This window comes from Calonectris borealis, chromosome 1 (assembly GCF_964195595.1).
Source record: "Calonectris borealis chromosome 1, bCalBor7.hap1.2, whole genome shotgun sequence".
NCBI lineage: Eukaryota > Metazoa > Chordata > Aves > Procellariiformes > Procellariidae > Calonectris > Calonectris borealis.
Genome location: NC_134312.1, coordinates 126,082,364 through 126,659,079, shown reverse-complemented (window position 1 = coordinate 126,659,079; position 576,716 = coordinate 126,082,364). Strand labels below are relative to the sequence as shown.

The following is a 576,716-nucleotide window of genomic DNA, read 5'->3' as shown; positions in this document are numbered from 1 at the left end:
TTTATTAAGTACCTTCAAAATGCTGATATTAACTCTGTTCTGCTTTTTCACTATCATGTGGGTGAAAGGACATTCGTCGTCTGATGTAGAGAAATATTTTTCTTCCACCAGATTGGATTCTTTCCCCCATTTCTAAAGGCAGCTTTCATCCTAACTTTCAGCAGGGGATCTGCCTGGATAAGGAAGGAGAGCAGGGTCAGGAAAAGTGATGGGTAAGTGATGTGAGTCAGTGGGGTTGCAGGGAGGGACATGTTACAAAGCTGAGACTAGACACAGATGTAGGGGAAGTATACAAGGAGGCTGGGAGAAAGTTTCCAGAGGGAAAAAAAGTTGTGATAAGAAACTGCTCACACAGCCCACCCTTCCGATATAGCCTGAATAACAACAGCTGTTAAGACAGAAACATGAGTGTGAGAGTGTGTGTAAATCAACACTCCTAACTCCCTAAGAGTACATTTGGTCCCAAACTGATCCTGTTAAAGAGGAAAACAATCACCAGTCAGATTACAAAGAGACTTTGGCAGCAAAGGTGAAGTCAAGTTGAGAAAAAGTATAAAAGAACCACGAAATTTTGTAACAGTACGGAGACACCTTGGAATGAAAACTGCAGCAAACCCACTTTGACACTGCTGGAAGTCTGGCCCCTGGCACCACAACTTCTGTCAAGGCCATGCGGAGCAGCCTCTTCATCAGATGCCTTGGGAATCCTGCATCCAGGTGGTGCATTGTCCCTGTAGGATGTGATGAGTAGATCTGCACCTCAGGTGTGCGCAGGTGACCTCAGTAAGGACTTTCTCGCTGGTTTGTGGATTAGCAGCCTGTAGGAAGTGGCATGAGTATACATAAACCTAGAGCACTCTCATCTCTAACAGGAGGCATGTGCAAGTAGGGGAACCCACATCCCCAGGAGGGACGTATGTGCTGGTAACCAGCTTTTCCTGAGGGAAGGGGTTGTGTCATTGTGTGTGTGCACATGTGTGTGTGATTATGACTTTTGGGCATTAGCTCTGGAAGAGTGTTTAGAAATGTGCAAGTGTATATTAACATTTTGTAAATGTCTGGAATTGTGTTGTTGGCCTTGATCTTGAATGTATAGTTTCCTGATCTGTCATTAATAAATCAATAAATCACTTTGATCATAATTTGATTTAAACTATGTGAACTGAGAAGTTTTTCCCTGAGGCAGGGATTAGGACTGGCAGCTGTTGTGAGGGAGATAGAAGATGAATTAGGTAAGGAGCACTGAATGGAGAACAAGGACAGGTTTGGCAAGAAAACTGGGGGTGGAATCAAAAAAGACAAGACAGACTGGAAACAGGAGGTGGCTAAAAGGGGGGTTTTGGGGTGATATGAAAGATTGTGCCAACTTTCTTCCTTAGAGTCTGAAATAAATCTAGGATTCCCAAAACTCATATCTTTTGTCTAAGAAAACATATATCTCATCCCATTTCGGTGTTGATCCAGGAGAAAACCAACCTGCTGCTGCTGTTATTTACTTAATTAATCTAAGAAGAAGAGAAATGTGGGGTAGATCTTAAGGTCCCAATTCTGTTAGTGAACCACGTAGCTGTCAAGACCATGCCATTGATTTGGTTTTGCTTCTATTACATTCACCTGCCATTTCCTCTCTCAGAAGAATATGATCATGGCTGTGAAGTTAAGCTGCCAAAAATTAGAAATGGACAGAATCAAGGTTACCAGTATGACCTTAATTTGGCCACCTTTTTCGTATGAATTGTAGTCTTTAATTACAGGATCATACACTCAGTTCTCTCAAGAGCACTCCTACCTAACTCAGTGCATCGAAAGGATTTAATTAGCAGCTGTTCAATATTTTTTTTAGCCTCATTGTTCAATATGTTGCCCTGGGCCTTGTTTAAAAACCACTGTTCAAGCCCTGCTCTGAAAACAAAATTATTAAGTTCCTCCTGGGCTTTTCTGTGATGCTCATCACCCCAGAATCTGAGTGTTTTGCAGACAATTCATTCATCATTGTAAAGCCCATGTGAAATTTGAGGGCATTATCTCCATTTAGGAGATAGGGAGCTGAGACACAGACTAAAGTAAAATACATTGGATGTCCAATGTGAAATACTTCAGACTGTCAAAATTATATTTTAGCATTACACAATAACTTACATATTGAGAAGTTAGTTCTCATTGACTTTGCTAGCAACTGAAACCATTCAATATTTTGCAAAGCAGACCTAGAGGTACAGACCAGGCACCCAAAGATGAAGAACATATCCGAGTTTCAAATCATTGCATACAGAGTTTTCGTAAGGGACAGGTATAGAACTAATTTTCGCAGGAAAAATAAGTCATGTCTTCTGTTCTTGCAGTTCCCTGCCTCAGTCACTATCCACCTGTCAGCTTCTGAAATGAACAAGGAAAAGGGATTTATAAAAAAATATCCCTTTCCTCCATTTCATTATCAAGGCATCTGTGTGTTAGCTGAGGCCAAAGTCCTGAAGAGGAAATAGTAAGCGATCTGTGGTTAACAATTTTATTATAATATTCAGAGACAGGATGTCAGGGATGCATGGGGGTAGGGGGGTACAATGTCAATGGAGGTGTTCTGCCATTTCCAAATTTTACTCCTTTTAATTGTATTTCATTATATAAATTAATGTGCAAACGAGTATATGGCCACTTATGTATGCAATATAAAGTAGAAGCTTTTTGAGTTACCAGCACTGATGAATATGGAATTTAACTAGGAAAAAGTCACTACCACCTGCTTACTCTTTGGAGATAGAGAAAAGCTTTTGAGCATTTTGAATTTGATAAGCAATAATATGCAAAGCTAAAGATCCATTTTCTATTGCTTTCAGGCACAATTACTCTTGAGTAGCCTGGACAGCCAGCTCTTCTGGATTACAGAACTGTCAGAAAAATATAAAAGCTCCACAAATTTCTTGCTAGGGCTCTCTGTGCTATTCCAGCTGTGTACTCACTAAGATCCTCAGCAAACTTTCTAGCCTGACATTTGATTAAATTAGTGCCCACATCTATGCCAGGAAAAAATACACTTTGTGTTTCCAGCTAAACAATGTAAGCCTGCTCAGTTTTACTATATCTGCTCAGTAACTGTAAAAAGTAATAATTAAGGAAAGGAGCTACCCTACTGTTCTAACATAGTATATACGTCTCCTAGGATAATTAAAATTGTTGTTTGCAGTATCTGCCTTTTCCCAGTGTGGCTAGTATGTTGACAGCCCTCAGTTTATTCATCCTTTGACATAAGCATTGGCTTCTCCAAAGTCTGTAGTGTTAGAGAGCTACTGTGGTTTTTTTGACCCAATGGTCTAACTCAGCTAATTAATGTCAGCAATTAATTTAATATCAGTTTGTTGAAACAACCCTTAAAGTGAATGGAAACATCTATGAAGGGACTTAGTTCTCAAGTCTTTAGGCAAATTTGCAGAATTGAGGGAGCAAGAATAACCGAACATGCAATTTCTATCTGTCTTCTCTAGTACATACACACATTTCCTCGCACACTGCAAGGGTCTTTCAAAATAAGACTCTAGTGACAGCACAGCCTTGTCCTCTCCAGGAAGGAATAAAAGTGATCTCCTTACTACCTCAGTATTTCCTCAGAGAGTAAAACCGGCCCTGTGTAGGAAATACATCGTGTCCCTATAGCAGAGGGTGCCAAAGCAAGCAGCGGGAAGGTGATTGTTCCGTTTAGGTACAGAAGTTGCATGGACCTGGCATTGTCTACACATATTGAGCTACATCCATTTGAATAACACTGGAATGGCTGAAATGTTCATTCTTAAGTAAAAGAATGACACCCACACTGAGGGACCAGAATAAATAATTAAATTTTCAAAGCTACCTACTACATGTTGCGCCAAAGCGAAGTCAACAGTTGAACTCTGGAAAAGCCCTGTTATAGGCACTGCAGACAGCCCCTGTAGTATTTCAACATTTAATTGCTTCATATGACATGAAGCCTAACTCAGATTTCAGAACTTTGGGCTCTTCTGATGTAAGTTACCTCCAGTGAATTGAAACAGTTATGGGAGAGATTCAGCAAAAATTTAAGTGAAGGCTTTCCAAATTATTGTCCTTCGGATTTTCATCAAAACTGAAGTCTTTGCACAAAAGTTCAGAATGTTCTTTTGCTTACTTTCTGAGAATGAATAATTCATTTAAAAATCACTTTGTGGGTATATAAAACTAGGATTATTAATAAAACAACATTATTGTGTTAGTTTTTTTCCTTATTTAGAATTCTTACATTCTTTTTGTTGAGTTGTTATTCCTTTGTCTCTCCTTGCTGTCACAACAGTGCAGGTGATGTAATTGTCTTGGGCATTCAATGTAACTGCTTAAAATATCTACTAGCAAGAATTAATTTTTAAGAAAAAGCGTGATGTCTTTTTGTCGTTTGTTCAATTAGTTATTCACCACCGTTACTAAATAAAAAGCGCCTGTGGTGCATTTGGTTGTCTTTCATTCCATTTTGATTCAATGCTGAGGTGTCTCAGTTGATTAAAACAAGGGCAATCCACTAAGAAAGGTATTAATCTGGTTCATAAGAAACTAGAGCATAATTCTGTGCTCTGCCACAAACCTCTTGTGTGTTGTGGGGATGGTCATTTATCATTTAATCTGATGGTTCCAAGATGAGAATTAAAACACTTTCTGCCTGCCCTCCATTTCTGTTTCCTGCTGGAAATGCAAACTCTGCCTATCAGTCATGGACGTACAAGCATGGGATTACAGTGCCCTGATCTACCTGTAATAACAGGAAAAGAGTCCTGCCATCACACGATGCACACCTCTGGCACTATATAAAAACATTAGCAATGCTGCTGGGATTTTGTCCTGCCATCTCCCTGCACACGCAGTCACACGTGCAGTGTTTATGATTTTGGTTAATGGCTGGTGGTGTGACTCATGAGTATGTCTATTAGGCATAACAGTTTATGCAGGAGTGTGTGCAAAGGTATGAAGTTTATAATGGTAGGCATCACTGTTTGCCAAGAGCAAAAAAAACTACAAAGACTTTTTTTTCTGAGAAGCTATCAAGTTGGGTCTACTCAGGTAAACACATTTTAAGGCCTGCTTTTCAGAACTTTTAGCATCTCCCATTTCTGTTGAAGGCAAGAGAGCTGTGGCTGCTGACCCACCCCAAAATACATACTCTTTTATTGAGCCTTCCTTACAGCTTATCCATTTTTACATGTGTTGGTAGACCTTTTGGGAGCAGGGGGACAGGGAAGGTTTTCTAGCCTATGCTACGGCCATATCATTGTATTTGATCAGGTACCTAAGAAATTAATTCAGTAGCAAATGTCCACAACTACTTAGACTTCCCACACATCTTCTCTCTCTCTTAAATTACTTTTGCAAGGTGACCGGATACATTTGCAAAAAGTCTGAATATACTTTTTACAAAGTATATTTTCAAAAATGTGTAAGTTACCAAGGAGCCTAAATGTATTTTTGGCTAGTGATTTGGGGAGTTAAAGTTAAGTTTCAGTCTCTCAGAAGGACGTAGGAATGACAATCACTTAAGCATAATTTAAAATTTACCCTTCTTATTATTACAAATAGTTGCTACTTCCAGAGTGATTAATCTCATCTTTAGCCAGAAATACCAAGCACTCCAGCTAACTGAAGGTGATCCAGCAGTCACTATTAGGCTCTTTCTACTGATCAGCAAAACTTATGACTGAGCCTTAAAAATATTGCTGGAGATACTGTTCCAGAATTCTGTTGTATCTGGATTCCAAATATTTATCCAAGGACTCTGACATGCAGCTAAAAAATAAGACCAGCGTGATAACAATAGGTACAGGGTCGATCATTGAATCATAGAACTTCCACACATGGGGAAAAGAAAAAAAGAAAGAAAGAAAAAAAAAAAAAATCAGACTATAGAGTTGTTTCTTGAACATATATGTCCAAAAATTTCTGAAACTGATTCTAGCAGTAATACTTGATGTGGTGGGTTAGCCTTGGCTAACAGCCATATGCTCAGCCAGCCACTTGCTCGCTCCCCTCTCTGGTGGGATGGGGAGAATATAGAAGGAAGGCGAGAAGACTTTTGGATCAAGATAATGACCGTTTAATAGTGAAAGCAAAAGCTGCATGCACAAGCAAAGTAAAGAGGAATTCATGCAATACTTCCCATTGGCAGGAAGATGTTTAGCCACTTTCTGGAAAGCAGGGACTCAGATCACCTAACAGGTGCTTGGGAAGAAGAACACCGTAACCATAAATGTCCCCCCTTCCTCATCCTTTCCTTGAGCTTTGATTCTTGAGGATGACATCATATGTTATGGAATACCCCTTTGGTCAATTTGGGTCAGCTATCCCAGCTGTGTCCCCTCCCAACCCCTTGTCCACCCCCAGCCTACTCATTGAACGTCGGCAGGGAGAGAAGGGTGGGAAACAGAGAGAGCCTTGAAGCTATGCGAGCACTATTCAGCAGTAGCCGAAGCTTTGGTGTGTTATCAACACTGCTTTGACCACAAATCCAAAGCACAGCACCTTATGGGCTGCAATGAAGAAAGTTAACTCCATCCCAGCCAGACCCAGTACACTTGGAAAAGGTCTATTAAACAACGGTTCTTCTAACTAGATGAGACATTATTTACATTGAAGCCTGATTCATATCAAGAGAGTTGTTTGCTATTCCCTTTTAGTTTCAAGACATTTATAAATATCAAATGTCGTTTGTAGGGACTAACCTTGTGGTGTACTAAGATGCTTCCATTAGAAAAAAACTGAGATCTGAAAGTCCCATGTGGAGAGAAACTGCCAGTATTGGAAGGAATAAGTGGGTCAAATACGTAACTTTGCTACTGTTGTTACTCATTATTATTCCTTATTTTACCTTTTTGCCATAGAAAAAAATTCAAACATCAGAATTTTTTTTTTTTTTTTCTGGCTTAGATGCCACCCATCTGTATTATATTTAATACAAAATATCCTGATTTCTGCAAAATATACTGATTCTAAGAAAGCTGAAAATAGGAAAATAATGCATTCTCTAGTTGAATGAAGAGAATTTTCAAGGGGCAGTGGATAAGTCACAACAAAAAGTAGTAAAAGAAGGTGAATCTGTGCACCAGAAGATTGTCTGCATCTTTCTGTTAGTAGGTTCAGAAGTAAAAGGATGATTTTAAATTGCTGTTAGTCTGTGTCCTGAAGCCTTGATAATGGGAAGAAGATATGAAGCAAGCTATTCTGATACTGAGAAAATTAAAGCCTTTAAAGAAAATGGGGAGAGGATCTTTTTATTCACATGACAAAGAGATCCTTCTTTAGATCTTCTTTGCAAGTGTAGGGGAAAGTACTAAGAGATCATTCCTCTGATTTTTATCTAGATTATTAGGACAAGGACCATTTTAATGAGCATGCAGAATTGACAGTTTTATTTTGGATCCTATTTTGTTAACCTAGACACAGGGCAGAATGTTCTGTGGCTCAGCTCCATGTCACCGCAATGAAAATCTCACAAAAAATGAATGTTAATTACATATTTCAGTTGTTGACATTAAAAGCATTTAAAGAATGCAAAATTCAAAAAAATAGCTGCCAAAATTTTTTAAGTGACTTTTTAACTTTTCCTTCCAAACTAAATGTGATTTGTTCTTCGGTTGATTGCCATGTAGTAAACAACTAAATGGCAACTACCCAGGTTGTGTACTGACATGCACTAAAGTTATCCTAGGACATCAGTGCTAATGTATAGCAACAATCAGCAACAAACCTAAAAAGACACACAGAAGTTAAGATCCAACAAAACTGAAGGGAAATTCAGAATACGGCATAGATAAGGAAGACCTTGAACTAGTGGAGGAAGCAGCTATCAAAATCTTAAAAAATATATTCCCTTCTGTAATTAAGTGTCGTGGTTTAACCTGGCAGGCAGCCAAATACCACGCAGCCACTCGCTCACTCCCCCCCACTCCCAGTGGAACGGGGAGAGAATCCTGGTTACTTGTTTGGTGACCCATTGGCAAAAAGGGGAAGCATTCAATTTCCTGCACCATTCTCCTACCACTTAGTTTAATGAGGTGCTGATCTCAGTCAATAAACTCATAGTTGTATTTCGTATTTAGGACAGATTCCATGTTTAGGAATTATCCCTCATGGGATTCCCATGATCTTGAAAGTGTTGCACTGCAGTAGCTGAGAGCTTTAACCAACAGCAGAACCACCTGATCTGGGCTGTGTCTTACTCTACTTTCAAATACACGAAGCTAGGAAGAAACGATGGGACCGTAATCTCTACAGTCCCAGTGTTCACTATAGGTTATCCTCTGCCTTTATCTTTATCAAAGTCCGTCCCAGCACTATCCCAGGCACTTAAGTATACCTTGAAAATATTCAGGCCTAAGACCTGACTGGGAGATACATATTCCCCTCCTGCAACCACCTGCAGAGCCATTTCAGAAGTCTGGTCTTTCTTGTTCAGCAAACCGCATATTGTAATGCGGAGAAAATTCTGTGGCTGCCCAGTCTGAGGCAGGGTGCTGTTTAGTGGTTATATCTATATATCACTAAAGGAGAGGCCAGAAGAGGTAATATCCAGCCTGCATTTCTCTGTTGTGTCAGTGGTGGGCGAGGGTGCGAGGCTGAGGATGGAAACTGAACTGACAGAGCCCTGGCTCCCAGGCGGGAAGGCTACCAATTGAGCTGGAAGGGTAACAGAGAAGCTTCATACAACTGAAAAGAGCTGGAAAGGCAGCGTTTAAAGTTCAGTATATAATTGGCTCTGAAAAAGAGAGCTTAGTGAGGAATATTACAAGTAGGGCAAGGGATCAGGGACAGTGTTATTTTCATGTACATACACTCCCACAGTTAATAAACTAGCCAGTGAAGAAAGATACTAGAGCAGAGCAGAAAATACAAGCCATAAAGAGAACATTATTTTTAATATACATATCTGCCAATCAAACACTACATTGGTAGTTTTAAAAGGTGACCTGATTGCTTGGTCATTAGCACAGCAGACTGCCTTGTGGGGAAAACGAATCCAAGCCCAGTTGTCTGAATATAATAGAAACTTGGCAGGGGATCTCTAATAATGACTATAACTGTGTTAGGAAAAACAAGGGAGAAAAAAATACAATCTTCCAGTCCTTGGAAGATCAGCCATTTTTATGTGCTTAAAAAAGTGAATGCAGGGATCATGTTTATGAATTAGGACAAAAGTCAATTAGGACAAAAACCTAAAAGGAAGTATTGATGGGATATTAGTGTCCTCCAATTTTACTACAGCTCAAAGCATCTACCATCAGTAGCTCCCTTTATTTTCCCCGCTGTTATTGAACCCTTTGCACTGCTACTCCATGACTGCAAAGCTACTAAGTACACTAGGGCAGAGTTGTTAAATGGCTTATTGACACAAACAATCAAAATTAGGACTAAAATTGCGTAGCACACTCTACATGCAAAAGACTTAGGTTTTCCTTCTGATTTTAACAAAGTTGTACTATAAAGCCTTTCTTTTTATACAGCAGATGATAACATCAAGAGCCGATGAGGAACAATGTCCTATATACCAGATTAATGCCTGTATTAATTACATGAGGAGCAAAAATATTAATTTCAAAATACAGACTTTTCAAGCTGTACTTTTCTTTATCTTCAGGAGATTTGTGGGTGAAGCATCTTGCTACAATTTGTCTAGGTTAAAAGAACCATTTTTAATATGATTGTTTTTCCTAAGTTGTTCTCATTCATGGTTTTAACTCCTATATTTTGAATACAAGAAAGATTTCACAATTCACTTCTGATAAGAAAACACCATATGTTAGTGTTACTGATGAAAGATACTGAAAACACATTAAAAGTTATTTGCTGCTCAGTTTCATGTAATAAACTCAATTCTACTGTCTGCACTGAATTTATAGGCCAAATAATATTCCCTTATTAAATTAAAGACCCCTTCATGCCAAAAGAAATGTGAACAAATAAACAAACTTCTGCTGTATTGGTTACATGGGAAAAATAATACTAAGCCAATTATATTTAAAACACCTCTCCTTTTGCTTTCCCTCTTAATGACCCTAGAATTTTAACTACTAGAAAATAAATCACGTGGCAACATATCTTGTTGGGACATTATCACTCTATTGCAGCTCTTAGCAGGTATAGAATTACTTTTATAGAGCAGAAGTTAAATTCAATTCAGAGACTGGATTTCTTTGGTATAATAGGACAACGACATGAAACTGAACAAACTCTTACTGCTATCTCCATCTTGATCTCCTGGGCTTTAACTCCAAGTTTATATATGAACCTACTGAATTTTTGTGATAAAATATTGAGGCAACTCTGAGTGAACTGGAGTGAGAAACAACATAGAACTACTAGAGAAACCTTAAAAGGTCAAATATTTTAGGCTATTTCAATTTCCAAGCCCCAGAAGGAAAAAAAAAAATATATATTATCTATTAAACTGTTAAACCATACAGGCAGCTGGATTTTAATTTCTAGCACACCTGTGGAGAACAGAGATTTTAAGAAGGCACAGTGGCAGTTTAACCTTTATAAGCAAAAGGCAGTACTTTCTGGATAAGACAGAGCTGACAGTTTTGCTGGCACAGTTATGATTAGCTATGCATCACCTATCATTCAAGCTGACATAAAGATTTTTATTCAAAGTTAGTGACTCTTTTTTTGTTATTGGCATCTAGATTTGTCCTGGAGGCTATCAGGAGCTCTCTAAATCTGCACCAGTTGATCCACAAACATCACTCTTGCCTACTTGATAAACACTTCAAGAGTTTAATAAGCCAGATAAGCATTACAGAACTTATAATATTCTTAAGTACAAAACAAGACCTCCCTTTTTTTTTATTCTGTCAGCGTGGTTTAAAAATTAGACCACTGAGAAAGCCAAAAACATGTGAAAGAGATGGATAGTTGTACAAGTAGTAGCTCCAGGAACCCAATGTCGCTGGTGCTGCTACAATTCATGCCAGCTCGAGCTGTTACAGCAAACTAGACACATATCATTCCCTGGTCATCTTCTGATCATAAGAATTGGTCACGACTTATTATTGCCTCCTCAGTCCCATAATCACCATCACTAAGACTACATGTTTGCCACATGTCATGTTATTCTCCTTTTAACAGATATACATGTATATATGTATGCACCATGGTTGAAAATCAATGTGATCTTTTTCAGAGGATGAGGAACAGGAAAAAATGGCAAATGTGATGGCAAAAACCCAAAAAAATACAGAGAAGCTTGAGAAGAGTAGAAAGAAAATTTTTTCTGCATCAGACTTGGGAAACAGCAACTAAGCAGGGAATCCTCATAATGCCAGACTCTTCCTGGGCTGTGTATGAGTGCAGAGAGGAAAGGACACAAGGGCAGAGCCCAGACCAGTGATTTCCCTCTCCCTGCAGAACCAGCATCCATGCGGGAGATGTGAGCTAGGCCCATGAAGGAGTTTCATAGCGAGCCTTCAGCCTCTGAATGCTGAAGAGCTCGGTTATCTTCCATCTCCCACAACAGCTCTCTCCCTGCTCATGGGAAGAAAGGGCACGTCTAAGCTGTAATTTGTGTTTGTGACTTGTCTCTCACTTGCAAAAGCAGAGAAAGTTCTGTGACTTCTCTGGGGTAAGGTAGAAAGAAAAATCACACAGGGTTAATAGCTGACAGTTTAAGTATAGAGGGGTTGTGCCTGCTTTCTCTCTCTCTGTGCACAGAAGAGGAGATACAGTGCAACGGGGAAGAAATGCAGTGTAACATTTACATGATCTTACTGGGGACACAACTGGCAGCCACCATAAAAGGGAAATGCTGCAAGATCACAGCATAACTTCTAATTGTGACTCAGAGCTCCTGGCATGAGGCCTGCCTGCTGCCTTCCTCCTCCTCCCCTCCCCACATAATGAGAAAAATATTGTTAGTCTATTAGCTAATAGCTCTAATTATCACTCACAAGCTCTTTTTCATTGCACTCCACTGTTTTCATGGGAACAGTACACAGATTCTTCTCGCTCAGCAGCAGCACCTTCCAGGGCAGAAATATGAACATTGTTTAGAATATACTCAGAAAATTGCAGACATTAAAATCAGAGAAGATTCATTGATCGTGAAGCCCATTTCTCTGCTAAGGGAGGCTTAGTCCCAGAAGCACACTTTCTAGTGTTTCATACAGAATAATGTTAAAAATACCAGTGGTGAATCATCCTCCAGATTCTCTCAAGAGACAATTCCTCAGCAGAACTCATTTTTGTGGTTTTTCTTGTGGTTTGTTTTTTTGATAGCCTAATTTTTTAATTTCTTTATTTTATTCTTAGCTGTATCTTCCCTTACAGCATTAAATACTTCTCCCTTTGCATGCAGCTAGCAAGCTTCACACTTTTCTCACCCATCAAATCTTACACGCTCAGCATAAGACTCATACTGCTGAACCCCTTCACACTCCTGTATGGCTAAGGCCTTACTGTGGGGACGTTTCCAATGCAGCATCAGGACCATATGAATCTCTGAGCAGATGCATCTGATACGTGGCATCCCAGAGCAGGAGGGAGGCAGGAGCACAACGCTGCAGCTAGCTGCGTGCCATTAGCTGCAAAAGCTGCCCAGCTGCCCTGCAGCTGCCTCAGTCCTGCTAGCAGGCATGTTCCCCTGCTCCCTCTGGAAATGATGGCTCATCTTTCTCACATAAGCAAACGTGACATCTTTTTAGCCCAATATATATTCTCTGTCATATAAACCACACAGCACCACCTCAGACACTGAACCTGAGCAAATTCAAGAGGTTTATCTGAACACCATTCCTTGCTTTGCTTAGTCATCACATACCTAATTTAGTACCTTTAATCCATTTCCTAAATCCTCATCATCCCCTAGCAATTAATTTGTTGTTCTTCGCTAAATTCTCTCTAATTGATCAATATCTTTCTAGTTAACATACTGCTGAATGCTGCTCAGAATTTCAGAAGCCATCATGAGAAAAGCACTGTTATTGTTTATTAGACTCTTACTTGTGCTTGGCTATTTTTATCAGCTACTACTCTCATCAAAAAACTCAGAACTCAGGAAAACTATCTCTTGGCATTATAGCCTTCCACTGGGGAATCATCAAAACCAGCAGCATTTCACCTGAGCCCACTGAATTATGCCCAGATCCAAAATTTATACAAACAGGTGCCTTATATTACAGAGAGGCTGAGCAAATAACAGGTGAAACTTCATGGTGAATGCTAAAACCTGCTTATATTGCTAGTTATTTTAAGTGTGATGACTTTAAAACCTCTGTAGGACTTGGCAAAAAGCCAACTCAGAGAGGGTGTTCTCACTTTATTGGCAGGACTCAAGAGCATAAAGTGTCTTCTGATCACTCAGTGCCTTTTGCTCCTTTAGCTTCCATTATACTTTTCTCCCACCACTTCCTCCAAACACACTTTATGGTGCTTCCACTATTTAGGATTTCACAGACAAGAAATCCAAGAATGCTGAAACACAGGAGTACCAATTAAAAGACACTGTTTTTTCCCCTTGTGCCAGTTATATATGTGCTTATAAAAGGTCATGTAGCTTTGTCACAGGTTTGCTCCTTTTTCTATGTTAAAAAACACACAATTAATAAAAACACATAAATACCTAAATCTGAGTGGATAGGGAAGATATTGGACATCCGTCAATAATTACCATCTCTAAACTGGAGTGTGTGTTTTTCATCTCATAGATGTTCTTTTCCAGACATGCTTGCTGCTTGCTATAAACAGTTCCTATTTTATACCACTCAGGTACATTTACCCAAGGGTGTGCGTGCACATGCATACACATATATATATTTATCCATCCATGTATACATAAATATACATGCATATATGCATGTGTGTCTGCATGTGTGCATGCACGCATGTATATTTACATTTATAGGTATACGCTACCCAGGTGTGTGCTACTTCTGCTATTTTTCTGTGCAAATGATTGGAAGTTATCATTTTTAGCATTTTCCTTAAAGCTTCAGATGCTGTGATTGTGATCTTGCTTGAGAAGCTCATTTTTCATTTACAAAGATAAAGAAAAGTAGATTTCTAACCGTTGTGGTGAAAACCTTGAAGACATGAAGTAATCCCGAAGACATGAAGTAATTGAACATCAAAGATGAAAAAAATAACAAACATGAAAATAATGTAACATTCTTAAAAATCTGATTTTTAAAATCCCTTGCTTTTTTACTGACTTCTAATTTTTATTGCTTGTTTTTCCCTGCATTCTGGTCAGTACCCATGATGTCCTCCTGAAGCAGAAAGCTATTTTCACATGGGAATCTTTCTTTGCTTCCACAACATACAAAAACAACTGTTGTCACCAAATACAATGTAATGTAATCCACCTTGCTCTTTCTCCTAATAGGCATGGGTTTAAACGTCTTCTGTGAGTGATATACATAATCCAGTGTAAAGAAGTATAAATTTATCTTTTGAAATTTACATCTATGTGAGATGCCACAAAGATAATTATTTTTATTTTCTTGGATTAATTAGTACCTGAGTTTCCAGTAATTTGGATTTTTGCTATTTGATGAACAACACATCTTAAAGTCTATCTGGGAAGGCACCCAGCAAGTTCTAAGGAAGTTTTTAATCATTATGAATCAATTTCCTGTGAACGAGGAATTTCACCAACTGGTGAAGTTTAGGTAAATGAAATCATCAGCTAAATCCTACTTTCTAACCAGAGTTGTCAAAATAGGACCTAGAGATCAGTCAAGCAAATTTAAAGATGGCCTAATCAATCTTTACAAGAATATTTTTTTTTCTCAATCAACAAAGAACTGTCATACCACAAACCTCCCCACCTTCAATATTTTTCTATTTGGTTAGAATATCATACATCTATACCTTTGTACATAGTAAAGGAGAGAGAAAATGTAGAGAAGAAAGGGAACAAACTGCCTGCAATCGAAAAACAGCACTGAAAAATGCAAGTAGGACCACAGGGAATTTGAACTTGCTGCTTCGGAGGTTTGGAGGATGTGACAGTGAGATAAATCTTTGCATAGTTTCAAGGGAAATATTGCACAGTTGGAGCAAGGCGTACAGATCCTGCTGTTCTGACCTTCCCAGAGAGTCCTAGGCCAAAACTCATCACTGAAGTGCAGATACAGCTTCATGATTCTCCGGAGAGAGCACACAACTGACTAGTCATCTTGCCATCAAGTGGCATATCTTCCTCTTACTTTTTAGGAGCATTTTCGACACCTTATGATGTCAATGGCTCCTTCACCCAGAATAGGATGCTGTGACAAAATGTTTCATTGTGTTAAGGTTTAGCAAGGTGCTCAATAGTAGTCACAAGATCCCAAGGACATTTGAAGAGAAAGTACATGTGCTGGAAGCAGTAATCTGTGTAATAATGATGATAATGTATAAAATCTGTAAGATTTTTACTGTTTGGTGCTTTGGAATATTGAAATCTGTGACAGAGCATCAATGCTGAAGCACTATGGCTACGGACATTAAGAACCGTGTATGATTAAAAGAGAATAGGTAGGTGCTCGGTAAATTTTATGAGAGGCCTTTGAAAAATATCACAAATAATCTGGAATTCTAAAAATCATAACATTTTCAAGATGAAAAGAGAACCTGATGCAACACATTTCCACATGCTGAACTGGGACCAGAACACATTAATTAGAAATTAAATAAAGAACATCTGCGCTTATTTACATCATTTTGAGTTCAACTAAAATCAAGGGCCCGATTTTCCAAACTATTATATTTTTCAGGTCATAGAATCATAGAATCATTTAGGTTGGAAAAGACCCTTAAGATCATCAAGTCCAACCACAAACCTAACTCTGCCAAGTCCATCACTAAATCATGTCCCTAAGTACCACGTCTATACATCTTTTAAATACCTCCAGGGAAGGTGACTCAACCACTTCCCTGGGCAGCCTGTTCCAAGGCCTGATAACCCTTTTGGTGAAGAAAATTTTCCCAATATCCAATCTAAACCTTCCCTGGCGCAACTTGAGGCCATTTCTTCTTGTCCTATCGCTGGTTACTTGGGAGAAGAGACCAACACCCACCTCGCTACAACCTCCTTTCAGGTAGTTGTAGAGCGCGATGAGGTCTCCCCTCAGCCTCCTCTTCTCCAGACTAAACAGTCCCAGTTCCCTCAGCCGCTCCTCATAAGACTTGTGCTCCAGGCCCTTCACCAGCTTCGTTGCCCTCCTCTGGACACGCTCCAGCACCTCCATGTCCTTCTTGTAGTGAGGGGCCCAAAACTGAACACAGGATTCGAGGTGTGGCCTCACCAGTGCCGAGTACAGGGGCACGATCACCTCCCTGCTCCTGCTGGCCACACTATTTCTGATACAGGCCAGGATGCCGTTGGCCTTCTTGGCCACCTGGGCACACTGCCGGCTCATGTTCAGCCGGCTGTCAATCAGCACCCCCAGGTCCTTTTCCTCTGGGCAGCTTTCCAGCCACTCTCCCCCAAGCCTGTAGCATTGCCTGGGGTTGTTGTGACCCAAGTGCAGGACCTGGCACTTGGCCTTGTTGAACCTCATACAGTTGGCCTCAGCCCATCGATCCAGCCTGTCCAGGTCCCTCTGCAGAGCCTTCCTACCCTCCAGCAGATCAACACTCCCGCCCAACTTGGTGTCATCTGCAAACTTACTGAGGGTGCACTCGTTCTCCTCATTGAGATCATTGATAAAGATATTAAACAGAACTGGCCCCAATACTGATCCCTGGAGAACACCACTTGTGACCGGCCACCCACTGGATTTAACTCCATTCTCCACAACTTTTTGGGCCTGGTCATCCAGTCAGTTTTTTACCCCGCAAGGAGTACACCCATCCAAGCCATGAGCAGCCAGTTTCTCCAGGAGAATGCTGCGGGAAACGGTGTCAAAGGCTTTGCTGAAGTCCAGGTAAACAGCATCCACAGCCTTTCCCTCATCCACTACGTGGGTAATCTTGTCATAGAAGGAGATCAGGTTGGTCAAGCAGGATCTGCCTTTTATAAACCCACTCACAGCAGTGGGCAGAATCACACTGATGTAACAACAGGTTAAGTGAGAGAGCAGAATCAGAACATAAGAGCAAAAGTTACTCTAAAACAATTTAAAAGGGAGACAAAATTGAAAGCACTGACTGGACAGACGTCTCCAGTATCACAAAGAAGAAGGATTTTTTAATATGTGAACACTCAAAGCCTCAGAGAAATGCTGACATGAATAACATTGTGACATGTTTTGACAGTTTTTGTAAAAATCAATGCAAAATGCTTGATATAGGTTTCCTTTTTTTATACCTTTGAGATAACATTAGATTGGGAATAGACTGGTAGGTTGACCGGTAGACCTGGGCACAAGACAACATGATTAAGAATGCATTAACATTTGTGAAACCAATATATTGAATTACCAGACACAACAGCTTGACATACTAGACCTCAGCAAAAATTAAAACATTAGCAGAAATTAAAGCTTACTAGCTTTGGGGAAATAAACATTTCACCTGATCTACAAATGATCCTAAACAAAATAAAATCATGTTAATTTCTCATTTAGGTCAATAGCTCAATTTTCAGTGTACACTGGGGCTCCCAGAAGCAATGTTTTTAACCTAAAATTCTGTATCAAAAATGTTGCCTTAAAATCAAGAAGAATCAAACACACAGATGTAAATTTTCCTTTCTATTCTCAGAATCATCACGAACAGAAGAAACATTCTTTGTACTGCAGTTGTGATGTTTCTTTTCAGAAAGTAAGTAATACCAGCTAAACATTTCAAATCTGTGGCCTTAATTTTCATAATTAAGAAGGTATAGATACCTATGTTTAGGTCTGATCTTTCTTGTAAAGAACTCTTTTAAAAGCACAAGTAGTCACTAACCTACCTGGAAAAATCTAAAACAATGACTGCATCTTATTTTGCGTTAAGTGTCCACATCTGAATGGTTTAAAACTTCAGCGTAATATACAAACCCTTTTGAATGCCAGCATTTCACCTTCAGAAGCCAAAGGGAGTGACATATTGCTCGCCTCTGCTTCTGTACAACCTCTCGGCTCGTGGCTGGGCTACTCTGCCCACCCGTCCAGGGCAGGCCACACGCACTGTATAGCTCCAGCCAGGTGGCGGCACATCCAGAAATCCCACAGAAATTCATGAAGATACCATCTAGTCAGACTCTGTTTTCTGGGTGACAGGGAGTTGATCCCAACAACACAGTATGGTCATTTGCAAAGCTGAAGAAGTTATGGCACTTGAAAAAGACTGCTAGAAGATTTTCCAAGAAATATATTTTTCTCTCACTCTCCTTCTTCTATTCCCCTCCCCTGAATTGAAGATATTATATTGCTGAGATCAACTCCCAGTCACTTCAAAAGCAAAGGTGCAGCTCCCATTCCTTCTTCTGAGGCCACATTCTTACTTACTTTGGTATTGGAGTTAAAGTTTTGGAAGCAGATTTTGACCTATGCTGCCTAAAGCAGGGGGAAATCTGGGCAATTCAGTAGCACCTCCGTTAACAACACTGTCTGTGACTGCTCGATGTTAGAGACTGTACTGCACTTCTCTTTCTTCGTCTGTCATGGACACGTTGATTTTCTGAATATGGTAACATCTATTATTCAGCGTTTTCCCAAGCAATGGGATGAGAAAAAGAACATCGCTCTTGTGATTTGGATGGAAACGTTCTTTCATCAAGAGCTACTGATTTTAACATTCTACCTTCCTTGTTAAAGAATGAAGGAAGCGAGATGCTATCATATGTGACAAAAAAAAGTGAATAAATATATCTTTACACTCACACACGCACATATGAAGATCCCAAGTTGGAGAAGGGGTAGCAAATTGACATGAGGGGTAAATGCTTGTTTTAATAATTCAAATAATGTAACATCAACTGATGCCTTTATATACTGTCACTTCTTCATATCAATCAGTCATGTATACTTAAAAAAAATTATAAGTAAATAAATAGTTTTAGTAAATAATTTTATGCCTAGATAAATAATTTTAAATTAATTAAAAATATATGTAAAATATTTTGACCCTATAGCAGAGATAGTTCTGAGTTGTCTGGTCAAGGTCCTAATTTTGCTCTAAACTTCTCCAAAGTTCAGAACTGGGTTTTTGGAAGCATAAATCTGATGCATTTGCGTTTACAACAGTTCTCTGCATTTTACCAATACACTATGAATAGCCATAAATAATTAAAACTAAAGTAGCAAATAAATTAGGGGTGAATTTTGTGATACATTATCCTGACTTTTTAAATTGTATTTGCTCATTTATAAGCTTTGTAGTAGACCTCCCAATTATTACTATAAATTAGAATTTCTGTTAATTAGTGGCCACCAGATGTCTCCCATATTGTTTTCTCTATACAACAGAAAAACACTAAGAGTCATGGAAAAATCAATGCAAACAAATGAATAAGAGCTAAAGAGTTCAGCCAAGGCATGCTCCTTGATTCATGCCCAAATCTACAGTATGTTCTTTGAAAATCAAACACAAATTACTGTGATTTATACTGTTCCTTGAACAAAAAAGCAACAGTTGCATGTAATTACATTCTGTCTATGCTGCACATCTCTTTGTAAGACAGCATCCGTTGAAATATTTACTTTTTGGACTATTAGCTTTTTTGGTCTCTGTAGAAATGTTGCATCCGGTATTATTGTTTATGTTGTTTTGGTCTCCATGTCAGTAGCTAACTATAATCCAAATTTTTGTGCTTCCTCAGCAATTTCTTCCTTTTAAAGTGAAGAATGAAGGGAGAGGAGGCTGTGGCCTTATTCTTGTTCTCCATTTTGTGCACAAACTGGTGAAAGGATGAAGGGCATTCTGCATGCCTCCTTAGCAGAGGTCCAGCCCCATTTTTCTCTGCAGCTATATCGACCTTAACGTGTGTTGCCATGCAGTTGGAGTAGATCTGTAGAATGAAACAGCTGGCATGGAGGATCAAATGCAAATGAGAACCATACATGCCTCCTTTAGACTAGCTCGAGTTTGATCCTATGGACTGATCTCCCATTTGCAGTTAGCACTCATTTGATGCTCTCCCAGAGCAGTTTTTTTCAGTTTAGTTTCATCTAAATAAATGTCAAGTGAGCACTCTGAAACCGCTCCGTAGTGCAAATCATATAATGGTAAGTATGGACAGTCAGGATATTAACTTCAGAAGAGTATTGAACCAAAATAAAATACTCATGGAATTGCACAATTCCCCATAGAGACCCTAGAAATCTACTTTTAATATAGAACGATTGTGTTCCAGGCATGGTCCCAGATGCATAACATCATATGGGCTATGTTTTAGTGGTCTGAGAACATCTGAAGATGTTGCAGAGCCTACGTCCGATGTAGCCCATCGTGGCTTTGCATTTCTGTTTCCACTGTAGCTTGTTTCTCAGTCATCCTTGTGTGTATGTAGTTACATGAGCAGTTTATAAAACAGTCACTACCAGATGAAGCATGATAAGTTTACCTAAGATGGAAATCACATTCTACCTAGGGGCTTGTTCTGTCCCAACCACTGCAAAAAAAAAAAAAAAAAAGGGGAAAGTTCACAGTTTTGCCAATGTAGTCCAACATTTTGTTCTCAGCACTGCATGCCATCAGTCACAGCAATTTGATAAGGTGAGCTGACCCCTCTATTTAGAGGCACTCTATTTAGAGTGCCAAAAAAGTGATTACTGGCTTTGGTTCAAGAGGAAAGGAGCTTCCGTATGACCACATAATGTATTCTGACTCAAATGCCCGGGGTGAATATCATCAGAGCCTTAAGTTCTGAGGGAATTTTCTCCTATAGTTCCCTTCATAAACTTGTTGCTGCTTTGAGATCAGAGAATTCCCTCAGGCCACATCCTCATATATCTTTGTATGCTTTCTACTGCATCACTTATTTATCATTAATCTTTGTCTACAGGTGATGGACATTCTTTCAGTTGCAGGAAAGAACAACAACAAAAGGTTGTTGTATTTTTTAAGCAAAATAAGACCACTTCAAGTAAAATAGTTAAATGCAATAATAAAATTGTTCAGTGTGCTTATTTTCAGTGCTAGCAGCAGCATTTTTTCCTTTTAGCTTGCAGACTGAACGCGAACGCCTTTCTTTGGATGCTTCATCAGCTTGCTGTAAGTCTGTTCAGCTCCTTTACACTTAACGGATTCATTACTGTCACCTGAATTTTGCTCCAGAAGCAGGTAACAGCTTAAGTAGGTACCATGTAACTTGTCTAATTGCTGACACAGGGGAAAAAATTAAATGAATTCTGTTGTAAAACATATCCAATCAGAAAAATATTCAAAATCAAATCAAGGGGGGAACTGGGAAAGAAAAAATTATGTCTCTATTGTATTGTAAACACTATGTGTTTGATTTAATGTAAATCAAAGATACTCACCTATAGAGACAACTTGATATTAAACTATAATCAATCAGTTATGTCATTTACTTTTGGACCAAATGCCAGTAGGAAATTGAATCTCTTTTTTTTTTTTCCTTTTTAAATGTGGATGTTTACATATTTTGAGCAAATTATATGAAATTATCAAAAATAATTTAAGAATATATACATCTAACTGCATGAAAAAAATCAGATTTTCTTTACGTAAGGAAGTATGTCTGCCTAATATATGGATTTCTGATAACGTACTGAAGTTATAATGAAGCTGAGAGTTCCTGGCATAATAATACCTACTGCCTGGCAGGCTTGCATGAGGGTAAAAGCTAAAGCTTAATGCCCAAATTGATCTTGCCATGTGCTACTGGAGCAGAAACACCCAGAGCTGTATTCCTGCTTTCCTCTTAAAATGACTTTCAGGATTCAAAGACTTGGCTTAAAAAAATAAAAAGGGCAAAAACAAGAAAAAAGAATAAACTAATATATCAAGAGTAGTTTGTTTAAGGTGTAAGAGAATCTATAAGTAATATCAAACACAGAAATTAAATTACAGCTGCAGTTAACAATACAGCATATTATACTTGAAATAATCCTCTCATGAAGATAGCCTAGTGTATCACATTTATTATGGCAGCTGAATAAAAACACAAAATTACAAGTGAAAAGTTGCAGAAAGGGTAAGTTAAGTTCATGTCATTTCCAATTAATGTTATATGCTTGTCATGAGGATGGATTGACTGGAGAAAAGCATGGGTCATACTTTTCGTCTTTCTCAGTTTACCTAGGAGAGTTGATTGTTTTCCGTCTCACAGCTTTCTTAGGGGTTTACAGTTGGTTTGTTTTCAAACAAGCAAGAAACAAACCTTTCTATTACATTTCAGCAGAAGCTACAGATGGAAAAACATTTGATACTGAAATGTCCACTATTTTAGAATTCAAGCATTTCAGGCATCATGTACCATACTTGGAAAATATGCATATCTGTATGTACATACAACATGACACCAACACAGTGCTGAGTACTGAAGATGGACATATTGATAGTCTATTTTCTCATAGAGGAGATGAGGTCTTATTTTCTTCTCGTTACTTTTTCTGAAATCTGAAGTAATGTCCTCAAGATCGGTATTAATGCATGGAAAATGATGGCAGCTGAAGGCAGTATATTGCATTGATTGTTTACTTTCATGTTTTAGCTGTAATGGACTTGATTGTGCAGGGCCGTAGATTGGGACCAAAGTTCTGAGTGCTGCTTAAAAAGCGAAGCATCTGCCTGAGACACCTAGTTTATCATAATTTACAGAAAAAGAGGCTTTTTGTCATCCATTTCCATTTTCTAAAATGCACCATGCTATGAGCTTCAGTGTCTATAGAATTACCTGATTACAGAATGATAGAAACATAAAATCACAGAATGGTTTGGGTTGGAAGGGACCTTTAAAGATCATCTAGTCCGACCCCCCTGCCATGGGCAGGGACATCTTCCACTAGATCAGGTTGCTCAAAGCTCCATCCAACCTGACTTTGAACGCTTCCAGGGATGGGGCAGCCACTTCTCTGGGCAACCTGTTCCAGTTTCTCAACACCCTCATCTTAAAAAATTTCTTCCTCATGTCCAATCTAAACCTACCCTCTTTCAGTTTAAAACCATTACTGCTTGTCCTGTTACTACAAGCCTTCGTAAAAAGTCTCTCTCCGTCTTTCTTAGAAACCCCCTTTAAGTATTGAAAGGATGCCATAAGGTCTCCCCGAAGCCTTCTCTTCTCCAGGCTGAACAACACCAACTCTCTCAGCCTTTCTTCATAGGAGAGGTGTTCCAGCCCTCTGACATTTTTGCGGCCCTCCTCTGGACCCGCTCCAACAAGTCCATGTCTTTCTTTCGCTGGGGACCCCAGAGCTGGATGCAATACTCCAAATGGAGTCTCATGAGAGCTGAGTAGAGGTAGAGAATGACCTCCTTTGATCTGCTGGTCACAGCATATCTGAACTAAAGTGATTGAGACATCTTACTTTGGAACAATGAATCATGAAACCCAGCAAATTTGACCATACAACTGTGCATGGGCATAGAAAATGGCAGAGGAAATATAAAACACAGCTGGAGACTGAACTAGATCTCTTCCATTCCAAATAATGGTACCTTACAGTACAGTTTTAAGCATTACTGTAAACTGAATTAGTTCACTCTTTTATTCTTCACCTTCAGGTAGATTCAGCCTGTTAGCTGTTTTCTAATCTGCAGAACTGAGTTTTATTTAGCTTTAAGAAATCATCCGTGTTTTAACTTTGTTTTTTTTATATATGGGAGAAACCAGTATTTCTCAGATTTGACATGCAGCGTTTCCCAGATGGCACACCTGTTTACGTTTTTTCTGCTTCATATTTTGATTGAAAAAAAAAAAAATGAAAAAGATAATCAGTCAACCATTAATGAAGTTTATCTTGTTAGGGGATAAACTAGTATCAGCCATTTCCCATTTATCACTACTTCTGATATCTTGTTAATCATTTGTTCCTCTCTGGCCCTGCAGTGATCATTACCAGCATGACAGAGGGGAAAGACCAAGATTGAGCTTGGCTCTCCACACCCATGAAAGCCAGATTGCAACTGCTCTGAAACTTACACCAGTGCCTCTCCAAACTATAAAAAATAGTGACAAAAAATCTTCCTTAAATTTGCAGTTATGACAAATGTAATCGTATTTCATTGTTCTCTGCAGAAGAACTCTTTTGATCATGCCTGAAATACATGTCAGTACTGCAGATATGAAAAAGACTGTTAAAATGTAATTCATGCAACACTTGCAATGCTGAACATGATGCATACCAATATCACCTCTGTAACTGGTATCTATGGATTCCTGTCGATAACGGTGCTAAAATGTGAGTGAGGAATGTGTTATTTTCACCTTATTCTCCTTACTTACCTCAGTCAATGTCAGAAGAAGACTTGGTCTGTATTATTTTCTGCTATGGCCTTTGTCATGAAAATGAAGCATCAGGATATTCATTTCCATCAGAAGACAGCAAGAGGAGCAGAAGCAGGAACTGAATACTGCAGCCCGTTTTCAGAACTTTAGATGGAACAGTGTTGATATTATTATGAATGGAAATAGCAGAAATGTAGGTTACAAAATAAATGTTAGAATTTTTTTAGGAAAAGTGTACGTTAAAAATGTTCACAGCTAAAATAGTATGTCAGTTGCATACATAGATTTTCACAAGCTCCAAAACGATTTAGGAATATAAATTCCATGATTTGCAATAGCACTTCAGCTCCAAAGGCAAAGAAATACTTTTAAATATTCGACTCACAGTCTTATTGCATATGAAGGAATAATTACTTTTCAATTATGCAAACTTCCACTGCTAACAATGTAGGAGGGGTTCATATCTGACAGTTCAGATCATCAGAATTCCCAGACTGATTCACACAATGCAAAGGGCTTGTGGCACTGTGTTAATGGTGTTGCTCTGTGCTGCCATAAGCATTTTGATATCTTGTTTATATGATGAGGGCACTAATAAAGTTTGAGCACAAGAAACGGTAGCACAGCATGAATTTTTCACTTTTACAACTACAAGAATGAATACAGTGCACAAACAGCACTGTTTTTTTGCTACAAGAAAGTCCTGTGATTTGTTGAAAGTCTGCAAAGTGAGGAACGTTTCCAAAAAAACAAACATAGCAGCAGAGAGTTCTGTTTTTAAAACGGAATGTTAAGACCACCAGCCTATCTGGTAAAGTTACCACCTGGTAATTTATGGGGACTGAAACTGCCTTCTTTTTACTCTCTCCCTCTTCATCATTTCTCTTACTGTGCCTCTGTATCATGATGCTGCATACAGAGCTCTAGTAAAACAGCCATTTGACTACTTCTGGGAAAATTCACATGCATGCTTTGCTCTGCCCTGCTTAGACTCCCTGTAGCTCCATTCTTTGATCCTTCCCTTCCCCCTTCCCCTTTTCCCCAAGCAGTCAGCCTGATAAACATGATGCAGTAGTCCCATCACTGATCACTATGCAAATTCCATTGAACAGGGTATTTTTTCCCCCATCTGATCTCTAAGGAACTCTCCAAAGTCCACTCCCTTCCCATTCCTTTGGAAGGGAATATTCTCTTTGAAATTTCCTTTGAAATAAAGCAGGCGTGTCCAATGTCAGGCAGCAAGTTGTGAGGAAATGGATCAAAACTCAGGAATTCATTCAAATTTCCAATCCACTTACTTAATAACTAGGAATGGTTGTAGTAAGATACAATGACTTCATATAAAAACAAGTATCCTGAAATCAACTGAAAAAGTACCTAATGTCAGCATAAAAGATCTGATAATACTTGAGGGAATAAGATCCTAATTTTTCTTGGCTACCGTTTTAGCAGTATAAGCGATTTAACCAATTTTGTTCTCTCACTCTGAACATCCTGCTTTATCTTCTTTTAATCATGCACAATTGGAAGGGACTTTTGTTGGATTTTGGCCCTAGCATTTGAGTCTATTAACGTGAGGGGTTGGGGGAAATCAGTGATTCCTGAGATAATAATTGCTCATAGGAGAGAGAGAAGTAAAAAACTTGGAGTCAGGACCCTGAAACATTAAGCAAACACTCCCCCTTCTCTTCCAGAGGTCTGTCAAATAATTGCAAGTTTGTCCCTGCTTTGGAAGCTATAGATCTAAACCAGGAAACCCTACTGTACATTCTGTAACCTATATTTTACTGTTCAAAGTTGGCTTTGATTTCATAATGCTGGCAGGGTCTGCTAGCACAGTAATTGAAGCTTTTGTATTTTAAAAAACTTACAAGTAATATTCCTAGGATTTCTAGGGGAAAACACTTCTTACAAGGATGCACTTTTCCCTTTTAAAGATTATGTGCATTTTTACCAAATATTTCAGTTGAATTGGATGCAATTATAAATAGAAAAGGCTTTAAAAGCATCTAAGGCTTCGATTTGCTTCTCCCCTTTTCCCTGGCACTCCTCCTCCCCAGCTCTTCCAAACACTTCATATTTGTATGAAGAAAAAGTCTGTTTATTCTGTTTGGTCTATTAGCAAGATACGTTCCATAAGCAGAGTAAAAAGTGAACTTTTGCCACCAGTTGGCAGACTTCACTCCCATTCAAATAGGAAACCACTTTGTGTGCTTTTTTGCAGCTCCCTCCCCCTAGTCCCTTAATTTCTTGGACAAAATCAAGGGAAAATCAAATTCCTTCCCCAGCAATCTGAAGCTGTTCCTTGGAACATTTTATTTTTAAAACTACCACTTGTTTGTCTTTATACCCACCCCATGACTGTTTCCAGCACAGCTCTCCCCACATCATGGCAGAGCTTTCCTGTTCCCATTTTCCTTTTTTAACAGTTGAGCCCGAGGAAAGTGCATTGCTCATTTAACCACTGCTTTGCAACTTTGTGTATGCAGCCAATTAAAATCAAGTAGCCAAAGTAAACAATCGAGCTAACCCTTGTGTTTGAGGAAAAGGGAGCTGCATGAGGAAGAACATAGAGAGGCCAGCAGGCACAACTTATAGATTAGATGTGGTTTAGACTTCTGATATTGGAGTGTGTCTTTGATGTACAGACGACTGTCACCTTTGACGATCAGTACAGTGGACCTAGCTATTAAGACTTTCTATCCCCTTACGACAGGTGTTAGAGTTGCATTGGTAGTTCCTTTCTCACTTATGTATTCCTACTTTTGGACAAGATACTATTTCACAACATTTTATTTTATGTTGATAAGCAGAATTTTTTTTTTTTTTTTTATTCTGCACATATGGTTAGGGAGTCCTATAGGACCAAAGAATGTTCTTTTTATAGTGACTAGCTACAGAGCCAAGAAAGTCATCATACATCCTGAGGCTAGTTTACGTGGATATCAAACAGATATTCAGGGTACACAGTTAAAAAAGAGAAATTTCACAGGGCAGAGAAAAAAATCTATCTGGTTGCAAATCCATTACCTATGTTGCAAATCCATACAGATTAGAAATGTGAGGAAAAATTGTATTTTCAGGAGTATTTCAGAGACGAATCCTCAATGGTACAAATGGGTGGGCTACTGGGGAGAGTATTTGTGTTTAATTAGCAGGGGACATGACATTTGTATCAATTGGGATAGGCAGATAGTAAGGTTCGACATATTATCTTCAGAAGCTTGCCTTTCAGAGAATGGCAAATACAAGGACACACAAATATAAGAATAGTCTGTTCATGTCTTAAGACATGTCTTAAGAACTTAAAGAATTTTCATCCCTAATATTTTCTGCGAAAATAACTGCATGCACAGTCAGCAGCATTCTTGCTTACCTTAGGCTGTCTCTGAAGGATATGTAAGGCCAAGGAGGTTTGCGTCAGACTGTAGACAAATGTCCTGACTGGCAGTGGAGAAAATTCTGGTGTGCCAGTTGACAAAAATATATCAAGAACCAGGCTTTGCAAGTTGCAGGTATCTAGTGAGAGTTTTATTATGATAAGAATAACAATAATAATGGACCCTTTTTTGTTTGAAGCTGATAAGCAGCTGCTGCAGCTCGATGCTAGATTCACCAGCAGGTGGGTGACAGCAAATAAACTACAGCTGTGTTTGCTGTGGCTCTCATTTTATTTTGAATTATTTATAAATAGCACTAGCAGCAATTTAGGCATTACCAAATGATATGCCCTTTAAATGATTAGTTAATTTTTTTCTCTTGAACACACATTCTAACTGAGCAGGTAGGAGCTAGATGGAAGATAATGTCAGACAGGTGCAGAGTACAATTCTTTTCAGTCCTGTGACTCCTGTTGTCACTTCAGCAATAATGAAGTTTTGAGTGAGCTTTTAAAAAGGAAGTTCAGCTAATGCTTTAATTTAACAGTGTGCTGCAAAGCACCTGACGACACAAATATTCCTCAAACAGCACCATCTGGGTATGTCACAATGTTGACAGAAAAGTAACCTCAAAATTTAGTGAGATGAAGTAAGACTTATTTTTCTGGCTCAATCTTGTCCTCACGCAGAATGTATTGGTATCCTGTTACACCAACCCCAAATAACAGCAAATGCTAATACCATGTCAATCTCCCATTTGACATCCCATTCAATGGTGCATTGCTGATGTGCTGCCTGTGCTTTTGATGTTCTTCTGTTATGGAGCTTGGAATACGCACAGCTGTGACGTGCTCAGCCCAGAGCTGACCATTTTACTTGGGCAGTCATTCATCTGTTACCTTCCATTTGCACCTCCAGCCAACTCTTCATTCCAGCTGCTAATACCTGAATACCCATGCTTTTATTTTTTGCTTTTTTTTTTCCCCTGTTCCATTTTTCATGCTCAGAAAAGACTCCTTGTAAATATTTTCAAGGATCTGCTTTGCAATACATTCTCTTAAAATTCACATTTCCAAGTACAATGCAACACATTTGACAAAGACAGCTGTCCTGTCATACAGCCCAAGCATGTCTTATTCTTACCTTGTCCTCCCCTGCCTGTCTGAGAGCATCTGTTGTCCCGTCTCCTAGATTATAAGCACCTTGGCAGAATGTGGCAGAACTTATTTTAGCTGTTTGCCCATCACTGCCAAGTGTCCTAGATGTTGGACTGGGAGTAAGGACTGTCCCAGCGATAGGCTGAATCTGTTGCGATACCTTATAAAAAGTAACACCTGAACTGTGAATGAGGTTTGAGGATCTAAACTTGTAACCTCCTTGTGCCCAGTGCTTGCTGTTCTTCCACACAGGGATAAAAGGGAGCTGTATATACTGAGAAATGCTTTTAGCAAGAAAATATCAAGAACAGATTTAGTGAACTAGACCTTTCTTTCTAATGCACAGACAGACACACCAGCTGTGGAGCCAGTCCTCCTCCAACAGAGCAGAGATACCTTCTGCTCAAGAGGCAGCACGGTGCCTCAGGAACTGAGACTTCTGACACACAAAATAGGAACACACAGTGTTTCGGTTATGTGCACACTCTGATCCTACTTGTTTATCAGTTCTGCTCCATAAGGCAGTGGGAGCTTGGATCAGGGCAGGGATGGCACAGACCCTTTGTATTTGAAGGCAAAGATTATGATTTTGTCTCCTGCATTTGCCTACTCAGTAATGAAAGGCAACTGCAACTGATGCTTCTCAACCCCATATAAAGGCAACACATCACGTTTTCGTATCATTAAAGGCCAGGAGTCACTGCTCACCATCCCCTCACTGCAAAAAACTTCAGATCCAGAACCATCTGAGGAAGAGATACAGTGGCAGTTTATCACCCATTTCCAGAGGACTCATGGAAAGAATTAGAAGAGAGGGGAGGAGAACAAAAGGAAGAAAGATGAAGTGCACTGTAAGGACGCCCAGGTGTCCTGGTTCCGGCTGGGACAGAGTTAACTTTCTTCCCAGTAGCTTGGGGGGTGTGCTGTGTTTCGGGTTTGGTATGAGAGGAGCGTTGATGGCCCATCGATGTTTTGATTGTTGCTGGATGGTGCTTGCACTGGGGACTTTTTGTTTCTCTTTTCGGCCTCCCATGCCCAGCTGCAGGGGCAGCTGTTGGCGGGGGCGGGGGGACCTTAGCCGGGGTGCTTGACCCAGCTGGCCAATGGGGTATTCTATGGGGTCATGCTCAGTATAAAAATCGGGGGGGGGGGGGGGCTGGCCCGCCCCCGTTTGTGACACGCGGTCGGTGAGCAGTTGCATTGTGCATTGCCTGCTTTGTGTATTCTGTTATTGTTGTTGTTCTCGTTATTATTACTGTTCTACCTCGTTTTATTTCCATTATTAAACTGTTTTTATCTCAACCCGTGAGTTTTCCTACTTGTGCCCTCCTGATTCTCTCCCCCATCCTGCCGGAGGGAGGGGGTGAGCGAGCGGCTGCGTGGGGTTTATTTGCTGGCTGGGGTTAAACCACGACACCAGGGAACCCAAAAATACACTTTATAGTCCAAAAGAAATTTTCCTTCTGCATTGTCATGGACAAAAATGTTTCAAATCCAGGAAGCTGAGTTTATTGCCAGTCAAAACAAAACTTCTGATCACTAATTTGGGCACTGAGGAAAAAAGTGCACAATTACACATCCATTCACTGAACACCTATCCTCACCCCTCACCTGTCCAAATCTCCCCTGTTTTCACCATGGTTTACCCTGTGCCTGTCAAATTGTTTCCAGTGAGGCAACAGGCGGCACAGAGGCTGAGATAGTCGTGCGTGTGATGCTTTTTCCACTCTTTGCTCCTCATTGATGTCCCTCCCATGCTGTTCCTTAGTGTCCCGGCCCCAGCATGGGTTGCCCACGGCTGAAGTCCTTCGGGCGTGTCCCTGTCCCTTTTGGCTCAGGGTGTCCTCCTCCAGCCTTTCCTCTGCAGCTGCCAGTTTCTTTCTTAAATACGCTTGCGCAGGCGCACTGTATGCTCCTCAGATTTGCTCCTCCTGTTTACCTCCGCCTCTGAGCCGGCTGGAACTGGTTGTGACCAGCTGCGACCAGCTCAGGGCAGCTGACAGCCTCCTGCTGCCCAGGGCACCACTGCAGCTCCCGGCTACATCAGCCCTGCGACTTGTGCCTGCTGCACATGGGGTTCTGTTTTTCTTTTACTGCTGGGCCCTGCTTGAGGAACAAAGTTCAGGGAAAAGGAGAAAAGGCTGTAAATCATAGAATCATAGAATCATAGAATGGAGTAAAGGCTCAGAAACCTCTAAGGAAGAGAGGAAGTGGTAAGTGGGAGAAGTGATAAAAGAAAAAAAAATCCTTGTCTGGAAGAGGCGGGAAGCTGCTGTGCCCTTATTTCCTTGTACGCCTTTCCTTACTCCGTCTACTCCTAGTTGTACCCCCACTTCCCCCCCGGCAGGAGGCCTGCGGCTTGCGTGGGGCACAGGCCTCTGCCGCCATCCCCGGCCTTGCCTGCCGTGTGACCCCGTCTCTGTCTGCTCATCTCAGTCCGGGGTCGGGGGGGCTTCTCCCCACTTTTATTTGGCTTTGTCAGCTCACAGGCCTGACAGAAAAGAAGAAGAGGAGGGGAGGGGAGAAATCTGCTTGCTCTCCCCGCAGCTCTTGGTTCACATGCCTCTGCGTGTTACTTCTGAGATAGAAACACACACGCAGCACTGTTCCCCTCTTACGTTCACTGGAGGATGTTGGAAAGTAGATTGCCAATTCAGTAATGTTGTAGTACAATGTATAGTCCATGTAAATAGGTGAAGTATCACTGGCGATCACCCTTAACTAAAGGTACCTGTGCCAGCCAGCTTGGTGCCTGTGCTGAGCATGGATGGACCCTGGTTCTGCCAGAGGAGGGGGCTTCTGGGCAAGCAGCAGTGACTGAGCACCCGGTTATACAGGGGTAAACAAACTCCATGCCATCAGACTTCCTGCAACAAGTTCATATTAGAAACATCTTGCTTCAATAAATACAGAGCAGAGCACTAACTCTTAATCCTGCCTCTGTATTTCCATCACTTTATCCTAATCACTTGTAATTTATTTTCCAGATTTGCTGGAAGGCAGTGTTTCCCCAGCACAGGCTTTATATAGATCAGTCCCTTTGCATCTTTTCAGGTTCAATGTACAAATTTGCATTCTACAGTAATGTAGTATGGAAAGCATGAAAAGGTGGTCAAGGTAATTTCTAGTGCATCAGATCTTATACAATGTTGTGATAAGCTTTGCAATCACTGGATCATTACACTAATTTTTTGCCACTGCGCACATGTGCTTATAATCAGCAGCCTTTAACGGAATACATTGCATTACTCCTGTGTCGGATATGGTGTGTCTCAATCCATCAAGAGGATGAGTTAGAAATGGTTAGAAATGAATGTAGGAGAGTGTTTAAGCCAGAAGCAGAGGTTCTAATTATTTCACACTAAGTATTTTACATATTCGCTAAACTGAGTTGTCATGCTGCTATTGATTATAATTGTCTTCTGTCATTGCCAGATGATCGTTCTGTGATTTGTGTCTAATGAAAATTCGTTTTAACTAGAAAATTGGTTTTGTACTACCCTGGATTCACTTAGAGAAGCTTTCAAGCTCTTTAAAAAGTGGCTATGCTGCTACTTTTACCTCTTAAGACATCTTAAAACTATTTTCTATGCTTGATAAAACTTCATTGAGAAAATTTAAATGGATGCATTTAATTCTTCAGTGCACCTCACAGTACTGACACATAGAAGACATTTCTGGTTTCTGCAGTATGAACGTATATAATTAGTGGAAAATAAAAGGAATAATTTGTTTTTATCTATCTTCATGTTATTACAAACACATTGGAAATTAATTGAAATTATGTCCCTTTTTGAAAGCTGTGTGATGCAATGAATCAGGAAGAACCAGGTGTTGGAGCTCAGTGATACCTGCCCACTGCAATCCACCTGAGGTGCTATCAGTCAAAATAAATCTGAAAAAGCCTTCAACGCTGAGATTAAAATCAAACAAAATCAGGCCTTTTTAAGTGACATAAAGGTGGTCAAACGTGTCTGTTAACTCTAGTGTTTAACTCAGTGAAGGCTGAGGGACTTATCTCACTTCCTCCTGCTTTGCAGCCTCGGGAAGTGGCTGAAGCAGTGTTGTGAGACAAAAGGAGAGGATGCCCTGGGGCAGGCCTGAGGGAGTGGCAAATCATGGTCCTGGTTTCTGTGTCAGACTGGATGTAACAAGGAGGAACAGTCTCCTTTGTTCATTTGGTCCAGAACTACATCTTAACTCTTGAGCTAAATTTCTATAAGGCAATGTGGGGCTCTACCAAAGCAATGTGAGTGGAAGGCAGAAAGGGGAGACAAATGGAGAAATCTCCCTTCCTGATGGAGAGTTTCCAATTATGCAGTCTTATGGTGGGAAATGTACTGAAAGAAGGAGCTACCCGTTATTTTGTTACCCTCTCCAGTACATATGCACAAAAGTCTATGGCTACTAGTCTGGGCACTGGACAGAAAACAACACGTAATGAACTGTTTTGATTATGCTAGAAAATGGATGAACAATAACTGCAAAAGCCAAACTTCTGCTGTGAAAGAACGCACGCACTTTTAAAAAGATACAATTGCCATTGTGTCATCTGTCATTTTGGAGCATGTCTTGTTGTAGAGGGGACCACTGATATCTGGGGCTGGTGATATCCATGTTGTGTCTGTTATTGCATGGTGTAGATGCTAGAGGAACAGACAACTGAACTTCAACAAGAGTTGATTTACTAATAAGACACTATTCCTAAAGATAAAGCATATACGTTCATTTCTGCAACAAGTTTCATAGCTGGAGCCTTTAATATTACTATAATGTAACAACTTACCTATAAATAGCATCATAAAAACAGTGTTATATATAAAATGCTTAGGAAAAATGCTGTGTTTTTTAAACTTTTAAAGTCATTTACAGTTGAGCTATAAGAATATTATGAGCAATTTATTAATATATTCCAAATGACATTTAAAAGTAGTTAATTCTCTTCCTAGTCTCACCTATGTTATGTAGGCAAAAGACAGAGAAAAGATGGGGAATAATGACAGAAAAACAGTAATAAAAATAATGCAATTTATTCTTATTATGGAATACTGTCCTGGGTTGCAATATATATATATATATATATACATATACATATATATATATATATATATTGTCGTGGTTTAACCCCAGCCAGCAACTGAGCACCACAGAGCCGCTCACTACCTCCCAGTGAGAAAACTCGTGGGTTGAGATAAAGACAGTTTAATAGGTAAAGCAAAAGCCGCGCACGCAAGCAAAGCAAAACAAAGAATTTATTCACCACTTCCTATCGGCAGGCAGGTGTTCAGCCATCTCCAGGAAAGTCATGCTTAATGGTTACTTGGGAAGACAAATACCATCACTCCAAACACCCCTCCCTTCCTTCTTATTCCCTTAGCTTTATATGCTGAGCATGACGTCATATGGTATGGAATATCTCTGTGGTCAGTTGGGGTCAGCTGTCCCAGCTGTGTCCCCTCCCAACCTCTTGTGCACCCCCAGCCTCCTCGCGGGTGGGGTGGGGTGAGAAGCAGAAAAGGCCTTGACTCTGTGTAAGTCCTGCTCAGTAATAAGTAAAACGTCCCTGTGTTATCAACACTGTTTTCAGCACAAATCCAAAACATAGTCCCATACTAGCTGCTATGAAGAAAATTAACTCTATCCCAGCCAAAATCAGCACTATATATATAAAATAGACTTTCTGCAGTCCCCAGTTTGTCTTCAGATGTCTTAAGACTTTGACAGGTTGCTAATATAGGACATGATATCCACTTTTAGTCAAGTTGAGCAAGTTGCATCTCCAGTGTATGGAACACCTGTATCTATTTTATTGACCTAACAGAAAACACTAAGCTCTTTCAAGCCTTCTCCTCGCTCTTGCATTCATGCGGTAACCTCTCAAAAAACCTTGCTGGGTTTTACATCCTGATCAACTTTTTGTGAGTAGCCTTGGATGCACAGAAGAAACCCAGGGAATACCCTACCTAGGTGGTTTGTCAAAAATGGAAAACCTAATTAAGGCTTATTGAAAAGTCAAATTATACTGGTACTGTGGTCCAGCTTTTCAGATTGTCAGTCCTTGAAATTTTAATGCTACTCACCTCCCACACTGTTATTTACTTTGCCTGATAAACAACAAAGCATGCTGGCAGAGAATTATTCTCCCATTGCATTTCTCTCCTACAGGCGATGGAAAAATACTTAGAAATAAATTGCCGGAGCATAAGTGCCATTTCTCAGAATTTCATGGGCTGTAGTCTTTGATGCTAACACAGTTAATGTACAATATGTTTTTTTACGTAAACACTAAATGTACATAAAATCACTACAGCAAAATACAAATACCTCAGATGCTCAGTACTAGATTATGCCTCAGAGCTGCCATTTTACAATAAAGATTTCCTTATATTTTTTCCCTGGAAACACCAAGCTGAGTGATGCAGTTGATACGCTTGAGGGAAGGTTGCCACCCAGTGGACCTTGAAAGGCCTGAGAATTAGGCCAATGTGAACCTCATGAAGTTCAAAAAGGCCAAGTGCAAGATCCTGCAGCTCAGCTGGGGCAATCACCAGTATCAATACAGACTGGGTCATGAATGGATTGAGAGCAGCCCTGCAGAGAAGGACCTGGGGATACTGGAGGGCAAAAAATTAGATATGGGCCAGCAATGTGTGCTTGCAGCCCAAAAAGCCAATCATATCCTGGGCTGCATCAAAAGAAGTGTGGCCAGCAGGTCGAGGGAGGTGATTCTCCACCTCTGCTCTCATGAGACCCCATCGTGGAGTACTGCGTCCAGCTCTGGAACCCTCAGCACAAGAAAGACATGGACCTGTTGGAGCGGGTCCAGAGGAGGGCCACAAAAATGTCAGAGGGCTGGAACACCTCTCCTATGAAGAAAGGCTGGGAGAGTTGGGGTTGTTCAGCCTGGAGAAGAGAAGGCTTCGGGGAGACCTTATTGCAGCCTTTCAATACTTAAAGGGGGCTTATAAGAAAGATGGAGAGAGACTTTTTACGAAGGCTTGTAGTAACAGGACAAGGGGTAATGCTTTTAAACTGAAGGAGGGTAGGTTTAGATTGGACATGAAGAAGAAATTTTTTAAGATGAGGGTGTTGAGGCACTAGAACAAGTTGCCCAGAGAAGTTGTGGCTGCCCCATCCCTGGAAGTGTTCAAGGTCAGGTTGGATGGAGCTTTGAGCAACCTGATCTAGTGGAAGATGTCCCTGCCCATGGCAGGGGGGTTGGATGATCTTTAAGATCCCTTCCAACCCAAACCATTCTGTCATTCTATAAAACTTCACTTTTCAGAACAAAATATTGTACAAGCATTTGTTTTAAAAATTAGTTGCTAGATCTTTTGTAAATGTACCATTTCAGTCTGCACTGAAATCAGAGATAATTAACACAACTTTTCACATTCTCACCTTCCCTGCTCAACTGCCTCGTAAGTGTTCCGTTTTGTTCCTTCTTTCCAAAACATGTTAGTTTTCAGATGCCATAGTTGGGTCTTGATCTTCGAGTGATTCAGCATAAACCTCAGGGTTCCACCCTTTCAGAATTTGCAGGACCTTACAGGCATAAAGCTAGGGCTGGATGAATTTTGTAGATCAGACAGTGACTCATTTAGGAGTTGCCGAATACTGCACCATTTCATTCCAGAACTAAGCTTCTTGACACTTAACATTTTTAACATAAAGCTATAGGGCCCTCTCTATGGATATTAACCATAAAATGAGGATAATATTTTGAGGACATTCAATGAGCATCATTGAAACGTACTTTCAAGCTTCATTTTTTATTATACACAAGCTACTGTGATAAAAAGCATTAAGGTTGCAAAGACAAGCACTCGAAAGCAATATTCACTCTGTACTTTCTTCCCTTGTGAGCCCTCTTGAGCAGAAACACTTTTATATTTATCCATCAAATACCAAGCTCATTCTTGGGACTATACAAATAATTAATACTAATAATAGGTGCTGCAGACAAGCAATGCCATCATGAAATTCTGGATTTAATGTGGATGACATAAGTAGTTCATTTTCATTTTGCAGTTGGAAGGCATTTTCTGCAGACTGTAACTCTCTCTCCCTTCTTCCTACTTTATACAATAAATATTTTATCCCACAGACCTGATTGTCAAACCTGGAATATTTTCCAGGTTAATCAGTTGATTCCCATTTCATTATATCCTAGAGCAGAATTCTTCACTACTGCTGCTCATGTATCATAAAAGAACTAGAGCATAGCAGGTAATATCCCATTAGTAGACCTTTCAAGCATCCATGTACACAAATGCTAAACTCCTACCATCCATCACCACTGCACCATACTCACATTCTGTTGCTTCATTTCTTCAGAGGAATCTAGCTAGGTGTGAACCAGCTGAATTATGAAGAAATAATTGGTTCTTTTCTTTTCACTCTTCACACTTTCAAGTTGCATGCAAGTAAAATAAAAAATGAATGAGCTTGAATTACCGTTTTGAGCCTACTCCAGCTCCTTTTGGATCAGGATGACAAACCTTCAAGAGCTGGGTATTCTTCATTGTCTGCATGTGGCATACTTTAGTTTCTCAGAGAGCATTTCTTTAAGTAATAGCTCTACATATGCACATATTCAGACTGCCTGGAGAAACTAATAATTAGGCATGATGAATATCAGTATAGGCACATGCTATTGTAGTTGATAAATTCTACAGCCATATTTGCACCAATGGCTTCCTAGACAACATCTTAAAGAAACATTTTGGAGCTTATTTTTCATTAATGAGCCACAATTTCAATTACTTCTTTCATAGGTCTGTTTTCTCTTCTCTTTACCCCAAAATCCCATAGCCTGGGTCACTGTGGAGATCAAATCACTTATCTAGCAAACAGACAGAGGAAAGAGAGATTGCTTGAAAACTTGAAGCACAGTACCCTGCCTTAACATTAACATTATTGTACATATTTTAGCAAATCTTACAGATGTGGCAATAGTTTTCATTTTTAGGTTTTTGCTACATCAGCTGATACATTCAGACTGATAACCTCCACAGGCTGCTCAGTAACTCCATGGCTGCAGTTAGCTTTTTTCTCATTTATTAATTGATTTGAACTCAGGGCAGTTGTTTTCCCAGTTAGTAACCTGGAAGGAGCTTGGGATGTTAACATCAGATGTTGCAGTAGCAGTTAAGTCATTGCTAGAAGTCATTTCACTTTTTTGCATTTTTGCATTACTTATTCCCAACCAGGAAGCACCTTCCTGAACATCACAACTTTTTACTGCATTGCAAGATGAAAAGAGGCAGGCAAGTTCTGTTTTTAGAATAAAGTTCTAAATTTCCTCCACTGATTTCTTTTCTTTAATTGCCATTTTTGAAGTATTGCCTCTTCCATATTGTTAAGAGGTAGCTCAGCAAGGGAAAAACCATGGAAGTCAGAATCATTCACTCATTTGAAATTTGGTAGTTATTGTTTGTTAAAAGACAATCCCTCAACAAAAAATTAAAATAAACAAGATAGCAATCAAAACATCTATTTCAAATAGGTCTATTATTATATTTCTTTCAGTACTAGAAAACATCTGCTGTGTGAAAAACAGCAAATCGAGTCTTTTTCAGTTTTCTATACACTACGCAAGGCCATTCTATGAAATGAATATAGGAAATCATAGTGGTTTCAGAGTCAAAGGATGCCTCTCTTTGTTATGTGTAGAGCTCTCAAAAATACTGCTTTGAATACAGTACTCAAAGATAATACATTTTTCTGGAACAAATCAGAAGAGTTTTCTTCATATCCTGACATGCCTATTCAGAATTTCAAGTTGTTAGCTATAAAATAACACTTCAAGTTTCACTCTCTTCTGCTATATTTCAGTTAGAAAGACAACTCTCAATGTGTCAAAGGTTACTGAGATAGCTTGCCTGGCTTTTACTGGGTTTTATATTTATGGTAATTTTCACTGGGTTCAAGAAAAAATGTGAGCAAAAACAAGACTACTGTATTCAGATTAAAGAAAAATGTACAACTATTTATCTGGAACAATGCAAAAAATAGTTCTCACACTTCATATTAGCCTAAAATAATTAACAGGATAACAGCAGCAACTATAGAAGCAATTTTGTAACCTCAAGTAATTACTATTTTAGTAAATGGTAAACAGTAACTTACTATTAAGTAAATCAAAAGCTGGAGATGGTGGGATTTACTTACTTAATCACTTGCAATTTTTTCTCAAGGAAAAACAAAAGAAAATTTCAAATTGAATGTTGCTCTTCAATATTAAGAATTATCCCAGAATGCTTGAGTTCATTTTTTTTTCATTTCTTTCATACCACAGCTACAAGGAAAGTAGGACTGAAATAAAAAAGCAAGAACTGAAAAGTCTGGAATTCAAAGTCAAGGGGCTTGGCTGTTCCTTGCCATTGATGCCTGCACAAAGATGCTATTTCTATGCAGCTTGCTTGGGAACAGAGCTTGTGGCTGGACAGAGGGAAAGGCTTTAATCCTGTCCTCCCTCTGTTGCTTTGGCAAATGGAGCTGAATCAGTGCGTGAAGGTCCAGGAAGCAAAGTGGGGAACAGGGAAAGGGAGCAGTCATAATTTGCAGCTCATATTGACTTCCCCAGTGCAAAAAGAGAGGGGAAGTTTTCTATTTTAGAGATACAATTCATACTTGCTATTGCTCCAAGGATGCAACCTAATGCACAGGTGTTGAAGTCCTTTCTAGGTGTTTCCCAGGAATTATTTTCGTCTAGCAGCATTTCTAATCTCAACAAATGAAATAAGTAAGCCACCTGAATCAAACGGGAGTCCTAACAGTAGCTTAATTTGATAACATGTGGGGGAACTTGGACTCTGCTGAAGGTAAGAGAAGAAGAGTTGCCATTGATTCAGTGGAGCCAGTGCTTCACTTGCCATCACTGTAGTTCTGCCTGGTCTGATGTACTCTCAAGTTGTTCTGTAAAACATCCCATTTCCTCCTAGAGTTTGTATGTTTTTAGTGCCAATAAAGAATGGGGGAAAAGATGATGAAAAATACAGGGAACATTTTCATGTTTTCTCTCTCTGTGCTTTCCCTTGTTCTGTAACCGTCGTTTGCTCACCCTCTTGGGCTTAGCTCACATCACAGCTCACTGTGAGACGTTGGTTGTAGGGGACAGCTGAATGCTATGCTGTTCCAACAGGGAGAGAGGCACTAAATTGTATCCTGTACACCCTTATATATGCATTGCCTCAATTATGAAGGGGAAAAAAACCCGCAGTTTAGAAATAGCAGTGCAGAGAAGCCTGCGTTTAAAAAAGGAAGATGTTTCATGCCATACACAATCTCTTTAGATCCATGTAGGATCTACTGGCTGCAGGATGAGTTTCAGAACTCGTGCTCATTTAGATGCATGAAAATGCAGAACAGCACTCTGTTGTAGCAAAGCAACACTTGGCACTACTTTGGAAATGTTTTCTTTGCATCACTATCACTGTCTTTATTTTAGTGCCATCTCTGAGAAACTGGTCGTTCACATTCATACCAGTTCTGTGTACTTGGGTTGCATGGATACCAGATCAATATTAATGCTCTTTCCCTGCCAAACTTGAAATCATAACTTCTGCTGTCATGAAGAGCTATACATTTGAGTGAACCTGGGGCAAAACTGCAGTACCAGCTCACCATCTGATCACAGCTTTGTGGAGTGGGCTTCAAGGCTTACTGAGCAAGCTGACAGTGATAGCCCAGAGTAACATAACTCTGGTGATAGCATCCTTACACTTGTCATCTTCTGTGGTGTCTGAAATCCTGGTACATTGTCTGCCCATGTGTAGTGTGTCTAGAAGCCATAAAATAAATGTGATGCCATGTTGCAATTAACGTCACTGGTGTTTCAAAGCATAGAGCTGTTAGGGAGACTTGCCTGTAGGGTTTTCTGGGAACACACTATGTATGACACAAAAAAGGCTTAAAGGAAGAGATGAATAAGATTTTGTTTAGCCAGAAAGCACAGACTGAAATTACTGACAACTAAGATATGGAAGTCTCTATATCTTAATATTTTTTGACGTGGAGATGACTTGCCTTAAGCTTTCAGATACAGAGTGACAGTGAGCTGCTATGAATCAAACAATGCTTTGCTTCAGCCTTGAACAGCTGCTAAAGATTTTTCATGCAATGGAGAGCACGACGTCTGGTCCAGTGTCCCCAAGTCAGGTGTTATGAAATAAGCCTCCCTTCTAAGCTTTTAGTGGTGTTATTTTACTGTGCAGCTTCTGAGGAAGAGAGAAGTAGCTGAAGACCATTTGTATAGCTGGTGATGTCCTGTCTCCAGCTCTGCAGGAGCAGCATCACCTGTTTTATCTAATGAGGCTGTTTCAGTTGAAGCCTAATAAGAGGACTCTGAAATAGACCTTCTGCACTTATTCTTGAAAATATTCGGATTGACAGCTAATAAGTAGTGTCCACCTGCTGATATCACTGTTCCAAATAGCAAAGGACCAGCTCAGAGAAACCCAGTAATGAGGAATTCCTTCAGATGGAGCTCTGTGCAAGCCTGCTCTAATAGGGGAGAATATATTGTAAGGGGAAATTATAGTTAACTCTGAAAAACTCAAGGCTATATTCAGTGCATGTGATCCTGTAGGCTTGATCTTCACTCTCTAAGGCACTAGTTTTTTGGGTTTTTGCAAGGTGCTGTTGCATTTACAGTTTCACAGTAAGCTCAAGTAATCCCGGATATTTTATTTTCTTATTGAAATACGATGCTTTGGACTTGGACACTATTAATTGATTGTATTGACCAGAACTTTGGCTACATTCATAGTTACTTATTTAAATACAAATAATGAATCATACTTTTCTGGAATTTTCCAGTGCCCTAGTGTGACTTAAAATTACAAAATAAAAAAATAGAACAGGTGCAGGGTTCCAGGCAGTAAGCAATTAGAAAACAGCACCTTTTAAAGGTCCATTTTTCCTCTGAGTTTTATTCATAACTGCTGCAGGAGACCAACCACTTGCTTCCAAACTGCATACTGAGGATGATCCTTTGCCAGTTTTATGAACAGAGCTTATGTGGATCAGACGCAAAACCCATGGGATATAACCCTGCCCATTCTGCTATTTCCCACTGTATGGAATAGCTGTTGCACCTGTCTCTATCTGGGTTTTTTTGGTTTTTGTAAAGGAAAAAGAAGTTGAATGTGCCACCTACAGATGAGACCAGAGTTACCCTTTTATGTTAGTCTGTTTGCAGCATGAGAGCAGAGGGCATGCACAGCATTCTATTGTGGCAGATTGACTGCAAGCATGGCTTTAATTATACGAGACAAAATACCATGCTAACATGAAAACTGTACTCTATTTATATGCACGAGTCCCTTTTGATATCTTCCTCCATTCCTGGATAACCTTAACACCAAACAACAAATTTACAGAAAAGGTTCCTTATGCCTTTTCCTTTTGTAGAATGACACAAAACTGCCATTTTTACAGCAAATTTCACTGTAGCAATCCAGTGTGCAAACCAGTTGTAACAGATTCGAGTGCAGCTAATCCATTTTCAAGGTTGCCCTGTCCCTTTTACAACCACAATGACTTCTAGGAGGGCAGAGAGAAAGAATAGGAGTTCTTCTGATATTGCCAAAAGTTTTTGCATTACATTAACTACTTTTATTAAACACTTTTAAGAAAGAAGCAAAAGTTTCATCACCAAGTTGAGCTTATTTGTTGGTTATTCCATTTTTCTCTTCACCATTCTCATTTGCTTGTGTTCACAGTTAATAGTACATGCTGTGTAGAGTGTGCAGCTTTCTTCATTCTGCAAACTAAGAATAACGTGGAAGCCCACGACTGCATTCAGATTTTGTCACTAAATTCTTCTGTACATGTAGAAACTAAACTATATTTCTGAATTTTCAGATCACATGATATGTGAAGAAATTATCTACATGTTCTGTTTTGCATGATTTAAAGGAAATTTAAAAATTCAGACCTTCCAGTTGGAGATTTTTTAGTTTTGATTTTTGGAAGTTATTTTAGAAACTCATAATAGAAATTTTATAGGAAAGCTGATATTCTTTAGGATACCAGATGATTTTGTAGGAAAATAGCTATCTACTGATAGGTTCTATAGTTCATATTCTTTTCAGGGATTCCTGTTCCTTACCTTTTTTGATAATATTTCCATGTCCCACATTTGGAATTTTTGGCAGGAAAAGGAAGATTTTCCAAGGAGGACACTAATCAGTGACAGATATTTTGAAATATATGTAGAAAAACAAGTTTCTCTTTAAACGAGGCAGACTGAGCAAGTAAAGCAGAAGTATAAGTATTGTTGCCAAAATGGATATCAGCAGGGGTCAGACAGGAACGAAAAACCTTGTAGCTGAGGCAACAGAGTGAATGGATGATTGCCCAGAAACAACAGAAGAATCTGGCTGCAAACATCTGCCTAGTATCTGTGATACATCAGGGCTCTGCAGTGGTTGGATCAGTTCCTTTTATCTCCTGAGTACTGATTTTATGCTCTGTCACTCTGTGCCCAAAGGATCCCTTGTCCCTCCCATGCTTTCCAGATTTGTGTGCTCTAGTCTAACTCTCTTCTCTCCACTTTGCTCAGAGGGCACCACAGAGGCATGCTCCTATACCTTAATGACTGGAAAAAATATGGAAAAAAGAAATTGCTCTCTATGAGTCAAGAGGCAGATTAATGTCCCAAGAGGAACTATAAATGTTCTTGTGTGCTTGCTGCAGCCCACTTTTGTTGGTACTGCTTGTCCCTTTCCAGACTCCAGACTATCAAGTGAGGCTAAAAGTCTCTTGTCATGCAGCATTTGACCTCCAGATGAGCCAGTTAACACTGAGAAAAACTGCATCAGTGGAAGAGCAACTTACAAAAGAAGGCAAAATCCACACTTATCATAATTACTATCTTTTCAGTAGGAATCAAAATGCTATTCTCATCCTTCCTGCATGATTTAACTTCTCTCATTACATTTGAAAACTGCCAAAGCAATGCTCCAAACTTCTCCTTAATGCAGTTTTCTCTTCATATGCTGAGCAGAACTCTTCTGTTATTCCTAGACAGGAACATACAAGGTCAAGCCACTTTCTTCAGTTGGCATTAGGATAAAACTATTTCCAGAGGTGCTGCAGTAAACTGCCAGGTATTAGCAGTAGTCCAGCTTGCTTTCTTCTTGTCTTCTGAAAGAAGTGTCAAGCAGTGGTTCTTGTTGATAGAGCAAATATGTCTTCAGTTTCTATGTACCATGAGAAAAATCTGACTTCTTTTGCAATTCTTTCAGAGGGCTTTTACATTTATACAAATTATGACTAATTTCTAAGCTACATAGAAAGAAGTATTCAGTGTGTTCCATTACTTCAGGGTATCTCCTCTTATCCTGATGTTGCAATTCCTCATTCAGTGATTCATACATTTTCCTTCTGTATCCTCATATACTAAACTTAGTTAACCAAGTTAAAAGATTGCTGAACTTTAAGACCCAAGATTAGCACTTTAGAAAGCAACAAAAATTAATTCATTTACCTAACCTAGGTGTAGTCTTTCTTTTTGATGCATACAGCGGTGTTCTTACTAAGCATCCTAGTTCTTTATAATCATCCAGATCAGTACCTGTTTGGAGCATTTAATGGCATTCATCTTGAGCACATGGCCTGGTTTCCTTTATGTACCTAATAGGATTTGTGGAAGGGAAGGTGCTGCAAATCTGTGCCTTGTCCTGCAGAGAACAAGGATATGGTCAGAGCGTGCTTTCAGATTCAAGAACTGGGAATCACTCCTAGGAGCTGTAAAGTAAAAGTAGCATCAGTATTGCACCTATAATTCACATCAAAAGCCCAACACATAACATCTCTTGCCCAAAATGGATCTGTAATTCTTTAGCATCATGTCTAGAATATAAGCAGTCAGGCTGGGTGAGCCAAGATCAAAATTAGAGGAAGGATGGAGTGCTCTACAGACTAATACCAGCACAATATTCTTTGTAAAAGTCTCTTTCAAAGTGTGAAAAGCAGGCACTTGTATTTGAAGTCTTGGGAGTATGTGGGGGAAGGTATGAAATTTTGTTTCATGCAAGTGGTCCTAGGAACTGCAGAATTTTGTGGGGAGGAAATATTTAATGTTATTTTCCATAAAAAGACAGTAAATATTTTACAATAAAAATGTTGAAAAGAGTTCATTTTTTTCTAGAGAATAATGCTACAATTGAAGTTAACAGCTGTTGAAATCCAGATACCAGAATGCAGAATGTAGGGGTTTGAACAAGAAAGTGTATGTTGCAGTACCACCACTTTGTTACTGAGTCATCCCAAAGCAACTTGTGTGAAATTCTTATTCAGGTAAAGCCTATATTAATATGGATTTGGATGAAATCAGGGTTCTACTCAGATAATCATATCCTTCTTATCTGGACAAATGCCTTATCACTGATGTCAGACTCAGTCACCAAAGTGGATCTTTTTATCTCATCTTCCTCTAACAGCCTTTGAGTTCCATCCCATTGGCTGGAACGATATTTTTTGTAGACCTACTGAAACCAAGCTGGCAAACCTTACAAAAAAGTCAGTGTTTGCAGTGGCCTTGTTGACCAGGACCAAGCTTTCATATAAGATGTCTGTTCAATGGAAGAGGAAACTTTACTTTTACTTCCAGAAAATGGGTCAAACTTTTTTGTATCTCAGACTATTTTTGCAACAGTGAGGAGATCTGTGCAGTCAATAACTTTGCTGCATGTACTCTTCATTACCAGAGATTTCTCATCATCACTCGTACAGAAAAAACTTCACTTCACTCAGACTCTGAGGAATCTTGGAACACAAAAGGACACTTTGCCAGGTATTTTTCTCTTCCTTCACTCTTTACAGTCTCATGTAAAAAAACTGTAGAAGAATATAATTGAAGAAACTTAGTTCCCCTTCCAGTCAGTGCAATTAACTGTTTGAGCACTTAATGATGTCATTGAGGAAGCCGTATTTACTCAAGTTCCTTATCCTCATTTCAATTCACAGGCTGAACGGGGTACTATTTTTACATATATACATGCATTTTTTATCATTCTGGGACTTCTGCTCTACTGGGATCATTAAGACTGTTAAGTTCTGAAGAATCCGCCAGAGTAGCAAATAGGTACCAATACTGGTTCTGATTCACAGTATCTGGACTCTATTGTGTTTTTAAATATTACAGAAGCAAAGCTTGGAGTTGGAAAGAACTGCTATTGACAGTATTGCAAATACAGATTTTTTTCAAGAATTAATGGTTCTATAAAATGCTGTATATTTTATATGTTGTGCAAACTTGATTGATTGTTGTTCTAAAATATATCATAATAAATTAAAGAAACAATTCTCTCTATCGACTTCACTGTATGCTATGCCTCTAGACGAGAGAGAAGATAAACAGCAGGCTTACCTCTGTAGGCCAGTATGCATCTCCAGCAATAAGAGAAGCCCTGCTGCTTGGGAGGGGGCCATGCTGACAGTAGATCTGACTCCTGGAGATTTCTCTCTGCCCTTTTCCTACCTTGCAGTGTATCAAAGAAAGGGAGAAGTGGAAGAGGGGAATAAATCATCACCCTGACCACTGCTTCCCCAGACACCACCACTGTCCTGAGTGACTGACTCCCGTGGCACTGCCCTTCACTAACACTCATGGCAGGAGCTGTGACTCTGGGGGCATGGCTGCTCTTGGCACTATCTCATCTCTCCGTGGGCATGACTCTATAAGCCTGGATCTCTTACCGTGCCCAGATTTTCCACTACACCACTTTCTTCGTTCTGCAGAGAAGGACTTCAAGTTGGTGGGACAGGGTGGAGTACCCATACTCTTTTTACCCCTGCCCTACGCCACCAATGCTTTACCCTTCCTCCTCCCGCTCTGTTCTTCCATAGAGATGGACATTTTTTCCCCATCCAAGTTTTATTTCCCCCCTCACCTCCTTTTCCCCTAACAAGCAGCAGGATCTTCCCATAAATCAGTGAGACCCTGGCTTCACTGGTGATCCACAGCACCAGGAAGTGGCCACTTGACGTGAGGGATCACAGCGACTGCAGGGCCTGTTTCCTATTCCAGAGCAGAGGAAAAACAGTTTGAACAATGGCTGGTAGTAGATTCCTAGAGAAAAAAATAAAAGAAACAAAACAAGGTTGTGGCCATCCTTTCTCTGGCAGTATCTCCTTGTTTTCAGCAATCTGCCATTCAACGGCAATCCAGACTGCTGATTGGTATAAGACGGCATAGTTCCAGTGAAAATCAGTGTGAGTTTGTGCTTACACATATACTATGCCCAGCACCAGTCACCGTTTCTTCTTTCTGTAGTGGAAGAACATTGTTTCAAAACAACATACATTTATACTCATCAGTATACCCAATAGCCATAAATTATACAAAAAGCTTGCAGATTTCAAAGTGCTTTTAGGTAGTATCTGTGTGTTTGTGCTTGGTAGGTGGAATCAAGCTATAAACTTATACACCAAATTGCAATGTACAGTTCCCAGCTGTAGAAAAACTACTGTGTAAAATAATATGAGGTGACAGGAAAGACATAGTCCAGTATCATATATCTGAACAGAGTCAGCAGTGGATGGGGGAATAAAGCCAACCACTTTTCTGAAAACCGGAACAATGTAAATAATAAACTACAGCTTTCAGAAATCTGCCCTTTTGATTTCTTTTTTTCTTGTTACAATAGTTTGCTAATATTTTGTATTTTGTTCCAGTATCCCAAAGAATTTTATAAACTGTATTTGATATATGGAGATGATATTCTATAAGCTTTAAAATCTAGCCACCTCTTATTGGTAAGAAACCATACAATATTATAACAAAAATGGTTAAAGAGAAGTAACTATCTATCTGAAGCACGTAGTTTACAAGAAGAAAGAAACCATGTTTTCAACAATCGCAGAAGTGTTGAAGTGAAAGAATAAGAAAGCCCAGCAAATATCAAACCCATTTTTAAAAAGTCCAATGAAACACTTCCACAGACTGCATCAGTAGCTGGTTCCACTCACTGCTTTGTATCTTTACAACATATTCCTAAATCTTCCTTACTACATATTAAGTAGTAGTATTTTATTGCCCAGCCCTGCAAGCACAGCACAGAGAACAAGCATTTAGGTACTGTCCTTTTTAGTATACTATCATCTTCTATAGTGGAAGACTGCATGTCCTCCTCATTTATCTTCCCATTTGTAAAATTGTTTAAATTTGTCCTCCTTTTCTTAAATGTCGCTCTTACTAAAACTCTTGTCCTGCTACTCTCCCCTGGATTTGCCTACATCTACATTTCTTTAAAGTGCAGTCATATAAGGCCTCATCAGCACTAAGTAGAGCAGAATAATTTCTCTCTATGTTTTATATGTGATAATTCTGAAATAAGATGTGGTTTCTCCAACAGTTCAATATTTGTAATTCCTTTTTATCTTGTCATCCATTAGATCTTTTGGATTTTTTTTCTACAATATTGCTTCTTACCTAATTGTCCCATATTTTGGCATTTATGCATTTGATTTCTCTTGAAAAGTAGGATCTCATCACTGGTTTGGATTATTTCTTCAACTGACAATGGCATTTCTAAATTCTGTACCAGTTCTTAAAGAATTTGCACCACCCCCTGTGGAGCCATCTCTGCATTTTGTAGATGCACCATCTACACTATCATACAGCACATTACTGGAAATATGGATTAGAACCAGGTCTAAGAAAGAGCTCTGCAGAGCTACGTGAGAATTGGTACGTTTATTTAATAAAAAAACAGCTTCTGCTTCAGTGAAGTTTTTAAATCATTTGTGTGGTAATTTTATGAGGACTGCATGTTGCTTATGTGAATGTCATATAAGACAATGTCAAAATTCTTCCTGAAGTCAATATACAGCACAATTGCAGCTTCTTCCTCATCGACTGAGCCAGTTATCCTGTCAAAGGAGGAAATTAAATTGGTTTGACATAATTTGTTCTTAGAAAATCTGTGCTGTCTGGTTTTCTATCACTTAATTTTCCTCTCTAAGTCTATAAATTGATTATTTAATAATCTTGCTTTGCTATCTTAGGAATGAAATTTGGAAGTCTGGCTTAATTTCTGAGTTCTCCTTTTTTTAAAGATGTCACCGTCAGGATTTTAGTTTATGGGTAGCAAGAAAAATTAAATTTGAACTACCACAAGTGAAAATCTAGAAATATGTATAATGTCACACGCTTCATCCAGCATTGGCTTAGTACAGCAACAGTAGATATCTGACACAATTCATTATAGGATAGTAATACAACTAACTATAGGTGCAGGAAATGTAGAACTTATTCTTCTGTGCTTCATCTGCACTGAAACTTTGTGATTGCACTTTGTGATTGATTTGTTTGTCAAAAACACTTCGTTACATTTTAACTGTCATTCTACAAGCTCTAACTCAAATTAGGAACAGGACACAAGGGAAAGTTCTGTCCTGCATCTCCACAAAGAGACCACACAGCTGTCTGACAAATCAAGTGACTGACGTGCAGAGGAGAATATGTGCTTCTGCTGCTCTGAGAGACCTAAAGATAGAAAGGGAGAAGTATAGGCCATGGCTAAGCTCCTGCTGCCACTACCAAACAAAGAAGGGAAAGAAGACTTTAAGCTTGTAAAGATCAAAACCAAGGATCATACCGGACACATGCACCTTTGAAGTGTACAGGGTTTCTTCTGGATAAAGCTTTCTCTTTTCATTATCGTTAAAACAAGAAGTCCCTTGAATGCTCATGTTAGTCCAATTCATATCATAGTTACTTCAGTATAAGCACCTTGAAATCACTGCATATTGGTGTCAAATTCACATGCACTGTAAGATCAGTCATGCTTTTTCTCTTTGTTTAACAGAATGCAGAGCAAATAACCTGAGATCTTTCTAGGGCGAATCCTATGAATATGTCCTATGTTTCTCCTTTGTTACATTTAAGAAAATATCTTAATTTCAACTGCTAGCAGATTCAAAAGTTTCATTTCTCTGTTGACCCAAACCAACAAAATCAAAACATAACTAATTTGTGAGGCACACCATGAAGTCATTGGGCTTCTCTGTCAGAAAGCAAAAGATCCATGGGGACTTTTCGCATTTTCCATCTTTCTTGAGGCTTTCAGATGGAGCCATAAAGGATTTATGAATGAATTATGCAGCAAGATGCCATGACTTTGCTGTGCTTTAGATATTCCTTGTAATTATTCCTTTCTGGGTCTTAAATTTCCATAAATAACAATTATATAAAAAGGGTTGGGAGGTGGGTTTTGTTTTGTTTTTTTTTTCTTTTCCTTTTACCCATGAGAGTGCCTTAAAATGTTTGAGCTCTGTTCCCTTCAGTGGTCATGTAACCACCTCCTGTCTAGACAGAAATATCAATATATTCTGGCCATATAAAGAAAGGCCAGGAAAGAACAGTAGAAAGCAAAAGACAAAGAGATCTGGGATTTGAGGAGGTCTCTCGGCAAATGTTCGTACCAATATTTATTGTGTTTATCCAAATAAAAAAAATTCTCCCAAGCATGTTTTAAAAAGGATATAGTGCTCACATAAATTTCTGCTTTCACTAGGCTCCATGATATTTTCTTTGCATTTTGGATGTTTTTTCCTTGAAGAAAGTGGTCAGTATCAAACTCAGGATTTATGTAATTCAAAGGGGAATCAAAGTACAAACAACTAAAGAAAAATTAACACTGGTATGTGTTACACAAAACAGTGAGACATTCAAAGTTTAATGAAAAAAAAAATCACTAGACTACTTCCACTCACTACAACAGTTTGTAGACTGAAAGCAGAGCTCCAGTGTAAATATATGGTGCAGATATTCTTCACTGGTGCCCTACAATATATGCATTTTTTATACTTTCTTTTCACTCAACTCTGGACCACATTAATGAAAGAGACATTTTGAAAGAAAAATTCTGTCATGAGTAAAAAATATTAATCCTAGGAAGTCAATTGAGTCTCAAAGAGACTCTATTTCTGTCAGTTCATATTTTTACTTTTATTGTATTTAATCTCTTGCTTTTGAAATAATTTCATTTTGGAAACTTTACTCAGGAGCAAACAAAAAAAAGATGACGTGGATGAAAATTTGGCAACAATTACTGAGGCAATTTAGTAGTCTTTGATGTTCACACAATATATGAACATATTATTCAAGGGGCTAGTAATTACCAACATAAACATGTGTTTGGCAGGCATGTTTATCTGTCTGCATGTGCATGCTTGTGTTTTGGAGTTCCCACTTGAACAAATGCATATGAACATTAGTCTATTAAATATTTTCAAAGAGAAGAGAATTTTGCAAACTTAAGAAGTCCACATATTATGAATATTTTTTTTGCTATTCATCTTTTTCCTTCTAAGAAAGTTAATAAAATATTTGCAGAATTTACATTCCTACAATTGGGATGTTTCATTACTGGTTATATAGACCTCTGTTATTTTCAAAATGCTGACAAACGATTGACATATTACTGAAGGATAGATAAAAAAAGGTTACTGGGTGGATGGATGTCAGTGTAGTCTAGCACATGTATACATGCTGAAATGATTTTTTTGCATCCCAATCATACTATATTCTTTCATACAGAAAAAGAAATCTGGTCTCTGCTCTCTTTTTTTTTCCCTGTTGAAGATCTCACTGAATCTCTTTGAGGGACGTATTTGTAAAAAAAATGTGTAAGAACTTTAGACTTGGCTCAGAGTAGCAGAATGGGTCATAATTAACTCTCTTAACGTAAGATTCACATGGGCTGGTTCAATCCATCCTTTTGAAAAGATCATCTTTCCTGCTCCCTCAGGTTTACTGAAGATAACGTTGCTTTTAAAACTGCAGTCTTTAATTTTTCCTGAAATTGTTTACTTTTTTCCCTCCCTCACAATCCCTGCTTTTGATATCCTGTTTTAAGTGCTGTGACATCATACTGCACCACCTGAAAGCACACAGCAATTTGTTTAGACAGTATAGCTTTGGGGGAATATTTATAGAGCTGTCTGTGTACCGAAAGCCTGCCATGGAACAAAACAAGCTCTAATCTTCTGGGGATCTACATGATCAAGTCAAATGCCAGCATTGACACTTGGTGTGATTAAACAGGTTGTTGTATCTTTATAAACTGATTATACAGCGATGCAGGCTGTTCTGCCGGAGGGAGGTGGCATTAATGTTAACACTGACTCTGAGAGGAGTCTCTTTTATCCTCTAAGGTTAGGTTTGTTCCACCACTGATGTCAAAGGGAGAGCTGACGCTACCACAGAACCTCAAGCTACCTCATGAACATATCACTATTAATTTAATCACCTATAATGTCAGTGCCTATTGAAGTTACCTGACATTCTGCGATATGTCACAGAGAGCGCCATCGTCATACAGACTCCTTCTGCAACAGAAACAATGGCAGTCATGGCGAGACTTTTCAGGAAAATTAATTGAATGAATATTTTGTACCTGTTAATGTTGACATCTATATTGATGTTTGATGGCAGGTGAAAAAAGGCTTCCTATAAATCAAAGGAGTGAAGAATGTCAAGGGTTTGTCTAGGCTTTTATTAGCATTAACCGGTATTTGATACTTGTTGAAGGCAGAACATAAAATTTCTATTCATTGCATGTTTTCTAAGAAGGAAAAAATCATCTATTGGAGGAAAATGTTTGAGGAGAAAAACTAGGAGAGGTGAGAAATATTTTATTTTCAGGGCGTAGGAGCAGAGTCTAGTTTGACTTATTTTTCTGACTTGCACAGCCTGTAAGATCTTAGACACACCATTTCATTACGATATGCCTCTTCTCCATAAAGTATGTCTCTTTCCTGTAATTTGCCTGTGCCTCCTTATGTCTCTTCCCTATCTTTCCTGGATGACGACTTTCTGGAGTCGTCAACCCTTTCAAACATGGATGAAGCAGGTGGTTCGAGAAGCCCAGAGGCTTCATGTGCAGGCTCACAAGATGCACAAGTTGGTGGCTTTTATTCACTGTCAGTAACACCTGGGAGAGTCCACAATAGAGAATACAGTTTCAAAGCTGCTTATATGAGCAGAGAATTTCCCAATTTAAAAGGTGAAGGAGTACAGAAAATGAATTAGATCTTGAGCTTCTCAAATGCCAGGCAACTTATGTAAGCAGGACTGAAAAGTTTTGTAAATGTTTATGTTTGGTCATTTTTCCCTCAGGAGACAAAGGAAACAGTTTACATCTTCCTCCCTGCATATCTGCAGCTATTTAGTAACCATAACTACATCCCAGCATTGGCTACTTAGTAGAAACAAATACTTCTATAGGACATCTGTTTTACATACCTGTTAAATATTTCTTTCTTAAAAAATATCTGCAGGAATTCCCTTATTTCTTACTGAGAAGAAATTACTGTTACTTTCTATTAAGAAAAAGGAAGCAATTTCCAACTCGCAATTTTTGGCTTCTGCCACACCATAGGTAAGATTTCAGCTTAGGCCAAGGACCATTTCTGAGAATTCTCCTGTGCCCATGCAGACAGGTACTGAATTCAGTGAACTTCTTGGGGAAGTCTGCAACAACAGGGCCTAAACGCTGACCCAAATAGAGATTGGTCTCCTCTTCTTGTTACCATGGATTACATCCTTCCTGTTGTATCTCAGAATCACAGAATGGTTGAGGTTAGACCTCTGAAGGTCATCTGGTCCAATCCTCATGTTCAAGCAGGGCCACCTAGACATCATCAGAGACAACAGGACATCAAGGAATCATGTACAATATGATCTCTTACATAAAGGCTTTCTCTGTTCCATGGGAGAGACCAATGCAGTTTTAAAATGAATACTGACATGAAATGGAGATTGTTGACATTTTTAGAGGAGCAGATAAGGTCTTAAAGGGATTTAAATTTCAAAAATTCCAACAAATCTGAGTCCTTAGTCCTAGCAGTCTCATTTACAACAGGTTCCCAAGAATGACTCATACTGTCTATGCTAGAAACTTGTGCATTAGATGTACAGGCATCAAGCTTTTCGTTTCCACATGTTCATAACTGGATCTTCCATGAAAATTGAGCTCACACATGCCCTTGAAAATTGAATCCTTCGTTTTGCATGTCTTCCTTAACATGGTCTTCATTTTAAACCAACACAAACTGGGATTTGGTAGTCGCCAGTTTCAAGGCAGCAAGAAACCTTCTGACTGATCTCTGATTTCTAATGCTTATTCACCAGCCTAACTGTACAATTTCTGTCTTGGTAAAAGCATTTTCTATGCTAATGTCCAACTGTTTTGAAGTACGTTCAAGTGAACTTTATATAAGGAATATAATTCTGAAGTTTGCATTTAGACAAATGAAAAATAGCAGCCTGTTAATTCAGTTGCATGCTGCTGTAACTGGTATCAGCAGGAAACCAAGTCAGGCTGCCCTCTTCTATCTTCATATGCTCTCAGATGCCAACACCACTTTTTATTCCATTCAGCTTCTACTTGTCTTTACCTCATCTTCCTACTCCACAAGTCTCTTTTGTGCCTAGATTGTCTTCCTTTCTACTTCTTCTTCCTGTGCTAAACTAAACACGCCTGTCTCTTTCGCATTCCAGACTTGGCTCCTTTTTGACGTACCTGTCAACCAAGAAAAGTAAGCACAACCTGTGGGGGCATAGGGGGCTACTTAGGGGTATTCATGAAACAAGTAACTATTAGAGTAAGCTCTGCTATTGTGACAACAATGGATTAGGAGGTTTGGGGTTTTTTAAATTTATTTTTATATTATATAATATTTAAGCTGTTAGGAGAAAAATGTAGAAGAGGCAGTGGTTAGTATTTTTTTGCTCTATCCACAAATGTCCAAATTCCATTAACCAGCCAATATATCATCCCAAACATAATCCACATTTACATCAACAAGAGATAATAACAATGGACAATTTATTTGCTGGGATTTGTCTTTTGACATGATACTCTTTGAGTCAGGATCTTAACTTACAGTACTATATTTAAGTGCCTGTTGAATGCAACTAGAATGATTGCTGTACAGCAGCTACAATTTTTATGCCCTTAAATTCATTTTCTCAAGGAAAGATTCTGTCTCTACAACCTAAAGAATCTCTAAGATTTTGGTTTTCATTTAATTATGGTTTTAATTTACTTCTCCTTAGAACTACTTGTAATTTTTTCATCCCTGCCAGACAAAGCAATCACCTCTCTTTGACCTCACTGCACCAACATCTATACTTCTTCATTAGATATGTGTAAACAGTTACAGTCTTCCTGTAACTGGGGAGTTAGCTTGCTGGCATCCTGAAAAGATCTTACGAATGAAATGTAAGAGGAGGGTTTGTTGGTTAATCCTGCCACAGGATTTCTTAACATGAGCATTGCCTTCTTTTGACTTTTGCTATGTCTGACAGGGAATAGCAAAGTCACTGTCTACAAAACCATAACACTTTGGATGAGATAAGATTCAAAATTTTCAGAAACAAAATATATTTTGTTGTTGTTGTTTTGCAGCAGCCTTACAAAAATCTAGTCTAGTCTAGCCCTTCCTCAGACATCAATTCCTCAGAAACTGAGGAAAGCCCCAGAGTGATTAAAACACATACTCAGGAGTGTGCTGTGACAAACATATCTAACACTGTTCTGAGCTGTCATGATCTGCAGTAAATGCCAGATTTTCTGTAGATTCTTACATCAAGAAATCTCTGATCAGCACTTTAAAAATTAAAATAACATCCAATTGACAAGGTTTGTTCAGAAAATCAATACAGATATTTTACACACTCCTTGGTTAATACTAGTTGTCTTTTAAGCCTTTGTTTCCTTTTCCCCTAAGTGTTGGTACTTCTATATGTCCTCCTCAGAGAAATTCCAACTATGAACAATTTTTTCTATCTTCGCTACTCTGCCACTCATGTTAAAAGCTGATCTGTGGTTTCTAAAAATAACTGGTAAGAGGTAATAAAACTGTGTCTAATATAGCTGCCATTCCATCACAAGTTTGTGAGCTTAGTGTTATTTTTACATGAAAGCCTGGCTGAGTCAGAAAGATACCAATAATGAGGGGAAGATTCTTTTTTTTGTGGCAAGATCAGTGAGAAAGCTCTCTGTTGAACACATAATGAAGTTCCTCATTAAACTCCTTCTATTACTGTATCACATTTTGGAAAATGGGATTTAAATAAATCTGTAGTATTTTTTTTAACTGTTGGAATCCTGCCAGAAATAGGAGGTGGTAGGAGAGAAAGGGACTGAGGTGAATAAAGACTACTGGATGATTGTAAATAGAGAGCAGGCATTTCTGGATGGATTTGAGGCAAAAATCTATGGCTTAATATAACCAAGATTCTTCACTAGCTGTATTAGCAGCTATCAGCAGTGATTTTCGATGTAAGTTGAGGCATGGTGACTCACATGTCTGTTTTTGAAAATCTTTGGCTGAAACCCTGTGTTTGTGCAGCACAACATAAAGACCGTGTTATGGAAAATATTCTTCATTAATATTGTGAAGTATACTGAGAAGAAGTTGGATTTTCAATATGTTTATGAAAATACATGGGACAAGGTTAGAAGTGGATGGCAAAAGAAGGGAGGCAAAAATAATGTGTACCATGTTTCCATCACAATTAAGTGCAACTTTTTGCAAAAATCCAGTGACAGAGTATTTTCTTGTGCATCCACTTGGCATCATTGCCACCTTTCCCACACAGTTATACCATAGCATAAAACACGGCAACAAGTTGGTTTATTTCCTAGTGTAACTCTTTAATAGTACCATTAGGGACCACTGCAATGTTTGTTACTTGCAGTGCCTTCCTAAACCCAAATACTACCTGAATCACTGCTGACCTATGCAGACTTATGATGTCCTTACCAGAGGTACACTCATGCAGATATACAGCAAGATTCGGAAGGTTTTTACGTCTGGACTGGATGTTCACACACATAATAGATACAGTGGTCAGTGTATCAGAGGAAATTATGCAGTCCATTTTGCCTTTCATTTTTTTCATGCATTATTCAGAGGATTATCACTCCACCCATGCTGTTTCCCACAGAAGAGGTGTGTAAATTCACAGTGTTTAGACATACTAAAATTAATATAGATATTTTAAGGGTTCTAATTTTTGCTTATGATTGTCCATGAATGAGTCTCCCTGACAGATTAATCTTATGCATATACTACAAGATCATCATGATAAGGTGTTGCTGTATGGTACATGACTAATTACAATGCGAGAGAAAAATACAGTTAATACATTGATTCGGGTAGAAACAGGTATATACAGACTGCTTTATGGAACTGAAACACAAACACCTTTTTAATGACATGGGGAAATGGAAATTTCAGGAAGAAATTACATAACAGTGAAAAATAATGGAAGCATCAATGAGAACTGTACATCAATGAGAATAATGTACACCTATAAAAAAACGTTTAAAAAGTAAACACAGCACTATCCTCTCATTTTCAGTCTCACTGTGACCTTCTGATAATTGCTAAATCTGGATTGAGGTTTACTACATCCTAAAATTATGATCTTTTTTTATATTTTACTCCTAATTATTATATAGCTTTTTCTGTCCTTATCAGTTATATTCAGCATCTATTTCCTTTATAAATATATTCCATAGTTTATAAAAGAATTAAGCAAGAGACCAGCTTCTGAAGGTTTTCTTTGAAGAATTTAATTCTTCACCTTTGTGGTCATTAGCAATTACTCAATTTTTAATTAAGCATAATTAATATTTTTTTAGTATTTTCAATATGCAAAACCTGCAAAATAAATAAAGCATTGGATGATCTGTATGGTCTTCCCAATTAATGTTAAAGTAATGAAGGGGCATATTTGTTAATGTATACTGACATTATGGTCAGTAGTTTGGTTTGGATAGCCTTATTCTTTTGCTCTGCCAGTACTAGAATTGTCTGTTAAGGCAGAAAACAGGCTTAGAAAATATCTTCAAAACTTAATTTTGTCACCCTGATTGGAACAGAGTGTGTGTTAATATAATGTTACTTGCATCATACAGAACTACTCAGCAGCAGCTCTGAAACCACTTCATACATAAGGAGAGTGACTGCAAGGTGATTTCCCTAAAGGCATTTAGCAAGCCCCTGGCAGTACTTAGAGTAGATCCCAAGTCTGCTGAAATACATTCCCATGCTGCCCTGACTGACTAGAAATCTTACTTTTTAGGAGAGAAATTAAACTTAAGGGGGATATATACATTAAAACAAAATTGCAATATCCTTGCATGAAAGTGATTTTTCTTTGTCAATGACAGTGGTTTTTCTTTGTCCACACAACAAAATTATTAAGTGAAAACTAGGCAAGGTATTTTAAAGATATTAGAAACATTGTAAGTGACTACAGACTGCTAAGATATGCACCATATGTGCACCTGACCATAACATCTTCTGTTCATGTGTTTGAAGGAAATGAGCCTGTTAATGTAATTCCCTCTTGCCTTTACCTTAAAATCTCATTTAGAATTAGGAAACCACTGACTCGGTGCTTGCATTTGAGCTTTTAAGTCAATTCACAGATCTCACGGGTGTATTAAAACCCCAGCTTTGCCATTTTATTTGCTATTTCTTGCATTTGTTTTCCTTTCATTAATTTTTGACACAAAAATTCCTCTATCTCCTCTATCTCCAATTTTTAACACATATGTATTTTTACTATCACTGTCACAATCATTGCTTCAGATCACATAAATTTATAGTTTTGTACAAAGGCAGTGTTGTCACTACATTGCTTTCTCTGGTCCTAAAAGACTAAATAAAACAAAAGCAAGGCAACAAACAAGTAAAACAAACCCCACCAAGCTCTTACTATAGGCAGCTGTAGAAGGAGCATTCCAAAAAGTGGCCAAACATCAGTTTTCTGTATTGGTGTAACCATCCAAGTTTCAGAATGAAAGTTTTTCAGTTAACTTTGAAACTGTTGTTTTGTTTTGTTTTGTTTCCCTTTAATTATCTTAGTGGCATAATCACTGCAACAAATTGACTGTAGACAATATAAGTATGGGCAATATGATGTAGGTACCCAACTATGTTCTGCATGTACGCAGAATTCCACACCACTGTGGGAATATCTGCATTTCATTTTGAGGAGGACTCTAAGAGTGTCTCTTGACCAAATTTGCTAGAACCTGTGCTTGGGAACATGGGGAACCACATGATCATAGGGGGCAGTTTATTAATCCCCAGGAGATGAGGCAATCAACTAGACAAGGAGTGAAGGTCAACATGAGGCAGATTATCCCATACTCAAGCTTACTTCCAGAATAACTTTTGTAAGTGATACACACATAGCAAACTACTTGATCACTTTCAAGAGTAAGAAAGATAGCTAAAAGCAACCTAACACAGATTAAAGCCTTACAGTGCTAAGCGCTGAGTAAACCCCTGTCTGTTACTGAACTGTGTGACAAGAAACCTTGATATCACCATTATCTAGAGGAAGAAATAAAACGTTGAGCCTATGAACAGGACTCAAACCCAAAATTTCTGTTTCTAAGGCCCAATAAATAAAATAAATAAATTTAGCCCCCAAATTTTTTGTATTTCTCCTAATCACAGTCTTTTAAAGGATGGAGTACTGATTTCCTGGTAAATATGTATTTCTAAACAATACCTTTTTATATTACAGCTAGGATCTGTTTGGGATAGCTGTGCCCTGTCACAGTGAATTGAGTCACAAAGAGTTACTCTGAATATCCCAACTCAATCCATCCTAGAGCAAGAGAGTAATCTGAGAATCCCTTCCATGCAGGCACTATAAATATTTTATTACCTGCAATTCTCAGTTCACCAAGAAGAAGTTCTTACGACCCATGTAGTCCCCAAATTTTACCTGTGTAATAAAATGATCTGTCAAATAGCAAGAACTTGTTACCTTAACTATTGATTTGGTTCAGGTGCTGGTAAAAAGTGCTAATTTTTCATAAGTCTCAGCAGAGAAGTTAAAACAGCCCAGAGTTTTCAAAGTATTGATCAATCAAAAACTCCATGTGCCGCAGCCCCATAATCAGAAGGAACGAAAACCTCCTACAGGGCAAAGGAATTCTCATTTTCTTCTAGATTTTTTTTTTAACCTCATAACTGCCTGAAAGTCCATATCGAAAGTAGTACAGTAGTCACCACAAGAAGGATCAACAGTACCCCACAATTACAACACACATTTATCTGAGACACATCAATAAGTTTTGAAAATACTTCTGGAAACCAACATAGCTGAAGTTTCTTTTTCTGGTAACTGCTGCTAAATGTAGATGTTTTATTCCAGCAACTTTGAACTGTAAAATTTGATAAGTTAAATGCTATCCTGTATGGAAAGAATCAATCATAATACAATTCCATACTTTATACTGTATTCTGTGTTCCAGCTTGCAGTGAGATAGAGCCAAATCTTGTCTGAAAGTAATTTTCAGAAACAAATACACTTTTACTTGCAAAAGTGAATTTCTACAGTAAATGTTATCTCTAAACCTTCATTTTCTGCCTAGCTCATATCCCATTTAGAAAAGCCTTAATAAAAAAACCCCACTCTGTTCTCTCTAAAATATGCTTTCACTGTCTTAGCTAATATTCTAACAAATAGATGTAGATCATGACTTATTTGGCAACTTATTTGGCAGAATTAAATCTATTGCTGAAATGTGAAAATAGTCAATCAGAGCAAAGACGACTAATCAGCATTTGCAAAAAAGTTTTATTAAATACTTTTAAGGTCTCAGCTTGATAGTGATTAAAACTCCTTACTGTTCCAAAGCAAGAACTTTGTGCATTCACGTCCCCTACCTACATGCCCCTTCCTATGGAAGCAAATGTTACAACCTGCAGAATCTTTGCCGATGGCATTCCTATTTGAAATCATGCTGGTGTAGGCCACATTTTAGACCTTTTTTTCAGAACTGAGCACAGAATTCAGAAGTTTTTAGAGGACCTGGAGGAACTGAATTTTTATGTGATTTCATCCCCTTAAGGAGATAAGATATAATGTTTTAAAACTCTTCTTTGTCACTGATTGCTATACTGTGTGGATAACTTAAAAAAAAATGTGATGAACTTTACCTTCCAACAACAAAGAATTTAAAAATTATTTAATAACTCATTGCTTAAAAACCAGAGACACTAAGATTGACATCACAATGGGAATCTGGAGTAGGATCTGGGAATAGAACTTAAAATTGTTTTCACTGACTGTGGCTTTATAGAAAGATAATCCTTCCTTCCTCCTAAAATGTCAGCATATTAATTATGGAAGAGAGACAGTTTGGGAATATTTATGCAGATTACTGCATATAAATTCTATTTCATGAGACCAACGTTCATAACCGTATTTCCTCATGAAAAGACATTGTGAAAATTTATTTACTCTTAAAGTAAAATCTCTGATGGAGAACTGTTATTGAGAAGTTCCTCCAGAAACACGGTTCATTCATACATTCAACAAGGAGGGAAATGACAACAGAGATACAAGCAAGCAAGCAACTTGGCTACTCTTTAAAAACAAACCAAAAAAAAGAGCACATTTACAGGAACACAGGTTTAAATGAAAATTTTATCTAAAAAGCTAACAAAAAGACAGACTTTCTTTTATGAATGTACTGAAAGCAGCAAATGGTATATACATTGCCTAGCAAACGCTTGCTGTTCTTGTTGAGAAAAATCTTTCAGAACAGTCCCGTAGTGTGGAAGGGCTTTGTACTGTGTTTTCAGCTTCCCAGCCTGGTTGCCCATTTTGCTGTCTGTCATGCTATTCTACAAAACTGTACCAAGGACTCTACACTTCCCCCTCACAGGAGACACTTCAGCGCCAGCGAGCTCTTTGGCTCTAGCAATGTTGCCATTCCGAAGAAGTTGCCAGTGTTGCTAATTGAACTATCGCTGCTCCTGCTGTTCACGTTATTTTGTCCTGTCCCTAAAAGCAGTGGGACAGGTCCTCCCTGTACGATTTAACTATGAAGAATTATTCTACAAAACAACAGAAAGAAGCTAATGACGAATTGGAAGCTATTCACTAACAAGGGATAAAATTTATTAAACTAAAACAGCAAAAAGCATTCAATTAACTGAAGAGTGCAGAGTCTGTTCGCTTTAGCATGTTTGTGTTTGCCCTGTTTTATACAGACAAAGAATTGAAGAAAAACTGCAGTTTTTCCTGGCGTATTTGAAATAGTTTGTTCCTAAGTGAATAATGAGTGCTGCAGCTTCCCCTTAAAAAACAACTCAGCTTGTTCTGCCAACCCAGCCTTGCTCCCTTTTCTATGCTGTCAAACATTGCTTTCATGCACTCCATGGAAAAGATGAGATCTCTCTTTTACAACTGTTGTCTTCTCAGTTCCAGCTTCAAGCCAAGTAGCTGTCCGGCAGCATGGTGTTTTAAAGATGTCTCTTCTCCACCGCCTTCCTGAGCAGTAATTTCACGCGACTAACCAAACTGGACCTGGGGGACAGAACTAAGATTGCATCCCCAGAGAAGAGAGGTCAGACATTGACTGTAGGATGGGACACGAAGTCCCATCAAAGCTCAAGGCTTGACTTTGTAACATGCTTTTAGCAGCTGACAGGACATCAAGCCTTTCACGTTGTAACTGGATAGACATCCCAAAATATATTAAATACATAAATATTTGTTAGTTCCACCAATGGAAGTGTCTTGACTACCATCATGTGGAATCATCTTAAAATATCAGAGGAAAGAACTTTTCTGACAGAGCGCTTACTATAATTCGTTGGTTTCTATTTGATTAAGAGATTCAGGAAGGTGGTTCCTGGCTGAAATATTTTGCTGGATTATCAGAGATGACATGATGCTATGTTTAATTATCTCTTCTTTCTCTTAAGCGTTTATAGAATTGCACAAGGGAAGCTGGTGCATATCTATAAATATCCATATCTATCTTTTTATCTATCTATCTTTTTATCCATTCACATCTGTCTATTTTATCATAAAGTAGCTCAATAGATCACTTATCTAAGGATATCCTGTAAGACTACCTAAGTGCCTATTTGAGTTGTGAATCAAGGACAAATGCTGAACTCAACTGAACTGAATAATAACTGAAAGAAATGCTGAACAGAAATCTTATCAAACTTGGCCTTCCTTAGCCCAATAACAACAAAGGGCATGACTGCAAAAACAGTCTTCTGGGTTTCTTGCCAGCCTTCTTCAATGTTTGGCCCTTTCTGTCTAAAGAGACGAAGTTCCTTTGCCTTCCCTTTACAAAGCATAATTTACCAAGAATAAGTAATTTAAAGTATTTCAAATGTGAGTTTACTGGACACCAGCTGGCTTAGGAGTGGCTGGCACTTTGCCAGCAATACCCACCATGCCTGACTTTCTCACAGGGAAAGAAAAATGCTGCTCACTGACTCAAAACCTCCCAACAGTGTATGTTTATGGGGCAGGTGACCAGAAAGAACTTCTGTGATCATCCAGTGTGACCTCTTGAATATTGCAGAATATTCAAGAATTAAATGTAATCCAGAATATTACATTCACCTGATTGCCCCATGTTTTGCACTCCTGTTTGGTTAGCAAGTGATAGTGTAAAGCATGATTCAGTCTCAATCCTCTTGATTAAAACTGCAGATAACATGCAGCACTGATGAAGATTACTAAAGAAATCTAACTGCTTGAGCTGAAGCATGAAACACTGCATACTATATCATGGCCTTAAAATGGGAGAGAGGAAAAATATTCCCAAATAACATGACAGCAATAAACCAAACATGCTAACACAAAAATCACCATTTTATTCATCCATTCATCACTGAACAAACATTATAGGTGTCAATTTAGGGTCTACAGTATGCTAAAAGCATCATCTGTGGCAATATGCTCTAGCCAAAAGGCATGGGGAATAAAAATCCAGATTTGGACGATGGTAATCTATATACTGACAAAACAAGAAGTCTCCGAGAACCTTTAATCTGTTAAAATATACTACTGACGAAGTTTTCATCTGTGGTTCCTATAAACATCTTCTCTACATGGAGAATTTCTTATGCTTGGATTTTCAGTACAAGTTTTAGCAAAGAGTAAGCTTAAGTAAACTAAGTAGAAAGTCATTAAAAAGGAAAATTTCCAAAGAAACATTTGAAAATAATTTCTTCTTTTTGAGAGGATTATTAAGGACAGTATGAAAACAGGCACTTAAGAAATACAGCCAGCATGATGATGTGATATAGTGCTAGACTTTGGCTAAGATAACTAGGAAAAGCAAGGAGATAAAAAATGTTCTTTGTAATGTGAGCATCTTGGACAAACATGACTAATGGGTTTGTGGACCTCCTCACAGGAGGACGTTTCTGAAAGGCATCACACTGTACAAGGAGTACAGCATGTCTGTCAAACAAAGTTGATGTGAATCAGGTCTCAACAAATAGAAAGACTTTAATCTGCAGTTGCAGATTTTCTATCTTTTTGATGAACTTTTCTGTCTGTAATATATTAAGAAGTATACAGGTATAATGAAAAAAAAACCCAAACAAATATATTTTGCTGGTAGAAGAGAGAATTTTAAATCTATTTAAAGCTATTTCATCTGCTAAATAGATTACCAAGGTTTACTCATTACAGCAGAGCAGACCCTAGTTCTTCCAAGAGAACTTTGTACCAGTTTGAGACAAAACCAGTTTAGTTTGTTTACTTAATAGTCCTTAAACATAAAGTGCTGCCTTAAATAGATTTGGCTGAAAAATGGTGTCCAGCTGTTGCAGGATCCTTGTTGCCACATAAATTAAGTGCAACTACTTTGAAACATCTTTTACAATCCTGCACTGCCTGGACATAGACTATATTTTTCTGCAGAACTTAAAGATATATCTCCTCTGCTATCCTGAGCATTGTGACAAAAGCAGAGAACCGAATTTTTTATGCTTTCTGCTTCCAAAACCTTAAGCTTATAGCTCTCCATATTTGTTCCACTTACTCTGGAATAACTACTTCTGCCAAGGAATGATCAAGATATTTCTCAACCGCATGTTTCTTTAATATGTTCTTTGTCCAGAGATCACGGCAGGTTGATAACAATACTGAAGAAAGAGATGAGAATTCCTTTTAAAAAAAAACTTGGCCAATTGCTGTGCAAAAAAAAAAGAAAGAAAAGAATATTGACAGCTGAGCAGAGCAGTTCATGCTTCAAAGCATAAAATTTCGTTATTTTTGTAATATTTATAATTTCTTTCATGTTATATAAGCTCAAATCCTACAAGTCCTTCACATATTCAGAAGTCCCGTTAAATTTATTCTTAAAAAGAAAAAACTTACAAAACTGGCACCCAAATATATGAAATTATCCATCTTTTCAGCTCTTTTGTCTACTTTTTTAATGCAGTGTCCGTTTCACCGTATTTTTATGGATTATCAGAAAAAGAAATGGGTAAATTATCTAAACACATTACTTTTCAAGAAAGAAACCTGGAGAGACAGAGAAATATTCTGTTATAGCGTAAGAACTTTCTCCCTGCTAAACTCCACTCAGCACAAGCAATAGTTGCACTTCAAGGTCACCTCCCTCCTCCCTTCAGGGGTCTCAAGTTTCTTCCAGTTAGTAGCTTGGCAACCCTGTCTATCTTCCTGTCCTTATTTACTGGCAACACAGACAGTGTTGGACAGTTAAAAACAAAACAAAACAAAACACACACCCCAAAAACAACCCCAGAAAAATAGTATTAAAAAGATATCAGGTATTTATTTAAGTCATTTTGTATAGACATATTTCCAGATGTTTTTAAATGCCTTCTTCAGTTAGGATGAAATGCCTTTCTGTTATTCTTCATCTTCTAAGTAAAAACATTTAAAATTAGTGAAAGAGGGGGGGAAAAGACCCAAGTGTAGCATATAGAACAAGCCCCACCAGCTAGCTTTTTTGGTCACCATGTGGTTCTTAACAATTTTCTGGTGGATCTCAAAATTATTCGTGTTGCTGGGTTGCCACATTGATGATCTGTAGCAGGGTGGCTTTGTGCTTTTTAGGGAGCAGCTAACCCCATTTGATTAGAAGCTGGAGAGGGACTAATTGACAGGTAATACTAGGAGAAGAAAGCCTGAGAGAGAGTGTTCAGCTGACAGGGCAAATTCATGTGAGACAAACTGGCAGCAGACCAGGGGATTGTACTTACTTTGGGAGGTTTAATTTGAATTAATGAACAGTGCCTTATGACAAGGGTCAAAAAAAGGAATCTGGCTGTACTATTACTTCATTTCAGGCTCTTAAAAAAGTTAGCTGACCTACAGATCTCCTGTGTCTCCATTGTTGAGAAAATTGCAGCCTTCTGTATTTTTGCTGTTCATCTCTTTCTGTGTTTTTCTGTCTCTGGTTTGTATGGTTTGTGGGTTTTTTCCCTTTTTTTTCTGCTCACTTATTAAAAACTACCCTACTTAATTTTTATCCTTTCTGCTCTGAACTATGCAATTTGTTTTCCAAGTTGTCTGTTTCCTGGCTATGGATTACACGTGTTTTTTCTGCCATGCAAACAGCCAAGGAAATAGGCAACTTGGACTGGTTATATCCAGTCTGAATGTCCAACACATAAGCTGCTTCAGCAACTGGCTGCATGAAGTGGCACTGTGGAATCAGGATTATGATAGGTGACTTTCAAGGAGCAACTGATAGCTTTGCCAGCAGCTGCTGGAACACATTACAGGGCGGTGATTGGAACATGTCCAGGGTCATGCAGATTTATCCACTCCCACAGCATTTCTCTACTGCTCTGCACATTACTCTCAGCTTTCAACCCTCCCTGGGAACGCTGAACTAGCTTGGGGAGGAAAGATATTAAACGTAATAATGGCACTATAAGTGAAAATTACAAATGTGATTTTCGTTTCTTTGCAAGTGTGTTTTGTTCAAACTTTGCTAAAATTTTACAGCAGAAAGCCCAATTAAAACCTTCCTGCATCTTTATACAAAGTAAGGAACACAATTTTCATATACATTCTGTATTTGTACATGTACGCATAAATACATACACATGCTCATATACACATACAGCTATGTATCACTTTTAGCTAGTCACTGAAACACAGCCACTTGTGTAATAGAGCACAATAGCTCTCTAACAGTGCAGAAACACTTGGCAATGATATTTTAGGACAGAAAACTAAGGCAGAAGGGGAACTGCTAGGAGATTACAGGCAGAATGTACCCATTTTAAGTTTCAGTCAGAATGTTATTATCTAACCTGAAATCAGTGAAGGATATGAAGACTAGCATCTCTGCTCTTAGGAACGAGGGCCTGTTAAAACAGAAACACTAAAGAAGGTATTAAACCAAACTCATTTTCCACAAAACCACATTTCTCTGTATTTATTCACCTGCAGAAGTGCACTTGAAACTAAAGTGAGCCAGAACTTGAGCAAAGTAAGAGGAGTAAAAAAGGGTGATCCATGGGATTGGGAGGTAAAGGGAAAAGGCAGGAAGCTTCATGTATTATACATATACACAGAGAGGTAAAAGAAAAGAGATTAACGTTCCAAACCCGTACTCTATTTTGTAATCAGTTTTTCTATTCAGCTATCCACAGTGACTGCAAGGAGAAATGCAAATTTATACCACTTGTATCTCCTATCTCATCATTACTGGTATGTTGGAAAAAAGATAGGAGCAAAGCCTGTCCTGTATAGGATAGGTATCCTGTCCTGTTACACAAAGATGCTGCCTACATCTTTAGTCTTAATCAGCAACACACACTGATGCAAGTATTATCATGTGTAATGCATTAAGTGCATGTCTGTTCCTCACGTGGGTTTCTGCAGATTAAGCTGTTTCTTGTATCTCCCTCTTTTTCCCCCTTCAATTCCCATGCTCCCTTTTAATGTTCTTGAAGTTTTCCCTACAACATTTTATTTCATCTTCTATTTATATTTTAAATAAAATTAATACTTAGGCAATAAAGTCAACTGACTTTCTTAAGTGTCATTGAAGAAATGAGCTTTCAGATGTGCTTTAGTTAAGGGAGAGGGGTAGAAGAGTTCAGAAAAGACAGTCACTCTGCAGAGACCACACAGATCCTAGGATGGTCAAGGAACAACCAAGCTAGAGGAAGGTAGGTTTGAAAAACAGTAGGGTGGAAATTATGTAAGACAGCCATGGTGATGTTGAAAATGTTCATCTGATTGGGGTTCAGGAAGGGAAAAAATGAAAGATGATATGATTAGCAATGGTAACTGGGATTCTGTCCTGAGCTACTGGGAGTAGTGTTTTTGCATACGGGATCAAATGATTAGAACACTTTTTTTTTCAGGAAATGAAATAAGTTGACATATTAGCAAAAATATTGGCAAAATTTCACATCTCTTTTTTGCCTTGTGCGATATAAACAAAAATAAGATCAAAAGAAAAACAGAGAGTAAAGGAAAAATAAGCATCAGTAAACTTGGAAAAACTATATTTATTGGATGAGACCAAAAGTCCATGTAACTCAGCATCCTTTATTCCGAGTAAGTCAATAGCACAGGACCAATGTAAAGACTACAGTAATAGGTCAAAGATATAGTGATGCATTCCCCAAATATTTCCCAGAATCTATCTGTCCATGGCTTAGGAAGTAAATGAGACAGAAGTTATATTCGTTGTTGCTTGAAACGGGAAAGTGTAGTTAATATGGTACACCAGAGGAAAACAATAGAATATTAAAATCATAGTAAATAGAGAAATAAAGATCACTCCTTAATACCAGTGACTTTGGAGCACACATAAAAATAGTACACAATGCCATTACATCTCAGGAAGATGGTATTTATCAGGGACATATTTACTATGGTAAGAATCTTATTATCCTGCATGAAAACATTGAAATGGCTGGTTTTGAAAATTACAGTTTCTATTTTTCTAAAGCAATGAAGGTTTTGGACAGAATTCCATCAAGAAAAGATGATGGTATGGGATGCAGAGGGGGATGATATGACTGTTAATACTAGAGAAATTAACTACTGAGTAACGGTTGAGGAAACATTCCTGAATGTCTGTGACTGATTGCAGGGTCTTCCTACCTAGGCAACTCTGTAATCATCTATATTTCTATCTTTCTTTTTTTTTTTCCCCTTCCTTTTTTGTTTGGTTTTTTTTTTAGGACAGTATAACCTGTTTTTACCCTAACTTATCTTTTTCCAAAACAAATCCTTCAAACCATTTCTTTGGACTATACATAGTGATAATACGATTATCACTGTTATAAAAAATAATTATTTTAAATGTACATGTTACATACATACATTAGTATGCAGGTTATTGAAAATACATGCACAATATCAAATGTGTGGAATTATATGTTAAGATGATATACTATATTTTTAAATTATGGAAATAAAAATTGATCATTATGTTTTTCTCCAAAGATTAGTATTTCATAGCCTTTTTATAGTAGAGGGAATGAGCACAGAAGAAAGAAAATATTTCTAATGTCACAGGGGATGGATTTCCTTGACTCGTAGCTCCACTGGCATTCCCCCTCAATCACCCTGCTTCTCCAGCTGAATATAAATCAATGTTTGGATTTGTGAATAATTCACGTGCATAAAACTTTATTCATTATCGGATTTTAGCCACAAATTGATGCTTCGCTTAATTCCACCTGTACTACACAAACAATAGTTACAAAGCCTCCATGCTATACATCTTGAAAAAAAATGCAAGTTAGAAAGTCTATAAGTAGAGAGTTTTGATTTTCAGCCAGTATCCCCAGTCGTGTGATCTTTTATACTGACTATAACTCCTCATTTTACACAAATCAAATGAAGATACATATCTTTGAATAAAATATTCCTCTACTCTGGCTGGGAAAAAAATGGAATATGGCTGGTGGCTTTTATCAACTTGTTTCTGAAAAATTCAGCAAAACAGCAATCAAAGGCTAGCAAACTGGTAAATCTCCCTTAACTTTTCTAAAGTTCCTTCATTATTTGTTGCTCCTGAGCTGAGCAAAGAAACAGAGCACATATTCTGCAGTCTTTATTTCACACCTCTGCTCTAATAAGCCCCAGCCTAATTCACTGGCTTCTTTATATTACTGTGATTTATTTATAATTTCCACAACAGCTAGGCTGAATTTAAAAGCAATTTTGTGCAAATGTGTGGATCGGTAGATCGAAGCAGGTTGTGCTGAGGTCTCTCACGTATCCCACTACATGGGGTGCTGGGAGTTTATTTCAGACTGGATTTTGTCTTCTGAGGAGAGCAGAAGGAACCAAAAAGAACTGAGTTCCAACATACCAAAACCACTCTGGAAACTGAGGCTACCATCAGTAAATGGCGGCAGTCAAAGGATTAATTTCTAAGCAGCACCACTGCTCTGAACCAGCTCACTAATGGAAACATAGCTAACGTCTACACAAAAACCCTTTAAAGGAATTTCTGCCAGGGCCATAAGCCAGACCCAAACTAGAGTGGAATGTAATTTTCCTTGCCAATATCTAAGCCTACTTTTCCCCTTTGAAACTGCCTCACTCCTAGGACCTGCCAGGGCCAAGGTCAACCCAGGCAAAAGGGCTGTAAGAGAAATGACCTTGAGGACCTCACAAGAAAAAATATTCTTGACTAACGAGCCCTAACCGTACAGTCTCTAGCATAAGCAATTGCCTTTACAGCATTTACAAGCTTCTACAAGTACATCAGCAGTAAAAGGAAGACGAGGTTAAAGTGGGCCTGCTGCTGAACGAACAGGGCAGGGACCTGGTGGTAAAGGACATGTATGGGCCTAAGGTACTCAATGCCTTCTTTGCCTCAGTCTTTATTGGTAAGGCTGGCACTGAGCAATCCCAGGCCCCTGAGACCAGTGGGAAGCTCTGGTGGAAGGTAGACTTGCCCTCAGTATATCAGGATCGTGTTGGGGGACATTTAAACAGACAGGACAAACACAAGTTCTGGTGGGACAAACACAACGACCTGATGAGACGGGATGCACCCACAACTGCTGAGTGAGCTGAGCCATCCCATTGCGAGGCCACTACAGATAATCTCGGAAAGGTCATGGTGATGGTGGGAGGTTCCTGAGGACTGGAAGAAAGTAAATGTCATTTCTATCTTCAAGAGGGGCCAGAAAGAGTACTCAGGGAACTACAGGCTGGTCAGCCTCACCTTGATGCCTGGGAAGGTGATGGAGCAACTGATCTTGGAAAGCATTTCTAAACAAATTAAGGACAAGAAAGCTGATTAGGAGTAATCAACGTGGATTTACAAAAGGGGAGTAATTCCTGCCCAACCTGATAGCCTTCCACAATGAGATGACTAGCTTGGTAGAAAAGGGAAGAGCAGTTTATCTTTAGCAAGGCTTTCAACACAGTCTCTCATAACATCCTCAGACACACTGATAAAGTACAGGATAGATAAATGGACAGTGAGGTGGACTGAAACGAGGCTGAACTGCCAAGCTCAAAGGGTTGATCATCAGCACAAAGTCCAGCTGGAGGCCAGTCAACAGCAATGTACTCCAGGGGCAAATATTTTTAACATCTTAGTTACCTGGATGATAGGGCAGAGTGCACCGTCAGCAGATTTGCAGACAACACAAAATTGGGCAGAGTGCTTGGTAGATCATATGAGTGTGCTGCCATTGAAAAACACTTTGACAGACTGGAAAAATGAGTCAACACAAATCTCACAAAGTTCAATGAAAGGTAATGCCAAGAATATCCCCATGCACCAGTACATAGTGGGGTCTACCAGCTGGAAAACAGCTTTGCAAAAAATGTCTTGAAAGTCCTGGTGGACACCAAGTTGACCGTGAGTCAGTAGTGTGCACTTGCAGTAAAGAAGACCAACAGCACCCTGGGCTGTACTTGGCAGAACATCACCAGCAGGTCAACAGAGGTTCCTCTCTGTTTAGCCCTGGTGAGACACTTCTGGAGTGCTCGTTCCAGTGCTAGTCTCCCCAGTACAAGAGAGACATGAACATACTGTAGCAAGTCTAGCTAAGGGCCACAAAGGTGATTAAGGAACTGAAGCATCTTTCATGTGAGAGGAGGCTGGGAGAACTGGAACTATTCAGCCTGAAGAAGGGAACACTTCAGGGAGGGATTCTTGTCAATGCGTATGAATACCTGACAGGAGGTGTAAAGACGGATCCAGACTCTTCTCAGTGGTACCCACTGACAGGACAAGCGACAATGGGCACAAATTGAAGTACGATAAATTCCATTTAAACAAAAGAAGAAACTTTTTTACTGACGATCAAACACAGAAAGAAGTTGCCCAAAGAGGCTGTTGCGATTCTTGGAGGTACTCAAAACCCAACAGGACACAACCCCGAGTAACCTGCTCTCGCTGACCCTGCTCTGAGCGGAGGGGTTGGACCAGATGATTTCCAGATCCTTCTGAACCAGATGATTTCACTTGTTCTGTGAGTCTGAGATTGTTCTCTGGACCCAGAGAGAATCACCAGTTCCCGTGGTAAAGCACCTTCTGTGCTTTTGGTACCAAACAGATGTGCAAACAATCCAGAAAAAGAGCCTGTGATCAGGTTTTAAGTTTCAGGCAGAAGAGCATGCTAGCTCACATAAGCTAGCTTACCAGAGCAACAAACATAATGGTTGGACTCGCATTTATAACTGTTAAAGCATGTGCTCTACAAAAGATTCACTGGTGCCTCTTACTTAAACTGTATGTGAGATTAACCACAGATTTCACAGCTAATGCTTCCGTCTTTATGGCAACTGCCCCAAAATATTTCAACTGAATCTGAGGTTGTGCTAATTGAATTGAGGTCTATGTTCCATTTTCATGTTAAATATATGTTGTGAGTAGCAAAAGTGGAGTCTGTGTTTAATTTCAATATGTTAACCTATTTAACTTCCACATTTAATTGTAGAGAAAATGGAAATTGTGCAATGCAGTTTAATTCCAGGATAAAATTCAAATTCAAAACTGAAGGGATTTGATCTGTTCAGGTACCATTAAACCATCATTTGTTCTCTGTAGTTATGATCAGGAATCAAGTGCTCCATGTATACTTTGAAAGTAAATAAATAAATAGAATTAAGGTTGAATTTACAGAGCTTTTAAGTACTGGAGTAGAAAAAAAAGAAATAAATGCAGTTCAATTTTTTTATCTTATGTATTTTAAGCTAAATAAAAGATAGGGCATTAAAAACATCTGTTATAATATACTGATTAAAATATAGCTAGGTATTGCAATTTTCCCTGAACAGAGGTAGTCCAACAAGTTCAAGGTCAGCAGAAGAGAGATGGCGAGGGGAAGAACACATTCCAAACCACTGTAATGGTTTCCTGTGGTAATTGGCAAATTTTAATCAAGAATTGCAATTTTTTTTCTCTTATTAAAAATCTTATTTAGGTACGACTTGGGACCAGATTGATGCCACCCTACTGATTTTCCACAGCTACCCAGAATAAGAATACAGTAATCTTTCTCCTGTTATTTCCAAATGCAGATCACATAGAGAAAAGTCAAATATGTCATGTATCATGCGTGATTACAGCAAGTTTAACAGATCCCCTTATATGATAATATGTTACTAATGAAACACTATCTTAGAAAGGGACTGTAAAATTATCCATTACTGAAGGAATGGAGAAAGGAAAAAAACAAGGATGGCTTTTAATGAACTGGAATAAACTGTTCTGACATGGTTTTCAGCTGCAGGTAGGTCTCAGAGCAGACAAGGTTAATAGTGATTATATCAGGCACAACTGAATCAAATGGAAGTCGGGAGGAAATAACTGGCATGTCAGGGATCAGACTTGGTAAAGCCACTTCAAAATCTGGAGGAAGACCAGAAAAGTGAGGAGTGTTTTAGAATAAGAATAAACAAATGTGAAGTTTTTAAGTCAGAAACAATAATTTCACTGCATAGCGTGACTTCCTTCATGGCTCAGCCTATGAATTTCAGTGAAGTCTGTGCATAGAAGAATAGTAAATAATTTAGAGAATGTTTTTCATCAGAGCAGTTATATATGCTTGATGAGTAAGACTGATTTCAAAATACTCTTCTGTGAAGTAACAAAAATGTACAGAAATATATATTTCCAGGTAACCACTAGCTGTAACCTGAGTCCATGCTGCCCTTTGTGCTCTTTTGGTGTACTCTTTCTGAAAGCAGCACTCACAGCTGACAATATAGGTTTTGACCACATCTACCAATTAGTGTGATGCCCCCAGATTTTGCCCCCATGGTCATCAAAACCAACACATGGTCAGACAGGGCTCTCATGTGGAGCATATCCCCTTGTTTCCTTAGCATGAAAACAGGAACAAAACAGAGTGCAGAAGAGCCAGCATGCATCAAGCCTCGCCTGATAATGAAGTTCTGATGTAGCCAAGGAAAGCAGTAAAAGCACCACAAAGCACTCTTTGGCTATGTTTTATGGACACGGTGAAAAAGACTTGTTTGTTCTCCATGGGTTTTTATGCTCTTTGACTAACAGAATCTGTCCCTTCTAATCTTATTCCAAAAAGTCCTTGAAAGTTCATATCTGAAATAGAATGTCATGAAAAAGATACCTGTGCTACTGCCAAGCATCTTGGACTCAAACTACTCTTGACACCTCGAACTACTCATGTGCTGTACGCCATCTTGACGTGTTTATGAAGCAGTGACTTCATAGTTTCTGGCGGACTCACACCAGTACTTCCTATAATGTAATTCACTAAACAACAGCAGATCTGATAGATGACATTGCTATTATCTGGTGGGGATTTTCTAATGCTCTTTGATGCTCTGAACTAACATGTTTCCCTTGCAGCATGCTTAACAGTCAGAACCTAATGCAGACTATAAGTCTTGTCACCACAGTACTAAAAACCTAACTAGTTTCTGCACTTGCATGTGTAATTAGGACTATCACTCTCTTTAATTGCCCTCTATTAAATAACCCCTTCTCACTTGATCTAGTATTTTTCTTCTGGGACTTTCTACCTGCTGATATTGACAAAGTGCAGCCCTCTCACCAGGCTGACATACAAGGGTTGCAGGAATACCACTTGTGACTGCCATTTCATGCTTCATTACAGCTGTGCATCTCAAATCATAACACTAATTAGCAAACAAGTCTCTTCTTCACCTGCCTGCATGATGCAAAAGAAGATCACTGGCAGGCTGAGCATAGCCAAATTAAAGTACTTTGCCATACGGTTAAATGGTCAGTACAGCAGTCTTATTCTGCCTGTCACAAGTGTACCATTTTGCTCTTGTAAACTCATCATTTTAGATATACGTTAGGATAAGGTTTATCCTGCTCCCATTTTCCCCTAATAGCATCTTTGCAACAGGTAATTTTACACGTGAATTGTTATTAGCTATTGTAAGACAATCAGTACAACAGCTAATTTTCAGTCAGAAGCAGTTAAAATAGGTCCACAAGTATCTCATGTGTGTGCATTCGTATACCAGAGAAGGAAACTAATTCTAATATCTTTAACTTGTCCGCTCACTGGAGACAAATAAGTGATTTTTGCCACATTTGTATATATTAAAAATGCTATCCACCCTGTTACTCCATTCACCCACCCATCCGTACAAGAATCTAAATGTATCCTACAATTTCATATAATTTAATCTCAGCATGGCTGCAGAAAATTACACAAGTTATCACTGCCATTTTTCAGGTTAGTGCTGGGGTACAGAGAGTCTATGACTTGCCTTAGGTAGCAAAGCCAGACTGAGACAGAGATGGGAATAGACCTTAGATTTACAGTCTCATAGCCCAGTGCTCTGGCTGAATAAATCTCTACTTCTGCTATATCCACTGTAGGAAAGACTACACTGCCCTAACCTGCAAAAGGAACCTTCAGGAGAAACAGTATCTGTTAATTATTAGCTCTTACGTGTTTTTTCGCAATGTCTGTGGTTAGAACCTATTTCTGTTATGAGCACTTTCACAAAAGACTATTTCTAGAAGTCTTTTGATCCCATAGTGCCTATGATAAGGATACAAAAAAGGAAACAGATGAATCTAAAATGTCAAATCCTTCCAAAAGCCAAAGACTTATTTTTTCCACTTCAGAAGAAATACCTTCATCTTAGAGCACAGCCAATATATGAACAGTTTCCATGTAGTCCTGGGAAAAAATCATTCCAAGTGAAATCATTGTTGGATTTCTTTTACTGTTTTAAAAAAATGTATAAAGCCCCCACTCCCAGCCAAAACAAACAAACAAAACCAAAAAAAAAAAAACCCTGAAGAAATTACAATTTCCTGCAAAAGTTGAAGACTGAGAAATTTGTCCAGCCTGACAATTACCTCCTCGCTATTTTACATTTGGGAATCCTCACTGTTAGATATGATACGCTAAAGCCAATGGATCTCCAGAGATGGGTGCTTTTGTACCATACACACAGATAGCAAAAGGTAGCGACTGCTTTTACATACCGTACAATCTAAAGAAACAGCTCAACTCCAAAACATGGTAGGAGACTCTAAGCCTCCAAAACATTAATGAAAGGATGATCAGAAGTCCTTTCCAGTAGCCTTTGAAAGGATGCACTAGTTTCTCTGTGGCTCCATCGAGCTCTCTTGCCATACAAAGATGAAGCCATAGCTTTGTCCTTCTCTACACCCTTGATGAGCTGCTACTCTCATCTGTGGCAGGACTCAAATACGCTAATATATCTGCCCTGCCTCAGCACACAAGACGACAGAGGGAAGCGTAGTCTTTTTCGTGACCTCATTAAGACCCCGCACAGCGTAGCACAAGCACTCTATCACAGCGCTGAGGTTGTAGCAAGGGACATTTTCAGGATATTGCCCTGTTGTAACTTTTGGCTGTTGTAAGAGAAAGAAATGTGGTTTCTTAATTTCATGACCCTAAGAATGGTGAAACTGTTAAAACTAAGCAAAAAGTCCCACATTTTAGAAAAAGCAGACATAATTTATGAAGTTATTTTCTAGCCAGAAAAATCCGTTCACTTAGCCATGCGGCTGAAGCGATCGATTATGGTGGCATTTGTTGTCTTTTTCTATTTTCAAATGGAAGGATATCCACATTTGCACACCATGGATGCATTTAAATTTGGAGACACAGCAGTCAGGAAAAAAAAAATTAAGAAAATAAAGGAACCAGGAGTGGGTTCCTTTATTTATGAAGGGAGTCAATCCATAAATCAAATTATTTAAGATAGACTATGCAATCCCTCTCTTATCTGGCTTTTCTCCTTGAAAGCCATTTGAATGAGCAGAAGGTCTTTTTTTATTCCAGTGATATCAAAGAAAAGTAATCCAAAACCCAAGACCACCATTTCACAAGAGTCTTACTACATTCTAACAAGAGAGGATGGGGATTTGCCTGCAAATGAGGCACTTTCAGTCATGTCAGTGGAAGTCAGAAGGGAACTGCAGTTCTCCTGGAGGTCTCTACTTGGCAGCCTGGCCCTGGCTGAGGTGGTTTTCACAGTGAACTCTGTGGAAGTCCCTGGGATGCCATGAAGTACGTTCCTGCCTCCACGCCAGCAGGTCAAACCACACAAAGATGTCTTATGGCCCCAAACCTTTGCATGTTTGTTCCCACTCCCCCTGCTCTGGGTCAGTCTGAACAGCCAGGACAGCAGAGCTGTGGGCCTGGCACTCCACAATATGACCACAACGTGACTATGGAGACCAATAATAGGAAGAGAGGGAGGTTACACTTCTTTGGCCACTTTTATAAACACTTACCTTCCCTATTCACCCCGGTACAACAGCTGGATCTGGCCAAACAGCATTTAAGATGAACAGTCCCACGATCCTGGTGGACCAAAGTGACATTGGGCACTGCTAACTGAGTTTCTTCATTACTTCTCTACTTTGCAGGAATATGTGAATGCATTGTCAGTACATGATAGCAATACCAACTTCACCTTAAAATTTTCAATATGAGAACACCTCCACTGATGTCATACAGGAAGCTATTAATTATCTTCAATGAGTCAATGAGTTGTTCAAGTGGCAAGAGAGCCTGATGCTGGAGGTCTTGCACTGCTCAAGCAGTGTGCAAATAAGAGCAATAGCATTTTACACCTGCAATGCTTCATTTTGCCTGGGGAAAATGGATCCACGGGGAGGTTGAAGAATCAATCCCTGTAAATATGTCTTTGAGACAGATACATTTGGGTTTTTATGCTGAAAAAGCTTGATTTTCATATGCTGTACAAAGTTCAATCCTTCATTCAAAAGTCTTGCTCTACTCACCTGTATCACAAAAATACCAGCTGATGCAGAGCCACCAGAAAAATGACAGTGATTAGATTGCTGACAGATTTGTTCTCTTGAGGAGTTACTCTCCAAATGCTGTAATTGACTCTCTCCTTGAGCTCTCTTTATAGAAAGCCAACTTGTGAGTCTAGATCAAATCTATTGATTATCTTCAGCAATACAATAAATAAAATTCAAAATAAATTGACTGTAAGGGACACGAGTCAAGAAAATAAAAATCTAAATAAAAGACTTCTGTAGCCAATGTCTCTGAATTTCCTGGGGAGGCAAGAGAATTCGGTATAAACTTAAGATTTTGACCAAAACATTTTTGTTTCTAAATTATTTTGTACTCTTTTGGGCTTATTTATGCCATCTCAGAATTGTGTCACTGTCATTGAAGGCTGAAATAAGTTATACAATATTTTGGTGTTACTTACAGTTCCTGGGATGTCTTTAATGAACCAGAATACATTGCAAAGATTTCAGGGAAGCAAGACAGTCCTTCCTATCCACAGATCATTTACCAGGATTATTCAGCATATTCTGAACTTTGAAAATAAAGGGTCATCTTGTGGTTAAAGGAATGGTGCTCAGATGATTTAGCTGATTCTGAGACATGATCATAAATGTCATCGGTTAGACTTAGAGCGTTAAATGGTTCCTAAGGGATTTTAAATCTATGAATATAGAAGAAATTTATATACCAGAAATCTGTAGTAGACCCAATGTTCATTCATTTCTGATGGTCGTATGTAAAGGATACAGTGCAGAACCACTGAAAAATGTATGAGGTTTTTTTATTTTAAAGGAAGTCCACATATGTAACAAATCTATGCTTATATAATGTGGGAAATTATATATAGGCAGAAAAAGTAAAAGTTGCTTTTGTAACCTGTGAAAAGGAATTAAGTTATTTCCTAAAGCAGAATTCATTAATGCCATTGGTGCAACTTACACTCCCAGGCAACTTTGAGACTTTGGAAGCTGAAATATTTCAGGCTTGTTTCTTTAATATTTTTCCATCTTTGTTTCCATTTGTCTGAGCTCACTTTTATTAAAGCCTTTGAAACAGTTTTCCTATGGAAACCTGATTCTAATTTCTTGAAAGCTATCAGTAGGTTCATTCCAGTAGATTGCAGATTTATTTATTTGCAGATCTAGAAGATGAAGGTCTTAACAAAAGCTAAGAATTGATTCATCCTGTGCTGTGCAAGGTACTGACACAGACAAACTCTCTGGGTGCTGGAGGAACGCAGGCTATGCCCCATGCTCTAGCAGCTCCAGCTTACTGCATCTCACCAGGGCGAGTTAAGGATATTGTTTATTCAAGAATTCCCTGCTTTAATTGCACTAAGCATGTTCCTCAACATGGATTTTAATTTAAGTTTTTGCTTGAGTGCTCAAGCTAGCAGCATAGTATATTTTTCAAAATAAAACGTCTATGCAAAAGGTGAGTAGGAAATGTACAGATGTTGCCTTTCAGCCATTAGGTTATGCCGGTGTTTCTCTTCCATTTGCCTGCTGTCCTATAGAGCTTTATCCACTGAAGCAGAAGGGAATAAGACCTATTAGGGCACTCATAAATAAAATCAGCACTACAGTGACTGGACAAGTTGCTGGCAATCCTACAAAATTTCTTTTCCACAATATTTAAGAAATTTTTTATCAAGGGAAAATATTTCAGGACATGAATTCATTTTTTCTGAGGTCAGGAGTATAGGGTTCCCCCCTCCTCCCATCTTTCCAGCCTTGCATTTAATAGCTTCAGCGAATCTGGGACAGGTCCCCAGTGCTCAAGTGCTGTATCCTGATGTAGAGCTGTCTCTGCTGCTTGCCTGTACATTTGTCTCTGAATTGTGCCTCTCATTGTCACTCCTGACTCTAATTACCTCCTTTCCAGGTTATTCTATAACCATCTTCAGTCACAAAGCTCCTATTTTGTTTTTCAAAACTTCCACCGACATCATTGGAACTTAAAAAACCCAGGATGCAATATTAAAAGCGCAACTCCGTAGAAAAATCTCTTTACTGTTTCCAATAAAGTGGTACTTCTCCTTGTTGACTCCAATGACTGACTGTCAGTGAGACTACCTGTAGTCTCACCTATATGGATCTTGTATTTTTGTTTGGTTTTTCTTCTCTCTTTATTCCTCCCCCACCCCCAACAACAACAACATTCTCTGAAGGGGGTAGAAAGCGAGTCCAAATTCTTGACTTTTTTTCCTAGACAAGTTCCTCACGTGGTATTATTTTTAAATAAGAGGTATAAGTAAATGTTTTATTAAAGTACTTTTGCATAAACTAGGAAAAGATAAAGTGGTTAGTTTTACGAAGGAGAATGACAATTTAAATGAAATCCATTTGTTGCTTCTTAGCAGATACCACAAACTTCTTCAGTGCAAACAAGTCTTGGATTTTCCTCACAGAGTATTTCAGTTTACATAATATTTTCTTCCTTTTTTTTTTTTTTTGTCTTCTCTTTTGTCCTTCAATGATTTTTGTATCCTTTCATAAAATTCCCATCTGGACACCCAGAACACCTTACACTGCTTACTCATCAAGTCACACTTCACCAATAATGGTTTTCAACTCAGTCGGTCATGCTGAATTACTGTAAGCCTACAACGTTCATGACTGTGGCATCAAAATATATTTGCTCATTTGTTACATATTTCAGGAAATAAATTAGACTGCTGCATAATGCAATGTAACTGTTTTATGCATCATTGTGTTCTTTATACAGATTGAACTTGTCTGCATACGGAGAGATTTGGGAAGTTAACAGCCTTAGTATCTGAAAGCCTGCAAACTCATTTTTATACACTGAAGTAATGTGAAGTGGCAGGGAGCAGGAAAAGAGAAACTGAGGACAGGTCTAAGTGAAACAGCTCACTTTCTGTGAGCTTCCTGGATCATTAAATGCAGGGTGCAGGGTTTGACTTTTTTTCCTCCTTCTTGTCTGCCTTCTGAAAATGGGAATATGGGGCTTCTTGAATCTGTGGAAACTTAAATTGCTGGAGATCTGCTTTAGTATTTGTGAGGTGACTACTCTAACCACCACGTGACAGTCTCATAGGTTCATTTAACACCGCTATAGCAACCAGTAAATAATTAAACATAGTGCTCTGTCTCAAACTGCAAAGCTAAAGAGACACGGATAATGAGAGGCTCCTTGGGCAAAGGACACAGCTTACATTAAATCATTGTGTTACATTATTTCCTAAGTGGATATTTCTTACTTTCTTTCATTTCAACTGTTCTCTTTTGACTAAAGCATAGACACACATATGGAGACACACGTATGGAACGTACATCATAATGCAGGCGAAATAAGAAAAGCTGATTTCTGCATGCAGAGAGATACTGAGCATTGACACCAGCTGGGGGAAGTTTGAGGGCAGATATGGCAAGGCTGGTTCAGCTGACAGGTGAAAAATATTTTAGTTATGCTATCTAAATTGATTCTGTGCAAAATTAGCTCTGTAGAGGATCCACTGTAAACATGATTCTTTGCTGCTGTGGAAAGACAAGGGCTACATATGTACCTAGAGTAACTCTTTGTATCTGAATTGGCTTCTGTTAAGCTGATGATCCCAACCACAATGATTTGTCTTGTCTACAGAATGAATGGCAGTGATTCAGAAGGAAAGTGCATTTTCGTATGGACTTTGGCTCCATTCTTTGTGCACATGAAATGTAAGTACATAACAGTTACTTTACTTCAAGAGGAAAGTTGGCAACTCATGAATACATAGCTTTCTCCTCAAGGCCATCCAGTGAAGTGCCACTGGTAACATCATTAGAGCTTGCACCAGTCCTGAAAGAAGGGTATCTTCTCTGCGCCTCCCTGGCAGGAGGAGGGTATGGAAAATGGCAACACCTACAATAATGGTTTAAAGAAAATTAAAAAATCAAAGTACAGGACAATTATTAAACAGTTTTCCAGTGGTTTTCACCTCAGCTAGATTGCTAGTACAATAGTGCGAAGAAAGATAGAGTTCAGGGGATCGAGTTCCTAAATACACAGGATGGCAGTAGCAGCATCCCCTTAAAGGCAATGAAGGTTATTGCTTTTTGAGAGCAAGAGAAGTGAGCCACAAAGATCCAGCTGAGATGCTTTTTAAAGAGAAGGTAAAAATAGGAGACAGTTTTTGATGTGCATTTGTCTTCTACATCTAACAAGCTGAATTACACTAGAGTAACAAGTTTAAAAAGAGATCCAATTTTTATTTTTCTAACAACTATCTGCTAAAAACTGTGTAGTTTTCTCTAAAACTTTTGGCTTGCAGGCCCAAATTTTTCATCCAGCAAATCAGAAATAAAAGCAAAACAGAAGTCAGGATAAACCATTTAAAAATGACTTTATAAGGACAAGCTATTAAGGCTTATTGCAGGCTCACACGATTTTGTTAATAGATTATCTGTTTTCCTGCAAGGGATAAAACTTGTCAAATATTTTCAATGGGATGATGTGCTCTGACTATGCCAAGAATCTAGAAAGAGCGTAAGGAAGATTTTTCTTTTTTTTTTTTTTTTTAACAGGGGAATTGGAAAAGGAAAGAAAGATGGACTTGGCATTCAGAGGCACATGCCATTTAGAATCATAGAATAATTTAAGTTGGAAAAGATCTTTAAAATCATCAAGTCCAACCGTTAACCTAACACTGCCAAGTCTACCACTAAACCATGTCCCTAAGTGCCACATCTACACATCTCTTAAATACCTCCAGGGATGGTGACTCAACCACTTCCCTGGGCAGCCTGTTCCAATCTTTGATAACCCTTTCGGTGAAGAAATTTTTCCTAATGTCCAATCTAAACCTCCCCTGGCACAACAGTTCCCTCAGCTGCTCCTCACAAGACTTGTGCTCCAGACCCTTCACCAGCTTCGTTGCCCTTCTCTGGACACGCTCCAGCACCTCCATGTCCTTCTTGTAGTGAGGGGCCCAAAACTGAACACGGTATTCGAGGTGTGGCCTCACCAGTGCTAACTGCCATCATTTGCTACAGTGAACAGAACATAGAATCATAGAATCATAGAATCATACAGGTTGGAAAAGACCTCTAAGATCATCGTGTCCAACCGTCAACTGTGTGCCCTGGGTTTGAGATGCTGAAGGAGGGGCAATGCTGCTGCTGAAGGAACAAAAGCAGCTATCTTAGTTTCTGCATGACAACCAGCAGCATATCCACCACATTAGAATATTGCACCTCTGGAAAAACATGTTATAGTGGTTGCTGACTTCTGTTGTCCTTTAATTTACTTCACCAAAAGTTGACAGATTGATTGTTTAGCATTGGTTATTAACTTTTACAATTCTGGCAGCTGTCATGGACAATCATGTAATTCAGAAACCTTGAATACTTCAGGGTTCTTTTTGTCTTTAAGGGAAGAAAAAAATATATAACTTGCCCTGTAAGCTAATGGCATGCTGACAGTGTGACATCTCAACACGGAGTGCAGGGTATAATGGATGCGACTGGCATTCCTGAACAACGAGATCACTGTCAGAGTGTTGATGTGTCTGAAAAAAAGAAGTCCATCTAAACACACATAAATGGAAGCCATTTTCAGAATTACCTGTCCATCCTGATAATTTATAAGTAAGGCTATCTACTGATGGCAAAAATTGTGTGTCTCCTCTGTTTACAAATGCTATGGCAACCTGAGCCTTGGGGTTTAACTAAACCTGATTTAGTAGACTTGAACTTCAGAAGCAAGTCATTAGACATCTGTTTCTGCAACTCAGAAGGTCTTTAGTATGCTCGATTGCTGTTGATTCTTTTGCTTTTTCAGACATCACAAGAATTCTAACGAGTTGACGGGATGCAGGGGAACATTGCTGAAATGCAGAGATTCACACAGGGAGCTTCCTGCACAACTAGCAACTGCTAGGTATTAACAGCCAAACTGGAAAGGAGGGTATTTCCTCTCAGATTTCATGCCTTGGTCTCACCTTGTTTTTCATTTTCTTTTAATTATTACATAAATTGATTTTTTTTTCCTACTTATTTTCATTTCAGGTGACTCATGGGTGGTTTGTCTTTACTTTTCTGATAGAATACACTGACATGCTGCATGCAATGAAATAAGCAACATGTCAGAAAAAAATAGACTAAGCATGGATGAGAAACCTGAGGGAAAACTTGTCTACTGTGAAGTATTCCCACCAGATATCATCAAACTGTACAATACAAATCTCTTTTATGAGCCTTGTAATGTGAAATATGTTTAAAAAGAAGAGCTAACATTTTCTTACATTAAGATCATATCTAAATCTTGAAGGCTGTGCTCAAGGTATAGGGCTGTCTAGTCACTCAGGTGCCTGGAAAGGAAATCTTGACCACGGTGGGGAACTGTGAAATAAAATGAAAGAAGGAATGAAACATTTAAGATGGTCTTCACTAAAAAATAGAATTAATTCTTCATTTCATTATTAATTCACTAATAAGCATAATTAATTTATTGGCCATTAATGCTGCTACTTGCACTTCCATTAGGTGCTCTGGGTAAAAGCAGAATGTGACTTTCCTATTTGCTACTATAACACATTTCAAACGCTGTAGCCAGACAGTGAACTGCTCTTCAACACTGCTATCCAGATTTATGCCACTGGATTATTTGGTCTCTCTAAACTGCTTGCTGAGGCTGGTAATAACTTAAAAGACAGCATGAATTTCTTTGAACAGGTCGGATATAGGACAGAGGCAAAAAAGAGCACTTGCATTCTAAATACATCCTTTTCTGTATAGGATAGCTGAGGCTGTTTCCGTTTTAAGTGATTTGCTCCCTTTCCACTGCCCCACTGCTTAGAAGACTAGTACCTTACATCAAAATACCTCATGAGCTCTATTTTCACTATTCAAGAGGTGTACAGATTTGTGGAAGACCTATGCACATGGACAAATTTCACACTTAGAAAAGCAAAACACAAACTGCAAATAATGCAGAGAAGTTTGAGAGCCTGCAATCATTTGGCAACATCTTTTCTTGACACTGCTTTTCCATTTTGCAGTATCAGCATTGTTATGGGATGCCACGTGTTCTCCCACTGTTAGAAGGATTTCCATACATGCAGTAGGAGGTGGAAGGAGAGAAATTTCAACCAGACCAAATGTCAGTTTGAAGCTCAAGCATTAACTAGTGCTCCTTCCTTCCCCAGCGAGTGATAAAGCATTCTCAAGCCTGAACTATAGCCATGCAACACTATTTTTCTCTTGCTATTGGAGTATGCTAATACTACACCTCTAGAGTCTTGTCTAAATGAGCTCACTGAAATGCATAAATAATATTGCCTATGATATGTAAGAAAAAAAATCAAGTTCAGTCTCTCTAAGCAATGCTAGCTTGGCAAATCCAATGAGTCAAACAAACAATCAATGAAAAAGGCTGATCTATGTCACTGCAATCAGGGACAAACTGCATCTGAATCAGAAAGCACAATTTTTGCATGGTTACTTTTGAAGGGACAATCTTCACAGGTAATCTTGTGCCATGTCTGCAGAAGAAATCATGAAGAAATGCAGAGAGTGCAGAATTCCATCATCAGAAAGTTTTACAACATAATTTCCTTGAATTACATTAAACACACCTGTCTTTTCCAAGAAACTGTTAAGATCTTTTGAAGGAGGAAGTCTAGCTCATTATTTTAAGTTCCATTTCAAAAGAAAGGAAAGGTATTTTTTGCCACAGCCTAGATGTTCAATAATGAGTGCTGTATTTCAGAAAACCTTAGGGTGTGGCACACAGTTTCATAGCACAAGGGCACTAGGCCACAGTAAGATGAAAAATGTGGGAAAAAAATTGAAAATAAATATCATTTATAAATAGAATGGTGAAATTTTCTTTAAAACTTTGTTGCTGATGTGTGGTGATACATTTCCCCCCTTCCCCTGGGCCACTCTACGATCTCACGAACCCTTGTCAGGCCTTAGCCGTTGTGTAACGAGTTGGGCGGTTGAGCGTCCCTTGACTGAACCAGGCACTCTTGCATGGCTAAGTGGGGAGCGACACTGATCGTATCAGGGACACTGGCTACCTGGTCAAGGTAGGGAACGACAGCAGGGGATAATTCGTCATCTCTGACAGCCCTGAAGCATTCCTTACCTGGATCATAGCTCAAGTGGAACGATACCATGGTTACCGTGGAACAATTCCATAATTACTACCCCGGACCACCTTGAATAGTGGCCAAGATGGAAATTTACTGATGACTAAAGCCAATCATCTTGCAAACCTATAGACAGTGGTCCCAAGCAAGACTCTTTGAGTTCTCCTGGGCCGCAGCGGGCTGTGCCCAGAGCCTCCCTCCGAGTGGGACGCCTCTCAGAGTGCACAAACGCTCGAGTTTGTGACATTCGGAGGACTGTCGGAACCTGGGCTGAAACACTCCTCGGCCGAGACACTCCTCGGGGCTCAACCCTTCGCCTGTTGAGAAATGCCAAGACATTTAACGTGAGTATGTCACAGACTTGAGGGGAATTTTTAACTGGTATCTTTATAGGCCTTTGTCTTTCATGAATTTATCTAGCTATGGGCCCTTGTGTGTGAATAAATCTATAGTGTGTGTGTGTGTATTGGTTTAGGTAACTAACAATAAGCATAATCTGTAATCTAGTAATTGTAGTAAACTTGATTAACTTGCTTTGTAACTGTTAAATTAGTCAATGATTAAGTGCTGTCAAATCTTATGATCTACCTTAAAACTGTAAATGAACTGTAGGTCGCTGCTAAGCATATACAACCCCTTGGGCCTAAACCGTTGACCAGGTCTGAGACGAGGGGTAGATCCAGCCACACCTAGACTTCTCCCTGAGAAGGAGTTTAGAAAGCAAGGGGGTCTACTCTGAACCTCGTGACTCAACGGGAGGGTCTTCCTTACCCCTTTTGTTCTTGGTCTTTCTATAAATCATTGCAACATAATTCTGACACAATTTTCCCTGTGTATACTTAATCCATGTAATGAGTAATAGAGTGAACCTTGCCATCGAATTCTGTTAAGTCGCACTTTTACAATTTCTGTTAAAATCACCTTTTGCTGATACCTTTGCCAGTGATTCTTTAAGCGGCCTCAAAACCACTCATTCGCAACAAATTGGCGTACTCGGCAGGATCCTAAATCAGTATTTTGCGACATGGTGAGAGCTATTTTATAATTGCAGCATACATCTTTTTACTATGTTGCATCAGGTATCAAAAGGCAAAGTTAGAGGCCAGATGATAGTTGTCAGGTGAGCTTAATCTGTCTTTCACTATCTGGCTCAACTCTGTTTCTTTATGACATAAAGGCATTTGAAAAATCTGACTGTAAACATTTGACATAATATCTAAAATGACAGACTAAAATTGCTTGTGCTTGTTTTCCAGCTTCTGTTTGAATGCACAAATCTTTAAGAAATAAGAGAAGACTGCTTTCCCCAAGGATTTTCTTCAAGTGTTGCTGTTATGCTACGACAGATTGCAAAAAGATGGAAGAGAAACTGGATTCCTCCCAGGACCAAGACCATTAATGAGACAGGGAAGGATTCACCTTTAAGTCACTTTTTGAAATATCACACAAGATCAGTGCTCAAGTTTTTCTACAAACTGATGCTCATTCCCTAACCTTTGTGAAATGAGGTGCTGGCTCAGCCCAGCAAGGTGCTTTGACATGCATCACCTAACTTTTGATAGAGAGTCCAACTCCCATTGCTCACTTGCCTGCTTTCAAGGGGTGCCTTCGTCCCCCTTCTAGACTAGAGCCCTGCTGCACACTGTGGTCACAGGTGACGTGCTTTCTGTGTAGTCTTATGAAAGAAATAACGTGAAATGTTCATCCAAACCCGCTGCAAATGTAAGTTAGCCCTCAAAATATGCAAAGATAGCACACAGCTACAATTCCAACGCATGATTGTAAACACATCTGATGCCAGCACTGCCATCCTACAGAGCTTTGCCCTTTTGAACCATCCTTTCCTTCATAGTAAATCCATATCTAGATTAGATTAATTGTAGCTCTCTGGAGACTAGGCCTGAGATGTTGATGGAATATGTTGTCTGTTCTGCAGATGAATATCAGTTTGAAGATTCTGGACTTCTGCTAGCATACTTTCTCAATTATTGAATCAAAAGTGTAGTCTAGAAGAATAGCATTGTCGTAGGCAGCACTGTCAATCCAGTGTCCCCTGTTACAAAGACTGTTTTCATCTGCTTACAAAGTACCAGCTGATATACAATCCTTTTTAAGTAGTGGCAGATCATACTAGCAGTCCTGGAAAGGACTACAAAAACATGTGTTGCCCATACATGGGCAAAAAGGAGGAAAACATGCTTTGCACCTATTCCCCGCTTGAAACAAATGAAAATGTAAAGGGTGTAAGAGCATAAATGGAAAAGGGAGTAGGAAAAATCATGAAGGAAAAAAGAATTAATAAGATGACAATGTAGCAATAATATAATGACAAAGGAGACAAAATGAGGAGCCAGAGGGAGTTGAAATATGAGAAGTTAGCAAGCAAGAACTAAAAAGATGGACAAGAGAAGACAAGCAGCAATCAGGTAGGAGACGGGACCCCACCAGAAAAACACAAGTGTGTAAACACGGGATGATTTTAACTTAGAGTTAGAAACTGAGTTCCAGACTTTTCTGTTCCCATGTTCAGCAGGTAGGCACGGAGCCCATAGGCTACCTGCATTTCTCCAGTGATGATGAGTCCACGAGATCCACTCTGGTTATCTTGTGTATTACCAGCTTTGTATCATTAAACTGATAATCATAGCTGGAGAGGTCAATAGAATCTACAGAATTTGGAGAATTTTTTATGTGAGATGAAATTATGGATAAGTTTAGGAAATCGTATTAAAGTACAAGCTGGAAAAGAATGTTAAAGCTGCTAAGTCAAGCTTTCAGAGGATACCATATATCTCCAGCTTGTAAATTACAAAATAGTATTTATTTATATGATCGTATAGTGTTTTTCTCTTCCATTTTATCCATATCTCCTGTAGAAGCCACGTGTGCTTTTTTCAACATAATGATAGAACATTCAAACAAAAAAAATCCTTTCCTGGGTCACAAGGACAATCTGTCATGCCGAGTGTTGTACACGCCACAGTGCAGTAAGATAAGCAGTGTAAGGAAAGTATATGAGCCTGGTCACCTTCTGGTTCCCTTTGCTTCATCCTCCCCCAGTTTGTTGGTGCATTAGGGATATTTGAGGGCACATTCCTGCTTTTCTATTTAATATTCATGTATGGACTTGCTGTCCACAGGGTGGAATAGACATCTGGAAGTCATCTATCTCTGTCTGAGGACAGGATTAGCTATCCTTGACAGATACATATCCAACATATTCAAAAAAATCCCTAGTGAGGAGCTCTCCTGTGCCTTTTCTAATGTGATCTACTTGGTCTGCTTACCTTCAGAAATCTTTCCCTGATATTTAACCTCTCCCTCCTTTTTTGTAATTTAAGCCATTATTTCTTAACCTTCACACCATCAATGCAGAAGTAAACTTTTCTACCTTTCCCAGCAGCCCTCTGGAAGTAATTTGCAGCAAGCTAAATACACTGTCATAACACAATAGTTGAAGTGAGCATCAGCAACAAAAAATACTATGCTTTAAGCTGTCTGCACCATGGGTACTCTGGCTATACCTACATGAATATACCAGGGACCATTCTCTGGCACTGGGGCCAACTGGGATGGAATGGCCTGTGTGTGTTAAACACTCACTCTCCAAAGTAGGATGGCCATCAGCTAAAACCACTCTGGCTGCTACTGTAATATCTGAACAGCATAGGTTGTCATGTTACTTGCCCTGACATGGTTTAATTTGCTATATATAGTTTAACCTATGCAAATCAAAATAAGATAAGGAGCCAAGCATTGATACAGTGTTGCAGTATTGAAGTATTGCAATCCTTTATTTTTTGTTTACTTTATTAATTACAGAAAGCTACTCGTTCACATACTGGGCCTTTAAGGACCTCATGGAATAAAATAGCATTAATGCATATGCACAAATGTAAGTCTTGATTTGTAAGCTTTCTTTTCTTCCCCTCCATTACCCATAACAAAGCTCTTATCTGTGCTTTCAGTCTCCCTCTATTTTTCAACTCCTTGTTTTCCATCACTTTCCAGTTCCAACCTCATATAATTTTTATTTCTTATTTTGCAGCATTTCTAAGAATTGACCTTTTATCTGACCTTTCTGCTGAATCCACGTCACACACCTTTGCCTACATAACTTTCACAATGGACTTTTGACCCTTTGATGTCTTCTGACCATTCTGATGAAACGCAGCAGCATATATGATCTCTCCCCACCCAGCAATGTCACCTCACTCTTTGCACCTGTCATTAGCCTTAATGCCTTGTTTATCCAGGCTGAATATTTTTTTCAACCTGGGCACAGTTTTCTTGCTGAACACAGATCCAGTTTCTCCCAGCACCCTCTTTCAGTGTGTCCAGTTCCAGTGACACAGGAGTCTTTGTATATAGCTCTTTTTTCTGTTTGTTTTGTTAAGTATTTCCTCCTCCATGCTCGCAGCAAAGCCCCTTTCCCATTATATCAGTTGGTAGTCCTTTATTTCTTCACTATGGTTTTCCATTCACTTGCTCTACCAACAGCAATTTCCTTTCCCAATCGCCAGATAATATTTATGCATTCAAATCTGTGAACAATAATAGAAATATCCCATTTCAGAAACAGAGAGGCCAAATAGCCAAAATTAAGCTGTTTTGCTTGATGGGAACTGCTTTCTGTACTGTCTTGTCCTTCAATACAATCTCAGCCCTAGTTTAGTTTTTCTCACTGAGCAAAGAGTTTGTCTATCAACTGATAACATGAAAGGTTAAAACTTTTCATATCCAGCCTAGATAGTACCTTATAAGCAGTCCCTTGGCTAGGAAGAAAACATCAATAGAAATACAATTTATCTTCCACTCATCACCCAGAGGCGTTCTCAAGCACTTTGGAAGCAGATCTGGCGTTCGCACGCGGGCAGAGCACCAGCATGCAGCCTCAGCACCAGGCAGTGCAAGCGTGCCCAGTTAAAGCGTGTGTCTGTATGGGGAGGGATTTGGCAGACACAGACACTTATGCAGCTCTGCAGAGCTAGGTACACATCCCTAGTTTAAATCTAAACCCTAAACTCCTGCAGAAAATTTTAGTCGGAGTAGAAGTCAAAGGAATTCTTCCCCCGCCCAGTACCTGGACTGTTGTAGTGTTTGTAAGCAAAGGTCCCTGAATAGTCTTATTTGATGGACTCTCCTAACCCGTGGCCCCCTCTTCAATGCCCTCTGTGCTCAAACCCACTGAGCTCAGGAGCCCAGCTGGCACTTAGCACTCCATTTCCTTATCAGGCCCGAGGCAGCATGGGCATTTCTTCTCATCACTTACACAGATTTAAGCAAACAGGATCATATTCCACTTTCATGTTTCCTCCCTAACGCAAGAGTTATTTCATTCACACTCTTCTGTGTCCACTTTGGAAGATTTCACAGGCCAAAATACTTTTACGCATCAAAGCAAAACTCTCAAGGCTCCTCTTAAATAACTCTACAAGCATAAAACAGACAACCATATTATGCCACTAGAAGAACACTTTTTTCTGTACTAAGTTTTCTGAAGATGAACATAGTTTCAGATGTATTTTATCTTTTGTTTCTTGCAAGATCTAGGAGCACAGACAGATTACGATGCAGAAAATGCAGGAAAAGCTTCTCTTGGCTGATTAGGTTAATAAGGCACTATTAGGTATGAGGAGGAGATTGATCCAGAGGAATCAATTGTGCTCGAAAAGGTTATATATGTTTTCAGAAAGAAAATAGAAGGAGGAGGGGAAATCACAACACAGGCAAAAATAGCTTTCGATAAGCTGCCCTTGGTTGCCATGGTTCCTTACTTGTCCTGTCAATAATAATCATGAATAATAATATCTATATGAGAGTCAGACATAATCACACTGCTTATTGCTACCCTCACAAACATACAGAAATTGTTACTCCCACACTATATTGAACCTTTCTTTCTCCCTGAACAGAGCATGATGCCAAACTGTGGGACCATTTCAAACAGGTCTTGAAGTTCCCAAACACCTTGGGACCTCAGAGCATAGAATCATAGAATCATAGAATCATACAGGTTGGAAAAGACCTCTAAGATCATCGTGTCCAACCGTCAACCCAACACACCATGCCCACTACACCATGTCCCTAAGGGCCTCATCTACACGTCTTTTAAATACCTTCAGGGATGGTGACTCAACCACTTCCCTGGGCAGCCTGTTCCAAGGCCTGACCACTCTTTCAGTAAAGAAATTTCTCCTAATGTTCAATCTAAACCTCCCTTGGTGCAACTTGAGGCCATTTCCTCTTGTCCTAAAGCATGATGCTATGGGCTTCCTTTTCCCCTGTACTCAATGACGTTCTTGCTCTTTCCTTCAGAGGCCACATCATGTCTCCCACATGGTATGTGTCCCCACTCAGGGCTGCATCCCCAGTCCTCTTCCACGGGCTCTCCAGAGACGTTCTCCGCAAGGGTGCAAGTCTGGGTTCCCTCCTACCTGCCTGATGTAGCAGAGGCGTAGAAAGAACAAGGAAGGAAAATGGTTGAAAATTGTCCCTGTAAGGTATGGCAGGACAAAGCAGAGCAAGAGTATGAATATTTCTTTGTGGTTCTAATGAAGGAAAGCTGTGCTTTCCTTCCAACTAACTGCCTTCTGGCTCTTTTCTATGGCAGAAGCAAAGGCCATGGACACAGCAAATGTCCTTTTTTTGGGGGGCAAACACCTGAGGTCTTCACACTTGGTCAGATATTGATCTCTACCTGCATTGCAGTGGATCCACATCAAGTCATACAGTGGCATTCCTGAGAACAAGTACTTAACTGCTAGATTTTAATTGTTTCAGAAATTAATAGACACACCAAATCCACTTGCTTAGTTGCAGGAAATGGTTTAAGAGTAATCTAAGGCTCAATTCCTTTCCTTCACCCCACCCCACCCCACCCCCCTTCAATTTCTCTCAGCTTTCTACATATAGGTTTAGCAGGTGTGACCTCAAAAGCAGGTGTTACTGTTCAGCAGTATCTTGCCTTTGGCATAAGCTCACATTTTCCACTGAGGATGCAGAAGTCACTGCATTGCAAGCAAGTGGTAGTATCTTGAAGCTTGGAGAAGCAGAGCAGGCAGGTACATACCTACCAAAGGTACTTCTTTTTGAATGTCAAATCATCCATTCTTTTTTCATTCACATTTTATTAAGAAAATAAATAAGCACCCATGGACTATGTTTACCTCCTGAAAATATTTAATTTTTAATTATATTTTATATTCAAATAATTAAACATAAAGTTAAAAATTAACTTTGTAGCCATTATAATGAATAGCAAATTAACAAATACTGTAATCATGCATATTATTGTAATTTTATTCAATAGTCCTCTTGTCCAAATCTCATATTGAATTTCCTGATTACATGCAAGTTTTTCCAATGATGAAGGTTGTTCTAATAAGAGGTACTGTCTTGATCTGCATGTTTCCTCCATGACATCCTTAGACACTAGCACAGCTGTGTCTGTTATTGCTACAGACCCTTTCTTCCCCTGTACCAGAGGGCCAAAGAACTCCAGGTTGTTCTGCAAAGATCGTGAAAAGATTTGTAAGGCAAGATGCCAACGGAATACAGGAAGACTTGACTACAATGCCCAAGCTAGCAAATGTTTTCTATAGTAATTTTAGATGAGTTTGGGATTTTCCAGAGTAACTTGTGATATTTGGTTGTCTGTTTTCCAATTTCCCTTTTTTTGGAAATCTTTAATAATTTTATCCCCTGAGAGCAATGTGCTTTAAGGTAACTAAAGTTTAGGCATTTGCAAAATTAAAATGCGCCCCTTTCCAGTTATGTTCTGAAAGAGTAGGCTCTCCACATTTTACACCATGTAGAACAAGGAATGATTTTAGTAGAATAGGAAAGCAAAAACTGAGACAATACTCAAACATTATGGATGCAGCAACTCAAAGCCTTTGATTCTGAACAGATTTTAGACATTGTCTCTTGCACTTTTATGAGAGGAGATGGGAGGAGAGATAGAAGCAGCAAAATATTGGGATAGAACAAACGTGATCTGTTCTGCTTATGTTTTAACAACATAACCACTCTCATGCTGATTTATATACTTTCTTAATTTGCAAGATGTGTTGAAAGTGACAGTCAGCCACTGTTCTCAGACAGCACAGGAACATCTACCTCTATAGGAACTTGGATCTATAGTCAGTCCCATTTTTTGCTACTCACTACATTCTCCATTATATTTAGTTTCATTATGATTACTCTAATTACAATAGTAATAATTAATAGTTGACTTTATAGCTTGCTTGCAAAGTACCCTGGGGAATGCAATGTAAAATAATAAACACAAACACAGCATAGAAGCATATTCTTTGAAATTCGTAATCAGAGGGAAATTATGCATAATTTAGTATTTGAAGTTTATTATTAGAAAGATGAGATCACCAACTTTTTTTCCAGATCATAGAGCCCTTACTTCAGGAACATAAATGCTAGATACGCACTCAACTAGATGTGAAATTCTTGAGCAACACTGAAGATGATCTTTCCCCACAGCTGGTAAGAGAACATCATCACATGCACTCTGATGCAAAAAGAGCTGTTCCTCTTTGTTTTTCCAGATGAAGAACTTGACTTTACCTACCTGTTTTCTAATTGTCAACAAATGCTGAAAAATAACTTTCTTTCCAATGAGTCTGTTCTAAAAACTCAACTTCTAAGATATTCTGTAACCTGATTTTCAACACAAGGGTTAGTTCTTTTTGAGAAAGTTTTTTATATTTCATGTATTTTTCTAATTCCAGCAAGTTTTCTTTTCACATATCTGAAAAAGCCGTATGTCAGAACTACTTGAAAAAGAGAGGACAACACAAGTGGACACCAGATAACCTGTCAATGTCCATATTTCTGCCCTTTGACTTTATCTATTCCGATATAGCATTTTACTGTTTGTATATGACACAGGTAGGGTTTTTTTTATACTGTGAAACAGAATTCTTCACTCTGTCACCTTAAATTGTTACTGTACAGATATGGTTTGTTAAGATCTTTAAGGCCTTATTCTACCAAATATTTTATGCTCCACTTACAGCAAAGGAGCTTACTGGAGAACAAGTGGTTGCATAGTACACATCACATATCAAATTGCACCTACCATTCCGCTTTATCAGATTTTTTTAAAGCCATAGTCATCTATACTGTAGACTTCTTGTTGGTAGTTTGTTTCTGACCTTGCACTGGCAGAAAAGTCTTACAAATAAAAATCTGTCCAATATGTTGTTATTGCCGTGTTATTGCTAATATATCACCACTTCACACATCTGATGCCATTGTGTGTGCTCTTTTTGCATTGCAATTGACTGTCAGATGGAAAGCTATACAGCCATTAAATGTTTTTCTTGGCAATCAATCTTCAGCAAAGAAAAGACTGTGGTATTTCTGTTATAACTGAATTTATAGGAACCATCAGCTGCCACAAGTAGTTGTGACAGCACCACACAATATACCAGCAACGCTCATTGGTAAACTGGGTACCTTGATGATTATGTTATTTTTCTCCTGCAGCAGACATTTCAGGTTATGCACTATGAGGAATAAATACTTTGAAGGGGATGAGGAAAGCACAAGATTACCCTCAGGAAGATTACAGAAAGCAAATACATGTTATTGTAATAATTTTTAATTATAATTCACATTTCTGTGGCACAAGCCTGCACTGCTTGCTAGAAAACACTCTTTCTGTTAGCAGGTGTTGATCCTACAGACTCACCAAGGATAACAATTTTTCCCATACTACTTGTATGCAACAAATTCAGATCCTAAATAATTTCTTTCTACTAAATCTAGTGTTACAAAGAAATGTTGGAAAAAATTGTGTAGAAACTTATTTTCTTTATTTATATAAACTTCAAATTGGGTATACAGGCATCAGACCAAGACAGTAAAACAGCAGCTCACAGATAGAATGAAACACAGGAAAAAACGTAGGGCTCTTCCACAAGTGATTTGCATGTGTCCCTCATGTAATACTTCAACTTGGTATAAAATTTTAAATACTAAATACTTAAACTGCACAAAATTTAGATCAGAGAGAGACTTTGGAAAAAATGTGAATAATTTGCTAATCATGGAGTCAAGATTATGACACTCACACAGCAAAGGGGGCATATTTATTTGTGTCCCTTTGGTAGTGAATGTTTTTCTACCTCTAGAAACTAAGACAGCATTAACAGCAAACCTTGTGCATGCTCTTCCTCATGACTTTCATGCATAGTGCACAGAAAGCAAGCTACCATCTTCTGGCAAACATGTAAATACGTTTGGAACACATGAGAAGAAAATTAAATACAGGAGATTTTTTGGACATTCAGAAAAAATCCTAAATTCACTATTGTGTACAACCTTAGGCGTATGGCTTCAAAACAATCAGCTGATCTGAGCTTTGATCAGGAGAGTCACCTGTTGCAAAACAGCTTCATTTTTGTAGCATGCAGGTTAAACCGCAGCAGGACACTTTTCCAGTAAAATGCTGGTGAATCAGCACCACTATGAAATGCAGCTGGTTGTACTGCATCTCAGCAACAATGAGAGGCATTTACATGAGCAATAAATTCCAAAAAATAAAAGAAAAAAATACACTTATTGCAGAAGACTGGCTTTCTGTCACACCTCACAACATGGGACTTTAGATTCTTGAGGGATCACACTGCATAAGGAAGTATAAGAAATATGCAGCAGGAATAGTGTGGAAATCTTACTAGATACCACTCTGTTGTCTTATGTCCTGATAGAAGAGGATTAATATCCTTTTCTAAAAAGCTATCGTCATACCCTTAATACCTATATACCTGTACTGATTGCTTCAACAGAGGCTTTGGCCTTAATTTCCTGTGGTAATGGTTCCCTTCTTTAGTTGCGTACTGTATGGAGATGTGTTGGCTTTTATCACGCTGGAATTTCCTGTTTTTCATCTAACAGTCTTTCACCTTTTTTGTGCATAGCAAGAGCAGAAGAAATGAAGCTCCTACTTTCTTTTCACCATGTCATTTGTCATTTTATATGTATTTTTTCAGGCTTGTCATTGGGTTTTTTTCAAAATAATCAATCCTAATCTAAAACTCCTCTCTGGCTGTTTTCATTGACTCATTTTTCACCTTCTTTGACATCCACAAATCTACTCCAATTCTGCTATATTATTTTGCAGGTGGAAAAGCAGCAGCAAATACATGCACAAAGACTGCACCACTGATTTATCTAACATCACTGAGTTTATCTAATGTGCCCCTTTTTCTTGTACTCAAAGATTTTTCTCTCGTACACCCATTGGAAGATATACGTAGTATTAATGCTCATATAAAACCCAAGGTCTCCAGCTGAACTCCTAACACTCAAACACACAGGAAGAGGGAGCCCTTTGCCCAAAAGCTGGGAAGGGGAAAACAAGGGATCAATTGATTTACTAACATTGCCAGGCTAGGTTACAGTACACTATACATTAGATTTCAATAACGCTTAAATATGTTCCATGTACCTACATGATTGCTAGCATGGCTGCATATTTCTGGGATACTGTAGATGGAACTAGCAAGCACAACCCTTAGGATGTTCCTAATGACAAGAAATTGAAATTAAACAGTGTATTATACCAGATACATAAAAATATATTTATATTGTGTTATGCAGTTAAAGCTTTACCATATTTAATGTCCTATTGTGTAACATCATTAGATATTGATTTTATAGGTAAGGTGACTGCAAGCTTTATTAGCAAGTAGATTGATGAAAATAATTGTTTAGGACTGACGTTGGGCTGTTAGTGCTCAAGATCATAACAAAATAATTACATAAAAGTGATCTTGATGAACTCTGTGAGATGTGAAGACATCACAATGAAAAAAAGATTGTCTATGAATCTGGGGTATTTGATCACCTTACATTCATCATGTTTTCTATGGGAAAAAAAGTTAATGTGAAACAAAAGGAATGCAGAAAACTCAAGAATGACTGGAGGCAGGGAAAGCACTTGACAAGGTAAAAAGTCATATCCAATGACATATGCCCAAATTCCAAAGAGGATAAATCAGCAGAAGTAGACAAGAAAGTAAGAAAAGTCTGATTAAATATTGCAATTTCTAAATTAAGCTACATAGGATAAATGCAAAGGAACACACAAGACCATCAGGAAGCTTGGATTCCTATAGCTCCACTGTAAAGCCTTGAATGCTGCAGTTACACAAGCATCAGCGCAGTTCTCTCCTGTATTTAGTCAAAATCCTTTCTAAAGGCCAAATTCAGACAAAGGTAAATGGCTTGATTTGATAATCAAAGCTTTTAGTGATTTGCCTGTCTGCCCAAAGCACGTGCACATGTGTCATTATGCTAGCAGTGTGGAGATATTGAGAGGCAGAAACAGAAAGTTAGAGAGACTTCTAACAAAGTTGCCCTTTAAGCCTTTGAATATCTCTCTCCCAAGGATTTTTTTAGAGCTGAAGAAGTGGTGAGACTCAGTGTAAGAAGCTTATTATATTGCAGTGTTACAAACAGTATTTCAAAGCTTTGCTTCTCCTAGTTCAATTTTATAACAGTTAAGATCTGAGTCTTTGACATTAATACAGATATTCTTGTGTGCTCAAAACAGTATGTAACATGTAAGATACTTCTATCAATTCATCCGTTAAGCTATCATGATTTCAGGTAGTGATGTGCTGGTCTATAAACGTTTCCTCAAGGGATGATGAAAAGTTACAGTTTTCTGGGAGATTACCTAACATACTAACTCACTCAAGAGTGTTCACAACCCAAAGTAATTGCTATGGAGAGGTGGCTACTGTTTAGGCTGCCAAAGAGCAGCTGAAAATTGAGTTACATCACTTGACAAAAGAGAATAATAACAATAATGCTACCCTAATCCTGATATTGACATATATAAGTTCACAAGGTGATGTGTGACATGTTATCTTCAGAAACAGTACTTTAAACATCCTCTCCACACGAGAATTTAACAAATACCTAAAAATCAGCAAATATATTCACTGTACCTATTTCACAAACACTATATATTTCATATCCTACATAGAAATTAACAGGTTTCTCTACATTATCAACGTAAGCCATCTTTGAATATTGACCTCTTCATCCATCCTCTCCATCCAGACTTACAACAACTCACATACCAGTGAAGCGGCGGGGGTCTCAGCTATGGGGGGTGAAGCAGCACCTCTCACCCAGGGAGCCCATGAGTCCATGGGAAGACAAGAGTTGTCACACGCTGCAGTAGGAGCATGCACAGCTGTGGCACTTGGTAGGTCTGGTCTGTTGGTGAAGTGAGCCCTATGAAAAAGCTCGCCCATGTTTTTTTCACATCTCAGGTCCGAACCCTCTTACAGCATCAGATGGGTGCTGCCAGAGGTACCACAAGGTCTCCTTGCTAGTGTTTGATGGCCAGAGTATTGGACCCTTCTGTGGCAATCCTGGAGCAGAAGATAGACTCGCAGGTCTCTCCAGTTCCTAACCTAACATCGCAGGCCAGCTTGTGATCTCAGACATCTTCAATCACGTGTTGAAGTGTTTATTCTTCCATGACAAGTGTGCTGAAGTCTTTCAACAAGATGTGTCTAAGATGGTGAAAGCACAAAATAGCAGGCAGAACTGGCAAATGTGTGCAAAGCCAGACAGAAGGATTGCATGAAGCCTGCAGCGTGTCTTATTCAAGCTAGAGCAGACAACTCTTATATCACTTCCTTCAGAAGACTTCACACTTGAATTTTGATTTATATTATCTTATATTTCAGTGTAAAGAGAACATATGGAAGTGATCAAACTTATGAAATACTGTATTATCTATATCAGAAGCTTTCCATTTCCTTAATCTGTATATTTCTAAGTTCTTGTAATGATGATGTAGAAGTACTTTTAAAGAATTCAGATCTCTTGATTATGCAGCATACATGAGCTTTCCTTTTCTGAACCTCCACATAAGAAGGGTATGAAATGCCAAAGGCCTATAGATCTCTGTTCCAGGAGAGTGGCAGTGCAAGTGAGCACTCTCTACTAAGAACTAGATCAAGATGCAAACTAAGATGCCATATTCATTCATTACCTGTAATTACTTTTAGTGACTTGCTAAGCATTGGTAATGTGTTTAGTACAAGGTTTGGTTGGGGTTTTTTTGAACAAAACAGCATGAAAATGGCAAATGCCATCAACAAATCCATTAGAAACTAATATTCCATTACTTCCTCCCTCTGCTCAGTTTCATTTGTTTTGCCAGTAAGTCAAGTATCTACTCTTTCTTTTCAAGTTATAGGGTTTTTTGCAAAAATCTACAGATATCTGATAAAGACTTGCAGAAGGAACGCTTTTAACAAACTTAAAACCTTAACAAGGCTATGCCTACATTAGCAAATCATCCAGCATAATAGGAATGGATCAGCAGACAGAAGCTATTGGTGCTGAGGACCCTACATCTTCACTGTATAGTGTCTTCCAGATTTTACTTTAGACTAGGTTTAGTCTGGTCATCGGGATGGAATATCCCCTCTCCATGCATGTGACCAAGCAGTACAAAGTAGCACTCACTGGTTGAAACCTTTATATCTGCGGCAGGAAGAGCCCTGCAGAACAAAGCAACCTGCAGGAAGTGGGGACAGCTAGGGAATTTGCTTTGACGCTGCGCTGCTGCTTTAAAGAAAAATGCGGATTCAATCAGGTATTCCTCTGCCTAGCATGACAAATACTTGAAAACGTTCCAGCTTTAAGCATTGAGTAATCACATGGTTTGCAGTTGTACACTACTGTTGGTGACAAGGCTAACTAATGCATGCTCAAGGCCCTGCAGGATCATGCTGTAATATGTTCCTACATTTAGTAGGATCATACAAGGTGTTTATTCACTCTACCATAGGATGTTTTCATTGACAGCATTGGATTTTTGATACAGGCGTGTCAAAGTCATGTTTACTGTACTGTACCAATATCTGAAATATGATTAAAGAAGCATTTAGGTAAAGATCAGATTCACAATTAAATAATAGAGAATACCAAGAAATATACATTAATTTGGATAGTCATCAAGCTTTTAAGCCTGAAGGTAGAGGTAACTAATCCAGAGAATCACCAGAACAAAGACACAATACTACTCAGAAATATTTTCCATTTATATGAGCAATACACACAGCTGCTTCTGTAGCTTCCACTATAAAAACAAAGCAGTGCCATATTTTAAAGAAATCGTCCAAGATAATATAGCTGTACCAGCACAGAATAGCTTTCTACAGTGTTTCAAGCTATTTCTGTAATATTTTCATAAGCGATTAAGAGCTGTTTCCTACACTACTCCAGTCAACAAGAAATTTGCATTCAACCAGGATTAGGAACAGAGGCGCTGAACCAAAGCTCTTAGGAATTTCTAAGTCTCATTGAAGGCAACGTAAAGCAAGCTTGCACTCGAGTGCTTTGCTAGGAGGAGGACAAATGTTCTTTATTTTTAAGTTCTGCCTGTTTGTTTAAGTAAACAAAAAAAGGCAGTGGAAGCTGATTTTTAATTTTTGCCATCACAGCTCTGAAACAGAGTGGCTCAGCTGGAAGACATGGAAATTAGCCTATGGCAAAGGGCTATAGAGACACCACAGCAAGTGAGAAAGAATCACAGCACTTATCTTCCCTATAAGTTAATGTTTCACTTCTAGTGGCACATAGATGTGAACTGACTCAAGATTCCATGATGTTTGATTTATACAGCCAGGGTATTTAAATATACCAGTAGCATAGAGATTTTTATACAACAGTAAATAAATACGTTTTACCTGCAAAGTTTTCTTCACATAGCACTTGATAAATGCTGACATGTCAGTCTACCAAATGTAACAGAATGGTAAAAAAATGGTAAAATGGCATTATGAATGTGAAAAATTTCTATCAGAGAATGAACAGACTGTTCAATCTGTACAGACACACAAAGATAAAAAACTTTTCTGCAAGAGAGCAAAGATACCAATCCCTGATTCTTGTAAGCGAAAGGTCAACATCATTATAAAGATTAAAGCTGAAGTTTCACTCTGTATATTACAATGCGCAAGTATTTTAAGTGTTAGTGTAATGAACTACAATGTGATAACTTACCATACCTGCTTTGGGCTGTACAGTGATCTTTATATTTATCATAAATCCATTCCACATCTTTCCTTGATAACAGTCTTCCTTCACCGCTAACCTTGGAATCAGAATAAAAATGTTTACACTTTCTTCTGCTGCTTACAATGCAGTCATGAGACAGGCTATACCCAATTTATTGTATTTTCCTTTAACAACATAATATCGGAGTATGTTGTGGAATATCATTGGAATGATATTGGCACATCATTTTGTTTTGAGTCAGCTTCCACTTACAATCTTGTGCACTCAGTCTTTAAGGGTGAAGGTCTTATCAGGAAACTAAATCAAAATCTGATTCCCAGTCTACACTTTCAACAGAAGATAACATGTTCCTGAGCAGACACAGGATATTTTTTAAGCTTTGGTAGAAATGGAACAAGTGAGATTGTAGACAATTAATTACTGTACTTCAAAGCAGTCTGCTATTTCTAGAGTCACTGAGTAACTATGATTTTACTAATTGCAAAACTTCAAACTCTTAGTATTTCTTAAACCTTTACCTGCTGTGTTAATGCCTGTATGCACAACCTAAGCAACTGACCAAGGTTCATTGCAAAACACATCAGTGGTAGGTCATTTCTATAAAGGAAAAAAAAATAAAAAAAAATTCCCATCTTAAGGAGAAAACCAGATTTTTTTTAAAATAGGAAATAAAGGCAATAGCAAGAAAAAAAAAACAAAGAAAGGGAATTTTATCAAGAAGGGAGGGATTGAAAGACACATTGCTTTTCTTCTGTTTTTTAATTAAATATTTTGACACATGCAAATATAATGCTTTTAACTAAAAGCAGCTCTTACTTGCTATGCAAAATCTGGTTGGCATTTCTCTAAAATTTATGTTCCATGTAAAAGTGAATTTCCTGATCAGTAGATACCCATCAGCAAGACCATCTTGATCATATGAATCCTAAAATAACTATTTCTGACAAAGGAACTGTTGTATAATTAAATTATCTCTCTCCTGAAAGATTTTTCAGATATACAAACACTTAAATGCAATTTACCTATCTGGTGCCCAAATTATCTTAGGGTACAGGAAAACAATACTTTTGAGGAAATCTGATTCATGCATAGGGTATTGGATGTCTAGCTGAAATTTCAACAAAATAATGGAGGATGGATAATTATTGATGACTTCTGACATAAACCAGTAGACTAGACTACAGAATTGCATGAATGTGAATAACTAGATTGCACAGAGACAAAGCAAAGAGTAGCAACAAGATCCAGCACTTCATTTCTCCTTTCTCTACATGAGAGTCTTTCATTCATATTTTCCATCGTAGCATAAGGAATTCTTTCCGACCACAATCCCAACCCATTTCAGTGAAAAAATAAATATATTCCAAGCCTCTTCAACCAATCTGCTGCAAAACCAGAGTATTGCCCCATTACAGAATTCAATAGCAAAAAATCTCATTCTCCTCTCCATTAACCAACCCATTTCCTAGGTTGGTGATGAAAGCAGTTCCCCAGACAAATTTGTTGTAATACTTCTGCTTCCCAAATCCCAATCAATTTTACTCAGCAAGAAGAGGTGGCACATTAAGAAAAATGAAGAAGTTCCTCAAAACACACAAGCAAAATTACTGCTTTTTGCTGTTAACCCCTCAGGAATTGACTCCCTCAAGCAAAAGCAGAGGACCCAAGGCTGCCTCTTGCGGCCCAAATAATTCCCAAGATCTTGCAGCACATCCCAAGCCTGGCTCCCGCTCCATCTCAACACTGTTATACCTTCTGCCAGAGCATTCAGCTCCTATGTGGCTTTCGTTTCTGATATGTTTAAAGTGAGAGTGAATCATCCAGGCAATATGAAAGGTGTTTTTGGCAGGATCTTGGCCACCCACTGTGGGGTGCGGGATCCAGACAGCCTTCTTCAGTGCCTTCCTTCCTCTTTCCTTCATTCTTCCAGCTGCAGGCTCCCATCCTAGCTCCTCGCAAGCACAAGATGGATTTGCATCCTTTTTGGGCAGAAACACCCCATCCTCAAGGCTATTTTCCCTCGTTGGCACCCTTACCAGGGATCCAGCTACCCACTGGCTCAAAAAAACAAAAGCCAAAGTCCCCATGGTTTACCCAGGAATACACTTAGAGCAATAGCCTACAGCAGCCATTCTCAGTCAAGTGTAATTGCAAATCCACATAGTGAAAACTTACCAACTTTAAGTGAAGAGAACCTCCCGTGTTTGCAGAGTAAGGACAAAAGTGGCCTCGCGTGTAGTAGCAGGCACAGAAATTCATGGGGCTGGCCTCAAAGGGATTTGGAATCATCCATATCTCCTTTTAATTGTTAACATAGTTTAAGTGAACAAGATGGCTGACAGTAGGAGCTGAATTTCTTAAGATGATGAATATTTTATTTAACTTTCAAGCACATCAATCCATCCACCAGCAATTTTTCAGAAAGTTAATTCTATATTCACCACAAAGAGCTGGATTCTGCCTTCATATATTTAAACCAAATGAGCTTACAAAGAAAACTGAATATGCCGCAATGTAAAAATTCCCATACCAGTGCTTTAAGCCATAAATGCTATACACATCTCTAGATATGCTGGACTGATGGGAACTCCTATCTTTTGCCAGAGCCATACTATCTGTAACCTCTCAGGAGGCAGATGCTACCTTAATATTGTGGTGTTCAAATCACTGCTTAGGCCCAGTCCAAAGCACAAAAAAGACTGCTAGATATGAATCAGACCCAGCGCAATCCCCTCTCCCTCCAGACAATATCACAGCCCAGGAAATTATTACGTACGTAAGTTAAAATTATTTTCCATCTGGTATTCCCCTCCTCCATTATCTCATACCTTCCTGCCTTTCTTACCTCCTGTTATTTTCACAAGAGTCAATAAATTGCTTCACAGCAATTTTACTATTTCTTCTATTATTCCCTTGTTTCTTTAGCAAGCAGTAAATAACTCCGCCTATTATGAAAGTGTTCTACAGAGGCCGATCGCAGGCACAGGTTAGTGTTTCATACCTCTCTTAAAATCTGGAGGTCTATAGCCACATTATCTCTGTTCTGGAGAAGAGCGCTGTGCTGCTTCTTTCTCCCATGATTTAGGGAAGCAATCTAGGGCAAGATTGTTCAGTAATGAAACTCAGTGGAAAGCTAAAACATTCGTCTCAATCTTATCAACAAATAGCAAAGAACAAGTGTGATATTCACAAGTAGCATGCTCTGATTTCAAAGGCATTGCCCCAGATTTGCATCTGTATAGAAGAGGTTCATTTCTCAGTCTTGTGATTTTCTTTATGGTGTTTATACTTATACAATGATTGCAGGTTGAAATATATAGATACTTAAGTAGGACAAATATTTTAATTTCCTTCATTATGCAAGCCAGACATCAGAGCTGTATATAGAGGTATATTTTTTAATAAACAAGATATGATTGAAAACTTTTACTAAATTTTGATTTTAGTGATTTTAAAAATCACTATTCCATTCACCATAGCTATTACATATAACTGACTCATCAATCTAGTGGTGCTGAAATAGCTTAAGTAGCTTTAAAATATAGCAGCAAATGTAGGTTTCAATGTAACATAAAGCTCCACACAGAAAGCATTTTCGAACTTTGAACATACCTTATTTTGAGCTATTTCCCCCTTCATAGCTATATATTTTACTACAGTTCTTGAACACAAAGTACTAGAGATTTCTTAGTTCTGTTTTTATAACATTGCCTATTAGCACTCTGTGGAGGCCAGAAAAAGCAACACCTGTGGACTTTCTGAAGGCTTCTTTGAGCAGATTGAAATGACCACAGGACGAGCAGAGGAAAAAAAAAAAAAAAGGTGCATGTGGGGGAGGTGCAAAGGGAAGGCCTATTTTTAAGCTTCCCACCTTGCTTAGAAGACTTACAAAATGTCAATGTCTAGCCCACATTTACTGGTGGCTTTATGATGTTTTTTTTCTGTGCTACACAATGAAGTTATTTACTTATGAGAAATACTGCTCTATGTCAGCTCCAGCCTAGGAGACCAACAACTTACACTGCCTTTGGCAACATTACAGGACCTGCCACTACATCAGAATGAACTGTTCTTGACTGTCTCCAGCGAATTATGTGCAAATGTTCTTTCCTTTAACACTGGGCCCGTAACCTTTCTTGGCTTCTCTTTTTTTTCCCTGGAACACACATACTATTGTTGTACCAAATAGACAGTAACAAGCTTGTTTTCATAGAAAATGGAACCATTACTTTGACAGCTGACAAAGTTCTGGGCCATATTCTCTCTTGGTAATAACTTTGCAGATACTTTATTTTCTCCATACAAAAATGATTTACAGTGGCAGGAGGCATAAAGATAGAAAGTAAACCAAATCCAGCTTCAACCCACTCTTTTGTCTGCTAAGACTTTGGAGACACATGGCTCATGCATTCGACCCCGAATACCATTTGCGTTTCTGGGAATGATAGAGTTGGTAGTGGGCAGGTCCCAGCAATGTCTCAGTAGCGCTGTATTTGCAGACATATTTAGAGCACAATCAGAACTAAGAAATTTTCTGCCTTTGTCTATCTGATATATCCTGGAGTGTTAACCTGGTCAGCAGCAAAGGTGTCAGGAGATCTGCCAGCAGCAAGTGGGACAGGCTCTGTAAAGATGGGGAAAACTCTAGAAAAGGAAAATTGGTGGACCTGGGAGGGCTTACTGGCCCCTCGGTTTGTGTATATCCCTAGTCACTTCCAGGTCCGAAGTGTGGGCAAGAAGTAGGTCTACACCAGCCCTCATTATATTCCCATCTTTCCATACTAACACTTTATTATATCAAATTAAAATATGGGTGCGCATGTTTGGAGAGACATGTGGCAAACTTCAGCCGTGTCCTGAAGGTAGAAGAAAAGAGATGTAGTAAAGTCTAGAGCACCCAACTGTAATCTACAGATGGAGTTGTATTTCTATTTCTGGTACCCACCTGCTCTGCACTCACAGGCAGATGATTTCACCTCTGTGTGCCCTCTTCTGCAGTTTGCCTTTCTCTGTCATTCAGTTTGAGAACTGAGACAACTGTGCATATATATATATATATATGTATGTCTATGTATGCAAGTATGCACAGACATACATGTAGAACTTCACACAATGGCAACTAACCTCGTTGAAACTGCTGGTTATCACTCCAGTGCAACACCTCACGATTTGGAGGGGGGAGGGGTGTTTTGGTTTTTTTAATTTTTGAACATTGTTTTTAAGAAAAAATTGGTAGCTTTTAAGGATAACCTGTGGTTGCATGCAGTGGTGGTTGTAACGCTTTTTTAGCTGGTGGGAATCTGTCTCAGACACAGTGAGGGTTATTGCACGGACACTGCACGTTACACCCTGTTTCAGTATGCAATTCTGGGTCCATTTGTGCTTCTGGGCTTGATGCAAGCATATGCCCCACCCATAGTCAGTGCAGGAGGAAAAGAATATTCTGAAAGAGTTTTCAGATAGTTTTTAAAGTTCTGGTGGGTCTGCACCCACACTATCCCCAAGGTGTGTGTGGAAAGAGGAATAAACAATACAGCGATGTACTTGTAATAGCCAGCAAGCTCAGTGGCGCTTGTCCTGTGTGATTGCATTCCCCTAGCATTCTTCTCTGCAGTTTTTAAACAACAGTTAAAGGAAACCTTTTTGGAGCAAGGAGACTGTTTAAATGAGCGTTTGTTTAGATTTTTGGGGCCATAGTGCTGAAAGGGAATTTGAAGTGTTATGATCTAGTTAAATAAATGCTGTCGCAAGAGCTAAAGTTGCCTATTATAACTGCCTGTGTTGTATTCCTTGCAGCTTCCTTTCAGGCTGACATACTTGCCTGTGTGGCCTTTGCCTAAATATATATGGGTTTTGTGCAAAGGTAACCTATTTTTTAATACACTTTTCCTGCTCTAAACCATTTTTCTGAACAGTTCTCTAGTAATTATAGTTAGCAATAGAAATTTCTCAGGGAGATAAACCCCATGCAGAAATATACTTGAGCTTTCTAGTGAAAAATAGCTGTAGCTGGAACAGGGAGAAGGCTTAAAATCAGATTTTGAATGATTAACAATAAAAAGGACCAGTCAATATTTTAACAATATTCATAAAAAAGGCAGCATTACTGAGGCTGGCAACCTAACAGCTTAACTGCACGGTAAGAGTGCATGCATCTCACCGAGAGCGGGGAGACGTGCCTCGTTCAGTGGCGCCTCTTCCTCTTTTAATGGAGCGAGTCTGACCTCTGCGTATTGAACAGGATGCACAATCAAAGACAAAAGAGTGTCTGTCGTGACAATTTTTTTTCTGTTTCAAGGTGACAATGCAACAGACATCTCTTGTTTTGTTTGCTTTTTCTTCATCATTGTAAAACACTAGATGTGTTTTTTTTTCTTTCTTTCTTTCTTAAATACATTTAAAATTAATATGATGGATTGGAAAAAAAAAAATCTTTGATTCCTGAACTGACTCCAGTATGAGTACTAGATATGACTGGACAGAGAGGCAAGACTTCAGCCCTCAGTCAGGTAAAATGGTTAGATAAGTATGGTATTTAATATCTGCTTAGTATGATGAACTTCACCCTTGGTTTCCTTCCAAAGCTGGCTGGTGGGAATCTCACGAGTCATCAGTAATCATCTTGTTGAATTTGCAGAAGATGGGTGAATGCCAGGCACTTAAAGAAGGAAAATGCAGTGCCCATATTTCTGAAAAAAGGAGGGAAAAGAAGGAGCCAGAGAGTTGCAAAGGTGTCAGCTTAGTTTCAATTTCAGAAATATGGTAGGGAAAGAAATCATCGAGCCAACTATTTTTTAACATCCAGAATTAAAAAATATATATATAAAAAAAGAGGAATGCAAAAGGAAACATGGATTAGTCTGACAGGTCTTTCTTTTGCCAAATCTAATTGCCTTATGTGACATGGAAACACTGTGATAGAAAGGAAGCAAAAAATGTCATATCTTGGCTTCTAGTAGTGTTTTGAATGACATGTTCATCATCAAACTAGGGGAACCACAAGAGAGTGAGAGCAAAGATAGCTGGAAAACTATAACCAAACCGTGGTTATTTGTGAGCCACTGCCAAAACAAAAGGGTATCCTGAGCAGACTCTCTGGAGCCTGGTAATATTTAATATTTTCTTTACTGTTCTAGATGACTGGACAGGATATTCAAATTAAATTTTCAGAAAACACCAAAAGGGACCAATGGGACTAAACGGGGACCAGCCACTCTGCTGAATGCAAGATTTAGAGCTCAAAATGTTCTTCTCACTTTCATATGAAAAGGTATGATTCAGGGACAAATATGGGGTTTTAATTTTAGGAGAAAATAGCTACATAAATACACATAAGAGAATTGCAAAATGGTATCATTTGGTTATTTTTTTATTCATATTCTGTCTGATCTGCAACCTCAGGTTGCTGCAATAACTGACTGGGATGCAGAGACAAAAGTCGAGCCTGCATGTCGTGAAATGAGTCTTCTGCTATACGTGGTACTGATATGGCCATAGCTCAGGTACTTCATATTTCTGACCAGTTGTCAAAAGATTAGAGGAGAGAATAACCAGAGATTTGACGAAGGTTGGCTCTGAGGAAAGATGAATGGCTATTTAGCCTAAAGAAGAAGACACCACATGAGGGACAGAAGTCTTTAAATATGTAAAAGGCAGCTTCAGAGGAGCAGGGAATCACCTCTTCTCCATGTTCAGAGCGGGGAGGACAAGTAACAAGCTTAAATGGCAAGAGGACATATTCCCGAGCAGCATTAAGGAAGGTTTCTAAGAGTGAAAGTCAGAACCAGTTGTCTGAGAAAGTTGTGGAAACCCCTTTGAAAGAACTGGTGGGACAGCCCCCTGCCAGGAGTGATGGGGGCATGGCTGATCCTCCTTGGCAGGAGGAGGGACTATAAGCCCCATCACTTTAGGCAGGCCCATTAGGGCTGTTAACAACCATTGATCCCTGCCTGGCCTTCCCTGCCTGGAGCCCGTGCTCTGCCCAGGGATGGACAGCTGGCTGGTGGTGGGTCTCAGAAGGGCAACCCAGCCAGGGATACCGACATTGAAACTTGGGCATTGCTTTTATTCAGCACGCTTCACTTCGAACAAGCTTTTAGCTGGTAAAACTTTGTGTATGCTCTTAATGTGTCTTCTCCTTTTTCCTTACTCATAGTTATTAACTGCTTAAATCAAGTTCTTGGGGTTCTTCCATTCTTAAGATAAACAGCACTTATTGCTTTCTGACTTCAATAGCCAACCTAATAAAAATCCAGTTGGTAGACTTAATATTTTTTAATCTTATATGAACTGAAACAGGAGAGCAGATGGTTTTATGCTGAGGCACAGTCACTGGTGGTGTATGAACATAACCTGTATCCCATCCTGCCAGATGATGCTTTATTGTTGTTATTGTCATTTATTGTTTAGACTAACAGGAAGTGCTGCCACTGTTTGTTTAAAATCAAATTAAGTAATTCTGCATTGATCTGGTAGAAAACTGTTTAGAAGAAAACAGTGACATTTGCAGCAACAGTAAAGAACTTTAAAGCTATGCTAATAACCTAGCCTAGACTATGCCACTTTCAATGAATCTGCTGTTATTTAGTTACATTATTTTATTGTAATATATATGCAGAAACTATTCTGGAGCTTAGAAGAAACCTCTAAAGTGTCATTAAAAAGAAAGCTCTGAAGTACCATTGTATATACCCACCTGTATCTAAAAGAAGAAAAAATGTATATGGTTACCAGAAGCTTAAAATCTAGCAGCTATATAACTTCTTAGATACGCAAAAGACGATAGCATATGGCTTAGAGTGATAATTCTCAGAAACCAGCACCTCCCCACACCACGAAAACAAATCTAAGCTCAAAAGTAACGTTGCTGGTATAAGAATCCCCCATTCAGCCCATTCTTTATTGCCCTTTCTACATCCTGACAAAAACCTGGAGGCCACCTACCCTTTGCATGCATTCCCCAAATGAATTTTCTTTGTAACCTTAATGCTACACCAAAATTTTACCCCAACCAAGAAAAGTTCAGGGGGGCTGAGGTAGCCTTGGCTGTCCTGCTGTCTGGACAGACCAAGGTCTCAGACCTTCTTATCTGATGTGTGGGTGGCTTGACTTTAACCTGAGAGAAGAGGACTGCTCCATCCATTTGAATATCGGATTTAGGGAGTGTGAAGGAGTATAGACAGAGGAACAAAACAAATGTCCACCCTGCTATAACTACAACCCCCAATCCCCTTCCCAGTCAGAAAAGCATTAACAGCTCCACAGCCTCAAATGCCAGAGGGTGTCAGAGTTACATCAGAGGACTGCAGAACGTATTTAATAATATGTGAAATTTGATTTTCTATCATTACCATGCACCTTCAACAAATGAGTCCTTTAGCCTGTAGCCAATGTACCTGTGTCTTTTTAGACCTTTAGAGACTGCAAGGTCTTTGGGGAAGAAATTTTATCTCCTTGGTAAAATATCATGCATGCTTTTATGACATATGATTTAAAAAATAATAATATGGCCAAAGGACTTCTGTGTTTTCTCAGCTGCGCTCATCTAGAATAGCTAAGTTTTAACTGGCATAGTTCAAAGCAGAATTTAATCCACATTTCACATTCTTGTTCTGGGAAAGGCTGCTTAAGGGTTATTGCAGAAAAGTATAGTTAGTTAATTGTGATCTTAGTTGTCACATAGGAAAAACAGGCACTACAGACCCTCTAGTTGTTGAAGACAAGTAACACTGCAAGGGACGCCAAAAAACTTGTAATAATGGGGAGGGCAATGGGTGCAAGGTTCAGTCTCTAGCAGCCTCTGGTGGCTGTTCAAATACAGATTTTTTTTTTTTAAAGTTAATGGTTATGCAAACATTCTTTATTTGATTTGTTTTGCAATTTTGGTTTCATGCATTAATATGAACAATTTACATGTGGTGAAAAAAATGTCTCTGCTTGTTGTAAAGTCTTTGGTTATCTCTGGAAGTCTTTGTTGCTTTGTTGGAAGCTTTTTAATAGAAGAGATCACCTAAATATATTGGTTAAGCTAACAGCATCTAGGTTAGAGATAGTCATGGTAAATGACTAATTACAAAGGCTAATTCAAATGGTTTTGAACACAGAGATTTCTGGGTTGACTACTAGCAATGTATCAGTACACTGCCTTGTAAATTAATAGCCCTGCCTTTTTCTTTTAATTTTATTGAATAATACTGTTTCGTAATAGCAATAAAACACTACGGGCGGTAGATTCCTAAAGGATTATTTATCAGCTTCATGTCTCGTGTCACTCCTGGAAAATGCAGTAATTTTTGTTGGGCTGTATTTCCTAATCATTACAGCTGTCACCCATTGCAACTGCTGTAGTTAAGGCTGCAAATCACTATGCACTGCAGCTCCCTGTTTTCACAGACTCATAATTTTCCAGCACAGTCTCCTTTTGGTAGTCAAATGTTCCATGTTTGGTCTATGCACACAGAAGTGAGTGTCTGGAAACGGAACAGCACCCCATTAAGCTATTTTATTCCTAGGAAAAGGCCCGAGAGAAGGTTATAACACTCTTTTGTGCATGTAAACTGACCCAAGTGTTTAGACACATTGTTGCTTGCACAAAACTCTGCCTGTGAGTCCTGTGTACTCCCCCAAGACATTCACACTGGTGCACTGCTCATTTCAAGGGAAATTAGAAAGCTGGAAGTCTGTTCACCACTAAAATCATGCCTTTCAGTACCTTGAAATGTCATCAGAATCCCACCTTGAGTGGAATACATGCAGGGCTGGGTCAAGACAGAGTGTGGCAAGGGTCACGTCCTTTTCATCTTAGCCCTAAAACCTAAACCTAACACATGGTCTAATTCCTCTATCCTCTAAAAGAGGCATCTGTCACTCCTCCATACACATTGAATTTGTTCTGCTTCTGTTTCCTACCCAGATACAGACAGTGCCCTAGGTTTTGTTGACTAAGTCAACCTGACCTCAAAGTTAGGTTTTTATAATCAAGGTATTTCAATGAACACCTCTCCCTAAAAGTGTACATCAGATGATTGATAAAACAAGGCTTTATGGTCTTCCTAGCATCATCTTCTGATTTGGTTTTGCTTTTTCTTTGCCTCCAAGGACAAGGTATTTTTAAAAGTGGGCAAGCATTTCAAATTGACATTTTTTACATTCACAGCTCACTGAACAGTAAGTCCTTCAGACAATCTTAAAAATACTTTTTTGTAAAGCCGTAAAACTGTGAAAGTTAGAAAACATGCCATCGCATTTACATGGAAGAAAACCATATAACATTTTAAATAGGAACTATAAATACAGACATACCTGTTGATATCTGTTCTTAAAAATTCTGCTAGCATAGATCATATGGGCAAAAATGATCTTTAGAACAAGGCAGGAAAATTAGACCTCTGCCACATGGAGTTATAGAGACTTAAGCCCCCATGTATTTATTTGATTTGAACACCTTTCTGTAACATGGGCCAAGAGGAATCCCACTTAGCAGAGCAGCGTGGCATGAGAGCCACTTCTCAGCCATTTCACAAGACACTAACACCAGATGGATAACCCACAATGAGACAGAAACAACCCTTAGCATCCCAGGGTAGAAGAAAATAGACTTGGCTGGTTTTAGGTTGGAAGTGTTAAACCTATGGGTATGCCTATGGCATGGCTGCAAGGGCACATGGAAGGGAAGGCGTGGAGTATTATCCTGTGGCTGACATATCATTTATTAAAGCACCTTTCATTTTTAACAATTGGTGGAGGATGAGATTTCCAATGAGAGTCTGTAATGAGTTTTACATACTCAAGGTCACCTTGTGTACTCTGCAGCGCTGGGAGAATTAAGGGTAGCAGTGTTTGCACAGAGGGGAAGGACGGTGACATGGCAGCAGTGGTCTGGAAGTGGTACCTGCCAGCACCTTGTTTGCCTCAGAGGGGGGACCTCTGGGTCAGACAAAGGTCAGAGATAGCACCGACTGTGCACCTGAAAAAAACCAGTACTTTAAGAGACACTGAAGTATTCTATTCCTGCTTACTAATCTAGTGGTAACTCATAATTGGGATATATGGTGATCTAGCAGTCACAGCCTTACAAGAAAACCACTAACCCTACACCTTACTCCTAGTCACAGAACTTGTGTGTTATTGTTCAACATTCAATGGCTTCTTTTGTTGTTGGCTAGAGCCTGTGCAAATCATGTTCTGTTTTCTTTCGTTTCTTTAAATCATAGAAGAAAAGGTGGAGGTCATTGACTTCTAAGTCCTATTAATGGCTTGTCTGATGGAGGATATGAAGCCATTCTTTAAACTAAGCATCTGCATAGCAGCTTAATTTTAAGTGTGCTCTGAGAAAAGAGCCTTAGCAATTAAATATCATAGAGCATAACTGCCGGAACAACTAAATTAGTTTTCTTGACATGAAAATTTTTCAGCAAAAACATGTTTATCTACTCAAAATATGAGCTAGAAGTGTGAAAACCACTCACAGGCAGCTGTGGGTGTTGTAAAGATCTATGCACAAAGGACCTGCTCTCGTTGCAGCGTTGTCCTGCCAGCCGGTAAAATTACTGCTCACGTGAAGCAGCCCCTCCAGAAGACTGTCACAAAAGGCCTCGCTGTGCAAGCAAATACAAGCGAGCTTGTCTATTCTGCCATCTGTTACTGAGTCCTCCTGTTACTGCTGAATCATTTTCTTCCCTAGGCTTATTTAAGGTTCTTAGCTGGTGTCTTGAGAAATGAGGGTTTGCTCGCCTCTCTGTCTTTGCTTGGGGTGTGAGCGAGCGTGAGAAACCAGCATTTTCTATCACAATCAGGCTGGAAGAGGCAGATACAGGAAGACAAATGTGTCATGCCTTGGTTGTTGAAGGTTTGGGATGGAGAAAGAAGAGGCTGACTTTAATGGGAGTCTTACAGAGAGGCCTTCAAGGAGAGCGGGAACAGGAGCAAGACTCGAGAGCCTCCAGCCTGCTATTTTGCAGGCAAAGGGAGAGGCAAAACAAAGCAGCAGCTGATTGAGACAGCTGAGTAAAGAAGCTACAAGGTAAAAATAGCAGCAGGCTGTCAAATAATCTGCCGGTGTTGGGCAGGAGTGAGAAAACAGCATCAGGCGGGGGGGGGGGGCGAGCTAGGGATGCTGTGCGGGGAAGGGGAGGCAGCTGCCAAAGGGCCGTCTCGCTGAGAGCCATGTGGCTCTCAAAGGAGGAACAGGCTTGGGGTTGGTTTTCTACACCCAGATACAATTCTGTAGAGACAGCTTCTAGTCCCACTTTACAACAACTTCAAATTGAATATTTGTGTGAATGAGGCCCTTTTATCACTGAGACACCCGCAGTTTTTTAATACGCTTCCTTAAAAGAGACACTTGCAGGAGTTTTCTGAAGTGCCCTCTGGAGTACAGCGCGTCTACCCCGAGGAACAGGGATGGCACCCGCCACTTCCCCGCTACAGCAATTGAAACAGGTCACTTCTAAACTAGGAGGTGCAGCAGGGTAGGTGCTAAACCACTACAGTACTGTTTGAGCCATAGGGTTGGGCGTCATGGATTTTTCTGTAAATGCTTTTGCCCATTCAGTAATGACTGCAGTGCGCAGGCATCTCTGATGAATGGCCTGCTCAACGTGTTGATGGGCCAAGGACTGAGGTCTGCCTGGTTTTTGTTTATTCTTTCATGAATGCCAATGCTAGTGAAGGGCGTTGCAGTGAGAGTCTCAAGCTGTTTATTTACACAGTAAGAATAACATAAATATTTTGAAGTGTGGCTCAAACCAGCCTTCAGCAGAGAAAGTAGATAGGCTCAGCAGACAAACCATGGTATAACCAACCAGGGCGTCATCTGTGATTTAGTCCAGTTGTGGCTGCTGTGAAATGGGGTGTTTAAACCAGTGATCTTAATTGTGCCGCACACATTCTTGCGTAAAGAGTGCTATAAAAATGCCAGGAGTACTATTCTGTACTTTTAACGATATTTTGTGTGTATTTTTTCTCTTTCACCTTCTGTCCCTGAACTGCCTGAGGTGAAAAAATCAGCATGTGCCTCTTCAGAGAAAAAAAGTACAACTGTAATTGTTATTGAGCTAAAGTTTGTAATTTAAGATGCAAGGTTGGAGTGGGCAGGTCACTTCCTAAGCCTGCAGCCCTGCACATGCACTGGCTCTGTGGCTCAGCAACGTCCCTGCTCACTAATTAACTGCACTGCAGTACAGCTCATGCTGGCTCTGCAACAGCTTCTCAAAACCCCCAGTCCACCCCATGGCTCTCTGGAGCAGCATCAGCCTGGACCAGCACTTATATCTAACTTTTGCAGCCGCTCCCGCAGGGGCAGGTTGGCCCCTGCCCTGACACCGAGGGCTGGGTTCACAAGGGAATACAGGTGCCCACCCCTAGTGCAACATCCAGAAATCAGAGCTGGGCGTTGAAATCCTTCGTGGACTGCACGGGGGGAGAGAGGGCTCTCAGAAAAGAGGCCCTAACCCCGTAGGTAGGGTGGATCTGACAGCGCATATTTGGGTATGCACTAGGAAAAAAAGCTATCCCGACGCTACAGTATGTCCTGCACAAGTGCTGAGAATCAGGCTCAGGAACAAAGCAGCAGTGTCCCCCCATCATTGCAACTCAGCCTGCGGGTAGTTCATATTTAGCTACGTGCACGTGGCTCTGCTCCTGACCTGTCACGGCTCTCCTGGTACCACCAGCTCTGGCATCAGCTCTGCTCTGCCCATGACTTCTGGCAGCCAGGAGGTGGGCAGCAGCTTAGCAAGGTCTGCTCCTGCCGTGCAAAGCCACCCATCCTACTCCTTGGAGAAATGGATGAATTTCTGCTCTTTTAAAAGGCAGAAGCAAAAGCTGGCAGTGAGGCCCTGCTGGGCTGTGAAGATGGACAGCTTTTTAGAGCTTATCTGTAATAACAAAATCCATCTTACCCAAAACAGATCCCGAGGCACTGCGGCCAAACCAGAGGCTAGCATGGCGGCACGGTCTCTTTACACGTCCTTCAGAAACCATGCAACACAGAGCAGGGGAGCACATTTCTCTAGTCCAGAGATTAAAACAGTTTTCGCTCCTCCTCCTTGTGATTTTTTTCACGGCTATTTAAGAGCTGGGCCAAGTGGCCATCTGTTTGGCTGGGCGCGCCTTTGCTATTTAGGAATCCAGCTCAGACGTGGGGAAAACTTGCCTTAGGCTGGCTGTCAGAGTGAGGTACGAAAAGCTCTCCCTTCCTCGCCTCTGCCCAGCTGCCTTTGCGGGACAGCTGATCTACTGACAGGGTGCTTCCTGGATGGCCACACTTGGTAGAGCGATGTCCTGCAGCAGATGGCAATCAGTGGCCAAGTTACCCCAAAACATCAAGCTCCGAACCCGGAAAACCTCACAGCACTGAGTGGGGAGCTCACTACATTCATGTGCTCTGGCTGTCTCATGGGCTGTGTACATAAACTAGAGAGATTTAAGTGTTAAATATTTAAGTGATTGAGAAAAAATCACCATTTTATTCACTTACTTTTTGCAATAATCTCAAAAAAGAGTTCTTCATGTCTCTTACTTGTCCTTACGGAGGAGCCATAAGGTGAAATTTGAGCTATTTCTGTTTCTTTTTAACTGCAAGAAGTACCAAACACAGAGATAAAATACCATGCTCAGAGTTTAGAGATGACTCCCTGTGGCTTCCCTAGGAAGGGGATGATCCTAGACACGCAGTTATATCGATGATACAAATGTCTTGTATGAAAACTCTCATCAGCAATGCAGTAGGATTGGTGGCCGTAGTGAACTCTTAACTGTACCATGACCTGTTGTATCAATGGTACATATGAAGTGGCTACTCTGCTGTTAAAATCTGTGTGGCCATCATGGCTTAAATTGGTAGTCTAGGAGCTTTGGGTGCACTTCAGTCCTCAAGATTAGGACTTCTTTCTCTTGAACTTTGAAAGCCACAGCTTCCATGATCCTTGTTCAACCCTGCATAAAGACTCATGCAAAGACATGCCAAAAAGACCAGGGCCTCAGCTGGTGTTAAATTACCAGTGTAGGGTGCCCCATCTGCCACTGAAATGCACTTCATGGTGGAAAGCAGTGACAAGGACTTGGTGGCTGCTTTCTATCACAAATGTCCACAGGAATTCAATCACAAAAAAAAAATTTTCTTGTCCCTAAGTCTATAATTCATTGGCTATTAATCTTTCTGGCCAGTGGTTACATGTTGAATCCTCCAGAGCCTAATTGCAGCCTGTTGCTGTCAAGCCACTGTTTGGAGAAAACAACAAGAACGAGCCCGGGCTCCCCAGGACTCTCTAAACCTGCAGGCAATAAATATGTCTAAGACCTTAAGTCAGACATGCTGTCAAGTCATAGGAACTATGCCATTTTTACCAACTTTCTACAAGTCTGCCTTTACACCCAAAGGGATCCTTACAGCAGTTCTTCCTCTGCTTCACTTGTAGTTGCCACTTAAGAGAGATTGAAGTGGAAGAGCCTCCAGCTCTAAACCCATTTACCTCTTTCACACCTAGGCAGTTAACCAAAATACAGGGACTTGCAGTTTTTTCTGATAAGAGGAGAATTTGATGACGAAGAAGGTATCTGTGACCTGAAATCCAATTTCTCTGAAGACAACTGGAGACAGGATCTCAGATCCTCATGCCCTGCTTCAGCTGGGACCGCCATCCCCAAGGACTTACTCCATATTACCCTGCCAATGAAACTCTCCTATCTGCTTAGACCATGTTTTGGTTACACCATGTCTTGCTTTCCACTGAGGCTGGCTCACGCAGCTTCTCCACGCTTTACATGAGTTCTTCTCAGCCAGGTGTGCCATTAGTGTGAGCAATAGTAACATTGCATATAATAAGTAGAAGTTTTTTTACAGATAAATGAAGGATAATGTTTTTTTCCTCTTCTCCCTTGACCTCTAGTTTTAACAGGTCCTATGGGAACCAATTCTCCCATTTGCAGTCAGGTGCTGGTCAGTCATTTGAGCTCAGCAGCTGCAGCACAGCTTGCACGCCTGGCAAATTACTTGATAGCAGCCTGTATTGCCTCATTGTGTTTTTATACATGGGAACCACATATGCACAACCCTCTTCTGCCTCCCTCTTTTCAGTACTCTTACACCTTGTTCCTCAACTTCTTTAGAAGTCTAGTTTGGTTTTCTTTCTTTTCTTAATTTAAAATTACAGTCCTTTCAAAATGGAAAGTGTTCAGCATGACTCCAGGAGGGGGAAAGTGGGCAGGGGCGTGTTATGTTTTCCTCTTTTCTTTTTGTTGTCTTCAGTTTGCCGGTTACTTTTCTCACTGGGCAATTTTATTTTAGACGCTTGAAATCATATCAAGTTTGCCAGCAGAGTTGAACAACATGGCCCTACATATGACCCAGTGCTGTTCCTAGCAGCAAAAATCACTTGCTGGTGTAGCTCAGGACCATTCTTAAAACAAAATAGGCTGTGTCACCAAAGGTGTTTTGCCAACAAACAAAATGTTGTTATCACTTTTCCAGTAAGTTGAGGCAGTTCTTTGGCATCTTGTTCAACATTTTAATGAGAATAGGTATGTTAGTAAATATTGCATTAGGCCATTACTTCGGAGATAACAGGCAAAAGTATTAAGCACTTGTTGGTAAATTAAAGCAAAGTTACAAGGGTGCTTCTATAGCCTTAGCATCTATAGTTTTCTACCTGATATTCAGGACAATTTATTTTATAATTTAATTATATGAGGATAAGGTGGTATTTATTCTTATGTGACACTGAGAAATGATTCACTCACCAAATCCTACAGAAATCTGGAGTACTGAATTCTGACAAAGTCCAGGGTGTTTTCTGTTTCTTTCTTTCTTTCTTCTAGTGTGAAACTGTGCCTGTGATCTGCACACCCTCAGGCAGAAAGTGCTACAAGATGACTCCAGGCATGCTGACCCCTCTGGCACCCACAGCTGATTATCATCTCCACTAGGCACTTAAATTAATTGCTAGAGTTATTAACTGGAAGAGCATGTAATCGATGCCAGATGTTTTGGGATTGTTTTTTGGATTGCAACTGCTGCTAGGCTCCCAAATTTACAATCTCGGTTGTTTCACCAAGGCAAGGCCAAACTCTTCTTCATCCAGTTCATCAGCACTTGCTTGTATTCTTCCAGCCCAAAGCTGTGGTTATATGACCTGACACACCCCACCCCTACTCACTTCTGTTTGATTATGCGTTAGTTTTGAGAGAAAACCATTGGTTAACTTTCTGTTTCCTTCTATACACCCATATTCTTTTTCCTCAAAGAGATGCTTTTGCCCAGGGGAAGAAGCAAAGCAATATGTCAGAGTTAGTGTATTTACGTACTAATGTTTAGATACATGTAATATTTTGTAAAAGAGAACAGTGAGGGATGGAAGGTGGTATTTGTGTTGGTAACTGTGACTGGCATCTCAGGAGAAAGCTCTGCTGCTTCTTCAGGTTTTACTGAACATTGCAGAGTGGAGACTTTTCATGTTTAACTTATTTAGATGATGATAATTTTCCGCTCACAAGTTCAACACCAGTTACTTCTTTACGTTACCTTCACACTATGTTAAAAATAGTACTCTCTTGAATGCTCTTGAACTACTTTTCCTAGACACAGTTATATAGTGTGTCAAGATACGGCCTTGCTAGATGTATCCTGGTATGGGCTTTAATTACCTTGTACACTTCCTGGAAAGGAACCAAACACAGTGAAATTTTGTTGGGGAACTGAGTTCTTCTTAACCACCTGCCTGTCTTTTGTCCGTCAAGTGACATTACTAAATCTAAGTTTATCAGATATGGGTCTGTTTGATTTAAGGGAGGGGAATATTTGGGTTTTTAATTGTTCCTTTATGAATGCAGTGTTGCTTCTTTTGAACCGGTAGCTGGTAGTGTTAACGCTGCTAATGTGCTTTCATTCCTGGGAACCATCCGTTCTTGCACCCTCATCCTTACAGACTCTCCGCACTGGCTGCCTCCCCTCCAAACACTCTCCCAATCTATTTTTATGGAACTGTGCCGCTGCCATGGTACTACATTGCAGTTAAGGGCTATTCTGTCTTTTCTACTTTACAGCCAGAATTACAATAGTCCTCCTCTTAAGGTACTGTTCCTTGGCAATATGGTTTTTATTTTGTTTCTTTCTAGAAGAGATTTGAACTGTGTTTGGTGTTTATTTATTTTTATTTTTGGACAGTTTCTTTGGCTGATTTTCCTTGATGCACCACTGGGATCTGCACTGTTCCTTCCCCCAGTTTTACCATAATTTCTCTTACTTTTTGTATTGTGACAGAGACACTGTCATAGTGTTGACAGTCCTGGCAGATGTCTGTGAATGGCCCAAGTGTTCCTTAACACCTGCTGATTTTTTCCTCCTGTTTCTAATTTAAATAATCCTCCATAACCTTGTCAGTTTTCCATGCCAGCTGTCTTGTCCTACTTTCTTTGAGGTGGAGCTATTCCTCAATTACAAGCTTTCTCTTCCCAAATAATTCCAGTGAGCCCTCTACATTCATATCTTCCCTCTTCATGCTGGTTTTAATTCATTAATTCATAATATCAGACACTGATAATCTACCTAGCTGATTCTGTCATTAATCCTCTCTGTTGATAGTCAAGTTATTTACTTTTTTACATTTTGAGAAGTGATAGGACTGCAGCCAACCATCATTCTAGATGCACTAGATGATAGGTAAAATCTCCTCCCAAGACCAACATCACAATTCACTATCACCTATCATCAGTGAGCTAAGTAAGCTAAATGCAGATTTCCTCTCTGTAATTTATTCCTGTTAATACAAACCTGGGGAAGGGGTGCAGAGATAATTTGCAGCATGCTCTCAAAGTTAAGATAAGGATTATATCGGACCATGGATTGATTATATTTAAGGCCCTGGGACCCCCAGTGGTAATATTACCCAGCTGTTCCCTCTTATTTACAGCAGCACAGCTCTGGCTTAAACACTGCTACTGATCTTGGCAGCTGTAGCACCACAGCAGAAGGGGGGTGAGGGGGAGGGAACCTCCAGGCAGCTTCATTGCAGCCTTTTGTCCTCTACGGTCCAAGGTAGGAGCACGCATGGGTATCATAATTCTAGACACCTCCTGCCACTGAATTCGAAGAGTTTGACTTTCTGTGACCTGCAAATGACTAAGCAGCTCTTACAGATGTTGTATTCCCAACTAATAATATTTTTAATGAGCTAATCTAATGTTTCTGCAGCCTATTTGTGTCTCAGTACAGTAACACCATGTCATCTAGCAATTAATCCCTGATAGGGCAATGATCATAGCCACTGTGTTTAGGTACTGTTCTCTGAGAAAAAAGAGGTTTCCTTAGAAATAATGTCTATACAATATGATTTCTTTACGACGAAGATTTTATTTTGTAGCTGTGAACTTGCTTGTCTGTGTCTCTCCTTCACAATATCTCTTCTATGTAATTTAGATTCAGGTTCACTAAGAACTGTTTCATAATGATGAATAACTGGTAGCTGAGCACAGTAAGACTACTGGGCAAGGTAGCCTTTTTGGGGGGGTGGGTTTTTTGGTTTGGTGGGTTTTTTTTGTTGTGTTTTTTTTTTAAGATAGCAAACATTAGGGCAGAAATAAGACAATGATAAATGGAATGCAAGTACTAATTAATGCTAGCCAGGTAGCTGCATGGCTCAGAAAAGCATTTTAAAATCAAAGGTTTTACAGCTGATGATTGCAACAGTTTATGCCAGGAGCAATGCAAGACTGCTGAGTTAGTGCTGTCCACATATTTACCATGTATTCAACCCGTTACCCACATGTACGTTCTGAATTTTGAAGCACACACCTGACTGCTTGCACATTCAGCTTGACTTCCCAAGTGCACAGTTTTGCAAGTATGTATTTATTTTACATTTCATGGACTAAAAATAATCGCTATTTTATTCTTACATTAGATGTATATATATTAACTCCATAATATACCACACATTAGGGAGAACTATTTGTAAATGGACTTTGTATGCTGGCAATACACATTGGTGATCTAGTATCTTTGGGTTTGTTTTCTCCATTGATATTAAGCTGTCAAAAGTGTTTCAGATTGTTAGCAAGGGTGCCCAATATATTAAATTCTGGATCCCAGGTATCAGTCATGATACTTATGAGGCAATTGACTCCTGTAATTGGCAGGCCACTCTCCATAATATTTGAAAAGTCATGGTAGACAGGTGAAGTCCCTGGTGACTGGAAAAAGGGAAACGTTACACCCATTTTTAAAAAGGGTAGAAACGAGGACCCTGGGAACTACAGACCTGTCAGCCTCACCTCTGCGTGGGAAGATCATGGAACAGATCCTCCTAGAATCTATGCTAAGGCACATAGAGGACAGGGAGGTGATTCGAGACAGCCAGCATGGCTTCACTAAGGGCAAGTCCTGCCTGAACAACGTAGTGGCCTTCTATGATGAATTGACTACATCAGTGGACAAGAGCTACAGATGTCATCTATCTGGACCTCTGTAAGGCCTTTGACACGGTCCCCCACATCATCCTTCTCTCTAAACTGGAGAGATATGGATTTGATGGGTGGACTGTCCGGTGGGTGAGGAATTGGTTGGAGGGTCGCATCCAGAGCATAGTGGTCAACGGCTCAATGTCCAGATGGAGATCAGTGACAAGTGGTATCCCGCAGGGGTCCATATTGGGACTGGTACTGTTTAATATCTTCATCAATGACATAGACAGTGGGATTGAGTGCACTCTCAGCCAGTTTGCAGATGACACCAAGCTGAGTGGTGCGGTTGACACACCTGAGGGACGGGATGCCATCCAGAGGGACCTGGACAAGCTTGAGAAGTGGGTCCGTGTGAACCTCATGAGGTTCAACGAGGCCAGGTGCAAGGTCCTGCACCTGGGTCAGGGCAACCCCCGGTATCAATACAGGCTGGGGGATGAAGGGATTGAGAGCAGCCCTGCCGAGAAGGACTTGGGGGTACTGGTGGAGGAAAAGCTGGACATGAGCCGACAATGTGCGCTCGTAGCCCAGAAGGCCAACCGTGTCCTGAGCTGCATCAAAAGAAGCGTGGCCAGCAGGTCAAGGGAGGTGATTCTGCCCCTCTACTCTGCTCTGGTGAGACCCCACCTGGAGTATTGCGTCCAGCTCTGGAGCCCTCAGCACAAGAAAGACATGGACCTGTTGGGGCGGGTCCAGAGGAGGGCCACAAAAATAATCAGGGGGATGGAACACCTCTCCTATGGGGAAAGGCTGAGAGAGTTGGGGTTGTTCAACCTGGAGAAGAGAAGGCTTTGGGGAGACCTTATTGTGTCCTTTCAGTATTTAAAGGGGGCTTATAAGAAAGCTGGGGACAGACTTTTTAATAGGGCCTATTGCAACAGGACCAGGGGTAGTGGTTTTAAACTAAAAGAGGGTAGATTCAGACTAGATAGAAGGAAGAAATTTTTTACAATGAGGGTGGTGAACCACTGGAACAGGTTGCCCAGAGGGATGGTAGATACCCCATCCCAGGAAACATTGAAGGTCAGGTTGGACGGGGCTCTGAGCAACCTGATCTAGTTGAAGATGTCCCTGCCCATGGCAGGGGGGTTGGATTAGATGTCCTTTAAAGGTCCCTTGCAACCCAAGCTATTCTATGATTCTATGATGCTAGAAAAATGCACCCTATACTCATCAAAGAATATGGAAATTTCACACCTCACCCTGAAGTCTGTTTATTAACAGGTCATCAGGAATCTTTTTTTTCATAGACTAGTTTCTTCAAAATGAAAACCCATCTTCTGAGATGCTGCTCTTAGAGAAGCTTGTGGGTGGAGGAAGTTGTTTCTTATGTCTTCTTTTGTCAATGACAATTGCAGGTTTTCATTGATTTGCAATGTACATTTTATGCTTCAGTATTATATAAAGTAACCAGGACTGAGGAGATGAGGAGTCAGGACGCAGCTACCCTTCACACCTTATATTCAGAATATCAGACCTGTAGGTTACAGTAAAGACGCCCTGCAAATCTGTTTGGAAAAACTGAGGATGCATTCTAAAAAATGGAAAAACTGAGCCTTTGATTTTTGTACGGGTTGGTAAATTGGGTCTCATGTGATGAACACTAACACTATTCATTTAATAAGTGGCAGGATTTTGCTTTGTTGCCTTACCCTTCTCAATACATCTGATTTTCTTTTGTCACTTAGACTTGTGCCAGACTGATTTGGTGGCATCTGCTGTGTGCTCGTATAGTGGGATGAGCAGTGAATTATCAGGTTTTCCACTGACAGAATATTTTTTATTTTTTTTACCATGAGAAACTGGATACTTTGTAGAAAAGAGGTAAATCCTGGAATAAAGAGGAAAAAACCCTCAAAAATTCTCCTTGCCCCATGTCTTTCCCTTTATTTCTCTAGCCATCAAGCAGTGCTTTTTGGACAGACTTCTGTGAAGTGACCTTGGCATCCATGTCCTACCGTGACCTCACCACACTGTCATCACACCATGGTCTTAAAATGTAAAATATCCTACTATAGGAAATTTGACACTATCAGTACTACAATAACTGCAGCCAAGTAAACTGCAGAAGGATATGTTTCATGTCAGTGGAAGCAGAAAAGCTAGTAGATGAATTGGGTTCCTTTTTAGATGAATATTCTATGGATCAGCAGGTTTATTCAGAGTTACTTAAAAAGCAGTTAACATTCCATTAGCAACAAACTGTGATCTGTGTCAGCAGTAAAACACTGTTCAGTCATTTATTTTAGAACGAGCAGTCACTGCAGGGAGAAATAAAATTATTGAACGTCTCACAAGCAAATAAATAGTAAGGCAAAGCCGGAGATTTTCTTTCTTATTCTATATATTAAGCCTTCCTCCTAGGAATATTTATTAAGATAGAGTGATTATTTTTTTTCTGATGTTTGCTATATGCAGGGTGAGGCAGAAGTTTCCATTTCTTCTGATAGTCTGGGTTTGTGATCAAAGAGAAAAAAAGTGCATGCTCAGATTTGGCTGCTGCCATGTTATCTTATTCACGTAGGAACATTGTTGGTTCAGCATTGTGTCTTCTGCTAACCTGGCTTCGGTCCCAAAGAGCTGTCTTAAAATAATACCTTTCCTTGCAGCTAGCGGTAGAAATGTATGTGGCCCCATGCCCCAATGGGCTCTTTACCTGATCATGATTACTTTCTGTGCTTAAAGCAGTCTTTATCTCTCAATTCTCCTGACTCAGACAAAATCTGCACTGACACAGGTGTTAATGTTAGGCTCTTATTATTCTTGAAGGGAAAGTCTGATATGCTCTAAAACCTTTTTATAACTAGTGAGATCAGGTATAAAGTAGTCTTAGAGTGTCATTGATACTATGGCTAGACAGACATGAGTAGAACAAGCAGTCTTGAAATCTTCTGAGTTATACAGCAGCAAAAGCCACTCCAAGCTGAGCTGCTCATGGCAGGCATCCTAAAAAAACATTTCCATCTTATCCTTGTGTCATTCTCCTATGTGGTATTCTGTCAAATAAAGCTCACCCAAACATCAAACAATTAGAAGTTTGATTGCTTTTGTATTGTTTTGAAGCTAGTGCTCTGACTGTAAACTCCTCGGGCAGATTTTCCCCACTACTGGACATGTCACAAAAAAACAGGAGCTCAATAGTTGCAAAACATTGGAACAGGATGCCCAGGGAAGTGGTTGATACTTCCATCCCTGGAAGTATTTAAAAGACGTGTAGATGAGGCGCTTAGGGACATGGTGTAGTGGGCATGGTGGTGTTGGGTTGACGGTTGGACTCGATGATCTTAGAGGTCTTTTCCAACCTTAATGATTCTATGATTCTATGATTCTAAAAGCTGCACGGTATTTTAGTAATAACTTTAAATGTAGACCCCATTCCGAAAGTAACCAGTTCTATATTACACAATAATGTTGCTTCATAAGTTTTTAATCCTTTTTTTAATTACTCTGAAAGATGAATCATTATAGCGAGTCATAAAGAGACAAGGGAGGAAGAAATATAAATAAACAGGTGGTGACTACACTGGTTAGCCAACTAGTATTTCTTGTAAGCCAGTAACAAACAAATGCACAGCTGACTCGTGTGTCACTTAAGACTATGATTAAGACATTGGCCTTATGTCATATTGACTTTGAAAAACTTATTTTATTTTATGATTTTGATATTTATATATATCAAAATATATAAGTGGGGTCAGCACAAGTAATTTTAGATTTCTAATAAAAATTAACAATTAAAAATGAAGAGCTATTATTTACAGTAATAACTAATATCCCCCCCATTTCCCTTAGATTCTGCTGTACCTGCGCAGATTGATGTGAAGAAAGATACTCTTTTTTTCATCCTTTCCAGAAGAAAAGGATCCTGAAGAGTGCTCTAATGTGGAGAAACAAAGCTAATTTTTTTCTCTTCCAGCTTCTGCTAGTGGCTCGTCTGGTGTGGCATGAGGGCATAGAAAACTTTACGAGGGCTTCTTCAAAAGCTATAACCTCAAGGCTGTGTTCATTCTGTCCCATTTCCTCGTAAGAAGATTATGATTTAGAATTAGATTTAGATAGAATTTAGAATTAATTCTAAGCTAAATCATTTGGACTGCTTTTTTTAGATCTGAACCCTAACTGCAACAATTGTGTTTTGACGTATCTCCAATAGTTAAACTCCTCTGCAGGTTACATTTTTAAGGTGCGAGGTCATGGCAAGCAGCTTGCCCAACTGTTCTGAAGCTCGGATTTAATGGTGGGTCCAAAATCTTTGGAGTGAATTCTCCAAGTTTAAATAACAAAAGCAGCATTTTATAATCTTTTCTTATGTCAGTTCTTTCCTTCCATGAATTGAAACTCCAAGTTTTTCAATATGGATCAGTAATTCTAGTAAAAAGGAGGGAGCAAGTAATGAATAAAACTGGTCATTCTGGAAATCTTCCAGTGCTGCTGCTTAGAAACTGTTTTTTAAGTGATATACTTAAAATTAGCCCTTGTGCTATAAAGAATACAGTAATATCACTGACGGAAGTGCAAAGCATCAAGCCAGGAAGTAAAAAGGAATTTATTTTCAATAGACAGTTTATATAGTCAGTGTAATCCATAAGTGCATGCAGATAATATGTAAAACATTGTGGATGTTACAACCACACAGATAAAATGGTCTTTATTTAAATCACCTTTGGAAGTATATTCTTAATATCAGAAGAAATATTTTTAGTTCTGTTTAAACTCTGTAAGAAATAACAAAAATGCAATACATTTTTAATATTAGGTACAAATTCAACTGATGATGGCATATCTTGCATGAGTGACCTTGTACACATTGAAGAAAACCCCTGTAATCTGGTCCAGATTATGCTTCCCTTTTAAGATAGATAATATAATTAAACTGCACCTTTGAAAACACCCCTCTGATATTATCTTATTGCATAATATTTGCCTATGGATTTTTTTAATGTTTGAATGTATGACAGAATTTGAAAATCTACTACATGTAGCAGAAAGTGCAGGCAAGCAAATTGTGAAATAAAATTTCTGGAGTGAACACCATTTAATTGTTAAGTGATTCACCTATATGCCACTGCTAATCCATCCCTGGTAATATTACAAAATTTTGAGCATCTTGTTGTGGTGGTGCATTCCCCGCCTCCCTCTGCTGGACTGCTCTGTGATCTCAGAAACTCCCATTAAACCTTGGCTTTGGTGTAATGAGTCAGGTGGTGAAGCGTCCCTTGACCGTATCAGGAACCCTTGCACAGCTGAGGTTGGGGAACGTACTGACCATACCAGGAACTCCTGCCTGCCTGGCCCAAGTGGGGAACGAGAGCAGGGATAATTCGCCATCCCCTGATACCCTTATCTGAGTTGTAGCTCAAGTGGAATGATATCATTGTTACTGAAACCCTGAGAATTTTCATGACTAAAGCCAATCATCTTGCGACCTTCTAAACAGCGGTCCTAAGTGAGGCCCTTTGAGCTCTCCTGGACCGCAGCGGCTGCGCCCAGAATCTCCCTCTGAGTGGGAGCCTCTCAGAGCTCGCGAACTCTCGAGTTTGTGGTATTTGGAGGACCATCGCCAACTGACAACGGGACCTGGGCTGAAACACTCCTCGAGGGTCAACCCTTCACCCACTGAGAAATGCCGAGACATTTGACGTGAATATTTCACTTGACTCGAGGGGAATTTTTAAAAGGTATACCTTTGTATATTTCTCTATCTTTGTGTCTGTGTGTGTGAACTGATAGTAAGCATAATCTGTAATTAAGTCACTGTTGTGATTGAAGTAGACTCTAGTAACTTACTTTGTAAATGTTAAATTAGTCGATGATTAACTGCTACTAAAATCTTGTGATCTATCTTAAAACTGTGAATGAACCTTAAGCTGTTGCTAAACACATATAATCCCTTAGACATAAACCGTTGTCCAAGTCTGGGACGAGGAGTGGATCCAGCTGCACCTAGACTCCATCAGGAGTTTAGAAAGCAAGGGGGTCTACTCTGAATCTTCTGACTCAGTGGAAGGGTCTCCTTACCCTTTTTCGTATTAGATATAAACTGTTGTCCAAGTCTGAGACTAGGATTGGATCCAGCTGCACCTAAGCTCCTTCAGGAGTTTAGAAAGCAAGGGGGTCTTCTCTGAACCTCGTGACTCAACGGGAGGGTCTCCCTTGCTCTTTTTTGTCCTCAGTCTCTGTATAAATCATTCTAGCTCAATTCTAACTCGATTTGTATGTTTCATCCATGTAGTAAGTGATAGAGTGAACCTTGCCATCAAAGTCTGTTAAGTTGTGCTTTTACAAATTTCTATTAAAATCACTTTCTGCTAATACCTTTAACGGTGATTCTTTAAGCGGCCTCTAAACCACTCATTTGCGACACATTTTACAAGTCTAATTTTGAATAGGAAAGCAAAACTTAAAAAAAGCAAAACAAGGAAAACAAAGCTTTTACAAAGAAACATCATTGAAATGTTTCCTGAACACCAATAACCATTTGTGAAACCGTTGCATATTTCTGATCCATAAATTCTGATTTCTTACAGTCAGAGAAACACTTGCCTCATTCATATATGCAGATAGAGCCTTCCTATGAAATTTAGCTGTATTTGTGGTCCCAGTAGCATTTAAGATAAATATTGCAATAGCTTCTTACCCTCTTTTAGATACATACCAGATATCACTATTGACAGTATTTTTCCTGTGTTGTGTACTGAATTTGTAAGGCAGATTTTATTCTTGCTTCAGATTACCTGGTTTCTGACCAAAATGGGGCACACTGCATTTAAAAGGAGATATTAAACAGTGCCATTGCTGTTTTATGTGTTCCCAACATTTTCTGTAATAGCTTCTTTAAAACGAGTGGCATAAACAAAATCCTCAAGCACATTGCGGTAAAATGGTTTTATTGGTGCTCATTTACACTGACCTACATAGGTTGTTCTCACGGTCCCCATTCCTGAGCAATGATGCTCATTCTGTATTTGTGCCAAGAAAGCACTTAATCTGTGCCAAGCAATTTTTTTTTGTTGAAGTACATTCTGCCATCAAAATAAAGGCACAAATACAATTTACATTCTATTAGTAAAATCAGGAAAAAACACCTCAATGAAGAAAGAAGGCAGGAGTTACCCATCCAGTGATCTTACAAGGCATGTCTGCATAGATCTGATTTTCCACATTACATCAAGAGCAAAGAAAGCCTGAATACCCATCTAAAGTCACCTGCAGATGGGAAGAATGGAAATGAAAGCACAATATAAATGGCACCTCCGGTTTGTTTATTTTAGAAAAAAAAGTAAAATCTGGCTCCATTCCTCACTGACTTTTCATAGCCTTCTATATTTCAATACTCTAAAGCACTCTCTAAAATTTACTTAACACAAAAATACTGAGGGAGGACATTTTATTTTCATTCTACGTTATGTATAATTATCTAAGGTTTTGAAGTGTTATGGGATTAATAAATCAGGATCCTTATTTTAGAGAAAGCAAAGACGTCATAATTAATGACATTTGCCAAAGCAAGAGAATCTGAAAAGCATTCAAGCTCTGGACATATGACATCTAAATGTGTTTCACCTTAGCAATATACTGCAAACTTTGGGAAAGCATTTTACCGTGAAAGAGATCAGGGATTAGTTCGCTTGCTTGGTTTGCATGGGTGTAATATTTTGAACATCACACAGAACGTTCATTAAGGCTTCCTGTTAAAGTCTTACCAAACTAATATCCCTTAGAAAGCAAAGCATTAGTTTGAATTCCCCAGTTTTCAAGTACATTTTTTCAACGCAAACTTTTTTCTCGTTAGAACTTGCTGACATCTGTATGACATACATAAACTGTTAGGTAAGCATCTAAAATCCCTCATGATAAAATAAGAGTATTATTAGAGCTCAGGCACTCTGAATCTTCCATATAAGGAATACAATCAATGCATATCATATCTGCTTTAAAAAAAAAATCAAAAAACATATCCTCTTTTTATCTGCAGAATTTATTTGACTAAGGTGTCTACGTCACATCCTCCCCCACCAAAAAAATAACTGATCGTAACTTTCTCTATTTTGTCCTCAGGACCAAAGGTGCCCCCTTGATTGGTGAGGATACTCCAGTGGTTATGAGTTTCAGATTTTCACGTAAAAAATTGCGCTGTCGAACTGTGGCTGATCTCATGTAACTGCTAGTAGAAACGACTTTTGCTGGCCTTGTAGGTGGTATGGTCTGTGGAGGCAGTCCATTGATTTCATATGTCCACTGCATTGATTGTGTCTGTGAATAATGAACAGAGACATAGAAATAAAAAATAATCGGTGATCAAATACCTTGAAACTTTTTGACAGTGATTTACCATGCTACATCGGTTTCAAAAGATATCCTTTTCCATGCAAGGTACTGGAATAACACAGAATGAGAATTACACGCCTGGAACACAGAGACCAGAAATCAGATTTAATGTTATGAATTCAGGACCAGGCATAACAAAGACCAGTAATTTAGCTTCCTAGCTGATCTAAAATTCCTTTTTTTATTTAGTAAACCCCATAGCTCTGTATGTTGTTCAAAGGTAATTATTCCATAGTACAATATAAATGCCTCAGATTTATACTGTAGGATTTAATTTCAGCTCTGGTATTGGTAATAATAGATTATCAAATGGTGGATTTTTTGCATTAAAATAATGAACAAAACTAAGAGAAAAGGACTCTGAGTATGCACAAGAGAATTGTAGCTTCATGTTGAAATCTCTAGTTTGAAGAATATTTATGTGAATTGAAAATGACACTCTTCATTTGCTTTCTGTTTATAACTGGTCTCTAGGAATGGAGCATATGTTTCTATGTCATGTCTTGTAATGCTTGAGTACTTGATTCTTACTGAGTATGTGATTCTTATTCTTACTACACATGCCATCTATTTGTATACTTAAGGCGTATTATTTCTATGCATATTAAGGCTATACTGCTGTCTATCTCCCATGTTTCATTTTTGTCCTGAAGCAGAATTTTGGTTGCTAAAAACCCATGTGTAACTATTGCATATCTTTCAGTCATTTTTCTTTCAAAATGTATCACATTAATTCTTGAAAGCAGGTCTTTATTCCAAGTCTTTAGCATTTTCCTGTCATTATATCTAGGAAAAGGTCTATTCATGGGTCTTTAGTTTTCTCTTCTCCTTTTCCGTTAAAAAAAACCTGAATCAAACCACAGAAAAATTAAAAAAAACCGAAGATTTCAAGTGATGTGTCATTATGTCCAGCTTTGTACTATGCAAAAGAAAGAGAAAGCATTGCATTTCCACTTTAGGCATGCACTGAAATCTATTCCTTCGCACTCAGAGATTGAAAATCCCAGGTTTTATGTTTGGGGCTTTTTTTCCTTCCAAGGCAAAACTTGTAGGGAACATTGAGTAAAAAATATGGCATGATGTAGGTCTATAAAAATATATTCATACAAGTGAAATTTCTTTTTAAACAGAACATAGAACATAGTGCATGTACATAGTACATATATACATAGTATACGGTACACAGGACACACCAGAATCTATGACTTTGCAGCCTCAAAGCAGTGGAGTCACGTTATTTACGTGATGTTTCCAAATTCCCGAGATCTGCCCTTCCGCATTTGGCACAGCCCTGCTGCAATCACACAGCCATGCTGCTTGTGGTTCTAGCACAGGTTTGTTAGTGCTAGGCTTTTGCGTCATGCTGCGTTGAACTAGAGAGACATGGCTTGTAGGATCACCTTTCTCTCCTGCTCCAAGTCATAGAGATTTATCATTCCAACAACAGTTGTGATTTATGTAATTCGTCTCCCATTTAAAACTAACTTAATCCTTAGAACAATCATTTGTAGATATAACCATTACACGTAACACCAGTGCCATTTTTCGTCCAAGGAAACAAAAGGTCAGAAAGGCTGCATATACTCTCAAATCAATTTGGAAATCAGTGCAACAGTCAACCCCAAAGCTCAAGAGTTTTTCCCTCAAGCACTTAGTTAACAGCCTGACTTCCAACATGACTGGCTTTGTGTTCCCTTTGCTCGTTCTAGTTTGAGAGCTCTGCTTCTGCTTTGCTGCTGGGCATGTCCGTACACCAAGCAGATTTGGTCTCCAGAGAGGAGCAACAGTATCCACACAAATCGCGACAAATTTTCACATAGCATAAATGCCATCAACTATCTCCAGAGCATAGGGTGTATATTTGTCTAGTTATTTATTGCATTCTGTCAATTAATTATGTTCTAGGTAAAGCACTAGAAAGGCCATAGGGAAGAGCAGTCAACCTTCTCCATCTCGAACTTTCTCTACAGTCATCCCATACTTATAACAACGTACAGAAGAGAATAAAAAGGATGATAAAGTGGCTCTCTGACTTTATTAAGTTTTGTTAACTATCGATTTTATATTTGCCACTGAAAAAGTTTGAATTGATGGCGTTTACCTTTTTTAACTTTCACATGCTCCTTCGTATTGTTCTAATTGTTACCCATCATTGCTAAAGTATATTTAAGGAATATCATTGCAAGCAGTTTTGCATTCATGTTGCAGCTATTCAACAGGAGGAAATTCCATTAAAGTGCAAACCCTTTGGCACAAGCTTTGTTCTCTGCTATATACTTATACAGCATTTACACTATTTCGCATATAGGCTGCATACACTTACAGCTCTTAAATGTCATCACCATATGAATCTCTAGTTGTGGTGTTTCTTGTTAGACAATTGGTTTTAACCAGTATTTTGGTAGCTGAATATATATTTTTCTGTGCTCATGTTGAAAGAATAGGTGACTTTTTTTGCTGTGTATTTTTAAAGAAACTTTTTTTAAAACCTCTGCTTTAAAATTGGCAGCACTGATTTTACATAGTGTCTTCTGAATTAATTGCCTTATTCAAATAAGATTAGTAAGCATAAGTTCTTAATAGATATTTCACCATGCATGCATAATTTTTTAAACTTTCATTATTATTCTGCTAAAATCCAAATCTAATTTAAATTGAATATTATTCTTGTGTAAAACAGGCAGATTAACTCATCTTTATTCTCAACCTTTTTTAATACTGTGAAATGATCTAGTAACTCCACTGCCTGTAAAGATAAAATCCAGCAAAAGCAGGTGTGACATGGACCAACATCAGTATCTTATGTCCAAAGATAAAGTTGTCATTTAAGAAAAGTAGATCGCTCTCCAAAGTTAGCTAGTTGTTTTATTAACTTCTGTATAAGATGAAATGCTTTATCTTTCTTTAGTGTGCCAGATGAACAATTTAGTTTAAAGAAAATTTCACCTCAGGGTCATATTCACTGCATGCAAGTCTCATTGATCACTTCAAGGTCAGAGAAAAGATCTGATAGGTGTTTCAACCAACAATTTAAACTGAGTATCAGGTTACTAAAAAATCATTTCTCTCCATGAAATCCACACATACTGTAACTTTACTGTCTGTAGTGATCTTAACTGTTTGAAGTGGGATTTAAACAAAAGTGATGGGCTATGCCATCTCTCAACTTAATTTATCATCAGCATCAAGCAATTGATATAGCCTTCTGGGTAGTAATAACTTTTTGCTAATTTTCTCTTTGCTATACAAATATCCTAGATGGTATGTTCTGTGGAAAAACTGTGGCTTGACTTGGTGAAAAAAGCCACCTATTCTGTTGCTACTGTAGCCTGTGTCAGGTGTGGCTCTGTAGCAGGACAGATTGCTCTTTTCCTGATGGAAACTCATTAGATTCAATGGAGAAAATGTTCTGGGTATTATGACATGAACCCTTTAGATAGGATCCATCAAGCTAGAAGGAAAAAAAAAAGAGCAATAACAATCCTAATTTATCATCTTGAACTATGGTAGTCCATCTATTGTAAGTCATGTGCTATCATCCAAGACAGTTGGAGAGAGTCATTGTGAAAAAATTGTGCATTTATGTACTGATTTACTGAAAGAAAGACTCTTGGTTTAGTTTAGCATTTTCTGCTATAGGGGAAACAAGTCTTACACGAATGGAAAAGAGTTACTGTAACTGTCAACATAATTTGGGTTAGTGCTTTGTTTAGCACTAGAACCACCTAGAATTCAGTAATTTTCAAGACAATCTAATATTCAGTAATTTTCAGAAAACCTTATATATCCACAAATGCCTATTTTACTAGAATGTTTAATTTCCGAGGGCAAAATATTAGGTTTTCAAAAGCTGCTGAAGCCATGAGTATTTTCTTCAGGATAAGGCTGTATAGCTTAACTACAGCAACTATTCTAACCAATATGAAAACTGCAGCAAGAGCAAGTCTACCAAGTTCAGAATCTGTGCAAGTGCCTTGCAGCTGTTTCTTTGGGTTTCCAGGTCAGACATGTTTCAGCAAAGGAAAAGACGGATCACGTTTCAGACTTTTCTGGAATGGTGGAGAGAAGAGAGAGAGACTTCGGAAGGTCATCTATATATGACCATATAATTATGATAGAATATTTGATTTACAAGCTGTCTTTACTTGCCTAAGAAGTGGGTCAAAATTTCCCAAATCAGAGGAACTCTCCCTATGCTTAAGGCAGTGCTGTTTATCGTATCAAATTTGGAACAATTCCAATATTAGCACTGGTAGCAACAAAGTCTAAAGATGAAGGTATTGAATCTACTACAATCTACACAATCTACTAGAATAGAAACATAAAAAAGAGTCTCTCTAAGAAGATATATCTAATATAAACATAGGTATTTAAGAATTTTAGGCTCCCTGCAATGCATCTCTAGGCCTATTTCACACACAGTTCAAGAAGAAAGACCAGACCACAGTCTGAATGTCCTTGACAGTCTGAGGGAGGATTTCTTGTTGAAACGAATGACTTCCTCTTATCAAAACCTCAAAATTCCTGATGACTATAACCTAATTGAAGTGTGAAGAGAGAAATATTTTGGCTCACCTGGTTGGAGTAATGGCTACCTGCAGAGCTAAATCTTTCTGAAGAATATTTTGAAGAATGCAAAAATGAGATGCATGCTGGCACTTCTTACAAATACCATAAGTAATTCAAGTAAGTTATTTAACCATCTTGATGGCTGACTGAGTAATGTTCATGAAGTAATTTATTCAGCAAATACTGGTTACAGTCACCAAACAATTTATATAAAAGTATATTTTTTGGTATTCAATCCATTCTTACAGATGGCTCATGATTCATAGGATTAATTTGCAGAGCACAAATCACCCATGTGTATTCACTGTAGGCTGGCAGTGCTGCTGAGTTACATGCTAATTAATGTTAGGAGGGTGTTAAATGTTAGGAGCAAGTATCAGGAATTTTAAGGTAAACGGTATTCCAATTATCTTCCAAACAGTGTTAACTCAGGAAAGTCCAAATAAAATTTGCAAGACTTCCAAATAAGTTAAAACACAGGAAATTACATATATTGCATCCAATATTCCCTGACCCTTACTTTATACTGCAGTGGTGAGAAGCAAAAAATGACCGATTATGATCAGTGTATAGAGAATGAAATTAAACCAAACCATTATGTGAACTGTGGAAGGGAAGAGCAAAGGTAAGAAAACTCATGGGTCAAGATAAAGACAGTTTAATAAGTAAAGGAAAGAGGAAAAAAAACCAACAAAACCCAACAAAAAACAAGTGATGCAAAGGCAGTCACCCACCACCTCCCACAAGCAGGCCAATGCTAGCCAGGCTCTGGGCAATTTCTAATGAAGAGGATGGCTAACAATCATTTTCTTAGCTTAGAGGAATATTTCCAGATAGAATTAAAGGTGGCTTAATTGACTTCTGCAGTTCAAATATTAGATGTTTTACAGCATTGCGTAGATGTAATACAATCAATATCAACCATTCCTTCAGGACTGGCAATGGTTTGAATATCCTCATACAGCAATGGTTCCCATATAGTTATCATCTTTTGGCAGTACGAGAATTACAGTCTCAATAAGCAAAGTAACATTTCCTCATGCTTGGGAATCAAACATTTTGAGTATTGATTCTGCATTCAAAATCCAGTAATGTTAATGATAGGATGTGCTACATTCACTGTCTGAAATGAACTTTCTGGATCTCTGCTTTTAATCATAAAACTGAGGTCAATATCAACCAGTGGCAAGGGACACAGGTGATGTCTTATTTCAATTATCCTATTAACTTTGTTACATTTTTCCTTGCTCATTCTGTTTAAGAGATACAATTTTGAATAACATTAAACTATAGTAATTAACAAATCTACCAGGAACAATGCAGAAAGTATCTTCGCCAAGCTACTGAATATGTAACAGTACCATTTTCTGTTAAGATACGCAAGTTTGCATAGACAAGCTTAGAGAAGTCACACTTGGGTACTGTGGCTTGCACACTGCATCATTTATTCCCAGAACAGCATGACAAATGGTTTTGATATGCTATCTTCCATAGGTTAAGTTAGTGATTATTCAGTAATAAAGGTGCACAAGCCTGACTTCTGGAGGGCTTGATAATGTTACCTGCAATCTGGTTTACTCTGACATCTATTTTATCATTTAAGACTTATTTTGTGTGCCTTCTGCTTTAGAATATCTCTGAAGTCTCACCCATGAATTACAAAGCAATTGCTCGAGTCTCTAGCTGAATTCAGCACAGTGCAAGCACATTAAACCAACTTGAATACGCCCTTTTCCAAGGATTCGTCGGCCTCCTGGCTGCTCCGCCTTGTGCCTGGCAGCGATTCCTGCCCCAGGAAGCCTTTGCAGAGCATCCCCCTGCCCCAGCGGCACCGTGCCATCCCTCAGCTCTGTCGATTTTCTGTGCAGCTTTACTGGCACATCACAGCCTAGCTCTGAGATGTCAGTGCGGCTGAGGAAGCCCTTTTTTTCCTCACAGCACTTTATAGCTTATCTAAGAAGCATGATCTCTTCGCTAATTTATCATTAGTGGCAATGCATTATTTTTTTTTAGTTAGAACTGTGCTGTTTATGAATGCTATTATAAATGTGGAAGTTTGATTATGGAATAATACCTATTTAAAAATGCTTTTCATGCACCATGTCACTGTTTCTTACCTGTAGCTCAGCTAGATTATGATGTTCTGTTTCATGGCTACAGAAATAAGCATGATTATTTTCTTTACTGGCTTTTTATTGTACTTCATTCTTTAATCTACAGAATTTTTTAAAGTAATTTTCTGTGTCACTTTTACAAAACTAAGATTCTTAACAGCTATTCAAATAAGTTTCTAACTTCAATTGTTTTGATATGTAGTTGACTGAGAACAGTTGTAATGATGGTTAAAGAACATTTAATTGCTTCAGCAAAGTAATTACGGTTTTCTTCTACTAATAAAATCTACTGTAAGTATTCATGAGTATTAAAGTCTTAAAAAATCCACAAAATATCCCATGAAGTACCTGATTTGTGTGCAGAAAATAGAAATGAGGCTACATTTTTTCAATTATATATATACATTCAGTTAATAAAATGTACACACTAAATTCTGGTAAAGACAAATTGTAATCTCTTAACGTTAATTAGCTCCTAGGGATTGGGTTCTCAGCAGAGCAAATAAACAAATTTTACCACAAGAGTGCTGTAGCCCTTTACTACAACAGCATCGGAAGAGAGGTGACACTGTGAAAGAAAAGTAACTTCCTCACTGTTTCTAAAAATAGCCCAAAGCCTCAGCCAGTATATTGGCTAGAAAGGATATGTGCAAGAGAGGTTCTTCAGTGTTAGGTGCAACATTAATTGCATTTCACCACCTCCATTACTATTCCCCAAATAGGAGCAATTTAATCCTGTTTTTGCCATCTGCCGGCAACTAAGCCCCACGCAGCCACTCGCTCACTCCCCCCGGTGGGATGGGGGAGAGAATTGGAAAAGTAAAAGTGAGAAAACTCGTGGGTTGAGATAAAGGCAGTTTAATAGGGAAAGCAAAAGCCGCGCACGCAAGCAAAGCAAAACAAGGAATTCATTCACTGCTTCCTATCGGCAGGCAGGTGTTCAGCCATCTCCAGGAAAGCAGGGCTCCATCACGCGTAACGGTTACTTGGGAAGACAAACGCCATCACTCCGAACGTCCCCCTGCTTCCTTCTTCTTCCCCCAGCTTTATATGCTAAGCATGACATCATATGGTATGGAATATCCCTTTGGTCAGCTGGGGTCAGCTGTCCCGGCTGTGTCCCCTCCCAACTCCTTGTGCACCCCCAGCCTGCTCGCTGGTGGGGTGGGGTGAGGAGCAGAAAAGGCCTTGACTCTGTGTAAGCCCTGCTCAGCAGGAACTAAAACATCCCTAAATTATCAACACTGTTTTCAGCCCAAATCCAAAACATAGCCCCATACTAGCTGCTATGAAGAAAACCAGCACACCATCTAACTAAATCTGTCTCCCTCAGGTCACTAATGAAAATTATTTCACCTAACAGGAAAGCCAGAAATAAGTAACTGGAATTCTCAACACGTCATCAAGTCTTATTTCAGGTCAGCGTTGAGAGCGCAGCAGCAGAATTACAGACAGTCGCAGATGCTCTGGCTTGCATTAGAACTACTGGAATGAAAGCTTGTGTGGAAAGGGGGAAGCCCAGTGTTCACAACAGGACTACCAATAAGAGCAAAGGGAACACAAGCCTCATGAAAACATTACTGAAACAACTTAATACTTCAGTTAGAGTAAGAGTGTTAGAAATAGCTCTAATATACTGTGACGGTGTAATATTAGTCCAAATTGCACCTACGAGCATTGAGAGTCCTCAGTGTGTTTTGGAACATACAGGAATAGATAAGACAAGATGTGATCTGATATGTATATGGAATCTGTACGAGTGACTTCCTACACCCACCCACGGTACCAAAGGTGGAGATGTAAAGAGCCGTCTGCCTAGATCATAACCAGAGACTGAGGTATGAGTAGATGTAGGTTAAAAATCCAATTACTCAAAGCCCATCTGTACTGATAAATTCCTAAAAGGAAATTTCTAATCCTCTTGGATTAGAAAGCTAATAATCTTTGATCATCGTGTTTATCCCATTCCAGGCAAATTCATTATATTAAAGCTCTTTGTTAGCGATGGAAGTTAAGCCAAAGACAAACATGGCTAGCACATTTACATGTGTCATGCCTAAAAACGGGAGTTCAGTTCCAGAACTACATTAGAGGTTTCTGAGCTCTGTAGATGTGTCATATAGCATTATGTAAATATAAAAAAAACACAGAATAAATTCAGTCAGTCATCTTCTTTTTCAAATGGAAGAGCGATAAGCATCACTGCTGTTTATGTAAAAAGACTAAATTAATCAAATGTCTAATGTGGTAAAAGAAAACAAGTAGGAGGGATTAAAGGGCCTTCTTGTTTTTCCAGGATTTGAATTTCTTATTCACTGTTGTACAAGTTGTCACTCAGAGAGATAAAACACTATAGTTATTTGCTATGCATCTTTTTATCAACTTTGTTTTGACCATCTTATTTTTTAAATCAATATTGCTGTTTCACTTCTAATATAGTAGCCTGAAAGCATTGCCAGCATGCAGTGAATAGATTTAAAGGGCAAACCATGATTTGTAGAGAGTTTGGGTTGTTTGCTGTTACTGTATGTTTTCCATAGTTTCCTTTTAAAGAATGACTTAAAAATTAATTCCTGCAGTAATAAGAACATTTCTACTGCTGAAGGAATAAATGTCTTCAAATGTTTCCTGACCTTCAGACTTACAGAAGCTACTTGGCTACAAATTCCTTTTGTTTATTTTGAAGCTTGTTTTAAAAAAGTTAGTCCTGGCTTCGTGTTCTGAAATTCTGCCTTCTACAGTTTAGTATGTAGCGCCTTTGATCGTAGGAGTATGATACAAGTAAAATCAATAATGAAGGTCTCACATATTTGATTACTCATATATTCTCCACCAGTTCTTAACATGATTATTTTGATTCTCTGTGAAAACTCATTCTGTTATGTTGTCTATGGAGTTGGGGCAAATATATCAAGATAAGTATTTGTCTCTGGTGATGATAGAGAAAGGATAACACAGAAATCAAAATATAATATGTTTTTCCATCTTGTCATGAGTTAATTTTCAAAATTTAGTTTTATTCTTGTCAATCATGAAAAGTAGTAAAATAATCACAGTGCATGCATTTGTGTGTTTCAATGCTGCTTTTTTGTATAGGGTTTCTTTTTTTCTTTCCACTCCTGAAGGTATATTTGTGTATTGCATTCAGGAAGGCCTACCTGAATTACAAGTGTTGCTGTATGCTTCTTTCCGTACATCCTTGGCTTGAATCCCACCGTTATATGGGTTCCCACAGTGCCTGCTGGAAGAAGTTCTCCAGCTTGCGGCAGCACAACGAACTCAGGATCGCTGCCCGCCAGGAAGTGCGCAGTGAATGGCTCTGGGTTCCTACAGAAAAACACAGGAGGCTATTGTGCCTTTTATGGTATCTTAATACAATTTATCTACAATCTAACATTTAGGCCACCATGACTCAGGAAACTTGGCAGCCCATGGAACGCATATTGAATATTAATAGCATTCTTACAAAATAAATATTTTGTAGTAATTATTTACATTTATTTATACATATTTATAATGTTTATACACAGGGACCTGCATACTGGTCTTCCATTTCAAACATACTTACATGCTATTATAAATATTATAATAACTAAAGAATAACAATAGCATTTGCCACTAGAAAGAAAAGAATCATCTGACCTGTAAAGATATAATAATAGTGATAGAAATAAATTCCATGTCAGAGTGAAAATCCACTTTTCCTATTAAAAGCCCCTCACTTTTCCAATCCCTAATCAAATAAAACTGACAAGCTGCCCATTTTATTAAGTTTTATGACTAGAACTGAATTTGCAATCTGGTGGAGTGTTACTAGATTAGGAGGGAGTTCTGAAAGCCTGGAAATGAACGTATGGAAAATAATAGTTTTCTATCATTGTTTTCCACATTTTTCATATCCCATAAACTAAACACTTTAAGATATTGCAGTAATAATAACTAAGTTCCTCTATCGATATTATTTTATGTCTCTTATCTCAAAGAATTTGTGTCACAGGTACTGCAGATCTTGTCTAATTGCTAGTTTCATGGAAGTACTGTTGCGCCCAAAGAAAATGTCTTATTCCTGGTAAAGACAGTGGCTGAGGACTACAAAACAATCTTAGGCCAATCCCAGACTGAAGCCTGTCTGTCACAGGTCCTCAGGGACTCCTTGCCATAAACTTTCTCAGCATGAAAAGAATATACATGTTTATATTTTCCAGTCAGGCATTCTCCTTTTAGTCTTTATACGTGTTGCTGAGGACAACTCTATCACTATCTGGCCAGAAAGAGAACAAAAGAAATTGAAACTAGAAATACAACAGCATGGTCAAAAAATAATCCACAACACCCTGCCACAGTACAGCAGGACAAGTATCATGCATGCTTAGAGTGAACACATTTTTAGTTGATAAAACTTGAAGAATGAAAAACTAAAACATCTCAAAGAAAAGCTGTTCAAATCTATTTATTCATGGACTGCCACACCAGAAGTAACACTGCTTTTCAAACAAAATACTCACAAAGAAGTGAAATTTAATATTTTATGACAATTCATATCTCTACGGATATGTCCCACATTTCCTGGGCAAGTGCTATTCAGTGGGTGGTACGCTGGGTCTATGTCATCTTGTTTAAAAATAGCTCTCCTTTGGAATATGTTTTCATGAAAGGTTTTCTTAAATTCAAAATATCCTCATGAAAAAAAGGTCACACTCTAAGTTTGTGGAAACAAATAGTGCAAGTGCAGAAAATGGAAACCAAAAATCTTCTGCCTAGCAGTGCCATCAGACTTGGGTGCATTAGCAGAGTTAGCCTAGCTTTCCCTTTAGGTGACAGCAAGCTGGGCAAAGCTACTGAATGTCTGAAACGACACTTCAAGTCCTGTGACATCAAACTTATGCTGACAATCTCTTTTCGTGGTGCCTAAAGTTGTGCAGCTGAGTTTATACCCCTGGGCCATAAGCACTAATCCTGCTACGGCCTGAGTTCCCGTCCATGGGCCATTTAAGCCTTGAGTTTTCACATCTGTGTTTCCTGCAAGGGCTGCTCAGCTGTGAATGCCTAGAGCTTTCCTACCACACACAAAGGGCAGGCACAGGGCGAAAAAGAAGTGATGCCTCTTAGGCTGAGTAGCAGAGTAGAGCACTCATCAAAAATGTCCGAGATGATATTCAAACCCTGGTTCTGGAAATATAGACCTGAACACAGGTCTTCACTTCCAACATCATTGCTCTATAGACTAGATTTAGGAACATTTTAAGACAGCACTTTATCTCCCATGTTCAGTCTGTTTTCTGGCAAGCAGTTAGGGATGACGACTCCTAATAAGCACTTTGTGCCTTCGTAAAACATACAAGAGCGTGACTTAGACTACAGATGCAATGATGGAATGCTAAGGGAGATGGCACAGGCTGCATCCACAGAAGACACAAGAAGATAAGGACTTTATTCCTGCAGAAATTGCATTTTAGCAGGGTGTGATGCAACAGTGTTTTTTTTCAGAGACCGTAAATGATTCCTCAAACAGTTAGTCAGAAAACACACAAAAGAAAAAGCTATAGTTTTAGTCCTGACAAGGGGACCAGACAGTTTAAAATGAAACTGTCACAAAACTGATCTATAATTGCGCACACAAGATATTTGCCAAGTCAGAGAAAAAATCTTATTGCATCAACCTTGTCAGTTTTTAATTTTCATAAAGAAAAATGGAGAAAAACTAATAAAAAAGCTTTAAAGAAAATCTGTATGCTTCTTGACAGTATTGGCACAAGGTACTAGAGGCCAAGGTCCTAGAGGCAGCTGTAATTTTTTTCTGTGTTGAGTAAAACATATATACACATACACATATATAGTCATACCTAAAACCTCACACTTCCCTTCCTTTCCCTCCCCTTCCCTCCCCAAACCCTGGCAGTTTTAAACAAAAGACTCAAAGACTCAAGTCAGTAACTGGATGCAAAATGTTCCTCAAAGTGGGAGCTATGTCCAAATAAGGAAAATAGAAATTCTGGCAAATTAAATGTATAGCCATAATATGATAGGCCAGCAGCGATTCTGATGAAGATATGGCTAACAGTACAAGAACTAGTAATTAAAAACTTAATCACACACAATCAGAAACAGGACCTTTCACAGTGCCTGCAGTGCTGATAAATCATGAATTTTTGTTTTAAAAATATATCTGAAGGGGGCCTCTCAAGAAAAAACAAGTAGTGTTTCCACTGATGTTCACATCAGGGCGATAATGTGGCATCCTGGCTAGCTTGCTAGCATAAGTAAATTGCTTGTCATTCTCATCTTCTATAGTACAGAGGAAGATGGAGATAAAATTCCCAGGACAGCACAGACATTATTGTTTTCAGTGTCTGTATATTTAGTGTATAATTAAAAATTAATAATTATGTGGTTTAAAATGATAAAAAATTAATTCCTCCTTTTTGATTACTGCTTCAGGTAAAACAGCTCTGGAGTCAATGTTTGGCCTGTCATTTCTCAGCCATGAAGGACAGTGATGAGGCAGTCTATATTTTTTCAAGAAGGCTTTGTTTAACTCAAGGGTGGCAGATACTAACATACTCTATAAAGTTTAATGATGTGTAGAGTTTTGAAAATACAGACGAACCAAGCACAAATGAATTAGTAAATATAAGGGCAGAGGCCATATAAACCAAAGAAAGCAAACGTGTCTTCCCACCTGCGTGTTCCATAACTCCTGTCATAATGGTTTGATATTGCTATCAGACAATATGAACTCTGCCCTTACTCAAATAATGAACAAGAGTAAATATTAATTTGAATTTAAATAATAATTGGACAATGAAATCATGGCAACCAGGAGGAGTGGAAATTGAGCTAGTATGTAATAGACATATTTATAATTACTCCTTTAATCTTGTTCTTAAATAGCATTGTTCTTAAATAGCAGTCTGCTCATCAGTGTTCTCTTGTTAGATAATTTTCAAATTAGTAAATTAAAAAAGAATAGCACCTTATGTCTTCAATTAAAGAAAACCTTAACATTTATATTCCCATAGAGATGTCACTGCAAAACTTATAAAATACCCAGCAAATCTGACAATATAAGCCTTTATTAAATTAAGGCTCAAAATATCTTTAATGTTTACTCCTCTCTTCCTCAAAATAGTGAAGCAGTAAATTACTCCTGTAGAAATGTATTCCTTTACAAAACTCAGCATTTTGCAAACTATACATAAAAAACCCAACGCATAGAGCTTTTGATCAAATGTATTTTTTTTCAATAAAAAATAACAAAATGTCTTAATCTGTAAAGTATGTAACTGCTTAAGCAAAGAAGGGATACGGTTTGAAAATGTTGCAATGTGCTTCCAAAAATAGTTAATCATAACTAAACTTACTTCTTGTAAGTTGTATTTATCATCTGTTGGATGACACAAGATATTTCAGTTATTACGTAGTGAAGTTTTCAAACTTATTGGCTGTATGCAGTTGTCAAATTCTATAGAATTATTAGTGATAGCTGGTATGATTTAGATAATTCCTTTTCAACAAAAAAGACAATGGAAAAAAATTACAAAATCCTCACTATTTCTCAAAATTGGTAATGTTTCGTACCAAAACCAACTCTGGTTTAATTGACCACTCTAAATCCTGAACTCTGGACATCAGAAAATATTTAACTCCAATTATCACTCTATAGCTTTGGAAAGACTGCTTCAGAATTAAAGTACTTTCAAAAAATATGAAGAAACACTGCAAGACAAATGACTGTCAGGGAATGCTTTACCAAATATAACATCACTTTTGTTGTGTACGTGTTGTAAAACCAAAGCAGGAGCTAGGGTTTTTATCTTCACAAAATGTTAAGATTTCTGCCTCATTCCTGTTCTACCCAGGGGTACTATACTCACAGATTGGTAAACTGACTTTTCCTGCTAAAAGCAGTCCAGGTGACATGGCTAGATACAGCTCCTGACTAATTGTGTGACATGTCAGGTATTGTATTATGAGGAAGGATGACTGTATCTTTTTGGAAGCTCTGCTGCATGTGTACCATTACCGATATTTCCCACTAGTCTTCATTCAGATTCCAAAAAATGGAGCTCAGTCAACATTTGTTCTCTGCAGCTGCCACTATGTGGGAGATACTAAAATAAAGTATTCTAATTACATCTTTAGATTACTGGTAGAATTTTGCAGAACTGGTAACAAAGAGATTGGCACAGGAATCCAGGCCTGTAACATGCACAGCAACGTGTGAAAGAGGGTGAGGAGAGGGCGCGTGTGCTGAGAACTTGATGAATGCATTTTCTTGCAGCATACATAATTCTGGCTCATGGTAATTCTAAAGAAATACAGCAGTAATTACAGTAAAATAGAAATATTGCTCAAAGGTGTAACTGTAAACATTTTTTTGTTTTTCCCTTCACAATTAGGGAGGGTACAAAAAAAATGGGTTGCTTGCTATTCTTCAGATAGCATTAAAATTAATTTTGTGTGATCAAGGAATGTTTTTAAGTGAACGTTTATTCTGTGCACTAGGAAATGTGCAGAGAAGAAATAAGGAAAATATCCACAGTGGTTTTCAAAATATGAAATATAGGTTAAGATAACTAAGTCTGCACATGCACTCATTTTAAAGCCTAATTTCATCTTTCTATTCATCTACCCAGTCCACCTGTTTTTGTTCTCTCTTTATTCCAGCTCTGTTTCCATAATCGGGTGGAGCCTTTGATTTTGCAGATACCACTCCGTGGAGACCATATTGATACCACACTCTCTGCTTTTGTGATAGCAGGTGCTGACTAAGTATGTTTTTCTGAAGCATAGTTTGAGTTCATCTGAGAAGTTTCCTCAATGTAACAAATACCCTGTTTGTGACAAACACAGGATTGGAATGAGAGATTGGGATGGAAGGATGGATAAAACTTTACCGTATGTGGGAAGCAATATCTGATTAAAACAATCACTAACAGGTACATAGAAAGCTAGAATTATGTTGGTGAAAGGAGGCTCTGTGTATGAGAAATAAGCAGAGAGAATGAACAGGAGAGAACTATCCACCATCTTGACTAAACATTCAAAAGTAGTGTAGTTTACAAAAAATTCTCAGGTGAACATAGTGTTCATATGTATCTATCCGCATGTTTTATGTTGGCTGCTGAAGTATTTGGACTGGAAAACAAATAAGGTAACATTCTGCTGTAGCTGGATATCAGTATTTTAATGTGAAGAAATAAATCAAATCATCAAAATACCTCTGTAGGTATAACATCAAGAAGTTATTTTCTTGTTGTATAACATCAAGAAGTTATTTTCAGTAAAACAAATATAGAAAGGACTAGTTTTCTTAAGCAAAGCATCACTTCCAGAATTTTTAGTCTCTCTTTCAATTACAGACATCAGCATGAAATAATAGACCAATAATTTGAGCTGGATATCAAACAAGCTTCTATAATTTTTATTTCCAGGGATAAGAAATTATCTATTCTTTTTGGTTAATACTGTTGTCATTCTGTAAACCGTTGGCGTTCAATAATCCATTTGGTGCTAAAACAAACACTAATGTTACGACAAACATTAAAGGCTTGTACCAAAGTCAATTACCTCAATGGAAATGTTGCCAATGATTTCAGCTGGTGTTGAATTAAACCTACGTTTATCACAAAACCTGAAGAAGGTCACCTATGAGTGTTAAAAAATGGCAGATTTTTCTATTTAACAAGTGAAATCTGCTTATTTGACTCTAACCAATCTTAATGTCATTACAAGAAACCATTCAAAAATATGTCCCTTTTGAATATGTAACACTGAAAGTAAAATATTGGACTACTCATATATCACAACTGTCCTAGGTACAGACAGGTTTTAAAAATTTATTTGAGTTTTCTTCATACAACAAAACTGCTTGGCTCCATTCTCAGTGTCTTTCATTATTTATTGAAGAAGATATTGGGCTGTTTCTCACTGGGGGCATGTGTGCGTGTCAATTTTAAATTTTAAAAGAGAGAGTGCATTACATATTTGCATGGACTCTCAGAGCTTTCATTATTGCAGATCCTTGTGAACAGCGTAGCAACTACCTCCCATTTGTAACTGTTCATCGTTCCTGAAGCAAGTACATCAAATGTAGTTATGGATAAATTGGAAAATCATTAATTCAGTCTGAAATATTCTGTACACATTGAGGATTTTGCTGGGGAGGGGAGACGTGAAATTAAAAGAAGCCCACATATGAGTTGCAGTAGCTGTAAAGAAGAAAGCTGAAACCATTGACCTCATAGCTTTGTAGTGGTCACCAAAGGTGCTCTGTGGATCACTGAAGATCCTCATTCAACTTGGTATGTATAAGAGAAACCTAATCAGTCCTTAATTAGATATTGAGCCTTTTTTGGCGGCTGTGGTTCTCAAATATTTTTTGTTCCATCACTATGCACCCTGCTAGCCCAAAAAGGTGTACAGGTCTTCTCAGTGATGCTGTGCAACCATTCTGTCCTGCAAGTAGCAGAGGGAGAAAAAGACATAGCTGCCGAGTCCCTTTCTAGCAGGTTACTCAGAAATACTCTTTCTCCCCCAGTTACTCTCCAAGTAGCAGTGCCATGAGGTACTATCCAGCATAAGAAAGGAAGACAGAAAGTATCTCTATGCAGGGGAAAAAAAACCCCACCTCTCTTCAAGTACCAGAACTGATTCTCTATGGGATTGTTCTGCTAACTGTTTACTCAAGAAAAACTCCAAAGGGCTGATCATTTTTTTCAGGGAAGGTCTATGGGATGACACTCTATATCCCAATTGAAACTTTTAATCCATATTTTAATATTTCATGGTTTTGTTTTTAATCTAAGTCATTTGAGTTATTCAAGCATTAAATTACATCTGTAATATATGGGTTTCTTTTGTAATTGCTTTTAAACTGCAGATCCTGTATGCTAAATGTTGGTTGGCTGACTGTTCTATTTCTATAACAAAACCTCCACCACCAAGAGCTCCTAAGCAAATCAAAGATAAGATAAAGCAATATAAAACTGACAGAGCAGTTGTTGGCACTATTTACAACACGGAGCTTATTCAGTACATGCAAGCATTATATTTTGTATTTGAAATGTATGGGGGAACCCTTGTTATGTAAAATAAAGTTGGAATTTGTTTAAGAGAAAAAGGGAATCTGTCTTCCATCATGGCTCCTTCTTCATATAATTATAATGATTCAGGTTTTATAATACCTTTCTGGAGAACATTAGATCTCTTCACTACTATCAAACACCTACCAGGAGATTACAGTATTGCCAGAGCAATTGCTTCACTTTTCTTGCTGAAACAGCCCATTCTATTGAAGCTGTAAACTTGAACACTGTGATAGAAGACTTTTTCAGAGTCCTCAGTAATTATCATCACTGACAGCCATCCAAAAGCTGGAACAACTGTCCACCTTAGATGCACAGCTTTTGGGAATAAGGTCTTAAAAAAAACCAGTTGGAACAAAGGACTTTTCCTGCTGGGGATGCTACAAAAGCATGTATCTACACTGAAAGTTAACTATCAATCAGCATATCTGGCACACTTTCTAGATATACATTAAAAAATGTCAATTTTAAAGAAAAAAGGAAATTTAAAAACTTCCATAAGCTAATTAGATTGTAAGCATCATAATTCTTTCAGGTTCATTGTTTACTATTTTAAAACTTATCTATCAGTACCACACAATTTATTCCTTCACTTCCTTCTGTAGACAAATGACACCATGGGTTTGCTATAACATTACGAAACTCTGAGAAAACAATGAAAAGTATGTAAAAAATATTTTAATAGGGGTTTCTGCAGGACTTTTAAAAAGGAGAGTAACAAAATACTGGAGAATGACACAATTATTTTATCTAGTGAAAGGGCAGAGTAGAGATGAATTCATAACATGCTTATATCATAAAACAGGAATACCTAAAAAAAATGGCACATTTAAAAATTTTTAAAGCACAATGCAAAGGATTGTTTTTAACTTGGTGTAAGTATAAAGTACTTTGAAAACCAATCTATTAGTAAAAACATTAAGGCTTTAATAGTGAGCCTTTAATATCACAACACACCTTCTTTAACATTATATTACACATTTTAACACACAAAAGCATTTTAGGGCAAAACTTTAAAGTCATAACATAAACATTTGGATCTGTTGAACAGATTTTCTCCTGAGGGGCTAAACGTATAATGCTTCTGTTTTCTATAGAACAGTTTCAAAATCACATTTGTTACCTATACAATGCAGCACTTGAAATTAATGATGTATTACTGAAATAGCTGCAGCCCAGTTATGTTTCTGTTGCCCAAATCTACCCTATCCGACGTGTTTGAGTGTGAGTTCTAGCCTCAGAAAACTGCATAAATACTCTTTCATATGTATTTTTACCTTGTCTGGCTTGTAAGCTTAAAGCCCACTATAGATTCCTTATTCAGGCCAACTGCTTCAATGTTGATGACATCATCCACTTCCGGCTCTGTAGCAATGAACAGCATTGGAAACTTCCAAACACCTCCAGTAGTGCACTGTACTACGAGAGTTGCTTTGTTCCTTAAAATTTCAGATAAAAACATTCAATACATAGATCAACATTATAAAACATAAACTGTGTAAATTAATGTCCAAAATAAGCCACGAGTGTGTAGAAATATACTACAGTAAAATGAAAATACAGATGGCTTTAATTTTATGTGGCATAGTATATACCAGTTGCACTTAAACTGGAATGTAGACTAAATAGCACTTGGTATTTACAGCAAAGTACAAGAACGAACATAATATGAAAGCAAAATGATGGGCACAGCCATGAGATTTGATTCTTCTTCTGCTTACTCTCTGTTGAATTAAACTTGTTTAACGTAACTTGTTTTACTCATTATTCTTTATTTACTGTGGTGTTAGAGGAGAATTTGGTCCAGAACATGTTAGCAGTGCATATTAGAATCAAATAGATCTGACAAAGGTCTATGTACTTTAGAAAAATTCCAGACTCTGATGTGTTCAGACCATCTAAGAAGAGAGTTGGTGCTGTAGATTCTGAAGATAAAGAAACTAATTAATTGCAGTTATTGAGTCCTCTGCATGAAGCCTGATAGGTCTCAAGTACACAAAGATAAAAAGACAAATCAAAACAAAACAAAACAAAAAGGACAGAGTAGAAATAAAAAGGGTTTGTAAGTTAACCTCCCCTCTGACACAATGACACTGCATGGGGTGGGTGGATAGTCTTTCCTAAAGGTTTGGTCTTTGTTTATTTCAGTTCCCTCCTGCATCCTAAAAATACCCTCTTTGCATGCAACCCATGATATTCGGCAGTGACTGCTCCCTAATCTTCCTGGTAATGTTGAACCTCTGAATTTACTATGTGCCTATATCTTACTGAAGCTTCTTTCCTCCCCGTACACATTTGACTGCTTCAAAAGGAAGGTGCAACCTCCCTCTCTCTCCAAAAGAATCTCCCTTTCACAGCTTCTTTTTAAAGAGGTGGGATGTACTAATATAAATGAAAGCAAATCCATCATTTTTCACATCACAGCTATAAAAAAGGATAGTATTTTTCTGTGGACTGTTGTTGCTGGGGCACTAGAGACTAATTTCAGATTCAACCATCCCATCCAGCCAAAGAATATGCACACATGCTCATCTAGGAAAAGTTTTTTAAGACTGACAAACCATCTTCTCTGTATGCTTTCCGCGCATTTTGAGAAAAACTAAGTTTCACTGGAAGTCTTTCAATACTCCAATGTTTAGAAGTAAATTGATGCACACACAGACTAAGGCAGTAACTCAACAGAAACACCTAGCAGGCATTAAAAACAAACACTGTCAGTTTTAATACCAAAGATATCATACTGAGAAGTAGCAAGTGAGAAAATCTAAAATAATAGATCTCAAAGGCAAAAACAAAATGAGCAAAACAATGCAGGGAGGTGCTTACATAGCTAAGAGTGACCAGACAGGATTTTATTGCATGTTTTGTTGGTAATAAGGAACAGGAGCTTACCTCATTGGTTTGTTAGGTGCAAACACTATATTAAAAATCAGTGTTACTATTCCGGATTCTGTATCCCGTTCTCTTTGAATCAAATCCATACCAACCAAGGCTCCAAGCTGAGATTTAATTTCATTTGATTGATATTGTAATTCATACAGAAATTCCACTGTTGTAGAGAAACCTAAATGATACAGGAGAACGATCAGTCTGTGTGCAGTCTAACCTCACACAGCTGGCTGGCTAGTAGTTACGATTCTTTCATTTATTATTAAAAATGACAAATAAGTAAAACTAGTAATTATCCAAAACTTGAGTGATTTGCTGTTGACTGCATAGCAAAATCTTCCAATTTCATATGACAGGCTATGTAGTTTCCGGCAAAATGGAAGCTGGAGAACGTACTTAGGAGAAGTGAACAGTAATAGCAATATTGTTCTGGCTACCACTTCTGCATTATGGTGAGATATTTCTAGTTAATCAGTCAAATGAAAATTGCAAGAATGTAATACTATTTTTGAGTAATGCCATTGGGACAATCTCAAAAAAAAAAATTCATTAAGGACATCAGTGCCATTGATGGCTGCAAGCCTGAGAAACAGTCTATAGAAAAATAGTGAGGATGTCACTAGCAACCTCTTCTCTTATTCCCCGTAGCAGCTATGAAAAGGCCAAGTAGTAATGACATAAGAATAAACAGTTGAGCTTCTTGAATCAAATGTCTCCTCCAGCTGTAATAAAGAAAACTGTGATATTACAATAGTAATTTGTGCACAGAAGGGAACATTTCTACGAGGAAAAGAATCTCAAGCTGTTAATCTATTCAAAAATTTGACATGTTTTATGGATGAAAAATGTTTTAACACAACCACTGAATCCTACAGGAGATTTCCTTTTACTATGACCACATCTCTCAGGGCACATTTTGAATTTGCACAGCTTAGTACAATGTGTTGTATGAAGACAACTCCTATGTATGTGTCCCTGTATATGCTGGCTACAGGGTGCCAATCAGCTGCAGAGTTAATTCCCAAGGCCTTCTGACTTGGAATTCTAAAATACAGACTAAGGATTTATTTTTACATAAAGTCCAAGAAACAATGCACTGTGAGATATTTGAACAAAACCTGACTTCGTTTTTGCCAATCTGTAACGCTACCCAGTGTCAGTGAGTATGCAGATGCCTTCCTACGCTTCTAGTCCTTTCCCCTTTTCTGAAATGCACAGGTTCCTTCTTTCTACTTCATTCAACTTTTGTTGCCCATGTTTTTGTAACACAGAGATTAACCCTAAGAAATGTAGCAGCTGATATTGAAAGATTTCTGACTCTTTAAAGTGGATCCTTCACGCAGACCTCTGTACAATTTATGCTAGATCAAAGAGTTACGCAGACATAAGCAAAATATTACCACCAACATACGGGATTATCGGTCACAGTAGATACACACTGAGTACTGAATACACAGCATTTCCATGTATTAATCCATCTATTATAAATGTACTTTGTTACAATAAATGTACTTTGTTATAATGAAATTAAACATGAACATTTTTCCTACAGTTTATAAAATTCCTGGGATCATCCTACATTGTTCCATGCTTTGTTGTTTCTCTATTTGAAAAATATAATGTTTATGCCATGCATTCAGATTCCAACACAGCCCAAGGCTTGTAGTAGTCACCCTAGACAAATGCCAAAACATGAAGATTCAGACATAAAAATTAACTTATTATGGGAGAGAAGAGATGACATCATTTGGAGCACTTCACAGTGAGAAAATTGCAACTGTTGAGCAGATGTTTCTTTCAGCAGTTATATCACACAATGCTACTCAGGAAAAGCTTATTTTATGGTTCAGATGCTAGGAAGAAAATGTTGTGAATTGCATGCTGCTTTTAGTAACCAAAGACATTTGGGTTTGGTTTGACGTATGTATGTAGTACCTTTTAGCCAGAAGCAATTAAATATTTATATTTTTTCGGCTCCAGGCTGTTTTGTAACCTGTTCTATGCCCATACTAAGTATTTAATTAAACTATTTTAATATTTACAACATCTAAGGAAAAATGATGCATTCATAAGTGCCAATATTTAAAAGCTTTGTTATGCTGGTCCCTTAGCTGGTTTCCATCTACACTGACGATCTAGTTTCGGACTGTTCAAAAAAGAAAAATGTAATTAGATTTTCATCACAGCTGCCCTGAAGACTACTCTATTATCACACTATGGAAAACCTCTGTGAATATGTTAATATTTAATTCTAGACAATTGCATAATACACATGCTGCCTAAACAAACTGGCAGAAGCTAAAGGCAAAAAAAAATTTGTGAATCATTACTAGAAATTTGTCAAAATTGTCAAATGTTCAGAGTTCTTTTGACTCTGTGAAACTCCAGTTTCAATTAAAATGGTGAAATAAATAAAACATTGGAGAAAGAATTAACATTTTTTTTTAAAGTAATGCCAAATACAATATAGTATACGATTCAAATATACCTTGACCCTTTACCCCAGCTCTTTGTATGTTTTCATTCACTAGTTTTCTTTTTAAAAATCACCATTTTAATACAGGTAAAATTCCTATTTTATCTAATGCAAATTGTAAAATACACATGCAGATATAAAGCATACCCCAATTAATCCACCTCTGTTCTGTAAATAGAGAGCAGCAAGGAGAGTTTTAACCACATCTGACCCAACATAGAGATATTTATCAATCCAAACACTGGGAAGATATAAGCGTGCTATTTATATACAGCTTATTACATCTAGGGAATAGAAATTCCAAATATAAAAAATATTACTTCCTCATATTTCCTGAAGAATATTATGCATTATTTAAGTAAGAAAAGGAGTAAGAATATGTTTTTGAGGTAATTATTCCAAGACATTTTTTTTAAAGCATTAAACATTTCTTTTTTTGAAAGGCAATTAATCTCAGTCTTTAAGTGTTTTCCTTTGTGTAAATAAAGGCTTCCAAAAGGTAGTATGCATTTAGGCAACATTTGTGTATGCAGAATTACTGAAGCAGCTATTTTTAAAAAGCAATAAGGTTTTTGAGCTATATAGTTCTATGACTTGGCTGTCATTTATTTTCAAGTGCTAGTAAGGATATTTCTTAAAAAGCACTAGAATTAAAGTGTTGAGGATTTGTTTGTTTTTTCTTAAATAGCCTCTAAGAACATGAAAGGAAATAGATCACTTTTTTAAAATTTATTTTCTGACTCATAAGAATGATAGTGTGGAAACTCCAAGGATTTTACACTCTGAGCATGTAAATTGGGCAAATGTGCATTTTTATGACTGTTAGGATTACTGTAAAACTAATTAATATATGTCATACATTTAAAAATTAAAAGACAAGTCTAACAAGTTCGCAAAATAAGAACCTCAGGAATTTAAATGACTTTTTAGTGGAAAAGAACCTGTATTCAAGCTTCAGAAGAGTTAATTACAAAGACATTGATGGGCCTAACATCTGTAGAAGGTACTGTGAAAGGCCCACTGGATATATCTGACCTGGAATAGAGTTTCACACTGTCATTAGAGAAGCCTTTGTACCTCCCTCCTATTTTTGAAAAGTGAATAAGTGTTTGACTTCACTGAAGACCAGCTCATTACACAATGTGTTTTCTGATGATAAAAATCTAATGGACACCGGCCTGCAAGGCTGCAGTCCCTTGTGGATACCTAAAGGAGATCTAGCTACCTGAGCTCTCTGCAGACAGTACTTAATCTGCAGTGGACTTGGTGACATAAAAACAGCAAGGCGGGGGAACTTTCTAAGGGACCCTCCTTACTTTCACACTGTCTCCTACTTCCAATGAGACAGGTGGAAATCAAAGCTGTGATGGAAAGATGTTCAGACTGCAAAAATGCTTATCCTCGTTACAGAGGCTTTTCCTTGGATAGATGCAATAATACAGAGATACAAGTGAATTTGCTCAATTGGCCTTCCTCACCTCCCATTCAGCAGGCTGCAATCTTACTTGCAGCTATTTATTAAAGGAGGTCAGCACAATCACAGAATACAAACACAGAATGAAAGCCCAGCCATTCATAAACTTGCAGCTTCATGTTTTTCAAAAGCTAGATAAATTATGTTATTTGGTGCTCAATATAAATATATTGCACTCTCTCATTGATTTTTTTCCTCTGGTTCTGCTAATTCTTCAAGGCTAAGTATCCGTCATAGCCCTGACCCCTACCAAAGATTTCTTCCTCTCTTGATCTAATAGTCTCCAAACTGGTAAAATAGAAACTACAGGACCAGACCTTAACTAATCACTTCTGCCAGACAGCTGGCATCTAGTGTTGACCTTCCAAACCTTGTGAAATATCTCTCTTCATAACCCCATTCAGCTTTCATCTAATACTTGTCCTTTTCCTGCTTTTCCACTGTCTTCCAGGAGACTTCCCACACACTGCTGGAACTCAGTAGGTAGTGGGGAATGAACATTAAGTATGCAGTCATGCCTTACCAGCAAAAGCAGCAGCAGACAGAATACATTATTGTACAGTAGATTAAATTGTTGTAATACAGTTTTCAAGTAAACATTCAAGTGAATAGCAAAAGTGAATTATAAGAGTAATAAAGAAAAAAAAATAAAAGGAAGCCTGGCGGTCAAGAACATCCTAACATTTAAGTAGACAGTATCATCTGGGCAGTAAGAAATTAATCTCATCTGAAAAGTAAGTATCTATTTCTCACTGTAAAATGTCATAACGCCAGGATAATAGCAGCAGAATAAACAAATTGCACAAGAACCTGAAAAGATCTGGTTGTAGTTGAATATGCCTTTCACTAAATTTCTTCATACAGGTACAAATGGCTGTATGTAGAGCATTATAAATATCAGCAAAGATAACATCATATAATTCATTAAATGCCAGATACCAAATTACCTTAAATACAAAGAAATAAATGGATAATGAAGTGATCTCCTTCTGTTGATAATATATTCATTGATCCTCAATGCAATTCAAGGAAATCCTCAGTGTAGTTCTGTGTATAAATCTTTATATCTCTTCCCTGCAAATTTATTTCTCTTCCCATATCCAACTAAAGCTTTTCATCCATATCTTCAAGGCTCTGCAAAATTCCACTCTTAGCCTCATCTTTTTTTACCCTGCATCGCACTGCCTATTCCCCTAGCAACCAACTTCAACATTTCTTTTCTAAATTTTGTCTTACATTTGAATTTTCTGTTTGCTGATTTCTTTTCCTCTTTCAAAACATTTCTTTAAAAGATTTCTACTGTAAAGCAAATTTATACTGTAAAGAAAGCAGTAGAAAGCACTTTCTCCCCTTTTTTTTGGAGAATGCCTTTCTTCAAAACACTCCATCATTTAGTGAATAAAATGGAAGTTTGTGAATCCATGTATATGAAATACACAGTGTGCATCTAGCATCTGCTGTTCCGCACACATTTCTGCATTCTTCCTTGCAACTAGTTTCCATATATTCTCTCTCTCTCTGCATCCTTTTTGGACTAATTCCCTTTGTTATGTCTATCCATACCCCCCTCTTAACACTCTTTCTTTATTTTGATATTACTTGCCATAGTAAATAGAAACAAAAACCTCAGAAAAAGCAAAAGGATTCTCATCAGCCCAAAGGATCTCTCACATTATCCTGCATTGATCTGGCATTCTACTTAGATTTGTACACTAATCTATAAATTAAAACTTTAAAGGAACTGACTAAAATTTATTTTTTCAAAAACATTGTATTCCTTTTTCAACATTCTCCTTTTTTATTTAGCATTGTCTTCATTTATCTAGCAATTCTAGCAAATAAAGATCACATCTGTACCTGGGCACAGGCAATGTCAAATCAGCTTCTTCATGAACATATGTTATGATGTAGTCTTAATTCACACAGACATATTTTTCCCATGGTATCCTGATTCATTTGCCTCACTTTGAATGTTGCCCCTTGAAATCTGTAACAACTCAAGATGTCTTTTAACCTAACCATTCAATTTGTATTGGTCCACACAAATGTTAAATTGAAAACAATATGATTTATCATTTCACAGGTTTTTCCACTGCACTCACCATGATGATGTCTATGTACTTCAACGCCTAAAGCAGTTACATTAATGACTAAAAGAAATTATGCTTGTCATTTGGAAGACCAGCTTCCAATGCAAGCACATTTCTTCAGATTCCTTTGGAGGGGCATGTGTTTACAGATAGGCCACCAGATAACCTGCAGATCATGAAGCAATAGCAAGGTGGTTGTTTCCAGTCTTTTTATATGTCAGCACAGCTATTCTTTCCTCCCTCCCAGCCGCCCTCTCACCCTCAGAAGTATCCTAGTTTTTAGCTTTCTTTTTTATTGTTTGGTGGTTTGCTGGAAATACATAACTCAGGGGGCATGTTTTTTGTTTTGTTTTTTTGACAATGCATCAATGACTCGGTAATTACCGATTTCCAATAGGTGGTTAAAAGGATACCGGTGACTTTGCTCTAATAATTCATTTATCACACTCTCGTGTTCAAGGAATTTTCTAGCTTTTTGTGTTATGGTATATACACTTAGTCACTTCCTCTCTCTTTTCAAAATTCATTTAAACCACTTGCTTTAGAAATCTTTCCTACTCCTTGTCTTCCAACACTGTCAATATGTACTGTGTCAAGTATACTTCTCTGAGACAGAAAACACCCTTTTCCATATTTTGGAACTTAACATTTCCATTCATGGAACTTTATCACTTGCCAGTTAAAATATCATTTTACTGCTGTATGAATGTGACCTTCCAAATGAGAAGAACAAATAGATTTAGCCTATCACTAGCTATTTCTGTTCCTTCACAGTTTTATGTTAGGGTTACATACAAAATACAAATATAATTTGTCCTACTGAATGAGAGTAATTATGCATTTAGAAATCCAAGCTCCTTCATAGTTATAGGAATACATAGGATTCCTATATACATATTCCTTCATATACATATTCCTACATACATATTCCTTCATAGGAATACAATCTTAAAATATTGTGGATCTAAGCATCACTTTGTAAATCAGCTGTGTGTCTGTACAATGTATGGTGGTTTTCCTAAACTAACGGTGATAAAATAAATAAGTTTAAAATACCTGTTCCAAGCGAAAATAAGTGTTTTCTGACTACTTTTAACTTCTGTCTTGTAACTTGGCTGTAAAATTAGAACCATTTTGCTTTTATAAGAATAGATTTTTCTGATCAGCCTTGATCAGTCTGAAACAATTTTGAGTGAGAAGGAGCACCTTGGCTGATTGCTGCTAAAAATCCAAATGTATTAAATTGCACTGAGATGCAGTTCTTACTCAGCAAGGCCAGTTTCAGTTTTTCAATGTATCATAAAACTCTGCTGTTTAAAATATTCCTACATCCAGTACCATTTATTTGCCCTTTGAAATTCTGTAGAGCTGACACAAACCAATCCAAGACTTCGTAATCTGAAAACTCTGAAACTCACAATGCTTGAAATAACATAGCACATATGTAGCAAAGAGCTTCTTGTTGATTTTAAAGGCACTTTTACATTTACCGAGTCTGCCAGCTACAGAATGCAGTACTTCCAGAAGCTGAAAAGACCTTACAATCTGATCTGTTGAGCTACTCCTTGCTTGTATTTACAATGCAAATTTGTTTTAGAAGATTAATAATAGCGTGTTTTAAAATGTTTTAACTTAATTAGCAGCTATTTCAGACAGACCCATTACTTTACTCAATAACAACGGAATATCTTCTCTTAACATAAACAGTCCAGACTGATCAGAATCTGGTTGCCTGTTGAACACAATGAAAACTTCATCTTTTTTGTGTGGGATGCCAGTAAGAAAGGTGTGGCATGGGAATGTGTGTATTGTAAGGTTTTGGGTGTTCTTTTTTGAGGACATGTGAGAAGGACATATGCTAGCTGTTGTGATTTGCAGTATATCCATAGATTCATGGTTGTCATATGAAACAGGGACCTAGGGACCAGGAATTGTTTCTGTTCTGTTTTTTTTTAATAGCTCCGTTTGTTAGAAGCTTGGATGACAAAGATGTCAACCTAGGTTATGCTATTTTCCAGTATCTTAATCTAAATCACTAGGTAAATAAGCATGTGTGACTATAGACTAAGGAACTTCAACCTGAAGATTTTCCCATACAAAACCAGATTTTGTGTTTTGAAAACATGGCCCCACATACTCAAAGCTCCCACTCAGTAGCTCTGCAAATTAAAAAAGTATGCTACACGACAAACATAAACACAGGTAAAAGGGGTAATATAAACTTGCAACCTCAGATGGAGTGATTCTCTGTTTTTCTTTCTAACTTCTAAGGGGATATGGAAAAAAAGAAAAATTTCCTACCAAGTATTCCTCACCTGTTCATATAAAAAGTATTCTTCTTATAAACGAGATAGAAAGAATCTATGTCTTATATCACATCAAAATAAATTAAATTGTTTATAAGGTTCCTGATATAATTTCAATTCTAATATCTGTACTATGATATAATCTTTGATTTGATGATCACGTATTACTTATTCATTGAAAATTAACAACATACATATCTCTGAAAGAAGAACACACAAATAGATATCTCTTAAAAATATGTTTTGAGTTAGCTGCTAAGAGAAACCTAGGCAATATAATTTGCTGCAAGAGTCTATGAATGTCCTGGTTTCGGCTGGGATAGGGTTAAATTTCTTCCTAGTACTGTGTTTTGAATTTAGTATGAGGAGAATGGTGATAACGCACTGATGTTTTCAGTTGTTGCTAAGTGCCCTCCTAGTCCAAGGACAGCTCCCATGCCTACTGACTGAGCTAGGTACACGAGATGGCAGGGAACATAATCAGGACAGCCAGCCCAGCTGGCCAATGGGGTATTCCATACCATGTGACGTCATGCTCAGTATATGAAGGGTAGGCGTGATCCAGGAAGTACCGATCGCTGCTTGGTTATCGGTCAGCGCGGGTGGTGAGCAATTGCATTGTACATCACTCATTTTGTATGTTTTATCATTATCATTATTATTTTCCCTTTTTCTGTTCTATTAAACTGTCTTTATCTCAACCCACGAGTTTTTCTCACTCCTACCCTTCCGATTCTCTCCCCGTCCCACTGGGGGTGCGGGGGGAGTGAGTGAGCGGCTGCGTGGTATTTGGCTGCCTGCCAGGTTAAACCATGACAATGAATTACTTTGTTATATGATTGTGATTGCCAGAGTTCCATTTCTCCCATTTCTTGTTCACAGAATTTCCTGTAATTTCTTTGGTTGGGTGATAAGGAAGTATTACTTCCATAGAAACAGCACCACTACACCCTTGTTTTGTAAAGATATTTTGGGAAAGCTTCTATAAGTCAAAACCATACTCAGCACAGCTCTCCAGGATCTTAGCTGAGCTTCTGCAACATCATAGCATCTCACAATGAACCACCTGCATTAATTTGCACTAGTTTTTTTGCATTATTTTCTCATTAATTATGGGCCATCAAGAAAGCACTGCTAATCAAAGCCCTTAAGATGCGAACTTTGTAGGTTTTCCAGAAGAACAGTGGACCAGAGCTCTCCCTGTCTCTCAGCTGTGTTTGCATGCTTTTCATCTTAAAAAAGCAAGCAGAGCATTTATACACCTAAATTTGCCTCAGATAATGTACCTGACAGTCACTGTTGTAACAAACACATGCACACATACAACAAGCCTATCCCAAATGCTTTTCTATTTCCAGGTTATTACATCCTATTGTCATTTTTGTGCTAAAATTATTTGTCCTTGTTTTCTTCTGTCTTTGAAGCTGCACTGTTCAAGTATTGTTGTTGTTAGAGAAAATGAAGTTATCCACTCTAGATCTCCTTCTTCTCTCCCACATTGCACATTGTTATGTAGAATGTATACAGCTTTATGTTTTTGTAAATAAGTACATCGGGCCTGTAGTTTTGACAGTTTAAGAATAAGTTGATCTGAAGTTTTGAGGATATAGCTAGAAATTAAAATTATAAGACAAATAACTAGAATTTACATAGAATCACTGCAGAACATTTAATGAAATGGTAACGTTGAACCATTACTCTTTCTTCAAGCCAGCTGAGGAAGACAGAGTGAAACCTCAGAAATTTACTAGACAAACTTTTGTTAGTAACTACACAAACTTTTGTTAGTTACTACACAAACTACACAATCAAGTTTGAAACTTGATTTGGATCCAAAAAATAACACAGGTGGATACCTCCTATGAGATTACAGCTGTTTTACAGTAGAGGAATTTACACTCCCCTATGTATAGATGTTCCACTTATGTATAACTGAATGCAATTCATTGCATAAGAAAAAGGAAGCAAATGAATGGGACCCTAGGGATTAAGTCCTGTGGCTAAGTCTGTTTTGTATATTAAAAAAGTCAAAAGATAAAAAATGCGTCCTTTTGGAATAGACCATATTATAGTGTAAAACTATCTAAGACATGCTTACAGATGTTAGTGACAGTACCAGAAACAAATTATCTGCATCAGTAGAGAGTTCCACGTGCATAAATTTACATTTTCGTTAATTTTCAATGAATAAGTAATATGTGATCATCAAATCAAAGATTATGTTAGATAATTGCTATAAAATTGTATAGAATATATACATATATATTTGCTGGTTCTGTAAATGGTGAAACAAAGGGTACAGATACACTTTGCATAATGTATGCCCATGTGCATAATGTATGCCAATGTACATTGTGGATTAGCATATCTGGAAAATGTTATTTAACCACTAGTTGCAACTGAACTGTCCATCTGTTCAGTCAGAAGTCAGCATAGCTGTGAAACTTGCATATAACATAAAAAAACCTCATACCTGTGCTATCCTACAGAACCTGGACAGCAGTATTTTCCCCCAAAATTAACTGTCATGAAACCTTCCCAGAAATAAGAACCCAGGAGCAAGGAACTCAGACCAGCCTTTGGGCTGTGAGAAGAGCTATGAATTAATAAAGATTAGGGAAGCTAATTATGAACACTCAGCCCTTGTGGTTGGTTTATGTGATAAACTGAAGCAATTGAAAAGGATAGGTTACAAAGGACCATTACAAACACAGAGACAGAACAGGACTGATTAGTGTATTTCCTCAACCAGAAGATACTCTGGCTGTGAACTCCATGTGCTCCCAACCAAGTTTGGTTGCTTAGAAATTTGTGAATTCCAGTCAAATATCGATAACTGATCATTTGTGAATGATGATTTTCTTAGAAGATCATGGAAAATTAAACATGTTTGTATTTCCCATTGAATATTTAAAGTAAACTAAAAAAGCTGTTTTATTAGAATAAAAAATAACAACCTTCACACTTGTTTGGATGAATCTTGGGTCTTAAATTTCACTTACTGAAAAAAATGTCTTTAGAACTGTATGTAAGAAAACAGATGAAAAATACATATAGGGTAAAAATACACATTAATACAATGAAAACTATTTTTTAAAAGGGCCATATCATAATTGGTATGTCTATAACATTAAGCTTTAATTATTTGATCTCTGGAACTTTGCTGACTCCTGAATAACAATCTATGTCATTTTAGATAGACAGTATTTAGATTGTCCCCTCTTTCTTAAGAGATTATAATAATTTTCTGTTTCAAATGATACCTTCTGGATTGGATGAAATTGAATTCTTTTAACGTAAAGACAAGCTTGAAGGTTTTTCACTTCTTAAGAATTTATACTTGTCCAAATAATTTAAATACTGAAGCACAGTGGTAGCTGTTTAAATCTGATCTGCCAGTAATTATCATCATTTATCTTTGGATATAAAAACTGCTTACTACACATCACACATACACTCTGATGAATCACTCTTTCAGAAGAGAAAAAATGAAAAACAGCTTGCCAGGCTGTTTTCTTAGAGGTTTACGCTTTTATTTACGTTTTTACTGGTAGACTGCAGAAAGCTGAGATAGTACCATTAAATTTGATTCCTAACAGGCATCAAATTCATCTAGCAATAATGACATTATAATGTCATTGAAAACCATGAAAAGCACCAGAGTTATAAATCATCTTACTACCCATGGTGTAAAGCATTTCATTACCAGACTTCTTGCTTGAAAAGATGCAATGTCCCAAATCAATGTCTTGCAGTATGTGAGGAAGCCAGTGTTAATAAATATGAAAGATTATTCCTATGAATAAAACAAGCACTGCACATCATGAATCTGCAAGTCTTTCAAAATGCTACCTCAACTTGCTCCATGCATGTTCTTCTTGTCAATTCAGATGCCACCATGTTGGAGGGAAATAGCCCAGGTATGTTTAAGGTAGCCTACCTATGTGATTTAGCTCAGTAAAGAGCTAAGCCTGCTACTCTATAGTAAAAAAAAAAAGGTAACATGTATTTTGTTACACAGCTGTTCTCACAAGGCTGAATAAAGCTATATAATAGTATTTACAGTTCTCCAAAAAGGCAGGAATGTACACTGAGAACTTCACATCTTTTTATTTTACTAAACTGATCGCTATCACTTCGTAATATGGGAATATAAGATAATAATATGCCCAGACAATAAGTTACCTTTGTCAGCGCAATATGAGCAAATATAAAGTTTAACTAAGTAATTACAAATATTAACTAATCAATAAGTATATGCTGTGCAAGCTCTTGTTAACAGTTCAACTTCAGATCCTCTCCTGTTTTAAAAGCATTCAAAACCAAAATCTGTTTAAAGATCTGGATGGTGATTGCCAATATGAGACTACATTGGTCAGTGTGCAGGGTGGGGGCATGTTTGCATGAAAATCATCCTTATAGGAAGGATGTAATCCATCTTGATTTACATTTTACAGCTTTTCAGTTTTTCACAGTTCTTTGGCAGGAGAGTTTCTTTAACACGGTATTCCTGCAAAGCCTCTATTGGGCCAGATTCTAAATGGCATAAATGAGACACAAAAGCCAAGTTTGCCTGCCTCTCAAACTGATGCCTAATAGATTGCAATCATAGCAACTTCTGTAGACTCATCTTTTACCACCATACAATGCATTACGCTCTTGACAAAGCTGAAGCATGCGTGAAATCCCTTCCCCTCATTTACAGCTACGTTAAACACACATTAGGATGTCTCATGTCATGTGTCATAATTTTTAAATAACATTTTTCTTAAGAAGTAGGAGGACTTTGAACCCAAAAAGAAATGTAGGTTAAGTAATTGATGGTGCAGTAAAGGTGCAGTAATTGATGAAGGTAAAATGTAACAATGCATAATTTGTTGTAGTGAGTATGACTGTTATGTTCCTATTAACAGAAATATCGAGCATACAGCAGTAACAAGCATTCTTTTCTTACTACTTATACGTTGTAAGATTCTGTTTCAAAGAGAGGTATAATATGAAAAGCTGGTGTATTTCTGAAGAAATTGATTTTCACTGTGTCCTTTGCTGATTAACGGTAAGTGGAAGCTATCCTTTTACAAAGCTTTATTGCTTTTTTCAAACAAGGCCTCCTTCTTTAATCCATTTTGCTGCAGATATTGGCCTGCTGGGTGGGAATGCATCTTACAAATAGGAACAACCTGCAGATAAATATTTCCCTGCAATGCTTACGCAGACATATTTTTGCTAACTTTAGACTTTGCAGAGGCTATTCTCTTTTAAAGGAGAGGTGATATGTGTGCTAGCCTCACATTCAAGACAGATACAAAAAGAAAGGTTCAGGTTCAAAGGTGCCTATAACGACAGACATACTGCTATACGAATGTTCCATATTTGCAACAGGGTAGAAATACAGACTGAGAGAAGGATTTGTCTAAACCTCATCTGTTGTCACACCAGGGCTACATTTGGCGAAGCACTTACCTTATTTGCAATGTTCCTAAAATAGCATGATATCCAAGCTATTTATTCTTACCATCAGTGACTTGAACTTCTTCTTGGATGTTGGCTGGCTTATTTGTATTGATGATGGCAGAATTTCTTGCGGCAGGCATAGCATTTGCACCAGGAACTACACCAGTCAGCAGCACTTCTACTCTTCTTTCTATTCTCTGCCTGGCTCGACAGCGTACCACAGCTACAGAAAAGCGAGAACCCATTATTTGTAAAGCGTCAGCATCTAGATTTTAACAAAACAATTAAACATAGAAGTTAAATGTGCTTAGAGAGTGACAGAATTCCAATAAGGACCAAGACAACTAAAAGCTTTTTCCCATTCCACAGTTTCTATTGTCCTGTTTAAGTGAAGTAGTAGAAAATATTGCTAAGCAAACGAAAATCTGTTCCTACAGTTAGTTCACAACAGCACTGGCATATTTCTCCCTTTTTTGTAATCATTAAATGTATCTTCATTTTAGTTCATTTGCAAAGAGAAATTATGGTACAGTTTGACATACGCCAATGAGAAAGGAAGACTGAAAGGAAAACAAAGAAAGGAAAGAATTTAAAAGTTAAATGAAAGAATATTAAGTTACTCTTTGATTTCTTAATTTAAGAATACTGTTGTTCAAACTTCAGCTTTTACAGAACTGGCAGAATAAAAAAGCATTCTGACACGAGTTTCTCTTTGAAGCATGACAGAGCTTTTTTCAGTTCAGGAAGTGATTTTAATTTACTGCTTCTAAAGTATGTCTTTTTTCATTACAAGGTAGTTGGGTTTTAGCTTATACATTAGATTTTATAAAGCTTACTTCAATAGTCATTGTTTATGGTTTTTTCAATAATTATTGGCACAGAAAGAGGAGAAAATCAGATGCAAGAACTGAAAGAAAAATATGTTTTCCCAAAGAAAAGACTTAGAATTTTCTAGAGTTATGGAAATCAACATGAAAAAGAAGAGCCCTTTATATACTTCTCAGTTTCAAGGTCTAAATATTATTTTCATGAGAACTAAACCCAGCGATTCTTTAAAATTTAACTCTGAGCTTAACATCAAGATTTAATGATAAATAATTTAGAACCATACCGTGGTAAGTAATTATGTAAAGTGTTTAAAAAAGGGCAATGAAACCCTTACTTCTATACCATGTTTATTTAGCTTCAACTTTCATTTCTGGAGCTTGATTCACTATCATTATTTTGGAAAATAGATAATTGCACATCCAGTTCAAGTAATTTCCTTTCTTTAAAAAAAAACAACCTTTTTTTTCCATTGGTCTTTTTCCTGTTTAACAGGGTTTAAGTACTTTCTGTAGCTCTCTTCTAAGCTCTTCCATAGCTCTTCCCTCTTCCATGAGGGAGAGTTACTGAAATAGTTAAAAGCACATCTTTTTTTCAAGATGCATGGTCTTATATTTAAGAATAAATTACATTGTCTGTATTACACCAGTTTACCCAGTATTTCAGATTACTGCGTGCACATATTGTGTCCGCATCATTTTCTATTCTGCAGCTCATCTTACTACCAGAAATGATTCCACATTTTCTTTTTCCTAAATAGCTAAGCAATATTTACAGATAAAAATCAGATCCCTGTGGGATTTGACGGGACAAGTCCCTGAGCAACCTGATCTAATTAGACCTAGCTTCGAGCAGGGGGTTGGATTAGATGATCTACAGTGGTCCCTTCCACTCTAAATTATTGTATATTGCTTTGACTCTACAAGAATTAAAAAAATATTCTGGATGATCGTCCATTTGAAATCCACTTTGATAAGATAGCCAAGTAGTAATCTACTTAACATGTACTACATGGGTTGTGATCACCGATCATTTTAATTGGTCTCATGAGATACTAAGCCAAGTGACTTCTAGAAGTTTAAGTATATTAAGATGCAAATAAGAATGACACAAAAGATGAACTGCCTAATATACTAGCAAAGCAGCTTTGGTTTTTGACATAACAGCTTGTAGCCTCCAGGCAATTTTAATAAATGTCTGCATTAAAGAAATGGCGATACTATTTTGATCGTTATTAAAAACAATGATTTAAAAACAAAGTAGGTTTCTTATAAATTACCTGCTTTGGATTCCTATCTTACAACAGGGATTTTTAAAAAGTCCATTTATAACTGAAAAGCATAAACTTTCAGAATCAAGACAGGAATTGAATCTGTTTCATAAATACACTTACAAAGAGGTATTTTAGTTTTTCAGTTCATTTTTCAATGAAAGATCTAGTACTTCCTTAGAAGAAAAATATGGTGATGGCCAAAAAGAGATACATATTCAAAATTAATGTAATGCTCCTTGTATGCATTACAAACACTCATTGAATATAAACTAGAGGATAACACAGTTATAAATATTCTACAGTTTAGTTTTGCTGTTTTAAAGAAGCATTTAGGAATTTAAAATTACTTAATATTTGACGTTACTTAAGTTGCTGATCATATACGAACTGATGTCATTTAAGCAATTTATGAATGCTAACAGTTTTAATTCATAACTTCTATACCTAATGAAAACAGCAGCCCAATAAAAGGGAGGTTTATCTCAAAGTCTGCCAGAGAATTACATAACAGCTTTAAATAATACAACAAATATTCACATCAATATACATAGTTTTAATGCTAATGAGACTCCTTAAAATTGTCATTTTGGGCAACAGATGATTGCATGATAATATTCTGCTTCATTCCTGAAGGTATTGAAGTGGAAATTAAGGAGATGAAATCTCTAATTAATAACCACATCATTGGTATTTGTCTGCAGGTAAAGGGTCCTTAAGCAAATTGAATTAGTGACAGTAAAAATATCTATTTCTATAGTTTTCCAGAAGTTATTCCTGTACTTTAGTCTATTTAGTGTAGAAAGGTATTACATTCACTCATCAAAAGACAAGATGAAAAGACAAGTTGGTGTAAAATTGTCCCTCATCTACACCTTGAGCTGTAGTTTCATCAAGGTTATAGATTTAAAAAGCTGCTCACAATTTCTGCACAATTTCTGTTTCACAATTCTGGGATTATATCACACTCTTAAAAAATAGGTGAATAAAATCTATAAGCATTTACTATGCCAAAAATAAGCAACAACAAAAACCCTATGAATGTCAGTCATCTTTTAATGCAAGTTTACTTCTCAGGAGCAAGTGGAAAACTTACTGCTATTCACACTACTCTACATTCTGTTTTTGATTAAAGAGTGAAATTCAAGGCTGAGAAAAACAGCAGACATCTACTCCAATAATTTGTATCCTGTAAACTCTCCAGAAGGGTGTTCTGGATGTGCAAGCAGAAATCTACCTTTTTGTCAGTCTTTTGTTTGATTTACCTTCACTTCTCTAACTCAGCATTAACTGGGACACTGAAGGGCACAAGCCTTGAGATTTTCAGCTGCTCCTGGCTCCTTTTATCCACAATGAGAACAAAATAATAGTTCTAGATTTGCTTTGTAGGCTGGGAAAGGAGATTTTGTTTTTAATATGTGATTTTATCTTTTTTTAAGATGTAGCAAAGTACTACCACAAATTCTCGTGATCAGACAGGTGAGAACACAAATGACTATTTAATTTTCTTAAATTTATTGTTTGACTTTTTTTCAATCATTATCTACCTGGAACTAATTTCTGTTGTGGTGCTTCAGGTATTCCATGAACCGGATAGATCCAGAGTATTCCTCGAATTCCCCCATTCTCTGCTACAGTAACACTGCTTGGAAAATAAGTGAAGAGTGTCATTGTGATAGAGTGCTGAGAATTTTTTTTTCCAAAGTAATCTAGACTTAAGAGTTGTTGGAGAGGTGAGACTCCATTTTATTTTATGTTGTAAGGCTAAATATAGATGAGGGAAAAAAAAAGAAATTAAATCCAAGCAAATCAGAACAGCAATAATTTATATCCACTTAGTTTAGTGTCTTCAAATATTATTCTGTCACGATATGAGAACATTTGGCCTGATCTGCTCGCTCTTATGTCATGTCTACACTGAAACAAACTTTATGCAGTTTATGCATTATATAAACATATCCACCGGAGAATCATTATTAGCCCAAATATACTGAAAAATTAGAGGCATCTAAGAGCTTTCATTTGCTCAATATCCACAACTGCACTGACAGCTAGTACTTTACATTTTCTTTATTTAAAGTTAGAAAAGGTAGGCACCGAAACAGATAAAAGACCTACCCTAAATCTGCATACTTTGCAAGGTACATTAAAAGCTTATGTTGGATACCTATTGCCCTCAAAGTCAGACACTTGATTGCCTTTGGGAGCTACAACAAATATCCGAAGGGGAAAATGATGATAGGATTGAGTATCCTCAACTACTTTTTCTTTTCCTATTAGAATAAATTACCTCTTTAAATCTTTATTTAGTTCAGCAGAATCCTCATAAGGCCAGTTTTCACCATTTTCCCTCATTACATGAATTACCACCACAGCCTCATACATTTTCATCGTCTCTGGCATGAATGACACTGGGATGTCCAGTTTTTCTTTTGGAGCTAATCGGGTTCCTGTAAGATAGAACAGATCATTATGGTATTTTGAAAGTTTTGAAAATTATTTATATCATTTTATTCATATATTTCCTTTTTTTCTTTTTGATATACTATTTAACATTTTATCATACTGTACCATTCTCCTTGTGATACAAATTTCATTTTACCCTGCTCTTGCTACAGCCAAATCTCATCTTATAGTAGCATTTGTGGCCTGGCTTCCTGTAATAAGGTACTTTTTGGTTCAATGTTCTGAATAGACGAGTTCACATAAAGTGTTATTTTAGACTTCTACTTACTGATAAAACTTTGAAATGAGACCCAGGGAGACTCTGAAGGCTCAAAACAAAACAAGCACAATTAAGTGAACGTCCCACATTTAGTATTCAAAAATCATGTATAATATATATAAGTCAATCCCATGTTTTTCTAGGGCCTAAGACATGTTTTTTGAGCACCTGTGGGTTGCAACATCAGAGTAATACTGCATAAAAAAGACAAATCCAAAAGCAATTTTTCATGTTCAAGACATAATTGAAATATATTTGAAAGAATTTACATTATTATATACAAGCCATGTATTTTCTGTATGATTTTTCATCTGATTGATTTTGCTGTTTTAAAAAAAAATAAACCTATATTGTCTATAATGAAGGTGGCCTGATACATTGCATTTTAAGGGCATTTCTCCAATGACTTGTCAGTCTGCCAAGTGTCAGAACTTTAGGATGCGTTCCAGCTATTTCAGAAATAAAGTTGTAGGAAAATTACACAAAGTAGAACAAGTAAATCATACAGTTTTTTCACTATCAAGCTCCTTGCTTTGAAAAGAATTCTTGAAATTTGGTGGAACTAACATCTCGGGGTTAGGGTTTCAGCTTTAATTCTATCTGTAGAAAAACCTCTTAGTTATGAGCAGCTACCTTTACATCAAGCTTTGAATCCATTTTTGTGATAATTTGTCTTGCCTGCTACAATGCATACATGCTAATACAGGTCTATGAGCACTGTTCCCTGAGAATGACTGAATCTGCTCAAGTTAGCATGCGTGGGACAAGCAGCACTCTCCCGGTGATTGCTTCTGCTGATAACCACAGGCTGCTGTGTGCTCAAAAAATGTCAGCAGGGAAACTTTATCTTGTGCTACAAATGTTCACCTTCCTACAGCCTAGAGTGGCTTGAGGGTGAAGACCTCAATGCTGAGAGCTGTAGCAGAGTGGGCAATAAGAAAACTGTAATGCAGTCTTGGGAAGGACAAAATATAAAAAAGAGGTGGATGCATGAAAGTTTGGAAATGAAAGTGGACGTGCAGGGAGACAGAGTAAAATGATGACAGACGGGGATGGCCAGAAGCAAAAAAGGTCAAGTAAGTCACAGCAGGGTTGGAGAGAAGGGTTTGAAAGACAGCTTTCCAAAACACAGAACAAAAGTCAGGACTCCTCATCTGCACCAGCCCTCTGCTAGCATTTAATTATAAAGTCTACTGGACATTGCAACTTCTATTGCTACCTCACAATCTGTTGTTGCTATCATTTATTCCTTCAACACAAACAGCAACCTTGAATAAAGATATCCGAAGCAGCTTGGGTAGATCAACAGCATATTTAAAATAATAAATTGTCCTGTCCAGATTAATTACCTTTATGAAGAATTATCTTGTACTGTGTTATGTAGGTACTTCCTATAGTATATAACCCCACTGGAGTTGATGTGGTTCTGTAGCTGTAAAGCTTTTAAGTAGAAACACTCCTAAATTAAAATAAACTAACCAAATTAAGATTGGAAAGTCAATCTTAAATTAGGAAGGTTGGGATTATTTAAAGACAAACCACTCTGTCTGCAGGATTTCTGCCTCTTTCGGTAACAAGGCCTCAAGACCTCAAATATAGACCACTGCCTCACATTATTATGGATTCTACAAACAGCAGGGAATTCTTACCTAAATATATCTGGATTTCTGTAGGTAAGAGATTTATCATGTGGTAGTTATGGAAATTGACCAACTGCTTTGCACTCATAATTGCTTAATTTTTGTGTATTTGTAGAAGTCCATCATGACATAAGCAATTTGTCTTTGAAATAATTACTTGAAAAGTCTTGTATCTTGAAATAGCTTGAAAATATCCTTATTAAAAATCCATTAAAAATGCTAATATCTAGACAAAAAATAAACTAGATTTCTCCTTTTTTTTTCTTTTAATAAAATTTAAGATTTTTCTTTAGATCTTAATCTCCCTATTTAATGCATTATCTATCAAGTACATACCCAAGATTTAAAAGATATACAAAACATATACACATATTGCTGGCAATAATGTGATCAAAGGGTTTTTTGAAAACCTTTAAAAATTAGCAACTAATTTTTTAATCCAGTATCTGAAATAACTAAGCTGACCACACACATTGTTGCCATACTTCTGAAAACATCTGAACTAGGATCCATCCCTCTGGAACAGAATTCAGCTACAGCACTGATGCACTATTCTCCCTCTGCGAGAGAAGAGAGACGGCTCTCTGCTGTGATTTGCCCACTTTGGGTCTACTCTGGTGTAGTTAAGGCAGAGGCCTGTAATATCTTTAAATTAGAAGTGTATTCTTGAGGATATATTTGCAATTAGATTGCCTTCAATCCAAATACATGCATACCAAAATAGTGTAATCAACAACAGTATGTAAGCACTTTGTAACACCGTTATGGCATATCCAAACACAATGTTTAGGCATTTTAATTAAGTTTGTGAGCAGTGTGACCACCAACAGGGCAAAGACATCTGAAGTTGCATGTAGGAGGTATCCAGGTAACAGAAGTTGCAAGATGAGGCACAAGGTAAGCAGAAGGAACTGCAAATAGGCAGAACATCCTGCTAAATACACAGGAGGGATGATTAGCAAAAGAAACAGCCAAAGTAAACAGCACGGGGAGCTGTTGAGATTGCCCTTTGGAGGTGGAAGGGGCAAGAAGCATAAAGCACTAGCAATGACCAAGGAAAGATGTAGAAGGAAGTCGACAAGATCACTTCAGTTCCAACTTCTCTTATCAGAGTTGTTGTTCTCTCTCAAGTCTGGTCACTTTGACCTCCGTGATGATGAAACATCAAGGACCCAAACCATCACTGCTACCTATATGGCATCAACTTCATGGCATTGTATACTTATTGATAATTTAGGGTATGATTGCTAAGGAATAACACTTTTATATATGTAGTAATAGTGATTAACAGTGTGTAAGAATTACTTATTAGCATAAAGTTTATTGTTAATAAATGTAAGGGTTTGTTTTAAAGTTTAAAAATGGCCTAATTTGTCAGTCTTCTAAACATTCCCATCACAGAGATCTCTAATTCCTTAACAGTGTATTTATGGATGTATATATAGAACTGCATACACACTATATGTTCTGTGTATATACACAGAGAGAGATGGTTATATATACACACGCGCTCACGCGTGCGCCTATTTTATTGCAACACTGGGCAAGTCTATCTGGTTTGTAGCCATTTCCTTCTTGGGTATTTTCTCTCTTTTGTCATAGAATCACAGAATCGTAGAATAGGTTGGAAGGGACCTTTAAAGGTCATCTAGCAATGAGCAGGGACATCTTCAACTACATCAGGTTGCTCAGAGTCCCGTCCAACCTGACCTTGAATGTTGTCCTTCTAGGTCTTTATGGCTGGCTGTTCCTCAAGTTGCTGAAAGGCTGTGAAGGACAGAGGACCTTCTCCCTTCCGACAAAAGTGAAAAAGCAGCTTCAGCTCCCCACAAACCACTTTGTGTTCTTCTCCCCCTGCCTTTTCCCATGTGTGTAGGAAAACACCATCCCAGCTCTTTCATCAGTACATCTACTGACACAGCAGACAATAATATGTATGTGGGCAATTTTAGTACAAATCAGCATGACTGATCAAGTTGCTCCTATTTGTCTGTGGACTTCATGTATTCTGCTGGGAATATCAAGAATGTATTCTCTCTCCATGTCCTCTACAGTGATGCCTATACAGTGCAAATAACAAATTGCTGCTACATCAGCATCTTACTGATTGCAAAATACCCAAGTAGCTGTTCAAGCTCATTTTTGGTCTCTAGTGTTTTACCAGAATAATATACTCTGGATGATTTGTAACTTTAAAAAAAAACAACAACAAAAACAAAACCCAAACAGAAAACAAACAAACAAATCTTTTCAGAAGTTATAATTTAGAATAGGGTTTTACTAATTTGATCTGCAACTCTTTTAACATATGATAAATAGAACAGGCTGTAAACTAATAACTAGTTATACTATATATGCATTTCATATAATGTTTGAACTGTAGCTTAATTATGCCTGTTGCAGTACATAGTGCCTTGATTTTTAAATTAAATTTTAATACAGAACCCATATGACAGCATTCTGGATCATTCTGGCAGAAAATTGATTACTAAAGATCATGAAAAGACAAATTTTATAATATCACCATCGAAACAGAATGTGTTCACATTTTTAGTAAAAAAATCTCTTAGTAGAAGCTGTTCATAATGACAGTAATTTTTATATCACTGGGCTTGCCTGCAGCTGTCAACTAACCAACTGATCATTAACTGCTAGTACGGATTTATTTCCTTATGATTTTGCTAGTTAATAAGATAGATTAAATAGGCCTAATTTCACAAACCACACATTGTTTCATGCTTCTCTTTTCTCCTTCCCATTTATAGAATGTGGGCCAGCAACTGCTGGCACAAGGGACAATAATATCTATGTGGACAATTTTAATACAAACCAGCATTACCAACCAAGTTGCTCCCATTTTCCTGTGGACCTCAAGTACTCTGCTAGGGATACCAAGAACTGATCCCAACGACTGATCCTTATCTTCGTGTAAGTATTTATACTGCAATGAGTATCCACAAATTCTTCATAAGAAATCCATAGCGAGGCTCTTTTCAGAATAAAACAGTATCACATTTGGTAAAAAGCTTTGGGCCGGATTTTGATAATACCCTACTTCTATTTCACTCTCCTACAGGTCAGTAGGAGACAGTGATAGTAGAGTAAGCTCAGCTGACCTTTTAAAAGTCTGAAGCCATCTGATTCAAACCAAGGGCTGCAATTAGAGTCAACTGCCTTACAGAGAAGCATGCGGAGATCTGTGTCCTCCCTCATTTCTTTTTTAGGTAACCTGGTTTTAAGCCTTGCGTTGCCTTGCCTCCAAAAACCGGTGGAGAGCACTGATTCTGTAAAAGATTCCTTGAGCACCACATCTTTTGACACTTGAGCCTAGAACTCAGAACTGAATTAGATAGTTAAATCAAAATTAGTATATTTCCCTGCTTCACTTCTATGAGATACTGCACTGTGGTTGGGTTCTGTGTAATTTCTGTACCAGCCCTTGAAAGCATAGCACTGTGAGAGCTAAAATTAATTAAAGTAATGAAGCAGTGGATCCCCATAGCTGGGATTTTATTTGGAAGGAATACAGATGGGTAAAAAAGCATTTGTTGCCTCTAGGGTAGCTTAGGAAATTGTTTAAGAGCAAGCATCCCAGACAGTGCCACACTGATAAAATTGTGATGGCAATGAGCAAAATATCCTGCAATATCTTTGAAAAGAATCATCATCCTCTCATTTAACTTTATCTTAAAGCCATGTATTTTTCATATTAGTAAGGTACATTGATGGCAGATTTTCTAGATGTTGAAAGGACTATCTCCTTGATGTGTCGCTGTTATGTCTGTAGCATCTCAGAGTACCTCCCATTGATTGTACCCAGAAGAACAGCACTCAGTTCAGATTCCTCTAATTGAAAAAGAGAGATGAGGCAGAGCTCACTATGTCTTGTTGAAGTCTGATGGGGAATCATTTAAGAGTGGGCACTTTTGTTCGTTTTTTTTTTTTCCTTGATAGTTTCTCCATTAAAATTATTAGTAAAGAATCATTTCAGTTAAAACCACAGACGGCCCTGCTAAAATTAGCACTGGCCATATAAATGTCAACCCAGTATAATCAGGTCTGTTTTCTACCATTATCCTCAGAATCTAGAAAGGGCAACCTCCAAAATATTCACAGACAGCAGATGCTGCTCGGGAAGAATTGCTAATTTTTTTCTCAAGGAACTCATCCAGAAAAGGAGGACTGATATCAGGCAGTAAAAAGTGAGATATTGCCAGCACTCCAGTAAGTATCTGCAATACATAATAAAAGTCAGGCCTAGGTATTCTTCATTTATTTTCACCTGCTAGAAGAGATAAAAGCCTGGATCACATGTAAAGACTAAGATTTTTTATAGCAGCTCTTCCAAAAGTAGTTCAGTGCTAAATTCCAAGAGTTTATTAAAGAACAGACAACATTTCTGCCTCAGCTGTTATTAAGGGTGGGTTGATTTTTGCTTCCACCTTTTTCCTTTTTTTTTTAGTGTTTCCAGTGAGGCTGCTTGAATTTTTGATTACACTTCAGTAAAACATGATCACAATCCCTTGTTATGGGTTCTAATTAACAAACTGTGAGAATGCAGCAGTCTGTGTTAGTTTTGCTACATCAGTATTATAATCAGTCAGTCTCAATGAGTAACTATGAATAAAATTTTCTGGATTGACAGCCATCACCCAACAGCCAACAGCCTCCATCTGTGGAGATATTAAAAACCTGGCTGGACATGGTCATGAACATCCTGTTTTAGATGACCGTGCTTGAGGAAGGGTTGGATGAACAAGATGATCTCACAGGGTTCCTTACCACCTAAACAGTTCTGTGATTCTGCAATTCTATACTTTGTCTTGTTTCTGCTTTTAAGAATACATATAAAATACATTCTTGTTTGCGAAGCCAGATACAGACACTTATCTCAGTGACTTGCAGGTGATATAAAGAACAGTGCACCTCCTACAAAAGGGGAAGGAAGAAGGCAGAACAAGAGACCACCCTGGCTTAACAATTAGCTTTCGGGTGCACTTAAAAGCAAAGCAGCAGCATACCTGCTATAGAAAGGCAGCCAAATACCCATCAAGGACTACAAGAACCTTTCTAGGGCATGCAGAAATCCAGTCAGGAAGGCTAAGGCTCAGCTAGAAATTGAATTGGCCAAAAATATCAAGAACAACAAGAAAAGGTTCTTCAGACATGTGAGTAGTAAGCAGAAGCACAGGGAAGACAGTCCGATTGCTAAACAGGGGAGGGAAACTAGTTACATATAATGCTGACAAGGCAGAGGTTCTCACCAAGTTTGCTGATGACACTAAACTGATGAGGTGGACAGAAGGGAGAGCCAACTCACAGAGAGACCTGGACAGGCTGGAAAAGTGGGCTAGCAAGAACTGCATGAAGTTTAACAAAGACAAGTGCAAGGTCCTGCACCTGGGATGACATAACCAAAGAGCCCAGTTACAGCTAGGATCTGTGTGGCTGGGGAGCAGCCTTGCTGAAAGGGACCTGGGGGTCTTGGACAACAAGCTGAACATGCGTCAGCAGTGCACCGCTGCAGCAACAAAGGCAAATTGGATCTTGGGCTGTATCCACAGGGGCACTACTAGCAGAGATAGAGATGTGATCATCCCCTTCTACTCAGCACTTCTCAGGCTGCACCTGGAGTACTGTGTCCAGTTCTGGTTCCCACAATTCAAAAAAGATATGGACAGACTGGAGAGGGTCCAAAGGAGGGCCGTGAAGATGATCAAAGGGCTGGAGAACCTGCCCTATGTGGAAAGACGGAAAGAGTTAGACCTTTTCACCCTGGAGAAGAGAAGGCTCGGGAGGGCCTTATCACAATTTTCTAGTACTTAAAGGGCATCCACAAAGAGAATAGAGGCTCTCCCTTCACAAGGAGCCACATGGAGAGGACAAGGGGCAATGGGTACAAGTTGCACCAGGAGAGGTATCATTTTGACCTATGAAAGACATTTTTTAGAGTGAGAACAATCAATGGCTGGAACAACCTCCCCAGGGACATGGTGGAGTTCCTATCACTGGAGGTTTTCAAGACACGACTGGACAGAGTGCTAGATAATCTCATCTAGCCTCCCTTTTCCATGGAAGGTTGGACCAGATGATCTTTCGAAGTCCCTTCCAACCTGAGTTGTTCTATGGTTCTATGGTATTTATACAAAAAAAGTATTCCAAAATGAATGACTTACGTCTGCGAGGAAGATATGAAACAAAGTTTACCATCTCAAGATGAATGTTTGAAGGGCATACATATTACTAAAATGTCAGTTAGTCATGTGTCTTGAACCATATATCAGTGAAGTTCTGAATGTTTTTTTCTATATCTGAAATTAACCAAGAAGATAACTGGTTTCTCAGTTTTTCATGTCCTCTCAGACATGAAGAGCAAAATCCATAAATGAAGTATAACTTGATCTAAGTTATAGTTTCTTAGGGCACATATGTTATGCTAAAACTCCTATTTGCATCTTCTCTGGGACAAAGAAAATGGAATGTAATGCACTTCAAGTTAGTTCAACTTATATACAATAAAGTAAGTAAAAGAGCTAATACAATAAGGATGCAAAATGCTAAAGGTTAAATTAATCTCTTTTTAATGTTTACATCACCATTTTCCTTCCCTTAGTATAGTTTATTTAGGTAGGTGGGATGCAAGAGAGATTCCTTTCACAGATAGTCCACAATGGTTGTATTTCTAGGAGGACACTCTGCTTCCTGAATTATGGATTCTTCCACCAAAAGTTAGAGTTGTCCTTTCCCCTGCCTCTGAAAGCTTCACAAAATCACAGAATGGTTGAAGTTGGAAAGGACCTCTGGCAGACATGTGGTCCAATCCCCCTGCTCAAGCAGGGTCACCTAAAGCTGGTTGCCAAGGACCATGTCCAAGAAGGCTTCTGAATATCTCCAAGGATGGAGTTTCCACAACTTCTCTGGGCAACCTGTTCCAGTGCTCGGTCACCCTCACAGTAAAAAAAGTATTCCCTTATGTTCAGATGGAAGTTCCTGTGTTTCCTTTCACTGGGCACCACCAAAAAGAGCCTAGTTCTGTCCTTTTTGCACCCTCCCTTCAGGTATTTATATATGTTAATAAGATCCCCCCTGAGTTGCTGAGTTCCTTAGTTGAAAAAGCTGTCATAAATATGTAGCTCAAATGCTAATAAACAATTTCACAAATGACTGGTTAAAACTTGAGAAGTCACTTTAAGAAATAAATGGCACAAATAAAGGAATGAATGTTTGAGTCTTTAACTGAAAGGCTTCACATCATCACTATCATAAGCGCATAATAAAATGTATTAGATACAGCATGTTTATAAGATTTGTTTGCCATTTTATGAATCTTGTGTTAACTCAATTTTGTATACTTCTGGCTGAGTCTTTCTGGCTTATTTCATTAAGACATTTAATTTAGAAGAATTTCTTGCTGGTACAAAATAATGGATGCAAGTTAAACATTTGCTATTTAGATTAAAATAAATGGATTGAGAACAGGGCTCAGTAATTAAATATGTTGTTTTGTTTAATGCAATTTATTTTGTTTTTAAACGAAGCATGTCTAAAAGGCCAAGCATAAAGTTTCCTTTTCATTTTTAAAATTATCCTTCTCTAACTAATAGCCTATAAGGCAGTTGCAGCCAAAATCAAAACAATTATTTTGACAGAAATACCTATTACATTTATTTATCGTTGAAGTACAGTAACAATTAAGCTTACAAGGCTTAAGCACACTGAGGAAAAATGTTTCTAAGTACAGTAATTCGCTTCTTTGGTGATAACTAAACCAAGAAAAATTACACTTAAGATTTTTAACTCTAAGAAAACTTTAAAAAATACATGAAATCATGAAGATCACACTCTCTTACTGAGGATAAATGGACAATATTTTTTTAAATCCCCAATATAAGATTATCACTTAATATATTTCAGAACAATGTCTCCATCACTTCCATATCACATCTGATTGATTATCAAATTTGATGTAAGAATGTTCTGCAGTAATACAGAAATTACGTAACCTCCTAAACTGGTTTATACAGAACATCCCTCTTATTTCTGAAACTCTGGTACCTGCAACTTTGACTTTTGACCTCTAAACAGGTCTAGATTAGACCTGTCAAATCTAAAAAAAAGAAAATTCCTGACATTCATATACATGCCACATTCAATTATATTTTCCACCTCTGCTCTTATCTTATGCATTGCTCTTGGCAGCATGGGATATCTTTGCAATTTCCCTTCAGAGGTGCTGTGATGATGGACTTTGGGTTCACTTTACAGAAATCCAGTTGGCCTGCACATTAGGAAAGACACATCTGAATGGTAGGAGATGAGAACAGTAAGAAAGCAAGGTTGAACAGCAGTACAGAACAACGCATAAGACACATGTCAGAGAAGGAAAATTATTGTAAAGACAGGGAACAGTGAGCAATAGGACTGGAAAAACATACAAACAAAACACCGGAGGGACCAGAAAATGGGTAACAGGCATAGACAGTAACTTGCAAAACGATGCTATGGCAGGGAGCAGAATGAGTGGAGGAGGCTACACTGCATTATACGGAGTCATTTGGCACAAGGAACGCCAAATAGATAAGAGTAAGGAGTGAAGAAGAACAATCAGGAATGAGAGCAGTAAAAGTTTTCTAATTATCCGATGGTCCAACACTTTTTCTAAAAATTTGTGATGGACTGACAGTTTCTCTTGTTTTTTCCTTCCAAATCTATTTTTTTCCCTCCAATAATCTTATAGACAGTAGATCTATCCCATCTTCCTTTGACCATTTTATACATTTGAAAATTATTTATCATCCTTATTTCCCCAATGACAACTTTGTGTTGATAAAATTTTGTGAGATCATCCAGGCATCCAAGACCTAAAAGTCTGCAGCACAGTAATGTCCTAGATCCAAAGTCACAGAAAGCAGGAGGCATACTGCAAAGTCAAAGGAAAAAATACAAAATCTCTTCTACATCAGCACTGTAAAAAATGTATCAATACACCTTTTCTCTGAATGATTCTATTTGTGACACATTGAAAAATAGGCAAGTAAAAACTCAGTTACATTAGGTCAATTGGTCCTTCCTTAACTAAAGTTTCATTTTATTTCTGCATACATTTAAATATAATTCTGATATTCTCAAAAGAGATTAATTGATAAATAATGATATAGAAGAAAGACCAGAAACACAGTGTGGATGGAGAGGGATTGCTGAGGAGAGTGGGGGGATAGATAGTCATATTTTTTAGAAATGGGATCTTACATGTTCTGCCCTACTGTGGTAATGGGAAAACTATGTCCCACTCAACCTCTCCCCCTATACTACAGTGATTTAACTGTGTTCTGTATATAACAAAACAGTCTACCAGCATTTAATAACCTGCCTAAAATCTTAACAAAAACTAGAAAATAACCACACAAATATTTTGAAAATGCAAGAGCCACACAAGAAATGTCATATGCTTTGTAAACAAGTGTGACTTTCTTTTTAGTGCCTAGCCACAAAAAACCCACCAAACTTTATCCTTAACTTAAAGAAAGTTCATGTTACCCTAAGCTAAAGTACTAGCAAGTAAATTAAGACTATGACAGCTTCCCCTTTTCTTAATCTTTTTCTAGACCCAAACACACACAAAAATGTCTTGAGTCCATGGTTGAAAGGAAACTGTAATTGCTTCAGTTCAGGAGTAATTGAATTTTTGACATATGTCAAATATCTGATTATTTTGGCAGATATATTTTTACTTTCTTTTTAAACTTTTCTTGGATATACGTATCTCTTAGTCCAATCTCTGAAAGCACAGTCAAGTTCTGAAGCTATAGCAGATTTTAATCAAAATCTGCAGTGTTGTGAAATCGGTAATGACACTGGTGCTGTTACATCCTTCTACTTTTTATATACAACCAAAAAAATGTACTGTTTTTTACAAGTTTCCAGGAGACATATCACACTTCATACAGCAGACAGTAACTGGAAACATATATATATACGTCTCCAACTGACTCTTGTAAGTGAATGGGATAGAATGATTACTCAGCACTTTTGCCTTTTCCAAAGTTGCTTCCTTGAGATAGTTTACAAACTTTTGAAACAGCCAGTTTATCTATTCTCTGCTGTGAGTCACATATATATATTTCCTGAGTTATGCATTTTCATAGTCTTAATATTTATACTCTTCATCATTCAAGGTTTACAGGTTTCTGTAGTAAGGCAGAATTGAGCTCTGCACTGTTTTTTTGATTTCTTAGTACTCAAGAAAACAGACAAAGTTGGTAAGAAGAATCCCTCTTGAAAAGTAACTTTTGCCCATTAATTTGACTTCTGTCATAAAACAGTAGTTCTGTGAATGACAGAACCCACAATATGCTACATGTATTTCATAGCTAAATATTTCCTGTAGTAAGAATATTGTTTCTACCAGAGTGAACACTTCTGTAGCCCAGTAAATATGGTTTCTTTCCGTTACTATTAAAAGGCTTTTTAGTGGTCTTACAAGGCAGGATCTAAGGATTTGATTGACATTTGTCTTGACATAAGTTGATTTTAGCTTCTTTTATTTATGATAGCAATTGTTTAGCAGTCAGGTTTGGTTTACGATATTTTGAGTTTATAGAGATATGAGTAAACATCTGTGCAGACTGAATTATCTATGATACTAGAATAAAAAATGATTTGCAAGAGTGTAAACACAGGATGGTACCAGACGTCCAAATCACAACGGTCACTACAGGAATACAATCTTGTTAAACAAGTTTAGATAAAGCAGAGAATAGAAAACTGAATAATTGAGAACCAGCAAAGAGAAAGTTCACTTATGCAGACTGTGTGAAGATAATGCATAAAAATAAATCCAGACAGATCCCAAAACTGTTGAGGAACAAACACTTTACTAGCCCTCCAAGCAAAGAAGTTGGGGCATTGGCAGCTCTCTGACATTCCCATCCAACCTCTGCACCTGGGGAGGACTGATGCTGTCAAGCTTAAGACCCAGAGGGAGACCAGAAGGATGATCATTACACCAGAAAAAAGGGGTAGATAATAGGAAAGTTTTTCTATGTAACAATTTTAACTATATTAACAGAGGCTTTTCTGTATTGTTGTTGACTATAAATGGTAGTATTATTGTAACTGGACTAAAAAAAAACTTTTATTAGCCTGTCAAATGAGACAAACAAGAATTTTTTTGCTCCACTAATGTACCCTTTTGCCCACTGTGTTTTGTGTGCAACATCCTAAAACCCAACATGTGGCAACGCCAGCCTCAGTGTTAACCCCTGAAACTTGTCAGCAGATAATCTCTAGATTCAAACATTCTGAAGAAATTAGTTACACCTATTATTCAGACTGAAAAGAAAAGAAATCAGGCTTAAATGAAAACATATGGTCAAGCTCCTACCTACAAAGCAGAAGAGCAAATAAAATACAAAAGACAATTCTAGATTACTTGCATTTCACTCAAAATCCTTAGGCAGAACAATGGTTTTTAGAGCTGGGGGTTCAGCCCTTACATGAACTATTCTAAAAGTTGTTCCCTTAACAGAAACTTTTCTCCTACTCGCAGCTTTGCGGATTGAATTTCTTTGTCCTTGACCTTATAGGTGAAATATTCAAAGGTTAGCCAGAATATTACTGCAATGTAACTGAAGTATTTGGATTTTGGCTGGGACCTGATATCTTCAGAGAATATCCTCAAGGCCTGAGACCTCTATCGCCCTCAAGTTACTTCTCTCTATAGACCTTTTTTTTCACAATTTTGAGTAGTTTCTTTCTCTCAGACAGAGGAATAAACATTTCAAAACCTTTGTTCTACTGTGGTTTATATACTACACATATAAAGTAATATGAGCTGCAAAACAGTTCTGTTTCCTTATTTGGTTTTAGACATATTGTGGACTTTCCACGGAAATAGCATATGATGCATTAACAACAGCAATAGATAACTTGGTACTTAAACCAAGCAGTCTTCTCTTCCTAATGCTACCTATGAGTTCAAGATGTTTCTTGTGGCATAATGCAAGTGAAAAAGAAAAAAGAAAAATCATGCACTCTGAAAACAAGGTTTCAGGACTCAATTTATAAAACTTTATGTAGGAAAAGAAAATCCCTCAGAGAAGACAAAGAACCTTCATTTCTTTTACATTTATTAGCAAGTCATTTTGATTACTTCCTTGGTCCAGAAGAAAATTAAGTCAAATAATGGCCTGGATGTCATTGCTGTTGGATTTTATTACAGTTTTAGGAGCGAGCACTGGTTTAACTGCAGTGGCCTCATAGAGAGGCCAGCAATTATATGTCCAGGATGACAATTGAAAGAATACATCTTATGTTCTGACTGTGATCATTGTCATGCAAAACCTGCTCCAGAGTTTATCAAGACTACAACACAACAGTAATTTGTTCCCAGAGGAAGTAAAGAAAAAAACATCAGCAATATCCTTTAGGAAGAAAGTATGTTGAGCTGTCCAGAAACTTTCTACTTCAGAGACATTTTGGATTTTTATGGCCAAACTGGTCATTCACACTGACTTGTTCTTTTCTTAACAAGTAATGCTTTCTGACAGAACCCATACATACCGTATTTGTCTTAGGTGCATAGGTCTCAAACTACAAAATCATTTATTTTTCAACCTCTGAAAATTCTCATGTCTACAGACTACCATCTTTTATTGTCAGTGTGGTCTCACATGCTATTTATGTACATCTCTGCTACTCAGTCATAATACCACGTAAGGACACATCAGTTTAGATATATGTTTAGAAATATTTTAACCCTACTGCAAAGATCTGGGACATGTTGGATCAGTTAATGTGGCACATAGCTACTCACCTGTCAGACTCAGGTATAGACACAGATCATATTTAAATTTTATTAAGACTTCATTAAAGTCTCATAATATTTTATCCCCTGAATTGCTGTGGTTAATATGATATTTATTACAATTCTCCTGGTTTCCTGAGGGGTAGCTGAAATGTGGCATGAGTTTCCAGCCATAAAGACAATTAGCAGTTCTTGATTGGGAATTGTGCATTGCTTCCTGTTGTGTGAACAAGGTTAAAATCAACTCTGTAGTCCTAATTTAGAGCAAATTGTAGTCAGTGTTCCAAAAATACAATAAATATGTGAGTTGGCAGCCTCTTAAATTCAGAGAGGAATATAGTGTGATACGCTTGGGAACCTCCAGAAAAAAGAAGAAAAGGACAAAATGCTTAGAAGCAGACATGTAGGAAATCAACTGGACTGGAAAGACTTGTTATGGTAGGAGATAAAAAAATCAAATAAAGTCCCTCAGTGGAGAGAGAGAAGATGCCATCAAAAGTGGGAATCACTATTAAGATATTCTGTAAGGGATCAAGGACCCAAATTACTTGACAGTGTCAGGATGATTCTGAATCGTACTGACACAGGAGACAGGCTTTGGATGACTCTGGTAAACGGGAGCTGCAGTGTTTCTGAACAGAGGTGGCTGCTGCATATCATATACATCTGTGTGAATCCACAAATAGAAATCATATGTAACCCACAACCCAGGAGGCAAGATGACTACCAACACCAACATTTTCATATGAAATACAAAACAAATGTCTACAATTTAGCTTTTGCTTATTTTTTCACAAGCTACTCATTTTTAGTTCTTTGTAAGAGACAAGTTATTTTTCTTTTGATTCAGGAAGGAAGAAAACAGGTCATCATTGCTGATTCTTTTTTAAAACCTAGTTAAAATACAGTAGTGGATAAAACTACATGAAAACAAAACCTTTCTGGAATAGGAAGGAGACATTTTATGTCAGTTACTGTAACTTTCACTGACAATAACTTGTGGTGAGATAATTGGGAACGAAAATTTTCATGGAATTGACTTAATCAATTAGGGTTACCCATTTTAAATCTGTCAAAATAAGAAGCAGCCAGCCTTCAAATCTAAGGCATTTTCCTTTTCCGTATGTTTAAGAACAGTCTCTAAAGCATCTCAAGGCATAAGTGATTTGCAATCAAACATTGAACAAATGTAGGGACAAAAGCTTTTCCCAATAGCTGTTTGTCATAGATGTCAACTGAAGAAAAGGTGGAAGAAAAAATCCTTGTTTATAAAGATGACAGTGAAGAGATCTTCACAAACTATCATTTGGTATCAACTTAAAGGAAAAAAAGGAAAAGGTTTATTTTCTGATATATGGCAGCAAGGAGTTGGAGAAAAGGTTAGAAAAGAGTTCAAAAAAATTAGTAGTTAATTTTTCCTACAATCTATAGCTTTTTCTGAGGGAATATATTGGATCTCCAAATTTAATTTCATTATTAGGTATCTTCCTTTTGTATAAAGACTAATGACCACAAAACTTAAAAGAAAATGGTGATTCTTTAGAGGCAACAGACTGCAATGTTTATGTGTAAAGAAAAGAAAACTTGTACAGTCCATATCTATTGATGGTACTTGATTTCTTGCCCCTGTTTTCATCCTGAAGTAGTAAAAGAATAAACAAAATAATATAATGGAAATTCTGAAAATGTTAATTCAGAAATTTCAAAATATTTTTTGCCATTTTTGGTTGAACCAATACAAGCATGTTTAAAGAATGTTTACTTATCCAGAACTCTGCAGAGATTTTTTTCATTTCTTCACTGCTAAATATTTCAGTCATTATCATCTAACTTGACCTAAATCCACAGGATTTCTCAGAACTCATTTTAAAAATCAAGGTTCAGTCTCAATAACTCTTCTTGAACAAGAGAATTTAATTAGAAAAAACATGTCTGCTTTATTTAAAATCTGCCAGTGATGGTGAATCCTCCACATTTCTTTGAGAATTGTTCTGAGATTTGATTAAGCTCATTGTTAAAAACATGTTTCATTTTGTATTTGGCTACTGAATAACATTGACCTGGTTTCAGTGCCTGCTTTTTCCTGCGAGAGTGAACACTCTTCATTATCAACATTCTGGTTTTTAGTGAGGTAGAACAAATGAATCATCACCAAAATTCTCTTTGGCCAGCTAAATAATTTGGGATCACTGAATCTCTCAGTCTCATCTTAAATAATTTAAACATGCTTATATTGCGAAGTTGAACAACACCTGTAGAAGGCAACATGGGCTAACTAACATTGTATACCAAATGGAGGGATATTGTAAGTTGTCCTGGTTTCGGCTGGGATAAGGTTAAATTTCTTCCTAGTGCTGTGTTTTGGATTTAGTATGAGGATTTAGTATGAGGAGAATGTTGATAACACACTGATGTTTTCAGTTGTTGCTAAGTGCCCTCCTAGTCCAAGGACAGCTCCCGTGCCTACTGACTCAGCTAGGTACACGAGATGAGAGGGAACATAATCAGGACAGCCAGCCCAGCTGGCTAATGGGGTATTCCATACCATGTGACGTCATGCTCAGTATATGAAGGGTAGGCGTGATCCAGGAAGCCGATCGCTGCTTGGTTATCGGTCAGCGCGGGTGGTGAGCAATTGCATTGTACATCACTCATTTTGTATGTTTTATCATTATCATTATTATTTTCCCTTTTTCTGTTCTATTAAACTGTCTTTATCTCAGCCCATGAGTTTTTCTCACTCTTACCCTTCCGATTCTCTCCCCGTCCCACTGGGGGTGGGAGGGAGTGAGTGAGCGGCTGCGTGGTATTTGGCTGCCTGCCAGGTTAAACCACGACATAAGTAAAGGTAGAGATAACAAAAAGTAGGGAAAAAAGCATTTCAACTTAATTCAGAGTTGGGAGATTTAAATCTGTGGATCCAAGCAACACAAATAACATAAAAATTCATTCTTGATTTGGAAAAGGGACAAATCAATAAAAGGAAATGACTAATAGGTTACAGTTGGTGATTTTACACTTGAAGAGATGTAAAGCAAGCTGGAAAGATAAGGATCATCCAAAATTTCCTCAACAGCTACTGACATGCTATTAAATTGTGTATTGTGGTCTTGCGCTATTGTGTGTGATAAAACTGAATTGCTTCTTTGTGCATGTAGAAAACTTAATGTGTTATTCATACAGGTCTGAGTAACAGCTCTTTTCATCAATCAATTTCTTATTTTCCGATTTAATAGAAAAGAGAATCATAGAATCATAGAATCATTAAGGTTGGAAAAGACCTCTAAGATCATCGAGTCCAACCATCAACCCAACACCACCATGCCCACTAAACCATGTCCCTAAGCGCCTCATCTACACGTCTTTTAAATACTTCCAGGGATGGTGACTCAACCACTTCCCTGGGCAGCCTGTTCCAATGCTTGATAACCCTTTCAGTAGAGAAATTTTTCCTAATGTCCAATCTAAACCTCCCTTGGTGCAACTTGAGGCCATTCCTCTCGTCCTATCGCTAGTTACTTGGGAGAAGAGACCAACACCCACCTCACTACAACCTCCCTTCAAGTAGTTGTAGAGCGCGATGAGGTCTCCCCTCAGCCTCCTCCAGGCTAAACAACCCCAGTTCCCTCAGCTTGTGCAGGAAGACTTGTGCTCATAAGACTTGTGCTCCAGGCCCTTCACCAGCATCGTTGCCCTTCTCTGGACATGCTCCAGCACCTCCATGTCCTTCTTGTAGTGAGGGGCCCAAAACTGAACACAGTATTCGAGGTGCGGCCTCACCAGTGCCAAGTATAGGGGCATGATCACCTCCCTACTCCTGCTGGCCACACCATTTCTGATACAGGCCAGGATGACGTTGGCTTTCTTGGCCACCTGGGCACACTGCCGGCTCATGTTAACCAGCACCTCCAGGTCCTTTTCTAGCAGGCAGCTCTCCAGCCACTCTTCCCCAAGCCTGTAGCGTTGCCTGGGGTTGTTGTGACCCAAGTGCAGGACCTGGCACTTGGCTTTGTTGGTTCTCATACAATTGGCCTCAGCCCATCGATCCAGCCTGTCCGGGTCCCTCTGCAGAACCTTCCCACCCTTGAGCAGATCAACGCTCCCGCCCAGCTTGGTGTCGTCTGCAAACTTACTGAGGAAGCACTCAATCCCCTCATCCAGATCATTGATAAAGATATTGAACAAGAACATTGTGTACAATGACTAGAAAAAAGGAACGGTAACAGCCTGTAATAGGACTCCATACATTTCAGCTTGTGGTTTCTGCTGGTTGTATGTAGCAGAGGTAATAAAAATGGCAGCTAACCTCAGGGATTAGTTTACATTATTGGTATTCACTGTGGAAAAGGCAGTACTAACTGTAATTAATAGATATCAATTCTATGGGCTATTAACCTTTGGTTTATGTTAATATCTATGATGAAGGAGAAAAAGATTTAATTTATAAGGGATTTTCAGTGCTTGTGAAGCAATCAGATAAAAGACAATTCAACATTAAAAGTTGTTGCAATACTATAGTTTTCACTTCAACATACAAAACAAGGATATTTAACATTCTTATAACACACGCAGGCAAACAAGGCAATCACAAAACATGATTTGCATTTAATAAGTTCATCTATTACAAAAAAACTCTCATATGTTAACTAGACTGAATTTCACACCTTAAAGAGGAAGTTAATAGTTCCAATTTATAGGTAAAAGAAACTGAGTCACATCAGGAAGTTTCATGGACTTTTTGATGGTTGCATGGAACAGTTTGCATTCTAAGCCTTCTTTTAGACCTTTATAGGAAAATTATTTTCAAAATGCTTCACCAAACAATTATGAGAAAAGAGGATCTGCTTACCTTTCAAGCCTCTAGATTTTGTTTTCAAACAGTCACAGCTTTAGTATGGGAAAGCTTTAGTACACCTATACTTCTGTTTCTCTGGGTTAAAATGAATACAGTGTTAAATACCTTCCCTCAAGTAAATGGAGATTTGTGAAAATAAAATTATCAAGTACCTTAATAATATGCGAGGGTGGGAAGTACTTAAGTATCAGTACATTTTCATCACCTACTTCAATTTTTAAAGGTTATAACTATTTTTGCAAATACTGATTTTAGCTAAAATAACATATTAACAGTAATGTCAGAAGTGTCAGATCCTTGGGCATAAACCACTGCATGATAAAATTAATGTCCTGGCAAGAAGAGTCCTAACTTTGCTCTCATGTGCCTTTAAACGTGTTGTCATCTGAAAATATATTATATGCAAAGAAATAAGTTCAATTCCCTCCACTCAGCAGAAGATGATACTAGACCAAGTGACTATGAAGATAATGAAGCATGTTATGTATGTTGTTAACATAAAGTTTGATGTCCAATGAAGAATTTTGTGTTGCATGCTTCAATGGTTGTGAGATATTATTCCTTGTAATAGTAAAGATTGTGATTCAAACACTTTTCACCTCGTTGTAACATAAATCTTTGTTCTGCATTTCCCTAAGAATACCCAAACTATGTCCTGTACTTAACATCAAAATCCCCTCTTTTGACTTATAGACTATGATTTATGAGCCAGATAAGCATTACATTAAAACAGAGGCAAAGACTGAGTTACAGTTAAAGCATGTCCTCCTCTTTCACACACAGCAATCACAGCAGTAGTGTCCACATTCTTTTCTTCCTGGGTTGGTTTGGGTTTTGGGTGGGTTTTTTTAGCTTGGTATCAGTGATGTGCATTTAAAGAAATAAATATTGCTTAAATCTAAATATTATTGTAAGATGCAACATCATTACTAATGTTGATGATTGAAGGTATTAACTTGATCTTCATGTAAACAGGAAGGGTTTCAGCATAAATATTGTGAAAGCTGAAAATAAGGTCCTGTATGCATCATAAAAGATAGAAGAAAAAGATAAATCAATTTTTTCCTGAGACTTACATGAAGAGGAAAGAGGTACCAGTGATATGCATTCTTTTTGCAAATACACTCAGGCAGGTACAACCCCAGTGGCTTTATCAAACCAAAATAGGCCCTGCCTAATCATTCAGGCTTTGTGGCAGAAAAGTAAATCAGGGAATCCAATTCCCCCTGGTAACAGAAAGATATCAATTTTTAATGAGAATGTGAATAATTTATTATGTCCCCCATAAAAAAATACTTTGAATAATTTGTTAATCGTAGTAATAGTATGACAAAATATCTAGGGAAGAGAATTAAAGCAGCGGAGCACTAAGGATATGATGTTCATTTTAATTAAATTATTCCTCCCCTACAGAGAACAGTTTTAAAGACTCCATTTATCAAGAACTGGAGCTACAGTATTATTGATCCAAGTTATATCTTGTGAACAAGGAGAAATATATAATTTTGAGGTGAACATATAGATATTGGCATACTAAAGTATTTATCAAAATAATTAAACACAGAAATAATGCCACCTCAATTCACACCACAGCAATTAGAATACATGCCTAGCATACACATTTACATTTCCTGTAATTTCAGTGCAACTGAAGCAGATGTTTAAATTTAAATTCTTTGCTATTTAGGGATTGCCCTACATACCTGAAATTAAACATACTCAAATATGCCACTGAATCAAGAACTTCATCCATCAGTCAGAACTGAACAAACCAAATGCATTTTTCCCTATCATGAATAATTTGACTTCTGAATGCAACTGTTAGAAGCTATTATTTCAATTAATCACATACCCTACCACAGAACCAAAGGTATTATTTAATTGTGCACAAAACTTCTTATGGGATGTTTAGGGGAGAGAACACAGGAGGGAAAAGAGAAAGATCAAAGTGGATGAGAGAGGAACAAGCATAGGAGAATAAAGGTAAAAGAGGATAAAAGATGCCAGTCATGTAAGCAGGTGCTGGCCAGTAAAGCTGTCTGACAATGCCTCAGGCTTGATCACTATTCTAGACTGTGTGTAAATCCTGTGTCTGTCTTCTGCGTCAGTACTCTCCCTATCCTGAGCCTCTGTGTGAGTTGGCCACTAGCAAAGTTCAAACCGGACTAGCCAGCAAGTAAGATGAGGCCTGAGTGCCAGCTACTGGAGACACTAAGTCTAAGAGCAGTCATTGGAGAGAAGAGTGTTTTGCGTGGGTGGTTGGGTGTCAGCTGCTAGCTAATATCAAGTCAGGCTAGCCAGCAAGTAGCAGAAGACCAGCATCTGGAAAGACCCATGGTCAGCACCAGTGACTGGGTAAAGGGCCTACAGAGGGAGCACGCATACAGAATGGACTATTCGAGAGGCCAGCAGACGTATTTTTGAGCTGAGTGAATGAATGTATATGTATGTTCTGCTAGTAAACGTTGAGCTGGGCTAGACAGCAAGTAGGAGCAGACCAGCACCCAGAAAGACCCGAAGTCTGAGCCAGTGACTGGATGAAGAGCCCAGGAGTCAGACACAAATACTGGAGAAACTTAAAAGTCCATGCTAATATTCAAAAGATCTGGGGGGGAGAGGGTGGGTGCTGGTGCATCAATAGAGTGAGGGTGTGTGTACGTACCTCCAGCGCAGTTCAGTTCTAACCAGCCAAACACCAGCAACTGCACCAGGCTGCCCATGCTGTTCGTATTCACCTGAGTGCTGATTTTTTTTATGGATGTGCTGGTAAAGGCACTGCTCTCTGGGTTGATCTGAGTGGTTGGCTACATTTGTACTCTGTGTGTGTGCGTCTGCTGGTCTGTTTGCAGGAGTAGCTGCTCAGCCTGGTTGCTGGGCGGGCAGGAGAAGCCCCTGGCTCAAATTTGGCTCCAGCAGAAGGGGGAAGAGAATCCTTTGTGGTCCCAAAGTCCGCTGGATTCTTATCTCTCACAGTGAGGTTCACGTTGGTTTTAAGAATATTAAGACTTCCGCTATATCATAGACCCTCTTAAATGTTAAACCTCCCTATTCAGCAAGATTTTTTTCTGCTAGTGGCAACAATTTTGGATCTAGCTATCATGTATACTGTTAAACTAAAGCCCAGCCAACACTGACTGCACCGAGAAATAGAAAATAAATATCTGCATGCCCAGCACACTCTGACAGCTTTCCTAACCAATTCAAACAATTAGTCCTGAGGACTTAGTGACTAAACTAAAAAAGAAAAAAATAACAACTTTGCTTTCTATTCCTTGCTGACTGCAATTCAGATTGAGATTTCATGCAATATCAACTGAGGTTGCAGTGTAAGAACATTTTTTGAAAGAAACAGAAATATGTATCCATTGAAGGGCTGTCAAATAGAATTACGGGTAAAGAAGGTAGACAAAAGAATTCCTAGAGCTCTAGAAAATGTGTAGAAGCAAGGTTGATTGTTTGGCAGGATAATTATGGAATTATTTGTTTGTATAAGTTTGACTTGTCTGATTGGGTTTTACACAAAGGGTCTTACACATTACATGAAATTCAAAAGAGACTCGAGGCACATCCCTGCTGTTCACAGTACCTCAATATAGCAGTCACACAGAGTACCAAGGGTTTGCAAAAAAGTCTTACAGTTGTTTCCTAAATACCTGTGCCCAGTGACTCCTCACACTGGCACTGGAGCCTGGATTTCTAAGAACATTTGATGTTACTTTGGATGAAGAAAAAAGGGTCAGAGCAGGGATCATCATACTGAAATAGATATATAAAAAGCTTAACACGTGGGAAATAAAACTTAAAATGAAGCTGAAGTACACAATGCTCCTGCAGGCCAGTTAAATCAAATCCTGATTAAGAAAAACCTTAAGGGTCCACTGACTTTAAAGCGTTAGCCACTACAATGAGAAGAATTGTGTTACCGCTGTGGGTAGAAATAGTTATTTAGCTACTGAATGCATACTATATATGGAATCTGACTTTCTCTTAGCTTTTGTCTTATATTTGTGACCATTCTTCATTGACCAAAAGAAAAAACGATAAAAATCAATGAAAACATTTTACAAAAAAGCTCTAGAAAAACTCAGTGTAGGAAAAAAATGAACGTTAATTCAACACTGTAATTATCAAGCACTCTTAAGGTATAAAAATTCACGGTTGAAAGCTCAGTTTCAATACTGCCTTCTAGCATTTATGCTTTACAATAAAATTTGTGCCCCAGACAGTTACTTAATAAGATAAGTTTAAATTGTCTCTTCTCTCCTGGACAGAATATAGTAATTAAAACAAAAAAACACATTAAACTTCCAACTAACTAGTTCTTCTTCCCCTCAACCCCACAGACCACCTTGTGAAAAACATCAAGTTTTATCATGATCTTCCATCTCCAAAAGTTCTTGCACAAAAAGTTCAATTTATTTCCTACACATACCTCCTAATTTAAAAATACAATATGTTAAGGTAATGTTTTCAAGAACTCTATAATTGTTTTCACCCTCTTCTTTAGGAAAAAAGATCTATGTAATTGTTCCATTTTTCCATACATTTCACTATTAATATCAATATCACTAGGGTGGTGGAGGGGAGGGTTGTTTGTTTCTTTTTTAGTCTTCTGTCCACTTTCAACGAAGTTAGACATAGATCTCCCACACTCCTTCAATGCTTTGTGAAACTCAACAGCTGCATAGACAAGGAAAGTCAACTTAGAAACTTCAACTAAGAAACGCTACAGCAGACTTAATAGTTGTAGTTCTCAATCAGGAAATTACTAGCTAGTTTAGGGAAGGGGAGAAAGTCTTTAGTGTATATTTGGGGTGGAGCATGGACGTGGAAGGGTTTTGCACAGATTAATTTATGGGAGACAGGTACATTCTGTGATTATTCCAAAAGCAGAGGAGGACAGGAAAAATAGATGTAAGACAGAAGTCTAGAAAATCAAGCTGCTTTATTTCTGCTCCTCTAGAAACAACAGTTTGATACTGCTGGCAATTTCCCACTGTGCATGTGCAGCTGGAAACAAAAGATTAGTGCAGATAATTGTTTATAGCCAATTTAGAGCTAGACATAGATTTACTGATTAATTTATAGGATGAAACAAATCTATGTCTCTGGATTTTTCACTGGGTTTATTACCTAAAAGGTGAAGCAAGAATCAGGAGAAGGGGAGGTGAGGAAGTAGTTTTGTCTTATTCAAGGACACGTTCTGGCTCCATCTTGTCCATCCACAGCTGTTATCAAATAAATTAGCAGCAATATGCTATTCTAAGTCAGAATTAATCATCTTTTCATTTTCTAGCTCTATTGAAATCAAAGGAGATAACTTTTCTTATCAAGTTCTAAACACAGCAGATATTTTTAAATAGAGAAATAAGCTAGGCCAATGTGAAATAACAGCCTCCCCTGAGGCTGATTTGCATCGTTTAAATGCTCTGAAGTGCTATACTCTGGATGTTCAGTAACAAAACATGAGATTCTGACGAAACCTACTGCATGGCCTAACTTAAGTCTGTTAAAAATCTGTTTTCCATGATAAATCATGGGAAGTCTTATGTGGATTTGCATGAGACTATGCAAAAGATGGGTTTCTGATGTCTTCCCTTCTTTTATTTGCATCCTGAATATCTTTTTTCCTCTCTCCCCTTTTGCAACATCACGAGAGCATGCTGAAGTAGATAAATCATTTCCTTATGTAGTCAAGGGAATGTACTGTTCTATTCCTTCAATTCAAGGGATTGTTTTTAAAAGAACAGTAAAAATGACTTTCTGCTTATTCTTACAGTGCTGCCTTTCACTTCATTAACTTTAAGTTATTTCACTAAAACAGTTACCTGGATTTGCAAAAACACATAAAGATATGTCCACACTATATAATTTGTAATGAAAGTAAAACTCAAAGGTAAAAAGAGTGCATATAACAGACCCTATAAATATATATATAAAATATGGCCTGAAGACATTCCAGAAAAGTACAAAGAAAAATCTTTAAGTTTTATTATTCATTGTATTAGAATATTTCATGGTTTAATGTACCAGTATACCAAGCACACCTGTTTCAGTGCTGAAAAGCGTATCACTCATTAACACTATAATTCCCATTGCCTGTAACTAGGCTTTCCTGTAAGAATATTTTTGAGCACAGATTCCCCAACTATTCATTCACACGATCAGTTGCAGGACTGCCTTAAAACGTGACACAAAAATGTCCCTACTGGTTACTGAATTTCTTCACGTGAGGAAAGTCTTAGATGTGCTGTGGCTTTAGAGAGCTCTCCAAGGTTTCCCATACTGACAGTAGAGACAACCTGCACTCAAGAATGCCACCAGCTGGAATGCATTGACTTAGTCTGCATATCTCTCTGGAGATAAATATGGCTTAGACTGCATCACTGATGTTGCCATGTCATGTCCCAGTACTGACACCCTCTTTAAAAAAAGCATGCTTCTCTGTCAGCTATGACATGAGAACACCGCTCTTTTATAATGGTTTCACCTGGTTGAGAGAGGTAAGCCAGGGTGATTTAGCAATCAGGAAACTGCCATGTACATGGAATAGGAAGGAGTCCCATGCCTTCCCTTCTGCTGGAAATTTCACAAAGCAAATCTGCATCCATACAACTTTCCAAGTGCCATGATGGCACTTCAGAGATAACAGAACAAGGAAAAACACTAGCTGAAGATTTAAACAAGGCAACAGTCATGCAGATAGGCCAAAGATGGCCAAAGATGGCCAAGAAGGAACGTCATTCTGTCTTGCATACACTGTGTTCAAGAAGGCTGCTATTTTGTGGTGAGCATAAACAATAATTTCTTCAAAAGCATATGTAATCTTCAGAGTAGCAGTTCACCTGCCTATGATGCAAAGTCTAATCAGGTGCAGCACAGCACCGCAACTTTGGATTGATTTTACTGAGAAAATTGGTAAGGTGTGAGAAAATAACTAAGCCTTGCAAGATAAGAAAAGTAAAAACATAGACAGAATGGTAGTAGCAGCTCAAGGACTCAGAAAGAAACTACTGAAATGAAGATATAAAAGCACTGTGAAAAGAAAGCAAAGAATCAGAAGGTGGCAACTCAGCAACATCACGGATCCACCCATTCCAAGAAGCAGTGGAGGCTGACCCATCCCAAATGACTGATGACAACCCTGGCAGCAAAGATACATCCCATTTCTCACTGGAAATACTCACCGTATTAATGCCTCGCCTAGCAGCATGTTAGTCCTAGTTATCTACTACATGTATTAGCCAATAGAACAAAGCTGTGTATTCTAAAATTGCATAAATCCTGCTTGCAAAGTCTCTTTGTGCACAGCAAAAGATGTCCACCCCAAAAGTGACCCAGTGAGGAAGGAATCTTATAACTTCAAGGTGGAGGACAGGTAGGTGTCTCACTCAAAGGACAATTCCAGTGAAGATGATATCACAATATTGTCATGAAGTTCCTAGTTGACAGATCACTAACTCTATAGGACCTCCATCAGTCAGGGACAATCCACCAATCTACAATGGGATATGGCCTGTCAGTAAACCTTTCTCTGACAGACTGGTGCTGAGGACACGTGGCCCATACATTTTTCTATGAGGTATCCAACAACCAGTAACTCTCCATCTAGATGCGGTCTGCAATCAGCCAGCCACTGTCCTATATTGATAGTACATAGCAGAACTGGAGCTAAACCTGCCTTTGTGCACTGAATTGATCCCGGAGTTAATCCTGGACCCCTCCCAGGAAGCCAGCCCTAACAGCATCTCAGGAGCAGGAACAGTAGAAGAAGCAGGGTAAAAGATGGGGACAATAAAAGGCAAAACTTGATCTACTAAACTGTGCCCTTTCCCAAGAAAGTGAGACAGTAGAGTAGAAAGAAAAGATGAGTTGCAGTCCTGTAAGCTGAATGTACCCACAGCTTAAGGAACAGTACCAGCAGGAGTCGCTGACGGTTGTCTTCAGAAGACTGCCTGCCTGCTCCTTGCCTTCATTCCTTTCTGACCTCATTCCTTCTCTATCTATGATGAAACCAACCTACCAGTCCTATGGTCCCAGACATGAAGAGTCAGACAGATGTCTGACACCTACCTGCAAAGCCTTCTGCATACATGGTACCCAGTCTTGAAACAGTTAATGTACCCACAACACAGCATGTTGTAGAGCTATTTGGTCAGTCAAAGGGCCAGCAGGGGAAGAGAAAACTCAAACCAACAATCTCAGTCCTAAGTTTCTGAGCAGCCCAGGTTCAATTCAAACTGTTCTACCTAGTTTTACGTAATTTTCAAATTGTTTTCCTAAATTAGGTGCTCAAATTCAGTATTATTTATTGTGGCCACTACACAATAAGAAAGTCGTCTATCTACATTCAAGTTTAAAATCTTCCTCACAAATAAATCCAGACTAGAAGTTATTTACACTGTCTAGAAAATGTTCAAGAAAATCTAAATCAAGAATCATGAACTTTGTTTTTCCATATACTAGCATCTGCACCATAGGCATTAGAGGTCACTCTCACTGACAGAAGCAGCTTCTGACTTGATACTAGGCTGTATACTTCCTGAATGAACCTTGTGTAACACAAGTAATTAATGTACCACAGCTTATGAACTACTCACGTGAATAGTACCTCTGTTGAACAGTTTTGCTCAGAAAAGTGAAACTTGATAGTTTCAGAAGGTAAAAATTCAGGGAAGGCAATAACATTAATGAAAGAAAATCAAAACTAAAGAAAAGTAGCAAAAGTTCATCACAAAGAAGGAAGACTTGAATAGATAAAACAGGAAAATATTTAGACTAAGGAAGTTCAAAGGAAATCTGGCACCTGAATCCTCCAGCATTTCAATGGAACTCTAATTCCTTCAGTTTCCTTGTGAAAATGTGTGCCAAAAAGAAAGAAAGTTGAATCTAATACCCTGAAAAGAAGGAAAACACTTTTTTTTAAGTGAATCTCCTAATTATCCTAACTTATTTCATTTCAGTTTGCAGTGAGGTCTGTGTGTGTGTGTCCTTCTTCTCCAGTTAATTTCATTATTAATAACTGCTTATGAAGATAAATATAAGATAGTATTGTGTATGTACCTGGTTGTTCAGTCTTTTTATTGCTTGACTGTCCCTTCCCTACAGAATCCATTAGATGAATATTGACTACTTCCTGAAACAACCTCGGATGTAAGTTATAAAGCATAAAATTATTTTTGCTTGTTGTGAGTGACCAAACCATGGTCACAGAATGCAGTTAAAACATGGAAGAGGAAAGAGAGCTTAACATTTTCCAACAACTTTTCAAAATAGTTGCTAGAATGGAGAACTATTTCTCACAGCTCTTTTTTTCTAGCTCTTCAAGTCATTTTGTGATAATGAAAACATTATTAAAGAAACAGAGACAGAGTCTTCCTAGGAACTAAGACAACCAGGAAAATCAAGTATGTTAGTTTCATTGTTTTTCAGTCTTTGAAAGCTATCACAAGAAAAAACAGATTGTGCATGCAGAATTACTGAAAGAAAAAAGCAGATGCAAGTAAGTATAGAAAAGGAATGAAGTTTTGAAATCTAACATTTTAGGGAAATAGCCTGAGGACTTGAAGAAAATTTATGCCATTTCTTAGGTGAAATTAGTTTAAAAGCCAAATTATCCATAATCATAGTGGACTGTACATGATGTAAAAAGTATGCTAAAATGCTTTCTCAAATATTGTTGAATAAAATATGAAACTATAATAGTAACATGCTTCCAAAGTGCATACACAGAATTTTAATGTCTCAAATGTGATTGCCATCAAAGTGGTTTAACACTAAAGCAGGCAGCTTTTTGGAAAATGTTTCCCTAACATTTATCAAATATATTTTATCTTTCCTTTCTAAGTGCTTGGGAGAGTTAATAAATACATGTATTTTACACTAAAGCAAAGTTAGAAGGCAAAATTTAATAGCTAATCATAGAGATCTCAGTAAAAAGGGAAAAGAGATGAACACGGGATAGGTGACATGACAGCTTTAAAATATAGAAGTTTCCAAGTATAGAACTTGTACTGAAATTTGGAGAGAGATATCTAAAAAACTAGGTTCAGCTAACTGCCCCGTTTACTGTTCTGGTTTGATGCTACACCAACTCATTCACTTATTGACCACCTGGAACATCAGCTAAGCCCTAAAATGCAATGACTGGAGGTTGAGTGCAAAATGAGATCACAGCTTCAGTATTAGGACCGGCTGAAGTAATGCAGTTTGTGTTACTGGGAAACAGTACCAGGCCGTCCAGAAGACTTATGTTGCTGCTGTGAAGCCAAGGCAGGAAAAAAGGGTAGTCTACCATGAGTAACAATTTCACAGCATGGCTAGTATTTTGGCTTTTTTGTAAGAGTATGATGTAAAAATGATTCCAAGATTCTCAGCCTATCTCACTATTTCTGAATTTCTCCCTTCAGTTTTTAGAGTCAGTGAGGAAAAAACAAGTAATTAATTAGCAGCAAGCACAGTTTTTCCACAAGCATAAATGTTTCTCATAAAATGATCCAGCAATCATATTCCAGCAAGCAGAATATTTGGTTCCAACACGTTTTCAAAGTATTCTTTCTTCGTTATAGGGAACAATGGTAAAGCAGTAACACCTGCATCTAATCCACACTTCATCTACTGTTAAGTGTAGGGAAAAAGAAGTACAGAGTCTTTCCATAAAAATGATTCTTAACATGATTCCACTGCCCTTGACTTGTGAGTGAGACCAGGTGCAAAAAAAAGCGTGCATTCACCGGTCTTATGGCCTCCCAACAAGGGAGATTGGGCTGCAGAATCCTCAGAGCAAAAGATTTACATCATGAAAATATTTAAAATATAAAAGAATAAGTAATGGAAAGTACAATTTATAAAGATGGCTTTGCTGGTCTAATATTTCTATCAAGTGATTGCTTGTCAGTTTTGCTATATACATGAATTAGACTATTTTGGACAGTTCCTCACTGCTTCTGTGAAAAAAATAAATATAATCTCATGACAACAGTTACAACTTTTATATACGCCTGTGTAAAATGTACATATAGAAAATGATATGACGTCCAGATCAATTCTTATATCTTCTTTTTCTTCTAAATCCTTCACCCCTTCTGGGTGATATTCTGTATCACCCAGAAATATTGTTGAGGCATAATAAGCTTCAAGGAGAGAATAAAAAAACAGTTCTTTGCTGGGAACACCGAGGTCTGCAACATCCTTTACAAAATAAAGGTGTGGCAAGTACATCTTCAGGAAAATCACAGTATATGGCAAATTTTCTAATGAAATTAAAAACAAGTCACTCTCATTTCATTTTTCTAACTCAGGTCACTAATTTGAGATAGATAACATTTCTTCAAGGAAAATGGTATGGCTTGTTCTGGTATCTATATCAACATGAAACAGACACACATACATTTGTGTGGGATACTAGCAAGGACAATTATTTTCTTTGGTGAATAATTTAAGATATGAATAATTTATCTGTGTGTTTTGAAATTAGAAAGCCTATCTGAGTAATAATCTATAGAAATAATTATTAGGAAAAATATTTAAATATTCTGTGTAAATACAGAAATCTACCTATTTCCTATACTTCAGCAATGAATAACTTGTAATGATTAAAATACGCTAACTCTGTGGTAATCCAAGCTTTACCATAACACTAGATAAATCGAATAAATCAATTGCTATCATATACAAGTCATAAATAAATTTTGGTGAAATTACAACACTATAAGCAATTCACTCCTATCCTATCTCAGATCAGATGTGATCAGCAATGTCATGTAAAATTTCATTCAAAAAATAAAACCAAATAGTTTAATTCTTTCCAGATAGTTCAGGTTTATAGTTTCTAGATTTTATTGTCACATTTGAAATTATCAGGAACAACATATGAAAATACAGAAAATAATAATTTGCAACAGAAAAACAATTTTAGAAAAAAAAACAGTTGAAAGGACTGGCAAGTCTGAAGAGAAAGATAAGCATATCTAGAACCAAATAATTGTGAAGTCTATTTCCTTTTTGTTTTTTGTTTTCTGTTAATTCTGTAAAAAGTAAAAGCACTTATAACTGCTTAACTCATTTATTTTTTGAATTTCTTACCTGTTCCTTTTCTCCTGAACTGATCCTTCAAACTAGGAAAATTTTATTTTAAAAAGAAATTTCTTAGCAACTACATGTTTTTGCTTTCTGGTACTTCAAGTTTTAGGAAACTGTGACTTGTTGCAGGATAAATTGAGAAAATAAGTTTTGGTAATAGTTTAAATATATTTAAAAGATTACTTTTCAAGTTTATTCATTTGCACTTATTACAAAAACATACAATTTCTCAATAAAAAAAAAAAACTTTTAAGAAGCCTTCAATTTAAATTTAATTAAGAATTTTAACAATTGATGCTTTTCTACCTAGTATTTCATAAACATTTTTATAGTGGTGTTGCTCATCTTGACAGTCCTAAAATACAACTATATTTATTTGGATTTAATCTCTTAATTCAAAGCCTTTCCTAGGAATACATCAAGACTGCATTACTACATGGGCTCATTCTCCCCTTTTTATATCATACTTGTAGCACCTATTATGAGGTCAGGTTGCATCCCTCTTGTTTCTTTTACACCTAATCACCACTTTGACATCACACATGACATTTGTGCTTTGATGGTAAGACATTATTTATAAAAGAAATCATATGTCAAAAGTCCAAGAAAATCATTGCAGGGGTGAGGAAAAAATAACTGACAAAAAATGAACAATACACACTTCAGAGGAACTTTACTGGATGCACCTCTGATTATTACTTACTTACTTACTTATTTATTTTAAGTAAAACAAACAAACTTCATTGACATGGGGCCAATTCTTGTTTCCACAAGGAGCCAGATTCAACACATCAACTGATGAGTTGCACTCATCAAAACACCGAATTTTATACACACTCTTGATTTCAGGATCCACAAAAGACCACATCTTGTAAAAAACTCAAAGTAGAACTCAAGAAATTACATACCTCGGGGTTCTTTAAGCAGAAGATGGAAGACAGATTCCTTACTGGTGGGCATGGACAGGACAGATGCACTGAGATGACAACTGGACTGCTCCTGATCTAAAAAAAAATTTAAAAAATCATTCAGGAAAACTCATTTAAAAGTCAAAATTAATTGAACAATTTCCCTAATAAAACAGCTTCATAGACAGAGGTTTTAAAAAAATGCATTCTCAAATGGGAGTGCATGGGCCTTTTTTTTTTCCCTTTGCTTAAAGGTTCTCTCAGCATTTTCCTCATTGTGATGAAGAAAAGTATAGATATAATATGGAGATCTTCTTAAATAAAATTAAAATAAAATAACATAAATAAATATAAAATAAATTTATTTATAAAATAAATAAAATAACCATCAAGAAAACCCAAAGTTTAAAATGTTTTCAGTTAACTAATATCTAGAGATTACAAAAGAAATTGGCTTTTAGGTAAAAAAATCAAATGGACAAGAAAGCCCATGGTGATATGAAACATTTAAGAGAAAGCTTGAGAGAAATGGGTTCAGGACCAGCAGTACTGCAACAGTAGCAGACAAGAATTGCTTTCTTGATGACAAGTTACCAGATGAACTAATAGATTACTTCATAGGGACAGAGGATTTAGACATTATTTTGATTGTTTTCACTGATTACTGTCAATGTTGTGGATAAATGAAAAATTAATTGGGAAACACTGGTTTGAAGTCCAATTTTATAAATGGGTTTTGGAGCTGTTCAAGCGGCCAAAGGTATCTTGCTAAAAGAATTTACACTTGCAGGAAATGCCTTGTAGGAAATATATCTAACAATTAACTCCAAGAATCTGAGCCCAATAGATAGACTATACCTGAATAATATGTCATATTAAAGGGTAGTTTCACTGAATGATGAACTGCTGACAGGAAGATATGATACACAGGAATGCATCAAACAGCCAGCGGAAGACTGTCATTTGGGGTTATGGAACAAAGTTAAAATAGCTTTAAGGAACAGAACAATGAGCAAAGATGTTTAGGAAGGCAAAGAAAAGCTCTCCTGGAAATACCAAACTTCTTGCTTCTTGCGAGAAGAGAAACAGCCTTAAAATTATTTCACCTCAAGAACAAAGTTTCAGGTTTTGGAAACCAGCTTGGAGGTTTAAAATTAAATCTGTAATCTATAGGGAAATACTTAAAGAATTGAAGGGCCCTTTCCAAATATTAAAAGATGGGTGCATAAGAAAAGCCTACACATATATCAATAAAGCAACTATATTGCCATTTTTCTTGACCTGAGATGCTCCAATGGCAGAAACGAGGCTATTGTGAAAGCTTTCCCTATAATGCTAATTATTCTGAAGGAATTCTTTTCTGTTTTTTTGACTGTGATGCAAACAAGCTGAATACTGTAAATTTCCCTACTAGAAGATTTTTCCAACGTTTAAAATATCTGTTATTTATTTTTTCTTTATATCCATCTACATATTCAGCTAAAAAGTAATTTTCACAGAACTAGCTAACTAATCTCTGGAAATCTTTTTTTTTTCTCTGAAAAATAATTTCACTGTATAAAATTAAAAGCACTAGGTATGCTTCATGATATTTCAAGAATGCATTTATCAGTTCAGAAGTGCACTTATATATTGCACATTATTTTTTTAATTGGTAGCTAACATCACAGTTTGAATTATGCCAAAATCAGCACAATGTGATGTTAGCATTTTTATTCTAAACTGATTATCTACATTCAAAACTGATTTGAAAATAACAGATTTCTTCACATTTCTATTACTTCATTCTAACGCTGACTTAAATATATGCAATAATACTTATGTCCAATATATTTTGCCTGAAAGAAAAATAACTGTTAGCAGCAGACTTGCCTTTGAGTATTTAGTTCAGTTAACATAATAAAGTCAGAGAAAGCAGTCTGAAAACATTTCGCAATGCACATTTAAAAAGTGGCAATCCTAGTATGGAAATCTTTGTATGGAAAAAGACATGGCCAAGTTACTGTGCATGAACCTTATCGTGGAAATAAGGTAGCTTTTAATAATCAACAATATGAGACAGCTATTTTAATATGACTGTGCAACACCCTTACCAAAAGCAGTCTTATACACTGTCACAGATATTAGTTTTGATAACGCAGATAACACTGGATTCCAGAGAGGAACCAATTTACTTCCTTTATCCGATTCCTAACTACCACTGTAGCGTTAATCTTTTATTTGATCATGGTCCTTTAAACTTTGAAGTGAATATCCTCTAAAAACAGTTGCATCTTTCTCCTGAAACTTCAAAACACATTTGGCCCATTGAAATAATGAAATTAAATTATGCATTTCAACCAAAATAAAGCATTATCGGTCTTAATGAACCACTAATACTTAGGGACAATTCTTATACAGGTGAACGCTATGGGGTTTGGTTTATGATGGACATTTCAGTAGTATCAATTATTTATATCAGTTTAGCTGCTTCCATACAGTCTTGGTAGAAAACTTATATAGTGGTATTTACAGAAGAACAGTAACATTCAACTTGAACCAGCTGAACTAGTACAAATGGTCGCTAAACCATCTGTAACAAGAGTTTGCATACTTAACTCTGACCATTGGCTCATATTGGGGAAAATTACCTGCTATCAAATAAACATTACTCCCATGAATATTCTTAACGTAGCTATGAATGCTTATGTGAATAACAGCTGCAGATTTAAGCCACAGATATGTATCTAAATCCTAGGAAGAAAACTTATTGCTATTAAATTCGGTAAGAAAACACCAAGTTTTAGGAGGTCCAAGATTCAACCCTTCATCACAAATTATCAGATGGTAGGTAGTTTTACTTGCTCTATAATTATCCAAAATAAAGGACTGTTTGTGCTAAAATATCAGTCAAAATTCTCAGAAAGAAACGTTTCTGAGGAATAATGCTCTTGGGTTTGACAAAGCTTCAGAAATGCAAATGACAGCTTCAGAAATGGTCCAGATACGACAGTTCCCAAATTATTTCTATTTTATTTCCTGAACTGTGCAATTCTAAACATAATTTCACATCTATCTAGGGCAGAAACTGCCTATGGAATGTTACTTGAAAACAAGATACAGATAATTTCTGTAATCTTCTTTAAAGTATTAAGTAAATCTATAAATGTTGATGTTTATTGCTTGTACACTTTAATTGAGATGCCCTGTTTTCATTGTTGCCACTTTTAATTCTCTTAAGGAGCGGCACATGGTCTGAAACACAATTTGTAAAGATCAAGATCAATCAAACAATTCATTCTGCCTTCTGACTTGCTACTGTCAATTTCCCCATTCCTCCCTCTCTCTGGCCTCCAATAACACCAGCAATGAGCATGATGAGCCTATCGAAAGATTAAATAAAGGAAGGCATTCCCGTAACTTGCTTTAATGCTAAAATATCAGCTAAGAGGTTTCAAAATGGTAGTAGCTTGGGTCTTATATTTCTAAACCTACAGTTTTAAGTGCTGTTCTCAGAGATGGATTCAAAAACTTCTGTGAATTTGAGTTACCTGCTGAGAGGGTCATTTCTACTCTTCAGATTAATATTTTTCATGAAAAAACAGGTTTTAAGAATGACTAGACTGTCACTCTTTAAGGAATAAATTAAGAGTACTTTCTATTTCAGCCTAAAATGTTTGTGTTTAACTTATTCAGATGGAAGGTTACTATTGTTATGTCTGAAGTAATACTACTGTCATTCCTAATTAGCTTGTACATTCCCAAGTGTGTTCTTACACTGCTATGAGAGATCCTAGGGCAAAAATAGGCTCTTCAGATCAAAACACATTAAAATAAAGTGTAGATCATCACAACATGGGTAAGAGATACGGTTTTCTCCATAACTTAACAGTGTAAATGGTCTTGAAATAAAGTTCAGTTTTGGATGTCTCATTAACAAACTGATACAAGCAAAATAAACAGGAGGAAAAAAAAAAAAAGGTAAATTTGTGGAAAAGCAAGTTCAGAACTACCAAAATTCAGTTCTTGGTAGGAAAGAAAGTGTACTAGAAGTAATGTATTCATACTAGGATAACTTTCTCACCAGACTAATTAGTCTTGTGGGATGGCAAATTCATTCTTAATGTTGAAAAAAACCAAGTCAATTAGCTTTTACTGTACACTGGACTAACATATCTGTATTGCTATTGTATATATAATATCGAGTTAGTATATTAAAATACTGTTTGCTTCCTTTCCAGGTAAACTATGTCTTGAGAACATGAAAGTTCAACTAAATATATAGGCCATTATGAAAATTATTTTCCAAGATATGTAAGGGCCAGAAATACTAAGCTGAACTTGTGCATCCATGACTTTGCTTATAAGACTAGATTTCTCTTCCTCTGGAAAGAAGGAAATAGGAATTACAGTAAATATTCCTACAGAGAGCAAATCATGGCAGGCACAACCACATTGAGAGACAGCTTGAATGCATAACTCAACTATCTTATTGTGATTAAAAACAAGCAAACGTTATTTACAGGTCAGCAGCAGCAGCTGAATTAGAAAATTAACATTACATATTAAGCTCTTAACAAATTCAAGACAACTTTTAAAGGACAAGGATAGTTTTACTTCCATAAAGATCACAGTACAAATTTATTTTTTCAAAGAAAACTTTTCATAATTCCACAGATCACAGACACATTAGATCATCATCATGTCAGGTGCACTGATGTGTAAAGAAAAATGAAAACTGAAAACTTCTGATGCATAAAAACCAACATCAGTCTTTCACTGTCTAAGCCAGCTGCCTCTGCACTGTCTCTATTACTGAAAATCTCCCTGGGACAAGTTAATGCTCTATAGTTAAAAGATGAATATGTTTTCCCTAAAATACTTAAACAATGCAGGTTCTGCTAATATTTCTCAGAACATCACAATTCATTAGGTTTTAGTATCAATATTTAAGCTCTGTAAATAATTTCTGATGAAATTGCATTGTGGATAAGTTTGATTGTTCTTTTCCATTATTTTGTGAATAGCAGATTAGATTAACTTTTTTACAAAAAATACTTAGTAGTATTAGAGTATTAAACTGTGCTGTCCGCCACTAAGGGATTTATGCTCAACGAGCCAAGCAGTTTGCTTCTCATAATTGCTCTTGTTGTTGTACAAATCAGAATACCAGCTTGCACTTTATGCTAGAAGAAAGCATGCTACTCCATGCACTCCATGAGGTGCAATGGGAACCTTCATACCTCACATGTAATACTCTTCAAGAGATTATATAATCAGTGACTTCCTGGTCAAATAGGGTGGGTTGCACAGCTAGTAATTCACAGTGCTTCTATACGTGTCTGAGCTAAGATAAGCACAAAGGGTAGATGGAATGATAGGAGAAAACACAAAGGTTTAGCAATTTAGCAGGAAAATTGCACGTAAAAGTTTACTGTATCTTCAGCTTCTTCAGGGATGATGAGTTGACGAACAAGAGCAATTCAAAAAAGAGGTATACCAACAGTTTATCGAGGTACCTCTGGACTGAAGCTACCATTCATCATGTCAGCCACTTCCCCTAATTTACATTGCACTCTCTGTCATCATCCATGTCGTTAATAAAGGTCTTGAATACCATGGGCCCCAGTGCTGTCGCCTGGGCTACCACACTCATTACCAGCCAGCAGCTGACTGTCAAGATGTTGATCACTATCATTTGAGACCAATAGTTCAGTTCAATGTTTGCTGTAACAGCACATAGCCAAAGTGCCAACTGTAGCCTTATTTGTTTTTCAGCCTCAGTTTAGTGATGTATATTTTTGTGGTATTACCCTAAAGAAATCATACAATATATGGTAAAGACCTAACAAAACAAAGGGGTCATTGTGGAACTAAACCCCAAGTGTAGCAACAGACCCTTTTGGAAACATACAAAAATAACACCAAGCAGATCCAAGACTAGGAAGGAAGAAACTGGCATTTTATCAACGTTTCCTTCCCAATGAAGAACCTAGGATGTTGATGACTCTCTGATAATTGTGAAGAAATACAAGGTAGATAAGAGAAGATTTGTGTGTTTCAGATATTTGTGTATATCCAATTAGTACTAATTGGATAATTTGGAATAAAAGTATTAGTGGTCAAGGCCCTGAGTTCAGCACCGTATGCTAATTTATCTGTCCAGCCAATAACCATCCTTCTCTGAAATTCTCTGTAACCTCTTCTCCACACACAAGGCCCTAGCTGCCTGTCTTCAAGATCTGCTCTGGTCCAGTGCAGCTGTATAACCTCCTATCAGACTTCCGTGAAAACAGCTAAGTTGTGAGTGAGTAGCATCTGGGGCCTCCACCCACTGGCTTGAGTTGCATTTAAACTCAGGCTCCTGTTGTTGGTCCTTGCCCAAGCTATGTCCTAGGTATGCTGTCTCTGGCCATACACCATGCCACGCCTAGCCTACTTGATTTCCCGGCTTGATCACGGATTCACCTTCTCACTGTGGACTTGGCTGTTAGTCACTAGACTGTTGGCTGAAATTGGTTACTGCCACCAGACCTGCTATGTTCTTCTTGTTTGGATACTGTGGATTGCAGCTCTTGTTTGAAAGGCCTCTGCCAGTCTTGCTGTCACCTTTGGCTTCTGTCTTACTTTGTTTTGTGGAGCAGCCTGTTCTTCTTGCTCCCAATGACACACACCTAGAGTCATTGTAGTTGGACTGATATTATCTCATCACCTGTATTTTGATTAGACCCAAGATTTTGATCAGACTGTTAATAAATTCTTAGCGTCACATGTAAGATCTGGTTTTTCAGTCCACATCTGTTGCACCGGATCCACAGCAGCGTATGCTTAATTTTTGTATGTTAGTTCACTGAGAAAGTCCCTGCATCGCTAAGTGGGTCTTCTGCTGAAATTCTGTCTTCCTAAGAAATCAGACGATTCACTCCTGAACTGTTAATAAATTTTCTGCAAAATTCATCCAGCTCTGAGTACTTTTCTGTACTTTAGTGTACAGACTTGAATAAGCTGAATCATTTTATGGTCACGGTAGTCTAAGCCATACAAGTGACCAAATTTGTCTTCTCTATCCTTTCTAAAGAGGATCCCTGCACCCATCCAGAGCCATGCTCCAATTGTGCACACTGTCACTGGACTGCCTTCATGACTGTGATCACATTGCAGCCTTGCAACTGTCCTAGAATTGTTGTTCTTCCTGGTTTTCCTGTTTGCTGCCTAAGCTCTGTGCAAATGTGTGCACAAATATTTGAGGAAAGAATGCCCACAGAACCTTCTAGTCCTCTTCAATTTGTTCAATGTTTCCTTGGCTGTGCAGGGAGTATAGATCCACATATTCGCTATATGAATGAACAGCAAGATATAGTAACTGCAAGGTCAGATAAACCTTGGCAATCTTTTCTGCACCATCTCAGATTTGAGCTCCAGGAAAGCAGCAAAATTCCTGGGATGATATATTGTTTTGGAAATTGGCAGCCTTTGTCCCATGGAGAAAGAAAACTTCAACCACTAGCACTCATTGCTTCCTGTTTAATAGTGCTGGTTCTAATGTGAAGATCCGAGATGCTCAGCCCAGACTCTTCCCCCCCCAGTGGAACTATTTTTCCCCTTCTTCTGAACATACTCTTTAAAGGAACAGCTGCAGATGGAAATGGAGACTTCCCCATTGCTGGGACTCTGTCTTCTTGATGCTTCTGTCTTCTTTTGGTCACACCAAACTTTTCAGCCTTGAAGGGTTTGGCTCTTGTTTCTGCAGGGTCTCTGCAAAGATCCTGTCAACCTCTTGTTTATTAACCTTGACACAATAAAGCTCCTGCATCTGGCGCCACAGGAAGTCTACCAAAGCACATGTTTAACTGGTGAGGTCATTGCCATTCGTAGCGCAGTGCCAGGAAGAAACCTCGAGAACTCCCAACTGCCTAAGACCAGGGTTGCAGCATCCACCCTCAAGACTTCCATTTGGATTACAGATGATTGCACTATCCCGGAGAGTGGCTCCTGTGGTGCATTGTCAACATTTACGCATCTTTCTACTATGAGCAGCACTTTTGAGCCTTCTGTATGTGCACTAAATGCCAACTGCTGCATCAACTGCCCTTTTACTGTGTGCAGACCCAGTCTGCAATGCTCCTTGTCACTTAAAGGTGCCTAGATGCCAGATAAGTAGAAAGCTGGACACGACTCGACTCTGTCCTCTCTCTGTCAGGTCCCCTGCTCAGCAGGTAAACTCTGGCACTGACCCTGAGATCCTAGCCATGATTTACTTAGCCTGTAAACAGTGGATCCACTGCATGCTGTTGCTTCCTTCACTGTTGTCCAGAAGAGAACATCGACATCAAGAAACTCAGAAGTGGTCTGATGATTTACAATCAGAACTCTATTTTGTGACAGTCGTGAATGAAAATATTTTAGCAGTTAGACATGGGAAACTGCACTAAATTTTGCCAAAAAACTTGGTCAGCAAAAGTATAGAACTCAGTCTATATAGTCTCAGTCATGAGACCAAAATGCTTTTGACCAGGCACCATTTAGGAGAAAGAATCTCCAAAATCCCCCATATATTAACTGTATATGCAGCCAAAGCTGTATTTCTGTATTTCTAATTCATATCTCAGAAGATGTAATTAAAAAGCATGAGTTCAATGCAACAAATAAACATGAACCTAAATTTTTTAAAAGTCACATTTCTTCACTTATTCTATGTGCCCCAAATCATAGTGTGAGTGTCAAAATCTGGCTTAACCTTTGCACAGATTTGATTTTGCTATTCTCTTATGTTTCCCCATCCATGGGGTCTGTGTCAGGGGCCACTGGAAGGTTTATCTTCAATTTTTGTCATATGTAGAGGCCAGGAAATGCTTTGGCACCTGTTTTCTGATGTTACATGTTATGTTGGACTAGGTCGAGATTCAGAGAACCTTCTAAAGCTCTCTGCTTCACTCAGAGTGAAATTTACTCTTTCACTGAGTAAATTTCAGTCACCAAGGAGAATCTGGGACTCCAAACTTGAGTTCTACAGCATTTGTGAAATCTCAGTATTAACAGTGACTTGGTGATCTTTGATAATTCTGGATCTTATATTATTGTTTAAAGTATGTTTGAAAATATTGCTGAAACATACTTGCTTGGAAGGTCAATCAGAAAAAAACTCAAATGTTTTGCCCTTACTAACTCCTTTAGCTATCTAGAATCTAACAAAATAATATAAAATATTTTGGAAAATAACTGAGGAATAAAACCAAAACAAAACATTAGCTATTTGGCTTAGACATACACCTCCCAAAACACGCCCCAGGAGTCTCCTATTGCCTAAATGCTACAGTGCAGTCCACAGCCAACAACCAGCTGCATGTATACATGAGGTTGTATGACCTAAGAGGTCTACTGAACAGTTGTTAAAGTTTGTGTTATTTCTTAGCTCCCACAGCACGCTCTACATAGCTTTTCAGGCCGGACGTGAATGATACACAACATCTCTTTTGCCAGGAAATGGAATGAGGCAAATGTAATCATATCCCACTCACACTTTTGATGCAACCCAAGGAGCTTAAGCGCCTCCCCCCACCCCAAAAAATCAAAACCCCTGTACCTGTCAGCACGACATCTACCACCACGTTTTCAGGAGTTGGATTTTTGAAGGATATGATGACAGAAGAACGCTGGCCAATGCATGCACTTATGCTGGTTGGTTCCATCAGCTGAGGAGGAAGACCAGTCCCCGAAAGGTAAAATATCCACTCTTTGAGCTGTAGATGAAACGTGTCATTATTTATTATTTGATGAGTCAGATCTGTCCATTTTAAGGCATTTTGCCTACTTCTTTCTTCTAGTGTTCTATGCCTCTCTTCTGTTTAAGTGAACTGCTGTTTAATGCTTCCTTTCTTTCTTTCTTTCTTTCTTTCTTCTTCCCTCAAGCTGTTTTGTTATTCTAAGTATTGCTATCTGGAAATCAATAGTTCCAGTCTGGGAGATGTTCACATCTCCTCTTAATTTCTGTGCTACTCTGAGCATGGAGTATTTAACTTCCATGTAGCTACTCAGAGTTTCCAGTGTAGTGAATGGAAAGATGTAGATGGTTGCAAGAGGGCAATTCAAAGCACGCATATTAGAACCTGAAAGCAGCTGAAGTGAGAAGTTCTCTTCAGAAGCCAAAGGAAGAAGGAAAATAATTCTTTGATGGGACAGCAGTAAAATCACACAAAAAGCTAAAATTATTACTCTAAAGATAATGAAGAACATTAACCACTATGTACAGAACAATCGAGAATATTGGAAAGACCTAGTAGATATAGAGTAACACCACAGAGCAGGAAAAAATGAAAATATAATTAAATTGATATGTTAATTTTCATCATTTTTTTCAGCATGACAGTAAAGAGTTGCCTGCCCCACACTTACACTTTTAAGGTTATAAACAGTGATGTTAATAATGTCACTTATTATGGAATCTTTAAAGGTGAATGAGCAGCAAAAGCGAATGGTAAATATAAAGTTACTACTGTTATTTTAAGGAAAATGTTTAATTTGTACATTCATGTTGCTGCCTTCAAATAATAACAACATAGACTAAAATCTGAGGCGTATTACAAACTGTTCAAAGTGACCCTTTGATCTGTTTTGTTCATTATCACTCAAAAAGGTATGCATCACAAAGAGAATAGAAAATAATAAATAAAATCAAAACACTATTTTAATTATCTGAAATATTGTATTTACTTCTGCATAGCCTGTCTGAAAAAATTAAGGAAAATCTGCGATAGACAGGGTTCAAAAATCTAACAACAAATCTGGAAATGCTTACAGTAAAAAGTGACTAATGGATTGAGACTTCTCAGCATAAACAGGGATAAATAAAATGGCACATCGTATGTCTTCAGAAAATAGCTTTGGACAGCAAAATTGCATGCCTTTATTATAATTTTATAGAGAAACATTCAATCCAACAAGAAAAAAGACATTTTAATCTTCCTGAAGGAAATTTTTTGGTACAAGTCATCCAAGGCTAAAGAATTTTAATTAAAAAAAAAAAAAAAAGAGGAAGAACTGTTTATATACTGATGTAGAGACTACCCAATACTAAAAGTCAGAATATAAAAATAGAGCCTCTGTTTTGTTTAGGATTTAGACAGTGATCTCCATCACCTGGTTTGCAGGGACTTGTACATTACCCAGACTAATAAGAATTTAAAACTACCTCCGTTTAAAATTACATTTTATTTTGTTATTGTTGACTTAAACATGACCTATAGGTTGTTTATGGTTACAGATTCATGAGCAGGAAGCTAGCACCACTCACTAGTCAGATTCTGACGGGAAGGTCTGCTATACAGATTTTGAAGCAACACAGGACTAACTCTTTGGCGAAGCCCCTTTCTTGTTCATAGTCAACAAGAAACTGCCCAACAGTTCCCAAGCCACCGTGCCATAGCATTTGTGTTTCTGACTCGTGTTCTTCCTTACCAGATCGCCTTCAAGAAGTTAAATGTAAACAAAAGGCTGAGCACACTTTGCAGGCTTATTTTGAAGGACTGGAACACAGGCATGAGCATGCCAGAAGACCATGTTTTCAGAAAGCTGGATGTGTCAGGCTAATAGTGGTCTACACTGGCTTGCTATTAATACTTTGTGCTTGCTTACAAAAAATTTTTTTGCAAAACTCTTATTACAGAAGTTGTGAGGCCATATTAGTCTACCAATGCTTTCCAGGCCCACTATAAATTTGTGTGAACCACTTGTTCATAGCAAGTAATTTTATATTGAGGTACAGTACAGGGTGGGAAGGAGTGCACATGATCATATTTTGTGCAGGTAACCTGCACAAAAAAGATCAAGTTTGAGCTTTACTGCTGAAAGCTCAGGATCATGGTCTACAAACCTTTAAAACCACACACTTAAACGTTGTCAAACTGAGCAACTAAAGAAGGAGCCAAACAAAATTAGCGGTCAGTCTGGAAAATAAAACAAGACAACAAGAAATTATACAGATTATAGGACGGGCCTGCCTTGCCTGACCTGCAGCTACTGTTCCTCACTAACCCACTTTATGATGGAGCTCAAGATCATGTATGCTTAGTGCAAGAAATCAAGAGGAAAAAAGATTAAAAAGAACAGAATCCTAAGGCAAATAATACAAGATGGGGTCTAATATTGTGCTCAGTTTCTCTCTAATATTACTTACTACTGTTAAATGCTCTACATTACACCTGCATGCTAGCAATGTGGTAAAAGAATAGGATAATATAGATATGTTAGAACTCTGGGTGTGGGTTATGTTCAAGCTGACCCTTCCATTGTGCTGTCCCAACAAACTTAATTTCAGATTTTCACAATGATTAGAGCTAAACTCAGATTCACTTTGTGAAGAGCTCTTCATACAGTTTCAAACCAGAAACAAATGAAACAGGTCAGTTCAGCAAAGAAGCACAATCAGAAATAGTTAAGGCTTATCCTATAAGTACTGTCATTAACTAATTTTAGATTAGTCAGCTATTCAGCTATCAGATGGCTTAAGTGTCCATTCAGATATATTTAATCAGAGAAATCAAGGGAGGGAAATCAATGTCGGGGTGGGGAGGTTACATTAAATGTTGTTTGAGGCATCCACCACTGATGAAAAACATTCTTCAAGTCTTCATTAAAAAGGGTAGTTATGTCTGTGCAAATATTCACTGTCAGCTATCAGAATAAAAATTAGCAAAGTAAAATAGTCTGGGATTAATTTAGTAAGGACTGTAGCAGTGAAAATGAATTAAAATTTACAAAATTCAAATATTGAGGCATAAAAAGAGCACTAAGAAATTACAAAGGTTATACCAATATATTGTAAGAGTTAAAGGGGTCTGGACAAAGCAGCTAGAAGGATAAGATAGTGACTAAAGTTCACTGCAAATAAAAACTTGGAGATTTGCCATTACTTGAAAGGAGATGCATTGGATAACAAGACTCAGGTGGCAGGGCTCAATTTGTTCCTGAAAGGTTTAAATGAATTGTTGTATTGTTTTATTGCTTCTGTATTTGGTGAAGAATTTCTTTTTTCTTTTCTAAAATATAGACAAGATTTCTGTGTACCATTAGGATCCAGACAAGATAAGGACATTCCGTCCTCTTGAACTAGCCTTGGATATATACTATTCATATGAGAATTGCTGTCTCCTTGTTTTTATCCTTAATAAATATTTAAGAAGAGAGATACTGAAAATAAATGCTGTGCTACCACCACCTACAGATAACTTGTCTGTTCACATACTTTATCAGGAAAAAAAATGCCACATCACTTCCGTCACTATTTGTTTTCTTCATATAAAAGAATAATTGCTTTTGCAGTATTACTTAAAACACTACTGAAAACTCCTGGTACCACTTAACTGGAGTAATTCACAGGTCAGCAGTCTATTAGGATATCTGAAAGTCCAAAAAGAATACAGAAAGGAAATTGCATGGAAAGCAAATGCTTCATTCACCCACAGCTCATATGATGAAATATTATCATTTACATCATATTATCAGGGTTTTTTTTTTGTTTCCAGTTGTAATTTTTAATAAGCTAGTAGGTCGTGTTCATGACTCATGTTTCTTTATTTACTTGTCTCTCATTGAAAATTAGCAAAATTCACAGAGAAAAAAATGTCAACAATTCTAAGATCCTCAAAGTAAAAAACATTTTCAAACAAACTGAAAGGAAGAATTCACTTTTTCAAGTGTGTGACCTTCCAAAATTCAGATCAGATAAAAAATGAAAGAATTTAATTTTGTTTGGGGTTGGGAAACATCAAGAAATTTAAGTTCAGAGGTGACAATGCTAAGAAGTGTTGGTCTTCTGGTGTTAAAAACAGCAGAACTAATTACCAGGAAAGCTAAAATTATTCATCACTTATTCTAGCTCCTAGGCCATTATGCCACATTTCAATACTGTAAATAGAATAATTTCTGTGTAAAACTGAGATTAAAACAAATTATAACTTTTGAACATCTTTGCATTTGCTCTTTCATTATGTATCCACCCATTAAATTTTAACTTGACCTACAGACTGAAAAACTTACTTACATGTCTGTTAAAAATATTATCTAATCTGAATTGCAAGTGTTGTGGGCAGCAAACATAGTATCATACCTGTGAACATTTGAAGGTTATTGATGCCTTGTGATTGCCTCTTCCAAGGGCAGACGGACAGAATTGCACGGGTACTTCAGTGGTGGAATGAGGAGCGACAATCAGCTGTACAAATAAAAGAAGGAAGCAAAGGGGAGGGGGCTGAAATCAATTTTTTTGAGTCTGTTTCTGTTTTGTGCTTTGTATCGACAGTGTTGATGTTTATGTGATTAATGTGTTCCACCAGACGCATTCTTTCCTCTCAGCACGTATAGGCTGCTAAGGCAGCAAGTGTATTGCAGTAAACAATCCCAGTGGCAGTCACTGCACGTTCATCCCCCAGAAACTACAGAGCTGGTGTTACAGATTGCTCCAAGGACATGGACAGCAGCTCTCACAAATACCGTTCAAACATGACTTTGGTGTCTGATTGTATTTTTGACGCTAAAAGGTTATCACATTGACCTCCAAAGACACGAACTGGCTTATAAGGGAAATACATAATAGGTTTTAATAAACTAGTGCTTTGCCTATCTTCGGCTCACCTTTATCTAAACTAACATTGTAAATGGTGTTGCTAGTTTTCTCCTCAACTGAAGTATGCTACTTCAGTCTCAATTGCACAGGAAAAGCAAAGTAGCTGACTACAATGGGGTCATAAATGTTTTTAAGAACTAGATAAGCAGTGAAAGAATAGAATTATGAATAACAAAAATGCCAATGCATTGAGAGAACGATCAGCTAGAATAATTGAATACACAATTACCGTCTATTTTTTTAATTAAAAAAAGGACTAGGCTTTTAATATCATACATGTTTAAATAATGTTTGCATGTAAGAAGATATAAAAAGATAATTGATTGGAATTATGGGCACTCAAGGTGTATTTTATAAAATGAATATAATTTACAACTAATAAAGGTCAAAACAACACTCTACAACAGCTGGCACTGACAAGCCCTTTTATAAAGGAAATGTCAGCCCTGGAAGAACGGGCCACTAACAGGCAGTGAACAGGAGTTATTAAAACATTCATTTTTGTTTACTACATTTAATGGTTGCAAGATGCCTGACTGCACCAAGCCCTGCAACCTCTTCCCACTCCAGGGGTCTGACTGCCTGCGCCCTGATACAGTGCTTGGCTTGGGGCTGAGGAAGACTTGAGCTTACGGCACAGCAAGGCAGGGACCTCCATCAGTAGCCCTGTCCCAACACACCCAAAGACAGTGAGCAGAGCCATGACGGGGACAGGAGTGAGGGCCCACTGTGGCACCGGGACCACTGGCCATGGCCACAGCACTGATGCCAAACTGGAGGTCCCAGAGGGTGAAGCAGGGACAGAGATGTCCACTCCCAGCCCAGGGCGGAGGCCCCTGATGAGGCTTATGTTGCTTTTCCTCGCTGCCCCATGGCTTTCCCTGCCATCTCAGAGCTGGACCCAGGCAAGGGCCACAGGCATCTTGGTCCTGCCAGTTATCTTCTGCGTGTGTCTATAGGGTACCAGCACAATTACAGACTGGGATGCTGTCGTACCTTGAACAACGGATATTCCTGCTAATGGCAGTGGGAGCTAGACTGAGCAGAAGAGAGGACAGAGCTCAGATGTGGTCAACTAATGCACAAAACTTGAAATGTTATTTTTCTCTTTTGGAGGCAAGTTTTAAAATAATTTATTGGAATATTGCCATAACAGTTTATTGGTTTGAAGATATTAACTGTCTTGTCTATTGAGGGGGTGGTATTGGTTTTTTTCAAACTTCACAAATTTAATTTTACAGTTTCCACTGCATCACAAAAAACATTTCTGGAAGGGTAAGTAGGTGGGTCTCAGGCACAGAGCATGCGGCTCACCACTCTGGGCCCACTCCCACTTGGCTGTTACAGCACCTACACCTCCCAAACAGGGAGCACAGCACTGCTGCGTCGCCCACGTTTCACAGTCTCGTACATCCCATAGGTGAGTGATAACTTGAAAGCACATTTGCCACCAGCAGTCAACTGCCACCATCCCACACTTGTCACTTTTGCAAGGCTTCTGTATTACCCAGAATAACAGACTGAGGGAGAGTCATCTCCCACAAACCACCTCCATCCCCATCTGCCCCACTGCCCAGAGTTCATTTAGCTGTTCATCATCTAAAAGGAGCCTGAACAGCTCATTTCTCAGTGAGTTCCTGAGCATGCTCAGTATCCAGAGACATTTTTTTGAGATTTTTTACTTTGATTTGCAGTCTAGTTCCCACTTTGTCCAAACCAACCAGCCCCATTTATCAAATGAAGACTTACAAATGGAGAAAGAACCTTAATGATTACCCCCTCCCAGGTACTTTTGAACGAAATGAAAAAGCAAGGTAAAGACAGGTTGTCACAGCATAAGAATACGTGATTAAATTAAAACTACAATTTTTAAATTCTTAGTAATTTCACTAAGAGATCTACATTATTTGGAATAATAATTCTCCCATAAAGATGAAAACAGACTGGAATTCCATTTTCAATAAGCATCACTTGACATATTATCATTACACAGAAAATGCACTGCCACAATGAATCTAAATAATCAACATGGAGTTATGATAACCCAGCAGACTGCCTGCTCTGAAAGCAGAAAAGATTTTTATTTTTTACGTTATAGATCTGTTTTAAAAAATTCATTTTATATTACACACTATGATGTTCTACTGTATCCAGAAAGTAATTTGTTTTGAAATAAAGAGCTGGGTAAAAAAAAGAACTTACTTTCTACTGAAAACCAAAGAAGAAATTGCTTTAAAAACTAGAATTGAGAAATAACGTTAACAACATGTTTAAAGAAGGTCATACTTTGCCACAATCATTCAATGAAATATGCTGAAGTTAGCCCATCACCTGCCTTTCATTTTGTTTACATAAACAAGTGTCTTCCAAGATATTCATGTGAAAGGGAACTGGTATCATTGCTCTTCATAAGATCTCAGATATAGCTGTTCAAATACAGAAACTGAGTCTGAAGAACTACACTTGCATTATTCCTGTTATAAATCCAACAAAGGAGGGAAATTTTTCATTAAATCTAAAAGTTTATTCTCTACTCCGTACAAAACAATACTCTTGGTCATTGACAAACTAATAAAGCTTGCACACAGAGACTTTGAGAGTGCACTCCTCTCTGCCAGCCGTTCTTTATTAAGTTATTTTTCCTCAATAAAAATTGTGTTTCATAGCCGATCAGGATGGAAGACAGGTTCATGAAAAAGGTTTAGGCTAGTTATAAGCCAGAAGAATACCAAGCTGAAGACTTACAGGGAAAGCATGTTTCTTTTTGGCAATATAGATGATCCCATTTGTAAGAGGTTTTTGTACATTTAAGTTACATCACAAATATATGTGTGTATAAATATAATACACATACATGTGAAATCTGTCCATGTATATATATAGAAGGAAAGAAGTAAGTTGGGGAACATAGCATTACCGATGATTGAGAATTTTCATCTGTTAAATGCTGAACATGAACCTTCTCTACTAGAGATAAAGCTGTGGTTAGGAAAGAAACACAAATCTCAACATCCCAATGACTGTTCCTGCAGCAACTCATAATGTCCAGTATGCTAATGAAAAGCAAGTTAGGAATTTTGCAGCAAACTTATGGGAGTTCACTTCTATTCCAACTTTTAGAGAATTTGGCAGCATTTATAAAGATGTTAAGTTAACCCATACAGTGTAAGGTTGACAAGAAGGGAAACAAAAATTAGGCATAGCTTTTTTTTTAAAAAAAAAAAAAAAAAAAACAAGAAAAAAGATATGAAAATCCAAATCACATTAAAGGAAACCTTTAAAACTTTTATCAAATTCTTGAAAGAAAACCAAGATGGTATATTCCTTTTAAAGCTGTTTTAGGGTACAATTGCAAAGCTCCTAACAAGATATGTATACTTTTCTCATTTTCATCAGTTTACGAAGAAGTTAATGGAGCTGTTTCTAATTTACATGAAGCTGACAAGAGATTTAAAGCCTTTGAATTTCATTTAGACTTCATTAAGCACCCAGAAGTTCAGGAATTCTTGAGCGTAATTCAACTGGACCTCAGGAAAGTCTATTATTAATTATGTCAGTATTTGAAGTTGAATCAGATCTATAGAAATACAATCCCTTGTGGTATTTCAGTAATGCCTTCTGTTGCAAACTGAAACTGGAACAAACTTTGACATACATGGAAGTATGATAAATATGATATTCAAATTTGTTTAAATTCTGAAATATTAGGCAAAATTTTGGTTAACATTTTAGGCAATTAATCTCTAGGCAAGATAAAATTTTCTCTGATATCTCTGTTGAATCTGGTTTATCTAACATAACCCGTTACTGATGAAATCCATTTGAGTTATTTTCTGACTGACAGCCAATATCTTCAACAATTCTACGTCTTAGATGACATAAAAACAAATATGGATAATTACATGAAATACTAAAATTACTGATTTAGAATATGCAGAATTCTAAAATGACTCTACTAATTCTCTTCAACATTACTTATCTTAATTGGACAATCCCATCTTCAATCTGTTGTTCTAATAATTTGCTCTTTATTGTTGCATTTTATCTGAGGATCACTCAAATCAGAATTTTTCTGCTGACAAGGAAGCATTATTTCCTTGAAAGAGAGTAGAAACTTGAATAATTAAGATGGGAAACTTCTTCCACACATCACAGAGACATTGAAACAGGTATTAATATAAACTAATACCTGAAACACAGGTTACAGTTTATAAGAATAAGCAGTAATCTTCTGGAAGTTGAACGCAGTGCGGTATGGAGGGACTAAACCTAGGATGCAACATATTCAGGAGAAGCAGCAGGTATTTAAACGCCACTCCCTGCTTTTGTCATCAAAACTGTGAAGGAAATCACATTACCTCTCCAAACATGGGGCTGCAATAGAAGAAACAAGTTCAAAAAGGGACAGATACATGAAATAAATATTAGGTAGTTGCTTATAGCAAATTCACCAAAGCTATTCTTTAACTGGAAAAACTACTGTAATTTACAAAGAACATTTCAGAATTCAATGCATAAAAGATATATAGGATTGAGTATTCTATTAAGAAGAAAAGAAAGAAAGAAAAGAAAGAAAATTACTGCAGTTAGTGTTGAATGTGTCTTTTCCTAAGCAATGTAATATAGTTATTCGTGATATGTGAATCTCTGGTGATAAATTAGGAAGCTGAAAAGAGAAGAGTTTGGTTTTTTTTTTTTGATTTCCTGGACAAGGTAACATGTAATCTGCAGGAGCCAAAAGTCACTATAATTAAATCTAATCCACTTCTGCGCCAATGACCTAAACATAACATGTATAATACTCCTAGATGATTAATATAGTTTGCATCCATTATGTTTCTTAGCTCCTATTCAAATACCAATTAATGAAATGATAAGTAATAGTACTTGCCGAGTTTTAAGGTAATGTATGAAGACGTGTTAATATGCATGACATAAAAGACAGACTAAAATAAACAATTCATGTTTTATACTTTTAACTTAATGTAATACTATGTATGCAAAACATAGGGAAGTTCAGTAAGCATGATCTCCTTTAGCTGTTATCTTTAGATCCCCTTTTAAGAACATTTGGTCTTGTTGTACTGCTATATTTGAGGCTGAAAGCTGTTTAGTTTCTGAAAACCAAAAATGCGCATATTATGACTTTGTAGTGTTCCTCTATTTTCCCCATACAATCCATTTTCTACCTTCTCAGCTTTATTTTAGGATCTTATTACAATATTCCTCTCCTCTCCCTCTGACCCTTATATCAGTTTGCACAAATAAACCAGCTCTTGTGTATGTCTTCCCGGTATTATCTTCCTCATGTCTAGAAAAGGTGCAATTGCCATTTCTTTCCTGTCCACAACAGGTTTCTTAATTTTCTTTTTTCACATTAAAGGCTCTATATTCATGTCCTAATAAGAGGTCCCCCTAACCTCTTGCACCAGAGTTTCCATGCATCCGTCCTCCCTTTTCTCATCTCCCCACCATAAAAAGGACACATATTTAATAGCATTAATTGTTAATAACATCCAAAGAGTTCTTTAGAGGACCTATACTATTAACTAGTAATCAATGGTCAATAACAAATATTTTTCAGAATCCCGACCTAGATTCTAGAACTAGGTCTAGAACTAGAACTCTAGCCAACTCAATGAAAATATGAAAGCTGAGTCCATCTATACAACTCTCAGTCCTTGAAAGGACAAAAATGTTAGGCAGCAAGATGGAAGGGCTTCTGTGATGGAGGAGGAAAAAGTAGTGTCCATAACAGTAACAGGATGAAGATTTTCTCAGTAGAAATCAGTCTTGGGGTAAATGTGAGTTTGGAGAATAAAATTATTCCAGGTATTTGCTTGAAGCTTCCTTGCGGCTAAATTGATCAAACTCTTATTCACAGGCCCTGCAAGTTGGTTATAGCTGCCATGACTATGAGATATTCTTATATTCTTGTATTAACATTTTATTTACTTACGTAAATATTTACCTAGTTATCCTGTTGATTCTTAGAAACTTGTGAAGCTTCTAATACAGCTAGTTTGTTTACAACTTCTCCTCTAATATCTCCTGAATATTATTTGCAACCAATACTGCAGTCCTTCTCAAAACCATTCCACAAAGCATTCCAGGGAAAAAACATCTATACTTCAGCATGTGTTGTTTTTCAAGTTTAATTGTTTTCATCCTTAACCTATAAAATCTCTAGAATACATACTTATAATGCCTCTAAACCTTGAGACTATGTTGTGCATTCTGAACGCACAGTACAATACTGTTCAGTATGTTTTGAAAAGAAGGCTCTCTTCTATCACTTTTATGAAAACGCAGAAATCTTACTTACAGGGTGTTTTGGATCAGTCTCAGTTGAAAAATTGCTGGGATTGCTGTTAATAATTTCTAGTTCCAAAGTTTCATGTGTAGGATTAGAGAGAGGTATGTATAGACGAGCCCATCTAGAAAAAATACATATATGCAATGACTATTAATTACAAAGCTTCTTCCATTGTATTTTATTATTCATCACTTGTTTTCTTTCTTGAAAAATGAATACTTTTTAAAATAAGAATTATGTTTTATTGCATTAGTATTTTTCCACTAGTATGGGTAATAACATTAATTAATATTATTTATAATTATTAATAATAATAAAAATTGGTAGCAATAACCGTTCTAATACTTGGGTCATTCATAAGAGCAGAATTTGTCTTGTTGTACTTCAGTTGCCAGGAAGTTACTTTAAACTAGTTGGTTAAAAGGACTGTCTAGCTTCCTCAATACTCAACATGGAGAAAAAGATTTTCAGGGAGAATTGGTCCTAATGTAGATCACTAAGACGTGGAATGACTTTTCATTGTCTACAGGAGGAACCTAGAATTAATGCCTTAAACTTGATGCCTAACTTTTAGATAGGAGGATGTGGAAATGAATTCTAGTGTCTCCAATACCCCAGCTTCACATTTATTCCTAGGCTCCTTGCAGATTTATGTCTCACCTTTCTTTCCTTAATTTCTGTAGATCTAACTTTGGAATAAAACATTTTAGTCAAATAGATAATTCAGAGTGCCAAGGCCAACAAAAAAATTTGGTTCCAAAAAGTAAAATAATTTTAAGTATGTTTTATTATTCTGTAGTCTATCCATGGACTCATAGTCTGCCTCCGGAAAAGCACTGGACAGAAATTAAAGATGATCAGATAAATGATATCTGTAACTCCTTTTTGTCTAAGCAATGGTTTACAGGAAAAGCTTGTAATTAAGTGGTGCTGCCAATAGCTTTTGATTTAGTGCCACTAGGCAACCATTCTTCTTGATCATCTTGTAACCTTGAGATCTCAAAACAAACTTAGTGTTCCATGCCAGCCATTTCAATGGAGGTTCTGCCTGCTTCCCTCCTCGTTCTTCCTTTGCATGGACTCAAAATCTGTTTCATTTTGTACAATTCTTGCATTGTTCATTATAGCATAATGGTAAATCATTATGTGGCACATGTAGATTATGTATTTTAATGAGTATTGCGGCTGTCCCAGAGCAAAGACTGAGTATGCTGATTGCCTACTTTAATCAGCTGGCACTCTATTTTACAGACTTTCCTTCTTTATTTTTAATTAAAGAATAAACAAACACAAGATACCTTCAATAAGAAGCACAATTTTCAAAAGAATTTATAAGACTTCCAAAAATTCCTCTGATCAAAATAAGGTATTATTTGCCTTTAACAAAGACAGATGACCATAAATCACATTCTTGTTATAACACCAAGGGACACAGAAAAGAGATTCAAGGTGAATCAGTGAAAACAGTGAATAAGAAAAGTTTGAAAAATGAGATACATATATTGGTTTTGCTGTAATTTATCTACCTAACGGATATTCCCTCTAGTCAAAGCTGTGGCAGGTCAACTGCCAGATTGCTCCACATATTTATCCTCTGGAAAAAATTAGTCATATTTTTTCGATATGCAAAAAGAAAATATAAAAAGCAACATTCAGAAGAGAAGGCATTTCAGTTAAGCTTTACGACTGTAACTTCAGGCCCTAAAACTTGTGTGCAGGTGGGCTTCTTCCAACATATGCAGTGATATAAATCCCCAGCTGAGTGGCAGACTTGTTTTTGACTAACACTGTCAAAGCATTGTATCGCTGAGGTCTCAACAGCAGAAAGTAGAGAAATACTAGGAAACTTTCACACAAGAACTTCAGATTCACTTGATAATTCCCATTTTTCACATTTACCACCTCTAGCCTTTACTTTCTTATCTGGTCTCTTTCATACATAATACAAAGGGAAAACTATGTTGGAATATCTGAAATTTCAGTAAGCAACTATTTGACCGGTAGAGGTTCTTCAAGTGATCAAAGTCCATTAAGAACCTCTACCACCCCACAGAGATCGACTACTGTGGTTATACTAGAAGAAGTTGTTGCATATGACAGTAAATTCAAGACCACTGTGAACATCACTTGACTGGCTCGTCTTCAATGACTCCACTGTGGAGCCAATAATAGGATGGATAAATGAAGATGGAGAATATCAAGGAGAAGGTTTCCTTGCTTAGAGGCATACGCTAAAGGATGTGTTTCAGTTGACAGAAACAAAAAGCAGATCTGACTGTGATAAACCCAGAATGTTAGGGTATCTGAAGAAGGATTAAAAGATAAACTTAGAATTTGTTCTTTTCTCTTTCAAGAATTGGTTAGAAATTGATTCTAAGTGTATCAATGGATTCTTGGCTCCTAATCCAGTTCCAAGTGATGTTTCAAGGACACAAATTCTTAAATTTTTCAGATTGATAGCAAAAAGAATGAAGCGAGCACATAATGAAAAACATTATTCTTAGAAGGATATCACATATGACAATGCTTCTTCCACATTCAAGGAAAAGGTGGTAGAATGGAAGTTAGTCTCTTAAAGAACTACAAAGCTTCACCAACCAGAAATGCTTCAGACATTTTATGACATTTATAGTCCACGTCTCTGGGAATTTAGCAAGAAAGTACACCCATTTGAAACAAAACAAATTGATACCTTTCTTAAACAGACAACACATAAATGTCTGCCTGCATTGCCTTTACATATTCAGCATATATTAATGCAGCCAATTTACTTAAGACTATCTCATCTTTTCAGCAGGTAGAACAATTCTCAGTAATTTAACTGTAATCTCAATGCCATCATCAATTGCCATTGTCCAAGATTTTGCACTTCAAGAAGAGGACATTGTGCTAATGACATAATAGAAATAACAACATTTTTTGCTCAGTCTGTAATGTATATTAATAATAGAGTTAGTCAAAGATAAGGTATACATAACTAAGTGGAATTCAGCATTCAGAAGAGCAGTGTGTCCACAGAACCTACTACTAAGGAGAGGTAATAGGTGGAAGAGCACTACTGAAATTCTGGCATTCTTGAAAGCCTTATCCTAAAAGTTTTTATTTCTGTCTTGAAAGTCAGAACTGAAAATTATGCTATCAAAATGCAAGATGAAATTTAGTTAAGAAAGACAAAAATTGGGTTCATTTCTCTGCCTGCTCTAAGTAGCTCATTTTCTTAACACTTGCAGTGTTCCAACCATGTCTACCCCTAGGATCTGCAGGACAGAAGTTGTATTACTTTGCCATTTCTTAAGAGGTTAAAAGAAATTGATATACAAGCATTTGTAAAGCAGGACTGTCAGATATATTCCTAGTTCAGAAAGACAAAAGAAACAGGAAATAAAACAAACCTACACAACTCTGTATTATGGATCTTTATGATTACATTCTGCAGTCTTTTCAGAGTGATTTCTAGATATAGACTTCAGAGGAAGTCTACATATAGGCTACAATTCCATTTCAATTGTTTTTCTGCAAGGAGAATTTCACCTATCTACACATATATCTATGAAAATTATCTGCAAACTACTATAGTACATATACAGCACTATTCTGGCTTTTTGATGTAAACTCTTCATATGTTTTCCATGGTACTTCAAACCAGTTACCAAGTTCAGCACTGTGAACTACATACTTACTTTCCAAGCTCACATTCTATTTCAGGTAGACTAGTTGGCAATGGTTTCTCTACAATCAACTTCAGTGCATACCAAAACTCTCCAACCATATCTGACAGGAATATGACACTAAAAACAGATACATAAGCTTAATATGACACAGCTTTTGTGCAGACAATTAAAAATATACAGATTAAAATTCAGGAAAAACGTAATGAGTTCAAAACAATGAGTCCTTTAATTTGCTCCCAGTTTTCCCATAACACTTCTTGCTGGTATCTGAATGCAACAAAATCTCTTCTTCACCTTTCTTAACATTTTAGCAAAAAAGGTTGTTTGGTTTTTTTGTTTGCTTGTTTGTTTTTTCAAAAATACAACTCAAAAGCATTTCAACTGCTAACTTACAAAAGTAAGCTTTAATTTCATTTCAATGTCACAGTATTTTCTTTCTAGCCTTTTTGAACTCAAAGGACAAAGAAATAGAAATAGTATTCACTAATTTTAAAAAGGAAAATCCTTTCAAATCTAGTGATGAAAACTGTGGAATAGACATAGACACATTTATATGAGCATGAGAAAGGGATATGCTTCAAAGGAATATCCAATATATTGTTTTGATATACAATCAAATATTGTCATGACTGAAAATTGCTTGCTGCTAGGTGAGATATGTACAGCAGTATATTTCTGTGACAGACATTCTAACACATTCCTTTCCTATTGCAGATTTCTTTTTCTATTTCATGTTTTTTTGAGTAGCAGAGTCATAATAACATTAAACCAAAGCACTGTAAGCATATAAAAACTTACATGAAATGCACTGTGCAAACCCATGACCCACTAAGGACCAGTTCTTGTTCTAAATGATAGATAACTATGTCTGTTCTGTGACTTTATGGTCCCAGACTATCCTCTGTGCCAACAGAGCCTTTAAAGTGAGCATAAAACAGCTTAGGAAAGAATCATCCATTTGAAAAGGTACACCTGCCACAAACACTTTTATAACATTTCTTCCCAGCTGCTAACATAGCAAAGGAAACAGAGCATGGCTTCAGAAAAAAGGATAATAGTGTGGATGTAATGTGGAAGTACCTCTGTCCAGCTGTAATTGTAGTCCTTGGGAGCTATTGCAATTTAAAGCAGCTATTAGACAGCTTTCTAGTACAGTACTGCATAATTGTATTGAATATGTACAGGTGTGCTTTATGTCATCTTTGCATATATTCCCCTAAGTCCCAGCCTACCAATCAGCTGAGCCCAAAGTTTTGCCAGTTAAAACAAACCTTTATTTTATTATTTGGAAACTCTGCACTCGAAAAAATACCAGAAATAAGAAATATTATCTGGTATGAAAAAATGAGGTCTATTCTCATTTGCAGCTTCGGAATGCATAAATTCTACAAATTCTCACAGAAAAAAATATTTACTAGAGTGATAATAGTACTCATTTTTATAAAACAGTATTGCTTGAAAGCTGTATTGTACAATGATAACCTGCTATTGTTCTGGTCTTTGGAAAAATCATACAAGCAAATTGAAAAAACTTTGAAATACATGGATTTTGGCTTTGTAAATATTGGGTTTTTGAATACAGGTCATCTGTCTCTGCCCTCCTCATAAACCATCACCTCACCCTCCTCCCCATCCCCATATTTTTGCCAGTCAATTGATATCATTGAAAAACAGGGAATTGTTTTTCAATCAGCCCTTCAACTAAATAATGCTTTGCTAACCAAATTCCAGGAAAATAAGCTTTGCAATTCTGTACTCTTCAGTTACTTCTGAACTGGCTTAGCTGAAACTAAGACCAAGAGGTCATCTGTCTTTGTATTGCTAATTATCATACCTGCATGGTTTCATTGGGATTTCCAATGTAATGAAAAATTTGTAATTTAAAACCTCTCCATATTCATTTAGTAGATCATTGTTAATTAATGGAAGATTCTGAAGCTAAATGGATTTATGTGAAGACTGTTAAAGGGTTCTTTACCTGGTTTTAGTTATGTTGTTATAGTTTCATTCCTTCCCAGAAGAAAAATGAAATCATGTTATTCCCCTTATGGAACTTACAAACTTAAAAAAATAACAATCCATCTGAAGTTTTCAGAGGGGACTTGTAATATTAAGAAAATTTCTAAAACATTGTTCACTGAATTCCAGTGAACTAGAATAACTAGGGGTTATTCTACTACCTGTCAGCCAGGTTTTTCCCCTCAGAGGAAAGCTGCTGTTTGGGATAAAATATATTTAAAGTTTGAAATTTTTAAAATTCCATTTATTACATTTTGTGGGGTTTTTTTAGGACGATACCTACATCAAGTGACAGAGGTTTCAATGAAAGTAGTTCACTTATTAGTACAAGAGCCACAACCACAAGTATCAAAACTCTGCAACTTACCTTCCATCTGAAGTGCCAACAACAGCTGGGGAAAACTTTAGTTGATAGAAAAATGTTTGTTTGGGCCTAAGAGTGAAAGCCTTTTGTCCACAAAGTGACTGATTCTCCAGCACCACGTTCAGCTGGAGAATTTTATCTGCAGGATTAGTAATGGGAATATGAATTCCAACACTATCCTAGGGAAAAAAAAACAAAAACAAAACAAAAACAAAAACAAAAACAAAAACACAAAATGAATTGTGAGCCTTTACACATCTTTCCAAATAAGTGTAAGAAAGATGCTTACTCATGATTTACACTTATGCAAAAACGGGCTGCACCTTTGTTTAATGTGTGAACTAACCCAAAAAAGAGAAGTTGCAGCAAGAGACATTTCAGCCAATCTTCAAATTGTAAACTTTTAAATTCCATAAATAAGGAAAAATTCAAATCTCCCTGGCCAGTCTGCATTCTAACAAGCTACTTCACCTTCCAAGACATGGCTGAGGCTTGCCAAAATACATCTTTCAGGCAGATCTGCTGTAGTCCCAACCAGGTAAACCCTGCAAGCCATCTCGTAACAGCCAAGCACAGACAGTTGAAAATGTCCACTTTGCAAGCTGGCAATCGATTCAGGCTGAATTCTGCAGGATCTGTTCCTCTTAATTTTTAAGTTACATCATAACACTTGACATTAAAACAATACTACCGCAATAAACATTCCCTCTCTTGTTCCTTTTTGCCATTTCCCTTACTAGTGGTCTCCATATCTTTCTGTTCAAAGTCTATGAACACTTCAGGCAAGGACCATCTTTTCTTGACCATCTGGAAAACATGGCTACTATTAAAGACGCATATTAAATTCCAGTTACTATAATACAAGGGAGCCAAACTATGGCCTGATTAGATAAATATGCATACTTTACACATGGAACACCTTTAAGATGAGCAGGAATTGGGCAGAGGTGGCTCACTCTGCACAGCTCCTACATTGCATTCTTGAGCAGCCCTTGAAACACTGCTATATTTCAGCAGTGTTCCAGTGACCTCCTTCTTCACTGTAAAGTTAAAAATAGTGTAAATCCATCCTATGTACCTTTTGTGTGTAAATATCAATACACTTTATGAAACAAAACATTTCAGACAGGAAGGAATATATTAATGAAGAAAGTCCACTGTCACAACTCAGGATGCATACTTGCAGTTCAAAATACATATGTTCTATTCATGTATGTTCATCTATATAAAATCTGCAAAATCCAAAACCAAATATATGTCTTTATTTCTCTGTATCTATATTTATCTCTATCCCTATTTTGGTCTCTTTCCTTTGCTCTAACCAAGCAGTTTATTTCAAAATGCAAGTGTTTTGTTTTGTTTTTTTAACATATGGTGATTTGGTTCTCACAGCAAAATTTTGCCATATACATTTTTGTAATAAGTAAATAATTCAAACTGCAATATGAAAGGAGAAAAAGATAAAATATCTATTAAAATTAATAATACACTAAAAACTGAACATGAAATACTTTACAACCCCACACACAGCTGCCTCACTCTGCTTTAAACCAGCCTGCCTATGATTTGGTAAATTTCTATATATTTATATTTATATTTATAGAAAATGACTACTGGAACACACATAAAACACATTTAATGTTCTACAGATGGCAAGATTACACCAACAATTTAAATCATTCAAGTGCCTTGCATCAGTAAGATGGGATTTAAATTTGCCATAAAATATTTTAAAGCTCAGATTAATAGTTTTTACTGGTGTAAACAAATTTCTAAATCTATCTACCATTTTATTGCTAAAGGCTTCATAACAATTTTATAGTAAAACATCTACATGCTGTGTTGAAGAAATACTTTTACAGTAAAAAGGAAATATTGGACTGCTTATTTAGGAAAAAAGCAGCAGCTATCAAAGAAAACTTTGTAACCTTGTACACAAAGGAGTTTTTATATTGCCAACATTAGCTTAACGTAAAAGAGTCTTCTCTTGCCAGTATAATATGAATACCTAGTATGAATACCTAGTATTATGTATTTCCCTGGAATTTCCCAGGAAATTTCCCTGGAATTGCTATAAACGTTTCTAAGATCTGCTACTTCATGGATGGTAATAAGAGCAGATGTATATTTACCAACAGCATGTATACATATTGTACATTTCTGGTCCTTAATGGATTGTTATGGAGGCATAGTACTAGGATAAATAACAAAACACCCATGCAATTGCTAAGAGTATTATTTTTCCTGAACGTACCATTTTATCAGAAAGAATACAAAGGAGTAACATCATAGGCAAGTTCCAAAGATATTTATAGTCATAAATTTACATCCACATTTCAGTGTTGTATTTTTTATAAACATTTTGATAGAGGAAAAATGTAACAGTTGAAAAAAGAAGAGAATTAATCTCACTCCTCAAACTGCTTCTTGCATCAAGACTGCCAATGCCCAAGATAGAGCCATTCTGGTGCAATATATCATGTTTTTATTCCTTTAGAACTTGCTGTGATTCACTTCTTGTCCAGTGCAGGTCATTTAAAATAATCCAATATAAGGTAAAATAAAATAAAATGAAATGTAAATATGAGATAACATTTATTCTCTGTGGAACCTGAAAAAACAATTGACTGCTTACGCTTTATCCTACACTAATAGCCTGAACCTATGTACAGGTGTAATACTCTGTTATCAAGATTTTGCTTCAAAAGATGCTCACCATCATTGATTGATCTTTTGTGTTATTATACCTGTGTGCTGAAATAGAATCATAGAATCATTAAGGGTGGAAAAGACCTCTAAGATCATCGAGTCCAACCGTCAACCCAACACCACCATGCCCACTAAACCATGACCCTAAGCGCCTCATCTACACATCTTTTAAATACTTCCAGGGATGGAGACTCAACCACTTCCCTGGGCAGCCTGTTCCAAGGCCTGACCACTCTTTCAGTAAAGAAATTTCTCCTAATGTCCAGTCTAAACCTCTCCTGGTGCAACTTGAGGCCATTTCTTCTCGTCCTATCGCTAGTTACTTGGGAGAAGAGACCAACACCCACCTCACTACAACCTCCTTTCAGGTAGTTGTAGAGCGCGATGCGGTCTCTCCCCTCAGCCTCCTCTTCTCCAGGCTAAACAACCCCAGTTCCCTCAGCCACTCCTCATAAGACTTGTGCTCCAGGCCCTTCACCATCTTCGTTGCCCTCCTCTGGACACGCTCCAGCACCTCCATGTCCTTCTTGTAGTGAGGGGCCCAAAACTGAACACAGTATTCGAGGTGCAGCCTCACCAGTGCCGAGTACAGGGGCACAATCACTTCCCTGCTCCTGCTGGCCACACTGTTTCTAATACAGGCCAGGATGCCATTGGCCTTCTTGGCCACCTGGGCACACTGCCGGCTCATGTTCAGCCGGCTGTCAATCAGCACCCCCAGGTCCTTTTCCTCTGGGCAGCTTTCCAGCCACTCTTCCCCAATATTTTCCTGACAAATTTTATACCAAAGATTTTCTCATCATACCATTCTCTACATCCTTCTTTTAGCAACAAGTCCTAAAGGATTTAAGTCCATAATATGTAATTTTACATTTTATTAATATATGCACCGCACTGAACTACCAAGTAATCCTCCTCTAACTTCGACAAGGTAGCTTCTAGGAAGATGGACACATTCTAAAATTACTGTGCATAACATTTCTCTGTTTTCAAATCTCAGTAATAATCCTATTCTAACCATCATAAGGTGTCAATAAAAGCACTATCTGGCCAAAGTTTCTAAGAGACTAACTACACTTCTTAATGCTGTAGAACAACTCTTTTCAATTAAAATCCAGTTTCGTTAAGGAGATGACATTCACTCTGCATTTGTTTGCAGCTTTTCAAGTCCATGGACCTTGAGGAGAAAGCATTTGTACTTGCTCTCGAGTTTGCCAGGCTATTGCTATAGAAGCAAATTTTCAAGTCAGGTAAGTGGTAAGAAAGTTATTTTGATAGGCCTGGTGAGATAACGCAGCAGAAATTCTTTCCTTTGTAGGTCCTTGTCCAAATCCTTGTTCTTCTAGACTGACAAGTAACACGTGCCTTCTTTCTCTGTGCCGCACCTGATGACAAGCAGGAACATTTCTTACTCAAAGACTGAACTTGCAATGGTGTCAATATTCTTGAAAAAAAAGATCTTGGCCTTCTATCTTCCGTAGGCTAAAAATGATCAGAGCTTTCAATGTCACCATCATTGGTTTTTTATGTCAGTAGTAGGAGTTAAGCTAGAGTCTCCTGTTGTGTACTCATTATTATTCATTTCCATTTCTTGGAACAAAAGAGGCTCAAGTGAGTTGATAGCAGAGTTGATGACAGAGTTTCAGGGCCGTGCTGAACATCATTCAGCCCAGTTTGGTCAAATTCATTTTAGAAATCAGAGCTGGCTCTTGAACTGCTTGATGCAACGTGCCTCCAACACGCACCTCACCTCACCAATTCTCTCTACACACACTTCTAATCCAGACCCACATGTCCACACTCAGCTGGGCCTTTCTTGCATTGATCGTTCAGACACATGGAAGTCCTAACCTCCTATGTCTTGAGGGGATAAGTCCTTCCAGCTTCCTACTCACTCATAGGTTAATGGAGCAGATCTTTGTGAAGTGAACGACCCCCCTCACCATACAAGACCTTTTTTTTTTTTCTTCTCTCTGTGATGTAAACTAATTGCCAAGACAACCCCCTCCTTTCCAGGGTTATCACAACAGAGAATCACAGCATCGCCATTATCTTGATACTGTATTTTCCCATTTAACTTGGCATATTTTGCCTTACAAAATATCAGCTTGCAAAAAGGCACCAACTGTTCATCAAAGTTAAGTCTTTATCAGAACAGCAAATTTAACTACTTGAAACCTAGGACTAAACACCTTAAGCAAATTATATATTTGTAAAACTTGCTTAGTAAGGAATCCATTCTTGTCACTATTACAGCACAAGAAACTAACTAGAAGGAAAAATTGTGCACAGGACTTTTAATATCACAAGCTAATAGTGAAATGAGTTTCAGGTGTAAATTTACATATAAATTTACCTATAAAAATCACACTGAATTGAATTTCTTTAAACTGAAATTAGTGCCTAAGTAATAATGTCCTAAAATAGGATACAGAGATGATTAGTTCATAAGTTATTACAATAATTCTAAGCTCACCGACTAAAAAATACTACACTGTTAACCTCTTAATAGGGATTAGACATTGTACCAAGCAAACAAACTGGGAAAACAATGTTTTGCAATAGATGATTGCTAAAAATGTCTTTCTGAAATTGAACGAAAGGACGGGACTGTAAAAGCATTATATTCTGTGACTGAAGCTATCTATGATGTCCTCAGAGCCACCAAAAATAACCATGCACATTGAGAAACCCACACCAAAGTGATATTACAATAATTTGTAAAACATATAGGAAAAGCTAATGAACTAAATAATATGCGCATATTTGGACTTCCATGCACCCCAGTTTTGTCCATCTGTATATTTTTTCTGGTTTGGTATAGATAGATAGAAGAAGTTGTAGCAAAGACTAGTTGAATTACAAGAGAAATGCTATATTAAGATAATTATAAAAAACATACCTGACAAGGGGATACAGTCTGGCTCAAAGTCAAATTAATATCCCAAATTCCCATAACTGAGGAAGTAATAACTATGCTTACATCTTAATGAATATTCCTTTGCATTTGAAATCAAGGCCACCTCTGAGTCCATGTAGACTGAAGCTCAATAATTCACCATCCTCCTGAGACAACAGGCAGATTTCCTTTTCAGATCCAGTAGAGTGAGATGAAGAAATTATCAATTACAGCTACTTTTCACCAACATCTGTACTGAAGGTTGGCACTTTCAGTGATCAGTTCAGTTGCCTAAGCCACCATGTACAGTAACCTGGCTTATCAGAACTGAATCAGGTTAGAGAGTACTACTAAAAAACATAACAGTAAGTTAATCTTTTCCATTACCACAGCCAATCTGGAAGGAGCTACCTACCACTGTGTTAATGTAACAAAGGACCAAATTTCTCTTCAGAGGATTTTACAGGAAAATCATTTACATCTACTTTGTCAGCAACATTTTTGGAAAGCATGACTCAGCAACTGACAGATTTCAATACAGCTCCTATTCATCACTCTTATAAGTCACTTTGCTGTGCAGATACATGTAATACTTGAGGTGCCAATGATGGAAAACACAGTTTGAAGCAAATCAATAGTTGTATTTACAGTCCTTGTTCAATAGGACTATTTTGGATGACGGACACTTCAGTAAACCCAGGCTGCATCTCTCAAAAAGAGACATTTCTCTTTTTTCAGAATGTCCTATCTCCTTCACAGACTGTCATATCCACAATGCCAGAACAAAATACTTAAGGTTAGTATCGCTCAATAAAGCCACTAGAAAGTGCAACATTTCTAAGCTAGAAATGTACTGCTCTTAGATACTGAAGTCAAGAGAGCTATCAGTTACTACTGCATTTTCAGAGAGTCAAGTTATGTCTCATGGAAAGGTAATACGCAATTCTTCTTCAAGCATGTCATGACACAGAAATACTCACCCAAAATCAGCCTCAGAATAGTGACAAACACCATTTGTAACGAGCCCTTTCTTTCAGGGAAGTCAAGGAGACGTAAAATTTAGAATACTTTCAGTTTCCAAATAGCTTCTGATATATCAGATAGACAATTAGCAAAACCTGTCTTTTCCAATCATTTCTCTCAGATCTAGACTAAATCTTACCCACAGAAATCTTTGTGAATGAAGGTCAGGTTAAGTATTTAAGCAAATCTTTGTCACTCTCTTATTTACCAAAGAAGCACACTATTATCCCTGGACTTTGAATGTATACAGAACTACAAAGTTTAGTTCCTGAGATAATTGTATCTACCCATATAAGGCTACAACAAACAGTTAGCTGCAATTATTTTCTGCTGGTCTCACTGATTTGTTTTCAAGTGCTATATGAAGTTACAATAATGCCGTAAATTCAAAATTCCAATAGATTAGAACAGACTTTGGGAGGCTTGGTGAGTGCTGATGATTTCTGCATATTCATAATGAAGTCAGAGACTGAAACAACAGAATTACTTCCAGGAACTTATTCTAATAGCATTTAATTTACCCCATTAGAAATTGAAACTGATATTTGTACCATGGGCATACTGTCCTGGATTGAAAATTTGCTGTGGTGAGGTTAGAAAGCTCCCTCTGGCGTGGAACTACAAACATGATAAAGCCTATGTCAGTGAAATGCTGAGGTATCAGCTGGCTCAGAACTGATTGGGAAAAGGCAGTGACCAGCACTGCCCGTATTCCAGTGCTTCCAAGACTTTCAGAAATACTTGGTAAAAATAAACTTACAACCACCTATCAGAACCTAATGGTACTACAGTAGAAGAGCAGTAATGACTAATTATTACAATACTTCCATCAACTTTAATGACTCCTGCTACACATGTGGAAGCAAATATTCTACCTTGTGCTTCTATTCTCAACTCATGCTGGGACGAGCTGAGTAAAAGTACTTCCTTACTTTTTAAAACTAATAACCAACTCTGATAATATTTCATTTTATTGAATTTTTATGATCATACCAATGAGGTAATTTACATCTCGGCTACACCACCTACCATCAAGTTACTCAATCAACAGAGGGAAAATGCTAATTAATTTGACTGCCTTAGATCTTGCACCTACTGTAACTCTCTTATTCCATAGGACTAAGAAGAGATTTTTAAGGAAGCATGTTTCTTGGCAATTTAAAAGACTGATATCATCATTATCAGTTGCACAAAACATACAGAGGTAGAGATAATTCTAGAACAAAGCTGAAATTGTCAGGGTTTGTACTGAGAATAACTTTTTCTCCTGAATTTGCCAAGAGTAGAAAATTACAATTAAGTTCATATTGACAGGTAAAATGCCTCGAATAACAACCTTCTTCTCCCAAAACCTAGACATTTGGTTTTTTAAATCCAACTTTTATTTTTGGCATAACTCTGCAGTCTCAGGAGCCAGAGAGTATCAGTATCATAATGCAAAGAGAACTTCTTAAATGTTTATAGTTTTTCTGAAAACAGAAATATATATAAATCTGAAGGAAGAGTCTCTATAAGAGTTATCCAGTTCTATGCCTTACTATGACTTAAAAAATCAGATAAACTTTAAAAACATCCCCATTGTTGCTCCAAGCAAACTTTTAAGTCCTTGAAGTTTGCTCACAGGTTACTGTCTCATATACAACAACAAATGCTGCATTATTAATTTTATCTTCCATATGTGACATATTAGAGGCATCTGTATTAGCAATCTGTCCCTTAGTATTTACTCTAAAAAAGTAATGCAAGTTCACTACATCACAAGCAATATTTATTAATAATATTATCATCAAAATATATATTATTATTGACTGATATCTGTTACTAGAACCTCTGAAGGAGCTAAAGTTAGAGCAGTCTGAACCAAGGCCCACCCTTGCACTTCTCTGGGTCTCTCTATGCAGTCCGACTAGTACTGCTGTCACCCAGAAAGCAGCCTCTCCCTCTGAATGGGGTGGTATGGGAAAGATGTGGAAAAAAGTGTTTACCAGAGAACTATGGATTTATGAGTAAGGATATAAAGCCCATTTAAAGCTGATCTCTCCATATTCCTGTGTACTCAGGAGTACCTGGCGGATCATCTTGTGAGGGAAAGGACTGTTATTACAGTTACCCGAAATATACTTTTTTTGGCATATCCATGTATCTGGACATGAGCCATTACTTCATCCTAAAACGTATCCTCCTGAGATTTCAATTTTAAAACTTGGGTAAATATCAATGAAGTGTTTCTCAATTTTTATATTCATCCTACAGTCACCATCTGCTGTGTACGGATCACGCAGAACAAATTGTTGCATTCATTTTTCTAGAGACTCCCAAAAATGAGGAGGTTTGAAGGTTGGAAAGAGCTGGAACCAGTAACGGAAACATCCCGCCTATTCTTAGATCTGCATGTAAACATCTTGCTAAGTGTGAAGACTGTGATCTTTTAAAATCACCACTGAAGATGCAGAAGCAGTGCATTAGCGGCACGGATCTGGGAGCCATTTCAAATGGCAACAGTGGCACAAGTTTCAACTCGGCAAGAACAACTCTCGTGGAAGTGGGGGCAGGCAGCATATGTTTCAGAGTTACATTACCAACTTTTGAGTACTCATGTGGCTCTCAGGGACTTGAGAGAAAGAGAGAAAGAGAAAGGTCTGGCAGAGAATAGACAAAACTATTGTCTCCGCACTTATGTGGAAACCAAACTCAATCCCTTCCAGGCATTTGGTTTTATTAAAGCAAAAACTAATAATTCACTGTTCTAAAGAGACCTTCCCCTCAGGCTTATCTCCTGCTGTACAGATCCTGCTTGGAGCTCACATATTAGATACTTCCTCTCAAGACAGCCAATACTATTTTTCAAATATATGAATGGATTAGAAAGTCTCTTGACTCAGTGAACCAGCAATATACACTTAGAATTTTCTCCATGAAATAGACAACTGCTAAAGAGTAAGTGTGCTCAAAGCAATAACTGCCAGCCTGTTAGATGTTTTACATAAAAACTTAAGAATCGGCTTACTTCTTGACCTCTATATGCAACCTGAATAAAGCCATTCGAATATTTGCAAGGTAAAGTAGCTGTTACAGTCCATTTTTCTAAACAATCTGAGATAATGAACTTGAATCTATCAGCCTAAATTCAGCCTCTGTATTACTGTTCCCCATTGGGAAATCCACAGTAAACACCAAAGTAAAATACAGTAACCAAAACATAATTTTTTTAAAATTGTAAATTCTTACAATGTTGTCAATGGCTGAAGATACTTAATAATTATCAACTGGTAAAATTCAAAAATATGGTTGTTTTTTCTGCATTTAGAACTAAAAATATCTGCAAATATACAAACAACTCATGATAACTGGAAGCGTTATTTAATTAATGAATATTCACAAACAAATTGTAATTTGGCTTTTGAAAGCTTCCTGCTTTCTCAGATGGTTCCTTTGAACTGTTAAAATTCCTTGTAAAGTATGCTTTCTAAATCCCAGAGAAATATATAAATGAATAATTACTGAGTACACATTCACTATCTCTTTCCGTGTGAAATGAATAACATTAATTTTTACTCCATATTTCTCTCAAATAACTTTAGATGGAATTTGTTCAATAGAAGTATCTGCTGCAGGGAACCAATTGTATGATCTTTAGGTTACTTTTATACAAATAGTTCTGGAGATTAAAGTAATGTTGTCTCTATGCTCACCAAGACTTTACGTTCTCTTTAGTCTTCTAAGATTTCAGTTGCAATGATTTTCATATACCTTTATACCAGGAATTGAAAACAAGCAGGAAATTCTTTTTGAAAAGGCTGAAGAATAGTCTTCCAACAGACACTGGTCCCTCCTTTCTAGTGAGGGTGATGATTAAGCAAGTGCCAGAGATATGTTCATATTGTCACAATTACATAGTCACTCCTTATTCTGATTCAAATAGAAGAGGGAAGATTTTAATTCCTTTTTCAATAGTCCAAACCATCTAAAATAGGTAGGGTTTTAGCCTAAAGTAAAAATGTCAACTAAAATTGTATAACTGAAAGCATGTAATTCCTGAGTTAACGGCATTTTACAAACTTCAACACAGCATCTGTTTTCAAATCAAATCCGTAATCAACTAGTTTTATATACTTACCTCAAGTTCCTGATTCAGATGTTGTTTGAGAATGTTTGTATGTGTGGATAAACTTCTTGCTCATTGTAATGATGCCATTTAATTATCATTTGCTGTTTCAGAAGCTGTGCATACTATCCATAGAAATCCAGCAGAAAAGAACAACAACTAGCTGCTTCAATCCATGTTCTAGAGATGCACAACTATAAAACAGTATTTGAATTTCACTCCAGCATTTTTAAATAGTATTCTGATCACAGGAACACAGCAATACTATTTTGGAGAAGCATGGATAGTGCTACATTTTGTGAGAGCAGCAGTACCCCTGCCAAATTAGTCTTAAGTAAAAGATACAGCTTCCCATTATATAGATGGACAAACTTCATAGGAATGCAATGAAGAATAAAGATCCCTTCTTCCTTTTTCTTCATATTACACAAGGAAAGCAGTGAGTCCTCACTACTCACTAATTCACATTAATCACTGAGGAGGAAACCGGTGGGACTACCCCCAATTTTCTTGGCAACTCAGAAAAATGGCAGGACAGGTTTAGAGATCATACATCTGCAGCAAAATTCACAGTTCATCACTTGTAAAAGCCTCCAAACACTGTTTGAAATTTTATACTTAAGATAACTACATTTTTTGGAGAAATTCTCACTGTTCTCTTTCAGGTTCCTCTCACTGTTATTTTTAAAAGAACAAAACAAAACAAAACAAACAACCCTAGAGAGTGTATATACAACCATGTTTTGTCTTGAGCTAAAAATCCAGCACAAGTTCCACTGATTAGGACAATCATTACAGAGGTGTATCCAGGGAACAAAGTTCAAACATTAAGTTTTCCTTTCAGTAATGTTACTTTAATGCCTAATTCACTGAGCTATACAATCTGTACTCCAGATACCATCAGTGAGCAAATTTTTTAAAAAGACACTTGCTGTGTTTAATGGTTGAGCAAAAAACCTTCTTGTTTTGATTCATAAGCCACAGGGCTAGCCACAGCAGTTATGGACTAAATGACATAGTAGTTTAATTATACAAGGCTACTCTTTTTCTTCACTTGACAGTTATTTTTTCATATATATGACCACTCATCTAGCATAGATTAAACACCCCTCTAATTACTTAAGTATTTGGTTTAGATCTAACCTTACATTTTTGTTCAATGGCAGTTAGTGACAGCTCAACTGTCATTTTGTGATCTATATTAGCTCCCTGCTAATGAACTGATTCATGCATCTGTAGGGAAGAGAGGAGGGAGTTAGTAACTGCTATATATTTATCAAAAAATTTCACTCACATTCTAATATTTCTAATAATTTACCCTCCTTTTGATAACCTCTTTTTTTTTTTAATGGGTTATGCAACTAGAATTGAATTGAATTGCAACTAGAATTGAACTAGTTCTAGTCTGAATTATTAGTCAAACTGCTTTTAGTTAGAGTGATTAATAACTACCACCTTCCCAAATTTGCTTTTCTTCCACAAACCATGTTGCCATTGTTCTTCTACAGAATGTTACTTTTTATGCTACCAATTGTTATGAAAGCATATTCTAAAAAGAGGTGGTAGGGCATGATTCATAACTTCAGGTTACTCAATTTCTGAGAACATGATCCAAGTATCAGCCATGTATAACAATATTCAGATTACAGTTTAGCTTAGGATTTATGAAAAATTAATGCACCACAGCTATGAAAACAGTGTCACTGTCTTCAACTGCCAAGTTACATAATTACACAATATTCTTAATTATATGCTTTTTACTTTTAATTAAATAAACAATGAAAAAAAATAATAAAGGAGACACTGACACATCTACTTTAACACAGGTTGTATTTGTAACAAGGTCTCTACATTATACTTGTCTATTGACATAATGCGGTTCCCACAAAATGCAAACTCCTGTTAGAATAAACATGACACAGTCTTTTTTGACAACAAAAGTTACAAAGATTTGGGTGCTATGATCTATCTATATTAGCATGTAGCGAGACACAAAAGGAATACACACATAGAGCAAAACAGTTAGTGGTGAGGACACAGCATCCACAGAGTACAAGCGCCCATGAATGTCCTATTTTGCTCCCATGAACTTAAACACCTATTAATGGTTGAAGAACATTAGATGGGCACCTGGAAAATATTCTCCAGTTAAGTCACACCCAAAAGAGATACATTTCATGCACTCCAGGACTGCTGTGTGATATAAATGAAAGTGGGAATGATCAGGAGAGACACCTGAAAACCACGCTGTTGCTGTGAACTGAAAGGCTAACACAGATGCATCTTTCTTTGTGGGTTCTATTCAAGTAATTAAACAAAAGAAGCAAAGGTGCCAGGCAAGAGGCATGATTTAGAGAAAATTAACACGTCTTTTGTGCAATCTCTTATTGTTGTGGCTCTCTGTAAAACAGTTATGGATTTAAAACAGATTGACATCTCCCACAGATGGCTTCTACCTCTACAGTCCCCAAAGCATGATTCCCAAGCGCTAAAGATCTGCCATGATTTTTGAGCGGAACCATTCCTTGAGCCAACATATCCTGTGAGGAGAAAAACATCACTGAGTTGCCATGGGTGCTACTTCTGATCTACAGCTTACAAATCCATTAGAAGGCAAAATCATTTCTGGAGCTGGGTGAGAAGAGTTTGAGGAGTAGAGCCAGCAGTAGGACTAGAAGGAATCCCATGCTGCTATCCACCCTTCCTTTTCAGTCTACCATCTAAAGAAGAGAGTAGGATCTGGGGAAAGGAAAAGGGTGTCCAAAGAATGGCTCCCCCTCTCTTTATACAGTAGGCTACATTGTGCTAAGGTAATCCAGTTCCAAACTGAACTGTTCCTTATCTGCTTTCTGACTTGCATTTCCAAATCTAGCTGATAATAAGAGAGTGCTGCTTCTCGCTTCCTCTTAGAGTTGTAGAACAACTTAGCTATTGACAAGTGAACAGCATTCTCATGATCGACAGAAGTGATAGTTCCACATGCTAAATCACGGCATCTTTCTTGTAATCATATATGAGAAAAAAGACACAGCTTGATTTTTAGAATTCATAATGAATTGGACAGGCTGTCAGCTACTGATGAACAACAGTCTGATTTAGCCTGTGCTATCCAGAAGTCACTAAGAGTAAAACCCACGGAACTATTGAAATATACTTCAGAATTATTTTTAAAGTAAAATATACATTTGAAACTACACTTCTGCATCCTGTACCATCTCTACTGTTGCAGATTTGTTTTCTTTGCCTTTGAGATTCATTAGACTGCCACAGGCTGGTCTGGACAAGACAAAATGAAATAAAATACATTAATGCTTCTATAAAAGAAAAAGGAAGAAATTCCTGGGCAGACAATGATCACAGAACATATTTTCTCCCTTTTTCCCTGAACTAGTTTTTAGCTGATCTCTTTTAATAGAGTTGATGATCTTTGTCAGGGTGAAATGCAACCTGAAATTTGCATTGGGGAGGGGGAGGCCAAAGCTGACAAGTCTCCAACATCAATCTCCCTTACATCACGCAGAACAAAATAGAACTTAGAAGGATTTTTCAAAACAATAGAATAGGTAATGAGGCCTCACAGATCCAAAATTTCTTTACTGGAATTATTTCCAGCACAGTGCTATGGAAATGTTTATACAAGTCACACAATTGATGGAGTTTTTCATGACTGTGGGGAAATGTTCTCTATAGGCCAGCAGTGTCAACTGCCGGAACTGGTTCTCAGGCTGGACTGAAAGGCAAAGGACACCAACAAAAGACATACGTACTTAGAATTTAGATTGATTGCTTTCATTATGACAGCTGGCAAAAAATAGAATTTGAAGCAGGGCAGTGACTGATGAAGCTGTAAGGTAAGGTTGGAGGTGTTTTTTATAAGCAGTGTTAGGATTGACTGGGTTATTTCAGTATTAAAACTTGATAATATCCTTCCTCTGAAAAATAGGCTTATCGTCTAAGCACTCATAAGGGTTCCCTTGTTTACCAAGCTTTAACAATTAAGGTGGGCAGGAATTCTTCACAGCTGGAATGCATCCTTACAACCTTTCCAGGCTTCACCAATTGAGCTAATTTCTATTAATACACATGGGGCTTAGAAAATAAACCTGCACTTGGCTAATCCCCCTCCATTTCAGTAAGGTTATTCTCAACCCTGGAATGGTGATGAGTGGATTTCAGAGTGTTCAGGGCCTGAATTAGGAAAAATATCCAGATCAGCAAGCTATGTGGTTTACAACATGAATCATTGCTACTCCTTATAATCCAGTTGATGTGTTCACTGAATGAGTATATTGTCTTGTTTCTCTCAGAGATGCAATATATAGTTGTGGTCAAAACATTAGGTATTCAGGCAAAATAAAAAATTACCACTGTTGTCAGAAGACACGAACCGTACATGGTTGACAGTACAATGAGATTTATCACAAGCACTCAATGTAAAAGCAGGAAGGTAAGTTATTTTCATTTAATGCTCCAAAATATACTTAACTGGTTATAATGTATTTCTTAAAGAACACTTACTAGAAATATATCAGGAATCTTGATAATCCATCTATTTTATCAGAATATAACAATATAGACACACTCTTGATTAGAGAGCTAGTTTCTCTTCTCAAGATTTTTGAGCTATTCTGTGGACATTCTCAAGTGTATGATATATATATACACAAAACGAATCACTCAAAGAAAATGCAAGCTGTATTTAAACTACATAGTCCATCGAAAAATTCTAGCTTCTTGAAGATTCAGGGTCTAATTCCAAGCCTCTTCACAGTTCTATATGTGAAACTATTACCACTATCATGTACAATGTATAAAGATCTATGTATCATTCTTTTCTACAGTTGCATACATGTTTATAATAATTAATTAGTTTTAAGAAATCAGAGATGAACCCCTAGTTATTTAGAACTCATAGTAAAAGTGATCTGAACACACAAAAGATGGAGACTCTGTATAGGAAAATTAAAGTACCATTATTCCACAAAATGAAACTTAGCTAAACCAGACCCTCCTATGAGTCCAGGATCTCACTCACTGCTTAGTCTCACTGTCCTCCTTTCAATAGTTGGAATAAAGTTGGGAATAGGAGGGGGATCTACCTATAAAAACTAAAGCCTTCTCACACTTTACTTCACCCTACTAGGCTTCCCAGCCCTCGCACTGGGAGCTACACTTAGGTCTTGGCTATTAGAATCTTCATTTGCATGCTGGGAAATATGTGTATTACTTCTTACAGTTTCCTGCATGTTGAGAAGATCAACACTATTTTTAACTCTATGAATGTTTGCCATGCACACACTGGGCAGGAAAAAATGAGGAACTGAGGGAACCTCACATCAGAGTTATGCTCCTTTCTTCAAAGTAAAAGCTATACTCTGATTTGACAAATTAAATTCTTCTTCTACAAAAAGAAAAAAAGAAAAATCTTCTCTTTTATTTAAGTGTTTTACAATCAGAGCTTCACAATTAAATATTCGCTGCAATACTTCCTAACAGCAATTGTAGGTTATAAGTAAGACAGCTTGCTTGATTCTTGAGAGTGAGAAAAATAATGAGGTCTTCCTAACACCATTTCTAAGATTTCATTTAAATGGTTGGTATGGTCAAGTATTGGCATCAAGGAAGTTTGTCATAGATTGACTTTTGATATAAGGAGCTGCTATGCTATAAATCACTTTAAAAGGTCAATGGGATTTAGCAACTCTCGTTACTTTTCACCTAATATTTTTAAATGTCATCAATGGAAACCTAATTTTTTTACGTTGCATTGGATTTTTTAAAGTAGTAAAATTTCAAATCTTAAGATATTACTCAATTATCTCATCATTGCTTTGCCTTATATCAACTGATAAGAAACCGAAAAGGCTAACTGGTAGAGCTAAGTTTTGAAAACTTAGTTTTGATAGCCACACTTCAAAGTGCGCCTAGTGAAGCAGTTAGAGGACAATCACCGCTAAAAACCAAATTATTTATTTCCTTTCCATACATGTTTGATCTTTTTTTTTTTTTTTGAAAGAAATACTTTTAGAGAAATACTACAATAGTAAAATATGAATGTCCAAGCGGAAAACATAAATTAAGATGACTACCTTATCATACTCTTCATCTTGGAAGAGAGATAATTCAGAATTAATATATAGAAGTCTACAGAATCATGAGTAGCATGGAGATACTGGATAGGGTTTAACTGTCCACTGACCCCTGTAAGTGTGCCCTTAAGAACTAGGGGGCACAAATTAAAATAAAGAACACAGCTAAAAATAAAGGTAATGGTTCTTACACCACGGTCAGTAAACACTTCAAAGGCAAAGGAGGTTGTGGATAGTAAATGTATACACAAGTTTAAGGACAGACCTGTCAGCTCAGCAAAAACCCTGAACAGAAAACCCTTAAAAGCTGTGAAAGTACCATACTATGTGTACATACTCTTGCTTTTTCCCTTGACATTTCCAAACACCCCTGGAGACAAGTCCAGCGTTCATATCATAGGTTCAGACCAAGGTTGTGCCTAGAAAGTCCAGTAAGTTCAGAGTTTCAGAGAGTCCAGTGAGTTTCAGAGAGCCCAGCAAAAATTTTAGAGGAAGGACAACTGAACACTTACCCTTTTATGGCCTAAAACACAAATATTGAGGCTGTGACTATTGAGTGTTATTCAGAAATTATATGAGGGTCTGAACTTAGAACACTACTTGTCATCTGTTTGCTAGACTTCCAAGTGATGTACCTGCCTCACCAGAAAGTAAAAGCGTGGTTTATATGTGACTATTCTGCTTCATATTATCCCCATTCATTTTAAACTGATTTTAAATGTAATCTGAAATCATGTACCAAACTGTCTAGGTTGGGAAAAAAAAAAACACAAATGTAAACACCCCCAACCTTCCCCCTAAAAAAACCCCTGGGGACAAAAGCTTCTTAAAGAAGATCAACTGAAAATTGAAGAAACAGACTGTGACCCAGCTCTTGCTTGGAAATACAGGCATGTGGAATTACCACGATGAAACGTAAAATCAATATTTGATTCTGCTATTTGCAAAATAGTGGCACCATGCATTTATCAAACACAGGAGATACCTTGAGTCCTGATGATCTGGGAGAAAAGCTGAGAAGTGGAAGTGGTTCACTGTCCCAAAAAGTCTGAATGTAACAATATAAAACAGTATTAGCACCATTAAGGGCCAAATTTGAGGCAATTTCTTCTTTTTTACTATTATTTTCTTGGTAGAAAAAAGGATTCTTGGTAGAAAAAAGGAAGACACACATATAAAAAGAAAAAGAGATGAAAATATTGTTGTTATTCAAACATTGTATTGTCTTTTAAAGCATTGTATCATACCATGCAATCTGTGGAGAACATTCTAGTGGCCACATGGACAACAAAAAAATTGACCCTAATTCAATTTAGAGACAGATGTGTTTCAAATTAGAGGAATTATTTGGTTTCTATGTTAAAAAAACTAGGAAAAAAAATATTATCTTTCAAAATTAAAAAGCCACTTCCTTCAATTTATGGGTCAAAGTCTGAGGTCTTTACTGAAATGTTTATTCATCCATTTCCCAGAAACCCATACTATCTACCGAAGAGTAAGGACTACAATAGGATTTGAATCTAAACTTCTGTTTAGACTGAAGTTCTCATTTTAATGGAGCTACATCTGGGACAAGATGGAAGCCAAACTTACTATTTACAGCTGGATGAACCAGTCTAAAAGTTAACTTCTTATCCTAATTTACAGGGATTCTGCTGCCAGCAAGCATGGATAACAGATGAAAAGATGCATTATAAGGAATCATCAACTTTTATTTTTTATCTATCAGCTAGGCTATTTCTAAATGGATTTAGTAAACATTCTACTTGATCCAGAAAATGTATCCTTTGTGCTAAGGATACAACAGTTCATTGCCTTTGTACATTTTAATATAATTTAATATATATATGCTTTTGTGTGTGTATATATATTTTATATATATATATATAAAGTTGAGAAAGGCCAAAAAGAGTATAATTCTCCATATTCATATTTTCCCTATTTTTTTGGCTGTTATTGGAGAGAGGAAAACAAAAGTAGGTTTCTCTTGAAGAGATGGCAAATTTCTGCCTACTGAAAAATGACATTTTCATCCAGCCAAAGAACCCTTTTCAAGCATTCTATTCAAACAAGGATATTACTTTTACTGATATACAGTGATTAAACTAATTGAAATTAGATTAAAGCTTGAAAATAATGACTTTTTCAATATGGCATGTTTATTCAATATTTTTATTTCCATTAAATAGCCTAATCATAATCTGGTTTATTAGCAAAACACAAGCTTAAATGCTTTCAGCCATAACAAGCCAAAAGAGTTTTAACAAAACTTGAGCAGCATAAAATTGGTTTTGATCCATTTAACTATTCAACCTCCACTTTTGAATTTTAGGTTGAGAGAGAAAGAACACATCCAAAAGTGATATGTAGTGAGATTGGTCTTATCAATGTAAAAATGTAAATTTATTATATTTTATTAAAAACACGAGTCAAACCAAATTATCTCTAAGTGTTTCAGATATCTTTTCATACCCGCAGATACCTCTTGAGAATGAAATTTTACACTTTAAGGACGGTAAGACACAGAATTAACAGTGCAAACCAAAGATAAATGTAATTGGAAAATCCTGTGTTGTTGCAATATCATGAATCTAGTCAGAATTACGTATCATAAGACAGATGAAAACACTTGCAATACTACTTAGCACAGAAATCTTGAGCAAATTAAAAGAGGACGGTGACACAATGCCTTGTGAGAGTCGTATAAGTTCGGGCAGGGGGGCAGTACAGACGGAACTGTGGTATTTCCTTTCAGCTGATTTTGTGCACTGAAAGCAGAAGAGACCAACTCTGTCCTGTCTCCAAGACCTGAGCTACAGTCAGTTGCATGGTGCTGCGAGGTAGACCTACTTGTTTCTTCAAAATTCTCTGCACTCTTTGACAGAGGATTCCTTTTGCAACATCAGCTGATGGCCACTGCCTCAGGACGTCCATAAGGGTCAGAATATCTACAGTTACAAACTCAGTTTGAACCCTGACACTCACATCTTGCCACTCCTTTTCATATGGTATGAACTATCATCCTGTCACAGGCATTACATTTCAAACAGACACTCATTTATTAAGTACAAAAGACTGAGTTAGCCTAAAGCATTTCCAAACCTCAAACATGAAACTGGAATCTGCAAGCAAATATATTAATCGAAGTCTTGTTAATGTCTAGAGCGCTTGTGGATCCCAGGTGACATATGTCAGGATGATCCCATACTGTCCACTGTTCCTGGGATGCCTTCTAGCCCTCACCTCCCTGGGGACTCCCTCGCTGCCTGTAGGCTGGTAGTCACTGCGGCCACATGTCTACCATTAAGAAAAGCAAGATGTTAATATACACCTTGCTCATTTCAAAACTCTGTCCTGCCAAATTTACCTCTTCTGACGTTTCAGAAATCTGATCAGTTGTGTAAAACAGGAAAAGTATTTTTGACATGCTGAGAATAAATTTGTATTGCATTTGACTATAAGATACAGCTATAACTACTGTTATAACAGGATGCTACACTTCGAGGAAAGAAGAGCAAACCAGAAGTGATATATGAACAATGATGTTTTAAATCATGTTTGGGGGTACTGGTGGATGAAAAGCTGGACATGAGCCAGCAATGTGCGCTCGCAGCCCAGAAGGCCAACCATATTCTGGGCTGCATCAAAAGCAGCGTGGCCAGCAGGAGGGAGGTGATTCTGCCCCTCTACTCCGCTCTGGTGAGACCCCACCTGGAGTACTGTGTCCAGCTCTGGAGTTCCCAGCACAAGACAGACGTGGACCTGTTGGAGCAGGTCCAGAGGAGGGCCACAAAAATGATCAGGGGGATGGAACGCCTCTCCTATGGGGAAAGGCTGAGAGAGATGGGGTTGTTCAGCCTGGAGAAGAGAAGACTTCGGGGAGACCTTATTGCAGCCTTTCAGTACTTAAAGGGGGCTTATGAGAAAGATGGGGACAAACTTTTTAGCAGAGCCTGTTGCGACAGGACAAGGGGGAATGGTTTTAAACTAAAAGAGTGTAGATTCAGACCAGATATAAGGAAGAAATTTTTTACAGTGAGGGTGGTGAAACACTGGCACAGGTTGCCCAGAGAGGTGGTAGATGCCTCATCCCTGGAAACGTTCAACATCAGGTTGGACAGGGCTCTGAGAAACCTGATCTAGTTGAAGATGTCCCTGCCCACAGCAGGGGGGTTGGACTAGATGTCCTTTAAAGGTCCCTTCCAACCCAAACCATTCTATGATTCTATGATTCTATGAAATATTTTGAGAAATGCTTACTGGTTTGGATTTTTTCCTCCACATAAACACATGCTGATATGTAAAATCAACTGAGGAGACTCCCTTCCCAGCATCTGTTACTGGAAGAGTTAGTCCCCTAGTACTTGTATTACGTATTTTTATTTGCAAAAATGTTCCTGCAGCAAAATACCGTACCAGTCATTTCTATTCATAGAACCCGTTACCAGCATCCATTATTAAAGTCAATATTTCTTAGCTGCTTATGATTCATGGAGAAAGCAGGACGTCTAGATGATAAAACAAATATCCATTTACAGAAGATAAGAAAAATATTAGCTCTGAAAATAAAAACCTTACAAAGTATAACTCAAAGATAAATACAGTTACAAATCTTTGGAGAATACAAACAATATCAATTAAGCAAACATACTAAACAGTTATTTTATGTTTACATACCAAAGTGATTTAAAACATACAACTTACTTAATATGATGTAATCGTTCTTCTAAAATTACTAACACCATTTAATTAATTTTTGATAGTGAAAGTATGTATTTATCTAGTAATACAAATATGATTAAATACATTCCAATGATTAATGAAATCTAAATGACAATAAAAATTTGGCATGCATAAGGAAGGAGGGTACCAAAAGAGACTTATTCTGTCGTGGACCGTACAGAAACTGCTTGAAGTTTTTATAGAATTCAACCTTATCTGAGATCCAAAATTAGAAGCAGATGTCAGCAGAGTAAAAATGTAATTATTCAAATAGGATGAAGACACTTTTTTTCAAGCATTCATTTTAGTTCATATCACTAAGCTTAAATGAGGTCTTAGTAAGTATTGAGTTTTATTATTCAAAAAGTGATTGTGTGTGGTCACTTAATAAAATTGATCAATCCTCTGAGATAGCAGCCAGATCAACAATAAAAATTATGTTTTTCTTCTAATGCAGTAGAACAAAATTAAACATTTAGAGTAATCTTACCAGAGCTCTGCATTTCACATCTATCTTTCTCTCCGGTGCTGCAGGTATGCTGTTAATCTTTAAGGAGAACCACACTTTGCAATTTGAAGAACTTCCCCCTATGTTAAAAAGAACAAAATGCCTTACAAATCATCACATGAGGTGATCAATCCTAGCAGCATTCAAATCAATGAGAAATTTGGACTTTTAGCAGAAATGCCAGTCATTGTTCATATTGAGACAAAGCAAATCATGAACTGATTTAATTGCTGTCAACCAACTGCATTATCTAATCCCTTCTTGTCTGGATTCAAAATAGTAATAAAACCAATATATACACAGATTGAATGGAAATAGCACTTTGGCAAATTAGTTTCCTAGACTATCACATTGTTTCTGAATTTTAAATATCATTGATTCATAACTGTTTTTCTTCAACAAAGACAATGTTAAAAATATTCTGAATTCATTTTTTATTAAAAGCTTATCCACCATAGATTCAAAACTACAAGTTATTCATTAAACAGATCAGAATTTTCAGTTACACAGAATCCATCCTCAAATACATGTTTGAACATACGTTGATTTATACTGCAACGTATTTTTCATCAGGTTTTGAGACAGGATGTCCTGAGTTATTGTGATAACAAAAAAGTTGGCATTAAACAGACCGAGAATGCTCAAAGATGGTAAATATATGCATCAAAACATTCACACATCAGTATTATCCTGTTAGATCAGATTAATTATTTATCTTATCCCAAGCTCTGTTATCAATGACTAGTAAAAGTTTGGCCAGAAAAAACGTGCAATAAACTCTTGTAAGCCCACATTTAATTACACGATAAACTGGTGAGAAATCAGTGAGAGTGAGAAAAAGAAGATTTTATTCCCTTCAGTATTTTGTATTATCTAGTCCAAAAAGGAAAGATGGGAAATTCCAATGATATGTACAAAAGCTGAAATGCATCAGAGACTCCCTTTGAATTTTGGAGATCATTTGTGAAGCCACAGAAGACTATTTATCCCACACATGTGTATGCTCGTGAAATTATAAGGATAGATTTTAAATTCTGCTGATGCTGATGATTATGAAACCCTTAAATAACTGGAATTTGCATGAATGTTACAATTAAGGCCAGAAACAGGGAAGTGTTTGCTACCAGTAACCATGGGAAGCATAGGCAAGCAGATCTTTGAACTGAAGGCAGTCCATATCAGACTGACAGAATTTTTATAATTTTATATTATATCAAGCAAAATTAAATCAAAATTACTTCATCTAATATGACCTTCGGTATATCACAGAACTTAACTTAAATTCTGTTCAGTTACAGTTGTTGTTGTGCAACTTCAGTCAAGCAATCTGTGTTTTGCTAAAGCATATCTTCCAGACACACTTTGAGTCTTGATTTGAAGATATCCACTAGCCTGGTGTCTAATCACTGGCATTGGAAGACAACTAAATATGAGTCTACTGTCTGATTTCCATTAGATTTGCTTCAACGTCCAGCCAAAAGATCTTATAATGATTTTCTCTGATAGATTTAAGAGATCTAGCATTAAGTATCTAGCATTTTCCTGTATTTAGAACATAGTCATGAATGTCAATAAAATTACCTTTTCAATCTTGTTCAGATAGGCGAAAGAGATTGAGCCCAAAATCTCTCATCATAAGGCCTGATCTCCACAACACAAATATTTCATGTGGTAATTTTTTTGCAAGTATAAACGGTTGTTCAGCACCTTTTAAAAATGCATACAGAAGAACTGCTTGCAGTATTCCTGCTTCTCAGTATATGGTATGAGATTAAAATAACCTTAATCCTCCCACTCATGCTTCCCTGAATTATACACTAGAGAGCTACATTAGCAGTTCTGTTTTACCACAGCATTAAGCTTGGGAGCTCCTACTGTTTTCTGCTGTGACCCCAGCTCTTCTCAGAGCCACTGCTTACTTGTTGCAGTTCCTCATTCCGCATATATGACTTTATACCTAAACCCTACTTCCAATAAAACTGTGTCTGACAGGCTTTAATTATATTACTTTTCAAAAATCTTCACTGAACAGATCCTGTATTAACTTACCCATTCTTTTGCTCAGGCTAATTTGATATGCTTACTATTTACTGGTTTTTTAATACCAGCAGAATATACAGTCTTCCAGTCTCTGGAATAGCCTCAGTATCTTAAGATCTATAAAAATTCACATCACTGAGGTAAAGACATCTTCTTAATGTCCATTAAAGGATTCTGGCATGCACATGACCCTGAGTTTAATCAATTTTAAAAAGTGAAAGAAATAGTATACAGAAGAGAGATGGCTTCTGCAAGAAGGGAGGATGCCCTTACATCAAAATAGAACACATCACCTGGAACCTGAAATAGAAGTTCTCAATTAAAGGCCAAAAGAAAGTGGGTGCCCATAGCTTGGGACATCACATCCTTCAGGAATGCAGCCAAATTGTAAGTAAGGGTACAATGGAAGTCTATAAAATTCAGGTAGGAAACAACACAGGAAATGTCAACAGTAAAGTTCTATTTACACAGGATATGTGATTAAACAGCAGGACAAAGGGATTTATTAAAGTAAAACAACACATTCATGAATGAATGTTCTGTACAATTAAGGAAAATAGAAAAGAGCATAAACTGTTATTTAAACAGGATGCCTCCCTGTCCCCAAACCTCCAAGAACAACCATACAAAAAAAAACCTTGAGCGACAACTTGCTAAAGACTTTAAAAAAGAAGTAGTAAAATCTTTTGAAACACATCTGCCAAACTCAGAAGGGCTGATAGATGATCAGGGTGGAAAAGGAATGCCCAAGTAAGATAAGGCAGCAGCAGAAAATCTAAATTAATTCTTTGCAGTAGTGTTTGCTATAGCGGAGTTCAGGGGCTTCCTACATCCACCCTAGAGCTTGTTTTGAGAGGAATGGTCAGAGGGACTCTCCCAAATTAAGATTTTGGCAGAAAAGGTTTTGGAGCAGACTGATAAAGAGGAAAGTAGCAAATTACCTGGGCAAGAGAGTCTCTGCCCAACAATTCGAAAGGAACTCACGTATGAAAGTGCGGTGGTGCAAATCGGCATGTGACCCATTGCTTAAGTCAACTTCAGGTACAAAGAAATAAAAAGGCAAAGAATGTGCTGCCAATTTTTAGACAGGTCTCTGGGATAAGGTGAGAAATTACAGATGTGAGTTTGTTTATATATTCCAAAGAAAATTGTTAAGAATCACAATAAAGGAGAAAAGCTACAATGTGCAAAACTATTTGAATTCTTTGACAAAGTCAGCAGCTGCGTGAACAAGGGATATGTGGTTCACATAGTACCCTGGTTTTCCAAAAATCTATTTCTAAGATCCCTTTCCAAAGGCTTCTAAGGAAACTAAGCTGCAGAAGGGGGAATATTAGAAGATGGGATTAAAATACAGAAACGAAAGAACAGGAAGAAATGGCTAGTTCTCACCATGAAGAGAGATAAAGCCTGAAGTGAAAAGGCTTGCTTTTGGTGTGAAAAGTCCTTAACCACTTTTTCTCCCTAGGACAGATATTTTAAGTATCATATTCTGTCTCTAACAAACTGATCAACTGCAAGTGTATCTCCAGCGTGCTAGCAGTACTTTCACTTTTTTCCTGATGCACAACCATAAGTTTTGTGGAACTGTTTTCTTACTTGTCATTACAATGTTATGCCTTCCAGCAATTAATACGTCTATACTGCTACCAAGATATTTTTCCATACAGACTTACAGACTGCTTTGTTGTCTTTGATCACAGATTTTTCCTCTGTACTCTTAGCTTTCCTGAATCACTTTTCTGTACTTCATAATTACTGTAATGTAGAAGTTATAATCTACTTGCCTTTTCTTTTCTTGCTTTTATATATAAATTCATTGATTCTGTTCACACAAATTGCTTAAAGATACTTCAATTCCTGACATGTCTCAAAAGCAAAGCTTTCAGGTCAAGTTGCTTTCTTTTTAGTTTTGACTTCAAGTATTTTGAAAAATAAAAAAAAAAAAACAAACCACCTTTTTTTTGTAAGGAACTCTTAGTTTTTGTACTTTTTATGCATTTGAATGTTTAGATTCATTTCTCTTTAAATGTTCCTCAATTATGGAAAATCAAGTAATTTTTCTGGAGACCCTAAATAAACAACACACCCCACAGATTACTTTTCCGGAAAACAGATATCGTGTTTGGGAGGGAAATATCTTGTATGCATTTTTAAATTATATTACATATATTTAGATACTTTAGATCATAATATTATTTGCATAACACCTTTAACAGACATTTCCCTAAAAAATGTCAATTACTTTAATTGAAACACTTCTCTTAACACATGGAAAGAACCTGGCAATTCTCTGCTGAAGGAGCATCTTTCCGTTTATTTTTGCAGATGAACTCTTTACCAAACAAACATTCCTGCAAGTATTGTTTAGTATTAAGCCTTGAAGTTGTATAAACTTTGATGTTCTGTCAACTTTTACTCAGTAAAAACATAGCTGAATGGTTGTTTTGCTGCCCACTTGCATTTTTAAAAACATAAAACCTAGGGCTTTGTCCCTACTTAGCCATAAACCTGATACCAAATAGTGACTTTATAGATGATCCCACCTCAGGTATTTATCCATATAATGTATTTGAATGGGCTAGCCTAAAGCCAATTTATTTCAAGTATCTTCATTCTCAAGTGATTATAGACTAATTTTACTCTGAATTTCTTCTCTTGCCAAGGCAACCCACAAGACAAAACCTAGTTCTTACCCTCAGGAATACTCAGAAGTCACTTCCAAAGTTATAAAAATCTACTAAAGCTTTAGCTGCATGAAAAAAAATGAACATAAGAAGATTAAATTCACAACAATTGCTCTTGACCTTTCCTTTAGCTGTATCTCGGTGTTTCTGTTTCAAACCTGAAGAAGAATTTGCATGGCTGAAAATAAGAACTTCATTTGCTAAGGTATAGAGCAGAAGTTGGGGGTTTGGGGGATATCTTTTGCTGGGTTTTGTTAGGTTTTTTTTAAAGAGTTTTACTTTACCAGATAGTAGATGCTGGGAAAACAAGGCTGAAACATCACAGGCAACAGAGGTAATCTCAATACACTCATGCTGAAACAGAGATGGCTCATTCCCAACTCACAGAACAAGATTATATCTGTCTGTTTCTGTTTTCTGCAGACATTTAAAAAAGAGGCAGAAAAAAATAGACACACTTCTTTTTCTCCCTACCCCAGAAAATGTTTATTCTAATACAAAAAGGTTCCAAGTTGATGACATTGTTTTGAGATGATGTCTTTTTCTCCACATAAGACGTCTCAGTCCAGAACGTGATGTTCTTAGAACTCTATGAACAACTCAAAACAGAGAATACTATTGCAAACACAAGTATAAACTCACGCTTACCTATACACCCACTTTTCTAAACTTACATTGACATTTTTAATGCTTTTGAAGTCTCTTCTTAGGGCCTGAGCACTGTACTTTCATGTGTTATGAGATAAACTCAGTTTGACTTTAGGCCTGTATCTCTTATCATCTCACTCCGGGGCTTCAATGACAAAAATCCTTAGCCTGCTTTATGCAACCACCAGGTCATGATCTTGTCAGATCTCATAACACAAACAGAACAAATTTTAGTCAGTATTTCAGACAGAAATCACCACTAAAAAGGAGTGAGCACAAATCTTCTGAATATAAGAATGCATCTACTTAAATATCTAAATTCCACTATCTTCTCTTTTAGTCTCTCCCTTGGTCAGTAGGTTTTCACCCTTGCTAGTTAGGGTCAAGCACCTGTCATGAATGTTTAGGGCAAACCAGCATCTTCCGTATGTTAGCTACTGCGAATTCAATCAGCATCACTATAAAAGAGCTTACTTATTTTTAGTTTTTTAGAACTTTGCCTGATTATTTTGTAAATCTTATTTTTCTATATGGAAGCATTGGAAGCATAGAAAGCTGTGTACTTTCTATTACATGTAGTTACCCTGTGAATTTGGAAGGGGAGAGGGACAAAAACAAAACCAAAAACCAGACATATTTCTGTATCCATTCCCTAATAACAAGTCAATTTCTTCAACTAATATTTATCTACAGTAATTATGTTTGTGAATAAAAAGTTCTGTATTTAAAACATAGGGCTACTAAATTACAATTTACATGAAAATTAAACTTGAGCCTTCAATAAACTTTTTGTGTTAAAATTTTCACAGGTGCCCTCCAAGTCTCATTCGAGCTTATATGATATACCAAAATCATCATTTTTTCTTCCAGAGAGTTGAACATCCTTTTGTAATCCAGTCAATCTGGTGTCTTATGCTACTTCTCTTTAATGATGCAAATAAGCTGTTCCTCCTGTGCGTGATCTTTTCATTTTATTGTGCAATTTTTAAAATGCTATAAAATTTTGCTTAACAAATCAGTGTTGTAAGCCATACACTTTTAATCTTATACTTCGTATCATGTCCTGAAGAGTTATCTGTTGTGAAATCCCCTTCCTTATACTCACAAGATGTTTTTCTCTATTCACTTGGATGAGAATACATTACTGCCATATCAGCCACAAACTGAAATTTCTGTTCTGTCTGTCTCCTTTCCTTGTCCTTTCCTTAAAATTACTTTTCATCCTGTGTCTGCTACACCAGCCGTTAAATGTGTTGTCAAGCATCAGCGGTTATATATTGGCTTAAAAACAGAAAAGACTCTTCTTTCCTGATTGGGACACAGCTGCCTATCATTCAGCTGAATTACACATCACTGATGATGAAGGAAGATTTGGCTTGGTCTCCTGAAAACTGTAGACTTTATGGTACTTTGGGGGGGAGGTAGATGTGGACACAATGGGGCAATTGGAATTGTACTGCTAAATAAAAATAATTTATTTGAAATACTTTATCCTAATTTTACAGACTTCTTATATTGGCATCAAAAGTATGATTATTTAAACAAAAAGTTGAATAAAAGTGATATTTTCAAATTCAATGTGCATTCTTTCCACAGCATTTTTACCTGATATTTGCAGAGCTAATATAGCAATAAAAAGAAATAAATTAGATTCAATGCCAGCTTTAAATAAAACATCAACAACACTCTTAGATGTGTCTTTAAGGGTATGTTTTTTAGCAATAACACGCAAAGGAATAACACAGCTTGATTTCGTTGTTCTACAAAAAACTTTCCAGGCTGGTAGTTATCTAAATTCTCTTTGAGTGGGTACCCTTAATGTGTTCTTATAATATATGACTGTACTTTACAGAAAGTAAAATACAAATAAAAAAGACTTTTTGTCTAGTTCCCTACAATATGTAAATATGTAATAGTTTTCAATATATAAAAAGCTCATCACTACCTAGCACAGGATAAATAGAAAATTAGACTTCATTCTGCTCACAGGCAAACACAACATCCATGAGTAACTAACCCCCTGTAGAGTCATCTCTGAAGAACAAGAGCTGTTGTTCATGAAAAATGATCAGTTAATAAGTATATGTAGTATTTACTTAGCTTTTCCTTTTTGATTTTGAATAAATAATTTTTATATAAATTATTTGGAACAGACTAGCTATTAAGCACATGTGATGATTTATGTTCCTTATTTTTCAAATTTGACTGGCCTTAACAATCTAAGAATTACACTGACAAGACCTAACATTTCTTCTGTAAACTTTTCCTGGCAATTTAAGTTTCTCTACCAGGTTAAATTCACAGATTTTTTTCCTGTAATTTTTTTTTAAAGAATTTTAATGGATTACATCAGACTCACTTACCATAAACCTCAAAGTTTTTTCCAGATACAAAACGAGCTACAATAATCTGTCCAAAGACATATAAACCCTTTACAATAGTGTTTTGGATACTTCTTTTAACAATGTCTCTAGATAAATCTAATTGGTTCATATGTCGAAGGTAAAAATTGCAATTTTTCTTTTTAAGTAGACCCATCACTCCACTGAAAACTATAAATTAAATCCTATTTTAACTGGCTCTAGATATCTCTCTCCACATTTAGTTTCCAAGTGTAGAAAATCTGCACTTAATTTTGGAGGAAAGCTGTAAAACACTAACACATTAAGAAAATGTTTCAATCCTATTATGTTAAAAGCTCGAAATGATACAAAAAGGCAGACACTAATATTCATTTTTGCTACGTGAGGAATAGCTTATCCTTGGAAAGGCAATGCTGCTACACTTTCTTCTTCCAAGGAAGTGTCCTGGTTTTGGCTGGGATGGAGTTGATTTTCTTCCTATTAACTGGTATAGTGCTGTGTTTTGGATGTAGTGTGAGAATAATGTTGATGACACGCTGATGTTTTGGTTGTTGCTAGGTATTGTTTACTCTAGTCAAGGACTTTTCATCTTCCCATGCCCTGCTAGATGTGCAGGGGGCTGGGAGGGAGTGTGGCCAGGGCGGCTGGCCCAGCTGGCCAATAGGCTATTCCATACCATATGACGTCATGCTCAGCATATAAGGCTGGGTGAAGAAGAAGGAGGGGGGGACGTTCGGAGTGATGGCGTTTGTCTTCCCAAGTAACCGTTACGCGTGATGGAGCCCTGCTTTCCTGACGACGGCTGAACCCCTGCCTGCCGATGGGAAGTGGTGAATGAATTCCTTGTTTTGCTTTGCTTGCGTGCGCGGCTTTTGCTTTCCCTATTAAACTGCCTTTATCTCAACCCACGAGTTTTCTCACTCTTACCCTTCCGATTCTCTCCCCCATCCCACCCGGCAGGGGGGGTGAGCGAGCGGCTGCGTGGTATTTGGCTGCTGCCAGGTTAAACCACGACAGAAGTTGTTAATTTAGGGTTGTCACCTTTAGGCTTGAGCTCATGAGTTTTCTCACCTAAGGGTTATACTTTTTCAATAAATGTAATCAATATGTATAGCTTTTAAAAATGCTTTTGCATTACATGGCAAGATAAACTTTGCTCTCAGTTGCCATTTTATGCATATGAACATATTTGAGTAACCCTAACATTTAAATGAATATTCATTTAATGTATCCCTTACGATACTGCTTGAAAAAATATTTTAATATTCCTCAGACATTAATCTTGTTCTTAAAGGATATGATGTTATAATTCACTTAGAGCAAATTTCATAAATTTAGAATGGGCCTTACATTTTATATCAAACCTAGGTCATAGAGAGGGACTTTACTAAAGTGACATTGAGGTTGGAAGATTGCATTAGTTTGTCCACCTAAATTGGAGCTGATATATGAAAGTGGTGCCCTTCAAAATGCTGCAATTTAAAATGAAATTATGATGCTTTCATATGTAAAAATGTACTTAATATTGAATTAATTCAAATTTTTCAAGTTAATACAATACAGGCAGGATTGGTGAAGAAGGGCATTCTACACGAGGGAAATCTACAAGCTAGAGTAGGGTTCCTTTTCTTTAGGACTTGTCCTAAACTGGGTAATGACTGCATCTCCAAAGCCTTTTGTCACTTGGGAAAATTTGGAAACAGAAATAAGAACAATTTTCTAAAATGTAAAATCAAAACCACATTTTGGCCCTTGGAATTAGCTGTGATCACCAGGAGACAAAGCTCTGAAAAAGTGTCTGGCACTTTTATAAGGCAGAATCCCAGAACCTCTTTTTTTTCTTCTGCCTTCAAAGCCATCTTTTCAAATGAAGATCACCACCTTACGGTGGAAACTCAGACACCACTAACTCATGAATGATACTCCTTTTCCCTAAACTTTCTCCAAAACTGTAAGGAGAAGAGAGAATTTTACCACAGACAGCTTATTTCAAAGAAATGGATGACTAATGCTGTTGACAATTTTTGAAGCTCAGTCTTCCATGCTATTAATATCACCACAGTATGATGTCGTAACACCATTTCTCAGTTAGACATCTTTACTCCATAAAGACACTTTCTTATATCCATCTCCCAGGTAACAGCTTCAAAAAAATCATCCAGCAGATCTGCTATGTCTATGGGATTTGGAAAAAAGAAAATATCCCTTTAACTCAGAATATTCTTGATGCCCTTCATAAACTCTCAGTACTGTAATATGATGATGTCACAGCTCTCCCGTCTCCCTTGCAGTTGGGTGATAAAATATAAATATGGCAAATATGGTTATTCCCCTTCTACAGGAGCTTTTTTTCAGTCTCCATTTGTATTGTGTTCTGCACTTACCCAGGGCATGTACCTTTCATTAAATTTAGCCTAGCCTGCTATCAACTGTCTATTGATGACACACAGACCTATCTGCTGGTACGCATTGGGGCAGAACTCAGGGTCTGATCTGGTTCATATGTTAAACTCTTTTTCTGAGCAAATCATGCCATGGGAGCAAACTCGGAGCATATGCCAGTATACCAAGCACTTGTGACACTAGTAAATATAAATACAACCAAGAAGATCAAAAATCGACAATAATACAGGCAATATATTTGGCATTAGACTCCATCTCCCCTCACCTTTTTAAGCTCTGCAGGCAGCATGACATATATGAACACAAAGTATGCAAAGCTTAAGAAAATTCCAAATGCTGAACAGAAATTCAGCACATTTTAGCAACACAAGAGTCGAAAACTCACTGGATGGGGGGGAGGGGGCAATATTCTACCATGTTAAGGGTTGGAGGAATAAATTATGGAGGAATAAATTCAAAAGACTGTCACAAACTTTACCAAAGTAGGTCCACAATGTCAACTACATTTCTTGACCCTGCCTTCTTTAATAGGAGTATATAAGCCACACACTGAAAAGAACCCTAGACTTGCATCATAAGCCACTGAATACTCGCTGAAGAGGTGGGGTGAAACGGACACGTAGGAGATGAAGCAATCTACTACATAAGGAATCTGTCATGAATGAGCCATTGAAAATAAACAGAGCACCTTTGGGGAGCACTGGTAGGTTTCAAGTAGGATGGTCTGAACGTTTGGGAGTGGCCTGCACCTCAGACAATTTGTATCACATGGCTTTCTCAAAACTCTGCCCTTACAGTATTATTTCCTCTTTTACTGCCTGGCTCTATCATTCTTAGTCTAGAAAACCAACGCGTTTCAGTTGGCTCGCTCAAAATCAGACCAGTATCACAAGCAGAATCTTTGTGGTAATTTATGGGAAGATGATACTTTTTCAGTTACTATATAATTGTTTTAGAAGTTTGAATAGCAAGCAAGAGGAACTAGAACTTTTCACTGTTTAGAATAAATTTGATACAATTGGAGATTATATAATGAAGTGATTTGGTTGCTTAGAATACTAACACACTTTTAAAATACTGTTTAACTTCTAATGTGAAGATAAATTATATTTGCTTTAAGAATGTGATTTGATTATTATAATTACCTTAGTTCAGAGACCTGGCAAAGAAAGAAGCTGAGGCTAAGCAGAGGAGATACTCAGGATAATCTAGTCTAAAAGTAGAATAAGCACATAATTCCAAAGAGGGAGAGAGACAAGAACAACTCAAGAAGAAAAGTCAAAAAACTCCACAAAGTAGCTAATTGTTATGCAATGATGAAAAGACTCATGAAAACACAGAAAAACTAGTATAACCAGTATGAATTTGAAGTTCAGAAAACAACTACTGCTAAATAAATCTTTTTCTTTTCTTTCCTTTTTCTTCAGAAAGGTTTTTAAGGAAAGACAATGATTACAATCTTCACATGCACAAAAGATTGCTACTAAAAGCAATTTCCCTGTCCCTGATGGAAAGAGTAACAAATGGTGGGCTTTAGTACATGTGAAAAGTATCAGGAAAACTTTACAATGATAAGGGTAGAGAAGAACTAGGACAGATTACTTAGGTTCCTGCAGTCTTCATCAGTAAATAGCTTTAAAGAACATCCTAGAGGAATGGTTGTCAAAGGTAACTGCAAGGTAACAAGTTATATCTACCAGGTTATACCTAAATAACACACTCTCATGTTCCACCAAATACCTCAGCACACCCTCATTCACAGTCATAATCTCTAGCTCACAGGAAACTAGAATTCTTGGTACACTGTTAACAAACACAGAGCTAGGATTGCAGTCCTGAGCAGATGCAACCATGCTCATGCTCATGTCAGTCAGTTTCTTAACCCAATGAATACAAACAAGTTATGTACTAACCTTACCTGCTCCCACTTACTTCATACAACTTTTAAAATTATTCAAATTCTTAAGAGGTTTCTCCAAAAGTCTATTGATTTTTCTCCATTTGCCATATCTGGCTTTATTTCTATTGACAACTTTTTTTTTTCTTTTTTTTTTTTCTTTTTTTTTTTTTTTTTAATCTTTGTCTACCTATGTTTTACCTTTGGAAAAATCCAAAGGTAAATTTGTTTCTGGGTAATTTCTGGGTAATTACCATGAAATATTTCATGGTAATTTATAATATACATAATTTTATGTATTCTTATAATTACCCAGAAAAAATAATATTCCCATAATATTATTACACAGAAATTTATATATATTTCTGGGTAAGTACTCAGAAATTACCATGAAATATATATATTTGACCTATAAGGCCTCAGATAATGAACAGAAAGATTACTACTCCTTCCTATTATGCTGGTGTATAAAGCTGCCAGGGTGATCATGGAAAAAGGGGTCCTTAAATTTCCCTGCAGGCTCTCTGGAGGGTTAGGGTAATTATCAATAATATTTAAGGATGCATACAAAAATAATATAAACCACGCAGTGAGGAATGGGATGGGAAAGAGAACAGAAGGCAAAGACATCTTATGTCAGTGTAGCAGAAAAGCCACCAATACTAATTGCTTGAAGAAGTTGCAAAAAAGGATGGAGTAAAATAAAAAAACCTTTTTTTTTTTTCCTTTTCTGCATCTGGGCAGAAATAGTATTCACTGGCCAGGTTTAGCATAGCACTGCACATTTTAAGTAAGTATAAACTGAGACTTATGTTAGGAAATCCCTTGCCAGGTGAACAGCTTGGGTAAGCTGTGTGACAGACATTTTAACATCTCTGAAAAAGTAAAAGCGAGTTCAGGAGTTGTGTACACAGAGTCATGGTTGATATACCCTTGGCACAGTAGGACAAGTTGTACTCAGATGATTTCCAGTTTTGAAATGGAAATCCTTAAAATGACACTCACATGTTTTCCTGTTCCACATCAGGATGAATACAAAACATACATACAAAATACAGACACTTATACATATAATAATTATATTGCTCCAAAGAAAGAAAATCTAATCGGTCATAGTTGGTTTTTTTTCTTTTTTTTTTTTAAATAGGTGATATTTTTATGCTGCATAAAATACTTTCATAAATTAAACTTTTTGGCTACTAAGACCTCTTTGACACATAATATTTAACATCAATGAACTGTTAGCCAGAAAAATTCAAATATTAAATTTGAATGATTTTAGAACTGGTAAAAATCTTCATGGTAGAGAAACAACATACCAATGTATAATTAATGCCTTTTTGAACTTTTATTTCAGTCAAACACAAGTTATTGAATGAAATATGTCCTGTGACAGGCAGAAGATCAAAGTAGCAGTCAAAAAAAAAAGGCAGCAGAAAAGCAGCATGTATTCTTAAATCTCAGAAGCCTGCTCACAAATATGGCACTTATTTATTGTAAAGGCTTAGCAAAGCTTTCATTTTTAAGTCTTAGCAGATTAGGCCTGTTAGAATTTCTTTAACAATCCTCCAGCTGCTGTGCTTTCTAGGTGTAATATGCTGTGGTGAAATATACTTCCAATGGTTAAATGTTCTTTATTATGAAATTCTGAGGCATATTATATTATTGCCAACACAATAAATTCAAAATAAGCTTACTGAAGACAAATTCAGTCCAGTTTTATTCTAGTGTTGTGTCACACAAGCAAGTAATTGTTCTTACGAGTACATGCACATGCAAGGTATTTAAAAGCTACACTCTATTAAGCAGCACAAGTCTTTCATTTGAGAAGCAAATGCCATTGAATCAATTGAATTATAGAAATTACCTCGGAGTTTAGAAGCTACTGTAAAATTAATTGCTATATTTCCCTAAAAGGTCTATATCTCTCAGCTTGGAATTCAGCAGCTTTTAAAAATATCTAAAAGACCCAAGAAATGTTGAGCACCACATATCCTCATTTTTAGTATGGAACTTCATCAATATTCAAAGATTTTACCCCTCCTAGCTACCAGGAAACTAATTTAACAACATTTCCTGGAATATATGACAATTTCTAACTGAATCTTTAACTATGAGTTAACTTTCATTTTATTACATGAACCTACATGAGACTTCAGCAAGAAGACAGATAGGCTCTGTCTGCTAGGGTTCACTTTTAAATTCTCTACCATATTCTAGCAGGCTAACCCTATGCAGTTTCCTTTAAAAAAACATGCTGAATCTTAAGGCTAAGAATGCCTATTTCCTAAGTGAAGAGAAGCCAAAATTACAAAAATTATACTCATGCGTCCTACAGAGTGATTCCTGACCACCATTCATTAGAAAATTTTTTATTCTGTATTTACCAATAGAATTCATTTTTCCGTAATACAGGTGGTATGGTAAAAATATGAAATTAACCAAAAGCATTTTATCAGACCTAATATAGTCTTACTGTAATGTTTCATAGAACCACAGCTAGGCAAATGCAAAGGCATTAAATCTGACAAGTGTCCATTTATGTTCTTTTTCAGCATAACCTTTTTATTTTAAAAGGAACCTTTTAATCAAGTTCTCTGGGAGTTGGATCACTTGCCATTCCAAGCTCTGCCACAGAGTAGGTATTTGATCTTATTCTCCTAAGGCAAGGCAAAGAGGCAACACAAAGCAACACCACACACAAAAAGGCAACATTATTCTGGGGTCAAAAATGGGTGTTTCCTGAAGAAGGTGTTATTAACGAGTATAATTTTCTGACCACTTTAACATGTTTCTGCTGAGCACTTAGGTCATTTTAGGAAAAATTCCTTAGTCATTTCAGGAAAACTATATTTCTCTATACATCCATAAAATACAAAATGAGTTATATGAAATAGAATCCTGACCACAGTGATGAAGTGGGCAGATTTTTATTAGATTTCAGGAAAACCTATTGCAGAGTTGTGTGAGCAATTTATGTTTTCAATAAAATAAGAAATGATGCAGTCAAATTCCATTAATCTTCAAGTAGAAGAGCTTTATGTTCATGTACTACCACACTAAATAAAACCAACCCTTCATTAATTTCATGGATATTGTCTGTCATATTTACAGATGCTGGATTTTATCTGGTTGTTCTTACTAATTTCTCAATATATTGGTGGACAACTAAGGTGTAGATAAGTGGTAAATCCAGAGAGTTTAGTGAAAGCAATCCTCTAATTCTTTCTTTCATTCAACATTCAACAATAATTACTATATATATCACACCTACGAAAGAAGAAACATTCTTCCTAAATAACACAAGTTTACTTTAATATCTTACCAGGAAGGCTAATCACATTTTTATAATTCATTCTAATTGTCAAAAACACAAAAGCCTTTGTAAACCCCCTAAAACCTCAGGAATTACTGTTGTACTTACTGGACTGCAACTTTTCTAGGAGGTTTCTCATTATTAGGGGGTATATTTTTAAAGATGCATGATATCTGGGTCTGAAATAACATGGACATGAGGGACCATGATCCATTGCCAATTGAAAATGACTGGACAGTAATTTACATATGTATATTTCCCATGTTTCATACACACTATGCACATTTTTTAAAAAAATTATAACTCAGATCTTGCTAGGTTCTGTGTCCTGCACGCTATTTAGTACTGCATATAGCCACAATAGTGACATACAAAACATTTATGCTAGATGCTTTTTCTTTAGCTATATCTGTAAAACATCTCCTATGTAAAAAGCATGTTTTACCGCAATCACAATGTGACTGCTATGTGAAGCCTAAGCAAAAAGTATGATGTTTTAAAATATGCATTCTACACTTCAAAACAATGTAATACTAATTGCAATATTGTACAGCAAGTAATACTGATTTGAATGCAATATATCATATCACGTTCAAAGAGTAATAAGAATGTTTACGTGTATTCTAGAAGAGGGACTCTGAATGCAGTCTACATTCTTCCGATTTAGAAAGAAAAAGTATATATTCTTTAAAAAAGAAGCAAACACCATTCAGTATTATTCAATACGAAAAACAAAGAAAAAAATCTCCAAATGGTAAAATTAATGCTTTTCAAAGTTTGTTTTCAAAGATAATTTCTAATTTCCGGTATAAATGCAAACATTAATTCTGACAAATGAACATTAATTCAAAACAAATGAACTTTGACCTGAAGATTCTAAACATACAGGACACAGGAATCCCTGTAGTACTTGCTGACGTTTTTGCCTGTTCATCTCTTCACCTACCTATAGAAAAGTGAGGATCGTTTGAAAGATCCTTGAGATCAGATATACAACATAGCACTTACAAATCATGCTTTTAATAAACCCCACTGTGACACACAAGACATTATAAGGAGTAATAAAGAAAAAATGTTACATGTTCTCTCCATAAATTTATTGGTAGGAAATAGGCAAACCAGTTGAAACAGAAGCATGAGAATGAGATTTCTCTAGTCTTCATGGAAAAATATAGGGCAAAAGTTCAGTGGAACAAAATAAATATACCTTAGTGTAAAACAGAAAAGGAAAAAGCAAGGATCTTTCAGTACAGATAAACAAGCATGTGCTCAGGACTCAAAATATCTCTCAAAAAATCTCACCTGAAAAAAACCCACTATATTCATCGAGAGAAAAAATATTTGTGGATATGTAAGTTTACTATAGACTGTGAAACTAATATTCAGTAAACAGTAATATGAAGTCAAGGTAAAGGAAAAGAATGTGCCAGTTCATTGCAAATCAGTTCAAATTTTGGATGTGAACTGAAGTGTGGTATTTAACAGACAGATAATGACACCACAAAGTATGTTCTAAAGTATTTCCTCAGCTCACAGAAAAGCAAAGTGACCGCTAGCCAGATACATTCTAGTATCTGACATCTCATTTAACTATTGACTGATTGTTGCTGCATAATCTCTAATACACATATACAAATTACCTAAATATAAAATTTAACACATTTGTTGATGCATTCATCCTATGCAAATCATTGTATAGTCTGAACTCACAATCAGTGGTGTATTAGCAAATGTAAATATTGCAATAATACATTTTAATTATTTTTTTATGCACAAAAAACATTAAAAATGGAGATAATAGCACTATTCCAATCCTTTCTGCTAATATTATAACAGCATTCAAATTATTTTTGCATGTTTATACTTCTATGATTTCATTAAGTTATATTAAAGGAACAATCACCGGAATTCATATTGTAAATTTAATCTGACACTTGAAAAAGGTTGTTTGCATTTTTATCTCCTCTTAAGTACAAAGGGCAGGGCTCACAAATTAAAAAGACATAGAACTTCGAGTTTTTGCAATATCAGCAGCAAATGAGATTTAGGACAAGAGTTAATAAGGGGAAAAGTAAAAGGTTATTAATTTAGCCTACTTGTTTCCATTCTAAAACTCACTGACATTTGCTAATATCTTTGCTAAACTAACTTTCCAATTCAAAATTGTCCAAGCCAGTTGTCTTCCCTGGGTTGCTTTTCTGGAATTTTCTAGCCAAAGCAATCCAGTAACAGCTACTCTAAGAAAATACACCACATTTTTCTTACAGTAACAATTTTTAGATATTTTGCTAAGAAGCTATAGCACATCATTTAGAGCAGGGGATAACATTTTTTGAAGGAGTCACCTTACATATAGAAACATGTTTTTTACTCTTTTTGTGAAAATCCACTCAAATTTATAACGTTTATTATCTCTGAAAAATATTTTGTTCTTCATATATATATACAAGAGAAGTTTACCAGTGTCTGATGCTAAAACAATCTGGAAACTCAATCTGCACCTAACCTAACCTAACCTAATCAATTCCCACGTCAACCAGATTTGCACATGGCTACAGCAGCAGCTTTGAAAACCTGGAAGAGTTATACTTGACAAATGAAATAAAATGCATATTCAAGAACTAGCATAATTTAACGGTGACACATATGGCTTTTTCTATTTGCTAGAAAAAGTATTCCTCACTTAGTGGGTCACATTAGCAGCTTTCTTACAAATACTTATACTGTTTTGGAGGGAATTACCACAAACACCCCAATTTAAAAAATGTGGATAATCAGCCTTTTAAAGCCTTTCCTCCATTTCTGAAATGTGTATTTGAGGGTGAAAGGAGCAGTGACTCGTGAACATCTGAATTTTCTGTAGGAATGTTTAATGAGTTATATTACAGAAAGATAAACAGGGAAAAACCATACCAAAAATAGCATGTATAGGTTTTCCTTAGTTTAAAATATCTGGCATCCAAGATTACTTTCACTTAGAATAAGGGAAACTACATGTAATCCAAGAGCACCACAAAATGTAGGAGTGTCCCAGAAAAATCACAGAATCATAGAATCATTTAGGTTGGAAAAGACCCTTAAGATCATCAAGTCCAACCACAAACTTAACTCTGCCAAGTCCACCACTAAACCATGTCCCTAAGTGCCACGTCTACACGTCTTTTAAATACTTCCAGGGATGGTGACTCAACCGCTTCCCTGGGCAGCCTGTTGCAATGTTTGACAACCCTTTCGGTGAAGAAATTTTTCCTAATGTCCAATCTAAACCTCCCTTGGCGCAACTTGAGGCCATTTCCTCTCGTCCTATCGCTGGTTACTTGGGAGAAGAGACCAACACCCACCTCACTACAACCTCCTTTCAGGTAGTTGTATTGCTCGATGAGGTCTCCCCTCAGCCTCCTCTTCTCCAGGCTAAACAACCCCAGTTCCCTCAGCGGCTCCTCATAAGACTTGTGCTCCAGGCCCTTCACCAGCTTCGTTGCCCTTCTCTGGACACGCTCCAGCACCTCAATGTCCTTCTTGTAGTGAGGGGCCCAAAACTGAACACAGTATTCGAGGTGCGGCCTCACCAGTGCCGAGTACAGGGGCACGATCACCTCCCTGCTCCTGCTGGCCACACTATTTCTGATACAGGCCAGGATGCCATTGGCCTTCTTGGTCAGATGATACAATTTGCTTTAAATATAATGATTTCTCCAGGAAGAAGAGATAAAGGACTTGTATGAGAGATGTATTATATTCTAAGTGGTAAAACAATATGTCAGTGGTAAGTAGCTTTTTAAAGAAGAATTTTTATTTGACTATGAATAAATAGCACGTGGCTTTTTAACTGAATTTAACCTGCAATTGCTTCTGAGAGAGAGCAAGTCTCTGGATCAACCTACAGTGAACAGTAAAGACCTACAGGCAGAGAATGCAGTACAAATGAAGACATTCTTAGCTTCTTATGGAAATCAAGTGATGCTAAAGGCCAAAGACTTCGATAGGATAACCCTCAAAACGGCCTCAAGAGCTTCTGAATTCAGGTTAACTCTCACTGTGATAATGCTAACGTCACACAGCAACTGAATATGCTCCAGTCTATGACTGCAATGATTGAGACTTTTCTGACAACTGTTCCTTCTTGATATCAGTGATAGTTTTATCCGGTACTAGTAAGCAACACAAACGAGTAACATACCCGCATCGAACCTTTTTTCATTTCTGAAATGTGTATTTGAGGGTGAAAGGAGCAGTGACTCGTGAACAACTGAATTTTCTGTAGGAATGTTTAATGAGTTATATTACAGAAAGATAAACAGGGAAAAACCACACCAAACGAAAAAGGTTACTTGGTGAGCTTCTTTCTACTTAATCAAAAAAATTCTTTTCACAGAGAAAGTTCTATTACAAAATCAGTGCCAAATGCCATAAACAGAAATAAATAATGCCTTGAAAGTGCATCCAGATCTCTCAATTATGCTTCTTGCACATGCATACGCACTCTCTGATGACAATGTATAAAATGCCATCTGTCTTTTGCCACAGTGGGAAATGGTAGTTGCCTAATATTTATAATTTCATATGTCAAGAACAATTAGGATTCTACTGTGCCCACAGAGAAAGCAAAGAAAATATTTTGTGAGACAGTAGCCACCATAACAAATAAATCCCTGCAATGGACAAGAAATATCTATTGCCTACTCAGTAAAAATGTCAGAGTGGTCCTTTGCTGGTTAGTTAGACAAACCTACCTCATAACTGAATGTATGAGAATGCAGGAATTCCAGTGTCTGGGATAAATTAAAAGCCAGAATTCTATACAGGCCATTTATTTTGCAGCTGCTATAGAGGTAAAAGTCCTGAGCAAATTCCAGCAGCAAGCTACCAAGTGGACAAGAGGATCTAAGACACTAGAGAAATTCATTCATGAAAAAACAATGAGGTGAACTTACAGTTTTTTACTAACAAAAAACATGACTTACACAACTAGAACTACCTAGTCACAAATAGTCTTCAGGAACAGCTTAGTTATAGCTTCAAAGGTAGACAATGACAGTAGTACGTGATGCAAACTTGTCTAGTTATGAAAGTATAGCACTACTTGTAATAGAATTATAATAATAATACTTGTGGGGGAGCCTGATGGTAAAATGAAAAAAATAAACTAGATTGGATGGAGAAAGGAGTTTTATTTTCTCCTGTTGGAAATTAATATGCTCCCTGTCACATTAAAAACATAATTTTGACTCAATCTAACGTTTTAGTTTATATTTCTGAACTGCTTAGTTTTCAGAAACTTGCAACGAATAAATAAATATATAAACAATTTGCTCTGGATTTGTGACTCTATTTATACAATAGCTTAACTGTTGTATTTCCCTGCCAGGCTCTGAGAATGTATATGCAATTCTTTCCTCTGTCTGAGGGACTGAACATACACCTTGAAGGAAATTGTTCTCACCCTTAAGCAATAGGATATTCTAAGCAATGGCTCTTAGACAATCGTGTTGATGTTACTATAATTTGAATGTGTCATAATATTCAGATTCGTGTAATAGATTAAAGTAATTATTCAGATAGAAAAAAAAACCCCAAAACATACTGCAAAAGACTTTAAAAAATCACATATTTGATTTGAACTCCACTTCTTATGAACTGTCCCAAGTATTAAGTTATAAAGTTTGACTTTTTCTTGTTTTCTGGCTCAATGTGTACTTTCATAGGTCATAGCAATCGAAACAGCATAAATAGAGGAGACTGATAGGGGCCTTCCCTCTGTCCTTTCCTCATCCCATTATCTTCTGCCCCAGACATGTTTATATGACTCTGAGGAACTGGTAAATATTAGTGTTCTTTTTCATGACTAGTATGTGTTCTCTGTGTGTTTATAATTCATTACTTGCTAAGGGGTAAAATAAGAATTATTTGTAAGCATGACAAAGTAGGAAAGGCAAAATGATGACCTAGATAAAGAGCATCTCAAACACTCAAACCTAATAGCAAGGGCATTGGCTGTGAAGAGACTATTGCTCTGTTGCTAGCTCATTTACTATTTTGTTTCAAAAATGTTATTTTTTATATCACTCTGAATGTGTTCTGCCACAGACTACTAGTAAGGGTTTACACTTGCACCTATCACATTAGGCCTATTGCTGAAGGGCGGATAAGAAGGGGAAGAAATTTGAGTGTGGTTCTGCTGCGCTGTTTCAATTCAGCAAGGTGCAAGTCACGCCTGTCATTTCACAGGTGAACTTGAGAGGGACAGGCAGAAGTCCAGAGTACATCTAGCCTTTTAACCATGACAACTACACCCATTATTTTTGCTCAGGATTTTTTTTTCAGAGTATTTTTTTATTAAATGGGCTACTAATTGACAAAATTCCATATATACACAAATATTTGAGATCTGCTAGACATGACAGAATGAATGTGTTTCTCAGTAATATAGTTTATAGTTTATACAGACTATCAGAACAAGCAAAATGCATATCACAGATATTTTTAATTAGGTAAGAACATTTAATCTCTTTATATGCAAATGCAATCCTATATGCTATGACATCCAAAAATATACAGATGTACAGGTTTACAAATGGAGCGACTTATTTGTGGTTAGGGCAGATGCAACATTACTAGCCTTCTCAGCATAGCAATATTAAAACACCTGCTGCACGAAGGAAGATGTAACCTAAAGTTCACCAGCAGCCTTACACTGTGAGCAATTACAGATTGCTTTTGTTATTAATTTTAAATGGGATACCATGCTTCGTTTGCACAGATTTTTAATTGCAGGCTTACCATGCCCCACAAAATTCCATATGGGCCATAGGTCCTTGAAGCATTGCTACATCTGAATTGTTTCAAAACAACATGTTAGTTTATTAGAGGAATCAAGCTGTTCTGAGTCTCAAAAGGGCACAGGAAAATGCATAACACTTAGCAGACTGCAGTACTGCAGAAGGGCACCTACTGAGAAAGCTAACAATAATTGAACATTCTTTTTGACAAAGGAAAAAAGCATAAAACAGTCTAATCCTTAATGCTCTACATATGCTAAACCTCCCCCAAAAGCTTGTATGCACTAGCATAAATATAGCTGCAAATGCTAAAGTGCTATCAAAAAAAAAAAACAAGCCCTGGTTGATATTTTACATTTTCAAATATATATGCAGTTTACACGGGGATTATTTTCTTTGAATATTTCTTCTGTAACTTCCTTTTTCTTGAAGAGGGAGACTCGATTAAAACAAACTAATCTGAAGGTGCAGCACAATATACTTGAATGTACAGTGTGCAGATTAGACTGAAAAATAGTTTAACTACACAATCAAAATTTATGGGGTAGGTAACTCAAAACAATTTTTAAGAATTTCCTGTTAGAAAGATAGTAATTCCAGAAATAAATATGCATGTGAGATATATCAATTATACCTTTAATATATTAAAGTTATATTAATCATATTACTGCATTAATACTGAATAAATCCTAACATTTACCATTGTATACTCAGTTCTTATGATCTTTTTAAAAAATTATCATGAATAAATGCAAAGTCTTATTGTAAATTGTCACCATCCTGAGTACTGTTTTCCTCTTTATTACCTTCAACAGTTGCTAGAACAAAGAAATTATTTCATTATCTTCCTTATGTGAATGCCACAGCGTGCTACCACAGATGTTCAGCTCTCGGGGATTGATTTCAAGCCTGAAAGTCTGGGAGGACCACATATTCAAGTATCATTACCTTTCAAAGTCGTCAGTTCCTCAATGAACCCGCTCAGAAGCAGTTGTTTTTAAAGACAAGAGAAAGACACTTAACTGTCAGAGACATATCATGAGAACTACAATGACAACTTAGACTAGAAAATGTCACCTGTCATTGAAGGCCTGGTTGAAGGATAAATTACCTTTAAAAAGATAATTAAAACAGGCTTTGCCAAAATGAACGCCTGGCCTAACCACTTTGAGTATGCTTTTTTATCATGGCTTATTCACAAGTAGTGTATCTTTTTGATGTTATTCCTTTCAAGTACAAAGAAATTCAAAAACTTGGCAATGGCATAAAAATGTAAATGCATTCCATAAGACAAACACAATGGGAAGCATAATCTTTTGATAAAGGCAATGCTTAGGGCAGCCAGAATAAGACAACAGCACATGCAAAATTCCCCTGTGTTGTACAAACAGATATTCTGCATCTGTAGCACTCAGCTCTGTGAGACATCACCACTGGCAGGAACATTAAAAGCTGTTGCTTAAGTGCCAGCTCTGTGCTGAGGCTTGTTGCTGGTGAGGAGAGATTGAGAGAGAGGGATTCTGGAAGAGGAGAGGGGGATTTACAGTTGCAGTGCAAGTCTTAGCCATTGCAGCAACTGCACCAGCTTCACAATCTCAACTCTTCTTTACAGGGGAGCTGTTTGATCAAATACCTGAGGACAGCTGAGTTGGTCTAGCAGAAGCTGAGCCAAGCATCCTTGCTATTGCCCGCATGCTACACAGCAAAGAGGGCAACACAGGGGCAATTGTCCAAGGGCAGTTCAGTTTAAGAAGTTACCATGGACCCCATAGTAGAGTAGAAAAATTTCGTAGAATCATAGAATCATAGAATAGTTTGGATTGGAAGGGACCTTTGAAGGTCATCTAGTCCAACCCCCTGCCATGGGCAGGGACATCTTCAACTTGATCAGATTGCTCAGAGCCCTGTCCAACCTGATGTTGAACGTTTCCAGGGGTGGGGCATCTACCACCTCTCTAGGCAACCTGTGCCAGTGGTTCACCACCCTCATAGTAAAAAATTTCTTCCTTATATCTAGTCTAAATCTACCCTCTTTTAGTTTAAAACCATTCCCCCTTGTCCTGTTGCAACAGGCCCTCCTAAAAAGTCTGTCCCCAGCTTTCTTATAAGCCCCCTTTAAGTACTGAAAGGCTGCAATAAGGTCTCCCCGAAGCCTTCTCTTCTCCAGGCTGAACAACCTCACCTCTCTCAGCCTTTCTTCATAGGAGAGGTGTTCCATCCCCCTGATCATTTTTGTGGCCCTCCTCTGGACCCGCTCCAACAGGTCCATGTCTGTCTTGTGCTGAGGGCTCCGGAGCTGGACGCAGTACTCCAGGTGGGGTCTCACCAGAGCAGAGTAGAGGGGCAGAATCACCTGCCTCGACCTGCTGGCCACGCTTCTTTTGATGCAGCCCAGGATACGGTTGGCCTTCTGGGCTGCAAGCACACATTTCCTCTACTTTTGACACGTGTAGGAGGCTTCACAGCATTTAGTCAGAATGTGAAACAAATATCTATTAATGACTAATATTTATTTATGATTTTATCACTTTAGTATATAAGAATATTTAAAGATAAATCTTACATGAAAGACCAGCTGCATCCTACTTTCAGTCTTAGCAACCACTTACCCTTGCTTTACTTTTGGCTCCCATGAAGAAAAAACCCTGGGACCTCTTCTCTCAAAAAAAATACGCTTTGGAAAGAACTAAAAACCCATGTCAGTTTAGAAAGGGGCACGCCCCTGCCACTACATCTGCGCTGCAGACATTTTTATGTTTGGGTTTTGGTTTGTTTCTTTTTTTTCCCTTGGTATAAGGCAGCACAAAAAGGATTTGTCATAAGGATTTCTGGATCAATGGTTTTCACTGCAAGCACTAAATATGCTTTTTCTTAACTACACCTGAAGGAGAAAAAAATCATGAACAAATTTCAGAATCAGAAGCTTTCTGGAAGAGCATAATGAATGATTTTGGTAGAAATTATGAAAAGAATATATGAAAAGTATTCTAGAAATTATCATCTTCTTATACAGTCATACCTACAATGTAATTTGGAGAAGGAAAAAAAAAGGTAAATACACATATACATACTTACATAATGCATATGTGTGTGTACCTGAAGATTATATTGAATGTTAAGGTGTTTATAACAAGGTAGTAGTTTCTAGTATATTTAAAAGGAATAATTTTCACTGAGTGACAGCAAGACAAAAATGTTTGGTGTACATGTGTTTATCATTAGAGATTGTTTTCTAACCTTATTCAGCTATGGACAACTTGTGGTGGTGCATTCATACCCCCCTTTCTTCCCTGGGCCACTTGTTGATCTGGGCCGCTTGTCGATCTCAGAAATTTCCATGAAACCTCGGCCTTGGTGTGTTGAGTCTGGCAGTTGAGCGCTCCTTGACTGTGTCAGAAACTCTGCATAGCTGAGGCTGGGAACATCCTCCTACTGCCTGGCCCAGGTGTCCAGCAGAACACCGAAACCTTGAGAATTCTTTAGTAATTACCACCTGGGACTGTGGCCAGGATGGAAATTTACGGATGACTAAAGCCACCCATCTTGCGAACCTATAAACAGTGGTCCTGAGTGAGGCCCTTTGAGCTCTCCTGGACTGCAGCGGCTGCGCCCAGCATCTCCCTCTGAGTGGGAGCCTCTCAGAGCTTGCCATCTTTCAGGCCTATGATATTCGGAGGACCACTGGGTCCTGGGTGAGTCCCTTTCGAAGCTCAACCCTTCACCCATTGAGAGGGAATGCCTAGGCATTCTTCAATGAAATTGAGGGGAATTTTTAACAGGTATACCTTCTGTATATTTTTATATATATATATGTTTCTCTGTGTGTGTGAACTAATAGTAAGCATAATCTGTAATTAAGTTGTGATTGTAGTAGACTTACTAACCTATTTTGCAAATATTGAATAGTTAATGATTAGACGTTACTAAAGTTTGTTAATGATTAGTTGATAATTAAGTGTTGCTAAATTGTGAATGAAACCTAGACTGTCCCTGAAATATAAACCCTTAGATGATTTTCCCTTATATGTTTCACCCATGTAATAAGTAATAGAGTGAACCTTGCCATCGAATTCTATTAGGTTGCACCTTTATAAATCTCTATTACAATCACTTTCTGCTAATTTCTTTGACGGTGATTCTTTAAGCGGCCTCCAAACCACTCACTTGCGACAAATTGGCGTAGTCGGCAGGATGGCAAGTAGTATCACTGATTACTTACAAAAACATGGAATAAATCCAAGTCTTAACTTCTCAGAAGAATGGGTTCGTAATAATTGGCATGATTGGGAAGCTGTGGAAAAACAACTAAAAGTAGCTAAGGGCTATATAAAAGATGGAAAAGGAATTATTTGCAAAATGTTAGGCACCTGTTTGGAAGCTGCTTATCAGTACAGAAAGAATAACAATAGAAGGGAGCTGGACCTGAAAGAAGAAATGGAAGGCAGAAAGGAAGCTGAATTAATACTGTCCTTGAAAATTGAGCAGCTGCAAAAACAGTTATAGGAAGAAAAGGAGAAATCACAAAAGTTGGAAGAAAAGATCGAGACGATGCTTATGCGGGCTCCCAATCCCCCTGACATTGTACAGATTAGGAAATTAATTGTATCCCCTGAGGAACTGGATGGTGGTATTTGTGGTGATCCTGATGACTATGATGAGGGAAATGATGACCCTTTGTTCCCCTTAGATTCCTCTGAATATGAGGCTAGACCCATCATTAAAGCAAAATATATTTTAATTCCAGTTGGTCCTCGACAACAATTGGTAAAATTTTTAATAGATACGGGAGCACAAATTTCAATATTAACACAGCAAGATGCCGAGAAGCTGGGTATACCACCTGGATGGCAAAGAGTTAAAATCACTGGAGTGAACGGAGCAAGTGTTATGTGCCAAACTGCAAAAGTTAATTTATGGCTCCCGGGTGAGAAACATGTATCATCTACTTGCTTTGCAATTAAAGATCACAATGAAAATATTTTAGGTTTTGATGTTTTGAACGGTCGAACCTGGTGTCTGCCGGATGGCAGCGTGTGGTCCTTCAGTTCAAATGTCGCCCCTATCCCTGATAAAAATCAGGAAATGATAGTGCGCATACTCCATGCAGCTCCTGTACTCCCTGATTCAAAAATCACTAACGTCCCGCAGTATCTGATTTCTGCTGCGGCACGAGTTGGAATCTCTGAAGTAATAACAGATTTGGAAAAATGGCACATTATTTCCAAAACCCACTCCCCATATAATTCACCAGTTTGGCCAGTGCGAAAACCAGACGGGAGGTGGTGATTAACAATTGATTATTGGTGCTTAAATGCCAACACAGCTCCACTAACGGCTGCCGTACCTAATATTGCAACTTTAACAGCCACATTACAAGCAGTCACACACCCATGGATGGCAGCATTAGATGTAAAGGATATGTTCTTTATGATCGCTTTACAGGAAGAAGATAAAGAGAAGTTTGCTTTTACTTGGGAAGGTATACAATACACCTTTAACAGCCTCCCACAGGGGTATAAACATTCACCCACAATCGCTCATGCCGCGCTTGCTGAGCTTTTACAAACAGTCTCACTTCCCCAGAATGTGAAACTGTACCAATATATAGATGATATTCTAATCGGAGGAGATTCCTCTGAAGACGTAGGGGAAGCAGCAACAGCAGTATGGCAAGTGTTACATAATGCAGAAATTGAAATTCCCTCTGAGAAATGTCAGGGACCAAGTAAAGAAGTAAAATTTTTAGGTATTTGGTGGATTGCAGGTAGTGCAACAATTCCACCAGACACCCTAAGTAAAATAGAACAATTGCAGATGCCCCAATCTAGAAAAGAATTACAACAGCTTATGGGTACTTTAGGATATTGGAGGAAACATGTACCTGGATTTTCTATCATTGCTCGCCCACTATATTCACTTTTACGAAAAGGAAAATCATGGGAATGGAATTCAGAACATGAAGAGGCAGTCAAAACTCTAATTCAGGAATTAAAATCATTGGGACCACTACACCCCCACGACCCTATTATAGCAGAATAGGTTTTTACTGTAACCTGTTCCAAACTGGCCCTGGCGGACCAAAAAGACCTTTGATGTTCAGTTCGACTGCACTTAAAGAGACAGAACAGAGATATTCCGAGTGGGAAAAAGGACTTTTGTCTTTAGTCCGAGCAGTGAAACAAGCTGAGAAAATACACCAGGAACAACCTGTACAAACCAGAGGTCCATTTAATTTATTAGAAGCAGTTCTAAAGGGGACTGCCCCCCCAGAAGGAATTGCACAAAAGCCTACAATTAGGAAATGGTATGTTTATTTGACAGTAATTGCAGAAGAAATGAGATTAACTGAAGGACAGACTAAACTCTCCAAATTACAGACGCCTATAAATGCAGACACATTAGCATTACAACAACCTTCTAAACCATCACCTATTTTAAATGCACCTCCCTTTACCGAGGGAACACCATCAGAAGATATTTGGTTTACTGATGCCTCAGCAAGGAGAATAAATGGCAGATGGCAATACAAGGCTGCTGCATTAAACATCAACACTGGCAAACAAATCATAGAAGAAGGTGAAGGTAGTGCACAAGTAGGAGAGTTAAGGGCAGTTGTTCTAGCAGCACAAAACGGAGCAAAAGTTATCTATGTTGACTCCTATGCCGTGTGGGCAGGTGCCACACAGTGGCTTTGTCAGTGGGAAGTCCTGAACTGGGAAGTAAATAGATCTCCAGTTTGGAGATGGGTGAAAGCTCATGCCAAAAATAATGAACCAGCCACAAACTGGAATCAAAAGGTAGATGAATTGGCAAAAATTAAAAAAATAAAAATAGGAAATTCCTTAAATTCTGAGTGGTATCGATTGGGAGAATGGCTACATCAAAAATTAGGTCATACAGGTAAAGCAGCACTTTATTTTGCTGCACAAAGTAAGGGTTGGCCCCTAAACAGGAAAACCTGTGAAATTATTCTTACAGAATGTCCTCAATGTAGATTAAAATTACAAACGAATCACCCTGCTAAAGCACCCCCTTACGTATCAGTCAGGGAAAGACTCTGTGGTCTACATGGCAAATTGATTACATTGGGCCACTAAAATCTTCTGCAGGATATCGATATATCCTCACAGGGGTAGAAGTAGTCTCCGGCTTGCTTATGGCAACTAAATGCCGAAAAGCTGATGGGAAAAACACAGTACGAGGACTATCTTCTTGGTTCTCTAGTCTACCTACTCCTGATGCTATCCAAAGTGATAATGGCACACATTTCACAAATAGGGAAGTGCAAGAATGGACAAAACAGAAAGAAATTCAATGGGTATTCCACACCCCCTACTACCCCCAATCAAATGGGATGATAGAACGAGCTAATGGCTTATTAAAACAGAGTCTTAAGCCACACGAAGTCCGGTGGGATACACAACTTTTGTGTACAACAATACACAACAATTGATGAAGTACTCCATCAATTACACAATCGATATGGACCCACTGGAAGTCCTGTGAGCTGAGCATTCTTTGTAAAAGCTAAATCTAATACCCCCCCTACTGATGAAAGAAAATGTCCGCTAACATTACAGCCAGGACAACCTGTTATGGTAAATTTACCACAAATTGGAACTGTGCCTATGACTTTAACTAAACCCCGTGGCCCACTTGCTTGGGAAGCTACTGATAGCAGTGGTGCAAAACAGAGAATCAGTACTAGATGGATTTTTCCTTCTTTCTAAAAGGGGTAACCCGTTCGGCCTTCCCCACCGAAACGTCTTCTTTCTTTTTTTTTAAACAGGAGAAGATGAACCTATACCGATGGCAACAACAGCAGCAGCATCTCCCCAACCCAATTTTATTTTTCCTTTTAGTCGAGATAAGTATAATCCTTTTAGTTCAGACACAAGATCCCTGGGATCATGCACTACTAAATTACACTGGAAATATGGGAACCCTACCAACAGAAAAGACAAACCTGAACCTTGCTATTTTAGTTATACATGGGAATGAGACATATTCAAAAGATGAATGGAGATGGGAGACACTACACCAGAAAGAAATTAAGATATCTCACAATAATTATAACATTCATCAAATTTTATCACTTCAAGCCACACCAGGGGAAGAAATAAAAATAGGGTGCTGTGTAATCAATGGATCTACCCACAAAAAAACGCACTGAAATTAAAATATACTACACGTATATTTTTCTAAACGTAAAGACAATGAGAAATCTTGCTATAAGACACCAGAACCAGGTTGTTGGTACAATTTCACTTTCACGCAACCTGTACTCACTTTTTGCTTCTGAAGTAATTGTGGTGTAGAACTATTGTTTGATTTTATGATTAGTGAATGAAAAATTTGGAATTTGTGTACGACAAGGTGGCCGTGGGTTGATGCATATGTGTCTTTTAACATACCTACATCTAATCTAAATTTATCTGCAATAGTACTACACAATAACATCACCTTTCATAGGCAGGAATGGATTATTAAAGACGAAAATGAAAACCAACAAATTCCATCCTTAAAGGGAACCAAAGGAGACACCATTTCGATAGGATGCCGAATTGAAAATCATACTAAATGTATGACAACAACCTTACACATTGTTATAAACAACATTGAAGGAAAAGACAACATACATACCTGTCCTTTTAAACAAGAATGTTGGTATACTTTTACTATATCCCATTCAGTACTCGTAAGGTGTCTTTGGACAAACCCTAACTCTCATTCCAGCTTAGGTTTTCAATTCAGGATTGATACCGCACAACCACATTCACCAACTCAGCCTCCTATCAAACTGTCTCCTCACATTTATAACATTGATCCCTATATAATCAAGAACACAGGACAACAGCAAGTGCTATTTAATCCATCGTGGTCTCTAAAATGAGTGGAGCTATCAATGCAAGTTGATATCTCTACAATTAAACCTGCTTGCTCACCATTCCTGAATACATCTTTTACAGGATGGTTAGCGTGGCTACATGGACGAACCCTCACCTCTCCAAAACGATCAAGGAGAGATGTAACTGGCATCCTGGGAACGGGACTAGGAATGTTGAACAGCATGGATGCTGAAGTTTTAAGCAAACAAAATAAATTTGGCAACAAGTGATTTACATAAATTAGAACACCCATTACGATCATCTTTGACAGCATTAGGAACAAGTCAGTGGCTTTTGGCTAATATATTGCCTACATGGGAAAGAATTAATGAAAAGGACCATCAACTAATCACAAATACATTTGGCACAATTCAAAATAATATTTCTCTAGCTCTTAGCTGCATCCAGGCTCAATTATGGATACAATCTACCGTGGCAGCTATTATAAGGGAAGGTGATGAGGGCACCTTGCCCACTGAAATCCAAAAGGTAGTTTGGGATAATGCAACTAAATTTGAAAAAGAATTTCAAGCTTGGTGGCGTCTAGTCAATTTTACTTACGACTCCACTGACAGCAAAGTCACAGCTTTTGTTTTGACAATACGCAATGCTTCGGTATATATCATATACCCAATCATTGCGCTAGGATTAAATCACAATGGAACGGTACTCTACCCGTTAGAACATAGAGTATGGACCCAAAAAAATGGGAATAAATGGCAAACTATTGATGTTGATGCATGTGTTTTGTGAGAACAACAGGGATTTATTTGTGAAAGCAATACCATCAAAGCTCAAGACATTTGTCTTGACACTGAACAAAATGTTTGTAATTTTGAAATACATCCTGATGAAACCCCTGAAACTGTACTTATATATGTTGGAAATGCATGTGTTTGCATGAGAACGCTTTGTGATTCTATATTTACAGATAACGTAATTGTGGAAACATCTAACCACTCAAATATCTGTATTTGTAATTTTACTAAGATTATGGGATGCGACTTCAACTATTCAGCTCCCATTACAACCCATCAGTTGCTACAATCAAGCTATACATCTTATCAAGATCTACTACCTAGCCCCATTGGAATGAATCTCACATTAGTACGAAAACTGTTACAACATGATGACCTAAGTCAATTGCTAAACCAGATTCGAAACAATGAACAAAGAACTCTGATTACAGTCCATCATGATGCAGAGAAGATACATCATGTCCTAGAAAAGGTGAAGAAGGATGGAGAACATCACTGGCAGGATGTTTTATTTAGATAGTCACCAACAGCAACAGGAACTTTGAATTGGGTTTTACATCCCATAACAATTTTATTAATTTCTATTCTGCTATGCTTATTGTTGAACATTATTCTATGTGTTAAAGTGTGGAAAATAACTAAACAAATGGCACTAATACCAAAACCTCCTTGCATATATAACATTGTTTAATTGTACTTAATAAAACCTTAATAGTTAAGTATACTAATAATTAAGTATACCAACCAAAAATTTCCCTCAAATTACAATTGGAATATGACATTGATCTGTTTATAGGCACAGAGGCAAGAGGCGACCACACCGCCACTCTGTGATCAAGATGGATTGACTTTAGTCACGGGGTGAATTGTGGTGGTGCATTCATACCCCCCTTCTTCCCTGGGCCACTTGTTGACCTGGGCCGCTTGTCGATCTCAGAAATTTCCATGAAACCTCGGCCTTGGTGTGTTGAGTCTGGCAGTTGAGCGCTCCTTGACTGTGTCAGAAACTCTGCATAGCTGAGGCTGGGAACATCCTCCTACTGCCTGGCCCGGGTGTCCAGCAGAACAACACCGAAACCTTGAGAATTCTTTAGTAATTACCACCTGGGACTGTGGCCAGGATGGAAATTTACGGATGACTAAAGCCAACCATCTTGCGAACCTATAAACGGTGGTCCTAAGTGAGGCCCTTTGAGCTCTCCTGGACCACAGCGGCTGCACCCAGCATCTCCCTCTGAGTGGGAGCCTCTCAGAGCTTGCCATCTTTCAGGCCTGCGATATTCGGAGGACCACTGGGTCCTGGGTGAGTCCCTTTCGAAGCTCAACCCTTCGCCCGTTGAGTGGGAATGCCTAGACATTCGACGTGAATATTTCTTCACTGAAATCGAGGGGAATTTTTAACAGGTATACCTTCTGTATATTTTTATATATATATATGTTTCTCTGTGTGTGTGAACTAATAGTAAGCATAATCTGTAATTAAGTTGTGATTGTAGTAGACTTACTAACCTATTTTGCAAATATTGAATAGTTAATGATTAGGCGTTACTAAAGTTTGTTAATGATTAGTTGATAATTAAGTGTTGCTAAATTGTGAATGAAACCTAGACTGTCCCTGAAATATAAACCCTTAGATGATTTTCCCTTATATGTTTCACCCATGTAATAAGTAATAGAGTGAACCTTGCCATCGAATTCTATTAGGTTGCACCTTTATAAATCTCTATTACAATCACTTTCTGCTAATTTCTTTGACGGTGATTCTTTAAGCGGCCTCTAAACCACTCACTCATGACACAACTTCACACTTGTTTTGGCATCTACTGCTTCAAGTCTGTATATTAATTTTCTCTACATCAGAAATCCACTCTTTTGTGTTACCCCAGATCGCTAACAGTAGCCCTGAGGATTCTCAGCTCTGAGATGCACTTCCTCAGTGTGTGATGCCTCTGGTCAAATGCAAGTGGTTTGCATTCTACTAGTGGTGTGCACCTTGCAATTAAGAAATCCTAAATCTCAGAAATATCCATCAGTCATTCTACTCTGAAAAGCCATAGAATAATTAATTTTTATTAAAAACTACAGTAACAATATAGGTGTAAAAGAAAACTGTGTAGGATAAAGCTAAGACTCTGTTAGTTCCTCTTTGAAGTAAGTTCAGAAAAAGACTACCACTATCATATAAGTTAGATCACACTTTGTTACATTCCATTTAGCCACTTTCAGCAGATACTTTCAGCAGATACTTTCCCCAGCTGTAAAAGTTATAGATGTCTAGTACAAATGAATGGTTGTGAAGGAAGATAATGTTTTGTGAAGCAGCTGTTTGATTTAAAGGTGAGATGGAAGCTTGCTGTTCCTGGGATATGGGCATTGTAAGGGTAGATCTTCCGTATTGAAGAAAAAAAATCCTATTATTAAGCAATACTGTATTAGGGAAGAGTCATTTCATGTCCTACATTAAGTCCACTTTAGAAAGCAATCCTAATGATGCCCTAAACATTGCCAGCAGTCATGAAACTTGAGTTAGTACAATTTACTAGAAACACGTAGGTTACAATAAGACACAAATATAACTCTACAGTAGCACAAAAATAGCAAAAGATGGTAACTAAAAGATGAGATGCAGTAACTTGACGCAACCATATATGAATAAGCTGTGCAGATTGCTCCAACTACCAATGGGACCCTGTGTGCTGGAGTGATTATATCCATGTAAATTAGGGTGCGATGAAAAAGGGAGCTGAGTTGGAGCTGATTACCTGGCCCCTCTTAGCAAGTTATTAGACTAATCACCCACTAACATATTTGAAAGACACATTCCAAATGCCTAAGTAGATCAGCCAGTCTCACATTGTTAATGGGGAACCAAAGTAAGCAAAAGGCTTATCAGCAATAATAATAGCAAAGAGTGAACTTGCATTGGATTTTCTACCTAAGAACAACGCCCTCAATTCGTATCAGTGATAGGGACAATATTGAGAAATCCACTCACTTAATCTTCTATTTTCTTACTTAACCTTCTATTTTCAGTTACTTTCAAGTACAGCCTCTACTAATTTTGGACTGATGATTCCTAACTTTGCAAAGCCTAAATATCTCATAAGCAGAAGTGTTTAGTTTGGACAACAGAAGCATAATTAAATTCACAAACATTTGCAGGCTTTCAGTAGAGATTTGAAGATTATCTCCAATATTTCCCTGTATTTGGCTTCACTCTTCATATTTCTTTTATGATTAATTCCTCCTAACATCTTGAAATCTGCTAATTCTCATCTCTACTGCATTGTCTGCATATATCACCTTAATTTAATCTTTGTTAAAATCCTTCTTCTGTAAACTTGCAATGAAGCATCATGTAAGTTTTAATGTCAAACAACTTCCGTGTTGCTGTACATGAAAATTCAAATAAAAAAGCTAGCTGTAGGAGGAAAATGTAAGGAAATATTCTTGAACCTTGAAAAGCAGTGAAAGCTAAATATTGATTATTTCCTTTCTTTCTAACTGCCTTCTTAAGGACTTTCTCCTATTTCTAGCTCTCTTCATGCCAGAATTTAAAAAAACACTACTGTTCAACATTACTAGCGTTCCCCTTAAACATACCAGACAGGAGAACTGAATATGTACTGTCCTCACAAAACTCTTTATTTCATTTTGGATTTACTTTACATTTTTTTTCCTTTGGTTTTGAAAATCCTCTATTTAATATTTCTAGACTTCTTCTCAACCCCCATTCCTCAATTTTTCAAGCATTGACTTGCTTTTTGCTTTTTTGTTATTATTATACCACTGTTGCAACAGTCTTATCTGTATCATAAGCACTGTGGGAAAACCTTAGTTCTTTGGTCACCTTATTTTCTTTTTTATTATTTTCTGTCTTCTTTTGAAAACAGCATTTTGCCATGTCCGGCTACATCATTCTCTTCCACTTCTATTCCTTTTCTATTTTAAACTCACATTTTATTATAAACTGCTTGCACAAAATAACATGTTAGAAGATCTGATTTTGTATAAGAGCTACATAATCACAGAAAACATTTTACTATATTTTGTTAGTTTTAAATACAGCTGTTAAAAAGAAGTGGAGTGCACACAACAAAGCTAAGTACACTAGCAGTCTGAGCTGTGTAAAAAAAGTGTTTCAAAATTCACACAAAAAATTTAGTAAAAAATAATGTGGTAATGAATCTGGTAGATTAGAGAGACAATGTATATCCATTGATAGGGCTCTGGCTTGTGAGGAAAAAAATGTGTTTTTTTTAATACTCCCCAACATTAAGCTACTGGTATGATCAGGGAGAGTACTTCACTTCTCTGAGCTTCTGTCTTCTTCCTGCCTCTGTCCTGTCTATACAGATTGTAAATTCTTGGGATCATTTCATATCAGAGATGGGATACTAATCTCTGAGTCTCTACATATTATTAAACACAGATATTAATAAACTATAAAAGAACAGACTTTCTGGTATTCACATTGGATTAACTCAAATTGTTTATTATTTATTAATAATAAAATTAGCTTTTAACTCTTTTTAAAACTAGACAAATTCTGTTAAAGTGAAATTAGAGTTGTGAAGAAGATAAAGAGATCTCCAATTGCAAGCTCTTCTCTATTTCCTAAAAACTAAATGTTGATTAAAACAACACCTTTCTCAGGTTAAAAAGAACTCTCCTTGATAGCTTTCCTGGTGAGAAGTATGCTTTAGCCATCTAACATAATATTTGTATGTATTTAAATACATTCCAAATTAGGTATTAAAAGCATAAAAAGTACAGTTCTATAGGCAAAGCTTTACTTGCAAATGTAAAGAAGAAAACGGAGGAATCTGTTTAAAAACAGACAAAAACCCCATCTTTGTCTATTTGGTGTGCACATTTGTAATCATAAAAGTATTCCTCTGGAATACTTAAAATCTCAAAAATAATGCAGAAATTGTTTAGAATAAACTATCAGGTGATAATCTGAAAGTAACCAGGTATTCTGGAATTTTCTCCTCTTGATTTTACTGTAACTAACCAAAGGAACATCTATGACTGACAGTTAAAAGAAAATTTTTTCCACAGTGACATGAAGTACAGCAATGTGAATTTCAGAAATGGCCTGCTTTGACATGAGCACTACTGATATTATTGGATACTTTTAAAAGAAAACATTTAACAAACGCTGCCCATCTCCAATAAAAAGTGACATTCAGTGACATTGTTGCAAAAAAGAGAAAAAGAAAAAACAAGCTCAGCTTAAAATTTCATCAAAATGTTTCAAAAATCAGAAAAGGAGAAGTTTCATATATGCCTGGAATAAAAATTTGACTTAACACTGCTTGCAGGCATGTGGCCTGGCATACTAAATAAACATTTAATTTAAAAAGAAATTATGATATAAGTTTATACAAACTGACAATGAACTTATCCATAACAAGAAACATACCCATGTTTGCTGCATCAACAGTTTGTGGTGTCTCTGTTGACAGTTTCTGAAGGGCCTGTTCACCATCTGTCTTCTCTGGTGAGCTGTTGTGTCGAGACTGTTGTTGGTCTTCATCTTCAGCAACAAATGAAATTACACCTAAAACAAATAGATACCAGGTGTTATATTAGCCAGGGTATTAGCTTTATAAAACAGACTGCCAGACATGTACGAGTATTTCCTCAGTTCAAAACTAATAAAAAACGAAGTAAAACTTTCACTCCAGGTGTCAGACATCCAATTATAATTTATGGTAATAAAAAATACATCTTGAGTGAGTCCAAGGAAATTAACCATTTTTTCTCCCAAAAGTGTTTTTCTACTTATCGGAACTGAAGATCAGTAATAGGAAATACAAGCAAACACACTTTTCAAAGATTATAAAATATGGTGGACAATAATAGTATCTTTCTTTCCAGCACAATTATCTATGCATCATCTTGATTGTTTCTGTTATTTTTTTAAATCACAGTGTCTCATTCTACTGCTGTAAGATAATAAATGCAATAGTTAAAATATTCCTGTCATACATTTTTGTATTGTAATCAAGTATTTAGGGAAGATAAAATACATAGAGATTGTAAAAACAGGATTTCTAAATTGGAGTGAAAAATCTCTTCAGTTAAAAATGTAGATTTTTATTTGATGATACAAAATCTAACAAAAAAATCTGGTATGTACATGGTTCCTCTAAACAACACTAATGTTATTCTAGAAGATTTGATACACCAGCTTTAAACAATCAGGCTTTGTTTCTTGCATTATGTGCCTCTGACTAAGAATTTTAAATCTACACAATTTCTTTCAAATACTAGATATCATTACTGTTTTATCTAAATGACTGTCCCTCAGTATTTCAGTACATTCTGGAGAGTTTCAAAGTTGAAATAAATGTATGTTGCGGGTTTAATTCTTGCCTCATATGTACAATGAAAAACTAATTTGAGGAGGTGACTTATTTTATGATATTATACAGTAAGAAATTTTCCCATTGGAGATCATTAGAATTTATGTGAAATGGTCTCCTGAAGGGAACTTAGCAACTGTATCTTATTAAAGGTTTGGGAAAATTATTCGTAGTGGAGCTTTTTTAATTTGAAATGGAGAATTAATATAATTTTATGAGAGTCCCAGAAAAATTTCATTTGAAAATACCTACATTCAATGTTATTTTTTGTTTCTCCAGCTTTGAGGGGGATAGATGTGTGGTAACAGATCACATGGCAGAGAGGACATGCTGTGCTCCCTGACTAGCTGAATTTGGCATCTTATGAGCAGGAATAGCTAAAGCTAAATAGCAAGGCTCATGTGGAACCTGGAAAAGGGACCAGCGGTGAGGGGGAGAGACGGCTCCACACCAGTCACAACTGGCTCAGGAAGCCGCTGGTGACTTTAGCAGCCAGGAGCTAATCAAGTTTCCTGTACACATACCTGTACATACCATCTCATTTACAGTCCTCGAGGCTTAACTTTCTTCCTTTGTTCACACACTTCTGCAGAAGGCTGCATTAAACCTTCTAGAATAATTTCATTTCAGGAGGGATCAATCTTAATAAAATGGCCTCATGATTAGTTTTGTTAATAATATTATGCTAGAAGGATGTTACTCTTAAAAGAGAAAAAAAAAAAGAGGCAAATAAAACATAACTAAAGTCAAATGTTACCAGGAATTCTTAGAAAAGCAAAATTTCTTCATGATATGCTCAAAGGTAGCTACATGGATTTGATGGATGGACTGTCTGGTGGATGAGGAATTCGTTGGAGGGTCGCATCTAGAGCATAGTGGTCAACGGCTCAATGTCCAGATGGAGATCGGTGACAAGTGGTGTCCCGCAGGGGTCTGTATTGGGACCGGTACTGTTTAATATCTTCATCAATGACATAGACAGTGGGATCAAGCGCACCCTCAGCCAGTTTGCAGACGACACCAAGCTGAGTGGTGCGGTTGACATGCCTGAGGGACAGGATGCCATCCAGAGGGACCTGGACAAGCTTGAGAAGTGGGCCCATGTGAACCTCATGAGGTTCAACGAGGCCAAGCGCAAGGTCCTGCACCTGGGTGGGGCAACCCCCAGTATCAATACAGGCTGGGGGATGAAGGGATTGAGAGCAGCCCTGCCGAGAAGGACTTGGGGGTACTGGTGGACGAAAAGCTGGACATGAGCCAGCAATGTGTACTCACAGCCCAGAAGGCCAACCGTGTCCTGGGCTGCATCAAAAGAAGCGTGGCCAGCAGGTCCAGGGAAGTGATTCTGCCCCTCTACTCTGCTCTGGTGAGACCCCACCTGGAGTACTGCATCCAGCTCTGGAGCCCTCAGCACAAGAAAGACATGGACCTGTTGGAGCGGGTCCAGAGGAGGGCCACAAAAATGATCAGGGGGATGGAACACCTCTCCTATGAAGAAAGGCTGAGAGAGTTGGGGTTGTTCAGCCTGGAGAAGAGAAGGCTTCGGGGAGACCTTATTGCAGCCTTTCAGTACTTAAAGGGGGCTTATAAGAAAGATGGGGACAGACTTTTTAGGAGGGCCTGTTGCGACAGGACAAGGGGGAATGGTTTTAAACTAAAAGAGGGGAGATTTAGACTAGATACAAGGAAGAAATTTTTTATGATGAGGGTGGTGAAACACTGGAACACTTTGCCCAGAGAGGTGGTAGATGCCCCATCCCTGGAAACATTCAAGGTCAGGTTGGACGGGGCTCTGAGCAACCTGATCTAGTTGAAGATGTCCCTGTCCATGGCAGGGAGGTTGGACTAGATGTCCTTTAAAGGTCCCTTCTAACCCAAACCATTAAATGATTCTATGATTCTATGGTCAGGCGGCCATTTCAACATGACAAACACTGGGTCCTGGTTTCAGCTGGGATAGAGTTAAATTTCTTCCTAGTGCTGTGTTTTGGATTTAGTATGAGAAGAATGTTGATAACACACTGATGTTTTTAGTTGTTGCTAAGTACCCTGCTAGTCAAGGACTTTTCAGCTTCCCATGCACAAGAAGCTGGGAGGGAGCACAGCTGGGACAGCTGGCCCAGATGGCCAACAGGGTATTCCATACCATGTGACGTCATGCTCAGTATATGAATGGTAGGCGTGTCCAGGAAGTAGCGATCACTGTTTTTTTGGGCATTGCTCGGCAGGTACACTTATTTTATATATTCTATTATTATTATTATTATTTTTATTGTTATTATTGTTATTGTTATTATTGTTATTATTATTATTTTCCCTTCCTTTTCTGTTCTATTATACTGTCTTTATCTCAACCCACGAGTTTTTTTCACTCTTACCCTTCCGATTCTCTCCCCGTCCCACTGAGGGGGTGGGGAGTGAGCAAGCGGCTGTGTGTTGTTTGGCTGCCTGCCAGGTTAAACCACGACACACTGACAAATTATTTCTGCCAAGAAGGATTACACTGAATTGTTACAGGGAAGCAAGGTTTATCATCTTCACATTGCCACTGTCTTTTTTCTCTGAGAGACGGCAACTGGGTAGCACAGGTATAAAACACCAAAGTTAAAAACAAAGCCAAAAAAATGAAAATAGATGTGTACTTAAATCCAGAGAAAGAAACTATACAGTTTTAAGTTAAAAAATAAAATCCCAGATTTTCTTCTCTCTGTTAAGAAAAATCTATAAAAATACAAATAAAATAATTAAATAAAAATAATTGAGACCAAAACAAAAAATATTTTAAATAGAAAATTTTTACGAATTCCTAAAATTAATCACAGTACAGAGGCCAAAAATTATGTCCAAATAAGTAGGAGAGTGATTGCAATTTCAGGAAATTATTGAATATTTTTTAAAAAATCTTCAAAGACAAGGTAGATGTGTAAGTACAATAAAAAAATAAAACCAATCTGGAAAGCTCAGGGGAATAAAGTCTGAAGAAAATGCTCCAGGTATGTAACTATTGATGTAAGAGGATATATTTGATGGCACTAATAGCTAATGGATCTTAGGATAAATACTGACTAATTAATCTGATTTTATGTCTCAATACATAATCCTAGTATAATTTTGGTTTATTGCAGCACAATACTAGAGAGAAGCAAAATGCAAGAGAAAGATTTCACTGATTTTAAATACCATCCTAACCATCAATATACTTGAGAGACATCAAAACTTATAAGCAAATGAAAAAAAAAAGTAAAATTATAGTATTAAAGTTGATTAAAAATACCTGAGTCAATGCTGAAAAGCACTACATTCAAACATTCTAAAGCATCCTTACAGCAGAGAATATTTTGTTTTGCTTCATTTTAAAATTTAACTAATTCTTTCCTTATAGTCCTTGCTTCCACTGACAATGGAGGGTTTTCTTTACCAGTTGTCTGTATTTCAGAATATTGTATTGTGCATATGTGTTTGGAGAGAAAGAGGTAAAGAACACGAGTGTTCTGTCATTGTTTAGCCCTAGCCAGCAACTAAAAACCACACAGCCACTCGCTCACTCCTCCCACCCCCTGTGGGATGGGGGAGAGAATTGGGAGAGCAAAAGTAAGAAAATTCGTGGGTTGAGATAAGAACAGTTTAATAATTGAAATAAAGTATAAGTATAATAATAATAATAACAACAACAACAATAATAATAGAATATACAAAATAAGTGATGCACAATGCAATTGCTCACCACCTGCTGACCAATGCCCAGCCAATCCCCAAGCAGTGATCACTGCCCCCCGGCCAATTCCCTCCAGCTTATATACTAAGCATGACGTTATATGGTAAAGAATACCCCTCTGGCCAGTTTGGGTCAGCTGTCCTGGCTATGCTCCCTCCCAGCTTCTTGTGTACCTGGCAAAGCATGGGAAGTTGAAAAGTCCTTGACTATGCAAGCACTACTTAGCAACAACTAAAACACCAGTGTGTTATCAACATTATTCTCCTACTAAATCCAAAACACAGCACTATATCAGCAAGTAGGAAGAAAATTAACTTTATCCCAGCCAAAACCAGGACAGTTCACAGTTTAAAAATTTTTATTTCATCAGTAAGTAGGGGGATGGTAAAACAAACAGTAACTTTTTTGGCTCTGCATAAAATGTGCTCTCAAGAGCATCAAAATAATTGGCTGAAGAACTCTGAATTTTTATTTGCAGCAAATCTTGGAACGCTTGAAAAGTTCCAGAACTGTAAATTGCTAATGCTCAAGAATATTTCAAGAGCTAGTGCGAGAACTACGGTAACTAAAAACTACTTGAATTGCTAAACCACTATGCTGATAATCCGGCAATCGCACAATTAAAAAATCAGTGAAGAATTGCACTATAATTGCTGACATCAATTTTCTTTCTTTATGGAAAACAGATCTCAAACAAATAGAATTAATAACAATGAGGTTAAAATCTTGATCAATAAAGGTGACTGGATTGATGTAATGTATTCAGGTCTCTGCAAGGCACTCAGTTAAATCTGTCAAAGTATTTAAATAAAAAAATAATCAGTTTTACTACAGATGGCATACATTTTTAAACTCAGTTTATCTGCTTAATCTTAAAATATTCATAAACAGTCTTCCATAATTTTCATGGGCACCAAAGTGCCACTACTGGCTCAAAGCTATTTAAAATTTTTATTAGGGAAAAAAAAGAAAATCATTGCTGCCAAGAACTGCAAATAACAAAAAAAAAAAGTGTATTAATTTCAAGTCAAATATAAAATTCAGAATCCTTACCAGTGAGGATACTTAGTACGTAGTATGCTCTGCATGACTTATTCTTTAAATTAAGGCAGAATGTTTTCCCAGGAAGGATAATATTGTTCTAAGCAGAATGCTCTCCTGGTTCAGGAGTGAATGGTGCAATCCAATGACCACTATTGGAGATTAAGATAGCTAATGGTACATAAATATATGAATTTATTCAAATTACAGACTACAAAAAAATTCCAACCAAAAGGTGTTTTACAGGATGGGAAAAAGACTTATGTACAACGAAGAGTAATACAAAGTCCTTAGCACTCTGTGAAGTAATAAAAAATACATTTGCAAGGTGCAGAAACACTGCATCAAAAATGACAGATTTAAAATAACAAATAAGCATGTTTACCTTTTTTCACAAGGTTCTGCTGAGCTTGGCTCCTATGTTATGTAAGAGCTTTGATACAGGAAGTTTTAGTATTTCGGCTGTGAATGCACTGTCATCCTACAGAACCCACTATTGCTTACACTGTCTTCAGCAAAGGCAGCAATATCTTATATTACCTTATTGATGCTACAAAGCAACTGATAAATGATAATTTGTTCATGAATAACAGTCCCCAATGTTTGGGTTTTTTTCTTGCATCTATTTGTTCAATTCTGACTTCTCTGTCATACATTATATAACAATGTAACTTGTCAAAATATCATGGCTGACAATTTTTAATGCATACATTCAAAAACAAACAACACTTCATGTACATCACAGAGATACAATTCCTCCTGATTCACCTGGCCGCAGAATTATGTCGTCATTAAGTATTTTAGAAAATACCACTCTTATCAGCTGTCCTTTGGCATATACACATTTCATAAGAAAAAATACTAAACTTGCCAAAGCAATACAAGTATTCCTAGAATTATACTGAAAACGAATAATTAAAAATTACATAAGTTGTGGAGGTTTCCTTTTTGCTGATACAATATTGCTTTAAGAGGTTTCTTGGTCAAAATGTCATTGCAAATTTTCTAGCTTTCTATCCAGTGTTGAAACATTTTATACAGCTTCAGTCCACATATTAATGCAGAAGCGTTGTTTTATATTGCCTTAGAGAAGATGCATTCCTTTAAAAAGAGGCAGGGTGTTTTATTTCCCAATTACATTGTAATTGCAACACCACATGTTAGACTGACTCATTGGCTATACACTACAATACCACATCCCTGAATCCAATTAAGAAAGCAAGAACTATTCACCTTTTTCCTTTCTGTATAATTTGAATGGACTATTTGAAAGATATGTATTTGTACATGATTATTTTCCGGTGCAGAGAGAAGATAAAAGCCCACAATATCCAAATACTTTAACTGGAAACAAGAACAGAAGGCTACGTGGCCCTGGAATTCATCACACAAATCTGAGAAGATATAGAAATGTTTGGCTTGTGGTTTAAATGTACCAACATGATCTTAATAAGCATCGGTCTTGGGAGTAGGAGGAAGGTTTTTTATTTTTTCCTGATTTTTTGTGGCCAATGAAATCAATGTATAGTTGCTGCCTCAGAAAAGTTCCAGAGAAGAGATAAGATAAATTAAAAAGATGAGTGTAATTTAGGTAAGCTATAGCTTTGACCAATTTTTCTTCTGGCAATTTTTCTACTGACAAAAAAATATATTTACTGTAAGTTACAACAAAATTTTATAATCTCTATTTTGCATAGGAAAAACTCTGTGATGATATATGTACATTCTAAAGAGTTTCTGTAAATCCTACTACTTGTTGGTATACTGGAACTAAACGAATTGCTCCCTGCATCAATGAAAAGGAAGCATAATAAGCTTTAAGACTCATACATAGGAGAAATGAGCAAGTGGCAAATCCCTCTGTCAGCTATCATTCATATATGGTTTTCTGGCATTTAATAAAGAGGTGAATTTTTTTATTTATTATTCTCACTGTCTGTTCTTAATGTGACAATGAAACCATGATATGCAAGGGCACAGCAGTATGCAACTCCAACTGCACCGGTGTCCTGGTTTCATCTTGGATAGAGTTAAATTTCTTCCTAGTGCTGTGTTTTGGATTTAGTATGAGAAGAATGTTGGTAACACACTGATGGTTTTAGTTGTTGCTAAGTACCCCGTTAGTCAAGGACTTTTCAGCTTCCCATACTCTGCCATATGCACAAGAGGCTGGGAGGGAGCATAACCCAACTGGCCAACGGGATATTCCATACCATATGATGTCATGCTCAGTATACAAATAGGAGGCATGGTCCGAGAAGTAGCAGTTGCTACTTGGTTATCGGTCAGCAGGTGGTGAGCAATTGCATTGTGCATCACTCACTTTGTATATTCTACCATCTACCATTATCATTATCATTATTATTATTATTATTATCCCTTGTTTTTCTGTTCTATTAAACTGTCTTTATCTCAATGCACAAATTTTACTTTTTTTTCCGATTCTCTTCTCCATCCTACTGGGGGGGCGGTGTGGTGTGAGCAAGCAGCTGTGTGGTGTTTGTCTGCCTGACAGGTTAAACCACAACAACTAGGATAGGTGGAAAGGGTATGCTGGGGATCATCTTGCCAGATGGTGGCATGTACAAATAGAGCAGCCCTTCCTCAGTGAACTCCAGTGATCCAGCAATGAAGGTATGCCAGAGACATCCACGGTAATCAAGCAACCAGAAGATCCTTCTAACTTTGTCTTTATTACACATGAATTAGTCTCCATATGTTGGGATGTCTCAGCTGAAGAGGAAGTGCTTAAAGCAAAGGTACCAACAGGCGCTGGATATAGGGCAATGGCTATGAGAAGCTACAGAGACGATCTTCCTCTCGCAAGTGATTTTATTATTCCATTGAAATTAGAGCAATCAGCAGATCAATTTACATAATTCCTCCAAATAAAGAAATGGACAATATTTTTTTTAAATCAGATGTTACACAAGTGTTGAAGAGAAATACTGTTAAACAAAAAAGTTTAATCAACTCGTTTACAAACCAGAATGTATTGGCATGATCTTCACCATCTCATTAAAATTGTCCTACAGCTCTATCTGACAGGCCCTGGCCTGTAACATACTGCCCTTTTTCCTCAATGTAAGCTTCAAAAAAAAAAAACTCCAAGTAGAATGGAAAAGTGCTGCCTATTAAGTACAGATATACTTAAAAAATAAATGAAAGGTGATTCATAAAATTAGAAAGCTCCTTTCCAAAAGCTAGTAAATTTTTATGGATAAAAGGACACTGACTATAACAGGTGTGTATTTTTTGCACAAGAAATATTCAAGTATTATGAGCTTTGGTCTGTTCTGGGAAAAATTCTGGTCTATTCTGCAGAAGGCAGAAATAAGAGTTTGGTAAAAGATAAAGTAATATGTAGAAGATGCTTTATTAGACCTAAAGGAAATTGTTCTATTACTTAGAAAACAGATTGCTGAAGAATTTTATCTGGTGCCAGAACCTTGTGTGAGATGTTTATTAGCTATTATTTCTAAGTTAAAGCTGTCATACAGCTACAAAGCAGCTGAAGCATATAATACTAGCCCTCTATTGGAATGCCTCCAAATGGACTTTTGAAAAGAACTGGGCCCATTTTTAGCTTAGCAATTGTAAAATAGCCGGAAGAAAAGCAAAAGAAGTATAATTTTGCCTCTATATAATGTTGCAACGAAAAAGACTTTTGAATGTAAAGGAAAAATGTAAACCATTTCCTCAGTACAACAATTTATATGGTAAAAGTGCTTTTATGAGAATTTATTTTAATATGACAAAACCAGCACTAGAATACCAAGGTTACAAAGTTTTATGCTTACAAGTTAGGGAGTTCTAAACTTGAAATCATCCATCAGCACTATGACAGAGTCTTCAACTAAGTACCTTAAATAGTTGTTCTTTTTTCCCCACAGGAGAAAATTTACTCACTCTGTGGATAGCTTGTGAGCACTGCTTTTTATTACCAACCATTCAACATATTTGCCCCATGGATTATTTACTTCCCTCTAAACAAATTCACCAAACTGATTAAAGAGTACCTTTCTTTTTGGGTGTTTAAATTATCCTTTACGTGTAGTATCTTGAACCTAAAAAGAACTAAGATTCCTGCGTCCTAATGAATTCCCACTTGAATCACCTACATCTAATCTGTGATCCTCGAGCTTCAGGCTGGCTGCTGAAAAATCCTAAAAGTGTCAGAAATGCATATATATCTCAGCTTTGTCATTAAAGTTTTCCAGGAGCTGAAAATTCTGCTTTGGGGAACAAATACGACTTCTCAGCCTTGCACAGTATGAAGCAGACTGACTTCTGTTCTCCCTGAAGCCACAAAGTAAGCACTTCTTAACTGATGTTACCTTAGATAGGACACCTGGTACTTAGGTTTATATCACACCTAACATCAGACAGAAAAATCAGCAGCTGCCTTTCAAACCTGTGACAGTGCCCTTTCTTCCCTCCACCCCTCTCCCTCCTACAGCAGCTGAATGATTAGAGAGCATGCACAAATTTCTGTGACATAACCGAAACTGTCCCTGCTCCGGAGAAAGAATGAACCGTGATTTCCTAAGGTAGTGATTAAAGCAAGCACTGAGCCAGGGGGGGATGGCAGAGAACTGTGCCCTGCCTGTTTTCAAAGGATAATTTCAGCCTTCTATCAAGTTATTTTACAGCATAAAATAAATGAACTGTTTTCTGAAAAAAAGAGCGTTCGTGTCTTCCCAGCCTTTGAACCAATAACTTTTCTGTCAGGTTAGAGAGACTGACTGTTCTCTCTTTTTCTCACTCAGTGAACATATAATACTTCCAAACATAATGGAAACCATTGTAATAGAAGTTAGGTGAATGACAGAACATAGGAGATGTCGATGCGAACATGCCGTCTCTGTCCCTTTGAAGGCATGGCTTTTACCACCTGGTATTAATTTGCTGTATGATAGGTCCCTTGGAACCTCTTCTACTGAATCTTTCACTATGTATAAAAGGATTGGGGATTTTCTATGCCAGAAGATAATATTCCTAAATCTTTAAAGCCTGAAAAAAAGGCATAAGTTAAAATATAGTACATCCTCAATATTTCCTGGTGAGCATTTTTGATGGTCACAAATTTCATTGAAATCTGACTCCTATTCAGAGAAAGTGAAATTTGTCTCAGGGCTACAGATTTAGCAAGAAGGCACTGAAGTCTTCCTGTGGCACTAGGCCAAGCTTTGTTATGAGTATTAATTTCTTTTCACAAATTACCTGTGAATTGAGATGGCATTATTACTTACATCAGATACTAAAATCAAAATAGCTAAAAGAGCAAACTAGTTTGGCATCCTCAGCGACAAGACTTAATAGCTTTTTAATATTGAGAAAACAGCTGTCATTAATCTCAATTGTCTAAGGCGGCAGCAGAATCAAGTGTTTGGAGTTAGGAACCCACAAAATCAAAACTGTACACTAAGCATTTGGATTAAGATATTTATTCAATATCAGGAATCCTTTTGTTTAAGAAATTGTTCAAATCTAGGTTTCCTGAGTGCTATTCAGTTACTTTAAGATGGTCTCTTCTGTTCCCATAATTCCCTCCCAAACACACTCTTGTACTTCGCTCTGCTGAGAGTTAGTACAATAGCTACTCTACAAGGAAGAAGAAGACTGATTGTACAGCCTCATTCTCACAATCATGCTTTTCAAGTTCTGAGGTAAAGAATGAGCACCACAGAATTGTATAATTATTACTAAGCATTTGAAAATTATGAAATTTGAATTGTTAAAAAATTATTTTCAGGACAAAACATTAAATATGACATGCTGATGTTAGTTAAAACAAGGAAAACTCTTGCTATTGTATCATAAGAATACCAGTATAAACATGGACTGATGCAAATTATTCGTAATTAATTTTAGATATTCCTAGCCTCTACACATCTCAAAGGCGGAATCGGGATCACTACATTCTATGTATGTACTCTTGCCTTGGGGTCAACAAATTGAACTTTAATCAAGGGAAAGAATCAAATTCTGGTCTCTGCCTTTAAATCTTTGGTTCTAGTAGGGCTAAGATAACTACAGCTATTCAACAGGTTTTGGAAAATTAAATTTAGACCCAAGAACTTGGTGATAATTCAAAATCATTAATTCCTATTGAGTCAATTTTTATGGGACCAATTAAATGCATAAAGTTGGTCGTATGCTGGCATTTTTGAAGGACATGACCACATTTTTAGCAATAATATACCTTTACAAATAAAAATATGAGCCAGCTTAAAAACCAGTAATTATAGCCTTACTTCCAGAAGAAAGGTTATGTTGAACAGAAATGTAAGCATTAAATGTAAAGAGATTTAATCTGCTAATTTATAGGGATTTTATATACTTGGGTTCTACATTGTACCTTGGAAGATTCCTCGTCTCCACGGAGATACACTCAAAGTATAAGCGACTGTGTCATCTGGTTCTACAGTAATAACAGGTGCACCACCGACCATTGAAAGATCTGAAGATACCTGGTGAAGAGAATTCACAATGAGGAAAAATCATCAAAAGCAAGTTACTGTTGCAAGAACACTGTAGACACAATATCCATTCTACTTGCTTTGAAAAGTAGAGTATGATACAAAGTATGCTATTGGTAAGTCCTAACATTTGTGCACATGAAAAGAATACATAGTGTAAGAGTAGTGCTGGCATATATGGGTCATATCAACCACAAATTTTGAAGTCATTACTCAACGCGAGTAAAAGTACCTCACTTAGATCATGGAACTACTTACACATGCATAGTTGCACAATCAGGTCCTTAATATTTTACATATTTTACATTTTCTTTAGAAGTGTAACAATGAGGTTTAACAGTAGTGATCATCTGACTAGACAGAGCAAATCAAAATCTGAGGTGTTGTTTTAACATCAATTGCAATACCTCAAGTGATAGTAAACCATGCTTTTTTGATATGTCGTATTTTGTAAATGACACTTATGCGATGGCATACGTAGCAACTATTTGAACAATGAAAAGACCAATACAACTTTCATGCTGGATTTTAGATTTTGTAAACTATAAAGCTGATTGCAGGAATATAGGTTGAGAGTATTTTTCAGTTGCAGTTCATTTCTTTGTCGCTTGTATAAGTTTGCTACAGACAGACTCTATGATCAGCTGCTCATGGAAGAGACATTCAAGTCTGAGACATTACCAACCACAGCTGATGATTATCTGCTTAAGTCACTGGTTGTGCAGAAAGCCAGCAGGTGGACTGGTTCTGCTCACACCCTCTTTTCTGTCACCTCTGCCACAGGGTGGAGCAAACTGCTGCTGAGGGATGGTATTTTAAATTGACGCTGCAATTTCTGCAGTGGACATCTGACTACAGGTGACGATTTTCCACAGAGGCGTGGAGTCTTTTTAAAAAATATTTTCATGTTCTCATGTAGTACTGTAGCATGCTGTAATTTCTTATTACATTAAATAATATAATTGTCTCTGTGTTGTTGAGGTGAATTTTGAGAGAAATCACAAGTCAAGTCAGAAAGGCTTGATTATTTTTTTTTCCAGTTCGTTTATTCATTTCATTAATGACTACAGCTAGCCTGTCAAGCATCCAAGTGGAAACTTGGATTCTACAAAGATCTCTTTTGCAACAGTAAAAGCATTAGATGCACGGATCATTTTCTTCCTCTCCGAAGTTACTTTTTAGTAAATAAGTTTTGTTCATATTTTCTGTAGAAATAAACAGTTCTAAGATCATCTTGTCTCCTATTACAGCCAATCATTGCCTATAATGTTTGTCCTCTCTGGGGTCCTTATGTTAATATAATCCTTTGTTCAAATGCTAGTACAATTTGGAACTTCTATTCCAAGTAACAGAGAAAAAAAACTGTAAGGCAACAATCTTCCTCTTCCCCAGTAAATCTGCATTTCAAGCTGGATATTAGAAGTCCAACAACCAAAAAGAACAGGAAAAGAGACTAATTGTCAAGGAAAAAACAGGCCAAAAAGAGAATGATGGAAAGATTTGTTGAACAGGCACTTGGAAAAAAAAATGGAAAAAAAAAAATCTGACTATTAACAAAAAAATAACATAGGAAAAAAGGGGCTGCTACACACTGAGGATAGGGAAGTTTCACTTCATGTAAGATAAACAACAAATTAGGCATGATCCTACATTTATGGACTACTCCATTTCAGTTTACAATGAAGTTAATAATGTATACAAAAGTAAAGGCTAAGTACGTAAAAATACGGATAGGATAACAGAAATGACAGCAAATAATTAGGGATAGAAACAAGATTAATAAAAATGATAATTTTTTTAAGGAAAAAGTAACACGGAGCAGATGCAAAAGTAGGATAAATGTGATTAATTTAAACTGGATAAAATGCAGGAAAGTAGCATAATACAGTTTCTGTCAAAGACTGGACATACCAGACTAGTTTCTATGAAAAAATATCGAAGTAAAAGGAACACTACTGGTATAGTTGACTATAAACATGAAGCAGATATGGATTGCTGATGAATAAATATGGACTGGAAGTTTGATGATTTTCCAACATTCAAGAGAAGTTTTGGATACCTTTCCAAATAGAGTAGTGAATTAACAGAAGTTATATGATTTTAAAATGATGTTGTTAACCTCAAGGAAGTGACTGTATAACCAAACAGGAAAAAGTTGAGTATAAGCAATGAAGTAATGATAGTACATACATGGCCACTGTTTCAGTGTCTGAATCCAGGTGCCCATATCAAGAGACAAGAAGGAATTCTCCTTTCCCTCCCCTACATCAGATTGATAAGATTGCTGGGTTTTTTGCTTTGTTCTTTTCTTAGTGATGGATATGGTTCACTTCCTAGGATCATCATAACATAACAAATGCACTGCTGTTTCAGTGTTCAAAGACACTGTTGATGTCAAACTTTCCCACACTTTTCCAGAAACACATTACAGTTGTCATCTATTTTTGCAGGTCCCATATTTTGTGGTAGAGCTAAGAAAGATTGTGTCTTTCATGGTGTAGAAGTCATGTAAATTAAATGTTCTGTGAGTCTATCTAAACTAGATATTTACAACTACATCACTACATGTAATTCTGAGGGGTGGAGACCTGCTGATTCTTGTGGTCCCTTCTAGTATTATATTTCTACTAAATGTTAATCAAGTAAGTCCATTTTCTCCTTGCATGAAGTATACGAACACAAGCACACATGTACAAATATATATACATATTATCCTACACTGTCTCTTGAGGAGGGTTCTTCTTTCTTTTGTCATTTTTTTGTTTAATAGGGATGGGAAGAGAGACGGGCAATGGACAGGCAATCATATCTTCTTGTCACTACACCTTATGAATTTCTTACTGGTCAGAACCACCAGAAATTGCTGGTGGTTGTCAAATTTGGCTAGATTTAAAAAAAAATAAAAAATGGGGCACCTACTTCTGAAAGGTATACCTTTATTTTCTCCACTGAGCTGTAACCTACCCCTATAAAGGAAGCTAATATTTTCACTCCTGGGGAGAGACCGAAATGTTTTTTCCTTGACAGTGGATAGTCTTGCCATGCATACTTTATGACTGAAATCCATCAGTGTTCCCAAATTAGGCAATTTTCCATGCATATCTGAAGTCTGATTCATGCTGATCCCATCTATAAGACCAGAAAGGCACTAATACCAACACTTTTTTACCAAATAACTAAGAGTTTAGGGCACTGGCCAGACCTGCAGATCTTGGAACAAACCCGTTGGCCCTAATCTGCTCAGACTGAAAAAATTAACTAAACATTGTCCTGGTTTTGGCTGGGATAGAGTTAATTTTCTTCATAGTAGTTGGTATAGTGCTGTGTTTTGGATTTAGTAGGAAAAGAATGTTGATAACTCACCGCTGTTTTAGTTGTTGCTAAGTACCCTGCTAGTCAAGGACTTTTCAGCTTCCAATGCTTTGCCAGGTGCACAAGAAGCTGGGAGGAAGCATAGTCAGGACAGCTAACCCAACTGGCCAATGGGGTATTCCATACCATATGACGTCATGCTTAGCATATAAAGCTGGGGGAAGAAGAAGGAAGGGGGGGACGTTCGGAGTGATGGCATTTGTCTTCCCAGGTAACCATTACACGTGATGGAGCCCTGCTTTCCTGGAGATGGCTGAACCCCTGCCTGCCGATGGGAAGCAGTGAATGAATTCCTTGTTTTGCTTTGCTTGCCTGCGTGGCTTTTGCTTTCCCTATTAAACTGTCTTTATCTCAACCCACGAGTTTTCTCACTTTTACCCTTCTGATTCTCTCCCCATCCCTTTGTGGGGGGAGTGAGTGAGCGGCTGTGTGGTGCTCAGTTGCTGCTGGGGCTAAACTATGACAGTCCTTTTGGTATCCACCCCTTATTCCATACCATTTACATCATGCTTAGGTCCCACACTATGCAATACATTCTCATTACTCACCATCCCCCTTCCCATCCTTTGATATAATACACAGATATCATTCCCTTAGTCTATGGACCACCCCTGTAAAATGTCTGTAAAATGTCCATAAATGTCCACAAAATGTCCACTGCATTCATTTAGTCCATGACTTAGGGTTCCATCTGTTACGGTGGTCACTCAGGACAGGAGAGGTGGTGTGTTGCATGGAGTTACTGGACACCAAAGCCAGCTCAGGTTGGGTCACTGCTGCACTTGCACTGCTTCTTGTAAGGCTTGTCCTCCACTGGTTCAGGTGGTTCCTGCTACAGTAATTCCTACAACATGCAACTCAAATCATAGGTTACAACAATTTAAAAGTATTTCCATTACAATCTCCACCCCTGGTCCATTTGGACCAGACCATAGGGTTTAACATTGCAATGAACTCCTTCCCTTGCCCCTGCTCCAGCTTGGACTTATCTGCAGACTGCATCCCTTAGGGTTATACCTGCTCCAAGTGGCACCTTATCTATAAGCCACAGTCTCTCCAGGGGTATACATGCTGCGGCATAGACTTATCCACAGCCACAGACGCTTCGAGGTGCACCGGATCCAGCGTAACCTTACCCACAGCCACAGTCCCTTCAGAAGTAAACCTGCTCCAGTATGGCCTTACCCATGGCTGCAATCCCTCCAGGGGTGTACCTCCCCTGTCATGGGCTTATCCATAGTGTGGGACCTAAGAATGATGTAAATGGTATGGAGTAAGGGGTGGATACCAAAAGGACTGTCGTAGTTTAACCCCAGCAGCAACTGAGGTTAAACGTCATAACCATGACGTCATATGGTATGGAATACCCCATTGGCCAGTTGGGTTAGCTGTCCTGACTATGCTCCCTCCCAGCTTCTTGTGCACCTGGCAAAGCATTGGAAGCTGAAAAGTCCTTGACTAGCAGGGTACTTAGCAACAACTAAAACATCAGTGTGTTATCAACATTCTTCTTCTACTAAATCCAAAACACAGCACTATACCAACTACTAGGAAGAAAATTAACTCTATCCCAGCCGAAACCAGAACAACACCCATAGAGAAAATATGTCTTACTATATTACTACTGGCCTGGTTATATCATTCTCCATTCCTTTTGCTGAGTTCTGTTGCTGGGTGCCCACTTTCTCCAGTTAGACAGAGAACCCAGATGACTGTCTAAAACTGTGGATTTCAAGGTAAGAAGTGTCTAAAAGAAAGCAACCAGCAGCTCAGAACCTTGCCATCTCTTTTATCCCTATTTATGAAAGCTTCCAAAGGCACTGAAGGGGTTGTTCTTTCATAGTATGAATTTAACCATATAAATCCTCTGAATCTCTTTGTTGTTGTTCAAAAGACTTCCCAGGGCTAGAAATAACCTTGTTTTTCACAATCTAGAATCATATGCATGAGCTTGTGCGCAAATTTTTGTTAAGTATTATGTGCATATATGACAGGTATAAAAATGGTACCGTTTATATTAATTTAAAAGCTCAGTTTACTTTTAAGGTGTTTTTTTCTTCCATCGCCACTCTAATCCTTAATGAAAGCAAAGATTCATCTTTACTTACATTCTGCAGAAATCATGCTGAAATGATAGATCTGCAGATTTCTGATTTCTCTTCTGACTACTCTAAAATAATTGAAGTACATATTTTGAAAAATTAAAAAATTATGCTTGACTACAGTAAAGCATTTAACTTGGCTGTTTTAAATTCCCCATTTTCATGAAAACTTCTAGAAGTTAGGTACCAGATACCAGAAGCTAGTTTACAGACGTTAGCTTTCTAAATGCATAGTATTTTCCCATGAAAAATTATGCAGTTTTTCAGTGTAAATAGTTGTGCATCTCCACTGCTTCCTTGGTAGTAAATTACTTCATCACTAATTTATAGAGAATGGAATCCTTTTGAAAAAAAGAGGTAGACTTGTTACCTTGAGATAGCTCTAGTTAACTTCTTATCTGTGTGCATGAACTCTCTCTTCATAATTTGTCATTCATTCATTTGATCTATTTAATCTTTTCACCTCTCAAACTCTGGAAATCATTTAATGCTACTTGCAATGTTTGCTAACATTTGTCAATTGATTTAGCTCTTTATGCACCTCTAATTCTTCTTTCTTTCCATGGGTTCTCCACTGTTCCCACCATATCTTAACAGTAATTGGACTTAAAAAAAAAAACAACTCTTTTTCCATCTGAGAGTTCCATTCTTTTCCCTCCTCGTGTCTAAAATTTCATCTTCTGTGGAAAGGGACCTGGGGTACCTGGTGGACAACAAGCTCAATATGAATGAACAGTGTGCTGCTGCGGCAAAGAAAGCCAGCAGCGTGCCGGGTTGCATCAACAAGGGCATCACCAGCAGAGATAAAGAAGTCACTCTCCCGCTCTACTCAGAGCTTGTCAGGCCACACCTGGAATACCATGTTCAGTTTTGGTCTCCGCTACGCAAAAAAGATGTGGACAGGTTGGAGAGGGTCCATAGAAGGGCCACCAAGATGACCAAAGGACTGGGAAGCCTGCCATATGAGGAAAGGCTGAGAGAACTGGGTTTGTTCAGCCTTGAGAAAAGGAGGCTTAGGGGAGACCTTATCACCATGTTCCAGTAGTTAAAGGGTGGCTACAAAGAAGGTGGAGACTCCCTTTTTACAAGGAATCACATGGAAGAGCCAAGGGGTAATGGGTACAAGTTACTCCTGGGGAGATTCCGACTGGACACAAGAGGACAATTTTTCACAATGAGAATGATCAGCCATTGGAATAATCTCTCCAGGGAAGTGGTGGATTCCCCAACATTGGACACTTTGAAGATTTGGCTGGACAGAGTGCTAGGCCATCTTGTTTAGACCATGCTTTTGCCAAGAAAGGTTGGACCAGATGATCCTTGAGGTCCCTTCCAACCTGGTATTCTATGATTCTACGATTCTTCCTGCTAACAGGAAGCAAAGTTGCCTTTTGGTTTAACAAAGTTTCTACTAATTCAGTTATAATCACACTACTCCATAAATATACATGCTTCTAATGTGCTACACAGCCCAATCCCAGAATTTTAAAATTCTAAATAGATTTTTTCCTGTCAGTCTGCCTTCTGCAATCACATTTCCCAAATTCTTCCTAAAGTTCTCATGAGAAGGTGTATCCTATTGTCCTCATCCATATGCACATCCTACGTACAGCTTCACAGTTGCATGCCAAGGTGAAATCTGAATGCACATTGCCATTTCATGCAGTTTTCCCTTCGAGGGTAGAAAGACAGCCATGGTATGCTTCAAAATGCCCCAAGTCTAAATGATCAGAGAACTGAGACTGCAAGGTAAACTACAGCGCACACTATCCTCCTTCCATCCTCCCCAGTAAGGACACAAACAGCTTTCCTTAGTTCTTTAAGGTGTTAGGAAGATTGTAAGAGGACTGTTTTAAGTTATGCAAGCCAAGCCAAAGAGGTGGAATCCTTTCTATCTCTGTTTACACAAAACACAAAATAGGAAATTAAAATACAAAAACTTGCACATCTGAAATTATAAACTACCCAATGAATTCAGAAGTGAAACATCTATCAGCAGTACTGTATTTAACATTTTTTCTAGTTATACATGTAGTTTCATGAATACTATTTATGCTGTAAAGCAATTAGTACTAAAAAAGAGATTACAACCCACGAGTTTTCTCACTTTTACCCTTCTGATTCTCTCCCCCATCCCATTGTAGATGGATCTACACATACACGCACACAGAATTTATTATCAGGCCTGAATAACTGCAGTTTCTCAAGATACTGATCAATTTAAAGCACCTGGAAACTATGTAACATAGCTGACTCTCATCTACAATCTTTGTCAGCATCCTATTGCCAAAAAAAAAAAATCATATCAATATTAACGCTGTCTTGTAAAAACTTTCCTACTGGTAGTTTTTCCATTCTTAAACATCTTTCTAACATTCCTGGGCATAACCATTAGGGGCCTTAATGGGTGAAATACTTTTTAACTGTATAAGTGAGCTAGGAAAAGAAAAACTCCCACTTTGATGTTTATCCCTATTTCCTAGCATGTCTATCATCTTCAAAAAATATGAATTTATTCTTCCCATAGTTTATGTATGAATTATAGCCATTTACAAATATATACAGACATTTTGAAAGAATAATTCTTCGTTAATAAAAATTCACATAAATCAGTAAATAATGTAACAAATAATAGTAAATAATTAATATATAATTTTTTAAATGTTTAATTTTATTAAGTACTTTATAAGGTTGTATAAGCCCAAGCTCCATCACACCATGCAATTTAATTAAGAAAATACAAGAAAAAATTTATTAAAATAAATTGTCTTTCAGTACTTCTTCTTAAGATCTCACAAGAAAATAAAGTTAATTCTATTGTTTTGCAATGTAAAACTGTGTTGATAACTAATAAAATACTTTGGTACTACTCACATTTTCAAAAAAATCTAATGAAGAACTGACACAATAAGCTGAAATGGAACAGAACTTCCGATAAAATTTCTCTATTAAAGCCTGCATCCACATACCATTATCAGTCTTTCAAATTCATAACAAAATTAGATTCTTTATTTGCATAGGTTTTGTTAGAAAGACAATGTGTGACATAATTAAGAAACAGCAAAGCTGCTCAAGTTGCCGTAATATTTATCATGCAATTACTACAATTAATTCAGTGAAGAAATTCTGGCTCTCAGTAAACACAAATTTTCCCAAACCCACACAACATATGTTACGTCCTTTCACTATCGCTCAGAAAATAAGAATTGTACAATATCACAATGAAACCAAAATGTAAATTATTATTAAAGTTATCAACGTGACTCTGCAGAAAATTTGCTCGAATCAATCCATCTCCAAGAATTTAATTTTTAAATGATAGTATTCTCCATTTTCTTATACCTCAAGTCATTATTTACACACAGCCAGAAAGTATAAATGCAGCAGATTTGTAAAATAGTATAATTTTAATCTAATTTATCAGTCACATTTGAAAACTCAATCTGCAGAACTGTAATATGGGTCTTTAAGATTAATAGGAATGGAAAGCCAATTTCAAAATTATAGTAAAAAAAAAATTTTTTTCCAGAATTGAATAACCAAATAAGCATAACTTCTAAAATGTCAGCTGACACTTCAAGCCAAAGTGGTAAGTGGACGTACAGAACTTAATGAAATATACTTAAATTCCACTATCTCTTTGTATAACAAAGTTAGACAGTAATATGTTCAATTGTTTCTCAGGTCTGTTTAACAGTACTGACAGGCTCTACTTATTAAAAAGTCAATGCTTCTTGACACTAGGCCAGAACTGGATCTGTGAGAGTGATTGATCAATCTGATAACCAGATTTTTTTCAACACTGTCAAGAATGACAGATGTCTCAAAAGAAGCCCCCATTACTTTCCCTCATCTTCCTTTTAATGCATACCTTGCAAGTTCCTGAGTTATTAGGAAATAATTTATTTCTTGCAATCACTTTTATTTTGCCACCAGCATATTAAAACACTGAAATAAAACAACTTTGTGTTGCACTGAGTATATTCCTCCAAAAATTCCTGCCTGTTCAGCTGCAATCTGGACTTCTACATAATGAAGAGTGTTACATAATCCAGATTCGTAACCCAGCCAGGCCACCTGTCGAGACCACTAACCTATCTCAAGAAACAAATCAGAACCTAAGATCTTACTACACCTTTACTTGATCAAACAATTTCATAACTAAGTAATCACAAAAAAACCCTGCCAGCTACCACAGTTATTCTTACATTCTGTAGACCTTTGTACCATTCATTATTGCTATGAAGAACGCTTTTTCTGTACTGAAGCCTGTTACAGAAGTTCTGGTAGGCAATGTGGAAGCCAAAAGGATTGAAATTGGAAGGACAGATAAAATTAGAAGGATTATGGAATACACAGATTTGCTTGTGGTTAAAGAATACAAACTTGATGAGGGTATAGGACCTTCAGCAATCAGGTTACTAGAGTTGCATGGAATTTATTCTCAGGAAATCTCACATAAATTACCAAACAAGACTTAGCCTGAACAGGGAAGGCCCTCATTAAAGGTTTACAGTATATAATTTTATTATTTTGAGATATTTGTTACAAACACCCAACCGTCATGTAATTCTTTCATTGACATTATAAAGATCTAAAATGGATATATAGAGGATAGAGACAGGAATGCATTAAAGAACAGGGTATTTCATAGTTTTTGATTATGTATTTATTCTGCAATATTTTTGGAAATTACTAACCATTTGTATAACCTAATACCTGAAAGGTCATTTAACTAAGCCTTGAGATTCCTCTAGAGAGTTTACTTTAATGACTTCTATTTTGAACAGCACTGAGAAAAACAGTTACACAGTCTTATATTTTTACTGCAAAACCAAGCCTTGAAAGTATTAGGCACCTTTATAGCTAAAGTTACTATCAAAGGTGTTGTTAGGAGAAACCATCAACACACTAGACAATTAGTTATATCCAGCAGAGTTTTATATAAAAATCAAAAGAAAATGGCATAAAAAATTTTGTCATGAGACTGACAGATTGAATTTTATAGAAATACTTTACACTTCCTACTGTTGTAGGATGATTTGAATCTAATTTTACAGCCACTAAAATCCACTTACATTGCAGTCACTAACCTTGTATTAATTCAGCATCAGAGAAGGATGTGCTCTCTGGCTGACATTATATGTGCACAAATTCTTTATGAATTTTGTTGTAACGTTTTTTTCAGATCCAGGGGTAAGTTAATAATGAGAAAGACTATTTGTTATAATGAAGAGCACAGTGGCAGTATTTCCCTAAGGTTTACACATCAATCAGTAGAAAATAGTTCACAAAACATTCACGTTTTTCAAGGAATTTATGGAAATTGTCTTTCCAATCATGGAAAGTGTTTTGTTTAGCATTTTTAAAGGTAGACTGATGGAGTCAAGCACATGATCTCCACTGAATTCCAAAAGCACTTCTTCCCGCCCCAACTCTCTTGATACATATCAGTGGTTGCACAGACAAGCAAACCACACATACAAAAATTATTGCTGCTCCAGACATGAGCACTCTATATATGTTTGAAATGGGAAAAGCTTTATTCAGAGGGAAGATGGCTTTCTTAATAGAGGAAAGGAAAGAATTATTTCCCTCTTCCTGCTCCCAAACTTAACTTTCATTTCCAATAGTCACTTTTGCAGTAGTACCCTTATTTTGGTTGATGCTGTTAGATATATACAGTGAATACTGAGAATATATGCTACTGAGGGTAGCATATATATAATGTAATTAATTTTTTAATGAAATAAGTTTTTATTAAGTTTATAGTTTAATATATTCAGTTATTAAAATGGAATAGTGAAGCTAAATTTACACCTCAAAGGCAAAATTACCGAAGTATTAATTCAGCTAAATTACTTATTGCTAAGTATTCATTGTGCAGTAAATTGTTTACGGACATGCCTGTAAATTATTATGCTCATCAGCTACTGGCACATCTTATACCATTCTTGATATAGGCTGAGCTTTATTACTTCAGCAAATGAAATACTTATGTTTCTTAAAAATGTCATGTATGTCCCAGTTTATCTATGAAAAGTTACCTTGTATAGTGGATACACTCCATCTGCAGAGGATGTATGGGGCAAAACAACCAACCAATTCAATAAAGATGATGTTCACCAGCCAACAAAATTACAAATGATCCCATCAAAAACATTTCTAAAACTATTACTTTTTGGATTATCTTTGTTCTGTTTCCACCAAAGCTGACAAGATTTCCTCTACCTAATCATCAACTTGGCTAAAGGACAATATGGTAAAATTTCAAAGATGCTGGATTAAAAAGGAGGAGGAGTTATTGGGCTGTCAGCAATTGCCCCCAAGGGAAACACTGACAAAGACAAAATCACAGTCTGTTGTGCTCTGCTTCACAACCGGCTATCCAGAAATTACAGTAATCAGGCAGCATGGAATGAAAAACAACAACAACAACAAAATTAGTATCACTTCTTTTTCCTGTTGCCCTTTGTGCTATTCACTTCTGAGTAAATAAAGTTTATTTTGCATTTCTAATAAAGTTGTTGGTCACAGTTCCCTCTTAGAGGAGGTTTTCCCCTTTCTCTTAATAACTACAGACAATGGTGATCATGTTCTGTATTTACTGATTAAATCCTAATTTACAGACTAACCCTTTGGGAATTAAAAGCGAGCAAATGATCTTCACTCACTACAACAGCACAAGACACTATGTGACATCTGCTGGAGAGTGCTGGAAGCGATTAATATTCTTTGTTTTGTTGAGGCAGTTTCCAGACACTGATAGGTTTTGTAATCATGCCTTTTCCAACAATTCCAGCCCACCTTGCTTCAATAACTGTTCTGCAGCAGCTTCTGGGTAAAAAACTAGCATAGAGAAAATACATTATTCACACCGATTAATTTATTACATGCATACAAGCATGAAATAGCTGGCCTTACTACTTCTCTCTCAAAAGCCCCAGAGCAAAAAGAGCACACATGGTTGGACTGACAATCAGTACTTCACAGAGGCAAAAAACCCTACAACAAAACAAACCACCACAAAACCAACCAAGCAGAAGAAAAAACCCACGCGAAAACCAGATTTCGGTACCCAGAGAACACCTTCAAGGAAGTCAAAGTTCAATCAGACCCAGCTCACCCTGGAACAGTCACAACTGTCATAAATCCATTTAACGCAATGTTGCTGAAAAAGACATACAATGAATAATTTTAATGCATTCATTTTGAAGTTTGATATTTCAGTGTCTCTCTCTGTTGTGGTTTAACCTGGCAGGCAGCCAAACACCACACAGCCGCTCGCTCACTCCCCACCCCCCAGTGGGATGGGGAAGAGAATCGGGAAGAAAGTAAAATTTGTGGATTGAGATAAAGACAGTTTAATAGAACAGAAAAGGAAGGGAAAATAATAATCATCATCATCATCATCATCATAATGGTAGAATATATAAAATGAGTGATGCACAATGCAATTGCTCACCACTCACTGACCGATGCCCAGCCCATCCCCAAGCAGTGATGGCCCCTCCCCAACCAATTCCCAGTTTATGTGTATATACTGAGCATGACGTCATATGGTATGGAATACCCCATTGGCCAGCTGGGTTAGCTGTCCTGACTATGCTCCCTCCCAGCTTCTTTGCACCCAGCAAAGCATGGGAAGCTGAAAAGTCCTTGACTAGTGTAAACATTACTTAGCAACAGCTAAAACATCAGTGTGTTATCAACACTACTCTCGTACTAAATCCAAAACACAGCACTATACCAGTTACTAGGAAGAAAATTAACTCTATTCCAGCCAAAACAAGGACACACTTTCATTTCACAAAAAATATTGAGTTCACACAAAATGGGAAAGCAGAGGAAATAGTTCTGTTGTCAACTTTCAAAAACATTCACTTCTTTCAGAGATAAAAGTACAAATGTATTAGAAATCTAAATGCATTCACAGCTAAAAAGGTAAGACTGTGAAAAGAAAAGTGTCAAAGCTGGAGATGCCCAAAAAATACATTTCCTACTTTGTTCAGGGGGTGTAATAATAAGTCAAAAAATAGGAGCATGAAGCTGGGCCTTTTTATGATGTACAAAGTTTATTAAATGTAAATCCTCCTGTAATAATGAAAAATTGGAGACTAGCAAGAGTTTAAGGAAGGATTTAACATTGCCATGAATTCCCATCAAACCAATAGAAGAGTGCTGCTGACACATACATGATCTCTCTTTATAAAATAAGGTGAAGCCACTGTCTACCAATACCTGTAATTTTGAGTAAAGTGGCATTTAGTGCTACTGGTACCAAGGCTAGGAACAAAAGATCACTCATTTCACAATGTTAACTAGTTAACTAGTCAGATTTTATCTTCTAGAATCTACATTCTTCCCTTTTCCCTCCTTCCCCCCCAAAAGAAAAGCTACAAAAAAAACCCCAACACCCAAATCCCTCAGTTCAAAAATATATATTTAAATATGATGACAATTTTTAGAGCATGCTGTCCTGCCTTGTTTTCATAGATTGAGCCCTCCTAGCAAATGCAGCCCTCCTAGTATACAGCCATAGTATCTAGATGCTTTCTACTCTAGATTTAAATGCCATAATAGAGTCACAAAGATATTTTTTGTTGAGCAAGGTCCAAGTTGTTGTTCTCTGCAGCTGAAAAGAAAAGCAGAAGTCATCTTTTTTGCCCTAATGTACATTCCGCTTCTGCTGGCATATGACATGAAGTCCTATACATGGATAAGGAAGGCGAGGAATACTACTGAAATACTTTTTTCACTTTCAAATTAAAGATGCAGACAAGTTAAATAGTAGGAAAATCATGCAGTTACAGTAATACAACAGTGTTTTTAAATAGGAAAATATGTTTGTGTAAATACAGTTATAAAATATATTCAACTAAAACAGGGAAAAATAATAATGATTATATTTAATAGTAAAAAGATCTTCTTGAGAAGGGAAACTAACAAAACTGTGTTTTCTAAGAATTTATATCTTATCTCCCTCCACTGAAATCACAATTCCCTCAGCACCTCCTACTCCATCTCCCCAGTGACCCATTGCTCTTCAACAACTCCAGTTTGTTATTTCCTTTAAATTTTCTTTCCCATCAGCAAACACACAAAGTATTCCCAACTTCTTCCAACATCCCTGAAACAACAGCTGGGCAAAAGACACTAACTGCTACAATTTGTTCCAAGAAATGCAAGCACTGACTGGCCAGGCCATCAGGCCATTAGGAACAGAGATATAGTGAGCTCATGCTGCAATCTTTCCCTTAGTAGGATAAAAATTTTTGTCCTTTTCCTGTAATATTCCAATGCTTTCTGAAGATTTTAGGAACCCTGTATTCTCAAGGCCCTTCTCTGATTTCAAAACTGATGGAATTGGCCACTGGTTTCAAACCAGTGGAGAAAGAAGGGAGGAAAGACTAGCAAATGAACAGAGTGCAATTGTATAAGTGTTGTCCCATTAGGAACCAGACTGAAATACTAAGAAATCTTTTTCCATGGAACATACAGTAAAATCATACACTATCTCACAGACTTCCTGACTACAAACATATCCATATACTATAAACTATAGTTAGATAGAATTTCTCATGGATACATGAATTGTAATAGTATACCTGCAATTACAATAATATTTGCTATTGTAATACATAATTTGTAAGCCCTGGGATAGAAAAATAACTGTCACATTATTGCAAAAATTTACCTTGTACGTTAACTTGTTCTTGGTATAATTGGGCACCCATAAAATTTTTCGAGTGATCTTTCTCACTTGGCAATCTATCACAATATAATCCTGTGCCAGAGGTTTCTTCCCTATTCCCTTAAGGCTAAAGATGTTTTCAGTGCCAGCTGTATCATTTCGCAGAATAAGCCTTCCCTACGACAAAGAAAGAAGAAGAAAAAAAAAGTTTCAGCACTGTAAAAGTCCCCTTTGGCTGCCAAACCAACTCCTTTAGTCTATTAATCTCAAATCCAGGCAACAAAGCATGCTTACAAGAAAGTGTTCCTATTGACTTTTCTAGTTCTTAAGTAAACTGCGGTTAAACAGAGAAGAAAACTAAAGAAACAAAAGTTTTTATTTTTAATTTTTCTAAATTATGAAATTTAACAATAAAAAGCCTTCATACTTCTAGATTTTATACCTCTTAGCTTCTTCCTGGAAAACAAATATCCAAGAAAATATGTTCTCATGCATCCTTATTCCTCATATGAAATATAACTTTGCTCAATCATTTCCATCTGTCCTTCAACTAAAATGTTCTTTATAATTATTTATTGTCAAAGGATTCAGGGCTTTTGGCTTTTAATAGTTTTATAATACTGGATTCCTAAACTACACTATATTTGGTTGGTAATGTATGTAGAAGAATTACTAATGTTTCACAGAACATTTTTTTTTTTCCTTTGGCAATTCACACATTTGAATAGCAACCTGCAGTCAAAATCTCTCAGCTAGTATACTGCTTCTTGCTAAAGGTGTCATAGCCTTTGCTCTGCTCTTCATTTTAGCATTCAGAATAGTGATTACTCTGATGGCAAAAGCAGCTTCTAAGCAGTGGCTTAACTTGTAACAGAAATTATTTTATGAAACAAAGTACCCATCACATAAATTCATTTGTGATGTATGCATGCAATGAGAAATACTCAAGGGTATTACTTTGTTACTTAGGTAATGAAATACAATTTAATATATGTATTTCAATTCAGACTAACACAATGTACATTTTTATGATCAAAGTTCAGAATCTCTACAGAGTAACTAGTTGTTTCATTAACATGGAGGGTTTGATAGAAGGGCAAATAAAGGAAGAGGTAATAAAGGGTGGTGGGGAAATCTATCATGCCTAATCTTACGCTTTGCAAAGTTAGTTCCTTTGTTTTTTGACTTCAGCTAGTAGGCAATCCTTCAATTTCTGACTCTCAAGCGGATGATTAATGTTAGCAACTACTTAAGCACTTTCATAATTTGGACACTGATGTAAATTTTATTGACAGAAGCATCCTTTTCAAATGTTGAAAGTAATTTCCCTCTTACCGTTGTTATGCACTCAGCAATAGGCTTGAACATAAGACGATACAGAGCTGTTTCACCTAGACCCACATTTATTAGAGGAGGGCCATAAAAACCCTGTCCTTCCAAAATTGCTTCAAGTTTCCAGTCCTGGTTGGACATGTTACTCTGAAATCAAAGTAAAGACGTAAATTAGATAATGCATTTAAAGCTCTTAACATGCATTTCAGCTTTTACTTGCCGTTATCATCAAATCAGAGCACAGTACTCATTTTCCCAAAGTACTGGCTCAGAGAACCTTTGGGGAGAATACTAAAGTGTATTTTAAAAATTAATTAAGCTAATAATAAATCCCTTATGCCTGGCAGCCAGAGGTACTGGTATCAATATTATCAGTAGCAATGCTGTCAGCAGGAACACTCATTAGAAGAATATGCACATGATACAGCTAATGGACAAGATGGAATTTATAAATATCATGATAAACATTTACAAGTATCTTTATGGTGCTGTTTAATGCTTGCCAAAACTCTGTTCCTTTTCCATCTGTAGAAAATCTTAGCATACTTCTTTGAAGTGCTGATGTGGTGTACTAGCATATATTGCCTCATTTAGCTACTGACTGTATTACAGGATCAGCCTTGCTTACAAATTAAGGACTCCATCTCCAAAGGAGTATTTACAGTTCTATGTTCTCAGAAACTGGTCTTTCAAGAGACTAATCTGTTTTAAAAAATGCCTGTCCTGAGTAGTATGAAAGCCTATTTAAGAAACATGTTTGTCTTGCATCCAGATGTATCACAAGACTGTTTGATTATGGTAGAAAGTGAGATATTTTGTAATACATGCTTGGGGGCTGCATAAAAATAGTAACACTAAAATGATGCTATCCAGCCTCCTACTATTTGAAAGAACCAGAAGACCAAACATCCAGTCTTCAGAAAGGTTAACATTCATCTGAAAAAGAAAATAAACTGGTATTCAAGAACTAATACCTGCCTTGTCAAAACAGAGAAGATTGATCTGATTTATGAAAAGAGGAAGTAATCCTTTGACCCATAATGTCTTTATCCATGGAAAACTGTATATAAATGTCAGAGATAAACAACAAATTTTGGGGAATAGAGATGATACTTCAATCCTCGTTTCCTTCTTTGAAAGTCTCTCAAACTCAGCTATCTCAACCTCAGAAAATAAGAACCACCACCTGTAGTCATTATGGCATGGCACAAGACCTGCAGTATCATATATCTAAGGTCTGATTAATATGTATGATTAATGCTTAATTCTTAGTTGTTAAGAGATAAATTTCCTAGTAGTTGAGCACAAATGCCTGTTTGGAATGTTAAGATTTGTATAGTGCCTCAGTTTTTCAAAATACTTCCATCACTGTGGTCTCCAATTATGTAATAACGACAGTTACATCATCTCTGGTAGAAAACATGAAAAAAAAAATTAACTGGTATCCTCATGATGAAGATAAAATGAAAGGGAAAAAAAGGCATCAAAAGATTATTTTTATTCTCATGCTTTGTTTCTCCACAACATCAGGAACAACATTATCCTTTTGAAAACCAGCTTGACCAGTTTTAAAACTGGCAGGTCATCCCCTTTTGCTAATCTACTATTTTAAAAGGTGGGATAGAGGAAAAACATCACCATGATTGTTCTTTGGTAAGGAAAAGAGGAGGACAGTCAAAATTTGGGGGCTTAAGTTGTTTTATTTTCAATTATTTCTAGTGCCATTGGTATCAGATGCTTCCTTTATCCACGCTAGTGATGATTACACCAATAAGTATTTCTTCTTAATCTCAAAAACAAAAACTTGTCAGAATTGTCTCAAACAAAACACAAAAACTACTTGGAGAAATGTAGTTGACAAACATGGTCACTTTGAAAGTCTTCTGTAACAAATCCTTCTAACATACCATGAATTTTCTAAAAATATCCTCTGAAGAAAGATATTAAGGTCAACCACAAACATTAGAAAATGAAAATAAAATATTTGTTAAATTCTACTCCCTTGAACTTGTGCATTAACAAACAGTATGAATGTATATAAACAGTGAATGTATATAAAAATTTAAAGTATCTAACTCCTTACCAGAGTAACACACATTTCTTATACTGAATATGAAAGAAACCTTGTGAAAAAAAGTAATGTGCAATCATAAAATTAAGCTTAAGATGTAACAGGACAGGAACAACTGCACATTTTTACATTTGTTTGTTCACCAACATTTGATTTTGCAAATTTAGGGCATAAAATTTAGAGCAGACTTTGTGACCAAGACCATGCATTCCATGGAAAGAGACAGACTAACAGAGATACACATTCCCTCTCTCACAAACACACACATACACACAGACAGAGTATATGCTCCAATTGGGGTACTTTTTATTTCCTTGCTAAGAAAACAAGCAGGACTTAAAATTATAAAAGCATGACTCCTGCATGAAATTTAAAAGCATATACTTAGGAACACTCAGAAGTGAAAAAAAAAAAAAAAATCAAAAGAAAAAAGCCAATCTGTTTAGAAACTCTCTGTTTAAAGGAGGTGGAAAAAACCCTTACCTTTCTGTGTTATATAACAGCTATTTTTCAGCTTATGTAACATTCAATAAATCAATGTTTGATAAATAATATATGAATATCTTAAAATGTACATGTAAGAAAAGATAGCACAATAATATGATTTCCTTTCATTTTCTTTACTTTTTTTTTCTTTTTTAATGAACTAGTTCCTTGTCTACTTTCAGTATTTCACAGAGCATCCACATTATGGTCTTTCCCCAGACATTAAGTGTCCCTGTTTGAATCTGCCCCCACTCTTTTGTCTACAAAATCTCAGAATAATTTTTCTATAAATTAACTCACTGGTATTCTTCAGTGGCTCTAATATCAAAAGGTTACATCAAGTACATAGACCAAACCATAGTTCAAATCTCAGGAATTATTTTACCATTTTTATCTCTTGAAGAATCCTTCCCTATCATTTTTTCATCTCTTTTTTTTTTAAATTGGAAAAGTTCTCTAATTTTGAGCAATAATTTTCTGAGGGAGACGATATCACAACCTACACTCCATCTTCACTCCCTGGTCTTACTTCTCATGTGTCAAGGATTTCATATACAAAATAGATATGATAAAACTATATATGGTATACTGCCTACGCTTGCCATATTTTTTAGATTGTATGTAATCTAGTTCTTCTATTTTACTCCTCAACATCTCTCCTTTTTTTCAGAAACACTACATTTATTCCCTAGATTAAACAACTGTTTTTTTCACTTTCAGTGTGATAACATTATTAAATAACAGATTAACAATTGTCAGGACAGAAGTGAAACATTGGAAATAAGCCCATCAAACTAATAATTTACTCTAAGAACTGCCAGAAACTATTTTTCCCAACAAGCTTTATATTATGTCCAATATGGACTTTGAGTAATAATACTCAAGTCAGTATTTACATGCATTTGTGCATTTTACAACTGTAAATTTTAACAGTATTGATCTGGAGTCAGGTTTTTAAAAATCCTCAATCTTAGTTTAGTTTCTAGTAGTAAAGTGAACTTACTATTGGAATATCCTGAATCACTGCCTGGTAAGCGGGAGTTAGAAATTCAAGCTCTGCTTCAGCATGGTCTGTATTCACTACACATTCAATCTCATAGACACGAACATCGCAGGAGGATTTCAGAAGAATCTGACAGCGGTAGCAACCAGCATACTGAGGAATGAATTTTATAGGAAACTCAACTGCATCGCTTCTATCTAAAAACAAAACCAAAAAATTGCAATGTTGTAAAGCTTTTCAGAAACATTCAATTCACAAGCAGAATCTGGAGAGAGTTCCAATAAACTGTAGGAGGGTCTCCCAGCAGTACATGTAACAATTTAAAACAAACAATAGAATTTTAGGACTTTTATCATACAAGCATAGCCAAATTTTTATTTTCCTAAAAAAAGGTATATTTAAGCATGAAAAAAATATTTTCTGTTGTTTTTAGTAGTGCACAGAGAGGAGCATTTTAAAAGATCTATTAAATCTAGTAGAAAAATTTAATGTTTATGTATTTCTGTAAATATCAAAAAAGTATAATAGTTACTACACTTTTGTCAATAGTTACTATGAGAGATGTCAGAGACAATACAGTGTATTTGGCTAATAGTCCCAACAATGACTGGAATTATGTTAAGTTTAGTAGTTCTCATGAGAGCTACTCATTAGACTTTTCCGGTGCCCAATTTTGGATTGAAAGTCTGAGTTTCCGAAAATGCCAGGGGTGTCCAAGTTGGAACAGAATCATGAAAAGTCCCATTTGCCCAATCCACAGCATGTAGGAAAAACTCTCGACAGTAATCTCTAGAGTAAGGAAGATGCAATACAAATGCTGTCCATCTTTGGACATAGCCGGGTCTCACAATTCTGCTGCACAAAGACTTCCTCCTCTGCTCTTGCTTACGGAAAGGATCAGACTCTTTCACAGTATTTTAAGCCCTTCACTAGCCCTTGTAGGGCACTTTCCAAAGGAGAAGGGAAGGCACATGAGGAACTCCAGTGACCGGCCATAAAAAGAGTTCCCCAGTCCAACTCTCCCAAGGGTCTCTAAGAAACCTGAAAAACTACATGAAGACTGCAGCTGTAAAAACTTCAATGTAGTTTTATATGTAACAAAGACTGTTTCTTTTCACTGTTTTCCAAGGTTAGAAACCAACGCCTAAAGTTGGAAAAGATCATGAGGAAGGTCAGAGACAATGTAATGACACAACAAAACCTTACAGATAAAACTCCAAACAAATTACTTCTCCCTGAGGGAGAACACCTGACAAATTCTTGTGGAATTTCCCTTCTTCCTTAATTTAGCTTATTTTCTGATGATATGTATGACAACAGGACTCAAACTATTCTAATATCTTCAATGACGACTACTGAATTTTGAAAGTGCAATCAATCTTCATTTGTAATGCTCCTCATTCTGTTTCACAAAGTGGTGCTCCTCATGTATTCATTTCTCACCTCTCTGCAAATGAACTGCAAATTGAAGCTTTCTTGTTGCCTTATGTCATCACTACTTCAGTTTTTTCACAAAAATAGCTCAAGTTCAAGAGACGAATCATACAGAATGGCATTATTAATCTTTCAACGTTACTAGGCTATCAAAAAGATTATAAATTGCACCTCAGGTTTAATCCTCTCTGAAATAAATTAGTTTGCTCTCTTCTAAAGACAAGATTAATGGCCTGGTAATTTTTGAATTTTTTTTTTTTTTCTATTTGTCACTAAGTTATTATCCCCATTGGCTATCTTCCACAAAAGTGACCTGAGTTTGTCAGTTATGCAAGGAATGAAACTGTCCTTTCCATTCTTCAGTTCATTAGTACAGTCCCTAATTTTATCTGTCTACGAGAATTATTTTAGGGCATTGAAACAAAATATTTACTTAAAAATATTTACCTAAAATTTAAAGTACACATTTTAAATACTTGCATTTCAAGATAAAGTAGATGTTTACAACAGAAAGATAATACAATGTATTGGAAGCTCCAAAATATTTCTGCATGACTTTTACTTTCTTGCACTAAATGGAAATTGTAATTACTAATAATTAGGGTTATCTTTCACTGAGCTGGACCCATCTTTGAAATGCACACTTTCAAACAGAAATGCCTCCTATAGAAAAATTTAAAAAGAAAAACAAGAAGAGTCTTCCTACCCATCCCATTCCATATTTATAATATTTAGTTTGGCATTACTTTTGTTAAAATGTTTGTTTCTTATGCATTAAAAAAATATATTGAAGAATAGGTCAGTTGAATAATTGAAATATTATGACCAATTACAATCAATGAAAAGAAAAGCAAGTCAATTGGTGATGTTTATTTAACATGACAAGTATTTTATGCAATAAGACATGGTTTCTGAAGTGAGACAGGATCTCCAAATCAAAATGATTACAGAAATCACTTGCCTGTGAATTATAGGTGAAAGTTGTTTTTTTTCTGCAAAATGTTTTTTCATGCTAATTTTAAATACCATAAAGTAAACCGGGCTTAAAAGTTTCTCAGCTTAGCATGTTTTCTTCTTTGTCAGTGTCATAAGATATTCAGCAAAGATTAGTCTAGGAATTAATTCAAAGATTTAATGAAAATAATCCATGGGGTCACAACTGGCCTAACAATTTCTGAGACAAAAGTAGTAACAGTAAGCAATGGGCAGCATTTATGTTATTTCTATGTAACAGTAAGCAGAGCCTGCATCCATGGAAATGAATGAGACTGCAAGCATTTCTCCAACAGTGAAAAGTCAGGCAGAACAATACAGGGTTTTGGTACAGTTTCCTTCCCTAGTCAGGATATTTATTGTTTAATGGGGAGATATAAGCAAATAGTTTTATTTTCTAGATTTGTGTTAGACAAATGCCTATGGGAAACATTTACTTGATCCTGAATCTGAATAACTGAATTGGGTTTAGTTGCGAGACAGTTGTCAAAACAGGAGTATTTGCAAAAGCAAAACTTTTGGTGTATAATATCACCACATGTTCTTGGAAAGCTAAATTACACCACATGTTCTCTGGCAACTGCCTGGCATCTTGTAGCATTTACTTACTGCAAAAGACAATCTGATCACCATCTGGAATTAACAAAGTCCATGTCTTCTGATTCTTAAAAATCTTACAGCTCATCATTTTAGATCTGCCTGATCTAAATTGAAAGTTAATCCTCTAACTGCATTAGTCAACAAATAGTACCTTTCAAAGAAAAGTAATAACAGTTCTTTTGACATTAAAACATATTCTAGAGGTTAGTAATAATGGCACTTTGTACAGTAATTGCTGTTTAGCCCTATTACAAATTGTTGGAGGAGGGAAAGAGCAAGAATAGAAATGCTGTTCTTTCATATCACAATCTATTGGCACAACTTCTGAAGGCAAGGAAACTATGGACCTTCAGCAGTTAGTCAACTATTTGCATATTAGATTAGCTTTTATTCAGCAATGATGGTTCTATCTATTTAGAAGCTCAAAACTAAATTTCACAGTGAACTTATCTCAGCCTGACACTGTGCATGTGTCACAAATAACTGGTTAAATTAACCTGAAGACTGAATTTGCAGGTATGGTCTTCTAGAAGGTTAAATAAGCAACCATATCGAAGAGCCCAGACTCTTCTGACTTCTGTTTATATATCAGGTCTTCAAATGAGCTCATCTGAATTAGAACATCAGTAGTCTTGAAAAAGCAACCACTTTTTTATATCTCTTAATGAGTGCTTGATAGGTTTTGAAATTTTTGCTATCACTGTGTATGTTTCTTTGCTGATTTTCTTTCACTTTATCTGAATACAACAGATTTGTAGAAACAAGCAGGCTACACAGTCACTATTCCAATGGGCAACTGGAATGCTGTCAAGTAAAAAGTTTGCTTCATACAACTTAAGAAATATAGTAAAGCTAAGGTGCTTTCTTAAGTCATCCGATGCATAGCCCCTACTGAAAAGGAATAACCAAATTATAAAGTATTACATTGAGAAAAATATAGTAGAGTAATAATTCAAAGTCTCTTGATCTAAAATCACAACAAAGACAGAGCTAAGATGTCTCTAAAACATATGCCTAAAATTTACAAATATAAAAAATTTCAAAAGTGATTCTTCATGACTGAAAGAAGGAAGTAGCTGAGACAACATCTTTAAAAAATAAGCAACAGAGGGGAAAAGGAAGATCAAGGAAAATTTCCTACAAACAGAGAAGCGCTCAGAACTAATAAAAAGAGTGCATTGAATGCATACAGAAGTGTTACATGGAATCAAAGACCAAGTTTTTGTACCACTTACTGCAAAATAGTAAGTTAATGCAAAATTAGTAATGAAGGCTTAATGCCAAAAGGTATAACAAGAACAAGCTAGAGATTTCTGTAGTACATTCCTTTCTTTTTGCAATCTAGAATTCTCTAAGGAAATAAGTTTTCTTTTAAAAAAAAAGAAAACAAGTAAACCAGTAGTTGTTTTAACAGAAGTCAGGAAGAAGCCACAACAATCTGAATAAATTAACTGTAGGAACAATTATCAAGAAAGTAGAAAATCTCTAACAATTCTTGATAGATCTGTAGAGAAAGTTTTTTCATCCATTCTCTGGGGAGGAAATTAAAAAAAGAAAAAGAGGGCTCTTTTTGGATATTCTTTGCAAGTATAACAGCAGGCAGCCAGCATTGTCAAAACCTGTAGGAAGAGGCAACAGAACTCTGATATTAGCTTTTGATACTGAAGTTAAATTAGACAGCCAAGTGGAACAACATTTTTTCATTGAAAATGCATTGTTGACTTTTATTTTTTCCTGGACAATTTTAATGCTGAAATAGTACAACCTAGCCATCAAAAAAATATGTTTTTAGTTTTATTTTCCTGCCTAGGTTTTTTATGTCTATCTTTATAAACTAGGAAAGAAACTAAATCATATGGCATGACTAAAAGCATTCTAGGTGCATGCTTGCCTTGGAAAAGTTCAACAATGTACATGCTTATAAAATACAGTAAGTGTATACCAGAACATACTTGCTTAGGTGCATATCAATTTGAAAATTAAAATTTTACCATTATTCTAAAGAACTGCACAAATTTATCATTACTGATGTAATATATATGTATATTTATCATCACATGGCAACAGCAGTTGGTATTTGGTTATTATTACAATGTATAATATAAAGTATTGATATGCTGGTACTGACATGCTGCTATATTGCTTTTGCATATCAATTGCTATCAATCATTTACTCCCATATACTTTCTTTCCTTTAAAATACTTCTAGTCCAAGGGTATTACTATCAGGTTTCTGCTAATAGTACGATTGGTAATGTAAAGTCCTTTCAATGCAGAAGATTGTAAACAAAAAAAAAACAGTCTGAAAAAAGAAAACCAAATAAACAGGAAGCCCTTCTTATAAAGTACTTGCATGCTGTAGTATCCATGAACTGTCACATGCAAATATGTGAGGCACTGTACCTCAGGAATTTCTACACATTTCTTTTTCCATTACTCGAAGCCATTGCCTGTGTCATGCTACAATACATAAAGGCACAGCTTATTCCAGAAAATTCCTGAATTTCCTAACTCTCGGATAAATGCTTATTGTTCCTACATCTGGATACCCACCACAGTGCTTTAGTTTTAGATATTGGTAGCAATAGATCTTGTATTATTTAGGCAATTGCTCAAATTTGTCTGTAGAACATTTGCCTTTCTACAACAGAAAAGATCCTACATATGCCTGAACTTTATTTTCCAAATTTCGTGTGTACTAAAATTATGATCCTTAATTTTTGTTAAGCTTTGGTGAAAGTAATTTATGAGTACTCAGAAACCTGATAACCAACTTCCATCTTCCAGAGTAAAATTTTTTCTCTTTTCCCTAATCATTCAACTAATTTTTACTTTAGCTTTGATTTTTCAGACTTCATTTATTTCAACTTGATGTCTAGAAATGTATAGTTCTATTTATTTTTGTGCAATTTCAGCTTTTAAGTATTTTATTCTTCTTCCCGTTTGCATAATTTGACTGCATCAAATGTTTATTTCACTTTTAATACCGAAAGATGTATTATTGGACATTTATCTTAACATTAGAATTTCACCAAATAATTCTTATATTAAGCCCTAGCCTGACAGTTGGAACAAAAGTGTGTATCTTAGGAAAGCTTCCAGTTTCTTTTTTGCAAGACTAAATGGTAGAAAGATTGTTGTTTCTCTTGAGTTTGTATCAGTATTTAATAAAGCTCACAGTCACATCGTTTTACAGGTATCACATATTGTTTTATTACAAATCTCTCTGTTATGTAGAAAGTGCTATGCTTTCTGCATAGAGCCCTTTACAGTCAGATATATTCTCCCTTTTTAAGTATTTACAGGTAACCTGAACAGGACCTCTTTCCCTTGGACGTCACTGAGAGATCAAGCTATTCAAGCTTTCAAGACCTTGAAATAATTACTATAGCACTTCCCTGAACCTTTCCTTATTTGTAACCTCCCTTCTGAAGCATGGAAAGCAGAACTGAATGTGATGTTCCAGTAATACTCTCCCTCTCATAAAAGGGTAATAGCACTTTTCAATACCTACACTATATTCTTCCAATTATGCATTCAAGGATCCTTGTTTTTCAAAAATTTCCAAAAAATTCCTTAATGAAAGACAGAGAGGGAGCTGAAGTCAGAAAAACATACAGTGGGAAATAAGGCTGAAAGCTTTAGTTCACACTGTGAGATAAGTACTCCGCTACTTTGCAGATTTCTCAAACTTTTTCGGAGACATCACTTTGCGAAACAAAGGCCTTCCTCCCCTTTCAACCTATGTTATTTCATCTTTCATACATAACATTATTTAGTATAAAAGCCATGTTGTTCAAATAAACCAAACTGCTGAGCAAGCTGTTCTGCTTAGTTAAAACTTAGTTAAAGCTGATCTTCCATTAACTGCTGAAAAGACAAATAGGAGAGATTTTTGTTATGGTTTTCACATAGGCTTTTGCACAGCCTTTTTCTTCTTTCTCCACTATAATCGGTGTTGTGCTGCTAGACAGGAGCAGCAAATATACAGCAGGTAAGCTCTATTAAAAAAGACAATATGACAGCTCTGACTTGTCAAACATGCTCCTTACTTGCAGGAAGAGCATGTTCTTTTATACAGATACAGTTCTATAAATTAAGACTGCATGGCAGGAAATCTTTAGACAAAACTGTAAAAAATAATAATTATCAAGATTATAAACATATATATGCATTACAAAGTCAGTGACACCGGCAACTAAGTTAAAAAGCTTTAAAACGTGTACTTTTACAAAATAACAGCAAAATGTACTAAATTTTAAGTTTTATCCTAAAGGTGCACAGAATATGTGAAGGCAGATGGATGCTTATCAAGTTACAACTCTGAGCTTGCTTCCACCTTTGTTTTTCTTCATAAATGTAAGTGCTGTCATTTCTTTAGAGAAGCAGCTACTCCCACCTATAGGAAAGCTACCACCGTGGCTAAAATACTGCTTCTTCAGATAATTAAGTGAAAATTTTCAGATGAGACCAATGTTTTGCCTCCATCCACAGGAACACCACCTGGGGACTTCTGTCATAATATTAGATTTTCTAAGTGCTTGTAAATATTCCTGTGTTTCCTCATTAGCACAACAAATCCACTGAATCAGCTGGCACTGTCTTTGTACTGAACACATCTTTGTCTGTTTTCATGCTATCAGCTGGTTATCTCAGCCTCCCTTTTTAGCTGTTCTCTAGCTCGCCATCTCTCTGAATTCACTACCAAAGCCCCATTTAGTTCTCTGCATCATCCTGACATTTCTACTCCCTAATTATTTAAGTGTCCTAGAAAGAAAAAATAAATATCAAAAAGATCGTGTTCACTGCAGTATGATTTAGTTTCTGACTTTCCATTGCTTACTTCCCTCTTTCAGATACTTTTATAACTTCCTTTGATGGATAAAGAAACAGAACTAACAGAAAAATAACCACTTCCTTACTGTAATGTACTTTCTTCACTACATTTTAGCAATTAATATTCTAAAATTTTCAGATATGTTCATTCACATTTCAAATTTAAAAATAATTTGAGAAGTTGCTAAGCAACAGTGACCTGCCATCTGGTCAGTTAACAACTTTCTTTCTGAGATCATGATGGAGACTTACTATGTCCTTATCAGATTTGTGTGTGCAGATTTTGCTCTCCCTCGCAGCTGGTATTCCCCTCTTCTACAGTGCAATTCAAAGAATCCCCTACACCACTCAACAAAGTCATTATGACCTTTTTTAGTTCACCTTTACATCAATTATTACGAACACAGGCAATTATTTTTTAACTTGACAACAAATGGATTTTAACTAGGATTTAAATATCCTGTCATTCAAGAAATGTTTCAGCCTCCAAACTGTGTTATGTCTGTTCTACAACTTCTACTGACCACTAGTCCTGTAGTTACTCATCAGGCTTGTCTTGCTTCAAATACTGCAATAACCATTGTCATCTTCCTGAAAACATGCCCAGTGACACCCTAAAATATTTTACGGTACAGATACTGTAATCTAAGTTGAATGAATCTGTAACAAAAAGACCTGTCAGAAATAATCACGAAATTCCTTATTTTTATTCAAAAAAAGAAACAAAAAACACAAGGGATACACCAAGTATGAAAACAAACATACACCATGAAAGCACATGACTGATTCCAATGACACTTGGAGAAGTGAACTGCAGAAACACGCAGAAGGACTCTACTGATCAAGAAAAGAAGTGATTAAACAAATCTATAGATTTTTCACGTTGGTGGACCAACTATAATTCAAAATTTGCTAAGGAAACTACTACCTACGTTTTAAGTAGCAAAACCAAAAATTATTTGTGTTGTTATCAAATACCTGTGGGACATTACATTAGCTTTGCTATAACCATGTACAGATACCCTCGCAGGTAAATATACACACAAATTTTATCATAGAATCATTCAGGTTGGAAAAGACCTTTAAGATCATCAAGTCCAATCATAAACCTAACACTGCCAAGTCCACCAGTAAACCATGTCCCTAAGTGCCACGTCTACACATCTTTTAAATACCTCCAGGGATGGTGACTCAACCACTTCCCTAAGCAACCTGTTCCAATGTTTGACAACCCTTTCGGTGAAGAAATTTTTCCTAATACCCAATCTAAACTTCCCCTGGCGCAACTTGAGACCATTTCCTCTTGTCCTATCACTTGTTACTTGGGAAAAGAGACCAACACCCACCTTGCTACAACCTCCCTTCAGGTAGTTGTAGAGAGCGGTAAGGTCTCCCCTCAGCCTCCTTTTCTCCAAACTAAACAACCCCAGTTCCCTCAGCCACTCAAGTTTTTTTAAGAAATGCAACCTAGAGTGCTTTATAGTTTTAAATGAAGCGTTTTAAAAAAAAAATCAACTAGCAAAAGAGGGATCAAAATGAAAGCCAAGCAAAAAAGAAAGCAATTAAGATTTCAGTACAAAATTTAAGATACTAGAAAAATTAGAGGAAATGGAGATTGACCAAAGCTGACAAGAACACTCTGAAGACTAACGTACAATTTTTCATTGATGAGGGACAGGGAGAAAAATGTACCATTAGTTGACAGCTCCCTCCGGCTGACTGAGGAGTAAGCAAACAAGAAAAGATATGTGGTATAACTGGCACACCTTGAGCACAGATCAGTCCTGGATGAGAAGTGGAAGTGAGAAATGAGCACAAATTCAGGATCTGTCAGATAAACAAACCAAACTAATTTCTCTTTTAGAGCAAGTCTCCTGTGGTTGTGTGCCTTTGAGAAAACAAAGGGCAAGTGGAAAGCACTGTTTTGAGCTAATAAGATAGAATTGGGTAGTGATGACAAAGACAAGGCTGAGGATTTGATCAACTGCAGAATGGAGACAAAGATCATTTTCTGAATCTACTTAGGAAAATCTTAAAAATACAGATTGTCTCAGAGAAAAAAAATCAAATTCATCATATTTAAGACTATTCTTACCTGTATTTTGAGGTAAAAGGTCTTTTGCCGATGGAACTTTCAAATTAACTCTGCTTGATGCCAACACTGGAATAGAGAACTTCTTAGGAACCTCAAAGAATTCTTGCATACTCACTTCTACACTGTAATCCACATACTTCAGCTCTGGGGGGAATTTACGAGGTTTCAGGAGTGCATGTCTCTGCAAGTGAAGTAATAATGTACATATATGAACCCTCATCTCATAATAATTTCAGGTTAAGAAATGTAAAATTATACAGGCTTAAGGGTGTAAACCTAAAACTGAATTGGTAATTAGGCAAGTTATATAGAAATTGTTGAGAGATCCTTCTAAATAAAAACTGTCTTGTACAATTTTTTTAGACATCATGCATCTGAAACATTTATTTAAGAAAATGCATTTTGAGATTTACAGTAAAACCACCTCCTACCCAGAAACCACTCTGCAAGCCTGTATAGGTATTCAGGGAAGGCAAGAAAAGGAGAGAAAAACATGAAAAGTGAAATGTATTTTGTATCAGATGTAGACAGATGCTTTTTCTTTTACTTCATAAAGTTTCTGAATAATAAAAAGCATGAAAAGGAAAAATTATTTTTATATTTTGCGAGGGATAACTATATAGTTAGCTGAGCTAACTTTGATACTTTAATGCTGACATATTTTAGAAATCAAAGCATTTAGAATTAATTTTAGGGACAAGTAAGCTCCTCCTCTTGGTAAAAAGCATTGCTAATCAACGGCATGAAACATATTAGTAAAGGATTAGCACAGTACGTAAAGGCAAGCTCAAAGTAGGCATCTAAACCTCTTAATGAACTAAATTTTACTCCAGTAAGATAGCATTACAGAAATAATGGAATGATTTAATACACCACTTGCTCAAAATTGCCATTTTCAAACCAATAACACAATGTAATTGCAATGCTTAAGATTAATTGTAAGTTGAACAAATTTAAAATCTGAAACTAGTCGCATCTTTTTTATAGACAAGTCTTTGAATTAATGACTATTGTGAATTATCTTGAGCAAATCTAGGGAGGAGATAAATACAGAAATATTCAGTTTGTGCTAGGAAAACTGGTTTATTCTCAAAACCTATTGGTTTTAAATAATGCCAGGACAGCAGGTATCACAGTACATATTGCAATGGGACAAGGAATGGAGATCCATTGTGGGCATTCAAAAAGTCAATTTAAAAGGAAAGTTGATTGTTCTTAAGGCTTACTATTAAGGGTAATATGGTCAAATTACTATTCAAATCAACTGGTTTGGGGTTTTGCTTTGGGTTGGTGGTTTGTCTTTTTTTTTTTTTCTGTTTTAATACAAAACTCACATTTCCTTGCTGGTTTTAGAAAGCAGACCCACACTCTGCCATTGCTTTGTTTTGACCATTAATCTATCCATCCAAAGTGTCAATAAGATGTTAAACACAAAGTACATACGGAATTTGGGAACCTGTTAGGCTTTAGTTACCAGTATAGTTTTTTGACACAATAAATATAGAAACAGATTACTATTCAAGATTCCTGTTCGATGAAGCACAACTAGACAGATGTATCTGACTAAAAAATACTCATAAAAAAAAACCGTTAACATAGGTTTTTTTTTTACTGTATTTGCACCACTTGTATGGTGCAAATCTAATTTACAGAAGGGACAAGAAGAATCGTTATGTGACGTGAAAAGCTGAACTCACTGTTTATTAATTTCTATCCTGCAAGACTGGAAGTTCACTGCTGGTACTTTCTTTCTCTCTCTCTCACACACACAGAGAATAAACAAAAAAATCAATAGGTGCTAATAATTCAGTTGCTATTTTAATAACAACTTCCATTTCTCTCTAGTAGGACTGAAATGACAGAAGACTTTGCAGCTGGAAAAAGTTATTTCATTCTCACTTGTAATGGGAAGTTCCAAACCAAAATATTTACATATATTTACCAGTTTAAATTTGACTTTGATTTTCTGCATGTTCAAATAGAAATTTATACCTACACCTGATTTTGGTTATTAGATTATTTTCTGACACTGAAATAAAAATCTAACATGATTTAAAAGTTTTGGGAAGTCTTAATTGACAAAATGATTGTAAGAAGACCTTTGGTGGAGCACTGAACACATTTAAATTATAATTATCTTGAAGAGATATCATATGACTTAAAAAATCACTGAAGTACTTTATTTTAAGATCCTTGTTCATGCGATCTCATTTTTAAAGCTATGTTAGGAAAAAAGGCAGTTAGTATTACATTGTCTATGAACATTTCAAATATTTCCTGGTACCTTGTCAAAAAGTAAAGGATGAAAATATTTTTAATGAGAGACCTAGATCTTTTTAAAAAGGGAAGAGAAAATCCTGCAAACACACACAGGACTAAACCCTGTTGCCTCAAATGGTAACATTTCCAAGAAAAGAGAAAATGTCCAACACAATTCAGATAAATGTTGCAGCTGCTCTCCTTCTTTTTAGTATTTTTCAGGGCAGTGAGGGTTAAATGGAATTTAATATTTTTTAACTCTCATTATCAATTGCAGGTCTAAGGCTGCTGTGCTACCATAAGACAGATTCCAACATGTATTTCATCAATGTAATCATTCATGATATTCCAAGTGTGGAAGTGTTATTACCAGTTAAGAACAGTATTTGTTCCCAGGATTAATTCCTTTTTTAGAATAATTTTTCAAAAAAGGATTGGAGGGTATATAAAACATCAGAATTAAATTTGATATTTATCGAAGACTGATTGATTTTCCAGGGTATTTTCTTAGATTTACCATCTGCATTTTCTATGTATAAAGGATGGCAGATTCTATTACAGAGTGCTGAGGCACCTTACTCTTTCTTTGCATATTACTGTTTTCCAAATCCTAATTTAGCCCCAATTCTTCCTTCCAGGAATTAACTTCTAAAACCATTCCTCATGAATAAAAGAATTTTATGATCTCAATCTCTCAGAATCCCTGTGATCAATCATGTTTGCCATCTCCCTTAATCCCATATCAAAAGATAAGTGATGTAATATAAAAGACATTGGTCCCAGTTATAACTGCGACAAATTGAAATCTGACTACAGATCCTTTTGTGAAAAGTTCATTCCCATTCAAACGTATCTAATGTAACTTTTTAATTACAGTACCTTCTCTCTTCAAGGACACCATGATTCTTTCTCAAAAAAACCCCCACCTATATTTGAAAAAGCAAACTGTCAAACTGAGTTTACAACTTTTCCATCATCACATGGAAGACCACAAAATCCGTATTGAATCCTGGGGGATTATAAAGAGCACAAACTTTGAAGATCAGAGCTGGACAGATATAGGATAAGATTCTGTCACATCAGCCAAGCAGACGAAGCCACAGTTTCAAGTGCACAAGGTGTCTGCTCATTTTCCATTGATCACAACTAAAACTCATCGCCACCACCATAAGATAAGAATACTCAACGTTGCTTAGTCACATGGACAGCAGGATAGAAAGAAAATGCACAATGTCCTAACAGCTGGCATATGGCTAAGGATACAGAGATCTGGTGTCCACCCTCAGATGAGCCATGCAGTTGAAGGGAGGCAAAATGGAGCCTAAGTAAATACTTTTGTCGTGGTTTAACCCTAGCCAGCAACTAAACACCACATAGCCACTCGCTCACTCCCCCCCACCTCCAGTGGGATGGGGGAGAGAATTGGGAGGGTAAAAGTGAGAAAACTCATGGGTTGAGATAAAGACTTTAATAATTGAAATAAAATAAAGTAAAATAGAAGTAATAATATTAATAATAATAATAACAATAATAATAATAGAATATACAAAGCAAGTGATGGATGATGCAATGGCTCACCACCTGCCAACCGATGCCCAGACAGTCCCTGAGCAGCGATCGCTGCTTCCCGGACCACGCCTCCTAGTTTATATACTGAGCATGATGTCATATGGTATGGAATACCCCACCGGCCAGTTGGGTCAGCTGTCCTGGCTATGCTCCCTTCCAGCTTCTTGTGCACCTGGCAGAGCATGGGAAGCTGAAAAGTCCTTGACAAATGTAAGCACTACATAGCAACAACTAAAACAGCGGTGAGTTATCAACATTCTTCTCCTACTAAATCCAAAACACAGCACTATACCAGCTACTAAAAACTAATTTTACCTCTATCCCAGCTGAAACCAGTACAACTTTTTACAGCTTAACTATGAGAACACATCTGGACACAGTGGGAAGTACAAGCTTTAGTTTTCGGATTCTTGTAGAACAGAATTTCTCTTCCTTTCCTATCATAATGTCTAATTATACAAGGAGATTACTGGCATCTCTGACTATGAAGAAAGAGCCCTGTATCTAGACACTGAGTGCAATTTGTGCCTCTTTAGGTAGATTCTAGGAAAAAAGAAAACTGAGGCATGTTATTTCGAATTTCACTTCACTGACTGCAACATCCTTCTCCTCGCATATGCAAGTGAATGAATTCTAGTTATTCTGTTATTTCCTTCTTTCTTTTATTCACTTCCCTCTATTTACTACCAATAGCAACTTCAATCTAAACAAGTTATGTTCTTCCACGTTCTCTCTCCTTTCTTTCCACACACTTTTTTCTTCCCTTGTTATCTATGTTCACCTAAACTTCCCACCTACAGCTTTCTCTTATTCATCATTAACAAAGGCAATTTGTAATTATTCACAATAATGCCAGTCCCAACCTTGACAGTGGCAGAGAGTTCCATCCTATATTCCCTTTACTACTACCTAAAAATGTTTTAGGAGGAATTCAGAATTTAAGCTGCATAGTGGATTACCATATTGAGATATTTTTAATGTATAAAGTCTTTTCTACATCAGTATATACTAGAACTACTCCATTTTGTTTCTCATAAGCAATTGTAAGACTTTCTGTACATGGAGCAAAATAATTCTTTCTGCATGTTAGTTTCACTTCTCACCTGATAATTTATTCAGTGTTAGTATCCATCATTATGTATTTTATAACTAATCTAATTGTCCTCCACTCTTCTATGATTCAAGTAATTTTAGAACTCATATTAGATCTTAGCATACCTAGTAGTACAAAGAGTGTTCCTAGTATGTTCTGTCTTGATTACATCCACAGCTTCAGAGCAGTCAAGTCTTTTGTCAAGTATTTGCTAAGTGACTGTGATATTAAAGGACGTCATTTATGAAAAGTTTATAAAATGTTACCACAGCAGTGGATTAGCTATAATTCAAAAGGAAAATATTTGAGTCTAGATTACATGGTTACAATTCTTGTCCCACTACAAACATATAACAGATCAAATCTACTCTTTCATTTTTCCTCATTTAATTTGTTTTATATTACTTTTTAAACTTATCTGTAAACAAAAGGCATAAATTTGGCCACAACAAGACACCAGGGAAACTTCTCTTCCTCTTAGTACTGGGAATCATGCAGCACTGGGAACCATACTCAGGGAACAGTTTAACTGGAAAACTGCAATAATATACAGCTGCCCAGCAACCTGTCTGACACCAGGTAACAGCAGCTTCAAAAGGGAAATTAAACCCCAGAGTATGGCTATCATCTATAGAATGTTACATTTGAATTCTACATGCAAAAAAAGCTTGCTTATTTGGCAATATTGCTATTATAAATTTATAAATTTATTCACAAGTACTAATTGAATATTTAATGGACTTCCTTGGGAGGATTTTTGGATTCTAGCTGTTGAAATCTTGGGAAAATATCTCTAGGTTGGAATGATGTATAGGTAGGGAGCTATAGCTTATAAGGAAGAATTGCAGTTTTCCAAAACAATTTTGTATTGATTGCAAGACAAGAAAAAGTCTTTCCTGCTCCTTGATTTATTGTCAAAGTCTATTCTTTAAAAAAAAAAAAAAAAAAAAATTGCAGTGTTTGAGGGGAATTGGAATTAGTAACTGTTAGATTACAGAATGTGTGAAAAAAACATAACTTCAGACTATTTCCTGAAACATAAAAAATTCAGTCCTACAAATCAAGAATAACAAAATAATTGCAGTAACAGATTACTGTGTTTCTCACCTCTACTCTGGACAGCCCTAACAATGCAGTTGCAACTCGAACACTACTGCTCTGCAGAGTCCCTGTGATCTTTCTTCTTTCATATTCAATAGTTGACATCTGCTGTTGTGCAGCAATGGCCAGAGCCCTCTCTCTTGACTCATTGATCAGTGGAATCCTCAGATTTTCTTCAAGAATCTGAGCAAAACCACATTTCAAATATAAAACTGGCTCTACTGCACTAGGACCTGTTAAACAAAAAAAAAAAACACCAAACAAAACCCCCACATTTGTCAGCTGTTAGTGTTATTGCATAAAGTATTTATAATCCCTAATCTCCAAAGAAAAACCAGAACACAAATTCCTTTGATGTTTAGTTACATGCTATTACTGTAGCACACACTATTTACTCCAATAATTTTTTTTTTATTTTTAATCATAATGGGAAAATAAAAATTAACACAGACTGAAATCCAAAACAAAAGTTGCTTTTGATAGTTAATAAAAAAACCCAGACTTTAGTGTTACTACTATTATGACAGCAATTAAAGTTTTAAAAAGTCTTTCTGGCACCTACACAACATACCCACCCTTTTATCCCTCTAGATGATGTTGCATCCCCTCTAAAAGAAGCTACCAGCACTTATTTCAAATAATAGCTACACTGTTTCTGAAATAGGACTGACAGCACTTTATCACTGCTGTTTGCAGACAAAGGTATTGGATTGTCTGTCACATCACAACACTGCATACAAAAATCATGTGTTTTAAAACTAGAAAAATTCTAGATAACGATGACTTGTGCCAGTTAGTCTGGCTACAACCTATATTCTAAAGTAGAAAAGAAGAGAAATTATGAAAAAATATTTATGTAGACTATGTTGAAAACAATACAAGAAAGTTGAAGAAGTTAGCTAGCAACCAGCTGCTGCTCTGAAGAGAAATATCTGATAGTTACACTGTAATATTTTTCTTACACTTCACTATAAACAACTGCTTTTACCAGATGTATTTAAGTAATTTTAACAAAAATGCATGGGAACTAAAGAATATTTGCAAAGGACAATTATTTGCTCTATTTTACTCTTCTCCCTTCTATTCATTTTACCTTCTAAGGTACTGCTAACATGCAATACATTTGGACTGTCCATTGGAAGCAATCCTGAAGGCAAAGGTATATCACCTGTTCCCTCTATCAGGTATACGAATTCTCCAATCTGAAACACAAGAACGTACACATCCACACAATTCAGAAAGCAAATCATGCAGAACAGAAGGTAAAATATTAAAACTAAAACCAAAGATATCCTAGTAATATCCAGTAACTTAAGATCTGACTTGTGAAATAATTTATATATTCAGGAGACCCATTATTTTAAAACTATATTTAAATAAAAGAAAATGATCTTTTCAAACCCTGCTGTGATAATAAAGTACCTTTAATTGAGAATATTAAATCTGAAAAGTTAAGAAATTTCAACAAGTTGAATCCTTTCCAACTCCCTATATAATTTAACTGAATGAGGGTACCCTGACCCATAAATACAGCAATAAAGTGAATTCTAATTCTATGTTATAGCCACATGTAATTTAAACATATACACAAGTTTACTTCATTGCTCTTCACTGTTAAGAACTTTTTAAAAAAAATGTTTACAGTCATTTTGAGCCAGTAACATATCTCTAGAAAGCAAAAAAGAGCAGAAGTCAAGGCAGGTTAGCATCATGTACAAATTCTCCATTAAGAAGAAATAAAGTTAACAAATCGTAATTATTTCATCAAAAATAATGGAAAACCTACAGAAGCTTGAAAGTAAACATAAACATGACCTAGAACAAAGGAAGATAGTAATTTGTCAAAAAGGAAAGGATAAATTAATTAGCAGAGAAATAACACTTTGAATCATAGATGCAACAAAAAAATAAGGTGCAAATGAAAGACAGAAAAGTATTTTTTAAAAAAAGAAAACTCGCTAAAAGTACTCCAAATTACAAAGGCCACAATCAGAACATCCCAAAACTAAAAAATATCTAAATTAGGTACCTATATATCTATCTGAACTAGGCAGGAGATTTAACAGATGTATTACTATTACTTTGATACATTCTTTTTGTTTACCACAAACTTTTTTTGGACAACTTTAGCTTCTACTGATTGCAAGGTAAAGGATCAAACACTGCTGTAACAACTAATATAATTTGCACAGAAGGTCATCTCTTTATTTCCATAAACCACATTCTGTAAAATTCTGCCCTAAAAATGCGTATTCTGTCTTTTATTCTTCATTCTGGATATGAAGGAAATAATTTATTTATATAATTTAGTCCATCTGTCAACCAATGCAATGTTTTCCCTTTAATAACATAACACAAGCCTGCTTTTTATTTTACCTGTATTCATAGTTTTGTCAGATATTTATGTTAAGGCTGAAAACATTGCAATTATGTTTCTGACCCAGCAGAAGGAAAACTATTCAACTTTGATGGCATTTTCTCCCCTTCCTTTATTCAAGGGTTCAGACAAATCTTCCTTGGGAAGGATTAAAGAATGCTACAGCAAAATTGGTTTCACACACACAAACTAATAGCCACTCCTGGGAACCAATTTAAACAGGAATTATTCCTGTTTGACATAGTGTTTGTCTCCATAAGGACCGTTAACAAGCTCACAGCATATACAACTAATTTCATGAAGGTACTGGTTGCTAGGATGCCATTCTACTATCAATTACTTTTCTTGTCATTGCTGACATCAATATGCTTATAGGTAGGAACAAACGTCCCCATTTCCCTCTTTGCTTGGCAGAATTCTTGCTTTTTGATCTCCACAGAATGGAAATCCTGTTTTCTTTCTGCTGAGGTTTTTCCTGATGCTTTGGAACAGAATGGGTATTTTACTGCATTTTGAGAGTTTAACTAGTATCTCCACAGTTTTAATGCTTTATATTTCCATTTTCCATCAGCTGCAAACAGGATAGCATCAACATTTTGTAGGGTTTACTGTTAACAAAAATAGTTCATAAAATAGCTGTTGAACTACCGTTAGCTATTTATCTAATCCCATTGCTAACTGATATTTCAAAAGAATGTATAGCTACTAGGAATTTGCAGTTCTCCATGCAAGTCAGTAATTAAGAACAACAGACAGTAAAGTGTTCTCTTAATAAGCCATTTAATTTTATAGTAGACATTTATCTGTGAAAGTCTGGACTGACACTCTTAAACTATGACTTAATAAATTATTTTCATTGAAATCACCAGTTGTTCACATTTAAATTAGCTCCAGAACAAAGATATAGAGAAAAAGCAATCCAGTTATGTTAACCAATATATAATTTCTTCTCTGAAAAGATCTATGCTAAAAATTTGAAGAATACCAGTTTCAATTTTTCTTAAAAAACAAAGAAATATTGAAACAAACCATTGAGAAATGTTATAAACAACTTGTGCTGTGATTTCAAACCTTAGAAAAGTTAACATACAGATTATTTCAAAACAATTTAAGCAACATAGTTGAGTAGCCCAACAAACTTGAATCAGTGTATCTTTTTGCTTTTATTACAGCTGATGCAATTACAGATAGGATTCCTAGTCAGATTCAAGTCTAACTAGTGATTTGAATCTCAATACCTTCTTCATTGATTGTAATGAAGAAGCAGTCTTACTCTGCTGATTATTATTTTGGTCCATTTGTCAAAAAGAGTAGGAAAGGTAGGTAGGAAGAAATTACAGAAATGCTAAATTAAATGATTTATTAGATTATATACAGTACAAGTCCATATTTGAATGATACAAGTCTCATCTTTGTATGAAGCCATTTGATTGTCTACAGCATGGTAGCTACAATTGTTTGTCAATTAGATAATGGTATAATTGAAATATTGCACCCATATACACAATATTTAAGCAAGCCAATTTCTTCCTGTGCCATTACTGTACAGCTCTAAAATCATGCTAGCTAACTTGCAGTTTCATCTTTCCCTAGGAGATTGATATTCCCTAGCAATGGTAGAATTATGTGAATGGGACTTAATTTTTCTAACCTGAGGTGCCACATATCAAAAATTTTGCACTTTCAGCAGCCTTTAAATGCATCCCACCTACTCAGCTAAGCTTAAAGGACCAGGTGTTCCAGAAATAGTTACCATACAGGACATAACTGGTTTCTCTGAGGCATTAATGCTTCCTACTATGATGAGGTCAACTAGTTCTTTGTTAAGAACAATGACTAGTAGCTAGGGTCTAAATTTAGGTATTTCTACATCACCACTGGAGGCAACATCGGGGCTGTCAGAAATGTTCTTTTCCCCTTCCACCTAAAGTATAACTGTCCCATACGTCTGACCACATCTCTTAGATTTGCTTTCCTCCCATTAACATGTCTCCATTTCCCTTCTCTTCATTAAATTATTTAGTTTTCAGGCTCTATACTTAATGTAGGATGAGCCTCCTCTTTTCAGCCAGGGTATATACTTCTGCTTCTAATAAACAAACAAACAGGGAGAAAGCCAATAGCGGAGGTTTAAAGAAAGAGTATAAAATCACAGCAAGTGAAAGAAGATCCATCTCAGATCTGCTCCCAGAAACCAGTAGGTTAGGGTATTCCTTGTCTAGAGACTGCATCTAGATATTTCATTGAATAAAACTGATGGACCTAACCTTCATGAGTTTCTCTAATTTCTTTTGAACTAGTTAACAGTTTTAGCATCCAAAGTGTCCTATGACAGCTGTTATATAGGTTAAATATTGTGTATGAAAAAGTACTTCATTTGGTTCAGTTTGTATATCCTGCCACAGTTGCTCTGTTAACTTTCTGCAAACTGTTCATAATCTTATGTACATGTCATGTCCCTTAACAATCTCTTAATTACAGGAAGTTAATTTTTTCAAGTATCTGTCTCTACAAAGAAACTGTTACATCCTTCTGATCATCCTTGTTTTTCTCTCTCTTTTTTTCCCCTATTCCTATTATATTGTTTGCTGGGGTGACTAGAACTGGACACAATACTCAAGATGCGTACACCATAGCTCTTTAGAAAGGTATACTGAGGTTTCACATTTTGATGTCTATTTCTTTCCTAATAATTTCTCTTTCTGCATCATGCTGAGCAGTGGAATGATTTTTCATTGAACCATCCACAAAGTTTGCTATCCTCTGACATGGGGACATTTATACAGTGTCTTTGTGGGTGATTCCCTGGTGTCAATAAGGCATGAGCTCACTGTCTCACTGTAGGCTTTGACGGACTATCCTTCTTCTATCTCTCTGCTAATTTTCAAGAAACTCAAGTGAACTGTACATTCTTTAAGATTTCCAGCCATATGGCTTGCTTTCTTAAAAAATGGCCAGTGGTTTCAAATATTGAACAGGGTCAGATAGACAGGCTTGGGCATCATTGCGTTAGTCTTATTTTCCTTTAAAAGCAAGGAAAAAATTAAGTTGTTCAGGTGGCATAGCCAAAGTCCTCGTTAAACATAAAGACAAGCACCAAACATACAAACATTAAACACTAGCAGGAGTCTCTTGTTCTATAGTAATGAAAAATACGGAAGCTGAGAGCGTGCAGGAGAAAAAGAATAAGTCATTTAGTTTTGGAGGTATTGTTACAAATCATGAAAACGTGGCAGAGAGAATGGCAGATGCATGTAATTGCACAGAGGGAAAGCTGAAACACAGAGGCAGTATTATGAAAGTAAGAAGCAGAATGCAAGCCTCGAGATCAACCACACATAAAAGATTAGAAAAATAACAGAGCGTTGAAAAACATTCACAGTTTGAAACAAAACACAGCAGAGAGGTTAAAGAGGTGAAAAGACACAGCAATAAGAAGATTGTGACCACTGAGATAAAGGATTACAGCGACATCAAAGAAGCAAATTTTAAGCTCTGAAACTTGGTCAAAACCAGGTCTTGGTAATTTGATGAAATCAATTTCAATTAAGTATATATGGCAAAACCCAGGCTACATAAGTCAAGAGAAACTGAAAGGTAATGGAATCAGTATTCATGTACAATCTATTCAAAAGTTTTACTTGCATTGGTTATAAGGACTGAATGGAATATGGATTGGCAGAAAAACTAAAAAAGAGACAAAGCAAGGAAAATAATTATTGTTCTACTTTGACAGCATATCCTAGTTACAGTGATAAATACAGGGAGAAGTACAGTACAGTAAAGACTTTCCCTACCTATGTCTCATCCAAAATCATTATTCTTGCTCCCACATCAAGACAAATTATTTAAACGCCATATTTGTTTTGAAGCTGAGTTGCCTAGAAAAGCCACCAAAGTAACATTCCTTGCAGTATTACCCTTGTAATGATTTTACAGCGAAAAGTAACTTGCAGCGTTTCATATAATTCTAATTATGTGGAGATAAAAGGGCAGTAAACTTTGGTTTACATTTCTTAGCTGAAGCCTGTAATCTTACGTACATCTCTGACCAACTTGTTAAGCAACATTTTCCTCCGAGAATTATAGGAATATTGTATTTTAACAAAAAAAATGAAAGAGAAAAGATTTTCATTGCCAGAAGTTAGCACATAGATCACATCTTTATAATGGCATATGCGTGCAAAAACATTACCTTAAAATATGTATATAACCAATCTGTATATTCATTTACCCTATTCACACACAATTGGCAAACATACCCTGATTCTTAACTGACTAGGCTATCACATGAAAACCACTCACAGAACATACTTTCTATTCTTACCAGTTCATTAACCAGAATAACAGTGCAGTAACGTTTTTCCAGATTAAAGGGAAGAAAGTGAATATCTAAGCCTGCAGAACTTCTCCCTTCCAAGAACAGTTTTTCCATTGGACTGAAGAACTCATGCAGGAGGCTGGATTGGTCAGCTGTTAAAATAAGTTTAAATGGTTGTTTAGATACAACAGCACGGGTTGTAAAATAATGTAGCTACCTCAGTTTAAATATAAGGATACTGTATACAGCTTCCTGCAGTAAACAGTGTTTAAGGCACACTTGTAATCAGTAATCAGTATTTACGGTTACACTTGTGTAAATGTGCTGCAATGTTGCATGCTGTATTATTTAAATACATTTTGCTAACCACTTGTGTTCTTATTCTGTGCACTGAAACAAAACCAGGGAAAACAGACAGTTCCCACCATCCAAAAAACTCTTTAAGGATGTACAGCCTATAAGCAAATGACTCCTGCCAGAATGAAGAGTACAGTTTATTACTGTTTAAACAAACAATCTTGCTCTCAATGGCAGTAACTGTTATGTTATAGTCTGAAATCCTCCAGAATGGACAAAAACTAAATACTGGCAAGGTTGCTTTCTTTGCGATGCTTTCACAAAAGCATTATGCTGACAAAGTACTTTCTTCATAAGACACTACGAATCCTAGGGTTGAATCTAGTAGGGTCTGACTACTTCTTCACTGTGTGTTTTTCATTGCTGAGCATATTTTGATAATGCAGAATACTTTAGAACCAGACTTTCATTCAACCTTGGCTGGCTAGCATTCTAGGAAGTTCAACAGACTTAAGAATAGAAGTGAAAGTGCAGGCAACAGAAATGAGTGAATATCAAATAAGAAACGTGTGCCAAACTCTGGCCAATTAAATAAAACTGATTCACTCCCAAAAACACCAAGAACCAAGCTGAAGAAAGGCGTAACCACCACCCACCCTTTCTCTCCATAGTTCACATTCTTTTCTAATCAATATAGGAATTTCCCAATATTCACACTTCAACCAACAGTTAAGTTTGATATGAATTTGATGTTTCTAAAGCCTACATAAACAATGACCAAAAAACAAAAATCCCAAAACCACCAACAGGACCCAAGTCCCATTTTTACCCTTCCATCAAATAGGATAAGGTAGCCCTAACAGGAACTAATTTTTGACTAAATAAGGCACTAACTCCTAAACTTGTCTCCTGTTCAAGTGTTCCCCATTCAAAGTATGTCAAACCATGGGGCAGACTAAATTAGTCTTGTGAGAGCCCTTCCCTCCTCACTTTCTCTCTGGATTCTGTGAAATTAAAACAATTGCCAAAGAAGTAACATTTATTAAAAAAATTAGATTTTGTGTGACAGTTTTCTTCCTTTCTATTATGGCTGCTCCAAGAAAAAAAAAAAAAATGTCCTAATTCCTATTACTCTCCATTTAGGACTCTTGACCCTTAAGAGTAGATATTCTCTCAGGTCAGGGAGTAAAACATGTGCGAAACACTTTTAATTAGGTTTTGTTCACCATGTTATAGAGAGAATGACGGGGAATTATTCCCAAAGCAGAAGTGCACTTCTACAAGAAAAGGAAACATAATCTTGTTTACAAAGATCTGAAATGCCATCAAAAATATCTCTGTAGCTCCAATCTGATTGAAGCCATAAAAACCTTCGTAAGCTATTCATATATTGGTACAATAGTTGTACCTTACTTCATTACTCAAGGTACATGCTTTTTATTTTTATGAACTGTGTATTAGTTCGTTGTTAATCACATCTCAGACTACAATATGAAATAATAAATATATCTAGAAGGGCTAGATTATTCAGATTACAAATCTGTTTTCTATATGACTTCATGGAAACACAACAATATTTTCCAAGAGGACAAAATTAATTTCATAAGGCCATTGTACAAATTTTGCTCAAGTGGACTTGCAACAGTCTCAGAAAAGTAGTTCTAGATTCATACATTTTGACAGAACTATCGACTGACATTTCATAGGAAATAAGAGCAAGAAATGCACAATCCCTGTTCATGGGTATTTTCAAAAATAAATTAGGCAAACTGCAAAGGCTCCACATCAGAATTCCATGAAGCCAACCCATGGGCCTTTAAAAGAAGAAAAATAGATTTCTTTTTTTTTTTTTTTAATGGTAAAGTCATTAGGACTACAGTGCAACCTTAGAGATCATTTCACTAAATTAAATATATCAGAAGACAAACTATCCTATAAATAAGAGTTACTGAGCATACCCATAAATAATAATTACTTTAGATGTCAAAATCCTTCTTATGTAGATACTCTAATTTCTACTGTAGTGACACAAGAGGTATTGTACAGAGGTACTTACAGCAATTTAAGTTATTCTCTTCATTTGGATCTTCAGGCAGTGCACCGTTTTTACAGTTTAATATGTTATTTTCAGAACTAATAGGAAAACATAAAAATGAAAGCAATACATTAAAGTTGGACATTTCTATTAGCAATAGATAGTTTCTTTTCCCTTTCTATGAATAAATAGTGGAAAAGCAAATGTTTTCAAGAAAGAAAAAAAAACACATTTTGGAACCATCTACCTACCAATAATGTTAAATACCACCTCTTCCACTTAAGTTAGTAGTCATATTTACAGCAGAGCCAGAATATGCTCCCTTCAATTAACCTGTAAAATATATCTGCAGTACTCATAGAAGCAAAATTCCATGTTAAAAAAAAATACAATTATATTTTGCCAGTCAAAAGTACTCCTGCCCAATAACACTTTTTGGGGAATTCAGTCCCAGTTCTTCTCTTTATCATTTCAATATTCTATGGGGATAGGCAAAGAAGAATTTTTCCGTGGTACATCATGAAGTGGCAAGGCCTTGCATTCCTCTGATGCTCTCACTTGTCTTCCTTTCAGTCTTTCCAATTTTTCCCCAAAAAACTACTCTATAGAAATACATCTAAATATCTGCAAACCGAATTCAATTCAGATGCATTGTGCTTACTCTAGGACTTACATTTACAGACCTTGTGGACATGTCTTTAGACTGCTGCTTCTTACAGAAACTGATTTGCAAAAGTAACAGTCTTTCCTTGCCCCTTATCAGAACACACTTCAGATACTAAATCTCCTCTTACCTAAACTTTTTTTTAAGCCCCAATTTTTTTTCTCTCTAGCTCTCTCTACCTTCTTTCTAGCCCAACAGTCTCTTCTTTTTAAAGAAGAAGAAAGCATTCTGCTTTATTCATGATAGCACAATTTCCTTATCCAGGTACCAACCTGAGAGCTAACTGAATCTATCAACTTTTATCTGCCTACCTAGGGGTCAAAATACCTTTAACACAACATTAACATTTAGAAATAATAAAAATAAGACATTTAAACTTAGATTATTTTTTTAACATTAATTGCAATTGCTGGTATACACTTGTATGTTATAGAATACTGGAATGGGGTTTTTTGATGATATACACTTTTAGACAAACATTTTACATTTATTAGCTTAATTAGAAAACATCTCAGCAGCTCATATATGTAAAAAAAGGGAATTATCTTATAAATGAAGGTTCTAGTCTATGGTTTTAGAAAGTCTCTTTATGTCTCCAGCTCTTTACTGAAAACCTTGGATAGAGTCATTATGCCAGAGTCAGAATTCATGGTTTAAACACTACTGTACTCTAAATTTTAGCTCTGTTTCTAATAACCATCTGGAAAGGAACTCTGTCCAGTGAAGGGGAAATTGAAATTGTAACTGTCCAATCAGGAGCAAGGAACAATCCGGCATGGAGGGCAAGAAGGCCCAACTGGCTGGAAGCAGGAATGCCGAAGACAGAACGACTCCCTGTAAGGGATCAATGTTTTGCTTGCTGAGGAGATAAGAAATGATGCGGCATCATCTTGTAGCAATGGATCATGGAATGCAAGTGCTCAGGATCCACTTTTGGTAGACAGAGCTGGTGCTGGGGGATGAACCAAACACTGGGTTAAGGCACCTGATGCTGATGCTCACAGGACTGCTGCTCGTGCAAGTGTATACAAGGAATTGGCTCCTGTCGCATCTTGCGGACTCCTTGTTGAACTGCTTATGGTGATAGGTCTCTGCCCAATGCGTTTGTTCATTAAATCTTTATGTTTAAGCACAAATGTGTGTTTAATTTGTTTCAAGGGGTACAATAAAAATTCCCCAACACCAGTTCAACAAATAGCAAATAAAGCTAACAAATCCCTTTTTTTGTGTCCTTGCTTAGGCCTGGAGAAATACAGGAAACCCAACTCCTGTGTAGAGCTCCACTGATTTCAACAGAAGTTTCATTTATGCAGGGGCGACACTACCAAATCCTAAAGAAGGTTCAGGCCTTAATTGCTTTCATTTCCTGAAATACACCACTGTTGAAATGTTATCTCATTTCAGTTTTTCCAATTAAAATGTTACTGGTTTTATTTCTGTTGTTGTTATTTATTGTTCAGTGCAACCGCAGATTTCTGGCCTCAGAGACATTAGTATTTCACCATCTAAATTTGAAAATTTTACCTGTGGGGAATATTATTTTAAATGTAACATATTGTGATTGTAATGAATTATTGCTCTTTTCCGTTCTTTCTCTACTTAATAAATTGTATTTTTACAAATAAAGAAAAAGTAAATTGTGGATCTTGGCTGGAAATGCACAAGAAGTTCATCACTTGGAAGTTTGCTTTTTCAATCATTGCTTTATAAAGTCCTATATAGAATCATAGAATAGCTTGGGTTGGAACGGACCTTTAAAGGTCATCTAGTCCAACTCCTCTGCCATGGGCAGGGACATCTTCAACTAGATCAGGTTGCTCAGAGCCCTGTCCCACCTGACCTTGAATGTTTCCAGGGATGGGGCATCTGCCACCTCTCTGGGCAAACTGTTCCAATGGCTCACCACCCTCATTGTGAAAAATTTCATCCTTATATCTAGTCTAAATCTACCCTCTTTTAGTTTAAAACCATCCGCCCTTGTCCTGTTGCAACAGGACCTGCTAAAAAGTTTGCCGCCATCTTTCTTATAAGCCCCCTTTAAGTACTGAATATTTAATCTTTCCTAGACAGTAAAGTCAATAGAACATCAATAAGAGATTTTTTTTTACCTTACTTTTTATATTTCATTTATATATATTCTTAAATGCAAAGAATTTAGTTACTGCATAGAATTTTAATAATTATGAAGACTACATTTTCTAATCTGCAAGTCAACGATTTGAATAACTCCTATGTAGTGTAACATATCCTTAGCTTTAAAAGATGTCTTATAATTTCTATTTGGAATGTAAAACAGTAATGTTTTGGGTTTTGTACTACTAAACCTCAACAGCAAAAATTTCTTTAAATAATTTAGAAAAGTTTATCACTAAATGGAACTTTCTAATTTAAACATTTGAAATAAATACTTCTGTTCTTCAAGATACACTATTTCACTTCAAGTCACATGCATTTTGGTGAAGTCTCTAAAGTACTTAAATAATCTCACTATGCACCAGGATTTCAAATGATGATATATACACTAGACCATACAGTGGATTGATTTTCATGAGTATTTATAACTCACAAGGGACAGATAAATGTTTTAATCTATAATTTATTACAAATATATAACAAATTCGATGACAGCTTCCTGCATGTTTTCTCTATAGATTTTTAAATAAAAATCTAATTTTGTAAATTCAAGCTTAAAAATAACATGCAAGTTCATATCCATTTATTTATTTGTTTATTCATTTATTTACTTATTTAGATTTTTTAAGTCAGAGAGCCACATTGTAATAGTAAAAAACACATCACAACACATCTTATTATAAAACCGGGGTGACTTTATACAATGTTATCTAACCTAACCAAGCTCCAGGACAGCAATATGTTTAAGAAATTCAATAGGAAATCTACTTCTATTGTTATTTAAGATAAGATATCCCGTTTTTTAACAAATGAAGTCAGTAAAGCTAAGTAAAACATGGATTTTACACTAACCCTAATAAATGTTAAGAGTTCAGTCCAGTAAGTGCAAGATCCAGATTTAAACCATCAGAAAAAAAAAAAAAACATTGGAATCCCACAATTCTGTAGACCAGGGATTCATGAACTGCAACAAATCAATAGTACACAAATTATTTAAAACTTGTGAGCCATGATTTCTTCTTAGAGGAAACAGAGCACAATTATTTAAGAAAAAGTGCAACATAGACAGTGGAACATTTACATATTTTATGGCTAAAAATAGGGGGCTGATGTTGCCACTATCTCTACCTGGTGTAAATAATTTCTCTTACTTACAATGCTGATTTCCAAACAGACTGAATTTGGCATGTTACATTTGCCATTCTCAAAATCTTTGTCTTTTTAATATTGGAGTGGAAATTAATTACCTAAAATAGGTTTTCTCCAAAGTATTCCTTAGATTTTTTTCTTTTTCTTTTTTTTTTTTTTGCTTCACAAGGATTATTATACAAGAAAAAAACACTTGAAGTTTACTTTTGTACGCATGGTTTACATTTCTACTCACAGAATAAATATAAACTAGGACATAATTTTCCATGATTTTCTGTATAAAGGCTAATTTTACCCTTGGCTCTTTGAGTAAGTATTGGAAATTTATACCACACAATGAGGAATTAGAGATGCAAAATCCCCATGTTAATATGTAGTTCATGATCTTGCTAGGAAGCATCAAATCTCATAAGAGAAGCTCTTCAAGCAATTTCTACTAAAAATAATTCTCTTCTTGTTTCAGATAATTTAGTTCACATGCAGGGTTCATTTCCACAAGGCTATAGCCCTGAAAAGAGGGGATGAGAAAGTCTGGGAACAGCAAAGCTTGTCCCTCTGTACCTCTTTTACACTAAGGCTACAGGAATGATTTATATTCACTAACAGTGCAGTTAATCATTCACAAGGAACTTAATGCAGTCAAGGATATGTCTGAGAAAGGAGTGAAGGAGATGAACCTTAACCTAAACACCTTAACTCTATTCATGACAATATTGCTTTTCAAGTGTATTTGAAAAGAACAGATATACTTGAAAAAACAACTTATTACAAAATTTTTGCTTATTCTAATCCCCCCCCCCAAGCAAATTGTGCTGCTTACCATCATATTTCCTTGATAATTACTTTATAGTTTTTTCTATCCTTCTTCACAAATAATTTCTACCAGTGATGACAGGAGTTAAGACTGTGCAAGCTATATTTATGGAAGGAGAGTTTTGTTCAATTTACAACAAGCACAGAGCTCATAGATGCTGAAAACTATACTGTAATGTACCTCAGAAAAATAGTGCAAGTCGAGTTTCAGCTCTAGACTCGGGTTTAATATTATTCACACATAAAAGTCATTCTCCCCTAGCAGTAAAATTTGATGAACCAGCTTATAGCAAACAATTATTACATACGGCATTTGATAGCTATTGCGTCTCTCTTAAAATAAATAGTTAATCTTGCTGGGCTAAGAAAAAAATCACAACCTTAAATAAATGGACTTGTAAAATTCTCGGAATATGTTACCTTGGAGATTAATTTTAATACCTATACTTAAAGGCCATTTTTCAGAAAGGAAAATGATCTCTGAGGTATGCGAGTACAACATACTATTTATTCTGTACTTACTCACATAAAAATAAAAAATACAAATTTTATATAAAATGTCATCTCTTTCAATGCTTTATCTTTGAATCAGAATGCCAAGTCATGATTGCAAAAACAGAAACTACAGCAGAAGAATCACTGTAAAAATAACAAATTTCTCAAAAGCCTCTGTTTTCCATCCAACAAATTCTCGGAGAATTACTTTGCTTTCTGTGTTTGGAGCAGAATTTACTAGATGATCTTTTTAGTCCCTTCCAGTTCCAGATTTCATGTATTACTGAGGTAAAAAGAAAACTAAAAAGTGCCAGGCACACAGGGGAAATTTTAAGTCCACATAGCAGCAACTTAATCAATGAACTTTAGAAGACAGAAGCAGGAAAACATTTTATTAGGGAGAGAAACGATACAAGGAACTGCTTACTAATGCGCTGAAAATACTGAAACATTTGAACACAAAACTTACATCTAAGATATCTGCCAGTTTCCACACTCCATGGGATAGTTTGTGATCTCAGAACAAAGACTAGGACAGAAAGTAAGACAGGAGCTGCCCAAAAGAGGTAGTATGGCTTACATTAATTTAGATCATTTTCTAATATATCAAATATTAATCAGAATTGTGATGACTCCTGATAGTATATTTCTAAACAATATTTTCTGAAACAACAGGTTTTAATGCTGTATCTCATAACCTATATTACACAGAGACACAATGGAGCCTTTTAGATCTTCGTGTTTTCTTTACCCTATCAGTAAGCAAATACAGGTATTCTCTTTAATGTAACTCTTTCTTTGACAAATGAAACTGCTTACAACAAAAAGTATAAGGACAAAATTCAGAAATATAAAAATATTTGGAATTCCTGGTATTATCTCTGGTTAAAAAAAAAGTAAATAAGTTAACATTAAGGAGCTATACACAATATTCTGCAAAGCTTGACTTGAAATTCATTAATTAATGGTTCCTTTTTTGTTTTAGAATGAGTTTTTCTTGATGTAAAAATATTTATCCACATTGACAGCTCTTTTTGCAAATCAATCTGTGCAATCATGAACCATCCTTATGACTCATGCACACTGTTGTGGAGAGATAAGACCTGAACACCTGGCTTAGTTGTCCCTTCTGTAAGGAAGCTGTAAACATCAAGATGTAAAAGCTCTCTGTTAGGAATGCTGCTTGCGGTTACCCTGAGGTGTGGCCTAATGAGTACCAGCTGATTCAAGAGCCAAAACAGGTGAAGGGAATTGTAAGCAGACACGTGATCGTTGCCGGAAGGAAGATTTAAGGGAGGCAATGGAGAGAGACAGAAGGCTGAGGCAATGGTGAGAGAGACTGTGGGACTGCCCTGTTATGATAGAGGCTCCAGAGGGTCTATGCTACTTTACACCACAAATGGCGACCCAGATGGGACTGAAAGAGGAAAGGCTTCAGTATTGCTGTGCTTTTATATGTGAGGGTCAGTGATGAGTGCTGGCATGTATTATCTGATGTAGAGTTGATGTGTATCATCACTGTAGCTCCAGAATTACTCTGAGACCCACCTAGGTGAGCCGCTGCAGGGAAGTTATATGAACTTTATACATCAGTTATGGGACAGTCGGCGTCTCAGTCACAGAAGCTTCAATCTGAAATGTTTCAATGTATTTTTGACAATGTATTTTTGAAGGTAACAAGGTAATGGAGAACAGGAAAGGTCTCTGTATTAGAAGTGTTAAGTTTGTATCTCTGTAGTGTTAAGTTTGTATCTCTGTATTAGAAGTGTTAAGATAGGTTTAGTCTTTGCAAGATAGGTTTAGTAAGTTAAGCTTTGCAAAATAGGTTTAGTAGGTTAAGATTTGTATTAGAAGTATTAAGTTAAGCTCTGTATTATATTTTGGAGAATGGCTAAGCCCATATTGGGATGCGTCATTACTCTGGGAATGCACTCCCACTCCGACTCTGACCCTTTAGGTCACTCTGACACACTGTAATGCATACTCTAAACTGCTTAGTCATGGTCTTAGAATAGGACTATTACTGAATCATTAGTAGACCTTTACCACTTCCTAGTTTTACAGAAGGAAATCTATGAAGGAAAAGTTAGCTATTAAATGTAACCTTGAACTTTTACTGTCATTCAATACTTTTTTTTTAATGGGCATCAGTCAAAATACCAACATGCTTGAAAGCTACTTATAGGTAGTTTTATATTAGAATTCCTGGGCCATGTGGCATGCGTTTTTCTCCACCTGCTTCTCCTTCTCCCACAGGGAGTAGACCATGCTGGCACACAGATGTAGGCCAAGGATAATAACTGAAGTGTCAAAGGCTTGGAAAAGCATAGAAAAGTGCATAACTTGAAAAAATCCAGGCACACGTATCACAGTGTACTTAAAAGAAAAACTATGCCAGCTGGATGAAAGAAGAAACACCATCCTTCTCATCAAACATCATTCAGCTCCCCATGGACAAAGAGCCCTGCCTCAGACATGGGCTACTGTTCGATTTTTTAGCTTAGACAGCATTGTGTCCCAGTAAGCATATAGTTTGCCTGGACTTTAGCTTCAGACTGGGATATTTTTCCAGTTAACAGTATGATGAGCCCGTGCCACAATGACTAAAGGGTTGGTCTCCTCTTTGGCGTGAATGACACCATTTTGGGTGCCTGTGATACTGGTAGAGGGGAAAGGTAGTAGGTAAGAAGGCTACCTGCCAGGTAAAGATTGTTACAGTGAGGTTTAAAGTCATGTGTGTGACACATCTGGGGGCATAGTATGAGGACACAGAAGGAACTATGAGACTGAGGAGACCCACTTGAACCTGCACGGAAGATTAAGTTGTTAGGATCGAAGTATGCAAATGACATCAATCATGTAGACGCAATTACTTAGAGTATAAGTACTGATTTTACGGTAGTTTTATGCTTATGGAGCACTTAGAGCAATGGGCCCCCATTTTGTAGAAGGCATTTTCTGGATTTATCAAAAGAATAAAAATGATTGCAGGTACAATCATTTTGCCGATCTGTTATGCATTGCATACATGCAAATTTTTTAACACAATTTCAGAAGTTTGTTGTATTCCATTCAAGAAAAAATCTTCCTAAAAGGAGCACCTAAGTGGCTTCTATTATCACAGATAACAGAAACATCTAAAATTATACCAAATCAATACTGGAGATTTCTAAAGACTTAAGATGCCCTCAAATCAATTTCAGTAAGAGTGAGGCCTGGACGTATGACTAAAATCATACTTTTTAGACTGATTTATTTCCTAGAGATAAATTAAGCTGCAATATGCAGGATGATGAAAAGTCCTTTTCTATTTCAACAGCTTCTGATACATACAATATACTAGTACAATAGTACAATATCTAGTAAAATCTGTAAACATTGATGGAGTTACCAGAGTGGCTCTTATTTTTCCTTTCTTTGTAAGAGGCTTTGGATAGTAGTTTTAGAAAATCACTGTTTTGTCCTAAGACAATTTTTAATATGAGTTAGACAGTTTTCCAGATTATTTCTTCTCTTGCTTAAATTGAAGATGGAGTCCTTTATTCTGGCATATGCTAATGGCATTTGAGTTCTAAATGTTATCTATCTCCCCCATCGGAATTGATAGCATAGGAGATATGAACATTGATTCTTTATTACATCACATTTTGAATTGTATAATTCAATATGTTATAATTAGCAATTGCCATTTAAAACTCACCTGAACACTTGCTCTTGCATTACTTGCCTGGCTTGATATACTTGCTCTGGCTGCGTTAAGTAACTTGTGGATTCCAGCAAAATGACCCTGAAATATGGCAAGTACACATAATCACCACATTTTTAACTTGCAGAATGAAGACAAAACTCAGTTTATTCTAACTTTTAAATGAAGGCTTGTTAAAGAAGCTTATTATTTTCAACTGGTGATACTTTAAAAGAACTCATGGCTTCAAGTTGCGCCAAGGGAGGTTTAGATTGGACATTAGGAGAAATTTCTTTACTGAAAGAGTGGTCAGGCTGCCCAGGGAAGTGGTGGAGTCACCATCCCTGGAGGTATTTAAAAGACGTGTAGATGAGGCGCTTAGGGACATGGTGTAGTGGGCATGGTGGTGTTGGGTTGACGGTTGGACTCGATGATCTTAGAGGTCTTTTCCAACCTTAATGATTCTATGATTCTAAGTCTAAAAAAAAGATTTAAACAGATTTTTAAAAACTGTTTATTTAATAATTTATTAATTCTTCTTTATTTAATAACTTAAAACATTTTGCACAATTTAAGCCATGTAATTTTTAAAGCTTATGTAAGCATGCAAACTCCTGAGACACTTATTCAAGGGTTATTGGGAAACATCATAAACTGCTATCTCATTTATATCATAGGTTGATTTGTAATCACAGGGGTGGTCTACAGCCATGTCATGATATGCAGACCAATTTTCAATTCTTTTCAAAGAATTTTTTAAAAAAAGAAAAAATTAAAACCAGAAAAATAATGCCCATTTCAATTGAGACAAATTATATATACACTTTAATTGGAAATAATTTTCTGAAATGTAATTTATACTATGATCTATATTAAATTAAATGATTGAATAATTGAGTCATTTATATTTGAAGAAAAAAGCTCAGGTAATTTTATTTTGCTTTTGTAAATAATGAATCTATTAAGATAGAGTAAATTGTGTTTTCCCTGACAAACCACAAGCAACTGCTTCACTGTAGTCTTTCCTAGAAGATTCTGACCTTCTTTCCTTTTATGTACATTATTTAATTGATAGAATGGGTAACATCTAACATGCCATGCTAGGCAGTCCGTGCCATGCTAGGAAAGGGCTAGTTCAGGGTGCAGCATTTACAGCTTTTGGAACTGACATTTGCTATATATTTGACATGAGGTCAAAGAGGCACTCATATTTTTAATTTGTCCTTTTCTTAAATCGTACTACATTATACACCTAGTTTTAAGATTTTCAGCCCAGTTTTCTGTAAAAGAGCTACTTCCTTGGTATCACAAGTACATTTCCTAGTGTTATTTGCAACTACGCAATGTACCCCCTGATGGAACACTAGATGGCTCAAAACACTGGAAACATGATACAAAGAATCTTTATTTTAGATTACTCATTAAAATGTTGCCCAAATTTGTAATTATTTCAAGCAGTTGTCAAGTAGCTTTTGAGTAATATATATAAAATTTAAATTACTTCATTGCCTTTAATTTATTCTTCCCAAAAGAGTTACCCACATCATAGAACTGATTACAGGCAGTCTCACTGCCCACCTCAACAACTTTAAAAAAAGACAAAAGCTAAATAAACTTATGATTCCCACATAGGAGGCTTATGCCAGAGCATATTGCTGGAGCAGTGAAAACAATCCTGTTACAGGTGTCTGTACCAAACCTATTCTGTGGATGAAACAGGAATTTAATTTGCAGCCTATGCAATGTGTATATTAAACAGATCAGTAAAACAAACTAAAAGTGTTATGGAAAATGATTTTTGTAAATAAATGAATGACATGAACCAATGTTTATAGACTAAAGACAAAATGTGAAGTCAGATCACATAAACAGATTTTAAAGGGGCACAGCACTCTCTTTTGTATTAAGGAAAGCAACTTTTATAACTCTGCAGTTGTTATATCTATGATGAAAACAAATGAAAAATTAGATTAACTGATAGTGATGTAAGCCCCAAGGCAAAAGCATGTTTTTTTCTTTTGTGTGCTTAATAACTTAAACAGCAGAATAAAGCAGATTGGATTAAAAATAACCAACTATTAATTAACATGGTTTGTTTCTCTTTGGAATTCTGCTGGACCTCAGCCAAACACAAATATACAAGCAAGGTTCATGAACTCCATTTGATTAAAACTCTAGCTTTATTGCTTACACTGAGATGGATTTCAGTTAAGGCTTATTTATCTTCTTTATTCATTATGACACCTTCCACTTCATAGTGCTTGTAACAATTTTGGTAATGTTAATCCCTATAATTTAACCCCAAGGTTTTAGTTTTTTAAGGAGAAGAAAATAATGGAAAATAGTTGATAAAACAGTATGATCATTATTGATTTGTCTTTACAGCATTGCTTACCTGAATATGCCATCACTTCTGAAGGGATTAGTAACATCTAGGGTAATTTTCTTCAGCTCATAACACGGCGATTTGCATTTTAATATGTCCTAAAAAAGAGCAAAACTTTATATGAAAAAGTTGTAAAACTACATTCATGTATAATACATAAACAAACAGGAAAATATTACAAAGAAGAATAGAACCATGTATTTGACCACCGGTGACTACAAAATTAACATAATTTAAATGCTAGGCTTTGTCGCCAGCAAAGAACAGCTAAAGCCTATTTTTTTTTAAACATGCATTAAACTTCACCATATTTTAAATGCTCTTCAAAATGATGGCAAAGGGCCAAGAATCAAGCTATCTTTTTGCCTTCTTATTTTTCCATGTCCTCTATTTTCTTCTCTTCTCCAATCTTCCTTTCTACATCAGTGTCTATTGCTATGGTATAAAGAGTGTCATGGAAAAAAAAAGAGAATCGCATAAACACCATCTAAGTTCAGAAGAGGATCTATCTGAACTTAGATTGAGTGTTTGATAACAAATGGCAGAACACATGCCTATCTCTGCTCTGACTATTTCTGGGATATATATTAAATCTAAAGACTATCTAAAGTTAAAAAGGACAAACGAACCTAGCAATATCTAACAAAAGTTTGCTGTCCATCTACATCTGACAACTGAAATCATTAGGCTGAAGGGGCATATCAATACCTCCGCAATGGAATTTCCAAAAGCATTCATATGCTAAAAGGCCTCCAGATTTATTTTCAGAGCATCAGTGCAAAATTTTAAAATTTATTCAGGATCTAAGTGTGATTTATATCCTTAGGTACCTTAGATATTCCTTTAGGGTTTTCCCTGCATGTACATAGGCTAATATTAGAAACCCGAAAATTCACGGGTCAAAGGCTAATGCTGATGGTAACTTACATTTTTATTCTTACCTCAGTTCACTTTTGTGTGATACAATGTACAGATGAACAATATTTTTGTGACAATATTAATCATACACACATAAACTTACAGCAGGCTCAATATACTTGACTTCAGATTTCAGAGAGAATGTCAGTGTGGCACCATCTATTCCACCCACGCTCTTTGAGATCAGTAGCAACACTGCTTCAGCAGGGCGCAGAAAACGACTAGTGAATTCCACATTTATACTTGTTTGTCTCCTAGGCAAAATAATAATAATAATATAATAATAATAATAATAGTTTAAATAGGCACAAAATTGTGACTCAGAAATTGTTCAGAAATGTCATTTCAGGAGCACATTTTAGAGTCTTTGTAAGGTAAGGGGGCTAGAAAAGAAAGTCATTTGTTTCTTCTGAAATACTTTGTTGTAGTTCAATCTTCTGCCTAAGAGCACCTTAAAACATTCTAATAAAAAAACTATATAGTTAGAAAAAGAACAATATTGAGTCCTTATTGCTTTTTATGACCTCAGCATGTAGCTTAATTTTTCTTCCCACACACTAGCACAGGAAGTTCTCTTTCCTTATGGTATTACCCTAAGTTAACAACTGATTTACTTTATGCTCCCCTATTTGAATAGGTTTTTGTGAGTTAAACAGTCAGACATCCTGTTATGCATGTTGTGAGGCAGATCTAGATGTTCTTAATCAAATCCTCATTGAAGATTGAGAAAGAAATTAGTTAAAAAACCCTTCAGAATAATTAGTAAAGCTGAGTAAGTAAGAGGTGGGGAAAAAAAAAGTTCTCTCATACAAGCAACAGCTCAAGTCTCTGATAGGAAACTGGAGAAGGAGAGACCACATGGAATGAGAGTTTAGACTAGATTTGCATTAGTCCTGCAACTAAGCAAGATCAATGAGAAAAGTTTAGTGGCTGAAGCTCACACTTTGAAGCTCTCAAAATCACTCTCTGATTTTGAGATTAATGTCTTAAGATGGCATAAAGATCAGAAAAATTATAGTGTGTAGGATTGTTCTAAAAGCAAGAGAACAGTAGAATCTAAACATCTTCTGCCTTTCTACACATATGATCAGAATAGTGAGAGATTTGTCTAAACAGAAAAAGATCTATATTTTTGGAGTTGCAAGTAGAATATCTCAAAATATATACCAACAAGTCAGCTAACTGGTTTATACTTTCATTGTAATGTCATTCTATGTAGTTAAAGAAATTTTAAAATTTACTCCCCAACAAACTGTATGAAAGAGATGGCAGAAAGAAAATAATCTATAGTAAAATCTTGAAATTTCTTAATTTAGTTAAGCTGATATACTTAAATAATACTTCAAAGGAGTTCTTAAAATATAGGAAAAGGTTATGTTTATAAGCTGCAGATTGTAAGTTGTCTTTCTGGAAGAGATAGCAGATACTAAAGTCAAAAGGAAGCTTCTCCCCAATCCAAATCAGCCTTGCCCATTAAACAATTAATAGGAACTGTGCAGCCTGACAGAAAAGAATTAAAATAGATGGCAGAGGGAAATTATGTGTGATTTATTGGTCTTCTGCCAACTGGGAATTCTAAAGCAAAGGCAATCAACTAACAATGGTATGTGAAACATGCCTATTACGTATTGCATGTATATATACTTACACAAGTAAGTGGTGAAGTAGAGGACTTGTAATAGCAATCAATCAGCATACCATGTCTTCAATGGAATCGTTAATTTACATTTGGTTCACAACTTTCATAATAACAGCTACTTTTTCAAGTGAACTCAATGCACACATATCTTCGTGTAAGTTGAGCAATCACAATGATGGCAGAAGTTCTATAAACTTATTTTGATGGGACTAGTGGCAGGATTTATCCCTGGATGACAGCTGATGGCAAGGAAACTTTCTGGGAGGTCCTTTACTTCATTCTTATGATGGATCAGGGAAAAAAAAAATGTATATATAGCATTCTTACTTAAAACTACCTTTGGACCTGAGAACTGGATGGTGATAAATGGAACACCAATATCTTTAAAAAAATTTGGGGAAGGTCAGGAGAATAACAGACCTTTAAGCCTCAAATCTATACCATGCAAGGTAGTAGGAACTACCTATATAAAGAATAAAAGAATAGGATAAGTATAAATGATATCTACTATAAACAAGATCTACATAAATGACATCTAACTGGCAGGAGTCAACATCTATAAAATGTAGTCCTGCCTTATAAACCTATGGGAGTTCATTAAAGGAGTTCAACAAGAACATGATAAAGGGTGATTTAATTCTTCTATTTCTAACAAAATCCCTTTCTATAGACTTACAAGGAAACTAGCAGACAGGAAAGAAGCAAGGAAAGAAGCAAGGAAAGATCATGTAAGAACACTTCTTACTATGTAGGGAGGCCACTAATGGAGTCCTCAAGGGCCTGTGACAACTGGAAAGTAAGGAAGTTTACTGATGTTCTAAGTTGCTCCAGGTTGTAAGGACAAAGATTGACAGCGCAAAGATTGCAGGACTTTATGAGACAACAAAATGATAAAGAAATTCAATGTCCATAGATGTAAAGAGATGCACACAGGGAAAGCGGTTCTGTGTTTACATAAAATTACGGCCTCCAAGCCATTATAATTCACCATTGAGAACTTGGGATTTGCGACAGATAGTTTCATGAAAACATCAGCACAGTGCTAAGAAACTTCCAATAAAGCAAATTAAGCGTTAGGAATAATTAGAAAAGGAACAGACAACAACATAGATCACCATTAGGCCACCAGATCCCATCCAAAGGGCTCAAACTTTAATTACTGTTTGCACCTGTTTACCTCAAAAAGGATATAGCAGAATTGAAAAAAGCTCACCAAACTGCAGAAAGGATGACTAAAGGTAATAGAATTAACGCAGCATGATCTCTAGGCTGAAAACCTAGGATAAAGGAGTATGATATTGCCCAGAGTTCATCCTAACACCAAAAGTCTCAGGATCTCAGTTCTGAGAATTAATGATGAAATCCTGCAAGTTCTGAAAACCTGGCTCTTACAGCTTTCATGTTCCTGCTGCAGAGCCCCCAGACATTACCATTTTTGACAGTGAAAAGTTGCTAAGCCCCTCAGAGTCTGAGACTCCTAAGTCGCCCTGCCATTCAAAACATCCTGGAAAATGCATCCTGGGACTGCAGTCTCCCAGAGAAGTATACTGCCTGAGACACCCACTCCCAAAGCCACTTTAAGGATCAAGTTATAAGCAGTCTACTCTACATTCCTACATAGGAATGATGAATGAATCAGATGAATAGGAATGACAGGGAAATGGAGCATATGGAACGTTCTGCCTGATCTTCACCCTCTGGCTCATTCAACAGCAGAGAAATCTGATTTGAATTGTGAACTGCTGCCTTCTGTGGCAAAGCCAGCATCAGGGAAAACAGAAAGTTGCTTAGGTTTTTTCTCTATTCATCTGTGTTGTGGTCAATGTAAAGTGAGGGAAAATTCAGCTTATGGAATTGTTCTATAATCTTGTTCATTCTGATATTATTGTAACTAGCTCCGTCCACACCCACTTCAGTTGATATACTGTAGGGGTCAAAGATTCTTAATTTCTTTATCACCTCAGCATGTACCATCTTTTCAAAAACGCAAGCAATCAAACTCTCTCTTTTATTTGTTATACTTTGGTGTAGGAAAAAAGACAAAAAGTTGCTTGGAGGGATCAAATTTGCAGAGTTTAAGGTCAACAGAAATCACTAAATAACACAATCCAAAGTAGGTATACATTGCAGGCCATTATGTGCAACCCAATCATCCTTCAATTGCTTCTGATAACTACCCCTTGGCAGAAGCATTTTTCTGAGAAAGCACCCTATATTATCTGACGCAGAAGGCTGGATTAAATAACTTTCTGAGGTCACTTCCTGTACTATATTCAATGTTCTGTGATTTGAAAAACCCCCATGGTTAAAGAATTTGTTATTCAGATAGAGTTTCTCCCCCTCAATAGCTAATCACCTTCGCAACTTCCAGGTTGAATTTGTACAAGTCCAGCTTCAACTGTCATTCTTATAAAAAGTTTTGTTCCATATTGTTTGCAGTTAAACAAGTCCCTTTCCCAGGAAGGTACTTTTAAATATTGATCAAGTCATCTTCATTATTTCTCTTGTTAAGAGTAACTTATGGGCATATCTATACCACATAAGAGAGCTTAGAGACCTTTATGCTATTACTGTTGTGAAATGCAAGTCTATATGGCACAGTCCAGTGCTCTGGAGAGTGGGAATCTCAGATCAAAGATTAATTACATTATATGCAAGATCTGACACTCAGCCTCACTGAGAATGTTCTGATGCATCCCAAAAGCCAGAGCAGAATGACAGTATAGTCTTCAGAAGATTTTCCTGATGTTCAGCTGCTTAGGATTAAAGCCAGTTTCATCTCAGCCAATTGATATAAAATATTCATTCTTGACAGATATTGGATGTAGGTGGCAAGGTTTTGGTAGCAGGGGGCTGTAGGGGCAGCCTCTGTGAGAAGAGACCAGGAGCTGTGTCTGTGCAGGACACAGTTCCAGCTGGCTCCAAATGGACCGACCACAGGACACAGCTGAGCCCATCAGCCAAGCTGGTGGCATCTCTGTGAAAGCATATTTAAGAAAGGGCAAAAACACAAGAAAGGCAGAGGAGTGAAAAAAAAGAGTAAGAAACAGCAGTGGTAACATCAATGTCAGAGAAGGAGAGGGAGAGGAGGTGCTCCAGCTGCCAGAGCAGATATTTCCCTGCAGCTGTGGAGAAGACCACACCAGAGCAGATATCCACACTGCAGTCCATGGAGGGCCCCATGCCAGAGCAGTTGGATATTTCCTGTGATCTGTGGATAGTCCACGCTGGAGAAAATTTTTCCTGAAGGACTGCAGCCCATGGAAGGATGCATGGACCAGGAGAAAAGCATTAGGAGGAAGGAGAAGCAGAGAGGGACTGTTATGAAGTGATTGCAGCCACCTGCTCCCCATTACCCCCTGTGCCATTCAGGGTGGCAGGGGGAGAATGTAGAGGACTCTGGAAAGAAGGAGTAAAATTGAGTCTGGGAGAAAAGGGTGGGGAAAAGATGAGGTGATGTTTTAATTTTTATCTTTGTTTCTCACTACAAAAGTCTATTTTAATTGAAAATTAATTAAAACAATTTCCAGTAAGTCGAGCCTGTTTTGCCTGTGATGGTCACTGGTAAGCAGTCTCTCCGTCCATCTCGACCCACAAACCTTTTTAGCAATTTTTTTTCCCCCATCCTGTTGAGGAGAGGGAATGAGAGAGCGTCTGGGTGGGTGTCTGGCAGTCAGCCAAGTTTAACCCACCACAGACATTTGTGAGTTTCTCCAGCTAGTAGTGGACCACAGTATAAATTGTCGCGCTTCTTTGAAAATACAGGCAGACATATATTGACATATATTACATATTTCTGTCCCTTCGTTATTATTAGTTTAAAATCGTTGGCATTTCTACCTAATGCTGCATCACTGTTTCCTAATATATTTAAGTAACTCCTCTTTATTACCCTTTGCCTTTCTGCTCAAATTTTTCCCTGATCTGTTTAGCTTATCAGTTTCCTGCAGTTCATCTCTGCCGGAAAGTAAACACAGTTCTTTCAGACTGGGCCTTCATCTACAGAATCCTCCATACCAAGTCTGCTCACCCAGCAGATCCAACAGGATTAGTCAGTCACACTTATTCCTCATTAGTGATTATAATGACCCACAGTCATCTTAAATCCAATTATAGTTACTTCTGAATATAGGAATACATATATTTGGCAGATTATTAGAGACAAGTCTGTATGCATGACATGTCTTACTTAAAGTCTTCCAGCTCTCCAATCAGAAGACTGACAAGTTTCAGTTTCTTTAGCCTCCCTGTCAATGCTATGGTTCATCTTTTCAGCTGCAATTGCGTGAACTCTCATGAGTGAATGTTCTCTGAACTGCCAATATTTCCCTTGACCTTTTACCCTGAAACTTTGGCAAAGCAAGCTTTACAACTTGACTGGAACCCTGCAACAGGCCTTCACAAGGCAATAGCTGCTATTTTTAACTGTTTCTTGTTTATTAGTTTATCTACAGAACCTGCTATTTCAGGAGGAAAAAAGCTGGCTTGTATCAAGCTGGCTTGCAGTGAAAGATGAACTAGTGGTGAAGGCATATCCATATTTATATATAACATTCATAAATTCATAAGGAACAGTTTCAATTCAGGGGAACAAGGATGCAGAGATATCTGATCTTAAGTTGTCTGAACCATTACAGATACTCAGAAAGTTTTTTAAAGTAGAACTCCTGTTTTTAAACTAGAACTCCTGTTCTCTGATATAGGAAGTAGGCTTTCCTAATTTTTAGTGATTTTTAACACATTGGTTCATCTGCCTCCAATCCCATTTTTATGGATTATTTACTTCTAAAAGTAGAACAAATAACTTTAATGTGAAGTGCCTCTTTCTAGCTATTTTAACATCTTTTATTCCCAAACAGGTTATAGTCAATGATGCTAACATTCCCATCAAAAAATAACTCCATTAAGTTTTACTAATACACTCACATCAAATTTCTTACTGAATACACTGAAAAGTCTCCCTCACTTTTTATTTAGGCCATAAATATATTTCTTTTTTTCTAGAAGTCTGTTACAAGCCTACCTCATTTCTGAGTTTCTCTGAAGGCATTCTTTCCAAAGAAAGTAGAACATTCTCTCCTACAAATCCTCTACTTTTTTCCTTGACCTTATACAGCTGAGTATCAATTAGCACTAATAGCAATAAGCCTACACATTATCAATTAAACAGGGGGTGTTGGTTTATTATTCACGTTACTATCACTTCCAAACCCACCTATGATATTATGATCTAATATAAAGCACCTACAAGACTCCCACCCATCCCACCAATGCTTGGAGTTCTCAAACGCTTCCATCAGAATATTAAGAAAGCTATTAATTACAAAGAACCTATTTTTCATTTAGTGACCAAGATTACAAGTAAGGTTACATTATGATAAACTCTGCAGAGGTCGCCAGTGGATGACTGGCATTTCCACAAGCTTTTATTTCTATGCATTTTTCAAATGTTTGTTGCTATATATAATGCCAAGCAGCTCAATGACAAGGTTGTACACATTTACTTGGGTCTTATTTTGGGGGATTTTTTAAAAGGTGAAGTGAAAAACAGCCATGGTATTGACCTTTCAGAGAAACACATGATATTTTCAAGGATTACATTTTTATGTTAATTCTTATGTGAAGTAATTGCAAAGAAAATGGAATCAAATCAGCCTCACAGCTCGCTGAAAAAATAGCATTACTTCTTGTCTCTTTTGCATATATTTACAATGGCCATGTCATTTAATAATGAAATATTGATCATCCTTAAAGAGCACTGTATTGATGTTGAGTCTTCTTGAATTTGACAATATATATTTGAAAATTTTCTTCCTCTTCACAGGTTATTTCATACAAATGTTGACCTTTGTTTTCCTTTTTACAATCTTTAATCCATTTTATCCGCAAAGGAATATCTTAAATAGACTTGCAGTCTAAACTTAAAAACTCTTAACTGACAGCTAGAGTCACCGCTACACCCCTCGTCTTCGTTAGCTAAACAGGGATTAGTGAAATTCCTGTATCTAGTCATAAAGCCACATAGCAGAGAAAGCGCAAAACGTACTTAGAAGTAACGTACAAACATACAAAAAGAAAAAGATGGTGATATACCGTGAGTATTTCTGCTACCAAAAATGTTAACAACCTAATGTTTTCCCAAAATTTAATCTCTCCAAAATCCTTAGATGGCTTTCAGAAATGTAAGATAGAGAATTAACTACACTGCAGCTGCAACAGTTTCTGTTTTGTGGGAAGGGAGGATGGGGGCAAAAAGAAGCAGTCTAACACTACTATCAAACCTGCGTCATGGTCTCTTAAATTCCCAGCCATGCTTCAATTAAGAATAAGAAACAAAAACTGAAATCTTAGAAGAAAGAATTTTTACCTCCTCATGCTTTGTGGTGGTGCATTCATACCCCCCTTCTTCCCTGGGCCACTTGTTGATCTGGGTCGCCTGTTGATCTCAGAAATTTCCATGAAACCTCGGCCTTGGTGTGTTGAGTCTGGCAGTTGAGCGCTCCTTGACTGTGTCAGAAACTCTGCATAGCTGAGGTTGGGAACATCCTCCTACTGCCTGGCCCAGGTGTCCAGCAGAACACCGAAACCTTGAGAATTTTTTAGTAATTACCACCTGGGACTGTGGCCAGGATGGAAATTTACGGATGACTAAAGCCAACCATCTTGCGAACCTATAAACAGTGGTCCTGAGTGAGGGCCTTTGAGCTCTCCTGGACCGCAGCGGCTGCGCCCAGCATCTCCCTCTGAGTGGGAGCCTCTCAGAGCTTGCCATCTTTCAGGCCTATGATATTCGGAGGACCACTGAGTCCTGGGTGAGTCCCTTTCGAAGCTCAACCCTTCGCCTGTTGAGAGGGAATGCCTAGACATTCGACGTGAATATTTCTTCACTGAAATCGAGGGGAATTTTTAACAGGTACCTTCTGTATATTTTTTTATATATATATATGTTTCTCTGCGTGTGTGAACTAATAGTAAGCATAATCTATAATTAAGTTGTGATTGTAGTAGACTTACTAACTCACTTTGCAAATATTGAATTAGTTAATGATTAAGCGTTACTAAAGTTTGTTAATGATTAGTTGATAACTAAGTGTTGCTAAATTGTGAATGAAACCTAGACTGTCCCTGAAATATAAACCTTTAGATTATTTTCCTTTATATGTTTCACCCATGTAATAAGTAATAGAGTGAACCTTGCCATCGAATTCTATTAGGTTGCACCTTTATAAATCTCTATTAAAATCACTTTCTGCTAATATCTTTGATGGTGATTCTTTAAGCGGCCTCTAAACCACTCATTCGCGACATGCTTCTACAATGCATTGATGTAAAAAATGTGAATGAAGTTCAGAGGAGATATTTCAACTTTAGTTAGGAAAAAAAAAAAAATGAGAACGATAGATCCAAACTGAAAATCAAAGCTTTCAATACATTGGGACAAAAATATTTATTGGATGCAGATGACTCCTCTAATGATCCGAAGACTTGTATGCTGCTCTTAAAGCTCTATTGAGCTAAACTGCAAGTGTCCCACTCATAAATTACTCTGTATTTGTTCTAGATTAAGGAGAAAAAGCCTAATCTTTATACTGACTAATTTTGCCCTGCTTGTAGTTGAACACATTTCTAGTGTTCCATCACTATTAAATTAGTAGTTTTATGTTTCCATACTGCTAGACTTATTAATAACACTAAAAATATCATTACTTACTTAGGGGCAATGGTGACAGTGTTTCCCTTAGGTAATGAGAAATCATCAGCATCTCTTCCTGCAAGAATAGCGTTGTACATCAAAGTTTTGCTGCTTGGGTTTTTCAGACGCACCTATCACAACAACAACAACAAAGTCAGCCTATTTTTATTCAATTTTTAGAGTATAAAAGGTGTGTTCTGCAGCTAAGTTCCAAAATACAAACTAATGTTATCACAAAATAAGAAAGTACTTCAAATAACTAGGTAGATCATTTTTCTTCCTAAGGAGTATAGACTTCCCACAGACTATCCAACCTCAATTTTTCTGAGTACTCTTTTTGCAGTGTACACTGAACCCCTATGCCTGTTAATCTCTTATTCCTCTCTAGCTTTATCTCAGATTTGTCAGATTTATAGATTTTTTTTCTGTGCTTACAAGCATAGGGAAAAAACAGCAGCAGAAGTCAGGATCGCAAGCCTGAAGAGAAAAAGATGATGCATGCTTCCATCTTCTATATTTAGTAGCCAAATGACATGAAAACCATTCATTCTTTGTTTTAGTATAGACATAATATAAACACACATATATGTACAGTGTTTTAAACTTGTACTGCTACAAATCTGAATTCAATGGTATCAGTACCTGTTTAACAACAGTTGCATGGAGAGCACCTGTAAATTCTATAGTCTTCTTGGGTAAGTAGTGAGGGAGACTTTCATATAGGTAGACACACAGAATAAGCATCATAACTGGGTTTGGATCACAGATGTCAGTGGCCTAATATTGAAAACAAAAAATTAAAATAACCAGATATTCAGTTAAAATTTTGCCTGTATAGCTTAGAGATATGAAGATGAAGAACAAAAGACTTTAAAATAATTCTTATTATACAAATACTTTCAACCTAACTTTTAATAACTGGATTAGGCCCATAGCTAAGATGAATATGAATCTTGTCAGTGTACAAAAAAAAATTAATTCTTGAAGACCATGGACATGCTCTGGTAATAAAACTACACTAAAAATTAAACCCACCTTTTTTCCCCACAGTTCAGCAGAAACAGATGTTCATTTTATTAAAAAAGCAAGTAAAATTCACTGACTGGGAAAACATATATCTTTATTATCTTAAAAAAAAATCTTTAAAAATCTTTCAGTTTACTATGTAAAATACCGTCCCAAATACTCCTAGATACAGTTTTGCAACTGTTTATGAAGACATTGTCACCATCCAGTTAACAACTATACAGTTATTTTTATTGCCAAATTGCTTTACAAAAGGTAGCAAGTATTACTGCATCTTAAATATTTGATATACGGAAATGGATCTAAATGGCAACTGCAAAACATGTCAAAGCTTTAGTCCTCAGCGATTCTGGTAAGTCACTGAAAAGAGAGAGGTAGAAACTCCTCTGTCAAATACATAAACTTTTCAGAAGGCTAATCAAATAGTAAAGAGACTTAATGATGTAAGTGGCTTCCTACAAATACAGGCAGGAAAGATCTGGCTACAGATTTAAACAAATAAGATTCTGTACTTCCTAAATCAAACTAATTAAATTAAGTATTTTAAAACTTCATGCTTAGTAACTTATAATATAATGTTATTGTAAAAAAGTTTTCTATAATATACTAAACAAACTTTTACAACTGCAGTTAATTTCTCTCCTGATTTAAATATCGAGTCATACTGAAAAATACACACAGTTGGGTGTAATTTAAGCAGCAAACCAATGCATTAACATGGCATCCCATTAGAAGGTGCTTTTTTCATTCACGACATTTTATTTGGATCCCTTACATAACTGAGAGTCATTCAATATAGCAATACCTTGAAAAAGACCCTCCCTTGCCTAATGCCTAGAAAGCAACTGCCATTCTAAAGCCTCTCACCTTACAGGAAGAACTTTGCCCAATTCTCAAGCAAAAAAAACTGATCTATTGTGCTGTTGCTGATTGTCATTGTCATCCTCTCTAAGCAGCTTGGATGAGTTGCATATAATTACACGTAACCTCATCCCATTACTCTAAAACCGAGCTTTCTTCTTCACATAGTTTCATCATATTATGAATTTGCAGCTGTAAACCACTCAAAGAACAGACAGAGCACATTTTTATTTATTTTAATATTGACCTGTACATTACTTAAAAGCATTGCATATACATAAAGTCAATGTTTTTTAGATCTGCAGGGATCATGTGAGAGAGCAAGAAAACAGGTATGAGACACTTTTAAATGCCAAGACTTTATGTTATGAAAGAGCTGTACTACTTTTTTTTTAACTTACTAGAAACTCAACAATCTCTAGGGAATACTTCATATTCAAATACATTAGCAATAAGGAAAAAGAGCTTTCTTTAGTCAGCAACTATTGAAAGTTTCGCATCCATTTCTAAGGACATGAACAAAGAAGTCTCAAATGATATAACATTCTTTCGTAGCACAGGTGTACTTAGGATATCAAAGACTACATTATTTTTGCTCTGTCCTAACAAACAAACAAAAAAAGGACAAAATAAAGCAAAAATGTATCTTAAATGGCATGCTTTTTTTGTTTATCTGGAAGAGGAATGAAGAGCAATACATAACCAGTTTTATTTAGAACATCAGTTTTGTTTGCACCAGTTTTATTTAGAAACAAGTATACTACAGGGGATCTGAATCTGTCTTATAAGTGCATACATGGCAGGCATATCAGTGGAAAAATGTCTAGAAAAAATGTCTGTAGCTTGTAGGCAAAAAGGGAAATCAAGAGTTGCATGGAATTAACAGTGTGCTTTCAATGTTCACCATCATCCATCTTCCAAAAACTACTGCAAAGAATAAAAACTCCCACTCACGTTAGCCCACATTGTGTGTCAGGAAATCACAGCTGAGTTGGTAACAGCACACAGGTCTCTCCAGATGAGCAACAGTCGTACCAATGACTGTTGCATAAGTTATAGCTTCCATATGTACAAAAATCTCTTGCACACATTGTAAGCACAAACATATTGGCTGATTCAAGACTAGCAATCTACCGGTAAATCCAGTATAAAATTTCCCTGCTTCTCTGCACGTACGTACTTGCCTCAGGCAGAGCTTTATAAGGAAGGTCTTGTAACATAACCTGAAAAATCAGCAAGCCTGCAACTTACTAAATATGAAGCAAAGACTCGCGGTAGAAGAGCGTACAGTGATACTGTGAGGTCCCTCATGAGAATAGGGCAACTCTAACTGAAATTTGCCAGATGACTCCAGCTGTGGTAGTATGGAGAGAGAATGTGATACTCCAATGGAAGCCTTGGTTATCTTTTCTGGGTAAGTTAAGAAAGCAATAAAATGGTAATGTGACTTTTGAGGAGATCAGATTAATAAAAAAATTAAAAGTAAATAAATACAGTCCATCTAATAAAATGTGACAGTAATTGAACTATATTGAATAAGGAGCCCTGGGTTTTGGCACAACTATTTTTGTGAAATATTTTTAAAGCTTTGCTCTTTTTATAAAAAAAATTATCACTCTAGATAACACACCTTGTTCATGGGTAAATTTTATTTCCACTGTACTTTTTTAGGACCAAAACTTCTTAATAGTAAACTATGAGGATAAAGTTGTATCAATTTTCTTTTGATATTTTGTCAGTAAAGTCTCATTTTAATACTTATTGTCAATACTATAAAAATTTCCAGGGATCTCTGAGTATAACAAATATTCCTACACATTAAATATTTCTTCTATAAACTACATTATACCAGTTTTTCACAGGATCACACTTTCAGCCCCCACATTGTTTTATTTTTTTATGTCTATGATTTTTATGATCAACTATATTCTTGTCCTTAACGTGATTAGATGTTTATTGCCTAAAAGCAGCATTAGAGGGAAAAACCTCTTTAAATCTTTTTTTAATTGATTCTTATGAGGCAATTTTCATAATGAACCATCTATTCCAGAGCCTCAATACTCTGCAGCAGATTAAACAAGGGAATGGATACTATTTCTAAAGCAGCAGGATGAAGGAAACAGAGCAGCTATTTAGTCAGTCACCTGCTCTCTGATGCGAGTCTATGTAGAAATATTATTTGCATTAGTTAATATTTCACCTTAGTATATGTTTGCTTCTAGAGGAACCAATTCTGTATTTTATTGAATCGGAAAAATGCTACCCATTTAGATTATAGCAAGAAAATGTAGAAATTTTTTTCATCTAATAAAATTCTTGTACAGATTATATTTTCCTCTTCAGTATTAAGAAGATAAAATGAACAAAATTCTAGATTATTGAAACATCTGAAAAAAATATGACTTAATTAAGAGTGTTCCCATATGTCCTAAAACATGGTCAACTATAGATATGGCATTTAAAGTTATGTTTTTCTCTTTCTTCCATTCATATTTCTCCAAGGCTATAAAAAATGTTTTTGGATAATTACTTAAAAATTCTTTTTTTTTTGTCATTTCTGAGAACAGAAAATTCTAGCAATAAAAAAAAAATAATCAGTGGGAGATAATAAGCCTAAAATAGTCAACTCAATAAAGCAACTCCATGGGAAGAATTAGTCCCATGTGGATTCCTACTAGGAATCTTGAAATCAAAGTAAAAATTTCATTCTCATTATCAGAAACTTTTGGATAACTGCAGATACTCTGCTTCCCAAATATTAATGAAGAGAGTTTGGGAAAAGACATTTATTAGTCACATGGGCTGAAAAAGGGAGAAAACTTTTTTGCCTCTTCTGGACTGTCCTTAGTGCAGCAAGAGAGATGTATAGACGTTATCTATCATCTTAACTGAGTTAATTTTTATTTCCAAGTTAGAGCTTTACACTAGAGCAGTGCTTCTACAAACCAACCAATTCAACTTCCTAATTACTAAAAGCTCAACATGCAATACAACACTCTGTGGAAAAGTAAATATATATTCCAAAGAACAGAACACAACAGCCAGTCTATCTTCAAATTTTGCAGGAAGGCCCTTGTTCCTCTAGTTAGTTCCTCCTAGGTATGGCAAAAAGCAGTTTCATGAATATCCCTTGTCAGAATACAAAATCAGCTGTAATGACATTGAACAAGGATCCACAAGATCTAAATGCTTATGGATGTCCTTGGAGTGCCAGAGGCTGGGTATCCCAGTATTCTGCCTCTGCCAACAGAGCAGTTGCTTGAGTAAAGAGTGTAAGAAATTGGGCAAATATAAAGTGGTCTTTCAATTGACATAATTTGCCAGCTTCGGGAAATTAGTGGCTTAAGGATTTATTGATTATTGTTAAACACCTCTCTGTCATTATTTTAAATTCTTCTCTATTTCATTTTTTACATACAGAAATAAGTCTGATTGCCATTAAGAGTTTATGAATTCTTTTTAATTAGAAATTGCTTATTGAGTTTTCTTGCTCTTTTGATGTCATTAAAATGCAATATTGGCTGAAATCTATTGCCTAAAACACAGGACCATAAAAAGCAGCCGAGATTTAAGTCCTAAGGCAGAAGCTCTAAGAAAGCAAAATGATGCATCACGGAGCACAAGTATAAATAGCTCCATCCTCAAACAGCTTCTACTTGATGACTGATGGATCAGCAACTGACAAAGGTTTTCTTCAGCTAGCAAAAGCTGCATTTTGACATAATAATGTTGTGAGGAGAAAGGGTATAAAGGACAAACATTTGAAACTCTAGTGGAACCACCTTCTCCCAACACAAGGTAAAAAAACTCAGTAGCTTAGAGCAAATATTCCATGTAGAAAAACCTTTTTACAAAATAAGAATCTAAGAGCAGCCTGTTGGCTCAGACCATGGACCAAAATGACACCACTACAAGCTGATGCCTAAATGAAAATGATTATACGGTAAGTACACATACACTTGAGTATTTTCCCAGGCTCAAACACAAGACTTCCTGAACCACACGATTTCTGTCTACTTAGAAATCTTCATTTCTTTTTCTTTCAAGCCTATGCACAGTCTCCCTTTGACTCTCTGTAAAAACTGTAAAGGCAGCCTAAGAAAACACTCTCCTTTTGAAGTTATGTTCACTATAACCAAGAAAGAATCTGGAAGAAAAGATGGAGCTATAAGCTAAGTTTTCTTAATGAACATGCTCTAAATAAATGCAATAACACCAAGCATTTGAAGTAATGCTCACTTTCACCAGCGTATAGCATTCCAGCCCTACACAAGGTACGATTTTATTTTCAAAGGTTCAAGAGAACACCAAGAAGTAAATAAAAAAGAGCTTACTATTTTTTCTTCATTTCCTAAAAAGTCATAAAAACAGGGTGCCCGTCTCTTCTGCTACCAAGAATGAACCCACATTTGACACACAAGAGAAGAGGGAAAATAAGATGCTCTTCTGTTGTCACAGATGGGTGAAAACAATTCTGCATTTCAAACCAGAAAAATCCAGGATAAACTGGATTCTAAATTCAGAAATGCAAGGAATCAAACCAACACAGCGTTTCCAATGCAGGAATAATCTCTCCTTCCTATCCAGTCTACAAGCTTGTCAGAAGTTTCCCATCATGTTTTACAGAAAGGAGAAATTAAAGAATTCTCACAGATTAACCCAGCAGTATTTTCTCTGCCTCCTTCAGCCCATGACATGCTGTGCTACAATGAGATGCTCCATGTCTTGTTTGTAAGAATCCTCAATTCAGTAGGAGAAAACAAATCCAGAAAGACCAGTGAAGCTATAAATTGTCCAAACCTGAAAGGGAAACTAAAGACAGAGATGGTTGCCAGGGCACAGCAAGAGCCAGCTGCTCTCTCAGGGCCAGGCAGCCAGGAGCCAAAGGCAACATAACACACCTGCAGAGTAGAGGCCAGCCCATCCCACCTCCCAGCCAGGAGCAGAGCAGCCTGGGGGCACCGGGGCAGCCCCAGCCATGGCCATCAGGCACCTCCCTGGGGACCAGGACAGGCCAAGGCTGGGATGAGGGTCTATGGGTGGGCCTTGCTTTGCGGGTCCCATGGCCGGGCAGGGCAGGGCTGTGGGGAGCTGGAGTCCAGCCCTGCTGCGGCGTCGCTGGGGCAGGGGCTGACAGTCCTGGGGGGCTGACATGGGGTCCTGGTCTACGGGCGGAGTGGGGGGAGCCCCGAGGAGCTGGGCAGGGGCAGGCAGAGCAGGGTGTGTCCCCAGGGCCTTGACAGTAGTTAAGTCTGAAGAGCATTCAACCTATATAATTTGATGATTCTACGATAGACATTTCAGAAAATCATATTTTTAACAAGGCTCCATCTCCCTGGTTCCAAGGAAACCAGAAGGAGCTGTATCCCTGAACAGACGCCTGTAGGAGGAGGAACCTCTCCTTCTCCATACCCTAAAGCATTATATAGAATCATAGAATCATAGAATCATAGAATCATACAGGTTGGAAAAGACCTCTAAGATCATCATGTCCAACTGTCAACCCAACACACCATGCCCACTACACCATGTCCCTAAGGGCCTCATCTACACGTCTTTTAAATACTTCCAGGGATGGTGACTCAACCACTTCCCTGGGCAGCCTGTTCCAAGGCCTGACCACTCTTTCAGTAAAGAAATTTTTCCTAATGTCCAATCTAAACCTCTCCTGGTGCAACTTGAGGCCATTTCTTCTCGTCCTATCGCTAGTTACTTGGCAGAAGAGACCAACACCCTCGCTACAACCTCCTTTCAGGTAGTTGTAGAGCGCGATGAGGTCTCCCCTCAGCCTCCTCTTCTCCAGGCTAAACAACCCCAGTTCCCTCAGCCGCTCCTCATAAGACTTGTGCTCCAGGCCCTTCACCAGCTTCGTTGTCCTTCTCTGGACACACTCCAGCACCTCCATGTCCTTCTTGTAGTGAGGGGCCCAAAACTGAACACAGGATTCGAGGTGCGGCCTCACCAGTGCCGAGTACAGGGGCACGATCACCTCCCTACTCCTGCTGGCCACACTATTCCTAATACAGGCCAGGATGCCGTTGGCCTTCTTGGCCACCTGGGCACACTGCCAGCTCATGTTCAGCCGGCTGTCAATCAGCACCCCCAGGTCCTTTTCCTCTGGGCAGCTTTCCAGCCACTCTTCCCCAAGCCTGTAGCGTTGCCTGGGGTTGTTGTGACCCAAGTGCAGGACCCGGCACTTGGCCTTGTTGAACCTCATACAGTTGGCCTCGGCCCATCGATCCAGCCTGTCCAGGTCCCTCTGCAGAGCCTTCCTACCCTCCAGCAGATCAACACTCCCGCCCAGCTTGGTGTCATCTGCAAACTTACTGAGGGAGCACTCAATCCCCTCGTCCAGATCATTGATAAAGATATTGAACAAGACCGGCCCCAGTACTGAGCCCTGGGGAACAGCGCTCGTGACCGGCCGCCAACTGGATTTAACTCCGTTGACCACAACTCTCTGGGCTCGGCCGTCCAGCCAGTTTTTTACCCAGCGAAGAGTGCACCTGTCTAGGCCGTGAGCTGCCAGCTTCTCTAGGAGAATGCTGTGGGAGACAGTGTCAAAGGCTTTACTGAAGTCCAGGTAGACCACATCCACTGCCTTTCCCTCATCCACTAGGCGCGTCACCTGCTCATAGAAGGAGATCAGGTTGGTCAAGCAGGACCTGCCTTCCATGAACCCGTGCTGGCTGGGCCTGATCCCCTGGTTCATATGGCAGGGTGGGGAGAGAAAAAAGAGAGAATCTGAGTACTGGAAAAGATGGCAAGGCTTTGCTCATGGGCTAAAAGCAGAGAAAGGATGCAGCCCTTTCCCAAAGGATAAACATTATTTAAGGAAAAATGACTTAGTTATCGAAAGCTTCACAGACTTATTACTGACTACAGCTCAGCCCTAATCAAAATAAATGCCTCTAGTCCTGCAAATTAAATGCCTGTAGTCCTGCATGAATGTGTTCTGTATGCTTTGTACTATAAGGAATATGAATTTTTGTTTTGTTTGGTACAACAGGAAGAAGAAACCTGTCAAGATATATTAGAACAGACGAGCCTTACCACATTTTTACCTATATGCATATTAAATTCATCTTGCATTACATCTCACTAGGTAACTTCCAAGTTTTCTTAATTTCCCTTCTGTTATATTAAGTTAGAGACAGGTAGGAGATTCCATAGAAAAGGCTGGAGCTCCCCTGGTGGCAAATCCATTAACTCCATGGAGCACAAAGGCAGGAAGAGTTACTGACTGCTTCCTCCCTCTTTTCTTGCCCTGTGCCCAGCCATGCATCGCATCCTACTCCCAGCAGTTCCAGCACAGCTCCTTCTCTAACCTTCCAAGAGAGCGGGTACATCACTGGGCACTGATCTGAAGTTTCCCTGTCACTCTCCATAGTTTCCTAGATAACGCTTATCCTCATAATTCTTGGGATTCATATAATATACTCTTCATCCACTGATGTAATCATATGCTTCATCTTTGTCCTGGTTTCGGCTGGGATAGGGTTAAATTTCTTCCTAGTGCTGTGTTTTGGATTTAGTATGAGGAGAATGTTGATAACACACTGATGTTTTTCAGTTGTTGCTAAGTGCCCTCCTAGTCCAAGGACAGCTCCCATGCCTACTGACTGAGCTAGGTACACAAGGTGGGAGGGAACATAATCAGGACAGCCAGCCCAGCTGGCTAATGGGGTATTCCATACCATGTGACGTCATGCTCAGTATATGAATGGTAGGCGTGATCCAGGAAGTACCGATCGCTGCTTGGTTATCAGTCAGCGCGGGTGGTGAGCAATTGCATTGTACATCACTCATTTTGTACATTCTATCATTATCATTATTATTTTCCCTTTTCTGTTCTATTAAACTGTCTTTATCTCAACCCACGAGTTTTTCTCACTCTTGCCCTTCCGATTCTCTCCCCGGCCTGCTGGGGGTGGGGGGGAGTGAGTGAGCGGCTGCGTGGTATTTGGCTGCCTGCCAGGTTAAACCACGACAATCTTGTATTTCTATTTATTTCCATCACCACTGTTTTTTAAGGTTGGAATTTTAGGATGCACTTACTATGCAAAGTAAAAAAGGTTCTTCCCTGCCAAAACCTTTAAACCTGAAGTGTGAAAAATATTCTAATGTTTTCCATTCACCGACCTCAGTAACGGCTACTGAATGTTAACAAGTATTTGTAGAAGTTATTCCAATATAGCTGTGGTTTTACACCTCTACTGTTCATCTTTCCTGCATTTTCCTTTAAGATAGCAAAGATGCCAGAGTAGATTATCTATTGAAGCCTAACTTTCTTTTGTCACCTACTTCTACTCATTTCCAACTTAGACCAGAACTTACTCCCTCAGAAATTATTCTGTATTATCCTGTGCCGAATTCATAAAACTGCATTTGTGACATTAATCTACTACTCTAGGAACTAATTTAAAAAAATAAAAATCAGTGTACTTCATAACAACATTCAGCAGAAAATTCACAGTCTATATATATTATTTGCTTTAAAAAATTATGTGTTAGCAACCAATAGCAATTAATAAAGTTTAACAGATTTATGTCTTAAATTGTATCCATAACAAAAAGTTTCTCAAAATATGAAAAAGCCTCTCACAGTTCTTGAAGAGTTGGGTGATTGCTTGTTAGCTTTTTATTTGCGCTCTAATGTTGCCTAGTTAAAGAAAATGCCGAAGCCGACAAACTGGATAAATTACTATACTTCAAATCCTAAATATTCCAAGTTAGAACTATATCAAAACTGGGCAAGAAATTCAAGGGCTAATAGATTGGTTCTATTGTGAAAGCAAAGTTATTTAACTATTATAACACCATCAGCTCTGTGCTGTTAATTCTATTAACTAACTCTCCACGTTTTCAATCACCTGTATATTACTAAAGCCTGGTCTTTAGTATTGCTGGTACTACTGCTCAGAAAACAGTTTGTAACTGCTTACAAATAATATCTCTTGATTTTATGAACATAGGTTTATAACTTAATGCAAAAATTAAATGGCATTAACTGCCCCTAAGTCATTCCATGATATTTAGAAAATGCTGGCAGTTCTGTTTTATCGCATCGCAGTGTAGTGGATTGATACTTAGAATAGAAAATATTACATATAAATATTAATCTATCTAGTTGGAAAAGGAAAAGAAAAAATAAATCAGGGTGTTTTAAATCCAAAATAATCACAGTAGCTATAAGCCAAAGTTCTGACAGACAGAAAAGAGGAGAGAAAAACTTAACGAAGACATCAGGAAGGAGTAGATTGCTGAACCACTTCTTGTGGCAACAACACTCTCCATTTTTCTGAACATGTAATTATTAGTTGAATAATGTAATGAAGCAAACTATTCAGCAGATGCAAAAATCATGCAAGAAGGCTTTCCTCACTACAAAGCCTACAAAGCAATGATGAAAATAGACATCCTATGGCGAAGAACAGCTTCTAGCAGGACACAAATAACTGAAAAATAGAAAATGCTTGGAATCAGCGGCCATGAAATGTTACCGAGGTAACCAATTTAAACCAACAATTGCAAATGACTATTGAAAATTATGGCAAAAGTATTAAACAAACAGAAGGTAATAAAAATACTATATTAAATTTCAGAAACAGAAAGCCATAAATTAATCTTTATTAGTTATTTCCAGATTTATAAGGCTTAAATATTGAACTTAAAAGGTAAACATATAGGAAACAATGTTGTCTGTGAACAGAAGGAGGTTCGTAAGTTTATATAGGCTTTGCTTATACCAGTGCAGCAGCCAAGCTTTCAATAAGCTGGAAGTCAATGTGAGAATAGAACAATCAGCAAGTCTGGAAAAAAGATCAAGTAGTAATTTTGGTGTCTAAATAAAGCTTAAAAGTCTATATTTTTGTATGTTAGTAATATATACACATAGGAATATCCTTTTTAAAAGACTATATCTATCCCAGACATATCCAGTTTCTCTTTAGAAATATCCCAGGTGAGTCCATGATCAGGTCCGTGTAATTATCAGTTGCTCTGGCGGAAATAAAAAGCACCACCGATTTTGAAACATACATTTCCTTTTCTTTCGTTCCACAACATGTTTTCGGGGTGCCCAAGGGTATAATTTAGGTGAACTTAAAACTAGATGTGCCTGGACAGATCACTTGTCTGTTGCAATCGCATATCTTTCCATAGATCTCATGATGCCAGTGAATCATAGAATCATAGAATAGAATCATAGAATAGTTTAGATTGGAAGGGACGTTAAAGATCATCTAGTTCCAACGCCCATGTCATGAGCAGGGATACCTTCCACCAGATCAGGTTGCTCAAAGCCTCATCCAACCTGGCCCTGAAAAATTTCAGGGAGGAGGCATCCACAACTTCTCTGGGCAACTTGTTCCAGTGTCTCCCTACCCTCACAGTAAAGAATTTCTTCCTAATATCTAATCCAAATCTACTCTCTTTCAGTTTAAAACCGTTACCCCTCACCCTATCATTACACTCCCTGATAAAGAGTCCCTCCCCATATTTCCTGTAGGCTCCCTTTAAGTACTGGAAGGCTGCTATAAGGTCTCCTTAGAGCCTTCTCTTCTCTAGGCTAAACAACCCCGACTCTCTCAGCTTGTCCTCATAGGGGAGGTGCTCCAGCCCCCTGATTATCTTCGTGGCCCTCCTCTGGACCCGCTCCAACAGGTCCATGTCTTTCTTGTGCTGGGGGCTCCAGAGCTGGATGCAATACTCCAGGTGGGGTCTCACCAGAGCAGAGTAGAGGGGCAGAATCACCTCCCTCGACCTGCTGGCCACGCTTCTTTTGATGCAGCCCAGGATACAGTTGGCCTTCTGGGCTGCGAGCGCACATTGTTGGCTCATGTCCAGCTTTTCATCCACCAGTACTCCCAAGTCCTTCTCAGCAGGGCTGCTCTCAATCTCTTCATCCCCCAGCCTGTATTGATACTGGGGGTTGCCCCGACCCAGGTGCAGGACCTTACATTTGGCCACGTTGAACTTCATGAGGTTTGCACAGGCCCAACTTTCTAGCCTGTCAAGGTCCCTCTGAATGACATCCCTTCCCTCTAGAGTATCAACCACACCGCTAAACTTGGTGTCATCCGCAAACTTGCTGAGGGTGCACTCAGTCCCAATGTCCATGTCCTCGACAAAGATGTTAAATAATATTGGTCCCAGTATGGACCCCTGAGGGACACCACTAATCACTGGTGTCCATCTGGGCATTGAGCCACTGACTGCAACTCTCTGAGTACAACCATCCAGCCAACTCCTGATCCACTGAGTGGTCCACCCATCAAATCCATGTCTCTCTATTTTAGACACAAGGATGTTGTGTGGGACAGTATCAAATGTTTTGCACAATATTATCAGTAAAGCTGAACTCCAGCCAAATGTTCTTTATCTAATGCTCTGATTTCTCAGTCTTACAGATCAAAGCAAAAAGTCGTTGCATCCACTTTTATCAGGATGCTTAGGAAGATTCAGTCTTTTACAACTCTCTTCAAGTGTTTTTCCAGAATATCCTAGGAAAGATAAGTATGAGAAGACAATTGCTACTCTAACAAATAAAAGTGATTTTAATTTTTTCTCTCTTCTATTTTCTGAATTTAAGACCACACATCAATATTAGATTCCTATGTCAGGCAAACCAAATATTTGCATTTACATTATAGATTGGTGGATAGACAGATACAGAGTTCTATCTGTGTATTTGCAGTATCATACAAATTTTAGTCAAATAACTAAGAATTAAGAAAGAATCCTTTTCCTTAAGCTATTTTTGTCAAGAAGTTGCCAGATTTACCAAGCTAATAACTCCTTACAAAAGTACAGGAAACTGAAGACAAAAAAGTGTTAATCATCTTTAGAGATGATTACAACAAAATTATGACTGAAACATTTAGCCAGGAAGTTACCTTTCTTAGTGCATACATAATCTGTAGATTACCTCAAGGAAAAAATCTTACATATACTTGAAATTCAAAAAATTCTATGTTGCTGCATTTCTTTCCTTTTCTCCACTGGCTGTGGACAGCATCTTCTTTCTCTCCTTCATTTCAGACTCAAGTCTTGGGGTTACCATCTACACCCCTTTCTTGCTCATATGGCCATGTGATTGCCCAGTTTCACTGCTTTCTACTCCACAACAATGCTGAATTCCTCCCTTCATTTCAACAGAACAGCCACATTCATTTTCAGCTTCTTAACACTCTCCGACTTCATTCACATCTTCTATAGCTTGTTTGAAAATATTCCCCCTTTTATTTGATCCCAAATATAAATGTCAGTATTGTTGGCCCCAATTTTAAATCAGTCAGCAGCAAATTCAGTTGTTCTCCTGTCTTTCCCCAATCACTGCATCTTCTCTCCTAATCTATCTTTGTCACGTACATTCCCTCCATATCACTGTTATCCACCATCCTATCTTGCAATATTTTATTTTGGGCTTTCAGTTGGATCTTCTTCAAATCAAAGCATTTTAGAACTTAAAAATATCAAACACAAAGAAAAAATACACAAAAAGACACAATTAATACTCCAGAGTTGAACTGTCAGTCATGATTAGAAAGTGGAAACAAAGAATTTCTTGCCCAAAGTACTCCATCTTAAGCATATATCTTAATCCTTAAGTGGATTTAAAAGCCTTGAACTCTGTTAAAGGTATAGAATCATAGAATCATAGAATCATTAAGGTTGGAAAAGACCTCTAAGATTATCGAGTCCAACCATCAACTCAACACTACCATGCCCACTAAACCACGTCCCTAAGCGCCTCATCTACACATCTTTTAAATACTTCCAGGGATGGTGACTCAACCACTTCCCTGGGCAGCCTGTTCCAAGGCCTGACCACTCTTTCAGTAAAGAAATTTTTCCTAATGTCCAACCTAAACCTCCCTTGGCGCAACTTGAGGCCATTTCCTCTCGTCCGTATCATTTAACCTTGCAGCTGAAGTCTTCCAGACAGTTAAACTTTTTTATTATTACAGAATTTTAGATTTTTAAAGTGATTGAAAGTGCCATCTATTCCAGACCACGTGTCTCAGTTTGTGCTGTCACCACCAACCTTGCATTAATTAATGCAAAGCTGTCCTGAAAGTTCAGAAGCAGTGATTGCCTGGTAGTCAAGAACTTTGCCAATACTGTTGGAACATTTTAGCCTGCTAAATTTAAGAGACAAGACTATCAGAAAAATCCCAAATTAGGACAGTTCAGCAACAGGATTCATGTATTTTGTTTCTTTTATTGCTGAAAAATAAGAAGCTTAAGAAATTTTTACAGTAGTCTTAGAAAAGCATATATGAATTCCAATAAATCTATGTAAAAAGTACCCTTTACCTCTCTTTTTTTTTTTTTTACTTTCCACAATATTTGTTTGTAGACCATGCCTTAGCTAGAATTAAAATACAGACCTTGAAGATCCAAGATCTGTTCCTTTTTCTGGTGTTGACTGATTATATAGCTTTGTTTAAATTCCTAGTGTCTATGGAGATGGACTTTCCCATCTATAAAAACACCAATACCTCAAAAATATGCTGAACTAATATCGTAGTATTGTAGACATTGTAGTCTTAAAACACACTAAGAGCATTGAGGAGAATGTCCTGGAGTTCTGCTGCCACCTTTAATGTGGTTAACTCCTTTTGCATATCCGGCATCCAGCCTTTGCCTTCATGTGCTGAACTGCCTGTTTTTCTTATTAAAAGCTGAGGCAAAATACGCCTTCATTTTGAGGATTATACCTAATTATCTTTTTACGCTTCCCGTCAGTCACAAGTATACAAGACAGTAGATTTTCTTGGCTTAGCCTGTCATAGCAAAGCCATTTATAACAGTTATATCTGTATCAGGATGTGGGAGCAAGACAGTAGCTGATACAACTGGAAATAGCAGGGTTAATTTTTCCCTGTAATCATAACACAATCGAATGGAAAGGGAAAAAAAAAAGTTGTAATTGAGCTTCCTTTCATACCACTTTGTTCACACCACACCTCTACCTCTGATTCCTAATACTGTTAATTCCTTTGGAAAATTTCCTCATACGCCGACAAATACTATGTCTGTTCTACTGTATCTTTTTCTAGCCAGCCCAATATGCTCCACAGCCACCCCAGCCCATCACAGTCCCTGACGTTCACTTTGCTCATGATGGAAGCTGCATCACTCTGCAAATTCTTAAGAGAAAGATGTGTCCTTAAACAGTTCTTACTAGTTTTGGTAAGGATTTTTAATGACTCAGGGAGCAAAGGAAAAAAGGAAAGTAAGAGGGAATCTGCTATTTTAAATAGGTAATAGTTTGGTAATTAATACATGTAACCAGCACATGGAAGATAAGAGCATGAATCCCTGTGAACATGTAACCTTGTAATACAGCCTTGCCATTGCTATTAACAGGCCATAGGCTTTGTACTGAATTTACCGGACCTCAGCACTGGGGTTTGACAAGCCTTCTCTGTCTGAAAGCTTGTTGACCAGCTTGTATAGCTTTGCTTTACTTGGTTTAGCAGTGGCAGCAACTTTTTAAATTGATCAGGCCTCTGTGACTGATTTTTTTTACTTTTATCTTTGTATGGCACTTCCAGAACCCACAGCTATAAATAACTCACAAATGGTCAGTTAAAAAAATGCAGACTGGGAGCAGGAGAAAACTGGTTTTAGGGGCAACAAAAAGAACAAAGAAATAATACCTTACATATGTAGAGGGTATCATATACAGAAAATTTGGAGTTGTAGGCCAATGAAAAAAGACACAGATGTAAAGCATGTTACTAAACATATAAAAATTATACCAAGTGGATCCTAGATTGCAGAAGAAACTAACATCAACAACATCATATTCCTCCCAAAAAAAGACATCAGAAGCTGATGGCTTACAGCATTACTCTCACCAGCAGTCCAAAGCTACTGACTTCTGTGTGCATCAAATCTGGGACAGAACCCTCATGGGCCTTCGTGATTAGATAGATGCACATAAATGTCGCCAGACATTCATATAATTTTTTTACCGCTCCTCTTTATGTTTAAGTGCATGATGCTTGTTCTTAAATATATTTTTTCTAAATTGCCTTAGAATGTTAATAATAAGTTCCACTCAGGTTTTCATTGTGTGATTAATGATGCTAGAATCTGGACTGAATTAATCTTATGTTCAGCTAGTTGTATATAGGTGATTTTACAAAGCAAGGAATTATGGAAGTTACTTGTAATTAAGTGTGTTTATATGAAGCAGTACTTTGGTTTCCATCATACAGTAACACATTATGAAACAAAACTGCTTCACTAAAGTCTCACCTTAATTTGATGTACAATATCACTATCATAAAAGTAAAAAAAAAAAAAAAAAAATTAAAAGTATATAAGAACTGCTAGTATAAAATCGTTTACCTTTATGTCTATAGCCAGACTGACAGCATGCATAGCATTCACGAGTATCAAACAGTTGTGCAGAAACTGTTCAGGAATTCTTGGATTAGTATACATCCTTACAAAGTGAGTAGCAATCTAGAGAAGACAGAGAAATCAAACTCTTGATCTTCCACTAAGCAAAATTATTATGTTAGCATTTTCACCCTTTCAGCAATCCATAAGATCTAAATTTTGAACTAAAATTGCCTATTAAGAATATACCCAGAGAAAAGAAAAGAAAACAACTATCAAAAGAAAAATTAGACTTGTTAAATGTTGGGTTTTTTTTTTTTCTTTTTAAAAACCACATAAGCCAACAGTTCCAAAGGAAAATAAAGCCTTACTTACATTAATGAACTGTATAAAATTTGCACAATATTAAGAAAAGTCCTTACCAAATATGGACAATAAGCTGCCAGCTGTGCTGCCAATACCAGACCATCTAGAAGATCTCGGTCAAAATTTACTATCCATCTCATTGGTGGTACTTCACCTGATTTAAAAACAGAGCAAGATGAATTAGACTTTTCTCTCCTAAGATGCCTAATTTTATTCTAAATAGATATGATGACTATTTGACATCACTGAGTAGAGGAAAGAACAGAAAAAGGAAACATCCGTTCACATGTAGAATTTTCCAGGCATAATTCTCTTCCAGAGCCATTGCTGAAAACATTAAAAATCTCGCCTGGAATATTGTAACTATTATTCATACACTCTGACACAGCATGTAAGAGTATTCATCACAACGGAAGGGAAAGCAGGGAAAGCTAAACTTAACCTCACAGATTAGGAACCTAAACGTGTAAATTGTTTTTATTTTTATAGGAATAACATTCATAGGGCTACTGAAACTCAAGAAAAAATGCATTAATCCTTTAAAGTTGCAATGTTTAAGCACATAAGAAGGAAAACGTTATTAATTTTCTTTAAGGTCATATTAAATTATTTGGCACAAATGCAATATAAATGAAAGCTAACAGCTCAATTCCTGCAGCATAGATCACTACTTCTACAACTGTGTTGTAAAAGCCTATGCCTCACAAGATTAGATTATTTTTTATATTTCTAATGTTTTTATTTAAAATAGAACTGATTATTAAGAAAGTAAATATAGTTTATTTATTAGTATTCCTTATTCTAAGCATTCCATATTTTAAATATTTAACACAGCATTTAAACAACAGACTTTTGTTGTTAAGCATCATAATAAACCATAGGAAGAATACAGTCATGTGAAAACTCTCAACCTGACATATTCTCTAAAAAAAGTTACTGACATATCAATAACTAAATGTTTTAAATCACTGTCTATACCCAACTACCGCTACTTTGCTCTCCAGATAATATGTACTTTGTGAAGCATGAACACATGGAAGCTGATCCTTTTTTAAGGAGAGCGATCTGGTCACAAATATTCAAGTACTGAGTCATGCCTTCTCTGTTGTGTTATTTGCAGTTTCTTCGAACTTCTATTGCAAAAATACCTATTGCTTAATTTTCTTTGTTTTCGTTACTGTGTCAGGTCTAAACTCCCAAATTTAGGGAACACTTTGGACTTCAGCCACTGGCAAGGTTTTCAGATAGACTGGGATCATGCTTTCTCACATATGACAAATTATATAGCTTTTATTTCACTATACATCCAGAGAGTATATTGTTTTCCAAGTCTGAAGCTTTCCTAAGTTGAAAAAAAAAAAAGTAGCTACAGAATCTGAGATGATCAAAAATCTCCTACATATTATAAACACATAAACATCTTAACATTATAATATAAAGAAATGTTCTTTTCTTTCAAAAGTGCTACCATTAAAAGATAAAAGAAGTTTGTAACACTGAACTGTTATGGTAGTAACATAACAATGTTCAGAACAGTCCACTGTCTTCGTTAGCAAAAGAAGAATTTGGAGACACCAGTACTTGACATAGAAATAATTTAAAAGAACAGGAGCATAAAATGTTTCACCAGGTTACACACTTCAGACCTTTATTTCAAGTCTGTCCTTATTAAGAGCTTCATTCTACAAGACCAAACTCATGAAAGCAGGGGCACAAATCGTGTGTATTTTAAAGGTCTCTGTCTTTACAGAAAGAATACTAAAACTAAATGAAAGTTCAAGAAAGAGAAAAGGATAGATTCTATATGCATTTGGAATACAATGGGCTCATTTAGTGGTCAAGAATGCTGAATCTTTTGCTCTCATAAATTAGATGTCGCTATGCTATAAATGTAACACTTCAATGAGTGTTACTAAAAGTTTTAAACTTGAGACAGTATTTTTGGGTATGTTATATACTCTATGAACGACGACTATCAAAACCACATAGAGTAAGAAAGAAAGTAGGCTGTTTTACACTGAAAATTATTAAATTTCTTAAGGTAACCTTATTCACTCCTAAGTACCTTCACACGTCAGCCAGGCTGATGTAACTAAGCAAGTTATTGTCCAAAAGTCAGGCCACAAATCCAAAAAACATTCAAACTGGAAAAAAAATTCCTGATCTTAAACTGAAACAAGTGGTAATCACTCCATGTAGTGTTGAAGACACTATGAATCTTCAAAACAGTTTTCTTTCACTAGCACTTATTTTACTTGCGTTTATACCTCCTTAATTGCCTTTACTCACCCACTTTTGTTTGCTATTAAGAGTGATTGCAAAATTGTAATTAGTGACAGGGAAAAAGTAGCTAGAGATTGCTGCTAAAGCAGATCAAAATTTATCAACATCAGCTCAAGTAACTTCAATTGGTCCCCCAAGAAGTACAGTTAAATCAAATTTGCAAATAAGTTATCAGCTACAGGTATAAATTTTGTTGTGGAACTCCTCATTTATACCAAACAGATTAGTTGTAAGCTTATAAAATTGTTCTACGGTGCTGTAAATATTATGCTTCAGACTAAATTTAAGAGATAAATTATTCAAGAACCAAATAGAAGAAACAAAATAACCATGGGGCAAATCATTAAATGGGAAGTGCATTCAGATGGAATCCTATATTAATGCAAAGTAAATATATCAAATTATAATCTCAAATAAAAATTAATTCCAGGAAAGACTAATTTTTAAGTACTTGCTTTCCTAAAATAAGCTAGCTAACACACAAGAGAATTTTATCAAACTGTGACTTTATATGTCATAGAAAAGTGAAATTCTTAGAGAATTTCAAAGATTGTTCATGAATATCCAGAAGGAAAATTTTGATGTGCATATGCTTTGCACCAGTGGATGCTGGTTCATTATGATCCTGCTAAGACAGACACTCAGACTTCATAAAGTATCACTGCCAGTTATTGGAGCTAATGCTATAGGGAAAAAGAGGTTATTGTAAATAACCTTACATTCCTTCAGACACTGGGAACCCCAAGTTGTGCAGTCAGGATGCAGCACACTGTACAGATGCAGTCAGTGGGAGGGAGCTCTTACAGGATTTTGTTAAAACAAAACAATTCTGCTAATCATTTCTACCATCAGATAAAAAGGATGTTCATGTGAGAACTTGGTGCTGCAGTTTCAGTTAAAGACAAGGACACGCTGGTGGCACAATCACTGGTACCAAGTGGGAGCTGCCTACAGGCTCTTCTGTTACAATTAGCTGGCTAAGTTTATCCTGTAGCCAAGGGATATGCATGGCGCGGCACAGGCCGGCACCTACTCAAGTTAATTGTTATGTGGATCACTTAGCTCCTTTATGTACAATGATCTTCCAGTTAGGATCACTACAACATATTAATGGTTTGATATATTTACACTATTTGGAGAGAAGCTTCTCAAAACAATTTAATTAAAAACTATCAAAAAAAAAAAAAGTACTCTTTCCAGAAAAAATCAAAAACAAAAGTATTTTTCATTACCAAGTACTTTGTGAGGATTAGCTTTTGCTGATTTTGAAAGGAAAGAAAATTATGGAGGAATCAAGTCTTCCATTAGCGATCCAAAACTGCATTTGAAGTAAGGTCAAAAAGAATTATTTAGAAGACAATTCTGTACAGGACTTCTTATGACATGACACATAAAGAAAGTAGACATTCAGAAAAAAAGCATACTCTGTAGGGAAAGATCCTTCTTTGTGGCATGAGCGTCAAAAAAAGAGCCTCAGAAGGATTTGGTGTGCTATCAAGAAAGATACTATACACCTAAAACAACCTTACAACCTGCTGCTTTTAGTAGCAGTCAGTTCAGACTTCTTTTTTTCATTTCATGCTCACATACAATGATGTGGGAATAAAGATGTTGTTTGATTGAACTTACTAAGCACTAGAGATTTAACACTACTCCTACAAAATACTTTCAAGCAGGGTGCTAGAGGTAATTTCTTTAACTGCTACAATAAACACTCTGCTGCAGTGGAAAAAAGAATGTATCAAAGCTTCAGTGGGAAAGTAATTAGAATACTAATAACTAATTGCACTTAAAAAAATTAATTCAACCTACAACAAGCTCCTGTACCATATTCTAAGCAAAATCTGTCTTTCATGATTCTTTTATTCATCTATAGATTACAGATGCCTCAGCATCTGAAAAACTTAAATATCTATCACTTCACATCAACTATTTGAACACACTTCAGCATATTCATATAGCTCTAATAAGAAAGGAGCAGATGCTGCACAAGCTTACCAACAAAGGCATGTAAATTCATCTGAGCTTAACTCTGTGACATTGATAATGATTTTAGTTTGCCACTTCTTCAGTGTGGTGATGTTTACGCTTGGTCCAAAATCCCTCATTTTTCCTGTTCATGCTGTAAAGTGACTTCAAACATTATTTCAAATGAAAGAAAAGATCAGCACATCAATGAGTTTGAAAGCCAATGGCTGCTGCTGCCCACACCTCTATCTGCAATGCTCTGCTTCATCACACTATTCAGACTCTTCCCACCATTCTCTGTTTATACATGCAATTACATTCAACAAGACGGCTTTCACAATAGTAAGATCTAGGATCTAAACAGGTATAACTTTGGCAGCATCTTCCCCCAAAACCTATTCGCCATATCAGAAGATAGATGAAATCTTATTATAAATGTATCATTATATAAAATATGTTCTGTCATATATTAATTATATTAATAATTACACTGTTCTCAAACAGTCTCTTCTTTTCTGGAAGGCCCTAATGTGATATTTTGTTCCATTTTGATCATTAAAAAATAATCTGTAATAGTTTAAATAAAAGAACTGGCTTAAAGAGACAAACTCTCCCCTCCCTTTTATAGAAAACAGCAAGTTTCTTCTAGAACATTCAAAAAAAAAGTTATTTCAAATTGCTATCTAAAAAATCTCCTTTTCTGAAGAAAGTTTTAATTCAATTTAGACTTCAGATGATGTTTCTTTTATTGTCGTTGTTTGATTAATACGAACAGAAAGAAAACTAAATCAATTCACATGTTATTCTAAATATTCATGAAATGTATGTTCAGTTAAAAAAAAATTTAAAATATTTTTAAAATTATTAGAATGAAAATTTAATTTTCTGTAAGTTTTCAAATCAAAATTAAAACATTAATTTATAAATTCGTAAAGAAAAAAAAATCGCTTCGTCAGAATTATTTTTTTCCTATTGTTTAACTGAAACTACTTTTTTCCAAGCAGAAAACTCAAAGTTTAAGGGTTCCTGATAATTCTGGAGGGCAAGGTACCAAAGATGAAGTCTGACTGGGTATATAACATCTCCCTCTTACCTATGACAGGAACAGAAGACAGTAAATATGGGCCTCAACATCTAAATTGGGATAGTATTAATTTTTACTAAATTTAGACCTCCATTTTACAAATGTCTACAGTAGGAGATATTAATTTCATCCCAACTCCTTGGTAAATTCCTTGCAGTTATTTAAAAAATATTTAATGTAGTCACTAAAAAAACAAATACTTTAAAAATAGCAAAATACATATTTAAAAGCTTACTTTCTTCCTAAAAAGTTAGTCTTTCTAATATAAATCCATCATCTTATTGATCATAGTTAGGACCTATAAAATTCAATAATCTTTCTGTCTTTTTTTTTTTATTAATAGAACTCAGATTTACTCTCAGCACACAACATTGGTATTTTTAATAAATCATCATTTCAACATTTTTATTTTTAACTTTTTAAGATTAACTACTTCTGCTTTCATTTTAAATTAAGTTCAATATTGAATTGTTCTTCTGGTTAGTCATCTAGATTGATTTGCTTAGCCTGGTTATGGAAACTCATTAAACCAGATGCTTTGATCAAAAAGAAAACTTTATTGTTTATCTTATTTTAACTTTAATTCTTACTTTAAGTGTACCATTAGCTACCTTTAGGCTTCTGGTGGGAATATTACTTGAGCCCATTTAAACAATACCAGTTGTCCCTAGTACCTACGTACTTTCTTCTGTCTCCACCAATCCTTTCTTTCATGCTGGTAGAATTGTCTGTGTGGCAGCAAAGTGGCTGTGGGAACAAAGCTGGCTTAAAAAGAAAGGGCAAAACATTTCTTTACTTTTTAATCTGGATCACACCAATCTGGTTTACCACGCAGCCACATAAATGGCTGTGCCTGTGGAAATGAAACCTGGTAAGACTATTGTTTAAAAAACATTTATTGAACTATAACTTTATAGCCTATGTAAATCAGAGCATGAAGAAAAAAAAACATGAAGTGGAATATTTCCCCATTTTGACTAATTAAATACTTTTATAAGTATTTTTTGTTGTTTTCCAGTTAATCCTTGTATTATCAATCAACTTACTTAACTCAAATGCTTGTGAATAAATTAGTCAGAAAACATAATGTATTTTTCCTAATTACATCAAATGTAGTAGAAAATCTGCCAGCTAACCACTCTACAATAATTAAGTTTTTAAATATAATTATTCAATTTTAGTAGAAATAAACAACAGAAATCAGAATCCTTACTCAGGATAACTCATTTTCCTCTAAGCATAAAAATGTATTAAATTTCATTTGTATTGGTACTTCTTGCAAAAAAAAAAAGTATAAAATAAAAAATTACTAATGGATCTTTAAGGTAAAGATTCTCAGCCAATGTCATGATGAAAACCTGACTGATGGGTGTTGTAGGCCAAAAATAGCTTAAAACATGAACGCTAACAGATAGCAGATAACTCTGTGTGGTTGGGGGGCGGGGGGAGAGGAAATTGTCCAAAATTGAATTTCTGAATTCTGAGACAGATTCCTGCTACTTGCCAGCTGCATCCCATAGGGGCTGGTTGCAAATACTGATAACACCTAGACTAAAGTGGCATGTTCTGAATCCTCCCATTAATGAAGAGGCATGAGACAGAAGCACCGATTAGGCTGATCATGAGTTGTGCTTCTGCACATAGACTATTTAGATTGGGAAAACTGGGGACTTGGAGTTATGGCAAGAAGAAGAGGCCAAAAAGAAGCAGCAGTCTTGAAGACACAACACAAGGGGACTGGAAAGAAGTTGAAGAAGTTCTTAACTGGAGGACAGATCTTGGAAGTGGGAGAAGATCCTGAAGATCAGAGAGATGCATAGAGACAAATGGCAGCGGATGCCCAGGGACTTTGGAGAGTGACACCTGAGACTGGTAACTATGAGCAGCGGCACAGCATGAATTGTCATGACTTTTGCCTGATCTTCTCAGGCTAGTAGCGACCTCCCTGCCAGGGAGGGAATTTGTTTACCTTGTGAACATAGCGCTGTGTGGAGCGACTGAGTGTGTGAAATTATCAAATAGGATAAGAGCTCTGACCTTGCTGGTTCTTCAATAAACCCCAGTATCCTGATCCATCACAGGCTGTTGTTTACTGTCTCACCCATGACAATAGGTGAAAATACTTCATAAAAGAAAATAATCAAGCAGGATTAACTTGGAGTGGATGTGGCGTGACTCTTATGTAGTGTACTCAGACATTTCCTATGATTATGGAAAGCTAAAATATACTGCAAGAGGCCTCTGCAAGTGATTTAAAATGACAGTAGTTTTGTTTCAGTTGTTGATCCCACTCAACAGTGAAGGAAGGAACCTTCGTACTCAATTCAGTGATTTGGGACTAACTTAATTCCTGCATTTATTTATTTTTAATAGGCAATTTTATTTTTAACTTGTAATGGCATCATGTGGCATGCATGCAGTAACCAAGCATAACAGCATTGTCCTCATCTTTCTTGTGACAGGTTAAACCAACTCTTGAAGACACACGGCTTTCTTTTTCCATTAAGCATTTCTAGATAGAAGAAGCAAAGTTTTGCCATGGCACTCTAATTATTCATTTCCTTTCTTTTTTTTTTTTTTTGTTATTTTAAAAGTCCAGATCTGTTGAGTTTTTAAAAATTTTATGGCCCTTAAAAAGTCCCTGAAACATATTTTACATAAATTACTTAATACATAATCTCATTCCTAATTCATCCTGAATGTAGAAAAATCAGATTTGTCAAAAACAAAATTTATGTGGGAATGTTTTCAGATTTAAAATTTTTCCCTCTCTTCTCCCACACAGAGAAAGAAAAGAGCAAACTATCTTCACTGTCACTCTTTGGGTTGGATTTGGTCTTCCCCTGATGAATCAATAGCACACAAGACTACAAGGTTTTTGCAGTGCTTTTTTGCCAAAATCTTTCTTAGTTTTCACTAAAACAAAAATAAATGTTTTTACATTTGTATGAGTAGATTTGAAGCCTCAAGATTTTTTGCGGGATATGAAAACTATTTTCCAAATGGAGATAATCAAGGAAATATCTATAACAATTCCACACAAAAATGACAAACAACCTATTTGTTGGCAGAATAGCAAGCAACAGTCATCATAAACTCCTCTAGGTCAAATTTTGTCTATTTGACAGGTAGAAGATACAGTGGACAAAGGAGAAATACTAGACTTTTTAACTTCAGTAAGATTTTGGTCACATTCTCTCTCATAAGGGAGCAAGGTAAAGGTAGTCTAGGAAAAAGGTACTCTTAGGTGGAGCACAAAACTCACTGAAAAACAGTAAGCCTAACTATCAGCTGTCCACAAATCCTAGATTGTATACTATTCAATATTTTCATTTGCAGCTTGGAAAATAGCATAACACTACCTCAGTTCAATCTGAAGATAATATCAAGCAGGTTAAAGAATTGACTTTGGGAAGAAGAATGGGTTGCTAGTACTCATGAGGAAAGGACTATAATTTAAGCTTTTGAACAATTGGAGTAATGATCTGAAACAGATGGGATGAAATCCAATAATGATGCATGCAGTGTACTACACTTAATTAACAATAATTCATTACACAAGTACTAGATGGAAAATTGGATAGACAGAAATTCTGCAGAAAAGACTCTGGAGATAACAGCAAATCTTATACTGTTGCAGAAAAAGCAAATACTTTGCTAGGATGCATAAATAGGAGAGTTCTATCTTAAGCAGGTAGACTGATCTTTCACTTCTATTCAGTTCTAGTAAAGTCTCACCTGGTATAAAATCCAGTAATTGGCACCAAACTTCAAGACAGACATGGATCAACTAAGAGAGTTTACCAGAAAACAAACAAACCGAGTACACAGAAAGACTGAGAGAATGGAATTAATTTGCCAAGAGGGGCAAGAGGGAGTAACTGAAGCAGAACATAATAATTTGCGAATATATATAAAGTTACTAGAAAAGAAAAGAAGATCCACTGCACACCACATTTTAGAAGAGAAAGGATGGACTTAAACTCTAGAAGGGGAAATTTTGGGTTAGGTTAGACAAATCTTTCAAATGGAAATGAGTGGGAAATACTGGGAGATATTGCCTAAGTGGACCATGGAATCTCCTTTCTCAGATATTTTTATAACAGTCTAGCCAAATACCTGTCCAGTACACTACAGGTATAGTCAGTTTAGTCTTTGCACACAGGAGTGAAACAGATTTTTTCTGTTGTCTTTCTCCCTTTCCTACTTTCTGTGCTTTACTGTGGGTTTTTTTCAAGTTTCACTTTTATTAACTGATCCATCACTGACTTTCTAAAACTGTACTGCTTTGTGCTGCAAAACACCAGAAATGTACAATTTACTTTCCACTATCCCCTTTTATTCCAGTTCCTCCAATGTTTTGAAGTCTCCCCTTTATGCCTCCCATAACACACTATTTTATCCCTCACCAACTGTAGAAAAGATCTGTTTTAAGAGAAACATTTTAAAGAGAAATATTCACAAAAATATTTTTCTTTTCTTTTTTTTTGGTAAGAAAGTATCTCTTTGAAGATAGATGGTAGTGTTTTTATTCAAAGAAACACCCCAGAAAAATGGCTAATTGGATCAAGAGTTCCCAGCAATCTCTGAAGCCATTGTTCTCAATGGTTATGAAGTCAAACATTTCACTGTTTCAAAATAGCTAACACATTCCACTGCTAACAGTGAAAATGAAATCTTTAAAGCTGTTGGCCCCTCTTCTGAAAACTAGGAAGAAACGATAACCAATCTTATTCTAAATAGATACACGAAGGTACTCTTTGGTGTCAGTCCCATAAGAAATACCTGTACAAAGTGGTTGGCAAGCCAAAATCATGATCTTCTTTCTGGTAGAAGAACACTGTTTAGCCCTCCCCAAAAAACACTACAGTTAAACAACTCTTCTACCACACACACCACATTACTTTTGTTCTGGAAAAAAATGACCATGAAAAAATTACCATTAATCTTAAAAGAAAAATTCAATAGAAAAGGAAGAAAAGTTGTAACACAGAAGTATGAAGTATTGGTATTATCTGGATAAGAAGACCATCCAGAAAGAACAAAATGGTCTTATAACAAGCATTAAACCTCTTAAAGGATCAGATTTGGTTTCATCTACTAAGTTTAAGAGGTTTTTTTTATAAAAAAGTAAGAATAGCAATAAATCTTCAAAGAAAGTATTGTATTTCTTGTGAAGCTCTCCTGCTGTTTTCACAAGCAATAAAAAAGTTAAATTCTTGCTATCAGTTGCAAAATCAACTGATATATGTCTAAAGAGGCACAACAGATGTCCTCACAAATGATAAATCTTCTGTTATATTGCCACAAGCAATTTTTTCAAATTCTGAGTTACTGAAAAACAGAGGAAAAAATATATAGAGTTAGGCTAATATTCTGTAAGACTTTCCAAATAAACCTAATACATTCACATAAAAATCTTGAAACTGATGACCTTTAATGATCAAAGGTATGAAATGGCGCTTTATAAGAGATTAATAAATTAGTCTATAGAACTACAAAGGAAAAGTGACATATAAGTGGTGATGTGACAGCAGTCTATATAAGTAGGCGTGACACTGAGAATGGGAACCAGACATTATTGTTAAATAGCTCAGTGGAATACACAAATTTGTCAGTAAATGAAGCACCAAATTTCAGTATTAAGCGGCAAGCTAAAAATAAAATATTTTACATACGATACAGATTTTAAACCTACTTACTGCTTCAGAATGGTGTGATGCTAGAAGTTTGCACAGGTTCAAAATACAATTAAACAAATTCACAGAATAAAAATCTAGTATAACCTTACAGAAGTACCACCTTCATCTCAAGTAGTCTTGAATTTCAAATCAGGAAGTCTCAGAGTATCTATAAAGTATTGCTATATGTTTGCACTGTTACTCATCTCTAAGCATCTTCTACTGGAGGTAGAATACTGAGCTAGATAGACCTTTAAATTATCACATTATATCCTTTTTAATGTAAATTACTGCAGTAATAATGGTTTATAATATTATATAACAACTTCCTATTCTGGGATCTGAAAATCTCTGGAGGTGGAACTCATCTATAGCTATAATAACACCTATAGTCCTGTTTCACTAGCTTAAATCTGGTACTGAATAATACAAACATTTACAAAAGAAATATGTAGCAATAACCTTTCCTGTAAGTGCTGACATTAGAACCAGGACAAGGTTTAAAATTATGGTACTGAAGTCTAGAATACAGAGCATAAGAAAGATGAGAGGAAATATATCTTTGAATATTTTTTGAAAAAGGCTATTATGCTTTTCCTAAAATGTATTTAGGATTAACAGAATGATAATATATCTACCTTCAGCACATACAGTATGTGAGGCTACGTTTATCTTAACATGTATGGAAAACAAGAAGTCTTTTATTAGAGACTTGTAGGCAAATTACAGTTCCTACTTCAAGCAGGATGATACAAACCTTGCTCATCAAAACTGATAATTATGCTTCTAAGAACTCCTGAAATATCAGGGACAGATCAATTTAATACCACTGACAATTCATAATAATTCTAAGCAGAAAAGTTCAAGAAGCACCACATGGGGCAATGACAGAAAAACGGATACACTGGGGTTATGTCTCATTTATTCCCATCTGTTGCAAGAAGGCTTTTACGCTGAGGCATGAACATTTACCTTTCTGCTCCTAATAAAATTTTCCAATCATCTTTCACTATCTAGGCCATTCTGTTTTATTTTTGCTGGTTCTTATCCCAACTACTATCTTAAATTGACAAATTCCTTAGGTTTTTATGTATCACATAAGAATAGTGTTACCTTATATCAGTCTCCACTTTGTTGCTTTTCAACAGAAAGTTTACAATTGTAAAGAGAACTAGTTTTAAAATTACTGAATAGTACTAAAAGCCTCTAGATTAAAATGTCACCTTCGACACTATTTTTTTTATCATGACATTTCACTTATAAATCGCTTTGATTTAAAATGCAATAAATCACAGCAATTCATTACAGCATACCTACCTTCTATACTGGCTTCAGAATGAATACTATAATTCCCACATCATCTTATTTAGTTAAAAAAAAAAAAAAGTTAAATAATCTTCTCAGTGAAATTCACTGTTTGATACTTACAATGAATTAACAGAACCTTTTTCAATCTTCATAGTCTGAAATGTGTTTTCTCCTCACAAAATATCTGAAGTTGTATTACTAAATCCACAGCCATACCATACTCAATCTACATATTTGGTATGCACTGCAGAAGTAGCATTAATTACACAAATAATCAGAAAGCTTATTTATTCTAATTAACATAAAAACACTGCGAAGTGTCTTGTTTAGCTGAAAGTAGAATAGCTGTCTAGGCATCTCAAAGTGTATTGCAAGTGTGGAAACAATATTTCTTCCTAAATATTTACCTGATTATTCCTATTTAGGTCATTTAGGTTTTTGAGGGTCAGCATATATGTATATACACATATACATTTTTATATATAAGCATACATGTTTACAGACACGTATATATGTATGCATATATGTATATACACAAATGTATACATAAATATACGCAGCCCTAAGAGTTAGGGCTTTTTTTTTTTTTTTGAAAGATCTTTTTAACAGTTTGCCAAATATGAACACTTTGAATCTTTTCAGTATAGGGCTCCAAGGACTATCCTTCTTCATACTTTTATTTTCCTGAAGCTGCATAATGCCAGCCGGTATAAAACAATAAAACTGTACAAAACAAATACTTTTATACTACTCCAAAGTCTAAAAAAGTAAATTAAACATGGCGTTTTGCTTATTTCTCAACTGCATATGAACTTAAAATTCAGGAAAATAATTCTTTTTCTCTTTTCTATCAAATAAAATCCTGATATGATCTTGTGGGTTTTTCAGCTATAGGGAACGAGATAGAATGTAATTCTTAAACATGGAGTATTCAGGTTGACTAAGAAAGGCGAGCAGGACAGAAAAGCCTGCTTATTGGACTTCATATTTACATATTATGTTTCATTCTTATGTTCTGCTGTGTAAATCATGAAATATAACAAAGAAAAAATTGTTAAAACCTTTGCTAATTTATATTTCAGGAAATAATTTCCAGAACTTATCACTCAAGAACAATGTTCTCTCATAATATTTTGTTGGAGGGCAGACTTATGATACTCATGATGGCAGTTCATTAGATAGTCACTTCCCCTTCTTTAATTCAGCTTTTTATCAAATGTGCAAAAAGCAAGATTTGTTCTTTGGGAAAAGCCTGTTTTGCAAAGATTTTAACTGAAAGAAATCTTTTATGAAATTACATAAGATCCTTCCCTTCTACCCTTCAAATATAAAAAATACCCTTCAGCTCTTGTTTCTCAATCGTCTCTAAGAACTATCAAATTGAGAAGCAAGCAATTAATGGACTCCATAAATACCCTTCCTAAAAACTGGCGAAAGGAGAGAGGAGAGGGGAAAAAAATAAAAATTCATGAAAACAAGGGAAAGAAAAGAGTGTGCTTTTTAACTGTTATACTAGAAACAAACTGGATTAGCACTTCTCTTTCCACTTAAGCAGAATGTCCATTCTAAGCAGATTTTCCAGTAAAATGAAGATATATCTATCTACTCTGGAGGCAGCTCTTACATCTCAGACTTAGGTTGACTGTTCAGATATTGTTCAATTTACTGGCTGTCATATTCTCTAATAATTTTATATTAAATGCAGAATTATTTACTCTCCTCAAGATCTTCCTGGGATACATTCAAGAAAATCCCTTACTTCCCAAAACTTAATTTATCTTTTTCACCGTGACAAGAATCATAATTAATAAGGAAGAGACATACAGCTTCTCAGGTGGCAATTTAATTCACTAATTTGCAAAATATTCTTCTGTTTAGGAAGTACAGGTTTTGAATTATGGCATTCCAATACTCTAGCAACTTTTTAAGGGTTTTTCCTGACTCTTATTTTTTCATACTATTAGTAGTTAGTCTTTCAGAGAGAAATGTTGAAAAGAAATGTGAAGATAAGGAATGGTAGAAGGTAAACTGAAAATGTATTACACTCAAATAATTCATGCTTCCTCTCCTATCTTTACTATTGCCCATATAATGCCTTAAGTGGGCACTGAATCTTATATTTCATGCATAATTAAGGTGTCAGTAGAATAGGCAGTTGCATTTTGCAGTTTTACAGCATTTGGTCTCAAGTTTCAACATTGCTTTCCATTTTATGGTCAATAAGACATATTATAAGCCTACCCTCCCAAAACATATGCCAAGCTGCTTTTAAAACATATCTAATTTTTAGTAGCAGTAAGGGCAGAAGATGTGGAGATAGTAAACTCCTCACTAATGTTGTCTCTAAGCTATTGAGACCTTAATTCTTGCAACAGAAGAGTTCTGATGAATGACATCGTTATCTTCAACTTTAGAAGGAAGTAATAAAGATGTATATTTAAAACCTTTCTGCACTGCAGTTGCTTAGGCTTGGCTCACTGTCACATTTCACTTTAAGTAGCTTAGATATCAAAGGAAAAACTGAGAGATGTGGCCTGCATAGATCTTCATTTATTTAGCAGGAATGGATCACCCAACAGACTAGTTTGAGATGAAAGCAGCTCCATGGTCAAGACATATTGCTAGTCAGGGCTAATTCTTTATTCAAAGCAGAGTGGTTAGATGGTAATATGCAAGTGCATAAAGGTTAAGCAAAAAGTGGTAATTGCTCTCTGAGCTGGAGTGTGGCAAGACCAAAAGAAGTAATCCTTCTCTTAAAATTGGTGATATTAAGCAAATAATAACAACAAAAACTCATACAAAATTGAGGATATGTAGGACTTTCAGTTGGGTTGTATGAACATTTACTATACTTTGACGTTTTTCTTTATGACACTTTTAACTGTTCCTCTGAAAAAGCCTGTTTAAGTGCTTAATTTAAGGCTAACATGATAAAAAATGTCACAATATCTAAGTATAAATTTGATGATTAACCTTAACATCATAAAATTTAAAGAACCAATGGTAAATCAGAATATTAAATCTGCTGAGATATATAAGTTCTTCTCCAGTGTATGATCTTAAAAAACAAATTCAGTCTAATGACCCCTGAGGTACACTACTGGTGACCAGCCTCCAGCTGGACTTTGTGCCACTGACCATAACCCTTTGAACCTGGCAGTTCAGCCTAATTTCAGTCCACATCACTGTCCTCTTATCTATCCTGTACTTCACTAGTTTGTTTACGAGGATGTTACAGGAGGCTGTTGAAAGCCTTTCCAAAGTTGAGATAAACAACATCCACTGCTCTCCACCTGTCCACTGAGCTAGTCATGTCATTGTGGAAGACAATCAGGTTGGTCAAGCATGATTTCCCCTTTTTAAATTCATATTGACTACACCCAAACAATTTCTTGTCCTTCGTATGTTTGGAAATGGTTTCCAAGATTATTTACTCCATCACCATCCCAAGAAACAAGATGAGGCTGACTGGCCTGTAGCTCCCCAGATCCTCTTTCTTCCAGATAGGAATGACATTTGCTTTTTTCCAAACCTCTTCCAAACTCCCTCCCCGATTGTCCTGACCTTTCCAAGATTACTGAGTGTGGCCTCGCAATGACATTGGCTAGCTCCCTCAGCACTTCTCGGTGCATCCCATTGGGTCCCATGGACTTGTATTTGTCCAATTTGTTTAACTGCTCCCTAATCTGATCCTCCTCCACCAAGGCTAAGTCTTCCTTGCTCCAGACTTTCCTACTCACCTTGAGGGCCTGGGATTGCTCAGTGCCAGTCTTACCAGTAAAGACCAAGGTGAAGGCATTGAGTATCTCAGTCTTTTCTGTGGCTTTGTCATCAGATCCTCTGCCCCATTTAGCAGAAAGAACAGCACAGTAGCAGACACCAATTCATTTTGAGGCAATAAAAGCAAAAAAGAGGAAAGTGAAAGCTAAAACAGAGGATTCAAAGAGATATTGAGGCAGGTCATCTGTGGAACAGAACAGCATAAGATCACACAGTAAAGAACTTTTATAATGCAGAGATATAAGATTAAGACTATGAATTTCATAATTTGTCGACATTTTCTCTTTTTTTTTTAATTATTGTAACATTAGCAATGCTTATTTATGTAGTTTTGTGAGAGAAATGGAAATAGAAACAAAAGAAAAAGGGCATGCTCAGGTACATACACCAACCTATTTCTGTTGTCCTCTAGCAAACAGAATATAGAACTCATGAACCAAAAAAGTTATATACAAGTCGATATAGCAAGGCAGTATCTGTAACTTCCTATACACAGAAAGCATACATAATCTCTGCCTTTTCATTCCAATCTTGCACTTCTCTGAAAGCAGAAAAGTATAATTAAGTGAACTGTAAGAGAACTGTAATGCAGATAAATGTCCCCTGGCAGTAACCACAAAATTCCTCTTCACCTGTGACCCAGAGCCAAATCTGCAACCAGGTCTACACAAATGAATACACTAACCTACTGAGTTATCTGTCCTATTAACATGATTTAATAAAACTTATTATTATTTTCTGAGAACCCAATATTGTAATTAAGTTCTTGGTTTTGGGTGCCAATTTTGAGGAGCCTTTAGAACTAAATAATTGTAAAAAAATTACTTTACAATTGCTGATAACTATATCACACCTCATTAAAAAAACTCATTTTAATATTCTAATTTATTACGTACTCTTAGGCAACTAAAACAACACTTTCAATAACTGGCTCCTTAAAATGCATCATCAGTAGATATTCGACTTGGAGTGAGACATTTGGGGTTTTTTTGCCCAGTAGTGTCCACTAGATCTATGCTTTATGGTTCAGATTCACTCCACTCATCTTTAGACATTATAACTCAAGTAAAAGTTTAATGTTAAATGAGATGCATTTTGACATTCATATGCTCCCCACTGAGTTCCTATAAGCCAGAACAAGGCTAGCCATGCCTTCAACATCTAGGTATTACTAGAGTCTCCAATAAAGAGAACAGACGTGGGGTTGAGGAATATATACATACAGCATTTATGGTGAGCCACAACACTGGCCAGGTAGCTAGCCATTGTCTCTGCAATTTGTCATCTATACACACAGGACTCAGATAACACCCAGCAGAGCAGAGTGCTTGCAACTGTAAGACAGCTCCACTAAAGCAGGCACTAGACACAGATAATACGAAAATAATACATTGCAAACACACCTAATTACTGTAGGGCACGTTACTTTAGCTAGGGAAGCTCCTTGAGTTAATCATAAGATCAGACCCAAACTATGAGTTGACAGCTAGAAATCTATTTCTATTGGATGCAGAGGGTATGGACTGACCTTTCAATCTTATCAGCAGAATTATTCAATACATTTGAGAATATCTAGTATAATTTTCTTCTATACAGATAAAATGAGAAAAAGAAATGGGATATTCAAAGCATATTCAAGGTAGAGAATATGCTCAAATAAGACGTATGGAAGACGATATGCAAATAGATTATGCATAATTCAGACAGGTCAGAAATCACTCAAGGGAAAAATGACACTAGACAATCTTTTCCGTATGTGGTTCATGAGCTATTATGATCAGTTCTTCCCTGGTCATCATTGGACTGTCCTTTCTTGGTGTTATCTACCCATTCAAAATTAATGCTGAAAGACACAATGAAGTTAGGGTCACGAAGCAAAAGGGAGAAATCATACAAGAAAATAGAAGTAATAATTACTACTGGTTGAACAGTTTATCAGATTTGAATATCAGAACTGCCTGGGTCAGTCTTAAAAGGAACAGGTCATTTTGTCTAACCTTACTCAAGCAATCATGAAGCGTCAAACTGACCTTGCAAGTAGGGCAAGACTTATAATCTGGAACCTTGGCCTCCATTACCTTCCTAAATGGCATTAGAGTAAAGGCAATACAAAAATTATTCTAAAAATTCTGAAAAGCTAGCTCTCAAACACACCACTATAAGTACAAATACTAACAACTGCATGTGACTACAGACAGAAAAATTAAGAGAAAGTGATTACTGTTAGCACTTTCTTCCTGAGATCATTAATGGAAAGAAGAAAGTGAGAAAGTTCACCACACTTCACCCTTTATGCCTAGTTAGAAACTGTAAGAACACACAGAACACAGAGGATATTTCATGAACAGTGCTAGTCAAAAGATGCTGATCTTGGAACATGGAAACACAAGGAAAGGAAATACATATGGATAGGCAGTAACTTCTCCCCCAGAAAATACTTTCAGTGGCAAGTTGTCACAATATCTCTATGAATAACAATTTTAAAAGTCTACAAAAGAAGTATTAGAAGGAAGAGTATAGTGAAAGAATTATTTCACCTTTTTGACAATCTTTCCACACAGTTTTTCGATTCTTCTCATAATGTTTATTCAACCAGGTGAGGATGGTTCGTTCATAAGGAGAATATATATTACTGGATAAAGGTTCTGATTTTATTCTTGGCATGTTCTGCACACTTTCCGAGCTGAACAGATCAGCGATATTACGTGAAGAAACACGTGGAAGAACAAACACCTGAAATAAGAAAAAGTATTTTTATGTACAAACTGTAAAAAGAACAATTTCACGTTGAATGATTAAAAAAACCACTTCAAACTCAAAAGGTTTTCTAATTTAGAAAAGCTTTAAGAGATTACACATTAGCATGAATGTATAACACACAAGAGAACAGATTTGCTGAGGTTTTAGGAAATTCCTTTGCTTCCTTAAACAAAATGCAAACTGAAGCTTCCAAATGGTCTTGGGAGTCTGGAGAGATCCCAGTAGACTGGAAGCTGGCAAATGTCCCAGTTTTCAAGAAGGGTAAGAAGGAAGACCCTGGTAATTACAGGCCTGTCAGTCTCACTTCAGTGCCTGGTAAAATTATGGAGAAGGTTATTCTGGGAGTTATTCACTTGAGAGACAATGCAGTCATTGGTCATAGCCAGCATGGGTTCATGAGGGGAAAGTCCTGCTTAATGAACTTTATTTCCTTTTATGACAAGGTCACCCATCTGGTTGACCAAGGGAAGCCAGTAGATGTTTTTGGATTTCAGCAAAGTTTTTGATACTGTCTCTCACAATATTCTTCTGGACAAAATGTCCAGCATACAGCTAGACAAGTCCATAATACTATGGGTGAATGACTGGCTGACGGGTCGGGCTCAAAGAGTTATAGTAAATGGGGTTACATCAGGCTGGCAGCCAGATACCAGTGGGGTTCCCCAGGGCTCAATTTTAGGGCCAGTGCTCTTTAAAGTTCGTATAAATGATCTGGACATAGGAATCAAACATACATTAAGTAAGTTTGCCGATGACACTAAATTAGGAGGAGCTGTGGTCTCCCTCAAGGGTAGAGAGGCCTTACAGAGAGATCTGGATAGACTAGAGAGCTGGGCAATCACCAACCGTATGAAATTTAACAAGAGCAAGTGCTGGATTCTGCACCTGGGACAGGGTAATCTTACTTATACATACAAATTGGGGGATGAGAGGCTGGAGAGCCACCCCACGGAAAGAGATCTGGGGGTCTGGGTTGATGGCAAGTTGAACATGAGTCAACAGTGTGCCCTAGCAGCGAAAAGGGCCAACCATGTCCTGGGGTGCATCAAGCACAGCATAGCTAGCCAGCCGAGGAATGTGATTGTCCTATCCTACACTGCACTGGTGCGGCCCCACCTCAAGCACTGTGTGCAGTTTTGGGCACCTCAATAGAAGAAGGACATCAAACTATTAGAGTGTGTCCAGAGGAGGACGACCAAGATGGTGAAAGGCCAGACTTATGAGGAGCGGCTGAGGTCATTTGGTTTGTTCAGCTTGGAGAAGAGAAGGCTGAGGGGTGACCTCATCACAGTCTACAACTTCCTCAAGGGAGGCACAGAGGGGGAGGTGCTGATCTCCTCTCTCTGGTGACCAGCGATAGGACATGAGGAAATGGAATGAAGCTGTGGCAGGGGAAGTTCAGACTGGACACTAGGAAAAGGTTCTTCACTGAAAGGGTGGTGGAACAAGCTCCCCAGGGAAGTAGTCATGGCACCAAGCCTCTCAGAGGTCAAGGAGCACTTGGACGACGCTCTTAATCATATGGTTTAGTTTTAGGTAGTCCTGCGAGGAGCAGGGAGTTGGACTCAATGATCCTTATGGGTCCTTTCCAACTTGAGATATTCTATGATTCTATGATTCTAAATATGTTTTGTTTTCAACTTTTTTTCAAGTTTTGATGAACTGGATTAAATCACTGGATCCATCTGGATTCCAAGAATTACTGTGTATATTCTAGCCAAAGAACTAATTACTGAACTACTATACTGATATTCAGTGCAATCTATAGACAATCTTGAAATGGTATCTTTCATGACTCAGTTGCTCATTTAGGTCCAAACTACACTGACTCTTTCTCCTGAAAAAAATAAATGTTGTAACACCTATAATAAAATTCTTGGTACTCAGAGATCCTTGATTAAGTCTTGCATGAATGTACGTTTTAAAAAAATATATAAACACATGTATATGAAATGTATAAGAAATATAAAGACATTAAAAGTAAAAATTCTACACAATACCTTTGATTATGTTTTACCCAATTGAAACGACAGCATAGAAAAATGTGTTTGAAGGAAGAACACAGAATTTGATTTTCAGGATGATGATGAAGTCAACAGCTTTTGTTCTACCCTCCCTCATCAAAGAGATCTGACCACCTTGACCAGTGACTAAGACTATCAAGGACCGTGGCCAAAAATGCTAACTACACTGCATCAGTTCCATAGCATCATATATTCACAGATAATTTAGGATGAGTTTGTTAAGGACTAATTGTTTGGAGGAGGAAAAAAAGAAGGAAAAAAAAAAAAAAGACTAACAACTAATCATTGACAATGTCTATTGACAATGAATGCCAATCCAGTAAAATGTTATGTTGAAATGTGAATTGGGCCCAGTTTCTCAGTTCCTTAAACACCCCTAGTGATGTCTAATTCCCTGATACATATATATATAAAGAAAAGGGTATTTCATTTCACTTAATCTAATCAGAATGAAAACAGCTTGTACTCCTTTTATAGTTGTTTCTCTTCATATTAATTTCCAATACCAGATTTCAACAGGTACATTAGAGAAAACACCGGTTTCTTGAGGCAAGGTGTTAAAACTTTTTAATCCCTCATTTGCTGCAGATGGAGAGGAATACTCTTACATATAGTATGATGCAACTACAGCCATGTGGCTTCACAGTTTCAACATTTACATCTGGATTTTTTTCCAGATGACACGAAGGACTGTCATCCATTGCTTTCAAGTTTTTCTGAAGAAAACCTTTTGCAATATATTAATATACATATACCCTGAAGCATTTCAGTTCAGTATCATCTAGTTCCATGCAGAGATGGCTGAGCTAACTTAATTTAAATATTTGGATTTCTCTCCATGGCACTTTATTGATTTGCATAGAACTATCTTAAGAGAAAAAGAAATTTCAAACTTTTGTATCAGTAACCTCAGATAGAAATCTGAAGAAAACAACAGCAAAAAAAGCAAGCAAATATATACTATTTCCTGCTTTCTCAAAAGGCAGTGTCTTTGCAGATTAATTTATTGCAATGTTCCTTCATCAGTATAATCTGATGTTCTATCAAAAGCAACAAAACAAGAAAGAGTAATGGCAACTACATTTAGAAAAAAGTATGAAACATTATTTACCCAAAAAACATTCTTTTACTGTTTCTTAACAAGTCCAATCCATCATAATCCAAGATGCCCACATGTCTACATTCCTATTGAGACCCTGTTGAGGGACCAGGACATTAGCATACAGTGGCTTTTTGGAGCACACTGTATTTATAAAAAAAATCAGCTATAAGGTTAGGAAACGTTATTACTTATAATTATAAAAAGCATCCTTACTACTACATGCTCATTAAATTTAAAGATAAATTGTCTTTATTGAAAATCTGGCCTGACCCAAGGGCTAAATTACCACTTCTGCTGTCAGGGTCAATGTGTTTCCATTAACCTAGACTTTCAAGATTTGTAGAATACCATCAGTATTTTAGCCCTTGCTCAAAAAGACAACTAAAAGTACATCTTTATGATTGATGAATTTCCCTTTTTATTCTCCACAGGTTCTACCCTTTCTTCAGAATAAACTTTATTTTCTAATTGTCTGAGCTGGATTTATGTATATGTTTTTTCCTCTGGAACTTCTGCAGCAACAGAAGTTTTCATAACAAAAAAGTGGACCGTAATCAGGTATGGGCATGAAAGCAATATGGGATGACATTTGAATTGATAAAGAATAATATTACGTATTTCTAATAACAGCATTTTATTTCTAAAATTTCTGGTGAATAGATGAATTCTTTTAACATTTTCTGAAATTTGCAGCATGCTATGTGAGTATGTTTCATCTTATCTTACTTGAAATCAGGCTATCATAATCACAAAAAGGCTTGTCTCTACTTTCATTTTAATGGAACTGCTTTTAAGATATGAAACATTCTCTTAACTTCAGAATATTTCAACACTAGCCCAAATAAATATTTTTTATATAAACCAATCTTGCTGTCTTGACAGTTCATATATTGTTTTTCTTTACTGTTCTGATGCTTTCTTTACAAATTTAATAAAATAAATAAATAAACCTTGTTCAGCAGCAGTCACAGTCACCTTTGTCAAAACTGGGTTTGAACGAAAGGGTATGGAAGAGAGAACAGGACTTTGAATGTTAAGTGACTAGTTCCAATGTAAAGTCACGTTATCTTATGAGTTCTTCTTAAGCTTTGTCATATTGAATTGAATACCACATTAGCCAAACTGCATAAGGCTACAACAAAAAAGTAAAGCAGAGACGTATAATTCTTAAGACATTAGCAGGAGAGACAGACAAGATGAATGTGATGTTATAAGGCTGTAAAAATGTACTATTATAGGATAGAAAGATGAAAGAACAATGAATGAGAAGCTGAAACATGCTTCTCATGCATGAAACGGAAATAGAACGATGAAGACCGCATCTTCACAACAGATTTAAGCTGATCTAAACCTGAACTTTTTCATATCCCCAGCAACCATGTGTTCTGTCCCATTTTTGCATCTACACCAATGGTCAGAGAGATGAAGATCTATTTGGAAGCACCACCCTGCTCCACTAGTTCTAGCATAAGGAAAGGGGCAGAAAAATGTAGCCAGGAAAACCTGGTTTTCCCCACCCTCTAAGACATGTTCCTTCAGTAGTAGCCCACACCTACATTAGTGTAAATTCGTAATGATGCTTTGCTGTCAGATATTGGAAAGGCTAGAAAGTTTATGTTAAAAGATTGCACAATACAAAAAATAAAGTTAATGATACACTACAGAAATTATCAAATTAAAAATTCATTTTTTATTTTTGGTTTGATGTCTGTAAGACAATGTTATGTTACTGTAAGAAATACCAGAAATTTTCTTAAGTGGTAAATTGCGATTATTAATAATTTGATCAAAACTGAAGTTAACTTCTCTTTTACCTAGACATCAATAATACCTTGTCAAAACAAAAAACATAACTTTTAATAGCTGACTTTTTGACAGTACACATCTGAATGTTTCAAGTGTATTTCCCAATATACCTGTTGTGGGTTGACCTTGGCTGGACGCCAGGTGCCCACTAAGCCGCTCTATCACTCCCCCTCCTCACCTGGACAGGGTGACAAAAATACAACAAAAGGCTCATTGCTTGAGATAAGGACAGGGAGATCACTCAGCAATTACCGTCATGGGCAAAACAGAGTTGACTCGGGGAAATTAATTTAATTTATTGTCAATCTAAATAAGAGTAGGAAATGAGAAACAAGAATAATCTTACAACACCTTCCCCCCACCCCTCCCTTTTTCCCAGGCTCGACTTCACTCCTGATTTCTCTGCCTCCTCCCCTCCGAGGGGGACAGGGAATGGAGGTTGCAGTCAGTTCATTATGCGTTGTCTCTGCCGTTCCTTCCTCCTCACACTCTTCCCCTTCTCCAGCGTGAGGTCCCACCCACACTGGGAAACAGTCTTCCACTAACTTCTCCAACACGAGTCCTTCCCACGGGCTGCAGTTCTTCACAAACTGCTCCACCATGGGTCCTTTCCATGGGGTGCAGACCTTCAGGGACAGACTGCTCCAGCACGAATCCCCCATGGGGTCACAAGTCCTGCCAGCAAACCTGCTCCAGCATGGGCTCCTCTCTCCATGGGGTCACAGGTCCTGCCAGAAGCCTGATCCAGCATGGACTTCCCACAGGGTCACAGCCTCCTTCGGGCATCCACCTGCTCCTGCATGGAGTGCTCCACGGGCTGGATATCTGCTCCATGTGAACCTCCATGGGCTGCAGGGGGACAGCCTGCCTCACCATGGTCTTCACCATGGGCTGTAGGGGAATCTCTGCTCTGGCGCCTGGAGCACCTCCTCCCCTCCTTCTTCACTGACCTTGGTGTCAGCAGGGCTGTTTCTCTCACATCTTCTCACTCCTCTCTTCCAGCTGCTGTTGCGCAGCAGTTTCTTCCCCTTCTTAAATATGTTATCACAGGACCCTACCACGTTCAGCCTTGACCAGGAGCAGGTCCATCTTGGAGTCAGCTGGCACTGGCTCTGTCGTACATGGGGGCAGCTTCTGGCACCTTCTCACAGAAGCCACCCCTGTAGCCCCTTGTTACCAAAATCATGCCACATAAACCCAATATAATACCTGATTGATTCAAGCCATTTCAAATTACCTATTTTTTAGAGTTTCATATCCTCAGGAAAAAAAATATCAAAACCAAAACAAAACAACACACATGCATACTATTAATTTTGGGGATTTTCTGCTCTGTACTAGTCTGTCACGTAGCTATGAATAATTCAACAAATTGAAAAAATAGCAAAGTGACTTGCTTTCTGGTCACTATGATTGCATTTTTCCACATCCATGTTCCTATGAGTCCTTAGGGTCATCTGTCTCAGCCCATGCAAACATACTTCCTGTCTGTTACTCTCTCAGCTATTTTTTTCATTTTTTTATTTTAGATCAACTCTATATCTTTGTTACATACCTTCTTTAACATAATTTTTGCCATTCTTTATTATGCTTTTTCAGTAAATAATCACAGAATAGTTGAAATTAGAAGACACCTCTGGAGATTGTCTAGTCCAAATCTCCTGCTCAAAGCAGAATCAGCTAGAGTGCGTTGAAAGGATCATGTTCAGATGGGTTTTGGATATCTCCAAGGATGGGAACTCCACAGCCCCCCTGGGCAACCTGTTTTAGTGTGTGAACACCCTCACAGTAAAAAAGTTTCTTATGTTTAAATGGTATTTCCTGTATTTCAGTTTGTGCCTACTGCCTCTCACCACGTCACTGGGCACTACCGAGAAGAGTCTGGCGTTGTCCTCTTCACAACCTACCACCAGGTATTTACACACATTGATAAGATCCCCCCTGAACCTTCTCTTCTCCTGGCTGAACAGTCTCAGCTCTCTCAGTCTCCCCCGTACAACAAATGCTCCAGTCTCTTAAATCACCTTTGGGACCCTTCACTGGAGTCACACTCCAGTATGTCCATGTCTTTCTTGTACTGGGAAGCCCAGATAATATTTATATTTTTCATTTATTTTCCATCCCTTTGAACAGAAATAAGTAAATATTTTATTTTTAGGCATACAAACACTACTGATCATTGGTGAGCACATCAGATTTACTTTGGAAAACATAATTTAGACATCCAAAATGTTTATCTAACATGAGTAAAAATAAAATTTAATAAAATTTGAGAAGTCCGTACTGACCAAGTTCATCATATCTTAAAAGGAATAGGTATTATAAAAATGCTTACATGTTTAAAAATTCCGTTTTAATATAAGATAATAAATATCACGGTTGGGTATATGTCTAGTCAACTAAGTATTTCCAGTGAAAAGTGTTTCTAATGAGGGTACAAAAAAGCATGAAAGAGTTTTCTTTATTTGTAAGAAAAGATTTCTATAACATTTAATCCTACAAAATGCAGACTGTTCTAACATAGCATTTCCTAATTGAAACATATTAAGACACTGCTAAAGTTTCAGAACTAAGAAAATGAAAAATATTCTCACTCATTTTTTTTTCTTCTCTGTTACAGAGAAATAAAATACTTAAAAGTATTTAGTTTTAAAGATCTGTTTGGAAAAAAAAACTTGAATATACCACAGATCTTGTTCAAAACAAAGTTTTTTGCCATCAGTTCTTCAGAATTTAAGTAGTAAATGTATCTCCAATTTACCTTGTATACCTGCAGTAGCACATCTGTCCAAGCGCGTTTGCTCATTGTCTCAAATATGCTGTCCTCCAGAATGAATAGATGCTTGTCATTAAATATATCTGAGTTTTTCATATCTCCTTTTTTCAACTCAGCCGTGTGACCCTTCAGATAAAGGAATGGGATTTATTTTCAACATTCATTTCAGCAGTTTGGATAGAAAATTCACAGGAGGACAATAATGAATCAATGGCGTAAATGACTGATAACATCTACTACAGTGCAATATTGATCAGCATTAGAACCATTTACAGTTTGCCACTATCTCAGGAATAAGAAAGACAATACAGAATTGGCAGGAGTTGAAAGCAGCAATCAGGACAGAGAGGTAACACACAGGATATTTTTTAAAGAATGGTAAAATCAGTAGAAAGCAGTAAAATTAATTTTACTTTGAGAAAACATATCTGTTGGAAATTAATCTCAGGTATCAGCAGTATCAGAAGGAATGGAAGAGAAAAACCAGGGGAGGAGGGAGTAAATGTTGGTGTCAGTTTAAATTTTTGTTCACTCTCATGCACGTGCTTAGATTTATGCAATCCAAAACAGTCACCACAGTAGGAACACTCATGGTCCACAGAGGACTTCCATTAGTCTTCAAAGGACTGAGACTAAGCATGCAGTCTTTGTTAAAAAAAAGAAGAAAAAAAGAAACAAAACAAACACACACACACAAGAAACCCAAACCTACCTTCAGTACAGTTTGCATTTTAATCCATTTCTTATAATCATCAGGCTCAAGCAGAAATTCTGGCATAACATGAGGAAGATATGCTCCTTGGCTTCTGAAATCATAAAGCAGGAAAAGTTACTAGGTAAGCAAGATAATTCTTTTTAAGAGCAGTCCAAGTTTTTCAACTTGCTCAACCTATGTGTAAGCTCTTCTGAGTTCTATCTAAGTACACTTTGTACTAATGATCCAGTTCTATAAATTGCTTTAGATAACTTCTATTTATGAAGTTCATGTTCAATTCCTATGCCTACAACTAAATGCTAAAAGCACATACAACTCTGGACAGACTGGCTTCTTTATGAGAATTGCTCCTCCATAAAGGATTTATTATAGCACAAAGCATCAAAACACATAATACCCATTTCATGCAAAAGCCAAAGGACCAGTGTTACATAGCATTAGTAGAATTAAAACTTGGTGATGCTTTTATCTGTGTGCAGGTCTGATATTGGAAGTCTTATGGGTGTAAGCAAAGGTATTTCAAAACTGTTAATTGTTAAACTGACCTGCCATTTGCTCTCAACTGACTATTAAATGCAATAGGAAAAGTAATTGCAGTAACAAAAGGCAACTTTCATTAGACTGAATACCAAAAAAAGCTAACTTCCAAGTGAAGAAAGACTGTTCTTTATCTCAAATGACACAGTGTAAACAAATGTTGCTGGAAAGAGGGGAAAGTAATGAAGAAGAATTAAGTTATTTTTCTCAGGGGAGCAGAAAAGCTTCCTGACTTTTAGGTCAGAAAGGTTATCCTAGTGTATCTAGATTTACATTGTTGTCTGTGTTTTCAACAGAGCTAATGTGAATAGTAATCAGATGAGCTTTTCTTGTTATATAACAAGTATCTCATTCAAATGATCGTACTTTTCCGGTACCATACAGTCCAAATTCAATTTACTTTATACATTAAAAGTCATACCTCACAGTTTGAAATCAGGATCATGACAACTTATTTCTCTTCCCAGATAATTATATTTTGCTAGTAACAGCACATTTTTGTCTCCATATTTTATATAGTGACATTATCTTCTCAGATTATTGAAATTTCACATTTCATACAATTATCTAGCATGTTTTTTAAAACACAAATATTTTAATCAAAGACCCAAAATAGCATCAAGTTAGTAGTCTGGTTCTAAAACTCACCATGTCTGAAATTCCCCTTTTCTATTAAGTCATAGACTCTGTCCCATGAAATCCCTTTAAAACTTCAGTTCTTCCCAAATGATAAAAGAAGGAAGCTATACAACATTCATCTTTTCAGGTGTCCTATCTTTCTTTCAGTGTTTTTACTTGGTAGATATATGGGAATAGGTGCAATTTACAATTTTCATCCTCAGAAAAGCTATATAACAACATTACATGTCATCATAGTAAAGATGGGTTCTATATAACTGAATGTTCTCATAAGTGGCTGCATTTTTTTATTGAGGAACACTATCTTAAAAAAATTCCTTCTCATTAAGATCGATATTTAACATGATGCCAGTTCTCCGAGATCAGTGTTTTCATACTGTTAAGATGTTTTTCCTCAAGACACACAGCTTGCAAGAAATTAGTTAGTTATATTGTAGAATATCCAAACTTTTCCTTTACTGCTGTGGTAATGTACAAAGGAAACCCTTTGAGGGAAGGAAAATAAAACTGATACTTGGAATGTTGCTTGAAACAGTGAACAACATCCACCTGCTTTAGCAAGTGAAAAATCTGAAAGATGAATTATGCTTTATTTGAAACATGCTGACCAGAAAGTAGTGGTTGGGGGAAGAAAGCTGAGAACTGTATGTTTCTATTCTCAGAGCACTCTCCTGGGCTTCTTCATGAGGGAATTTGCACTTTCCACAAATCACAATGAACATGCAGGGATAGCAGATCACAGATTAATTACTCATAACTAGGCTGGTTCTGGACGTCTTGCCATCATTAGATACAGTCATGCCAGCAGTGCAGATATCAGACATTTTTGTACTATGATCTATAAACACTCTTAAATAACAACCTGCGAAAAAATGCAAATATTCTAGGTGATCCTAAAAAGCACAAGTAAGAAAAGAATATCCATAAACCAGGAACACTGAAGAAATTTCATAGGATTCACACAAACTAGAAGAGGCAGAAACTAACAGGATGTGGTAATGCTAAGCACATACTAAGCACCAACTTAATCATCTAGCATCAAACACATATAAGCACAGGAGTCCAGCTAGAACTGCTTTTCTATGGCAACCTGTATGGTTTTTCTAGGGTTGTTATGGATTACTACTCCATTTCCAATCATCAGACCTCATCAATCATCAGTCATTTATGTATCTGTGTACGGAGGCACTGAACTTAGCCTTGACCAATTGGCTGCTGCTCCAATTCTCCTCTGAATATGTCAGTGAGTTAACAGACAAAACTCAGTAAGACTGAGGGCTTTTATTAAAATTTAGCTATTAAATAGGTTTCCAAATTGCCCAAGAAACCACCTTAGAAACACTTAAGTATTTCTTTCCAATTGCTATTATACTTAGCAAAAGGGGTTGGGATCCACTTACCCCAATACTCATCATCATTTCAAAGCATGCAACTAACATCATCTATGCTAGTTTCAAGATGCCTAGATTCCCTGGAAAATCTCAATGGGAAGACTGGACATAAGAGCCATCGGGCTCCACCAGGAGAAAATTCTGACCCTATCTATGAGTACTCCAAAAGTATTCCATGAAAACTCTTTAAGGAAACTTCTGTGAATGAATATTTTGATGGAATCTCCTGAACAGACTTTGTCAGGGGTAACTCCAAGTATAAGGTATGCAAAAGGACAGAAACCTGACTGCCTCCTTGCCAGAAGCTGCCAGAATATAAACAAAATAAGGTATTTCGGAAAACCTTTCTGGTACAACCTTAATATAAGTAGATTGATGACATTCTTTAATTTCTTCACCTATATCTTGAAGAAATATTTCCACTTGTGTTGTTCATTTTCAATGTTATGAATAAATGTTTTTATTTGCATTTTACAATAAACAAACTTCAGATAAATATGGTATAGAGACATTCTCTTTCTCTCAGGTGCAATGACTCAGTAAACTGGGTCATATCAAAAAGCAGACTCCCAGCTTCACAGCATTCGCACTACTCTATCCAAATTCAAAAAGTGCTAAGAATTTACCTTGTCTGCCCAAGTCACCTGACACAGTCAGAGTGAAGAAAATAAGTGTTTCCCAGAGCTGATTACAACCAAGAAGGCTTCCTGGTATACTCAAAGATATTGGGTGGCACGCTCAAACTTGGAGGATAACTGATGGTAGGTATCAGTCATCCAATGAGAAATGATGTTATTTTGGTTCCTTTGTACTGACCTCATCCATCAAACAATGAGTTATAGAAGAGATATTAAAACATTTGAAGCTATACAGAAGAAATATCAGTCCTAAAAGACCAAAATTAAAGTCTATGTTAATTTGAGTTAGGGCTATAAAATCCCACACTGAAGGGTGAAAAGTTCTGAAAGGCTCCACATCAGCTCCACCCCTGAAAAGTAGTTAGATACTTGTGTCTCTCTTGATAGAAACTGAGTGGAATCAATCCAGCTGCCTATACAAGGATTAATGAAACTTAACTGTTAACAAGGGTAGCAGGGTTCAAAACAGGAAGCATGTCTTGAAGTTATTCTTGACTGCTCTCCTAGAAGTTGTGCAGAGTATTAGCTTAACACTAGACCTAAGGCAGTGGCAAAAGAAAAGATTTTCCTTGGGTTGGAACCAAAGAAGTTTTTTGACACTCTGACCTCAGAAAAATATCAATATACTGATTAGATAAATGAGAAAATCTCTTGAATCTACTTAGACAATCATTCAGTATCATATCACACTGTGTTCAGTTTTGGGCCCCTCAGTACAATGTGCTGGAACATGTCCAAAGAAGGGCAACAAAGCTGGTGAAAGTCTACAGCACAAGTCTTATCAGGAGCAGCTGAGGGAACTGGGGTTGTTTAGCCTGGAGAAAAGGAGGCTGAGGGGAGACCTCATCATGCTCTACAACTACCTGAAAGGAGGTTGTAGCGAGGTGGGTGTCAGTCTCTTCTCCCAAGCAACAAGCGATAGGACAAGACGAAAAGGCCTCGAGTTGCACCAGGGGAGGTTTAGATTGGATATTAGGAAAAATTTCTTCACTGAAAGGGTTATCAAGCCAAGGGTTATCAAGGAACAGGCTGCCCAGGGAAGTGGTTGAATCACCTTCCCTGGAGGTGTTTAAAAGACATGTAGATGTGGCACTTAGGGACATGGTTTACTGGTGGACTTGGCAGTGTTAGGTTTATGGTTGGATTGAATGATCTTAAAGGTCTTTTCCAACCATGATTCTACATTGCCATATACTCAATGTCTTGCTCTCTGGAAGGACGCAACGCTCCTTCAGAAAAAGAATCAGCAGGGTGGTATTAGTGAGAGTTTTCAATTGATATGATGGCAACGCATTCTTCAGCAGTCCACTGTCTAACAACTCTAGCCTTTAAGATACGATGGGAAAATACGATGGAACGTATCCATCGATTCCTTTATTTAGTATCAGAATGGATGCTGAAGTTGTGAAAACAACAAGAATCCGTAAGCATTGTTCTTCAGTACTGAAGAAAGGCAAAGATGTTGTTCTGCCACTGCTGCAATGGCTCCTCCAAATCATCTGGCACTACATTATCTATGATGCATAGAAGAATGCTATTCTGCCTCTTTTTAGTAAAAATGACATGGATGAAAGTTTCAAATAAAGGTCCAGTGTTGTTGGAGCAGTGTGCATTGGTCTCATAAATTCAGATATAGCTAGTCTGTTATTCTCAGATGAAAAGCTTGTATTTAGAACAGTATATAAATAATAGTTTTTAAATGGCTTTACAGCCTCTTGAACACTAGGTGAGGATGCTAAAAAAAAGCAGAGACGCTGTGTTTCAGGGCTTTCTGATGACCTTTAAGGATCTCATGATGTTAGACTTTATCTGAAGTTAATTTTCTTCTCTGTTTCACAGTAGCGACAACCAAGAAGGATGAAGAATTTATTAACCTTTTTTGATTTGCACCATTTTTGACAGTTGTTCTATATTATGTAACAAGATAAGATTATCAATGAAAGTGGCTAATAGCTAAATCTGTTCAGCAGCAGGAGTAGTGCTTTAATTTCTTGGCAGATTATTAATATGAAAGACTAATAGATTACAAAGTAAGTCTACAAAATTTTTGCTAAAGCTAGTAATTATAGGACAAAGAGCATCACTGGAATAGTAGTATCATTAATGACAAACCTGACCTGACTACCTACTGAGTCTGTCTAGGGATTGAGGTTGAGAGTCTTCTTTTGTAATTAAGGGAGCAGAGTTCCTGTGGAATTCCTGTGTTGGATATAACCCTACCAAAGGACACCTCAATTAGCATAAACTGCAGAGGATAACCTTTGTGAAAATTAATTAAAGTTTATAATACATAAATCTTAGATCACAATTATACAGGATAAAGGAAACCCTAAACCTACTGTATATTGTTCAGTTGGAATTATGTTTGAACTATGCTAATAAAAAAAGTGGAAAGAAAAAATGCATGCATGCATATTTTATCATACATGTACTTACTTAAGGAAAGCAAGCAATGTAGAATGCTGCCAGTGGAGCTGTAACATTCGTTCAACTGGATCAAGGGGCAATGACTGGCTTGATGTAATGCCTGGTAACAACTGTCCACTCAGATGGAATAACATGTCATAAACAGTCTTAGTATCTTTGCCAAGGTTTTGTTTAAAAACCTTTTCTTGCGAAGAGGTCATCTGGACTTTACACACATCACTAAGAGAGAAAAAGCTTCCAATATTATTCTTTTAAATGCACAAAATGAGCTAATTTTATATATCTCACTATGACAAGTTTAATAAACCATGAAGTAAAAACAGCAGCAAGAAGGATGAAAAGTATAGCACCTTTTCCTTTTTGCAGAACTTTCATAATAATGTAAGAATTTTGTGCTGCATGGAATATTTAATAAGTATATGTGAAATATTTCATAAATAAATTTGTGTTTGTCACTGCTTTCTGCCAAACATAACTTTGATTTCTATCATGTTTATAAATGCCTATGCGTTTGTGTCCCAGGAGATTGGCTTCTTCATTATTTAGTAGCAAGCTAGGTAAGATCAACTAAGTGATGCCACTAAGACTGATATATTTCCAGAGTGTTTGCAAGACTGTTGATTATGAAATTTGCTTTCTCGATCTTCAGAGTATGTAGGGGAAAAAAAGACGTATTGTTAAAACACTTATTTATGCCACCAGAGAAGGGACAATTGCTAGAACTGTGTTCATTCTGGGAGGAGAATCAATTTCAGTTAAGAGGGTGACATATAGTTTGAACTGCATATTTAACACACACTGCATTATGATATATCAGAGCATCATAGTTGGAAATACATTTCAGAAAATGAAAAATAACACCTGAATGACATTTTTGTATAAACAGCACATAGATGCTACAATTTTAATATTCAACTGTGCATTAGAGTGTGTTTATATTCCTCAGATCATATCTAAAACACTTTAGTATATGTTAACATTTTATTAGGCAGACATAAGTTAGCTCAAGCAGATATGAATTACCGTCTTAGTGAATATGGTACTGAAATAGGATTTTGTCCCTTAGACCAACCAAAGAGAGTGAACCAATTCTTAACAGCAGTTAGGGTTTTCTGAAAGAAGATGTACTCCTCTTTATCTTCATCAGGAAAAAATGATAATTCAAATTTATTTTCTCTCCCATCACTTTGACAGTCGGCTTCACTCTCTTCACTCATCTCTTCATCACTCTCACTTTCAGAAGTAGTATCCGACTCTGAATGACACACAAAAAAACCCCCAGAAAGATTCCTTATTTCCCTATTTTTGTCTAGTACAAAAACAATATTGTTTTTAACACACAATTGTTTTCAGAAAACAAAAATCTGTCAGACAATGAATGATCAACTTATTTCAGGAATAAACAATTTAAGTGACAGGTACACGTCTCGGGAATAGAACAAATTATATTCTTGGAATCTAATTTCACTTAAAGAAAAAATTATTACCCAATCAGAAAAAAACAAATTCAGGCATGGCTTACAAAACCACAGACAGCAATAATCTTAAAGAAACATTCTTACATACAATCCCAGTAGGTATAGCTTTACCAGCTAGTCAATGCTAGTTCCCCACCTCAAACACATAGCATGGCTCAGTAACTGACTTGTGTTTAAACAGTTTGTCAGGTATTATATAGGTATAACTAAGCCTACATCCCAATCTATAAGCCTTTGGACTGTTCTACCCTCTGTTAGACCTTCTCTCTCATAAATTCTGATTTGGTCAAAACTTAGATTATATATTTTAACAACATCATCTTTTATGCAATAATATTGTTGTTAACTAAGAAAACAAAGAACACTTTTCTTCATAGCACAAATAACTTAGATGATTCCATCCTTGAAGGTGTATTTTAATACCACTGTTGCAGTTTTAATGTTTCATTAAATGATGCAAAAACAAAACTAATACCTCAGCAAATAAAAAAAAAAATCTTGTTAGGATTTAAGAAGAAAAAACAATACAATATAGAGAAGAGAGACTCGTTCAGATCATCATGCAGTCAGACCTGAGTTTGTGCAGTTCTGTCAGCTGACAGGATTACTTTCCCCATCTTGTCACTGCTACTTCTGCCAGAGGTTATTGCCTTTTCAGATCTGAAACTGAGTTGCTCTTTTGAACTCTTCTTACATCATTCCATTAAAAATGAATCACGTTGGTAAAAAGCTACTATTTAATCTGTTTAACTACCCTTATTTGTCTTGGCAATACCTTAGAGAATGATCACACAAACATCAGCACATCTGCAAGAGTGGAATCCTAACAGTGATGAAACAGCAGCAGTAACTTCTGCTGTTCCAACTTCCTAGTTAAAAAACTAGCAGCTGAAAGAAGGGACATGTCACCATCCTCAGATACTAGTCACCTGACAACAGAAGATCTATTACTCTTAGTTCATATGGAACAGCACCTTAACTGAGCCCCACTGAAAACAGTTGTCTTTATACAGTACTACATAAATGCAATAAAAATGTCGAAGTCTACCCTGAGCGTACAGCTAGACCTTTGCAGAATATAGCATATTTACAGAGTGTATATAGTTGATTAGTTCATGACTACAGAAACAATGCCCTTCTTAGCAACTAATCCCTTTGGGTTGTTCAGTAGTTATTCTTCTGCTGGCTTCTCCATAGACATGTTACTGCAAATGGGACCTTGACTTCTTTTTTTTTTTTTTTTTTAAATACTTTGACAGATTTCCCTTCCACTTAGTCTGCTAAAAGGAAGAAAAGTTTTTTTCTGTTCCTGTGCTCTAGGCCAGGTTTCTCATGGTGTCACAGGAGAGGACAGCCTCCCCAATATTCATCAATTTTATGTGCAGAAGCATTTCAGGCAAAGCTTACAAATGTGAAACATATCTCTTTAAAGCAGTAAGCTGAGAAGCAGTTGTAAGAGCTCAAAGTGTTCAAAGTGAACAGCTGCACTATACCTGATTGAGAATCTTCATGGGTTGAGTCACTGGCTGCACCAAAGGAACTTGAGGAACTACTATGGGAAAGTGATTGTGGAGTATAACATGGATGCAGAACAACTTCTCCACTAGTGCAATCTTTACTGTCTATAAAACAAGATTACAAGCTGCAGTTGAGAAAACATATTTTATTGTCTGTGCTCTAACAGTTTATAAATGGATATCTGCTTCCATATTTTTCTATTTCATGCTTCAATTAATCGAGCAACAGTTCTCATTTGACTCATGATAGAAATCTCACTTTGGTCATTAGACCGGGGACAAAAAAAAAAATAACCTGCATATTCTTTCCATTAACTGAATGTTTTACAGGATAGGTCTTCACACTTGCTGAAAAGCACCTATCAGAACAGCACTAATTCAGGAATTCTAAGTCATGAACAAAATATTCTTAAGGAATTTTTGATCACAGCTCTGTAAGGAGTCTCAGCATACCATTATCAAGCTCTTTCAGACTCAACAACACATATTTTACAAACCAAACTCAAAAGTATGCTTTATCAATCCATCAGTTCTGTCAGAACATATGTTCTGACATTCTCGTGTTGGCCTACGATAGGATTAGAGGACCCTCTGGTAGCTATATCTCTGATGTCAGTCTCCAGAACAAGAGTAGAAGAGGAACCCAGTGTAGTTTCTAGAGAAGTAAACACACCAGTAAGAGAAGGAAGAACTCTGTATGATTATCTTTAATTTTTGATTGCTGGCACTGTTATTTGTATGGTTTGGAGCAAATAACACAAGAGCATGGTGTCAGATATGCAGAAGCAAATCCTTCCTGAATAGCTTTCAAAGCCACTGTGTTGTATAGATATGATTTGGTCACATTAAACAGCATTACAGACCAAAATAGTCTATATAAAACCACATAAAATAGACTTAAGGAATTTAGCGGTAATGACTTGCTTCAAAATTGATACAAACCGATAGCGTGAACAAACCAATAAGCAATCAATACCAGATAGAAATATCCCATTATTAATGGGAGATCAGTTCTTATAAAATCATCACTCCATTTTTGGCTTAATCCTCAAGAGAAACCTACAAAGCATCTTCAAAAGACAAGCTTGCAAAAATGATCTATAGGTCACAAAAAAGAAAAAATCACACATTTACAAGAGAGAATACTTTTCCCCCTTTTCTATCTTCATTTAATTGTGCTATGATCCATTAATGATATGGTACCTATACCTATGTTCTATGGGGGGGGGGGAGGGGGAAATCATTACCTGTCTTCTTGCTAATCCCTTTTTCAACTTCATAAGTACCAACTCGCTTTTCTTTTAGATAGTCCGAGTAACACACTTATTTTAAGTTAATGCAGTCTTAGAATTCATAGTCTTCAAAGCTAAATCTATTTCAGACCTAAGGAATGACTCGCTTACCTGAAAAACTTGCCTATTTCATCAAAATATACCAGATCCCACAACTATAAAAAATATAATTTACCCCATATTTGAATCTGCTTTGAGCAGAAGGATGGACTACATGACCCCCAGAAATTACTTTTGACCTGAATTATACAATGATTCTAATCTCTTCTCATAAGCACAGCTACACATAAAGAGATTACAGATCATTGAGGCAGGTAGAAAGGAGGGGGGCAGGAGTAGGCAGAGATGGGACCGGGGGGACACAGGCAGACACATAGAGAGAGAGAGGCAGGCAGAGGGAAGCAGGCAGAGAGACACATTGCAGATAAAAATATTTCTAGTCTCTGATCGCAGGCTTTTATTAGGCCTTAAAATATGGCTATGCTGTGCAGCCTTCAAGTTCAGTAATTAAAAAAACCTGAAAACTATTCCCAACAGGCAAATAATGATCACATTTTATCATAATATTGTGTGGCTTTCTTCTCTTTTGCTTTCTTCAAAACATATCCAACTGTTGTCCTAGGAATTATTGATGATCACTCTCTATCAATATAATTTAAATTATGTTCATTTATTCTCTATTGTTTGAGCTGTTTTCTCTACTCATACTTTAAAATCTCCACAAAACATTCTGTAAGGTTTAGGCTTGTCCAATATTTTTCAATAAACATTACCTAATCATTTATATAAGTTTTCCTCCTTTTCAACAAGAAAACAGAAGCTATTAAACTGTTTTAAAAATCTAATTGCAGTATCCCCTTGTAATTAATGAGGAAAAACACTATCTTGATTATAACATCCCTGTTATCACACTGAAAACATTGATAATACTACTGGACGTAATATAATTTTAAGAGGTAGAATGTTGACTGCTTACTGCTTCTCAAGATAATTTGCTGATCAGAGCGGTGAAACGCTAAATACGGGTATAAAGTAAGAAGGCAATTCTCTGCTGTTGCAGCAACTTGAATTGAGAACCTGTTCAAAACAAAATACAAAAGTGATCATTTTCTATTTAGCCATAGTAATCAAGATATTTCAGCCCAAGAATAAAAGACAGAACAAAGGTGTCCAGACAACTTTTCTCTTCTATTCTGGTTCAATAGGAGATTACACAGATGAGACTGCATATGCCAAAATGGTGAAGTTTAGTATAGTATTTCCACTTCACAGTTTTACTATGAGTATGGATGTATCATTAATCTGAAAGTCCAAGAGTTAGCAAAGATTTTGTGAAATAAATGAACTCTGTCGCTCTGAAAAGAAAAAAATAATTAAAATTACAGCTGACATTTATAAATGTCCTAAAGGAGACTGCTAACTTGTTAAATATATGCTATAATTTTTGACAGGGAAAGTTTTCTTGAAAAGCAACTTCTATTTTGACTTAATATGTATTCTATAAGACCTTACAGAAATCTCAAAATAAATATTTAGAAATAAATAGGTTCAACTTAAAAACAATGAGATATTGACTGCAATTGCTAGAATATAATAGAAATTATGTACATTCTCCAATGTTCACTTGAGTATTTGTACTTTCTGTAGCAGCCATATTAATCTGTAGCAATCCACTTCTTAGGCTTTTTTTCATACTTTACCTCATACACCTCGGGATGCACTCAGCAAGCAAATTATTGCCATCAATGGATCCCTGTTAGCCATCTGTATTTATGTTCTCAGCTCATTGCAACCAACAGATAATTCAACTGAGCTTAGTTCTTTGTCCTTATATAGCTGGTTTTTTACCCCACATTATTAACTAACATTAATATTAAATAACTATTTTGACTAAGCTGTCAAAAATACAGAGAAAAATGTATTTTAATAATTCAAACAGCATGCTGATATCCATCTTGCTTTAGTATATTGAGACTTATGCATATGGAAGATACATCTTGCACAGAATAAAAGAAAATATTTTCTATTCTCTTAAATTAAATATTGAAGGATAAATTCCTGTTTAATGTAAATTTAGATTAATATTAAAAGATATCACAAAACCTTTCAGATTAATTTATAATATGACAAAATTAGCTTCTACTGCTTTGTTATAGAATAACATAATCAAGGAAAAGAGAAATGTTTTAAAAGTACCACAAAGTAGCTTTTCTTTCCTCTTTCATACTTCCCTCTCCAAACACAACATTCTTAGATACCACTTTCAGAGGAAATTTATTAAATAGAGAAAGAGTCTAAAAAAATACATAGCCACCTTTCTTATTTTTAAATATTCACATTTGGATTCCAATTTCATAGGTAACAGTTATTTAAATCAATAATCCAGCTCTGAAATGTTTTGGTTTGTTCTTAGTACATGTCAATCCTATTGGAATTTGGCTGGGAGAGGGGCAAGGGCCGTGGCCAGTTTCACCTTGTAGCATAGTATTTCTTTTAGCTAACTTCATGCTTTCTGCTTTTATTCAGCAAAAATCTCAGCAACAGGACATCAGCAGGACAGATGGTTATGACAGGTATACCTACATCTATCTATAGGTACAAAAGGTACATTTGTACATACCCAAACCGGGTGTCGGAGCAGAATATTTTTTCTACCTTTAGCAAGCCATTTAAAGACACACAGGATCAATAACTACAACACACAAAAGTTTGCCAGCTTCCAACTTGTGACTTTACTGTGATAAACGACAATTCTCAATGCTCTGCAGGCATACGTTAGGTTAACTGCAGACTACAGAATTGGGGACAGGATGGAAGAAAGCTGAATGACGGTTAATGAAAGATAGCTCAATTTATATGAAAGTAACTCAGATGTCTGTATTATTGGACTCAGTCAACTTTCTGATTTCTCAATTTGAAGTGAGCATCTCAGCTATCTCCATCCTCAATGCCGATTTGAGATTTGGGCATATGCCAAATCTTCATTCACGCTCTGATTTGCACAGTAATGAAACACAGAAAAGTGTGCTTGAGAACAACTGCAGTACATCTTAACTAGTTACACAAATTCAATCAGCAATACTACTCAAAGAAAAGATACTACTGCACAATCTAGAACATAAAGAACAACCATCGCTACACAACATCTGTGTACAAATAAATGCCTCAGAATTCACAGTGCTGCTGCACAAGAAGCTCCTCCCTGTTCCATGCTGCTAACAATCTAATAAGGGCATGCCTCCTTGGCTGCTGTGATATTATAGTAAGAGAAATGAATACATCCAGCCAATAGCAAATGTGATGCAAATACGTTCTTAACTAAGAAATTTAGAAGCTCTAGAGTGTTCATAAGATGAAGAAAAATTGGACAGTGAAGAACCTGTGATGGCTGTGCATGAGCTGTGAAGCAACACCAGGAAACTGCAAGTAATAGTAGTGAGTAAATCCCTGCTGCAGGAGACAGAGAACCTCATTTACCAACCTGACCCTTCATCTTGTCTGGGGCTTGTCTGGGGCTTTGATCCAGAATGCTGTTGTGAGACTGATGCAGCTTGTCCGACCCTTGGTCCTGCTACTCTTCCACATGGGCACCCGTGAAGCTGATGGGGAGACCTGGAACATATCAGGCATGACTGCATGGCTTTGGGGGCAATGGTTAAGGGAATGGGGCATAGGTGATCTTCTCTTCAATCATGCTGGTGAGGGAAAAGAGCTTGAGGATGAGTGGATGGATCCTACAAGTCAACAACAGATTCTGCAGCTGATATTGACAGCAAGGATTTAGCTCCTGTGACCATGGGGTCTACCATGGCTGCAGTGACTATGAGATGGTGGAGTTCAGGATTCCAAAATGAGGAAACAACCCTGGAATTCAGAAGAGCAGACTTTGGCCAGCAAGGAGCCACAATGATGAAGAAGGGACTGAAGAACCTGCCATATGGGGAGAGACTGAGAGTTGTGAGTGTTCAGCCTGGAGAAGAGAAGAGAAGATTCGCGGGGATCCTATTTACGTGTATAAATATCTGATAGGAGGGAGTAAGAAAGATGGAGCCAAACTCTTCTCAGTGATGCTCAGTGAGAGCACCAAAGGCAATGGGTACAAATTGAAATACAGGTAATTCTATCTAGTCATAAGAAAAAAAAAATTTACCATGAGAGTGGCTGAACACTGGAAGAGTCTGCCCAGAGAGGGTTGTGGAGTGTACATGTCTGGAGATATTAAAAAAACAACTGGACAACAGTGTTGATTCTGATTTGAGGTCAGGATTTGAAAAGGGGATTAGATGATCTCTGGAGGCTCTTTCCAACCTCAGCCATTCTGTGATAATGAATATCAGCTCAGTTATTGGCCATCTGTCCACTCATCATCATCAAGTATTTTAATATGGTATTTTCCCAAAAATGGGATTTGAAAGGAAACTTCAAGAAGAATGAGTCAGTAGCTAAAAATTTCATCTGAGTTTCAAAAGATAACACGCCATTCATAAGGAAGAATGGCAGAAAAAACAAAGGTGCTAGGAGCTAAATATTTATCATACACATTTCAGGCACTGAGATATGGGGCACCAGACAGAAAAGCATGCATATTTCCATACAAATATGGTAAATAGATTACAAAGACGTGTACGTTCTGCATGTGCTTAAAATCATCTTGTACCACTGACCTTTACTTATAACACCATTCATGAAGTGAGGTTACAAAGTCTTGTGCAACATATTTGTTCTGTATTTGCAGCAGAGCTTAACTAAATAATATAAAAGTCTCTGTTATTCTATCAGAATGAAAGGTACCTGTATTGCTAGCAAATGTGAAGTTACTAAATATGTTAAATTATTCAGTGTATTCAGTTTTATAATGCTTAATAAAGCAAGTAAAAAAATTGTTATCTACATGAACCATCATTGCCATTGCTATTTCAGTGTTTATTCTCTGTGCATATTTCCAAAGAATACAGAACAGGAGAATGGCCATTCAATATATTGTGTTTACCAACATTTGAAACCTGCTGATCATCAAAAATTAAAGCTCCAACTGTGATGACAAAAAAATACCATCCAACACTCTATATAAAAGCAGTTCGTTCACTTCTCTTACATTAACTCTGATTTTTTTCTCATTTGTTTGTTTTAATGTATGTGGAAAGACAAAAGAACCTGAATCAAAATATATTTAACCTTTTTATTTTGCTCTACAGCATTTCAGACATTTTCTAAGTAGAAACAAGTGATTTGTTTTGTATCAATGCCCCAAAAGCTCTAGAAATACGGGCATAGTTAAATAACACTTCTTCAGCAGTATTCATTAACAGATGCAGAATATCACTAACAATTTCTAAAGAGACAGAATCCAAAGCCATTAAGATCTAACTGACAAATTTTTGTAGCAACGTTGCTGGGTAAATTAAAAAATATTTAAGGGAAGTTTGCACTGCTAGTTTAGGAAACAAAACAAACTGCTTGCAGAATTGATTAGTGCCAAAAGGAAACTTGACATGAGAGTGAGGCATTTTACAGATCTTTAAGAACAAGGAATAACCTAGATGCAGGGAACAAGAAGTTGTAATTTAAAAATAAATAAACCTGCCCTCCTCCCTCCCCCACAAGATCATTGAACAGATCCAGAGATGACAGAACCGGAAGGGAGAGGAAAAGATGGCCCATGCAAGCTCTGCCATTGCTATTCACAAATGAGCAGTCCCTCAACACTGAGGAGCCCTTATCCTTTCCAGTAGGAGCTCAGATTTCCACAGCAACCGAAATAATACAATAATGAACAGTGACAGACACATGGTTTCATGTGATATACAAGACTTATCGCTGGGAAAGTAGCCATGTTTTTTCTTGTAGCAGCGATGATGTCAGTTCTTAATTCCTGAATAACAGACGCTTCAACTGGCAGGAACCATCAAAATGGTAGAAAGCCACAAGCACACAAAAGAACAGGAGTCGTTAATGGGTTTGGACCATCCTAGTTTTCAAAAGCATTCCCAACTATCTGAAGTAAAATGCCAATATATTATTAGGTCAGATGAATTCAGCAAAGCAGCATGCAAATATCAAGAACTCCAACGTTTGCTAGCTCCCTGCTGTCTCCGAATTTAAATGATATTGAAAGAAATTGACAGCTCTTATTCCCTATGGCATGCCAGCAGAATACATGCATTTGACATTTGCCAGCAGTGCCTATTAAAGAGCTGCATGGTTTAGGCACATTTCCCAGCAGCAAAAGGGAACGTACCGTTTCCCTCCATGAGACACTGAGATCTCATGGACTATCAGAACAACTGGAACAGATTCATAACTGGGTACCTTTTAGGGGTTGTGTCTCAGTTGCATCATATTGTTATTAGAGGCTAAGATCCCTGACAGCCTCTCTTCCTGAAGTTCCAGCCATGAGCAACGTGAATAACATCAGAAATTGCATGAGTTTCCCCAGCTTCCCAGTGGGAAAGGGAAAGAAATGGAGAACTGTAAAACATGGGAGGCAAGGACCTCAGCACATTTGTGTCATCAATGATCACAGCAATTTATCTACCCACCACATGTGTGGGGGTTTTTGGATATTTTGCTGCCCAGAGCACCATTTTGTTTGATTGTATGACACAACATGTATTGTTGTTTACAACTAATTTTTTAGAAAGAATAAGTGAAATGTAATTTCAATCAGGATGGCAGAAAACTTTCTTTCCTGCTAAATTATTTATCTAATCAGCAAATTAAAAGATATAAAAACAATTAGAAGATAAATTTATAAGCATGCCATGTTCACAGAGGCTTTTTTTGGTTTAGTTTTTCAAGTTGAAGGAAATAAGTATCATAACTAAAAACTTCTTCCCATTTATTAAGTACTTGCTCAACACATTCTTGAATTTTATGTTATCTTTTACTTCTATATTCCTATCAGCCCTGTGCAAGGAAATGTCATTTAGTCTGCTTTGGAGTCAAAGGAGCAAAAAGGGAGAACGGAGATTAAAAATAACATTAGAAATTAAATGCAAATTCTCATTTAAGGCAGTCATTAAGTAAATATTAATGTACTTTCTTACAATCCATTTAATGAAATCTGTCCACACAGTAAGTTACTTGCATAAATGACATATATCACATATATCTCTTCAGTTTTCTTTTACAGCTACATATGACATGGTTTTGCTATAAAACATGATTGCTTATCGCATTTCAAATGTTTTCTGTAAAGCAGCCAAATTCAGCAATATCTACCCTCTACCCAATGTTCACTCTGATTTAAAGAAAAAAAAACATTATTATTTAGATGGACTTAATATGGACTATGTGAATCAATCCTATTGAAGTTTTAGACCTGAATTTGGAAAAGCAAAACACTGCAGAGCCGAAATAAAAAATGACCACAACAGAGTATTTGTCTCATCAATACTCATGCTTTCAAATATACCTAGAATTAGTTTTGCTTAGCAGTTAAGGCTCCTGTTCTAAGTAGTTAAATACAGGACATGATATTTTACAAACATATGAAAATAACTTTTTAACTCGCTTATTTTAATTCCATCCCAGAACACAGAATATGAGTTAAAGTTCAAAATTTTAGTTCAAATAATTTAAAAATACATATTATTACTTTGAAAATGGAAATATAAAGAGAGACTACCTGACAAATTAATACATCATCAGCAACTGATACTGTGAGATTTCACGGCCTGTTAAACAAACCAGGAACCTATTCAAGACCAGTTAGCTTTTATAGGTGTTATAAAAGGTTATAGGTTTCATTGTTTTATTATTAAAGATCTAGAAAGCCCTGAAATCTTGTCTTCCTAAAAGACTCAAATTAACAAAGCAGTTTAAATTCATGAGTTACACAGTTTGAAACAAACTGCCCAAATGCTTAGATAATTAGTTGAATCAGGTTTGAAGTTTGAACGCGTTGCATAGATCTCCTATGGGGGGAAGCTGGGAAGAATGAGAGTAGATATGCAGAGAACAAGAAATTGCAGCTACAGATTACTACAGAATGGAATATCAAAGCACATAGTAATATTAACAGTAGTATTGAAACCCAAGTCTGGATAAATTATCATAGACTTTATTAGAATAATAATGATACGCTCAGGATTACAGAATCAGGCACTTAGACTTTTTCAATTGAAGGAAAGAATTCTTTCTAGTTATGATACAAATAATTTCTTCCAAAAGCCAATATGAATAATATTACTACACTGAATAATAGCACACACAGAGAATGCCTTTGTTTTGGATGGTGTGCTATTTCATCCAGTTGTGTTCAGGCTTTACATCATCTGCTCCTACAGCCCACGCACACATGCAACTCCCCGACACTGGCAAACAAACGTTATTAGTTCTGTCCTTTAACAAATACCTATCTGCTATGTTTTAAAATTCAGCTGCAATTTTAAGATGATTTGACATTCCTGAGCATGAATTTTTTCACCTTCGCAATCAGGGATGCCTTTTAAGGTGATGACTTATTTGGTGTCTTTTTTTCAAAAACACATTGAGTTTGGCTTTAAATTGAGGATGGTATCGTTTATTTCATTTTAATGGCAAATATAGAAAAAAGTTTATTACACACCAGAAAGGATTATTTCTCTATAACAAGGTTTCAGAAGCTGCTAGTGCATCATATAAAAAGTTATTAAAGCTAAATATTGTGCCTGCTCAGCAGCTATATTTCAGACCTCATCATAAGCTTAAATTATCCTTTTCTCATAATTACTGCAAGCTTTAGTACACATTTATGAATCACATCCCACACAATGATTAAATCTTAGAATTAAATGAATAAGAAATAGATTCTTGGTTGACAATCTATACAGAAAATATAAAATACTAATCCAATATGAGCAGCAATAACTGAAAGGTCCGTAACCTTTGCATTAAAATAATACAAAATTTAATTTTATGCTTAGGAAAAAGCCCATTCTAAGCTGTAGGGCAGAGATATTTAACCCTCAAAATACTTGCTTTACTGCAAATATTAACGGCAGGAATGACTTTCAATTACAACAGTACCTATCTTTCCTCCTCGTGCATACACCCATTCACCCCACCACGGGGAGAGATGAACAAAGGGACAAATGCTGAAGACAGGTATTTTTGCACAGAACATTTAATAACAGATTTGATCTCCATTTACTAGGGGCAGGGGAGACCTTCTGTATTGCTTTTCACCATTAAAGTTACTCAAAAAACAGCTTACTACTTTAAAATCAAAATAAGATGTATGAATTTCATATTTGCATATGTCTTCATCAATAAACAGTGTTTTAAAGAGATGAATTTTGGTATGAACACTGCATATAAATTGCTGTCAAACTCTAGCTGTTCTGTCCTGAAGGAATTTAGGTCTAACAGGAATTAGACCACAAATTCCTAAGTGTTTTTCAGATGTAGAGCTTATATTCCCAAATAATTTCAATACTTTTGAAAACTTCAAATGCTTTCTGACATAGTGCATTGGATTGCATTTGAGGAAATATATAAATAAATAAATAACACATAAATAAATAAAGCACCTCTGTCCCTTATCCCTTCCCTCTGATCAGCTTCTGCAGATGCTGCTGTCGAGAAAGTCCCTCTAAGTGCAAAAAACACTGAAGAGCCCCGCACAGAGGGAGGGAGAAGACACCAACAGTTTTCCATACTTGCTATCCAATCCTGTATCTCATATATCAGAAGTATATGAGAAAAGACAGTATCCCATATACCTTTCATACAGGAAGCATGGTCTGAAGCTGAAACGTATCCCCAGCACACTTTTATGAATTCCTAGCATTACACATGCAAAAAAACCCCGCACATATATATGTGTGTGTACATATATATTTTAAAATCTGTAAATGCACTGATATAGATGAGCAACATCGATCCATGCAGTCTTGTGTGACCTGGCTGTTAAAATGATTCCTTTTTATCTTACGCCCCGAAGAACGCCTTCACTGATATCAGGAGCCAGCTTCCTTTTTATTCATGAATCAACTGTTTCCCTATAGAGCTGCTCAAAGATACTGCCCTGCCCCTTGCAAATTTGAAAAAAAAATTGACAGAAGTATTAATATATTAATCACTCAATAGTTCCCAATTCCTGTCTCGGAACACACATATGCAGCTTTCCTTCTCAGTAGCCAAAAAAACCCACAAAAAATCCAAAACTAACACACAAGTAAACAAACCAACAAAAAACAACACACACACAGAAAAACCCCAAACCAAAACAAAAGAAAACCAAACCAATCCAAACTTTCCACCTGAAGGATTCCATATTGATCTTTGGCATGGACAGTAGCCTCCAGATTCCTAATAAGCTAACTGAGTAACAATATTACAGATATTGCAGGAAGAACTAGAGATCAGGAAATGCCTCAGCTCAGAGTATACAAACTCATAATAGACTGTCCTGCTCTAAAAAGCTTAAAAACAGAGAACATAAAACCAGGAAAAATTAAGGATTAAGATATGACAACAGAAGATGAGTTAAAAGTGACATTTAAAAAAAAATTAAAAACACAAAAGAAAGGGAACACACACACACACACAAAAAAAAAAGATAGTAGTAGAGTGCAGGGGAAAAAAGACAGACAACATGGAGAGCAAAAGACTGAATAATGACATACACTGAGAGAGGGAGGGAGGGATGTCCCTTTAAAATAAGACTGGGACTTGTTCTTTGCTGGTTGCTAGCAAAATGAAATTCTGACTTCCAGTGTAATTCCCCCTTGAGATGTCTCCCTACCTTTACACTAAATATGTCTCTTCTTGAATTCTTGGGTACCAGAGGAAAGCCTGAAGCTTTTGAGAGGGCTGAAAATAGAGTAATCCTTTGCAAGATCACTCCACTGCAACTTTGTAAAGCTTTGCAAATAGGTGATAAGGACCACCGGCTCTTCCAGATGCCATTAAGATAAAGCCAGAAAAGAGACTCTAAACCAGTCACAAACATTTCATTGTTTTAAAAAATGAAACGTAGCACAAAGGCTCAATGGAATAAAATTTCACAGAGTTTGGCTCAACCCAAAATCAGACCACCTTGAAATCCAGCATGGAAGGGACTATAAAATTTTAACAGGGTATTTTTCAAAAAGCAAAATATTTTGTAATAGAAAACATTGGGATTTGCTGAATCAAGACCATGTCTCTCCAAAACAATCTGAGAAGATTGAAGTAGTCGTAAGAATTACCAGCACATATGAATGAGATACCAGACCTTAAGATGGACACTTAGATAAATCTTACCTTAGAGACCAAAGCTGAATTTTGTGTTTTCGAATTGTAATTCAGTTGAAAAAGAAATACATTTCTATGTTTCATTTTCATTTTTTTCAGAATGATTCTTCTACGCTTTTACCCAACCATTATTAGTTCTGTGTCTTATATCCAACTTTGTCAGTTTGGACCCTGCCCCCAAATAAATTTGAATTGCATACATTACCTGTTTTCTTCTTCATCGATGAAGAACATACTCCCTAAAAATGACACTGGCCTAGATGATCTGAAGCTGATATGACAAATTAGTTCCTTATTTGTGCCATCTGATGAAAGAACAATATTTTGTCCTTCTGGGAACTGTACAGAAAAAGGATAAATCCTGTCACCATCTTCAAGTTTAAGCTCTGGAAGTTCAACCTGAATTTGTGATTGCCTGTTAAAGATAAATAGTAACAGTGTTTGTGCTCATAGGATGACAAGTTGATTGATTCACAGATTCACACATTTACGAAATTGCTTTTCACAGTTAAATACAGAAGAATAACTTCAGTTTTGACATATAAAACAAGTGAAACCAACTAAAGAATGAAAATTCCTTTAGCGTTTAGGTGCTAGTTTGTTTTCTACATATGTATCTGAATGTTTTATACTGACCCATAGTAGTTCAACATCCAAATGAAGAGCAATTTCTACTAACTGGGCTAAAAAGGGCATAAATATTACTTCCTTACTTTAGGTTTCCTAAACTTAAAGCTTTCATTAATATTGATTAAACTGCATTATTGCACAATGAGATACTTAAGATGTTTTCCCCAGTTATGTAATTTTAGGTTCCAGTTCTGAAATAAGAATGGCAGTCAGTTCAGGTCCATATTGAATCCTTTCAGTTCCAACCACTGAGTTACTGACAATAAACAAATCACTTGATAAATTACTTCAACTCAAACAAGATAAGACAATAATAATTTGAAGGTAAAGTTAATTTCATTAATTTACGGCAACTTAAAGAGTTTTGCTCCAATTCTTCTGGTATTGAAATGATACCCACATAAGCATAACAAACTGATATTACTGCTCTTTACTAATTACAAACAGAAAAGTTGCATCTTCGAGACCAGAAAAGCATATTTCGACACACATGTACACAAGAGTGCTTGGAAAGATTAAAATATTAAGATTTCTATAAAATTGGAATAGGTGTTGGATTATGCTACCTAATATGAAGATTACAAAAAGGCTCTCTCATAAATTCAAATAACAGCATAAAGTGGGTGATCCACAGAAAAATAAAGAAGATATGGATTATTTATTATATTAAGTGATAGGATTAAAACATTTATGCTGTCCTTTTTGGTACTAAAATCTTGCTTAGGAAGAAAAAAAAAAAACAGTGCTTTATAACTTGTAGATTAGAGAAAATAAAACAGCAGAAAGATTTTATCTGATCACAACATGAAAAAAGAAATAAGACTATGACCTTAGTATCTGGCTAACATTTACAAAAAATCCTGGTAGGGCTCTCCTGTTAATTTTTGTGCTATTCAAAGTAATTTTAAAAGCATCTGACAGAGTGAATATATCAGAACATGGTCACTTCATGAAGCAGGAATGTTTTGAGGACAGAACATGGGCTTGTTGAATGTACAGCAATATTAATTATATGAATTTTCTCTTAAATACACAAACTCTTTCCTCTGCTGAGCAGAAAATTAATACTAACCTTCACAAACAAAAATTAATTCACTTTTTCAGAAGAGAACAAAACCAAGAATTATGCAGGATTTCTGCAATAAATTTATTTTGAGATTTTTACCTTAAATAATCTTGTGGAATGATATTGATGGTTGTTTCAGTTTTCACATCCAGAGGAACTGGCATCAGCATTAAAAAGGGGGGATCAAAATTTATTTTTGGTGACTTCACAGTGCCAGACAATGTTATTTTGTAATGTGATGGATTATCATTTAGACACACTGACACTTCAGATGCATATGTCCCAGGACAAGCTGTTAAAAATGATAAAAAAAAAATAAATAAACCAAAACAAACAAAAAACCCCCACAAAATTATATTACCATAAATACATGCAACTAAAAGAGTTATAATAAGGGGGCAGGGGGGAGTGTTGTGGTTTTTCTTTTAAAAGTCATCAGTATTGCATTCTTACTCAAAATGTAGCTTAACATACAGTAAGTGTTGTATCAGAAGAATTCTCTATTAAGAAAGCTTAGAACGCTTGCCTGTAGCAAACCAGAAATCTATATTTTTTTTAATTTGTCAGAAGTTTTTCAAAGTTTGAGTTCTTCATTTACTGTATTAATATTCCTTTATACATAACATCAATGCAATGCTTCTCAGAATTTTAAGAATTGCAGTCATATCATAAATTACACTAACACAGCAAATGATAATTTTATAAAGGAATAAATATCAGAAGCATCTGACAGCCAAGACAGGAAAAAGTTGGTGCCTTTTAAGATGGCAATCACTACATTTTAACAGATGACTCTAAAACCTATACTGTCGCCAAGTCAGCCTCACAGAAGCCAGCAGGACAGTTTCTACCCTCCACTGAGAGCATCTCCCATTTCCTTGCGTTCTGCCCCTTCTCATGCCATCTTGCTACTGCTACTGCAAGGCAGTTCTCTAGGATGGAAAAGCACATTTTCTTTCACTGATACAGGGAGCAAGGTGCTTCCTTCCACAACCATTACACTAGCAAAATGGTGTTCCAAACCATGCAGTGCCATTTCCCAAATTTTCAGTCATTCCCACCTGCTGAAGAGCTAGCAAATTAAACAATTTCGAGAGCCAACTAACAAACACCTCTTGTATTTAGAAACAAATTTGCATGACATGTTGTAAGACAACCCAAAAACTTTAATCTTTTTATTTTTGAGAAAAACACTTTTCCCTTTGATTCCCCTCTGTCATCAGATTAATAATTATGGAAACATCCTCACCTAATATATAAGAAGGAAAGAGATAGAAAACCAAATAATTTTGTATTTTATGTGTCTGTATGAGCACATATGTGTCACTGCAAACAAAACACACGTGACAAGCTCTTCTGAGATTAGTTCAGATAATTATTTTTACAGCCTGAGAAAGAGCTGCCATTGTTTACATACAGAAAGAAGAAAACCTAGTGTCATCTTCAAAATATTTTGTCTTATTCCCTCCTCATAAGAGCCAATTTCTTCATAGAGATGATAATAGAGGAGCTTCACAGAAGCCTGTTAGCTCACCAGAACATGGCCTGAGGATCCTTTCGTTTCAGACCAAAAAACCATGAAACTGGCAAAGTGAAAACCAGACGAAAGGGGAAGTTGCTGCAGTGTTTGCAACATCTGGCTAATTCCCTGTTAAGTGGAAATCAACTTTAGGAGACAATACTGGTGAGAAGGCTAAGAAGCTTGTGCTTCTAGGTTTTGATACAGCAAGAACACACGTTTTTCTGGCACTTAGCTCTTTTATGAGGGAAAGGTGAGTGAGCATCAGAAAAGGTCATGGAGATGTATGAAGAGCCAAACAGGATATTTTTGACATGCTTGCAAGAAAAATGTCCTATTCAAGTTACTTCCACATATGAACTAGAGAGTCTACTGTCTTACAGCTGTGCTCTAACTAAACCATAATTCTGGTATCCTATCTTCATACATATATACGACATATGGTAAAGGAAAGTGAAAGGCCATAACCAATAAATGCCACGGGGATGGAACGCCATGAAGGAAGAGGAGCATATGTCAGTACCAAAGAATATGCAGTTTTCACTAACTCACATTTTAAAATATTTGTATTAATTATAGTTCCAAAGTTAAACCTTCAAAAGTTAGGAAAGAAGAGTGTTAAGCTTTCCTCATACAAACTTTTCATCCACACTGTACATAACAATTCTAACAAATCCATTAACTACATGATAACATCCATTTGCCATAGAATCCCTGACTCACTCAGAAGGCAGAATGTATTGCAGAATAAGTGCTTATTCTGCATCGCTGATCATTCTGCGTGTGGCTCCACGCATTTACTAACATCAAAATTCTGCGTAATATGTAAGCCAATAGTTTATTGCTTATGTCAGAAACACCAGGATGTTGCAATACTGTCCTCATTTTAAACAGACACAAAGACAAAAAACTGAATGTTGCCATTAAGTTTTGTTCATTAGTTTGTAATGCCTAGGACGAATGTTTTCAGGATATTTCATGTTAAATAAATTACTTTGAAATTGATGAGAATTATGGTCTGAACTAACAGCTGAAGTCATTAATTTATTCTATTAATCGCATCTTTCATGACTACTGTCAAAGCTTGTGCTGCTGTTACCATTCTGATATATCACCGTTAATTTCTATACGGCAAACAACAAGCAGTCCAGCAGATGTGAAATTTTCCTTAGGGAGATTTGATGGTATTTACAAATCTGCCAATCTAAATTTGCCAAGGGCTAACAAAATCTGTAGAATTATATCGGAAATTTCCCCTCTGTCTTTTCTAGATATATTTATTGGGAGAAATAAGCATTCATTGCCTTACCTTAGAAAAAACTCTGAATAAAGGAACACAACTTTTCAAAGTACATATGTGCATATATTCATTAGCTGCTTCATTTTCAGTCTAATTTGCACTAGAAAGCCCATCCAGTTCAGAGTGCCTAACTCCCTAGCATACTATCCTGGGACTATACTTTATGCAGATTTCTTGTTAATAGAAACATAAACAGATTCTATTTCTGCTGAAAGTCAGTTATACACATATGCAAGTTCTCCTCCCAATACCACTCACACACTTCTGGAGGAGAAATATTTCAAGTCTACCTGTTTCAGTTGCAATTTACACTAGCAGCAAAAGCTAGTTTAAATGGCCACCTCTTTAAGGATGTCCATATTCCTTGTTTCTCTCTAGCAGCACAAATCTAACTTCCCCTCTCTCTCCCCCACCCCCCCCATAAATTTTATCTGTATAATAGCATGGGTTTTTATCTTTTGAGAGTGGGTAGGGAAAAAGTAAAATCACTATCTGCTCTTCTCACCCTCTTAAGTTTGTATTAGATTGTTATTCAGTTCCTACACTTGTCTCCCAAATAAACACTTTTAGTTTAGTTCCCTTGGACTTTCCGATAATTCATGCCTTATTGCATATATACACCTTCAGCATAAATGGGTGACAATGAAGAATTTGCATACACTGAAATACAGACTTCAAAGCAGTAAAGTCATAGGTAGTTAAAGGTAAGCCCTACAAAAAATGAAGAAAAAAAAATAATCAAAAGTAAACTAATCATTTCTCCACAGAAACTGTGGAGGACATCGTTATTTAATATCTTACTATTGCAGGAAAAAAACCCTAGAAGATGGAGGTCATGATGGTCATCTGTGCCCATTATATAATCATCACATCTTCCAGGGGCACTGAACTCCTGTTAACTCACTGGTGCACTTGTGAGTATTTTTCCACACGGGATCCCAGAGCACAGATTTATTGTAACTTACTATGTTACAGATAAGGTTTTTTTATACCACAATAAGATACAGTGAAATTTTTCATACACTGTTAATGCATTATACTATAGTACGGCAGAAGAAGATCATATTAATATACCTTCAGTTCTTGAGAATCTCTATTAAATTTAGCATACTTTTCTTAATAGGTAGCATCATATTAGCACGCATTATATAAACTCTTGCATTTAATTTAACACTGTAGCTTACTGTAGCATTTTGCACACTCATTATTATAAATATTGTGGCATATTTAAACAAATTACTCTAATGCACACTCAAAGTTTATTTTAAGGTTTGTTCACCCCACATACTACAACTTTACATACAAACCTATGAAGGTGATTAGCACACCATATTCTTTAATTAGGTCTCATTAACTGGTTTTTGATGTATCTAATGTTCTCTTACAAGAAAGAGTAATTATATTCAGTGAATGTATAGCACAAGTAAGCTATAAATCATGGGAAAATACTTAGAACATCGAATTAAGGGCAATTGATTTTTACAGTTATTTATTATTTTCTGTAAATAAAAGATATGGGAACACAGCAAAAATACAAACTTCAAATGACAATTATTTATGAGTCATATTTATGTATGCACACATCTGCATTTACACATACAATTTATTCAGTAATTCAAAATACTGGCTTTTATTTGTATGCTGTTCTCTGCTTCACAGTCTTTGCAACACGCAAACAATTTTAATACATTCTCATGACGTAAACACCTAAATAGAAAAACCATCATATGGATGGTCATTTCACCTATTCATTATCACGATTCCTCTCCAGCTGCTGCACAAAATAGTATTAGATTTTTTTTTTTTACATTTCCTCTGTCTTAAATGCCAGAGTGGTACTTAGAAGAAGGAGAAAATGAGTCCCTGTGCTCATCTAGGCCCTAAAAATCACCAAATATCTGGAAATACAGATTTATTCTTTTTATCTTCCAAGTCTAATATTGCCCTTTCTTTTCCAAGCTATATACGTTAATCTAATCAATGCAAAATGCAGCTATTATATCTTCTATTAGAAGAACAAGTTTCTCAAATTCAAAGCAAACAAAAAAGTTTATATGTGTTCTTCACAAGTTATTATTTTAGTATGATCCACAATTATTCTAACCATAGGCAAAAAAAGGAGAAAAAGGAGAAAGGAGAAAAATGTTTAAAAGGAGAAAAAATGTTTAAAAGAAATAGAGTTACAGTAAACTACATGTATATTTTTGAATTGCATCTCAAGGAAGAACAGAAGGTTATGAGTGTTTGTTTTTCAATTTCCAACCTTCTATATTTCCATTCCTCTTTCATCTACATTCTTACTCCAAAGATCTGGGGTCATAATATGTTTCTGTTACTTGACTTCTTTAACCTATTTTTCCTGAGTTGCATCTCAGCAGTTTCTCAAAATTCAGAAGTTTACCCAAAGCCTTTCTTCTGTCTAGACACACTCTCCAGATGTGCTTTGAGTAGATCCTTACATCCTTCATACGTAAACTGAAATTCCAAGTCCATATGTCTAAAACTTTGTAAAACTCAACATCTGAAAAGAGATAACTTCCAGATTTTTCTCCTACAATATCTCTCTGCATTTTGTCCTATCTTCTTGTCATCCTGCTCCCACTGTTTAACTACTTCCGATTTTTATATTCTAACATTTTCTCACACTCCAGGACACGATTTTCATTCAATTCACCTAGTATCCTTGGATTTTTTATTTCATATTGCTCCCAAAACAAATTCTTTAACAAAAATTTTCATCTCTGTTTATTTTATTTTGTTAACCTACGTAAGGCTTTTATCACTAAAAACTGGTTGAGGACCTGCATAGATGAGACTAAGATGAGATCACATCATTTGGTTCCAAAACCAAGGATTACACAAAGTACAAAATAGAACCTACCTAGTAAAAAATCTTTATTGCATTGAACACATTGTTATGGCTGTTTCATAAACGTGTGGTTCAGAGCAAAAAACCCAGGGTTTTTGCAGTTTACTTTGGAGGAATGTAGGGGAAAAGACGACAAAGTGATGCATCAAAGCCAGAAACATGCTCTAAATATTTTTGCTCAGCCTTCCAATAGTAAATGACATTTAACTTTCTTCTAGCATTTTAATTTGTAATAATATATAATTTAATAGAGTAATTTAAATACATATTTCTAAAATAATACTTCATGGACAGCTCAGAAGTGTAAAAACTACAACTATAGATACTGATGGGGTCAGAAACTTTCCAGGTATTATATGCACAAAGAAATACTACTTCAGAAAAGTCAGAATTTGCTACTCGAAACAAAAATTAAAAGAATTTAAAACAAACGACCTTCTAAATAATTCTGCAAAAACCATTATATATCAATTACTTTTCCACTTCATGAAGCAAAATCACAAGTTGATGTGATTTTTCTTCAACCATAAGTTGAAGACAAAAGCTACCAAACAAGGCATAAAACATAATGGAAAAATGTTTTGAAGTACAGCAAGCAAGTCCAAGCAACACATGCAATTAAATACTGCTCTTGCATATTCATGACATGTTTGCAGAGCAACATTTAATACAGTCTTCGCAATTTATCATACAGAATCATGGCAAGACTCTTATACCTGTAATTTTTTAATTATTTATAATTATATTAAATTGTTCCCAGTGCTTAATTGAGGTTATAGATTTCAATCCTATCATAAAGAATAGCAGCAACATCTTTCTTTAGGACAGGGATGCTCACTTGCTGACTCAGGATCAGATCCAACAGACAAAACAAGTTTTCTTCCCCTTGAGAATCCTGGGGCCCTAAAAGTAGGCCACTTAAAACTGTCAAAACAACTTTGAGTTCTGTAGGCATCAGCTGCATACGCTGGTGTCTTTATCAACTCAAATACAGTGTTACATTACTCTCTACCTTAAACACTTGACTGGGAACAAGGTAGAATCCTAACATCTTCTGCCGTTCTTCTTCTGGTGTATGTGGTTGATTACCATCTTCCTGCATGCTCCCAAGTTTTGTTAGAAACCTATTTTACGTTTTTTACTTAGGGTCTGGTTGCCTGAGCAGACTACTCAGAAAATACCGTAGCTAAGTGATTTTATATCTCATTCAGGCAGGAAATTTCCATTCTTATCTATATTATGGCTATTTAGAAAAAAAGTTCACACACATTCCAAGTACTCTTGGAAAGCTTTAGTATCTAAGTCAGTCAACCTAAATGCACATGAAGGAGCAGTATTGAAAACGATTCAGCTATCCCAGCCTTTGATGCTTTATATGCACAAACCAGACTTTTCAAATACTGCTATCAAGTGATTCCATGTTTTGTGTTAAGTCTGCAGCTGTCTTTTTTTCTCAGAACCACAACAAACCTTTCTTTTGGCATTTTAGTTCATTATTTAGTCATGCTAGCTGGAAATTAATCAAAACAAATGCTAGTTATGATTCATTATAACAAGTCGTTTAAACAAATCTATGAAAATGGTATATTGGCCAAACTATCTGTAGAAGAATTCAGAAAATTACTTACAAGTGCAGAAGAATACAGCAATACTGATTTTTTGTCCTGGATCAAGGAATCCAGTCTGCAGACTAAATTTAAAAATACCGTCTGCTGTATTTTTGTCTGCATCATCACAATTCAATTTCCACATCAACTGCTGCCTTGAGATATTCTTCAGATCAAGCTTCTGTAAATATTTGCAGAGAAAGGAAGACATGATGAAAGAGGGAAAGCAGCAAACACCATGATACTTTTCACATTGCCCTATCCTAAGCATTCTTTTTGCAATCAGATCAGAGTGAAAGCAAGAAAGCACTAGAAAGCAATGAAGAACCCACTTTATTATATCTGTAAGGTGAGAAGATGAGTATGCCCTATCAGCACAGACTAGATGCTTTCCAGATACTCACCACATTCACAAAGAGCAATACTTTCTTTCCAGAATGTAAAGAAATACCTACCTTTATGCGAGGTAAATAGACCGAAGTGTCACGGTGGGAGTGCTTAGCCAAACAGAAATGAGGAGTTTTTCCTTACACAAATGAAGCACAGCAAGCACTAAACTCATGGCTCATGACATCTAGACTTACAGGTGGATATGTTGAAAAAGCAAGAAGTTCAGAATAGGTTTTCAAAACCCATTCTTTCAATTCAATAAGATGAAGGTAGAAACAACAAAAAAAAATTCATTCCTTTATCTCAGAGTTACTCTTTCAACTCCTAACACATCCATAGCTAGGAAAAGGCCTTGACTTTGTGTTATTATTGTTTTCTGAGGATACTTGAAAAAGAGTTTCAAGTGTTTTCATCATTGCCAAAAATCATTTTTTATAATTTCCAAACAAAGCCTTTGGGAATTAGAAACAATAAATTATGTTATGGTATGTTTTGCATTCGTATAGTCAAATTCTCTATGTTCCAAAACAGAATGGCTGTGGCCAAATATCCTATTTAGTGCCTCTTTGCCATTAAGCCCTAAATCATGACAAGGAATTTTTAGGGAGAGTGCCAGCTGGCACAGATCAGTACCATACAACATACTGGGACAGCAATTTAACTGTATGGACCATCATGGCACATGGATTGCATTCCTGCACTGTCACTGTCTAGTTTACCAGCACAGGCAGAGGCAGAAAATCTTTGGAAGTAAGCTATTTCTTACATAATTCATCTGGTGCCTACACTTTCTCATATATCAGAAAGTCAGGACGAGCCCAGTTTTGAGTTTTGAAAAAATTTCTAGTGATCAAAAGACAAACGTAAAATCAAAAACTGAACAAAATGACAATGGGAAAACTTTTAAATATTTAAACCATATATTTGGAACATGACTGAATTTGAGTTCCAAATCTGTATTCTTTTCCCAGTCAGTTTTAAGTAAATAAAAGCTATAGCCAAGAATAAGTATAACAACACTTAGGATTACGTACCTGAGAATTCAGATTTTCATCAGCAATATTGAAATGTATGCCACTTGAATGTTGTGCAAATTTAAGTTCCATTGAGGAAAACTCCAATGGTGATTTAAGTACTGTTGGAAAAAAATAATTTAGGATGTTTGTACAGCATTACTTTGACAAATATTTCCTCAAAGTCCCTTCATAAAATCATTGCTTCTGCACTTTTAGCAGAAATGTTTCTCCGCTTGTTTTAAATCTGTATTTTCTTTCTGTTGTTCCCACGCTATATATATAATTACTGTAATTTAACTTTCTGTCTTACTATGACCCTTTAGTCACATTAAAATTATTTAAATTTTGTATCTACCAGACTTATAGCATCGCTCCTTTATATAAAGATGCTATAAACAGAGAGCCACATGATCTTCCTATTTAAGATGAGTGCATTTATATTTGTGATGGTAATCATCAGAAAAGACTTGAGAGATTTTACAAAAAACTGCATTTCTCTTAATTTCATATAGCTGGAACAAAGAAACCATCACAAAGGATGAAGTTTAAAGTAAGAATTTAGAAAAACAAAGGTATATGTTCTCACAGTCTCATTTCGCTTCTTGATTAAACACTAGAAATGAACCTAGAAAGTATACAGTATCCTTTTATTAAAATCTGCAAGTTTGTTTCACACTCAGTGAGGAAGTGTGTTGATCAATTCTCTTCTCCCCCTAAAAAGCCCAAAGGATTTCCTAATCACATATCTCACTTTATGTAAACAACAATACTATCCGTATTTCTCTGCAGTACAGGCATATAAACTCTATAAACTAATATTGTTTCAAAGTAGGAACCTAATCTGCTGGAATGCTTCTACCAATATGCAACTATATCACTCATTAAGTCCTCACCTCTCATAGAAACTACCTGTACAAGGAAAACACAGCACGACTTAAAGACTAGGAGGGAAAGGAAAGGAAATTATCTACCCCATGAAAAAAATTGTGAGGTTGATTATTTAAAAAAAAAAAAAAAAAAAAAATAGAGTCAGCTCACATGAGGTCATTACATTGATAATATGTCCTCTTCCTTTGTGTCTGGCTGAGGTAGGGCTTGTGTCTTTTCCAGTTGACTTTTCTGCTTTGGTTTGTTGGTTTGGTTTTTTTTTTTTCTTCTTTCAGTGCTTTCTTACATACCGATAAGCAGTCTCCAAGTGAAAAGTCTTACAAGTATTTAAGTAAGAAAGAGACCTGCTACCTGCTTTCATTCCCAGGTGCTGAAACAGTCTACAAACTTTGTTTTTTAAAAAAATTTCAAAAAAAAATCCATGATGGCATGATGGATTGAAAACATATTGACTACACTAAAGTTAAAAAGACTGGGTTGACTACTTTGAGATTATTGTGATTCTTTTCTCAGGGTGAACAATCCCGAGTACAAACATCAGATATAAGCTATTGATTTAAGTGCCAACTGCACTGTCCTGTGCAGTCTGAATCTCACTCAACCACAAAAACTGTCACAGGGGGAAAAAAAGAAAAAATTCTAAGAGTGGAAAACAAATGTGCCACAAAGCATGCAGTAGAGAGAATTAGGCATATTTGTCAAATCAAAACTTTCAACTTGCAAGATGCATCTTACCAACTTTTAGTTCGTAAAGTGATAATCTGAAATGATGAATCAATAACAGATATAATTTTTAAATTGTCAGAATGTAATAAAATTATCAAGTTCTTTTTTAACAGTAAAAATAATTTGGCTAGTTGCCTGCATCTGTATGATTATGTGAAATACTGAGTGATCAAGACATTTATTTAGCCTTCTCTCTCTCCTCCCAGCCCATCAAAATTCCCAGTAAGAATGTACTTAATTCCAATACTCAAATTTAAATAGAAGCCACACTTTATTTTTTCAACTATTTCTTAGAACTGAAAGTATTATATATTCACTTTAATCATCATTGTTGTTGGCCTATACTGGTACTTTGAAGAAATTCTATGTGACAGAAGAACAAATTTCTGATAAAATTTAGATAAGATTGTCATTTATTAGTGAGACTTACTCATTCAAGTATCAATTCATTATTCCACAAAGAAAGGGAAAAGGAAATAAACATTTTCTTTTTTCTTCAGGTTACACAAATCACTTCTGCACTAGAAATTTGTCACTTTGACTCACAATTTTTTACTTAGAGGCGTGCTTTCTAATAATCTCATATACATACGTACATTCATCTTTATTCTATGTGTTCTTAAACTAAATATATTTTGAAATGTTTAATATGAAATACTTCCATCACAGGATCTAAAGAAGGTCTTTCAGATTCCTTTGGTATCTTAAAAGATCTCAAAAGAAAGACTTAAGTTAAAGCCTTACAGAGAAAAAAAAAAACAAAAACCCAAACATGGATAAAACCTAATAAATTGGAGTTGCTTTTACCCTACATTATGCATTTAAATGGCCAAGCCTCCTTCAGTGCTCCCAAGATGTTAAACATTGCACAAACATCATTCCAGGAAGACACCCAACACTTAAGGCATTTTAAAGGAGTTGTAAATATAGCTAGAGCCTCTAGTTTTGACAGAGTAAGACTAGAAAAAAAGGGTATGAATGACATACTACTTTTCTACACTTTTCAGATTAACTGCTGTAAATACTGGGGTCTGCATGATGAGGTCTAGAAATACTAATGAATGAGTAGAAACAAAAATGAGTTTTGGTAAACTAATTTTTATATAAGGCAAATGGCTATACAAAAAACCGTATTTTCCCAGCATGTCATAATTATGTATGGAAAGTTCAGCTTTACACATATTTAAAAATACAAATCAAAATTTGAAAATTTTGCAAGTTTCCAAGAAATTTAAAAATTATACAATTATCAATCAAATTTCAGTTAAGTAGTAATTCTCTGCAATTAGAATACAAGCAAAAACGTCACTAAAAATGCAAGTATCCACCATCTGCTTAAGTCCCTTAGTTTACCTACCAACTGCTTTAACTCTACAGAATGGAACAGCCACAGTCACCGCCTGTGGCCGAGGAGCAACGATGTGCTTTACAGATCCAACAGAAGTTGCAGATACAGGGCTTGGCTGTGTCAATGGGAAGTCAGCCCGAGGAGTATTAACTGGAAGAGTGAAGTCATATGCTGCCACCTAAAGGACAAAAATATCATTGTGGTCACTTTCCCAAAGAAATTGTAGGTACTTCTTGAATCATCTGAGTGGTATTACTATTTCAGAAGAATTATTGAAATTAACTTTGGACCTGATCATGATATTAATAGGATGGTTGTTTATTATCACCCAATATCAGCTATTTAAGTAAGCAGTGGCTAGCCATTTTTTCCCCCACCGAGGAAAAGACTGTATGCCCAAAAGCATCAGCGTTATCAGCACAGCTACAGTCAAGGCTTCCGGTAAATCACTGTGTTGTGTTCCTCTCCAACCACTCTCCCGAGTGAAAAAAGATTGGAGCAGCGGCCCAAGTGCATAAGCATGAGCAAAGAGGGGGAAAACAAAGCTACGCAAATTAAGAAAGCCTTTCTCAAACGCTGAAGAGAAAAGGTCAGCTGTTATGGTATACCCAGCATAAACAAAATGGGCTCTGACATCAAGGTGGAACATGAGTTAAAATCAAGAAACCTCAGCAAAAAGAAAAAAAAATACTTTTAAAACCTTTGTCATTGAACATCACTGAATTCCAGTGATTTTGATCCTAGTTTTATCTCTGTAATCACATTCCCAAATAAGTGGGGTTTAGAATTTAAAAGATAGAATGTTTTATACAAAATCCCCTTTTTTGACAGACTCTGCACTTGAGAGGCCACATTTATTTCACAGTGCATTTTCAAGGAGGCATTTCTTGCCTCGTGCTCTGTCTTTCCAAGAATCAACACATTAGAGCAGTATGTTCTCCAGAAAAAAAGATATGGATAACTCTGGCCTATAAAATCTGCATGCTGCTTAAAATTTGCAGTAAAACCAGCTATATAAAGAAGTTGTGAATCATTTAAAAGCTTTCAAAAACTGCAGAAAATAGCGCATCATGCTTCACTTTCACATATGTGGTAGTGAGTAGAATACATAAACGACAGGAAAGAAAAAAAAATATTTTGACCTAAGCCAGGACATGAGGCACGTATCCATCCGTAACAGAACCAACACTAGAGCTTAGACAATGAGAAGCAAGTATGCAGCATTTACAGTGTTTGGAGTTCCAGCAGGGTTTGTAACACACAATTACAATCTCCTGGTGAGCGAGATATGTGCTGAGCCTTGTGGAACATTTTGTGTATTTGTGCTTAGCAAGAGGAAAGCAGGGGACAAGGGGAAGTTTTTCTAGCGAGATCACCACAGTCCCTTGATTTATAATGATATTTCAAATCTGATAATGATTAGATTTTATAACATAGAATTGGCTTTTCAAAATTAACACGGTGAATGCCATTTAAGATTTTTTAGTAACTAATGCTTGAAGTGTGTTATAAACAAAGATTGAGTAAAAATCTCCTGATTTGATTTATGTACTCTTCTATTTTTAGTATCTCAAGTCACCCACATAAAAAACTTCATCAAGTTACATCTTCAAAATACACTTTTGTGGCATAAAACCACATAATTAAAAACTAGACTGAAAAGGATCTTCGTAGTGTGAGAAGTTCCTTTCACTTCATCGTATGTACGAAATACATTATTTCAGATCACTAACAACAGCGGCTCCTTATAGTCTTAGAGAAACAACTGACTATCTTTTCTTACAGTTGAAAGTTATAAGCATTGTATTTTAAGGCTGTAATATCCGTCAAAAAAAAAAATCTTTTAAAACTTTTTCCAAAAACATAAAAGCAGTTTGATAGAATAGAGTTGAATACATCGTTATTTGGTAACCCTGATAACTGTTAAAATACATGTGTAAGAGAGGACTGTAAAGTGAACCAATACCAAAGGGAGAGAAAAAAACATTTACAGGACTCTCTGGGTCAAGCGTCTTGTACAACAGTCATAACACAGACACAATCCAAAGATTCTGTCACACTCCTTCGGCTGTACGAGAAGTTTGCTATATTTGGTATAGTGTACCCAGCATACATCTTCAGAAGTGTAATACGCAAAATGTTGCATAAATAATCAACTTATCTCCCAAGCATTATGGGTCACTGAAGGAGAACAGAGAGAAGATGACTGCATGTCTCAATGCACAGCTCAGGTTCTAAGATTCCTTCCAGCCTTGGCAGCTCCCTATAGCCAACAGGTACTTCCCTACATGGGCAATTCTTACACTTGAAACACCATTGCCAAGAATTGCAGTAAAAAAGCAAGCTAGAAAATCCTTCCATCTCTAGCACATATGACTTATATAACAATATAATGACACTAAGTTTTTAAAGTTCGGTAAGATTAAAATGCTTAGTCTAGAATAGATATCATTATATCATTATATCATTGGCTATGCAAGAGTACAGTCTAGCACTACAATTGTTCTTCATCAATACTGTTATGCTTAGGATGTTTAGGTTGGACAACAAAAGGTAGAATCCTTTTATCCCTCTCCCAAAGCAGCTATTCAAAATTTGTTTTTCACCCCCACTATCAGGAAAATTTGGTTTAGTCTTACTACGCAACAAGGGTTTTATTTGCTAAGAACTGGCAAACAAAACCAAGTATGCGCAAGACACTCACTTAATTCACTACATGTAGGACATTATGTTCACTGAAAACCTACATTTGCTTTGAAGTACAATGGTACAAATTCAGAGGCAACATAACTCATAGAAATGTATTTATATGATTGAGAACAAATCATAGACCTTTCGTTTCATTCATATGTATTTGCTCATTAACTGCACATTAACTAACCTGTACTACTAATGAAAAATTATTTTAAAATTCTGTATATCTAGAAATATTATAATTCATACACATACATACATAAACACAAACACATACATACACACATTACTGAAACAGAATTAAAACTTAATTTCATTTTTTTAGGACTTCACTTTGCATTATTTTTCCTTTTATACATATTTTAAGAAAAAGAATTTATTATTTGTTTTTAATCTCTAAAACGCCTAATGGAAAATTCTCTCTTGTAAGATTATATACTCAAAAAAATTAATGACAATATTAAAAAAAAAAAAATCATCCTTACACTATTCCTGGACTTGCAGTTGCTTTTTAAATAATCTATGAACACTTTACAGTTATTTATCTATTGAGATATTTTTCTGAAGTTGCATTTAACTTCATAAACCAGAGATTACAGGGAGAGGCAGGAAGCAAGCAGCCTAGAGTCAGTTCTTTCACAAACACTCAAGGTTGTTTTTATCATTATAAGAAATATTTTTCCAGTCCTGATTTACACTAATTATGCATGTTAATTGGAAAGGAGGCATCATCTACAGAGTGGTAGTCCTAGCAATTAAAATACTTCAAAAGAAGCTTTAAACAGACAAGTCACATAAGACAAAGCAGCTTTTTGTTATGCATTCACTAGAAAACCTCCAAAGGATGCCAGAAAAGGACGTGCTTGTGTAGGCTGCCACCAGAAGATAACAATTCTTTAAATAAAACTGATATTTCTGCAAACTTTTATTTAAGGGGCATTTTAAAACACCTTCCAATTTTTTTGCTGGAATTGCTGAAAAAATAAAAGTTGTTGATTTTAAGAAATCTGTCTCATCAAGAAAGTTCTGCTACCAAAACTCATTTGAATCTATGAAATCGGTTTGATACAAAGTACATGGTAGCTCTAAGCCCAGCATTGGAGAGTGAACATAACTGAATGGCTTCCTGCCTCAGGCCTAAATACTCTGTATACTGAAGGAAACAAAAGGAGGAACAACTATCCCAGCATCCATGACAATTAAAACAGTATTTTGTATAAAATTCATGCATAAACAATAAACAAACTCAAGCACAGTTGTCACGTTGAGGGGGGGAATCTGAGAGTAGAAAAAAAAAAAGATTAAGTTATTTTCAAAAACCACTTTCAAAGCAGTTACTTCATTTCTATCTTTACTAAGTACCTCGATGCAATAATATATTTTATGCTTTATAAAATATAATTAGCTAATTATTATTGTAATACAGCCCATATTCTCAAGGTTGAGTAAAAACTTTGCTGTCAAATCCAGGAATCGCATAGTTTATTTAGCACAAAGAATATGTGACATCTCCCTAAAATTACAGTACTTGCTTTCACAGTACAACTTCACAGGGAATTGCAAGTAAATCAGGAATCTAATTTATGATTTAATTTTAAGTTAAAACATCTGTATAGGATAATACTCTTGTATTTATCATATAAAAACATGCAGACTGTTCAAATACTTTAAAGCATTAAAAGTCATTGAATTTTTGTGTAAAGGCTGATTTTAAAGTTTCTTTATTTATAGCACTAACAACATTTGGATTCAGCAGTGATATAAGGAGAGAAAAATGTCATGTACATTAAAAAAATCAGTTTGATTCAAATTTAAACATAACTGGAAAACCAAGGGTTTATGTCCTGCAACTGTATACAATATACATTCTCAGCCTCCCCTCAGATTTAACATGAGCTTTTCCTTCCTTAAAACATACTTAAATCTTTCATGCAGCCTAAATTCCCCAGCTTTATATCACACATAAGCAGCTTTCCACAATGAATAATGTAACTAGTGTTCAAAGCCATCATTCAAAACACTGTAATAAACTAAATCTTTCCCTTGTATACAGTAAGAAATGATGCACCAGCAATGCCCTGTAATTCCACAGCTGCAGATTTTCCATAGAATTCATTTCTTACACGATGAATTCTGTTCTTTCATTTAAAAAAAGAACTACATCATTTAAAATGCGAAAAAAAAAAAACAACAAACAAGACCAAAACCACCTGTCACTCCTCTACACAAAGCTGAAGCAATAAGCTCTGACAAGTGTGACCTGCTCTATTTATCTCAATCAAAGGCTCTCGTAAGCTTCATTGTTATGCAGCTGTGTATTCTGTCTTTTTTCCAAGACACTGGAATTTGTTATTTTCCAGCATGGTTAAAAAAAAAAATAAAAAAAGGTCATTTGGAAGGAGCATGCTCCTGCACCTTGCTTTGCCTGTTTTCCTTACCAGACCATGCATGACACTGCTGCTAGCAGGTGAATCATCCTGCCTGGAGAAACACAGTAACAATTGAGGAATGCAGATGAGCAAATATTTAAAGTGAGCACATGCTGCCTCTTTCCCTGGCACAAAATCAAAGGAATGAGGTGGTCCTCACTGTTACCTGGACAGGTAGCTTGCAGAAAGAGAGCCATGGTCAGAAAAGCCATGCTACTATGGTTCTTGGACAGTAGGGTTTAAAACTCAGTTCAAAAATAATCACTGCTAGTAATCAATCAATAAATAATATTACTAGTAATAATTCCTAGCTCTGTCTCTGGATAGGGATGAGGGAGCTACAACAGTTATTTGGCCAGATAGTCATGGGGGTTTTTGTTTGGTTTTTTTGTTTCATTACCAGAAAATTTTTTTCTGTTCAGCTCTGGAATGAGAACCCTGCCTAGCCCATCAGACATTCAGCTGGCTAACCCTCCTTATACTGCAGTGAAAAAAACCTAAAATGTAATTGAAATGTGTCTCAAATAAAATTATATCGAAACAGAAAAGAAAAGAGCATACAGCACGTATACAAATATGACATTAAGAAGTATTTGCTAGCTTACCTATTTATATATATTTTTGTATACTGCCTTCACTTACAGCTCTGACTTCCACAGCGAACAAACACCAAGGTTAAACTCTCTCCAGTGAGGCAGAGAGCCCTGCCACCTCTAACACCTTCTGAGACACTGGAATTACAGGAAGGCACAGCCAGGCCATGTCTGAGCAACATTCCAGCCTTATCTATAATGCATTGACTTCATTTTACCACTTAGAATATTGGGAGAATTATCTCAAAATTTTTTTATGTTATTTTATAAGCATGCCAATATAATTCATCTCTAAGAGCATCTTTTAATGTCACATGTGTTTGTACATACCAAGTTTTAGTGAGAATTGTAGGAGCTATTCAGAGATCTATGTATTTACTTCGTTTGTTGATTTGAAGCTTTTTGAGGCAGAAGGAAAGCTATTGCCAAGTTGATTTTTAGCAGAAGAATTCAAGATCACATTCAAGACTAAATTACTTCAAACCTTATATTAATAATTCAAGAAGTTTTAACAAAATTTTAAAATGTATTAAAAAAATCACAAAATCGTGAAATTATTTTAATCAATGCCTCTGAATTATGTTGTTTTAATTTTTCCTTAGTTCCAGTATCTACTTTCTTAGCAATAACATCAACATAGTGGTTTTTTGCTGGTTTATAGGGTAGTGTTGTCAGTAATGACTACAACAACAGCAGGAAGTTTTAGTAGAACCAGAAGGCGGACAGAAAAGAATGTGACTCAGTGGGATACAGAAGGTTTGTAGCAGCTGGGAGGTAAGCTGGGTAAGAGCAGTTGTCCAGAAAATGGTGATGAGATCAGAGAAACAGCTGTTCGAGCGCAGAGGCAGGAAATAGCACTTGCAACCGTGAAACCTGAATAGAGGAAGCTCAATATACAGAGAAGATTAGAGTTTTTTCAAGACTGGAAAGTCAGGAAAGAGAAGGAAGAAATCTGGTGAGAAAAAGGGAAAAGCTAGATGAGGTAGAATGATAAAGAACTAGGATCCAGTGGGGAATGTTTTAAGAATCAGTAACTACTGAGAGTTTCTGATCACAATAAGAGATATTGGTACCTGGACCACTTTCTTAACAGAACTATGCTTTTTATTAGTATGCTACTTTGCAGGGGTTAAATTAAAGAAAAGCTACAGCATCCTGGGGGGTACATACTTCCAGATGCTTCCTTTAGTCATGCCATACTGGGCAACACATTTAGTTTTCAACGTTAACTTCATTTAACATTAGTCAGTGCTATTGCTGCCAGCTATCAGTGCTGCACTAAGTCTCAGTGATGTTAACTTGTGACCACCGGTGGGATGTAAACTGTAAGTGTATTTGGGCATGTCTTGCCTAGCAATAAGTAAGCTGCCCCTGACAGGCAGGCAGTAATAATACACTTGGAGCAGGAGGGAAGCACTGGTTGTACAGTGAGCTTACCCAGCACCGAGGGCAAAGGGAGACAGAAAGACTGTGAGCACGTGAAGAGAAGGGGAAACTGAAACAAAGACATTTCATTAAAGCAGCACTTATTAGTTGGTTATGAGGTATAAGATGCCCCAGGAAAATTTCCTTTTTGAAGTTCTTTATTCCCTTACTCTTCAAAGAAGTTGTTCTGTTTGCCAAAAATTATTCTCAAGACTGGAAAAATCACTTAGACCCAGAGTTTGAAAAATTAAAAAAGGATGACATCAGAAAACTCTACAGAGAAATCTGTAATCAATAAATGTAATGATATAGTCTATAGATTTTTTTTTTTAATTAAGAAAAGCAGTCACAAAACAGATCCAGTCCAATGTAAGAATTTTTTTTTTTTTTTTTCAAATTTATATCATAATTAAAGCAGACTGCCAACTGGTATAACCTTGTCTTCAGTTAGGCTACCATACCACCAGTATCAAATGACAGTTGGAGATGCTCATCAATAACGAACAGTAATACTGGACAGTAGTTCAGACGACAAGTGAAACTAATCATAAAGAACCATCTGCTATTTCAGCAGTCTTCAGAAATATTAATTTAGTTAATCATTTGAATTTACAGCAGTGTCAGTAGCAACATTTCTACTCTTAATCCATCCTGCAACTTAACAAGGAAAGAAAATAGTAATAGAGCTTAATTGTAACAACGGGAAATAGAGTACTGGGAGGCAAATAAAATCCCTGTTTTGATAGTTGGGGGCATTTAGCATTTTAGACAGTTGATATTTCGCTAGTCTGTAAGTGGGACGACGGACCTTCCACTACACTCTTTTCCACTACAGTGGAGAATAAAGGATCACTTTGTACAGCAGCACTATCACCAGAGAAATCCAATGCCATAAGCAAAAACAGAGCCGTCAGATTTCAGGTTATAGCTCCCATCAATATGTATGTGGTTTAGATCTTGTACGCAATTGTGTGCTTTCAGCTACTGAGATTAAAGGAAAAAAAAAAAAAAACTTCATCTACAGTGTAGATTATAAATACCTCTGTTAAATACTTGACAAGACTTAAGTAAAATTGTTTTATGAAAATAAATTGAAATTGAGGCCTTGGAAGTTAGCTATTGTTACCTGTTAAATCTTACACATAGTACACACCCTTGTATCATCCATCGAACAATATTGCTAGATCCTATTTTAGTATTTCTAGATCCTATTTATCATTTTTAAATCAGTACATTTGTGGCATTCTATTTTTAATAGAACTCCTAACTGAATTTTCTGTATAGATGCTGAAGCAAAAAAAAATTTCAAAAAAATTAACCACTGGCTTAACTAAGCTAAAGTATCAGTTGTACCATCATTACCTTGTTCCCATCTAATCCACAAAGAGAGTGAACTTCTCAAAAGTAAGTATATTCTATTCCAAAGTAATCAAATGATACAAAATGAAAAAAAAAGGAAAGAATGGAAACTTGGGGGATTTGGAAAGTTCTTACAGAAGGGCATTACAATTTTAGCAATCATTTACTTTCTCTGTTTAGTGTTATATCGATGGCTTACTAGAAGCTAACTGGCAGTTATGAAGCAGCATTTTGTTTCTCGTTTCTATTGATAATCTTTCAATTAGAACAAAAAATTTAAAATGTTGTTGAATACTTATGATTTTAAGCTGAAAAATGTTCTTTAAGAGAATGCTGTTCCAACAGCTTGCTTTTGTAAATGAAATATGCATCTCAGAGGACTTTACTGGTAAAATAAAAATCAAAACTAATTAAGTTTCAAAGCTTGGCTGTAAGAACAGTAATAATATATACCTACACATTAAAAGTTCGATCAATCTTTTCCCCATTTTTGTTTTACATGGCTTTACACTATTTTTATGAACTTTTTTTTTAATAAGGGAAGCTAGCCTTTCCACATGCCAATTTCATCATTTTAAGCCAAAAAAATCTATATTCCTTTGCATTAAATATTGTTTAACTGGTTTGAATTTCACACTTAGCAAGAGACAACCACTAAGAAGTACTGTTATAATTACTAAGAGCCTTAACACTGGCTTTAGTTGGGCCAGAATTTCGTCTCTGGAGCAACAACATGATGTTAGAATATGATTTTACAATGCATAAATGTGATTGACAGATGACTTGTCCCTTTGGGACAAAGTATTTCTGGTGATGCTTGTCCAACCCCTTCTTTGAGTTTTTATATCTAACCTAATCCACCTGGTATAATTTAAACCCACTACTCATTACCTACCTACTGCAGTGAACAAGCATATATAAATTATATTCCACAGAATATTGGAAGTTAGTTCCTTTTTTTTTTTTAAAAAAAAGGTAAAAATGCAGCTAATGCAACAGGTTTATGTGCTGTAGAAGTGGTCTCCAGCTGCTTGTTCTGAAGCTGGTTCATAGCATCAGACTAACTTTTCTTTCAGTACATTGTTCTCCAAATACGTAGAAATCCCAAACCCTGCATTTCTGAAGTGTTGTTCAATAGGTTTAGATTTGAAATTTGCTATAGCACTCTCTACTGACACCTACTGCCAATAAAATGCTATTTTCCCTATTTAAAACTAACCCATAAAGTCTCATATCTTTAATTTATTTCCCTCAAATTACTCAATCAGAAAGCAACTTTGCCAATCTTTATGACACATAAAACTCCTCTACTGTTGCAGTCCCTTGGTCATCTGACAGTTAAAGCACAAACAGCTGCAAAAAGAAAATGGCTGCCAGTTTGTTGAATGATTTAATGAACACATGGTAAGACATTTCAATTTAAGTTTATACCTCTTCCATTTTTAAGTCACTGAGAAAGTGTGTTTTCTTTGTCTATACAAACATTCAAGGAAAGCAGCAAAAGTTATATAAAGATTATTTCAGAACTTGTTTTCTTAAGAATTGGATTACTATTATGAAACTATTGCACACACTAAAATGCACATCTAAAATGTCTATATTCTTCACCATAGAAATATCACAGAGCATGATTTTTATTTAGCATAATCACCACTGCCCCATAAACCTACCTCTTTTGGCATGAAGGACAAGAAGCATTGCAAAGCTGACTTTCCCTTTAAGTTAACCGAATACAAATAAGGCTTTGAAGAACAGCAGTCAACCACTGTCAAACAAAATTTAGAATCAAATTACAGATGTTATTACACTAAATATTAACTTTGTAATAGTTGCAGTACTTCAAAGTGATTTCCAACATAAGGTATCTACATATCTGTATGGTAAACATTTCTCACAATATTACAAATGAATATAGTATTTCTCATAAGGATTCTGGAGGTAGTTTTGAGAAGTGTTAATCACCAGCAACTTTAATGAAAGTTATTGATTTGGGAGAACACAATATTTCAGGAAAAAACCCACTGTCATCTACCTTTGAATAAAAGCATTAGGGAAAAATAGTTAACTAAATAATGAAAACTAATACCACAGGGAGAAAAATAGCTGGCTGAAACTGTTTTTCTAAATGACTTTTAGGCGTACTCTACACTACAGTAGTTTACCAGCAAGGCTTGCTGCATTTTTCAGACTTTCATGTCCAATTTTAAGGCACTAGCAGAAGCATAGGTTTCCAATAACAAGGTAACATTCCTCTGAGATCAGTATTCATCATTTGAACAGTAGTGGACCTGACTGGATGTCACATTACTTGTTTCAAGCATCAATTCTGATCTAGAAATCATGTGCAATGAGTCGATTCCTATGCTGGCTAGTTGCCTGTTGTAGACACTCTTACAGTTCTCTTCCAACTTAAGATGACTGACTAGTAGCCCTCAACTTCCCTTTGAAGTCCTCCACATGGTAAGAAAACCACTCTGTTCTTGTCAGATCATTTTTTGTCATCATCCACATATAGTTCTACATAAAGATACAACTAAATATTATAATACTGTCTTGCAAAAGAAAGAATCCTGATTTCCTGAGCTCGCAGGGACAAGAGACTGTATAAACATAGCTACAAAATTCTCTCATGAATAAAGATGTTGGAACAACAAAGGAGATGCCAGGACTGAAGTAGAAAAGGGATAAGCAACAATGAGTGAAGGATAAGAATCTGCACTAGCTCTATCAAGAAACAAAGAATAGCAATCTAATTCCACATATTGCCCCAACGTCATTTTAAGTTGGGCATCATGCAGAACAGAGGTCCTGTGATTAAATCTGCAGACACCCTGTACCATTAAGAAAAAGAGAAGTCCGGACCCTTATACTGATGATGAATTAACTGAAGGGTAAACACTGTCAAAACAGTGGGTAAAAGTCCATGAATAGGAAATTAGTATAGTTGTTTGGCTTTGGTTGGTTTTTTAAATTGTTTTATTTATTTTAACTGGTGAGAGGGTATTCAAACTTTCTTTTTTTTAACATACATTAGCAACTATAGGAAAGATAAAGAAAAAAAAAAAAATCTACAAGCAACCTGACATTTTCCAAATGCTTATTTTTGGCAAATGTCATTTTACAGGCAAACCAAAATGTCTCCTCTTAACTTTTATTAAGCAGCACTTTTAAAATAATTTCTTGAGGTTTTCTTAAATCAGAAAATTTGTATACTAGAAATAGTCTGACAGATTTTCTCTTAGCATTATCCTTTCTTTATTTAATGAAAATTCTGATATAGCAAAAGCAAATACCTGAATGGTCATTAGCATTCAATTTGAAATCTTTATACTTAGAAAAATCAAACTCCACTCTGGTACACGCTTGTCCTTTGTTCTGCAGCAAAAAGGGAATTGATTTTGTAGAACCGACATAAACGCCACCAAAGTCAAATAGTTCCTGTAAGTTTAAAGGAAAAAAAAATTGGGTCAAAGCACTGTGAAGTCAAATTTATAATTGAACAGAATGTGAAAAATATAATTATTCAAAGATTCACAATTTATAACACAATAACAGTCTTGGTTGATCAATTGTCTTGCATAACCCTTATCTTTAAAATCTTTCCAGGACATAAAATGCAACAGTTTAGAATTCAATACACAAGTCCAGTTACACCATCAGGAAAGTTTTCATCATTCAGTAAACAGATCAGTGGATTCCTTTTCCCTTATTGCATTTTTTTCCCCCTATAACTACCTTAAAGAAATACTCTCCCTTTTAACATTCTTTTCCAGATTGTCAAGTTCAAAAGCTAAAGCTGTCAGCTATCACTTAGTGCAACTGTTATATGTACATTTAGTTTTTAATTTCTCTTCCTAAGTTCTTCTCTTTGATAATTTTCTCAGGAAGTTAGTATAGGAAAAAATGAAAAATATGAAGTAGGGATGAGCTACTTTGACATTTAGATAAAGCAAAACACTGTCAATCTTACCAATTGCTATAATTTCTTCATACTTACCACATCAATGTTTATTTCAGGGATCTCTACAAATCCACCAATCCTAAGCACTAGTACTCCCGAATTTCGCACTGCTACCTAAGTGAATGGATGACAGAGTGATTGTTGACAAGGTCATTTTAACATAATTATCTCACCAAATCTGTCATAATTACATGAAAAAAAAAAGTTTTTTTACAAAAAAAAAACAAAATCAAGCAATGAACCTGCCCCACAGATATAGAGAGGAGAGAGACATTCAGTATAATTTGTAATGAAAATATGAAAATAACACTGCCCTTGTAATATAATGTATTTTTGTTATGGAAATATAAAGAGTTAAAGAAAATTCCTTCATGTTCTAGAACATATATATACACAGATTCCAGTGAGATGTGGCTTCAAAGAAGAACCAATCATGCCTCTGTGGCATACCATACCTGGGATAGTCATAGCTGTCAATTAAAAAAAAAAAACCCAAAAAACAAACAAACAAAAAAAAACACCAACAAAGTTTTAGGAAAGACCAGTCTTCTGCAGACAAAAATAATGTTGCAGGAGGCTGTATCCCTAGAATGAACAGTTTTCTCCACAGGAGAAAGCTGAGTGGATGGGTTAGATCTATTCAGCAGCTGTGAGGATTGGAAAGTATACCACAACACTAATTGCTTGACAGAGGTGCTGGTACAAAGTAGACACTATTGTTCTGAGCAATGCTAAATCTGTTTTAGAAGTGGAAAGAAGAAATGGATACTAGATTTAGCAAGCATAATGTAGGCAGCCACAGAAGATGGCAAATCCAGGATTAAAGTCAGAAAAGGTAACAAAGATCAGCCCCATGATAGCATCCTTTTTCCCATTCTCACTTATCTGACCAAGGACAAGTTCAGGAAGCAGGCATACAGAAAACAAAATAGGATTAGATGTTTATTGCACTCCTATTATCAAACCAAATCTACCAGCAAATCCCTCTCCGAGATGACCACAAAAAGAAGTCAAGAAATATAAGACACCGCAGTATTCTAGTCCTGCTCCTCTACAGATCATAAAAACTGCAGATATGTCTACATGATCTTCTGACGACAATCACACGTTAGTTTCAACAGCTTGCCAACGATATAATATGAATCAGCTCAAACTGTGAGGCTGTTTTGATACTTCAGAGCAGGACTGAGACCAAAATAACAGAAAAGGTTACATCTCACATCAACTACTGTAAGAAAACTTTTTTTTTTCCCCTTCTTAAAAAGCATTAGAACACTGGAGATAAAATTCAGAAGATGCTCAAATATACACACATCTCCACACATAAACACACAACACTCAAAAGACAAGTTCTTCCAGTTTTGAATACCTCCACTCTTGTATCAAAACTCATTTTTGCCTTTGGAGTGAAACAGATTTTGAGATCAGCATGGCCTCCCACAGGTACCACCCCTTCAGAAGGGGTGATCGTCATTCCAGGCAGTGGGTTTGAATCAAGAACCTTCAAACACAAACATGAAACATTAATAATACTGAAAAAGGTAGGGGGGGGGGTTGTGTTTGTTTGTTTGTTTTATTTTCTTTTAAAATACCAATATATCTATCATGAAGATTTTACATTCTTACAAGGAGAACCTTCATAATATATAATGCTAACTTGGACTTAGAAGTTTGGCAAAAATACAAGTAAACAAAATAAAGTAACAGATTCCTAAACATTGTGACTGTCAGTTTCTACTATGAAATAACTTTTGCACACCAGTTGGAAATTTCACATTCTGGTTTTTGGGTTGTTTTCATGAAGTTATTAAAATTAAGACTAGCTATCTAGCAAGTCTCCAGAATATTCTACAAAGCATTTTTTCAGTGACAGATAAATTCATCACTTCTTTTTTGACATTCACAGTAAGAAGAAGGAACACAAGATCCTAACACTGTAAAGTTCAGTAATAATACTAGGAGTAAATATTCAGTTTACCCACAATTAGTAAGGACAAAATAGAACTTGTTCTCTTCTAATGCACTGCAGATAGATAACTTTTTAAAGTATAGTTATACAAGTGATAATGACCAAGACCAACCAGCCATCTCTTGGCTTAGGAGTAATTGTGGAGGCTTAAAAGGCTCAGTATGTTTGTTTGTTTGTCTTCTTGATTATGCCGATTTTATTCTTTCAGTCCCATCCTCCAAGAATTTAGTAATAATACTTCTTATTACAATGCTCAGTTGGTAAACAGAGAAATATGGTACAAATCAAAATCACAGAATCATAGAATAGTTTGAGTTGGAAGGGACCTTCAAAGGTCATCTGGTCCAACTCCCCTGCTGTGTGCAGGGACATCTTCAACTAGATCAGGTTGCTCAGAGCCCCGTCCAACCTGACCTTCAATGTTTCCAGGGATGGGGCATCTGCCACCTCTCTGGGCAACCTGTGCCAGCGGTTCACCACCCTCATCATAAAAAATTTCTTCCTTGTATCTAGTCTAAATCTACCCTCTTTTAGTTTAAAACCATTCCCCCTTGTCCTGTCGCAACAGGCCCTGCTAAAAAGTCTGTCCCCAGCTTTCTTATAAGCCCCCTTTAAGTACTGAAAGGCTGCAATAAGGTCTCCCCGAAGTCTTCTCTTCTCCAGGCTGAAGAACCCCATCTCTCTCAGCCTTTCCCCATAGGAGAGGCGTTCCATCCCTCTGATCATTTTTGTGGCCCTCCTCTGGACCTGCTCCAACAGGTCCATGTCTTTCTTGTGCTGAGGGCTCCGGAGCTGGACGCAGTACTCCAGGTGGGGTCTCACCAGAGCAGAGTAGAGGGGCAGAATCACCTCCCTTGACCTGCTGGCCACGCTTCTTTTGATGCAGCTCAGGACACGGTTGGCCTTCTGGGCTGCGAGCACACATTGCTGGCTCATGTCCAGCTTTTCGTCCATCAGTACCCCCAAGTCCTTCTCGGCAGGGCTGCTCTCAATCCCTTCATCCCCCAGCCTGTATTGATACTGGGGGTTGCCCCAACCCAGGTGCAGGACCTTGCACTTGGCCTCGTTGAACCTCATGAGGTTCACTCGGGCCCACTTCTCCACCTTGTCCAGGTCCCTCTGGATGGCATCCCATCCCTCACGCGTGTTGACTGCACCGCTCAGCTTGGCGTCATCTGCAAACTTGCTAACGATGGACTCGATCCCACTGTCTATGTCATTGATGAAGATATTAAACTGTACCAGTCCCAATACAGACCCCTGCGGGACACCACTCGTCACCGATCTCCATCTGGACATTGAGCTGTTGACCACTTACCCTCTGGATACGACCATCCAACCAATTCCACACCCACCGGACAGTCCACCCATCAAATCCATACCTCTCCAGTTTAGAGAGAAGGACGATGTGGGGGTCTGTGTCAAAGGCCTTACAGAGGTCCAGACAGATGACATCGGTAGCCCTTCCCATGTCCACTGATGTACTCACTCCATCATAGAAGGCCACTAGGTTGGTCAGGCAGGACTTGCCCTTGGTGAAGCCATGCTGCCTGTCTCCAACCACCTCCCTGTCTTCCATGTGCCTTAGCAGAGCTTCCAGGTGGATCTTCCATGACCTTCCCAGGCACAGAGCTGAGACTGACTGGCCTGTAGTTCCCCGGGTCTTCCTTTTTTCCCTTTTGAAAAATGGGGGTTATGTTTCCCCTTTTCCAGTCAGCAGGAACTTCACCGCACTGCCATGACTTCTCAAATACGATGGGTAGTGGCTTAGCACCAGATCCTTCAGGACCCGTAGATGCATCTCATCAGGTCCCATGGACTTGTGCACCTTCAGGTTCCTTAGATGGTCTCGAACCTGATCTTCTCCTACAGTGGGTGGCTCTTCATTCTCCCAGTCCCCACCTTTGCCTTCTGCAGCTTGAGTGGTGAGGCTCGAGCACTTGCCCGTGAAGACCAAGGCAAAAAAGTCATTGAGTACCTCCGCCTTCTCCGTATCCCGGGTAACCAGGTCTCCCGTTTCCTTCCAGATAGGGCCCACACTTTCCCTAGTCTTCCTTTTATCCCCGACATACCTATAGAAGCTTTTCTTGTTGCCCTTGACATCCCTGGCCAGATGTAATTCTATCAGGGCTTTAGCTTTTCTAACCTGATCCCTGGCTTCTCTCTATTCCTCCCAGGCTACGTGTCCTCGCTTCCACCATCTGAAGGCTTCATTTTTGTGTTTGACTGTGTCCAGGAGCTCCTTGTTCATCCATGCAGGCCTCCTGCTGTTTTTGCCCAATTTCCTCTTGGTCAGGATGCATCGCTCCTGAGCTTGCAGGAGGCTATCCCTGAATATTAACCAGCTTTCTTGGGCCCCTCTTCCCTCCAGGGCTTTGTCCCATGGCACTCTACCAAGCAAGATCCCTGGAGAGGCCAAAGTCTGCTCTCCTGAAGTCCAGGGTACTGAGCTTGCTGTGCACCCTGCTTGGTGCCCTAAGGATCTTGAACTCCACATTTCATTGTCACTGCAGCCAAAGCTGTCCTTGACCTTCACATTTTCCACCAGCCCCTCCTTGTTGGTGAGAACAAGGTCCAGTATAGCACCTCTCCTCATTGGCTCCTCTACCACTTGGAGAAGGAAGTTATCGTTGATGCATTTCAGGAACCTCCCGGATTGCTTACGCCCTGCTGTGTTGTCCCTCCAACAGATATCAGGGTGGTTGAAGTCCCCCATGAGGATCAGGGCTTGTGAACATGAGGCTGCTCCTATCTGTCTATAGAGGGCCTCATCTGCTCGGTCTTCGTGGTCAGGTGGCCTCTAGCAGACCCCCACCGTAATGTCACCTGTCCCTGCCCTCCCTTTAATCCTGACCCATAAGCTCTCAGTCAGCTCATCATCCGTTCCCAGATGGAGCTCCATGCACTCCAGCTGGTCACTGACATAGAGGGCAACACCCCCTCCTCATTTCCCCTGCCTGTCCTTCCTAAAGAGCCTGTATCCCTCCATCCCAACATTCCAATCATAGGAGACATCCCACCACAACTCCGTGATGCCAATAAGATCGTAGCTCTGCAGGCATGCGCATGCCTCTAACTCCTCTTTTTTATTCCCCATGCTACATGCGTTTGCGTATAGGTATTTAAGTTGGGCCCCCAATGAAGCTGTCTTACTGGCTGAGGTTCCTTTGTGCTGCTCTTCAGGCACTCTCCTGCTGAACTGTGATCCTTCTCCAGGGTCTGGACATCTATTGCTGGCCTTGGCATGAAATGGGTAGGAGTGGGATGGATTGAGGTTCCCCTCCCCCACCAACTTTAGTTTAAAGCCCTCTTTATCAGCTTGGCAAGCCTATGCCCGAAGATGCTCTTCCCCTTCTCTGACAGATGGACCCCATCAGCCCCCAGCAGACCAGGTTTCTCAAAGCGAGTCCCATGGCCTAAGTAGCCGAACCCTTGGCTGTGGCACCAGTCATGTAATCATTCGTTGACTCGCCAGATTCGACTGGCCCTTTCAAACTCCTTCCCTTTGACTGCCAAGATTGATGAAAAAACCTCCTGCACTCCAAAGTCCCTTACTGCCTTATTGAAATACTCCCTTACTAAAATAAATTAATCAAGTTTCTTAGTACTACTAATAATGTAGTAACAAAAATTCTGAGGATTTTAACGAAAACTATTGTGCTTCACTAAATAAATACAGCAAATTATTCTGTGATCAGGAGAACTAATGAGGTTAGGTTTCCTATTAATTCGTGTATTACGTCTTTACCCACTCTGGCATCCATCTCATCTCATATCCAATCCAATCCAATAATACAGCCTATCTTCCTCTCAGATGATATTCTAGCAAAATAATCACATTTGCTATGACTGGTCTGGGTCTATGCATGCACTGATTGGGCAGCCAGTATGAATAGGATGACTAGCCAGTTTGCTCTGTCTCTCAAAATATAAAAACATCCAAGTTGTAACTGCTTTTTCACAGGGTACATCAGCAGAGGTTTTACCCTCACCACTGGTTCTCGTGAAACTTGCAGAATCTTTTAGACCATTACCACTTTGCTTGTCTGTCGGTTCATCTATCCATCAATCCAAATTTGACAGAGGGACAGAATTCCTATTCACATAAATCTTGTTTCTTCACAAAAAACAGACAAAAACTTAAGTAGATGTGTATCTAATAACTGAGAACACAAAACTGTAACATGATCTGATAAAATGAACTCCCTTCTTCCTCCCCACCCGAAGAAATTAAATATACTAAAAATAATTTTAGCTTACTTGGAAGTATGCATGATTGTATCCTATGTTTTGAAGAATGGCTGTCTTACAAGTAGATAAACCCATTGGGCTATGAGTGAAGGGTATCCTTTGTTCCATAAACTGAACTTTAGTAGTACCAAGCTATAAAAAAAGAAGGGAAAACAAGCAAGCTAAATAACATATTACTAAGTACAAATAAATAATTCAGCCTAATTTTCTTTTCATTACATAATATGTTAATGTACTTCTGGAAATGCATAAATTGGAAGTATTCAAATAGACCAACACAGTTTAAATGTGAGACAAGATTTACTCAATGTATTGAATTTACCAAAGTGAACAGATGCAACCCCAGAGATATTTCTGGGCTAATTTCAAGACAAAAAAATATTTTAATTAGATGTAATTTAACAGCACAAGTTCCATGATTTTTTTCTTAATCCTAAATGTGTGATGAGGACAAGATATTTCAGAGATTTTAATAGCAGTAGAAATACTAATATTCTAATTTACACGCATACTGGTTTACACATGGCAATTTCCAAGGCTTCAAAAGAACAGGAAGAAAAAAAAACACAACTACTGGGGGTAGAGGAAAAAAAAAAAAAAGACAAAACAGGCACATCAAAAGGAAGGGAAAAGTTTTCTTGGCTTCCAAAATGGAAGTTCTAGAGCATTTAGCCAGTAGAATACAGTAAAAAAAAAAAAAAAAAAAAGAGTCCATCTCCTTCACACTCCCTGGCATATAACATAAGATAACAAATTATTAACCTAAGCTGAATTTCACTGTTTAAAAAAAACTATCCAGAACATTGCTTTTCAAATTATCAAACACCACGTTCAAATAACAATACAAAATTACTTTACAGCTGTCATTACCCTGAAGCTCTGAAACATACCTTCCCACACACACCTTCATTTTTACCCCTTTAATATACATCTAAAGAACTATCACACCACCTCTCAACCTTTCTTTGGCTAAACTAAGTGAGCCAAGAAGAACAATTGCCACTAAGCTGTCGTGCCAAAGGAAGTATATAATCGAAAGCAAGAAAAAGGCAAATTGTCTTTTTCTTGCTTTCTCCATCATGTCTTTGGAGCAATATTCTTCTGTTAAACATGTCAAATAGAAGCCATATTAAAATAATTAAATTAATTTAATTTAAATAAAAATAATTTTTTGAATACATGATAATAGAAATATATTTAAGAAATTACTTGTTTAAAAAAAGACACATTTTGTTTCTCTAAATCTGCTGTATGAATTGTTACCTTTGCAAAACATTTCAACCTAATTTTGTTTCCTTTACGCACACACAAGTTGAATTCTCCTGCTTCCGGAGAGTTGAACCTTGGATGCCAAACAACTTCACACTCCAGATCTCTATAGGCCTCCACAAAGCCTAAATAAATGTGCGTAATTTAGACATTACAGCATACACATGTACAATTATCAAATTACATTGTATAATTAGAAATAACATAAGCACATTAAAGTGAAATGACCTTCTATTACTGAAGACTAAGCCTACATTTCAAAGGTGTTGAACAGTATGCTGAATTAAGTAAAATTAAGTTTCTGAATTCTCATGACAATTGCATAATCTGTTTATTAGCATCCTGCAATAAAACACACTCAAAATTCACTGGTATTTTTTAGCCATGAATTACTCAAATAGCCAACATTTAAAAAAAATAAACGCACAGACTATCCTTCTTCTAGAATAAGAACTTTGGGAAAGACCATATACATTTTCTGGCTTGCAATCGAGTCTGAACTTGCATCAGCAGAAATATCTTTTATCAAGAATCAGAGCACACCAAGCTCCTGATCCAGCCAAATCTTGTTTGAACTGTGTAATGCCAATTCAGTTAGCAGTTAGTTCTTTAATAATGGAGCTCCAACATACTCCTGCAGAACACCATCTTTCAAATGAAAGAAGGTAAAAGCTAATGTCTCTCACACCTTTAACAAATATTGATCCATAATGCAAGTGGAAACTAATCCCAGAATGAATTCCATTTGTGTCACTCAGACTGTCCACATCAACTTCTTAGCAACTTCATTCGTACAGTTGGCTTTTGGAAAATTTCACATCCTGATGAGCTGTATGATATTGCTAACTGCCATTAATAAGCTGCCTCACTTTTGAAATATCAGCAGTCTGTGCTGAGAAAAACGGTTACGTAAGCGCTGCTGGCGGGACACAGAAACAATGAACTGGACTGAGTATGCGCTCAGGGTAGGGCTTTTACAGGGAGTGCTGCTACGGTATTAACACTCTGATCTAATACTACTTTTGGGATACACTGATATTGACCCAAATCTAAAAAAATATAGTTTATAGCATCAGCAGAATGTTTGTTTTACTTAACATTATTGACATTTAACATACGTGCACACACACTGTATTTGCATAGTATACCTTTGGCTGGCTGTATAGAAAATGCAGTTCCTCTATCCGTAATTATAGGTTTCCAAGTAAACTCAGCAGGATGGTTTCTGGGATTGTATACCCTGACAGTTGTTCTAAATTCTGTCTCCACTAGGTAGCCGGGAATAGGATTTAAAATCAGTTCCTTTGCAGACAGCTCAAGTTCAACAGACACTGCTTTTGCAACTACCAGCACATGCCCAAGGTGTTGGTTGTTTATTGTGTAAGTGAAAGATCTGTAGCATAAAAATATATATTTCTTAGTATTTTTATGTATTTATTATGTTGTAGTCAGAGTAAAATTTATGTGAACTATAATCATTAGCAAGAAAATACTTAACAAAACAATTGAGTGTGAACACACAGTTAAGATTGACAAGAAAAAGCAATTTGTAATTGTTTTGCATACAACTTACATCATGTCAAAAGTGAAGATCATCCCAAAGGATGATCAACCTCATACGGTCATTTTAACAGCATCAGTAAAGTGAGAGTTCCATCTCCATGAAGGAGAAGGAAGGCTAGAAAACAGTTTGCCTATACATTTACCCATGAGGTGCATCAAAAGATCTGAGCATAGATGCAGTGATGCAACGCTATGCCAGAAAGAGCACAGTATTTTCCATAAAATTTCTCCTAACAAATACATTGTAATAGCAAACTTTTTTCCCTGATATACCTGTGGCTATACGGGCTTTTGACAGGACAGTTTGTTGGGTTTTTTTAAACCCTAAGAAACATTACTATACTAGCAAAATTTTGCAACATAAAACTGCATTAATTATTACAATATCACCACAAATGAGTGTACATCATTAACAGTTATCATAATTACACTGATTTTAAACCAGCCACGATTTTCTTTATTCTACTACTGTGAAGAAAATATGTAAATCAAGACAAATATAAGAAGCCTTACCTTTTAAACATCCCAAGAGTGTTTGTCTCGAATACAACTGGAATATGAGTCTTTGTAAGAGGAGGCACCACCTGAGACAATGGACTCGTCTGCTGTAATTCATCAATTTCAATCTCAATTTGTATCCATATATGAACTAACAGGTTATTGATGATGTGCAGTTTTCTGGCTGTTGTAGAATACACACAAACATCACCAAAATCCATAGTAGAAGGACCTGGAATATATAAGAAATAAGACCTTCAACATTAAATAGTAAAAGTATGGAAGCATAACTACTAAAACATTATGATCAAAACATTTTAGTCCCTCAAATTACAGAATTAGTCAGCTAGAATGATACTATAGCAGAATAAATTCACACTAAAATTTGGAAGTAAATACCATGCATGTACTGTGAATGTTTTCAGTAGTACAACTCAAAAGCCAGCACCAACATTTATTTCTTAATTCTGTGTTAGCCAGCTATTAAAATAGGAAAAGCAATGTGCTAATTACTAAAGGCATTATTAATAATCATAAATACTTCTTTTTATTAATCAGCTATTTAAATGGCTAGACAATCAGCAATTCACTGAGAGTTTATATACTTAACCTGCTTATTTGCTCCCTGATGTGTGACTATTTGGTTTAATAATGCATGTAATTTGATGGTGACAGAATTATCTCACTACTTTATTTCCTGCTATCATCAGTTTTTATGCTGGTCTGCAAACTTTAGTGCTCATGGCACTAATCAAACATCTTACAAAACTCTAAGTAGTTTTTTATTAATATGTTTATCTTATTCTACCTTTCCCCTTATCAGTATATACAGCTACACTATTCATGTTCTGGCTTCATTGAAAATAAAAAAAGCCCAGAAAGTACTGAAAATTTTGACTTTGCTGCTAAATAATTTTACTGAAGAAAAATTGAGCTTAAAATAGACCCGTTTTAGTACCAAGTCTTGTTAATAGATGAGTCCCTCACAGACTTTAGAAGGTGTTACTCCCCATCACAGAGCATTCCACTGAAATTATTTTGAAGGAGGATCCTGAAGAAGTTTTACTTTTTGGGGGTATCACTGTTCACTGTTAATTCCCAAAAACATTCTGAACACTTCCATGAATCTTGCTGATATTAATGCTGGTCCAGATACTATCCAATAACAAGGCATAAGGGTATGAGCAACCCTCATACTATGCTGTATTGATTTCTCTATAACAGGTTGTAGTCTGAGCAGTCTTTAAAGAAAGCTCTCCTTTTACATGTTCATACCTAGTCATATCTCAGTATTTTCTGAGGAGCACAAAGCTTTAGTTAAACACTACTGTAGATATCAAGCTGCCACCAAATTAAGCTATTTTCTATTTAAGGTGAGCAATTATGAACATAAATTGTGTTACTATGAATAAGTGCTTTTATAACAACTAAATTAACTTTTATAACAACAAATTAAAAACCTTACCAATGAGTATTTGATGAAGCTGCTTGGATGTCAAAGTTAGAGTACAATCTTCCTTCTCTTGGGTAGAAGATGGCATAGCACTAAGCCCACTCCAAATCTGTGATAAGCACAAGACATCTTCTCAGAGCAGGATAAAAATTCTTATGCTTTTTCATATGGTAAACATATTATGCTTACATTACTACTCAAGCATTTAACTTACTTCTTTGATTGAAGATTTAGAACCAATTGCTGCCAATTTTCGACTAGTTAATAGGTAGTTTTCATCTAAAGGAAGCATTTTGAACTGTAGCTTCTCCGTGTGAAAATCTGTGATTGAGATCTTTGGTGATTTAAGCCCTTCAGCTGGTTTAAGCCCAATGCTTACAGAATTATTATAAATATAAAACTGCCTATAGAGGAGGGAAAAGAAAAAGAATATGGAAATCTAGAATTTTGAGCATTCCATGGTCTACACATACTTGAGAGTTTTAAACATAACAAATAATACTTTAAGTAGGAATATTTCATTATTAAAAAAACCTCAAGTACAGAAAATGCCTTGAAAATTCTTTTATTGTATTGTTTAGGCAAGGATTAACATCTGTTGCACATTTGTGGCAATTGCTAAGCTAAACAGGTTGCAAGCATTATGGCTACCAAAATATAAATATTAAATCATGTCTAAAATACCTCTTAAAGAACAATTAAGTTGTAAAATCAAGCACTTAAAAGTTAGCAAATGCCAAGATTACAAAGGATCCTTTAATTGTGTATGTCTGAACTGGACCACTTATAGCCTAATTTTCAGAGCAATTAACTTTTCTTGGTCAAAATTCAACTCCAATCAATCAATTTCACCTGCAACCAAGTGATTTGAAACTTCCAGAGATCTTACAGATGTTTCATATCAAGTGTTCAGAAAAATTATTACTATGTTTGATGGTAACAGTAAAATTCATCTGGTAACGGTGAAATTTTCCCTTCTGTTCTTACTCCTCAGGCAATATACCTTCAATATATGCATTATGGTCATATAAACAACAGTTCAGCCACTACACAACACCAGTTTCTTTCAAGGAAGCCATACATCATATGCGTGCATAAAAATAAAATAAATCCAGCTCTGCAGGCCTTGTCTGAATCATGATGTATATACACAGAGCAAGGTAAATTGAGATTACAAGAATAATCCACTGGCCTTATTAATTTTTAAATAATGGGTCTTGCAAACTTAACACTTTTAAGGTATTATTTGCTTTAGAGGCTTTACAGGTTTGTGTTTTTTTTTTAATAAAACTTTTAAAAGCAGCAGTGCTGTCAGTTCTGCTTTTCCATGATTTTGCTCCACAGCATACTAACCAAATACACAAATTCATGAAGTGAGAATTTACTATAAGGTAAGGCTAGAGCCAATACAATCCTTTAATCTTATCTGCTTCATTCCTCAAATTATATCATCATTTATGTACTGAATCCATCACTTGGGTGAGCTAGACATACTAGTTGGAAATACGTACAATTTATTACATAAAAAGAAAAGAGAAGAGAATCCAACACAATAAATGTTGTGTTTTTCCTATTAATCGTAACCAACTCTTCTTACAACTTGATTTTAAGCCTCTGTCCCTACATTTTACCCAGGAAGTGATCTCTAAGTGTCTAAATGAACATTTGAACATAACAGGTTTTGAATGCATTATAAATGAAGGTCCCAAGACCATAAGCATTTCAGCATGGGACAAATCTAGGTATGCATATGATTGGTGCCACTAAGTTAATTCTGCACGCACATACACATACTTTTCATATAAGCCTAAAGTATTTATTTATCCTTTAAACAAAGTCTTACCTAGCGGCATCTTTCTGTAAACGACGCTGTCTTAAACTAGAAATGAAGTCTGCATAGTATTCCTTATGTGCTTCTTTTGACAGTCGTTCACAGTCAGTATAAGAAAACTCTGGATCTATATAATTATATCTCTCAGTCTTTGTGAAAATAGTCCTAAATATTTAAAGAGAATTGTAGTTTCACTACGTGTGTAAAATGATTCTGGGTCTTGTTAGAAAGAAAACATATCGATTTTTGCTACATTCTTTTTATCGTAGCTGATTATTAGTATTTGTCCTTGTAAAAGCAACCATAAAAATGAAATATTAAAACTGTAATAGCTACATTTGTAGTTTCACATAAGAAAAGCAACTCAAGAAATTTATGTGCAAGAGGTTCCAGGTTAAGTAGAATGCAATGAATTTTAACGAACTTTCAGCCTGAAAAAAAACCCAAAGTAAACTGTCATATGAGTAACCAATCTTAATCTACTATACAATACATACAAATGTGTGGTTTTAAATATTATATTCAAGTAATTTTTACCTGTACTTTTTATTCCATTCACTAGGCCTAATGCTGGCTGCGCGGTCATTAGGAAAAGCTATAAGTGCATCACCCTTACAATTCCTGTTTATCCAGTGAGTATGAATTTGTGTTTGGGTTGATTTCAGTATTGCCACAGGTGCTGTATCAGTGCACTGTCCTGTGCCATCAGCTACAAACTGTCCAGTTGCATTGGAAATCATTGGTGTTATACCTTGAAATTCAAATAAAATGTTACATACACTTATACCAATACTTTCTAAACAAAATTCAAATTATTAGGAAAATATTTCTTAATTTATACTGATCGACCCAGCGGCCCAACAGTCAGTCACCCATCCCTCAGTCAAGAGGGAAGAAGGCATTCAGACCATACTAACAGCCAACCACCTTTCCCAGCCTAGGTCACAGACAAACAAACACGAGAGCCCAAACCACTACTACTATGTCCAGCTGTGATGTTTTGTCTTGCACGTGCACAGGGCTGAACACTCAGAGCTGCCTCTGTCACAACACTGTCGGCAGTGTCCTAAAGCTTGTCTTAAGGGCTGCAAACACAGGCATGATTTCTGACAAAGAACTCCCCAGCTATCACAACTAAAAAGAGAGCTCAGATCTTTTTCACTCTAGTTTTAGAAAAGCACATATGCATTAAAGTTAAAGAGAAAAATTATGACAGAAGCTAGGCCATTTGTTTGCTAACTTCTCCTACATAAAGGTACACATTTAAAACAGCACTATAAATAAATAAGTAAATCCATTCTTCAACTGCCCCTTCCTCCCTCACCTGCAAAAAATTTGATACATTAAACTAAACATACTCGTTTTACCCACTTTAGTCTTACTTTACTCTCAAATGAATAAAAAAAAAAACCCTACTTTCCATCCTCCAAACTATAGGAGTGATTACAACTTCCACTGCCCAGGGAGGCACAGTTTGCAAGAAGTTTCATTCCAGTCTCTTCCCACCTCCATCGAATACAGAGAGGCAAGTACACACACTCATCCACAGAGACTGGGAGAAGAGAACAGGAAGATACAAAACCCATCTATATAAAGATCTGAAAAAACTCACTTTCCCTCCATCCTTCAATGAAGCTTAAAAGCAAAACACAGATATCAGTAGCCTATAAAGTACCGATACCCCTCATAACCTCTTTATAAACCTGCAAATAGGAGCAGAATGGGGACATTAATAGAGCAAATGATAGACAAGAGCATTTAGAAAAGCTGACAAAACTTGAATACTACATTAAATCTTTGATCCACAGAAACATATTTTAATCGTGTTTTTGAAGCAGGAAAACTGCAGGAGTTCTGGATTTCAACAATAAAACCCAGAAATTGCAAAACTTTTAGTTTCTCATCAATTCTTGATAGCCATGGACTTGAAATACCTTCCTGAAAGTAGCAGGAATGTCCAGTGGCTTATCAACCATTCTGATATTTGTAGAAAGAACAGCATTTTATCCTGACTTTCCAACTACTTCCTCTTTTTACTTCCCCACAATGATCTCTTTGAAAAAAATGGATATTGCCTTCCTGCCTTTCACTAGTGAGCACATCTTCAAGTGGGCAGCAGTCAGCTAAGGAGTATTCAAGCTCCCTTCCTTATCTAGACACAGAAGCCAGATGCACCACTGTACAGGACAGCACTAGTGCTATCTGCAGATGCTACAGCATATTTGATGCTAGAAAAAGCTACGTTTCCCATGACTGGTTTTAAAATCCAGTGACAGGCTTAGTCAAACCTACTGTAAAGTGGTTGTTCGTGGGACACGTTACGAACATGAGGAACAAGTTAAAGACTAATTATTGCATATCCTGAAAGATTCTTTATGCTGGCATAGGCTTCATAGAATAAGAAGAGTCAGTCCCTCTAGTCTAGTCCCAGTAGACGTGGGACAGGTAGCAGGCTGTATTAACTGGCAAATTCATCCGTCAGTAGTAACTTTCAATCAGTAAAGAATACCGTTATCTTTCCTAACTTCTTTCTGTGCCTTACCCATCTCTCTACTTACAAATGAAACGTACTAGCACTGTGTAATGGCATCACTGCCAAAAACTGAAGCCTTTATTTTCTGATTTATAGAAGTTAAATAATCATATGATGAAAATTTATGCTTTAATAGTTCAATTTTTGTTAAAACTGGGGGGGGGGGGGGGGGGGGGGGTGTTCACCATTATTTTAGCCATTGTTTTATACTCTCATTGTTTATTTGTCACACAAATAAGCATTCCCTAAATTCACAAAGAGATTATTTTTTTAAAAACAAATTAAAAATAGTAAAAGATTCTCTTTTAAAATGTTAAAAATGTACTTTTAAAACATTTTATCACTTGTCACTTATCTTTTTAGCATCTTACCGGGATTAATTTTGAATAGAATATTTTTTCGTTTAGATTTGCACACACCAATAAAGCTCAAATATATTTGGTGAAAGGATTTTGTCTTCAAAACCTGTAAATTATTTTTCTCTAGTCCTGAACCAATGATATCAACAACTTGCTTCACTTTAAATGTTCCTATTTGATGTGGAGAAAATGAAAATATCACATCCTGGAAAAGAAAAGTCATTATGAGACATATGGGGCAGAAAAGCAAAGAGAAAAGTTATGTGTAATTCTCTGTTTAATTGAGTCACTTCTCTCCATGCTTACTTCAAAACTGGGCTCTTAGAATATGCCAACTGCCACACATAAATTAGCAATATAAGGAAATATAAAACTGCTACACATTAGAACACCACAAAGTCTCACTTGCTTATTTCTGGGACAAATTGTTCTCTCTTGTGCCCTGAGTTACAGGTTTGTGAAATTATAAGTGTTTCCATATTTGACTTAAATCTGGCAAAGTTTCTTCCATTAAAAGATATGTTATGTTACTCAAGTATTTGTGATTTACTGAAAGAAATTAAAAGGATCCTGCAAAGGTTTGGGTATAAATCAGTCTTCTAAAGTCAGTAAAAAATAAAAAATTTAAAGCCAGGAAAAACCTGGGTAAAGTTTCTTTAGTACTACAATTATTTTTTCCAAATTTAAAGTAACACTTGTTGCTTCCTGGAGTACAGGAAAGAGCATTAAAAGACTCTATATAAGGAGAAAAAAAATTATATTTTTGGCTGATACTAAACAACATAGCTACTGAAATGAAATTATTCTGGTTTATTTTAAAGAAATTCCACCGCTGACCACTGTAAAGCATATCTACATAATCTAAGAGAAAGAGGTAATTACCTTTGCAGATTTTTTTTTAATTTTCCCTTTTTCAGGTGAAATATTAAAGTGAGCAGTCTTGCGGAAGCTGAATGTTACTGGAAGGGACTCAGATTCATTTTCGAATGTGCATAGAACTTGTGTTTGTTCACCCAGGAAACAGTCCATAAACTTAATAACTGGTCCTGGATTAAAAGTTAACATGAGAGGAAGCCCAGAACCTGTCAAAGCTAACTCCATGTGATGAGGATGATTCACTGCATTAGACAAACACAAAAAACAAGCAAACAAACCTCACATACCTATTAGCTTGCAAACAGGAAAGTCATACTATAGTTGTATGGTTGCAAAAACAAAATAATACTGTAATACAATATGATTTATAATGCAATTTTCCATAAACTTAACACAGACGCTTACTTATAATGGTTGTTAGATAACATATTCCCTCATTAAGGAATTTGAGAGTGATCAAATATTCACTTCAAAATGCACAAAACCGGTATTACCAAAGTGCTGGTGACTTGTAAATGGCTGGGTTTTTTTTTAATGTCCTCCAAATATTTACATTCATAATTAAGTTCTAGGTGTTCACTACCAGCATGCATGTTCATGACACACGTGATTCCCTCCTTCTTTCTACTCACTGTTTGAAGAGGTTTTGGTGCTAACGCATTAAAGAGGTAAGTTACAATAACTTATTTGTATGGATATAAACAAAATAAACACAGGTTTCCCATAAAACTGCTAAGAAGATGAAGAAATTAAAAAAAAAAAATCAAGATATACAGTTTTATCATCCATATATACATTTCTGATGGTGACTATACATTTCTGATAACATACTCGTGATTGCTGTGGCCCCATCACTGAGGGCCTGCAGATAGCCATCTTTATTCCCAACAGCTTCAAATCTCAGAAACAGCACGTAATCTTGTTTCGGTGATGAGTCGTTCACTCCAAAGTCCCTTTTAAATTTTCTGTAAGAGTCACAATCTCTAATTACAGGATGGAGAAAAAAACAAACCACCAAATCCCAACCCACAGAAAAAATCAAGGCTTATTTATAATCATCCAGTCTGGCTTCTTTGCTGTTGGTTACAGCTTGAACAAATTATCTTTATACTTCCTTTCAGAAAATGGAACAGTTACAAATTTAAGCTCAACAGTATCTGTATGCTTATTATACAAGTCATTTGATATCTTCTCCAGTCTACAACAGTTTTCTAAACTAATATTACGTGCATAATCATCACTTATAATTAGAGTTTAAGTAAGGGAAAATGGCAAGAGCGCATTTTCTTTTTCTTTTCCTTATCCGAAGAAGAAATGTTCCTTTATGCTTACTTTTTTTTTTAATGGAATGAAAGCTCTCCAAAATGTTTCAGTCTTTTGGTGATGAAATATATATATTTTTTCTTTCATAATGCTGCACATATAGTATATCTTTATGAAATAAATCTGCAGTCATTAAAAAGGCACTTAATTTGACAGTGTAGAACTCTCTCAACAATCTTTAGAGATTCAACATATTTCATGGGAGCTGCAATTAGTTCCCTTGGCAAAATCTAGTAAAATCCTTCTTCTCGCAAAACAAGCTTAACCAATTCTTTGTTCAAATACAACCTTAATGTATTATAAAACATCTCCCAGATAATCACTTCAGACTTTGCTTTCTCATTTGTAGTATCATGCCAAGCAATTTCTTTTAACACCCATAAATACATAAGAAGTCATTAAGAAAAAAATTTGCAGACACATTAACTTAAAATTATTTTCTCTAGCACAGCTCTTTACAGAATAGTTTAGACCAATCAACTTGCATGTGTGTGTCTAATTTGGACCACTCACTCACTTTGGACTAAAGCACAATGTAACCAAAGATTTCTCATAAGGTAGCAAGGTTCCTTGATTGGGAATGCACAAGATCAAGGTGGAAACATCTACAGCTCTTGTTCTATTTTTGAGGCTTAAGTCTTGTAAAACAGCATCTGCACTTCTCTGAAGATCTGTCCCCTAAAAAATAATGAAAATGTGGAATAGTCAGCCTGTTCTGCTTTCCCTTTTGTGTTTGGGTTTCCCCCCCCACACACACATACATTTTCATATCTTTCACAAGTAGAAAGACATAACATAAGAAATAACACTGACGTAGTTAGGTATCACATGGCTAATTAACCAATTTTTAAACATCAATTTCATGTCAATGTTTTTAATTCCCTTTTTTAAAGATGATGCTCACTCAGATGATTTCACTGTCTGAGAAAAACAAGTGAAACCACAGATGCTTAACATCTTAGAATACCAAAATATATTTTGGTAACTCCTACTAAATGATAAGAAATCCCATAGGCCAAGGAAAACTGCTCAAAAAAACCCAACAAAACAAAACAAAAAAAACACACCCAGGGAACGTACTTAACATTGTTAAGGTTAAGATGTCACATAGTGAAACAGAAATATCTGAAAAACTTAATTCCAAGGTTAAATTATAGTAAAAATCTGTTGGTTGGACAGAAGTTTCAGAAAGCCTATTGATCAGGAAATAGTATGACATAGTAAACACTACTAGAAGATGAATGTTGAGAAACAAAAAATGCAAAAGGAGAAATGAAAACAAGTTTTCAACTAAAATAAAAATCAGAACAGTTTCTTACCATCTCTCCTCCAATGGCATTGTCTTCCAGTACTGCTACCCAGTCCATACGCTCAGGACTTTCATTGTATAAAGATATTTGTTCAGTCTTTGAAGACCCAAAGTAAACTGGTCCAAAGTGAATGCATTCCAATATATTTCCACAAGACACTCCTAGAACTTTAAGAACTTGTTCAACCACAACAGCTTTGATCCATACTTCAGTGCAGCCATGACCTTCCAACTCCACTCTGTCAGTAAGAGTAGCAAGCAGCCAGAGGTAATGTAGAAAAGTGTTAGAAATAATCTGTTTGGTTTATATTAGAACATGCAAAACTGATCCAAATCAAAGCATTTAAATCACTGGCTTTCCAGTGAAAGTGTGTCTACTAGACTGCAGCAGACAGTAGCCGTTTAACCAAGATGGGGTGAAGAAAACAGTGGTGTTAGCCTGGACAGCAAAGGAAAGGCAGAAAGCATGAGACTTTGCAACCAAGCGGTCAAAACTCAGTAACCAAAGAAAATACCATATGAAGGAGGATGTAACTGTGAGGCAAAATACAGATATTGTCTTCCCTGTCACTCTAATAGAATTTTTCTCCTTTCATTTCATTTCCTTTTCCATCAGGCTACAAAAAGCAAGAACAGAAAGAACTGAACTTTAAGTCATATATCTTAATAATTTAAAACCAAAACAGGAAACACACACACACCCCCCCGCCCGCCCGCCCCCCACCCCCCCAAAAAAAAAAAAAAAAACCAACAACCACATCCTATTCACTATTATAAGAAAATAGGATTGAAAAGGACTTTCCAGATTGGTATCCACTTCCAAATTCTGGCACTTCCTAAAAAGTCTGTATTACCATTTGAAGAGAGACAAGGTAGGCATTTAAAAACAGTCTATTCTTAAAAGAGTTAATGGTTGCAAATACATTTCCTCCATTTAAAATAAGATACTCCAAAGGACATCATAATGTTTCTGAGACTCCTGAAACACATAGAGCCAAAAGAAAAATAGCAAAGTTACAGAAGCTAAAAAAAGTAAGGAACACAGGACCTGTAGAAAGGTGAAAGATCTAAAAGCTTTTGGTTAGTTGTATACCGAGAGATGTGTAAACATCCAATATCTTTATGACTTATGAGAGATCTTCAATAACACAGCCAGGTACACAATTTATACATCACTGTTCTGTGGATATAATATAATCATCAAATTAATTTAATAAAAATAAATGTGGAAGACAGCAACTGACACCTGGGAGCTTAACTTTATTAGATAAACATTCATAATAAAGACTAGAATTAATAACAGACAAAAATGTAATTTACAGAGCTGGATTTCTTCAGTCATACTCACTTCATCATTTCTTTGATGACTCTGGGTACATCTGTGCAGATATCCACTTTAACTGTCTTTATAGATTTCGGCTCTACCACTCCAGTGGTAGGTTCTACGTTAAGAAGGACAACCCCATCATACGATATTTTAAATGTACCTGAAAGAAAAAGAATAATAAACAGAATGTTACACAACATAAAGTTGTAGATTTTTATTCTTCTGTTACACATTTGGAATTACAAAACACATAATGCAGATATACACAAGCAGTACATTTTCCTATTGAAACAGGAAACAGAGTTAATCTTTTTCAAAACTATTTCTAACACAGAGTAGATCATTATTTCCAAGGTTTCTTTAAATATTACACCCACGTGCCCAATGCCACTTTGCAAGTTGTGATTGTAACAGAAAAGGTACTCACAGTCCAAACAAAAGCAGCTGTAAGTAACATTTTGTAAGTTACAGGATGTTTTATACACAGCTCTAGGCAGCTACCATAGCCTGAAAGTTAAGTACATGTTGCAGGTAACTGCAGTTTTCATGATTTGGTGTGTATACAATACAATTTATTGCAGAAGAGAACAGTGAATATTTCTAGGTTATAAAAATATTTTTTAAAATGTGAAAAAATTATTAAATGTGTATTAAATCAGCAGCACTAATTATCTGTCATTATATCATAGATAGTAAGAAATTCTTTCAAATGGTGTAGGAAAAATGCAGTGTTTGACCTCAGACAATAGATAACCTCTGATATGAGATCAGAAGCAGGAACAAAGGATTCCTTTCGTGCATGGGATGCCATGTGAACTGCAATCCTTGAGTCACAGGCCAGCATACAGCACTTCCTGCTGATACAGTTTACATGCTGCGTGTTAGCGCAACCTGCTGTATTACGATTCACAGAACCTACAGAAACACAAATTCAGCAGCTATTCTTTTGTCTGCCGTCAACACATTCTTCACTAACCACCGCTTTAATTCTAATTTTGCCTGAGTCCAATCCTGCAAAACTCCATCATGCAGCCTGCATGCATCATGCAACAGAGTTTATAACTAGAAACAGTTCCTACACAACATGAGGAATTTCACATCATGCAAATTAGTTGTAGATGCATATGTAATGTAGGTTATCTCATTTTCTTTATCTAATCATCATTCCTCAAAGAAAGAAGTTAGTATGTATGAGTAAGAGCTGATTATATAAACAACACACTACACCTTTAGGTTAGAGCTGGCTAGAAAAAAAAAAATTTTTCCTTTGCTTTTTGGAAAAAAAATTAAAAATAAAATAAAATTCTGTTCTAATTAGACAACCATTTGATTTTTTTTTTAAATATTGCAACCCATCTCTCTGTTTCTACAATCATGTATTTTCTGTTGGTATAATATTTTTTGTGGAAATCTATGAAGCAATGTTCACACAACTTTGGCCTAATGCAAATAAAGATACCTTGTGATATAATAAACAGCTGTGCAAGTAAGTAACAAAAATAATTAACTGCCTTAAATTTGTTGTTTGAAACTCAGCATCGTTGCCACCCTATTTCTGGAGAAAGGTATCTACAGATTTGTTCAGTGGAAAAGGCAGTCAAATAGGTTACTTGGATCATACAAGCATCCTTATACTCCATTCTCCACGTTTCTTATACTTCTGGAAGGGTCCCTCACAGAAGTTGAAGCATGTGCATGTTTTGAAAGCTGTATGATCTGAAAAGCTATGGCAGCAAGATAAAAGACCACTCATTATCTTCTGGTAACAAATACGGTTCAATTCCAATCCTAGAGGACCTTAGCTCTGAAAGTACAGGGAGCTTGTAGTTGTTTAGTTACTAGACAGCTATTGGGATCACAGAATCACAAAGGCAACAAAGCATGAGCAGACGTGATTTGCTACTATTTATGTTGGGCATAGAAAGCCAATGAGCAACTGTTATTTTTACATCTTTCAGATGGGACTCAAAAAGTAGAAAACTCCTAAAATTTGACAAAGTTCTGAATTCATTTTTCTTCCCTAAGCGGAAACACAGTACTGCCTACAGAAGCAATGGGCCATTTATAGAACCTTTAGCTACAATACTCATAATCTGCATAACCCAGAACTTCAGTTAATTTCTACTTGGCCATTGAAGTGTTAACTTGCATAAAATTACATTTTCTAAGAAAATAAAATATTTGTATAATTTAATGCATACTAAATATTTACCTGAAGCTGATCCACGGTTAGCAATACTAATCTCTTTACTAATTATTTTACTGTTTGCAATCACTGCACCAAAATTAATCTCTGACTCAATTTCCAGATAACAGCACGGAATTAATCTGCAGAGAAAAGGCACGGTTATATTTTCCCAAAACTTGAAAATACCTTTGCATTTTTAAAGAAATTTGCTTAAGCACTCCAGTGGAAGAGAGTTCTCCTTTTCTCCTAGTTCTCCTACCAATGTTTATGCAACTCACTTCAGCAGTATAGCATACACAGGGAAGAGTAAAAAAGATCTAGCTATCTATCAAGCTGTTTATTGACTAACTACTGTAACTTTAAAACCATATAGCTTTAAACAATTAGTCAAAATGGAATGTATACATTTCTATTTAATTTTAAATACTTTATTATACTACAAAGAACTTTAAATAAAACTATCTTGAGTTAGTTGCATCACAAAATAAGACCAAAGTTAATATTCACTGTATTTCATTATCAGCTGCCTGAACTAAAAGCAGAGAGAAAACATCCATGCCAGTTTCAATTTACAGTCATCTTGTTTTACAGATACTTTATGTGGCTTCAACAAAACTTATTATAACAGACAGAAGTGGATAATGACACAAGTTATTTCTATTATTTATTTAAGAACCTCAGCCAGCATGATGATATCACTGTATTGGGTACTGCTTAGCCATAATGAAAAGATCATACTCGCTTCAGGAAACTTGTATTTTAAAGGCCCCAATTTCTAATACAATCACACCTCTGATCTCACATAAAACTGTGTTTGAAATCAGTTGGAATTTTACGTCAGCACAGCAGTCTATCTCCTCTTAACCACAAATAGGAATATGCAGGAACAATTGCATCTCATGATCTGCACTACATGCAGTACAGAAGACTAAATGGAGAAGGAAGATAAATCTCCTTGGCCGAGCTAGGTAGACCCTGCTCATATAATCTATTGCATAAGGGAGGGGGGGAGGGGGAAGGAAAGGAAGGGAGAGAGGAAAAAAAAATTAATCAGGAAATGCAACAAAAGAAGTTGCTCTTGGAATGCTAATACACTGTTTTTAATTCTCTTTAATAATTTATTGTAATGCAAAAAAAAAAAAAGTAAATTCTTGAAAGAGATGGTCTAGATGAGCAAGATGTGGCAAAAAAAACCAAAAAAACAATAAAAAAAAAAAAACCACCACGAAGGAAACAGCTATCAAGATTAGAGCACACTTGAAAAGACTGTAAAAACTTCACATGTTCCAAGTATTCAGACATTCTTCCAAAAAGCTTTGTTAGAAAAATGAAACACAAGTGTGTCTCCTCTCAAGATCCAAACATATAACTTCCGAAGTAGACAGCAATAAACATAAATTCTAAGTGCAATGAGATTTTCTAATAGATACAGACCTGTGCAAAAAAGGAGGTAGTCAAGTTAGGGTGGGGTTTGTTTGGGTGGTTTGGTTTGCTGGTTTGGTTTTGGTTGGGTTTTTTTTACGAAGATGGAACTTATCCCTGGAAATGCATAATTTCAAATGTTTTCTTAATATTTTTTTTAAACAAACAAATTAATTCTTAATTATTGTATTTCAAAAAACAGAGTTTGGATGCAGAGTTTCAGTTAATCATTAAAAAAAACAAACAAAAACAAACAAACAAAAAAACCCACCGCAACTGGCTTGTTTGAAACACATTCCCAAACCTTGAGTATAAGTATTTTCTATGGTGATCAAATATTTACATAATTAAATCATTACATTTGTATTACTGAGCACATCATAAGTCCATGATGCTGTAGAATTAAGCTAAAAACATTGTTTGGTCTCCAAAATTTACATCAAATACATGAGCCACAAATCAATATGATTAACCACTGGATCTAGTCTCATGAGCCAGGCAAATACGTAACAGCTATTTTACTTGCAAACCAAACAACTGTGATATTAATGTCACTAAAGCACAACAGAAATAAAATTCTCTTGGTGGCATTTTTTACCAAATAAATGGTTACAAAATAAGTGGAGTGTTACTGCAGTTTAATGTTGTATGGGAAACTAACCTTTCCTACACTCTCAGTGAATATCATCCCAGACTAAAGATTATCTTAAAATGAACAGTAGATGTGATTGAAGGAATCACACAAATTGTTGGCACAAAGGTTAAATCTTTTCATGCTTTTTTCCTAAACCACCAGTGAAATTTTCTTTCAATAAAATTCTACAGGCAAAACATGTAGACCCATAATTTCTACAAATTCATAGTGAATTACATATATGTACATATCACCCTATAATCCATACAGAAATAAAAGCTGAAAAACAATATAATTTAAAAGAAAGAAGACTACAAATAAGCTAATAGGTAAGAAAGAAGTAGCAGACATTTAAAGAGGCCAGTCCAAATAATATCAGCAACTTGCAAACATTTCTTATACAATGACACATTATCTTGGATTATATTTATGAATTTTCTGAACTTGCTGTCACATGCTTTAAAACTTAATTCTGTTTTGCAGATGTACAACTCTTCAAAGGTACTGCCAGTACACAATCTGAGTGGCATTCACCAGAGACGTTTGAGTCGGCCAAAAATCAGAATTTGTCACTGATAAGAAATTCTGTTTGTGTCACAAAAATATATAGCAATTTGATGTAAATCTAAGTATACCCTTAAAAATTTTTAAAATCACTTATTTCAATTCTTGACATTTTAGGAAAAGTAGCATTAGTGTTTGCTGCATTATTATTGATACATGAGTAGAAATAATATAATGTTATTAAAAATGTAAAAAAATGCACAAACTTTTAAATAGGAAGTGAAAAAAACACATCAGAATTAAATAAATTCAGGGGAGGGGAAGTATCTGTCCCCCAAAACTGAACATTGCAAATATTTCTTTGAAAATATTTTCAAGTTCTTCCATCAAATTAAGCACTGTTGTGGACATTTCATAGTGACAACGCAATTTTTATCCAAAAAAAATGTTTTCACTAGTATTTCACAACCAGTGTTACCCTATGTACACTATTTTCTCAAAATGGTTAATGATGCATTTTAAACTATGTTTGTATAGAAAAAAAATATTATGTATTTAGTGATCCTTCAGTGCAATAATTGAATATCATCTATCTATAAGCAGCAGACACACATGACACAAAATACATTTGGGAAAAGACTGATTAAAAAAGAACCATAAAGTATACTTGTTTTTTCCAAACAAACAAACAAAAATTATTATAGCCTGTCAATTTTTCCCTACAAAAGCCAGTTAAACATGAAGATTTGAAACATTTAACAATCTACTGCAAGTCCTTTCCAGAAAGTAGTCACCAGTAGCATTATCATCCTAGAGTGGTCTTACTTCCACAATATCACCCCAATAAATTTTTTTAAAAAATTAAAAATGAAAAATTTAAAAATTAAAAATTAAACATAAAAAAGTAAAAAAAACCTAAAAATTAAATTTTAAAAATAAAAAATTAAAAATATAAAAAAAATAAAGTGTTCCTAATCACTTTTTTCTTCTAGGAAAATATACGTTGGGAGAACATATTTATAGAAAGCTATTTTTAATAGTAAAATGATCATATTCAATTACTAAGTTCTGCATTACCTTATGAAAAGTCATCCTTGTCTTTCAGTCAAAGAAAAGCATTTAGGGCTTTCCATTTAAATGTCTCTGAAGTTATTAAAGAAAGCTATAATAGCATTGTTTAATACCATGTTCTAAGAGAATAAGAGTTTAGAAACACCACAGAAAAAAACAACTACTTGAAATTGTTATTTCCTAGTCGTCCAATGGTAGACAGTCTTTTCTAAAAATTTACAACAACTTGAAAACCCCACGTCAGACTTAACTATTTGTGTCCTACATCAACCATAGTACAACATTAAAATAAAAAAAATCCCACAACTTTTAAGATGAAACAAGGAAAAGCAAATCAGTGAAAAAAATCATGACATAAGAGGTAAAAAATGTAGGAGTAAGTATTGCTTATCTGAAGGCAAAACCTTACACTTTTCAGGCTAGCATGAGACATCTCTGGGACTGCTTGATTTTTAAAAACAACTCATATACTGAATAATCTCCATGGAAATTCCTTTCTGTCTGTACATGTAATCTACAATGTTAAAATTTTCATAAAAACTATGATTTTCAATAGTTTATGGGATTCATCTGTCCTAATTAGGCATCTAAAAGCTGGACCTGTAAATATAAGTTTGTCATCCTAATTTCTCTTTATACACAAAGGAGAGAAAGATAGTCCAGAGCAATTGCCCCTCACCCTCAGATAACCACCCAGCCTAAGTCTGATAAACTATATTTAGAAGCTTCCTTTTTCCAACCAATATATATGTTATATACTAGACATATTCATATACACACACATAGATAGGCACACACAATCACACACAGATTGATGAAAATGATCCTTGAATCATAGAATAGTTTGGGTTGGAAGGGACCTTCAAAGGTCATCTAGTTCAACCCCCCTGCCATGGGCAGGGACATCTTCAACTAGATCAGGTTGCTCAGAGCCCCGTCCAATCTGACCTTCAATGTTTCCAGGGATGGGGCATCTGCCACCTCTCTGGGCAACCTGTGCCAGCGGTTCATCACCCTCATCGTAAAAAATTTCTTCCTTGTATCTAGTCTAAATCTACCCTCTTTTAGTTTAAAATCATTCCCCCTTGTCCTGTCGCAACAAGCCCTGCTAAAAAGTCTGTACCCAGCTTTCATATTAGCCCCCTTTAAGTACTGAAAGGATACAACAAGGCCTCCCCAAAGCCTTCTCTTTTCCAGGCTGATTAACCCCAACTCTCTCAGCCTTTCCTCATAGGAGAGGCATTGCATTCCGCCTGATCATTTTGGTGGCCCTCCTCTGGACCCGCCCCAACAGGTCCATGTCTTTCTTGTGCTGAGGGCTCCAGAGCTGGACACAGTACTCCAGGTGGGGTCTCACCACAGCAGAGTAGAGGGGCAGAATCACCTCCCTCAACCTGCTGGCCACGCTTCTTTTGATGCAGCTCAGGACACGGTTGGCCTTCTGGGCTGCGAGCACACATTGCTGGCTCATGTCCAGCTTTTCATCCATCAGTACCCCCAAGTCCTTCTCGGCAGGGCTGCTCTCAATCCCTTCATCCCCCAGCCTGTATTGATACTGGGGGTTGCCCCAATCCAGGTGCAGGACCTTGCACTTGGCCTCGTTGAACCTCATGAGGTTCACACGGGCCCACTTCTCCACCTTGTCCAGGTCCCTCTGGATGGCATCCCATCCCTCACGCGTGTTGACTGCACCGCTCAGCTTGGTGTCATCTGCAAACTTGCTAACGATGGACTCGATCCCACTGTCTATGTCATTGATGAAGACATTAAACTGTACCGGTCCCGATACAGACCCCTGCGGGATACCGCTCGTCACCGATCTCCATCTGGACATTGAGCTGTTGACCACTTACCCTCTGGATACGACCATCCAACCAATTCCACACCCACCGGACAGTCCACCCATCAAATCCATACCTCTCCAGTTTAGAGAGAAGGACGATGTGGGGGTCTGTGTCAAAGGCCTTACAGAGGTCCAGACAGATGACATCGGTGGCTCTTCCCATGTCCACTGATGTAGTCACTCCATCATAGAAGGCCACTAGGTTGGTCAGGCAGGACTTGCCCTTGGTGAAGCCATGCTGCCTGTCTCCAATCACCTCCCTATCCTCCATGTGCCTTAGCAGAGCTTCCAGGAGGATCTGTTCCATGACCTTCCCAGGCACAGAGCTGAGACTGACTGGCCTGTAGTTCCCCGGGTCTTCCTTTTTTCCCTTTTGAAAAATGGGGGTTATGTTTCCCCTTTTCCAGTCAGCAGGAACTTCACCGCACTGCCATGACTTCTCAAATACGATGGGTAGTGGCTTAGCACCAGATCCTTCAGGACCCGTAGATGCATCTCATCAGGTCCCATGGACTTGTGCACCTTCAGGTTCCTTAGATGGTCTCGAACCTGATCTTCTCCTACAGTGGGTGGCTCTTCATTCTCCCAGTCCCCACCTTTGCCTTCTGCAGCTTGAGTGGTGAGGCTCGAGCACTTGCCCGTGAAGACCAAGGCAAAAAAGTCATTGAGTACCTCCGCCTTCTCCGTATCCCAGGTAACCAGGTCTCCCGTTTCTTTCCAGATAGGGCTCACACTTTCCCTAGTCTTCCTTTTATCCCCGACATACCTACAGAAGCTTTTCTTGTTGCCCTTGACATCCCTGGCCAGATTTAATTCTATCATCAGGGCTTTAGCTTTTCTAACCTGATCCCTGGCTTCTCTCTATTCCTCCCAGGCTACGTGTCCTCGCTTCCACCCTCTGAAGGCTTCATTTTTGTGTTTGACTGTGTCCAGGAGCTCCTTGTTCATCCATGCAGGCCTCCTGCCGTTTTTGCCCAATTTCCTCTTGGTCAGGATGCATCGCTCCTGAGCTTGGAGGAGGCTATCCCTGAATATTAACCAGCTTTCTTGGGCCCCTCTTCCCTCCAGGGCTTTGTCCCATGGCACTCTACCAAGCAAGATCCCTGGAGAGGCCAAAGTCTGCTCTCCTGAAGTCCAGGGTACTGAGCTTGCTGTGCACCCTGCTTGGTGCCCTAAGGATCTTGAACTCCACATTTCATTGTCACTGCAGCCAAGGCTGCCCTTTCCTTCACATTCTCCACCAGCCCCTTCTTGGTGCGAACAATGTTTCAATGAATGTTTGAATGTGTGACCTTATTCTAAAACACACACCATATTTTTAGAATTAGGCAACAAAACTTTCACTATAATCCAGTTTTGCAAATATGGACAATTACTAGAAAATCTTTTATACAAGTGGTTCAGTAAGGAGGGAAGACATTAAGAGTAGATGTTAACTTGTCTAATGTTGATACAGAATTAGAAATTATCAACGTTATCACAACCAACTTGTTGTGAACAAAGCAAAAACAAAAACCCAAACTCTCTCTAGGATCTTAGAGGGACATCACCCCAATTAACTTCTTACCTGCGTGCTGCTCTGAAAAAAAAAAAATCTTACTTTTGTAAGGAAACTTACTATTTGTTTTCAATGCAATTGACAGATTAATTACATAGTCATATGTGACACGTATTAGCAAACTTTCCACATGATTAAACTGCAAATAATAACAGGAGCGTATGAACTTTTGACCATCATACCCAAGCAGGGGGATATCAACTATGTCATCTTCTATTAAAAGAAGTAGTCTATCTTGAAGATCTTCCTCACTCTCAGGATAATATTCCACAAAAGCTGTAACTTGAAGTCCACTCGCAACAGGATTTTCTGGATTTTCCACAATCAATTTAAACTGCAATTTAAAAAAACATAAATATTTTTAAAAATTGTTAAACATTCCTAGATTAAAAAACATATACATGTGATTCATTTTCAGAAGAATATGCAGATTGATTTAAAATTCACAACCAACTTTAAAATATGCAGGTTTTAATAAAATTTCTCTTTTTATTTACTGAAGTCCAGACTTTTTACAGTAAAACAGAAAGACAGAATGAATACTAACCCATCAAATTACACGGAAGAGTTGGTTTAGCAAAATATCATTTCTAGTCTTTCCAAGAGAGATCTAGCTTTTCCTGCTGCTGCAATAAACCTTGAGCTGTCATAGTGCAGTAACACAAAATTAAGCTGTCATTTGTGAGCAACACAAAATTAAGTCAGCTACTACTCAAGCAGAATCTTTTTAGTACCTGAGAAAGTAACAAGGATTAAGTCTCAGTCCAAAGCAGCAACAAAAGGAGACAGCATAAGAGTTTCTCTAGGTCTGACCAACATTCAGTTGACGTCAACAGAAAGTCTCACTGCACATTGAAAATCTGCTTGAAAGGTCCACGGCACCTCCAATTTTGGGGTTCAAATGAAAGAGAAAAAAAAAACAGAAGCAGCTGACGGAAAGCACCTTTTCCTCTTTCAAAAAATAATTCTGGATTTGTTGTGGTCTGAAAGCATCTGCTTATATGCAACACCCCCTGCACATCTTTCCCTGAACAGAATACACGAGTAACCTACTAACACGTAGTGGGAAATCCAGCAGTTCCCACATTCTTAGCAAAGTCTCAGAGCAAGCTCTAAAGCTTCTGGTGTTTCAGTCTCCGTAAAATTCACATCACTCTATGCACAATAGGCTTCTGCTCTATATGTCCAGGTTAATTAATGTTTATTTCTGAAAGAGAGTTATCCCAGTATTAAGTTTTCTGTTCTAATTTATGTCTGAAATATGCAAACATATAATTTACTACTTTTTGATTCTATTGTCTAAGCATCTCCTTCCATTCCTTTAAAATATTCCTAGCAGTATAAATACTCAGCTAAAGGAAATTTGTTGTGTAATATGCATCACGATTATGAGCTTGATTTTGAAAGAGTAGCCATGTTTTAATTTTGAAGTTTGTAAAATTTATCTCTTCTCCAAAGAGAATTAAACAGCCATGCATATTCATTCCATGCAAAGGAAATAAATATACTGTACTAAGAACTTTTAATGAAACCTATGGAAAACTTCTTTGTGAGCTAAATTCTTTGAAAGGCATTTCTTGGCCATGCACTATGACAGCTCAAGGAAGGTTACTTTTCAGTTCTTGCAGTCTATGAATGTAATGACTCAGAAAATTTACAGATGAATCATACACTTCAAAGCCATGTAATCACAGATAGCAGCATAAGGTCTGGGAATAAGAAAGGGCAACACAACAGACCTTTCTGGAACTGAGCACGTGAAGTGGAATCTTGTCCCCTAACTGTCATATTGGTCATCTCACGCACAACAGCATTAAAATACTCGGCAAAAGGCATGAGATACTCACAGAGCTAGAGACTCATAAATTATGATTGAGTAACCTTTTCTCTTTTCTAAATTTGACTCTGCCTTTCCACTTCTGGAGCACATGAAAAATTGATGAAAACTAACGAAACAGAGTAAACCCAGCCCTACCAAATCAAGCATTCTCAACAGTTTCCAGCTCATTCCAAAATTCTTCAGTTACAGTGTAATAAAAATCAACCTGTCTACATCATGCAAATTAGCAATTTAAGGGGCGGATAAAATGCATACACAGTCTTGGCCACTCTTGCCCTCAAAAAGAAAGGCTGGTTACTCAGATAGTGAAATTATCCAAGGTACTTCAAAACTGTCTGATCATCATTTTCATGACAACCCCGGAATATACTTATTCATAGTTCAAGTTGCTGTGAACACAAAGCAACACCGACTTCTGTTCAACGCCCAGTTCAACCCCCAGTGCCAGTTCAACCCTTTGATCCTAATTTTGACGTAATTAACGGATAATAAACTAGCTAGATGAAAGACCAATATAAAACTACTAACCACAGCTGGGGTTGGCTGGGCCCACACAGGTTACAAGTCAAGGGTTAAACTGGTTAGAATTGTGAAGATGCATTTACCTTTAAAAAGTCTGGCTAGGCAATGATTTTTCCAGAACTAATCAGATGCTATTAATAGCAATCATACTATCTTGAGAAAAGATTATTAAACTCTCTTTTCTGAGAAAGCTCTCCACAAGCAAGCACAACAAATGGACTATTCCACTCATAAAACTTAGAAAAATACAGAAATGAGGTAATAGAGCTATCAGTCAGCCCTATGGAAATCCAAGCAAAAACCATTTCAAAAGTTTGTGCCCTTCAGCTGATCTGGAACACTTCACAAATTTGTTGTTCACACCATAGCAAAGTGATCCATTTCTACATAATGCTCTGAAATAACGAGGAACTCACAGGTGCCTTGAGGGATAAAATTTCTGAAGAGTCCAAAGCCAGCCAGCAAAGCTAAGCAGGATTTGTTACCAACAAGGGACTTGATGTAGTAAGACATACAAGAAAGCTAATTTACTTCCATTGAAACTATGAATTTAACAAACAAGGAAGCTCTCTTCAAATTGCTCATGACCTCAGGAAAATATAGAACTGGGAAGATTGGAGTTCATTTCATTCTGACTTACAAGCTTCAAATGAGCAGCCTCATTTGAAGCTCTATATAAGAATATTTTTCAAGTATCATAGAAATGACACCTACATGTTCTCACAAGAAAACGATAAACCAGGACTTGCTCCCTCCTTCAGAACTGTCACACAAGAAGCAATTCAGACAACTTTGGCTCCAAGAATTGCCTCTTATTCTTTCCAGTTTGTCCAGTTATTCAACTATTTTAAATTCATTTCCAATCCACTGGCAAATTCCAGTCAGTCTCATAAGCTGCTCAGGCATCCATGGTAGCATTTTCCATTTGCAGTAGCTGAATGCAGACAAGCATTTACACCCACCCAAGCAACCTCTTACACAGGACCTGCCTAACTGAGCAAACCTGTGGGCAGACGTCCCCCCCGTAAAACTGCAGAAAATAAAAGCAGGCCTCGAGATGCACTTTTCCTCTGGTAATGTTCTGCACCTCAAGGAGAGCCTAGCAAGCACGAAGCAAGTGGGCTGCGTACCAGTTCCTCAGGGCAAGCCCAGGAAGGAAGGATACAGACCCGCGGGACTCGGGGTGTGGTGGGTGTTCCCACGAGGCACTACCGTTATTCGCGCACGCTGGAGTGGGGCAAGGTACTGTACAAACAAACACAGAGCCGACAGGAGAGAAGCAGGCCTCGACGACGTTACCCACCCCTACCCGGGCCAGCGGGGGCAGACGCTCCCCTCCGCTTCCCTCCCGGCCACCCCTCACCTGAGGCCGGCGCGGCGGCAGCAGCTGGAAGCGACAACTCTCCACCCGCCGGTTCTGGACGCTGAGTGCGGCGCGGTAGCGGCGCCCCGGCACCGCGTCGCTGAAACGCAGTTCGGCCGGGGCGATGCGCACTCCGGACACGTCCCGCCACCCACCCGCCATGGCCGCCGCCGCTGCCGCCGCCTCACCTAGCTAGGCGGCCAGCGCGGCCTGGAAACGATCGCTTAGCAACGGACGCAGGACGCTGATTGGAAGAAAAGAGCGGCGGTTCCAAACCCACCAATCGGAAGAGGAGAGACGGGTAGAGGCGGGGGCGGGGCGAGCGGCCCGGCGCGGCTCCGTTCGGCGCGGGTAGCGGAGCCGGCGGGGTCTGGGCGTCCCCGGCCATGCGATGTCGTTCCCCAAAGGAAGGGATTTTTAGCCCGAAGCTGTGGTGTTTCCATGTGGTCTCCCCAGGCGCGCAGCCTGAGTGCGCCCTGCTACGCCCTCACACACTGCCATCTCGGCAGGTGCAGGAGACCCCGGTAGGCAGGGCTGTTGGGGCAGGTGGAGGGCTGCCATTTCATGGGCGCCAGGTCGGGCAGGAGCTGGAAGGAAATAAAAAACCCAGACCCGCTGTTTTTTGGAAGCACACCGAAATGGCCACATCCCTTTGGCTTGTGTTTACGAGTAAAGAGATACCTGAGCCGATGCCCCATCGTGGGGCTCGGGCTTGTCCAGCACAGTCCCTCTTGTTCACCTGAGGTGTTTTCCTGCTACCAGTCTATTGGGAATGAGTGGTTTTGGTGCCGCTTAAAGAATCACTGGCAAAGGTATCAGCAAAAGGTGATTTTAATAGAAATTTATAAAAGTGTGACTTAACAGAATTCAGTGGCAAGGTTCATTCTATTACTCATTACATGCATTAAGTATACATAGGGAAAATCATGACAGAATTCTGTTGGAATGATTTGTACAGAGATTGAGGACCAAAAGGGTAAGGGAGACCCTCCCATTGAGTCACAAAGTTCAGAGAAGACCCGGCTGGATCCAATCTTAGTCTCAGACTTGGACAACAGTTTGTGTTTAATACAAAAGGGATAATGAAATCCTCCCATTGAGTCACGAGGGTCAGAGTAGACCCCTATGCTTTCTAAACTCCTTCTCAGAGAGGAGTCTAGATGTGGCTGGATCTACCCCTAGTCTCAGACCTGGTCAATGGTTTATGCCTAAGGGATTTTATGTGTTTAGTAGCAACCTAAAGTTCATTCACAGTTTTAAGGTAAATCATAAGATTTTAACAGTACTTAATCATTGACTAATTTAGCAGTTACAAAGTGAGCTAATCAAGTTTACTACAATTACTAAAGCAACTTGATTACAGTTTATGCTTACTACTGGTTATCTAAATCAGTACACACAAACACACACACACACGAGATCTAGATCAATTCACACGTAAGGGCCCAAAGCTAGATGAATTTATAAAGGTATACCTGTTAAAAATTCCCCTCAAGTCTTGTGAAATACTCACATTAAATGCCTTGGCATTTCTCAACGGGCGAAGGGTTGAGCCCCGAGGAGTGTCTCGGCCGAGGAGTGTTTCAGCCCAGGTCCCGACAGTCCTCCGAATGTCACAAATTCGAGAGTTTACGAACTCTGAGAAGTGTCCCACTCGGAGGGAGATTCTGGGCGCAGCCCGCTGCGGTCCAGGAGAGCTCAAAGGGTCTCACTTAGGATCGCTGTTTACAGGTTTGCAAGATGATTGGCTTTAGTCATCCATAAACTTCTATACCAGCCACAGTCCAAGGTGGTAGTTTCAGAACAACGGTGCCATTCCACCCAGGTTACGACTCAGATAGGTGTGTCAGGGGGTGATGAATTATCCCCAGTTTCGTCCCCCACCTGGGTTAGGTAACAGGAGTTCTGGTACAGTCAGTGCCGTTCCCCCACTTCAGCCATGCAAGAGTTCTGGGTACAGTCAAGGGACGCTTCACTGCCCAACTCATTACACAGAGGCTAAAGTTCATCAGGAGTTTCTGAGATCATAGAGTGGCCCAGGAGAGAGCGGGGGGAAGGAATATACCAGCACAGAGTCCCTCTCCAACAATGGCCTGGGACAGTGAAGGGTGATACAGACATGGATGCTCTTCCTGCCCTGGGTTTCTTAAAGTAAAGATGGATTAAATTGAAATAAAAATTACCTGATTTCTCTTCTGGGCATGCATGTTAATCACAGATATGGTCCACATAGAACCAAAGCAGGGCACTAACACGCCTATTTGTTGGTGGGAAGCTCAGTCAGTCTGCAGTGCCAGTGACTACACTAATAATTCATTGCATGCATTTATTGAGTGGTGAAAGATGTGTTCCTCTTCTGTGTCTCTATGCCTTCCTATGTTGTAGTTTAAGTGGTAAAATGAAGTTGACAAGAATCCAGCACTTAGGCAGACTTGGAGGTAGATAATGGACCATGTTGTGCTTTGCTTCGATGTAGCAGAAGCAAGGAGGGGGGAGCCGCATGCGCAGCATGCACACAGAACCTCAAACATCAGTTTTGATTAACTCAGAATGTTTTGCCTTGGATTACTTCATCCCCTGAAAGTGCATGAGGACTCGAATTATTTATATTTTAAAAGTTAAATGTGAGAAGCTGCAAACATGGATGGCACAGATCAGAACAACAAAGTACAAAAAGGGCAAAAAGCCTATTTTTAATGGGTCAGGAAACCTGGAGGGAGCAAGGAGAGAGGAGAACCTTTGTTTCTGTTACTGGGGAAGGACGCTAACAAGTCTTTTTGTCCCTCTTAAAAATCCAAGTGATAACTACCCATCTGTACATTACTGAAGAATGAGTGGGAATACGACATTGCAAGCACTAAGGGTAAAATCCAGGTTTCTGAAGGGAGTTCTTTGGGAAGACTACTTGAATCTGTTTTATGATAACTTGTACTTAACTGACACACTGACACACAAAAAAAAAAAAGGAAGAAAAAATTAAAATAGAAGATTACCTGATCAAAGAATTAAACTCCCTCTGCTTTTTCACTAGAGAACGGAGAACAGTCTACATAGTTTCGCTGATCCTTGAATGAATTCTTGAGGAAAGTCAAGGGACACAAGATCAGACCTAAGAAATGTCTGATCCAAAGAAAGAGAAACCTTTGAGACTTTATACAGACATCATGATGGCACCAAAAAGTCACAAGTTCATTAGTTTATGTTACTTTGGGTTATTCCTCAGTTTTCACATTAAAGTAACGTGGAAATGTTCTATCTTTCTGATCACACATTCTAGTACTTGGAAATAATCAAATTCAAAAGTGAACAACTAACTAGTTCAGAGAAAATGTCAAATATGTCACTTGTTATATACTATTTCATAGCCAAGTAGTCAGTCACAAGCTTATTTTTTCCATTCCGCTGAGAATTGTGGCAAATATTTTTAGCAAAACTATTAGAAACAAAAATTGCTTATGATTTTTTGTTTCAGTTCAGACCTTGCTGGAATACAAGAGGATCACTGGAAGTTCCCTGCCCTCTCTAATTCTGACCTTCCTAGTGTCCTACATTCCCATCTGCCTCCCCGTCAGGTCACTAGCCTTCCTTCTACTAATTGAGCTCCATGTGGGACTATATAATAAACCTGACCTGTGAAACAATCCAGGGTAAAAGCACTCATACATGTACCTCTTTTTTGGTATCGCTGGAGGAGGGTTGTCTTTAGCAAGATAGTTTCTCAGCTTCAGTTTAGAGCACTAGCTCATGAACAGTTGAAGCAGCACTATTGACAGGGTGATTATTGACATTGTGAGTGGAGGCTGAAGCAAGTAGCAGAGACAGAATCTTTAAAAATCAATTCTGTCATAAAAGAATTTGTAGCAAAGAACACTGGCCTTATTTTCACTTGATTCAATGTAGACAGGTCCATAAAAAATTTTTATCTATTTAACTAAGTTTTTAAAAGACAAATTTTAACTGATTTAGCTTGTGTATAGAGGAGCCAAGTTCTGCATTAAAAGACTCCTGATATCTCTGAAATAGTTTGGCTAGGATCTCTTCCTCTTCTGCAAACCATTATATCCAAATGCTTACTATTGCCATCATTATGATATCTCATTATGAAACAACATTAGATAATGGACTCTGCTCCTTCCTTTCCTCAACTTATGCCGGCTTCATAAAACTTTTTTATTAGTAACCTAATAATCATCCCCAAAGAGAAAAACTATTGTAAAGGAACAGACGTACTTTGTTTTGATGACAGAATCCTTTATAACTAGTGCTAGGGTATGGATTATGTATATTCTTTCTCCTTTATCAGTAAATCATATGACCACATTAAGTGTGATTTTACTTCTGCAGAAATTCATGCTATTTTACAGTGCAGTAACCTGCACGATTCACATTGCATTCACCTTAACAGTATCAGATGATGAATAATAAAGCTTCACAGCAAACTTCTCAAAACTCTATTATAGTCATCAGAGTGAAGAGTATAACCTCACATAAATCTCCACCACACCTCAGTTCCTGAGTCACTTCCAACTTTTATAAGCCAGGCTTTCCAGACCTGAAACTTGATTGACTATCTGCTGATCTGACTATCCCCCCAGGTTCCAGGCAGAAAAATAGCATGGTTAGTTCTTTCCAGTTAATAGACGAGGCCAATTTGTTTAAAATGAAATAGCCCCCAGCTTGTTCAGATCTCTCCTGGGGCCATGGCCAGGCAAAACAAGATGCAGAATCAGAAAGCCATCACCAGTCTGTTTTCCCCTGCTGCACAGGGGGAAAACATCTATCCATGTTCTGAAGGCGGGTCAAAGATGCTTGTGCACTGACTGAGTCATATATGACATCAGAAGTAGCTCTCACTCATCCAGGAATCTCTAAAAATACAGACAAATCCCTTCAGAAAGTATTCAAGAGGCTAGAAAAAGGGCAGTTAAAATGATCATAAGGGTGGTTTATTTGAAAGTAATTCAGCAACAAGAAATGACAGATGTACCTAAGATAATTAAACTAATTTCAACAAACTGCCACTCATATTGCACTTCGTTGCTGGAATCTGAATCCGGAGGAACTGTGATGTGAACTGTGAATGCTGACCTATTTATTCTGCTTCAGGAGAAATAAATATACTTAGAATATACTAGAAGGAAATAGGGCCACTTACTGGTAAAGCAATTAAAGCATGTGTATTTTTATATCTGCTTTTAGGAGTCAGAAACAGACAAAGTCCAAATGATAATGACTAATAAGATATATTCCTTTGCATTTAATCTTGCAAATTGCTCTGTTTAATAGAAAACAAGAATGTTCAAAATGACAGATTTGGGCTCTAATTCTCTCTAAAGGTCTCTCCACTAAACAAAGCATTCTGTGAGAAGCAGAACTAATGAAGATTTTATTGGGTCTTTTTGCTGAATGAAACCATCAGTCTTCACAAAACGTGTAAGAATTGCCAATCTCTGAGACCTCCTCCCTTCTCAGATTGAGTTGAAAGGAGCAGGACCAAAATTATTGAAAAAAGGGAGCGACAGAGAGATTGTCAGTTAGACAAGGCAATCTCAAATGCCTTCCCTTTTGTTTCTTTTTAGAGAGACTCTGTAGAAATTGGTAAATGTGTATTGGGTTTGTGTGGCAAGGTTTCGGTAGCAGGGGGGCGGCAGGGGTGGCTTCTGTGAGAAGATGGCAGAAGTTTCCCCTATGTCTGATAGAGCCTCTGGCCAAAGCTGAGCCAATCAGCAATGGTGGTAACGCCTCTGTGATAACATGTTTAAGAAGGGGGAACTTGGACTGGAAGCAGCTGGAGAGAGGAGCAAGAACATGTGAGAGAAACACCCCTGCAGACACCAAGGTCAGTGAAGAAGGAGAGGGAGGAGGTGCTCCAGGTGCCGGAGCAGAGATTCCCCTGCAGCCTCTGCTGAAGACCATGGTGAGTCAGGTTGTCCCCCTACAGCCCATGGAGGTCCATGGTGGAGCAGATATCCACCTGCAGCCCATGGAGGACCCCACACCAGAGCAGGTGGATGCCCGAAGCAGGCTGTGACCACGTGGAGAGCCCGCACTGGAGCAGGCTCCTAGCGGGACCTGTGACCCCATGGAAAGAGGAGCCCACGCTGGAGCAGGTTTGCTGGCAGGACTTGTGACCCCATGGGGGATTCATGCTGGAGCAGTCTGTTCCTGAAGGACTGCACTCCATGGAAAGGATCCACGCTGGAGCAGTTTGTGAAGAACTGCAGCCTGTGGGAAGGACTCGTGTTGGAGAAGTTAGTGGAAGACTGTCTCCTGTGGGTGGGACCTCACGCTGGAGCAGGGGAAGAGACGAGGAGGAAGGAGCGGCAGAGATGACGTGTGATGAACTGACTGCAACCCCCATTCCCCATCCGCCTGTGCCGCTCGGGGGGAGAAGGTAGAGAAAATCAGGAGTGAAGTTGAGCCTGGGAAGAAGGGAGGGGTGGGGGGAAGGTGCCTTAAGTTTTGGTTTTATTTCTCATTACCCTGCTCTGATTTTTGAGTGGCAATAAATTAAATTAATTTCCTCAAGTCGAGTCTGGTTTGCCCATGACAGTAATTGCTAAGTGATCTCCCTGTCCTTACCTTGACCCACGAGCCACTTGTTGCATTTTTCTCCCCTGTCCAGCTAAGGGGGAGTGATAGAACGGCTTGGTGGGCACCTGGCATCCAGCCAAGGTCAATCCATCACAAAATGGAAAACCTGTATTATAAATACATAGTCTCCATTATTGGGCAATATGGTTTAGGGCTCCAAGAACCACACACTGAGCTATTATATGTATCTATAGAGCAGAAGCGGAGTGATTTTATCAGTGTAATCCTTCAGTTTAGCTAAATAGCCTGACTAGGAGGGAAGTCATAGTACTGCTATAACATGACAATACTGATTTGGGGACCCAGGCTAGTACCGGCACACAGTGCTGAGCTGAACATTTTGGTCTTACAAGCTCACAGCAGCTAGTCCAAAGTTTTCAGCACCAGGCTCTATATAACAAATTACAAATATGCCCTTTGTTTCCTGCAGTCTGCTCCAATGGAAATGCTTTCTGCATCTGGTATCTTTTTTAGTCACAATGTGTGAAAACATCCTTGTTCATGAAAAATTTAGTAACTCTAAAAGCATCCATATCCACTCACAGATTTCATGTATTAGACAAATATAAAAATTGCTGGGTAGAAAGAAAAATCATTGAACTGCACTGAGAAACATGATGAAGATGTATGTTTCTGAGCTGGGCAGATCATCTCTGATCAAAACAGAATATAACTATGGGGAAACTGCATATATATATATATGGATAATAGGAAAGTCAGATAAGGGATGGCTCTGAAAATCTCTCATATAAATCAGGAGTTCTTTAACAGCTGTCTGTGGCTTTTAAAGACTCCGATAAAATCATATTTACCATGTTGAACCAGAGCAGTAGACTTTCCAGGCTGATGTCAAGATGTCAACAGCTATTGGCATCAATGAATCAATATTAAATTTCCACTATACACAACTCAGATGCAATTTCCTAAAGTTACTAATGGTGGAATTCATCTTGCCACACTTCACTGATATAAAATCAATGTCTAGTCTAAGGTTCCGCTATCGTTAGGAGTGAGATAAGTACCTCCAGAGGATGATCATCCCCCTCCCCTTACATAGGTATTTAAAACAGAATTCCATATATTACATTGACTTTATGCAGGTCTCCTGCTATCTAGTTACTTAAAAAATTTCAAGAATCTTTTTCTTCGGCAGTAAAGATAAAATTATTGAGGAGCATGTTCAGATATTAGTGAATTTATTTTCTTTTGCCTGAAGGCTGAAAATTACTGCCTAATCATTTTGTGGTACAATTATGTGTATTTTTATTATACATATATCTTTTACATTTTATATGCAGTTTATCCAACTTACTTCCTTAGAATCCAAGTGCTTAGTCAGATAAATTAAATTTGCATTGTGATCATCTGGAGTGTCGGATGACTCTTTGGTTTTCAGCTTTTTAGGTACTCAGCCTTCTGAGCTGCTTGATGTCTTTATTTCCTTGACTTCAATTACAGTTGGAAACCATTACCAAATAGATATGTCTATATACTTTAAAAGCAATCAGACTATGGTTCAGTATAACCTTCTATGGTTACTCGTTGCCTTATCAATCCACTTTGCCTGAAAATACTATCCCTAGTCCTCATGAATGTCATCGTAGCTTGTTGCATTATACTAGGAGAGCTCATTTGTCTTTGTAAGTTACAGATGAAAGGATACTACCCAATTTAGCTGGGTCCTGATCCAATGATGGCCATGAAGATCAATAGCAAAGCTTCAGAATAGTGTTAAATGGGAATTAGGATAGAACGTATTTTGCAGAGTATAGAAGATACATACTCTGGGCAATCCATGCTACTCAGTAGGTTAATGATGCATTGTGTCAACATATGCTTTCTTTTATGAATTTTACACTGATTTTTTTCAGATTGCTTTTTTAACGTTTCTTCCCACACTAGGAAAAAAGGAGAAACATGGACGTTCAACTGACCTGCACTATCCCATTCTTTACTTTATATATCTCTACCCTAATATTTCTTGCTCAGCTTAATCCTGGTTTTACATATTTTTTCTTCAGGTGAGGGTTTCTCCATGCTATTTGTTTTCCCTTTTCTAGTCACCCACTATTTCTAAATGCTGCGGTCTACCTCTGAATCTATCTATAGATACTTTTCTTAATGCAGTTTAATATCCTGTCTGTATTGATATTTTGCATAAAGCAGACATTACATTGATTTCTTCTCGCTGACATCCATTTCTTTCTGACTGATCATATCAACATAGAGTTCCACCGGTCTTCAGCTCCTCCTTTCAACATGCAGTACTTTCACCTTATCTACACTTCATTTCACCTGCCATCATGTGGCCTAATTTATCAGCTACAGATATAGCATGTTTATTCATTATGGTAGTATAGATACATTTGTATTTTAGGCTACATATGATGGGCTTTTTGCACTTTCTAATTTTTCCTAGCCATAGTGACAAACATTTAATGTAACGGGGGAAAAAAAAGGCAAGTTTTCAGGTAAGACACTCATTGAGTCTCAAGAGTTGACATCATTTTTTTAACTCGGCAATAAACTTTCTTTCAGCAATTTCATTAAGCATCTATATAGTATACAAGAAAATTACATCCATCAGTGCTGTAAGACAAGAACAGAAACAAGCAATGCATAATAAAAGCAATTATCCAGTGGGAGTAGAGGTCACCAGTATTACCAGTCTTGAAGGCTATTCACACAGAGCTAATAGCGTGGGGAACTATTGAGGGCTCAATCTCATTTCTTCAGTACTTATTACTTTCTATTAACTGAAGAGGGATCCATGTTCCTGAAATCACAGAAACTGTTGCAAAATATCCTAGATTAATTCATAGCTGGCACAAGTTCATGTGTCTTGTATGTGAAGAGGTCTTCTCAATGGTAAGCTTCCACCACTGCAACATCTGTCACCTACTGTAACAACTATTTCCTTTCTATCTTGCTAAAGGTCCTCTGAAAAGTGGGTGGAAATGAAAGCTAAACCATGTAGGCTAAGTACTGTATGAGGCAGAATAGTAGGAAACATCAGAAATGCTTTGCCTGACCATGAAAAAAGCACACGCCTTCTGCTTTAGCGTTGGCTGTGTGCTGAAATGCCTGCACCCCAGCAGCAAACGCTGCAGCCGTTTTCCGGCAGCGCAGCAGGTGGTGCTCAAACAACCCCGGTTGCCCAGAGCACCCAGAGAGAGGGACGCTGCTCTCCAGAAGCAGCCCTCAGTGGTTACCTTCTCCGTAGCCCAGTGCCGTCCCAGCCAGTAAAAATATTAATGGAGCAAGCCATAATGAAATCACATTTTTACTTAATAATTTTGCAATATGTATACGCCTCGAACTGTAGACACATTTACAGTGAAAATTAACACGCATTAAATTGAGAGTGTCTCCTACAGAATTCTTTCTTCCACCCAAACAAAGAACCATCTGACTGCGTGCAGGCAGATTTCATATTTTCAGGGAGAAGGTGTGATTTTGTTTGCTTTACCTGCTCCTGCAGGTCAGCAAGTTCAATGTGCATTTTGCAAATGCAAGAGGTTCCAAAAACTTTACAGCTGCTTTACTATAACTGAATACGCCTATCAGCAATCTGCTGAAAGTGGATCCACGTCTGCTTTCATGAGTCCTACTTGGCACGGCAGTGCAGCAGGGGACGGACCTGCCATGGGAGGGCAGGAGAGGGAGCGAAGGGGAAGGAGGAGGAGGAAAGGCAATGACAAAGGTCTCCGTTCCTGCTGGACACGCAGCCAGGCACTTGTCCATACACACTGTGAGCTACTGTGGTGTGGTCTTCTAATATTTGTATTTTTAAAAAAAAAACATTAAGTTTAGCAGTGTTTGTTTCTTACGTCTCCATGTGTTCTCTGAAATGATCTGTGTAAGAGCCAAAGCAGTTACCACACACACTTTCTGTAGAGTTTTCTTGATAAACATTTCAGGGTCTCAAATTTTCAAAATAAGCAGAGTATTTGAGGAGAGTGTTTTTATGCTCTTCCCTGCTCTCGGTTGTTAATGAACATTGTTTCAGGATTTGTCTTTTATTTTGCACAAATCAATGGTACCCAGATCATAACTCTCCATCGGTCCTAAGAGGAGGCACTTAGCTGAGCTCATCAGCCACCAGGATGGTAATGCACTGGTGATTTGTATGCGTGACTTATTTCTCATTTGTCTTCCCTTGCAGGCCTCCCAGCACTGAGAACAGCTGTGCAATGAGCTGCAGAGATCAAGAAAGCTACTATATTTATGACAGTGCTCTTCTTTTCTCTGTTGCCAAAAGAGTGGTCAGATGTAGCATAGCAATTTATACTGCTGAATTCCATTATTGCAATATTTTTATATTTTCGGCCACGTTCTGAAAATAAATTCTTGTGCCCAATGCCATTATCTGTTGAGAAAGTATAACAACATTTTATACTGATTTTAAATTCGCTATATTTGAATTAGCTGTTTATATTTCACAGTGGCGTAATCTAACTCAAATTCAGCTTTCAGCAACCACTGGAACATTTACCCGCAAGTTCTTAGCCACAGTGCTAGAAGCCAGCTTGCAAAGTTTTTCAAGTTTCTAGCCAAGGACATGATAAGCATTTCTTTATGGTAACATCACTAGGCCAGCAATCCTCCCTCATCCTATACAGCTTCAGGGGCCGAACTGTCCACAGTATTTAACACATCTCTTGTTACATCTTGCCAGAGATTGTGAAGCATTTCCCGGTAGTCAGCAAAGTTGGTTTTTCATAGTCGTCAGTGACATTTCATACCATTTCAGACAAAAAAGGTCCTGTGATCTAATTAGACTTTCAGCAATATAAAAGCCTTGTGATTTACTAAGATCTAATTGCTTATTTAATTCCAGTAGCTGGAGTTGTACTAAACTTATCCTTTAGAGAAAAATCCCATCCTGGTATAAAGATCTCCAGTTCTGATGTATTTATATTCTGTGGTTGGTTCCAATAGCTAATTATCCTTCTCTTCCCAGTGGCTCATTCACTGTAGTGTCCTAGATCAGGGTCCATCATCTATGGACAAACTCATTATGTCTCTAAATCCGAGATCTGTGGCTGCAAATAAAGATGCTGTCACTAGTATAGAGGTAATCAAAGACACCAAGAGAAGTTTTATTGACACTTTGAATAGTAGATGGTTGTTCTGGATTTGAAATACATTACCGGCATTCCAGAAATCTCGAATTAGCCTCATCTTAGCTATATTCAGTCTCCACTCAAAACCTAAAAAGTCAAGGGCACATAAGCATAGAAATAGTTTCTTAACATGTAATTAAAATTACAAACCCATGTTCCAGATACGCAGGACATTAAGATATAAGAAATCAAAAGTCTTTGTTGTTTCTGAAGCATTTAAACACTATAGATAAAAGGTAAGCAAATATAAATGTGAATGTAAAAAAAAGTAAAAAAAATTACCCATATAAGTAACTTTTCCTCTCTCTCCCACACTACCAAGATCACAATTGAAGCATAGTTCGGGGGGGGTGGATTCAACTGAACATACTAGGAAAGTTTGCTAGAAGTTTTGGCACAAAGTCTTTGAAGTATCTGAAGCAACTAGAAAACATTTCACACATTGCTAGAACAAAATAGGGAATGAAGACTAATAAAATATTTCAAAAGGCTAACATGTAAAAATGTTTATGCAATGAGACAAATAAGAGCTGTAGGTCATTAGGTGCAATTTAGAAAGATGTGGAAGACGAATTCATATATGAAATATAGCAGACTGAGAAGCTGGAATATTTGACAAATATGTATATTATTCAATATATAAAATGGTAAAAGAATATATTAATACTTATTAGTCGTTAAGGTCAATGCTAACAGTAAAGCATAAAGAAGAGTTGGATTATTTACCTGGCAGGTTTGTAGCAGATTGAAGAGTATGTTGGGGTGCAGGCTTATGTTCACCGCAGTTCCTTCAGTTTCTCTAGATTAGCACATATGGTTTTCTAACAGTGGAAAAAGTTAAGGATGATGGCGCAGTCTGGGCAAAATGTTACTGGTCGTTGACAATTCACAGTTGTTTGGGAACAAATCCTTGACAGCAAAGGTGGTTAGCGCTGGAGGCAGTGGAGCATCCTGATGTAGGGCACTGACTGCTCCATTGTCACCTGAGAGGTAGAAGGAGAAAGGGAAGGAGTTGAAAAAGGCATAGATGAGACAGCCAGGTACAGACACGGGCTTTAAATGATACCTGGGGAATGGCTCCCTACCATTCCCCACTGCAACTGATCTTGCACTATGCTGAGCCTATGCTTGTAGGTCCCAAAGAGTTTTAGTCCTGGTAACTGCAGTTTCCACAACAAAGCCAAGCAGCTGCTGGTGTAGCTGAGCGGTCAATTTTACTGCCGAAAACTGGCTTCTAAATGATTCAAAGGATGTCCCTATCTGGAGGTGCTCCAGAGGGGTCACAGAGAGTAAGTGAGGTGCTGTGATATTGCCACCCTCGCAAGGGTCCAGAAGAGTCTGGGGTACAGAAACAGGTGAGTAGCTGCCCAGCTGGGGAGGTGACTCAAGGAGACCAGGGAAGCAGCCACCTGTAGGCAGCAAGACCCTGACTCAGACAAATACTATGTAAAAGAGCAAAAAGGGTAAAATTGCGGAAATGCTACTGCATGCAGCTAAAAGGGACTGAGGAATAGAATCCACAATTACGCTTTTTCCTCTCTGTCAAAAATACATAGGGGCTGTACACAGCCTCTCTCTCATGATCGGGTGGCCTGCATTCAAACACAAAAGATTGCGTAAGTTATTTAGGCTTCCTGAAAAAGGGCAATTCTTTGTAGCTGCTCTGGGCCTTTGCTCTCAATGAGTCATTTTTAGGAGGGCAGATCATGCACATTGTTTGACAACAAGCTTCTGAAGACAGCGGTTCTTTCACGTCAACTATATCCTGTTTGGATCAGTAGATTAGACTAACCCATGACTGCCGTTTAGTAACAGTAAGGGTTTTTCAGTGAGTTAAAAAGAAAAGGGGACATCTTTCACTCCTAGATTCTAAAAGGGAGTCCTAGAATTGGCATTATTTCTTAGAAATCTAGATATTGAAAATCTGTAAGCATTTTTGCAAACAACATGAGTTTGTATTTTAAAACTGAATTACTAAATACAGCACATATCTCAAAAGGCTTTTTTCTAACTCCCTAGAATGGGAATGTTACAAACAAAAAACAAATAAAGAACCCTCAGATATCTCAACTTACTCTTCTACAAATGAGAAAAACGATTTCAGAAAGGCATGGACTTACATAAAATAAAAAAAAAGTCTGCCTTTACTTTTTCAGGCCATCCTGTCTGTATGTATGCAGCAATCAGAAGCAGTGGCATACACTGGGGTTTCACAGCTGTGAAAGCTCAGAGTACAATGATTCTTCCCTCTGCTTGTCCTTACTTTTTGTCTTTGTTACCTTACAAAACTGATTATTTCATCCTCAATATGACCCTTTGAAAATTGTCTTTGTTAGTTACGGCCCTCTTTGTTAGCTATGACCCTCTTATCTATCTTTGACAAACTCACTGCTTTTAGATTTGTCCCTCTATGAATCACTTTTTTAATTTACCATTCTCAAGTTGATTTTCTTTCTGCCTGAGTTACTCTGTATCTTGTTTCTTCCTTTTGATTTTTTCTAGCTGCAAGATTTAATATTTGTCTGGTTCACTATTCTATATTCACTTATCATCATTCTTTCTGATTGTCATTATTTTGTCAGTTTTCTTTTTCATTCGGTGATTTATTTCATATCCCAGCCTGCCTAGAGCAACATCTTTTTGATTCATTCCTTTCCCATTTATTTTCAATCTTTTCTTCTCTTTCCTCTCCATGACTCAGCCTGTGTTTCCCATACTTTGTGCTTTTATTGTATTTGTAGCTATTTTTCGCTTGTTCAGCATCGACTGCTGGAACTTTCAAAGGGCGTGAATACAGAGAGGCGGCTTCTTTGCTGAATGGGACGATGTCAGCAATGCAGCTTCTGAAAGCACATTTCATTCCACTGACTTGTTAACAATTAGGAATCACAACACAAATTGGTCTGTTATATCTGTAAGATATAGCTCTTGAATTTGTCTCCTGCAATTTGTTTCAACTTTATTCCACTTAGATCTTGCAATTATGTGGCAAATTGGTGTAGCTGTTCAAAACAAACACATTGCATGATCCTGCAAGAAACAATTTAATGCTAGCCAGTGATCATGTAATCACCACTTTAAATTAATTTGTAAGTCAACATCATTGCAGTTTGCAAAGCAATCGCAAAGCAAAACTTTCAGTTTTGGAAATATCTTTCATACTTGCAGCAATGCGGTTTAATTTCAAAGTATCGTGTCAGCATTGCAAGAGTAACTACTGTGTGAATTTAGCGTAATACTGCTTTAATCTCAAGCATCAGAAAACCAACAATATTAATCCTCCATTACCTCTCTCTATTGCAAGCATCATTTAATAAAGGATAGATGTCCTCTTTCTCTGTTCTACTCAACCTCTTTGATCTTAGTAGGGTTTCTTCCAGCTCTAACAACCACATCGTACAGCGTGCCTTCCCAGTTGGTTCAGTTCTCTGAATATTACCATGATATATAACACTATATATGACAGATATATGTGAGAGAGATATACGTTTCATGGCAATTCAAGATTGAATACTTAAGACTTAGTAGGAAATTAAAGATTCTGTCCCAGAATTTCAAGGAAGGATCACAGCCGTTGGTGTGATTTATAAGATAATTGAATGGTGCTTTCCAATCCAGTTTCTCATGTAATACTTTTACTATAGTTTATTCATAGATTATTTCCTTTGGTGACAGTATTAGCTCTTGTAGTCTGATTTCCATTATAGCATAGGCTATTAAACTTTACATAAATACTTTTGTAGAGGCCAGTAACTCCTGAAGAAAAATTCTATTATGTCTTCCAAGAGATATCCACCACTGATTTTATAACATTAACAGTGGAAACCCCAACCTCTTTTTACAATTTTTCTTGTTGTTTATCAGCCTTGCTGTTAAAAAAGTAACAAAATAAAAAAGTGCCAAGTTTATTTTTTGATATTTTTGGCCTTGATAACCAAACACAGATTATTGTTTTGCTTGCTTCCACGGAGAAGCCTTTATTGTTTAGCATTGTTTTCTTTTGAAAGTGCTTATTACACTCTTATATGGCCACTTTCTATTTGATAAGTTAAAGAAGTCCAACTTTTTCAGCATCTCAGGGTGTATTTTAGTGGATTGGCTATTTCTGATAACAGCATTTAATTTAGCACTGCCCACGTGTTAACAATCACGTTGCAAAACTTTGCCAGATGTTGTGTGTCTTCATTCAGTGCTCAACTCACTGGTTTAATATTTAATACATAAGGACTTTGGACATATACTTCATGATCTTTGTGTTGCTGTAAGGTAAGACAATCTCTTATTTTATCCAGGCATACACAGAGGTGTCGCAGTGGTTAGTAAGTTCATAAGAAGTGCGAGAGTAGCAAACCAAAGGAAAATATCTGGCCTTCATCCTATATAGGTCAGGAATATATATATATAAAAGAACTCATTTGAGGGCACCAGTGTAACATCTTGTTTGTGAGATTATATAAATATAAACAAATCTCTTTTGAGGGCACCAAAAATCTTGATTGACAGAACTACACTATTGAACGAGAAGTGTTCAGGGGCACTGATGCTTTGACTGGGCAAAAAGATGTCTGCTACAGTAAAATATTTTCTTCAACCTTGGAGTCATTATTGTGATTCTTCTCTGCCCCTCTTTGTTCTTTCAACTATCTTTTTTAAAGTGTTGATATCACAACTGCATACACTAGGAATTTTGTGTAGAGATGTAAAATCATCTCCATATTCCCTGCTTATAGTTGTGGTTTTTATGCACCATAAACTTTTTGCTATAGCAAATCACAGGGAGACCGTGCTGCCTCTCTACAAAAACCTCTCATTGTTTTCCAGGACACAGACTCTTTCCTGTTAAGTAAGATCTACAGTCTTATTCCTCATCATATGTCCTTCTAGCAGTTTGTGTTAAAGTACAGTGTGTTTCATTGAGCTCCACTTTCTCCCTTGTAATCCAGAATACTCTCTTTGGGTGACTTGTTTTTTGCACTTTTTACCACTTTGGACCATTCACAAATGTTAACACCACTGATTTTATATTTTACTTATTTCTGCTCATCGATTGAAAATTATGAAGAACACAGAGCTGTTGAAAACGAAGCTGATTAAGAACTAGGACTAATCACTAGAGAACCTTCCTAAAAATGTCATCATCAGTAATGACTCCCTGCTGACAAGTACTCTTTGAACCCTGTGAGCCAGTTCTTAATCCATTTAAGATGTATTTTATTGATACTGCATAGTCCTAATATTTTTATCAGCATGTAATTTATAGTAAATCAAATGCTTTACAGAAGTCCATTATGTACTTACTTTTATCAATTATAATTATAAGAAGGAAATAAAATATATTTGACAAAGCCTATTTTTCATAAAATCATGTTTGCCAAGCTTAATTATAAACCCTTCTCTTTTAATTTTATATCAATAGAATCTTTATCATTTCTCCACTATTTTGCCAAGACCTGATGTTATCTAGCAAGCCTCCTGTTACCTTCTCTTCCCCCTTGAACATTTGGAATACTCATAAAACACTAGTATGTTTTTGACCTTCAGAATCATCCACATGCAAAGACTTATTCAAACCTGACATTTGCAGGAGACAATCCTAAAAGTCATTGCTTTTAGGAATCCTGGGTGTAAGCTATCTAGGTTTGCCAATGTGAAATATTCTTCTGCTAATACATGTCATTTAACATCCACATTGACTGCTAATGATGTGATTCATCTCACCTAAATTCATCTAAAATGAACTAAGTTGCCTAGGATTCCCGCAATAGAGAGAGAAAGATAAGATCCCCCGTAGAGCCATTTGATTCCAATCATCCTGAAGAGAATCAAATAAATTTAAACAGGAACATTGCTGTAAACAGACAGATATTAATAACACTAGGTTAAAAAGCATTGCATACATACACACCCATATTCTTGTATACAGTGTATTCTGTGTAAAGGGAATTTTCAGGAACTCTGGAAGAGGAATGTGTATGTGACCAAGCAAACACCTTTTGTGCTGTTAAGGACTATTATCTTAATGCCTTCTAAAGAAAAACAGGCACCTTCTGTGGGACTTGTAAGGGCGTCACGTAACTTCAAACACGTACAGGGTCTGCTGAAGCTGCCCCTGACTAACGGCACCGGCGGAGCTGTCGTTAGCTGCGCCCGCCAGCTGAGCCCCCTCCCTCCCTGCAGAACGGGGGGTGCAGAACCGAGCGCCGCGGTAGCCTCTGCCGCTACAAATGCAGGGATTGCTTTACTATCATTAAGGGGCGAGGTAGCACGCACGTATTGCCTGGTTCCCCACCTGAGGCCTGGTGGTAATTCGGCTGCTACGCTTGGTGGAGAGTGTGGGCAGCACAGTCAGTTAAGCTCTTCCCAAAACTCCGAGGGAAAGGAAAGAGGTCTTTGTCTCGTTCTGACCGCAGCCCAGGCCCAAACATCCAAACCAGCTCCCCACTGGGAGATCGCTGAATATGCAATGGAACGGTAACCAGACCAGTAATGGAAAGAGAGGAGTAGAAGCAACAAATGGAAAGGTTCACCACCTTCATCTTGCCGTCTCTAAGAAGGGAAAAATTCCTTGCCAATTAGAATCATAATTCAGTGGGGTTCTAATCTGCAGACAGAGGATGCTTTCCATGGGCGGTTAGGAAATGCAAAACATATTTTTAAGGCATGAATATTAACAAGAACCAAGTTAAGGGTATCTGAAGAGCTTATTGGATGAGCAGTTCTGGCATTGGAGTGTTTGGGAAGCAAGCTGAAAACAGGATCCAAGCCCAAGCATAATTGGGAATGTGATGCAATCACAAAAGGATTAAGGACAGCAGCTGTGTTATGGGATTTCAAGGAAAAGGACACCAATATGGAACAGGGCAGACAATTCCCAGAAGAAGGAGTGAGTTAAGTCAAAAATTAAGTGAGGCACAGGCTGCTGTTTGGATTATACTATGAAATAAAAGGAGACATCAAAAAGATTTCATCTAAAAAAACCAACTGAAAAATAAATTAGCTGTAACAGCAGACATGGCACAAATCATGGTTAAAGTGGAGTTAGATGCCACTGAGCTTAGAGCAATAGCAAAGGAATTAGGGACTTCAGTAGGAAAACCAATGTGGTTGTTATATGTACCCACACCAGTGATTACTGACTATCTGTGTCTCACCTTTTACATTCAAAATGAATTAGACTTTGTACGATAGCGTTGTTAACATTAATAGTCCAGTTAGGTCACTGATTTTAACTTTTAAATGCTTCAGGACATTTCCACAGGTACCTTGGTTGGAAATCACCTAAACAAAATTACACCAGTGTGATATAATTCCAGTGTTGCAGATGTGAAACTTCATTCTTCAAATTCTAAAACAAACAATTTATAATTTGAAACTTTTCCAAGATTTCAACTAAGATTGCCATTCAACAAGAACTCTGCTTAAAGCTAGCATTGTTGTGCTGTTTTCACTTCTCTTCATATCAAAGTCTCAGGAAACATATACCAATAAAACCACAGTGGTTGCTCTTAGGGCCATGAGTATAGTAGACAGCTCCTCATCCCAATTTTTATCACTAGCTTTTACTAATTTTCTAAGTTTCCTTGCTCGTTCTGCAGGAATATTCCACTTGTCCAGAACTTTGGGGTTGTCCTGCTATGTGGGATTTTTTCTTGATTCATAAGATTGTGCGCAACTCTCTCATTATTTGCTCTTGACATGGCCTCCTTGGGTATTCTGCATTGATAAAATGCCACATAATTGCATTGCAGCTAACTGTGTGACAGCTCTTTTCAAAGGAATGGCTTCCATCCACTTTGTACATGGGTGAAAAATAACTAAGCAGTGCTGGTTTCCCCAAGTGGTGATCCAAAGAGGTCCTATGGACTCAGCGTGTACCCGGGAGCAAAAACCGCCTACACATTGCGGCTGGATTTGGTTTTGAGGTATTAAGAGTATTTACAATTGCTCCTGTTAGCCAGCTGTGCACCCGTTGCTCTGCCTCAGCCACCACTGCACAGTACTAACTCCATCGAATGTTTAGCTTTGCCAGAATAGGCTTAGTCATGAACAGATCGAGTCAGATGGCTTTGTACCAGTGCTGGACTTACCCATGCTCACAGACCATCTCCGTCTGCTCATACTGTTTCCTTTTCTTGGGCTTTACCAACCACTGATTTAGAAAGGAATCAAAGTCCCCAGAAGCCCAACTTTCCAAAGACACTATGGAAAGTCAGAAGGTCTTTCAAATCTGGAGTAGAGAATTACATATGGTTCAAATTAACTCAAGTAACTATTCCATTAAATTTCCTAATTATTCAACTGGAATATATGCTGAGCAAAGCCTATTTAAGCAATGGATTGAGAAATATTTGAAAGTGAAAGGGAGAGGTAGCATTTTAAGTACTTTATTAGAAAATTTAGGTGTAGTGAATGGAACACTGAATACTGTAGACGTTGAATCCATTTGGGATAAATTATCACTGATGGGCAATGATGTGATTAAAGCCATCCTACAGAGAAATGAAAGACTACAGGTTTCAGTACATAGCCAAGGAGAATTATTGCACCTTGAAAAAGCTGTGTTCTCATTAGTTTCAAATGCTATACAAATAGCAGATGAATCTGATTGCAATATGACCAGGTTGATGCAGTTTGCTAATATTAAAATGCATTATTGCAAGGATAAATAGAAGCAAAGATGTCCTAATTAAGTATAGAAAGGTCCACCATCCTAAACTGTGTGTTAGAAGACTAAACCACTAAGTGCAGCTTTACAACACTGTGATCTGTGTGGAGCTGTATTGCAGATACATGAAAGGACGACACATTAACTGATGATCCTTGGACTGGTAAAATCCATCCCCTAGTGTAAACCAGGCATTCCTCAAGAAGGAGCTGACTGGGTAGTTTCAGAAAGGTATTATGATGGCATTCTTGCTGTAGAGAAATGGCAGCAAATGCTCACCACAAAGAATTCTTCTGATCCAGAAGTCCACTGGTAGGGCCTGAAAATAAGTATGCATCATGGTGTCTTCAGAGTAAGACCATATTTTAAAATTGAAACCTTCACTTTACAAGGGTATTGTGATCAGTACTTACCATGTTTTAGGCGTACAACCAAACATCATTCTCCAATCAGAATGACTGAAAATAACACATAACCCCCCTGCAGTGGATGACAACTACTACAGTAATAGGAGCAACAGGAGCTGAATGGAAGAAGTTGTGGAATAAAGCTTTTTATTGTGAATTCATAGTAAACCAATCAGCGGCACTCTCAACCAACCAAGAAGAAAACTGAATATAATCAGCAAGAAATTACAATATGGGCATCAGAGATTAAGGCAGTATTTAATAAGTCTCAGTGGGACAGGCTATTCTACAGTCCTACATCATCTCGTCTGTTATATGTACTATTTCATTCATTATTGAACTATTAGCAATGCAGGTCATGGTATTATGTACTACAGTGGTAATTTGTTAAATATGTTATCTCAAGGTTATTTTCAACAAGGCACTGAAAAATCAATACTTTATGAGGCAAAACCAGAATGTTTCCTCAAGAGGCCGGTGATTATGTGCAGACTGGGGAGTGAACAGTTTGACCAACTGCATCCTTAAGGAAATTGTGATTTGAGCAGGTCACCATCAAGGAGAGAATTATTGTAGCCCGAAGAGAAGCAAATAAATTTGAGCTCATACCAGTAACATTGTTGTAAGTACACATATATTAATGACACATAGGTGACAAAGCCTTATATACATGTCTACCTATAATCTTGAAAAAAATGCTGTGTAAAGGGAATTTTCAGGAATCCTAAATCACATGCACATGTGACTGAAGGTACTGCGAAGTGCTGAGGCTATCATGAAGCCACACCTGGAAAACACTGTCAGAAAACAGCATCTTAAGGAATGATCAGCTCTGCCTGAACAGGCAACGGTTATACCGTCAAAGACTATTACCTTGACAGCTCACACCTTCTGTGCGAGACCCAATCATTCATCGCATGGCGGGGGATCATGTAATTTAACCACAAACAGGGTCTGCTGAAGGCACCGGCGGAGCTGTCGTTAGCTGCCCCCGCCAGCTGAGCCCCCTCCCTCCCTCAGAACGGGGGGTGCAGAACCGAGCGCCGCGGTAGCCTCTGCCGCTACAAATGCAGGGATTGCTTTACTATCATCAAGGGGCAAGGTAACGTGCACGCCCGGCCTGCTCCCCCACCCGAGGTCTGGTGGTAGCTTGAGTGCTACAGTCCCAGGTACAGCGAGTGGAATAAACTCCCCCCTGGAGTGCCTGCCCTCGGCTGGAGAGCAGGCACAGCCGACTTGCACGGGCCGGGCACCCGGACACGAACTAGAGTTAGGGGATTCCCTTCGCTCCAGCAGACTGGAGAGTACTTTTTCCATCCTCGTGTGTTGTGACTAGATTCCTCTGCTTCTTTTCAAACGGAAGACAAAAGCATTTATTGAATAAGGACTTTCTCCTCTTGCTCTTCAAAAATTTCCACCTCCTTGTGGCAACAGATACCAGTTACATTTTATGTTCTCCTTAATACCCTTGAGGAGGTATTATTTTTGTCCTCAGAACTTCCAATCTCATTTGTTCTGATATCTTTATCTCTCCTTATTGACATTCCCTTTTTTCTAATTTGTAATTCATACTCACTAATATTGGCATTTTAGGTTTTTTCCTTCCTTTAATTTCTTTCTCGATTTTTCCTTCAATTTCTTCCTTCACTTAACCACTGAACAAAAATAAATTGCCAAACACTTACTTGACTTCTTCCTTGACTGTGGAATCAATGTGGTAATGAGTTTATTTCACAAATTTAAGGGTTATTTTTTGTCTCAACTTAGTTTATCTCAGAAATTTTCTCAACTTTGGAAATTAATTTGCTATTTGAAGCATATACATATATGTATATATAAAAAAAGTGAGTATGTAGTGCTAAATGGAACTGCCCATGGTTTGTTCATGATGAGTATAATAACACCACTGGTCCCAAGGCAACCATCAACTTCAAGTCCAGAGATTATTCATTTATCTTTAACTGCCACACTGGAGTTCAAAATAGACATGTGATTGAGAAAACTCATCCTGACTATATTGGATCAGACACTGGATTTCACTTACATCACAGTTAAAATTAGCTACTGTCTGTAAATAGACAGCAGGCAGGTAGGGGACCAGCTCTCTCTCTCACCGCAGTCAGGTGAAGCTTTCTCAGAGAAACTGACTGCAAGGTACCACGACTGCTGTGAGAGACCCACCGAACTGCTGGAAATCTCACTCGGAGAAACAACGGCCTTTCCTGCAGCAGGGGGAAGAGCTGCCCAGAATAATATTATGGTTGGCGAAAAAATGCTTCACACTTCTGAATGGCCTTGTCCCTTTGGATCTGAAGGAAATAGGAAAAAGAAACAAAAGCATTTTGAGGCATAGCCTTCATTTCAAAGACGTTCCGTTGAGTTTCGTGGGAGGGATGTAAAAGGTAGTCACCTCAGAGAGATCAAAGGCCTACAAATATAAATCCTGAAGTGCAGCAAGTCAGAGACACTCAAGTGAGACAGAAATTAGTAGCTAAATTATTTAACAGTATGAGTAATGTTTCAACTTTGTGCTGCCTCTTTATATGGCATCTAAATCAATTTATTTCTCTAAATAGATCCTGGTGCTTTGCTGCAGTAACTGGAAATTACTTTCACCTCTTCCACTCTATCAGTAAAAAATGAAATTAGCTTTATCACTTCATTATAAGCTTTAGCAAATTATGTAATTAAGGAAGAATAAATTATTTGAAACTATGAAAGGGCCAAAGCTATGTTTATCTCTCTGAGGCATTACAGAAACATTCTGTAACTTTAAAATAATCCAGGTTGTTCTTTTTTTCCTGGAGTCTTAAATATGGCTTTCATTATTCACAGAATAACAAGATAAATAATGAAATAATGAGTCAGCTGTAACTTTCATCACTGAAACACAGTGTCCACAATGACTATGTTTTCCCAGTACACCTAGGAATGTGAGTTTTACATCAGAAAGTTATATTGTCATTGTACATAAAATGGGACTTTATTCTTCTTCCCACAGAAGTCTGTAGGACTCCTCCACATCAGTACCACAGAGGGCTTTAAAAGAAGAGCTGTAGCAAGGCCTGCCAAAGCACTTTACAATAATCTGTCTCAAAACTGTCTCTTCTCTCCTGCCAGAGGCTATTTTCCTCAGAGAAGAGTTGGCAGACTGCGGTATGTGCACATACTTCAACTCCTTCAGAGCAAATCCTTAAACTATCAACAAAGATGGGCTTGAGCCACGACACCAGGCTGCTAAGGGAAGGAGCTAAAGAGCGCTTACTTCTGCCAGCTTTGCAACAGGGTGGCAACCTTTGGCGGGGCTGAGTAAGCCAGCCGGCCAGCGTATGGCATCATCAACACCTCCCCAACCAGGTATTGCCCACGTCCCTCTCGAGGCTGTACATCACAGCATTGCAGTTACTGCAAAACTACTTGTACGAGCACACAAGTCCCTGAAGTGGATGAAAAGGCATGAACTCCTGGGTCCAAAGGCAATTTGCCTTTGATTAGAAAAAGCATGGCTAAGAGATCCTCCTGGAGACTGTCAGAGGGAATTGGGAGGCCCTGAGCAATGCACTCACGCAGCTGATGTGCATACACAATGAGCACTGCTGTCATAGCAAGCGAGTGAGCGCAGGCTCACTGGGCACGCGTGCACGCCTTTGCAGAGCAGCTGTACAGCATGTGCGCAATAGCCGATACTCGTGCATCAACTGTCAAGGCTGCCAGACATCTGGAAAAGCAACTGACATGAAAATAAAGGAAAAGCCATCTTCCAACTATTTTTAGGGGACATGGTCCAGAGTCTGAAAGGATTCTCAAGACCCTTCAGGGACTTGGGCTCTGGGACTCACCAAGGCAGCTATGAAAATCATCCTTCCGGTATCCAAGAGTGAAGAGGTCGATAATCTGATCCACATTCACTGACTCATGTGTAGCTGGGACAGAAAAGATACAGAGAGACATCTTTTTAATGACAGCCCTCCTGTTACTGGTATCTTGGATCAGCTGATAAGGCATCACATCCAAAAGTGCAATGGCAACTAACAAAGTGTTGAGAAGGGAGGAATTACGTGCACGTGCTCCTCACAGGCACCACTGCTGCCTTCCACTTGATGCTTTGGTGATGTGAAGAATACGGCCTGTGCATGACCACCTCTGTCGGAACGCGTTGCAGGTGTCTGCAAATATGAGACGACATTTACTTCACAATCATACCTGAAACACACATTCCTCAGGTCTTCCCAAAAGTAGACCAGGATTATTATGGAGTCATATTATTGCTAAAATGCACATGCAGATTCACTTATTTTAACCAGTATGTGTCCTCATCAACACAGAGAAACCAACATGGCACTAGGATCACAAACGTTTTTCTCCTAGATCAACTAAGACATTTACATGTTTGTTTAAGCAACTTAATATTCTTGTATATACAGAGCAGTATTTATTCAATTGGCAAGACCATTTTAGACACACTATGTATAAATACACATTTCCACTTGAGAAGAATGAAACACTGTAATAGAGAGTATAAAATACCACAAGTTCTAACAGAACTTACATGTCAGCAGTGTAAGTCAAAAAATGTGACTAGTCAGCTTTTAGCATAGTTTCCCAGAAACAGAAAAAAAAGAATGGAAATGCAGGGAACAGCTTGAAACACAGCTGAATTTATTTTAGAATAGGACCCTCATGCAAGACTGAACTCATATTGTGTTAATGCTACTGGCATTTGACAGAAGATTACAGATTGTTCACATGGAAAATTATGGTAATAAAAGGTAAGCTGTGATTCTAAAGTGCTACAATGACATTAATACAAATTCATATGTGGACACTTTAATCTAATTATAAGAGGGCTTTTTTCCAGTTTTGGCATTAATTCCTTCAGAACTGATTTCAGCTAGACCAGAAAAAGCCACTTTCATACTGGAATATGCATCTATATAGACAGTTATATTAGTACAGTTATGTTAGGTTAATTATGCCTCTGTAATTTCCAGAGAAATTTTTTAGGATGGAAAGCAGTTGTGGTGGTTGTCATTAACTTTAATTTTTATGATTTAATTGAGACTACAGAATTAGTATACTAGATGATATCCACCTACCTTTCCATTTGACTAACCTGTGAGTTTACATATCGCACTCGTTTGTTTTTCTCAAATCTCGGTTCAAATCCAAATAACAGTTTCTCAGTTTCAAAAGACACAGCTTTTAACATCTCTAAGAAGAAATTAATATAATGAATTGAATTTTGAATAATTTGCTCTGATGAACTGTTGTACAGATATGAAGTTTACTCTTTTTCCTAGTCAGTGACCCTTGGCAATAGGTATGTAAAAATTTAAAGGATACTATTCAAATGACAGATGACAGATAAAGTACAGCAAGGCAGGTAAATGACCTTTGATGGTTTCTGCTGAAAGACCAGTGTTCAAAACTTGGACTTCTGTATTCAGTCCTACCCATCCTTTACCAGCCTGAGATATAAAATATGTTACTCACCCAGTTAGATGAGTGTAATTATCTTTATAACATTATAAATATAACAGACAAAAACGTAAGCACTTAACACTGTACCATTCATATTTCATATAAATACAATAAAAGTTACAAAATACTATCATCGTTATTCCTAATTCATGTCAAATTATCTGGAGGTTTAAAATCCTACCCATCACTGTGATAGCTAAACCGTTTCCACTTGTAACCCAGATTTCCAGCAATGAAGAACGTAGTGGGTTTCATTAAATATCTGGTCTCCCTCAGGTTTCAGTATATACGTCTACCCTTAGGATAGGGTATTTTTGTTACTATTATTATTTCAACTACAAAATTGAGGACTGGGTTAGCCAGGAGATAGGCACGTGAAGAGGATTTCTCAGGAAGAAAAATTGTGTGTGATCCTGAGGTTGTCCAGTCACAGCTCTGTGTGCTTTATCTTCTGATTTGTAAGCTGCATGACCCCAGAGGAGACCAGCTCATGGACTGAAATTCAGCCTTTAATATAGCTTGGTCTTGATTTTTTAATCACTTTAAGATTTAGCTCTGAGGCCTTCAAGCAACATGAGGATTACCCTGGGACTACCTGAAGGCATTAAACACTGACTTGACATACGCACAGAAGACTAACACCACTGAGGAAGCGAGCCTTTATATGTTGTACCGGGGGAAGACAAGCACAACTTATACATCTCAGGAAATCAAGCAATTTTAATGAAGACAGCACTGCAGTGTATTGCAATAAGCTGCAGCCAGAACCCCGTGGGTAGTTATCTGCAAAGCATATTCCACACCTCTGCTCTGTTCAGGCTGTTATCTTTGTGTTCGCTGTGCAGAGCAATGCTCTTCTTTGAATGATTATTTTATTTTCTGGCTTCATCTGACCCTCAGTCCATTCCCACAGTCCATTCAGCCTAAGAGATTTCCCTGAATTAAAAACAAACTCTCAAAGGATAAGAAAGATGATTAATCCCTACAAGCTCACAGTTCTCCATGGATATTTTTCTTGTGCTAATGATTTCCATTACCTTGATAAAACAATGCATTAATAAAGCAACAATAAGAAAAGAGAGCATATTGGCATTCCAATAAACAGAAATGAAGAAATATTATAGTTCAATATATTAAAGAATTAAATACTAGGAGTCTTTTGGAAAACAAAAAAGATATAATGTGAAGTGACAAACAGGTTAGTTCTATGGGGACTGCCTGAGCCAAAGGATAAATTTCAGCCCGAATCCTGCATTTAGTTCTGTGCTTCCAAGAACAGGGCCTTTGCTATTGAATTCAACACATCCAGGATTTCACATAAGGTGTAACCCTCTCTGTGATGCACAATAAGCAAAATTATTATTCTTCCTTTTACATGTAGGTTCCATTTTGGCTATTTTTTACAGACACTTTATTTCTGAGAGCTCATCTCCCCTACAGAGCCTCTGTTGACACCCCAGTTTGAGCACAGCTATTCTGGCACAGCAGCCTAGTGAAGATGCAGTGCGCATTCATTGAAGAGGGTTTTTCTGTCAACTTGCTTATGTTTTTTTCCCCTGCAACATTAATCAAGCCAACAAAAGCTCTCTTCTGCAGCACGGCTCTATCAGCAAGGGAGTACGATTATTTTCACACTTGCAGCTGAAATAACTCTGCTGGCAAAACTCCGCAGTGCAGGTCAAATCTGAAAAACAGCTGAGGGAGACTGTATGACTGATAATAAATAATACATGCTCTGAAAGCCATTGCAAGTTATTTAGTTTGTCGGATTTAACGGGACATAGCTGTCCCATGACAGGTTTTCACTTTTCCTGATAATCCAGTTTCTGTGCAGTGTGCATAAGAGTGCCGCGTAGTAACAAAATAGAAACCATTATAATGAATTAATACAGTACCATTTGCACAGTGTGTGTTTATGATTGCAGTCAGTTCCCTCTAAGCTGCCAAAGAGAAATCTCACAGCTGTAAGCAAGTTTACTCGTCACATTATAAGCTCCGTCTCAGCAGCCTCCCCTGTATACCAGATAGGCAGCACTTTCCTAAACTCCTTTCCCACGGGCACCCCAACACAGATTCTGCAGGCAGCTGTGGTCTGGAAAGACTGGATGCAAGCCATCTCCAAGCTAGAAGCTATGTAAAGCTGTTGTCAAGGGGCAAAGCTAATAAACTCTGTGAGAGTATATCAACTTGGGCTCAACAATGTGCTAAAACATCAGCATGGCTCCCAGTTGACTTAGAATGTGATGAGAGTGAGTTCATACCTGCCTGTAAAAGGCTGTAGGGTCGTTTAAATCTCTGGAGAACAGGATGCTCACTGAAACTTTCTCAAAATACTTTGAATGTTCAGGACATAATGAAAACCAGGGGGATCTGCCAGACAGCTGGGTAATCCTTTGCATATTTTGGGATTCATCGCAATACAAGCAGCTGGAATAAATTCTATTACAGATGGGGCCATATATGCTATTAAAAGACCTTGGGTTTGAGGTCTTAAGATTAGGCAAGCTTCAATTGCTTACAAGGAAATTTTCCCATACGTGGTGTTTGCACAATGCTATTTCTTTGGAAAGTTTCAGCCCTAACGATTCAGACATTTCTGAGAATAAAGCTAGGGAATCACACTGTTTCACCCATGTTAAAATACAGTCCTGTCAGCCTTTTCATTGAACATTCTGTTTTCTCCAGGTTTTAGTGCAGGAGCTTGACCTTTATTTAGGGGTTAATTTTTTGTCAGGGAAGAGTCTTTTGCAACCTAGTGAAAAACTGACAACTGGCCAGTGGGAAAAAAATAATCTCAGATTGCACATACTGGTAAAGCCTCATTAGAAAACTAAGTACAATCCATAAAAAGTCCAAGGTCACTGAATAGCCAAACCACTTGCAGCTCCTCAGACTGACCAAACTGCACGTGTGCCACCTATTGGAAACTGCATTTCAGAAAGACTTTATATCTTCTGCTCCCCTTGCTTTGGTGTGCAGCCAGGGGCTAGAACACAGAGAAGGCAACTCTCCTCTGTACTCAGGAGGGAATTGACCTCATTAACTTTAGTGATTTAAATCTTAGATTTCTAGTCTACAAAAATTATCAAAGTTCACTCTATGAAGACACTACTGAGAATTTTTCCTTTCTGAAAATCCTAGATATCCATCTTCAGATGGGACACATATTACCCTCTGGAGATGACTACTTTCCTCCAGCAACTAGAAGGAGAACTTGCACATCTAGCTTAGACTAGATGTCTAATTTGTAAATAGTTATGGAAAAGCAGGATGAATCTCACTTTAGATATGCCTTGCTTATTCTGCAAATTGAATGGGACGGTGAGGCTGTAACTAAAGACTATCTTAAAACACAAGCACAAGAGGCCATCAACTGAGATTACAAGGACTTCCGCCATTCCTGACTTCTGGGATCTTGACACTCTGATCTCAGTGTTCCTCTAACTGTTCTTGTGTAGGTAATGTAGCTCCCACTGCTGAGCACACTTACCTTCTGATGACTACTATATGTGATCATTCACAAAATACGTTTAAGCTTATAAATCCATTAAAGAAGATTTCTTCTTCTGAATAGCATTCTTTTTAACCTTTGTTCAGTTACACCTGTACTGGAATTGGGTGCTGCATTACCCCTGCTCCTGGAGCTGCACTACCTCAGGAAAATCCCTTTCCCAGTATCTGTTACTGCTGATCAATTACATTCTTGAAAAACCAAATCCTCAGTACATCACTGATTGTTATTTAGTCCTTACTGTACAGTACAAAAGATGTGTAACATGCTTACATTATGACAGAAACATTCACTTGTAGCACGTGACTCCAGAGTTTTTGCTCAACTTCCACAATGTATTTTTTATTTAATGTGACACAGAAAAAAAGAACTTACACTTTATCTGTAGAACAGATACAGTACAAGCTGTAGAAGTTTTCCCATGCCAGTGATTTCCTCCAACTCTATCTCAAAACAGGTGAGGAAAAAAGTAGTTTTCTCCCATGTCAATGTGGACCTTGAACTCCGTTCAAGGCAGCTAACGCAACTGTGAAAAGATGTCTACTGGCCATCAAAGGAAAGCCCATACATAGCTGTTAAGGCCCTGAGTGCATTAATAAGCTTTACTGGCCCTGCCCAGCGCCTCCAGGGCCTTCCCCAACCCTGCCCATGGGATCAGGAGCCCCATTTCAGCCCAGCCTGGGGCCACCAGTCCCTGCCCCAGAGATACCGCAAGCTTGCTGGTCTCTAGCTTCCTGCATCCCTGCCCTGCTTGGTCATGTTTTTAAATGATAGAAGAATAAAAATATGCAAAAATCCTCTTGGATGGAAAACTGCTGGTGTTGATTTGAACCAAATGTTCCTGTGTTTGTTTCTTAATTTGTTTTCCTTGTGAAAAAAAAAAAAATCATTTTCCATCCATTAATACTGCTAGGAAGGAACTTAATCTTTCTGAAGGGTTGCTAATGTTTCTCTGTGTGTAAAATAAATACAATATCACCTCCAATCACAGTCTCTCAACCTCATTAGGGAGACATGCTGGGGATAGCATCTTGGCAAACTCATTAGGAGTTTCTTGTTGCAATCAAATTTGTCCTGTCCTTAGTTGCCAGGCACATTATAATAGGGAGAACAAAATCTTGTAACTGTTCTTCCCCATTTATGAAATTTTGTGCTGAATGCACCATCTTTGTTTTACAGGAAGCCATCCACAAAGGCCGATAGAGTGTAAAAATGCTCATGCTGAAAAGAATTTCATTAGTCAGTGCTGGACATAGATTAGCATTATTTCTTTGAAACTGCCATACTGTAATGCTAAGTGACAAAACAGAGATGCAGGCAGATGGTTGCTTTTGATTTTCGCTATACTGTGAAGTGCAGAAAACCACAGCTCTATGTCTGAAGAACTCAGAAACATTCAGGGACTTCCTGTCAGTGGGAGACCTGACCTCTAGGTTAAAGTAATTTTTGTGGGTGACTATTGGTGACACAGTATTCCCGAAACCTTTGTCGCTTGTGTGTCTCATAAGTCTATCGATGCTGATGCACCTCAGAGTTCATTTCCACAAGGTGGGTCAGTAAAAACTCATTGCTGCCACTATGGGTGAGGTCCTGAGGAGCATCAGAGCTGGAATAAGGCAGGGGAGTGGGGAGGATGGACCAGATGGCCAGAACTGCAGAAGGGCTGGAGGAGGGAAGATGGAGGGAGAAAGGAGGCTGAGGTAAGAGAAAAGGGGAGAGGAGAACTGGAGAGAGGGAGAACTGGAAGATGAAAAGGTGAAGGAAGCTCTCCTCCTTTCAGTCACAGCAAGTAATCAGCTCAGCTGTCTGTGGAACCAAACCTTTAATTTAAGTCTTAAAGTTTGAAAGCATTGGTCTTCTGGTATTAGTATTGTTAGATAGGTGTTTTCCAAAGTGCCTTTGATCTAGAGATTGTAAAGAACACTGTGAGATCAATTTTGAGCCAAAATTTAAGTTCTAAACATTTTAAGACCCTGAGATCAATAGAAAAGATCACCATTTTTCTGTGATGCATATATAAATTCAATTAAAACCAACAACTTTCTGTCTTGTGTGTGTGTGTGTGCATGTATAAAGCCTAAAGACAAGTTGAGAAGAAACAGATAGTTTTCTTCATATTCATTGCATGGCACAAAGAGAGCATAAGGATGAATAATGGAAGAAAATATTGTTAACATCTTGCACTGCAATAACTTCAGAAGCCATCTGTAACAAAATTTTTTTTCTTGAATAATATGAATTTTAACCTGATAGTCTTCAGAACTAATGATTTGCAAAACTTGAGCTGAAATCATTAGCCAAATGGAACTATGGTATAAATTTACAGAGAGTTCCCAGAAGAAATCAAAGTTGGTTTATATTATCTTAAACAGCTAATACAAACGTCATGAATTTCTCATATTTGGAAAGAATCAGTCCTAAGAACAAATTCATTGACTTTGAATCATTATTCAGCTGCAGAACAAATTACTTCCTATCTGTATATTTTAAATCCTTTATTTAATAATCAGCATATGCTGGAAAGCAATACAACACAACTGTAATAAGAACTATTTTTAATATGAAAATTGAATATGAAATCAGGAAATGGAATTTATTTTTACAATATCTGTTTGCTTCATGGAGATCCGAAATACACCACTTCAGACAGCAATACAAAAATGTTTATTTTCCAGCCAAATCTGAATTTCTCCCCATATGTTGCATTATTGCTGATAAATTGGGCATAATGTAATATAAATGCAACTATGGAAGCATGCAAATGTCTGCTTACTTGGTCTGATTCAGACTTTTTAAACAAATTCTAAAAATGAAAGCTGCTATACATTTTATCGATCATTCACCATTTTAAATTGGATTTCAAGGACATATTCAGAGTGTTGTGTTAGCAAAACTTACACTGTAGGACAAAAATACGGTCTTCATTTTAATAGAATGAATTTGGTAAAATCACAAGTATCAGTAAGAAAAATACAATTTTGATCTCCCTGGTTTGCCTGACACACTAATTTAAACTGTTTTCCTCTTAAAAGCCTTCCTCCTGTCTCCTTAGCTATTAAGTCTGGATACAGTAACTGATTGTATGACAGTACAAACTTCATGACATTTTTCCTTGGGGAAACAACAAATGTTGTTGTTTATCAAATACTTTGGATAAAATACTAACACATTTGAAGATATGGTAATACTTCACTTTTTGTTATAAAAGTTTGATATTTTACTAGCCCTGAGTTTGAAAGGGCCACCTCACCACTGAAATGTAAGAGTTGACAATGTACATGCTGCTAGAGGGCTGGAAAGCAAAATAAAATGTGTTTGCACAAAACTGCCACTGAATGTTTATATAAACTTGTTTCGCTTGGCACTGCAACAGATAAGAAAAGTGCTACAGCAAACCACCAAAGTGGCACTGAGGGAATGAGATGTAAGAGCAAAGGGCTGGGAGAATGCAGCTGTTCCTTTTGAAGGCTGTCGGTGGGAACGCTCTAGGTCCACAAAGTCCATTTCTTGGCAGGAGGTTGTTCAGGGAAGCTCAGAGCCAACAAACAGAAAGCATCTACTACAGAATGCAGCGCACTGCCTATAGGAGCTGTTCAGAAAGTTATTGGCTATCTCATTCATCAGAACTGTACATCACAATAGCTAAAGATGTAATATTACATGGCTTTATCATACACCTCTCTTTTTTCCCCATCCTTCTCTTAACACCTCACTGCAAGATGCAGTGGCATTAGAGAGAGTGATGAGGTTATCTTCAATCAATCTGTAAGCCCTCTCTTCTAACAGGTAAACAGACATATCAGGGATACCTGTCGCTTGCTTTCTAAGGAATTTTGTCTTGCCAATCAGATGTAGGTCTGTATTCCATTTAATAAAACAGAGACCAAATAAGTTTTAAATGGAGAGATCCTTACAGCCACGAGACTTCCAGACACCACATAAAGGGAAAGGGAAAGATAAACCACTAAGGATTCTCTTGGCTCTCCCAAGCAATGGAAATGTATCTGTTGCCATAAATAGGTTTTGCATACTCTTTGCTGGCAAATAAATTTTTAAAAAAAAATCATGTTACAAGGAGAGATTTGAATGATAAATATTTCAGTGTGAACTATCAGCTTTTCTTTTTCTTAGCAGAAGAAAGGAAGAATCTGGAAACATTTGAGAAAGACCCTAAGCAAATCTCAGGTAATGTGCTGTTTTCTCTTTGTGGCTTTATGCACAAATCCTCTTTTTCAAAAAATGAGACCTTGAGCCATTGGCTTTTTTGGTTTTGTTTGCTTGTTTTTCAAGAAAGCAATGTTCCTTTGGTATTTCTGTTACCAAAATATCATGGCATGTATCTCAGAACCAATTTTTTGTTTGCAGAGTAGGCACAGGTGCTAAACTTAAAACTCAAAGGATCAGCATAGTGTTGTTTCCTTGGTGTTGCCTTTTACTGCAGACTGCCTTATGCAAAGCCTCAACTCTGGCCAGACCTGTGGGCAGGGAGGGGTGGAACTACCTCGTGACAGATATATAGGATGAATACGTGTGGAACCAAAATTTCCTTCTCCAGTAATCTAAGATGCTGATCTATGTGAGAAACTTATACCAGCACTTGACAGCCAAATACCCAGCTTAAAAGAACCCTACAGGTTAAGAACAACTGTAAGTTTTTATTGCATGGCAACTGAGATGACAGGTTGTTGGTAGACCTGTTGGTAGTCAGCTGGGTTACTGGAGATTTGTCAGGATACAGGAATCCTGTGGGTTTTAAAGTTGTAAATATTCTTAAAACACCTGTGGCCTGGGAATATATGGAATTCTTTAATCATAAACATATTATTTAAATATAATATCTCTTGAAAAAACTGCTTTGGGGTTTATCAGTAGAAACTTCTATCTAAGAAACCAACAAGACTTCAAGAAAGCATCTAGTAATCGTAATCCTCCTGCCCCAATTCAAGATCAATGATACTGTCATTCCTATCAGGTGTCTGTCTACCCTATTCTTAAAAAGAATCCATGATGGAGACTCTGCAAGCTATCCAGGCAATGAACGCCATGGTTTTATTAAGCTTACCATGAGAAAGACTTTCCTAATACCTAATATAAATCTCTTTGGCTCCTCTCCCTGTCCACCAAGGACCTGGAAAATTGATTATTCCCTTCTTCTTTAGAAGACTCTCTATGTATTTCATGAATGCTATCACATCTCCCTTGCAGTTTTCTCCTCTGTAGACTAAGCAATCCCAGCTCTTTCCTTGTACGCCATGCTTCTTAGATGTCTGATCATTTTCACTGACCTCCTTTAAACTATCTCCAACTGTCCTACATTTTTTTCTTGAGAACCTGGATATGGTGCTCCAGCAGAGGCCTTAATAGTGATGAGCAGAATGAAAAAGAGACTTTTTATGTCCTTCAACCTATTACTGTTTATAAGTCCCAATATGAATTTCAGTTTAGCCTTACATTCAGTTTGTGATCTACCATATCATGACCCCTCCCTAGATCTTCCTCTGAAGAACTGATATACCATACCATGTTTGTGCAGGTGATTATTCCTGCCTAATTGTACTACTTTTCATTTGTTTCTATAGAATTTCATCCTCTATTTTTTCAGTTTATCAAGATTATTGTTCATTCTAATCCTGTCCTCAAGCATACTTGCAATTTCTCCACGTATTATCTGACAATGTAATAAGCATATTTTCCATTTTATCACTCACTGAATGGACCAGGACTACAGACAAATCCACCAGAAGCTCTTTTGACAGTGGGATATTGATAACTACTCTCCCCACATCCCTTCATTAAGTGGTAGAAAGACCATTCCTAGGCCTTCCTCTAACCATTAACATGTTTCTGGAACGACTGCTTGTTACCCTTTCGCTGCTTCTGCTCTCTGAATATTGCTGTTTCATAACCTTTCTGATTAGATCCTTCACACCCACACCATTTTCTTATACACATCTTCATGCGTCTGACATAGTTTCCTATTTCTGTATTCCTTTTTCTTCTCTTTAAGACCTCATGATTTTGTTAAGATGATTTCTTACCTCTCTTCTATCAATCAGCTGTGGAGATGAAAATTGTGGAATGCTTATCAGAACGACTTGTAGCTTTCACCATTGGATCCAGCTCCAACATGGTTATGAGTTACAAAAAAGACCCTTTCTCAGGGTAGCTGATATTACAAAGTTAAAGCAAGGTGAGAAGAGTGTATCTTTACCAAAAATTAGCTTGAAGTTTAAATCTACTTTTGCTCCTGCTCCTGACCACAAATCAATTATTTGCTAATATGGCTATTAGCTATGTAGAAACAAGGTAGCGTTATCCAAACAGCAGTAATCCTCCAGTGTCATCCTACAGTTTCCTCGGATATCTAGAAACAATAGCTAAGACATTTCAAAATAAACTGTGAATGAACTCATGTAAGTCACTAGCTCTTTGCAATGCTAAGAAGGATAAGCCTCAGAGCCGAAGGCAGATGATGACATCACTGATGCTGATACAGAAGCTCAAACCTTGTGATTTCATGCAGGCTTGGGTGCAGTGAACTGAAAGCCTTTCATTCGCTAACGCACTTACTCACTAACACAAGGAGTCAGCACTTCACCAGGGGGTCCTCTGCTTGCTGTCTTTCCCAACAGTAATAGTCACGTTTTTTCTGACATTAACATCTCTTTCATTGCACCTTTTTGACCATTCAGTTAGGTTAGTCATGGGTAGCTGTGAAACAATCGCTGGTTTAAACTGGACAGTGAATCCAGTGTGGGCACAATTTAGATGTCAGGGCCTGGAGTGCCCCAGCACCTTGCAACACCTGCACCGGGAGAGGGGGACAGCTCTGAGATGATGGTGGTAGTGAAAGCCATGGGCCACTGAGGAAGAGCATTGGGAAGCCTTGTCGGAGGCCTCTGCCCCGGGCCAGGAAGCTGCCAGGGGAGGTGTCTGCCCCCCCTGCCACCCACAGCTCTTGCTCCCTGGTCCTCATCCGGTGGCAGCCACCTGCTGCACCCTGGTTCTGTAAATCAGGCCTACACCTTCATACTGCAGGTAGACCTGTTCTACATGCACTCCGTTCCTCATACCTGTCTCTTCTCTTTTACTCAAAACATGTACGATTTATTTCAAAACACAAGACCTGTCCCAGTCCTATGTTTCAGATCCACTGCTACAGTCTTTACCACTGCAAAGCTCTTATTGACATGGAATCGGTCTGGAGACAGAAGCACAAACCAGCTGAGGCATGAAGGCGACTCTGGGGATCACCTAGTCCAAACCTCTGCTTGGAGCAGATTGCTCAAGGCCATGTCCGGTCAGGTTTTGAATATCTCCAAGGATGAAGACTCCACAGTCTCTCTGGGCAGCCTGTGCCAGTGTTAGACACCCCTCACCATAAAAAAAGCTTTTTCTTACATTTAAATGGAATTTCCTGTATTTCAATTTGTGCCATCGCCTCTTGTCCTGTTGCTGAGCACCACTGAGAAGAGTCTGGTTTCGTCTTCTATGGGATAAACATCCCATCAGATATTTATACACATGGATAAGGTTCCCCTGAGCATTCCCAGCTCTCTCAGCCTCTCCCCATGACAGATGCTCCAGTCCCTCAATCATCTTCATGGCCCTTCACTGGACTCTCTCCAGTTAAGTCCATGTCTCCCCCTGTACTATGGAGAACAGAGATTGACCCAGCAGTCCAAATGTCTCTCACAGGGGCTGAGCTGAGAGGAAGGATCACCTCCCTCCATCACCTGCAGATGATGCTCTGCCTAATGAGGACCAGGATGCTGTTGGTCTTCTTTGCCACAAGGGCACATGGCTGGTTCATGGTCAGGCAGGCATTCACCAGGATTCCCAGGTCCTTTTCTGCCAAGCTGCTTTCCAGGAGGTCGGTTGTACAGCGTATTCCTCCCCAGGGGCAGGACTTGTCATTTCTCTTTGTTCAACTTCATGAGACTTGTGTTGGCCCACAAGTCCAGCTTGCCAAGGTCCCTCTGGATGGCAGGGCACCCATCTGGTCTATCAGTCACTCATCCCAGAGACCTATTCTTCTGCCCAGAAAAGAAGTGGGGTCTTCTAATAAGGTCTCTCATTTAGCAGAATTATAGCACAACAGAGGATTTTGTCACCATTGTGTTGTGAGTAAATTCAAGACATGTACTTGGAGGATCATACAGAATAAATATAAAATTCTCCTTAGACTTTTGTTAACAATCAGAAGGCACATAGTGCTGCATCTTACCAGATCATGTCAGTGGAATTCTGACAGCATGAAGTAACAAAGTGATAAATAAGTCAATTTCCAGTCATTTAAATTTATGTTGGATTTTATACTTGGGATATTTACTCTTTTTGTATGCTCGTCTTGTCACTAAATGTGTGTATCAGATATATATTACAAACAGCATAACAGACTTCAAGAAAAAAAATGCATTGCAAGGAAGCTATTTTGTTGAGATGTTCCAGGGAGACACTATAAACCACAGAAAAGAAATCTGAGTTGCTTGTGGTGTTACATGGATGCTGAGATTGTTAGAACACCCCTATTAAACATAGTTGCTTATTTATTTTTTATATCAAATGGACTTTTAAAAGCTTTTTATGGTGTTATAGAATGAAAAGTCACTCATCTATTTCCTATTTTTCCTTTCTTCTTAACGGTACGGAAATATATTTCAAATTCAGAGGAGAGAGTCTAGCAATGTGAATCCAAAATCACTTATTTCCACAAATATCATGGGAACTGGAATTTTCCTAACAGTTGTCAGACTCTCTTTTAAGAATGGTATTATTTCATCAGCTATTTGTTTTTCTTCCAGGATGTTAGTCTGAATATTCTCACATTCTTTTCTAGTGAGAAACAAAGCTACTCATAAACCCTGATTAGAAAGTTGCTTATTTTGTTGCCCCAGTAGGGATCTAGGCACATAATCTTCAGTTCCAAGGTTTACTACTGTCTTAACTTTCAGACTCACGTCATACAATGCTGGGGGTTTTGTGGTTGCTAATGTGTAGGGAAGAACTGCACAGTTAAAGCACCCAGTTTGTTTTTATATATTTCCCTTTATTTGTTTCTTTTTCTTTTTCCCTGTATTTATTTCAACACCACAGAAGAAATTCCAAGAGATATAAATGCTCAGGATCAGAAAAATAATTATGGCACTTTCATTGGTCACATGGAGGCCACCAATCAAACTAAAATATACACTATAAAAACAATGGTATAGGACTTATATGCAGCCTGCTCTCCTTACTGCAGGTTATAGAATAGAAATACACTTGCAATTACTTTGTAATATTTGGCTTTGATCAATAGCACACTTGTGTGATCTACAGCAATTAAGGTGAATCCCTTCACAGATGCAAAATGGTGCTTTCTAAACAATTCACAACACAATTGGAACACACATCAAATCCTGTTAGTGTTTGGGAAGGGAGTGCAGCAAATCATAAATTAATTTCTGAAACCACAAAGCCATTTAGATGTGAGCAGTCAGTCATTCAGAACACTAAACATTCCAATGTCACTGCGCTGGAATAATAAGGATTATAAAAAAATTTAAAATATTTGAATCAAGTTAATGTATTACACAGTGATATTTAAATGCACTTGAAAATAGCTCAAGAGTGTATAATTCATTAATGTGGTGCAAATTCACATAATGCAGCAAGCAACTGCTTAGTGAAGCCTGTCTGCTGATGTGAAGATTTTGCGAGGCAATGCTTCAGTGCAGAAGCAAGGTTAGGGGTCATTACGAGGCTCCTTGGGGACATCACTCATCAGTGCTGCCATTACAGACCAACTCCTCTGCCTGATTAAGAGGCAACTTTAATGGGCCCTAAAGAGAAGCTATTCTAGCCCTACAGGGCTGAGAGGAATGCTTCTCCAGTCCAAGATCTCAAGGCAGAGAGACTGGAAGGGAGAAATGGCTGAAAATATTGTACAATTCCCCACAGCGGTTATTGCTTCTTTGTGCCATCAGCTTAAAAATTAGATGGCAAAACAAGACAAGTTTTCTTGTTATCAGAATAGCCTTTCAGAGCTGAAATTTGTCATTTGTCAGGAGACGAGAAAAAGTTACGGAGCAGGAAATGTTGAGTAATGAGGACATTGGATCTGTGTCTGACATAGCATTTTAGAAACCTCTTGGTTTTACCTTTGTGTGCTTTGTTTGATGACAAAGAGATAATAAACCAGTTACATTTAGGTGAAAGTGTGACATCCAGGGAAATGCTCTAGTGCAAGGTACAATTTAGCTGTGCAAACACGATACACAGCATAAACAGGAAAACTTAATATGTGAGTTTGAAAGACAGCACCCATAATAAACCTGCACTATTCTTGGCAGTAAATGATACTTTATTTTTCCCCTTTGCTTGTTTGAAGGAAGTCCTATGTTTAAAAATACCTTTCCTTGTATCATATCATACACATAAAAAAAAGAAGACTTTGTAAGGCACGCTTTCTTTATCTGTGTACGCTGTGCCTAAATTTAGGGTATATACTATAATATACTTTTCTAGAAAACAGTATAGTATCACAGTTACTGTGTTAGCCACAACTCTGCTTCCTTCCATTTTTTTCAGTCTTGTCTGTTCTTTTACTGAAATAGGTTTTGGACTTCCATCTCTCTTCAGCTGGAATTCTTGCTTCTCCCACTCCTTGTCCTGCTCCTGGGCTGCGTGATGATGATACTTATTTCACCCCAGAACGGTCTGGCTGTAGTCTCACTTTTGTACCTCTTTTCTTCAGGATTTAGGAGTGGACCTGCTAAAGGCACCCTGGGATTACAAGCCTATGACAATCTTTTTAAAAACAGATGACTCTTTACTCTCAGAGATGAAAGCAGATACGACATAAAATTTCAAGATTATTTATATTCCACAACAGAAATCAGGGAGAAACTGAGGTTTAAGACTTTTTCATGAAAACTGAGAGTCATTCAGATTACAGGAAGTTAAGACCTTCAGGTAGTAGGTGGGTTTACTACTGCTGTTCCAGTGAATAATTATTTATATAAAGTGAGACATCTCCAAGAATTAGGACCCAAATGTTTCCCTACCTCATGTATGGGAAATAGAACAGAGATTTGAATTTGTTTTCAAAAATCCAAGAAAAGTATCTACACAGCAAATCTATTACTCATACTAATGAGTCTCTTTCTGTCTGGAAATCCCACCTTGGAACCAAGATAACTCTCCCGATTTAAATTTTATTAAACTATATCCTTAAAAATTGATTCATTTCTGAGGAGAAAGTCTACATAACTGTAAGATTCCCCAATGAGTTCTACTTAAGAATTGGTCTGCTTTTATGCCTCCACTCCTTTCAGCAAGGCTTGATGACAGTTTGCCCTCTTCCAATATAGCTGTGACATTTCTTGTCCTCTGTTCACAGAGACTTTTTTAACTTTTTCATTGCCCTTTTGAGCTTTTGGCTCTAAGCCTTCACAAACAAACTGTGCAATGTGTCTGGAATCAAGGAAGAAAGTACTGCATAATTATTAAGTTAAATATTGTCTCTTAGCCCTTATAAAGAAATTTTTCATCTACTGCCTTTCCTGGTTATTTCCCAACCACCTGCCATTAAGTGAAATAGATATGGTCGAATACTACATATTCAAACAACCTGTGGCAAGCACTCATAAATTATTACAGAAAAACTCCCTGCCTTCCTAAGAAAGGCAAAAGCAAATTCACAACTCTTGGAGACCTAACCTACCATGGTGTGTGCCTGTCTCCATTGTCCAGCCAAACTGCGGGGAGATTGTTGAATTCCAGACATCCGCATAGCTTGTACCTGGCTGGGAGTTTCCTTCATTCCTTAAAGAAGAATTTAACAATTTTCAAAGCTTCTCCTTTCTCCATAACAGAGTTTCTGAGTCAGATTTCATGTCTCTTTTTGCCTATCTTGATTAGCTGCCTTTGATACAGACTTGCCAAACAGATTTTTCTTTATTTTGCTCTCTTCTACATTTCAAACAGCTTTCCGCCACAAGAACTGTACTTTTGCTGTACTTTTCTTTCACATTCACCTGCTTCCTAATGAATCTGAGCTTCCACACAAGTTGCTGAACAGCCCCTTGCCACAGATATTTTAGGAAGTAGTGGCAACAGGTCCCTTTCTTTCTGCTAAAAACTCTCTGGCACTCTTTCTCAGGCCTTGCCTACTCATATGCCTTTGACTTCTCCTTTTTGCTTCACGTGCACATCTCCCATTTTTAGACTTCCAGGGGTCTGCAAGATGCTCATGGGGGGATGTCAGAGGTGCATGGAAGAGCTGGGTAGTTCCCCACAAACAAATATCAGGGGGGGTGTGTGGACACTGGAGCTCTCACCTCCAACCTCACCATTGTGAAGGATCACAGTCTGCCATTTTGCCTGCTATGTGAACCAAGGTATTTCGAAGAAATCAGATTGATGCCGCGGTTGATGGGAATAACAGAGAATGGGGATCCCTGGAAAGTGCTTTGTCATTAGGCATCATGGCATTAGAATCAGGTGTCAAGACATTGAAGAAAATGTTAAGCCCTAGATTCAGGATGGGCCAACCTTGGCAGCATTGGAATTAGGAGTCAAATCCAAGTCTCAGGACTCAGCCATACACATGTCCTGAACTCCAAATGCTGCAGCAGCCTATGGCCACACCTCTGCACGAGCAGTTGCTTTCCCCCTTTCATTCTCACTAATAGCAACAGCAATTTGCCAAACAATTTCCAGGTTACAGCCAACAATGGGGAAAGGACAGGAAGGGGGCAACAGAACAGCTGCTGTTCCACATAGTAGAAGGGAAGAGGCTGAGATGAGGCGAGTGTACTGCCTCTGCTGCTGTCTTGTGAGAGGGCCAGAAGGAGCCACCAGATATTCCCACTCTCACTTACCAGCAGGGACAATAGCATCGCAAATATCTGCATTAGGCTGTGGCAGGCAGGAAGAGAAATTCAGCCTTTTACATGAAAATTGGTCCCAACCACCTACAAGAAAATGCAAAAGGTCAGATGAGACCATCCCAAGGAAGGCAACTTACTCTCAGGCAACCTAATGGAGCTTGCCACGATTTTTTGTTCATGCCATGGAAATTCCAAGTGGTATTATTTTAGTACAAACTTGAGGCCATTATGCTGAAGAATATTCTAGTCTAAGATATAGACAGTTTCTAAAACTTGTACCTTTCCCATCATTATTTAGTAAAAATATTTTTAAAGTTGCAGCTGAGTCATAAAACGCAATTTTTATTGTGTTTAAACCTAATCGGTATCTGTATATTGAATTACAAAATACAGTTTCATTTTAGAAAATAAATAAATCATTAGATTAGTGAATTATGTGTCTACAATCCAGAATAGAGGTTCTGATTATTCAGACCAAACTGTAAATAGAATATAAAGTTATCTGTATTTCAAAAGCAATTACAATCCCAATAATTTAAAACGTACCTTTTGTTCTAAATGTATTTGTCTTCTCTGAATTCCTTCTTCATAGCACTGAAGATGCTTTTCTAATCCTAAAAAGTATTATCAACATAAGCAATAATAGTGTTTTTCTCACTTATGCAGCTGTTATTGGATGCAAAAAGGGAAACTTCTCTTTTGGAAAAAAGAAATTGAGCTAAAAGTCTGTCAATACTGCATATAAAATTTCACATTTTCACCTTCGGTTTTGAATTGCTATCAGCAAAAATTAAACATTCCTTGAAACATCAGACTCGGCATTTGAAAATCATATGTTTTTTGCCATGCTACTTGGGCAGTCCTTAACATGTCTCTGTTCAAACGTTTTACTGGCAAACGTTTTACTACTTTGGCTAGAAACAAGGGGCAACTGAAACAACTTAAAGTAACTTTAAAAAAATCATATGTTCTTCCAGTAATGAAACCATCTCAGTGTAGGTCAGTGTTCAGGAGAAACTAAAATGCCTGGTGATTGTTGTCATTTATGAAAATTGCTCATACCTCCCAAGGTTATTTTAGCAACCAAGGATTGCTACAGTTTAGAAATGACTCAACACCTTTTGTCTTTGCAGACGGCTGAAAGTATATGCTGCTTACAAAGGTGATAATTCTCAAGAGACATGATAATTCTCAAGAGATCAAATGAGTTTACAACTTTTCCATGTGGAAAAGGTAAAAAACCATCATAAGCATATAAGAACCCATGTTGCTAAATACACAACCTACTGTGACAAATGTAATACAAAAATGAAACATGAAAATTATTCAGGATATTCTCCCTTTCTTCTATACCCAGTCTTTGCTTGTACAGTGTGCCTCTCCTTGCCTTCTCAGCATTTCAATTGTAAGTATTACACTGCTAATGGTGTTGTATTACAGAGAACATAACCCAATTTTATAATTTTCAAAACCCACTTTGATTTTTGACCTGTAGTCTTGAGTTTATAAAAATCAATCCTTTATAAAAATAAAAATCTAATTATGTAGACAATGTTAAATTTTCTGTTTAGCTGGACCATTCTTCTTTGATACAGATTTTGTCTTTCACAGACATAAATGAATGGATAAGATTGAAGGTTTTATTGAAATACTTTTTAATATCCGACTGGAATTAATTCTGCAGAGTATTTTTGACTATCAGTTCAATAACACACAGGAAAAACTCTCCTCTGTGAAGTCTTTTGTTTAGAAGAGCCCATACTAGACACTAGCGGAGGGTACTGAAGATTCAGAAACTGAGCAAACTGAGAACTACGAAAGGTGTATTGCATATAATACTAATATTAACCACTATCAATCACCTTATCTTTTTCTTTCACCTTAAATTTGATTGTGACCCTGACTGATTCAGCTACATATGAAATTTATATGGGACTTACTGATGACCATTTGTTGTCAGGGCCTCAGTGAACTTTCAAAAAGCAGCAGTATTTTGTCTCCCATTGATTCAAGGGATTTGAGTTTCTAGATAATTCTGTCAAAGTACTGTCAGACACATTAATGTAATTTCTTTTGTTTAAATCCTGATGGTCTCAGTGTCAGGTCTCAGTTGACATATATGAAAGCATTAACTTTTAATTATAGGTCAAGATCCATTAAAGAAGCTGAGACATGTCTGAACTATTGCAAACTGTGTCTCATCTTTCTCTCCCCTAAATGTCTATGTGACTGTACTATTACCTCATTCCTTTTTCTGCTGATTGCCAGTTGTCTGTTAATATAAAATTAAGGTAGAAACTACTGGTATACAGCATAGTAATCCACTAAAAATTGAAGCCACAGAGCATTGAATATGAAGGCAGCAGCAATGTAAACTTCAAAAAACACTGCATATTTATAGGGAACTTGACGTCCGTTTTAACAGAATAAATGGTATTTTATGCTCCACACCATTTAGACCTCAATCTTTCTTCTGGCAAGCCAAGCTGTTATTTTTGTGAATCGTTTCCAAGTCATTTATAACCAGGCCACGGCACCACTGAGAACAGCACCTTTGTAGTCAGGTAGGGGCCATTAATCTGCTGTGAATTTTCTGACCAGCTTTATCCTCTTTCTCTACGCATACATTAAAAATCACAGAGACAAAAATGAAGGTACTAGACACAAACCAAAAACCTTACGCTAACATACCCTTCGGTTTCATATTAAGGACCAAAAGTTAGTTAGAGCCAATTCTGGGCAGCACAAAAAAAAACCCAACCCACACCACCCTTAATTTTTTATGTGGAACGTTAGGGTCTTAGGGTTCCTGAAACGCATCTACCGGGAGGTGAGATCGAGCGCGCCCAAAGGCCCAGACCTCTGGGAAGCAAGAGCCTCCACCCCACACAGCCGGCCTTGGGGACACAGTGAGGGGGAAAATCGTAACTTTTGGTGTCATTTTAGCTCTCCATCACAGGGCACAATCGCCGGGGGCGGGGGGCGGGGAAAAAAAGTGACTTCCCTACCACAAGAAAAGGCTGCGTGTATCATACAGACAAACTGATATAAACTTTAGGATTGGAAACGCCTGGGGGGCGTTTCGGCCGGGCAGCGCAGAGGCAACCGCCGCCGAGCCCGCGTTTCCGACCGTTAACGGGGCCTCTTCGGCCCCGGGGCACGGCAGAGGGGAGGCCCCCGGGGGGCGGCGGGAAGGATCACTCTGCACCAGGGAGGGGGCCCGCGCCCGCCCTCCGGGGCCGCTGACCCCTCGGCCAGCTCGGAAGAGAGCCTGGGCTGCAGGCACCGGGCAGGAAAGGGGCAGCGGGAGAACGGACGGCGGCCGCGGCTCACCCCGTGGCTTGCCCCGCCTCGCGGCCTCCCTGCGCTCGCGGCCCCTGGCGGCCGGCACGGGGAGCCGCCCGCGGCGCATGCGCGGCGGCGTCTCCGGCTCCGCGGGGCGCGCACCAGGGAGTTCGGGGGCAGCGAGCGGGGCGGCGGCACCGGCCAGCATTCGGCCACCTCCGCCGCCCGCACACCGTCTGCCGGCGGATCCCCGCCTCGGGCGGCGACGGTGAGTGCGGAGCCGCGCGGGCGGTCGGCGCCTCCTGCCCCGTCCCGCGGGCCAGGCCGGGCGGAGGGGCGCAGCGCGGCCAGTGGCGGAGAGCGGAGCGGGCCGGGCCGGGGCGTCCCGGGAGCGGAGCGGGCAGCCGCGCTGTGAGGGAGGGTCCGGGGCTGGCGGGCGGGCGGTGCCCGCTCAACTACCTGTGGGGGCACCCACAGGCAGAGGCGCTGCCCCGCCCCGAGCGGGGCAGGGGTCCGCGGGGAGGGGAAGGGGCTGCTCGGAGCGGGGCCGCCTGTGAGGGGCCCGGCGGGGCCCCGGGGGTGAGCGGGCGGGTACGGTGCGCGGCGCTTTGGTGCTGCCCGGCCGGTGTGCTTGGGGCGGGGGTCCCGTGGGGGTGCGCCGGGCGGCGCGACGGGGCCGCCCTCGGAGGGGAGAAAGGGTGAAACGTAGCCGGCCGCCCTGCTCCCCTTGCCGGGCTCCGGCGGGTGGGCCGGCGGCTGCTGGCGCTGGCGGAGCCGCCCGGAAAAGTTCTCTCAAGGGGTTTTTGCCGTTTCCAGTTAAGCCAGGGAAGAAAGTCTTTTGACTGTATTTAACAAAGGAAAAATCCTGCAGACTTTCTTTTTTGAAAGAGGTTAATGGTTGCCTCCAAAATAGGCTGCTATTAAATTTTTCTCGTAAGTTTTAAAAAAACACCACCACCAAGACTAAACCACAAAATAAAACCACAACCATCTGAAGCTTTCCTATTCCTGTTAAAACTTTTTTCACTTTTAGCAGGGTCACCCGGATTCCCTCTGTATTAGATCCGCAGTACCCAGGGCAGTCACTGCAGCTTTTAAGCTGCTGAGTATGGGTAGGTGTATTGAGGCTATGAGCCTGATTCTCCAGGGGTCTGCTAACACTGGCAAGGGAACAATTTATTCATATCCACAGGAGACAGAAGGGGGGCAGGGAGCCTCAGTGTTATCACAGTTGAAACTGGGATTGAGCGTTGCATTGGTTGAGGGGTGGAAGAGCAAGCAGTGGCTAGGCTTGTTGGGAACAAAATGGAGAGGAATGGAGCCAGTGAGTAAAGGGAAGAAGACTATAAGCAAATTAAGACACTTGAAAGAATCTCAAGTTTTCATTGCCCCATTATCATAGATAAGTCTGGGGAGAGAAGAGGGACAGTTGTGCAGATGTTGGTGTTCTAGATTAATATCAACACCTTAAAGTTATTATTACTATAGGCTGGCACTGTCACTGGGAAAAAAAAAAAACACTAGTCATGCTTTTTCTACAGCCTTGCTGCTTGTTGCTGCTTTCTTTACCATCTTCTCCCCATGCTGGCACCATTGTTTATACAGCAGTGGGTGAAGGAGCATGGAGTATTACCCACAGGTTCACGCTAACCTTTTAAATGTTTTTTCTGATTAACCAAGTTAGTACTCATGTCTGGTTCTCTACGCTGCCATAGGGATGCTTATGCTAGCTCAAGAAAAGATGTGTGGTAGGGGAGGGAAAAAGTTTATTTTTATATATATAAATCAATAGGTATGTATGTAAAAGCACTGTTTTTTTGTGTATATATGTGTATGTATACACATAGGCACGCAAACACCTGTGCAAAGGAATTGTGCAACTCTGATGTTGCGCATTCTGGGTCTTGTGTTGAACAGAGGGAGTGCCATTGATAAAGCAGTTGTGGGGGAGGTTTACAAGTGTAAGAGGTGACTAGCAGTCTGAGTAGACATATCCAGTAAGGGTGAGTTTGCAAGAGTAGTTCTTGCTGGACTAGGCAAGTGACGTTAGAAGCCAGAGAAGAGGGGATGAGGAATTTCTGTGTGTGAGTACTGCATGGAAACAGAGGAGTGAGACTTTTTACTCATCTGTTCAGCCATCTCACTTCAACCTCTTTTAGACAAGAAAAGTTTATTTTCCAGAACAGATTAGGAATTCCTGAATATCTCCATTTTCTTGGAATTAGCAAACATCAGGAAATCCCCATGCAAAACATGGATTATCCCTTTCTCACACAAGTTCATCCAGAGATTTGCATCCAACTAATGCTCAGGATAATGTATCAGTTCAAACAGCAAAGCATTGCGTCTGGTTATAACACACATAGGCTTTGAGATTATAACATGGTGGCATCAGTTTTCCTTTGTTAGAAGTGGGTAGTTACACACAGTTAAGTTAGCTATACTAATATTGTCATTTCCAGAAGCACTCATGAATGAAGAAGAGGAGAACTAAGTCTTTTAGTTAGCTTTAATTCAACCTCTTTGCACATCTAGATTGAACTACAGTTTTTTATTAAGTAATAACATATTGTTTGTTGCATAAAAAATCCTGTTATATCAAAGGTATTAAAGAGATGAAGTATTTTGGTCTTATCCTCATTACTTTGGTCGTGTGACGTCAAGACTTATTTTCTGAACGTTATTCAAATCTGCGTTCAAATTCTCCTTTGACTACGGAATTACAAATTTCCTTGTGTCTTCTATTGTGCTTATCACCTTAATATATCAGTACGCGACAAATCCCCCCTTAATTGTCAAAACTCTCCCAAGACAAGGAAATAATCATCTCCCCGCTCCACATGAAGAATGAAAGATAAAACTATGGAGACCAAATCTGGTCCAGATAGGATCTGATACTTTTTTTTCAGGGTATTGAGTTCAGTGCCCTGGTTTATATTAAGTGCACAGATGCAAATAAATTGAATATCTAGTCTAAGCCTATGCTGCTTTTGCAAATCAAGCACTCAGATTTTGGGAAGGGCACCCCTAAAATAAAATGCATGCAGTTAGTGTCCACACTGAAAACAGCATCTTTAAGTAATTTATGTAGAGTCGTGAAGGAATTCTGTGGCAAAAGCAAGGATAAAATACACTTCAGGACAGTGCTAACTTATTTTAGACCACAGTATTGTGAACCATTTTTGTTTGCTGTGTCATTTTAAACAGCTCCCTTTTCCTGTGATCCTCTTTTCCATCATTTTGTCCTGCTTACCCCTGTGACCTCCCTCACTTGTGATAGCGTAGCTGTTTCCTTATCCATCTGGTGAGATGGATCACAGAATTAATCAGGTTGACAAAAAAATGTGGCTGACTTACTTTTGACCATGGATCATTTCCCTTATCTGGCTCTTATAAACAGGTGGATGGGTGGGGGAACAAGAGATGCAGTTGCTGCCACTTACCCCCAGTATGAGTTCTGGGAAAAACCTAAGCCTTTTTGCCCCTCCACTTCCCTTTTCCATTAATCCCGTAAATTTTATATGCTTCATTTCTTCCCATTTAGTCAACAAATGACACCAGGTTCCTATAGGCAAGAATTTTATTTTCTCGCACCATCCTGTTAAGAGCTTTTGCTTTCAGTTTCTCAGCTCAATTCTGAACTTCTCTGTTGCTTTTCATCTTGCTCTTTCATGAATTCCTATCAGCTGTGTTTCCAGGATGCTGTCTTTCTCTGGCTGGTGTTTCTTTAATGTTTTTTTTGCTTCAACCTCCAAAGACAATCTACTTTTTTCCCCCCCATCCCTTGCTTCCTCTCCTCTTCCACATTATAAACAAAAGCACTTGCAAAGTGCAATAGAGAACAATACAAAACTGGCAAGGGAGTGGATTAAATGACCTAATGTCTAATATGTGTTCTCCTGCCAGCTATTTTTGTTTGACTTCAGATGTCGTTAACTATTTGTCCTTTTAAAATCTAATCTGACAATGTCCAGCCTTTTCCTTGTTTACCTTTGTTTTGTTTACTGATTCTTGTTAAGTAAAATTTGATATACATTTGTGAGGTCTGAAACATGCTTAGCCCATTCTCTTGTTGCCAACAGTTCTGATGGTACTGATTATCATGTGATCTGTGTTTTAATCAAGGTTGCTGAATATCATTATTAAAATAGCTACATTTCAAAAGTAAAGCCTGTCTTAACTGAAAGTTAAAGAAATTACATACTAACCACCTAAAATCACACCATGTGTTTTGGCTTGCTAAGAAAACATATTTGTTGAAAGCTATTTTATGCATATTTCAGGCTATCGCTTATTTTTAATGATAGATAATCATTGTGTAAAATATCTTTAACTTTGGATAAAAGTTATGTATCTGTTCAGAAATACGCTTGTAAAATCAAACAAGAAACATTTTTGCGCAGCCCAACATATTGGAATTAGCATCCAGGGCTAAGATTCCTGGGCAATATAGTAGCACAAGAAGTGTTGTCTGTTTTCAAAGTAAGAATGCTGCTTTGTGAATTTTTTTTTTTCTTTTTGAGAGTAGATATCTTTACATGGGAGAGAGACAGACTATCCTCCAATTGCATCTTGAAAGTTTGAGATCACTCACATGTTATATATTGCATTGTGCTGTGTACCTGCTCAGTGGAGTGTTTCTTTTAAAGCATTTGAATCAACCTTCTCATGTCACTTCTGAAATGACACTTGAAAGTTGGTATCTCATGTTTTAAGATCACCCACTCAACACACTTTCGGTTTTTCAACGTAGTGGTCAGTCTGCACCAATGTGATTACTCCAACAGTGGTCAGATTAAGTAATACTAAAATCCAGAGACAGACTGTGTGAAAGGTAGTAATGGAGGAGGAAACTTCTTAATCCTGGTGAAGTAGTTCATTCTGTTGCTTGAAACTGCAGAACTTCTATGTTTGCCAGAACTCTAGGGTAGGTGGGATTTTTTGTTTACACCAAGACGTTATACCCTGTTGTTGTAGTTCTGGATGTTCCTGTTTTGCTGAGCTCTTTGTTTTCCTGTAGTGTAAGAATGAATGCCATGGACCGGTTTCAAGATTCGCTTTACAGCAACTCCTCATTAAATCCCTATCACTAAATTAACTGTCTAATATAACTGTCTAAACTGTCTAATATTTATTATAATTAGCTGTATTTCTAAATGTTTTCTACTTGGCATTGAAGAATTATTCCTTTTTGGCTTAAAAAGTGTGAATTTGTTAGCTTGCTAGTGTGAGGCACTATTCCCATTATGGGAATGCTACCAGGAAAATTCAGAAGTAGTGGCTTCATCAGACATGAACTTTTGCACCTGCCTGTACCTCCAGGTTTATCAGTGTGCTATTTACCGACCTTGTATGTATTCTTCAGCTTTTATTTGCAGAGTATTACTCTTCAAACTATTTGCTAAATAAAGCTGGGAGGAGAAGCAGCTTTCTGTTCATCTTTCTGTCCCTAGTCTTCGTTCTCATGGCTATGGGGAAGGATGGAAAGAGGTCTCAACAGCAGAATTATTAGCTAACTCTCTTCCCTGTCTTCCTATAGATTTCCCCTGTGGCAGCTGAAATTAGCACAGTCCTTGACATTTTATTTCAGTACTGCTGAGCAGTTCTGAATATCAGAAATGAAATGAACTCACTGTACTATTTTCTGTTTGCTACTGTTGGTTATCAGAGCTGTGGGCAGCAACAGAATAAAGGCATGGCTTAGTCTGGAGAACCGAGTGTGTGGCTTTGTAAGCAGCTTAACTGATCTAAGCATGTCCTGCTGCCTGAAAACAAGAGTTCTTGCTTTTCCCATCCATCCTTGCTAGGTTTTGCATTTTGACTTCCCTTGTGATGGCACTAGCACTCTTAATGCTGTGCAGTCACCTGAACCAGGGAGCTGATTTGTTTTAAAATGAAACCAGTCAGACTAAACCAAGCATACTGACACACACCCGTGCAAAAGGCTTACCTCTGGCTGGCTGGCCAGCCTTGGGAGCTACCAGCCGGACCTTTGTATTGACTCAAGGGAGGGAGTGGAACTCTGTGGCTGTGGGGGGTGGACTACCTGCTCAGACGGCAGCCTTAGCTGGGGTTGATTTAAGTGCTGAATCTGAAACTATCAGTGAAGCAGCAGTATATCGGTATTTTTTTCTGCTCACATCTTTGAAGAACAGCAGCAAACTGCTCAAGAGAGAAGATACAAGGAAGTCCCTCAAGAGGGACAAGAACCTGGTGAATAGATCTTGGGGTCAAACTCAGGAAGTGGAAGAAAGGTGAACACACTCATCTTTTACAGAAAGGCCACTTAAGATGAGCTGTAAAGAAGTGCCCAACTACAAGCTTATCAGATCTGCAGTTGTCTCAAAAAAATAGAAGTATCAAAGCACTTTCACTATGACCATTCTTTAGGAACTCTTGGCAAAGGTTTGATCAAAGTTTTCATCTCAATATAAGAAAGAAATTTTTTACAATGAGAACAGCTCTTCACTGGCCCAACCTCCCCAGGGACATGGTGAAGTCCCGATCACTGGAGGTTTTCAAGATGCAATTGGGCAGGTTGCTAGATAACCTCATTTAGGCTCCTTTTCCCGTGAAAGGTTGGACCAGCCGGTCTTTTGAGGTTCCTTCCAACCTGGGCTGCTCTATGGTTCTATGAATTTTTTGTGTGGGTGAAGTGATCTACACCAGAAATAGAAAAGGTGGAGATGCAGCTGCTGATGGGCAACCTAGGAAGGTTCTCCATTGACTTCTGTAATGTATTACATATGTAAATGAATACAACACAATTAGCAGACTTAAAAAATATCAATGATGTGTTTGTTTGCATTAGAAGACTCTTCTCCTCCTTCACATTCTCTAGGTGCTGGAGTAGGTATACAGCTTCTTGGGGTGGGGGAACACCCTTTAAATCTTCCAAGAACAAATGTTAGACATGCTAGATCCTGTAGAGGATCTTTCAGTTGTGAATGAACTTTTCAAGAATTAACTTTATTTTAATTCTGTGTATGCTTTTGACACAACTAAGATAAATTATATCTTCGAATATGGTTAACTGCACACAAATTTGACACATTAATTTGGCATGTCAGTGTTAGGAACTTCAATATGTGTAAAATTTTTCTTGCCTTAAATCTTCTAAGACTGATTTCTAAAGCTAAAATCATTCTGAATTGTTTTTGTTATATACTTTTTTTGCTTCCCACTCACAGACAGAATGGGTATTGTACTGAATTACTTCATAAGGAGTAGGAAAGCATCAATAGAATTATTGTTTTAGTTTTGGGAGCTGCTCTAGTGTTTTCACAGTGCTGGAAAGCGTGGAAAACTCTTGGTTTGTATGCCCTGATACTGGTAATTTTGTGACTGCTGGAACTCATGCAGCTTCGTTTCCTGTGGATTTATGCTGTGTGGTTGATCAGTTATAAGATGTGACTTAAAACTTTACTGTGGTATTTATTTCTTCATAAATGACAAATTGGAATTAGATGTTAATTTGTCTTCCAGTCTTTTCTCGAGTTACGATGTTCAGAATGCCTCCATCCTCTATATTAGTGTGCTTTCTTTAGGAAAACTTCCATGAATTTAAGGTTTTCTACTGTTCTGTAGCAGTTGATTGGAAAGGACCAATGAGTAAAATTGTTGGACTAGAGGTCATGAGGAAACCTCAGGTAGACACAAAGCCCTTTTACTGAAGGGAAACAGTCTCAAAATAGGAAAAATGTGTTAACACTCTTTGAAAAGAAATACTGTTGAAGTTTTCAATTTTTGCATTTCTAGTAATTCTTACAGAATTGTACCCATTTAAAATAAAAATTGATACTTGATTTCCATCTTATTATACCAAATGTAATCTATGTTATTGAGACTACAAGGTAACTAAGGAGGGATGCAAAACTAGTTGCCCGATAGGTTGGCTTTGGTGGCACATACAGTCTGAGAAGTTCATACTTCCTTGCTGCGGCCGTCTTCAAGAGCAGAGGGGTAGAGGAGGAGAGGGAGGCCAGTGGGAGAGGTGCGAAGCTGTAGCGCAGAGCACAGAACTGGCTCTGATCCCCAGTAAAGGGTGGGTAGCAGTGGTAGGAAGGGAAGAGAAATTCCTTGACTCCTCTTCAAGGCTGAAGCCAAAACATCATGTTTTTTTAAACTCCAAACATGTAAATCAGCTGGAGTACTTTTGTGTGTAGGTTTGTTCAAATCCTTCTTGGAAAAAATTAAGGGTAATGCAGTAAAAAAGACAATCCTAATGTGTGCATCTTAATGTATTTAGAAATTCAGGTAAAGCTGATGTGAGGGGAGATGGGCGTGGGTGTTGTGAGAGAGGGAAGTAGCAGTATTTTAAAAATTCTTTTTTTTTTTTCCTGGTTTGTAGGGCTGTTTACCCTTCTGTTTTACCGAGGAGTATGACTGCAGCTGTTCTGTGGGTTCTGGTGGTGTACAACTTTCTGTGTGCTCTCTTTATGCAGTTTCCCAGCGTGACAGAAAACTTCATAAAAATCTGTAAAGGAGTTGTGACTTATTATCTTTTCCCTAGTTACCATATAATTCAATAAGATGACATATGTATTTATGACTCTTCCATCACTTCTGTGCAATTTGATTTTTGGTTGACTGGAAAATCCCATTAAAACATGCTCTGAAATGCTGTCATATGTGCCTTGCTTCAGGGGAAGACAGGCAGGGTGGAAACGTATTAAAACATGCTGACGGTGCGTAAATATTTGGAAGAGAAGGCTTTGTTTGCACATTTCCCTAGCTTAGTTTAGCATTTCACAAAGAAATTACTTTTTATTGTTTTCTGGCTAATTTTTCTAAATTAAATGAGGTATAAGACATTGGCTTACCAAACAAGCGCTAAATGCAATTTCTGTGCAGAATATTTGCCTCACCTTTGCCTCATCATAGAAAAGCAAAATAAACTTTATGAAGCAGTAGGCTTATGTTTGTTATAAAATTATTGCATGCAAAACAAAGATGCCAAGGGGAAATTATCCAGGTTTCTTTTGGCTAAAAAATGCACATTCTGAGATCTAGAATCTTTCTGTTTTCTTTTTTTTTAATAGCTGCTTGAAAAATATTGGTAGTTTAGAGGGAAACCGATTTCAAAAAATAGCTATTGCTCCTTACCCTTCACAGTATTGTAACAATTTCAAGAGAAACTTCAGTGTATTGAGGATAATCCTTTTCAAATGTAGAGAATGGTCAGGTCTCTTTTTTCTGTGAAAAGAGGAGACTTTGATATTGGATACAGACTAATACAGTTGGAGGCTGGATTTTGTACAGCCAGTTTGTGTTATTGGAAAATCCATAAAGGTATTATTTGTGACATTTGGATCACACTTTTGCTTTTTAAGATGTGTTGGGGAAGAAAGTATCTATAAGAGTTTCAAAGTAGGAAAAGTGGTTCATTTTTAGCCTTGATCTTGTAACCTTTTCTGAGTGGACAAACACTGTACCTGCAATGAAATTATATTCTTATGAACAGACTGAGCTCTCGTACTGTTGCTTGGCCCTTCTCTCTCATGCCTGGAGGGGTATAATCAGAAGTAAACGTAGTACTCTTTTTTCTTCTTTTTTCTTTTTTTTTTTTTCCTCCCCTACCTGACCCATAAAAAAGCTGGCTTTTAAAAGCCAGACAGTATTGTTATAATCTGCTTTCTGCTTATGCTGAATGTTTTGATGTGTTGATTTGGGGGCAGATGGGAGACCCAGAGCCAAACAAAAAAGGGAGATTGTAGATAGTGAGTGGGATCCATTAAAGAGACCACTTGCCATCTATCAACTCGATTTCTATTATGTGCTGGTGTTTACTCTCCTGGTCCTAATCCAGTTTTAAACCACTTTGGAGAGGAACCGGATATAGTTACTCATTCCATACTGGGCACTGGCCTGCTTCCCTCCTTTCATAGCCAGGTAGTTACCAATAAAAGGTATATGTGGTGTCTTTTGTGTGTATGTAATAATACATACTTTCTTTGCAAAACTGAAACACTAAAATCGTAAGGTTAACTGGCTCCTGAACTTCAGCAAATGGTTGAAACGTTTGGGGAATTATGTCTGGCCACAAACTGTAGAAGATGCTAAACTGGGAATTAATAATGTGAAGGTTGTTAGAAGCTAAATGGTTAGCCATTTTAGTATTGTTGAAAGGTAAATGGTTAACCATTTGGAGAAGTAAGAACTGCTATTCCGGATCAGCCAAAAATTAAGCCTGGCGTTGTGTGTTGTGCAGTAGCTGGCAGGAGATGCTATGGGAAGAGTCTTAGAGCAGAGCATGGACAGAGTGAGCCTTCCCTGGTCAAGTCCTGGTTATCAGTAGATCGGAAACTTCATGGGATAGAGGATGCATCTGGAGAATTGTGTTACAGTAATCACCAAATCTCTCCCTCGTTTATTGATTTCCTTTCTGTTTTTTTAAACCTATTTCTACTTCTGTCCTGAACAGCATCTTATGGTAGCAAGTTCCATAACTTAGGCACTATGTGAAAATTCGGGTCCTTTGATTTATTTACGTCTATGTCAGCTTAGGTCAGTGGGTTTCTCATGTTGTGAGAAGTAATGGTTAGCTGTAATGTGTTTATCTTCTCATCTCTGGTCACAGGTTTATAGCCAAGAGACTAACTTATCCGGACAGACTCTGTGTGTTATGATTAGATCAGCTGAATGTCTGCCTTCTCTAAATTGACTTGTTTGTTATACAGTGATTATTTAAACACGAAGGATTTTTTTCTTTTTTTTTCTGTTTTTTAAATAAAGAAAATTTTGTAATTTTTAATCCATATACAATCCAGTTTCCAACTAGAGTTGAGACCTTCTGAGTAATGTTCCTCAGTTTGTGGTCTGTAAGGCATCAGGAGATGGTCTGAACTGCAAAATGAAAGTTGGCTTGTTCGTAATTTACAAAATACATGTAAACATTTCATTTGTATGAAAACAGGGGGACAAAATAGGGGAGGAAAATAAAATAAGTGCACATTCAAAGCTTCTTCTAGTTTAGGGAGATTGTGAGTGAAAACATGCTATAAAAACAGTCCGCAGCAATTCTGATACAGTCCATGTGGTTTTTGTCTTGAAAAGAGCTAGCAAGTCCATTGATTATTTTCTCTTACGATAAATTTTAAAAAAATACATGATAGCTATTCAATAAGCAGCTGTCACTTTACTAGTACAACATAAGAATACATTATTTAAAACTTCAGCCACCTGTAAATGCGAGGCAGAAGGATCATAATGTAGTTTCCCTGGCTTATTTTGTATTGAGTTTGTGTGGGCTTTATTATTTTAGAAGCTGGTAACAGATTTTTGAGAGGGAGTTATTGAAAATATTGATAACGGTGATCATAAACTGGATGTTAATTTTGTAGTCTGTAATTGCAAGTTTCCACTCTTGGGGAAGCAATGTGCTTTTTTGTTTGTGGAGTTTTTTGAGGGAGGTGAGGGGTGGCTAAGTTGTCTCCTCGTTCCCAGATTAGCTATATATGTCTTTTTTTTTCTGGTGTTTCTGAGCAAACACTCTCATATTTTAGGTTTTTAGCTCTTAGATTGGGCCCTGTGGTATCCTGTGTATTAGCAGTGTTTAATTTCCACAGTGAGAACACAGCATTTGAAGACAAGAGACAAGCACATAGACTGCTTCAGAAATCTCTTTCATTGTGGTGAGGTTTTTTGTTTCTTTGGGGTTTTGTTTGTTTGTTTGTTTTGTGTTTGTTGTTTGCTTTTTGATTTTTCCTCCAAATGATACTGTAAGTAAGCCTGGCATTTTCAGGTGATGCCCCCACCAGGTTCTGGTTGGGAGGTATTCCTCCTAACTAGCTTCCCGGCACTTACTTTCTTGATTGAGGGAGAGCCTCACGTTACCTGTTTTTGTCAATTTGTTCATCAAAATAATTTTGTAGCTCCGCAGGAAGTTTTGCCAGACATTCACTGTTGCCCCATAACAACCTTTGGCTCTTTGCTGAGGAATTGTTTATCTAGAGCTTCCTTCCTCACAGCGTCTTACTAGTTTGGGCATAGTCATACGGTATGCATTGGGTGTACTTGCAGTAGCATTTTGGTTCAGACTAGGAGTGTGCTTTGGAAGCAAAACTCCCAATTGTCATCACCTACTGTGCTTTGGTTTGTGTTGCAGAATCATTTCAAAGCACTCAGACTGAATTACTTTTGGATGAAAGTAAACCAGAAGATACGGTCCAAGAGCATACCTACTGCAGTCCCATTGCCGCACAGTGTTCAGCTCACGGAACCAAATTAGAGCTACCCCAAAGTAAAATTCTCAACAAGTGCATGTTGTGTTAATGTTGGGTCCTCAGCACCAACTGCTCCTTTTACTGTGCATTCCCGGCTAATGTGAGTATAGTCATGGATAGAGGTAATATACAGCACTTAGAGGTTATTATTCACGTCCACTGTACTTGCTTCAGTTAGAGTCCAGCTATTCAAGCCTAAGTGAGTATAGATAATATCAAAGTAGCTGACAATTTGAGTTTGACTTGGAAGCTGACACTTAAACGGTAATTAGGTTAGTGAGCACCAGAGCTATAATGAAGCTGTTTTCCTGTCTCTGTTACCTTTTGCCCTTTCCTACTTTATTAATCTGAGTTCTTCTCTGTTCTCTAACATGCTTATTCTTGTGACCTGGTCGCTAACCCAAATCACCACAATATTCTGACACCTCTTATGTGCTGGCTGCGATTTTTCCCTATTTTCTTCAACATTTTTTGACTTTCCAGCTTGCAAAGGTCTGTACAGGCAGTGGCTGGTCCTGAGCATGGTGTATGCTTTCTGAGTACCTACTTTCTGCCAGCGAAAATGGCTAATGATTTACAGCCTCCAAAGGCGCCATGCTTCCTGAGATACTGCTGCAATTGGTAAACCCCTTCTTTACTTCAGTGAGAACATTAATGGGTTTTCTCTGTTCTTCTTGGTCATTGATTTTTGTGGAAAACTTATGGTAGCATGGAAGAAGAAATCTCAGTTCACACTTAGTTAAAAGGTATTGGGGGGGGGGAGCAGAAAGTAGGATGGATAAGTAACACAATATCATTAGTTTTGTTTCCAAAAAAAATCAGGCTAAAAACACATCCTACTGTGAAAGCTTTATTTAATTGTTCACCATTCCCACTTGAAAAAGGAGAGGAATTGGTTATTATCAACATTTAAATGAATTATCAAGTTAAATACTCCAAATTTGAATTCCCAAAGCACAGTGATAGTGTGTAACCTAAAGCAATGTCTTTTAACAGTAGCTTCAGAAGACTGAGGTGTATGAAGTACCGCTATGTAGGCTGCTCAGAAAGGCATGGTCTCTTGAGGGTTTGTGCAATTCTGGTTTCAATACAGATAGTTACGTAAGTGTTCAATTATGCCTCCCAGGAACTGCCCCAGATGGTCCCCACGCACCTGAAAACAATGCAACCGACCAAAATTCTCTCTTGCGGAAGGGAGGGTGTTGTTACTTTTCCTCCCATATGTCCTACTCACCAAAACGTGTGTATCAGGAGATTGTTCTTGTCTGGTTTTGAAGGGGGGGAGGAAGGAAGAGATATCTTAGCTTATAGCAACTCCCCCTTTGAACCAGAGGAGCCTGGAAGTAACCAGAGAATAACCAGCCAAATATTTTCGCAGCTTTAAAACAGCAAAAACCACTAAGTAACTGAAAGAAGGGGTAATGAAGTTAAGGCAGAAGCTTAGTGTTCAGTCTCAGCCAGCTGAAGTCCTGTCCAGCTGCAGTCACGAGGAATCACCTTCTCTCTGCTAACAGGGCGGTGTTCCAGTTGTACTTGTACATGCTAGTTCTGTGAGTGATTATATATTTTATTGGTTTTAAGACGTAATGGCAGTCCACTAAGTACAGGTTTCTCTTAGTGATCTGGTCTGTGGTTTCGGGTCCCTGTGTAATCAAAATTAATGATAATGTTTTAAATGGTGTATTTGGATAGCATCTACCAAGCAGAGAGGGTTGTTTTTTTTCAGTTCTCTATTTCAGTCTTATCCTTGTCCTGTGTAGTCTCAGGTGGGACAAGTTTTTTGTATCCTTGTTGATAGAGCAGCTTACAAAGTTTTCCATCACTCTTTATTCCCACCCAAATTCCCTGGCTAACCTTGGTGTTACAAACAAACCAAACTTAATAGATGCAGGCTTCTTCCATATCCTTAAACTGTGGACTCTCTGTTCAGAGAAAAATCAATATATTTCTCCAGTGTTTGAAACCACGTAAATCCTTGTGTGCACTTTTCCTGGGGAAAAACTTATTTTGAAACAGATTGTTATAAGTAAAATTGTAGCACTCTAATATTTTTTTCCAAAAGATGTGGTGGGACTGGGATTTTTAGGTAGGCACATAACACATTTTGAATAAATGGAAGTCAGATAATTATCATCTGTCTTCCTGTGTAATTATTTAATGTTTTCATTTTTCTTCTAAATAAACCTCCCGCAGGAGAGTTTCAGTTGTTATATTGCACCTGGTTTGGGGCTGGGGACTAGAAAAGGGGTGTTTATTTTTAGACTGAACACCTACTGATGTTTTAGCTAGCAGTGTCTCTTGAATGTACCTGTTTTCATAAAAAGCTCCCGAAGTACCTAAATATTTATAATTTTTAAAAAATTGTATACCATCTGGTTGTAAATTGCGTCCCAGTAGTCTCATTAATTGTACAGATTACAGAACTAAAATTAACAGCTGTATCCCCTGTTAGAGTTGTATTGCAGAATGAAAAAAGCCACTTCCCTCTTCCCTACCTGGGTACCATAATGTGCATCCCTCCCTGGTTGTGAGAGAAACGTGCTGGCCTTGCAGTGGTCAAAGACCCTGTTAATGCAGCAAGTGAGAAACTGAGTGAGGGAAAATACTGCTGCTGCTCTAAGTTATCCTTATTTTCCCTTCTCTTTGTAATTCCTTCCCTAAGGACGTGCTTTGTTCTCAGTGTTGTTTCTTCTTAGAATACGTGACAGTCAGTGAGTGAGAATGGTGAAGGCAGTTTGGACTTGTGTGCCCTCCATCAGATCTTCTGTCCTTTAATGGTACATGCTGCACACAAGTTTCCATTAAACTTGTAGTCAGGAAATGTAGCCAGAAAAGATGAACCTGCTAACAGATTATGGTTATCTTAACAAATGCAACAAAATCTTGCAGAAATATTGTCTTGAGCCAACAATTTCTAATGCCGAAATTAGTTAGCCTCCCAATTTAAGGGATACACTGCACTGCTAGAATATGGTTACCAGCTTGGGAAATGTGTATAAAAATATGCTATGCTTTGTGCTTATACATAGTGTATACAGGGTTTGGGCACTTTCAGGATTGAAGAAAAAATATTTAGGTTAGTTGTGAAAAGAAATGTACAGCTTGGTTTGTTACTTCAATATTAGTTTCTTAAACTTTCATGCAAAATGTTTCTCCTCAGTAAGATCCTACAGCCCTTTGGTGGTGAGTGCAGTACTGCTGGTAAATAGCATGGGCCTTGTTGCTATGTCTCCTTTGCTGTCTCATATGCTTTAAAACTCGTTGTATTTCCCATTGAGTCATTATATTTTCTACTAGAAGTGGATGGTTGATTGTTTTAGTTTTGTTTTGTTTTTTACCATTATACTGACAGCCAAGTAGGCAGTCAGAAAAGGTCGCTTTTTGGTCAGGTGCATCAGCTTGCTGTTGAACTCAGAATTTGACACTCTGCTTGGCTATAGTGATATCCATGCTGTCCACCCTGTTGTCACTTTTTACACAAGCAAGCCGAAGGTGATATAACCTCTTGGAGGGTGTGGAGGGGGATAATATATAGCAGATGGTTGGAAGAGGGATTCCTGAAAAAATAAACATTGGTGTTACTAGTAAGATACTATCTGTGGGGGATTTTTTTGTTCTTGCATTTGTATATGTATATGAAAAACATTGCTCTGACACCATAGGACCATCTTATCCTTCAGTAAGGTTCATGAAGACTTAAAGGCAGGAAACTAAATAAAGAGTTGGGTAGAAGAATAAATGAGTCAGTAGCAAGTCAAGATGTTCCTGTAGTGTTGCCAGGCCTCTTCACTTTCATTAGCTGGTTTATGAAGGTAAAAAACATTTATGTTCTTGTCTGTGTTCGATCCCTTCTTCCAAACAACCTTTGAACTGTTTAGTCAATTTGAACCGAGACTGTTAGAGAGTAGAGGACCAAAAATATAATTAAGCTCCTTCCCTTTAGGGGAAGGGGCAGTCAAGTAGAGGGCAAAGACCCAAGCGGTTCCTCTGCGGTGGGAGAGTCTGTTCTGTGAGTGTAATGTCCATGTAGTGGCAGGGCAACCATTGCCTGTGTCCTCAATCAGCTTCTTGCCCAGCGGGTGTTTGGGTGTCATTTGGTGTCAAAAAAAAAAAACTAGCCATGTTTTCTGGCAGCTTGGAAATGAAGAAGTTTGGGGAGATATGGAGAGGGAAGGCAAGGGAGCATGAGAGACATATTTTTAGGAAAATGGACATAATTAATTCCAGGGAGCTCTAAATACTTGTAATTGCTGTGAGAATCTAATGTAGATTGTTGAAGGAAAGTTTCTGCACCGCGATCTCTGGAAAGCTGTATTTGATATTTCCTAGACAAGGGCACACTGGTTCCTTTTGTAATGAAGGAAGGGTGAAAAGAAACGTAATTTGTGTTTTGCTGCCAATTCAGCAAATCTTTATTTTATCACTAGCTCATAATATACTTGTGTCAATTTCCACTGAAGAAAATAAAAGGTGTTTTTTCTTTTGTGTTCTTTTTTCCTTATCCTCCACACGTTTTCCCCAATTTCCCAATCTGTGTATGTCAGTATTCTGATGTTCGTTCCTAAAGATGATGATGTAGCAAGCTCCTACTACCAGGTGCCAAGGCAGCACTGTGTGCCTTGGCAGTGTCGTGCTCTGCTCCTGGTGGAAAACATTCCATTATCAGGGGAGAAGCATGTTGGTCCCCTTGTTTCCACCACAGTTCCCAGTAGGCAGAGCCATCTAGTTGTGACTCAGTGAGCATGGACGTGGGTGCGCGTTTTACTCTTTTTTTTTAATGCAGTTGAAATCCACACCCATGTTATTTGTTAAAAGGGTGAAATATTAAAGACTAACTGAAATTTAATGCAGAAAAATGTCCCCATTAGAGAGGGGAAGCCTGGCAAGGTGCATTTCATGCACTGTGTTACTGCGGCTCAACAGAGTGAATGAGCACTCATTTGGTCTTGCTCTTCTCTTGCTGTGAATCTGACTTGTGGGGCTGTTGCAAAAGCAGCCACCTGAAACTGGAGGATAATAAATGGCAAAAGAAACTCATGATGTAACAGATGAAGAGAATAGCTACACTAGTTGCCAAATTTTTTTGTGACCTGTTTGTTATTAAAAGCTTGGCAATTTCTTCAGCACAGATACTTGGGTTGTAACGATGTGACTACCTAGAAAGCTACGCTAATTTTAATTTTATTCAAGAAGCAAGTGGCAAAGGCGGTTTTGTCTTTGCGTAGAGTAGTCTGCTAAGAAAAATTCAGGCTATTAAAAGAGGTTATATATATTCTGAAGAATTTTTTAAGCCCTCTGCTTCTGTTACCCTGCAGTACTTAGTAATGAAAAGCTGAACACTCTGGTGGTGGGATTTAAAAGTGCTTTAATGTCTGTTGTTTATTCACATTTATTTGTCTTTACAGAGATTTGATGAACTTGCTTTAAAATCAGTTTACTCCTCCATCCCACATGTCTTGTAGTCCCAATCCTACAATTTTGTTAGCAGACTGGGATGTCTTTATAGAGCTCCATTCACTTCAGCAGCCGTCCTTACAAGTACTGCAGTCTGCTCTTGCATGACAAATTATAGTGTTGGATGGGCCATGCTGGAAGTCTTAACTTTCCCTCTTTGTTTATTACAGCAGCTATGGCCAACCTTTGTGCATAGTTCTGACTTTTTTACGGAGAGGTTTGCTTACGAGGTTTTGGTTTTATGGAGAGTGAGGACATTAGTATGGTATGATATGTTGATGTGTAACCTGGCCTCTGAAGTAGAACTAATGCTAACCTTTAGGAGTAGGTAATTTATTATTAAAAAAAACTTTAACCTCGTGGTGTTCTACCAACTTGGTTAGACATCTGCACCTTTCTCATACTTTGCTGAAAGCTTTTGTTTTCTTAACTTTTCCCATACTAACAAAGACTCCAAGAAACTTAAAACAGTCAAACTACTGTTGCTGCCTTCAGATGCAGTTCTTGTTGGCTGTCTGCCTGGTGGGTGCAATGAGCTTCAGGCACTTTCTTGATTGAGAGCATCTCCTGTCTGTTCTCCTTCCAAGGTGAGGTATAAAATACATGTAAGTTCTTGTAGGGCAGGTTGGGATCCTCACATGTATTGCAAGTTCCTTTGCCAAATTGCAGGTCTTGTTCTGCCCTTGAACTTTTTGCAGGCATCCTGTTTTAATCAGTAGACTCTGAATGAATTTGCATGTGTTCATTATGATTTCAAAAAATCTGATCCATAGACTAAAGATAATGAGTTGACTTGATGATCTCTGCAGAGTGAATTTAAGTCTTAGATAAGGTATAAGTAATTACAGTGGAGAATGTAATACCTTTCAAGTTCAGTTAGGTAAAACAGGTTGCAGATTCGTTTAAAATGGTACACACCTTCTATTTCATATTAGTATTTTTGCATATTCTAAATATGGAAAGCTTTGAAAAAGGTTAAAGCATTCACCATTTCGCAAGTTATCTTTTTTTTGGATAGTGTTCCTATACTACTGAAATTAGTCTGCATGCAGTAGTGGTACAACTCAAAAGAGGGATTAGTCTTGACCACAGGGTTTCCAACACTGATATATTTGTAACAATATTTGGGAATCAAGAGAAAGTTTTCCAAGTTCATCATAAGTCACGAACTCAACAGGGTGTTTCCTCTTTTGTTTACAGACTTGATATTTGCAAGTTCCCTGCCTTGACAGTAATCGTCATGGATAGTGGTAAGTTTGTTAAGTTACAGACTTGATATTTGCAAGTTCCCTGCCTTGACAGTAATCGTCATGGATAGTGGTAAGTTTGTTAACTTAGTGATGAGTGTGCAGTCCTTATTATTGCCTATGAAGTGGGCATTAACACACCCCAAAACTGTCCTGTGCTCAAAATCCCAGTCAGTTCGCACAAAAAATGTCCTCTACTATTGAACTGATTTTGGTGTTACAGATGATGCAGATCTTTGCCCAGACTAAACTGAACTGGAATCATACTACTGTTCTGACAGGGATATTATATGCAGACCATAATAATCATCACAAACTCATTTGTGGATCTTTGAAAGCTGGCTGCAGAGTGAAGACCACAGAGCTGAATTTCCAGCTTTGCGTACTTTAGTTTAACTTTTCCTAAGCTTCTCCCAGTAACTCCAGAATCTCAGACCAGAAGTCACTTTTAAGCTTTATATGTAAATGCTCAAAGCATTTTTCTCCCTTATGCCCTGTGCAAACCAAGTAGTTTTGTTAAGGTCACCTACAGAAATACTCAATTTATCAGTAGCTGCAGCATTGAATTTAAAATTAAATGTTTATTTCTGGTATTTGATGGTGGTTTTAATCTGCTTGGGTGTCGGTAAGGAATCAGAAAAAGGAAGCCTCAATAATGGTCTCAATAGAGCTGGTTTTGGTGTCCTGGATGCCCTGGGCTTTGCTTCGGCAACACTTTTGTGTCCCAGAATACTTTTCCCACGCTGCTGCTCTCTGTTCCTTGTATCACTAAAGACCTGAACCCTATTTTCTTTGCCTGTGACAGCTTCAGCTGGCAGGCTGAGACGTATTTATCCTCTCGTGTCCTTGCCTGTCTCTTTCTGATTCTGATTTAATTTCACGTTGCTAGAGTATCTATTCACTGTTATGATAGCACACAGGTTTTTCTGAGAATGTATAATAGATTGATCTGACTGTATTACTCTCTTCAATAATAGTAAGTCAAACTAAGACTTTGGAATGGTTTTTTTGTAGTTTTCTGATGCATAAAAACTTGCTAAAAGCCAAGTATTACAGTTACACACAGAGCACAAGCATGTTTGAAGAAATAAACATGTATTCCAATGCATTAGATTTGGCAGTTGTATATCTTCATCTATATTCTACAAAAATTGAGGGAGAGGAAGAAACTTTAGATTTTTTTGTTTCTGTGTCTATCTTACATAATGCCAAAATCATAGTTTTGATTTTTCCTTTATCTTGTATTTGCTAGTTAATGTCCTTAACGAAGTGAAAAATTAAGTTTTATCTTGCTTCATTACTTTATTCTTGCCACATGCCATTCTTCCCTGATCATCTTCAGCTCCATGGTAACAGCTGCAGTGAATTCAGCCATGCTGTAGCTTGGCTAGGTGGGCATCCAACCCAAAGTGGTTTTTTTACACACTCCTATGCAATTATAACTGAATGTCTACATGGTGATTGTCCTGGAATACTAAGAAGTCAAAGTGGTTTTTGCAATATGGTTCCATTATCTCTTTTTATAGGATTCATCAAGCAATGGCTGGTTCTCATTAAATCACTGTGTTTCAATCAGTATCTCCATCAAGATTGCTTTGATCAGTGTATGTTTTTATGTTTCCTTGCTACATTTGTATTGACTTCTCAACAGGATTTAAAGTCACTAGGAGCGTGCAGAGCTTTAAAAATGTCAAATCAAAACAAACAAATTAATATACTTCATTTTTTCTAGCCTTGCAGGATCAAAAGCCATTCCTGGTCTGGACTAATTATAGATCATTATTTGTCAGATACATTCAGAATTAATATGGAGTGTGGTTTATTTTCCTCAGTGAGCTTTTTTGTCTCTGTGATGTATGCATTTTCTGTACTGTATTGTGAAAGAAGAGAGACACTTTCTGAATATGAATTGCTAAATAAAAAAGTTGGGTTTTTTTAGATAGTCATATATTGGCCATTCTTGCATATTGAATTATTTTAATGCCTTGCTGTGCTTTGTCAATGCATTTTGAAGCAGAAATGTATGCTTAGCTCTTTTTGGAAAACTAAACTATTACCTAGAAAGTCATCCCAATGTGTATCAAACGCAATATTACATAACATACCAGCTTTTAAACCTTCATTCTCAGTTTGTTTCTTTGGTAAATTGGAAAGTGCATGCCGAAACAAAGATTTGTATATTGTTTCTGAGAGCCAGAAGCTTTAAACCAGGGTATTTTCAGCTACCTGCATTTTCCTCTTTATTTCTTTTCCCTCTGCATCCAGTACAAAGCTGTTGTAGTTTGTCTCATTGCTGTTTTCAGGGACAGATTCCAGCTGTGAAATGAAATTCCCTAGGTTTTATCTGCTGAAGGAAGGGAAACTTGATTTATACTGTATTATCTACTCTTCGGTGGCTCCACATATGGACACTCTTAAGAGAGTCTGGGCTGTAGCTTGTTCCACTTACCCACAGGAATGCCTACAGGAGGATAGAACACTGGCAGTCCACCCCATGCGTGGTTCTGTGCTAGCTTCCTGATGTGGACAAGTCTTTCATCTCATCACGTTTAGGTGATCCCTGAGCCATGTTGGAAGAAACCAAGTTCTTCAGGCCTGAAGGGGAGGCAAGAGAATTGTGTGGGAAATGGAAAGAAGCCATCCTTTTTTTTCTTTCCTTTTTGAAGAGATTTTTGAATATTATGTTATTTAGTCAGTGAACTTACACCATAGGAGATGCCCATGTGCTCACCTGTGGTGTTGTAGAAGACCAAAATTGCAATAGATGCAGTTGTAGAGTTGTATGCACTGAACCTCTGGCAACATCATGAATAGTGTAATTTGCGTGGTGCATGTACGTACCACATGTATTCAACTGTGAAAGTATAGGAGTGACTGGTGTTTGGAATTTAATCTTCAAATCTTCCTTTGCAAACGGAAGATGACTGTATAGTGATTTTTAACAAAGTATACCACAGAGACTAAACAAAATGAAATTAAAGTAGATCAGCCTAATTACGGTAGTAGCCTCATTGCTGAAAAATGCCACCCCATCTATCTTACGAGAAAGCAAAAGTATAATGACCATCTTTGTAGACTTGCTGCCATCCTTTTTTAAAATTCAAAATCAGATGATTAAGAAAAAAAAAAACAGCAACTGATTCATTAAAATTATAGATAAATCATTGCTTAAACCAGTCGGCCTTTGTCCTTCACCAGACAGTGTTTGTTTGTCTTCGTAGTGTATCGGTGGTCCCAGAGTAGCTGTAAGTGAACCAATGCAGAAATGATTGCATAAGTCAGGAAAGTGGTATGGGTGTATTGGTGTGGCAGCGCATTGAATAATTAGCCCCCTTGCTGGCAGTGAGAGCCCAAGAACAGTGTTGCACTGACATGATGTTCTTGCTTCGTGACCTGAAATACCTGGAGGATTTCTGTATCATTCACTGCAGATGTACCTCCCGGGTAATTCAGTCTGCTGGATTTTGGAGTGCTCCAGTTGCTGCATGTTACTGTAAAAATCATTTGGTCAGGGAGTTTGAGGGAAAGCTGGAACATCAGAATAAAAGAGGCTGCTTCTAGCTCTCTTCTTTGAACAGAAGACCAAGGACAGCAAATAAAGCATATCTGTGTCAGAATGTTGGTTGCCTTTTGGAGTTGTTTTATTTGATTCGTCAAATAAGGTGAGGTTTTGTGTATGATTCAAGAAACTAAAAAGATGCTACTTCCCCCCACATCCCCAGAAGAGTCACTATTTCAGGGTTGACATTTCTGGAGTGAAGGGAGCAAGTCTGCTTTGAAGTTGCTTAAGAAAACTTACAGACTTAAACTTTAATAAATGCAGCTGTTCTGGTGTATATGATTCTGGGTAATATTCATAAATATTTATATCAAAAACTTCAGAGCATTCTGGCTGTGATGCCCTCAGGCAGTTGCAAATATCTTCTTGGGTGTTCACAAGCAGGATTTGTTTGTTCTGTGTCATCTTAGTTTAAGAAGTTGCTTGAGCTGAGCATGTGCCTGTCTCTTCTGAGCACCCTTTTTAGGCACTGGCTTCAATCTTGTTTAAGCATACATGACTGTGATGCTGAATTGAGGTCCATCACATTTATGACATTATAGCAATAACTACTGAAATTGTAGGCCCAGCTACTTACAATAGTGAATAAAACCTAGGAAAAGCCTTTTATCGTATTAAATAAAGGGGATGACTTTGAAAAAGCTCTTTATTTCTCAAAAACACATTTTCTTTGAGCAGTTTTAGCATGAGGTTTTGGATACCTATTTTAGAAGTGACCTTTGTTGTCTTTCCTCTTATTCAGTGTTCTTAACAGAGGACAAAGCCAATTCTGTGTTAAAAAGATACCCGAGAGCCAACACGTTTTTGGAAGAATTAAAGCAAGGTGACATAGAACATGAATGCAGAGAAGAAATCTGTAGCTATGAAGAAGCAAGAGAAGCATTTGAAAATGAGGAAAAAACGGTATGTTTTGGTGTGTATTTAAAGACGGGCGGGGTGTATTGATACTAAATTTTTGGGTGTGCTGAATGCTTGTGTGTTTTCCAACATTACATTAGATTTGTTTTGCTTTTTGACCCGTTTCTTTACGCAAATAAGGTGTACAGTGGAGATGGATAGACCACACAGCAATAACTTTTGAATCCTTCATCCCAATTAAACTGAATTTGAAGGGGGTAGAAGTCTCGAAGATAATTATGCTCTTAAGTGTTGTGAAAATGGGAAGAAAGGGTATATGAATTAATCCCCCACTTGAGAAAAGGTGGGCAAAACTGTCATCTGTTTGGCAGCACTATTTACCCAAATAGCCTGTGTCCTGATTCTCCTATCATCACACATTTAAGTCTGACCTAGATATCACAAATGCAGTTGTCTTGCCTGGAAGAAATGATGGGATTGGGGCTGTTATGGAGGATAGATAGAAGCAGAGGGCACAAGTCTTCACTTATTTCACTTCTTGTAGAATAACTTGTTTATTGAATATTTTCATGTGAAACAAGTGAGCAACTCAAAAAGCTTTTCATTTAAAATACACCTTTGAATCCCAGGTGGTCAAAGTGTTCAGTGCCCAGGCTATTAATAGTCTTACAATAAGGAAAGACTAGTGGCCTTCTTCAGGCTAAAATCTGCAAGCCCCCAGAGAGCATTGTTAAGCAGCAGTGATCTAAAACACGGAAAGAACAATGATTTCGGTGCTACCGTGAGTTATGCAAGGGCAGTGATACATTAACTTGATGGGTATGAAGCAGATACTGCCCACACAGAACTGTTGCATAAGTCTGTTGGCTTCTCTAATTTAAAGAAGCATGTGGGCTAATGGCTCTGCAAGCAATAGCTGCACATCATACCCAACATATCTTATATTGCTTCCCAACAAATAAAAACAGCACACAGGTTTTTGATGGTGGCATCTGATGTATTTAATGCAATACAGTCAAGAATTTTTTTTTTTTTTTTAAATTCAGGACAGACATGGATTAAATTAGGGCTGAATTTGAGGATAAATCTAAGGTAAAAAACAGGTGCTAGAAAATGTGACTCAGAAAACTTATCTTCAACATCTTGTGTGTTTTTGCACAGGGAAATTGTACTTGCAAGGCCAATGGGTTAATGGGTGAAGTGGCACAGGGAGCATTGCAGATTTCCAGAATTTACACGTGATGCATTCCACTCTTCACTGGCTGAGCTCTACATCAAAAAATAGCAACGTTATTGTAAAGGCGTACTGAACTTTTAAGTTCTTGACATCTTTTTGTTGGACGCCATACCTGGGGAGACGGATAAGGCTGGAATGAGAACTTTCTGATTTATTAAAATGAAGTAGTAGGACATGCGGTGTCTCTTCAAAGCTTCTTTCTGAAGCTTTAAAGTGCATGCACACACATTTTTTACCTCCCAAACTTGGCTTGGTGTGGTCATTCCTAATGATAGCTCATTGTGTAATTAAGAATAATGTTTACAGTGACACTACTTGTGTAAAATTCTAACACAGTATCACTCTTGCTTAAGTAGCACAAGAAGTTCAAGTCACTAGAGAAAGCGTAGCCTGTACATGTTGCCTCTCACTTCAGCTTCTTTTTCCCCATTTAGGAACATTTTGTGTTTTGGTGGATAGCATTTTCCTCGCAGAGGGAGATTACAGTAAAGTAGAAATAGTTACATTTCCACTCTTGCCACAACCTATGTGTCACAGGGGAGAAGGCACTTCCAATAAGGTGCTGACCCTTTATCCATTTCTACTATTGTATCCTTTCTGCCTAGCTGCTTTATTCTGTTGTTGGTAGCTTGCTAATGGGCCAGGCTCTGCTAACGTGCAGTCGTGCCTGATCAGCCTCATTTACTTAGGCTTTATTTAGTCCATTGTTCCCCAGCAGTATCCGTCCTTAGAGCCACTTAGGCTTAACTTCTGTGTCCCAGGGGAGGGAAATGGATGCAGTAGACTAGGATCATGATACAGTATGTTCAGAGTAACAAAGATGCAATGATTTCATCGTATAGATAGGCTGGAATTCAAATAGGGTCTGTAGCTTATTTGTCTCATGGTAACTTTGTTTTGTGTAATCTCTTTGTATTTTTTATCTTATCCACTTGGTTCTTTGTTTTTCTGCAGTCTTCTAGGGGAGGTGTGCAACATCTGGATTTGTAATATTAAAATAATATCAAGCAGTTCCCTCAAGTTATTTTTGATGCATGAGTTTTTCTTGGAAGTTAGCATTGTGTATGTTAAGCGTACATGCATAGCTGTCATGGAAATACTGAATGCCTTTAATACTGTGTGGGCTTGGGGATTTTGATAGGTTCAGAATTATTATTTAAAATGATAAAGTTAATTATAAAGATAATGCTATTATGTTAGTAAGGCTAGAGGCAACAGGAAAGAATTTGCAGGACTTTGTGGATAAAACAATATGAAATTCAGTGTTGACAAATGTAATGCATGTGGGGGAAAAAGGAACATTCATTATCTATACGATTGGCTCTGGAACAAGATCTGAATTTGAATCTATGAAGACTTGAAATTAATGCTCAGCAGTCAAACAAAAACAAAACAAAATAAAAACCTGAGTGCTAAGAATCTGAAGAAAGGAATAGGGATCAAAATGGACAACATAATTATGTCATTGCACACCCGCATTTTGAATGTGCCCTTTACAGCTCTGATCTCCCTATCTCCTAAAAAGCAAATCAGTAGCTGAGGAAGGACCAGAGGACCAGAGAAGTGTGACAGTTGACCAAAGATATGTTCTGTAACAACAATAGGTCGGAAAAGAGTGAAATCAGAGAATATGTGACAATGTCTGTGAGGACCATGAAGATTGAACTGAGGTCATCACTTGCCATCCTTCTGACAGGAGAGCTAAGATGGCCTCAAAGTAAACTAGAAGGTGCAGGTTCAAAACAAATAGAAATCTCTCTTCTCACCACAGATAATAGAGCTGCGGACTGCCTTGCCCCAGGATGTCTCGGATCCTAAAAGCTAGGTTCAGAGAAGAACAATATAAATGAACGGAAGATAAATCAATCTGGGACCATTGAATAAAAGGGGTCAGCTTTGGCTAATGGAAGTTCTTGAAGTATGAATATGTGGAACCTGGGAGAGTATCGCTGCCTGCTTATGTTTGAACTCTTCTTTCAGCAGTCTCTAATGATTGTTATCAGAGAGAAGGTAACAGATTAGGTGAACCTTAGGTCTGATCTAGTAAAGCTGTTTATTTGTAGTACCTGTAGCCTGCCGGCAGCACTGTACGCGGTCACTGGTCAGTTGTCAAAGGTTGTTGGGAGTCTCAGAGATTTGTTCAAAGGTTACTGTGCAAAGTACCTGGCTGTGATTGAAGCACTGATATTAATTTTATATCCATTAACTAATTTTTTTAATTATACTGCATGAAGATTTTAAAAACTAGAAGTCATAGATCTTTATTTGTGTTTCAAATTTCCCACAAATTTTAAGTATCACAGAAATTGCAAGGTTCTCTGTATACCTCTGTTCTAGCAAAACAAACAAACAAAACACTAAAAAGCTTAGCAAGCAACTCAAAACTTGTCGGCATGAGATCTAAAATGATGTGATCGAGTAAGACTTCTAGCATCAGTATGTGTCTAATTATGGATGCTGAATAAATACTGAGAAGAGAAGAGGTGAATCTTTTCCTGCCACCTGAAATTGAGGGCAGACCAGAAGAAAACAGTGTAGCAGGTACACTCACTTCCCATTATTGCTTTGTTCGTATCCTCTACCTACTAAATAGCAAGCAGTCTTCTGACTGGCGTATTATTGGTCCACCTTTAAAACAAGTCAGACAATCAAGCAAGAATCGTTTGAGGCTGACAATGCTGCCAAATGTAGTAAAGGCCTCAGTTGAAATTCTCAGCAGGGTGTGAGTCTGTTAACTTTCATATGGATTCCTTACTTGATTCAGCGTTCAGATCCAGTTGACTGATGCCGATTCTGTTCTGAGAAGTATTAGAAATAAAAGGGAGACAAAATTCTGGCAAATTGGCTGTAACTGTCTTTGTGTGGGGTGCCCTTGAGAATTCCTTTTGATTATGTCAAACTGGATTTGCCAAAGCAGTAAGGGACATTCAGAAAAGTAGTTCTTGGCGGGAATGTATGTTAGATGTTTTCTAAGTCTTTTCCATTGCGGTTATCTGATTCTGTGGCCTGCTTAACTCAGTTTTTCAGCCTTTTAAGCCATATATGCCTGGTATTCCCAGCTGTACAGCACTAGAGTGTCCTTTCCATAAATCACGAGTTAATAATTTTGTCAAGCAGAAAGTAAGTCCTTTTTGTTGTTGGTTTAAGAGACCAGCAATGATGGAAGGGATGTTTGTGCTGTGAGTTTTCCAACTTAATCAAATTACTCTCTAACTTTCTGTATGAGCTCTACTTCCTAGGTTTTCAGTATTTCCCCCTCTTGTTTTTTTTCATAGCAGTTTGTACAAATCCTCACACCATGCAAATTCATCCAAGTTCTCTGTGGTTTTGTTGGGCATGATTTGACTTTGACCAGATGGCTTGTCCTCCTCCTGTGCCTTCACTTTACAGTGCAGCATAGCTGTAGGATGGCAGAGCAGAGGGGGAGCTGCTTGGCAGCTGTGCAACTCGAACCTGAAGTATTAGTTTCCTGCAGTTCCTGTCAATTCTGTCAGTCTGGAACTAACAGTCTTTGTGCTTCTCTCCAAGATTTGGCTTGCAAAAATGCAAGCTGGAAACCTTGGGTTTAGTACACTAGTAAATTTTTGGTTGGTCGTTTTTTGTCGGTTTGTTTTTTTTTTCCACACACCCACCCCCCCACCCCCAAAGAGGAAAATTTAAAGAAAGCTTTTTTTTAAATGACTGAACAAGTGTTTCCTTCTTAGTATTTTTTATGTGTGTGCAGAACTTTATTCCTCTGTCTCTATAAGATAGCCTTAGATGTGAAGCACTGTAATTTTTGATGTGGTGTGTGTGTCTAAACTGTCTTGGAATTCGCTTTGCCTTGCATGCAAATGAAAGTGGACACTAACCTATTTTCATCCTTAAGGCAGTTTAAACTCTTACCTTAAGCTCTTTATGCACCTGTCTGGTCTCACCATCAACTTGAACATCCCCCGCAGCCACACACCCCATTCTGAATTAATTTCCTGCCACTCTGGGAAAACAGCTTTTCTGCTGCTTTGCCATGTTGCAGAGTGACAAGGAGAGACGCTGGTATTTCAGCTTTCTGAAGAAATACAGAGACGTTTTCTCCAGCAGATAGACCTGAGCTAGAACTAACATGGAAACAGTACTAAAATACCAGTCACAACTTATTACCCTCAACATCAGAGAGGGTGCATTTCCTCTGCAGTCTGCAACACAAAATATATTGCCGAGGGAAAAGCATGATTTCATCTTTTTCATCAAAACTACCTTCTCCTCCACAAGTCTTTAAAATGACACATCCTTGCACAGTATATTTGATGACTTTCAGTAAATCTTTGCAACTTTGGCCTCAAAACCAAACATTGTACCAGTTTATTCCTTTGCTGCTGTTGAGGCAGCAGAACAGTGAAGTGGGAAGCTTGGTTCCAGTAACAGTTAGTAGCAGTTAATAATCCTAATGAATATTTTTCTGCTTTTTTAGTCGAGAATATATTTATTATTTATTCCACTAAAGAATCTAGTTAGTTATATTCAAAGCAGATAGAAAGGTAATAGGTAACAGATCTTCTTAATTGTCTGGTGATCTGATGGGGAGAAGTGAGGTCATTGGTTTTGTTGGTTTTTATCATGCAGAGATCCCAAAAGTCCTCAGTTGTGCAGCTAATTTCATTTTTTAATGTTAGTTTCCCCCCTCAAATATGTTTTTCTAAAGTCAGCACAGGTGATCTGGAGTTCACTGTGGAACAATGCATCAAGGAAGGCCCTTGCAGAGAAGTATCTAGAGAGGTTAGTCCGTCTTCCAAGACTTGCTTACTTTGTTTGAAGACAATGCTACCTGACTTAGCTTAGATGATTTGGACCTAGGTTCACATCAAAGAGGGGCACTGTGATGACCTGCTTGTGATGTCAATTCAGGAAAAACACCTGATCCTGGATTGCTGTAGGAATTAAGATTTTTTTTTTTTTTTTTTTTTTTGTGGAACTTGCACTGAGTATAGGGATAAGAACAACTGAATTTATCTTTAAAAAAAAAAAAATCTACATAATAGCCAGTTGTTTCATGCACATAGTATTACTCCTAACCTTAGTAAGTTCTGATCCAGAAGCATTGTGAACATGTGTTTTGCCCATGGTGTCCTGGTCCTGGCTTTGCATAGGGCAAGCTTAGCCTCCACGCTAGAGGGGCCATGCTGCTTCTGGACTCAAGCTGCCTCTGAGACCAGTTTGGTGGCATTATCTGTTTAAGGCTGATCATGTGGCAGCAGTCCTGAACTAAAAAAAATTGATGGATCTGATTTGTCTGTGCACAAAGTCAGTCAGTCTGCAACCTGAATACATCATTTACTAATAACTGAGCAATGACAATATCAATTTTACCTGGTGAGTGTTTTATAAGTACCTGTATGTGAGATGTGTGCTATTACTTAAAATAGATGCTAGCATGAATATGAGTGGATCAGGTCTCTGCATTTTTAAAGGAAACCAAAGGGTTCAGAGTTTCTGGCATGGATTTGTTTGGGTTTTTTAATTTTTTTTTTTTTCTGAAATTATACATGGCTATAATACACAATGGAAGTGTTTCTTAGTAGGAGAGCTCTTATGTTACTGGTGAGGATGACTACTTTTTTGAGGCAGGGTATGCTTTTCTTTGTACTGGTTTTTCGTAGTGTTCACTGCACAGAAAATTGGATGGCAACATGATCTTTGTGCTCCTACTTGTGTATATTAATATAGCAAAGAGTACTTTCAAGTACTGGTGTCCCCCTTCATCTTTGTTTTCCCTTGTTCATATTTTCACTTTTCACTTTCTGTTCCATTTATCTGTAGCTATGTTGTCAAAATTTCTAGAATATAATAAGCTGTGTAATATTCTTCTAGCGCTGAAGCTATTTTTAACTATAAACAGAGGATCTGAATCAACTCAAAATAAGATGACAAGAATTGCTTTATGCACCAGAAGGTGGAGGAAGTCTAAAGTATGAGATGACAGTACAACATACTTGGGCTTTGCCAAAATGGTCTGTCATTCCGAAACAGTATTTCCCTGTCAAACTGTATTAGTATATTATTACAATTTTCAAACAAAAAAACAAACAAAACCTAACTTTTACCTTGAGTCGTGCTGAAAAATTTTGATCCACCAGATGGCTGATGTGCATGCTGATGAGATTTCTTACCTATGCCTGTCTGTGCTGCAGGTTTGTCAATATTAAGTGCAGATACAGGAATCTTAAAAGCAGTGAGGAGTTGGTCTAAAAAACCAAAACCCTTTTGTATCACTAACCACATCAGAAGAAAATTTGAAAGTTTATTGGGAGTGCTTTTCCATACTTGTTCTTATTTTAATCATCAGTAGTTGAAATGTTTTTTTTTTTTTTAATTCATTTAAAACGGCTTGATTACAGTGTATTTTTTAACTGTCTTATAGTTTCTGACTTATCCTGTCTTGCTCTTCTAGAAGGAGTTCTGGAAAGTCTACAAAAATGGACTTCAGGGAGAAAGTAACACAGGACATACCTGGTATTCATTTTACCTTGCATTTCCATTAATCATTGGCCTTTTTGTTATCCTCATTGTCATTTTTGTCATCTGGAGATGCCTGTTTAAAAAGAAAATGCGTAGACAGTCGGTGTACGTGCATAGGGGAGCCCACGAAGCAATGGGTGATGGTGCTGTGGCTGACGGCAGAGGTCCACTTCCGCCGCCTCTCAGCATTGTTCATTCCCCACAGGAGGAAATGTATGAAGTCAGTGGGCTCTCTCCAGGAGGTCTGAGCTATACAGATGGACGGTCAGACTCAATATCCACAAGGCTCTCAAACTGTGATCCTCCTCCTTCATATGAGGAAGCCACTGGTGAAATCAGTATGAGAAGAAGTGAAACTGAACAACATTTAGATCCACCCCCGCAATATGAAGACATTGTGAATTCCAGTTCAGCCAGTGCAATTGCACTATCTCCTGTTGTCACCAGTGCTAAGTAAAGCAAGAAGAATGCGATGGACTCTTTAAAAATTACTAATCATTTTGTAGCACTTTATCTTGGCTTATTATGCATTTCTGTAATTTAATGGACTTGTACAATGAACTTCACTTTTGGTTTAGATTCACTTGTTCTTTGGGTTTGGGATTTTTCCCCCTATGGCAGGTCTTAAAAGATAAGGAATCTGTATTGAGAGTGTAGTGCAGGTACAAATGTGGTGCTCTGTCATACTCTCAAAAGTACCTCTGCTTTGAGGGATGTCACTTGTTTATTCAGAACGTTGTCCACATTCCCCACAAGATTTATGGAATCCCCCTCCCCTTTCTTGCTGCAGACTGTCAGAATTGCCTGAAATAGGGAATCCTTAAGCAACATTTTAGATAGTTATTTACACTAAAGGGGACTGATTTTGCAGTATTGCCTCTTGTGTGGTTGGTTCCTTTTTCTCATTTGGATTTTTGTTACATGCTGCACCCTATCCTGGGTGCTTGGAAGGCTGAGAGCAGTATGCCTTTGTGTTCAAACCAGTATCTCGTTAAGAGTATGCTGGTGTAATAGCAATAATTTCAGAGTCTGAGCAGAAGAGGTCTATTCTAAAGCTTTTGCTATTACAACTCAAAATTCTGTAAACGGTTTAGAAGCTAACAATTCGAGATACTAATTAGTGAATTTAATAGTGTACTTTTTTTGTCTGTGTTCTGCCTTTCCTATCTGTTTTCACTTGTGTATTCTAGAGGTGAGAAGTGTGCATATGTTAACTTTAGAACTTGAAAGTTCATGGAACGGTAAATAATGAAATACTGAAATACTCAAGAGTGGATAAAATCCTGATCGTATTCTTCCTGCCATAGTCTTCACTGGGGCCAGGATATTATCCATAAACACATAAACCCAAAGGTATTATTTCCCTTTTTAAAAGGGAAAGCATTCTCTGTGTGTTGCTTTTTTTTCCCCAACTATGAAATAAAAACCCCTTCTACAAATCCTGATATTCTTTTGCCTCTTCGTGTACCGTGTGTGCACCTTGTATTGGTGGCTATGGAAATCCTTTGCAGAGAATATGGATACCTTTTTTCAACAGCAAATATATTTATTGCTTATCTGGTGCACCAAGGTGCTTCTGTTGCAGAAGTTAACAATATGTTATAACAAAATAAAACTACTTACATTTTTCATTGTTTCTAAGAACAGTGCAGTGCTTTTATCCATTACATGAATTCTTAAAGCGCACTTCATTCCTAGTGTACACAAGCCTTCTTTTCACAGCTCTTAGGTTACAGGTGCCCATCAGAGTAAGAAGTGCTGGGAAGCATGTTAGTCCAGGCTGGCTCCAGAAGTTGTGTGCCAGCCCGGCTCTGCTACCTCCAGAGCTGCGGAGCCCACCTGATGTAGGGCAGAACTGTGAGGACCCAGCGTGTTGTATTTCTAAGAACACAACGCAGGCGTACCCCCAAGCATGAGTCTGCAGTGACTTTCTGAGGCTGAAGAGATGTGGATTTCTGTCAGACTTGATGCAAGTTAGAATAGAGGCTTGTACAGAATTTCAACCAGCTGGTTTAGATGCTGATGATAATTAAGCTGGTGCAAGCTGTAGTGTGGCGATTCTTTTTTGCCCAGCTTGATTTAAAAGTTCATTGCTCAGTTTAGCTTGTGAATTTCATTTCAGTTTTCTTTCTTCCCACACCAAGGTAGCATGGCATTAGCTTTAGTATTGTTCTGTGTTCTGCTAATCAATTAGCACCAACTGAAATGTATTTAGCCCTGAAGGACTACTGTGATACGTTGGCTTTCTTACTACAGAAACCCACACTGCATCTTGTTCCAAAGACCCCAAATGAAATGCCAGTGCCATCCATTTGAAATTGCTGTTAATGTCCAAGATGTGTGCTGGTGTCTGTCGTCTCATGGGGGCTTGGCCCACCTTTTCCCTGAGGAATTTTACAGAAAGCTGCTGAAAAGAAATGTATGGTCATACATGGGTGTGTATATGCACACGTAAGAATTTGATATAATGTATTGACAAATGAAGTAAGGATTTTATGATTAATTTTATGTTCTCATTTTTGGCAAAGAGTAGGTTGCCTGAGTTGTCTACTGGAGATCTTCAGTTACTAAGGCAAGTTGTATTAGAGTTAATGGATGAACTCCAGGCCAAACTGTTATCAAAAAGATAACTCTTATTTATATTTATTATTTATAATAGATATTGGGTAGATAAGTACAATATGTTTTGGACACTTGTAGTAAGAATTGTCTGGGTCTTGTTTTTGGACTCTCTGACCTTTTCTTTTGAAGTGGTTTTAGCTCTTGTGTGTCCTGAATTGCCGCTTGTAGAAGTTAAAGCGCCTTTTATACTGAGCAACAGTTAATATACTGCTTTAGGCAGATGTTACCAAAACAAAGTGCCTCATCTCAACATGCAGGAAACACCTCAAAAAGAGCTGGTATTTTAATGTCCATGCCATATTGGCATCTCCTGTGCCTGCCAGCACAGCTACTAGTTTTAGCAGTAACTTTTTTTGTTTGGATATAAGACTTTCCTGTAGGAAATGCATGGAGATTGCCCATTTCACATTAGGTCATTCAGCAGCTGTCATCATCCCCTGAACATGGGCAGTCTAGTTTAAAGATAAGCTGGCTTTTCTTTTTTTTCTTTTTTTTTTCTTTTCTTTTTTTTTCTTTTTTTTTTTTTTAATTACTCTATATTCCGCTATGACTTTTAACAGCTTTATGTTTCTGGCTCCTCAGTTGCCGTATCCTGTAGCTACTTTTATGTGCAATGCAAAAATGATGCTTGTCTTTCCAAAAAAGCCACAACCAAATATCTAAAATGAGCTATGAGTTGAATTTATTGGGCTATGCCTTTTCCATCTACATGAGCATGAAAGCCACTGTGGGCTATAAACTTATGTCTTGGTGAATAAATTTCGTAAGTAAACAAAACTTGCGTGGGACGGTTATCCAAATGTATTTCCTCTAAGACATGAACAGCTTTCTCCATGTTACAATGATGTCAAATTACAAAATATTTTGTTCTGTTCTGTGAAATGTGGGAAAATAGCTTAGTCTTGTGGCTGGCTTTTCTAATCTGATTGAAAAATAAAATTTCATTTGTACTGGGTTTTTATACAGCTTTGCAGATCACTTAGTAGTTTTACCTATCCTATAATTGCATTGTCATGCAATAAATACTATGAATTTATAGTTGTATAAGTTTTGGAAGTCTGAATGCAGTACTATTTTGACTGATGACATGAATAGTCAGGATACTGCCTTTCCCACTTCTGAATGTAACATTGAATTTCATCTTGTATTAGGATTGAGATGATTTATCTCCTAAGACTAACGTAAATATAAGTATCGCTGTTTTAAGAAATTATGGAAATTAATTATTTGCTTAGATGATATTTAGCATTAGTGGAGGTTGTTCTGTCTTCACTGGATGTAAATAACCTCTGATTACACTATTGCATATTTTAAAGGGGTTTGGTTTACATTAAATTATCCTATTTAAACATTTTTGCCTATGTTTGTAGAAAATTTTTTGTAACATTTGTTTTTGGATATGCTAAATAAAATTTTTTAAGATGCCTCATGTTTCAAAATACCAACTCTACGCAACTGCACTGAGAATTAACTTTGTGTATTTAAATGATGCTCTTTTAATTTCCATTGTTTTATGTACTTGATCATTTGCAATGAATCGGTTGTTTTCTTCTGATAACTTAAAATATAAGTATAATTTTGTTTTCAGGTATTTATATTCTTTCAAAATCCAGGCTCATTTTTAATCAGATTTGTCTATTTGTTTATTTTCCATTTTTAAAAAAAGCATTTGTTGTAGCCGTAGCTAAATAACAGTCACAGGCAGAGGGAAAGCAGAAATTATTACAACAAAATGAAACAGTATACTGTAGCAAAAAAGGTTTAAGTCAGGGGACTTAACTTCAAAGTTGGCTTCAGCCATTTGAAAGAAAGTGATTGCAAAATTTTTTATCAGCTCTGTGAATGTTGCATTAATAGTGAACAAGAAAAAAAAAAAAACCCTTGTGTAATGACCCCTGCTGCAAACTGAAGATCTCGATTCCAGTCAAGGCAAACTTTGTGTCATCCTTTCTCGCTCAGCTGCTAGTAAATAGCATAATATGTCCCTGGTATTTTTTCATCAGCTTACCGCATGACTGGAGTCTGTTGGAGGTGTTAGTGAAGCCCTGTAGGAGGTACGTATCTTCGAGTTTCATGAACACGAGTGCAGTTTTGTACTGGTCATAACAAAAGTGCAAAAAGAGTCACTTGAAGCAGCAAGGTGTGTGCAGCTGTCACGTGCGTAGGGTAGCACCTTGCTCCCCTTGGTGAGCTTTTATTTGCGTAGCCCAGACCAACACCACCCAAACAGAACACACTGTGTTCGGTTAAGTGGCCTTCGCTGTGCATATACACGTCCGGTGTCCTGACCATACATCCATCAGCATTGGCTAACGCGTTTGCCCAGGGTTCAATGCATGATTGCCTCTGCATGCCTGGCTTCTAGCTGTTGAAACGCAGCTGATATAATGTTAAACTGGTGTCATGAATCTTGGTGTCTATAAAAATCAAATAATCGTGCCAGGTTACTAGTGATGAATGTTCATTTTTTATTGTTTCGTATGCCCTGAACACTGTTCTCTGCTGCTCTAAATCACACTGATAGATTCCTTTTTATCTTCTGCATAATGTGAATTTTGTAAATATTTCTTAGTGCTACTTGCTGATTTTTAAAAAGAGGAAAAACCATGTTCAGCTGAAAGCAGTGAGGTGACATCTGTGCTATTTCATTTCTTGCTGCACACACATTTGATTGATTTGCTACAGGGTAATTGAACTTTGAGCTTTGCCAAAAAGTTGAACTACGCTTTTCTTCTGCAGTGGGATCTCAGTAATTGTATTTTTGATTCGGCGGTGAGTTATTGAATACTAACTAACAAGTCAGTGCAGGAAAGGCCTTGTCTATATTCTCATGATTGTATATATTATGCAGCATTTGCTTACCAGTTAGCTCTCTGGCAACAATGTTTGCTGTAATATTAGGACCTGTGTTCTCTTCCCCTGCCCTGTCTCAGTGTATCATGCAATAAAAACATGCTGTCTGGTGTGCTGTTTTCCCCTGTCTTAGAAACAACAGAGTCTAAGAATCAAACCAAAACCTTTTAGTGTGACCTGCCGTTTACTTCTCCACTTCGTAGCTTTGTATGTCCCTGCGTGGCTCCCGGGGTTAGCTGAGGAGCTTAAAGCAAGAAGGAAACAAGTACTCAGAAAATTTCTTTCGATACTCCCAGCAATGAAATCTCTGCATAAGGAGTAATCTGTACCAAACTGTCTCCCTGGCCTTTCCCATG

General features: G+C 37.3%; 2 protein-coding genes and 1 non-coding gene across 10 annotated transcripts; 2 read left to right on the top strand and 1 right to left on the bottom strand.

Annotated features, from left to right (window-relative positions):
• Positions 1-130,558: 130,558 nt before the first annotated feature.
• On the bottom strand, positions 130,559-494,263 carry CFAP47 (cilia and flagella associated protein 47). The gene is made up of 64 exons (XM_075174429.1): positions 493,868-494,263; positions 490,325-490,476; positions 483,135-483,250; positions 480,944-481,082; positions 479,606-479,834; positions 478,804-478,964; positions 477,795-477,928; positions 476,970-477,205; positions 476,100-476,292; positions 473,733-473,946; positions 473,208-473,360; positions 471,579-471,768; positions 471,377-471,473; positions 469,927-470,143; positions 468,999-469,243; positions 467,845-467,975; positions 466,591-466,713; positions 461,731-461,862; positions 460,398-460,475; positions 459,694-459,838; positions 458,071-458,165; positions 447,910-448,078; positions 444,957-445,057; positions 443,554-443,719; positions 436,337-436,529; positions 434,747-434,956; positions 424,298-424,398; positions 422,006-422,134; positions 420,058-420,289; positions 419,044-419,253; positions 413,400-413,493; positions 412,673-412,813; positions 404,757-404,952; positions 386,172-386,269; positions 385,756-385,872; positions 369,145-369,279; positions 368,521-368,633; positions 359,274-359,424; positions 358,262-358,350; positions 355,882-355,968; positions 346,949-347,025; positions 344,602-344,747; positions 338,991-339,099; positions 337,904-338,130; positions 331,876-332,056; positions 321,918-322,114; positions 318,361-318,504; positions 317,029-317,202; positions 301,737-301,848; positions 289,674-289,811; positions 252,449-252,546; positions 230,415-230,590; positions 228,038-228,145; positions 224,367-224,478; positions 217,526-217,630; positions 213,005-213,161; positions 203,443-203,538; positions 170,719-170,878; positions 169,976-170,073; positions 166,395-166,556; positions 152,537-152,708; positions 150,922-151,083; positions 141,716-141,884; positions 130,559-131,799 (listed from the first exon to the last, which is right to left on the bottom strand). Exons 1-64 carry the CDS (start codon positions 494,027-494,029, stop codon positions 131,590-131,592), a joined length of 9,564 nt encoding a protein of 3,187 aa, XP_075030530.1. The 5' UTR covers positions 494,030-494,263; the 3' UTR covers positions 130,559-131,589.
• Positions 353,644-353,728, top strand: LOC142078112 (small nucleolar RNA SNORD45). Its single transcript, XR_012672122.1, has one exon. It is a non-coding gene; the product is annotated as a small nucleolar RNA SNORD45 (small nucleolar RNA).
• A 45,655-nt stretch (positions 494,264-539,918) lies between the features above and the next one.
• PRRG1 (proline rich and Gla domain 1) lies at positions 539,919-575,247 on the top strand. 8 transcript variants are annotated; one of them, XM_075174455.1, is made up of 6 exons: positions 539,989-540,079; positions 551,918-552,135; positions 557,985-558,076; positions 558,760-558,809; positions 563,038-563,198; positions 570,818-575,247. In XM_075174455.1, exons 4-6 carry the CDS (start codon positions 558,800-558,802, stop codon positions 571,340-571,342), a joined length of 696 nt encoding a protein of 231 aa, XP_075030556.1. In that variant the 5' UTR covers positions 539,989-540,079; positions 551,918-552,135; positions 557,985-558,076; positions 558,760-558,799; the 3' UTR covers positions 571,343-575,247. The 8 variants fall into 8 exon arrangements, with proteins under 8 accessions (XP_075030540.1, XP_075030548.1, XP_075030556.1 ...); XM_075174498.1 differs by lacking the exon at positions 558,760-558,809 and adding an exon at positions 558,690-558,739; XM_075174464.1 differs by lacking the exon at positions 557,985-558,076.
• Positions 575,248-576,716: the final 1,469 nt, after the last annotated feature.

What these genes read in the sequence shown, in the direction of transcription:
- CFAP47 (XM_075174429.1), bottom strand. Translation starts at nt 494,029, where the DNA reads ATGGCGGGTGGGTGGCGGGACGTGTCCGGAGTGCGCATCGCCCCGGCC. An exon ending in ACATTGTGCTTTAGTCCAAA is followed by an intron (nt 477,929 to 478,803) that starts GTGAGTGAGTGG and finishes TGACTCTTACAG; the next exon opens with AAAATTTAAAAGGGACTTTG. An exon ending in ATGCAAGAGCAAGTGTTCAG is followed by an intron (nt 347,026 to 355,881) that starts GTGAGTTTTAAA and finishes TTTTCCTATTAG; the next exon opens with TTCTGAAAATAACATATTAA.
- PRRG1 (XM_075174439.1), top strand. Translation starts at nt 539,937, where the DNA reads ATGCGCGGCGGCGTCTCCGGCTCCGCGGGGCGCGCACCAGGGAGTTCG. An exon ending in CCCCGCCTCGGGCGGCGACG is followed by an intron (nt 540,080 to 558,759) that starts GTGAGTGCGGAG and finishes GTTAAGTTACAG; the next exon opens with ACTTGATATTTGCAAGTTCC. An exon ending in TTGAAAATGAGGAAAAAACG is followed by an intron (nt 563,199 to 570,817) that starts GTATGTTTTGGT and finishes TTGCTCTTCTAG; the next exon opens with AAGGAGTTCTGGAAAGTCTA.